This window comes from Bubalus kerabau, chromosome 1 (assembly GCF_029407905.1).
Source record: "Bubalus kerabau isolate K-KA32 ecotype Philippines breed swamp buffalo chromosome 1, PCC_UOA_SB_1v2, whole genome shotgun sequence".
NCBI classification, from domain to species: Eukaryota; Metazoa; Chordata; class Mammalia; order Artiodactyla; family Bovidae; genus Bubalus; species Bubalus kerabau.
Window position 1 is genome coordinate 19472723 of NC_073624.1, and position 524666 is coordinate 19997388.

Consider the following 524666-nt stretch of genomic DNA (forward strand, 5'->3'; position numbering starts at 1 on the left):
GTTTACTTTTTCAGTAGTAACCATATTAAAGAAACATTGAAACAGTATGTCTTCAGAGGAGCCCATTAGTCTGAAATACTTCCTTTAAGAATTCAGTCATATCAGACCCCCTCCATCCACATCTTTGAAATGTAAATAGACAAACGTACCTGATTTTCACATCTATCCCTTCTTCTGGATCCCCTCTGTCTAGGTCTCACTTTCTTGCCCTCTTGCCCCACGTGGATGCAGGGTGTGGGTGAGCACAAATTTGCCATCCATCAACTAGAGAGAGATATGAGCTGATATAATTTGCTCAGAAGGATAGCTAATTGGACAGACAAGAAATGACAATGTTCTGAAGAAATAGTAGGCAGGGATGGGAAGAATGGATTCATAAGGATTTGATAACCAACTAGACATGGGAGAAGAGCAAGGAGGAAACTATATCTGCTTGAGGAATAAACAGATAAAGTAACCTAGGGAATGAGAGATGAAAAGGCAGAGGTAGTTACCTAGAGTTAGAGTTTTAAGTGATCCATGAACACTTAAGCAGGATAAGGAAAGCTGTATCCATTCTCTCCCACCAGCAAATTCCTGCTTTGAAACCCACACCCAAGTCTGGCGCCCAAGAATAGGTTAAAAACAGGTGATGTGACATTTCAGGGAAGAACATACAGGAATGTTCAGGATTGGGTTTTTTCCATGAGTTTGCGAAATGAAAATATCTCCTGCCATATCAATAAACAAGAAATATCACAGCCATCAATGATTTCTGGTCTCCAGTTGTGAAGGAGGGCTCCCAAAACTGGTCCAGGGGATACTGCCACCCCCCATGGTGACGGCTGAGGAGCTGGGGGATGCAAGAAGCAGCCATCTGCTGCTGCTTAAGGTGAACAGGGAAACAGGGTTGGCCCCAGATAGCTGAGCTGCATATGAAAGGAATGAATCCAGTGAGACCAGAGGCTTGCATCTTCCCATACATAGAACGCTACATTCCTTAACTTGGTACCTGATCTTTGATGTTCACATTCCCTGCTCCCTTTGCTGCAAACTTGTATACAGCCTGACTACCCCTGCTGCCTCTTTGGAGCAGTTTTCTCAGAGCTACTGAGATGCTATATCTCCAGGGCTTCAAGTCTTAAGCATTCCCACCAAATAAAATAACTCTACCAGGTTCTGACTATACTTTTTGGCCAACAAAGTCATCTTGCTAGGAAGGAGGGTGTGAATGTGGACCAAGTTTAGATACTTTTTCTAAGCCAGAGTGACCTGGAGCATCTGTGATCTCGAACAAATTCATGCCCTCATTAGCCTTTGAAGAAGATGAGAAAACAGGGCAGTGCACTCATCGTGTATTTCCTTTGAGGAAAATGGTGTTTGAGGACCAATCCTCTAAAAGCATTTGACATGGAATGTGGTAATTATTAACAAAGCAAAAAAAAATTTACTTTATTCAGAATAGTTCATTTTGAGCAATTTCCATATAACACAGAGGTCAGCACTATTCTATTGAGATACAGGCAATTAGAATATCTGCGGCATGATCTTGTATTTAATACAACATCATGGAAAAGTCACCGTGGATGTTCCCAGGGCACTTAGTTCAACATCATCATACCCAGGGTCCCCTTTCTCCCCCTGGAGCAGCCAGGGGCTCTCTCCTCCTTCCCCAGGATCAGCTTCCTCTGTAAAGATGTTTAGAGAAGAGCCTGAAAGAGGAAAGAGAGGTATGATTTAGAACAGAGACAAGGGGGCCAGACAGTGAGGAGGAAGCTAGTTAAGCAAGTGGTGATGAAAAAGCATCCCTGGGACCCAGGGGTGGGCAGGGAGGCTCAGACTATTTCATATCAGCTACAGTGAGGATGGATCCCAGCTGTCCTCCCAGGTCCAGTCCATTTACTCTCTGGGGCCTCAGCTCATGTGGAAACCCTGCATCACAGGAGACCTGTGCTCACACAGGAGCTCTGAGAAGACCTACCTCCAGGCAGTGAAGTGCTAGTTATTCAGTTGTGTCTGACTCTTTGCATCCCTATGAACTGTAGCCTGCCAGGCTCCTCTATCCATGGGATTCTCCAGGCAAGAATACTGGAGTGGGTAACCATTCCCTTCTCCAGGGGATATTCTTGCTCAAGGGATCAAACCCCAGTCTACTGCATTGCAGGCAGATTCTTTACCATCTGAGCCACCAGGGAAGCCCATCAAATGCATGAGATTACCCATGTTTTGAAACTGTAGAAAGGTTTGGCATTGAGGAGCTCAAATTCACCCTTTCCTGGACAGAGACCAAAGATTACAGGGGATCAGCTAATCCCCACTCACCTGTCTGAGACCTCATCCCATCTTCTTTCTTTGGGAGCCCTTCCTCCCTGCTCCCCTGAGAGGCAGGAGGAGCCCCAGACACTGGTACTTCTTCAGCATCATCATAATCCTCACCAGGGGCATCAGTCCTTTGATCTGGGGCTTCTGAGGGCAGAGCAGGGATCAGATGAAACCACAGTAAGTGGGTTGATCTGGGAAATACCTAAGATCCCTTCTGACCCAGAGTTTCTGAGCTGCTAAATAGAGGCACCAGTCACTCCTTGTTTCAAACGATTTTTTTATCTGAGACCATGTTTCATTTTGATGTGTCCATAAACCAAAACATGATTTTACATATCTTAATATTTCCTGACTGAAAATATATATGTCAAAGCAACTCTCCCACCTTTGAGCATTATTAAATATTTTGACAAACTGTGCTTTACAGATGTTATTTTTAAAACCAGCATGTGTCACTTGTGATTCTGAACACAGAGAGCCCAGCCCCAAATGTGCAACATCACAGAATAGCCAGAGAAGGAGAAGGACAGACCAGATCCGGACACAAGGGATCCCTCTGGTCCATTCAAGGAACTGTAAAGGAAGACTTCCCTTACATCTCCTCTCTATGAGGAGGGAAACTCTCCTCTGCAACACTCAGCTGAAGCAGGTCCACCTCTATTACCTGGAGCAGATCTGGAGTCAATTTTGTCCTCACCATCTGACAGGAAGCCTAAAGTGGAGACAAACATCACACAACACACAGAATGACCCTCCCACACCCACGGGACCAGTGTTCAGGCTGAGAAGGGATGGGTCTGGCTCTTGCAGTGTAGACAGAGGCTGGGGCTCATGGGGCTGTAAGAGGCCATCCTGCCACTTTGGAGAGCTGCCTCTGTGAGCCTGGGGAATGTGTGGGGTCTGCAGATGCTGAGAAAATGCACACACCCAGTGGGTGTGACAACCAGAGGTCCCAGGAGGGCAGACAGAGACACCCACCTGGGCTGCCAAGAAGACCCTCCTTCTGAGTCACAAGGTGATCAAGCTCTTCATACATGGCTTCAGCAAGAGCATCTTCATAGCTGGATAAGGCTGAGAGATCCCCAAGCAGGTCAGATGCTGCCCCAGACACCCTGGTCCAGCAGGCCCACCCTTTATCTCCCTGATGTTCACACAGAGGCTGCCTGGACCTCAGGAGCATCTCCCACCCCGTGCACCATGTCAGCACCTTCTTTCCTCGTCTGACCTGAATTCACAGCTCAGCCCCGACTCTCTGGTCTCATAGGAGAGGCTATGAATTATAAGAGTTCATGCCCCAGTCCTAAGAACCTCTGTATACTCACCCCTTAGAGCTCAGCACGGAGCACATGGAGTTCTTCAGACTCACAACAGAGACCTGGCCTAGGTTCTCCTCCTCACACCTGCCCCATCTCCTGCCTCCACACACTCTCCCTGGTCACTGGTTCCCCTTGCAGCCCACCTCTGCACTCTGCTCTCCATCTGAACACCTGAGTCACCAGGATGATGAGGACCAGGAAGAGAAGGGACCCCAGGATGAGGCAGAGGACCCCAGGCAAGGAGAAGATGCCAGGGAGAGGACTTGAAACTGGTCTGGACCCTAAAGAGAACAAGGCAACAGGGGTGGGAGAAGGTCCTTGGCACAGAGAAACCCCCTGTGCCAGCATTTCCAGGGGCTCCAGACAATAGCCTCCCAGCCTCAGACACAAGTGCACTGACAGTGACCTGGCTCCCCCAGGTCTCATCCTGAGATGCGTCAACTCCACTCAGGCCAGTGTGGCCCCGAGGCAGAGCCGGGGATTGTCAGGGAGCTGCTCTGCCAGGACAGCCTCTGAGGACCCGGCTCATCTCTTCTCCTTGGACTTCAGGAGACAGAGCATCAAACGGTCCTGGGACCCGCACCTCAATGATGAGGAGCAACACTCAGGGGCAGGTGGGAGAACCTTAGATTCTGCAACACAGGAACCAGTCTCCCTTGGACCCCAGTCATGAGAAAAATGCGGCCCCAGGAACCAAGGCAGAGGAGTTCCCCAACATAACGCACTGGGCTCCTCCCCAACAGCCAGGGCTCCTCAGGCTCTTTCCTCTCCTGAGCTGTCAGAGGGCCCACAGAACAGGTCCCCAGACCTGAGTATTCTCTCCTGCCCATGGGTGTTCACAGTACCTGCGACAGTTGGGGGCAATGTTTTCCTTACACCTAAAGAGAAAAACAGCAGTATGAGGAAAAGAAATTGGCCAGAAAGCAGGGCAAACCCATTTTTCCCTCCTGAGCCTGAAATCAGACCTCAGTCTCCACAACACCAGTGTCCCGTCCTCCCAGCTCCCTCGTCCTAGATGAGAGCCCCAGGACCTGGACACTGTCTGAATACAAACTCCCCACCACCCCCGGCCCAGCCCACTGTCCTTGCGCTGCCCCAGCTCACCCAGGGTGGACCCCGAGCGCCTCACTCACCAGAGCACCTCACACCAGCATCCTCCTCGTGCTTGCAGTCACTCTGACCCCAGGGCTCCGCAGCACAGTTCCACAGGGAGGACTCCCGGCCCCCGCACCGCACCTCATCCAGCCAGACGCTCGCATTTCCAGGACCAAATGCCGCGGCCTGCACAGCTTCCAGGGCCTGGCCACAGCCCAGCTGCTAACACACCACCTCGGCCTCTGCCAGGCTCCAGGAGTCATCACACACGGTGCCCCAGAGGCCACTGTGCCAGACCTCCACCCGCCCTGAGCACTTGCTGTCTCCTCCCCTGAGCCGGAGCTTCTCTCTGTCTGAAAAGGCAGCAGCCCCTCCTGTGACTACCCTGGTGGGAGGAAGGAGCCCCTGGGAGCCACAGGGGAGGGGGAGGGGCTGACATACCTGTGCAGGGGGCAGCAGTTGGACAGCTCTTGGGTCTTCTTCCTGCACACAACGGGGAAACAGTGGATCAGGGACAGCTGGGGGTGATCTTGTCCCCAAATAAGATTATCTAAGGTCCATGGCTCAGTGCAAATGACACATGAAAACACAGGCTCATTCATTAACTCCTGGGCTGAAACTTTCACTACATCTGATCACAGCTGAAATTACTTAAATATTTACTTGTTTATCAGTCTTCACATCCCACAGCAAATATAAACATGGACATCTACAAATGTACACATCAGTTCAGTTCAGTTCAGTCGCTCAGTCGTGTCTGACTCTTTGCGACCCCATGAATCGCAGCACACCAGGCCTCCCTGTCCATCACCAACTCCCGGAGTTCACTCAGACTCATGTCCATCGAGTCAGTGATGCCATCCAGCCATCTCATCCTCTGTCACCCCCTTCTCCTCCTGCCCCCAATCCCTCCCAACATCAGAGTCTTTTCCAATGAGTCAACTCTTCGCATGAGGTGGCCAAACTCTTAATGAAAGTTCCATTAGAAGAAGGACCTTGTATATCTTATATGTGCCATGTTTCTGCTATTAGGACAGTGCCTGCACATTGTATGCGCTCGTTCAACAAATATGTATGGAAAACCTTTTCTAAATGCCTAGATAAGGACTTCATAGTTATTGAATGAATGGATGAATAAAATTCAGTAAAATAAAACTTTAAATTCACACTAATCAGTGAAATAGTAACCAAATATAAGTGCATGGTAATAGTCTATGATAATAGCTCATATTAAAAATAATCAGTCCAGAAGCACAGAGTTAATTTATACTCAAAATCTCACATACGTAATTTTAATGGAAAATTATTAGATAGATTATAAGCTACTCTTACCTACTATTCAGTGTGACAAGTGGGCAAGTGAAGACTACTGTTGTAAAAGGAAACGCTTTTTTAAATTTATTTTTAATTGGAAGATAATTGATCTACAATGCAGTGTTGGTTGTGTGTGTGTGTGTTAGTCGCTCAGTCGTGTCTGACTGTTTGTGACCTATGGAATGCAGCCCACCAGGCTACACTGTCCATAGGATTTTCCAGGCAAGAATACTGGAGTAGATTGCTATTCCTTTCTCCACTGGATCTTCCCTATCCAGAAATCGAACCCAGGTCTCCTGCACTGCAGGTAGTTTCTTTGCTGTCTGAGCCACCAGAAAAGCCCATAGTGTTGGTTAGGAATCTCTTCAAAAGGAAATATACAGGAAAGACTTAGTAGAATTCTAAGAAGATATATGTACACATATATGTACACACTGAGTAAGGCAGAAATTTTTGCAATAGAGTAAAAAAAAAAAAAAAACCTGCTGAGAAAAATTTGTATTGAGAAGATGCGGAAATAACAAACAAAAGACTGAAAAGTATATATAAAAGAATTGAAGCTGAGAGAAATAAATACAAATTCAAAGCAACACAAAAAACCAGAAGGGTAAATAGTACCTGTCATAAAGTATCAAAATTTGTATATTCTTTCCAGATCATCCTATCAAACCTCATACCCACTCTATGCAGAGAACCTCTGAGAAAATGATGGCAGGACCTTTGTGAGCAGGTTGCTCATTTTCATGGTCAAAGACTTTACCACCTCTCAATTCTCAGTGTTTAATTATAGGAAAAATATCATCAATGAAAGATCTAATAGTTTAATGCCTCTTTGGCCTCAAATGGAAAAGACAAAGAGATGAAAAAAGAGGCAAGGAAGGGAGTGAGCCTCTGCTTTTGAAATATCTCTTGCCACAGTCTTAGCTGTGGGTTTCAGGCAACATTCAGCGTACCATTCAAGGTGTACCTGAATGGGGGGGTATGTGTTTGTGTATGTGGAGGGGGAGGGAAGGAGAGAGAAAAACAGAGAGAGAAATGTTGAAGGAAGTAAGGTGCTATGGTTTAACTATTTGTCGCCCTCCCCAACATTTATTTATTTCATTCAACATTTATTTTCAAAATCCCAGTTCCCAATGTAACAATATTTAGTGGTGGGGCCTTCTCAAACACTTCTAAAAACAGAAGAAAGAAACACTTCCAAACTCATTTTATGAGGCCAACATTATTCTGATACCAAAACTAGATAAGGACACCACAAGAAAATAAAATTACAGGCTAATACTCTGATAAATACAGGTGCAAGAATCCTCAACAAAATATTAGAAAACTGAATTTGAGAATACACTAAAAGAATCATACACCATGATCAAGTGATGTTTGTTCCAAGGATGCAAAGATAATTCAACATTCATAAATTAATCAATGTGATACACCAAATAAAGAAAATGAAGGTAAAAGTCATATCTCAAAGGATGAAGAAAAAATGTTGACAAATTCAAAATCCATTTATGATAAAAACTCTTTTACAAAGTAGTTATAGAAGGATTGCATCTCAATATAATTAAGGACATATGAGAAGTTCACAGCTAACATCATATTTGACTGTAAAAAAACAAAAGCTTTCCCTCTGAAATCAGACACAAGACAAAATTATCTACTCTCACCACTTTTATTCAACTTAGTTTTGGTAGTCCTATCCAGATCCATCAGGCAATAAAAAGAAAATCAAGACAACCAAATCTGAAAGGAAGAGGCAAAACTGACACTATTTTCACATTGAAAAGTGAAAGTGTTAGTCGCTCAGTCATGTCTGACTCTTCACAACCCCAAGGACTGCAGCCTGCCAGGCTCCTCTGCCCATCGGGATTCTCCAGGCAAGAATACTGGAGTGGATTGCCATTCCCTCCTCCAGGGGACCTTCCCAACCCAGGGATCAAACCCGGGTCTCTTGCATTGCAGATGGATTCTTTACCATCAGAGTCATGAGAAAGGAGACTCCCTTACATGATATTATATATAGAAAACCCTAAAGACTTCACCAAAAATATGAGAACTAATACACTCAGTAAAGTTGTAGAATGAAAAATCTATATACAAAAATCAGTTGCATTTCTATGCACTAACAACAAACTGCCATGAGGAGAAACTGAGAAAACAATTCTATTTACATTTGCATGAAAATGAATAAAATATCTAGGAATAAATTTAACCAAGGAGGTGAAAGACCTGTACACTGAAAACTATTAGATACTGATGAAAGATACTGAAGATGACTCAAGTAAATGGAAAGATATTCTGTGCTCGTGGAGTGGAAGATCTAATATTATTAACATGCCCATACTACCCAAAGCAATCTACAGATTCACTGCAATCCTTACCAAAATGTCAATGGAAATTTTCACAGATACAGACAAACAATCCTAAAATTTGCATGGAACCACAAAAGACGCCGAATACCAAAGCAATCTTGAGAAAGAGTAATAAAGCTGGAAGTGTCATACTTCCTGTTTTCAAACTATATTACAAAGCTATATTAATCAAAACAGTATGTTGTTGGTATAAAAATGGACACAGAGATCAATGGAACAGAATAGAGAGCCCAGAAATAAACCCATATTTGTATGGTCAATTAATTTTTGACAAAGAAGCCAAGAAGATACAATGAGGAAAGGACAGTTTTTTCAGTAAATGGCATTGGGAAAACTGGACAGCCGCATGCAAAAGAATGAAACTGAACCACTATCTTACACCACACAAAAATCAACTCAAAGTAGATTAAAGACTTGATCACAAGTCCTGAAGCCATAAAATTTCTACAGGAAAAAACAGAAAATAAAATCGTTGACATCAGTCTTCATGAGGATTTTTTGGATTTGACACCAAAATCAAAGGGAACAAGAGTAAAAACAAGCATTTGGGACCACATAAGGCTACAAAGCTTCTGCCCAATTAAGGAAACCATCACCAAAATGAAAAAGCAACCTATGGAACTGGAGAAAATATTTACATATTATATTTCTGATAAAGATTATTATCCTAAATATGCAAGGAACTCACACAACTCAGTAGCAAAAATCAAACAATACAACTTTCAAACAATGGGCAGAGAAACTGATAAATATTTTTTTAAAGAATACATACAACTTGACAATAGGTACATGAAAATGTGCTCAACACTACTAATCATCAGAACATACAAATCAAAACCACAATGAGATATCACCTCATATCCTCTAGAAAGGCTTTTATCAAAAAGAAGAAAGAACAGGAGTTAAGGAGAATGTGAAGAGACAGGAAAGCTTTTGCACAATTAGAGGGAATGTAAGTTGATGCAGCCCCTGTGGAAAAAGTATTGAGGTGCATCAAAAATTAAAAATAGAATTGCCATACGATTTAGCAATTTCACTTTGGGGCATTTGGGGCTGAAGGAAACACTAACTTGAAAACCCAATGTTCAATGCAGCAATATTTGTTCGGTTGCTAGGTTGTGTCTGACTTTTTGCAACCCCATGGAGTGCAGCATGCCAGGTTCTTCTGTCCTTCGCTATCTCCCAAAGTTTGCTCAAATTCATGCCCACTGAATTGGTGATGCTAACTATCTCATCCTCCGTGGCCCACTTCTCCTTTTGCCTTCAGTCTTTCTCAGCATCGGGGTATTTTCCAATGAGTCAGCTCTTCTCATCAGGTGGCAGAAGTACTGGAGCTTCAGCTTCAGCATCAGTCCTTCCAATGAATATTCAGAGTTGATTTCCTGAATGGACTGGTTGGATCTCCTTGCTGTCCAAGGGACTCGCAATTCATTTGTGGCATCCAAGCACCACAATTCAAAAGCATCAACTCTTTGGCACTCAGCTTCTTTATAATCCAACTCTCACATCCATACATGACTACTGAAATAAACATAACTTTGACTATATGGACCTTTGTCAGCAAAGTGATGTCTCTGCTTTTTAATACTCTGTGTAGGTGTGTCATAGCTTTCCTTCCAGGGAGCGAGCCTCTTTTAATCTCATGGCTACCATCACCACCAGCAGTGATTTTGGAGCCCAAGAAAAGAAAATCTGTCTGTATCCACTTTCTCCCTTTTTATTTGCCATGAAGTGATGGGGCCAGATGCCATGATCTTAATTTTTAGAATGTTGAATGTTGAGCTTTATGCCAACTTTTTCACTCTCCTCTTTCACCCTCAAAAAGAAGCTCTTTAGTTCCTCTTCTCTTTCTTCCAATAGAGTAGTATCATCTGCATATCTGAGGTTGTTGATATCTCTCACGGCAATCTTGATTCCAGCTTGTGATTCATTCAGCCTGGCATTTCCCATGATGTATTCTACATATAATTTAAATAAACAGGGTGACAATATACAGCCTTGACGAATTCCTTTCCCAATTTTGAACAAGTCAGTTGTTTATATTCAGTTTCAACTGTTGCTTCCTGACCTGCATACAGGTTTCTCAGGAGGTAGGTAAGGTGGTCTGGTGAATTTTCCACAGTTTGTTGTGATCCACATAGTCAAAGGCTTTAGTCTAGTCAATGAAGCAGATATTTTTCTGGAATTCTCTTGCTTACTCTATGATCCAACAAATGTTGGCAATTTGATCTCTGGTTCCTCTGCCTTTTCTAAACCCAGCTTGTACATCTTGGAAGTTCTCAGTTCACTTATTGCTGAAACCTAGCTTGAAAGACTTTGAGCATAACCTTGCTAGCATGTGAAATGAGCACAACTGTGCAGTAGTTTGAACATTCTTTGGCACTGCCCTTCTTCAGGATTGGAATGAAAATTGACCTTCTCCAGTCCTGTGGCCACTGATGAATTTTCCAAATTTGCTGATATATTGACTGCAGCACTTTAACAGCATTACTTTTTAGTATTTTATAGCAATATATACAAGAGCCAAACAAGGTAAGTCTTCACTGATGGATGAATGGATAAAGAAAATGTAATATAGACATATATCCACCCATAAAAAAGGAGAAATTTTGCCAGTTTCAACAAGGATGGACCTTGAGGGCATTATGCTAGGTGAAACAAATCAGACAGAGAAAGAAAAATACCATAAAATCTCATTTATATGTGTAATCTTAAAACAAAAAGCAAGTTCAGAGATGTGAGTAGTTGGTGGCTGCCAGAGGTGGGGAATTTGGTGTGGCAAATGTAGTCAAAAGGTATAAACTTGAGTTGTAAAATTAATAGGTGAAGAGATATAACATACAGCATGGTGACTATAGTGAATACCATACTGTCTATTTGAAAGATGATGAGAAAATACATCTTAAACATCCTCATCATATAAGAAAAATATTTAACTATATATATATGGTTATGGATATAACTAGACTTACTCTAGTGATCATTTATCAATATATAAGCATTATGTTGTACACAGCAAACAATTATATCAATTAAAAACTTTTAATAAAGCAAGTTTGGAACATGTGGATTAAATTAGCTCCATCATTTTAGAAACTCAATTTAAACGTATCACTTAGATTTTAAAATATCAAATCTCAATACTATCCTACAGGGTTGGGACAGACGCAGAAACAGATAGTAAGTCACCTGCACATGAGATGTAGGCTTCCTCCTTTGGAGAGCAGGAACTGTATTTCCAAGGGTCAGAAGGACACTGCCAGAGAGAGGTATCAGTTTTCCGACATTGGATTAAATCTACCTACTGGGGTCTAGAACCTTCCCTGAGACTAACAGAAGAGTTGAGGGTTCCACTGTCCCACAGCCAAGCTGTCTGCAGATCACGGACACAGTGAAGTCTTCCATGGGGCTGCGGCAGACACTGCCCCAGGTCCCGTTGTAGAAAACTTCCAGCCACCCAGCACACTGCTGGTCCTCGCTCACCATCCTGAGGGCCAGGAACTCTGAGATTGAAAGGGAGGCGATGGGACACAGTGAGCACCCCACTCAGTGCTCTGGGTTTTCCTCTCTCCCCAGAATTGTGAACACTCATCTCTGACTCAGCTGAGGAAGCAAATCCACTAGATGACCAGAGTGAAATCTGTCTCCTTTTTATCTGACTTTGTCCATCTGTGTCTGTCTTTCTAAATATTTCTACCACCATGATGTAGTGGATATGAACTGAGAGGAAGACCAACCTGGACACCTTCAGGGAGTGGAAGCTGATACCTGCTTCCTGACAAAACATCAAAAAGAGTGTATGAAAGGGGTGTGATGTGGACAGTGTGGAGGCAGATAGAATAATGGACCTGTGACTGCTTCCTTATCTGGCAAAGGGGACTTTACAGATGTGATAAAGGTAAGGACCTTGAGATTACCCTGAAATAGGATGGATTAACCACCTGAGCACAATCTAATCACAATCTTAGACTCACTATCCTTTAGAGTGGAATACTTTTCCTCGTTCTGGTTAGAGGGAGATGTGAATATAACAGTTAGAGATGTGGAGTGTTGCTGGTCTGATGATGAACAGAAGCAGGTTATGAACAAAAGCAGGCAGGCAGTTTTTAGAAGCTTGAGAACACAAGAAACAGATTATTTCCCAGAGGCTGAGAGGTGATGTGACTCTACTGAAACCTTGATCCCCATCCTGTGAGATTCCTGCTGGACATCTAAGCTACAGAAGTGTAAGGAAGTACATGTGTTGTTTTAAACCATTAACTATGTGGAAATTTGATACAAAACAAAAAAACTAGCACCTTGGCTTTAAGACTTCTCTACCATATGTACCAGAAGAGTGAGCCCTGATTTCAAGGAAAACTGAGAAAAGGCTCTGCCAGCAAACACTACTGAGGAGAAAGGACCAGAATCTCAGCTGCTGCAGGAGGCAGTGAAAGCACCTCGTCTTCACGTCTGCTGGAAAGACAGGTTCTATGGGAGGAAGCCTCCTTCTCTGATGCTTTCAGCATCTCTCCCTCAGGGATCAGACCCCCGTCCTCCTGGGCCCTCCCCTCCCCTAGTCGGTGGACAGTGTGGAGTGCTGACCCGAGCAGATGACCCCCGCGTCCTCCTTGTGTCTGCAGTCGTGCCGCCCCCAGCCCCGGGAAGGGCACCTCCACACGTGGGACTTCTTTCCTGTGCAGTTCAGGTCGTCCAGCCAGATGGGCCCTGATTCTGCCCCGAAGTGAGCAGACCCCGTGGCATTGAGGGCTTGTCCACAGCCCAGGTGCCTGCACACCACGCGGGCATCGTCCAGGTCCCAGTTGTCATCACAGATGGTACCCCAGGAGCCCTGGTCAAGGATCTCCACTCTCCCGGCGCAGGGACCGCCCCCATCCACCAGGCGGAGTTGTCTGCTATCTGAGGAGAGAGAAATGGGACAATGAGGCGTTGACCTGGGGAATGAAATGGTCTTCTGTCCTGTGGGACCTTCACCTGAGCAGTAGGGGGCGCTCTCCTCTGAGGCTGCAGACCCTGCTTGTTCAGACAGGGAGTCATTGCACTGGGGCAGCACCTGGGTGCGGTTTCCTGAAAAAAGGGCGATGATTAGAGGGTTGGGAGGGTTGAAGAGCAGGAAATTCAGTTAAGCAAAATAATTTTTAGGAGGGGAGGGGAGTTTGGGGGGAAACAGTCCCTGGCTGTTCACCTGAAACTGTAATAACATTGTTAATCGGCTAAACCCAATACAAAGTAAAAAGTTCAAAATAAAATAATAATAATAATAATGACCTAGTGATGGAGCTGAGATGAAAGCTGTAACATACCAGTAAGGTTACCATAATCTTAGTGTTTCCTTTCTCTATGAACAGCCCTGGTCCTGACAATGCCACAATTCCTGCTTTAAGCCAAGCTTTGCCCTAAGAATGAGTTAAATTAGTTGCTCTATCCTTAATCTACCCCTAAATAGAAGAAGCAAAACAAAATCCTTTCTGAAGGGTTTGTTCAATTTTTTTATCTACAATGTTTGTGATTTTAAAAATACTTCTATAAAAGAGATCTCAAAAAATAAAAATAAAAGAGATCTCATGGAAAACAAAAGGAAAAAGAAACATTAAAAAAATTTCCCAGGGTATTTGGCTCTTAGAGTTACCTGACAGAGAGTTTATTTTATTTATTTTTATTAATTTTTATTTGAGCATAATTGCTTTACAACGTTGTGGATGCTTCTGCTGTACAGCAAATTCAATAGACCCCATGAACCGCAGCACACCAGGCCTCCCTGTCCATCACCAACTCCCGGAGTTCACCCAAACCCATGTCCATCGAGTCGATGATGCCGTCCAACCATCTCATCCTCTGTCGTCCCCTTCTCCTCCTACCGTCAATCTTTCCCAGCATCAGTGTCTTTTCCAATGAGTCAGCTCTTCACATCAGGTGGCCAAAGTATTGGAGTTTCAGCTTGAACATCAGTCCTTCCAATGAACACCCAGAACTGATTTCCTTTAGGATGGACTGGTTGGCTCTCTTTGCAGTGCAAGGGACTCTCAAGAGTCTTCTCCAACACCACCGTTCAAAAGCATCAATTCTTTGGTGCTCAGCTTTCTTTATAGTCCAACTCTCACATCCATACATGACCACTGGAAAAACCATAGCCTTGACTAGATAGACCTTTGTTGGCAAAGTTTATGTGTGCGTGCATGCTAAGTCACTTCAGTCGTGTCTGACTCTGTGACACTATGGATTGTAGCCCATCAGGCTCCATGTCTACGGGATTCTCCAGGCAATATCTATTTTATACTTAGTATCAATAGTGTAGGGCTTCTGAGTCTGGTGGCTGAGGCAGTAAAGAATCCACCTGCTGTGCAAGAGACCTGGGGTGATCCTTGGGTTGGGAAGATCCCCTGGAGGAGGGTATGGCAACCCACTCCACAATTCATTCCTGGAGAATCCCCATGGACAGAGGAGCCTGGCAGGCTACAGTCCATGGGGTTGCAGAGTCAGATACAACTAAGTGCACAGCACAGCACATCAATAGTGTCTATATGTCATATATGTCAATCTCAATGTCCCAATTCATCCCACTCTTCATTTCCCCTCTTAGTATCCATATGATGTTCTCTATGTTGGTGTTGTCTCTATTTCTGCTTTGCAGTAAGTTCATCTCTATCATTTTTCTAGATTCCACATATAAGTGATGTTATACAGTATTTGTTTTACTCTTTCTGATTTACTTCATTCTACATAACAATCCTATTTCAAACCCTAAAGATGATGCTGTGAAAGTGCTGCACGCAATATGCCAGAAAATTTGGAAAACTCAGCAATGGCCACAGGACTGGAAAAGGTCAGTTATCATTCCAATCCCAAAGAAAGACAATGCCAAGAATGCACAAACTACCACACAATTGCACTCATCTCACTAGCAAAGTAATGCTCAAAATTCTCCAAGCCAAGCTTCAACAACACGTGAACCGTGAACTTCCAGATGTTCAAGCAGGTTTTACAAAAGGCAGAGGAACCAGAGATCAAATTGCCAACATCCACTGGATCATCAAAAAAGCAAGAAAGTTCCAGAAAAACATCTTTTTCTGCTTTATTGGCTATGCCAAAGCCTTTGACTGTGTGCATTACAATAAACTGTGGAAAATTCTAAAAGAGATGAGAATACCAGGGCACCTGAACTGCCTCTTGAGAAATTTGTACGCAGGTCAGGAAGCAACAGTTAGAACTGTACATGTAACAACAGACTGGCTCCAAACAGGAAAAGGAGTACGTCAAGGCTGTATTTGTCACCCTCCTTATTTAACTTCTATGCAGAGTACATTATGAGAAATGCTGGGCTGGATGAAGCACAAGCTGGAATCAAGATTGCTGGGAGAAATATCAATAACCTCAGATATGGAGATGACACCACCCTTATGGCAGAAAGTGAAGAGGAACTAAAGAGCCTCTTGGTGAAAGTGAAAGAGGAGAGTGAAAAAGTTGGCTTAAAGCTCAACATTCAGAAAACAAAGATCATGGCATCCAGTCCCATCACTTCATGGGAAACAGATGGGGAAACAGTGGCTGACTTTATTTTTTTTTTGAGCTCCAAAATCGCTGTAGATGGTGACTGAAGCCATGAAATTAAAAGATGCTTACTCCTTGGAAGAAAAGTTATGACCAACCTAGACAGCATATTAAAAAGCAGAGACATTACTTTGCCAACAAAGGTCCTACTAATCAAGGCTATGGTTTTTCCAGTAATCATGTATGGATACGAGAGTTGGACTATAAAGAAAGCTGAGCACCAAAGAATTGATGCTTTTGAACTGGGGTGTTGGAGAAGACTCTTGAGAGTCCCTTGGACTGCAAGGAGATCCAACCAGTCCATCCTAAAGGAAATCAGTGCTGAGTATTCACTGGAAGGACTGATGCTGAGGTTGAAGCTCTAATACTTTGGCCACATGATGTGAAGAACTGATTCATTTGAAAAGCCCCTGATGCTGAGAAAGATTGAAGGCGAGAGGAGGCGGGGACGACAGAGGATGAGACGGTTGGATGGCATCACCAACTCAGTGAACATGAGTTTGAGTAATCTCTGGGAGTTGGTGATGGACAGGGAGCCCCCTTGTGCTACAGTCAATGGGGTCGCAAAGAGTCGGACATGACGAGCGACTGAACTGAACTAAACCGAACATAACAATCTCTAGGTCTATCCATGTCTCTGCAAATTTCACAACTTTATTCTTTTATGGCTGAGTAATATTCCATTTTATATATGTACAACATCTTCTCTATCCATTCCTCCTGTGAGGGACATTTAGGTTGCTTCTGTGTCCTGGCTGTTGTAAATAGTGCTGCAGTGAACATTAAGATGAATGTGTCTTTTTGAATGGTGATTCTCTCCAGGTATGTGCCCAGGAGTGGGATTGCTGAGTCATACGATAGTTCTATTTTTAGTTTTTTGAGGAACTTCCAGACTGTTCTCCATAGTAGTTGTGCCAATTTACATACCCATATGTAGGAGGTTTCCCTTTTCTGCACATTCTCTTCAACATTTATTGTTCGTTAGTTTTTTTAATGATAGACATTCTGACTGGTGTGAAGTAATACCTGACTGCAGTTTTGCATCTCTCTAGTAATTAGTGATGTTGAACATCTTTTCATGTATTTGTTAGCCATCTGTATGTCTGGAGAAATGTCTGTTTAGGTCTTTTCCCCATTTTTCAACTGGGTTGTTTGGTTTGTTGATATTGAGTTGTTTGTGCATTTTGAAGATCAGTTGCTTGTTAGTTGTTTCATTTTAGTTGCAAATATTTTCTCCCATTCTGACAGTTGTCTTTTTGTTCTGTTTATGGTTTCCTTTGCTATGCAAAACCTTTTAAGTTTAATCAGGTCCTATTTGTTTATTTTTGTTTTTATTTTCTTTACTCTAGAAGGTTGGTCAAAAAAGATCTTGTTGCAATTTATGTCAAAGAATCTTCTGCCTATGTTTTCCCCCAAGAGTTTTATAGTCTGACAGAGAATTTAAATAGCCATGATTAAAGTCCTCAAAGAATTAATTAACAAGATGTGTGTCTTGGCAGAAAAACGATAATAAAAACAAATGAAAATTCTACAGATGAAAAAGTTAACAGCTGAAATTAAGAACTAGAGAATTAATCTATCAGCACATTAGATCAATATAAAGTAGAAATAGTAAAATGGAAGATGAGAGGATAAATATTCCTCTATATAGAAAAGCTAGTTACATGGTAAGTGCCTGGTTAAACAATACTGTATAACAAAGTTTCCCCCCAAATTTAGCAGCTGAAGGAATTTTTTTTTTTTTAATTTTGATCATAATTTCCTGGTCAGTAATTTGGGAAAGAATCAACTTGGCAGTTCTATCTTTGGGGTCTCTCATGTGGTTGCACTTAGATGTTATCTGGGGCTGATATCTCTAAAGGTTTGATTGAACTGTGATTATGTAAGGAAATTTCCTGAAGTATTTTTTTGGTTGGGGATTAGGAGGGATAAAGGAGCATCCTGTCTGCAACTTAATCCAGAAAGATTTTACATACTCAGGGGGGAAATGGGGCAGGAGAGGGACAAAGGAGGAGAGAGAGGGAAAGCTAGAACAAGACAGAGAAAGAGAGAGAAAACTAGAGAGAGAGAGAGGGGGAGAGAAAATAAAGAAAGAAAGAAGAATTAAAGCAAAATACTAACCTAACATTTGGGGAATCCAGATAAAGTTCAGAGAGAATTCACTCCTAGAAAACCTTCACTAAAGGAAATACTAGTAACATCAAACCCATGAAATGCCTAGGAGAAAACCTAGGTAAAGATGTGCAAAACATCGGAGAGAAATTCAAGACCAAATTGAATGAAGGGATATATTTTGCCAATGATTTGGGACACTCAATGTTGTCAAAATAAATCATTCTCAAATTTATATACAGATTAAAGCTAACCTCAATAAAATTCCCTGATGCTTTTGTGTGTATGAAACATGACAAGATGATTCAAAGTTTATGTTGTTCAGTCACTCAGTCATGCCTGACTCTTTGCAACCCCATGGACTGCAGCACGCCAGGCTTCCCTATCCATCACCAACTCCCAGCGTTTACCCAAACTCATGTCCATTGAGTCAGTGAGGCCATCCAACTATCTCATCTCCTGTTGTCCCCTTCTCCTCCTGCCTTCAATCTTTCCAAGCATCAGGGTCTTTTCTAATGAGTCAGCTCTTCACATCAGGTGGCAAAGTATCGGAGCTTCAACTCAAAAATGTATACAAAATACAAAAACCAAGAATGACCAAGGCAGTTAGGAAGAACAGCAACAACATAACTTCTTAAAGTTACCCAGACTTACTATGTGTTTTTAGTCACTCAGTCATTTCTGATTCTTTGTGATCCAGTGGACCATAGCCCAGCAAGCTACTCCCTCCATGGGGACTCTCCAGGCAAGAATACTGGAGTGGGTTGCCATGCACTTCTCCAGGGGAATCTTCCCAACCCAGGGATCAAACCCAGGTCTCCTGCCTTACAGACAGATTCTTTACCATCTGAGCCACAATGGAAGGTTCAAGATTTACTATAAAATTACAATAATTAAGAAAATGTGGTACAGGTGGAAGGATAGACAAATGACACAGTAGAACAGAATAGAAAGTCTAAAAGAAGTACTCAGACATATGTGCCCTTTCGTTTATCACAAAGGTAGCACTGCAGTGGGGAATAGTCTTTCCAGAAAAAGATTTTCAGTCAACTGTATGCCCATATGAAAACATGACACTTGACCCTTATCCTACACAGTTATCAGTCCTAGAGGCACTGTATGATTACATGCAAAATAAAAGTAATTACACTTCTGTGAGATACTCTCAGAGAATATTTTTGTGATTTTGGAGTAGACAAAGTTCTTTCTAGGAGGATATAAGGAGCTCTATGGACTGGAACAAGGGACTGGTTCAAAACTGAGACAGGAGTACGTCAAGCCTGTATATCGTCACCCTGATTATTTAACTTCTATGCAGAGCACGTCATGCGAAATGCTGGGATGGATGAAGCACAAGCTGGAGTCAATATTGCTGGGAGACATATCAATAACCTCAGATATGCAGATGACACCACCCTTATGGCAGAAAGTGAAGAGGAACTAAAGAGCCTCTTGATGAAGGTGAAAGAGGTGAGTGAAAATGTTGGCTTAAAACTCAGCGTTCAGAAAAGGAAGATCATGGCATCTGGTCCCATCACTTCATGGCAAATAGATGGGGAGACAATGAAAACAGTGACAGACTTTATTTTCTTGGACTCTAAAATCATGGCAAATGGTGACTGCAGCCATGAAATTAAAAGATACTTGCTCCTTGGGAGAAAAGCTATGACAAACCTAGATAGCATATTAAAAAACAGAGATATTACTTTGCAGACAAAGGTCCAACAAAGCTATAGTTTTTCCAGTAGTCATGTATGGATGTGAGAGTTGGACCATAAAGAAAGCTGAGCACTGAAGAATTGATGTTTGTGAACTGTGGTGTTGGAGAAGACTTTTGAGAGTCCCTTGGACTTCAAGGATATTAAACCAGTCAATCCTAAAGGAAATCAGTGCTGAATATTCATTGGAAGGACTGATGCTGAGGTTGAAGCTCTAATACTTTGGCCACATGATGGGAAGAACTGACTCAATGGAAAAGACCCTGATGTGGAAAAATTCTGAAGGCAGGAGGAGAAGGAGATGACAGAGGATGACATGATTGGGTGGTATCACCAACTCAATTGATATGAGCTTGAGCAAGCTGCGGGAGATGATGAAGGACAGGGAAGTTTGATGTGCTGCAGTCCATGGGATTGCAAAGAGTCGGACATGACTGAGTGACTGAACTGAACTGACTGACTGAAGGAGCACTACATGTACAGTAAAAAAGGTGAATGAATTCACTTAAGATTAGTAACTTGGCTCATTGAAGTACACCATACCATTAAGAAAATTAAAATATAAGACAGAATTAAACACAAAAAATAATAATAAATATTTATTCCAAAAGTCATCATCATGGTAATTTGCACCTTTGTATTTGTAATAGTCAAAACCTGGCAACAAACTCAAATTTCTGCCACTAGTTGAATGGATCAATGCATGGTCATGTGATCATTCAAAGGAATACTCTATAGTAATAAAATTGAATACAATGTTGCCATAAACAACATCATGAGTGAGAAATTAGACATGAAAGAAAACATTCTGTATGGTTACACATAAAGTTCAAAAACTGGGAAAATATTCTATGGCAGTACAAGTCTTAGGTAAGCAGTCTTCCCTGGAGAGGAGGAGGACACATCTATTGGGAGGCGATAGTGATTCTGTGGTGCTGTGCATGTTCTCTTTGTAGATCTGGATTGGGGAACATGACCCTAGGTATACACTTATTGTTTGTACTTTGTTCTCTATTATTGTCCTTAAATAATAATGTTTCATAAAAATATTATTCATCTAAGCATTTCTTTCCTGACATAGCACTTCTTAGCATTTCTTAGCACTTCTTTCCCCTGAAAAAAAATGAGTAAACAATGAAAATGCTATGGAGCAGGACCTTACGGAGCCTTCTCAGGACAGACCACCCTCATGTCCTGCACCTGCTTCTGTCTGTAGAAAAGCCTTAGCCAAAGAATAAATTTAATCACAGAAATGAAAAATTTTCAGAAACATAGGAAAACAGTCAAATAGGATAAAATAATAATAGTTTAGCCCTAAACAAAGTCAAGGATTTTTAGTTCCTCCTCATGGGCTATAGCTAACATTCTGAGCCATATCCTTTGAGTTGTTTTGCAGATGCTGAAATCCCAACCAGGAGGTAGAAGTAAATTACATGATGACCAGACTAGTGGGGTGCCATTTTCTTCTCCAGGGGATCTTCCCACCCCAGGGATCAAACCTGAGTCTCTTGCATTGCAAGCAGATTCTTTACCATCTGAGTCAACAGGGAAGCCCATAATCTTCTTCATCTTGCACAATTCCAAGAATTGGCCTCAAGGAAATGGGAACAGATCAACACTAGAACTGATGATTAACTGTATTTCAAATAATAAAGGTGACACTGATCAGACCTATTTCAAGATGACTGTCGGGGCTAGCTGTGTTATTCTGCAGGTAGCCTGTCCCCTACCTCCACCTGTGCACTCCTAAAATTCCCATTTAAAAACTCTTGTCCCTGATCAGCAAGGGAGAGCTGGTTCTTTGGTACATTAGTCATCTGTCTCCCCAGACCTGCTGGTTTACTCAACAAAGCTATCTTTAATTTTACCCCACGCTTGTCTCTCAGTATTGGATTCTTGAGTAATGAGCAGTTGAAACCTGAGTTCAATAATTTCACTACATAATATCTTCCTTTTGAAGCCTGTTTTCGCTTATTCTCTGCTCTGGGGAAATTTCACTCCAGGAGCATCCTAAGTATAGTAGCCTTTCCCTGTCTTACCTGAGCAGATCACAGAGGCCATGTTGCCATGGGAACAGTCAGGATCACCCAGGGCAGTCACAGGGCATTTCCACAGGAAGGACTCAGTCCCTGAGCAGTGAAATCGGGCTTTTCAGAGTTGATCACTTCCTTCTGCTCCATTTGGGGTGGAGATGGTGACTCCACAGCCGAGTTGACGACAGACAACATTGGCATTGGCCAGACTCCAGTGGGAGGCACAGAGTGCTCTCCATTGTCCAGAAATATACATCTCTACCTGCCCCATACACTGAGGGGTGTCATTTTTCATAAGCCGGACTTCTGTGTACACTGATAGAAAAAGACAGGATTTCAGCACAATCTGATTTCTTTTTTAGCTTGAACTGAGTGTACATGGAGGTTAAGTCCTGATGTGCATCTCAACTGAACAGACAACCTGAGCACCTCCACTGTGGTGACAAGTGCCCCCTGGACAGGGCACTTTGGGGCAGGACCAGAGCTCAGGCTCCTCCCCCTTACACCTGAACGCTTCAGCCCAGACCTGGTGATCTGACTCTCTGAATGGCACATGTCCCAGGACAGACACAGCCTTACCACATCCCAGCTCTGCACAGATAACCTGGGCAGTGAGGAGTGTGAAGTTTCCATCAGACACTAGGGTCCAGGCTTCTCCAGAATGCACTTCTACTCACCTTGAGCAGGGTCATCCCCTCAAGCCAGACACACAAAACCTAACAGAAACAAAGAACAATAAACACAGTGAGTGTTCATGAACCTGGCTTGACAATTGGAAACAACATTCACAGGCATGAGATGGTGTGAAAGCTTTTCTTTCCAACAGTGGAATAAGAGGGGACAAGAAGAGAGAATTTGACTATCATTGTCAAACTGCATTTTCATGAGCAAGTTTCTGAAGAGATATCCAGAAGGATTGAAGGATCAGTTCGGAATGGCTGAATCCCGAGAATATATATTGGTTAGGATTGTTAATTCCTATCTGGGGCATGGAAACTACAGTGCCCAAAGAAACTGCACAGTGGTAGTCATTCAAACGTGGGTGCAGAGCTGAAGTGAGAGTGAAAAAGGTCCATGGGGTTCAAGAGCTTACAGGCCTAAGAGCCAGAGAAGTTTAGAAGTTTAGAGGACCATCCTGAGATTTCTGGGGCTAAACTTCTGGCAGTATTCTCTCAGAGCCAATATTCAAGTCACTGAGGACAGGGAATATCACACGGGCTGGATCTGAGTGCAGGTATTATAATCTAATTGTGAAAGAAGTTGTCCACAGGTAAGTTTAGAAATGACAAAAGCTCAGAGAGTCATAGGAGAGGGAGGGAATGGTCCTAGCCATATTTCTTAAAAACCTAGGATTTATCAAGACACCTAGGAGAAAGTGAGGTCTCAGTGGGATTATGCAAGACATTTGAGTTAGTTGATTACTTCATACTAGACATGAGATTCTCAACAAATGTGAAAGAGTAATGATAATTTAATGTATTCTAACCTTATCTATATGCTAATTGCATATGCCTTTCCTATTTGGATTTCTGAGATAAGAAGCCAGCAACCTATAAAAAAGGAAAATGAAAGGAAGAGAGCAGACAGCAAACAACCCAATATACTTTCAGTTCAGCCACTCAGTCGTGTCCGACTCTTTGCGACCCCATGAATCGCAGCATGTCAGGCCTCCCTGTCCATCACCAACTCCCAGATTTCACCCAAACTCGTGTACATCGAGTCGGTGATGCCATCCAGCCATCTCATCCTCTGTCGTTCCCTTCTCCTCCTGCCCCCAGTCCCGCCCAGCATCAGGATCTTTTCCAATGAGTCATCAGGGTCTTTTTGCATGAGGTGGCCTAAGTATTGGAGTTTCAGCCTCAGCATCAGTCCTTCCAATGAACATCCAAGACTGGTCTGCTTTATAATGGTCTGGTTGGATCTCCTTGCAGTCCAAGGGACTCACAAGAGTCTTCTCCAGCACCACAGTTCAAAAGCATCAATTTTTCAGCGCTCAGCTTTCTTCACAGTCCAACTCTCACATCCATACACGACCACTGGAAAAACCATAGGCTTGACTAGATGGACTTTTGTTGGCCAAGTAATAGCTCTGCTTTTTAATATGCTTTCTAGGTTGGTTACTAGGTTGCTGTCTAGGAAGATTACTTTCCTTCCAAGGAGTTAGAATCTTTTAATATATACTTTAGAGATTTCTAAATTGCAAAAGCCTCAATAGGAATGAAACATAAAAAGATTTGGGGGAAAAAAGACTTGTTCAACAAGATTTTAACACTTTTTATCCCCTGTGCTCCTCCCATTTACCACATAACCCTGCTACCCTTTCTGATTTCTCCCAATGCAGAAAAGAAAAAACAAGCTTAAGAGCTACAAATAGATGGCAAGGAGACTCCAAAAGGAAAGAACTTCTGTAGGGAGTGAGGTGGAGTGAGTGGCAGGTTAAATGGGGAGTGGATGGAATATGAGAGAGAGAGACCAAAAAAAGACTGATGATAATGATTTCATCCTTCAGAGACCATATTTTGGATAGAGAAAAGGTAATCCAATAAGAAAAAAACCAGCACATCATAAAGAACAACTTTTTAAATAATTTTTCTGGTTTCTGAGTGTGTTCATAATTATTTATGTACATGGTGGAATTTGTTCTGGTGAAGGACTCTGATTGCATAAGTTTGTGAACTTGAAGTCTCAAAAAGAATGATGTAACAGAATAAAAATCTACTATAGAGAGCAGGTGGAGAAGGCAATGGCAATCCACTCCGGTGTGCTTGCCTGGACAATCCCAGGGACAGCAGAGCCTGGTAGGCTGCCATCTATGGGGTCGCACAGAGTCAGAGATGACTGACGTGACTTAGCAGCAGCAGCAGCAGCAGCATAGAGAGCAGGAGAGAACAGAAAAGGCACTGCAGAAATTAAAGAATTGAAGGGTTCGCTTGACCACTCATACAAGAATGAATGATGAGAGAGAGGATGATCTGCTTGCCTTTTATTATTTATCCATTTCCATCTCCCCAGAGAGGCCCAGGTTAAGCCCCCTAATCTATTCTGGCTGGTAGTTTGGTCACAGGCTACACATCCTAGATAAACCATTTTTATTTAACTGGTTGTTGTTGTTGTTGTTGCTCAGCCACTCAGTCGTGTATGACTCTTTGCTACCCCATGGACTGAAGAATGACAGGCTCCCCTGTCCTTCACTATCTTCCTGAGTTTGCTCAAACTCATGTCCATCAAGTCGGTGATACCATCTAATTATCTCATCTTCTGTCGTCCCTTTCTCCACCAGCCTCCAATCTTTCCCAGCATCAGGGTCTTTTCCAGTGAATCAGTTCTTCATATCAGGTGGCCAAAGTATTGGAGCTTCAGCTTCAGCATCAGTCCTTTTAGGGAATATTCAGGGTTGATTTCATTTAGAATTGAGTGGTTTGATCTCCTTGCAGTGCAAGGGACTCTCAAGAGTCTACTCCAACATCACAGTTGAAAAGCATCAGTTTTTCAGTGTTCAGCCTTCTTTATGGTCCAACTCTCACATCCATACATGACTATTGAAAAAAACCATAGCTTTGACTAGATGGACCTTTGTCTCAAAGTAATGTCTCTGTTTTTTAATATACTGTCTAGGTTTGTCAGCTTTTCTTCCAAAGAGCAAGCATCTTTTAATTTCATGATTGCAGTCACTGTCCACAGTGATTTTGGAGCCCAAGAAAAAAAAGTCTGTCACGCTTTCCATTTTTCCCCCATCTGTTTGCCATGAAATGATGGGACAGGATGCCATGATCTTAGTTTTCTGAATGCTGAGTTTCAAGTCAGCTTTTTCACTCTCCTCTTTCACTTTCATCAAGAGGCACTTTAGTTCCTCTTCACTTTCTGCCATTTAGGGTGATGTAATCTGCATATCTGAGGTTGTTGATATTATATTAATTCCATGAGATTAAAGATTTAGAATAACAAAGAGAGAAGTATTTCTTGTATTCTGTTTTATATACCCTGATAAAAGTTACATATTCAAATATGTGCTGGATAATCAATAAAGTCTTCGGACATATTAAGATAGAGACTTCTGAGATATCTTATTTCTTTTTTATTTTCTACTTGATTTTAAAATTTACATAGAAGAATAAATGTGTGAAAATTCTAAGAAAATTATTAAATAGAAGGCTGAATAGGAAAAGGAGTACATCAAGGCTGTATAATGTCCCCCTGCTTATTTAACTTATATGCAGAGTACATCACGAGATATTCTGGGCCGGAAGAAGCACAAGCTGGACTCAAGATTGCTGGGAGAAATATCAATAACCTCAGATATGCAGATGACACCACCCTTATGGCAGAAAGTGAAGAGGAACTAAAAAGCCTCTTGATGAAAGTGGAAGAGGAGAGTGAAAAAGTTGGCTTAAAGCTCAACATTAAGAAAACTAAGATCATGGCATCTGGTCCCATCACTTCATGGGAAATAGATGGGAAACTGTGGAAACAGTGGCTGACTTTATTTTGGAGGCTCCAAAATCACTGCAGATGGTGATTGCGGCCATGAAATTAAAAGACACTTACTCCTTGGAAGGAAAGTTATGACCAACCTAGATAGTATATTCAAAAGCGGAGCCATTACTTTGCCGGCAAAGGTCCGTCTAGTCAAGCCTGTGGTTTTTCCAGTAGTCGTGTATGGATGTGAAAGAAGGACTATGAAGAAAGCTGAGCGCTGAAAAAATTGATGCTTTTGAGCTGTGGTGTTGGAGAAGACTCTTGAGAGTCCCTTGGACTGCAAGAAGATCCAACCAGTCCATTCTGAAGGAGATCAGCCCTGGGATTTCTTTGGAAGGAATGATGCTAAAGCTGAAACTCCAGTACTTTGGCCACCTCATGCGAAGAGTTGATTCATTGGAAAAGACTCTGATGCTGGGAGGGATTGGGGGCAAGAGGAGAAGGGGACGACAGAGGATGAGATGGCTAGATGGCATCACCAACTCAATGGACGTGAGTTTGAGTGAATTCCGGGAGTTGGTGATGGACAGGGAGGCCTGGCATGCTGCGATTCATGGGGTGGCAAAGAGTTGGACACAACTGAGTGACTGAACTGAACTGAACTGAACTGAACTGAAATGTATTCAACATTTGTTGACACAACATGACTAGATATGCTAAAATTCTAGAGTGGAGATTATTTCAATGTTAGCCAAGGATCTACAGCTTCTTTTTCACTGGGAATTTGCTGATTCATTGCATAATTTAATGATTCAGAATCTGGGCTTGGGCAAGCAGAGGACTATTGTGACAGGAAGCCAGCATAATTTGGGGGTTACCTGGTGCTGGAGTGACAAAATTAGAGTCTTGAGAGCCTTTCTCACACAGCATGTTTTCTCCTCAAATATCTGCCCATTATATAAGCTGTGAAGGATAGGAGGCTAAAGAACTATATAAAAAGACTTGGAAAGCAGAGTCTTTCTCATTCTCTTGGGTACTGAGCTACCATAGAATCTAAGCTCTGAACTGAACTCTCTGAAAGCCCCTGTCATAGGGACAGAAAAATCAGAGGTGGACTCAGTGCTACCAAAACTGCAACCTACACTTATTACAGCTCAGTTTTAGGTTATATTTTGATGTTTGAGTGCTATACACCCCTTCCCCCTATCTGCCTAGCAAATCAAAGGGTAAATCCTTTCAGGTATTAGAAAATGTATCAGGAGTATCTTACTTTTTCATATATAATTTATAGCATTCAATAAAACATGACATGATATTTGACAAGTTAGGATAACATGACAAATGACCAAGGTGAAAAAAAGAGATAAGAGAATGCAGAGACACACATGATAGAAATGCATAAGGATTTTAACTATGATCAGTGTATTTAGGGGAAAGGAGAGAAGGGGAGAATATACAGATAAAAAGATGAAAAAATTAACAAATAATCATAAACAAATAAAAATAGCAATGGAACCATTGCCAACCTAAAATAAAATATCTAGGTTTAAAAAGTGAATGAATACATCAAACAAATTTTAGATAGAACTTAGAATATAGTGATTTAGAGGAGTCCTAAAGATGAGAGATGAGAAGGAAAATAAAGAGTAGGAGAGGGAGAACAGATACAGAGACCGAGAGGCAGAACTACTTGAAGATGTAATAATAGAGAATTTTTTAATTATAAACTAAAGAGTATGAAAAGCCCCACTCCTAGTAAAGCTGCTGAAAATCAAAAGGAAAAAGGAAAATCTGAAATAATAACAGATTTATTTAATACTAAAGGAAGGGAAAAAAAGGGAGAGAAAAAGGAACATAAAGCATGTGGATCAATTAAAAGCAAATGGCAGATACCAACACATCAATATTAGTAATTGCATTTACAGTGAATGGGTTAAGATAAAACAAAACTGATGCAAATGTTACTTGCAAAATGATCACCTTATATTATGAAAACAAAAAAGGTTGAAAGTAAAATGATGGAAAAAATGTACTAACTATAAGAAAACTCGAGTAGCTTTATCGATGTCCCAGAAAGGAGACTTTAAGAAAAGATATACTAATTGACAGTAGTGCTGAGAGGGCATCAGAGGGCAGACAGACTGAAACCACAATCACAGAAACTAGCCAACCTGATCACATGGACCACAGCCTTGTCTAACTCAATGAAACTAAGCCATGCCATGTAGGGCCAACCAAGATGGATGGTTATGGTGGAGAGTTCTGACAAAATGTGGTCCACTGGAGAAGGGAATGGCAAACCACTCTAGTATTCTTGCCTTGAAAAACCCCATGAACAGTATGAAAAGGCAAAAAGATAGGACACTGAAAGATGAACTCCCCAGGTCAGTAGGTGCCCAATATGTTACTGGAAATCAGTGGAGAAATAACTCCAGAAAGAATGAAGGTAGGGAGCCAAGGCAAAAACAATACCCAGTTGTGGATGTGACTGGTGATAGAAGCAAGGTCCAGCAGTGTAAAGAGCAATATTGCATAGGAACCTGGAATGTTAGGTCCATGAATGAAGGGAAATTGGAAGTGGTCAAACAAGAGATGGCAAGAGTGAACGTCAACATTCTAGGAATCGGTGAACTAAAATGGACTGGAATAGCTGAATTTAACTCATATGACCATTATATCTACTACTGTGGGCAGGAATTACTTAAAAGAAATGGAGTAACCATCATAGTCAACAAAAGAGTCTGAAATGCAATTGCTGCTAAGTCGCTTCAGTCGTTTCCAACTCTGTGCGACCCCATAGACGGTAGCCCACCAGGCTTCCCTGTCCCTGGGATTCTCCAGACAAGAACACTGGAGTGGGTCACCATTTCCTTCTCCAATGCATGAAAGTGAGAAGTGAAAGTGAAGTCATTCAGTCGTGTCCGACTCTTAGCGACCCCATGGACTGTAGCCCTTCAGGCTCCTCCATCCATGGGATATCCATGGGATTTTCCAGGCAACAGTACTGGAGTGGGGTACCATTGCCTTCTCCGCTGAAATGCAGTACCTGGATGCAATCTCAAAAACAACAGAATGATCTCTCTGTTTGTTTCCAAGGCAAACCATTCAACATCACGGTAATCCAAGTCTATGCCCCAACCAGTAATGCTGAAGAAGCTGAAGTTGAATGGTTCTATGAAGACCTACATGACTTTTTAGAACTAACACCCAAAAAAGATATCTTTTTCATTATAGAGGACTGGAATGCAAAAGTATGAAGCCAAGAAACACCTGGAGTAACAGGCAAATTTGACCTTGGAGTACAGAATGAAGCAGGGCAAAGGCTAATAGAGTTTTGATCATAGCAAACACCCTCTTCCAACAACACAAGAGAAGACTCTACACATGGACATCACCAGATGGCTGACACCAAAATCAGATAGATTATATTCTTAGCAGCCAAAGATGGAAAAGCTCTATAAAGGCAGAAAAACAAGACCAGGAGTTGACTGAGGCTCAGATCATGAACTCTTTATTGCCAAATTCAGACTTAAATTGAAGAAAGTGGGGAAAAACACTAGACCATTCAGGTATGACCTAAATCAAATCCCTCATGACTATACAGTGGAAGTGAGAAATAGATTTAAGGGACTACATCTGATAGACAGAGTGCCTGATGAACTACAGACAGAGGTTCCTGATACTGTACAGGAGACAGGAATCAAGACTATCCCCAAGAAAAAGAAATACAAAAAAGCAAAATGGCTGCCTGAGGAGGCCTTAAAAATAGCTGTAAAAAGAAGGGAAGCAAAAAGCAAAGGGGAAAAGGAAAGATATACCCATGTGAATGCAGAGTTCCAAAGAATAGCAAGGAGAGATAAGAAATCCTTCCTTGGCAATCAGTGCAAAGAAATAGAGGAAAACGACAGAATGGACAAGACTAGAGATCTCTTCAAGAAAATTAGAGATACCAAGGGAATATTTCATGCAAAGATGGGGTCAATAAAAGACAGAAATGGTATGGACCTAACAGAAGCAGAAGATATTAAGAAGAGGTGCAAGAATACACAGAAGAACTGTACAAAAAAGATCTTCATGACCCAGATAATCACGATGGTGTGATCACTTACCTCGAGCCAAACATCCTGGAATGTGAAGTCAAGTGGGCCTTAGGAAGCATCACTACTAACAAAGCTAGTGGAGGTGATGGCATTCTAGTTGACCTATTTCAAATCCTGATGATGCTGTGAAAGTGCTGCACTCAATATTCCAGCAAATTTGGAAAACTCAGCAGTGGCCACAGGACTGGAAAAGGTCACTTTTCATTCCAATCCCAAAGAAAGGCAATGCCAAAGAATGCTCAAACTACCACACAATTGCACTCATCTCACACGCTAGTAAAGTAATGCTCAAAATTCTCCAAGCCAGGCTTCAGCAATACGTGAACCGTGAACTTCCAGATGTTCAGGCTGGTTTTAGAAAAGGCAGAGGAACCAGAGATCAAATTGCCAACATCTGTTGGATCATTGAAAAAGCAAGAGAGTTCCAGGAAAACATCTACTTCTGCTTTATTGACTATGCCAAAGCCTTTGACTGTGTGGATCACAATAAACTGTGGAAAATTCTTCAAGAGATGGGAATACCAGACCACCTAACCTGCCTCTTGAGAAACCTGTATGCAGGTCAGGAAGCAACAGTTAGAACTGGACATGGAACAACAGACTGGTTCCAAATAGGAAAAGGAGTACCTCAAGGCTGTATATTGTCATTCTGCTTACTTAACGTATATACAGAGTACCTCATGAGAAATGCTGGGCTGGATGAAGCACAAGCTGGAATCAAGATTTCTGGGAGACATATCAATAACCTCAGATATGCAGACGACACCACGCTTATGGTAGAAAGTGAAGAAGAACTAAAGAGCCTCTTGATGAAAGTGAAAGAGGAAAGCGAAAAAGTTGGCTTAGAGCTCAACATTCAGGAAACTAAGATCATGGCATCCGGTCCCATCACTTCATGGCATATAGATATGGAAACAGTGGCTGACTTTATTTTGTGGGCTCCAAAATCACGGCAGATGGTGACTGCAGCCATGAAATTAAAAGACGCTTGCTCCTTGGAAGGAAAGTTATAACCAACCTAGACAGCATATTAAAAAGCAGAGACATTACTTTGCCAACAAAGGTCCATCTAGTCAGAAGCTATGGTTTTTCTAGTAGTCATGTGTGGATGTGAGAGTTGGACTGTAAAGAAAGCTGAACAATGGAGAATTGGTGCTTTTGAACTGTGGTGTTGGAGAAGACTCTTGAGAGTCCCTTGGACTGCAAGGAGATCCATCCAGTCCATCCTAAAGGAAATCAGTCCTGAGTGTTCACTGGAAGGACTGATGTTGAAGCTGAAACTCCAATATTTTGGCCACCTGATGTGAAGAGCTGACTCATTTCAAAAGACCCCGATGCTGAGAAAGATTGGGGGCAGAAGGAGAAGGGGATGTCAGAGGATGAGATTGCTGGATGGCATCACTGACTCAATGGACATGAGTTTGGGTAAACTCTGGGAGTTAGTAATGGACAGGGTGGCCTGGCATGCTGCAGTCCATGGGGTCACAAAGAGTCGGACACAACTGAGCAATTGAACTGAACTGAACTGAACACTAATTGAATTAAAGAGGGAATTTTCAAGATTATAATGAGATGCACCCTTAATAAAGATATAGACATCAAAATTCAAGAAAGGTAACAGGACATAGCTTTGAAATATACTTGACAGAATGAAAAGAATAAATAGGCAAAATCACAATCAAAATGGGGGATTTTTACTGTATCTTTTTCAATAGCATACAAACCAGACATACAAAAAACAAAGAATACAGTAGATGTACAAGAAAATAATCAGCACATTTAACTAAGTAACACATAGAGCAATGCACCCAACAATGCAAGAGTTCACATTATTGTAAATGCACTAGGAACATTTATCAAAAATGACCACATAATAGGACAAAATATTTCACTCTTTGAATTCAAACAGAGTATTTACTCTGGACACAGTGGAATAAAATTAAGAATTAAAAAGAAAATATTGTTAGCCATTCCTATTTTGGGAAATTCAGCAACACCGTTCCAAAAAACACCTGAGTCTGGAAATAAATTTAAAATTTACCAAATATTGTGAAATAATGATAATAAAAATACAATAATAATGATAATAAACACAAAATAATGATATTATCATAAATTCTTCTAATGAAACTCAAGTAGTGCCTAAGGGAAATTTATACCTTAGATTTAGAGAAGAGGAAAGACCAAAAGTGAAAAAAATGTAAGCTTCAATTAAGAAACTAGGAGATGAGAAATCCTAAAGAATATAGAATGTTGGGGTTAATTAAAAAAGGAACAATATTGTTACCATCTTTCTAAATTCCATACATATGTGTTAGTATACTGTATTGGTGTTTTTCTTTCTGGCTTACTTCACTCTGTAAAATAGGCTCCAGTTTCATCCACCTCATTAGAACTGATTCAAATGTATTCTTTTTAATGGCTGAGTAATACTCCATTGTGTATATGTACCACAGCTTTCTTATCCATTCATCTGCTGATGGACATCTAGGATGGTAACAATAACCCTGTGTACGAGACAGCAAAAGAGACACTGATGTATAGAACAGTCTTATGGACTCTGTGAGAGAGGGAGAGGGTGGGAAGATTTGGGAGAATGGCATTGAAACATGTAAAATATCATGTATGAAACGAGTTGCCAGTCCAGGTTCGATGCACGATACTGGATGCTTGGGGCTGGTGCACTGGGACGACCCAGAGGGATGGAATGGGGAGGGAGGAGGGAGGAGGGTTCAGGATGGGGAACACATATATACCTGTGGCGGATTCATTTTGATATGCGGCAAAACTAATACAATTATGTAAAGTTTAAAAATAAAATAAAATTTAAAAAAAAATTAACAAAAAATAAAAAAGGAACAATAATGGACGGAAAAGAAGGTAAGCATAAGATAGAAAACATAGGAAAAAACCCTTTAAACATGGCTCATTGAAAACTGATGAACACTGATCAATACCAATGAAGAGCAGAGAGTAAAGGAAGTTAACAATACCAAGAATGAAAAGGGACATCACTATAAATCATACAGATTTTTTGGTCATAGTTTTTGTGTTGTTGTTTGTTTGTTTTTGGCTGTGCTGTGTCTTGTGGGATCTTAGTTCTCAGGTCAGGGATTGAACCTGGACCCATGACAGTGAAAGTCCAGAGATTTAACCCCCGGATTGCATAGCTTTATTAATAAAACTTATACATTTAATGTGGATAAGTACACGGAAAGTGTCAATTTCTCCACAGCCTTGCAAACACTTAGGTGTCTTAAAAAAAAAAAAGTCATTCTGACATGTGTGAGATGATATCTCTTTCTGGTTTGATTTACACTTCCCTGATGATTGACAATGTCAAGCATTTTTCATATACCCGCTGGCCATTTGTATGTCTTCTTTAGAGAAATGTCTATTCAAGCCCATGGCCAATTTTTTGGGTGTGTTCTGATTATCTACTCCTGAAGTTCTTCCTGATAAAGGACTGCTTAGTGATGCCCAACATCCAACCAAAAAATTATTAGAATTTCCAAAAGAGAGAAATATAACCTATAACACATTTTTTAAAAACAATCATTTAAAGTAGGTTCAGAAATTACAGAAATGATTGAATTGACTGAAGAGCTCCTTAAACCCCTAATATCAATATGCTTAATGAACAATAAAAATAAACAGGGAGGAAAACTAGGACAAATAAACAAATGAGACTTCTGAAACTGAAAAATATAGTATTGGAATGAATAGTCATCTGGATTAATTACACAAGAGACTAGACATTGCAGAATAAAAGAACTGGGAAGTAAGACACAGCAGTAGAAGCTAGTTAAAGGGAACCAAAGAGTAAAAAGGCAGAAAAATAAGAATGGAAACTCAATGACACATGGGATAACATCAAAATGTATAAAATATGTGTATTTGTTGATTCAGAATAAGGGATGTGCAGAAAAATATTAAGATAAGATAAATGACATTTTCGCAAAGTTATTGAAAACTGTAAACCCACTAATCCAAAAAGCTAAACAAATCCCAAACAAGATAATGAAACCATTCTCAGAAAACTTGACAATGTTATTACTGAAATTTATTGGTAAACAAACAAACAAAAATATGTTAAGAGTAGCCAGGGAAGTTTGACATATTATATACAGGGAACAAAAGGAAAAGTATTATTTACTGACATTTTGTTGAAGGCAATAAAAGTCAGATGACAATGTAAGAACATATTTAAAGTATTGGGATTGGGCATTTGTTACACTAAAATTGAATCAGCTATGAAAATACTTTTCAAAACTGAATGAAAATTAAAATGATTTCAGGTAAATGAGAGATGCTAGAATTGGAGGCCACCGGACACACACTACACAAAACTGCCTCAGAAAGTTCTTCAAGCTAAAGGGAGATGACAGCAGATGAAAACATGGATCCTCTCAAAGCTATAGAGACCGTGCTAAATGTTGATCCTCTATTAGAAGATTTAAGCAAAAATATGGGCAACAAACTATAAGATTCATAATAAATTTATAAATAGAATGTATGACAATGATAGCACCAATGACAGGGACAGGAAAGTGGAAGAAAAGTATAGTGACTGACATTGCGTGTTGTGACATTATATCATTGCAAGGTAAAATGTAATTGAAGATTAATAATTCAACATTGGGCTTTCCCGGTGGTTCAGTGGTGAAGACTCCACCTGACAATGCAGGAGACGTGGGTTCAATCCGTGGTCTAGGAAAATCCCACATACCTCAGAGCCACTAAGCCTGTGCACCAAAACTAGTGAGCCTGCACTCTAGAGCCCAGGGGCCACGACTACTGAAGCTTGTGCACCATAGAGCCTGTGCACTACAGCAAGAGAGGCCACCGCAGTGAGAAACTCATGCCTGCAGCTAGACAGTAGCCTCTGATCTCCACAACTAGAGAAAAGCCCATGCAGCAATGAAGACCCAGCCAGCAAAAAATAAAAATTACTTAAAAAAATTTTTAATTAAACATTATAATCACCTAAAAATCTGATGCAATTAATAAACCAATACAGTATTTAAATTAAAATGATAAAATATACTCGAAGATTAAAATAAGAACAAAGATATAACGTATAGCAGCAGCTGCTGCTGCTGCTGCTGCTAAGTCACTTCAGTCATGTCCAACTCTGTGAGACCCCATAGACAGCAGCCCACCAGGCTCCCCCGTCCCTGGAATTCTCAAGGCAAGAACACTGGAGTGGGTTGCCATTTCCTTCTCCAATGCATAAAAGTGAAAAGTGAAAGTGAATTTGCTCAGTCGCGTCCAACTCTTAGCAACCCCATGGACTGCAGCCTACCAGGTTCCTCCGTCCATGGGATTTTCCAGGCAAGAGTACTGGAATGGGTTGCCATTGCCTTCTCGGACAAATAGCAGGCAAGTACACTTAAACCCAATTATATCAATAATTACATTAAATAAATAACTTAAGTACTCCAAATAAAAAACAAGATAATCAGACCAGATAAAATAAGACAAAACAATATACTGTCTACAAACTTCTATGTGTTTAAATATAACATAGAAACATATTAAAGAGGTAAAAATTAAAACCATGCAAACACAATTCAGAGAAAACTCTGTATAATATCTAAATTAATATCATACAAAGTCAGAGTATAAGACAAAGAATTCATTCAGAGAAAAAGAAACATTTTATGATAATAAAATACAAAAGAAATTATATAGTATTGAAACTGGTGGGTTAAAAATAAAGTGATGCTTAGAGGAAAATTTAGAACCTTGATGCTTCCTTGATGACTACATTAGAATAAAAATAGAAACAGAAGGAAATGATCCAAGACTCCACAAAAGCAACCACAATCATAACTGAAAAAGAGAAATGAAAACTGAGCATAGAAATCAATTAAGAAGAAAGCAAATACACGATCAAGAAAATCAATACAGTCCATTAGTGATTCTTTTAAAAAGAACATTAACACTGATAATCTTCTAGCAAACCAATTAAGAAAAAGAGGGAACACATTAACAGCACCAGTAACAAAAGGAGGAATATCATTGTAGATCTTCCCAACATGTAAAGATATGAGATATGAACCAGTGTTACTAACTTGAAATTTTTTTGTAAAATGGGCCAAGTCCTTAAAAACACATTACTTGTGAAACACAACTCACCAAAATCTGATACAGAAAAAAGAGAAAAATATGAGTAAACTTATTTGTTAAATAAACAGAATCCATATTATAAAAATTTTCCACTAAAAAAACTGCCAGCTACAAATGCTAGCACTTCCACAGAGCTGAGAAATGACTCCCACAACAGGATAAAGGAAGAGAGGGAGGGAAGGAATGAGGGCAGGAAGGAAGTGTAACACAGAGGCTGTGGTGAATGTACGAACTGACCTGCATCTTTCCAACCCTCCCCTCCTGCAATCCTTGCATCTTTATCCCATCATCATTTTGCACTTCAGTACTGTAGTCCCTGGTGGCTCAGAAGATAATCAAGACTCTGCCTGCAATGCGGGAGACCCAGATTTGATCCCTGGGTGAGAAGATCCCCTGGAGAAGGAAATGGCAACCCACTCCAATAGGGTCACAAAGAGTAGGACAGGACTGAAGGAACTTGGAACGCTTGCACCACAGTCCACAATTTGTGTGTTCCCTCCCAGATCTTCCACCTGAACTCCTTGAAATCTCATTTTTTCAAACAAACTTCTCTACATTCTCCTCTGGTCATTGTTTCCACTCTGCTGCTGCTGCTGCTGCTACTGCTAAGTCACTTTAGTCGTGTCTGACTCTGTGCGACCCCATAGACAGCAGCCAACCAGGCTCCCCCATATCTGGGATTCTCCAGGCAAGAACACTGGAGTCGGTTGCCATTTCCTTCTCCAATGCATGAAAGTGAAAAGTGAAAATTGAAAGTCAAGTCGCTCAGTCGTATCTGACTCTTCGCGACCCTATGGACCACAGCCTACCGGACTCCTCCATCCATGGGATTTTCCAGGCAAGAGTACTGGAGTGGGGTGCCATTGCCTTCTCCTGTTTCCACTCTAGATTTCTCCTAAACACGGTACTTCACTTCCAGCAATCCACTACTTAAGCTGGAATTTCTCTTCCATACCTGACTGCTAAGGATGAGCAGAAGAAACTCCGAGTTTTGATTAAGATAATGAAAACACATGCGATTCTAATCTTATTTCTGCTACATCACTACCACTGACTTATCTTCACATCATTAAAATATGTCTGAAAATACAGAAAAAACAGACCAGGAAGAGGAAACTAGTGACAAAAAGAGAAATAGAAGGAACCTGGAACCCTTCATAAAAATGTGAGAGTCTAAGTTAGAGCAATGGTAGTCAGGGTGTACAAACCACAATCAGGGTTTAAATATTAGTTCAGTTCAGTTGCTCAGTCATGTCTGACTCTTTGTGATCCCATGAATCACAGCACGCCAGGCCCCGCTGTCCATCACCAACTCCCGGAGTTCACTCAAACTCATATCCATGGAGTTGGTGATGCCATCCAGCCAACTCAGCCTCTGTCATCCCCTTCTCCTCCTGTCCCCAATCCCTCCCAGCATCAGAGTCTTTTCCAATGAGGCAACTCTTCGCATGAGGTGGCCAAAGTATTGGAGTTTCAGCTTTAGCATCAGTCCTTCCAATGGACACCCAGGACTGAATTCCTTTAGAATGGACTGGTTGGATCTCCTTGCAGTCCAAGGGACTCTCAAGAGTCTTCTCCAACACCACAGTTCAAAAGCATCAATTCTTCAGCGCTCAGCTTTCTTCACAGTCCAACTCTCACATCCATACATGAGCACTGGAAAACCATAGTCTTGACTAGACAGACCTTTGTTAAATATCAGAGCACTTCCAATTCTCTACTTCTAAGTATATCTTAACTGGAATTAATAACAAGACATCAGTTTTCTTAAGATAACATTGGGAGTTCTAATTTCACACAAAGTTTCAACATCACACACTCCATTTTAATTCAGATGCTGATTTATCAAAATATGGTAGACACACCTGTAGTATTTCCACAAATTTATCTTCAGTTGGAACCATGATTATGACATTGTGACAATGAGGAAGGTTACCTGAGATGCCAGAAAACAGGTTTGTTTAAAACAAAAGTTTCTAACTAAAATTCAAATTCACCTTGAAAATAATTATTTTTAATAAGAATGATAAAGAGAAAACATTTTGAAGAGATGAATAGATTTATGACATAAGTGCTGTAGTGGTTTCACAAATGCATACTTATCAAGCAGTTTTGTATGTCAGACATACCTCAATAAAGTACTTTTTAAAAAAGAAAAGAATTGTTTCTTTAAGGGCATCAACTAGAATCATCAAAGATCTGCTGAAGGTGAGATTAGAAAAGATCACTTTTCCAGTGATCTTCCTGTACATAAAGACCCAAGAGCTGATTGGCTGTGGCTGTTAAGGACCTACTGCAGATGTCTTCAGGGCTCCCCTGTCCCACCATCCCATTAGATGGGGTGGTACTATCCTAAGACCAGCCTTCTATCTTAGGGAATTCACTGTGATAACTGACAATATCTTCCTCCAGTCCAATTGTTCTGATGTGATTAATAACCTGGACATCCAATCTGCAATTGTGATAACAACTAGAAGCATCTCTGCCAAACACTGTGAGCACCCATTCACACCCTAGCTTCACTTCTGTCTTTCCTGCATCCACCTTGGCATAGGTCAAACACACTTAGGTAGCACTGAGTACTTCTTAGGAGTCACATCAGGTCCTCTTAGCTTCAATTCAGTTCAGTTCAGTTCCTCAGTCATGTCTGACTCTTTGCAACACCATGGACTGCAGCATGCCAGGCCTCCCTGTCCATCACCAACTCCCAGGGTTTACTCTATCTCATGTCCATTCAGTCGGTGATGCCATGCATCCACCTCATTCTGCCATCCCTTTCTCCTCCCACCTTCAATCTTTCCCAGCATCAGGGTCTTTTCCAATGAGTTGGTTCTTCGCATGAGGTGGCCAACATACTGGAGTTTCAGCTTCAGCATCAGTCTTTCCAATGAACACCCAGAACTGATTTCCTTTAGGAGGGACTGGTTGGATCTCCTTGCAGTCCAAGGTACTCTCAAGAGTCTTCTCCAACACCACAGCTCAAAAGTATCAGTTCTTCAGTGCTCAGCTTTCTTTAGAGTCCAACTCTCACATCCATACAGGACTACTGGAGAAACCGTAGCTTTGACTAGACCGGTCTTTGCTGGCAAAGAGATGTCTCTGCTTTTTAATATGCTGTCTAGGTTGGTCATAGCTTTTCTTCCAAGGAGCAAGTGTCTTTTAATTTCATGTCTGCAGTCACCATCTGCAGTAATTTTGGAGCCAAAAAAAAAAGTCTGAAACTATTTCCACTGTTTCCCCATTTGCCAGGAAGTGATGGGACCAGATGCTATGATCTTAGTTTCTGAATGTTGAGTTTTAAGCCAACTTTTTCACTCTCCTCTTTCACTATCATCAAGAGGCTCTTTAGTTCTTTGCTTTCGGCCATAAGTGTGATGTAATCTGCATCTATGGTTATTGATATTTCTCCCGACAATCTTGATTCCAACTTGTGCTTTATCCAGTCCAACATTTCTCATGATGTACTCTGCATATAAGTTAAATAAGCAGGGTGACAATATACAGCCTTGACATACTCCTTCCCCGATTTGGAACCAGTCTTTTGTTCCATGTCCAGTTCTAACTGTTTGCTTCTTGACCTACATACATATTTCTCAGGATGCAGGTCAGATGGTCTGGTATTCCCATCTCTTGAAGAATTTTCCAGTTTGTTGTGATCCACACAGTTTAAGGCTTTGGCATAGTCAATAAAGTAGAAGTAGATGATTTTCCGGAACTCTCTTGCCTTTTCAGTGATCGAACGGATGTTGGCAATTTGACCTCTGTTCCTCTGTCTTTTCTAATTCCAGCTGAACATCTGCAAGTTCACAGTTCATGGACCACAGCCTTGTCTAACTCAATGAAACTATGAGCCATGCCATGTAGGGTCACCCAAGACAGACGGGTCTTAGTGGGGAGTTCTGACAAGACGTGGTCCACTGGAGATGGAAAGGCAGACCACTTCAGTATTCTTGCCTTGAGAACCCCACGAACTCTTAGCTTCACTGCCTCCTATATGTGATGTGCTTCAGCTACTGTGTTGTAAACTTCAAGACTTCATTTTCCTGCTCCCTCAACATCCCTGCAAATGTGGTGTGAGCTCCCCACTCGATTCATCAGGTACACCAGTGTGATGAGATTTTCCCTGCCACAAGTCCCGCTTCTGGCCTCCTCTGACTGTGACCTAGGGACATTTAAATGCACCACTGAATTTCTCTCACAGCTTTTCCTTGTGTAACTGCACCATGACTTCGGGTATGGTCACCTGTCCATGGGTCTTCACATGCCCTTGTGGGGTCACCATTGCTTGGTTGAGCCTGTTCTATTGGCACATCACCCACATACCAACCTGATGGAGTGTGGTGACTCTGACTTTTAGGACCAATGAGGATAATGAACCTTGTTGCCTACAACTCTCCTATGACACCACCCCCCCATCAATGTAGCCATACCCTACTGACCATTATGTCAAAGAATACAGAACAATTACCATGCTGAGACTGTGTCACAGAGGTCGAATCCAGAAGCTGAATCTGTATGAAACTTTTGACCTCACCTCTGCCTCCTGTGACATCACAAAGACCCTTCACCCAAGTATGTTCTAAAGGCTGTATCCGTAATCTCGAGTCATTCTGGTAATAAGACAGAGGCTTTTCCTGCTAGAGATCACCACACAGACCAGACAGGACTTACCTGAGCAGACTACTCCAGCATCCTCATCTTGGGAATGGCTATTATTATGATAGTCTTTAATATTAGAATGCCTACAATCACTGACAGTTGACTCCACCCCTTTACATGAAGTATACAAAAGCCAAATGGGGCCAAGTCCTGGCCCAAAATAAGCCCCTTCAGGAAAACCAATGGCAGCTCCACACCCCAGCTGTCTGCACACTACAGATGCATCCTTCAAGCTCCATTCCAGATTATCCACTGTGCCCCATTCTCCTTGGTGCTTCACTTCCACTCTCCCCTCACAGCGGTGGGCTCCATCCTTCAGCCTCAGCTCCAGAGCTGCAAGAGAGACACACAACAGGAAAGATTTTAGGAGACTTAGAGTGGCATAATATTTAAAACATTAGCTGTCTGAGGAGAAAAACAGTGCATAGGATATAGTATTTCCTGTCCTCTGTGGTATAAGCATTCCCAGTGTGGCTAACTCTAAGCCCCCAATGTGCCATCACTGAACACAGAGCAGGAATGGAGGCACCAAGTATTTCTCAGGAGCCTATAGAACCAGCTCCAGGGACACCACCGAGGACAGGCCTTCAGAGACTCTGGATGTTGCCCTCCCTGTAGATATGCCCAAGGATACTAGGGTCCAGCTTCTCCATCTCAGTTGCAGCTCATGGCCCGGGACCCAGGGAGGAATCCTCCCTCTCCTTCCCTGTCCATAGGAAGCATCTCATCCAGCTCAGGAACAGAGGGCTGGGGTAACAGGCTCTAAAGTGTCCTGCTTATTCCTTCCATCTGGTGTTCATATCTTTGCGTAATTCCACACTCCAATGTACCTGTAACACGCATCTAACAGATGGAATTTGACAAAAGTGATGAGATGTCACTTTAGCAATTAAATCATAAGATGACTCTGGTTTCTGTACATAAAAAGGAGTTCATTAGTAGGAACATCATAGATGGAGACATTCCCAGGGTTCAGTTCAGTTCAATTCAGTCACTCAGTCATGTCTGATTCTTTGAGACCCCATGGACTACAGTACACCAGGCCTCCCTGTCCATCACCAACTCACCGAGTTTACTCAGACTCATATCCATTCAGTCAGTGATGCCATTCAAGCATCTCATCCTCTGTTGTCCCCTTTTCCTCCCACCTTCAATCTTTCCCAGCATCAGAAGACTCTACTTAAAAAAAAAAAAAAAGAAAAAAAAAAGAACTAACCAGATATTTTGCAATTCTCTGATAGCTCAGTTGGTAAAGAATCCATCTGCAATGAAGGAGACCACGGTTCAATTCCTGCATCAGGAATATCTGCTGGAGAAGGAATAGGCTACCCACTCCAGTATCTTGGTCTTCTCTTGTGGCTCAGTTGGTGAAGAATCAGTCTGAAATGCTGGTGACTTGGGTTTGATCCGTGGGTTGGGAAGACCCCCTGGAGAAGGGGAAGACTAACCACTCCAGTAAGGCCTGGAGAATTCCATGGACTGTGTACCCATGGGGTCACAAACAGTCAAACATGACTGAGTGACTTTCACTTCTTCAATTCTTCAGATATTTTGAAGCTGAATAATGAATGAATGGGCTTCCCAGGTGGCTCTAGTGGTAAAGAACCTGTCTGCAAGTGCAGGAAATCTAAGAGACTCGGGTTTGATCCCTGGGTCTGGAAGATCCCCTGGAGGAGTGCATGGCAACCCACTTCAGTATTCTTGCCTGGAGAATCCTATGGACAGAGGAGCCTGGTGGGCTACAGTCCATAGGGTCACAAAGAGTCAGACATGACTGAGGCAACTTAACATGCACAATATAATGAGTAAACTGAAGAATTCAACACAGAGATTCAACAGACTTGACCAAGGGAAAGAAAAAGAAAAAGGAATCAATGTGTTAGAAGAAAGATTAGTTGAAAGCATCCAAATAGAGGAGCCAAAAGAGAATGAAAGGAATATAGAAAGCCAGTGGACACCATAAAGAGAAACAGTGTATGGACTGGAGTCATAACAGAAGAAGTGAAGGAGAAAAGAATTAAGGGCTGAGGACTTCCCTGGTGGTGTAGTGGTTAAGAATCCACCTACCAATGTAGGGGACATGGGTTCAATCCCTGGTCCAGGAAGATTCCACATGCCGCAGAGCAACTAAGCCAGTGTGCCACAGCTGCTCAAACATGTGCACCTAGAGCCTGGGGTCTCCAGCAAGAGAAGCCACTGCAGTGAGAAGCCTGTGCACTGCAGAGAGGAGTAGCCCCTGCTTGCCACAGCTAGAGAAAGCCCGCATGCAGCAAGGAGACCTAGCACAGCCGAAAATAAATAATTATAAAAAAGAAAGAAAGACAGGCTGCGAATTTCCAAACCTGGGGAAAAATCTGGGCATCTAAGTTTAAGAAGCTAATAAGTCACCCCAAAATCTCAATCCAAAACAACCTTCTCCAAGACTCACAGAGTAAATTGCTCAAATGCAAAGAGAAAGAGAGAATTCTGAAAGTCTAAAGAGTAGAAAAAAATGCTGTCACCCAAGAGAACTCCCATAAGGAGGTCAGCGGATTTGTCCAAAGAAACCTTGCAGACCATGACAGAAGGATTGGTAACATACTCCACCCTCACTCAGGGGAAAACAGCTCCCAGGGAGTGAGGGACAGGAGAAGGCATGAGAGAAAGTGCTCCCTACAGAGTCACAGCAGATCCTGGGAGGGGAAAGACCATCCCAAGCCCCCAGCACATCAGGAAATGAGTCACGGGGACCGGGGCAGGGACTTGGGAACTTATACACGTGGGACTGCACATCAACTGATCTTTACAAACAGAGGGACAAGTCTTTCATTGGAAGGACTGATGTGGAAGTGGAAACTCCAATACTTCGGCCACCTGATGTGAAGAGCTGACACATCTGTAAAGACCCTGAAGCTGGGAAAGAGAGAAGGTGGGAGGAGAAGGGGACAACAGAGGATGAGATGGTTGGATGGCATCACCGACTCAATGGACCTGAGTTTGGGTAGACTCCGGAAGTTGGTGATGGACAGGAAGGCCTGGCGTGCTGCAGTCCATGGGATCGCAAAGAGTCAGACATCAGTGAGCGACTGAACTGAACTGAACTGAACAGACAAGAGGTCCCCTCTCCTGAATGCAGGCTTCTCTGCTCCTTAATGGACACGTGGTGGGAACAGGTAAGGCCAGCAGGCAGAGCCTCTCACAGAGCCCAGTGCTGGGCAGACATGGCAACAAGCAGAGGGGAGCCCGAGAGATGGGGGACGGAGCCAGAGAAAGGCATACAAGTGCATGATTATCTCTGATCCAGTTACATGCAGCGGCCATGACACCCAGCTCTATGGACACCCCTTGTGCTTCACAGACCAGCGGACTCACTCCCTGCTCAGCAGCTCTGTTCCTTTCACACAGACAGGCTCCACCTCCCCTCACACAGACACACACACAGCCTCACACACCCTCATACACTCCTCACACACTCCTCACTCACCCACACTTACCCACACATACTCCTCACACACCTTAATACATCATTTGAACACTCCTCACACACTCCACAAACACATACACTCTTCACACCCACATACACCCTCACACATACACACCCTCACATACTCACACACACACACTCTTCATACCCTCACACACACACACCCTCACACACCTCTCACCTGCACACATACACACACACACACACACAATCACAGAGCCTACAGGAACGAAGACACAGGATACACGGGGACCCAGGGGCAGTGCTCACACACCAGGCACATGGAGCATGTGGGAACAGCCCAGAGTCCCAGCTGAGCTCAGTCACTGGACCTTCCACATACTGGGAGCCACTGGGACTCCTAGAAGCTCCCTGAAAACAAGGAAGACCGTGGAGGTGACTTAGGCTGACCCAGCTTGGTCCAGAACAAACCTTACTGCTCTGTAAAATCTGCTGCTATGACCAATGGACCCCCCATAGGAGATGGACCTGTATTCACATCAGCTTGGTTCTTTTTTGGTCAAACACACTGAGGCTCGGCTTGAGAACTCCAGACAACTTTCCCTTCACCAAGGAATTCACTCCCTGCTGTGGACCCAGGACAGAGGGGCAGCTCTTACCTTGATCACCCACCACGGTGCCGAGGAGGAGGACACAGAGTCCCCACAGGGAGAGGTGTCTGCCCAGAGCCATCCTGACCCCACATCCTCAAGGTCACAGTCCCAGCTGCAGGATCAGCCTGTGAGGAGGCGTCAGGGTGCCGACTGGGGTCTATATAGACCACCCCTTACACCCTCCCTCCAGAGAACCAATAGCGACACCTTTCACCATTTCAGGCACTATTGGAGGCTGCATCAGCCACTTTCTGAAGCTCAGACACCAATGAGCTTCTGAATCTTCAACATCTCCTTATATGAGCAACACAGTCCTTTGACCTCCTGCTTCCGTAGTCCTGACAGCTGGGTCCCACCAGTGGGACTAGGGTAGAAACGGTTCATCAAAAACCATGAGTGCCTTTCTCTCCCCTGATCACCCTGGTCAATATCTTCAGACTGTGAGATCTCACAGGGTCTGGGTGTGGAATCTGTTGACCCGTGGAGAATAACTTTTGTAGAATCGAGTATTGATCTTCCCCCGCACTGAGCTCAGCGTGGAAGCAGAGAACTACAAGAAGTCTTGAAATACAAAAGTATTTACCAGGTCAGCAGAAAATGAGGACCAAGAGTACAGGAATTCACAGGTGACTGTGGAGGCATGAAGTGAGACCCATCAAGTTGGGGGGATGAGATTGCAGGGTTTTCCCTCTTCTCAGAATGATCTGGAGACTTGGTCCTGGAGCAAGTGCCTGCGTGCTCAGTCGTGTCTGACTATTTGCAACCCATGGACTGTAGCTCGCCAGCCTCCTCTGTCCAATGGATTTCCCAGGCAAGAATACTGGAGGGGGGTGCCATTTCCTTCTAAAGGGATCTTTCTGACTCAAGGATCAAAACCACGTCACCTGTGTCTCCTGCATTGGCAGGCGGGCTCCCTATAGGGACATTCAGACGAGTTAAATCCCTTTCTGTTTATTGCATTTCATTTTATGTGAAGTAGCTCTTTCAGCTAGTCACTAAATGATGCTGACAGAGAGAAAGAGATTGCTATTACAGGAAACAAAGAGAAATTAGGAGTCGTCATTCAACTCTAGCCCACCAAATTAGGAGCAGGGATCTCTAGAAGAAAACATGGGGCTTCACTGATGGCTCAGCAGTAAAGAATCCACCCACAAAGCAAGAGACGTGGATTCGATCCCTGGGTCAGGAAGATCCCCTGGAGAAGGAAATGGCAACCCACTCCAGTATTCTTGCCTGGAGAATTCCATGGACAGAATGGCCTGGGCAGCTAAGTCCATCGTGTCAAAATGAGTTGGACACGACTAAGTGACTAAACAACGAAAACAAAAATAAAATTATACTTTGGAAAGACTAAAGTTTTCTAAACTTCACATGTACCCCCTTTATATGCTGCGAGTATGGTTTGATAAGATTCAGAATACATTTGTATTATAAAACCATAACTAAAGAAGATGCAAAATATAATTTAAGGGAACAGTTCCAGAGAGATGGGGAAATAGAAAGTCTGCTACATGATAGCTGCAGGCAGGGGGTAAAGAAGGGGTGAGTGAAGCAGAGAAGAAAAAGGGGTTCATGCTGCCTGAAACCACCAATGAACCCACCTCCTCTGTTCTGCATTTAAGAAGAAAGGTGGCGGCAAGAATGGAATCCTGGGTGGGTTGAGGGGACAGATCCAAGCAGAAGGGATGATGTCCAGTGTAGCCATTGCTGCCTTGTTCTGTTTCCACTCATCAAAGAAGCTCCCAGATGCTCCCCCAGAAGGTACCCCAGGGATGAATAGAGAGACTGAGAAGGGCCATAAGTGATGCAAGATAGAGCTCCCCCATCGAAATCCAAGGTCACTAATGTGCTGCCCCCTTTCCTCGTGCCCCCTCAGGCTCAAGATTCCCATGATGAAGCCCTGTGGTCCACACAAGCCCACCCTGAGGCCCCCTCACCCTGACTCCATCTTTTCAGCACAGACGTGGAAGGAAGCATCTGTGACACACAGGCCCGAGGGTCCCCACCAGAGCTCAGAGACAGCTTCAAGACCACCCACGGCCCACCTTAAGGTCTCAGTAGGGCCAACACTGAGGGCAGCTGCAGGTTAGTCCACAGCGCTGCCACATCCCCCACCAGAGGGACCCCTCATCCCAGTCAGCAGACACAGCTTCTCTGTCCTGCCATGCCTGTCCTTCATATTTGAGACGGGAGAAAAGACAGTTGAACACATGCTTCTCTTCCTCTAAATATGCTAATATTTATCCACTATTTATTCAAGAATCACTTCCTTGTCATCTGGTCCTCTCACTCTCAAGCCCCGTGACTGTACCTGACCCCATCTCCTTCTATATCTGCAGCTTTACCACATTAATGATAAAAACTTATTATAAATATCAAAACCAAAATTTACACTCAGTTGCTGAAGTAAGACCAGGATCTGCTCAGTCACTTAGAATTGATGCTGTACTCCCTCTGGGCCCAGAGTCATCATTCCTTACCCAGTTGTGGAGTCCACACCATCACCAGAAACCACCAGCCAGACACCAAGAACACAGGACGTGCTTCCTGAAGTCTAGTCATCCCTCCCACAGGGTGACACAGGGATGTGTTTACTGAACCAGGTACATATACACATGGTCTCAACTTGGGATGGAGATCTCACAGGTAAGATGCTGTTAGCAGCTCCAGACCCTATATAGAAAGGGATGGGCTATAAGGAGCGGCAAACTCAGGACTGGCAGCCTGTCCCCACCCTGGCACCCTGGTGCCCCACTGGCACCCTGACCCTCTACCCCAGAGCTGGGGGTGCAGGGTCAACATGGACCAACTCACCCTTGGAAGAAACTACATCTTTCTGACACATAAAGAAATCTCAGTATCCGATCTCATCAAAGATTTGAAGGAGGAAAGTTTTAGGGAGGACACTAATCCAGCTGTGTCCACAATGAACATGAAAGAGTGCAGTACAGGGTCAGGAAAACAGGCTCAGGAGCCAGACTGTCTGGTCTTAACTCACAGTTTAGCCACAGGTCAAGTGTGGGCCTTGAACAGGGTTCTTACACTCTCTGATTAGTAAAAGGAGGGTGATGATCCCACCAAGATGACTGATTTTGGTGAGGATTAGGTGAGTTGGCATTAGCACGTGATATTACAACACTAGTTAACAGTAGTACATGTGCTGATGCTGATGTGCTCAGTCGTGGCCAGCACCTTGCGAACCCATGCCAGGTTCCTCTGTCCATGGAAATTTCCAGGCAATAGCAGTAGTGCATAGTCGTAGTATTATGTACTACTGTTAACTTGCTTTCCTGATGGCTCAGATGATAAAGAATCTGCCTGCAATGCAGGAGATTTGAGTTAGATCCCTGGGTCAGGAAGAGTCTCTGGAGACGGAAATGACAACCCACTTCGGTATTCTTTCCTAGGAAATCCCATGGACAGAGGAGCCTGGAGGGGCTACAGTCCACAGAGTCACAATGAGTTTGTCACAGCTGAGCGACTAACACACACACATACTTATACACGTAGTAGTAGTAGAGAAGCAGTGTTAGGGCATCTCCCACCATCTCATCCCAGGAATCCCAGTACTCTAGAACAGGAATTCAATTCTGTGACCTGGAGCCTTGACTGAGGCTGTCAGAACTCTCCCAGGAGCCACATGCTGTGATGGTCATTGGTGCCAATCAGAGCTGTGAGTCTTCCACACATCACTCCTTCTCTCTGTGCCCCATGTAACTGCTCAAGAACCTCGACCTTACCACTGGTGAGCTTTTGTGAATTAAGTTGTTTCCTTAATCATTTTACTTTATAAACTCAGATATACTTGGTAAAACATTTTGTGTCTAATTCACCTCCATATCCCCAGTGCTTGGCTAACTAAAAATCGTAATGATGTCTCTTGTATACCTGAATGAATGAATGTCAGCCTGGTATTTTACACAAATTATTTCAATAAAAAAGGAATCTTTTGAGAAATAATTTAACTTGTTGTGAGGATGTAACAGCACAATGCAAGCTGCATCATTTGTTTTAATGATACTTCAATACTATTAAATGGTATGACCTATATATGGTTCACTTCAACGCCTTTATGCAATGAATGCAGTAAATTTCAGTAACTAGAAACAACCTAGCCCCAGTACAAGAGCAGTGCTGAGACAGCCAGTTCTAAACATGTATAAACGCTGCAAATTTCTTTACATATCTGAAGATAAAGAAGACAAACCACAGAACACTGACAGGTGAAGACCATGAAGCCTCCTGTTCTGGTCTTAATTAGATATGGCCAAGTGGTCAGGATGTTTATGTATCGGTCATTTGGCATATTTTCAATTCAAACCACACACAACTGCAACAGGAAGAAATTTAGTTATAAAAAAATTTAAACATCTTCCACCTTGAATTAGAAGTACAGAAGTAAAGAGCAGAATCTTGTTCTTTCACTTAGGCTAACTATTTGTCCTTATGGATTGTGAAGTAATACAACATGTAGCATTATTATTCCCAAATCACCATGAGAAAATGGTGGTCAGAGGTTCAGTAATCTCTTTGCTAGGAAAGTTAATAATTAAACCTGCTTGCTTGAGGAAAAGTTCCTCAGGACCAATCAGACAGACTAAAATACAAAATATTTTTAAATTAAAAAAGAGGTGTACAACTCTAAAGGAAAATGATTAACTGAGTTGTTACACCAAAGCGTTGGAGACCCCCTTCACCATCTGTGTTCCTTGCATGGATGGGACCAAGGTTAGTAAAGACTCCTTTACCAAAGACCACTTCATCACAAGAGCATGAAGGAAAGAGCAAGGTCATGAGCTGGCTGATGTCCAGCCCATCATCTCTCTTCAGCCCTTTACAGTCTATAACCAGAAACATCGAACAGAGTGTGGAACTGAATTGGCCTCATTCATTCCTCCATAGTGCAACATCAGATACTCAGAGACAAGAGCAGATCAAAGCTAAGAAATCAAAGACAAGCAGATTCTAAGTGGAGAGCATGCAGACAAAGGGTCCTTCCCTACTGCTGTTGGAAAGGAAGAAGCCCTCCGACCCCAGGCACCACCTGTGGGAGGAGAGACAAGAAGATGCCTCCTGAAATAGAGGAAAACCAGTCTCAGCATGGAGCTTGAACTAGAAATGACAAGACAGTTATTACCATGAACCCAAGCTAAGTTGAGGGATAAATTTTAAATGGGAGAGTCTGTGTTAACTTTATGGAACTTTCAATCCACACAAATATCCCTTGCTAGTGCACAAGATGAAATCCATGATAAAAATAGAGCATATTACATTTATGTATATTTCAATTCTAAGCTAGGCTAAGGCTAAGTCACTTCAGTCGTGTCCAACTCTGTGTGACCCCGTAGACGGCAGCCCACCAGGCTCCCCCGTCCCTGGGATTCTTCAGGCATGAACACTGGAGTGGGTTGCCATTTCCTTCTCCAATGCATGAAAGTAAAAAGTGAAAGTGAAGTCGCTCAGTCGTGTCCAACTCTTAGCGACCCCATGGACTGCAGCCCACCAGGCTCCTCTGTCCATGGATTTTCCAGGCAAGAGTACTGGAGTGGGGTGCCATTGCCTAGGGACACATTTTTAAGCCCACTACAGAAAGAAAATTCATAAATCTTCTCTTGTTTTTAAAAGCACAGAGTTGTCACGTCTATGAACTCTTTCTGATTCCTCCAGCTCAAAATTACTGCTGTGTTTATTTAATCTGTAAAACTTTGCTCACTGTCTCTAAGGTGGGTGCTTCTTGAGAGGAAGTATGTGTCTTACTCTTCAATATCTCCTTAAAGTCAAGTAAAGACACATAGAGAGAGCTTAACAAATAGTGGATAAATAAAGTAATGAATGCATAAACAAATGCTGAAAATCACCCTGCAGGTAGTGATACTGAGTGGGGAGGGTGGTGGGGGCAGGGGAGACACGAATCTGACTACTCCCACTCAGCACAGACAGAAGTGCAGTAAGGAGCCAGAGACACGCCAGAAGAAGGAACCAGATACAGAAGGCCTTCTTCAAATCCCATTCTGGGGACGGTCTAATGACATTTAATTTCTGCACAAAATTGTACCTCAGAAACTTCAACAAGGCAAGAAAAAAAAAAAAAAAAAAACAAACTGACAGCATTGCTACCAAGGGTGTGGCATCAATAGTAATATTCATCAAATAGCTGTTTTTCTATCTCCCAGTGACTCATTCTGGCCAATGAAACGTGGGTGTTGTCACCTGTGTCACTTCTGAGTAGAGGCATGAAAACCCCATGCGACTCTGGTTTCTCTCTTTCCTGCCCCAGAAGCTGCGTGTTCCACATGGTACACGTGTAAGCTAGTGGAGCCTCACTGACCACAGTACGTTTGCAGGTTGGTAATGAATGTGTGTATGCATGTGCGTGTTCCTTCTGAGATTTGGGAGTCAGTTGTTCCAGCATCAGAACAGAGCCTATTCTGAAGACGTGAAAGGAAGACAAAATCTGTCACATGAAGCAGGTACTTTTCTGGATCTCCTCTTCCTTCTGTGTCTTCATCCCAAGCTGCTCCCTCAGGTCTCAACTTGATTCCTCTTTGGGGCTTGGTTGATTCCTAGTCACCATCACTGATTGACCAACAACTAGACCTAAACTTCTGCGTAAGAGCATCCACACCTGGTGCAGCTCCTCCTCCCTTTACATCAATCTGTGCTGACAGTTGTGTTTCCATTTCCCCATTTTTGTCTCTGAGCATCTTGACCTTCATCCTTAAACAGCTCTCCTTTGCTCTGAGTTAGTCAGTTCATCATCTTAGATCTTATTTTTACATTCCACCAATCCTGTACTAATGAAAAAGCAGCATGTACTTTCCAAACCTCTTCTGTTTCTTCTTGATTTCTGGAACAAATCTGATTCCTGGATTTAGTTCTCCATGTAGTTCATTAAATTCTTCACCTTTGGGTAAGAAGTAATTTTGCCGAATTTTTTTTTCCCTCAACTGAAGCAAATGGCACATTCAAAACCTATCTCCTTGTGACCATGTAACCGAAAGGTATGTGTGAGGGATCCGGCTGCTAACCGCTCAAAAGCCAGTATACAGGCCAGGTTGGTGGAAAGGAAAGTTTGTTTTATTCCAGATGCCAGCAACTGGCGGGGAGGGTGGTGGACATCTGTACAAGGGCCGACTCCGCCCACCCCATGACAAGAAGAGGGTGAGACCTTCTATAGCAGAGCTGGGATTGGGGGAGGTTATATGCAGAAACAGCACAGTCATCTCTAACAGTCATCTTCAAATTGGTCATCAGTGGTCTGATTAGCTTCATCTTGGTTGTCTTCAGTTCATTTCAGTCCCTCAGTCGAGTCTGACTCTTTTCGACTCCATGGGCTGCAGCACACCAGGCTTTCCTGTCCATCACCAACTCCCAGAGCTCGCTCATACTCAAGTCCATCAAGTTGGTGATGCCATCCAAAGCATCCACTGGTTGTTTTAGGTACAGTTGATCTTTAGTGCCTGGGTGTACTTGTTCCCATGTCTTTGTGGTCAGTTCTCAGAATTGTGGACGCTCAAGTCCTGGGTACAGTGTGGTCATCATGTAGTCCACTGCTCCACCTGGTGTTTTGTGTCTATAAGACAGCTCACAGGACACGGCTCAGAATATCATCTATAACCCTTGAGAAAGAACTAAAGGTCCTTGACTGTGCTTAATGACTACATTATTATTATTTAGTCTCCTCTGACTGTTTTTCTTTGTTTCCACATTTCTCGCTTCTCCAATTCAACATATTCTTTGACTAAAGTTTTCCACAGGCAAAAGGCAGGCAGAAGACACGGTGAGGGGGCAAGGATCATAGAGTCCTCTCTGCTTCAGCCGCAGCCCTAGGGCCCCCCTCAGGACTTGGAAGGGGCTGGTGCAAGGAGAGGCTCTGAAGAACATGCTTCATTAACTTCATGATTAACTCACCTCTGCTCAGAGCTGATGTAATTACCAACTGCAGAGCTATTGAGTTCTTGTGGGTGGTGATTCTTAAACCACTTAAACCTAAGGTTAGTGCCTCTGGGGTGGCACTCAGAGTTCAAAGCCTGAGTGATTGCCCAGACTCAAAGTCTATGAACTGAGGCTCTATTGCACATGGAGCTTTGGTGCAGCTGAGTCCTGCCCGCAGACCAGCCTAAGAACACTGGAAATACAGCAAAATGTGTTCCTCCTTTAACATCAAAGACTCTGTGAACAGACCTCTTTTCCTTGTCATCGAATGCTTCCCAATCTGGGCATGCTAACCAAGGTGCCTGCAGTCTGCAAGCATTGTCTGAGGCCTTGCCAGGGCCCAGGATTGGAGTGAGGCCTGTGCCTGTGTATAAGCTCTATATTTCCCCTCTCTGTAACTTCACAGATGCTCAGCTAATATTTATTGAATGGCTGAATGGCACTGTACTAAGTATTGAAGATAAATTGTCTTAAATATAAAGAAATCTTTCTGAGAACATCATTTAGCTAATATTTTTGTTTTAAAGACAAATGTTTCTGGCAATTAGCAAGGCAAAATTTGATTTTCATAAACAAACAGCTATCACCAACAAATATGTCACAACGAACACTGCAAATCTCTATCTCTAAGGATACACAAGACAAACCACAAAGTACCTGCATGTGGCTTCTTAATAAGTCTTAATCAAACCCAAGTGAGGAGACAGGATATTCATATGATTTACCATTGGCAGTTTTTTCATTAAAACCACACAGCAATATCACAGGAAGAAAATTTTCGATTAAAAAATGCAGCTGCACCATCTATATGACATAAGGAAGGAGATGAGGTGCCCAAAGATTTCTTTGGCTTAAAATAACAGACAGCTTAATTAGTCTTTCACTTTTCTAAGGAGTCCTCTTTGGCTGATCTTGAAAGATGATGTGGAGACCAGGACAACTCAACTGTTCTGCACAACAGTTAGAACTGTGAACTGATAAATTTGGATACTGTTGCTCTTTGAGTCCCTTCTTGTTACTTTTTGTGAATCTACTGTAGGTTTTTACATTTTTGTTGCCACATGGCTCACATAAAACATCTTAGAGGGACAACAGTAAATACTACACTGATAACAAATTAATTCCAATGACATGCAAAAGCTCTACCTTTTTATCCCCTTCTACGCATTTTGTTTTTGATGTCACAATTTACCTCTCTCTATATTGTATATCCACTAACAAAATATTTCTCTTTTTAGCTATTTTAATACTTTCTTTAGACGAAAGCTACCTGATTAGCACACTACCATATTACAGTGTCAGAGTATGCTGAATTGGATTCAGTATTTACCTTTACAAGTCTGTTGCATATTTTCACTTCTTTAATATAAAAATTAGCATCCTCATTTAGTTTGAGGAACTCCCCTCAGCAATCTTGTAAGACAAGCCTAATGTTGGTGAATCCCCTCAACTGTTGTTTGTTTGGGAAAGTCTTTATATCATCTTCATTTATGAAAAACAACCTTCCTGAGAAAAGTATACTTGGGTGATAGGCTTTTTTTTTTTTTTTTTTTCATAAGTTTGAATATATCATCCTTTCTCTCCTGGACAGTCAGGTTTCTACTAAAACGTCCACTGATATTTTTAAGGGAATTTCTTTTTTGTGAGCATTTACTTTTCTCTTGGAGAAGGAAATGGCAACCCACTCCAGTGTTCTTGTCTGGAGAATCCCAGGGACGGGGGAGTCTGGTGGGCTGCCGTCTGTGGGGTCTCACAGAGTCGGATGACTGAAGTGACTTAGAAGCAGCAGTAGCACTTTTCTCTTGCTGCTTGTAAAATTATTTTTCTTGATTACAAGCAATGTGTCTTGGGGATGATCATTTGAATCAACTCTGAAGAGTGATCTATTAGCTACATGTACTTGGATGTCTAAATCTCATCAGATTTGGGACTTATCTGGTATTATTTCTTTAAGTACAATCTGTGTCCCTTTCTCCCTCTCTTGTCCTTCTGGGACTCCAATAATGTGCAGGTTGTTTCTGTGAATGTTACCCCAGAGCTCACACAGGTTCTTTCACTCTTTTTCATTCCTCTTCTTCTTTGTCCCCTGGCTGGGTAATCTCAATGGTCCTGCCTTCTAAGTTACAGAGTCTATTGCTGTTGTTGTTGATGCTCTAGGTAGCATTTTTCATTTTGTTGCATTTCATTCATATTAGTCTTAAGCAACTGATCTAACCAGTCCATCCTAAAGGAATTCAGTCCTGAATATTCATTGGAAGGACTTATGCTGAAGTTGAAACTCCAATATTTTGACAACCTGATGCGAAGAACTAACTCATTAGGAAAGACCCTAATGCTGCGAAAGATTGAGGGCAGGAGGACAAGGGAACGACAGGGGATGAAACGGTCGGATGATGGCATCACTGACTCAATGGACATGAGTTTGGGCAAGCTCTAAGAGTCGGTGATGGACAGGGAAGCCTGGTGTGCTGCAGTCCATGGTGTCGCAAAGAGTCGGACATGACTGAACCACTGAACTGAACTGAATCTTAAGCAACTGAATCTCAAGCAACTGAATCTCTGTTTGGTTCATTTTTCTGTTTTGTTTCTTTTGTTATTCTCTTTGCCTCACTGCAAAGCTTAAGGGATCTCAGTTCCCCTACTGGGACTGAATCCAGGCAACAGCAGCAAATGCATTGAATCCTAACCACTAAACCATCAGCAAACTCCCTGTTTACTTCCTTTTTTATGGTTTCTATCTCTGTTTTGAAAAAAACTCTGAATTTATTCTGTGAAGTAACACCCTAGCTCAACAATTACTGAGCCCTAGCTCAATAATTACTGAGCCTGAGCTCTAGGACCCACAAATCACAAATAGGAGGCGATGCTGCAACCCCTGAAGCCTGGGTGCCTAGAACCTGTTCACAATAAGAGAAGGCCATGAATGGAGAAACCTGCTGTCCACAGAGAAGAATAGTGCCTGCTTGCTGCATTTAGAGAAAGCCCATGTGCAGCAACAAAGACTCATGCAACCAAAAATTAAAAACAATAATAATGATGATGAGAAATTTTTTAAAATCTTATTTTCTTCATATATTGTCTTAATGAATTTTATTGTTTATCTGTGCTTTCTTGGAGTTCACTGAGCTTCTTCATGTGTGTGCCTTATTTCATCATTTGTCATTTATTTCATCACTTCCCAAGGGAATAGACATGTGAGCTGACCTGGAAGAAGCCCTGGGCATCTTTCCATCCCCAAGCACAGCCTAGAACTATGAAGACTGCAAGGGTGAGTGTAGGTTGGAGCCCTAGAAACCATCCAGAGTCATCAACCAAGTAACTGGGTGGGTCCAGCTCTCAACCAGGCCAGCACTCTCAAGTTTTATATTAGTGCAGCAGCTTGTCCACATGTTCACAATGGAATTGGCCGGGGGTGGGGATAGGGGTGGGGGGCAGCGGGGTTGCGGGGGTAGTGCTGTGTAAACGCAATCTTTACTTTGTCACTTCTTCATGACAGCTCTCTCTGCACTGAGGAGTCACACCATGATCACAATTACTTTTTCAGTTCAGTTCAGTCACTGAGTCCTGTCCCACTCTTTGCAACCCCATGAATCACAGCACGCCAGGCCTCCATGTCCGTCACCAACTCCCGGAGTTCACCCAAACTCATGTCCATTGAGTCAGTGATGTCATCCAGCCATCTCATCCTCTGTCGTCCCCTTCTCCTCCTGCCCCCAATCCCTCCCAGCATCAGGGTCTTTTCCAATGAGTCAACTCTTCGCACGAGGTGGCCAAAATATCGCAGTTTCAGCTTCAGCATCAGTCCCTCCAATGAACACCCAGGACTGATCTCCTTTAGGATGGACTGGTGGATCTCCCTGAAATCCAACGGACTCTCAAGAGTCTTGTCCAACACCACAGTTCAAAAGCATCAATTCTTCAGCACTCTGCTTTCTTCACAGTCCAACTCTCACATCCATACATGACCACTGTAAAAACCATAGCCTTGACTAGATGGACCCTTGTTGGCAAAGTAATATCTCTGCTTTTGAATATGCTATCTAGGTTGGTCATAACTTTCCTTCCAAGGAGTAAGCGTCTTTTAATTTCATGGCTGCAATCACCATCTGCAGTGATTTTGGAGCCAAAAAAAAAAAAAAAAAAAAAAAAGTCTGACACTGTTTAAGCAACCTTGAAACATCTGAAAAATACATGTTTTCAAAGAAGCCCCTTGGTCTGAAATTCTTCCTCTAAGAGATCAGTCATGTCAGATGCCTCCATCCATATCTCTGAAACATAAATAGCCAAATGTTCCTGATCTTTCTATCTACATTCATTCTTTTGGATCCCCTCTGCCTAAGTCTCCACTTTCTTGCCTTCTAGTCCCATCTGAATATAGGGTGTGGGTGAGCACCAATTTGCCTTCCATCAACTTGAAGATATATATGAACTGATATAATTCACTTAAAAGGAGAGATACTTGGAGAGACAAGAAATAGCACCATCCTAAAGAAATAGTAGGAAGATATAGAGAAGAAAGAATGGATTTATAAAATTTGGATAATCAAATAGACATGGGAGATGAGCAAAGAGGTGTCTGTATCCATTAAAGAAATAAAAGAGAGATGAAAAAAGAAGAGGTAGTTATGTACAGTTAGATTATTAATTGCCCTGTGAATATTGAGGCAGGATAAGGAAAGCTGTAGCCATTCTCTTCCACCAGCCAACCTTCTGCTTTGAAATTCATACCAGGCTGGTGTCCAAGAACAAGTTACAAACTGGTGATGTGACATCTCAGAGGTGTTTAGAACTGTTTTATTTTGTTTTGTTTTTCCATGAGTTCATCTTGTTAGGAAGGAGTGAGAGAATGTAGGCCAAGTTTACATCCTTTTCGAAATAAGAGTGACCTGGAGCACTTGTGAGAATGCCCACATTAGCCTCTAAGACAAGTGAGAAAACAGGTCAGCCAACTAATCTTGCATTTCCTTTGAGAAAGATGGCATTTGAGGACCAATCCTCTAAAAGCATTTGACATGGAGCTTGCTAAATTAACAGCACAGCAAAAAGTTAATTTATTCAGAATATTTCATTTTGGGCAATTTTCATATTCCACAATTCCAGGTCAGCACTACTCTATTGAAATACAGGCAATTAGAATATCTGAGGCTTGATCTCATATTAAATACAGCATCACGAGAAAGTCACTGGGGATGTTCCCAGGGCACTGAGTTCAACATCATCGTACCCAGCATCCTCTTTCTTCCCCTGGAGCAGCCAGAAGCTCTCTTCTCCTTCCCCAGGATCAGCTGCCTCTCTGGAGAAGTTCAGACAAGAGCCTGAAGTAGAAAAGAGAAGTTTGATTAGAACTGAGGCACGAGGATGGGACAGAACCCTCTGGTGGAAGGGAGTCAAGCAAGTGCTTATGACAAAACATCCCTGGGACCCAGGTGTGGGGAGGGAGGCTCAGGCTATTTCACATGAGTTCCAGTGAGGATGGATCCCAGCTGTCCTCTCAGATCCAGTTCATGTGATCTCCTGGACCTCAGTGCATGGGGAAATCCTGCATCACAGGAGACCTGTGCTCAGGAGCTCTGGGAGAACTCTTCCAGGCAACACAATACCAAGGAGATGCCCAGCAACGGTAAGAATCATAAAAAGGAATTTAAATGTTCTCCTTTCACAGGTGATAGATGCAAATTCACAATAAGAGGGAGACTGGAGACAGGAAAAATCTGAATTCCTCACTCACAACCCAAGTCTGCTCTTAGTTGACTTGACTCCTGTCCCCAAATGTCCACAAATAGTATCACAGGTGCACCCACAGGTATCTCCTCCCCAGAAACTACACAGACCCTCAAATGGAGAAATACTCTTTTCTAGAGAATGAGTGTCTTCTCGCAGCTACTGAACTATCAGTTTATTGTGACACACAGTCAAAGGCTTTGGCGTAGTTAATAAAGCAGAAATAGATGTTTCTCTGGAACTCTCTTGCTTTTTCGATGATCCAGCGAATTTTGGCAATTTGATCTCTGGTTCCTCTGCCTTTTCTAAGTGCAGCTTGAACATCTAGAATTTCACAGTTCATGTCCTGCTGAAGCCTGGCTTGGAGAATTTTGAGCATTACTTTGCTAGCGTGTGAGATGAGTGCAATTGTGTGGTGGTTTGAACACTCTTTGGCATTGCCTTTCTTTGGGATTGGAATGAAAACTGACCTTTTCCAGTCCTGTGGCCACTGCTGAGTTTTCCAAATTTGCTGGCATATTGAGTGCAGCACTTTCACAGCATTGTCTTTTAGGATTTGAAAGAACTGAACTGGTATTCCATCACCTCCACTAGCTTTGTTCAGAGTGATGCTTCCTAAGGCCCACTTGACTTCACATTCCAGGATATCTGGCTCTAGGTGAGTGATCACACCATCATGATTATCTGGGTCATGAAGATTATTTTGTATAGTTCTTCTGTGTGTTCGTGCCACCTCTTCTTAATATCTTCTGCTTCTGTTAGGTCCATAACATTTCTGTCCTTTATTGTACCCATCTTTGCATGAAATATTCCCTTGGTATCTGTAATTGTATTGACCAGATCTCTAGTCTTTCCCATTCCATTGTTTTCCTCTGTTTCTTTGCATTGATCAGTGAGGAAGGCTTTCTTATCTCTCCTTGCTATTCTTTGGAACTCTGCATTCAAATGGATATATCTTTCCTTTTCTCCTTTGCTTTCACTTTTCGTCTTTTCTCAACTATTTGTAAGGCCTCCTCAGACAACCATTTTGCCTTTTTACATTTCTTTTTCTTGGGGATGGTCTTGATCCCTGCCTCCTGTACAATGTCACGAACCTCCATCCATAATTCATCAGGCATTCTGCCTATCAGACGTAATCCCCTGAATCTATTTGTCACTTCTACTGTATAATCATAAGGAATTTGATTTAGGTCATACCTGAATGGTCTAGTGGGTTTCTCTACTTTCTTCAATTTAAGTCTGAATTGGGCAATAAGGAGTTCATGATCTGAGCCACAGTCAGCTCTTGATCTTGTATTTGCTGACAGTATAGAGTGTCTCCATCTTTGTTTGCAAAGAATATAATTAATCTGATTGCGGTACTGACCATCTGATGATGTCCATGTGTAGAGTCCTCTCTTGTGTTGTTGGAAAAGGGTGTTTGTTATGACCAGTGCGTTCTCTTGGCAAAACTCTATTAGCCTTTGCCTTGCCTCATTTGTACTCCATGGCCATATTTGGCTCTTACTCCAGGTATCTCTTGACTTCCTACTTTTGCATTCCAGTCCCTTATAATCAAAAGGACATCTTCTGTAGGTGATAGTTCTAAAAGGTCATGTAGGCCTTCATAGAATGGCAACTTCAGCTTCTTCAGCATTACTGATTCGGCATAGACCTGGATTACTGTGATATTGAATAGTTTGCCTTCATGTATGTGACCCTGCAAAGATATTATTAAAACATTTGTTCCACCTTTGAATTTGATTCAGTTCAGTTCAGTCAATCAGTCATGCCTGACTCTCTGTGACCCCATGGACTGCAGCACATCAGGCTTCCCTGTCTATCATCAACTCCCAGAGCTTGCTCAAACTCATATCCATCGAGTCGGTGATGCCATCCAACCATCTCATCCTCTGTCATCTCCTTCTCCTCCTGCCTTCAATCTTTCCCAGCATCAGGGTCTTTTCTAAGGAGTCAGTTCTTTGCATCACGTGGCCAAGGTATTGGAGCTTCTACTTCAGCTCAGTCCTACCAATGAATATTCAAGGTTGAAATCCTTTAAATTGACTGGGTTGATCTCCTTGCCATCCAAGGGTCTCGGAAGAGTCTTCTCCAACACTACAGTTCAAAAGCATCAATTCTTCAGCGCTTAGCTTTCTTTTAAACATGTTGAATTAATTGATAAGTTTCTCTTTCAGCCATGACACAATGCTTGCGGGATCTTAGTTCCTTGACCAGGGTTGAACCTAGGCCCTAGCAGTGAAAATGCAGAATCCTAACCTCTGGAAAACCAGGAAATTCCATAATTTATAAATCTTCATGCAAGTATATCACATATAAAGTGATAAGTTTATGTCACATTATGGAGACATAAATGCCAAAAAGCGGAGTGATTCCTCACTCCTTGCAAGGAGTCTGACAGCATTAAATATGGCATATGTTCAAGATGATGCTACCAAATATATGAGATTACCTATATTTTGAATCTCTAGGGAGGCCTGGACATTGAGGAGCACAAATTCACTCTTTTCAGATAGAAAGATTGCAGGGGATGAACTGACCCCACTCACCTGTCTGAAAGGACCTCACCCCATCCTCCTTCTCTGGGGGCACCTCCTCCTCGCTCCCCTGAGAGGCAGAAGGAGTTCCAGGCACTGGTACTTCTTCAGCATCATCGTAATTTTCAGCAGGGACATCAGTCCTCTGATCTGGGGGTTCCAAGAGCAGACAAGGGAGTGGATGAAACCACAGTAAGTGGGTTGTTCTGGGGAATACCTAAGATACCTTCTAACCCAGAGTTTCTGAGTTTCTGAATAGAGGCACCAATCACTCCTTGCTTTAAAAGACTTTTTTCTCTAAGACCATGTTTCCTTTTGATGTGCCCATAAGCCAAAACACGATTTTACATATCTAAATATTTTCTGGTGGAAACTACATATCTCAAAGCAACTCTTTCACCACTGAGCATTGCTAAAGTATTTTGACAAATTGTGCTTTACAGATGTTATTTTTTTAAAAACATTGTGTGCCTGTGGTGATTCTGGACACAGAGAGACCAGCCCCAACATGAGACATCACAGAACAGCCAGTGAAGAAGGACGAACCCCATCTGGACACAAGGGATGCCTCTGGTCCATCAAAGGAAAACCATTCCCCTTAAATCTCCTCTCTATGAGGGAAACTCTCCTCCCCAGAGCCCAGCCGAGGCAGGTCCACCTCTATTTCCTGGAGCGGATCTGTAGTCACTGTTGTCCTCACCATCCCTGGTGTAATACGGCAGTTTAGTCAGTGAAAAATCTGACGGAAAGCCTCATGTGGAGACAAACATCACACAACACACAGAATTTTTCTTCCCCACACCCACGGGACCTGTGTTAAGGCTGAGAAGGGACAAGCCTCGCTTTGGCAGTGTAGACAGAGGCTGGGAGGTCACGAGGCTCTGAGAGGCCATCCTGCCTCTTTGGAGGAGCCGTCTCTGTGAGCCTGGGGCACACATGGGGTCTGCAGATGCTGAGAAGATGTGCACAGCCAGTGGGTGGTGACAACCAGAGATCCCAGGAGAGCAGACAGAGACACTCACCTGGGCTGCCCAGACCTTCCTTCTGGGTCAGAAGGTAATCGAGCTCCTCATACACAGCTTCAGCAAGAGCATCTCCATAGCTAGATAAAGCTGAGAGATCCCCCAGCAGGTCAGAGAAGCTTCCCAGATACCCCGATCCAGCCAGCCCACCTTCATCTCCCTGGTGCTCACATGGGGGCTGCCAGGACCTCAGCATCATCTCCTACCCCATGCACCATGTCAGCACCTTCTCCCCTCGTCTGACCCTGATTACAGCTTAGTGCCAACTCTGTCTGGTCCCACAGGAGAGGCCATGACTTATGAGAGTTCACACCCCAGTCCTAAGAAGCTCTGTCTACTCAGCCCTTAGAGCTCAGCACGGAGCACATGGAGTCTGCAACTCAGAACAGTAGCTGGCCCAGGTTCCCCTCCTCACACCTGCCCCATCTCCCGCCTCCACACACTCTCCCTCGTCCCCAGTTCCCCCTGCAGCCCACCTCTGCGCTCTGCTCTCCTTCTGAGTAGCTGAGTCACCAAGATGATGAGGACCAGGAAGAGAAGGGCCCCCAGGATGATGCAGAGGATCCCAGGCAGGGAGAAGATGCCAGGGAGAGGATTTGAGGTTGTTCTGGTCCCTAAGGAGAAAAGGAAAAAGGGCTGGAGATAGTCTTGGGCACAGAGAAATCTCTGTGTCAGCATTTTCAGGAGCTCTGGACAATGGCGTCTCAGCCTCAGACAGTGTCAGGGTTCCCCCGGGTCTTGTCCTGAGACAAGTCGACTCCACTCTGGCCAGTGTGGCCCCGAGGCAGAGATGGGGATTGTCAGGGAGCTGCCCTGCTGAGACAGCCTCTGAGGACCCAGCTCATCCCTTCTCCTTGGGCTTCAGGAAATAGAACATCAAACAGTCCAGGGACCTGCACCTCTCTGATGAGGAGCAACACTCAAGGTCAGGTGGGAGTTCCTTAGATTCTATAACATGGAAACCAGACTTCCTTGGACCCCAGGCATGAGAATATTTGACCCTGGACATCAAGGCACGGGATTTCTCCAGTGTAATGCCCTGGCTGCTCCCCAACAGCCACGGCTCCTCAGACTCTTTCTTATTCGGAACAGGTCCCCAGTACTGAGTATTCTCCCTTGCCCGTGGATGGATCACAGTACCTGCTGTAGTCGTGGGCAATGTTTTCCTTACACCTAAAGAGAAAAACAGTAGTGTGGGGAAGAAGAATTGGCCAGAACACAGGGCAAACCTTTTCCGTCCTGAGCCTGAAATCACCCCTCAGTCTCCACAACATCAGTGTCCAGTCCTCCCAGCTTCTGCATCATAGATCAGGGCCCTAGGACCTGGACACTGTCTGAATACAAACTCCCTACCACGCCCGGTCCAGCCCAGTGCCCCTGTGCTGCCCCGGCTCACCCAGGGTGAACCCTGAGCCCCTCACTCACCAGAGCACCTCACACCAGCATCCTCCTCGTGCTTGCAGTCGCTCTGCCCCCAGGGCTCCGCAGCACAGTCCCACAGGGAGGACTCCCGGCCCCCACACTGCACATCGTCCAGCCAAATGCTCCCATTTCCAGGGCCGAATGTCGCGGCCCGCGTGGCTTCCAGGGCCTGGCCACAGCCCAGCTGCTGACACACCACCTCGGCCTCTGCCAGGCTCCAGGAGTCATCACACACAGTGCCCCAGGAGCCGCTGTGCCAGACCTCCACCCGCCCTGAGCACTCGCTCTCTCCTCCTCTAAGCCGGAGCTTCTCTCTGTCTGAAAAGGCAGCAGCCCCTCCTGTGACTGCCCTGGTGGGAGGAAGGAGCCCATGGAAGCCACAGGGGAGGGGGCTGACATACCTGTGCAGGGGGCAGCAGTTGGACAGCTCTTGGGTCTTCTTACTGCAAACAACAGGGATACAGTGGATCAGGAATAGCTGGGGGAGGTCTTCTCCCCAGACATGAGTATCTAAGGTTTTTTTGTCACAGTCAAATGACAAGAGACCACAGAAGCTTCATCATCTACTTGGCTGAGAGGTTCACTGCATGTTATCAGCAGCTGAATTTACTTTATCTAATTAGTTGTTTACCATAACAACAGCAAACAAACAGACACAGAGACAAATACAAACATACACCTACATTTTGTAGACTCAACCAAAACCCATCAGTTAGATTTGAAAATATGAAATCATACTAATGACATCCTACATGGTTGGGAGTGACACAGAAACAGACAGTAAGTCACCTGCACACGAGATGTAGGCTTCCTCCTTTGGAGAGCATGAGTTGTAATTCCAAGGGTCAGAAGGACACTGCCAGAGAGAAGGGTCAGTTCTCTGGCACTGGATTCCATCTACCCAGTGGGGTCTAGAACCTTCCCTGAGACCAACAGAGGTGTTGAGACTTCCGCTGTCCCCACAGCCAAGCTGACTGCAGATGATGGACACGGTGACATCATCCATGGGGCTGCGGCAGACACTACCCCAAGTCCCATTGTAGAAAACTTCCAGCCACCCAGCACACTCCTGGTCCCCACTGACCATCCTGAGGGCCAGGAACTCTAAGATCGAAAGGGAGGAGACAGGAGACACAGTGAGCATTCCACTCAGAGCTCTGGGTTTTCCTCTCCCCCAGAAATAGTGACGGGAAGACCAAACTGGGCAGCTGCAGTGATGGGAGCTGAATCCTGATTCCTGACAAAACTTCTAAAAGAACAGAAAATGATGTGGACAGTGAGGTGGTTGACAGAATAATGGACCCCCAGAGATGTCCACAACCTAATCCCCGAACATGTGACAGTTACCTTACATTTCAAAAGAGATTTTACAGACATGATTAATAAGGACCTTGGGATGGAGACATAAAACTCAAATATTGTGGATTAACCATGTGAGCCCAGCCTTACACATCTTTAAACTCGCTATTCTGAGAAATGCATCATCTTTCCCAGCTCCAGTCAGAGGGAAATGTGAGTGAGGGAGAACGGTTGGAAAGGCACTGTTGTCTGAAGAAGAAGAATAAAGAGGGCTCTGAGCCAAGAAATGAGGCCACATGGGAAACCAGAAAAGGCTGGGAAAAGAGTTCTGCCCAGAGACTCCAGGAAGAACACAGCCCTGTGGACACTGGGATGTTGGCCCACGGAGACTCTCTTCAGAATCCTAGCAAACAGAACTGTAAAGGAAAAATATGAGTTTTCACTATGTCAGGCTCCTCTGTCCATGGGATTCTCAGGCAAGAATACTGGAATGGATGCCATGCCCTCCTCCAGGGGATCTTCCTAACCCAAGGACTGAACCCACATCTTTTACATCTCCTGCAATGGCAGGCAGGTTCTTTACCACTAGCACAACCTGGGAAGCCTAGGATTTCCGGGTGTTACTTCCACAGATAACTGCAGAGTGAGCCCTGCTTTCAAGTGTTAACTGTAAGAAACAGCTCTGTCAGGAAACACTATTGAGAATAAAGGATCAGCATCTCAGCTGGGATCAGAATCTCAGCTGCCTCAGGAGGAAGTGAAAGCACCCAGTCTTCATGTCTGTTGGAAAGACAGGCTCCATGGGAGGAAGCCTCCTTCTCTGGTCCTTTCAGCATCTCTCCATCAGTGCTCAGACCCCTGTCCTCCAGGGTCCCACCCCTCTCCCAGCCTGTGGACAGTGTGCAGCACAGACCTGAGCAGATGACCCCGGCGTCCTCCTTGTGTCTACAGTCGTGCCGCCCCCAGCCCCGGGAAGGGCACCTCCACACGTGGGACTCCTTTCCTGTGCAGTTCAGGTCGTCCAGCCAGATGGGCCCTGATCCTGCCCCGAAGTGAGCAGACCCCATGGCATTGAGGGCTTCTCCACAGCCCAGCTGCCTGCACACCACGCGGGCATCGTCCAGGTCCCAGCCGTCATCACAGATGGTGCCCCAGTAGCCCTGGTCAAGGATCTCCACTCTCCCAGCGCAGGGACCACCCCCGTCCACCAGGCGGAGCTGTCTGCTGTCTGAGGAGAGAGAAATGGGACGATGGGGTGGTGGTGACCTCAGGGGTTGAGTAGCATCTTCTGTCCTGTGGGACTCTCACCTAAGCAGTAGGGGGCGCTCTCCTCTGAGGCCGCAGAGCCTGCTGGTTCAGACATGGAGTCGTTGCACTGGGGCAGCACCCAGGTCTGGTTTCCTGCAGAAACAGCAATGATCAGGGATCAGGGATCAGGGATCTTCTGGGTTGAAGAACAGGAAACTGAATTAAACTAAATAATAACCTAGTGATGGAGTTTGAGATGAAAGCTGTAACAGCAGTGAAGTTAGTATAGAGCTCAGTTTCTCCAAGCAGAGGTCTGCTTCTGACACTGCCACAATTTTTGTTTAAGCCAAGCTTTACACTGAGAACGAGTTAAATAGTGGGTTCTATACCTAAATCTATATCTAAATAGAAGAAACAAAACAAAATCTTTTCTGAAAGATTTCTAAAAGTTTTCATCTTCCGTTGTCTGTTGCTAACAGAAGGGGAAAAACTCATATAAAAGACATCAAATGGAAAACCAAAAGGAAAAAGAAGATATTGCCAAAAATTACCCAAATACTCAACTATTAGAGTTATCTGACAGAGAATTTAAATAGCCCTGATTAAAGTGCTCTTAAGATTAATTGACAAGATGTTTTTCTTGGCAGAGAAATTTTAACAAAAAAGAAATAAAAGTTCTAGAGCTAAGAAACTTAATATTTGAATTTAAGAACTAAAGAATGAATGTATAAGCACATTAGATCAGCATAAGGCAGCTATTAAAACAGAAGATCAGAGGACAAATATTCTATTAGGTTGGTGCAAACATCACTGCGGTTTCAGACCATGAATTTTAAATCATTATAATTAGACTCAGACATATCTTTATTAATCAAAATAGGAACCATTACAATCAACACATTTTTGCCAATGAGAAATTAGTTTGTTTTTTCCTGTAGTGTAAAGCTGTGCTTTGGGATTTGATGAACTCTTGGAAAGCATTTTCTGCCTCCTGTTGGTTGTGGAAGCATTTTCTCTGCAAAAAGTTGTCGAGATGCTTGAAGAAGTGGTATTCAGTTGACAGGAGTTCAGGTGAATATGGCAGATGAGGCAAAACTTGGTAGGCCAACTCATTAAACTTATGAAGCATTGCTTGTGTGATGTGTGGCCACGCGTTGCCATGGAGAAGAATTGGCACCTTTCTGTTGACCAATGCCAACTGCACGTGTTGCAGTTTTTAGTGCATCTCAGTGATTTGCTGAGCATACTTCCCAGATGTAATGGTTTTGCTGGGATTCAGAAAACTGTAGTGGATCAGACTGGCAGCAAGTTTGGCTTTGGGAAGTGCTTTGCAGCTTCTTCTCAGTCCCACCACTGAGCTGGTCATCGCCAGTTGTCATATAAAATCCACTTTTCATCACAGGTCACAATTCAATTGAGAAATGGTTCATTGTTGTTGTGTAAAATAAGAGAATATGATGCTTCAAAATGACCAGTTTTTTGATTTGTGGTCAGCTCATGAGGTACCCACTTATCAAGGTTTTCCACCTTTCAGCATTTGCTTCAAATGCCAAACGACTGTAGAAAGGTCAACATTCATTTCTTAGGCAACTTCTCATGTAATTGTAAGAGGATCAGCTTTGATGATTGCTGTAATTGGTTGTTGTCAACTTTCAATGGCGGGCCATTGCACTCCTCATTTTCAAGGTTCTCATCTCCTTTGCAAAACTTCATTTCTTAAAAAAATTCTTTATTATTTATTTATTTTTGGCTTTGCAGGGTCTTTGCTGCTGCTCAGGCTTTTCTCTAGTTGTGGCGAGTGGGGACTAGTCTTTGTTACAGTGTGCAGGCTTCTCACTGTGTTGGTTCTCATGTTATGGAGAACAAGCTCTAGGGCTTCTGGGCTTCAGTAGTTGTGGTTCCCAGGCTCTAGAGCACAGGCTCAATAGTTGTGGTGCACAGGCTTAACTGCTCTGCAGCATGTGGCGTCTTCCTGGACTAGGGATTGAACCCGTGTCTCCCGCATTGGCAGGCGGATTCTTTACCACAGAGCCACCAGGGAAGCCCTGCAAATCTTCCTGAACAACCACTGCACTATATGTTCATTAGCAGTTCCTGGACCAAATGCATTGTTGATGTTGCAAGTTGTCTCTGCTGCTTTATGACCCATTTTGAACTCGAATAAGAAAATCACTTGAAATTGCTTTGTGTCTAACATCATGTCTATAATCTAAAATACATATGAAATAAGCATCAAGTAATAAACCATAGCAAAATAAAAAGCAAGAAATACACATTAAATGATGTGTAACATAACCACATTTATTTAAGAATACATTCCAATATCAAATGGCAAATTTCAACAATGCAAAATGGCAATTACTTTTGCACCAACCTAACTGCAGGTCACATGGTAAGTGTCCTGGTTATACTGCTATGTAACAAATTTCCCCCCCAAAATTTAGCCACTGGAGGAAAAAATATATACTTCATTTTGCTTAAGACTTCCTGAGTCAGTAATTTGGGAAAGACTCAACAGTTCTGTCTTGGGGTCTTTCAGTGCTTGCACTTAGGTATCATCTGGGGCTGCAATCAGCTGAGAACTGGACTGAACCTGTGGTTACATAAGGAAATTCCTCATAGTATTTTAGTGGTAAAGGGACATCATGACAGCAACCTAATCCAGAAAGATTTTATATGTTCAGAGAGAAATGAGACAGAATGAACCAAAAACTAGCATTGAGGGATTCCAGTTAAAGGTCATCTGGAAATGTTTATATTATTCTTCTAACTTTGCAGTGTCTCAAATTACATCAAAATTTTAAAAAAAATGTTAAAAGGTGAAAACAAGTCAGAGATAATTCATTCCTAGGACATCGTCCATAAAAGAAATACTAATAACATAAAAAATAAATAAAATGCTTAGGAAAAATATAGAAGAAGGTGGACAAAACTTCTGAGAGAAATTCAAGACCTAGCTGAATGGAGGGATATATTATGTCAATGGCTTCCCAGATGGCTCAGTAGTAAAGAATCTGCCTGCCAGTGAAGAAGTGGGTTCAATATCTGGGTCAGGAAGAAGCCCTGGAGGAGAGCATGGCAACTCACTCCAGTATTCTTGCCTGGGGATCCCATGGACAATGGAGCCTGGGCAGACTGCAGTCCATGGGTCACAAAACAGTTGGATGCAACTTTGTGACTAAACAACAATAAAAATTATGTCAATGAATTGAGAGATCCAAAATTGTCAAGGTCAGTCATTCTCAAATTTCTGTGTAGATTAAATCTAATTTTAATCAAAATACCCTTATGCTAATTTTTTAGGAAGTGTGAAAAATAACAAGCAGATTCCAAAATTTAGACAAAATACAAAATACCAAGAATGACCAACACAGTCAGTAAGAAAAGGAACAAAGTTAAAGGAGTTAATATAAAGTAACCCTTGTAAATTAAAATTATCTAGACTTATTATAAAGTTATAGTAATTAAGAAAATGCAGTATTGCTGCAAAGATAGACAAATGATACAGTGGAACAGAATACAGAGTCTTTAAAAGGACTCAGACATATGTACTCTTCTGCTTAAGATAAAGGTAGTACTGCAGTGGGGAAAAAAGTCTCTCCAGAAAAAGATTCTGAGTGAATTGGATGTCCATGTGAAACATGACTCATCTTACACAGATATCAATCCCGGAAGGAACATACAATTATATGCAAGAGAAAAAGAAACTTTTGTAAGATACTCTAAGAGAATATTTTCATGATCTTGGAGAAGGGAAAGTTCTTTTTAAAGGGATATAAGAAGTATTAAATATACAGGGAAAAGTTGGCAAGTTATATTAATATTTCCTTCAAATTAAAAACTTTCTTTATCAAAGGATCCTGTACCATTTAGAAAAAGAAAATACCAAATGTTAAACACACAAAATAAGTAACATATATTTGCGCCCCAAGTCATTGTCATGCTACATTCTAGCATCATATTTATAATAGTCAAGAGCAGGAAACAACTCAAATTTCTAACATCAGTTGAATGGATTAATGGCCATGTTATCAATGAAAGCAATATTCTACAGTAATAAAAATGAATAAAGTACTGCTATAAACAACATCATGAGTGAATCCTAAACATAATGTTGAGTCGAAGAAGTCACACACAAAAGAAAACACACTGCATGATTTTATATAAAGTTCAAAAACTGATAAAACCCTCTATGGTAGTAGAAGTTAGATAAGCAGTTTTCCCTGGAGAGGAGGGAGGCCAGTTATTGGAGGCAACAGTGACTCTTGGGGCTGGGAATGTTCTTTGCTGCTCTGGGTACATGACTGAAGTCTACATGTATTGCTTATACACTGTCTTCTATGATCATATGTCAATAACAATGTTGCTTTAAATTATATTATTCCCCTTCACACTTCTTGCCCTAACCTGAAAAATAAGTGAACAATGAGGAGCACCATATTTCATCATGAAATATCTTCCAAAGCCAGTTTTCCCTCACTCTCTGCTCTTGGGGACATTTCACTCCAGGAGCATCCTAAGTACCAATAGCCCTTCCCTGTCTCTTACCTGAGCAGGTCACAGAGGCCATGTTGCCATGGGAACAGTCAGGACCACCCAAGGCAGTTACAGGGCAACTCCACAGGAAGAACTCTGCCCCCGAGCAGTGAAATCGGACTGTGGAAATCTGGTCACCTCTCTCCACCAAGTGTGGTCCTCTGGGAGTGGAGATGGCGATTCCACAGCCGAGCTGACGACAGACAACATTGGCATTGGCCAGACTCCAGTGGGAGGCACAGAGTGCTCTCCATCGTCCAGAAATCTTCATCTCCACCTGCCCCTCACATTGAGAGGAGCCATTTGTCATGAGTCGGACTTCTGAGTATGCTGGTAGAAGAAGACAGAGTTTCAGCAAAATCACATGACTTTCTCACCTGAACAGAGTGTGCAGGGAGGTTAGTCCTGATCTGCATCTCACCTGAACAAACAACATGAGCAGTGCCACTGTGGTGACAAGTGCCCCCTGGACAAGGCACTCTGGGGCACCACCAGAGCTTACGTTCCTCCCCCTCACACCTGAACTCTTCAGCCCAGACCTGGCCATCAGACTCTCTGAAGAGCTTGTGTCCCAGAACAGACACAGCCTCGCCGCACCCCAGCTCTGCACAGATGACCTGGGCAGTGGGAAGAGTGAAGTTTCCATCAGACACTGGGGTCCAGTCTTCTCCAGGACGTACTTCTACTCGTCCTGAGCAGGGTCCGTCGTCTCCAACCAGACGCACAAATCCTAAGAAAACAACAACAAGAAATCCAGTGAGTGCCCATAGACCTGGTTTGGCAATTGGAAACAATGTCACAGGCAATAATGTGAAATTTTTTCTTTTCCAGGAGTGGTGCCTGGAAAGAGAATTGGACAGTTATTTTCAGAATTTCATGAGCAAGTATTTTCAAGACCAAGTTTCTGAAAAGAAACCCTGAAGGATTTTCAGGGTCAGTTTCAAATGGCTGATTTCCAAAAACATGGATTTTGAGGTTAATTAGGAATGTGAATTCCTCATCTAGAGGCCTGGAAACTACAGAGCTCAAGGATACTGCTCTGTAGTGGGCACCAGGCTCAGGTTCAGAGCTGTACTAACCCAGAGTGAAGTAGATCCATGGGCCTCAAGAGGTTAGAGGACTAAGAGCCACACAAGGTTAGAGGGCCATCCTGAGATTTCTGGGGCCAGAATACTGGCCAGTTTTCTCTCAGGAACCAACACTTAAGTCTCTGAAGATAAGGAAAATCATGCAGGCTGGATCTGTGAGTGCTCGCTGACAGTAGACAGACTTCTGGCTTAACAGGAGGAAAGCTAGACATTATAACAATATTTCACACGTTTCTTAAAATTTTTCACAGTGAAAAATTCCAAGAATTTCTTAGGTGACCTGATTTTGGAAAGTTGTCCAGAGATCAGTTTGGATAGGAAGAAAGCTCAGAGTCATAGGAGAAGGGGCTGGTCATAGCCATCTTTCTTGAAAGCTTAGAATTTATCAAAGAACCTGGGAGACAGTGAGTTCTCAGTGGGAGCATGTAAAACAGCTGAGGTTTTTAATTACTTCATACTAGACATGTGATGGAGAAGGCAATGGCAACCCACTCCAGTACTCTTGCCTGGAAAATCCCATGGACGGAGGAACCTGGTAGGCTGCAGTCCATGAGATCGCTAAGAGTTGGACATGACTGAGCGACTTCACTTTCACTTCACTTTCATGAATTGGAGAAGGAAATGGCAACCCACTCCAGTGTTCTTGCCTGGAGAATCCCAGGGATGGGGGAGCCTGGTGGGCTGCCGTCTATGGGGTCGCACAGGGTTGGACACGACTGAAGCGACTTAGCAGCAGTAGCAGCAGCAGATATGTGAACTTTAGGAAATGCTAAAGAGTGAAGATGAGTTAAAGTATTTTAATCCTGTCTATATGCTGTTTGTTCCTTTCCTATTTGGGTTCTTGAGAAATAGATACCATGCTGTAAAGAAAGAGAGTAAGAAGAAGAGAGCAGAAGGCAAATAGTGAAGTGAAGTGAAAGTCACTCAGTCATGTCTGACTCTCTGCGACCCCATGGACTATATAGTCCATGGAATTCTCCAGGCCAGAATACTGGAGTGGGTAGCCTTTCCCTTTTCCAGGGGATCTTCCCAACCCAGGTATTGAACCCAGGTCTCCCACATTGCAGGCAGATTCTTTACCAATTGAGCTACAAGGCAAGTCCAAGAATACTGGAGTGGATAGCCTATCCCTTCTCCAGTGGATCTTCCCAATCCAGGGGTCTAACTGGGGTCTCCTGCACTGGAGGTGGATTCTTTGCCAACTGAGCTATGAGGGAAGCCCAGAGACAAAATAAGCCATACATAATTTAGAAATTTTCAAATTGCAAAACCCTCAATATGGATGAAAGATAGAATATTTGGGGGAAATATTTGTCCAACAAGTTTTTGACACATTTTATCCCCTGTGCTCCTCCCATCAACCACTTCACCCTGCCACCTTTCCCATTTCTCCCACTGCAGACAAGAGAAAACAATCTTAAGAACCACAAATGGGTGCAAAGGAAATTATGAATGGGAAGAACTTCTGTAGGAGTGGAGTGGGGTAGGGTGTGTGGTAGGTTAAATGGGGAGTGGATGGGGTATGAAACTGAGAGAGAGACCAAAGAAAAAACTCATGATCATGGTTTGAACTTCAGGGACCGTATTTTGGGTAGAGGAAGGTAATCCAAATAAAAAAGAAACCCACAACATAAAACACTTTATTTAACACACTTGTCTGGTTTCAAAGTATGCTCATGATAATTTATGTACATGGTGAAATTCTTTCTGGTAAAGGATTCTGATTATATAAATATGTGAACTTTGAAGGTTCAGAAAGAATATTCTAACAAAATAAAAATCTACTACAGAAAAACAGGAAAGAACAGAAAAGACCTAAAAGAAATTAAAGACTTGAAGGATCAGCTTGACCACTTATACAATGGTGAGAGAGAAGATGGTCTGCTTGCCTTTTATTATTTATCACTTTCATCTCCCCAGAGAGACACAGGTTAGAACTCCTAGTCTGGTCTGGTTGGGAGTTTGCTCATAGGCAACACATTCTAATTAAAGCATTTTCAGTCAACACTTTTTAGTTGCTATATTAACCCCATAAGATTACAGATTAGGCAGAACACAAAAGAAATATTTGTTATATGCTGTTTTATGTACCCTGATATATGTTAAATGCTCGAATATACACTGAATAATCAAAAAAGCCTTATACACATAAGGATAGACTCTTCTGAGACAAATTAAGACTTTTTTTGTTTTCTATTTGATTTTAAAATTTGTGTGGGAGATTATGTGTGTGAAAACTGCGAGAAAGTTTGTGGAATAGAAGGCTGATGTCAGTGGATAAGGATATTAAATATAATAAAAATATATCCTTCTCTGGTCTCTTGCTGTACAGACGTCCTGCATCCTTAGGCACACACAGCATCCTCCCACCACTCCTGGACCATCAGTGCTGCTCAGAACACCCCACATGTGCCTTTTTCAGTTCCTATTACAGTCCCTCTCCCTCCCAGCTGCCATAACTCTCTTCTACCTTCTTCAAAAATTACATCTGTCCCATTACTCCTATTCATATCGAACAAACCCCCAAATTCAATTCTCTTAAATCATTGAAGTCATCAGGTATAAACTATATAATTTCTTATGATAAAACACAGAAATTGTATTGCTTCCACTTTTGACTTGTCAGTGTATGGCTAAGTGTTCTTCCAAAGTTTTGTCCTATACAGATGTCTTAAAAGAAAAAATGGGCAGAGAATCTCTGATAGTAAAAATCAAAGGAGAACCTATGACTCAGAGCACTTCATCCAAAGTTCTCTGGTCTTACCTGCAAAGGCCTATGAATATTTACATCTAAAATTTCAAAAGAGATTTGCAATTTGGCACAAATCCATCAATTCCTATCTCATGTGATTGATCTTCATCTTCATTATGAAGATCAGTTTTCATTGGAATAGTTTAATCTACTATGTCAGTAAGATCACGGGAGAAGAAATAGCAGAGACTTACAGCGGGAAAGTATATGAAGCACATCACCCACAGAAGCTTTGTGCATTCACAGAGGATGGGTCTGTCTCAGTCCTCTCTAGCCCATCTATATCCTATTGCCCCAGTGATCAGACACCAGCTTCCATGGCACTTTTCCTCTGCCATCACAGGGCAATACACTGACCATACCTGAGCAGACGACTCCTGCATCGTTCTCATGGCTGCAGTTGTTCAGTCCCCAGCCCCGGGAAGGGCACTTCCACACGTGGGATTCCTTTCCTCTGCAGTTCAATGTGTCCAGCAAGATGGGCCCTGATCCTGCCCCAAAGTGAGCAGACCCCATGACATTGAGGGCAGCTCCACAGCCCAGCTGCCTGCACACCACGCGGGCATCGTCCAAGTCCCAGCCATCATCACAGATGGTGCCCCAGGAGCCCTGGTCAAGGATCTCCACTCTCCCGGCGCAGGGACCTCCTCCGTCCACCAGGCGGAGCTGTCTGCTGTCTGAGGAGAGAGAAATGGGACAACGGGGCATTTACAAGGGGGATAAAGGTCTTCTGTCCTGTGGGACCTTCACCTGAGCAGTAGGGGGCGCTCTCCTCTGAGGCTTCAGAGTCCCCTGGTTCTGACAAGGAGTCATTGCACTGGGGCAGCACCTGAGTCTGGTTTCTTACAGCAGTGATAAGAGAATAATAACGTTGAAAATGGGCAAAAACAGGAAATATTACACAACTGAGTAGGGTGAGACAGAAGTGTTAACCTCTGATTTGTAGAGTTCTGCACAGCATCTGAGAAAGAGTTGAAATGTTAATCTCTACCAGGAGCAATTGAATGAGTTCAGAGTCACAGATATGGGCTGGCTGCTGAATGGATTCCTTATAAACCACACACGCGTTGGTGCCCTTGACCTGAAAGTTAAAGGGATTAGATTAAAGGAAATGGAGTCAGGAACCGGCCTCATCAGAAGCCCTAGGTAGCAGCCATGAATCCTCTATCGTTAGAATCATTCTCCTTGGTACAGTCATGCAGAATTGAAAAACAAATGGACCTTGAGATGTCTTGGTTTGCCCCAGAATATTTCACTGATGGCTCTAAGCTTCAGACTCCAGATCTGGATACTTTGTTTTAAGAAAATGTGATCTCTTTGAGTGGATTGGGCAACCTTGCATAAGAAATGTCTCAGGTGATATTGATTGACATTGACCAGATTCCACTGGGAATCTTGGAATGCTGCTGCTTCTCTCAAGTAAATATTATCTTTTCATGCACTTTGTGTCAGGAATCGCTATTATTCAAAGTTAGGGGTTATTTGTTCTCCAGGGGGAAAATATTATGCATTTCTAACTTTACCATAGAGCAGAAATAGGTTAAATTCTTGCTCTGAAAGCATTTGAACAAACGATACTGACAGACTCACTGCATTGTTCTTCTTTAATACATAAAAAGCAATATAAAGAAAGGTTAAATGATGTCTATTCAGTGTTGCATTTTAAGTAAATGATGAAGTAGAGAATAAAATTTAGAATTTTGTACTTTCATGAAGAAGGTTCCAATGGAGGGGTTCACAGCAGGCCAGTGGTCTGGATACAACTTTAAATGCTATAAAACGTTAGATAAAAAATGAAGATATTAGACATTTGTGGACACAATATGAACTAAACATGCTAAAATTCTAAAGAATGGAGATCATTTCATTGTTAACCAAGGATCTGAAGCTTCTCTTTCTCTATGGGAATTTCCCAATTTGTTGCCTGGGTTAATGGATCAAAGTGGGACAGAGAAGCCTGCATGATTTGGGGGTTACCTGGTGCTGCAGTGACAAAATTGGAGACTTGAGAGCCTCTCTCATATAGCAGGTTTTCTCCTCAAATATCTGCCCAGTAAACACGCTGTCAATGGCAGGAGGCCAAAGAACTGTGTCAAACACCTTGGAAACAGAGTGGATATTCCCTCATCCTCCTGACTGCTGAGCTACCAAAACATTCAGGTTTTCAATTATAAACTCTAAAAGCCCATAACACAGGGGCAGAGAAATCAGAGGTAGACTGATTACTACAAATACTGCAACCCAGACTTGTTACTGCTCAACCCTAGCTAGTATTTAGACATCTGGGTGGTCTGAACCCCTTCTCCCACTTGCTTAACAAAACAGAATATGAATCCTTTCAGGTGTTAGAAAATATATCTGGGATATCATATTTTCTTATGCATCATTTTTCTCATTCAGTTAAAAATTGCATGGTATGTAAAGAGATGGATGACATGACAAATTTAAAAATTGAAAAAAGGAAGGTAAGAGAAGGCAGAGACACACATGCTAGATATGCTGGAGTTAGCGGATAAGGATTTTAACTATGAACAATGTGTTTAGGGGAAAAGGGGAAAGGAAAGAATCAGTAGGTGAAAAATGTTAACAAATAATTGTAACTATAAGAAAATCAAAGGAACAGTTGCCAACTGAAAATAAAATATCTAGAATTAAGAACTGAATGAATAGGTTTAAAAGAATTTTAGACAGAACTGAACACAGAATTAGTGTCTTAGAGGAGCCCTAGAGTTGAGAGATGAGGAGGAAAAAGAGAAGGATGAGAAGGAAAAAGAGGGGGAATAGGAGGAGAAGAGAAACAGAGACAGTGCAGCAGAAGTAATATTTGAAGATATAATAATTAAGAATTTTTTAAATGGATCGAAGTCTATGAAAACCTCCACATCTAGTAAAGCTGCAAAAAATCAAAGGAAAATCTGGAATAAATTTTTTTAATACCAAAGAAAGAAAAAAAGGAGAGAAAAAGGAACATGAAGCACATGGGTCAATTAAAAGGAAATGGTATACTGTATTGGGATGACCCAGAGGGATGATATGGCGAGGGACGTGGGAGGGGGGTTCAGGATTGGGAACACGTGTACACCTGTGGTGGATTCATGTTGATGTATGGCAAAACCAAAAACAATATTGTCAAGTAATTAGCCTCTAATTAAAATAAATAAATTTAATTTAAAAAAAAAAGGAAATGGTAGATACTAACCCAACAATATCAGTAATTGGATTTGCAATCTAATTACAATGGATTAGATACTTCAAATTAAAGCCACTCTACTAACTGATAAGGAGAAGGAAATGGCAACCCACTCCAGTGTTCTTGCCTGGAGAATCCCAGGGACGGGGGAGCCTGGTGGGCCGCTGTCTATGGGGTCGCACAGAGTCGGACATGACTGAAGTGACTTAGCAGCAGCAGCACTAACTGATAAACCAACAAAATTCATGTAAATGCTACCTGCAAGATACTCACGTTTTATATGAGAGCGAAGAAAGGTCAAAAGTAAAATGATGGAGGAAAATGTATATATTATGTGAATACTAGGCTTCCCAGGTGGTGCTAGTGGTAAAGAACCTGACTGCCAATGTAGGAGACATATGAGATGTGAGTTCAATCCCTAGGTCAGGAAGATCACCTGGAGGAGGGCATGGCAACCCACTCCAGTATTCTTGCCTGGAGAATCCCATGGACAGAGGAGCCTGGCTGGCTACAGTCCTTAGCAAAGAGTTGGACATGACTGAAACGACTTAGCAAGCCTGCACACATGTGAATACTAACTATAAGAAAGCTGCAGTGGCTATAGCAAGGTCACAGAAAGGAGATTTTAAGGGAAGATGTGCTAATTTAGTTAAAGAAGTTATTTTCATGATTATACAGTGGTACGCCCTTAATAAAGATATTACAGATATCAGAATCCAGGGAAGATATCGAAACATAGCTTTGCTTTGAAATACAGAATAATACTTGACAGAATGAAAAGAAGAAATAGATAAAATAACAATCAACCTGGGGGAACTTTAACAAAACTTTTTCAATACCATGCAGACCAGGCATACAAAAAAGAAGGAAGACTATAGTAGATGTAAAACACCACAATCAACACATTTAGCTAAATAACATATAAAGAGCAATGCACCCAATAATGAAAGAATTCACATTATTGTAATTGCACTAGGAACATTTATCAAAAATGACCGTATGGTAGGACAAAAACCTTCAGATAACTGAATCTATACAGAGTATTTACTCTGACCACAGTGTAATTAAATTAAGAATTAATAAGAAAATACGGTTAGCCATCCTTATTTGGAGAAATTAAGCAACACCCTTCCGAAACAGTACCTGGGTCTGGGAATAAATTTAAACCTTAGAAAATATTGTGAAATAGTGATTGCAAAGATATGATATAACTAAATTCTTCTAATGCAACTAAAGTAGTGCTTAAGGGAAATTTATACTTTAGATTTAGAAAAGAAGAAAGGCTAAAAATGAAAAAACATGTAAGCTTCTATTTAAGAAACTAGGGGAAGAGAAAATAAAGCTTAAAGGATACGGAAGTTGGGATTAACAAAGAAAAGAACAAAAATTAATTTTAGAAAAGAAGGTAAGCATGGTGGTAGTGACGGTGGTTTAGCCCCTAAGTCAAGTCCTGCTCCTGCGACCCCATGGGCTGTGGCCACCAGGCTCCTCTGTCCATGGGATTTTAGGCAAGAATATTGGAGAGGGTTGCCGTTTCCTTCTCCACAGGATCTTCCTAACCCAGAGATTGAACCTGCGTCTCCTGCGTTGCAGGTGGTCTCCTGCATTGCAGGCAGACTCCTGCATTGCAAGTGGATTCTTTACTGCTGAGCCACCAGGGAAGCCCAAGGTAAGCATGATAGAGAAAGCAGAGGAAAACCTTTCAAACATGGCTCCTTGAAAACTGATAACCACTGAGCAATACTAACGAGAACAAAGAGAAAATGAAGTTAACAATACCAAGAATGAACAAATGTCACTATAAATCATACAAATTTTTGGTCATAGTTTTATTGAGATTAAATTTACATATCTAATGTCGATAAATACTCAGAAGATATTCAATTTTTCCACAACCTTGCCAACACTTATTCTTTTTTTTTTTTTTAAATAATAGCCATTTTGAGAGGTGTAAAATGATATCTCATGGTTTTGATTTACATTTCCCTGATGACAAATAATGTTGAGCATATTATCCTATACCTATTGGCTATTCTATATCTTCTTTGGAGAAATGTCCATTCAAGTCTCTGGTTAATTTTTTAATTGGGTTATTATGCTTTTTTCTTGTTGTTGTTTTGCACTTGAGTTTTAGGATTTCCTTATATATGTTGCAAATTGTCTATTTTTGCCTGTTCTTTTGGTGTCATATCCATGAAATCATGAAATAATGTATATTTATTTGGTGAGGAACTAAATTATCAGGTATCTAAAATGTAATTTGTATATGTTGATGATATTACAACATCACATGCAATAAAATAAATTCAGATTCAGTAAGGTTATAGATTCATCTCACATGCTAGTAAAGTAATGCTCAAAATTCTCCAAGCCAGGCTTCAGCAATACATGAATCATGAACTTCCTGATGTACAAGCTGGTTTTAGAAAAGGCAGAGGAACCAGAGATCAAATTGCCAACATCTCCTGGATCATTGAAAAATCAAGAGAGTTCCAGAAAAACATCTATTTCTGCTTTATTGACTATGCCAAAGCCTTTGACTGTGTGGATCACAATAAACTGTGGAAAATTCTTCAAGAGATGGGAATACCAGACCACCTGATCTGCCTCTTGAGAAATCTGTATGCAGATCAGGAAGAAACAGTTAGAACTGGACATAGAACAACAGACTGGTTCCAAAGAGGAAAAGGAGTATGTCAAGGCTGTATATTGTCACCCTGTTTATTTAACTTATATGCAGAGTACATCATGAGAAACGTTGGACTGGAAGAAAAACAAGCTGGAATCAAGATTGCCGGGAGAAATATCAATCACCTCAGATATGCAGATGACACCACCCTTATGGCAGAAAGTTAAGAGGAACTAAAGAGCCTCTTGATTAAAGTGAAAGAGGAGGGTGACAAAGTTGGCTTAAAGCTCAACATTCAGAAAACGAAGATCATGGCATCTGGTCCTATCACTTCATGGGAAATAGATGGGGAAACAGTGGAAACAGTGTCAGACTTTATTTTTGGGGGCTCCAAAATTACTGCAAATGGTGACTGCAGCCATGAAATTAAAAGACACTTGCTCCTTAGAAGGAAAGCTATGACCAACCTAGATAGCATATTCAAAAGCAGAGACATTACTTTGCCAACAGAGGTTCGTCTAGTCAAGGCTATGGTTTTTCCTGTGGTCATGTGTGGATGTGAGAGTTGGACTGTGAAGAAGGCTGAGCGCCGAAGAATTGATGCTTTTGAACTCTGGTGTTGGAGCAGACTCTTGAGAATCCCTTGGACTGCATGGAGATCCTACCAGTCCATTCTGAAGAAGATCAGCCCTGGGATTTCTTTGGAAGGAATGATGCTAAAGCTGAAACTCCAGTACTTTGGCCACCTCATGCGGAGAGTTGACTCATTGGAAAAGACTCTGATGCTGGGAGGGATTGGGGGCAGGAGGAGGAGGGGCCGACAGAGGATGAGATGGCTGGATGGCATCACTGACTTGATGGACGTGAGTCTGAGTGAACTCCGGGAGTTGGTGATGGACAGGGAGGCCTGGCGTGCTGCAATTCATGGAGTCACAAAGAGTCGGACATAACTGAGTGACTGAACTGAACTGAAGGTTATAGATATTCTTTACTCAAATTATAAAATTATTTGAAGAAAATAGTATGATGCTTGGGGCTGGTGCACTGGGACGACCCAGAGGGATGGTATGGGGAGGGAGTGGGGAGGAGGATTCAGGATGGGGAACACATGTATACCTGTGGCAGATTCATTTTGATATATGGCAAAACCAATACAATATTGTAAAGTTAAAAAAAAAAGAAATAATTTTTTGTAAAAACAAACAAACAAAAAAAAAAAAACTCCTATATCCTCAAAGAAAATAATCTGATTAAAAGCTATTTTGAGATGGAAAATGGCATCTGAAACACTGCATTAAATGCAGAATTCATAAAAGTAAAACATAGTATATTTGATCATATAACCACACCACATACACAACCCTAAAGACATATGCAAAAAATGTGGTACTTTCAGAAATATTTAAGAAAAGCGGTAAGTGGTGTTAATTTGTAGAGAGTTCCTATAAATAAATGAAATTTTAAACATTCTAGAGAAAAAATATAAACGATGATGGAAGATATCTTATCTGAAATACCTTTAAGTATTTACTTGTTTATCTTGTCCACATTCCACGACAAATACACACACATATATACCCCTGAATGAAGGTTCCACTAGAGCAAGGACCTTGCATATCTTATTTACCCCGTGTTTCTGCTTTTAGGATGGTGATTGCACATTCACCGTTCAACAAGAATGCATGGAGAAGCTTTTCTAAATACCATGATGCGGCTTGATAAATATTTATTGAATGAATGTGTAGACGAATAAAATTCAGTGAAATAGAATTTCTTTAAATTCATGGTAATCAGCAAAATAGTAAAGCAAATATAAATTAATAGTAATGTTTTCTGATAATGGTGCATATAAAAAATAATTAGTACATAAGCAAAGAATTAATTTATATTCAAATTTCCACTTTTACGATTTTTAAAAAGTTTTTCTTAAATTTATTTTTGGCTGTACTGGGTCTTGGTGCTGCACGTGGGCTTTCTCTAGTTGTGGTGCACAGGCTTAGTTTTTCCATGGCATATGAAATCTTCCTGGTGTGTGCTGTTTCTTCAGTCATGTCCAACTCTTGTGACCCAATGGGATTCTCCAGGCAAGAATAGTGGAGTGAGTTCCCATGCCCTCCTCCAGAGGATCTTCCAGACCCAGGGATCAAACCTGCATCTCGTATATCTTCTGCACTGGCAGGCAGGTTCTTTACTACTTCCTGGATGGGAGATCAGATCCATGTCCTCTGCATTGACAGGTGGATTTTTAACCACTGGACCACCCAGGAAGCCCCACTTATGCAATTTTCAATGGACAATTATTAAATCAATTCTAAGCTACTGTTATGTGTTATTCAGTATGACATTGGTCAAGCAAAGATTGCTGTAAAGAGAGAAAACTCTTTAAAAAGGGAATATATAGTAAAAGTCAGGGGGAAAAAAAAACAAATAGCTACCTAGTAAGGCAGAAATGTGTGCAGTAGACTCAAATAAATTTTCTAAGAAAGATTTGTATTTAGAGGAAGCAAAATTAACCAAAAAAAGACACAAAAGAATTGTAAGTGAAAGAAATACATGTAAGTTCAAAAAACACAAGAAAATGGAAGTGTAAATGTTTCTTGTCATAAAATATGAGAACTTGTATATTCTTTCCACATCATCCTACCAAACTTGCTACCCACTTCATGCAGAGAACCTCTGAAAAAATGATGGCAGGGCCTCTGTGAGGTGATTGCTCACTTTCAGGGTTAGAGATTTCACCACAACCCATTTTATGGTGCTTTATTGTTGAAAAAATATCATAAATAAAGGTCCAATAGTTTAACACTACTTTGGCCTTTGAATGAAAAGACAAAGAAATGAAGAAACAGAGGCAAGGAAAGGGACAAATCTCTGCTTTTGAAATAGCTATCTCATTTACTTTAATCTATCTCATTCTCTCATTTGTAGATTTCAGGCAATGCCCAACATATCATTCAAGGTATACCTGCATGGGGTGTGTGTGGAAGGTGGGGGATAAGAGAGAGAGAAATGTTGAAGGAAGTAAGGTGCTACGGTTTGACTATTTGTCACCCCACCAACATTTTTTGTTGAAATTCCAATTCCCAGTGTAATGGTATGAGGCACTGGAGCCTTCTCAAAGTCTTCCAAAAAGGATGAAAGGAACACTTACAAAGCCATTTTATGAGGCCGAGATTATCCTGATACCAAAACCAGACAAGGACACTGCAAGAAAAGAAAATACTGGCTGACATCCCAAATAAATATAGATGCAAAAATCCTCAACAAAATATTAGAAAACCAAATTCAATAATACATGAAGAGAATACTGGACAACCCACTCCAGTATTCTTGCCTGGGAAATCTAAGACAGAGGAGCCTAGCTAGCTATAGTCCATTGGATCACAAAGTATCAGACACAACCTAATGACTAAACAACCATAATAATAACACCAAGACCAACAAGGATGCAAGGATGGTTCAATATTCACAAGTTAATCAATGTGATACACCAAATAAGATAAAGGCAAAAATCATACCCTTTCAACACATGAAGAACAAATATTTGACAAAATTCAACAGCTGTTTATGATACAAAAGGTCTTTACAAAGTAGATATAAAGGGATTATACTTCAACAAAATAAATATCATATGACAAACCCTCAGAAAACATCCTACTCAACTGTAAAAAGCTGAAAGCTTTTCTTCTGAGATCGAACACAAGGCAAAAATGCCTACTCTCATCACTTTTATTCAACATAGTTTTGGTAGTTCTAGTCAGAATCATCAAGCAAGCAAAAGAAAATACGAACATCCAAATCTGAAAGGAAGAGTCAAAACTGAGACACTATTGAAAACTTTAAGACATTTTGAAAGATATTAAAGAAGGCACAAATAAATTGAAAGATATTCTGTGCTCATGGATTGGAAGACCTAATATTGTTAAAATGATCACACTACACAAAGCAACCTACAGATTCACTACCATCCTTATCCAAATGTCAATGAAAATTTTCACAAATATGGAACAAAGAATTCTGAAATTTGTGTGGAACCACAAAAAAAAAGTGAAGAGCCAAAGAAATCTTGAGACAGAATGACAGAAGGGTCGTGCTTCCTGATTTCAAACTATATTACAAAGATGTATTAATCAAACAGTATGGTATTGCTATAAAAAATGGACACAAAAATCACTGGAACAGAATAGAGATCCCAGAAATAAATCCAAATATATGTGGTCAATTAATTTATGACAAAAAAGTAGAGATTATAGCATCGGGAAAGGACTGTCTCTTCAAAAATGGTGTTGTGAAAGCTGGACGGTTACATGCAAAAGAATGAAACTGAAAAACTCTTACACCATTCCCAAAATTAACTCAAAATGGATTAAAGACTTTGATCATAAGTCCTGAAGCCATAAAAATCCTAGAAGAGGGACTTCCCTTGTGGCTGTGGTAAAGAATCCACCAACCAATGCAGGAGACTCAAGTGTGATCCTTGATCCAGGAAGATCCCAGATGCCACGGAGCAACTCAGCCCATTCGCCAGAACTGTTGAGCCTGTGCTTTAGAGCCCGGGAACAGCAACTATCGAGCCCACGTGCCACAACTACTAAAGCTCGGTGCCCTCCAGCCTGTTCTCCTCAACAAAACAAGCCCCTGCAATAAGAAGCCTGTGCAATGCAATGAAGAGTAGCCCCTGCTCACTGCAATTAGAGAAAAGCCCATGCAGCAACAAAGACCCAGCACAGCCAAAAATAAATAAATTTTTAAAATTATTTAAAAAATCCTAGAAGAAAAATTAGGATGAAAAGAGCCTGACATCAATCATAATGAGGATATTTTGGGTTTGATGCCAAAATAAAAGCAACAAGAGCAAAAATAAGCATTGAAACTACAGAAAACTAAAAAACCTCTGCACAACAAAGGGAAAAGGTCACAAAATGAAAAGGTAATTTATGGAGTTGGAGAAAGTATTTGCAAATTACATTTTTAACAAGAGTTAATATCCAAAATACTTAAAGAATTCATACATCTCAATAGCAAAAGCAAACCAACAAACAATCTGATTAAAAAACGGGCAGAAGACCTGAATAGACTTTTTTTTTTTTTCAAAGAAGACATAAAGAGGGCCAACAGGTACATGAAAAGGCGCACAAGGTTATGTCATCAGAAAAATGCAAATCAAACTATAATGGGGTAACATCTCACATCTGTTAGAATGGCTTTTATCCAAAAGACAAGAAATAACAGGAGTTGGTGAAAACGCGGAGAGAAGGCAAACCTTGTGCACAGCTGGGCAGGGTGGGGAGGGGGGAATGTGAGTTGATGCAGCCCCTATGGAGAACAGTATTGATGTTCTCCAAAAATTAAAAATAAAACTGTCATATGGTTCATCAATTTCACTTCTGGGTATTTATCTGAAGGAAACAAAATACCAACTTGAAAAAACTGTGCAACCAAATGTTCATTGCAGCATTATTTACAATAGCCAAACAATGTAAGTCTTCTCTGATGGATAAATGGTGATATGTATGTATGTCTAGCCAACAAAAAGAAGAAAATCCTGCCATGTGTAGCAACATGGATGAACCTTGAGGGCATTATGCTAAGTGAAATAAATACCATATGATCTAATTTATATGTGGAATCTTAAATACAAATAAAAGGGGGTTCAGAGATGCAGAGAACAGTTTGGTGGTTGCCAGAGGTGGATTGATGTGCGCAAAACAAGTGGAGTTAGTCTAAGGTACAAACTTGCCATTCTAAAGTGAATTCCATGAAGATGTAATGTCCAGCATGGTGACTACAATGAATCTGTATTATATACTTGAAAGTTGGTAAGAAAAATTCTCCTCATAATCAAAGAATTGTAATGATACATGGTGATGGATATTACTAGACTTATTGTGGTGATCATTTACCAATATACAGAAATATATAAGCTTTACATTTAACACCTGAAACTAATACAATGTTCTATGAATTATATCCAAATTAAAACTCTAAATAACAAGGTTGAAATGTGGATTAAATTAGCTCCATCCTAACGTCATTTTGTGGACCCAACTTTAACTCATCACTTAGATATTTTAAAATATAAAATCTCACTACTGACATCCTACAGGGTTGGGACAGACACAGAGAAACAGACAGCAAGTCACCTTCACACGAGATATAGGCTTCCTCCTTGGGAGAGCAGGAAGTGTAATTCCAAGGGTCAGAAGGACACTGCCAGAGAGAGGTATCAGTGTTCCGACACCGAATTCCATCTAACCACTGGGGTCTAGAACCTTCTCTGAGACCAACAATAGTGTTGAGGGTTCCACTCTCCCCACAGCCAAGCTGTCTGCAGATCACGGACACAGTGATGTCTTCCATGGGGTTGCGGCAGACACTGCCCCAGGTCCCATTGTAGAAAACTTCCAGCCACCCAGCACACTGCTGGTCCTCACTCACCATCCTGAGGGCCAGGAACTCTAAGGTTGAAAGGAGAGGAGACAGGACACAGTGAGCATTCCTCTCAGTGCTCTGGGGTTTGCTCTTTCCCAGAAATCGTGAACACTCACCCCTGACCCAGCTGAGGAGATACCCACTAGGTGACAAGACTGAAATCTGTCTCCCTTTTACTTGACTTTGTCCATTAATGTCTGTCTTTCTATTTCTACCACAATGATGTAGTGAATATGAACAGAGAGAAAGACCAACATAGGCACCTGCAGGGAAGGGCCCTGAGCCTTGTTTCCTGATAAAACCTGTAAAAGAGCATATGAAAGGGATGTGGGTGGTGGAGAAACAGGCAGAACAGTGAACCCACAAATGTCTATGTTCCAGTCTTTCAATCCTGTGAATGTTGCCTTATATTTCAAAAGGGATTTTATAGACATTATTAAGACAAGAAACTTAGGAGCTTGGGATGGTGAAACTAACCTGCAATATTATGAATTACCCATATAAACCCAATCTAATTATCCCTAAAATTGGAATACTCTTCCTGAGTGTGGTTAGAGGAAGATGAGACACTGAGGAATGGTCAGGGGAGGGAATGTTGTCTGAAGAAGAAGATGGGCTCCAAGCCAAGGAATAAGGCCACATAGGAACCAGAAAAAACTGGCAAATGAGTTCTCCCCAGGGCCTCCAGGAAGAACGCAGCCCTGTGGACACTGGGGTGTTGGTCTACGGAGACCCTTGTCAGACTCCTAGGGTATAGAACTGAACAGAGTAAATCTGTGCTTTCATTCCAACGTCAACAGGATCACCAGACTGTACTACCACAGGGAAGTGAAGGAGAGCCCTGCTTTCATGTGGAAACCGTAAGAAATGGCTCTACCAGGAAACACTGCTGAGAACAAAGGACCAGACTCTCAGCTGCTTCAAAAGGAAGTAAAAGCACTTAGTCTTCACGTCTGCTGGAAACACAAGCTCCATGGGAGGAAGCCTTCTTCTCTGGTCCTTTCAGCATCTATCCCTCAGGACTCAGACTCCTGTCTTCCAGGGCCCCACCCCTCCCCCTGCCTGCAGACAGTGTGCAGCCCACACCTGAGCAGATGACCCCCGCGTCCTGCTTGTGTCTGCAGTCGTGCCGCCCCCAGCCCCGGGAAGGGCACTTCCACACGTGAGACTCCTTTCCTGTGCAGTTCAGATCGTCCAGCCAGATGGGTCCTGATCCTGCCCCAAAGTGAGCAGACGTCGTGGCATTGAGGGCTTGTCCACAGCCCAGCTGCCTGCACACCACGTGGGCATCGTCCAGGTCCCAGCCGTCATCACAGATGGTGCCCCAGGAGCCCTGGTCAAGGATCTCCACTCTTCCGGCGCAGGGACCGCCCCCGTCTACCAGGCGGAGCTGTCTGCTGTCTGAGGAGAGAGAAATTGGACAATGGGGCAGTGACCCAGGCAGGGGTGGGAGTGGTGGGGGGCTGCGGATGAGAAGCGTCTTCTGTCCTGTAGGACCCTCACCTGAGCAGTAGGGGGCGCTGTCCTCTGAGGCTGCAGAGCCTGTTGGTTCAGAAAGGGAGTCGCTGCACTGGGGCAGCACCTGGGTCTGGTTTCCTGCAGAAATAGCAACGATCAGAGGGACATGAGTTACCGGGAAATAGTGAAGGATAGAGAAGCCTGGCGTGCTGCAGTCCAGGGGATAGAAAAGAATTGGACACGACTGAGCGACTGAACAGCAGCACATAATCTTTGCTGTTACATTCACTGAGAAGTGAATGTGTCTCCTTCCCTTGAAGTTCTGCTGACCTTTGTGAATTACTAGTAAGTAATAATGCTGCTGCTGCTGCTAAGTCACTTCAGTCGTGTCTGAAAGCAGCCCACCAGGCCCCTCTGTCCCTGGGATTCTCCAGGCAAGAATACTGGAGTGGGCTTCCATTTCCTTCTCCAATGCATGCCTGCATGCCAAGCCGTCCCAGTCATGCCCGACTCTGTAGTAACAGAAGGGAATTAAGGTAAAGTTGCTTGACTTTCAGCACTAGGTCTGAAAACGCATGCAGCCTCTTGTGAAATCACTGAGGACTTTTGCTTTTAGGGCAAGTCTGCTCTGTTGAGACTCTCATCCTGTGGAGACGGTCATATGCAGGTATCTGGTCACTCAGTTCAACCCAGCTGACCTTCCAGTTGCCAGGCTTGTCCTCATGAACCATCCTGGATCCCCAGCCCAGTTGTGTCCTCAGATGATGTCAGCCCCAGCTGATACTGGACTACAACCTGATGAGACTCCAAGACAATACAAATCAGAGCACTTCCCAAATTCCTTCCCAAACTCGAGGAAAACGTGAGCAAAAGTAAAACGGGGTTTTAGGATGGTAAGTTTTGTTGGAAATTTGGTTATGCAGCAATAGTAATCAAACACTTATAATTACCACACTACTAAGTATTTACTGGAGAAGGCAATGGCACCCTACTCCAGTACTCTTGCCTGGAAACTCCCATGGACTGAGGAGCCTGGTAGGCTGCAGTCCATGGGGTCGCAAAGAGTCAGACACGACTGAGTGGCTTCACTTTCACTTTTCACTTTCCTGCATTGTAGAAGGAAATGGCAACCCACTCCAGTCTTCTTGCCTGGAGAATCCCAGGGACGGCGGAGCCTGGTGGGTTGCCGTCTATGGGGTCACACAGAGTCGGACACGACTGAAGCGACTTAGCTTAGCTTAAGTATTTACTGAAGACAACTGAAGTGTTTGTTTTCAGAACAACCTGTATATGCATATGTATAGCATCTTTATCCATAATGGCCCAAATTTGGGATGCCACCTAAAACACATGGCATTGCTTTTGGAATAAAGTAACAGGCAGAAGCTAGAAGGGGTGAAGGAGGTTATTAGCAGAAGCCTGATGGGCTTGGGCAATGCTGTCAATGAGGATTGAAAGGAAGTGAGGAAATACAATTGGGGCTGAAAGAAAAATATATGTTGATATTTATGCAAAATAAAATGGTTGCTGTAAGTGACTAGATTTTGAAGTACTTTGTTACCTGGCAACAGTAAACGGAAACACCTTTTTTCAGTCTCAGTAACTATAGAGCAAAACAAGCAAAGCCAGTCACTAAATATTTAGAATATTTGAGTGGGGTGATTTAACAAACATACCTCTCAAAACTAGAGAATACACCTTATTCTAAGCACTTACAGGTCATTTTCCAAGGCTGATCATACATTATACAAAAAGTGAGATCCAAAAATTTTTCAAAGGGTAAAATATTTAAAAATATGTTTGTGTGTGTGTGTGTGTGTGTGTGTGTGTGTGTGTTTTACTAAAATGGAATTAAGCTAAAAACAAAAGACAAATAGTAAAATCTCCTGTTATTTGTTTTGTGGCTAAGTCATGTTTCACTCTTTTGCAGCCTCAAGGGCTGTAGCCCATCAGTCTCCTCTATCCATGGAATTTCCCAGGCAAGAATACTGGAGTGGGTTGCCATTTCCTTCTCCAAAACCTTCTGTAGTGAGGTATAATTTTCATGCATTAAAATACACATATTTTGAGTATGTTTTCATAAGTTTCACAATTGCCTATGCCAGCATAACCATTACCACAGTTAAAATTCAGAATATATAGGATTATTTGCAAAGTTCCTATGTGCCTCTTACAACCAATAAAAGCCCCACAAACCCAGATCCAGGCAAATACTGATCTATCTTTTATCATAATAGATTAGTTGAATTTTTTAAGAATTTAATAAAATCATACAATATGGAATCCCTTTTAGATGGCTTCTTTCATTTAGCATGCTTTGAGATTTTCTGTGTAGTTGGATTTATGAGTAGCTTATTCTTTCTATTGTTAAAGTCTTACATTGTTTGACTATGCCAAAGAAAATTTTCCTTTCTTTCATTAAAGAAAATTAGAACATGGAAGCAACCTAGATGCCCATCAGCAGATGAATGGATAAGAAAGCTGTGGTACATATACACAATGGAGTATTACTCAGCCATTAAGAAGAATACATTTGAATCAGTTCTAATGAGGTGGATGAAACTGGAGCCTATTATACAGAGTGAAGTAAGCCAGAAAGAAAAACACCAATACAGTATACTAACGCATACATATGGAATTTAGAAAGATGGTAACAATAACCCTGTGTACGAGACAGCAAAAGAGACACTGATGTATAGAACAGTCTTATGGACTCTGCGGGAGAGGGAGAGGGTGGGGAGATTTGGGAGAATGGCATTGAAACATGTATAATATCATGTATGACACAAGTCGCCAGTCCAGGTTTGATGCACTATCCTGGATGCTTGGGGCTGGTGCACTGGGACGACCCAGAGGGAGGGTATGGGGAGGGAGGAGGGAAGAGGGTTCAGGATGGGGAACACAGGTATACCTGTGGCGAATTCATTTTGATATTTGGCAAAACTAATACAATATTGTAAAGTTTAAAAATAAAATAAAATTTAAAAAAAAAAGAAAATTAGAGTGGCTTGTACTTTCTTACTCTTTAAATAAACATGTCTGACTTTTCTGCCTAAATTTTTGTGGACATATCTTTTCATCCCTCTTGGGTAACAGAAATTTTGGGTAACATAGAGTTGCTAAGAGCTGTTTTCTCTTACTTTATCATAAGCAATGTATTTCTAGTGGATCAATAACCTTCTCCATACTTGGAATTGTCAGTCTCCTTAATTCTAGCCAGTCTAATTTGTGAATTTATATCTCATACTTTAATTTGAATTTCTTTAATAGCTAATGATATTTGGTATCTTCTCATTTACTTATTGGCCATTTATATATCATCTTTGGGAAAGTGTCTTTCTTAATATCTTGCCCATGTTTAAACTGGATAGTTCTTTACTTATTTTTCTGTTATAAATTTTTCACTTATTGTTGTTACAAGTCCTTTGTTAGATATCAGTTCAGTTCAGTCACTCAGTTGTGTCCGACTCTTTGCAACCCCATGAACTGCAGCATGTCAGGCCTCCCTGTCCAACACCAACTCCCGGAGCTCACTCAAACTCATGGCCATCGAGTCAGTGATGCCATCCAGCCATCTCATCCTCTGTCGTCCCCTTCTCCTCCTGCCCCCAATCCCTCCCAGCATCAGAGTCTTTTCCAATGAGTCAACTCTTCACATGAGGTGGCCAAAGTACTGGAGTTTCAGCTTAAGCATCATTCCTTCCAAAGAACACCCAGGACTGATCTCCTTTAGAATGGACTGGTTGGATCTCCTTGCAGTCCAAGGGACTCTCAAGAGTCTTCTCCAACACCACAGTTCAAAAGCATCAGTTCTTCAGTGCTCAGCTTTCTTCACCGTCCAACTCTCACATCCATACATGACTACTGGAAAAACCATAGCCTTGACTAGACGGACCTCTGTTGGCAAAGTAATGTTTCTGCTTTTGAATATGCTATCTAGGTTGGTCATAACTTTCCTTCCAAGGAGTAAGCGTCTTTTAATTTCATGGCTGCAATCACCATCTACAGTGATTTTGGAGCCCCAGAAAATAAAGTCTGACACTGTCTCCACTGTTTCCCCATCTATTTGCCATGACGTGATGGGACCAGATGCCATGATCTTCGTTTTCTGAATGTTGAGCTTTAAGCCAACTTTTTCACTCTCCTCTTTCACTTTGATCAAGAAGCTTTTTAGTTCCTCTTCACTATGTATTGCAATTAATTTTTCCCTATCAGTTGAATGCCATTTTATTTTCTTAATTTTTTTTCAAAAATCAAAAAGTTTTAATTTTAATGAAAATCACATCTCATTTTTTACATGACTTCGTATTATTGTTACAAGGTATAATTGAGTGCAAAAAAGATCAAAAACCTCAACAAAACTTGAGGCAAACGGAAGTGTTACTATGTCATTGAAATAAAGACATTTTATAATTAAAAAAAAAAAAAGAAAATCACATCTCATTTTTTAATGGTTAATGTCTTATCTGACTTAGGAAATGTTTGCCTACTCCACAATCATAATAATTTTTCTTATGTTTTCTTCTACCAGTTTTATAATTAAATGTTATATGGGAATAACCATTTATTTGAGCTACCCTGATGGACTGGGATTTTTCTTCAGGGTGAGGTTGGGGGGAATGGTGCTTATGATGTGAAATCAGGATCATGGTTCATCCCCGCCTCCCATGAAGATATTCAATTAGCAGATCATTTTTGAAGAGAATATGTTTTCCCCTTTGAAATATCTCTATGCCTTTGTACAATTTCAACACATACATGGGTTTGGGTCTGTTACTAAACTTTATTGTGTTCTGTTGATCTATTTAGCTATTCTTATTCAATGGCCATGTTGCTGTGGATATGCAGTAGGAAACTTGAAGTTCTTTTTGGCCCTTATTTTTCAAAATTGTTTTGTCCATTTCACTTCTTTCACATTTAAATAAATATTTAGAATTTGCTTGTAAAGTTCTACAAAAATATTGCTTGGCTTTTTATTAGGATTAGATTTATTTTGTATATTAATTGAAGAGAATTGACAGCCTATTAAGTTTTCTAATCCATGAACATAGTATACATTTTTATTTTTTTAGATGCTCTGTGACTTTCAATGTAAGCCCTTTAGATATTTTAAGTTTCTTCCTACATATTTAATAGTTTTTATACTATAATAAATGGAATCTTCCCAATTTCCCCCTAGATTTTGCTAGTATAAAGAAGTACCACTTATTTTGGTTTATGCTTCATTGGTCATTAGTGAAGACAGTCTGTGTACATGGATGAACTATATGTTAGTCATCAATCTAAGCAATCACATCAACCCTAAGCAATGTGAACTAGCTGGTCCTGCATGTGACCAGCAGAGTTTCAAATTTTAAACAGTATGCTAAATAATCATTTAGTTATTTCACTTTATTCAATATTTTTTCTGCTACTTTTATGATTCTTTGTCTTTGGTTTTTACAGTTGAATTATGTTTCTGAGAAAAGGTCTTTTGCATTAGGATTATAAGGTTTCCTATTAGTCTTATCAGTTTGAATTTTCAAGCCTCTGCCCAAGTTAGAAAAATTCACAGCTATTATTCATTTAAATACAATTTCCCCCACCCTCTCCCTCTCTTCTCCTAGACATTTTTATGTTAACATAGACCCATAAGTCACATAGGATATATTCTTCCCTTTTTACTCATTTTTAACCACTGATTCTATCTTTAACTTGATCTACTCTGTCGTATATGCTCTTTGCTGCATGTTTCTCCATTTCATTCATTAAACTCTTCAGCACCAGAATTTCTGTTTGGTTCTTTTTATAACTTCTCTTTATTAAACTTCTTATTTTTTCATCTATTGTTTCCCTTATTTCATTGAATTGCCTTTCTGTCTTTTCTTACAGCTCATTCAGTTTCCTCAAAACAGCTGAATTGGGTTCTTTATAAGCTAGATTGCAAAGATCCATGTCATTGACATGTGTCTTTGTCAGTTTTGAAAAGTTACTGTTACTCTTTGGTGATGACTACTTTCTTTAATTCTTCAAGTTCCTTGAAATTTTGCTTTGCTGCTTTTGCCTTAGATGTAGCAGACACCACATTAAATTTTTACTGATTACCTTCAGGTGGTATATACTCTTCCCTGACCTTATATAGACTCACTCTACATTCCTTGCTTCATCTTATAGAAAATATCTTAAGCTTTTATGTCTTCTTTGGTCCGTAAAACTCAACAGGCTGCTGAAAAGCTCTCTTCTGTTTTGCAGAATGTTGAGCTACAGCTCAAGCCTGTGGTTACCTCCCTGCCCATAGACCCTAGTCTGTTTTTTAAGATCACTCCATTTACTGGAGTTTGCTTTCATCTCCACACTTGGAAACACACAAAAGCAGCTGTCAGAAGGGTGGTAGTAAAGATGATTTTCTAAAGATTTAGTACCCTCAGGGACTTGGAGTACCTACAGGCCCAGGGAGAGAGATCTTTGGGTGACATTCTCCTAGAGGCTTATGGATGGGCTTCCTGCTGAAGCCCTGAGTGTAGTCGCAGGAATTGCATCCCTTTTACACTCTTTGACATTTTTAATGATCTTTCATATTTCCTCTCTCGGCTCAGTCATGGAGGTTCAGCCCTAGAACTCTGGGTGCTTCTGGAAAGAAATTGGTTTCCCCAGCAATATCAAGTGGGCACTAGCTCATTGCTTTCCTTTTCACCCATGAGAGAGGCCCCACCAGCTAGTTCAAATTTATGCTGTGTCACCTTGGGGTAAGGAGCAGCACTGGCAAAATCCTTTAATCCTCCCCAATAATTCAAACTTAACTTTTTTGGCTCCAACAGAGTAATGAACTCTCCCTTCAGGAATCTTGAACTTCTAACAATTTCTATAGGTATCTGACCAAATGAGCACTCACCATGTTTCTCCATGTTTTCCCTGACCATGGCCCAGGGGGCTGGGACAGCTTCACTAGCTCCTGCTGGCTCCAGTCTGTACCACTGTCTACCCGCCTATTACTGGATGCCCAGGTGAGTGACCATCTTCCTGGTCCTTTGATATAAGTTATGGATCCCACAACTTTCACAGAGGCACTTTTAATCATGGATGTATGGTTAATTAGTTGTTAAAAAGAGAAGCAAATAGGAAGGAAGCAAACCACCATGATGCTGACATCACTCCCTCTTTGCCAAGACTTTTACACAATTAGCTGAAGTAGAGAAATTCTTTGAATAGTTCCATTTGAAATGACATATGGATGAATAGAAAATCTGAATAATTCTGATTTATTAAAAATACTGAATTTGTAGTTAAACCTTTCTACTATAACTTCAAAACAAAACAATTTCAAGTTCAGATGTATTTCAAAATTGTTAATAATGTGTGCAATTGAAATTTCCTGATTTTGAATGATGTCTTAAGAAATACATGCTGAGGTTATCGGGTAAAGGAAACTGATGGGCATAGAAATTCTCACATGGTTCAGTGAGGAAAAATCCCTGACTGAGGTATACCCTTTTTGATTATATATTGTTCACTATGATTATAGTTATATAGCTATGTTTACTTAAAATATGTATTCTCCTTTATGCTTCTTGCCCTGATTTGAAACATGAATGAATAATGACAAAACCCATATTTCGTCATGAAATATCTAACGTTTGAAGTCAGTTTTCCCTCCCTCCCTGCCCTTGGAGACATATCACTCCAGGAGCATCCTGAGTACCAACAGCCCTTCCCTCTCTCTTACCTGAGCAGATCACAGAAGCCGTGTTGCCATGAGAACAGTCAGAACCACCCAGGGAAGTCACAGGGCAACTCCACAGGAAAGACTCAGCCCCCAAACAGTGAAATCGGACTGTTGAGATCTGGTCATCTCTGCCCACCAAGTGTGGTCCTCTGGGGGTGGAGATGGCAACTCCACAGCCAAGCTGACGACAGACAACATTGGCATTGGCCAGACTCCAGTGGGAGGCACAGAGCACTCTCCATCGTCCAGAAATGTTCATCTCCACCTGCCCCTCACACTGAGAGGAGCCGTTTGTCATGAGCCGGATTTCTGAGTATGCTGGTAGAAGAAGACAGGATTTCAGCAAAATCTCATGATTTTCTTACCCCAACAAGAGTGCAGGGAGGTTAGTCCTGATCTACATCTCACCTGAACAGGCAACCTGAGCAGCTCCACTGTGGTGACACGTGCCCCCTGGACAGGGCACTCTGGGGCAGACCCGGAGCTCAGGCTCCTCCCCCTCACACCTGAACTCCTCAGCCCAGACCTGGCCATCAGACTCTCTGAAGGGCATGTGTTTCAGGACAGATGCAACCTTGCCGCATCCCAGCTCTGCACAGATGACCTGGGCAGTGGGGAGTGTGAAATTCCCATCAGATAGTGGGATCCAGGCTTTTCCAGAATGTACTTCTACACGCCCTGAGCAGGGTCTATCCCCTCCAAACAGACGCACAGATCCTAAGATAAAAATAACGACAAATACAGTGAGCATTCATTTTCCTTGCTTGCAAATTGAAAACAATATGCCACAGGCAATGGTGTGAAAACTTTCCAGGAGCTGAGCACGAACTGAGAATTTAACAGTTAGTGTCAGAGTTGCATTTTCATGACCAAGTTTCTAAAGAGAAACCCAGAAGCAGGGTGAGTTTTGAATGACTGGATCCCAGCAAGGTATACTTTGAGGTTGGTTAGAAATGTGAATTCCTTATCTGAGGTCCAGAAAACTACAGGGACCAAGACAGATCATCTGTCTGGTTGAATGCCAAGTACATATATTTTATTTTGGTTAGAGAAGTTTCTCATTTAGGAGCCTGGGATCTACAGAGCCCAAGAAAATAATGTGTAATGTGTGGCACTCAAAGTTGAGTATAGATACATGAAGAACAGAATCAAACCAGAGCAAAATGGCTGAGAGTGTAGAGATCTATCGTCTGGACAAAGTTAGAAAGCTTTTCTGAGACTTTCTGCTACTAATATAATCAGTTTTTTCTCCCATGTGCCGCTCCTCAAGTGGCGTGGTGTAGAGAAAATCATATAGGCTGGATCCATTAGTGCATGCCAACCTGTAGACAGATAATGGCTCAAGAGAAGAAATACTGACATAATAACTAATTCACTTTTAATGTACCAAATTTTATTTTTCTGATAATTTTTGATGACAAAATATTCCAAGAATTTCTTAGATTACCTAAATGGGAAAAAAGATGAGTCTGTTCTCTTAAGTAAGCTCAGAAAGTCACAGGAGAGAGAAGGAATAGTCTTAGACATTTCTCTTGAAAACTTGGTATTTGTCAACAAACCTGGGAGAGAATGAGTTCTGAATGGAAATTTATAAAACAGTGAATTTGCCAAAGAGTTCCTACTACAGACTTTTCTTCTGAAACAGAAATCATAAAGAACCATAAAGAGTGATATTAATTGATTTTAATTCTATCATCATGCTAATTCTGTATTCATATCTGACATCAGTGAGATGATAAAAAAAGGAGGGTCCCCAACCCTCATTCTCCCACAGAAACAGTGTGCCCCCAGCAACATGCCTGCCAACTTCAGACAGAACTGACTCAGAAACTGCTCCCTGATGTGGCACCAACCCTGCACCACCATGGTCCTGGGCAGTCCTGTCTGCCCAGACATCCAGAAGGAGTCACACCATTTGGCATCCCTGACAACAGGACTGTCAACTGTGGACATGAGTATGAGTGCAGATTCTAGTGCACCCTGCAACCTAGGCTCAGTCTCACTCTACTACACTAGGGAAGCAATCCTGCCCACCTCAGCACCCAGAGGAAGCAACACTCATCCATGTACCTGCCAACAGGGCCACTGACCAGAGACACAACAGCAGCCCCAGAAGAAGCCACATAACCTGACTCCAGCTTTGCTGGACCACAAGACCAAGGGCAGTCCTATCAGTTCAAGGACAAGGCAGTAGATCTTTATTGGTTGAAATCAGATTTCAACAAATCTTTATTTGTTGAAATTCTGGAAGAAGTGTCTGCTCCTTCAAATGCACACTCACCAATGCAAGACTACACAGATCATGAAGAATCTGCAAAATAAGATGCCACTTAAGGAAACCAATAAAACTCCAGCAACTACTTTGAAGAAATAAAGATTTATGAACTGCTTGAGAAAAAATTCAAAATAATTGGTTCAAACTCAATGGCTACAATAGAACAGAAACAGACAACTGAACACCATCTGGAAAAGTACATGAACAAATGGCAAAGTTTAATTAAAAAATAGAAAACACAGTGCTCACTTCAGCAGCACATATACTAAAAAACAGAAAACACAAGAAGAAACCAGACAGAATTGCTGAAACTCAAAAATACAATAACTGAACTGAAAAGAGGGAGGAGCCAAGTTGGCGGAGGAGTAGGATGGGGAGAACACTTTCTCCCCCACAAATTCATCAAAAGAGCATTTAAACGTCGAGTAAATTCCACAAAACAACTTCTGAATGCCGGCAGAGGACATCAGGCACCCAGAAAAGCAACCCAACTCTTCGAAAGGAGGTAGGAAAAAATATAAAAGACAAAAAAAGAGACAAAAGAGGGAGGGATGGAGTTCCGTCCCGGGAAGGGAGTCTTAAAAAGGAGAAGTTTCCAAACACCAGGAAACCTTCTCACTGCCGAATCTGCGCTGAGCTTTGGAAGCACAGAGGGCAACATAACAGAGAGAAAAAATAAATAAACAATTAAAACTCACAGATTGTGAGCCCTACGGTAACTCCCCCAGCGGAGAAGCAGCGCAGACGCCTGCACACGCCATTAGCAAGCGAGGGCTGGGCAGGGAGCCGCGGCATGGGCTGCATCACTTAGAGTAAGAGTCTGGCCTGAACGCCCTGAGTGCTATCTGAGCGAGATAGTTTGGGCTAGCAAACCAGACTGTGGGATATCTACCACGCAAAAAGCCAGCCCTAACCTAAGACACCGCCAGGCCCACACACGGAACAAAGGACTGAACAGAGATAGCCGGCTGCAGACCTTCCCCCTCCGGTGACAGGCAGCCAGATCCGGAAGGGGGCAATCGCAGCCCCAGAGAGACATTATCTATAAAACTGTAAGCAGGCTTCTTTGCTAACTAAAACTTCTTGGGGGTCTGGATGGTCAACATCTGCCTGAGAAGGTGTGCCGGTTTTACACCCAGATAACTGAGTGGCTGGTAGGCGATAAGTTGCAGCATTGGTGCTCGCCAAACACCTCATCACCTGAGCTGCTTGGACTTGGGAAGAGCACAAAACGCAGGCCCAACTGAGTCTGCGCCTCTGAGGACTACCCGAGTGCCTGAACCTGAGCGGCTTGGACCTGGGAGGTACATGCAGCCCAGGGCTGGCTTCGGATTGTTCCCAGCGGAACAACCTAGAGCCCAAGCAGTGTGGGCAGGGAGGCTACACGCGCCATGAGCGGGGGCAGACCCAGTGTGGCTGAGGCACTGCGAGCACACGCCAGTGTTATTTGTTTGCAGCATCCCTCCCTACCTCCCCTCAGCGCGACTGAACAAGTGAGCCTTAAAAAAAAAAAAAAAAAAGTGTCCTCCACCGTCCCCTTTGTGTCAGGGCGGAAACCAGACACTGAAGACAGCGGCAAACAGAAGAAGTTATAACAGAGGGAAACGCCTGGGAAGCTAAGGCCATAGATTAAAACCCTGTGGTTACTATGGACTACATAGGAAGGGGCCTATAGACCTTGAGAAATATAAGTCAGACAAAGGAACTAGCCAAAAATGAACTGAACCCGCAATACTCACAACAAAACTAGAGAAAGTCCTAGATATATTTTTACTATTTTTTTAATTAAAAAAATTTTTTTAAGTCCTCTATTGTTCCTATAATTTTCACTTTATAACCTATTACTTTAAAAAAAAAAAAGACCCTATTTTTTTCTTCTTCAGCAAACTTAATATATATATATTTTATAATTTTTTGACCTTGTTTTTTTTCTTTCTTCTTTTCTTTAACATTGTATTTTTGAAATTCCAAACTCTACTCTAGATTTTTAATTTTAGCTTTTTGGTATATGTTATCAATTTTGTACCTATAGTTTTTTTTATAATTTCTGTGACTTTTTTTTTCTCTGTTTCTTTCTCTTCTTTTAAATAACATTGTATATCTGAAATTCCAAACTCTACTCTAGATTTTTAATTTATGCTTTTTGATATTTGATATCAATTTTGTACCTTTATTTTCTTTATAACTTTTGAGACATTGTTTGTTTTTGTTTGTTTTTTTGTTTGTTTTCTCTCTTTATTTTTCTTCTTCCTTTTTTTAACATTGTATTTTTGAAATTACAAACTCTACTCTAGATTTTTAATTTTTGCTTTTTGGTATTAGTTATCAATTTTGTAACTGTGTTTTCTTTATAATTTTCACGACCTTGTTTGTTTTTCTTTGTTCGTTTTTTCCTCTTTCTATTCCTTCTTCTTTTCTTTAACATCCTATTTTTGAAATTCAAAACGCTACTCTAGATTTTTAATTTTTGCTTTTATGTATTTGTTACCAATTTTGTACCTTTAAGAACCCAATCTTCAGGACCCATTTTTCACTAGGGAGCGAGATTACTGGCTTGACTGCTCTCTCTCCCTTTGGACTCTCCTTTTTCTCCACCAGGCCATCTGTGTCTCCTCCCTAACCCCTCTCTACCTTACCCAACTCTGTGAATTTCTGTGTGTTCCAGACGGTGGAGAACACTTAGGGAACTGATTACTGGCTGGATCTGTCTCCCTCCTTTTCATTCCCCACTTTTATCCTTCTGGCCACCTCTGTCTCCTTCCTCCTTCTCCTCTTCTCTGTATAACTCCGTGAACATCTCTGAGTTGTCCAGTTGTGGAGTGCACATAAGGAAGTGACCACTGGCTAGCCCACTCTTTCCACTATTGATTCCACCTCATCTCATTTGGGTCACCTCTAACTCCCTCCTCCCTCTTCTCTTCTCCATGTAATGCTGTGAACCTCTCTGAGTGACCCTCACAGTAGAGAAACTTTTCATCTTTAACGTAGATGTTTTATCAATGGTGCTGTATAGAAGGAGAAGTTTTGAAACTACTGTAAAAATAAGACCGATAACTGGAAGCAGGAGGCTTAAATCCAAACCCTGACTCCAGGGAACTCCTGACTCCAAGGAACATTAATTGACAGGAGCTCATCAAATGCCTCCATACCAACACTGAAACCAAGCACCACACAAGGGCCAACAAGTTCCAGGGCAAGACATACCAAGCAAATTCTCCAGCAACAAAGGAACACAGCCCTGAGCTTCAAGATACAGGCTGCCCAAAGTCACCTCAAAACCATAGGCATCTCATAACTCATTACTGGACATTTCATTGCACTCCAGAGAGAAGAAATCCAGCTCCACCCACCAGAGCACCGACACAAGCTTCCCTAACCAGGAAACCTTGTCAAACCACCTGTATAAACCCACACACAGCGAGGAAACGCCACAATAAAGCACAACTCCACAAACTGCCAGAATACACAAAGGACACCCCAAACTCAGCAATTTAAACAAGATGAAGAGACAGAGGAATACCCAGCAGATAAAGGAACAAGATAAATGCCCACCAAACCAAACAAAAGAGGAAGAGATAGGGAATCTACCTGATAAAGAATTCCGAATAATGATAGTGAAATTGATCCAAAATCTTGAAATTAAAATGGAATCACAGATAAATAGCCTGGAGACAAGGATTGAGAAGATGCAAGAAAGGTTTAATAAGGACCTAGAAGAAATAAAAAATAGACAATATATAATGAATAATGCAATAAGTGAAATTAAAAACACTCTGGAGGCAACAAATAGTAGAATAACAGAGGCAGAAGATAGGATTAGTGAATTAGAAGATAGAATGGTAGAAATAAATGAATCAGAGAGGATAAAAGAAAAACGAATTAAAAGAAATGAGGACAATCTCAGAGACCTCCAGGACAATATTAAACACTACAACATTCGAATCATAGGGGTTCCAGAAGAAGAAGACAAAAAGAAAGATCATGAGAAAATACTTGAGGAGATAATAGTTGAAAACTTCCCTAAAATGGGGAAGGAAATCATCACCCAAGCCCAAGAAACCCAGAGAGTCCCAAACAGGATAAACCCAAGGCAAAACACACCAAGACACATATTAATCAAATTAACAAAGATCAAACACAAAGAACAAATATTAAAAGCAGCAAGGGAAAAACAACAAATAACACACAAGGGAATTCCCGTAAGGATGACAGCTGATCTTTCAATAGAAACTCTTCAAGCCAGGAGGGAATGGCAAGACATACTTAAAATGATGAAAGAAAATAACCTACAGCCCAGATTATTGTACCCAGCAAGGATCTCATTCACGTATGAAGGAGAAATCAAAAGTTTTTCAGACAAGCAAAAGCTGAGAGAATTCTGCACCAACAAACCAGCTCTCCAACAAATACTAAAGGATATTCTCTAGACAGGAAACACAAAAAGGGTGTATAAATTCGAACCCAAAACAATAAAGTAAATGGCAACGGGATCATACTTATCAGTAATTACCTTAAACGTAAATGGATTGAATGCCCCAACCAAAAGACAAAGACTGGCTGAATGGATACAAAAACAAGACCCCTACATATGCTGTCTACAAGAGACCCACCTCAAAACAGGGGACACATACAGACTGAAAGTGAAGGGCTGGAAAAAGATTTTCCATGCAAATAGGGACCAAAAGAAAACAGGAGTAGCAATACTCATATCAGATAAAATAGACTTTAAAACAAAGGCTGTGAAAAGAGACAAAGAAGGTCACTACATAATGATCAAAGGATCAATCCAAGAAGAAGATATAACAATTATAAATATATATGCACCCAACACGGGAGCACCGCAGTATGTAAGACAAATGCTAACAAGTATGAAAGAAGAAATTAACAATAACACAATAATAGTGGGAGACTTTAATACCCCACTCACACCTATGGATAGATCAACTAAACAGAAAATTAACAAGGAAACACAACTTTAAATGATACAATAGACCAGTTAGACCTAATTGATATCTATAGGACATTTCATCCCAAAACAATGAATTTCACCTTTTTCTCAAGCGCACATGGAACCTTCTCCAGGATAGATCACATCCTGGGCCATAAATCTAGCCTTGGTAAATTCAAAAAAATAGAAATCATTCCAAGCATCTTTTCTGACCACAATGCAGTAAGATTAGAGCTCGATTACAGGAGAAAAACTATTAAAAACTCCAACATATGGAGGCTGAACAACACACTGCTGAATAACCAACAAATCACAGAAGAAATCAAAAAAGAAATCAAAATTTGCATAGAAACGAATGAAAATGAAAACACAACAACCCAAAACCTGTGGGACACTGTAAAAGCAGTCCTAAGGGGAAAGTTCATAGCAATACAGGCACACCTCAAGAAACAAGAAAAAAGTCAAATAAATAACCTAACTCTACACCTAAAGCAACTAGAAAAGGAAGAAATGAAGAACCCCAGAGTTAGTAGAAGGAAATAAATCTAAAAAATTAGAGCAGAAATAAATGCAAAAGAAACAAAAGAGACCGTAGCAAAAATCAACAAAGCCAAAAGCTGGTTCTTTGAAAGGATAAATAAAATTGACAAACCATTAGCCAGACTCATCAAGAAACAAAGGGAGAAAAATCAAATCAATAAAATTAGAAACGAAAATGGAGAGATCACAACAGACAACACAGAAATACAAAGGAACATAAGAGACTACTATCAACAATTATATGCCAATAAAATGGACAACGTGGAAGAAATGGGCAAATTCTTAGAAAAGTACAACTTTCCAAAACTGGACCAGGAAGAAATAGAAAATCTTAACAGACCCATCACAAGCACGGAAATTGAAACTGTAATCAAAAATCTTCCAGCAAACAAAAGCCCAGGTCCAGACGGCTTCACAGCTGAATTCTACCAAAAATTTAGAGAAGAGCTAACACCTATCCTACTCAAACTCTTCCAGAAAATTGCAGAGGAAGGTAAACTTCCAAACTCATTCTATGAGGCCACCATCACCCTAATACCAAAACCTGACAAAGATCCCACAAAAAAAGAAAACTACAGGCCAATATCACTGATGAACATAGATGCAAAAATCCTTAACAAAATTCTAGCAATCAGAATCCAACAACACATTAAAAAGATCATACACCATGACCAAGTGGGCTTTATCCCAGGGATGCAAGGATTCTTCAATATCCGCAAATCAATCAATGTAATACACCACAGTAACAAATTGACAAATAAAAACCATATGATTATCTCAATAGATGCAGAGAAAGCCTTTGACAAAATTCAACATCCATTTATGATAAAAACTCTCCAGAAAGCAGGAATAGAAGGAACATACCTCAACATAATCAAAGCTATATATGACAAACCCACAGCAAACATTATCCTCAATGGTGAAAAATTGAAAGCATTTCCTCTAAAGTCAGGAACAAGACAAGGGTGCCCACTTTCACCATTACTATTCAACATAGTTTTGGAAGTTTTGGCCACAGCAATCAGAGCAGAAAAAGAAATAAAAGGAATCCAAATTGGAAAAGAAGAAGTAAAACTCTCACTATTTGCAGATGACATGATCCTCTACATAGAAAACCCTAAAGACTCCACCAGAAAATTACTGGAACTAATTAATGACTATAGTAAAGTTGCAGGATATAAAATCAACACACAGAAATCCCTTGCATTCCTATACACTAATAATGAGAAAACAGATAGAGAAATTAAGGAAACAATTCCATTCACCATTGCAACAGAAAGAATAAAATACTTAGGAATATATCTACCTAAAGAAACTAAAAACCTATATATAGAAAACTATAAAACACTGGTGAAAGAAATCAAAGAGGACACTAATAGATGGAGAAATATACCATGTTCATGGATTGGAAGAATCAATATAGTGAAAATGAGTATACTAACCAAAGCAATTTATAGATTCAATGCAATCCCTATCAAACTACCAACAGTGTTCTTCACAGAGCTAGAACAAATAATTTCACAATTTTTATGGAAATACAAAAAACCTCCAAGAGCCAAAGCTATCTTGAGAAAGAAGAATGGAACTGGAGGAATCAACCTACCAGACTTCAGGCTCCACTACAAAGCCACAGTTATCAAAACAGTATGGTACTGGCACAAAGACAGAAATATAGATCAATGGAACAAAATAGAAAGCCCAGAGATAAATCCACGCACATATGAACACCTTATCTTTGACAAAGGAGGCAAGAATATACAATGGATTAAAGACAATCTCTTTAACAAGTGGTGCTGGGAAATCTGGTCAACCACCTGTAAAAGAACGAAACTAGAACACTTTCTAACACCATACACAAAAATAAACTCAAAATGGACTAAAGATCTAAACGTAAGACCAGAAACTATAAAACTCCTAGAGGAGAACATAGGCAAAACACTCTCTGACATACATCACAGCAGGATCCTCTATGACCCACCTCCCAGAATATTGGAAATAAAAGCAAAAATAAACAAATGGGACCTAATTAACCTTAAAAGCTTCTGCACATCAAAGGAAACTATTAGCAAGGTGAAAAGACAGCCTTCAGAATGGGAGAAAATAATAGCAAATGAAGCAACTGACAAACAACTAATCTCAAAAATATACAAGCAACTCCTACAGCTCAACTCAAAAAAATAAATGACCCAATCAAAAAATGGGCCAAAGAACTAAATAGACATTTCTCCAAAGAAGACATACAGATGGCTAACAAACACATGAAAAGATGCTCAACATCACTCATTATCAGAGAAATGCAAATCAAACCCACTATGAGGTACCATTTCACGCCAGTCAGAATGGCTGAGATCCAAAAGTCTACAAGCAATAAATGCTGGAGAGGGTGTGGAGAAAAGGGAACCCTCTTACACTGCTGGTGGGAATGCAAGCTAGTACAGCCACTATGGAGAACAGTGTGGAGATTCCTTAAAAAACTGGAAATAGAACTGCCTTATGATCCAGCAATCCCACTGCTGGGCATACACACTGCGGTAACCAGAAGGGAAAGAAACACGTGTACCCCAATGTTCATCACAGCACTGTTTATAATAGCCAGGACATGGAAGCAACCTAGATGTCCATCAGCAGATGAATGGATAAGAAAGCAGTGGTACATATACACAATGGAGTATTACTCAGCCATTAAAAAGAATACATTTGAATCAGCTCTAATGAGGTGGATGAAACTGGAGCCTATTATACAGAGGGAAGTAAGCCAGAAGGAAAAACACCAATGTAGTATACTAACGCATATATATGGAATTTAGAAAGATGGTAACAATAACCCTGTGTATGAGACTGCAAAAGAGACACTGATGTATAGAACAGTCTTATGGACTCTGTGGGAGAGGGAGAGGGTGGGAAGATTTGGGAGAATGGCATTGAAACATTTAAAATATCATGTAGGAAACGAGTCGCCAGTCCAGGTTCGATGCACGATACTGGATGCTTGGGGCTAGTGCACTGGGACAACCCAGAGGGATGGTATGGGGAGGGAGGAGGGTGGAGGGTTCAGGATGGGGAACACATGTATACCTGTGGCAGATTCATTTTGATGTTTGGCAAAACTAATACAATTATGTCAAGTTTAAAAAAAAAAAAGAATACAATAACTGAACTGAAAAATTCAAAAGAGTGCTTCAGACAAACTATTGTCCAAAACAAAGAATCAGCAAACTTAAGGACAGGTTATTTCAACTTATCTTGTTAGAAGAACAAATCAAGTACTGATGGGAGACTTGGACCATAAAGAAGGCTGAACACCGAAGAATTGATGCTTTTGAATTGTGGTTCTGGAGAAGACTCTTACGAGTCCCTTAGACATTCAAGAGATCAAACCAGTCAATCCTAAGGGAAATCATCCCTGAATATTCATTGAAAGGATTGATGCAGAAGCTGAAGTTCCGCATCAGTTTGCCCACCTGATGTGAAGAGCCGACTCAGTAGAAAAGACCTTGATGCTAGGAAATATTAAGGCAAAGGAGATGGGGGTGGCAGAAGATGAGATAGTTAAATAGCATCACTGGCTTGGACATGAATCTGAGCAAACTCTGGGAGATAGTGAAGGACAGGGGAGCCTGGTGTGCTGCAGTCCATGGTGTCGCAAAGAGTCAGACATGACTTAGTGATTGAACAGCAACAAGATGGAAAAAAGTGAAAATTATTCATACACAATGCATGGGAAACTGTAGAGCAAAATTATTCATGCATGATGAGAGCCCCAATAGTAAAAGAGAAAGAGGCAGAAAGCTTATTTAAAGAACCAACGACTGAAAATTTCCCAAGTTTAAGGAGAGAAAAAAGGACAACTTGATTTATGAAGCCCAAAAGTTCATAGGTAGGTAGAACCTGAAGAATTCCACACCAAGACTCGCTATAGTTAAATTATCAAAAAATTTTGAAAGCATTAAAAGAAAAGTGACTTGTTACATATAAGGGAGTTCCTGTCATAAAGCAGATTTCTCAGCAGAAACCTTGCTGACCAGAGAGAGTAGGGTAACGTATACAAAGCACTTAGAGAGAAAAATTGCCAATCATCAACTCTTTATATAGCAAACTGTCCTTTAAAAATGAAGAGAGATTTTTTTTTAATTTTAAAAAAGCAAAAACTGAGGGGTTTCATCACCACTAATCTTGTCTTGCCTCTCATTAGTAAGGATAAATATGAAGAGAAGTACAGAATACTAATATATTGTAATCTCAGCACATGATTTTAACCATGTTTTGTAATCAAAAGTCAAACACAGCAAGAATAAATATAACCACAGAAATTTGCTGGTGTAAAAAGAATATGTGAAGAAATAAAATCTGACGTCAATGATATAAAGTGTTGGGGGGATAATAAAATATAGAGTTTCCGTGTGCTATTAAATTTAAGTTGTTACCTTAATTGTACTTAACTTCAGTTATAGACTATTACAGCTATCAATTGCTTGATGCAAGTTCCCAGGTAACCACAATTAAAAGTATAGTGGATAACAAGATAAGGAGAAAAGAGTCAGAGCATGGCACTAGGAAAAATCACTTCACAAAGAAAGCAATGGAAGGGAAGAACAAGAGAACTACAAAACAGACATAAAACAATAAACAAGGTAGTAACAAGTCCTGACCTTTCAATAATGATTTTAAATGTAAATGTATTAAACCTTCCAAATGAAAAATGTTGAGTGGCCTGAGTAGATTAAAAAACAAGACCCAACGGCATACTTTAGATTTCATGACACATATAGGATGAAAGTGAAGAGGTAGAGACAGAGATTCCATGCAAATACTAATCAAAAGAAAGCAGTCAGGCAAAAGAGAAGTTAAGCCAAAACCATCACAGGCGACATAATGATTAAATAGTTCAATAAGACTCAATAACCCATGTTATTACATATATATTCAATATATGCCCCCAACATCAAAAATGTAAATAAACAAAGCCAACATTGACAGATCTTAAGGAGAAACAGAAGCAATACAAAAATATCCCACTGTTTATAATGGATGGATCATTCAGAGAGAAAATCAATAAGAAGACAACAGAGCTGAGCAATGATATAGGCTGAATGGCATTACCAGACACATAGTGCCCATTCACCCAGTACACTGACCCATAAAGCACATTTTTACCCAATGTATAGAAAAATACACATTCTTCTCAGTGACACATGAAATATTCTCCAGGACATGCTAGATCACAAACAAGTCTCAGAAAATATAGGAATATCAAAATAATTCAAGTGTCTTTGCTGACCACAATGGAAGCTAGAAATCAAGAATGAAAAGAAAACAGGAAAAATTCATAAATACATGAAAACTAAATGACACACTCATATGTTGAGGCTTTTCTCTATTTATATAAAGAATGCTATTGAGATTTTGATAGGGATTGCATTAAGTCTATAGATTACTTTAAGCAGTATAGACATTTTAACAATATTAATTCTTTCAATCTATTAGCACAGAATGATTTTCCAATTACTTGTATCTTTTTAATTTTCCTTCATGTAGGTTTAATGTATTAAACATTTTATAATGTTAAAATAAATTGACATTTTTTTTTAAAGGTAGAAGATGAAAGTAGAGAGCAAGCAAGCCATTATTTGGAGAGCTCCCGGTTGGAGAAAACTAAGATCATGGCATCAAGTCCCATCACTTCATGGCAAATAGATAGGAAAACAATGGAAACAGTGACAGACTTTATTTTGGGGGGGCTCCAAAATCACTGCAGATGATGACTGCAGCCATGAAACTAAAAGATGTTTGCTCCTTGGAAGAAAAGCTATAACCAATCTAGACAGCATATTAAAAAGCAGAGACATTACTTTGCTGACAAAGGCAATGACAACCCACTCTAGAACTCTTGCCCGGAAAATCCCATGGCGGGAGGAGCCTGGTAGGCTGCAGTCCATGAGGTCCCTAAGAGTCGGACATGATTGAGCAACTTTGCTTTCACTTTTCACTTTCCACTTTCATGCATTGGAGAAGGAAACGGCAACCCACTCCAGTGCTCTTGCCTGGAGAATCCCAGGGACGGAGGAGCCTGGCGGGCTGCTGTCTATGGGGTCGCACAGAGTCGGACATGACTGAAGCGACTTAGCAGTAGCAGCATGGTTTATCCAATAGTCATGTATGGATGTGAGAGTTGGACTAAAAAGAAAGCTGAGCATCGAAGAATTGATGCTTTTGAACTGTGGTGCTGGAGAAGACTCTTGAGAGTCCCTTGGACCACAAGGAGATCCAACCAGTCCATCCTAAAGGAAATCAGTCCTGAATATTCATTGGAAGGACTGATACTGAAGCTGAAACTCCAATACTTTGGCCACATGATGTGAAGAACTGACTCCTTGGAAAAGACCCTGATGTTGGGAAAGATTGAAGGTGGGAGGAGAAGCGGATGACAGAGGATGAGATGATTGGATGGCATCACCAACTCAATGGCCATAAGTAATTTCTGGGAGTTGGTGATGGACAGGAAAGCCTGGCATGCTGCAGTCCATGGGGAGGCAAAGAGTCAGACATGACTGAGCGACTGAACTGAAGTTGCATAAGCCTCAATACTCATAAGACACATAAATATTTGGGGAAAATATTAGTTGAATCAGTTTTTAGCATATATCATCACCCTCTGCCTCTCCTATCTATCACCTAACCCTGGATTTTTGTCATTTCTCCTGTTTCACACAAGTAAACATGATCTTAAATATACAAATGTTTATTGATTTAAAGATGGGTTTGTCACAAAGGTAAGCAACTGCTATAGAAGTGAAGGGTAGGTATACAGGTGGGGTTTGTGGCAAGTAAGGTGAGATCATAAAAAGTTTTGAAGCTAAGGAGGGAAACCAAAATGACAATGTATCTTTGGTCATCCAAGGAACATATTTTGAAAAGAATAAAAGGGAATCAATTACTTAATTTTTTAAATTCCCTTGTTTCTGAGTATATTCTGATTATTTATTGCTAGAGTTCTTTCTGGTAAAAGACTACCTAGTAATGCCTGAATCCAGTTAAAAAACTAGACTTCCAAAGAAGAAAAATATAACCCATAAAAAAATTTTTAAATGAGCAATCATTAAAAGCAAATTCAGAAATTACAGAAATGATTTAATTGGCTGATAAGGTCTTTAAACCTCTAATATAAATATACCTACTGAGGCATAAAAACAAAGTAGGGGAAAAAAAGCAAATGGAGCTTCTAAAACTAAAATACAATATCTGGAATGAAAAATTGTCTGGATTAACTTAACAAGACACAAGACATTGCAGAATAAAAGATTTGGAAATCCAATACATAGCAATTGACTATCCAAATTGAAGTAGAGAGAGAAAAATGCTAGTAGAAATTAGTATCATGAAGGATAATATCAAACCATGTGAAATATGTTATTTGGAGATTCAGAATAAGGGATAAGTAGAAAAAAAAATTTTTAATGATAGATGGAATTTTTCCAAATTTAATGAAGCTATAAACCCACTGATCCAAGAGGCTAAACAAATCTCAAACAAGATAAACTAAATAAAACCACCTAGGGCACTTGATAATATATTGCTGAAATCCATTCATAAACAAAAATAACTCTTAAGAGCAGCCAGGAAATTTTGACACACTATATATAGGGGAGCAATGTTAAGTATTACTGACTTCTTGTTTGAAGTAATGCAAGCCAGATAATTCAGACACTTTTGAAAATAACTCAAACCTGAAAGAAAATTAAAGTGCTTTCAGATGAATAACAGATGATAGAATGTGAGGCTATCAGACATACATTACACAAAAATGTTATCTAAAGGTCTAAAAGTTAAAGGAAAGTGATAATAAATGAAAGCTTGAATCTACCCAAAGCAATAAGAACTGTGTTAAATGATAATTCTGCAAGTAAATATTTTAAAAACTTCTTCTCATTTTTAAAATACTACAATATTTAAGACAAAAATAACAATTTTGTATTACAAAATTATAATATATTTATAAGTAGAATATATGACAACAGTAACATAAATAACAAGAACAGGGAAATAGAAGTATACTATAATAATGTCTTACATTATATATTAAGTGACATGCTATCTAAAGAAAAATGTGATTAAAGAGTAATATTTTCAACATTATGATAAGCTCTGCAAAAAGAGATACAGCCGATAAACCAACAGGGTACATAAAATAGAGTATTAAAATGCTCAATTAAAGATTAAAATATGACCAAAAAGGCATAAAACAAACAGCAAGCTAGTAAACTTAAACACAAGTATATAAATAATTATGCTAAATTTAAATAATTTAAACACTCCAACTAAAAGCAAGATGATAAGACTACATAAAGTAAGACAAAATCATACACTGTATAAACACAGAAACATAGGGTCACAAAGATATACCATGCAAACACTGATCAGAGAAAGCTGTATTATATATATTAACATTATATGAAGTAAGCCTATAGGATAAAGAATATATTCAGAGAGAAAAGAACATTTCATGATGATAAAATACAAAAGGAATTATGTAGTTTCAAAATCAGCATGAAGCAACTGAAATGGTGTTTAGAGGAAAATTTATAGCCTTTATGCTTCCTTGAGGCTTACATTAGAAAAGAAAAGAAAACTGAGAGCAAATGATCTAAGATTCCACCTCAAGAATCTACAAAAATACAGCAAATCAAAACCAAACGAGAAGAACAAAAACTAATAGAAATCAATGAAATAGGAAACATACACAATAAAGAAAATCAACAAAGTCAACTGGTAATCTTTTTGAAAGGCTAATGAAACTGATAATCCTCTAGCAAAAAATTCAATCAAGAAAAACTAAAAGAACACAAATTTAACAACACCAAGAATGAAAGGGGGGTTATCACTTTAGATCCTACCAATATGTAAAAGGTACATTGTTGTTCAGTCACTAAGTCGTTTCCAACTCTGCCACCCTGTGGACTGCAGCACCCAAAGCTTCCCTGTCTTTCACTGTCTTCTGGAGTTTGCTCAGATTTATATCCATGGAGTCAATGATGCCATCCAACCATCTCGTCCTCTGTCGCCCACCTTCTCCTCCTGCTCTCATCTCAATATTTCCCAGGATCAGGGTCTATTCCAATGAGTTGGCTCTTCACATCAGGTGGTCAAACTATTGGAACTTCACCTCCAGCATCAGTCCTTTCAATGAATATTCAAGGTTGATTTCCTTTAGGATTGACTGGTTTGATCTCCTTGTTGTCCAAGGGATTCTCAAAAGTCTTCTCCAGCACCACAGTTCAAAAACATCAGTTCCTTGGTGCTCAGTCTTCTTTATGGTCCAACTCTCACATCCATACCAGACTACTGGAAAAAACATAGCTTTGACCTTTGTCAGCAAAGTGATGTTTCTGCTTTTTAATATGCTATCTAGGTTTATCATAGCTTTTCTTCCAAAGAGCAAGCATCTTTTAATTTCATCGTTGAAGTCACCATCTGCAGTGCTTTTGGAGCCCAAGAAAATAAAATCTGCCACTGTTTCCATTTCTTCCCCATATATTTGCTTCCCAAGTGATGCTAGTGGTAAAGAACCTTCCTACCAATGGAGGTAGACAAGAGATGTGGGTTCGATTCCCTTCCATCCTGGGAAGATTCCCAGGAGGAGGAAATGGAAACCCACCTCAGTATTCTTGCCTGGAAAATCCCATTAACAGAGGAGCCTGGCAGGCTACAGTCCATAGGGTTGTGCAGAGTTGGACACAACTGAAGCGACTTAGCACTGCACATTTGCCATGAAGTGATGGGACTGGATGCCATGATCTTAGTTTTTTAACAATATTGGGCATGTTCAGGGTGGTGTGACCATAGACTGATCTTAGTTTTGGAATGTTGAGTTTTAAGTCAGCTTTCTCACTCTCCTTTCACCTTCATCAAGAGGTTCTTTAGTTCCTCTTCACTTTCTGCCACTAGAGTGATAACATCTGCATATCTGAGGTTGTTGATATTTCTCCTGAATATCTTGATTCCAGCTTGTGCTTCATTCAGTCCAGCATCTCGCATGATGTACTCTGCATATAAATTAAATAAGCAGGGTGACAACATACAGCCTTGTCATACTCCTTTCCCTGCATTGAACCAGTCCATTGTTCCATGTTTGGTTCTAGCTGCTGCTTCTTGACAGGTAAGGTAGTCTGGTATTCCCACCTTTTTAAGAATTTCCTACAGTTTGTTGTGATGCACACAGTCAAAAGATTTAGCATAGTCAATGAAACAGAAGTAGATTTTTTTCTGGAATTCTCTTGCTTTTTCTATGATCCAACAGATGTTGGCAATATGATCTCTGGTTCCTCTTCCCTTTCTAAATCCAGCGTGTACATTTGGAAGTTCTCAGTTCACATACAGTTGAAGCCTAGCTTGAAGGATTTTGAGCATTACCTTGCTAGCATATGAAATGAGTGCTGTTGTGTGGAACTTTAAACTTTCTTTGGCATTGTCCATCTTTGGGATTGAAATGAAAACAACCTGACCTTTTCCAGTCCTGTGGAACTCCATTGCTGAGTTTTCCAAATTTGCTGGAATATTGAGTGCAGCACTCTAACAGCGTCATCTTTTAGGATTTGAACTAGCTCAGCTGGAATTCCATCACTTTCACTAGCTTTTTTTGTCTTAATGCTTCCTAAGGCCCACTTGACTTCAGACTCCAGGATATCTGGCTCTAGGTGAATGACCACATCATCATCGTTATCTGGGTCAATAAGTCCTTTCTTGTGTGGTTCTTCTTTGTATTCCTGCTGCCTCTCTTTTATCCTTTTACTTCTGTTAGGTCTTTGCATGTCTTCCCTTGAAAATACAACTACCAATATTTGAAAGCACAAAAAAAATGGAAAATCTGAAAAAAATCTGAAGTTTCTTAAAAAATTCCCATTAAGAAAATTGCAGTCCTCCGATGTCAGCTCTTCCACAGAGCTCAGAAATGATTTCTACTCTGGATTTATCCTAAACACAGTACTTCACCTTCAACAATCTGATAAGATCAGATCAGATCAGTAGCTCAGTCGTGTCTGACTCTTTGTGACCCCATGAATTGCAGCACGCCAGGCCTCCCTGTCGATCACCAACTCCAAGAGTTCACTAAGACCCACGTCCATCAAGTCAGTGATGCCATCCAGCCATCTTATCCTCTGTCGTCCCCTTCTCCTCTTGCCCCCAATCCCTTCCAGCATCAGAGTCTTTTCCAATGAGTCAGCTCTTCGCATGAGGTGGCCAAAGTACTGGAGTTTCAGCTTTAGCATCATTCCTTCCAAAGAAATCCCAGGGCTGATCTCCTTCAGAATGGACTGGTTGGATCTCCTTGAAGTCCAAGGGACTCTCAAGAGTCTTCTCCAACACCACAGTTCAAAAGCATCAATTCTTCGGCGCTCAGCCTTCTTCACAGTCCAACTCTCACATCCATACATGACCACAGGAAAAACCATAGCCTTGACTAGACGGACCTTTGTTGGCAAAGTAATGTCTCTGCTTTTGAATATGCTATCTAGGTTGGTCATAACTTTCCTTCCAAGGAGTAAGCGTCTTTTAATTTCATGGCTGCAGTCACCATCTGTAGTGATTTTGGAGCCCAGAAAAATAAAGTCTGACACTGTTTCCACTGTTTCCGCATCTATTTCCCATGAAGTGATGGGACCGGATGCCATGATCTTCATTTTCTGAATGTTGAGCTTTAAGCCAACTTTTTCATTCTCCACTTTCACTTTCATCAAGAGGCTTTTTAGTTCCTCTTCACTTTATGCCATAAGGGTGGGTGTCATCTGCATATCTGAGGTGATTGATATTTCTCTCGGCAATCTTGATTCCAGTTTGTGTTTCTTCCAGTCAGCGTTTCTCATGATGTACTCTGCATATAAGTTAAATAAACAGGGTGGCAATATACAGCCTTGACGAACTCCTTTTCCTCTTTGGAACCAGTCTGTTGTTCCATGTCCAGTTCTAACTGTTGCTTCCTGACCTGCATACAAATTTCTCAAGAGGCAGTTCAGGTGGTCTGGTATTCCCATCTCTTTCAGAATTTTCCACAGTTTATTGTGATCCACACAGTCAAAGGCTTTGGTATAGTCAATAAAGCAGAAATAGATGTTTTTCTGGAACTCTCTTGCTTTTTCCATGATCCAGTAGAGGTTGGCAATTTGATCTCTGGTTCCTCTGCCTTTTCTAAAACCAGTTTGAACATCAGGAAGTTCATGGTTCACATATTGCTGAAGCCTGGCTTGGAGAATTTTGAGCATTACTTTACTAGCGTGTGAGATGAGTGCAATTGTGAGGTAGTTTGAGCATTCTTTGGCATTGCCTTTCTTTGGGATTGGAAGGAAAACTGACCTTTTCCAGTCCTGTGGCCACTGCTGAGTTTTCCAAATTTGCTGGCATATTGAGTGCAGCATTTTCACAGCATCATCATTCAGGATTTGGAATAGCCCAACTGGAATTCCATCACCTCCACTAGCTTTGTTCATAGTGATGCTTTCTAAGGCTCACTTAACTTCACATTCCAGGATGTCTGGCTCTAGGTCAGTGATCACACCATCGTGATTATCTGGGTCGTGAAGATCTTTTTTGTACAGTTCTTCTGTGTATTCTTCCCATCTCTTCTTACTATCTTCTGCTTCTGTTAGGTCCCTACCATTTCTGTCCTTTATCGAGCCCATCTTTGCATGAAATGTTCCTTTGGTATCTCTGATTTTCTTGAAGAGATCCCTAGTCTTTCCCATTCTGTTGGTTTCCTCTATTTCTTTGCATTGATTGCTGAAGAAGGCTTTCTTATCTCTCCTTGCTATTCTTTGGAACTCTGCATTCAGATGTTTATATCTTTCCTTTTCTCCTTTGCTTTTGGCTTCTCTTCTTTTCACAGCTATTTGTAAGGCCTCCCCAGACAGCCATTTTGCTTTTTTGCATTTCTTTTCCATGGGGATGATCTTGATCCCTGTCTCCTGTACAATGTCACGAACTTCATTCCATAGTTCATCAGGCAGTCTCTCAGATCTAGGCCATTAAATCTATTTCTCACTTCCACTGTATAATCATAAGGGATTTGATTTAGGTCATACCTGAATGGTCTAGTGGTTTTCCCTACTTTCTTCAATTTAAGTCTGAATTTGGCAATAAGGAGTTCATGGTCTGAGCCACAGTCAGCTCCTGGTCTTGTTTTTGCTGATGGTATACAGCTTCTCCATCTCTGGCTGAAAAGAATATAATCAATCTGATTTCGGTGTTGACCATCTGGTGATGTCCATGTATAGAGTCTTCTCTTGTGTTGTTGGAAGAGGGTGTTTGTTATGACCAGTGCATTTTCTTGGCAAAACTCTATTAGTCTTTGCCCTGCTTCATTCTGTATTCCAAGGCCAAATTTGCCTGTTACTCCAGGTGTTTCTTGACTTCCTACTTTTGCATTCCAGTCCCCTATAATGAAAAGGACATCTTTTTTGGGTATTAGTTCTAAAAGGTCAAGAGGGTGAAATTCTCTTTCACACCACTTTCCTAAAATTGAGAAGAAACTCCAAGACTTCAGTTTCAATTAGAGAATTGGAACAGACATGCTATTCTCTTTTTACTTCTCCTGTGTCACCACTTTGACCAGCCTTCACTAAAACATGTTTCTGAAAATATAGAAGCAATAGACCAGAGGGAAGAAACTGACAAAGAGATTAGCACAAAAAAACTGGAACAGTTCATAAACATGTGAAAGTCTAAATTAGAGCAGCCTTAGGGAGTAAAAACCATAATCAAGGTTAAAATGCCATAGCACCCTGTTAATTTTTAAGTATATCCTGACTGAAATTAATATTGAAACATTGATTTTCTTAAAACAGTAACATTAGGAGCTCCAACATCACATAAGCTTACAGCACCACACACTGTATTTTTACTCAGATGCTGATTTATCAAAATAAGGTGGAAACACATGTGTTTCCACAATTTTATCTGCAGTTGAAACCATGATTAGGGCATGGTAACAATAGAAATATTACTTGAAATGCCAGAAAACCGATTTTCTTAAAACAAAAAATTCCTATCTGAAACTCAAATGCCCCTTGAAACTAATTATTTTTAATAATAATAATAACAGAAGAAAACATTTGCAGATGTATACTTACCTCCCAAAGTTCTAAGTTGTATACATTAAATATATACAGCGTTTTGTATGTCAGTCATACCTCAATAAAGTTGCCTAAATTAAAGTAATTCTTTTCTTAGGGGTCTCAACTAGTATCATCAAAGATCTTTTGAGGGTGAGATTGGAAAAGATCACTTTTCTGGTGATCTTCCCCAAAAGAGCTGATTAGCCATGAGCTGCTAGAAATGTACTGCAAATATTCTCAGGGCTCCCCCTGTCTCACCCACCAGATGGCTGACCATTTTGAAAGACTCAACTACCTACATTAGGAACTCACTGTGATAGCTGACTTTTCCTCTAGTCCACCTGGTCTGATGGGATTAATGTGTAAAGCATCTAGATCTTCCACCATTGTAATAACCACTGGAAACTGACCACCTACTCATACCCTAGTCTCACTGCTATCTTTACTGTCTCCACCTTGGCACAATCCAATGCGCTTAGCACTGAGCACTTCTCATGAGTCACTTCAGGTCCTATTAGCCTCACTGACTGTTACACTTGATGTGTGTCAGCTACTGTGCTGTTAATTTCCAAGTTTCATATTTTCCTTCTCCTTCAACAACTCCACAAACAGAATGTGAGCTCCCCACCGAGGTGGCCTGGTGATGAGACTAGCTCCTGCCACAAATCCTCCTTCTTGCCCTGACTGTGACCTGGGACCTTCAAATGCACCAGTGAGATCCCCTCATGCCTTTTCCTTGTGTTGCACCCTGACTCCCCGTGTTGTCACTTCTCCATGTGTCTTCACTCTTTTGGCTTCTCGTGCTTTGTTGAGTCAACCTCCTTGCAGCCTCCCTGATATGATCCCTTCATACCTCTGGTGACTCTGTTTCTTTAAGACCAGAGAGTGTTATAAACTATGCTTGCCCTCTCTTATGCCCTCTCTTGTGGCCAAACCTGACTGGCCATCTCAATAGAATAAAAAATAATCATGATGAAACTAATCTGTCACATCATTGTATGAAAATATAACCCAGCAGTTGTACCTGTTTGTAAAATTTGACCTCACTTCCCCGCCTCTTATGACACATCACAGAGATCTGAAGGGTCCAGCTGTCCACAAGTCTGAAGTTTTTACTGTCCAGGGCCAAGCAAACCCTTAACCCCCCTTGAGAACCTAATGCTCTAAGAATCAAGTGTGACCAGAGTCTTCCCCCAAGGGTGCTCTAAAGCATGTGATCTGGTTTCCCCATGGTCATTCTGTGAATGAGATGGAGGTGTTTCCTGCTGGGAATCCCCTCCCAGACCAGACAGGCCTTACCTGAGCAGACTGCTCCAATATCCTGGTCATGAGAGAAGGTGTCATTATAGTTTTTAAAATCAATATGAACACACTTATAGATACTCAAAGTTGATTCAGCATCTATACTCTCACAAGAACCATATAAAAACCAAATGGGGCCAAGTCTTGGTCCAAAATAAGACCCTCTGGGAGCATCAATGGCAACTCCACATTCCAGTCGTCTGCACACGTCTTCTACACCATTTATGAGCCAGGTCTCAGTATACACAGTGCCCCATTCTCCTTTGTACTTCGCTTCCACTCTCCCCTCACAGCGGTGGGCTCCATCCTTCAGCCTCAGCTCCAGAACTGCAAGAGAGACACAGACACAGGACACAGGAGAGATTTTAAGAGAGAGTGCAGTGGTGTGCTGGTAAGTATTAAAAAATAATCTTCTCTCTGAGGGGAAAAAAAATCCCTGCATTTGTTGACTTTTATGGTATAAACATTCCCACCGTGGCCAACTCAAAACCCCCAATGTGCCATCACTGAACGTGGAGCAGGAAAGGAGGCACCAGGTGTTTCTCACGAGCCTGTGGAACCAGCTCCAGGGACACCACTGAGGACAGGCCTCCAGAGACTCTGGATGCTGCCCTCCCTGTAGATGTGCCCAAGGCTACTAGGGCCCAGCTTCCCCATCTCAGTTACAGCTCATGGCCCAGGACCCAGGGAGGAATCCTCCCTCTCCTTCCCTGTCCATAGGGAGCATCTCATCCAGCTCAGGAACAGAGGGCTGGGGTAACAGGCTCCACAGTGTCCCAGTTATTCCTGTCACCTGTGTTCATGCCCTTGTGTAATCCCCACACTCCAATGTATCTAGTAACATGCCTGTAACAAATAGTATTTGGCAAAAGTGATGAGATGTCACTTAAGAGATTAGGTTTCAAGATGACTCTGGTTTCCTTTTGGTGACCTCTCTCTCTCTAGCTCACTCTAATGAAGCCAGCTGCCACATTGTGAGCTGTGTATGGAGAGACCCTCATGACAAACAACCAAGGGAGGCCTCTTGGCAACAGCCAGCAAGAGACTGAGGCTCTCAGTTAAACAGTCTCCTAGAGTCTGAATGCTGCCAACAACCAGGTGGGTTTGAGTGGTACCCACCCCTCGTTGAACCTTCAGATGATTGAACCAGTGAGACAACACAAGTCAGAGGACCCTTGCTGATTCCTAGCCCATGGAAATTATAAGGTGCTAGATGTTTGCTGCTTTAAGCTATTGTTTTGTTTTGTTTGTTTATTTTTGGCTGTGCTGGGTTTTTGTTGCCACTCACAGACTTTCTCTAGTTACAGAGTAGAGGCTACTCTTCATTGTGGTGTATGAGCCTCTCCTGCCGGTGGCTTCTCTTGTTGCTGAGCATGGGCTCTAATCATGAGGGCTAAGATGCCTAGCTTTGCAGTAATTTGTAGCACAGCAACACATAATTAATGTAGGAAGGCATTATGCTAAGTGAAAGAAGTAAGACAGAGAAAAGCAAATACTGTTTGGTCTCATTTATATGTGAGCTCTTAAAAAAAAACACACAAATTCATAGATAAGGAGAGTAAATTGGTGGTTGCCTGGGTAGGGATGGGAGTAGGAGGAAAGGATGATGGTGGTACAAACTTCTACTTAGAATATAGATAAGCCCTGGGGATGGAATGTACATGTGACTGTAGTTGACAATTGTTATTTAGTCACCAAGTCATGTCCTACTCTCTGCAAGCCCATAAACTTCAGCATGCCAGGCTTCCCTGTCCTTCACTATTTTCTGGAGTTTGCTCAAACTCATGTCCATTGAGTTGGTGATGCCATCCAACTATCTCATCCTCTGTCACTCCTTTCTTCTCCTGCTCTCAGTCTTTCCCAACATCAGGGTCTTTTCCAGTGAATTGGCTCGTCATATCAGGTGGCCAAAGTATTGTAGCTTCAGCATCGGTCTTCCAATGAATATTCAGGTTGATATCCTTTAGGATCGACAAATTGATCTCCTCATTGCCCAAGGGACTCTCAAGAGTATTCTCCAGCACCACAGTTTGAAAGCATCACTTCATTGGTGCTCAACTTTCTTTATGGTCCAGCTCTCACAACCATACATGACTACTGGAAAGGCCATAGTTTTGATTATAGGGACCTTTGTTGGTAAAGTGATCTCTCTGTTTTTTAATATGCTGCCTAGATTTGCCATAGCTTTTCTTCCAAGGAGAAAACATCTTTTGATTTCATAGCTTCAGTCACCATCTATGGTAATTTTGGAGCCCGAGAAAATAAAATCTGTCACTGTTTCCACTTTTTCCCCATCTTTTTGCCAAGAAATGATGGAATCAGTTGTCATGATCTTAGTTGACAATACCGGATTGTATATTTGATCATTACTGATAAAGTCAATCTTAAAAGTTCTCAAAACATACACACAGTAACTATGTAATGTGATAAATGTGTTAACTAACTTAATTATGTTAATAGTTTCAAAATATATATGTATTTCTTTTTTAATACTTTAATTTGGGGAGTATAGTTGATTTATAATGTTGTGTTAGTTTCAGGTGTACAGTAAAGTGACTCGGTTATATATTTTAATACATACACTCATTCTTTTTTAGATTCTTTTCTCTCATAGCTTACCACAGAATACTGGTTAGACTTCCCTGTACTATACAGTAGGTCCATGTAAATTATCTATCATATATATAGTAAGGTGTGTGTGTGTTAATTTCAAATTCCTGATTTATCCCTCTCCCTAACTCCCAACATTTCCCCTTGTGTAACCATAAGTTGTTTTGGATATCTGTAAGTCTGCTTCTGTTTTGCAAATAAGTTCATTTGTATCCTTTTAAAATTAATTTTTATTGGAGTATAGTTGCTTTGCAATGTTGTATCCTCTGTACAGCAGAGTGAATCAGTTATTTGTTGTTGTTCAGTTGCTAAGTCATGTCTAACTCTTTGTGAATTCATGGACTCACGCACTCCAGGCTCACCTGTCCTCCACTATATCCTGAAGCTTGCTCAAATTCATGATGATTTCTAACCATCATGCTATCTAACCATCTCCTCCTCTGCCTCCCCCTTCTCCTCTTGCCTTCAATGTTTTCCAGCATCATTTCCAATGAGTCTGCTCTTGGTTGAGTCCCTTTTCTCTACACCATCCCCAGCATTTATGCTTTATAGAGTTTTTGATGGCCAATTCTGACTGGTGTGAGGTGATGCCTCTTTGTACTTTTGATTTGCATTTCTCTAATGATTAGTGATGCTCAGCATCTTTTCATGTCTTTTTTTGGACACCTGTATGTCTTCACTGGAGAATATATACATATGTATTTCAAGTCATCATACTGTATACCTTTCACTTATATCTTATTATATGGTGATTACCTTCCAATAAAGCTGGAAACAATAGATAAAAACAACTATATAGAGAGACAAAAACTTTTGCAAATGCAAGGGAAAGAATGACAGGAATAATAGTAATGGGAGCTTGAAATACATATCTCAGCTTTTAATACTTGAAATGGTCATCTGAACTAAATTCAATGGGGAAAAAGTGGAAGTAGTAACAGATTTTATTTTGGGGGGCTCCAAAATCCCTGTGGACAATGACTGCAACCATGAAATGAAAAGACACTTGCTCCTTGGAAGAAAATCCATAACAAACCTAGTCAGCATATTAAAAAGCAGAGACCTCAATTTGCAAACAAAAGTCCGTATAGTCAAAGCTGTGATTTTTCCTGTGGTCATGTATGGATGTGAGAGTTGAACCATAAAGAAAGCTGCGTGCATGCATGCTAAGTCGTTTCAGTAGTGTCCAACTGTTTGTGACCCTATGAACCACAGCCTGCCAGGTTTCTCTATCCATGGGATTCCCCAGGCAAGAATACTGGAGTGGATTGTCATTTCCTTCTCCAGGGGATCTTCCCAAGCCAGGGATTGAAACTGCATCTCTTATGTCTCCTGCATTGGCAGGCGGGTCCTTTACCACTAGCACCACCTGGGAAGCAGCAACGAAGAATTGATGCTTTTGAACCGTGGTGTTGGAGAAGACTCTTGAGAGTGCCTTGGACTGTCAGGAAAGAAATCAACCCTGAATATTCATTGGAAGGACTGATACTGAAGTTGAAGCTCCAATACTTTGGTCACTTGATACGAAAAGCTAACTCATTGGAAAAAAAAAAAAAAAACCCGCTGGTGTCCCCACTGATGGCACTTATCAGAGTTTATTATAATTTCTAGTTTTATTGTCCAGCTTCACTAGACTATCAGTTAATATGGGCCAGGGAGCTTTATTCACCATCATTAGGGCCTCAGCATCTGGTGAATTGCAAAGGGTATGGATTGAATGCCCCACAAACCCACCTTTAAATTAATAAACATTTGTGGAATGAAAGTCTAAATGAATTCTGAAAAGAAGGTATGGAAATGATATAATTTAGCACATTTATGGCATTCAAATCAGTAAGAAAAGAAAAATAATTCAGGAATGACATTGGAAAAAATAAAATTAGGTAGAATGTCATATCATACATAAAATAACTTACACAATTATTTAGTATTTACACATTTAAATATATTCATAAAATTATTACAGATAAAAATAATTTATTTAAATTTGAAGTGGGGAAGAACATGCTTGACAAGGCTCTGAAAGTGGAAACAAAAATGGGAAATTTTAACAGGCAATTAATATTATTAGAAACTTCCATGAGGGACTTCCCTGGTGGTTCAACAATTAGGACTCTGCACTTCCAATGCAGGTACCACAGGCTTGATTCCTGGTCTTGTTTGGTACAGCCAAAAAAATCAAACAATAAACTGAAGGAAGCATATTCAGTCTACAAATAATTTAATTCGATAGGACAGGGACTTGCACCCAAATTGCTTGGTTTCAAGTCTTACCTCTGTGTCTTACAACTGACTCATCTTGGGCAAGTGACTTTGCTTTGCCTCAGTGATCCGTTCGGTGGATAAAAAATATATTCTGCTTGTTGGACTGCTGTGTGCTCAAACGAGTTCATATAAGTAAGTGCACTGTAGGTTGTTGCAGTAGATGATAGTAGTAGTATAAAGAGCTTCAATACAAATCATGACAAAAACGATAGCCATCACCAGGTAAAAAGGACAAATGTAATCAGCAAAGTAATTCACAAAGGAAGGATTAAATTAGCTAATATATGCCAGTATTTGCCTACCAAACTGGCTAAGGTTTTAGAACCTCGTAAGAAGACAAAGTTGGTGAAGCTATGTGGAAACTAACATTCTCATTCACCATTTGTAGAATTAAAGTTCAGTGCAGCTATTTCTGGCAAGCATTAATCTCTATGTACCAAAAACCGTAAAGGTATAGGTACAAAGCCTTAAAGCCTTAGAGGTACTCAGCCTATAAAGCAGCAACTCCACTTTTTTTTTCAACATTTAAATATTTGTTTATTTATCTATTTATTTGACTGCCTAGGTCTTAGTTGCCATATGCAGGATCTTTAGCTGCAGCACGTGAACTCTCAGTTGCCACATGTGGAATCTAGTTCCCTGACCAGGGATCGAATCTGGGACCCTGCACTAGGAGCAGGGAGTCTTAGTTACTGGACCACCAGGGAATTCCCGGAAACCTCACCTTTAGAATATGATTAAGAGAAGCAGTCATGGATGGTCCTACATTTAAACACAGGGAAGTTCAGAGTAACATTTTCATAATAGCAAAAAATGTTGAAAACAACTAAATGCTCAATACAGATGGTCAGGGGAGCATATTGCATTTCTGCGTATAGTGAAATAGCTGGAGGCAGTTAAAAAATTCAGTACTATCCCTGTGATAGCCTGTATTTTTTAAATCTACAATAAAATGCTTTAGTGTGTAAAAGAATAGTTAATGATATAGAAAAATGCCCAAAATATATTCTGGATTGTAAAAACAGGATACAAAACAATATATGCCAGATTATCTAATCCTGAGGAATCGCTAATGGCATCAATTGCATTTGAGAGATAGTTTTATGCCAATGCCCATCATGAATTTCAAGGTGGAGATTCCTGTAACATGTGAGAAATCATCAGGTGCTCATAAAGGCCAAGACTATTATTCTACAAGGAGCAAGTCTACTGTAACATGAAGTAGAAGAATAAAATGTTATAGGATAACTCTGAATGGTGTTGTTTCAAAGAAAATGAAAATAGTGCTTGCTTTGGTGAAATATTCTTGCTTCTTAAAAAACAACTGATTTTTAAAACAATTTCCTACAATTTTTCTTGTAAGAGGAGGGAGCTATGCATCAAAACATCCATCATCTCCCCCTTGTGCGACCAAAACCCACCTCTGACCCCCAGAGCCCTCAGAAGGAGACATTTCACCAGCACCTGCCCAGCACTCAAGGAGCAGAGATGAGGAGGGAGGGGACTTCCCAAGGAGAGCTGTGGACACAAGGCTGAGGTCTAGGGGATGACAGTGAGCTCTGAGACGAGATAGGGCTGCACGGAGTCTCAGCCAGATCAGCACCCACATCTGAGAAAGCTGCCTTCTCCAGGCTGGAGACCAGATTCTCTGCAGCCCCAGCCCTGACACCCGCCGTCCTCTCACTCAGGGGAAACCAGCTCCAGAGAGGAACAGGAGAGGGTGCGAGGCAGAAAGTGCTCCCTACAGAGTCACAGCAGATCCTGGGAGGGGAAAGGACCATCCCAGGGCCCCAGCACATCAGGAAATGTCACAGGGATTGGGGCAGAGACTAGGGAACTCATACACCTGCGGCTGCACATCAACTGATCTCTACAGACAAGAGGTCCCCTCTCCTGGCTGTGGGCTTCTGCTCTGTAATGGACACCTGGTAGGGACAGGTGAGGTAAGCAGGCAGAGCGTCTCACAGAGCCCAGTGCTGGGCAGACACAGCAACAAGCAGAGGGGAGCCTGGGGGATGGGGAGAGAGGAGCCAGAGAGAAGCAGGCAGGTGCACCATTATCTCTGATCTGGTTACATGCAGTGGCCAAGACACCCAGCCCTGGGGGACCCTGTGTGCTTCACAGACCAATGGACTCAGCCCATGCTGATCAGCTCTGTTCCTCTCACAGAGACAGGATCCACACATTCCTCACACACACACATATACACAAACTCCTCATACACTCCCACTCCACACACACACACACACATACACACACAAACTCCTCACTCACTCCTCACACACACACACTCTCACACACTCCTCACACACCCTTACACATGCCTCACAATCACACACACATACACACTCCACACACACACAACCTCACACACTCCTCACTCACCCACTCACACACACACACACACACTCCTCACCCTCACACACACACACACACAAATACAAACACAGAGCCTACAGGAGCATACACACAGGAAACATGGGGATCCAGGGGCAGTGCTCAAACACCAGGCACGTGGAGCATGTGGGAACAGCCCAGAGTCCCAGTTGAGGTCAGTAGCTGGAGCTTCCACACACTGGGAGCCACTGGGCCCTAGAAGCTCCCTGAGGGAGTGGAGGGGACTCAGGCTGACCCAGCTCGGTCCAGAGCAAACCTCACTGCTCTGTAAAATCTGCCACAACTAGCAGTGGACCCCCACAGGAGATGGACAAGTATTCACAGTCAGCGTGGCCCCTTTTTGGTCAAAAACACTGAGGTTCAGCTCCACAGCTACAGACACCTTTCCCTTCACCAAGGTATGCACTGCCTGGTGTGGACCCAAGGCAGAGGGGCAGCTCTTACCTTGACCACCCACCACGGTGCCGAGGAGGAGGACACAGAATCCCCACAGGGAGAGGTGTCTGCCCACAGCCATCCTGACCCCACGTCCTCAAGGTCACAGTCCCAGCTGCAGGATCAGCCTGTGAGGAGGCGTCAGGGTGCCGACCGGGGTCTATATAGACCACCCCTTACACCCTCCCTCCTGGGAGCCAATAGCGACACCTCTCACCATTTCAGGCACTATCGGAGGCTGCATCTGCCACTTTCTGCAGCTCAGACACCAATGAGCTTCTGAATGTTCAACATCTCCTTATATGAGCAACACGGTCCTTTGACCTCCTGCTTCCGTGGTCCTGAGAGCAGGGCCCCCTGACCAGGGCTGGAGTAGAAAAGTCTTTCCTCTGATTACCTTGGCCAATCCCCAAGAACTGTAAAATCTTGCAGGGTCAGGTTGTGGAGTTCACCGGACCACGGAGAATAACTTTGGTGGTATCAAGCATTGATCTTCCCCAGCACTGAGCTCAGGATCAAGCAGAGTACTACAAGAAAGCTTCAAGCACAAGAACATTTCTTGGGCCAGCAGAAAATGAGGACAAGGATTTCAGGAATTCACAGATGACCGTGGAGAAGGTGGGGAGGGAACCATTAAGTTGAGTGGATGAGATTGCAGGTCTTCTCCTCACAGAATGATCCGGAGATTGGGTCCCAGAGAAGGTGCATGTATGCTCAGTTGTGTCCTACTTTTTGTGACCCCTGAATTGTAATCTGCCAGGATCCTCTGTCCACAGGATTTCCTAGGCAAGAATACTGGACTGGGTTGCCATTTCCTTCTTGAGGGGATCGTCTCAACCCAGGCATTGAACCCACGTCTCCTGTGTCTCCTGCATTAGCAGGCAGGTTCTTTATTGCTGAGCCACCTGGGAAGCCCTATAAGGGATTTTCAGACATGCTAAGTCCCTTTCCCTTTATTTCATTAATTTTATGTGAAATATCCCTCTCAGCTAGTCAACAAATGATGCTTCAAGAAAGAAAGAGATTGCTGTTACAGGAAACAAAGAGAAAGTAGAAGTTATCATTCAACTCTAGCCTGCCAAAATAGAATTTGGGGATCTAAGAGAAGAAAATATATAACTTAGAAAGATTTGGGTTTTCTAAACTTCACACTGTCCCTCTTTGCATATTGAGAGTTTGGTTTTATAAGATTCAGAACACCCTTGTATTATAAGCCATAACTAAAGAAGATGTAAAATATAATTTAAAGCAACTGCCCTCAGACAGAAGGATAAATAGAAAGTATTCTGCTGCACAGTGGCTGCATGCAAGGGGCAAAGAAGAGGCGAGTGAAGCAGAAAACAGAACCTCTTCTGAGTCTAAGAGGAAAGGTGGCAGCAAGAATGGAAGCCCAGGTAGATTGGGTGCACAGAGCCAAGCAGAAGGGACTGATGTCCAGTGTGGCCATTGCTGCCTTGTTCTGTTTCCACTGATCAGAGAAGCTCCCAGATGCTTCCCAGAAAGTAGCCCAGGGATGAGTATAGAGATTGAGTAGGGCCATAAGTGATGCAAGATAGAGCTCCCCCATTGAAATTCAAGGTCACTAACATACTGCTTTCATTCCTCATACTCCCTCAGGCTCAAGATCCCCATGATGCCCCTCTGTGGTCCACACAAACCCACCCTGAGGCCCCGTCACCCTGACTCTCATCATTTCAGCACAAATGTGGGAAGGACCCACCTGTGACACACATGCCCCAGAGTCCCCACCAGAGCTCAGAAACGGCTTCACACCCTTCCCCTCCCACACCTGAGGGCAGCTGTGGACCAGTCCGCAGCTCTGTCACATCCCCACTGGGAGAACACCTCATCCTGGTCAGCAGACATAGCTTCTCTGTCCTTGAGACTCAGGTAAATAAAAATGGAGAAAGTTCAATTGAACATATGCTTTTCTCCCTCTAAATATGCTAATATTAATCCATTATTTTACAATAGTCACTTATTTGCCCTATATTCCTCTGACTTCCAAGCCTCCATCTGTACATGAACCCCATCTCCTCTGGATGCTTAAAACAGTGGTGATAACAACTGATTATAAATATCAAAATCAGAATATAAACTCAGGGACTGGAGTAGAAACAGGATCTGCTCAGTCACTAGAGTCGATGCTGTACTCCCCCTGGGTCCCAGAGTCACCATTCCTTACCCAGTTATGGACTCTGCAGCATCACCAGAAACCACCAGACAAACACCTAGAACACAGGACATGCTTCCTGGAGTCCAGTCATTCCTCCCACAGGATGACACAGGGATGTGTTTAGTGAACCAGGTACACATGGTCTCACCTCAGGATTGAGATCTCACAAGTGAAATACTGTTATGAACTCCATACCCTGTTACAAGGATGGAGTGGGCTGGAAGGAGGGGTTAACCCAGGGCTGGCAGGCTGTGTCCAGACAACACCCTCTACCCCAGAGCTGGGGATGCAGGTCAACATGGACCAACTCACCCTCTGATGAAGGTTTATCTTCTCTGACACATAAGGAAATCTCAGTGTCCCATCTCATCCAAGATTTCAAGGAGGAAAGCTTTAGGGAGGACACTAAACTTGTTCACATGAACTTCAGGGGTCAGAACAGGCTCAGGAACCAGTCTGCCTGCCTGACTCAGAGCTCAGTCACATACCGTGTGTATGACCTTGAACAGGATCCTTACACTCTCTGTATAGTGGCTTTGTCTGTAAAAGAAGAGTTATACTTGTGTATAGATGACAGAGTTTTGGTTAGAATTAAATGAGTTGGCATTAGTAAGAGATATAACTAGTCAACAATAGTACATCATCTTTGCGGAGAAGCAATATTAGGGCCCCTCTGTCCATCCCATCCCAGGAATCCCAGGACTCTAGAACAGGAATTTAATTCTGTTACCTGGAGCCTTGACTGGAGCTGTCAGAACTCTCCCAGGAACCACATGCTGTGATGGTGATTGGGGCCAGAGTTGTGAGTCTTCCACACATCGCCCCTTCTCTCTGTGCCCCAGAGAGAGGTTCTACTGCTCATGAACCTCGACCTTATCAACTGTGAACCTCATGAATTAAGTTGTTTACTTGCTAATTTTACTTTATAAATAGACTTGGTAAAGTTCTGGGTCTAATTCACCTCCTTATCACCGATGCCTGTTAATTAAAAATCCTAAATGATGTCTATTGTATACCTGAATGAATGAATATCAGCCAGGTATTTTACACAAATCATTTCAACCCAAAGAAATCTTTTGAGATATAATTTAACTTGATGTGAGGACTTAACAGCACAATGCAAGTTGTGTCACTTGTAATGATATTTCAATATGATTAAATGGTATAAGCTATGTATTGGTTAACTTCTACACTTTTCTACAATGAATGCAGTAAATTGAAATACCAGAAACAAGGCTAGCCCTATTCCAAGAGCAGTGCTGAGAGAGCCAGTTCTAAACATGTATAAACACTGCGTCTTTATGTATCTGAAGATAAAGAAGACAAACCTCAGCACACTGACAGGTGAACACCGTGAAGCTTCCTATTCTGGTCTTAATCAGATATGGCCATGTGGTCCGGATGTTTATATATTTACCATTTGGCGTATTTTCAGTTCAAACCACACATAACTGTAACAGGAAGAAATTTTGTTATAAAAAATTTTAGTTTAACAGCTCTTTATTGAATTAGAAGTGCAGAAGTAAAGAGCAGGAACAATCCTGTTCTTTAACTTAGACTAACTGTTTATTCAGTCTTATGGATTGTAAAGCAATACAATATGTAGCATTATTATTCCCAAATCACCATAAAATATGGAGGTTTCAGAGGTTCAGCAATCTCTTTGCTAGGAAAGTTAATAATTAAATATCCTTGGTAGAGGGACATTTTTGGGACCAATCAGAGGGACTAATATACAAAATTATTTTTGAATTAAAAAAGAACTATATGACCCTCAAAGGAAACAATCAATTGAGCTGTTACACCAAAGTACTGGTGACCCACCTCACCATCCGTGTTCCTTGCATGGCTGGACCAAGATTTGTAAAGGCTTCTTTACTAAAGACAACTTCTACACAAGGGCATGTGATGAGCTTGGTCATAAGCTGGTCATGAGCTGACTGAGGTCCAACCCATCATATCTTTTCAACCCTTTACAGTATATTACTGGCAACATCAAACAAAGAGTATGGCACTGAATTGGCCTCATTCACTCCTCCATAGTGCAACATCAAATACCCAGAAACCAGCGCAGATCAAAGCCACTAAATCAAAGACAAGCATATTCTAAGTGGTGAGCAAGCCGACCAAGGGCCCTTCCCTGCTGCTGTTGGAAAGGAAGAAGCCCTCCCACCCCAGACACCATCTGTGGGAGGAGAAACAAGAAGATGCTTCCTGAAATAGAGGAAAAGCAGTCTTAGCAGGGAGCTTGAACTGGATTTGACAAGATAATTATTAACATAAATCCAAGCTAACTTGGGGGACAAATTTTAAATGGGAGAGTCTATGCTAACTTCACGGAACTTTCAGTCCATGTAAACACCCCTTGCTACTGCACGAGATGAAATCAGTTATAAAAATAGCGAATATTACATTTATGCATATTTGAATCTAGAGGACACATTTTCAAGCCCACTACAGAAAGAAAATATGTATAACTTCCTTTATTTTTAAAAGCACAGAGTTGTCACTTCCGTGAACGCTTTCTAATTCTTCCAGTTCAGAATTACTGCTGTGTCTATTAATCTGTAAAAACTTTCTTTTTGTCTCTAAGTGGTGTTTTTTGGGAGCAAGTATTGTGTCTTGTTCTTCAATGCCTCCATAAGGTCAAGTAAAGACACATAGAAAGAGCTTAACAAATATCACCCTGCAGTTAGTGATACTGAGTGGGGAAGGAAGAAGGGCAGGGGAGACACAAATCTGATTAATCCCATTCGAACAAGCTGAAGTGGAGTAAGGAGTCAGAGACACACCAAAGGAGCCAGATAGAAAATGCCTTCAAATTCCACTCCGAGAGGGTCAGATCACGTTCAATCTCTGCACAAAGCTGTACCTCAGAAGCTTCTCCAAGGAGAGAAAAAACTGACAGCACTGCTCTCAGGAGTTCCACTGAAGGACGTGGATAGACAGTAATACTCGTCAAATAGCTGTATTTCTACTCCCCGGTGCCTCATTGTGGCCAATGAAACGTGGGCGGTGGCACCTGTGTCACTTCTGAGTGGAGGCAGGAAAAGCCCAAGTGTGACTCTCTAGTCTCTCTCTTTTTCCTGCCCCAGAGGCTGCATGTTCCAGATGGTGCACGTGCGAGAGCCTCACAGACCACAGACGTCTGTAGGTTGTGATGAGTGTGTGTGTATGTGTGTGTCTGATTATGAGTACATAAGTATGTGTTCATTTGTATATGTGTGTGTGTGTGTGTGTGTATGTGTGTGTGTGTGTTGCCCCTGAGATTTGGGGGTCACTTTTTCCAGCAGCAGAACAGAGTCTCTTCTGATGGATACCAAGGAGAAAGAAGACTTGAAGACAGAACCTGTCACATGAAGCAGGTCCTTTCCTAGATCTCCTCTTCCTTCTGTGTCTTCGTCTTAAGCTACTCCCTCTGATCTCACCTTGCTTCCTCTGTTGGGCTTGGTTGTTTCTCAGTCGCCATTTCTAATTGACCAACACCTAGATCTAAGTCCTGTTTAAGAGCACCCGCCCCTGGTGCATCTCCTGTTCCCTTTACATCACTCTGTGCTGACAGTCAGGCTCAGTCTCCCGAATTTGTCTCTTGGCATCTTGACATTCATCCTTAAACAGCTCTTCTTTACTCTGAGTTAGCCTATCCATCATCTTTGATCCTGTTTTTGCCTTCTACCAATCCTATACTAATGAAAAGGCAGCATGTATTTCTAAGCCCCGTAAGTTTTTTTTTTTTGATTTCCTGAACACATCTGATTCCTGAGTTTAGTGCTCCATGCAGATAATTAACTACTTCACCTTTAGTTAAGAAATAATTTTACTGAATTTTCCCCCTCAACTCAAGAAAATGGCACATTCAAAACCTATATTCTTATGAGCACAGCCCTAGGGCTCCCCTCACAGGACTTGGAAGGGGCAGGAGTTAGGAGAGGCTGTGAAGGTGAAGCTTTGTTAGCTTCATGATTAATCCACCTCTGTTCAGAGTTGATGTAATTGCCAACTCCAGAGCTATTGAGTTCTTGTGGGTGGTCATTCTTAAGCCGCTTACATCCAAGATTAGTGCCACTGGAATGGCACTCAGAGTTCAAAGGCTGAGTGGTTGCTCAGACTTGAACTCCATGACCTGATGCTCTATTGCACATGGAGCATTGGTGCATCTGAGTCCAGTCTGAGGACCAGCCTAAGAACATTGGAAATATAGCAAAATGTGCTCCTTCTTTAACATCTTAAAGTCTGTGAATAGATTCTCTTTTCCTTATCATCAAATCCTTCCCCATCTGGACATGCTACCCAAGGCTCCTATAGGCTACAGGCATCTGCTGAGGCCCTTCCAGGGCCCAGGATTGGAGTGAGGCCTGTACCTGAGTATAAGCTCTGTATTTCCACTCTCTATAAGTTAATAGATGCTCATCTAAGGTTTACTGAATGATTGAATGGCACTATGCTAGATATTTAAGAGAAATTATCTTAACTATGAAGAACTATTTTTGGGGACATTATTTAGCTAATTGACATTTTTGTTTTAAAGATAAATGTTTTCAGCAATTAACAGGCCAAAATTTGATTTTCAAAAAAGAAGGTGCATATCACCACCAGATACATCACAACAAACACTGCAAACCTCTATCTCTGAGGATACACAAGACAAACCACAACACACTCACATGTGGCTTCTTACTAAGTCTTAATCAGACCCAACAGAGGAGACAGGGTATTTGGATGATTTATCACTTGGCAGTTTTTCAATTAAAACCACACAGGAACATCACAAGAAGAAAATTTGCAATTAAAAAAGCACAGCCACACCATCTATATGACATAAGGAAGGAGATGAGGTGCAGATAGAGTTCTTTGGCTTAAAATAACAAGCAGACTGATTAGACTTTCACTTTGTAAAAGGAAGGTCCTCTGGGGCTGATACTGAAGGATGCTGCAGAGACCATGATAACTTGACTTTTCTGTACAACAGTTAGAACTGTGAACTGATCGTTTTGGATAATGATGTGCTTTGATTTTTCTCTCTCTACTTTTTGTGAATCTACTGTAGGTTTTTACATTTTTGTTACATGGCTCATTATATCTTAAAGACACAATAGTCTATATTTTACTGATAACAAATTAATTTCAATCACATACAAAAGCTCTACCTTTTGATCCTCTCCTATACTTTCTGCTTTTGATATCAGAATTTATCTGTATTTATATTGTATATCACTAACAAAATATTTTTCTCTATAGTTACTTTAATGCTCCCCGTAAACTAGAGCTAACTGGTTAGCACACTACCATGCTCAGTGTTAGAATATTCGGAATTGCATTATATATTTACATTTACACGTCTGCTGTATATTTTCACTTCTTTAATATAATAATTAGTATCCTTCATTTGGGTTTCCCTGGTGGCTCAGAGGTTAAAGCATCTGCCTGCAATGTGGGAGACCTAAGAACTCCCCTAAGCAATCTTGTAAGACAAAACTCTGTTGGTGAACTCCCTCAACTGTTAGTTTTGGGGGAAAGTTTGTAACACATCTTCATTTCTGAAAGACAACCTTCCTGAGAAAAGTATTCTTGGTTTGCAGGTTTTTTTCTTTCATCAGTTTGAATATACCATCCCTTTCTCTCTTGGCTTGTCAGCTTTCTTCTGAGAAGTCTGCTGATATTCTTAAGGTTCTTCAGAGATTTTTTTGTGTGTGAGCATTTGCTTTTATCTTGATGCTTCTAAAATTCTCTCTTTGTGTTGATTACAAATAATGTGTCTTGGAGACAATCATTTTGAATGAACTCTGAGGAGTGACCTATTAGCTACATGAACTTGGATGTCTAAAAAATAAAAAAATAAAAAAAATAAATCTTATCAGATGTGGAACTTATCTGGTATTATTTCTTTAAGTACAATCTCTATCCCTTTCTCCCTCTCTTCTCCTTCTGGGACTCCAATAATGTGCAGGTTGTTACTGTGAATGTTATCCCATAGTTCACACAGGTTCTTTCATGCTTTTTTCATTCTTTTTTCTTCTTTGTCCTCTGGCTGGTTAGTTTCAATTTTCTTGTCTTCTGCCTCAAAGATTCTCCTGCTATTGCTGATGCTTTCTGTAGCATTTTCCATTTTGTTGCATTTCATTCATTGTAATCTTAAAAAGAATTTCTGCTTGATTCCTTCTCTTTTTCTGCCTCATTGCACAGCTTCAGGGATCTCAGTTCTCTGACCAGAATTGAATCCAGGCACAGCAGTGAAAGGATCGAATCCTAACCACTAAACCAACAGCAAACTCCCTGTTTGCTTCCTTTTTTTATGATTTCTGTCTCTTTTAAAAAAAAAAAATGAATTTATTTCTGTGGAGTGACTCAGAGCCCGTGCATAACAAATGCTGAGCCCATGCTCTAGGACCCACAAACCACAAACAGGAACCTGCATTCTGCAAGTACTGAAGCCTGAGCTCCTAGAGCCTGTGCTCCAAACAAGAGAAGCCCCCGCATAGAGAAGCCTGCTGTCCACAAAGAGAAGTAGTGCCTGCTTGCCACAACTAGAGAAAGTCCATGTGCAGCAACAAAGACCCAGTAAAGCCAAACATTAAAAACAATAACAATAATTATAATAAATAATTTTTAATCTTATTTTGTTCACATATTCTTTACCTGAATTTGATTGTTTATCTGTGTTTTTTTGGAGTTCACTGAGCTTCTTGGTGGGTATACTTTATTTCTTTCATCATATGTCATTTATTTCATTACTTCCCAATGGTGAATACTTCCCAATGGTGAGCTGCCCTGGGAGAAGTCCTGGGTATCTTCCCATCCCCAAGCACAGCCTAGAACTATGAAGACTACAAGCGTGACTGTAGATCTGAGCACTGGACACCATGCAGAGCCATCAGCCAGGGACTGGGTGGGTTCAACTTACAACCAGGCCATCACTCTCAGGTCTTATATTAGTTCAGCAGCCTCTCCACATGTCCACAGTGGAATTGGGGGCAGGGGGGTGTTGTGAAATGTAATACTTGGCCACTCCTACATGACAGCTCTCTCTACCCTGAAGAATCACAGCAGTATCACATTTACATTTTCAGTAGTAACCAGATTAAAGCAATCTTGAAACAGTGTGTTTTCAGAGAAGCCTATTAGCCTGAAATTCTTTATTTAAGTTCTAGATTTAATTCATCAAGAGATGGGAATATCAGAAAACCTGACTTGCTTCCTGAGAAATCTATATGCAGGTCAAGAAGTAACAGTTAGAACTGGACATGGAACAACAGCCTGGGTCCAAATCCAGAAAGGAGTATGTCAAGGCTGTATATTGTCACCTTGCTCATTTAACTTATATGCAGAGTACATCATGAGAAATGCTGGACTGGATGAAGCACAAGCTGGAATCAAGATTGCTGGGAGAAATATCAATCACCTCAGATATACAGATGACACCACCCTTATGGCAGAAAGCGAGGAAGAACTAAAGAGCCTCTTGATGAAAGGGAAAGAGGAGAGTGAAAAAGTTGGCTTAAAGCTCAACATTCAGAAAACTAAGATCATGGCTTCTGGTCCCATCACTTTTATGGGAAATAGATGGGGAAACAGTGGCTGACTTTATTTTGGGGGGCTCCAAAATCACTGCAGATGGTGATTGCAGCCATGAAATTAAAAGACATTTGCTCCTTGGAAGAAAAGCTATGACCAACCTAGATAGCATATTAAAAAGCAGAAACATTGCTTTGCCAACAAAGGTCCGTCTAGTCAAGGCTATGGTTTTTCCAGTAGACATGTATGGATGTGAGAGTTGGACTATAAAGAAAGCTGAGCGCCGATGTATTAATACTTTTGAAGTGTGGTGTTGGAGAAGACTCTTGAGAGTCCCTGGACAGCAAGGAGATTCAACCAGTCCATCCTAAAGGAAATCAGTCCTGAATGTTCTTTGGAAGGACTGATACTAAAGCTGAAATTCCAATACTTTGGCCACCTGATGGGAAGAACTGACTCATTGGAAAAGACCCTGATGCTGGGAAAGATTGAAGGTGGGAGGAAAAGGGGACTACAGAGGATGAGGTGTTTGGATGGCATCACTGACTCAATGGACATGAGTTTGAGTAAGCTCTGGGAGTTGGTGATAAACAAGGAAACCTGGCATGCTGCAGTCCATGGGGTCACAAAGAGTCGGACACAACTGAGAGACTGAACTGAACTGAACTTCTTTTAAGAATTCAATCATATCAGATCACTCCATCCACATCTTTGAAACATAAATAGACAAACGTACTTGATCTTCCCATCTATATCCCTTCTTCTGGATCCCCTCTGCCTAGGTCTCCACATTCTTGCCCTCTTGTCCCACGTGAATACAGGGTGTGGGTGAGCAACAATTTGCTATCCATCAATTGGAGAGAGATATGAGCTGATATAATTCACTCAGAAGGATAGATAATTGGACAGACAAGAAATGGTAATGTCCTTAAGAAAAAGTACGAAGATATGGAAAGAATGGATTCATAAGGATTTGATAACCGACTAGACATGGGAGAGAGCAAGGAGGAGTCTATATCTGCTTGAGAAATAAAAAGATAAAGTAACCTAGGGAATGAGATATGAAAAAGGGAGAGGTAGTTAGGTAGAGTTAGAGTTTTAACTGGCCCGTGAGCACTTAGGCAGGTTAAGGAAAACTGTATCCCTTTTCTCTGAAGAGCAAACTCCAACTTTGAAACCCACATCCAAGTCTGGTGACCAAGAACAGGTTAAAACAGGTGATGTGACATCTCAAGGAGAACATACAGGAATGTTCAGGATTGGGTTTTTTTCGTGAGTTTGTGAAATAAAAATATCTCCTGCCATATCAATAAACAAGAAATGTCACAGACATCAATGATTTCTGGCCTCCAGTTGTGAATGAGGGCTCCCAAAGCTGATCCAGGGGATGCTGCCACCCCCCATGGTGATTGCTGAGGAGCTGGGGAAAGCAAGAAGCAGCCATCTGCCACTCCTTAAGGGGAGCAAGGAAACAAGGTTGGCCCCAGATAGCTGAGCTGCATACGGAAGGATTGAATCAAGTGAGTCCAGAGGCTTGCATCTTCCCAGAAACAGAACACTAAATTCCTTAACTTGGTACCTGATCTTTGATGTTCAGACTGCCTCTCCCTTTGTTGCAAACTTCTATATAACCTGACTTCCCTTCCTGCCTGCTTGGAGCAGTTTTCTCAGAGCTACCGAGATACTGTCTCCAGGGCTTAGAGTCCTAAGCATTCCCACCAAATAAAATAATTCTATAAGGTTCTGACTATATTTTCTGGTCGGCAAATTCATCTTGCTAGGAAGGAGAGTGTGAATGTGGACCAAGTTTAGATGCTTTTTCTAAGTAAGAGTGACCTGGAGCATTTGTGATCCCAGGCAAAGTCTCATTAGCCTTTGAAGAAGGTGAGAAAATAGGGCAGTGCACTCATCGTGTATTTCCTTTGAGGAAAATGGTGTTTGCGGACCAACCATCTAAAAGCATTTGACATGGAACTTGGTAATTATTAACAAAGCAAAAGAAAAAGTTACTTTAATCAGAATATTTCATTTTGAGCAATTTCCATATAACACCATCACAGGTCAGCCTCTATTGAAATACAGGCAAAGAATATCTGAGGAGAAGGCAATGGCACCCCACTCCAGTACTCTTACTTGGAAAATCTCATGGACGGAGGAGCCTGGTAGGCTGCAGTCCATGGGGTCACGAAGAGCCTAACATGACTGAGTGACTTCCCTTTCACTTTTCACTTTCATGCATTGGAGAAGGAAATGGCAACCCACTCCAGTGTTCTTGCCTGGAGAATCCCAGGGATGGGGGACCCTGGTGGGCTGCCATCTTGGGGTCACACAGAATCAGACACGACTGAAGTGACTTAGCAGCAGCAGCAGAATATCTGAGGCATCATCTTGTATTTAATACAACATCACAGGAAAGCCACTGTGGATGTTCCCGGGACACTGAGTTCAACATCATCATACCCAGGGTCCCCTTTCTCCCCCTGGAGTAGGCAGGGGCTCTGTTCTCCTTCCCCAGGATCAGCTTCCTTTCTAGAGACGTTTAGAGAAGAGCCTGAAAGAGCAAAGAGAAGCATAATTAGGACTGAGAGAAAGGAACTGGACAGTGTGTTGGAAGCCTGTTAAACAAGTGATGATGACAGAGCATCCCTGGGACCCAGGTGTGGGCGGGAGGCTCAGACTATTTCACACCAGCTACAGTGAGGATGGGTCGAGGCCGTCCTCTCAGATCTGGTCCATGTTGCCGGGGTCCAGCCCCGGCTGATCCAGGGAGTTCGAAGCAGGGACGGCGTCGGCGAGGGTAAGGATACAATAGCTTCAATTAGATATTAATTAAAGATATAAAGAGTAATAGAATGAGGATAGCTCAGTAGGAAAATTCAGTGGAGAAAAGAGGCTGAGTAGCTTGGTTTACGAGGGAGACCAATAAAACTTCAAGACAAGAAGTTTGCACCACTTGTGTAGGCCGCAGGCATCCTTCCGTTCTCCCGAAGGAGAGGAGACACTGAGGCCTCCCCGGTCAGATCTTAGAAGCCCAGGCATAATTAGCAAGCATGGCAGGTTCTGTGCTCCAGATGGAGACTCAGCCAGAATTTGAGAGAGAGAGCGACATGGGGAGACCAAGTTTCAGTGAACAAGGCCCGCACTTTATTTTCCAAAGTAGTTTTTATACCTAAAGTTGTGCATAGAGGATAATGGGGGAAGGGGTGGAGTCATGCAAGGACAGCAGTTCCTGGTCCTAATCGAAGCCAGGCTTTCAAACTTATCATATGCAAAAGTTCAGGTAAATTACATCATCTTCTGGCCAGGAGGCCTGTTAACATTTTAAGAAACTTATCTTTCTCTAAAGGTGATTATTCCAAAGTCAGGCACCAGCCTCCAAAAAAGCATTGGACAAAGCTGAATTTTACATTTCTATACACTCATTATATCAATCAATACACTGCCAAGGACACAGTAGGTAAGGAGTATGGGGACTTAGCAGCAAACATTGGCCCAAAAAGTGAAAAACCCTTCACCAATACAATTTCTAATCAATCTTTTAACTACTCAAAGGAATCTGTGTTTAGACAGTTTAGAACATCTCCTGCCTCTCACAGTTGGGAGACTCTGAACAATCACATGTGGCCGGAAAAACCTGTTCAGGCAGGCTAGAGGATTTCCAAAGGAGTTTGTATGTTGAAACACTGTCACACCCAGGAATTATTAACTGGAGCTGTAAGCTAACTCTTTTTTCAGAGACAGGTAGTGGGGGACAGCCCCCGTAAAGTCAGAGGTGTAGGTGAGAGCACAAAGCCGAAAGTAGGCAGACTCTGGTTTGGGGGTAGATGCTCAAGAATTTCCAGCGGGACTCCTGAGGCTCGATCCCGCCTTTGCGTGTGCCGAGCCTCCTTCCTCATGACCTTTGCCATGGGCGGAGCTCCTGCTCCCGGCAGTGATAGAATTCCAGTTGAGCTATTCCAGATCCTGAAAGATGATGCTGTGGAAAGTGCTGCACTCAATATGCAATATGCACTCAATATGCAATATGCTGGCTCCCAGCACCATGTGGTCTCTGGGGCCTCAGTTCATATGGAAATTCTGCATCACAGGAGACCTGTGCTCACACAGGAGCTCTGGGAAGATCTGCTTCCAGGCTACACACTAGCAAAGAGATGCCCAGGAACAGTAAGAGCATAACAACAAATTTAAATGTTCTCCTCTCACAGCTGACAGATGTGAAATCACAATGAGAGGGAGAGTGGACACAGGGAAAGTCTGAGTTCCTCACTTGTAAACAAACTCTGCTCTTAGTTATCTTGACACATGTTCCCAAATGTCCACAAAGATTATCACAGGTGCATTCACAGATGGCCCCTCCCAGGGACCACACAGGCCCTCAGATGGATAAATACTCTCTTCCAGAGAAAGAGTGTTTTCTCTTGACAACTGAAATATCTGGAGGAAATTAGACCTTAGCTGACCATCAGCTCCGAGTCAATGATCCACCAACATGGCTTAATGTTAAGGCCACCATATACCATAGACTTTGTACATGCCATTGCAACTTTATACACAGAGCTCATCTTAAATTATCAGATGACTCACAAATCTCAATACTGCAATACATTTTTAAAATCTCCGTCTTTCACGTTCAGGGCAGCACAGAGATGTTATCAAAACACTTGTCTACTTTTGGATTTGGTAAATATGCTCAATTAATCTATAAGCTATCTATTTCTTTTGACTACTACGCAATGCTTGTGGGATCTTAGTTCCTTGACCAGGGATTGAACCCAGGCCCTAGCAGTGAATGTGTAGAATCCTAACCACTGGATTACCAGAAAAGTCCCTAACCTATAAATTTTAAATATCACAAATAAAATGAAAATGTATGTTGCATTATGGGGACATAAATGCCAAAAGTAGAGTGATTCCTCACCTCCCCCCCCAAGGAGTCTGACAGCATTAAAGATGGCATATGGTTGAGAAGTGAAGTGTTAGTTACTCAGTTGTGCCTGACTCTTTGTAACGCTATGAACTGTAGCCCACCAGGCTCCTCTGTCCCTTGGATTCTCCAGGCAAGAATACTGGAGTGAGTAGACATTCCTTTCTTCAGGGGCTCTTCCTGAGCCAGTGATCAAACCCAGGTCTCCTGCATTACAGTTAGATTCTTTACCATCTGAGCCATTAGGGTGGCTCATCAAATGCATGAGATTACCCATATTTTGAAACTGCAGAGGCTGGGCATTGAGGAGCTCAAATTCACCTTTTCCAGGACAAAGATCGAAGATTACAGGGGATCAGTTAATCTCCCCACTCGCCTGTCTGAGACCTCATCCCATCTTCCTTCTCTGGGAGCACTTCCTCCTCACTCCCCTGAGAGTCAGGAGGAGCCCCAGTCACTGGTACCTCTTCACTATCATCGTAATCCTCACCAAGGGCAACAGTCCTCTGATCTGGCGCTTCTGAGGGCAGAGCAGGGGTCAGATGAAACCACAATAAGGGGGTTGGTCTGAGAAATACCTAGGATCCTTCTGACCCAGAGTTTCTGAGCTGCTAGAGGCACCAGTCACTCCTTGTTTTAAAAGATCTTTTTCTCTAAGACCATGTTTCATTTGGATGTGTCCATAAACCAAAACATGATTTTACATCTTAATATTTCCTGTTTGAAAATATATATTCCAAAGTAACTCTCCTACCATTGAGCGTTACTCAAGTATTTTGACAAATTGTGCTTTACAGAAATTATTTTTAAAACCAGTGTGTGTCTGTTGTGATTCTGGACACAGAGAGCCCTGCCTCAATGTGAGACATCACAGAACAGTCAGAGAAAGGGAAGGACAGACCCCATCTGGACACAAGGGATGCCTCTGGTCCATCAAATGAAGACTGTTCCCCTTGCATCTCGTCTCTATGAGGGAAACTCTCCTCCCCAAAGCCCAGCTGAGGCAGGTCTACCTCTATTACCTGGAGTAGATGTGGAGTCATTGTTGTCCTCACCATCTGACAGGAGGCCTAAAGTGGAGACAAACATCACACAACACACAGAATGACTCTCCCCACGCTCACGGGACCTGTGTTAAGGCTGGGAAGGGGCAGACCTGGATCCTGCAGTGTAGATGGGGGCTGGGGACTCACGGGGCTCTGAGAGGCCATCCTGCCACTTTGGAGAGCTGCCTTTGTAAGCCTGGGGCACATGTGGGGTCTGTGGACGCTGAGAAGATGTTCACAGCCAGTGGGAGGTGACAACCAGAGGTCCCAGGAAGGCAGGCAGGGACACCCACCTGGGCTGCCCAGAAGACCCTCCTTCTGAGTCACAAGGTAACCGAGCTCCTCATACACAGCTTCAGCAAGAGCATCTTCATAGCTGGATAAGGCTGAGAGATCCCCTAGCAGGTCAGAGATTCTGCCCCAGACACCCAGATCCAGCAGACCCACCTTCATCTCCCCTATGCTCACACAGAGGCTGCCTGGACCTCAGCATCATCTCTTACCCCGTGCACCATGTTGGCACCTTCTCTCCTCATCTGACCTGAATCCACAGCTCAGCCCTGACTCTTTCTGGTCTCACAGGAGAGGCCATGACATATGAGAGTTCACACCCCAGTCCTAAAATCCTCTGTATGTTCAGCCCTTAGAGCTCAGCATGGAGCATGTGGAGCTCTACAGACTCAGAACAAAGACCTGGCCCAGGTTCCCCTCCTCACACCTGCCCCATCTCCTGCCTGCACATACTCTCCCTGGTCCCCAGTTCCCCCTGCGGCCCATCTCTGAGCTCTGCTCTCCATCTGAGCAGCTGAGTCACCAGGATGATGAGGACCAGGAAGAGAAGAGACCCCAGAATGAGGCAGAGGACCCCAGGCAGGGAGAAGATGCCAGGGAGAGGATTTGAGGCTGGTCTGGCCCCTAAGGAAAGCAAGGCAACAGGGTGCGAAGAAGGTCCTGGGCACAGAGAAACCCCCTGTACCAGCATTTCTGGGGGCTCTGGATGATGGTGTCCTAGCCTCAGACACAAATATACTAATAGTGACTGGGCTCCTCCAGGTCTCATCCTGAGACAAGACAACTCCACTCCGGCCAGCGTGGCCCCGAGGCAAAGCTGGGGATTGTCAGGGAGCTGCCCTGCCGGGACAGCCTCTGAGGACCCAGCTCATCCCTTCTCCTTGGGCATCAAACAGTCCTGAGACCCGCACCTCACTGATGAGGAGCAACACTCAGGGGCAGGTAGGAGAATGGGAGAACTTTAGAATCTGCACCACCGGAACTAGACTCTTTTGGATCCTGGGCCTGAGAAACATGTGGCCCTGGGAACTAAGGCAGGGGCATTCCCCAACATAATGCCCCGGCTCCTTCCCAACAGCCAGGACTCCTCAGGCTCTTTCAACTCCTGAGTTGTCAGAGAGCCTACGGAACAGGTTACCAGAATCTGAGTATTCTCCCCTGCCCATGGATGGACCACAGTACCTGCTGTAGTCAGAGGCAATGTTGTCCTTGCACCTAAAGAGAAAAACAGGAGATTGGGTAAACGGAATTGGCCAGATCACAGGGTAACCCATATTCCCCTCCTGAGCCCTGAAATCACCACCTCAGTCTCCAGGACATCAGTGTCCAGTCCTCCCAGCTTCACTGTGCTAGATCAGAGCCCCAGCACCCAGACACTCTCTGAACACAAACTCCCCACCACCCCCCGTCCAGCCCACTGTCCCCATGCTGCCCCAGCTCACCCAGGGTGGACCCCGAGCCCCTCACTCACCAGAGCACCTCACACCAGCATCCTCCTCGTGCTTGCAATCTCTCTGCCCCCAGGGCTCCACAGCACAGTCCCACAGGGAAGACTCCCGACCCCCGCACTGCACCTCATCCAGCCAGATGCTCCCATTTCCAGGGCCAAATGCTGCAGACTGCATGGCTTCCAGGGCCTGGTCACAGCCCAGCTGCTGATACACCACCTCGGCCTCTGCCAGGCTCCAGGAGTCATCGCACACGGTGCCCCAGGAGCCGCTGTGCCAGACCTCCACCCGCCCTGAGCACTTGCTGTCTCCTCCCCTGAGCCGGAGCTTCTCTCTGTCTGAAAAGGCAGCAGCCCCTCCTGTGACTGCCCTGGTGAGAGGAAGGAGCCCCTGGGAGCCACAGGGGAGGGGGCAGGCTGATGTACCTGTGCAGGGGGCAGCAGTTGGACAGCTCTTGGGTCTTCTTCCTGCACACAACGGGGAAACAGTGGATCAGGGACAGCTGGGGGTGGTCCTGTCCCCACATAAGATTATCTAAGGTCTGACTCAGTGCAAATGACATGTGAAAACACAGGCTCATTATCTCCTGGTCTGAGACATTCAGTGCATGTGATCATCAGCTGGAATAACTGTAACTGTTCATCATTTATTGGTCTCCACATCCCACAACAAATACAAACACACACAGACACAGGCACATAGATATTTTGTAGACTCAACTTAAAATCATCACTTAGATTGGAAAGCATAAATCACTCTAAGAACATCCTTCAGGGTTGAGACAGACACAGAAACAGACAGTAAGTCACCTGCACACGAGATATAGGCTTCCTCCTTTGGAGAGCAGGAACTGTATTTCCAAGGGTCAGAAGGACACTGCCAGAGAGAGGTGTCAGTTTTCTGATACTGAATTCCATCTACCCACCAGGGTCTAGAACCTTCTCTAAGAGCAACAAAAGTGTCGAGGGATCCACTGTCCCCACAGCCAAGCTGTCTGCAGATCACGGACACAGTGATGTCATCTATGGGGTTATGGCAGATACTGCCCCAGGTCCCATTGTAGAAAACTTCCAGCCACCCAGCACACTGCTGGTCCTCGCTCACCATCCTGAGGGACAGGCACTCTAAGATTGAAAGAGAGGAGACAGGACACAGTGAGCACTCCACTCAGAGCTCTGGGTCATCCTCTCTCCCAGAAACTGTGACCATACATCCCTGAACCAACTGCAGAGATGCCCACTAGTTGACAAGACTATTGAGAGGGTAACAGGAAGGAAGGCCATGGGTCTCCAAACGGAGGAAATAGCCTGCAAGTGTCAGACATTTTTATCTCTCTTAAGCAGCAGGAGGAAACAAACTAGTGATATTTTTTCCTTCTCTATACAAATTTAAAAGGAGATTTTTCTTAAAATACTGTGTTGCCATAATGACACCTGGTTTCACCTGAAGTTAACTATTCTCAAACCTAGAGATAACAAATGCCTTTTTCTTATGGAAATGTTTGTCTTAAGCTTGCAGAAGACACCACCCTTATGGCAGAATGTGAAGAGGAACTCAAAAGCCTCTTGATGAAAGTGAAAGTGGAGAGTGAAAAAGTTGGCTTAAAGCTCAACATTCAGAAAACTAGATCATGACATCCGGTCCCATCACTTCATGGGAAATAGATGTGGAAACAGTGGAAACAGTGTCAGACTTTATTTTGGGGGGGCTCCAGAATCACTGCAGATGGTGACTACAGCCATGAAATTAAAAGACGCTTACTCTTTGGATGGAAAGTTATGACCAACCTAGATAGCATATTCAAAAGCAGAGACATTACTTTGCCAACAAAGGTCCGTCTAGTCAAGGCTATGGTTTTTCCTGTGGTCATGTATGGATGTGACAGTTGGACTGTGAAGAAGGCTGAGCACGAAGAATTGATGCTTTTGAACCGTGGTGTTGGAGAACACTCTTGAGCATCCCTTGTACTGCAAGGAGATCCAACCAGTCCATTTTGAAGGAGATCAGCCCTGGGTATTCTTTGGAAGGAATGATGCTAAAGCTGAAACTCCAGTACTTCGGCCACCTCATGCGAAGAGTTGACTCATTGGAAAAGTCTCTGATGCTGGGAGGGATTGGGGGCAGGAGGAGAAGGGGACAACAGAGGATGAGATGGCTGGATGGCATCACTGACTCGATGGACGTGAGTCTGAGTGAACTCCAGGAGTTGGTTGATGGACAGAGAGGCCTGGCGTGCTGCAATTCATGGGGTGGCAAAGAGTCGGACATGACTGAGTGACTGAACTGAACTGATGCTAATATACTATGCATTTACCCCAAGCTCCGTCTTCAAGTTGGTTCCGCCTCTTGGCTCAGAACCTACTTGACAAACCAGTATGTTATACTCAGATATTGTTCCCCTAATCTATGTAAATGAAAATATTTGTATGGTGGTCTGCCCTTCTTCAAGATTCAAGTTAATCATTTTATGGCCCAGGATAAACCACTTGGTGCCAAGATTATCCCAAAATGCGTCTTATGGGTGAGGGGCCTGGTGCCATTTTGAATTTTAAGACATTCCTTTCTTTCAATAACAGACTGCTAGTGACTATAGAACATCCAGTTGAAGACTAGCAGGGTGGTACTCTTTCTGCCCCCTTCTGATGCCTATGTCAGAAGCTTTCTCTATCTCCTTTATACTTTAATAAAACTTTATTACACAAAAGCTCTGAGCAATCAAGCCTCGTCTCTGGCCCTGGATTGAATTCTTCTCCTCCGGGGCTCAAGAATCTCGGCATCTTTGCGCGATTCAACAACAACCTTTCACTATCATTGCCTCACTTCTACCTGACTTTGTCCATTTGTGTCTGTCTTTCTATTTCTACCACGATCATGTAGTGGATACAAACAGAGAAAGACCTACCAGGGCACCTGCGGGATGGAGAACTGCCTCCTGCCTCCTGAGAAAAAACTCTAAAACGGATTGTTGATGGAATGTGATGTGGGTATTTGGGGAGGGAAGCAAAATAACGGAGCCACAAATGTCCACATACCAATCCTTAGTACCTGTGAATATGTTCCTGACCTGGCAAAAGGAACTTTACAGATGTAACAAACTTAAGGACCTTGGGATATTTAGACCCCAGTTTAAACACCTCAGCTGCACTATCCTTAGAAATGGACAACCTTTCCAGTTCCAGTCAGAGGGAAATGTAAGTGAGGAAGAATGGTCAGAAGAGGTGCTGTTGTTGAAGAAGAAAGACCCAAGCCAAGGAATGAGACCACACAGAAACCAGGAAAGGCTGGGAAAGGGATCCTCCAGGAAGAATGCAGCCCTGTGGACACTGGGGTGTTGGCCCACAGAGACCCTCATCAGACTCCTAGCACACAGAACTGAACAGAGTAAGTCTGTGCTTTCATTACATCATCCACAGGATCTCCAGACTGTACTACCACAGGGAACTGGAGAGAGAGCCCTGCTTTCATGTGGAAACTGTCAGAAAGGGCTCTGCCAGGAAACAGTACTGAGAAAAAAGGACCACAATCTCAGCTGCTGCAGGAGGAAGTGAAAGCACCTCGTCTTCTCGTCTGCTGGAAACACAGGCCCCATGGGAGGAAGCCTCCTTCTCTAGTCCTTTCAGCATCTCTCCCTCAGGGCTCAGATCTCCGTCCTCCAGAGCCCCACCCCTCCCCCAAACTGTGGACAGTGTGGAGTGCTGACCTGAGCAGATGACCCCCGCGTCCTCCTTGTGTCTGCAGTCATGCCGCCCCCAGCCCCGGGAAGGGCACCTCCACACGTGGGACTCCTTTCCTGTTCAGTTCAGGTCGTCCAGCCGGATGGGCCCTGATCCCGCCCTAAAGGGAGCAGACCTCGTGGCATTGAGGGCTTGTCCACAGCCCAGCTGCCTACACACCACGTGGGCATCATCCAGGATCCAGCCGTCATCACAGATGGTGCCCCAGGAGCCCTGGTCAAGAATCTCCACTCTCCCGGCACAGTGACCGCCCCCCCCCCTCCCCGCATCAACCAGGCGGAGCTGTCTGCTGTCTGAGGAGAGAGAAATGGGACAATGGGGTGGTGACGGGTGGTGACGGGTGGTGACGGGGGCTAGGGGACAGTGGGTAAGAAGGGTCTTCTGTCCTGTGGGACCCTCACCTGAGCAGTAGGGGGCGCTCTCCTCTGAGGCTTCAGAGCCTGCTGGTTCGGACACAGAGTCATTGCACTGGGGAAGCACCTGGGTCTGGTTTCCTGCAGAAACACCAATGATCAGAGGGCTGGGAGGGTTGACGTATAGAAAACTAAATTAAGGTTAAAAAATTACCTAGCAGTGGAGCCTGAAATGAAACCTGTGGCATATCAGTAAAGTTATCATAACTTTAGTATCCACTTTCTCCATGGAGAATTCTGCTTCTGACAGTGCCATAATTTGGGTCTAAGCCAAGTGTTGCACTAAGAATGAGTTGAATAAGGTGTGTTACTCCTAAATCTATCCCTAAGTAGAAGATGCAAAACAAAATCCTTTCTGAAGAATTTCTACAATTTTTCATCTTCAGTGTCTATCATTTAAACAACCCTTATACAAAAGAGATTTCTTGGAAACTCAAGAGGCAAAAGGAAACATTGGAAAGAATATCCCAGGGTATCCAGCCATTAGAGTTACCAGAGAGAGAATTTATTTTATTTTGTTAATTTATTATTCTTATTACTGGAAGATAATTGCTTTACAACATTGTGTTAGTTTCTGCTGTACAACAACGTGAATCAGCCAAAATTATACATATATACCCTCCCTCTCAAGCCTCCCTCCCACCCCATCCACCATCCCACCCTTTTAGGTCATCACAGAGCATCTAGCTGAGCTCCCTTGTGCTATATAGCAGCTTCCTGCTACCATCTGTTTCACATGTGACAGTGAATACACGTCAGTGCTACTGTCTCAATTCATCCTGCCCTCTCCTAACCACTGCAGTGTGTTCCCATCTGTTCTCAATGTCTTCATCTCTATTTCTGCCCTGAAAATAGGTTCACCTGTACCCTTTTTCTAGATTCCATTGACAGAGAATTTAAACAGCCATGATTAAAATGCTCATAAAATTAATTCACAAGATATGTATCTTGGCAAGGAAATGATTACAAAAACAAAAATTCTAGAGATAAAAAACTTAATAGCTGGAATTAAGAACTAGAGAATGAGTGTATCTCAGTGTTAGATCAGCATAAGGTAGAAAGAGTACAATGAAAGATCAGAGGACAAATATTCCTCTATTTAGAAATGCTGGTCACATGGTAAGTGTCCCAGTTATCGTGCTATAAAACAAATTCCCCCCAAAACTTAGCAACTAAAGCAAAACATATATACTTCAGTTTGCTTATGATTTCCTGGGTGTAATCTGAGAAAGACTCAACTTGGCAGTTCTGTCTTGGGGTTTTTCATGTGGTTGCACTTAGATGTCATCTGGGGCTGAAGTTTGCTGAGACTTGACTGAACTGTGGTTAATAACTGTGGAAATTCCCTGAAGTATTTTAGGGATAAAGGGACATCATTTCTGCAACCTAATTCAGAAAGAGTTTACATATTTAGGGATAAATGGAACAGGAGGGGGACGGACAGAAAAAGAGAGGGAGACAAACAAAGAGATAAAGATTAAAGCAAAATAGGACTTCCAATTCAAGATGGCAGAGTAGAAAGAGTGACTATGAAACAGAAGAAGTGAAACATACTAGATAAAAGTAAAAGATCATGTTTCACTTTTTCTATTTCATATTCAGTGCTCCCATTTCATTTAGTTTATGTTCTCTAATTTCTCCATCTCTTATTTTTTTTTTTATATTTAAATTCTTTTTTTTTTTAATTTTATTTTATTTTTAAACTTTACATAACTGTATTAGATTTGCCAAATATCAAAATGAATCCGCCACAGGTTTACATGTGTTCCCCATCCTGAACCCTCCTCCCTCCCCATTCCATCCCTCTGGGTCGTCCCAGTGCACCAGCCCCAAGCATCCAGTATCGTGCATCGAACCTGGACTGGCAACTCGTTTCATACATAATATTTTACATGTTTCAATGCCATTCTCCCAAATCCATCTCTTATTTTTTTTTTGATGTTCTTACTCAAGCCTTTATCAAGTGTAGTAGAAAAGCTTTTGTACACATATATAATTATGTATAATATGTATATTTTAGAAAACATACATTTTTGCCTAACTAAAAAGTTTATGACATTTTGATTCCACTTGTTTGACTTAGTATGAATAGAATGCTAGATTTCTTTTTTTTTTTTTTCCTTATAAATTACTGATTTTCTGTTAGGCTTATTGTACATTGACTCAAATATCCATTCAACAAGCATTTATAAAACATTTATGATATACCAGGCACTGTGTATATTGTGTTGAATAAGGCACTGTCTAGTGAGGTTTCATAGTCAAGAACAATAAATTATAGCACAATTTGATAAGTGTGCTTTCATTGAGAAATAAACAAAGCATTGTGGAAGGCCAGATTAATAGCATATACAAGTGATTTATATTCCTTTTTCTCTGACTACTGCCTAATCTCCCTTCTTTTCTGATTTGCCCATAAGCAGGGAAGCCAAAGAAGGAATGAAGTAGGAATGAGTAGGATAATTTGCATGTCAAATGGTCAAGTCAGATGAAGATGATGACTTGATGATATCAACGGATTTGGTACTTAGAAGGTCAAAAAAAAACCTTTTTTTGAATACTGCAATCTTTGCATCTCAGGGTTAGGACCTAAAATAAAGGTGTCTTTTGGTAGAATTTAATAAAGAAATGTTGCTAATTCTAGCGGAGAAGGCAATGGCATCCCACTCCAGTACTCTTGCCTGGAAACTCCCATGGATGGAAGAGCCTGGCAGGCTGCAGTCCATGGGGTCCCCAAGAGTCAGACACGACTGAGTGACTTTACTTTCACTTTTCACTTTCATGCATTGGAGAAGGAAATGGCAACCCACTCCAGTGTTCTTGCCTGGAGAATCCCAGGGACGGGGGAGCCTGGTGGACTGCAGTCTATGGGATCTCACAGAGTCAGACACGACTGAAGCGACTTAGCAGCAGCAGCAGCAGCTAATTCTAGGGATTTACACAAATAGTAGTTTTTATTAGTCTACTTCTATATCTCTTCCACCTTCCCTCTACATCAGAGCAAAGGGAATCATCTACTTTCTCCTTTTGGAAGGACTTCCCTGGTGGCTCAGACAGTAAAGAATCTGCCTGCAATGCAGGAAGACCTGGGTTCGATCCCTGGGTTGAGAAGATGCCCTGGAGAAGGGAATGGCAACCCACCCCAGTATTCTGGCCCAGAGAATCCCATGGACAAAGGAAGCCTAGTAGGCTGACAAAGAGTTGGACAGAACTCAGCAACTAACACTTTCACTTTATTCACTGCTTTTGGAAACCTCCTTTGTCTCCCAGGGCAAAGGAAGGGATGATCTTGCCTCACTCAGAGGACCTCACTCCCCTCTTTCTTGGCAGCCATGGCCCCTCCTCTCTAGTTGATATAGTTTGCATATGTGAAGAAGGTTTTGTCTAAGGAGTTTAAGGGGTTAGAGCTCAGCCTTGAAAAAAAACAAAGGGAATTTTTTCATTTTTCACTCAGTAACCATTACTCCTCTCTGTCAACCAACCCCTCTAGACTGTGAATTTAAAAATATATATGCAACAAGTAACAGTGGTTTACTGTACAGCATAGGGAACTATAGTCAATATCTTGTAATAAGCTATGATGGAAAATAATTTCAAAAATAATAATGTGTATTTGTGTAACTGAATCACTTTGATGTGCACCTGAAACATTGTAAGTATAAATCAACTACACTTCAATAAAAAATATATATTTAAAATATATGTATTTTTTAAAAAGATTAAAGCAAAATACTAATATTGGGAAATCCAGGTAAAGGTCATCTGGGAATTTTTATATTATTCTTACAACTTTTCTGTAAGTCTCAAAAAAAAATATTAAAAGGTGAAACAAGTCCAAAAAATTCATCCTTAGGACACTTTTACACACAAAAAAATATGAATAGCATCAAAAACAAAATGCCTAGGAGAAAACCTAGTAGAAGATAGGCAAAACCTCTGAGGGAAATTCAAGACCTAACTGAATGGAGGGATATACAATGTCAATGAATTGGGAGACTCAAAATTGTTAATCATCCTCAAATTTATACATAGATTCAATCTAGTCACAATCAAAATACATTTAGGCTTTTTTTTTTGGGGGGGGGGTGAAAAGTGACAAGCTGATTCCAAAACTTATACAAAATCCAAAACGCCTAGAAATACCAACACAGTTGGCAAGAAAAGAAACAGTGTTAGAGGAGTTAATAAAAAGTAACACTCATAAATTAAAATCATTCAGAGAGTGTAAAGATACAATACTTAAGAAATACAGTGTTGGTGCCAGGACAGACAAGTAATACAACGGAACAGAGTAGACTGTCATAAAGGACAGACACGTGTGCCCTTCTGCTTATGACAAAGGTTACACTGCAATGGGGAAAAGAGGCTGTTTAGTAAAAGATTCTGGGTCAGTTGGACGTCCATATGAATCCTGGAGAAGGAAATGGCAACCTGACCCTTATCTTACACAGATATCAATCCCAGAAGAAATGTACAATTATATGCAAGAGAAAATAATTAAATTGCTATAATATTTCACCATGAAATATCTACCTTTTGAGACACAGATGCAAGAACAGACATTTGGACTCACTGGGAGGAATTTTTGTTGTTGTTCAGTCGCTCGGTCATGTCTGATTCTTTGCAACTTCACAGACTGCAGCACACCGGTCTTCCCTGTGGTTCACCATCTCCCAGAGCTTGCTCAAACTCATGTCCACTGAGTCAGGGATGCTATCCAACCATCTAAACCTCTGTCATCCCCTTCTCCTCCTGCTTTCAATCTTTCCCAGCATAAAGATCTTTTCTAATGAGCCAGCTTTTCGAATCAGGTGGCCAAAGTATAGGAGCTTTAGCTTTAGCATCCGTCCTTCTAATGAATATTCAGGACTGATTTCCTTTAGGATTGATGGGTTTGATCTCCTTGCAGTCCAGGGGACTCTCAAGAGATTTCTCCAATACCAGAACTCAAAAGCATCAAATCTTCAGCATTCAGCCTTCTTTATGGTCCAACTCTCACATCCATACATGACTACTGGAAAAACCATGGCTTTGACTATATGGACCTTCGTTGACAAAGTAATGTCTCTGCTTTTTAATATGCTGTCTAGGTTGGTCATAGCTTTTCCTTCAAGGAGCAAGCGTCTTTTAATTTTGTGGCTGCAGTCATCATCTGCAGTGGTTTTGGAGCCCAAGAAAATAAAGTCTGCCACTGGTTCCATTGTTTCCCCCATCTATTTGCCACGAAGTGATGGGACCAGATGCCATAATCTTCATTTTTTGAATGTTGAGTTTTAAGCCAGCTTTTTCACTCTCCTCTGTCACCTTCATCAGGAGGCTCTTTAGTTCCTCTTCACATTCTGCCATAAATGTGGTGTCATCTGCACATCTCAGGTTATTGATATTTCTCCTGGAAATCTGATCCCAGCTTGTGCTTCACCCAGCCTGTCATTTCTCATGATGTACTCTGCATATAAGTTAAATAAGCAGGGTGACAATATATGGCCTTGGCGCACTCCTTTCCCAATTTGGAACCAGTCCATTGTTCCATATCCTGTGGTCACTGCTGAGTTTTCCATATTTTCTGGCATATTGAGTGCAGCATTTTCACAGCATCATTTGAAATAGCTCAGCTAGAATTCCATCTAGCTTTGTTGGTAGTGATGCTTTCTAAAGCCCATTTGACTTTGGACTCCAAGATGTCTGGCTCAAGGTGAGTGATTATCTGAGTTATTAAGATTATCTGGGTCATTAAGATTTTTTGTGTAGCTCTTCTGTGTATTCTTGCCACCTCTTCTTAATATCCTCTGGTCTGTTAGGTCCATACTGTTTCTGTCCTATATTGTGCCCATCTTTGCATGAAATGTTCCCTTGGTATCTCTAATTTTCTAGAAGAGATCTCTAGTGTTCCCCATTCTATTGTTTTCCTCTATTTCTTTGCATTCTTCACTTAGGATGGCTTTCTTATCTCTCCTGGATATACCTTGGACCTCTGCATTCAGATGGGTATATCTTTCCTTTTCTCCTTTGCTTTTCATTTCTATTCTTTTCTCAGCTATTTGTAAGGCCTCCTCAGACAGCCATTTTGCCTTTTTGCATTTCTTTTTCTTGGGGATGGCTTTGATCACCACCTCCTGTACAACGTCCTGAACCTCTGTCCGTAGTCCTTCAGACACTCTATCAGATCTAATCTCTTGAATCTATTTGTTGACGGGGGGGATGATTTGAGAGAATACCATTGAAATATATACATTACCATATGCAAAATAGATAGACAAGAGTTTGATGTATAATGCAGGGCTCCCAAATCTGGTGATCTGTGACAATCTGGAGGGATGGGGTAGGGAGGAAGATGGGAGGAGCGGACAGGATGGAGGGGACAAATGGATGCCTACTGTCAATCCATACTGATGTATGGTGAAAAAAAATCACAATAATATAAAGTAGTTATTAAAAAGAGAAATTACCTTTTAAAGCCAGTTTTCCCTCACCCTCTGTTCTTGGGGACATTTCACACCAGAAGCATCCTAAGTACCAGTAGCCTTTCCCTCTCTCTTACCTGAGCAAATCACAGAGGCTGTGTTACCACGGGAACAGTCAGGACCACCCAGAGCAGTCACAGGGCAACTCCACAGGAAGGACTCAGCCCCTGAGCAGTGTAATCGGGCTGTTGATATCCGATCACCTCCTTCCATAAAGTGTGGTCCTCCGGGGGTGGAGATGGCGACTCCACAGCCAAGCTGAGGACAGACAACATTGGCATTGGCCAGACTCCAGTGGGAGGCACAGAGCACTCTCCATCATCCAGAAATGTTCATCTCCAACTGCCCCTCACACTGAGAGGAGCCGTTTGTCATGAGCCGGACTTCTGAGTATGCTGGATACGAGATAATAGAATTTCAGAAATATCTCATGATTTCTGACCTGAACAGAGTGTGCAGGGAGGTTAGTCCTGACCTACATCTCACCTGAACAGACAAGCTGAACAGCTCCACTGTGGTGACAAGTGCCCCCTGGACAGGGCACTCTGAGGCAGGACCAGAGCTTAGGCTCCTCCCCCTCACAACTGAACTCTTCAGCCCAGACTCGGCCATCTGAGTCTCTGAAGAGCTCATGTCCCACGACTGACACAGCTTTGCCACACCCCAGCTCTGCACAGAAGACTTAGGCAGTGGGGAATGTGAAGTTTCTATCAGACACTGGGATCCAGTCTTCTCCAGAATAAACTTCTACTCGCCCTGAGCAGGGTCCATCCTCTCCAACCAGATGCACAAATCCTGAGAGAAACAAATAAATAAACCCACTGCACGTTCATGATCCTGGCTTGGCAACTGGAAACATGTCACAGGCAATGGTGTGAAAGCTTTTTTTTCCAGGACTGAGGCATGAACAGAAAATTTGACAGTGTCAGAATTGCATTTTCACGGGTGAGTGTCAGAAGAGAAATCCAGAAGGATTTGCAGAGTCAGTTTAGAATGGCTGAATTCCAAAAACCAAATTTGATGTTGGTTATGATGTGAATTCCTCATTTAAGGGTCTGGAAACTATAGGGCCCAAGGAAACTGCACTGCAATGGGCATCAGACTTGGGTGCAGAACTGAACTAACCCAGAGTGAAATAGGTCCTTGGGATTCAAGAGTTTAGAGAACTAAGATCCAGACAAGGTTAGAAGGCCATCTGACATTTCTGGGGCTAGAAGTCCAGCCAGATTTTTCTCAGGAGTCAATACTCAAGTCACTGATACAAGGGAAATCAATCGAGAGATCTGAGTGCAGGTCAGTCTATAAACAGACTTATGGCTAATGGAAGGAAAGCTAGATATTATAACAAGTCTACTTCTTATGTTTCCCATATATTTCTCATAATCTCTGATAGTGAAAAATTCCAAGAATTTCTTATCCAACTTGAATTGTGAAAAGAAATTGTCCAAAGATGAGTTTGAATATGAAGAAAGGTCAGAGTCATAGGAGAAAGGGTTGGTCCTAGCCATCTTTCAAGAAAGCCTAGGATTTACCAATGAACCCAGGAGAGAATGAGTTCTCAGTGGGACTATACAAGATGACTAACTGTGTTGATTAGTTCATATTACTGGTTTTCTTCCAACACATGAGAATCTTAGCAAATGCTATGGAGTGAAGGTAATTTAATGTTTTTAAATTCTATCTATATGCTAAATGGAACTTCCCAGGTGGCACTAGTGGTAAAGAAGCCCCCTGCCAATGCATAAGTTAAATCCCTGGGAGGAGAGCATAGCAACCACTCCAGTATTCTGTCGTGGAGAATCCCATGGATGAGGGAGCCTGATGGGCTACAGTTCATAGAGTCACAAAGAGTCAGACATGACTGAAGAGACCTAACACGCACTCATATGCTAACTACAAACTACTTTCCTATTTCTTGAGAAAAAGTCATCATGCTGTAAAAAAAAAAAAGGAGAGGGAGAAGAAGAGAAGACAGAGCAAACAGCCATGTATAATTTACAGATTTCTACATTACAAAAGCCTCAATATGGATGAACAAAGATTTGGGGAAAATATTTGTCCAGCAAGTTTTTAACACATTTTACCCATGTGCTCCTTCCATCTGCGACCTAACCCTGTTTCCCTTTCCCATTTCTCCCACTGCAGACAAGAGAAAACAATCCTAAGAGCTACAAATGGATGGAAAAGAGACTCTGAAAGGGAAGAACTTCTGTAGGAGTGGAGTGTGGGTGGGGTGAGGGGTAGGTTAAACTGGGAGTGGATGGAGTATGAAACTGAAAGAGGGAGACTAAGGGAAAGACTCACAACATGATTTGACCTTCAGGGACCACATTTTGGAGAGAGGAAAGGTAACCTAATGAAAAAAATAAAACTTCTCATCATAAAGAACAACTTTTAAATACATTTGCCTGATTTCTGACTGTGCTTATAATTATTTATGTACACGGTGGAATTCTTTCTGGTAAAGGACTCTGATTTCATAAGTATGAGAACACTGAAGGTTCAGAAAGAATATGTCAACAGAATAAAAATCTACTATAGAGAACAGGAGAGAATAGAAAAGATACTATAGAAATTAATGAATCAAAGGACCAGCTTGACCACTTATCCAAGAGGGAATGGTAAGAGCCAGGATGATCTGCTAGCCTTTTGTTACTTACCCACTTTCAACTCCCCAGTCCAGGTTAGGACATCTGGTGTGGTCTGGCTGGGAGTTTGGTCATAGGATACACATTCTAATTAAAATATTTTTACTTAACAGGTTGTTAGTTTCTATATCAATCCCATGAGATTACAAATTTAAAAAGAACAAGAAAGAAATATTTCTTGTATGCTGTTTCATATACCAAGATACATGCTAAACACTCAAATATATGCTGAATAATCCATAAAGTCTTGTACACATCAGGATAGATACTTCTGAGACATATTATTATTTCTTTTTTATTTTCTACTTGATTTTAAATTTTATATGAAAGGATATGTGTGTGAAAATTGTAAGAAAATTTGTGCAAGAGGAGGCTGGTGTGAGTGGATAAAGGTATTAAATATAATAAAAATACATCCTTGTCTGGTCTCTTGCTGTACAGACCTCCTGTATCCTTAGGCACACGTAGCATCCTCCACACCACACCTGGACCCGCAGTGATGCTCAGAGAACCCCATATGGCCTTTGACATCTCTCATTGCTCTTCTTTTTCCTCTTAGCTACTATAAGTCTCCTCCACCTTCTTCAAAAATTACAGGTGTCCTCTTACTCCTGTTCCTATCAAACAAGCCCCCAAACACAATTCTCTTATATCATTGAAGACATCAGGTATAAAATATAATTTATTACCACAAAACATAGAAATTCACATTTTTTTTGACTTGTCAGTGTGTGGCTAAGTGTTCCTCCAAAATTTTGGTTTATACAGAGGTTTTAAAGAAAAAAAAGAACAGACAATCCTTTCTAGTAACAATGAAAGGAGAACCCAGACTCAGAACATTTCATCCACAACTCTATTGTCCTACCAGTCAAAGAGCTATGAATATTCAAATCTAAATTTTCAAAGGGGACTTGCAATTTGGCACAAATCCATAAGTTCCTCTCTGATTTGTTTGGTGATGTCCCCTGTGCCTCCACAACTAACCTAGCACAAAAAAGTGTCTCGCACTATATATACAGAAAGGACTCCATCCTGGAAGGTACATCCTCATTCTACCCCTTTCCTCCCATGGGCTCACTGTGCAAAGCAGGTGCATGTGGTGATTTGCAAATGTTTCACTCTTCCAAAAGTAAATTATATAAAAATGAGTATCAATTTTTATTGGGATATAGATTAAGCTATATCAGGTAAGATCACTGGAGAAGAAATAGCAGAGACTTGTAAGAGGAAAAGTAGAAACAAATGAAGCCCATCAGGAAATCAATCCTGAATATTCATTGGAAGGACTGATGCTGAAGCTGAAACTCCAATACTTTGGACACCTGATGCGAAGAACTGACTCCTTTGAAAAGACCCTGATTCTAGGCAAGATTGAAGATGGAAATAGAAGGGGCAGACAGAGGATGAGATGGTTGGATGGCATCACTGACTCAATAGACATGAGTTTGAGTAAGCTTCAGCAGTTGGTGATGGACAGGGAAGCCTGGCATGCTGTGGTCCATGGGGTAGCAGAGTCGGACACCACTGAGCGACTGAACTGAACTGATCACTCACAGATACTTTATGCATTCAAGGAGGATATCTCAGACATCTCTAGCTTACACATCTATTGCCCTGGTGATCAGACACCAGCTTCCTTGGAGCTTTCTGTTCTTTCAGTCAGTGGGCAATTCACTGATCATACCTGAGCAGATAACTCCTGCATCCTCGTCATGACCGCAGTTTTGCCACCCCCAGCCCCAGGAAGCCCACTGCCACACGTGGGACTCCATTCTTCCACAATACACATGATCCAGCCAGATGGGTCCTGATCCCGCCCCAAAGGGAGCAGACTCCACGGCACTGAGGGCTTCTCCACAGCCCAGCTGCCTGCACACCACACGGGCATCGTCCAGGTCCCAGCTGTCATCACAGATGGTGCCCCAGGAACCCTGGTGAAGGATCTCCACTCTCCCGGCGCAGGGTCTGCCCCCGTCCACCAGGCGGAGCTGTCTGCTGTCTGAGGAGACAGAAATGGGGCAATGGGGTGCTGACCAGGAGATGAGAAAGATCTTCTGTCCTGTGGGACCCTCACCCGAGTAGTTGGGGGCGCTCTCTTCAGAAGCTGATGCTGCGGAGTCATTGCCCTGTGGAACATTTGGATCTGGATTCTTATAGAAGTGATAAGAGCATAACAAGGATGAAAATGGACAAAAACAGGAAATATTACTACTAGATAGTCTGAGACAGATGGTGTTACAAGGTCCTATCAGAGTTAACATTCTGATTTGTAGAGCTCTGCACAGAATCTGAAAAAGATTTACAGGAAATGTTGGTCTCTCTACCCTGAGGGGTTAAATGAGTTCAGAGTCACAGGATTAGGCTGGTAGCTGGATGTATTCTTTATAAGCTACACACTCTTGGTCCTTGACTTTAGAGCCAGGCAGTGGCCTCATCAGAAGCCTCGGGGAGCAGCCATGAATCCTCTATCATTAAAATCGTTCTCCTTGGTATAATCATGAGAACTGAAAAACAAATGGTCTGTGAGACACCATGGTTTACCCTAGAATAGTTCACTTATGATTCTAAGCTTCAAACTCCAGATCTGGATACTTAGTTTCAAAAAGTATAATCTCTTTGAGTAGATTAAACAACCCTGCATGAGAGATGATGTCAGAAGATATTGATTGACATTGGCCAGATTCCACTGGGAATCACAGAATGTAGCTTCTTCTCCCAAATGAATATAATCTCTCCTTGGACTTTGTGTCAGGAATTGCTATTATCTAAAATTTGGAGTTATTTGTTCTCTAGGGGAAAATATGTATTTCTAACTCTCAGAGCAAAAATATGTTATATTCCTGCCTTGAAAGCCTTTGAACAAACAATATTGACAAACACACTGCATTGTTCTCTCTTTTGATACATAACCAGTCATGGAAAGAAAGGTTAAATGATGTCTATCACTGTTGTAGTTTAAGTAAGTGAAAAGTAGAGAATAAAACCTCAAATTCTGTACTTCCATGAAGAATGGAAGAGAAAGCAGACCAATGGTCTTGTTAGACACAACTTTAAATGCTGGAAATTTTCTTTAAGTAAAGGTATCATTGGAAAAGACTCCGATGCTGGGAGGGATTGAGGGCAGGAGGAGAAGAGGACGACAGAGGATGATATGGCCGGATGGCATCACCAACTCGATGGACATGAGTTTGAATGAACTCTGGGAGTTGGTGATGGACAGGGAGGCCTGGCGTGCTGCAATTCATGCGGTGGCAAAGAGTCGGACATGACTGAGCTACTGAACTGAACTGAAAGGTATCAGACATGTGTGGACACAACATGGACTAAATATGTTAAAATTCTAGAGAGTGGAGATCATGTAATATGTTTCAATGTTAGCCAAGGATCTACAGTTTCTTTTTCTCTGGAGGAATTTCCCAATTTGGTGCCTAGGTTAAGGCTCAGAATCTGGGCTCAGAGAAACAGAGGACTCCTATTTGGACAGAGAAGCCAGCATAATTTGGGGTTACCTGGTGGTGAGACAGAATTGGGAGACCTGAAATCCTTTCTCACACAACAGATTTTTTTCCTCGAATATGTGCTCATTATACAAGCCATGAAGCTGGCAGAAAGCCAAAGATTTATGTCAAAAGTCTTGGAGAGCAGAGTGGCTATTCCCTTACTCTCTTGGGTGCTGAGCTACCAAAATACCCAGGTTATCAACCAAAATCTTTGAAGGCCCATGCCACATGGACAGAGAGATAAGAGATGGATGGAGTGCTACCAAAACCGCAACCTAGACTTGTTACAGCTCAGTTCTCAGTTGTATTTATATATTTGAGTGATCTTCAACCCTTCTCCTACTTGCTTAACTAAACAGAATATGAATCCTCTCAAGGGTTAGAAAATGTATCTGGAGGATCCTTTTTTCAATGCTGAAGACATGGGATGACATGACATATTAACAAAGTGAAATAAAAGAAAATAAGAGAAGGCAGAGACTCACATGATAGAGGTGCTGGAGTTAGCAGATATAGATTTTAACTATGATCAATATATTGAGGAAAAAAGAGGAAATGAGAGAATAAATGGGTGAAAAGATGAAAAACATTAACAACTAATTATAACTATAAAAATCAAGGAACAGTTACCAACTGAAAATAAAATGTCTAGAGAGTTGAATTAATAAGTTTAGAAGAATTTTAGATATAACTCAACTCAAAATTACTGACTTAGAGGAGCCCTAGAGATGAGAGATGAGAAGAAGGAGGAGTGGGATAGGAGGAGAAGAGAAGCTAAGACAGAGAGACAGAGCAGCAGAAGTAATACTTGAAGATATAATAACTGAGAGTTTTTTAAAAATGGATGGATGGGCATGAAAACTCCCACACCTAGTAAAGCTGCTGAAAATCAAGGAAAAAGGAAAATTTGGAATAATAACAGATCTGTTTAATACAAAAGAAGGGGGGAAAGAGAGGAAAAAGGAACATAAAGCACGTGGGTCAATTAAAAGTAAATGATAGATACTAGCCCAACAATACCAATAACTGCACTTACAGTAAATTGATTAGATACTTCAAATTAATGCCCATCTTGATAAAACCACAAAATCCATGTAAATACTACCATGAAGATATTCAGCTTATATATGAGGGTAAAGAAAGGTTGACAGTAAAATGATGGGGAAAATGTACATACTGTGTGAATCCTAACTGTAAGAAAACTGGAATCGCTATATAAATGTCACAGAAAGTAGACTTCAAAGCAAGATGTGCTAATTGAGTTAAAGAGGGCATTTTCATGATTATAACAGGATACACCCTTAATGAAGATATTATAGATATTAAAATCCAAGAAAATGTCAAAACATTGCTTTGAAATATAGAATAATACTTGACAGAATGAAGAACAGAAATAGACAAAATCATAATCAAAATGCGGGAACTTTAACATGAATTTTGCAATAGCATGCAGACCAAGTATACAAAAAAGAATGAGGAATATAGCAGATGTAAACAACAGTTAGCTAAATAACATATATAGAGCAATACACCCAACAATGACACAACTTGTTATTTACTTTATTGTAAATTCACTGGAAACTTTCATTTTTAAATGATCATCAGTTCAGTTCAGTTCAGTCTCTCAGTCGTGTCTGACAGCAACTCCATGGACTGCAGCACGCCAGGCCTCCCTGTCCATCACCAACTCCCAGAGTTTACTCAAACTCATGTCCATCGAGTCAGTGATGCCATCCAACCATTTCATCCTCTGTTGTCCCCTTCTCCTCCCACCTTCAACCTTTCCCAGCATCAGAGTCTTTTCAAATGAGTCATTTCTTCCCATCAGGTGTCCAAAGTATTGGAATTTCAGCTTCAGCATCAGTCCTTCCAATGAATATTCAGGACTGATTTCCTTCAGAATGGACTGGGTGGATCTCCTTGCAGTCTAAGGGACTCTCAAGTGTCTTCTCCAACACCACAGTTCAAAAGCATCAACTCTTCAGTGCTCAGCCTTCTTCGCAGTCCAACTCTCACATCCATACATGACTACTGGCAAAACCACAGCCTTGACTAGATGGACCTTTGTTCACAAAGTAATGTCTCTGCTTTTTAATATGCTGTCTAGGTTGTTCATAGCTTTTCTTCCAAGGAGTAAGCATCTTTTAATTTCATGGCTGCAGTCACCATCTGCAGTGATTTTGGAGCCCTCCAAAATAAAGTCTGTCACTGATTCCACTGTTTCCCCATCTATTTGCCATGAAGTGATGGGACCGGATGTCATGATCTTAGTTTTCTGAATGTTGAGCTTTTTTCACTCTCCTCCTTCACTTTCATCAAGAGGCTCTTTAGTTCTTCACTTTCTGCCATAAGGTGGTGTCATCTGCATATCTGAGGTTATTGATATTTCTCCCAGCAATCTTGATTGCAGCTTGTGCTTCATCCAGCCCAGAATTTCTCATGATGTACTCTGCATATTAGTTAAATAAGCAGGGTGACAATATACAGCCTTGACTTACTCCTTTCCCTATTTGGAACTAGTCTGTTGTTCCATGTCCAGTTCTAGCTACTGCTTCCTGACCTGCATACAGATTTCTCAAGAGGTAGGTCAGGTGGCCTGGTATTCCCATATCTTGAAGAATTTTCCACAGTTTGTTGTGATCCACATAGTCAAAGACTTTGGCATAGTCAACAGAACAGAAGTAGATGTTTTGATGATCATGTGATAGAACAAAAACCTTCAGAGAATTGAATTTATACAGAATATTTACTTTGAACAGAGTGAAATTAAGTATTAATAAGAAAATATACTTAGCCATCCCTACTGAGAAAATTAAGAAATATTCTTCCAAAGAATTCCTGGGTCTGGAAATAACTTTCAAACTTGAAAATATTGTGAAATAATGGTAACAAAGGTATGCTGTAACTAAATTCTTCCAATGCAACTAAAGTAGTGTCTAAGGGAAATTTATACCCTAGATTTAGAAAAGAGGAGAGACAGAAAATGAAAAAATGTAAGCTTTCATTTAAGAAGCTAGGATATGAGACATAAAGCCTAAAGGATGTACAAGATTGGAATTAATAAAGAAAGAAATAAAGTTAATCTAAAAAAGAAAGTAAGCATAAGACAAAGACAACAGAGGAAAGCTGTTCAAACATGGCTCACTGAAAACTGATCAACACTGAGCAATACTAATCAAGAGCAGAGAGAAAAAACTTAATACCAGAACGAAAAGGCAAATCACTATAAATTATACAGGTTTTTTGGTCATAGTTTTGAGATGCAATATACACATTTAATGTGGATAAATATCCAGAAGAGTTCCAGTTTCTCCACAACCTTGTCAACATTTGTCTTTTTTTAAATTATAGCCATTTTGACAGATGTAAGATGACATCTCATTGTGGTTTTCATTTACATTTCTCTGATAATTAAAGATGTCAGTGTATTTTCATACACCTGTTAGCTATCCATATGTCTTATTTGGAGAAATGGCTAGTTCCTGACTAATTTTTTTAATCAGTTTATTAGAGGTTTTGCTGTTGTTGCTTTTGTTTTGCTCTTGAGCTGTAGTGTTCTTATATATTTTGCAAATTAATCCCTTATATGATTTGCTGTAAGGTGCCTTTTCACTCTACTGTTGTTTCTTTTACTGTCCTGCTGGTGTTTAGTCATTCAGTCGTGTCCAACTCATTGCAACCCCATGGAGTATAGCCTGCCAGGCTCCTCTGTCCATGAGATTCCCCAGGCAAGAATACTGGCGTGAGTTGCATTTCCTTCTCCAGTGTATCTTCCTGACCCAGGCGTTGAATCCATGTCTTGTGTGTCTCCTCCACTGGCAGGTGAACTCTTTACCACTGAGCCATCTGAGATATTCTCACGTGTCTATTTTTACCTATTATTTTGGTGTCAAACCCATGAGATCATGAAATAATATACTTTTATTTTGAAATTTTAAGTAAAAATACCACATATCTAAGATATAATTCCTAACTGGTGACAATATTACACCATCATACACAATAAAATAAATTTATATGCAGTAAGGTTTTAAACATTACTTAGTGGAATTATAAAATCACTTGTAGAAAATAAACTTGATTAAAAGTTATTTTGAGATGAAGAATGGCATTTGAAACATTGCATTAAAGGCATAGTCAAAAAACTAAAACGTTATAAATTTGATCACATAACCTTCCATGCACATATACAAACCTAAAATCATACACAAAAGATGGGGAAATATTTCCAAATAATGTTATAAAAATGGTAAATGATGTTAGTTTATAGAGTTCCTAAAAATAAATAAGAAAATTTGTAAAATATTCTAGAGAAAAAAATTAAAGATAGAGAAAGATATCTGAAACACCTATAAAAATTTACTTATTAATCACTCTCCACATTCAATAACAAATATAAACACAGGTGTCTATAAAGGCACACACACACACTAACACACCCCTGAATGAAGGAAAGACCTTGCATACTTTAATTACCCAGTGTTTCTTCTATTAGGACAGTGTTTGCACATTGTATGCACTCATTCAACAAGTATGGACGGAGAACATATTCTAAATACCATGATAAGTGCTTGTTAAATGTTTATTAAATAAATAAGCAGATGAATAAAGTTCAGTGAAATACATTTTCTTTAAATCAATGCTGATCAACAAAATAGTGAAGCAAATATAAATTAATGATAATGGTTTATGAAAATAAAGTGTATTAAAGAAAATTAGTCCATAAACACAGAATAAATTTATATTTAAAATTTCATTTACATAATGTTTAATATAAATGTATTTCTTTTAATTGGAGGCTAATTACTTTACAATATTGTTTTGGTTTTGCCATACATCAACATGAATCCTCCACGGGTTTCAGTGGAAAATTGTTAAATAGATTCTAAACTACTCTCATCTATTATTCAATATGACATATGCACAAGAGAATATTTCTGTAGTAAGAAGAAACTCTTAAGGGGAATATACAGATTTACTAAGTAGACTTCAGAAAAAGATAGATAAATGGCTACTGAGTAAAGCAAAACCCTCCTTGCTGTTCATTGGAACTCTGCATTCAAATGGGTATGCCTTTCCTTTTCTCCTTTGCTTTTTGCTTCTCTTCTTTTCACAACTATTTGTAAGGCCTCCTTGACAGTCATTTTGCTTTTTTGCATTTGTTTTTCTTGGGGATGGTCTTGCTCCATGTCTCCTGTACAATGTCATGAACCTCCATCCATAGTTCATCAGGCACTCTGTCTATCAGATCTAATGCCTTAAATCGATTTGTCGCTTCCACTGTATAATCGTAAGGGATTTTATTTAGGTCATACCTGAATGGTCTAGTGGTTTTCCCTACTTTCTTCAATTTAAGTCTGAATTTGGCAATAAAGAGTTCATGATCTGAGCCACAATCAGCTCCTGGTCTTCTTTTTGCTGACCATATAGAGCTTCTCCATCTTTGGCTGCAAAGAATATATAATCAATCTGATTTTGGTGTTGACCATCTGGTGATGTCCATGTATAGAGTCCTCTCTTGTGTTGCTGGAAGAGGGTATTTGCTATGACCAGTGCATTCTCTTGGCAAAACTCTGTTAGCCTTTGCCCTGCCTTCATTCCTTACTCCAAGGCCAAATTTGCCTGTTACTCCAGGTGTTTCTTGACTTCCTACTTTTGCCCTCCAGTGCCCTATAATGAAAGGGACTTCTTTTGGGGGTGTTAGTTCTATAAGGTCTTGTAGGTCTTCATAGAAGCTTTCATAGAAGCTTCATAGCTTCAACCTCAGCTTCTTCAGCATTACTGGTTCGGGCATGCTACTACTTCTGCTAAGTTGCTTCAGTCGTGTCCGACTCTGTGTGACCCCATAGATGGCAGCCCACCAGGCTCCCCTGTCCCTGGAATTCTCCAGGCAAGAATACTGGAGTGGGTTGCCATTTCCTTCTCCAATTCATGAAAGTGAAAACTGAAAGTGAAGTCACTCAGTCGTCTCCAACTCCCAGAGACCCCATGGACTGCAGCCTACCAGGCTCCTCCATCCATGGGATTTTCCAGACAAGTGTACTGGAGTGGGTTGCCATTGCATAAACTTGGAATACTGTGATATTGAATGGTTTGCCTTGGAAATGAACAGAGATCATTCTGTCATTTTTGAGATTGCATCCAAGTACTGCATTTTGGACTCATTTGTTTGCTATGATGGCTACTTCATTTTTTCTAAGGGATTCTTGCCCACAGTAGCAGATATAATGGTCATTTGAGTTAAATTCACCCATTCCAGTCCATTTTAGTTCACTGATTCCTAAAATGTCTACGTTCACTTTTGCCATCTCCTGTTTGACCACTTGCAATTTGCCTTGATTCATGGACCTAACATTCCAGGTTCCTATGCAATATTGTTCTTCACAGCATTGGACTTTGCTTCTATCCCCAGTCACATCCACAGCTGAGTGTTGTCTTTGCCTTGACTTCAGCTCTTCATTCTTTCTGGAGTTATTGCTCCACTGATCTCCGGTAGCGATTTGGGCACCTACCAAACTGGGGAGTTCATCTTTCAGTGTCCTATCTTTTTGTCTTTTCATACTGTTCATGGGCTTCTCAAGGCAGGAATTCTGAAGTGGTTTGCCATTCCCTTCTCCAGTGGACCACATTTTGTCAGGACTCTCCACCATGACTCGTCCATCTTGGGTGGCCAAATTGGCATGGCTCATAGTTTCACTGAGTTAGGCAAGGTGTGGTCCATATGATCAGATTGGTCACTTTTCTGTAATTGTGGTTTTCAGTTTGTCTGCCCTCTGATGGAGGAGGATAAGAGGCTTATGGAAGTTCCCTGAAGGGAGAGAATAACAAGGAAAGATAAGAAGCCCTCCTCAGTGACCAGTGCAAAGAAATAGAGGAAACCGATAGAATGCAAAAGACTAGAGATCTCTTCAAGAAAATTAGAGATACCAAGGGAAGGTTTCATGCAAAGATGGGCTCAATAAAGGACAGAAATGGTATGGACCTAACAGAAGCAGAAGATATTAAGAAGAGGTGGCAAGAATACACAGAAGAAATATACAAAAAAGATCTTCATGACCCAGATAATCATGATAGTATGATCACTCACCTAGAGCCAGACATCCTGGAATGCAAAGTCAAGTGGGCCTTAGGAAGCATCACTACGAACAAAGCTAGTGGAGGTGATGGAATTCCAGTTGAGCTATTTCAAATCCTAAAAGATGATGCTGTGAAACTGCTACACTCAATATGCCAGCAAATTTGAAAACTCAGCAGTGGCCACAGGACTGGAAAGGGTCAGTTTTCATTCCAATCCCAAAGAAAGGCAATGTCTACAAATGTTTAAACTACCACACAATTGCACTCATATCACACACTAGCAAAGTAATGCTGAAAATTCTCCAAGCTAAGCTTCGACAGTATATGAACCATGAACTTCCAGATGTTCAAGCCGGTTTTATAAAAAGCAGAGAAACCAGAGATCAAATTTCCAACATCTGTTGGATCATCGAAAAAGCAAAAGAGTTCCAGAAAAACATCTGTCTCTGTTTTATTGACTATGCCAAAGCCTTTGACTGCGTGGATCACAACAAACTGTGGAAAATTCTTCAAGAGATGGGAATACCAGACCACCTGACCTGCCTCTTGAGAAATTTGTATGCAGGTCAGGAAGCAACAGTTAGAACTGGCCATGGAACAACAGACTGGTTCCAAATAGGAAAAGGAGTACGTCAAGGCTATATATTGTCACCCTGCTTATTTTTTTTTTTTTAACATATGCAGAGTACATCATGAAAAACACTGGGCTGGAAGAAGCATAAGCTGGAATCAAGATTGCCAGGAGAAATATCAATCACCTCAGATATGCAGATGACACCACCCTTATGGCAGAAAGTGAAGAACTAAAGAGCCTCTTGATAAAAGTGAAAGAGGAGAGTGAAAAAGTTGGCTTAAAGCTCAACATTCAGAAAACGAAGATCATGGCATCTGGTCCTATCACTTCATGGGAAATAGATGGGGAAACAATGGAAACAGTGACAGACTTTATTTTGGAGGGCTCCAAAATCACTGCAGATGGTGACTGCAGCCATGAAATTATAAGATGCTTACTCCTTGGAAGAAAAGTTATGACCAACCTATACAGCATATTACAAAGCAGAGACATTACTTTGCCAACAAAGGTCCGTCTAATCAAGAGTATAGTTTTTCCAGTAGTCATGTATGGATGTGAGAGTTGGACTATAAAGAAAGCTGAGCACCAAAGAATTGATGCTTTTGAACTGTAGTGTTGGAGAAGGCTCTTGAGAGTCCGTTGGACTGCAAGGAGTTCAAACCAGTCCATCCTAAAGGAAATCAGTCCTGAATATTCATTGGAAGGACTGATGCTGAAGCTGAAACTCCAATACTTTGATCACCTGATGTGAAGAACTGACTCATTGGTAAAAACCCTGATGTTGGGAAAAATTGAAAGGGGGAGGATAAGGGGACAACAGAGGATGAGATGATTGAATGACATCACTGATTCAGTGGACATGAGTTTGAGCAAACCCTGGGAGTTGGTGATGGACAGGGAGTCCTGGTGTGCTGCAGTCCATGGGGTTACAAGGAGTTGGACACGACTGAGCGACTAAACTGAACTGAAAGTAAAACTGTTTGCAATAGACTCAAATAGGTATACTGAGAAAGCTAAGTAATCAGAGGAAATAGAAATTACAAACAAAACACCAAGAAAAGGGCACAAAAGCCTGAAACTGAAAGAAATATACATAAGTGTAAAATGTACCTGTTAAAAAATATCAGAATTAATGTATTCTTTCCACATCATCCTATCAAACCTCCTACCCAATCTATACAGAGATCCTGGAGAAAGTGACAGCAGGATCTCTGCGAGGTGGTTACTCACTTTCAGAGTCAGAGACTTAACCACCTCCCACTTTCTTGTGCTTTACTGTAGGAAAAATGTCATCAATAAAAGATTTAATAGTTTAATGCTTCTTTAGCCTTCAAGTGGAAAAGACAAATAGATGAGGCAAGAGAGTCAAGGAGTGGTATATGTATATGTTTTTGAAATATCTATCACCACATTCTCTCAGGCAACACCCAGCGTATCATTCAAGATATATCTGAATGGGGTGTGTGTGTTTGTGTATGTAGGAAAGAGAGAGATAGAGAAATGTTGCAGGGAATAAGCACTTTGGTTTGAATATCTGTCACCCCCCAATATTTAGTTACTTCATTCAGCACTTGCTGTTGAAATCCCAACTCCCAGTGTAATGGTATTAAGTGGTGGAACCTTCTCAGACTCTTCAAAAAGCAGAAGAAAAGAACACTGCCAAACTCATTTTACGAGGCCAACAAGGTTCTGATATCAAAACCAGACAAGAAATATCTCTGATAAACAGAGGGACAAAAATCCTCAACAAAATATTAAAAAACATAATTCAATAATGCATCCAAAGGATCATGCACGATGATCAAGTGAGATTTGTTCCAAAGGATGCAAGGATGGTTCAATATTCACAGATTAATCAATGTGATACACCAAGTAAACAAAATGAAAATGAAAATCATATCCTCTCAGTAGATGTAGAAAAAACAGTTGGAAATATTAACATCCATTTCTGATTTTAAAAACCTCTATAAAGTAGATACAGAGGGATTATATCTCAGTATAATAAAGACCATATGTCAAACTCACAGCTAACCTCATACTCAACAGTAAACAGCTGAATATTTTTTCTCTGAGATCAGATGCAAGACAAAGATGCCTAATCACCACTTTTATTCAACATAGGTTTGGTATTCCCAGCCAAAACAATCCGGCAAGGAAAAAAAATAAGGACACACAAATCTGAAAGGAAAAGGCAAAACTGATGCTATTTGGAGATTTCATAATATTATATATAGAAAACCCTAAAGCCCCCACAAAAATTTGTTAGAACTAATACACCCAGTGAAGTCATAAGATATAAAATTCATATACAAAAATCAGTTGCATTTCTATACGCTAATAACAAATTGCCATAAGGAAAAATTAAGAAAACAATTCTATTTACAGTTGAACAAAAAACTGATAAATTATTAGGAACAAATTAACCTTAAAAGAGGTGATAGTCCTGTACACTGAAACTCTAAGACATTGATGAAAGATAGTGGATTTTGTTATCAAAATTCCAAAGGAAATTTTCACAGACATGGAACAAACAATCCTAAAATTTGTATGGAACCACAAAGGACCCTGAATAGCCAAAGCAATCTTGAGAAAGAACAATATTGGAGGTGCCATGTTTCCTGATTTAAAACTATATTTCAAAGCTGTATTAAGCAAAACAGTATAGTGTTGGTATAAAAATGGGTGCAGAGATCAACAGAATAGAATAGAGAGCCCAGAAATAAACCCAAATACATATAGTTAATTAATTTTTGACAGAGGAACTAGGAATATGCAATGCCGAAAGGACATTCTCTTCAATAAATGGTGTTGGGAAAGCTGGACAGCTACATGCAAAAAATAAAACTGGACCACTCTCTCGTAGCATTCACAGAAATTAATTCAAAATGGATCAAAGACTTAATCATAAGTCCTGAAGCCATAAAAATCCTGGAAGAAAAAGTTATAGACATCAGTTTTGGTGGTGGCTTTTTGCATTAGGCAACAAGAGCAAAACTAACTAAGTGGGATGACATAAAACTAAAAAACTTCTGCACAACAAAGGACACCATCAGCAACACGAGGAACTCGCCGGGCAGTCCAGTAGTCAGGACTCAGTGCTGTCACTGCCATGGCCCAGATTAATTCTCTGTTTGGGGAACTAAGATCCAGTAGGGCATGCAGGTTGGTAAATATATAAATAAAGGGCGAAGATATCGTGGTGAAAAATATTTTTTAAAAAAATGGAAAGACAATCTTTAGTATCAGAGAAAATATTTGCAAAATACATTTCTGATATGGGTTAATATGTGGAATACATAAAGAACTCATACAACTCAATAGCAAAAGAATACAGTCTTATTTACAAATGGGCAGAGGACCTGAATAGACATTTTTTCAAAGAAAACATACAGTTGTTCATGAAAAGGTACATGAAAAGATATGCAACATTACTAATCATCAGGAAAATGCAAATCAAACCCACAGTGAGATATCACCTCATAGAGTTGTTTTTATCAAAAAGACAAGAAATAACAAGAATTTTTGAGACTGTGGTGAGAAGAGAAAGCTTGTGCACAGTTGGGGGAAAGATAAGTTGGTGCAGCCACCATGGAAAACAGTATTAAGGTTCCTCAATAGAAACTCAGACCTAAAAATAAAACTGCCATGTGAGGTAGTAATTTCACTTCGGGGTATTTATCTGAAGAAAATAAAAACACTAACTTAAAAAGATATGTGCAACCCAATGTTCATTGCAGAATTATTTAAAATAGCCAAACAACATTAAGCCTTTTTTGATGGATGAATGGATAAATAAAATTTGCTATGTACATATATCCAGCCATAAAAAAGAAGAAAATCTTGCCATTTGCAATATGGATGGAACTTGAGGGCCTTATGCTAAATGAACTAAATCAGATAGAGAAAGAAAAATACCATTTAGTCTTATTTACATGTGCATTATTAAAAAAAAAAAAAAAAAAACAGAAAAATGAGTTCAGAGGTGCAAAGAACAGTTTGGTGGTCTCCAGAGGGTCAATGTGGTCAAAATGGGATGGGTGAAGGTAGCCAAAAAATACAAACTTCCAGGTCTAAAATTAATGTCATGAGGATGTAATGTACAGCATGGTGACTACAGTTAACCCTGTACTTTATACTTGAGAGTAGGTAGGAAAATACATCTTAAAGCTTTCATCATAAGAAAAAAATTGTAACTACATGTTGTGATGAATATTACTATACATGTGTTGATTATTTACCAATATGTACAAATACGTAAATACTATGTTGTACACTTAGGACTAGTACAATGTTACAAGAATTACATCTCAGAAATTTTAACAATCAAGGTTGGAATATATGAATTAAATTAGTTCCATCCTTACCTCATTTAGGTTTCTCTGGTGGCTCAAACGGTAAAGAATCTGACTGCAATGTGGAAGACCAATTTTGATACCTGGGGTCAGGATGATCCCCTGGAGAAGGGAATGGCAACCCATAACAGTATTCTTGCCTGGAGAATTCCATGGACAGACGAACTTGGCAGGCTATACAGTCCATGGAGTCGCAAAGGGTCAGACATGACTGAGTGACTAACATTTTTACTTAATGTCATTTTTGTGGACCCAAATTAAACTTAGATTACTAAAATATCACTTAGATTTTAAAATATCAAATCTCACTGCATCCTACAGGGATTGGGACAGACACACAGAAGCAGACAGTGAGTTACCTGCACACGAAATATAGGCTTCCTCCTTTGGAGAGCATGAAGTGTAATTCCAAGGGTCAGAAGGACACTGCCAGAGAGAGGTGTCAGTTTTCTGACAGCGGATTCCATCCACCCACCGGGGTCTAGAACCTTCTCTGAGACCAACAGAGGAGTTGAATGTTCCACTGTCCCCACAGCCAAGCTGTCTGCAGATCACGGACACAGTGATGTCTTCCATGGGGCTGTGGCAGACACTGCCCCAGGTCCCATTGTAGAAAACTTCCAGCCACCCAGCACACTGCTGGTCCTCGCTCACCATCCTGAGGGCCAGGAACTCTAAGGTTGAAAGGGGAGGAGACAGGACACAGTAAAATCTTTCCTGGATGTTCTAGGTTTTCCTTTCTTCTAGAAATAGTGAACATTCATCTCTGACCTTGTTCAAGAGATACCCACTAGATGACAAGACTGACATCGCCTCCCTTTTAACTGACTTTGTCCATTTGTGTCTGTCTTTCTATTTCTACCACAATGGTGTAGTGGAAATGAACTGAGAGGAAGACCAAACTTCGCAGGTGCTAGTGAGGGAGGGAAGCTGAATCCTGCTCCCTGACAAAATCTTTAGAATATGTCAAAGTGATGTGATGTGGATACTGGGGAGATAGGCAGAATAATTAACCCCAGAATGTCCACATCCCAATCTCTGCAACTTGTGAATCTGTTACCATATCTGACAAGAGGGATTTACAAATGTGATTAAGATAAGGACCGTGGGATGGTGAGTTTAAGCTAGAATATTGTATTAACAATGTGAGCCGAGTCTAACCACATCCTTAGACCCACTGTCTTTAAAAGTAGAATACTTTTCTTAGCTCTGGTTAGAGAGAGAGATGTGACTCCGGATAATGGTTGAAGACAGGCAGCATTGCTGATCTGAAAATGGATGAAGGGGGCTATGAACCAAAGAATGTAGGCAGTTTCTAGAAGCTTGAAAAGACAAGAAACAGATTCGCCCCTAAAGCTGCAAAAGTGATGCAGCACTGCTAAAGCCTTGATCCCAGCCCAGTGAGATCCCTGCTGGACATCTAAGCTACAGAAGTAAGGCAATAAACACATATTGTTTTAAACCACTAGTTGGTATGTTGTTAACTAAGCAAATGAAAACTAGTACTGTGGGTTTAAATTTTTTGTATGTAACTCAAGAGAGAGCCCTGCTTTCAAGAAAACCTGTGAGAAAAGGCTCTGCCAGGAAACACTGCTGAAACGAAAGGACCAGAACCTCAGCTGCTGCAGGAGGAAGTGAAAGCACCTCATCTTCGAATCTTCTGGAAAGACAGGCTCCATGGAAGGAAGCCTCCTTCTCTGATCCTTTCAGCATCTCTCCCTCAGGGCTCAGACCCCCGTCCTCCAGGGCCCCACCCCTCTCCCAGCCTGTGGACAGTGTGCAGCGCGGACCTGAGCAGATGACCCCCGCGTCCTGCTTGTGTCTGCAGTCGTGCTGCCCCCACTCCCTGGAAGGGCACCTCCACACGTGGGACTCCTTTCCTATGCAGTTCAGGTCGTCCAGCCAGATGGGCCCTGATCCTGCCCCAAAGTGAGCAGACCCCGTGGCATTGAGGGCTTCTCCACAGCCCAGCTGCCTGCACACCACGTGGGCATCGTCCAGGTCCTCCCAGCCGTCATCACTGATGGTGCCCCAGTAGCCCTGGTCAAGGATCTCCACTCTCCCGGCACAGAGACCTCCTCCGTCCACCAGGCGGAGCTGTCTGCTGTCTGAGGAGAGAGAAATGGGACAATGGGGCGGTGACCCCAAGGGTTGAGAAGGGTCTTCTGTCCTGTGGGACCCTTACCTGAGCAGTAGGGGACGCTCTCCTCTGAGGCCGTAGAGCCTGCTGGTTCAGATATGGAGTCGTTGCACTGCGGCAGCACCTGGGTGTGATTTCCTGCAGAAACAGCAATGATCAGAAGTCTGGAAGGGTTGAATAATAAGAAACTGTTAATGGAAATAATGACCTAGTGATGGAGCCTAAGATGAAAGTTGTGACCCAGTAGTAAAGTTATCATAATCTTAGTGTTCACCTTCTCCAAGGAGAGTTCTGCTTCTGACAGTACCACAATTTCTGTTTTAACCCAAGTGTTGCTGTAAGAATGAGTTAAGTAAGATGTTTTATCGCTAAATCTATCCCTGAGCTGTGCTTAGTCACTCAGTCTTGTCTGACTCTTTGCAACCCTATGGACTGTAGCCCTCCAGGCTCCTCTGTCCATGCTGATTCTCCAGGCAAGAATACTGGAGTGGGTTGCCACACCCTCCTCTAGGGGATCTTCCCAACCCAGGGATGTAACCCACGTCTCCAGCTTTGATGCTTTACCGTCTAAGCCACCAGGGAAGCCCAAATCTACACCTAAGTAGAAGCAAAACAAAATTCTTTCTGAAGGAGTTCTACAATTTCTTCAATATCTATCTTTAAAACAAACACATATAAAATAGATCTCATGAAAAACAGAAAGGAAAAAGGAGACACTAGAAAGAATTTCCCAGAGTTTTCAGCTGCTAGAGTTACCTGACAGAGAATTTAAATAGCCATGATTCAAGTGCTTGTGGAATTAAGCACTGACAAAATGTGTATCTTTGTAGAGAAATGATAACAAAAACCAAATCCTTCTAGAGCACAAAAACTTGTTACCAGAAACTAAGAACTAAAGAATAAGTGTAGCCACACATTAGCTCAGCATAAGGCACAAACATCAAAATGCAAGATCAGAGGATATTCTTCAGATTAGAAATTCAGGTTCTGGTTATATTGTTGTATAGCAGATTTTTCCCCCAAAATTAGTTCAGTCACTCAGTCATGTCCGACTCTTTGTGACCCATGGACTGCAGAATACCAGGCTTCGCTGTCCATCACCAACTCCCGGAGCTTGCTCAAACTCATATTCATCGAGTCACTGATGCCATCCAACCATCTCATCCTCTGTTGTCCCCTTCTCCTCGTGCCTTCAATCATTCCCAGCATCAGAGTCTTTTCAGATGAGTCAGTTCTTCACATCAGGTGGCCAAAGTATTGGAACTTCAGCTTCAGCAACAGTCCTTCCAATGAATATTCAGGACTGATTTCCTTTAGGACTGACTGGTTTGATTTCTTTGCAGTCCAAGGGACTCTCAAGAGTCTTCTTCAACACCACAGTTCAAACGCATCAGTTCTTTAGCACTCAGCCGTCTTTAAGGTCCACCTCTCACATTCATATATGATTACTGGAAAAACTATAGCTTTGACTAGACGGGTCTTTGTTGGCAAACCAATGTCTCTGCTTTTTAACATGCTGTCTAGGGTGGTCATAGCTTTTCTTCTAAGCAGTAAGCATCTTTTAATTTCATGGCTACAATCATCATCTGCAGTGATTTTGGAGCCCCCAAAAATAAAGTCTGTCACTGTTTCCACTGTTTCCCCATCTATTTGCCATGACGTGATGGGACCAGATGTCATGATCTTTGTTTTTTGAATGTTGAGTTTTAAGCCAACTATTTCACTCTCCTCTTTCACTTTCATCAAGAGGCTCTTCAGTTCCTGTTCACTTTCTGCCTTAAGGGTAGTGTCATTAGCATATCTGAGGTTTGTGATATTTCTCTTTGCAATCTTGATTCCAACTTGTGATTCATCCAGCCTGTCATTTCGCATGATGTACTCTGCATATAAGTTAAATAAGCAGGGTGACAATATACAGCCTTGACATTCACCTTTCCCAATTTGGAAACAGTCTGTTGTTCCATGTCCAGTTCTAACTGTAGCTTCTTGACCTGCATACAGATTTCCCAGAAGGTAGGTAAGATGGTCTGGTATTCCCATCTCTTGAAGAATTTTCCACAGTTTGTTATGATCCACATAGTCAAAAGTTTGGTGTAGTTAATAAGCAGAAGTAGATGTTTTTCTGGAACTCTCTTGCTTTTTCTGCGATCCAACGGATGTTAGCAATTTGATCATTATGAAAAGGCAAAATTTAGTAGCTGAAGGAAAATATATATATATACTTCATTTTGCTTATGACTTTGGGTCATTAATCAGAAAAAGACTCAGTTTGGCAGTCTTTCAGTTAGGCCTTTCAGTGCTGCAATTAGATGTTACCTGGAGCTGAAGTCATTTAAAGGTTTGACTGAACCCTGGTACTGTAAGGAAATTCCCAGAAGTGTCCTAAAGGTAAAGGAACCTCATGTCTTCAACTTAATTCAGAAAGATTTTGCATACTCAGGAAAAAACAGGGCAGAAGGGGAACAGAGAAAGAAGGACAGAGAGAGAGATTAAAGAAAATGTTTATACTAACATTGAGAAATCCAGGTAAAGATCATCAGGATATTTTTATATTACTTTCCCAATACTTTCATAAGTCTCAATTACATCAAAATTAAAAAAATTAAAAGATGAAAACAGTCAAAGATAATTCATTGCCAGGACACTTTCACAAAAACACTCGTAACATCAAAAATAAAATACCTAGGGAAAACGTAGTAGAAAACGGGCAAAATCTCTGAGAGAAATTCAAGATCTAACTGAATGGAGGGATGTATTATGTCAATGATTTGGGGAGCTCAAAAAGATATAAGCATCTGAATGCAGAGTTCCAAAGAATAGCAAGAAGAGATAAGAAAGCCTTCCTCAGTGATCAATGCAAAGAAATAGAGGAAAATAACAGAATGGGAAAGACTAGAGATCTCTTCAAGAAAATTAGAGATACCAAGGGAAGGTTTCATGCAAAGATGGGCTCGATAAAGGACAGAAATTGTATAGACCTAACAGAAGCAGAAGATATTAAGAAGAGGTGACAGGAATACACAGAAAAACTGAACAAAAAAGATCTTCATGACCAAGATAATCAAATGGTGTGATCACTCACCTAGAGCCAGACATCCTGAAATGTGAAGTCAAGTGGGCCTTAGAAAGCATCACTACGAACAAAGCTAGTGAAGGTGATGGAATTCCAGTTGAGCTATTTCAAATCCTGAAAGATGATGCTGTGAAAGTGCTGCACTCAATATGCCAGCAAATTTGGAAAATGCAGCAGTGGCCACAGGACTGAAAAAGTCAGTTTTCATTCCAATCCCAAAGAAGGGCAATGCCAAAGAATGCTCAAACTACCGCACAATTACACTCATCTCACACACTAGTAAAGTAATGCTCAAAATTCTCCAAGCCAGGCTTCAGCAATATGTGAACCGTGAACTTCCTGATGTTCAAGCTGGTTTTATTTTTTTATTTTATTTTATTTTTAAACTTTACATAACTGTATTAGTTTTGCCAAATATCAAAATGAATCCGCCACAGGTATACATGTGTTCCCCATCCTGAACCCTCCTCCCTCCTCCCTCCCCATTCCATCCCTCTGGGTCGTCCCAGTGCACCAGCCCCAAGCATCCAGTATCGTGCATCGAACCTGGACTGGCAACTCATTTCATACATGATATTTTACATGTTTCAATGCCATTCTCCCAAATCTTCCCACCCTCTCCCTCTCCCACAGAGTCCATAAGACTGTTCTATACATCAGTGTCTCTTTTGCTGTCTCGTACACAGGGTTATTGTTACCATCTTTCTAAATTCCATATATATGCATTAGTATACTGTATTGGTGTTTTTCTTTCTGGCTTACTTCACTCTGTATAATAGGCTTCAGTTTCATCCACCTCATTAGAACTGATTCAAATGTATTCTTTTTAATGGCTGAATAATACTCCATTGTGTATATGTACCACAGCTTTCTTATCCATTCATCTGCTGATGGACATCTAGGTTGCTTCCATGTCCTGGCTATTATAAACAGTGCTGCAATGAACATTGGGGTACTCGTGTCTCTTTCCCTTCTGGTTTCCTCAGTGTGTATGCCCAGCAGTGGGATTGCTGGATCATAAGGCAGGTCTATTTTCAGTTTTTTAAGGAATCTCCACACTGTTCTCCATAGTGGCTGTACTTCAAGCTGGTTTTAGAAAAGGCAGAGGAACCAGAGATCAAATTGCCAACATCCGCTGGATCATTGAAAAAGCAAGAGAGTTCCATAAAAACATCTATTTCTGATTTATTGACCGTGCCAAAGCCTTTGACTATGTGGATCACAATAAACTGTGGAAAATTCTTCAAGAGATGGGAATACCAGACCACCTGACCTGCCTCTTGAGAAACCTATATGCAGGTCAGGAAGCAACAGTTAGAGCTGGACATGGAACAACAGACTGGTTCCAAATAGGAAAAGGAGTATGTCAAGGCCGTATATTGTCACCCTGCTTATTTAACTTCTATGCAGAGTACATCATGAGAAACACTGGGCTGGAAGAAGCACAAGCTGGAATTAAGATTGCCGGGAGAAATATCAATAGCCTCAGATATGCAGATGACACCACCCTTATGGCAGAAAGTGAAGAGGAACTAAAAAGCCTCTTGATGAAAGTGAAAGAGGAGAGTGAAAAAGTTGGCTTAAAGTTCAACATTCAGAAGACAAAGATCATGGCATCTGGTCCCATCACTTCATGGGAAATAGATGGGGAAACAGTGGAAACAGTGTCAGACTTAATTTTGGGGGGCTCCAAAATCACTGCAGATGGTGACTGCAGCCATGAAATTAAAAGATGCTTACTCCTTGGAAGAAAAGTTATGACCAACCTAGATAACATATTGAAAAGCAGAGACATTACTTTGCCAACAAAGGTCCATCTAGTCAAAGCTATGGTTTTCCAGTGGTCATGTATGGATGTGAGAGTTGGACTGTGAAGAAAGCTGAGTGCCGAAGAATTGATGCTTTTGAACTGTGGTGTTGGATAAGACTCTTGAGAGTCCCTTGGACTGCAAAGAGATCCAACCAGTCCATTCTGAAGGAGATCAGCCCTGGGATTTCTTTGGAAGGAATGATGCTAAAGCTGAAACTCCAGTAGTTTGGCCACCTCATGCGAAGACTGACTCATTGGAAAAGTCTCTGATGCTGGGAGGGATTGGGGGCAGGAGGAGAAGGGGACAACAGAGAATGAGATGGCTGGATGGCATCACTGACTTGATGGACGTGAGTCTGAGTGAACTCCGGGAGTTGGTGATGAACAGGGAGGCCTGGCGTGCTGCGATTCATGGGGTCGCAAAGAGTCGGACATGACTGAGCAACTGAACTGACTGACTGACTCAGGGAAAACCTAGTAGAAAACGGGCAAAATCTCTGAGAGAAATTCAAGATCTAACTGAATGGAGGGATGTATTATGTCAATGATTTGGGGAGCTCAACATTGTCAATGTCAATCATCCTCAAATTTCTATGTCTCCTCTCAAATTTCTAAGCCTATTCTCAATGTAAATACCCTTAAGCTTTTCTTTTGGTGAAAAATGACAAACTGATTTCTAAATTCATACAAAACACAAGCAACCAAGAGCGACCAGCACAGTTGGTAAGAAAAGCAATGATGTTAGAGGAGTTAATATAAAGTAACTCTTGTAAATTAAAATTATTCAGACTTACTACAAAGTTTGAAACTCAGGGAAATACTGAAGGACACGGAAGCCTGGTGTGCTGTAGTCACATGGGGTCACCAGGAGTCAGACATGACTTAGCAACTGAACAACAACTATGACGTTATCATAATTAAGAAAATACAGTATTAGAGCAAGGATAGGCAAATGATAGCATGGAACAGAATAGAGAGTCTCAAATAAGACAGACATGATTGCCCTTCTGCTTATGACGAAGGCAGCACTGCAGTGGGGAAGAGTCTTTTCAGAAGAAGATTCTGAGTCAGTTGGATGTCCATATGAAAGCTGACCCTTATCTTACACAGATGTCAATCCCAGAAGGAATGCACAATAATATGCAAGAGGAAAATGATAAAAATTTCCATAAGATACTCTTAGAGAATGATTTTAAGATCTTTGAGTAGGCAAAATTCTTTTTTAAAGTATATAAGAAGCATTAAATGTACAGAAAAAAGTTGGTAAGTTATGTTTACATAAGATTAAGAAATAAGTTCATCAAAGGACACCATCTGATTAAGAATATGAAAATAAAAGACCAAGGGTTAAACATGGAAAATAAGTAACACATATTTGCGTCCAAAGACACTGTCATGGTAAGTCATCACAACATATTTGCAATAGTCAAGAACTGGAAATAGCTCAGATATCTACTGTCAGTCTAATGGATCAGTACATGGTTCTGTACTGATACTCTAAAGTAATAAAAAATAGGTGCTACAATAAACAACATCATGTGTGAATCCCAAACATAATTTTGAGGCTTAGAAATTAGATACAAAAGATGCCACATACAGCATCCTTTTATAGAAAGTTCAAACATTGATAAAACACTATGTTAGCAGAAGTTAGCTAAGTGATGTTCCCTTTAGAGGAGGGAGGACACAGTTACTGGGGACGGCAGTGACTGTGGTGCTGGGGCATTCTCTGTGTTGCTCTGGGTTGGGGCTCATACTGAGGTCTATACTTTCTGCCCCTACATTGTTTTCTATGATTATATGTAAGCAACAATGTTGCTTAAAAATATATTATTCCCCTTCACATTTCTTGCCCTGATCTGAAAAATGAATGAACAATGAGAAGATCGACATTTCACCATGAAATATCTAACTTTCGAAGTCCATTTTCCCTCCCTCTCTGCTACTGGGGACATTTCACTCCAGGAGCATCCTGAGTACAGCTAGCCCTTTCCTCTCTCTTACCTGAGCAGATCACAGAGGCCATGTTGCCATGGGAACAGTCAGGACAACCCAGGGCAGTCACAGGACAACTGCACAGGAAGGACTCATCCCCTGAGCAGTGAAATCGGGCTGTTAGGATCTGATCACCTCCTTCCACCAAGTGTGGTCCTCTGGGGGTGGAGATGGCGACTCTACAGCCGAGATGATGACAGACAACATTGGCATTGGCCAGACTCCAGTGGGAGGCACAGAGCGCTCTCCATCGTCCAGAAATGTTCATCTCCACCTGCCCCTCACACTGAGAGGAGCCGTTTGTCATGAGCCGGACTTCTGAGTATGCTGGTAGAAGAAGACAGAGTTTCAGCAAAATCACATTAGTTTCTCACCTGAGCAGGGTGTTCACAGAGGTGAAAGGCCTGACCTGCATCTCACCTGAACAGACAAGCTGAACAGCTCCACTGTGGTGACAAGTGCCCCCTGGACAGGGCACTCTAGGCCAGACCGAGAGCTCAGGCTCCTCCCCCTCACACCTGAACTCTTCAGCCCAGACCTGGGCACTGGACTCTCTGAAGAGCTCATGTCCTAGAACAGACACAGCCTTGCCACACCCCAGCTCTGCACAGATGACCTGGGCAGTGGGGAGTGTGAAGTTCCCATCAGACACCGGGGTCCAGACTTCTCCAGAATACACTTCTACTCGCCCTGAGCAGGGTCCATCCCCTCCAGCCAGATGCACAAATCCTAAGAGGAAACAACAAAACCAGTGAGCATTGATGGTACTGACTTGAAACCACACATTACAGGCCGTGGTGTGAAAGTTTTTCTTTTTAGCAGTGGAGCATGTAGAGAGTCTTTGACAGTTGGTGTCCTAATTGAATTTTCATCAGCAGATTTCTGAAGAGAAATCCAGGAGGATTACAAGGTCAGTTTGCAATGGCTGAATCCCAAGAACAGACACTTTGAGACTGGTTAGAAATATGAATTCCTAGGTCTAGGAGCCTAGAAACTACAGAGCCCAATTCAGATCATTGGAATGGCTGAATACTGGAAACACATCTTTTAGCATTGGTTGGAGAAGTGAATTTCTCATTTAGCAGCCTAGGACCTACAGATCCAAGGATAATATATAATATGAAGGCATTGAACATAGAGATAAGTAGAACAGAAGCCACCCAGAGGGATGTGGGCTATGAGATGAGAGACCTAGCACCCAGACAAGTTTAGAAAGCTTTCATGGGACTTGTGGGGCTGATATTCTGACCAGTTTTATCTCTCAGGAGCTAGTCCTCAAGTGACTTAAGTTAGGGAAAGTCCTGAGGCTGGACCCATGAGGGCATGCCAACTTGTAGGCAAGTGACAGTTCCAGAGAAGAAATATGGACACTATCACTAATTCACATTTATGTCATCACATCTTGTCTTTCTGATACTTTTTGATGCCAAAATATTCCATGAATTTCTTCAGTGACCTCAGTGGGAAAGAAAATGAATTAAGAAAACTCAGAGAGTCATAGAGAGTCCCAGCCATCTCTCTTGAAATCCTACAATTTAAAAGAAGAGGAAAAGAGAAAAAAAGAGAGGAAAACTCCACAGAACTGCAAAAGCCCAATGTAGAGGCAGAGGTTAATGATGACAATAAAAATGTGACTGAGGACAAAAAAATCAAAAGCTTAATTGGATTTCTTAGTGCCAATAAAATTGATAACTACAATGGGGCAGGGGGGAGGGGGAAAAAAGAGAAAAAATCCAAAAGAATCTACCAAAAAAATCAAAAAATAAGAATAATAAATATTTTTCTTGAGTCAAAAAAAAAAAAGAAATCCTAGAATTTGTCAAAGAACCTGGGAGAGAGTGTGTTCTCAGTTGAAGTTTACCACATAGCTCAGTTTCCAGATCGTCTCCTATTAAAGGTTTTTCTTCTCAAATAGGACTCATAGAAAATGCTAAGGGCTGATAATAATTGATTTTAATGCTATCATTGTACTAATTCTAACCACAGAAAAATATACATTCTTCTCAAGCGCACATGGAATAATCTCCAAGCTAGGTTACAAATAAGTCTTAACAAACTCAAAAATATTAAAATAATTCCAAGTATCTTGCATGAACATAATGGAATGGAACTAAAATTCAATAATGATAAGAAAATAGGAAATTCATGAATATATAAAAATTAAACCACATGCTCATATTCTAAGATTGTTTGCTCTATTTCTATAAAGAATGTCTTTAGGATTTAGATAGGACTTTCTTTAAATCTGTAGATCACTTTACAAGTATAAGCATATTAACAATATTAATTCTTCCAGGCCAGAAGCACAGAATGACTTTCTATTGATCATATTGTCTTTTATTTATTTCATGAATGTTTTACAATTCTAAAAGAAGATGGCATGTTGAATGTTTTACAATTCTAGAAGAAGGAGGAAGAAGAAGGAAGAGGAAGAGGAAGTGAGCAAACAAGCCGTAATTTGGAGAGTTTCAAGTTGAAAAAGCCTCAATATGGATAAATATGCAAATATTTGTGGGAAAGACTCGTTGAATAAGTTGTTAGCATACTACATCACCCTCTGCTCCCATCTACTACCTAAGCTGCTATTCTTTCTCATTTCTCCCACTTCAGACAAGCAAGCACCATTTTAAAAGATACAGATGGATGGAAAAGAAAATCAGAAAGAATAGCTACTGCTGAAGAAGTAGGATGTAGCTGGGGCATATGGCAGGCAAGGTGAGATCAAGGAAGTTTTGAAACTAAAGGAGGAAAACCAAAATAAAAGTTCATCATTTGGTCATCAACGGAACACATTTTGAACTGAATGAAGATAATCCAATGAAAAAAAACTTTATTTAATTCACCAAGTACAATTCCCTGATTTCTGGGTGTGTTTTGATTATTTACTTCTGAAGTTCTTCCTGGGAAAGGACTGCTTAGTGATGCCCAAAATCCAACCAAAATATTATTAGAATTTCCAAAAGAGGGAAATGTAACACATAACACATTTTTTTAAAACAATCATTTAAAGCAGCTTCAGAAGTTACAGAAATGATTGAATTGACTGAAGAGGTCCTTAAACCCCTAATATCAATATGCTTAATGAAGCATAAAAATAAACAGGGAGAAAAACTAGGAAAAATAAACAAATGAGACTTCTGAAACTGAAAAATATAGTATTGGAATGAACATTTGGATTAATTACACAAGAGACTAGACATTGCAGAATAAAAGAACTGGGAAGTAAAACACAGCAGTAGAGACTATCTAAACTGAACCAAAGAGAGTAAAAAGGCAGAAAATATGAATGGAAACTCAATGGCATGTGGGATAATATAAAAATATGTGTATTTGGAGATTCAGAATAAGGGATGTGTAGAAAAATATTAAGAAAAGATAAATGAAATTTTCCCAAATTTACTGAAAACTGTAAACCCATTGATCCAAAAAGCTAAACAAACTCCAGACAAGATAGTGAAACCATTCTCAGAAAATTTGACAATGTAATTACTGAAATTCAATAAACAAAACAAAAATATGTTAAGAGCAGCCAGGGAAGTTTGACACATTATATACAGGGAACAAAAGGATAAATATTACTTGCTGACTTTTTGTTGGAGGCAATGAAAGTCAGATGACAATGTAAAAACATATGTCAAGTATTGGGGTTGGGCATTTGTTAACCTAGAATTGAATCACCCAAGAAAATACTTTTCAAAACTGAAAGAAAATTAAAATGATTTCAGGTAAATGAGAGATGATAGAATTGGAGGCCACCAGATACACACTACACAAAACTGCCTCAGAAAGTTCTTCAAGCTAAAGGGAGATGACAGCAGGTGAAAACATGGATCCTATCAAAGCTATAGAGACTGTGCTAAACGTTGGTTCTCTATTAGAAGAGTTAAGGCAAAAATATTAGCAGCAAACTATAAGATTGATAATAAATTTATGAGTAGAATGTATGACAATGATAGCACCAAACCCAAGAACAGGGAAGTGGAAGAAAACTATAGTGACTGACATTGCATGTTGTGACATTATATCATCTCAAAGTAACATGTAATTAAAGATTAATAATTCAACATTGGGCTTCCCAGGTGGTTCAGTGCTGAAGACCCCACCTGACAATGCAGAAGACACAGTGGTCTAGGAAAATCGACTCCTAGTCTAGGAAAATCCCACATACCATGGAACAACTAAGCCCGTGTGCACCATAACTAGTGAGCCTGTACTCTAGAGCCCAGGGATCATGACTACTGAAGCTTGTGCACCATAGAGCCTGTGCACCACAGCAAGAGAGGCCACGGCAATGAGAACCTCGTGCACTGAAACTGGAGAGTAGCCTCTGATCTCCGCAACTAGAGAAAAGCCCATGCAGCAGTGAAGACCCAGCACAGCCAAAAATAAATAAAAATTATTTTAAAAATGAAAAAATAATTCAGCATTATAATCTCCTAAAAATCTTATATGATTAATAAACCAATAGAGTATTTAAAATAAAATAATAAAATAAACTTGAAGATTAAAATAGGAACAAAAAAAGATATAACAAATAGCAGGCAAGTACACTTAATTTCAATTATATCAACTACATTAAATGTAAATAATTTAAGTACTCCAAATAAAAAACAAGATGATCAGACCAGATAAAATAAGACAAAACAATGTACTGTCTATAAATATATATATGTGTAAATATAAACACAGAAACATATTAAAGAGGTAAAAAATTATATACCATGCAAACACAAATCAGAGTAGGCTGTGTATAGTATCTATATTAATATCATACAAAATCAGAGTGTAAGACAAAGAATACATTCAGAGAAATAGAAATATTTTATGGTAATAAAATACAAAAGAAATTATATACTATCAAAACTGGTGGGTTAAAAAGAAAGTTGCTTAGAAGAAAATTTATTACCTTGAAGTTTCCATGATGCCTACATTAGAATAAAAATAGAAACAGAAGGAAATGATCCAAGCCTTAAGAATCTACAAAAGCAACAACAATCATAACTGAAAAGTGAAAGTGAAAGTGAAAGTTGCTCAGTCACGTCTGACTCTTTGTGACCCCATGGTCTATACAGTCCTTGGATTCTCCAGGCAAGAATACTGGAGTGGGTAGCTTTTCCCTTCTCCAGGAGATCTTCCCAACCCAGGGATCGAACACAGGTCTCCCACATTGCAGGTGGATTCTTTACCAACTGAACCCCAAAGGAAGCCCAAAAATACTGGAGTGGGTAAACTATCCCTTCTTCCCACCCAGGGGATCTTCCCAAGCCAGGAATCAAACCAGGATCTCCTGCATTGCAGGCAGACTGTTTACCAACTGAGGTATCAGGGAAAACCATAACTGAAAAAGGAATGAAAACTGAGTATAGAAATCAATTAAGTAGAAAGCAAATACACGATCAAGAAAATCAACAGAGTCCATTAGTGATTCTCTTAAAAAGAACATTAACACCGATAATCTTTTAGCAAAACCAATTAAGAAAAAAAGAGGGAATACACATTAACAAAACCAGTAACAAAAGGAGGAATATCATTATGGATCTTCCCAACATCTAAAGATATGAGATATGAACCAGTGCTACTTAGATCTTGCCAACATCTAAAGAGATAAGATATGAAACAGTGTTATTCTAATTTGAAAAAATTTTTATAAAATGGACCAAGTCCTTGAAGACAAATTACTTGTGAAGTACGACTCACCAAAATCTGATACAAAAAAGAGAGAAATATGAGTAATCTTATATTTGTTAAATAAACAGAATCCACTAAGAAAACATCAACCTCCAAATGCTAGCACTACCACAGAGCTCAGGAATGACTCCCACGAGAGGGAGGGAAGGAAGGAGGGCAGGAAGGAAGGGTAACACAGAGGCTACACTGTGAATGTGTGAGTTGACCTGGATCTTGATCTCCTTGAACTCCCCTCCTGCAATCCTTGTATTTTCATCCCCTCACCATTTTGCACTTCAGTACTGTAGTCCCTGGTGGTTAGGACAATAATCAAGACTCTGTCTGCAATGTATGGGTCCCAGGTTTGATCCCTGGGTGAGGAAGATCCCTGCAGAAAGAAACGGCAACCCACTCCACTATTCTTGCCTGGAAAATTCAATGGACAGAGGACCCTGGTGGGTTACAGTCCATGGGGTTGCAAAAAGTAGGACAGGACTGAAGCAGATTAGCACACTTGCACCACAGTCCTTCTCAATTTGTATAGCCCCTCCCAAATCCTTTTCCTGAACCCCACGAAATCTCCTTATTTCAAACAAGCTTCTCTAGATTCTTCTTGGGTCATTGTTTCTACTCTAGATTTCTCCTAAACATGGTACTTCACTTCCAACAATCCACTACTGAGGCTGAAATTTCTCTTCCATACCTGACTCCTAAGTGTTCAATTCTGATTAAGATAATGAAAAGACATGCTATTCTAATATTATCTTGCTACATCACCACCACTTTGACTTCTCTTCACATCATTAAAACATGTCTGAAAATACAGAAAAGACAGAACAGGGGGAGGAAACTAGTGACAGAAAGAGAAATAGAAGAAACCTGGCGCCATTCATAAAAATGTGAGAGCCTAAGTTAGAGCAATGGTAGTCAGGGAATACAAAACACAATCAGTGCTTAAATATCAGAGCACTCTTCAATTCTCTACTTTTAAGTGTATCTTAACTGAAATAATATCAAGACATCAGTATTCTTAGGATGGTAACATTGGGACTTCTAATTTCACACAAAGTTCCAACATCACACACTCCATTTTCATTCAGATGCTGATTTATCAAAATATGGTAGAGACACCTGTAGTGTTTCCATAAATTTATCTGCAGTTGGAACCATCATTAGGACTTTGTGACAATGAGGAAGTTTACTTGAGATGCCAGAAAACAGGTTTGTTTAAAACAAAATCTAACTAAAATTCAAATGCACCTTGAAAATAATTATTTTTAATAAGAATGAAAAAGAGAATGGAAGGAAATGTTTTGAAGAGATGAATAGATTTATGACATAAGTGTTGTAACAGTTTCACAAATGTATGTATACTTATCAAGCAGTCTTGTATGTCAGTCATACCTCAATAAAGTACTTTTTATTTTATTTTTTTTCATTCCTAGTATTGTTTATTCATGCCTCTGTTTATTTTTTAAATTTTATTTTATTTTTAAACTTTACATAATTGTATTAGTTTTGCCAAATATCAAAATGAATCCGCCACAGGTATACATGTGTTCCCCATCCTGAACCCTCCTCTCTCCTCCCTCCCCATACCATCCCTCTGGGTCATCCCAGTGCACCAGCCCCAAGCATCCAGTATCGTGCATCGAACCTGGACTGGCAACTCGTTTCATACATGATATTTTACATGTTTCAATGCCAATCTCCCAAATCTTCCCACCCTCTCCCTCTCCCACAGCGTCCATAAGACTGTTCTATACATCAGTGTCTCTTTTGCTGTCTCGTACACAGGGTTATTGTTACCATCTTTCTAAATTCCATATATACGCGTTAGTAGACTGTATTGGTGTTTTTCTTTCTGGCTTACTTCACTCTGTATAATAGGCTCCAGTTTCATCCACCTCATTAGAACTGATTCAAATGTATTCTTTTTAATGGCTGAGTAATACTCCATTGTGTATATGTACCACTGCTTTCTTATCCATTCATCTGCTGATGGACATCTAGGTTGCTTCCATGTCCTGGCTATTATAAACAGTGCTGCGATGAACATTGGGGTACACGTGTTTCTTTCCCTTCTGGTTTCCTCAGTGTGTATGGCCAGCAGTGGGATTGTTGGATCATAAGGCAGTTCTATTTCCAGTTTTTTAAGGAATCTCCACACTGTTCTCCATAGTGGCTGTACTAGTTTGCATTCCCACCAACAGTGTAAGAGGGTTCCCTTTTCTCCACACCCTCTCCAGCATTTATTACTTGTAGACTTTTGGATCGCAGCCATTCTGACTGGTGTGAAATGGTACCTCATAGTGGTTTTGATTTGCATTTCTCTGATAATGAGTGATGTTGAGCATCTTTTCATGTGTTTGTTAGCCATCGGTATGTCTTCTTTGGAGAAATGTCTATTTAGTTCTTTGGCCCATTTTTTGATTGGGTCATTTATTTTTCTGGAGTTGAGCTGTAGGAGTTGCTTGTATATTTTTGAGATTAGTTGTTTGTCAGTTGCTTCATTTGCTATTATCTTCTCCCATTCTGAAGGCTGTCTTTTCACCTTGCTAATAGTTTCCTTTGATGTGCAGAAGCTTTTAAGGTTAATTAGGTCCCATTTGTTTATTTTTGCTTTTATTTCCAATATTCTGGGAGGTGGGTCATAGAGGATCCTGCTGTGATGGATGTCAGAGAGTGTTTTGCCTATGTTCTCCTCTAGGAGTTTTATAGTTTCTGGTCTTACGTTGAGATCTTTAATCCATTTTGAGTTTATTTTTGTGTATGGTGTTAGAAAATGTTCTAGTTTCATTCTTTTACAAGTAGTTGACCAGTTTTCCCAGCACCACTTGTTAAAGAGATTGTCCTTAATCCATTGTATATTCTTGCCTCCTTTGTCAAAGATAAGGTGTCCATAGGTGCGTGGATTTATCTCTGGGCTTTCTATTTTGTTTCATTGATCTATATTTCTGTCTTTGTGCCAGTACCATACTGTCTTGATAACTGTGGCTTTGTAGTAGAGCCTGAAGTCAGGAAGGTTGATTCCTCCACTTCCATTCTTCTTTCTCAAGATTGCTTTGGCTATTCGAGGTTTTTTGTATTTCCATACAAATTGTGAAATTATTTGTTCTAGCTTTGTGAAGAATACTGATGGTAGCTTGATAGGGATTGCGTTGAATCTATAAATTGCTTTGGGTAGTATACTCATTTTCACTATATTGATTCTTCCAACCCATGAACATGGTATATTTCTCCATCTGTTAGTGTCCTCTTTGATTTTTTTCACCAGTGTTTTGTAGTTTTCTATATATAGGTCTTTAGTTTCTTTAGGTAGATATATTCCTAAGTATTTTATTCTTTCCATTGCAATGGTGAAAGGAATTGTTTCCTTAATTTCTCTTTCTGTTTTCTCATTATTAGTGTATAGGAATGCAAGGGATTTCTGTGTGTTGATTTTATATCCTGCAACAATAAAGTACTTTTTAAAAAGGAAAAGAATTGTTTCCTTAAGGGCCTCAACTAGAATCATCAAATATGCTGAAGTTGAGATTAGAAAGATCACTTTTCCAAAGATCTTCCTAGATATAACACCCAATAGCTGACTGGCTGTGGTGTTAAGGGCCTACTGCAGATGACCTCAGGGCTGCCCTGTCTCATCAGATGCGATGATACTCCCCTAAGCCCAGCCTCTCACCTTAGGGAATTCACTGTGATAACTGAAAATATCTTCCTCCAGCCCAGCTGCTCTGATGGGATTAATACCCTGGACATCCAATCTGCAATTGTGATAACAACTAGAAGCCCCTGACAAATACTGTGATTACCCACTCACACCATAGTTTCATTGCTGTCTTTACTGTATCCAACTTTGCACATGTCAACACACTTCAGTTCAGTTCAGTCGTTCAGTCGTGTCTGACACTTTTGACCCCATGAATTGCAGCACGCCAGGCCTCCCTGTCCATCACCATCTCCCAGAGTTCACTCAAACTCACGTCCATCGAGTGGGTGATGCCATTCAGCCTTATCATCCCCTGTGGTCCCCTTTTCCTCCTGCCCCCAATCCTTCCCAGGATCAGAGTCTTTTCCAATGAGTCAACTCTTCCCATGAGGTGGCCAAAGTACTGGAGTTTCAGCTTTAGCATCATTCCTTCCAAAGAAATCCCAGGGCTGATCTCCTTCAGAATGGACTGGTTGGATCTCCTTGCAGTCCAAGGGACTCTCAAGAGTCTTCTCCAACACCACAGTTCAAAAGTATCAATTCTTCGGCACTCAGCTTTCTTCATAGTCCTTTGCTCACATCCATACATGACCACTGGAAAAACCATAGCCTTGACTAGACAGACCTTAGTTGGCAAAGTAATGTCTCTGCTTTTCAATATGCTATCTAGGTTGGTCATAACTTTCCTTCCAAGGAGTAAGTGTCTTTTAATTTCATGGCTGCAATCACCATCTGCAGTGATTTTGGAGCCCCCAAAAATAAAGTCTGACACTGTTTCCAATGTTTCCCCATCTATTTCCCATGAAGTGATGGGACCAGATGCCATGATATTTGTTTTCTGAATGTTGAGCTTTAAGCCAACTTTTTCACTCTCCTCTTTCACTTTCATCAAGAGGCTTTTTAGTTCCTCTTCACTTTCTGCCATAAGGGTGGTGTCATCTGTATATCTGAGACTATTGATATTTCTCCCAGCAATCTTGATTCTAGCATGTGCTTCTTCCAGCCCAGCATTTTTCATGATGTACTCTGCATAGAAGTTACATAAGCAGGATGACAATATACAGCCTTGACATACTCCTTTCCCTATTTGGAACCAGTCTGTTGTTCCATGTCCAGTTTTAACTGTTGCTTCCTGACCTGCATATAGGTTTCTCAAGAGGCAGGTCAGGTGGTCTGGTATTTCCACCTCTTTCAGAATTTTCCACAGTTTATTGTGATCCACACAGTCAAAGGCTTTGGCACAGTCAATAAAGCAGAAATAGATGTTTTTCTGGAACTCTCTTGCTTTTCAATGATCCAGCAGATGTTGGCAATTTGATCTCTGGTTCCTCTGCCTTTTCTAAAACCAGCTTGAAAATCTGGAATTTCATGGTTCACATACTGCTGAAGCCTGGCTTGGAGAATTTTGAGCATTACTTTACTAACGTGTGAGATGAGTGCAATTGTGCGGTAGTTTGAGCATTCTCTGGCATTGCCTTTCTTTGGGATTGGAAAGAAAACTGACCATTTCCAGTCCTGTGGCCACTGCTGAGTTTTCCAAATTTTCTGGCATATTGAGTGCAGCACTTTCACAGCATCATCTTTCAGGATTTGAAATAGCTCAACTGGAATTCCATCACTTCCACTAGCTTTGTTCATAGTGATGCTTTCTAAGGCCCACTTGACTTCACATTCCAGGATGTCTGGCTCTAGGTGAGTGATCACACCATCGTGATTATCTTGGTCATGAAGATCTTTTTTGTAGAGTTCTTCTCTGTATTCTTGCCATCTCTTCTTAATATCTTCTGCTTCTGTTAGGTCCATACCATTTCTGTCCTTTATCGAGCCCATCTTTGCATGAAATGTTCCCTTGGTATCTCTAATTTTCTTGAAGAGATCTCTAGTCTTTCCCATTCTGTTGTTTTCCTCTATTTCTTTGCATTGATCTCTGAGGAAGGCTTTCTTATCTCTTCTTGGTATTCTTTGGAACTCTACATTCAGATGCTTATATCTCTCCTTTTCTCCTTTGCTTTTCAGTTCTCTTCTTTTCACAGCTATTTGTAAGGCCTCACAAGACAGCCATTTTGCTTTTTTTTTTTTTTGCATTTCTTTTCCATGAGGATGGTCTTGATCCCTGTCTCCTACTGTACAATGTCACAAACCTCCGTCCATAGTTCATCAGGCACTCTATCTATCAGATCTAGTCCCTTAAATCTATTTCTCACCTCCACTGTATAATCATAAGGGATTTGATTTTTTTTTATTTTATTTTATTTTTAAACTTTACATAACTGTATTAGTTTTGCCAAAGGGATTTGATTTATTTAGGTCATACCTGACACATTTAGACAGCACTGAACACTTCTTAGGAGTCACTTCAGGTCCTCTTAGTTTCACTAACTCATATACGTGATGTGCTTCAGGTATTGTGTTGTAAACTTCAAGACTTCATTTTCCTACTCCCTCAATATCCCTACAAATGTGATGTGAGCTCCCCACTCTCTTGATCAGGCGCACCAGTGTGATGAGACTGTTCCCTGCCATGAGTCCCACTTCTGGCTTCCTCTGACTGTGACCTAGGGACATTTAAATGCACCAGTGAAATCCCTTCACACCTTTTCCTTGTGTAACTGCATCTTGACCCCCAGTATGGTCATTTGTCCACGAGTCTTCACATGCCATTTAGGGTCACCATTGCTTGGTTGAGCCTATTCTATTGTCACATCCTCCACATACCAACCTGATGGAGTGTGTGACTCTGACATTTAGACCCTGTGAGTATGATAAACCTTGTTGCCCACAACTCTTCTATGACCCCTCCCCCCACCATGTAGCCACACCCTAATGATCATTACATCAAAGAAAACGGAACAATTACCATGATGAGACTACGTCACAGAAGTCGAACCCAGAAGCTGTATGTGTATGAAACTTTTGACCTCACCTTTCTGCCTCTTGTGACACATCACAATGATCCTTCACCCAAGTATGCTCTAAAGGCTGTATCCATAATCTCTAGTCATTCTGGTAATAAGACGGAGGCTTTTCCTGCTAGAGATCCCCACACAGACCAGACAGGACTTACCTGAGCAGACTACTCCAGCATCCCAATCATGGGTATAGCTATCATTACGACGGTCTTTAATATTAGAATGCTTACAGTCACTGACAGTTGACTCCACCCCTTCACACGAAGTATACAAAAGCCAAATGGGGCCAAGTCCTGGTCCAAAATAAGCCCCTCCAGGAAAACCAATGGCAGCTCCACACCTCAGCAGTCTGCACACTACAGATGCATCCTTCAAGCTCCAGTTGTGATCATTCACTGTGCCCCATTCTCCTTGGTGCTTCACTTCCACTCTCCCCTCACAGCGGTGGGCTCCATCCTTCAACCTCAGCTCCAGAGCTGCAAAAGAGACACAGACACAGGACACAGGAAAGATTTTAGGAGATTTGCAGTGATATAAGTATTTAAAATATTAGTTCTCTGAGGAGCAAAAAAGTGCATGGTATATAGTATTTGTTGACTTCGGTGGTATAAATATTCCCACTGTGGCCAACTCTAGGCTCCCACTGTGCCATCACTGAACCTGGAGCAGGAAGGGAGGCACCAGGTGTTTCTCATGAGCCTGTAGAAGCAGCTCCAGGGACACCACCAAGGACAGGCCTTCAGAGACTCTGGATGCTGCCCTCCCTGTAGATGTGCCCAAGTCTACTAGGACCCAGCTTCTTTGACTCAGTTACAGCTCATGGCCTGGGATCCAGGGAGGAATCCTCCCTCTACTTCCCTGTCCATAGGGAGCATCTCATCAAGCTTAGAAACAGAGGGCTGTGCAAACAGGCTCTAAAATGTCCTGGCTATTCCTGCCATCTGGTGTTCATGTCCTTGTGTAATCCACACTCAAATGTACCTAGTAACATGCATCTAACAAATGGAATTTGACAAAAGTGATCAGATGTCACTTTAGCAATTAAGTTAGACAACTCTGGTTTCTGCATATAAAAAGGAGTTCATTTGTAAGAACATCATAGATGGAGACATTACTACTGTTCAGCAACACTTTATGAACATGTGGAAATAGTAATACTTCCTTCCACTGTTTGAAGTTAAGCATAACCCTGTGATCTGGATCATTCAATGAAGTCAAGAACAAATGATGTCAGTTCCACACAGAAACAGCCAGTATATTTTTCTACCACAGCAAATACTGAAACCTTGTGTTACAGTGGTAGCATAATGAAATTGTGGAGCATTCAACAGCCTGAGTGCTTGAAGAATTATGATAGCAGAAGTCCTGCCAAAGTGAACAGAACTTGTCATACAAGGATAAATTTGGGTTTTTTTATTTTTTACTACAACATACCTAGCTTAACTTATATGCAGAGTACATCATGAGAAACGCTGGGCTGGAAGAAGCACAAGCTGGAATCAAGATTGCGAGGAGAAATATCAATCACTTCAGATATGCAGATGACACCACCCTTATGGGAGGAAGTGAAGAGGAAGTAAAAAGCCTCTTGATGAAAGTGAAAGAGGAGAGTGAAAAAGTTGGCTTAAAGATCAACATTCAGAAACTAAGATCATGGCATCTGGTCCAATCACTTCATGGGAAATAGATGGGGAAACAGTGGAAACAGTGCCAGACTTTATTTTTGGGGGCTCCAAAATCACTGCAGATGGTGATTGCAGCCATGAAATTAAAAGACACTTACTCCTTGGAAGGAAAGTTATGACCAACCTAGAAAGCATATTGAAAAGCAGAGACATTACTTTGCCAACAAAGGTCTGTCTAGTCAAGGCTATGGTTTTTCCAGTGGTCATGTATGGATGGGAGAGTTGGACCATGAAGAAAGCTCAGTGCCGAAAAATTGATACTTTTGAACTGTGGTGTTGGAGAAGACTCTTGAGAGTCCCTTGGACTGCAAGGAGATCCAACCAGTCCTTTCTGAAGGAGATCAGCCCTGGGATTTCTTTGGAAGGAATGATGCTAAAGCTGAAACTCCAGTACTTTGGCCACCTCATGGGAAGAGTTGACTCATTGGAAAAGACTCTGATCCTGGGAAGGATTGGGGGCAGGAAGAAAAGGGGACAACAGAGGATGAGATGGCTGATGGCATCACCCACTCGATGGACGTGAGTTTGAGTGAACTCCGGGAGTTGGTGATGGACAGGAAGGCCTGGCGTACTGCGATTCATGGGGTCACAAAGAGTTGGACACAACTGAGTGACTGAACTGAACTGACCTGAACCTAACTTACTTTTACTAAAATGGACAATAACAGCAGAACACTGACAAAAAGAAAAACACTGAGATAAAGATTAGGTATATAAAATTGAGAAACACCTATACTAACATCTAAATCCCCAAGAACAAAAAGAGATGCCAGGGTAGAGTAGATTGAAACTTTTAATTTATCGAAAGGAAAAAAAAATTGCCAACCTAAAATTCTACACTCAAAACCAGTCTCTCAAGGAATAAAGACCTCAAACGTGCCATTACCAAAATGCTGATGTAGGAGACAGCAGCCTCCATCCTCTTAAAAAAAAGACCGAAAGGTAGACAGTGATCAGTAATAAAAACAGCTCCAGAAAGATCTGGAGTACTCTAAGAAGCTTGACTATGCCAAGACACTCTCATTTTGGTGGCATCATTCCATCCTTCAAACCAGCATCACTCAGAATTTCTCTCACCAGGAGAGTAAGAGCAGGCTGAGTAATCAGTGTCCCTAGCCTTTGGGGGCACCATATGAAAGTCCTGCTTCAGGTTCGCTTCACGCAGACCTGAAAAGCTGAGCCAGTCTTATAGAGATGGCTAGGCATAAGAAAGAAGAGCAAAGGACCAATAGCAACCACATGACAGGATAAATCACAGTTCACAGTGACCTTCTCTGCAGACAGATGCAGCAGATTTTACCCCTGAAAGAATAAATAACAGCACAGATGATGGTTTCCAGTAGTCAGTCATGTATGGATGTGAGAGTTGGACCATAAATAAGGCTGAGCACCGAAGAATGGATGCTTTCAAACTGTGGTGCTAGAGAAGACTCTTGAGAGGTCTTTGGACAGCAAGGATATCAAACCACTCAATCCTAAAGGGAATCAATCCTGAATATTGATTGAAAGGATGGATGCTGAGGCTGAAGGTCCAATACTTTGGCCACCTGGTGCAAAGAGCTGACTCGTTGGAAAAGACCCTGATGCTGGGGAAGACTGAAGGACAAGGAGAAGAGCAGCACAGGATCAGATGGTCATATAGAACCACAAACTCAATGGACATGAGTTTGAGCAATGAACCATTGTTGGTCTCAGTCTTTGCTGCCTTCCTAGGCCTTCCCACAACCTGAGCACCTGCAACCATCATCTCCCCACACAGAGGCACCTGCAACAGGCCCCTAAAGCCTAATGTGTGCACCCCATTGCCTCTGGCCACCACCACTGCTGGTCATGATTTCTAGGCTTTGGAGCCAGAGGCACTGTTGAGGATACCAACAACCATTCCAGTGACAGCAAGCCCCCTGCAACACTTGCAAGACACCACACATTTGTCAATGCTATGGACATTAGCAGCCTGAGCCAAACGGATCTCATGTCCTCCCAGACCCAGTGCCAACTTATGCCTCTGCTTTTGGCACCCTGCTGAACATTCCAGTGTTCCCCTACCCAGAGGTGAAAGGCTTTCCCTACTGAAATCATAATATAGATTCTGGTACAGATGACTGCTTTTTTAAATGTGCAGACATCTACAAGAGAATAAGATATCAAAAAGAATCAGAGAAGCAAAATCCCACCAAAGGAATACAGTAAGCCTCCTGGGAAACTTGTTCTGGGATGGTGGAGGAATAGGACAGGGAGACCACTTTCTCCGCCACAAATTCATCAAAAGAACATTTAAACACCGAGTAAATTACACAAAACAACTTCTGAATGCTGACAGGGGACATCAGGCATCCAGAAAAGCAGCCCATGGTCTTCGAAAGGAGATTTTGAATTTTTGCTTTTTGGTATTTGTTATCATTTTTTTTTTTCCTCAGAAGTGACAATTTTATTGTTTTTATTGTTTTTTTTATTTTATTTTATTTTTAAACTTTACAAAATTGTATTAGTTTTGCCAAATATCAAAATGAATCCGCCACAGGTATACATGTGTTCCCCGTCCTGAACCCTCCTCTCTCCTCCCTCCCCATACCATCCCTCTGGGTCGTCCCAGTGCACTAGCCCCAAGAATCCAGTATCGTGCATTAAACCCGGACTGGCAACTCGTTTCATACATGATATTTTACATGTTTCAATGCCAGTCTCCCAAATCTTCCCACCCTCTCCCTCTCCCACAGAGTCCATAAGACTGTTCTATACATCAGTGTCTCTTTTGCTGTCTCGTACACAGGGTTATTGTTACCATCTTTCTAAATTCCATATATACGCGTTAGTAGACTGTATTGGTGTTTTTCTTTCTGGCTTACTTCACTCTGTTTAATAGGCTCCAGTTTCATCCACCTCATTAGAACTGATTCAAATGTATTCTTTTTAATGGCTGAGTAATACTCCATTGTGTATATGTACCACTGCTTTCTTATCCATTCATCTGCTGATGGACATCTAGGTTGCTTCCATGTTCTGGCTATTATAAACAGTGCTGCGATGAACATTGGGGTACACGTGTTTCTTTCCCTTCTGGTTTCCTCAGTGTGTATGGCCAGCAGTGGGATTGCTGGATCATAAGGCAGTTCTATTTCCAGTTTTTTAAGGAATCTCCACACTGTTCTCCATAGTGGCTGTACTAGTTTGCATTCCCACCAACAGTGTAAGAGGGTTCCCTTTTCTCCACACCCTCTCCAGCATTTATTGCTTGTAGACTTTTGGATCGCAGCCATTCTGACTGGTGTGAAATGGTACCTCATAGTGGTTTTGATTTGCATTTCTCTGATAATGAATGATGTTGAGCATCTTTTCATGTGTTTGTTAGCCATCGGTATGTCTTCTTTGGAGAAATGTCTATTTAGTTCTTTGGCCCATTTTTTGATTGGGTCATTTATTTTTCTGAAATTGAGCTGTAGGAGTTGCTTGTATATTTTTGAGATTAGTTGTTTGTCAGTTGCTTCATTTGCTATTATCTTCTCCCATTCTGAAGGCTGTCTTTTCACCTTGCTAATAGTTTCCTTTGATGTGCAGAAGCTTTTAAGGTTAATTAGGTCCCATTTGTTTATTTTTGCTTTTATTTCCAATATTCTGGGAGGTGGGTCATAGAGGATCCTGCTGTGATGATGTCAGAGAGTGTTTTGCCTATGTTCTCCTCTAGGAGTTTTATAGTTTCTGGTCTTACGTTGAGATCTTTAATCCATTTTGAGTTAATTTTTGTGTATGGTGTTAGAAAGTGTTCTAGTTTCATTCTTTTACAAGTAGTTGACCAGATTTCCCAGCACCACTTGTTAAAGAGATTGTCCTTAATCCATTGTATATTCTTGCCTCCTTTGTCAAAGATAAGGTGTCCATAGGTGCGTGGATTTATCTCTGGGCTTTTATCAATTTTGTACCTATATTTTTTTTTAATAATTTTTGTGACTTTTTTTCTCTTCCTTTTTCTTCTTCTTTTCTTTTTCATTGTATTTTTGAAATTCCAAACTCTACTCTAGATTTTTAAATTTTGCTTTTTATTATTTTTTATCAATTTTGTACTTTTAATAACCCAATCTTCAGTACCCATTTTTACTTGGGAGCAAGATTACTGGCTTGACTGCTCTCTCCCTTTGGACTCTCCTTTTTCTCCACCAGGTTGCCTGTGTCTCTTCCTTAACCCCTCTCTGCTGTACCCAACTTTGTGAATTTCTGTGTGTTCCAGAAGGTGGAGAACACTTAGGGAGCTGATTACTGGCTGGATCTGTCTCTCTCCTTTTCATTCCCCCCTTTTATCCTCCTGGACACCTCTATCTCCTTCCTCCCTCTTCTCTTCTCTGTATAACTCCGTGAACATCTCTGAGTGGTCCAGTTGTGGAGTGCACATAAGGAAGTGATTACTGGCTAGCCTGCTATCTCCTCTATTGATTCCACCTCATCTCATTTGGGTCACCTCTAACTCCCTCCTCCCTCTTCTCTTCTCCACGTAACTCTCTGGGTGTCACTCACTGTGGAGAAACTTTTCATCTTTAACCTAGATGTTTTATCAATGGTGTTGTATAGAAGGAGAAGTTTTGAGATTACTAGAAAAAAGACTGAAAACCAGAAGCAGGAGGCTTAAGTCCAAATCCTGACTCCAGGGAACTCCTGACTCCAGGGAACATTAATTGACGGGAGCTCATCAAATGCCTCCATACCTACACTGAAATCAAGCACCACACAAGGGCCAACAAGCTCCAGAGCAAGACATACCACGCAAATTCTCCAGCAACACAAAAACACAGCACTGAGCTCCAATATACAGGCTGCCTAAAGTTGCTACAAAACCGTAGACATCTCATAACTCATTACTGGACACTTCAATGCACTCCAGAGAGAAGAAATACAGCTCCATCCACCAGAACACCGACACAAGCCTCCCTAACCAAGAAACCTTGACAAGCCACCTGTACAAACCCACACACAATGAGGAAACGCCACAATAAAGAGAACTCCACAAACTGACCGAATACAGAAAGGACACCCCAAACTCAGCAATTTAAACAAGATGAAGAGACAGAGGAATACCCAGCAGATAAAGGAACAGGATAAATGCCCACCAAACCAAACAAAAGAGGAAGAGATAGGGAATCTACCTGATAAAGAATTCTGAATAATGATAGTGAAAATGATCCAAAATCTCGAAAGCAAAATGGAATCACAGATAAATAGCCTGGAGACAAGGATTGAGAAGATGCAAGAAAGGTTTAATAAGGACCTAGAAGAAATAAAAAAGAGTCAATATATTATGAATAATGCAATAAATGAGATCAAAAACACTCTGGAGGCAACAAATAGTAGAATAACAGAGACAGAAGATAGAATTAGTGAATTAGAAGATAGAATGGTAGAAATAAATGAATCAGAGAGGAAAAAAGAAAAATGAATTAAAAGAAATGAGGACAATCTCAGAGACCTCCAGGACAATATTAAATGCTACAACATTCGAATCATATGGGTCCCAGAAGAAGAAGACAACAAGAAAGACCATGAGAAAATACTTGAGGAGATAATAGTTGAAAACTTCCCTAAAATGGGGAAGGAAATTATCACCCAAGTCCAAGAAACCCAGAGAGTCCCAAACAGGATAAACCCAAGGCTAAACACCTCAAGACACATATGAATCATGTTAACAAAGATCAAACACAAAGAACAAATATTAAAAGCAGCAAGGGAAAAACAACAAATAACACACAAGGGAATTCCCATAAGGATAACAGCTGATCTTTCAACAGAAACTCTTCAAGCCAGGAGGGAATGGCAAGACATACTTAAAATGATGAAAGAAGATAACCTACAGCCCAGATTACTGTACCCAGCAAGGATCTCATTCAAATATGAAGGAGAAATCAAAAGCTTTACAGATCAGCAAAAGCTAAGAGAATTCAGCACCACCAACCAGCTCTCCAACAAATACTAAAGGATATTCTCTAAACAGGAAACACAAAAAGGGTGTATAAATTCGAACCCAAAACAATAAAGTAAATGGCAATGGGATCATACTTATCAATAATTACCTTAAATGTAAATGGGTTGAATGCCCCAAACAAAAGACAAAGACTGGTTGAATGGATACAAAAACAAGACCCCTACATATGTTGTCTACAAGAGACCCACCTCAAAACAGGGGACACATACAGACTGAAAGTGAAGGGCTGGAAAAAGATTTTCCATGCAAATAGGGACCAAAAGAAAGCAGGAGTAGCAATACTCATATCAGATAAAATAGACTTTAAAACAAAGGCTGTGAAAAGAGACAAAGAAGGTCACTACATAATGATCAAAGGATCAATCCAAGAAGAAGATATAACAATTATAAATATATATGCACCCAACATAGGAGCACCGCAATATGTAAGACAAATACTAACAAGTATGAAAGGGGAAATTAACAATAACACAATAATAGTGGGAGACTTTAATACCCCACTCACACCTATGGATAGATCAACTAAACAGAAAATTAACAAGGAAACAAAAACTTTAAATGATACAATAGACCAGTTAGACCTAATTGATGTCTATAGGACATTTCACCCCAAAACAATGAGTTTCATTTTTTTCTCAAGCGCACATGGAACCTTCTCCAGGATAGATCACATCCTGGGCCATAAAGCTAGCCTTGGTAAATTCAAAAAAAATTGAAAGCATTCGAAGCATCTTTTCTGACCACAATGCAGTAAGATTAGATGTCAATTACAGGAGAAAAACTATTAAAAATTCCAACATATGGAGGCTGAACAACACGCTGCTGAATAACCAACAAATCGCAGAAGAAATCAAAAAAGAAATCAAAATTTGCATAGAAATGAATGAAAATGAAAACACAACAACACAAAACCTGTGGGACACTGTAAAAGCAGTCCTAAGGGGAAAGTTCATAGCAATACAGGCACACCTCAAGAAACAAGAAAACACTCAAATAAATAACCTAACTCTACACCTAAAGCAACTAGAAAAGGAAGAAATGAAGAACCCCAGGGTTAGTAGAAGGAAAGAAATCTTAAAAATTAGGGCAGAAATAAATGCAAAAGAAACAAAAGAGACCATAGCAAAAATCAACAACGCCAAAAGCTGGTTCTTTGAAAGGATAAATAAAATTGACAAACCATTAGCCAGACTCATAAGAAACAAAGGGAGAAAAATCAAATCAATAAAATTAGAAATGAAAATAGAGAGATCACAACAGACAACACAGAAATACAAAGGATCATAAGAGACTACTATCAGCAATTATATGCCAATAAAATGGACAACGTGGAAGAAATGGACAAATTCTTAGAAAAGTACAACTTTCCAAAACTGGACCAGGAAGAAATAGAAAATCTTAACAGACCCATCACAAGCACGGAAATTGAAACTGTGATCAGAAATCTTCCAGCAAATAAAAGCCCAGGTCCAGATGGCTTCACAGCTGAAGTCTACCAAAAATTTAGAGAAGAGCTAACACCTATCCTGCTCAAACTCTTCCAGAAAATTGCAGAGGAAGGTAAACTTCCAGACTCATTCTATGAGGCCACCATCACCCTGATCCCAAAACCTGACAAAGATGCCACAAAAAAAGAAAACTACAGGCCAATATCACTGATGAACATAGATGCAAAAGTCCTTAACAAAATTCTAGCAATCAGAATCCAACAACACATTAAAAAGATCATACACCATGACCAAGTGGGCTTTATCCCAGGGATGTAAGGATTCTTCAATATCTGCAAATCAATCAATGTAATGCACCACAGTCACAAACTGAAAAATAAAAACCATATGATTATCTCCATAGATGCAGAGAAAGCCTTTGACAAAATTCAACATCCATTTATGATAAAAACTCTCCAGAAAGCAGAAATAGAAGGAACATACCTCAACATAATAAAAGCTATGTATGACAAACCCACAGCAAGCATTATCCTCAATGGTGAAAAATTGAAAGCATTTCCCCTAAAGTCAGGAACAAGACAAGGGTGCCCACTCTCAGCACTACTATTTAACATAGTTTTGGAAGTTTTGGCCACAGCAATCAGAGCAGAAAAAGAAATAAAAGGAATCCAAATTGGAAAAGAAGAAGTAAAACGCTCACTGTCTGCAGATGACATGATCCTCTACATAGAAAATCCTAAAGACTCCACCAGAAAATTACTAGAACTAATCAATGGATATAGTAAAGTTGCAGGATATAAAATCAATACACAGAAATCCCTTGCATTCCTATACACTAATAATGACAAAATAGAAAGAGAAATTAAGGAAACAATTCCATTCACCATTGCAATGAAAAGAATAAAATACTTAGGAATATATCGACCTAAAGAAACTAAAGACCTATATATAGAAAACTATAAAACACTGGTGAAAGAAATCAAAGAGGACACTAGTAGATGGAGAAATATACCATGTTCATGGGTTGGAAGAATCAATATAGTGAAAATGAGTATACTACCCAAAGCAATCTATAGATTCAATGCAATCCCTATCAAGTTACCAACGGAATTCTTCACAGAATTAGAACAAATAATTTCACAATTTGTATGGAAATACAAAAAACCTCAAATAGCCAAAGCAATCTTGAGAAAGAAGAAAGGAACTGGAGGAATCAACCTGCCTGACTTCAGGCTCTACTACAAAGCCACAGTTATCAAGACAGTATGGTACTGGCACAAAGACAGAAATATAGATCAATGAAACAAAATAGAAAACCCAGAGATAAATCCACACACCTATGGACACCTTATCTTTGACAAAGGAGGCAAGAATATACAATGGATTAAAGGCAATCTCTTTAACAAGTGGTGCTGGGAAAACTGGTCAACCATTTGTAAAAGAATGAAACTAGAACACTTTCTAACACCATACACAAAAATAAACTCAGAATGGATTAAAGATCTAAATGTAAGACCAGAAACTATAAAACTCCTAGAGGAGAACATAGGCAAAACACTCTCTGACATACATCACAGCAGGATTCTCTATGACCCACCTCCCAGAATATTGGAAATAAAAGCAAAAATAAACAAATGGGACCTAATTAAACTTAAAATCTTCTGCACAACAAAGGAAACTATTAGCAAGGTGAAAAGACAGCCTTCAGAATGGGAGAAAATAATAGCAAATGAAGCAACTGACAAACAACTAATCTCAAAAATATACAAGCAACTCCTACAGCTCAATTTCAGAAAAATAAATGACCCAATCAAAAAATGGGCCAAAGAATTAAATAGGCATTTCTCCAAAGAAGACATACAGATGGCTAACAAATGCATGAAAAGATGCTCAACATCACTCATTATCAGAGAAATGCAAATCAAAATCACTATGAGGTACCATTTCACACCAGTCAGAATGGCTGCGATCCGAAAGACTACAAGCAATAAATGCTGGAGAGGGTGTGGAGAAAAGGGAACCCTCTTACACTGTTGGTGGGAATGCAAACTAGCACAGCCACTATGGATAACAGTGTCAGATCAGATCAGATCTGCTGAATCATAGAAAAAGCAAGAGAGTTCCAGAAAAACATCTATTTCTGCTTTATTGACTATGCCAAAGCCTTTGACTGTGTGGATCACAATCAACTGCGGAAAATTCTTCAAGAGATGGGAATACCAGACCACCTGACCTGCCTCTTGAGAAATTTGTATGCAGGTGAGGAAGCAACAGTTAGAACTGCACATGGAACAACAGACTGGTTCCAAATAGGAAAAGGAGTTTGTCAAGGCTGTATATTGTCACTCTGTTTATTTAAATTATATGCAGAGTACATCATGAGAAATGCTGGACTGGAAGAAACACAAGCTGGAATCAAGATTTCCAGGAGAAATATCAATCACCTCAGATATGCAGATGAAAGCACCCTTATGGCAGATAGTGAAGAGGAGAACAATGTGGAGATTCTTTAAAAAACTGGAAAAGAACTGCCTTATGATCCAGAAATCCCACTGCTGGCCATACACACCGAGGAAACCAGAATTGAAAGAGATACGTGTACCCCAATGTTCATCACAGCACTGTTTATAATAGCCAGAACATGGAAGCAACCTAGATGTCCATCAGCAGATGAATGGATAAGAAAGCAGTGGTACATATACACAATGGAGTATTACTCAGCCATTAAAAAGAATACATTTAAATCAGTTCTAATGAGGTGGATGAAACTGGAGCCTATTATACAGAGTGAAGTAAGCCAGAAAGAAAAACACCAATACAGTATACTAACGCATATATGTGGAATTTAGAAAGATGGTAACAATAACCTTGTATACGAGACAGCAAAAGAGACACTGAAGTATAGAACAGTATTGTGGACTCTGTGGGAGAGGGAAAGGGTGGGATGATTTGGGAGAATGGCATTGAAACATGAGTAATATCATATATGAAACGAGTTCCCAGTCCAGGTTCAATGAACGATACTGGATGCTTGAGGCTGGTGCACTGGGACGACTCAGAGGGATGGTACAGGGAGGGAGGAGGGAGGAGGGTTCAGGATGGGGAACACATGTATACCTGTGGTGGATTCATGTTGATATATGGCAAAACCAATACAATATTGTAAAGTTAAAAAAGAAAAGAAAAGAAAAAAAATAACAGAACTATTAAAAAAAAAACAACCCTCCTGTAACCAGCTCAAAGTAATGGAGATCCAGGAATTGCCTGATGAAGAATTCAAAATAATACTTCAAAAGATGATCAGAGTGTTACAAGATAACTCAAATATTTAATGATACCAATAAAACAATGCAAATATAATAAGAACAATAAAGATATATAAAATATTTTTTATTATTTTATTTTATTTTATTTTTAAACTTTACATAATTGTATTAGTTTTGCCAAATATCAAAATGAATCCACCACAAGTATACATGTGTTCCCCATCCTGAAACCTCCTCCCTCCTCCCTCCCCATTCCATCCCTCTGGGTCGTCCCAGTGCACCAGCCCCAAGCATCCAGTATCGTGCATCGAACCTAGGCTGTCAACTCGTTTCATACATGATATTTTACATGTTTCAATGCCGTTTTCCCAAATCTTCCCACCCTCTCCCTCTCTCACAGAGTCCATAAGACTGTTCTATACATCAGTGTCTTTTTTGCTGTCTCGTACACAGGGTTATTGTTACCATCTTTCTAAATTCCATATATATGTGTTAGTATACTGTATTGGTGTTTTTCTTTCTGGCTTACTTCACTCTGTATAATAGGCTCCAGTATTTTTTAAAAGAACTAACCAGATATTTTGAAGCTGAATAATAAATGAATGGGCTTCCCAGTTGGCAATAGTGGTAAAGAAGCCACCTGCAAATGCAAGAGATGTAAGAGACTCGGGTTCAATCCCTGGGTCCAGAAGATCCCCTGGAGGAGGGCATGGCAACCCACTCCAGTGTTCTTGCCTGAAGAATCCCATGGACAGAAGAGTCTACAGTTCATAGGGTCACAAAGAGTCAGACATGACTGAGGCGACTTAGCATCCACACATAATGAGTAATCTGAAAAGTTCAATACAGAGATTTAACAACAGACGACCAAAGGAAAGAAAAAGAAAAAAGAATCAATGAGTTAGAAGAAAGATCAGTTGAAAGTATCCACATAAAGAAGCAAAAAGAGAATGAAAGGAATATAGAAAGCCAGTGGGAACTATGGACACCATAAAGAGGAACAATGTATGCAATGGAGTCAGGGCAGGAGAAGTGAGGGAGAAAAGAATTAAGGGCTGAGGACTTCCCTGGTGGTGCAGTGGATAAGAGTCCACCTGCCAGTGCAGGGGACATCAGTTCAATCCCTGGTCCAGGAAAATCCCACATGCCACAGGGCAACTAAGCCAGTGTGCCACAGCTACTGAAACCTGTGCACCTAGAGCCTGTGGTCTCCAGCAAGAGAAGCCACTGCAGTGAGAAGCCTGTGCACTGCAGCGAAGAGTAGCCCCTGCTTACCACAACTAGAGAAATCCTGTATACAAGGAAGGAGACCTAGCACAGCCAAAAATAAATAATTAAAACAGAAAAGAGAAAACACAGGTTGAGAATTTCCCAAACCTAGGGAAAGATCTGGACATCTAAGTTCAAGAAGCTAATAAGTCACCCCAAAATTTCAATCCAAAGCAACTTTTTCTAAGACTCACAGAGTTAACTGTCCAAATGCAAAGACAAAGAATTCTAAAGGTCTAAAGAGAAGAAAAAATTCTGTGACCCAAGAGGACTCCCATAAGGAGATCAGCGGATTTGTCAAAGGAAACCCTGCAGACCATGAAGAAAGATTAATACACTCCACCCTCACTCAGTGGAAAGCAGCTCCAGGGAGGGACAGGAGAGGGCACGAGAGAAAGTGCTCCCTACAGAGTCACAGCAGATCCTGGGAGGGGAAGGGACCGTCCCAGGCCCCCAGCACATCAGGAAACATCACAGGGACTGGGGCAGGGACTTGGGAACTTATACACCTGAGGCTGTGCTTCAACTGATCTCTACAGACAAAAGGTCCCCTCTCCTGGCTGCAGGCTCCTCTGCTCCACAATGAACACCTGGTGGGAACAGGTGAGGCCAGCAAGCAGAGCGTCTCACAGAGCCCAGTGCTGGGCAGACAGGGCAACAAGCAGAGGAGAGCCCAGGGGATGGGGGAGAGGAGCCAGAGAGAGGCAGGCAGGTGCGCCATTATCTCTGATCTGGTCACATGCAGCGGCATGACACCCAGCCCTGTGGACATCCTGTGTGCTTCACAGACCAATGGACTCACTCCCTGCTCAGTAGCCCCGTTCCTGTCACACAGACAGGCTATACCACCCTTTACACACACATGCACACACACACACACACATCACACACCCTCACACACTCCTCACACACTCCATAAACACACACACTCTTCACACCCTCACTCACACATTCTATTCACACACACTCACAGCTTCACATACACACACCCTCACACATTCCTCACATACTCACAGACATACTCCTCATACCCTTACAAACACACACCCTCACATACTCCTTACCTTCACACACACACACATACAGAGCCTACAGGAGCACAGACACAGGAAACATGGGGACCCAGCAGGAGTGGTCAAACACCAGGCACATGGAGTGTGTGGGAACAGCCCAGAGTCCCAGCTGAGGTCAGTCGCTGGACCTTCCACACACTGGGAGCCACTGGGACTTCTGGAAGCTCCCTGAGAACAAGGGAGACAGTGGAGGGACTCAGGCTGACCCAGCTAGGTTCAGACCAAACCTCACTGCTCTGTAAAATCTGCCTCTATGACCAGTGGACCCCCCACAGGAGACGGACCAGTGTTCACAGTCAGCGTGGCTCCTTTTTGGTCAAAAATACTGAGACCATGGCTCCACAGATCCAGACACCTTTCCTTTCACCACAATGTCCACTCCCTGCTGTGGACCCAGGACAGAGGGGCAGCCCTTACCTTGACCACCCACCATGGTACCAAGGAGGAGGACACAGAGTCCCCGCAGGGAGAGGTGTGTGCCCAGAGCCATCCTGACCCCACGTCCTCAAGATCACAGTCCCAGCTTCAGGATCAGCCTGTGAGGAGCGTCAGGGTGCTGACTGGGTCTATATAGACCACCCCTTACACCCTCCCTCCTGAGAGCCAATAGAAACAGCTTTCACCATTTCAGCCACTATCGGAGGCTGCATCTGCCCCTTTCTGAACACCAGTGAGCTTTTGAATCTTCCACATCTCCTTAAATGAGCAGCATGGTCCTTTGACCTCCTGCTTCCGTGGTCCTGAGAGCGGGGTCCCATGACCGGGACTGGGATAGAAAAGGTGCATCAAAAACCATGAGTGCCTTTCTCTCTCCTAATCACCCTGGTCGACGTCTGCAGACTGTGAGATCTCACAGGGTCTGGGTGTGGGATCTGTTGACCTGCGGAGAATATCTTTTGTACAATCAAGTAATGATTTTCCCCAGCACTGAGCTCAGGGTGGAAGCAGAGACCTACAAGAAATCTTGAAATACAATAATATTTATCAGGTCAGCAGAAAATGAGGGCCAGGAGTACATGAATTCACAGGTGACTGTGGAGGCATGAAGTGAGACCCATCAAGTTGGGGGGATGAGATTTCAGGTCTTTTCCCCCTTCTCAGAATGATCTGAAGATTGGGTCCTGGAGCACGTGCCTGCGTGCTCAGTCGTGTCTGACTCTTTGCAACCCCTGCACTGTAGCTTGCCAACCCCCTCTGTCCAACAGATTTCCCAGGCAAGAGTACTGGAGTCGGTGGCTATTTCCTTCTAAAGGGATCTTTCTGACTCAAGGATCAAAACCATGTCACCTGTGTCTCCTGCATTGGCAGGCAGGTTCCCTATAGGGACGCTCAGACATGTTAAATCTCTGTCCCTTTATTGCATTTCATTTTATGTGAAGTATCTCTTTCAGCTATTCACCAAAAAATGTTTATGGAGAGAAAGAGATTGCTATTAAAGGAAACAAAGAGAGGAGGAATCATCATTGAACTCTAGTCTTCCAAAATTGTAGCAGGGATCTCTAGAAGAAAGCACGGAGCTTCCCTGATGGCTCAGCAGTAAAGAATCCGCCCCCAAAGCAGGAGATGTGGGTTTGATCCCTGGGTCAGGAAGATCCCCTGGATAAGGAAATAGCAACCCACTCCAGTGTTCTGGCCTGGAGAATTCTGTGGACAGAAGGGACTGATGGTCCTTTCATGTCCAATGCAGTCCATCGAATTGAAGAGAGTCAGACACAACTAAGGAACTAAACAACAACAAGAAAATTATAGTTTAGAAAGACTAAAGTTTTCTAAACTTCACATTTATCCCCCTCATAAGCTGAGAGTATGGTTTGATAAGATTCAGAATACATTTGTATTATAAATCATAACTAAAGATGATGCAAAATGTAATTTAAGGCCACAGCTCCAGACAGAAGGGGAAATAGAAATTCTTCTTCTACATGATAGCTGCATGTGATGGGGAAAGAAGGGGTGAGTGAAGCAGAGAATAGAAGGGGTTCATGATTCCTGGAACCATCAGTTGACCCCACCTTCTCAGTTTTGCATTTAAGAAGAAAGGTGGCGGCAAGAATGGAATCCCAGGTGGGTTGATGGGACAGATACAAGCAGAAGGGACTGATTTCCAGTATAGCCACTGATGCCTTGTTTTGTTTCCACCGATCAGAGAAGCTCTCAGATGCTTCCCAGAAAGTAATCCTGGGATGAGTATAGAACAGAGAAGGACCATAAGAGATGCAAGAGAGAGCTCCCCCATCAAAATTCAAGGTCACTAATGTGCTGCCCCCTTTCCTCATGCCCCCTCAGGCTCAAGATTCCCATGATGCAGCCCTGCGGTCCAAACAACCCCAGACTGAGGCCCCCTCATCCTGACTCTTTCTTTTCAGCACAGACGTGGAAGGAAGCATCTGTGACACACAGGCCCCAGGGTCCCCACCAGAGCTCAGAAACAGCTTCATGAGCCACACACACATGCCCACCTTAATGTCTCAGCCTGGCCAACACCCAGGGCAGCTGCTGGCCATTTAACAGCCCTGCCACATCCCACACCAGAAGGACCCTCATCCTGGTCCACAGACACAGCTTCTCTGTCCTGTAATACCCATCCTTTCTTCTTGAGACTCAGGAGAAAAGATAATTAAACACAAGCTTTCCTCCCTCCAAGTATGTTAATATTTACCCATTATTTATACAAGATTCACTTCCTTGTCATCTGATCCTCTCACTCTCAAGCCCAGTGACTGTACCTGAGCCCCATCTCCTATATCTGGACCTTTAACACATTAATGATAAAAACTGATTATAAATATCAAAACCAAAATTTAAAGTCAGGGGCTGGAGAAGGACCAAGATCTGCTCAGTTACTTAGAATTGATGCTCTGCTCCCTCTGGGCCCAAAGTCATCATTCCTTACCCAGTTATAGACTCCACACCATCACCAGAAGCCACCAGACAGACACCTAGAACACAGGACGTGCTTTCTGGGGTCCAGTATCCCTCCCACGGGATGACACACAGATGCATTTAGTGAACAAGGTACACACGGTCTCACTCACCTTGGGATTGAGATCTCACAGGTAAGACAATGTTGAGGGTTCCAGACTCTGTTGTAGGGAAGGAGGGGCTGGAAAGGAGGGGCTAACTCAGGGCTGGCAGGCTGTCCCCAGGCAGCACCCTCTACCCCAGAGCTGGGGGTGCAGGGTCAACATGGACCAACTCACCCTTGGAAGAAGTTACTTCTTCTCTGACACATAAGAAAATCTCAGTGTCCAATCTCATTCAAGATTTGAGAAGGAAAGTTTTAGAGAGGACACTAACCCAGCTGTGTCCACAGTGAACTTGAGAGAGTGGAAGGCAGGGGTCAGGAGAACCGACTCGGGAGCCAGACTGCCTGGTCTTGACTCACAGTTTAGCTGCATGCCATGTGTGGACCTTGAACAGGGTTCTTACACTCTCTGATTAGTAAAAGGAGTGTTGTGATCGTGCCTAGATTACTGAGTTTTGCTGAGGATTAAGTGAGTTGGCATGAGCACGTGATATTACAACACTAGTTCACAGCAGTACATGCGCTGATGCTGATGTGCTCAGTCATGGCCGACTCTGCGACCCCATGGACTGTAGCCCACCAGCTTCCCCTGTCCATGGAATTTTCCAGACAATAACAGTAGTACATAGTAGCAGTATTATGTACTACTGTTATCTTGCCTTCCTGATGACTCAGATGGTAAACAATCTGCCTGCAATGCAGATCTTAGTTCGATCCCTGGGTCAGGAAGATCCTCTGGAGAAGGAAATGGGAACCCACTTCAATATTCTTGCCTGAGAAATCCCATGGGCAGAGGAGCCTGGAAGGGCTACCGTCCATGGAGTCACAAAGAGTTAGTCATTACTGAGTGACTAACACACACACACACACACACACACACACACACACACAGTAGTAGTAAAGAAGCAGAGTTAGGGCATCTCCCACCATCTCATCGCAGGAATCCCAGGACTCTAGAACAGGAATTCAATTCTGTTACCTGGAGCCTTGGCTGTGGCTCTTGGAATTCTCTCAGGAACTATAGGCTGTGATGGTGATTGGTGACAATCAGAGTTGTGAGTCTTCTACACATCACCCCTTCTCTCTTTGTCCCATGCAAATGGTCAAGAACCTCAAACTTACCATTGGAGAGCTTTTGTGAATTAAGTGGTTTACTTAATCATTTTACTTTATAAACTCGAATGTACTTGGCAAAACATTTTGCATCTAATTCCCTTTCATATCCCCAATGCCTGGCTAATTAAAAATCCTAAATGATGTCTTTTGTGTACCTGAATGAATTAATGTCAGCCTGATATTTTACACAAATCATTTCAATCAAAAAGAAATCTTTTGAGAAATAATTTAACTTGTGAGGATGTACCAGCACAATGCAAGCTGCATCATTTGTTTTAATGACATTTCAATACTGTTAAATGGTATGAGCTATATATGGTTCACTTCAACACATTTCTGCAATGAATGCAGTAAATTACAATAACTAGAAACAACCTTGGAGAAGGCAATGGCACCCCACTCCAGTACTCTTGCCTGGAAAATTCCATGCACGGAGGAGTCTGGTAAGCTGCAGTCCATGGGGGCGCAAAGAGTTGGACACGACTGAGTGACTTCCCTTTCACTTTTTTTTTTTTTGACTGAACTGATATTGCTTTTTAATTGAAGTATAGTTGATTTACAATGTGTTAGCTTCTAGTACCGAGCAAAGTGATTCAGTTATACATATATATATACATATATCCTTTTTAATATTCTTTTTCATTATGATTTACTATAAGATATTGAATATAGTTCCCTGTGTTGTACAGTAGGACTTTGTTGTATAGATGTTAGTGTGTATCTGCTAATTCCCAACTCCTAATTTATCCCTCCCTGCTCCTCTTTCCCACATTGGTAACCATAAGAGTGTTTTCTATGTCTGTGAGTCTGTATCTGTTTTTTTTTTTTTAACTTTACAATATTGTATTGGTTTTGCCATATATCAAAATGAATCTGCCACAGGTATACATGTGTTCCCTATCCTGAACACTCCTCCCTCCTCCCTCCCCATACCATGCCTGTGGGTCGTCCTTTTCACTTTCATGCATTGGAGAAGGAAATGGCAACCCACTCCAGTGTTCTTGCCTGGAGAATCCCAGGGACGGGGGAATCTGGTGGGCTTCCATCTATGGGGTCGCACAGAGTTGGATACGACTGAAGCGACTTAGCAGCAGCAGCAGCAGAAACAACCTAGCTCCAGTACAAGAGCAGTGCTGAGACAGCCAGTTCTAAACATGTGTAAATGCTGCAAATTTCTTTGAATATCTGAAGATTAAAGAAGACAAACCACGGTGCACTGACAGGTGAAGACCATGAAGCCTCCTGTTCTGGTCTTAATCAGATATGGCCAAGTGGTCAGGATGTTTACGTATTTATCATTTGGCACTTTTTCAATTCAAACCACACACAACTGTAACAGGAAGCAATTTTGTTATAAAAAATGTGAACAGCTTCCTTGTTGAATTAGAAGTGCAGAAGCAAAGAGCAGAAAAAATCTTGTTCTTTTACTTAGGCTAACTATTTGTCCTTATGGATTGTAAAGAAATACAATGTGTAGCATTATTATTCCCAAATCACCATGAGAATATGGCGGTTTCAGAGGTTCAATGATCTCTTTGCTAGGAAAGTTAATAATTAAACATTCTTTCTTGAGGAAAATTTCCTCAGGACCAATCAGAGTGACTAAAATACAAAATATAAAGAGGCATACAACTCTAAGGGAATATTATTAACTGAGTTGTTATACCAAAGCGTTGGAGACCTGCCTCACCATCTGTGTTCTTTGCATGGATGGGACCAAGGTTCATAAAGACTCATTTACCAAAGACCACTTCATCACCAGGGCATGAAGAAAAGCGAGGTTATGAGCTGGTGATGTCCAGCCCATCACCTCTGTTCAGCCCTTTACAGTCTGTACCCATCAAACAAAGAGCGTGGCACTGAACTGGCTTCATTCATTCCTCCATAGTGCAACATCAGATACCCAGAGACAAGAGCAGATCAAAGCTAAGAAATCAAAGACAAGCAGATTCTAAGTGGAGAGCATGCACACAAAGGGTCCTTCCCTACTGCTGTTGGAAACAAAGAAGCCCTCCCACCCCAGACACCATCTGTGGGAGGAGAGACAAGAAGGTGCCTCCTTAAATATAGAAAAATCAGTCTGAGCGGGGAGCTTGAACTAGAAATGACAAAACAATTATACAATGAACCCGAGCTAAGTTGAGGGACAAATTTTAAATAGGAGAGTCTGTGTTAATGTTATGGAATTTTCAATCCACACAAACATCCCTTGCTAGTGCACAAGATGAAATCAGTGATAAAAATAGAGTATATTACATTTATGTATATTTGAATTCTAGAGGACACATTTTTAAGCCCACTACAGAAAGAAAACTCATAAATCTTCTCATTTTTAAATGCACAGAGTTGTCGCCTCTGTGAACTCTTTTTAATTTCTCCAGCTCAAAATTACTACTGTGTCTATTTAATCTATAAAATCTTGCCCAGTGTCTTTAAAGTGGGGGCTTCTTGAGAGCAAGTATTGTGTCTTATTCTTCAATATCTCTTTAAAGTCAAGTAAAGACACATAGAAAAAGTTTAACAAATAGTGGATAAATAAAGAAATGAATGCATGAACAAATGCTGAAAATCACCCTGAGTTAATGATACTGAGCGGGAAAGGGACAGGGGAGACACAAATCTGACTAATCCCACTCGGCACAGACTGAAGTGGAGTAAGGAGTCAGAGACACACCAGACAAAGGAACTAGATAGAAAATGCCTTCCTCAAATCTCACTCTGGGGAGGGTCCAATCACATTTAATTTCTGCACAAAGCTGTAGCTCAGAAACCTTACCAAGGGAAGAAAAAAACTGACAGCATTGCTATCAAGGATGTGGCATCGACAATAATACTCATCAAATAGCTGTTTTTCTAGCTCCCAGTGACTCATTCTGGCCAATGAAGCGTGGGTGGTGTCACATGTGTCTCTTCCAAGTGGAGACATGAAAACCCCATGTGACTCTCTAGTCTCTCTCTTTTCTGCCCCAGAAGTTGTGTGCTCCAAATGGTGCACATGCGAGCTGATTGTGCTTCACTGACCACGGTACATGTGTAGGCTGGTAATGAATGTGTGTATGCATGTATGTGGTGCCTCTGAGATCTGGGGGTCAGTTGTTCCAGTAGCAGAACAGAGTCTATTCTGACAGATCCAAAGGGGAAGGAAGACTTGAAAAAAAGAATCTGTCACGTGAATCAGGTACTTACCTGGATCTCCTCTTCCTTCTGGGTCTTCATTCCAAGCTACTCCCTCCGGTGGTCAGCTTGCATCCTCTGTTGGGCCTGGTTGGTTCTCAGTCACCATTTCTGATTGACCAACAACTAGATCTAAGTCCTGTTTAAGAGCACCCACCCCTGGTGCATCTCCTGTTCCCTTTACATCACTCTGTGCTGACAGTCAGGCTCAGTTTCCCAAATTTGTCTCTTAGCATCTCGACCTTCATCCTTAAACAGCTCTCCTCTGCTCTGAGTTAGTCAGTTCATCATATTTTTACTTTCCACCAATCCTGTACTAATGAAAAGGCAGCATGTACTTTCTAAACCTCTTTAGTTTCTTCTTGATTTCCTGAACAAATCTGATTCCTGGATGTAGTGCTCTATGTAGTTAATTAATTTCTTCACCTTTGGGTAAGAAATAATTTTGCTGAATTTTTCCCCCTCAACTGAAGAAAATGGCACATTCAAAGCCTATCTCTTTGTGACCATGTTACTGAAAGGTATGTGTGTGGGGTCTGGCTGCTCACTGCTTAAAAGCCAGTATACAGGGCAGGTTGGTGGAAAAGAAAGTTTGCTTTATTTCATATGCCAGCAACTGGCAGGAGCAGCGGCAGCCATCTGTTCAAAGGCCAACGTTCACCCCCATGACAAGCAGGTGGTGAGTTTTATAGACAAAGTGGGAGGGGGATTACATGCAGAAATAGTACAGTCATCTTCAAATTGGTCATGAGTGGTCTGACTAGTGTCATCTTGGTTACTTTCAATTCAGTTCAGTCGTTCAGTCGTGTCCAACTCTTTGCTACCCAGTGGACTACAGCACACCAGGCTTCCCTGTCCATCACCAACTCCTGGAACTTGCTCAAACTCATGTCCATTGAGTCAGTGATGCCATCCAAAACAACCACTGGTTGTTTTAGGTACAGTTGGTCTTTAGTGCCTGTGTGTACTTGTTCCCATGTCTTTGTGGTCAGTTCTCAGAATTGTGGACGCTCAAGTACTGGGTACAGTGTGGTCATCGTGTAGTCCACTGCTCCGCCTGGTGTTTTGTGTCTATAAGGCAGCTCACAGGACATGGCTCAGAATATCATCTATAACCCTTGAGAAAGAACTAAAGGTCCTTGACTGTGCTTAATGACTACATTGTTATTATTTAGTCTCCTCTGACTGTTTTCCTTTGATTCCACATTTCTCGCTTCTCCAATTAAACATTTTCTTTGACTAAAGTTTTCCACAGGCAAAAGGCAGGCAGAAGACACGGTGAGGGGGCAAGGATCATAGAGTTCTCTCTGTTGCAACCACAGCCCTAGGGCCCCTTTTGGACTTGGAAGGGGCTGGTGCAAGGAGAGGCTCTGAAAAACACACTTCATTAACTTCATGATTAACCCACCTCTGCTGAGAGCTGATGTAATTACCAACTGCAGAACTATTGAGTTCTTGTGGGTGGTGATTCTTAAACCACGGCAACCTAAGGTTAGTGCCTCTGGGGTGGCACTCAGAGTTCAAAGCCTGAGTGATTGCTCAGACTCAAAGTCTATGAACTGAGGCTCTATTGCACATGGAGCTTTGGTGCAGCTGAGTCCTGCCCGCAGACCAGCCTAAGAACACTGGAAATACAGCAAAATGTGTTCCTCCTTTAACATCAAAGACTCTGTGAACAGATCTCTTTTCCTTGTCATCGAATGCTTCCCAATCTGGGCATGCTAACCAAGCCACCTGCAGTCTGCAGGCATTGTCTGAGGCCTTGCCAGGGCCCAGGATTGGAGTGAGGCCTGTGCCTGTGTATAAGCTCTATATTTCCCCTCTCTATAACTTCACAGATGCTCAGCTAATATTTATTGAATGGCTGAATGGCACTGTACTAAATATTGAAGATAAATTGTCTTAAATATAAAGAAATCTTTCTGAGAACATCATTTAGCTAATATTTTTGTGTTAAAGGCAAATGTTTCTGGCAATTAGCAAGGCAAAATTTGATTTTCAAAAACAAGCAGCTATCATCAACAAATATGCCACAACGAACACTGCAAATCTCTACCTCTAAGGATACACAAGACAAACCACAAAGTACCTACATGTGGCTTCTTAATAAGTCTTAATCCAACACAACTGAGGAGACAGGATATTCATATGATTTATCATTGGCAGTTTTTTCATTAAAACCACACAGCAATATCACATGAAGAAAACTTGTGATTAAAAAAGTACAGCTGCACCATCGATATGACATAAGGAAGCAGATGAGGTGCCCAAAGACTTCTTTGGCTTAAAATAACAGACAGCTTAATTAGAGTTTCCCTTTTAGAAGGAGAGTCCTCTTTGGCTGATCTTGAAAGATGATGTGGAGACCAGGACAACTCAAGTGTTCTGCACAACAGTTAGAACTGTGAATTGATAATTTTGGATAATGTTGTTCTTTGAGTCCCTTCTTGTTACTTTTTGTGAATCTACTGTAGGTTTTTACATTTTTGTTGCCACATGGCTCACATAAAACATCTTAGAGGGACAACAGTAAATACTATACTGATAACAAATTAATTCCAATGACATTCAAAAGCTCTACCTTTTTATCCCCTTCTACACATTTTGTTTTAGATGTCACAATTTACCTCTCTCTATATTGTATATCCACTAACAAAATATTTTTCTCTATAGCTATTTTAATACTTTCTTTAGACTAAAGCTACCTGACTAGCACACTACCATATTACAGTGTCAAAGTATGCTGAATTGGATTCAGTATTTACATTTACAAGTCTGTTGCATATTTTCACTTCTTTAATATAAAAATTAGCATCCTTCATTTAGTTTGAGGAACTCCCCTCAGCAATCTTGTAAGACAAGCCTAATATTGGTGAATGTCCTCAACTGTTGTTTGTTTGGGAAAGTCTTTATATCATCTTCATTTATGAAAAACAGCCTTCTTGAGAAAAATATTCTTGGTTGGTAGGCTTTTTTTTCTTTCTAAAGTTTCAATATATCATCCTTTCTCTCCTGGACAGTCAGGTTTCTACTAAAACGTCCACTGATATTTTTAAGGGAATTTCTTTTTTGTGAGCACTTACATTTCTCTTGATGCTTATAAAATTCCCTCTTTTTCTTGATTACAAGCAATGTGTCTTGGGGATGATCATTTTGAATGAACTCTGAGGAGTGACCTATTAGCTACATGAACTTGGATGTCTAAATTTCATCAGATTTGTGACTTATCCAGTATTATTTCTTTAAGTACAATCTGTGTCCCTTTCTCCCTCTCTTCTCCCTCTGGGACTCCAATAATGTGCAGGTTGTTTCTGTGAATGTTACCCCATAGTTCACACAGGTTCTTTCACACTTTTTCATTCCTCTTTTTCTTTGTTCCCTGGCTGGGTAATCTCAATGGCCCTGCCTTCTAAGTTACAGAGTCTTCTGCTGTTGTTGATGCCCTAGGTAGCATTTTTCATTTTGTTGCATTCCATTCATTGTAGTTTTAAGCAACTAATCCAACCAGTCCATCCTAAAGGAAATCAGTCCTGAATATTCATTGGAAGGACAGATGCTGAAGCTGAAACTCCAATATTTTGACAACCTGATGTGAAGAACTGACTCACAGGAAAGACCCTAATGCTATGAAAGATTGAGGGCAGGAGGAGAAGGGAATGACAGGGGATGAAACAGTTGGATGATGGCATCACTGACGCAATGGACATGAGTTTGGGCAAGATCTAGGAGTTGGTGATGGACAGGGAAGCCTGGAGTGCTGTGGTCCATGGGGTCACAAAGAGTCGGACACGACTGAACCACTGAACTGAACTAAATCTTAAGCAACTGAATCTCTGTTTGGTTCATTTTTCTGTTTTGTTCCTTCTGTTATTCTCTTTGCCTCACTGCAAAGCTTGAGGGGTCTCAGTTCCCCTACTGGGACTGAATCCAGACAACAGCAGCAAATGCATCGAATCCTAACCACTAAACCATCAGCAAACTCCCTGTTTACTTCTTTTTTATGATTTCTATCTCTGTTTAAAAAAATCTGAGTTTATTCTGTGAAGTAACACCCTAGCTCAACAATTACTGAGCCCTAGCTCAATAATTACTGAGCCTGAGCTCTAGGACCCACAAATCACAAATAGGAGGCGATGCTGCAACCCCTGAAGCCTGGGTGCCTAGACCATGTTCACAATAAGAGAAGCCCGGGCATAGAGAAACCTGCTGCCCACTAAGAAGAGTAGTGCCTGCTTGTTTCATTTGAAGAAAGCCCATGTGCAGCAACAAAGACTCATGCAACAAAAATTGAAAACAATAATAATGATGATGAGAAATTTTTTTTAATCTTATTTTCTTCTTATATTGTCTTCCTGAATTTCATTGTTTATCTGTGTTTTCTTGGAGTTCACTGAGCTTCTTCGTGTGTGTGCCTTATTTCATCATATGTCATCTATTTCATCACTTCCCAAGTGAATAGCCATGTGAGCTGCCCTGGAAGAAGCCCTGGGCATCTTCCCATCCCCAAGCACAGTCTAGAACTATGAAGACTGCAAGCGTGAGTGTAGGTTGGAGCCCTAGAAACCATACAGAGTCGTCAACCAAATAACTGGGTCGGTCCAGCTCACAACCAGGCCAACACTTTCAGGTTTTATATTAGTGCAGCAGCTTCTCCACATGTCCACAATGGAATTGGCTGGGGGTGGGGGTGGGATTGGGGGGTAGGGAGGGTTGCTGGGGTAGTGCTGTGTAAACATAATGTTTACTTTGACACTTCTTCATGACAGCTCTCTCTACACTGAGGAGTCACAGCAGGATCACAATTACATTTTCAGTTCAGTTCAGTTCAGTCACTCAGTTGTGTCCCACTCTTTGTGACCCCATGAATCACAGCACGCCAGGCCGCCCTGTCCAACACCAGTTCCTGAAGTTCACCAAACTCATGTCCATCGAGTCAGTGATGTCATCAACCATGTCACCCTCTTTTGTCCCCTTCTCCCCCTGCCCCCAATCATTCCCAGCATCAGGGACTTTTCCAGTGAGTCAACTCTTCGCATGAGGTGGCCAAAATATTGGAGTTTCAGCTTCAGCATCAGTCCCTCCAATGAACACCCAGGACTGATCTCCTTTAGGATGGACTGGTTGGATCTCCTTCAGTCCAAGGGACTCTCAAGAGTCTTCTCCAACTCCACAGTTCAAAAGCATCAATTCTTCAGCCCTCAGCTTTCTTCAGAGTCCAACTGTCACATCCATACACGACCACTAGAAAAACCATAGCCTTGACTAGATGGACCTTTATTGGCAAAGTAATGTCTATGCTTTTAATATGCTATCTAGGTTGGTCATAAGCTTCCTTCCAAGGAGTAAACGTCTTTTAATTTCATGGCTGCAATCACCATCTGCAGTGATTTTGGAGCCCAGAAAAATAAAGTCTGACACTGTTTAAGCAATCTTGAAACATCTGAAAAATAGATGTTTTCAAAGAATCCCCTTGGTCTGAAATTCTTCCTCTAAGAGATCAGTCATGTCAGATGCCTCCATTCATATCTCTGAAACATAAATAGCCAAATGTTCCTGATCTTTATATCTACATCCATTCTTCTGAATCCCCTCTGCCTAGGTCTCCACTTTCTTGCCTTCTTGTCCCATCTGAATACAGGGTGTGGATGAGCACCAATTTGCCTTCCATCAACTTGAAGACATATATGAACTGATATAATTCACTTAGAAGGAGAGATCCTTGGAGAGACAAGAAATAGCAGCATCCTAAAGAAATAGTAAGAAGAGATGGAGAAGAAAGAATGGATTTATAAGGATTGGCTAATCAAACAGACATGGGATACGAGCAAAGAGGTGTCTGTACCACTAAAGGAATAAATGAAAGATGAAAAAGGAAGAGGTAGTTATGTTTAGTTAGATTTTTAATTGGCCTGTGAATATTGAGGCAGGATAAGGAAAGCTGTATTCATTCTCTTCCACCAGCCAACCTTCCACTTTGAAACTCACACACAGTCTGGTGTCCAAGAACAAGTTACAAACTGGTGATGTGACATCTCAGAGGTGTTTAGAACTGTTTATTTTTTTTTCCCCCATGAGCTCATCTTGTTAGAAAGGAGTGTGTGAATGTAGACCAAGTTTACATCCTTTTCTAAATAAGAGTGACCTGAAACATTTTTGAGCATGCCCTCATTAGCCTCTAAGACAGGTGAGAAAGCAGGTCAGCTCACTCATCTTGCACTTCCTTTGAGAAAGATGGCATTTGAGGACCAATCCTCTAAAAGCATTTGACATGGAGCTTGCTAAGTTAACAGCACAGCAAAAAGTTAATTTATTCAGAATATTTCATTTTGAGCAATTTTCATATGACACAATTACAGGTCAGCACTACTCTATTGAAATACAGGCAATTAGACTATCTGAGGCTTCATCTCATATTTAATGCAGCATCACGAGAAAGTCACTGGGGATGTTCCCAGGGCACTGAGTTCAACATCATCGTACCCAGCACCTCTTTCTTCCCCTGGAGCAGCCAGAGGCTCTCTTCTCCTTGCCCAGGATCAACTGCCTCTCTGGAGAAGTTCAGATAAGAGCCTGAAGTAGAAAAGAGAAGTTTGATTAGAACTGAGACACGAGGATGGAACAGAACCCTCTGGTGGAAGGGAGTCAAGCAAGTGCTTATGACAAAGCATCCCTGGGACCCAGGTGTGGGGAGGGAGGCTCAGGCTATTTCACATGAGTTCCAGTGAGGATGGATCCCAGCTCTCCTCTCAGATCCAGTTCATGTGGTCTCCTGGGCCTCAGTGCATGGGGAAATCCTGCATCACAGGAGACCTGTGCTCAGGAGCTCTGGGAGACCTGCTTCCAGGCAACACAATACCAAGGAGATGCCCAGTAACAGTAAGAATTATGAAAAGGAATTTAAATATTCTCCTTTCACAGGTGATAGATGCAAATTCATAATAAGAGTGAGACTGGAAACAGGAAAAATCAGAATTCCTCACTCACAACCCCTGTCTGCTCTTAGTTGACTTGACTCCTGTTCCCAAATGTCCACAAATAGTATCACAGGTGTACCCACAGATATCTCCTCCCCAGAAACTACACAGGCCCTCAGATGGAGAATACTCTTTTCTAGAGAATGAGTGTCTTCTTGAGCTACTGAAATATCAGTTTATTGTGATACACACAGTCAAAGGCTTTGGCATAGTTAATAAAGCAGAAATAGATATTTCTCTGGAACTTTCTTGCTTTTTTGATGATCCAGCGAATTTTGGCAATTTGATCTCTGGTTCCTCTGCCTTTTCTAAAACCAGCTTGAACATCTAGAATCTCACAGTTCATGTCCTGCTGAAGCCTGGCTTGGAGAATTTTGAGCATTACTTTGCTAGTGTGTGAGATGAGTGCAATTGTGTGGTGGTTTGAACACTCTTTGGCATTGCCTTTCTTTGGGATTGGAATGAAAACTGACCTTTTCCAGTCCTGTGGCCACTGCTAAGTTTTCCAAATTTGCTGGCATATTGAGTGCAGCACTCTCACAGCATCATCTTTTAGGATTTGAAAGAACTCAACTGGTATTCCATCACCTCCACTAGCTTTATTCAGAGTGATGCTTCCTAAGGCCCACTTGACTTCACATTCCAGGATATCTAGCTCTAGGTGAGTGATCACACCATCATGATTATCTGGGTCATGAAGATTTTTTTGTATAGTTCTTCTGTGTGTTCTTACCACCTCTTCTTAATACCTTCTGCTTCTGTTAGGTCCATAACATTTCTGTCCTTTATTGTACCCATCTTTGCATGAAATATTGCCTTGGTATCTGTAATTTTCTTGACCAGATCTCTAGTCTTTCCCATTCCATTGTTTTCCTCTGTTTCTTTGCATTGATCAGTGAGGAAGGCTTTCTTATCTCTCCGTGCTATTCTTTGGAACTCTATATTCAAATGGATATCTCTTTCCTTTTCTCCTTTGGTTTCACTTCTTGTATTTTCTCAGCTATTTGTAAGGCCTCCTCAGACAACCATTTTGCCTTTTGGCATTTCTTTTTCTTGGGGATGGTCTTGATCCCTGCCTCCTGTACAATGTCACGAACCTCCATCCATAACTCATCAGGCACTCTGCTTATCAGACGTAATCCCCTGAATCCATTTGTCACTTCTACTGTATAATCATAAGGAATTTGATTTAGGTCATACCTGAATGGTCTAGTGGGTTTCTGTACTTTCTTCAGTTTAAGTCTGAATTTGGCAATAAGGAGTTCATGATCTGAGCCACAGTCAGCTCCTGGTCTTGTTTTTGCTGAGAGTATAGAGCGTCTCCATCTTTGGCTGCAAAGAATATAATTAATCTGATTTTGATACTGACCATCTGATGATGTTCACGTGTAGAGTCCTCTCTTGTGTTGTTGAAAGAGGCTGTTTGTTATGACCAGTGCGTTCTCTTGGCAAAACTCTATTAGCCTTTGCCTTGCCTCATTTTGTACTCCAAGGCCAAATTTGGCTGTTACTCCAGGTATCTCTTGACTTCCTACTTTTGCATTCCAGTCCTTTATAATCAAAAGGACATCTTTTTTAGGTGATAGCTCTAAAAGGTCATGTAGGTCTTCACAGAATGGCAACTTCAGCTTCTTCAGCATTACTGATTCGGCATAGACCTGGATTACTGTGATATTGAATGGTTTGCCTTCATGTATGCAACAATGCAAAGATATTATTAAAACACTTGTTCCATTTTTGAATTTGCTTTAGTTCAGTTCAGTCACTCAGTCATGCCTGACTCTCTGTGACCCCATGGACTGCAGCACACCAGGCTTCCTTGTCTATCGCCAACACCCGGAGCTTGCTCAAACTCATATCCATTGAGTCGGTGATGCCATCCAACCATTGCATCCTCTGTCATCTCCTTCTCCTCCTGCCTTCAATCTTTACAGCATCAGGGTCTTTTCTAAGGAGTCAGTTCTTCGCATCAGGTGGCCAAGGTATTGGAGCTTCTACTTCGGCTCAGTCTTACCAATGAATATTCAAGACTGATTTCCTTTAAATTGACTGGGTTGATCTCCTGGCCATCCAAGGGTCTCTGAAGAGTCTTCTCCAATGCTACAGTTCAAAAGCATCAATTCTTCAGCACTTAGCTTTCTTTTACATATGCTCAATTAATTGATACGTTTCTCTTTCGGCCATGACACAATGCTTGCAGGATCTTAGTTCCTTGACCAGGGTTGAACCTAGGCCCTAGCAGTGAAAGTGCAGAATCCTAACCTCTGGACCACCAGGAAATTCCATAATCTATAAATCTTCATGCAAGTATATCACATACAGAGTGATAAGTTTATGTCACATTATGGAGACATAAATGCCAAAAGCAGAGTGATTCCTCACTCCTTGCAAAGGGTCTGACAGCATTAAATATGGCATATGTTCAAGATGATGCTACCAAATATATGAGATTACCTGTATTTTGACTCTCTAGGGAGGCTGGGCATTGAGGAGCACAAATTCACTCTTTTCAGATAGAAAGATTGCAGGAGATCAACTGACCCCACTCACCTGTCTGAGAGGACCTCACCCTATTCTCCTCTGGGGACACTTCCTCCTCGCTCCCCTGAGAGGCAGAAGGAGTTCCAGGCACTGGTACTTCTTCAGCATCATCGTAATTTTCAGCAGGGACATCAGTCCTCTGATCTGGGGGTTCTAAGAGCAGACAAGGGAGTGGATGAAACTGCAGTAAGTGGGTTGGTCTGGGGAATACCTAAGATACCTTCTGACCCAGGGTTTCTGAGTTTCTGAATAGAGGCACCAGTCACTCCTTGTTTCAAAAGACTTTTTTCTCTAAGACCATATTTCATTTTGACATGTCCATAAGCCAAAACACAATTTTACTTATCTCAATATTTTCTGGTGAAAAGTACATATCTCAAAGCAACTCTTCCACCATTGAGCATTGCTAAAGTATTTTGATAAATTGTGCTTTACAGATGTTATTTTTTTAAATCATTGTGTGCCTGTTGTGATTCTGGACACAGAGAGACCAGCCCCAACGTGACACATCACAGAACAGCCAGAGAAGGAGAAGGACGAACCCCATCTGGACACAAGGGATGCCTCTGGTCCATCAAAGGAAAACCATTCCCCTTAAATCTCCTCTCAATGAGGGAAACTCTCCTCCCCAGAGCCCAGCCGAGGCAGGTCCACCTCTATTTCCTGGAGTGGATCTGTAATCACTGTTGTGCTCACCATCATGGTGTAATACAGCAGTTTAGTCAGTGAGAAATCTGACGGAAAGCCTCATGTGGAGACAAACATCACACAACACACAGCATGACCCTCCCCACACCCACGGGACCTGTGTTAAGGCTGAGAAGGGACAGGCCTGGCTTCTGCAGTGTAGACAGAGGCTGAGAGGTCACAGGGCTCTGAGACGTCAACCTGCCTCTTTGGAGGAGCCGGGGCACACAGGGGGTTTGCAGATGCTGAGATGTGCATAGCCAGTGGGTAGTGACAACCAGAGATCCCAGGAGGGCAGACAGAGACACTCACCTGGGCTGCCCAGACCTTCCTTCTGGGTCAGAAGGTAATCGAGCTCCTCATACACAGCTTCAGCAAGAGCATCTTCATAGCTGGATAAGGCTGAGAGATCCTCCAGCAGGTCAGAGAAGCTTCCCCAGATACCCCAATCCAGCCAGCCCACCTTCATCTCCCTGGTGCTCACATGGGGGCTGCCAGGACCTCAGCATCGTCTCCTACCCCATGAACCATGTCATCACCTTCTCCCTCATCTGACCCTGATTACAGCTTAGTGCCAACTCTGTCTGGTCTCACAGGAGAGGCCATGACTTATGAGAGTTCACACCCCAGTCCTAAGAACCTCTGTCTACTCATCCCTTAGAGCTCAGCACGGAGCACATGGAGTCTGCAACTCAGAACAGTACCTGGCCCAGGTTCCCCTCCTCACACCTGCCCCATCTCCTGCCTCCACACACTCTCCCTGGTTCCCAGTTCCCCCTGAAGCCCACCTCTGTTCTCTGCTCTCCATCTGAGCAGCTGAGTCACCAGGATGACGAGGACCAGGAAGAGAAGGGCCCCCAGGATGAGGCAGAGGATCCCCGGCAGGGAGAAGATGCCAGGGAGAGAATTTGAGGTTGTTCTGGTCCCTAAGGAGAACAGGGAAAAGGGCTGGAGATAGTCTTTGGCACAGAGAAATCTCTGTGTCAGCATTTTCAGGAGTTCCGGACAATGGTGTCTCAGCCTCAGACAGTGTCAGGGCTCATCTGGGTCTCCTCCTGAGACAAGTCAACTCCACCCTGGCCAGTGTGGCCCTGAGGCAGACATGGGGATTGTCAGGGAGCTGCCCTGCCGAGACAGCCTCTGAGGACCCAGCGCATCCCTTCTCCTTGGGCTTCAGGAGACAGAGCATCAAACAGTGCAGGGACTTGCACCTCTCTGATGAGGAGCAACACTCAAGGGCAGGTGGGAGATCCTTAGATTCTACAACATGGAAACCAGACTTTCTTGGACCCCGGGCATGAGAACATTTGACCCTGGACATCAAGGCAGGGGATTTCCCCAGTATAATGCCCTGGCTCCTCCCCAACATCCACAGCTCCTCAGACTCTTTCCTCTTCTGAGTTGTCAGAGAGCCCACAGAACAGGTCCCCAGCATTTGAGTATCCTCTCCTGCCCGTGGATGGATCACAGTACCTGCTGTAGTTGTGGGCAATGTTGTCCTTACACCTAAAGAGAAAAACAGTAGTGTGGGGAAGAAGAATTGGTCAGAACACAGGGCAAACCTTTTCTGTCCTGAGCCTGAAATCAGACCTCAGTCTGCACAACATCAGTGTCCAGTCCTCCCAGCTCCCTCATCCTAGATCAGAGCCCCAGCACCCGGGATGTCTGAACACAAACTCCTCACTATGCCCGGCCCACCCCAGTGCCCCTGTGCTGCCCCGGCTCACCCAGGGTGGACCCCAAGCCCCTCACTCACCAGAGCACCTCACACCAGCATCCTCCTCGTGCTTGCAGTCGCTCTGCCCCCAGGGCTCCGCAACACAGTCCCACAGGGAGGACTCCTGGCCCCCACACCGCACCTCATCCAGCCAGATGCTCCCATTTCCAGGGCCAAATGCTGCAGACCGCACAGCTTCTAGGGCCTGGCCACAGTCCAGCTGCTGACACACCACCTCGGCCTCTGCCAGGCTCCAAGAGTCATCGCACACGGTGCCCCAGGTTCCGCTGTGCCAGACCTCCACCCGCCCTGAGCACTCGGTGTCTCCTCCCCTGAGTCTCAGCTTCTCTCTGTCTGAAAAGGCAGCAGCCCCTCCTGTGACTGCCCTGGTGGGAGGAAGGAGCCCCTGGGAGCCACAGGGGAGGGGGCGTGCTGATGTACCTGTGCAGGGGGCAGCAGTTGGACAGCTCTTGGGTCTTCTTCCTGCACACAACGGGGAAACAGTGGGTCAGGAATAGCTGAGGGTGTTCCTGACCCCACATAAGATTATCTAAGGTCCATGGCTCAGTGCAAATGACATGTGAAAACACAGGCTCATTATCTCCTGGGCTGAAACATTCACTGCATCTGATCACCAGCTGAAATTACTTTAAATATTTACTTGTTTATCAGTCTTCACACTCCACAGCAAATATAAACACAGACATCTACGAATGTACACACACTCCTCTGAATGAAAGTTCCATTAGAAGAAGGACCTTGTATATCTTATATGTGCCATGTTTCTGCTATTATGAGAATGCCTGCACATTGTATGCACTCATTCAACAAATATCTATGGAAAACCATTTCGAAATACCTAGATAGGGGCTTGATAAATATTTATTAAATGAATGAATAGACAAAATTCAGTGAAATAAAATTTCTTTTTTAAAATTCATACTAATCAGTGAAATAGTAAACCAAATATAAATGAATGGTAACAGTCTATGATAATAGTTCATATTAAAAATAATCAGTGCAGAAGCACAGAGTCAATTTATATTCAAAATCTAATGTACATAATTTTAATGGAAAATTATTAGATAGATTATAAACTACTCTTACCTATTATTCAGTGTGACAAGTGGGCAAGTGAAGACTACTGTTGTAAAAGGAAACTCTTTTCTAAATTTATTTTGAATTGGAAGATAATTGCTCCACAATGTAGTGTTGGTTATGTGTGTGTGTGTGTGTTAGTCGCTCAGTCATGTCCAACTCTTTGTGACCCTTTGGACTGCAGCCTACCAGGCTCCTCTGTCCATAGGATTTTCCAAACATACTGGAGTGGATTGCTATTCACTTCTCCACTGGATCCTCCCTACCCAGGGATCAAACCCAGGTCTCCCACACTGCAGGCAGTTTCTTTGCTGTCTGAGCCACCAGAAAAGCTCATAGTGTTGCTTAGGAATGTCTTAAAAAGAAAGTATACAGGAAAGACTTAGTAGAATTCTGAGAAGATATATGGACACATATATGTACACACTGAGTAAGCCAGAAATTTTTGCAATAGTTAAAAAATGCCTACTGAGAACAATTTGTATTGAGAAGATGCAGAAATAATAAACAAAAGACTGAAAATATATATAAAAGAATTGAAGCTGAGAGAAATATAAATTCAAAAAAACCAGAAGGGTAAATAGTACCTGTCATAAAGTATCAATATTTATATATTCTTTCCAGATCTTCCTATCAAAACTACTACCCACTCTATGCAGAGAACCTCTGAGAAAACAATGGCAGGACCTCTATGAGCGGGTTGCTCATTTTCATGGTCAAAGACTTTACCACCTCTCAATTCACAGGGTTTAATTATAGGAAAAATACCATCAATAAAAGGTCTCACAGTTTAATGCCTCTTTGGCAAGGCAAATTGGAAGTGGTCAAACAAGAGATGGCAAGAGTGAATGTCAACATTCTAGGAATCAGCGAACTGAAATGAACTGGAATGGGTGAATTTAACTCAGATGACCATTATATCTACTACTGCAGGCAGGAATCCCTCAGAAGAAATGGAGTGGCCATCATGGTCAACAAAAGAGTCTGAAATACAGTACTTGGATGCAATCTCAAAAATGACAGAATGATCTCTGTTCGTTTCCAAGGCAAACCATTCAATATCACAGTAATCCAAGTCTATGCCCCAACCAGTAACGCTGAAGAAGCTGAAGTTGAAAGATGCTATGAAGACCTACAAGACCTTTTAGAACCAACACCCAAAAAAGATGTCCTTTTCATAATAGGGGACTGGAATGCAAAAGTAGAAAGTCAAGAAACACCTGGAGTAACAGGCAAATTTGGCCTTGGAATACGGAATGAAGCAGGGCAAAGACTAATAGAGTTTTGCCAAGAAAATGCACTGGTCATAGCAAACACCCTCTTCCAACAACACAAGAGAAGACTCTATACATGGACATGACCAGATGGTCAACACCGAAATCAGATTGATTATATTCTTTGCAGCTAAAGATGGAGAAGCTCTATACAGTCAGGAAAAACAAGACCAGGAGCTGACTGTGGCTCAGACCATGAACTCCTTATTGCCAAATTCAGACTTAAATTGAAGAAAGTAGGGAAAACCACTAGACCATTCAGGTATGACCTAAATCAAATCCCTTATGATTATACAGTGGAAGTGAGAAATAGATTTAAGGGCCTAGATCTGATACATAGAGTGCCTGATGAACTATGGAATGAGGTTAATGACATTGTACAGGAGACAGGGATCAAGACCATCCCCAAGAAAAAGAAATGCAAAAAAGCAAAATGGCTGTCTGGGGTGGCCTTACAAATAGCTGTGAAAAGAAGAGAAGAAAAAAGCAAAGGAGAAAAGGAAAGATATAAACATCTGAATGCAGAGTTCCAAAGAATAGCAAGTAGAGATAAGAAAGCCTTCTTCAGCGATCAATGCAAAGAAATAAAGGAAAACAACAGAATGGGAAAGACTAGAGATCTCTTCAAGAAAATCAGAGATATCAAAGGAACATTTCATGCAAAGATGAGCTTGATAAAGGACAGAAATGCTATGGACCTAACAGAAGCAGAAGATATTAAGAAGAGATGGCAAGAACACACAGAAGAACTGTACAAAAAAGATCTTCATGATCCAGATAATCATGATGGTGTGATCACTGACCTAGAGCCAGACATTCTGGAATGTGAAGTCCAGTGGGCCTTAGAAAGCATCACTACGAACAAAGCTAGTGGAGGTGATGGAATTCCAGTTGAGCTATTTCAAATCCTGAAAGATGATGCTGTGAAAGTGCTGCACTTAATATGCCAGCAAATTTGGAAAACTCAGCAGTGGCCACAGGACTGGAAAAGGTCAGTTTTCATTCCAATCCCAAAGAAAGGCAATGCCAAAGAATGCTCAAACTACCGCACAACTGCACTCATCTCACACGCCAGTAAAGTAATGCTCAAAATTCTCCAAGCCAGGCTTCAGCAATATGTGAATGTGAACTTCCAGATGTTCAAGCTGGTTTTAGAAAAGGCAGAGGAACCAGAGATCAAATTGCCAACATCCGCTGGATCATGGAAAAAACAAGAGAGTTCCAGAAAAACATCTATTTCCTCTTTATTGACTATGCCAAAGCCTTTAACTGTGTGGATCACAATAAACTGTGGGAAACTCTGAGAGATGGGAATACCAGACCACCTGATCTGCCTCTTGAGAAACCTCTATGCAGGCCAGGAAGCAACAGTTAGAACTGGACATGGAACAACAGACTAGTTCCAAATAGGAAAAGGAATTCATCAAGGCTGTATATTGTCACCCTGTTTATTTAACTTATATGCAGAGTACATCATGAGAAACGCTGGACTGGAAGAAACACAAGCTGGAATCAAGATTGCCGGGAAAAATATCAATAACCTCAGATATGCAGATGACACCACCCTTATGGCACAAAGTGAAGAGGAACTAAAAAGCCTCTTGATGGAAGTGAAAGTGGAGAGTGAAAAAGTTGGCTTAAAGCTCAACATTCAGAAAACAAAGATCATGGCATCTGGTTCCACTACTTCATGGGAAATAGATGGGGAAACAGTGGAAACAGTGTCAGACTTTATTTTTCTGGGCTCCAAAATCACTACAGATGGTGACTGCAGCCATGAAATTAAAAGACGCTTACTCCTTGGAAGGAAAGTTATGACAAACCTAGATAGCATATTCAAAAGCCAAGACATTACTTTGCCAACAAAGGTTCATCTAGTCAAGGCTATGGTTTTTCCTGTGGTCATGTATGGATGTGAGAGTTGGATTGTGAAGAAGGCTGAGCGCCGAAGAATTGATGCTTTTGAACTGTGGTGTTGGAGAAGACTCTTGAGAGTCCCTTGGACTGCAAAGAGATCCAACCAGTCCATTCTGAAGATCAGCCCTGGGATTTCTTTGGAGGGAATGATATTGAAGCTGAAACTCCAGTACTTTGGCCACCTCATGCAAAGAGTTGACTCATTGGAGAAGACTCTGATGCTGGGAGGGATTGGGGGCAGGATGAGAAGGGGATGACAGAGGATGAGATGGCTGGATGACATCACTGACTCGATGGACGTGAGTCTCAGTGAACTCCAGGAGTTGGTGATGGACAGGGAGGCCTGGCGTGCTGCAATTCATGGGGTCGCAAAGAATCAGACACGACTGAGCAACTGATCTCATCTTATCTGATCTGGCCTTCAAATGAAAAAGACAAAGAGATGAGCAAAGAGAGGCAAGGAATGGAGTGAGCCTCTGATTTTGAAATATCTGATCCCACATTCTCTTAGCTATGGGTTTCAGGCAACATCCAGCATACCATTCAAGGTGTACCTGAATGGGGTGTGTGTGTTTGTGTATGTGAAGGAGGAGGGAAGGAGAAAGAGAAACAGAGAGAGAAATGTTGAGGGAATAAGTTGCTATGGTTTAACTATTTGTCACCTTCACAAACATTTATTTATTTCATTCAAAATTTACTGTTGAAATCTCAGTTCCCAGTGTAACAGTATTTAGTGGTGGAGCCTTCTCCAACTCTTCCAAAAACAGAAGAAAAGATCACTTCCAAATTCATGTTATGAAGCCAACATCAGTCTGATACTAAAGCCAGATAAGGACACCATGAGAAAAGAAAATTATGGGCTAATACTCTGATAAGTACAGGTTAATAAATCGTCAACAAAATATTAGAAAACAGAATTTGACAATACACTACAAGAATCATACACCATGATCAAGTGATATTTGTTCCAAGGATACAAGGATAGTTCAACATTCACAAATTAATAAATGTGATACACCAAATAAACAAAATGAAGGTAAAAATCATATCCTCAAAGGATGCAGAAAAAGTGTTTGACAAATTCAACATCCACTTACAGTAAAAACTCTTTTACAAAGTATATATAGAAAAGGATTGCATCTCAACATAATTAAGGCCATATGAAAAGTACACAGCTAACATCATACTTGACTGTAAAAAACCAAAAGCTTTTCCTCTGAAATCAGACACAAGACAAAAATGTCTACTCTCACCACTTTTATTCAACTTAGTTTTGGTAGTCCTATCCAGATCCATCAGGCAATAAAAAGAAAATCAAGACATCCAAATCTGGAAGGAAGAGGCAAAACTGACACTATTTGCAGATGGAAAAGTGAAAGTGTTAGTCACTCAGTCGTGTCTGACTCTTCACAACCCCAAGGACTGCAGCCTGCCAGGCTCCTCTGTCCATTGGGATTCTCCAGGCAAGAATACTGGAGTGGGTTGCCATTCCCTCCTCCAGGGGGTCTTCCTGACCCAGGGAGTGAACTCGGGTCTCTTGCATTGCAGACAGATTCTTTACCATCAGAGTCATGAGGCAAGAACCCCCCTTACATGATATTATATGTAGAAAACACTAAAGACTTCAGCAAAAATATGAGAATTAATATACTCAGTAAAGTTGTAGAAGAAAAATCTGTATACAAAAATCATATGCATTTCTTTACACTAACAACAAATTGCTATAAGAGAAACTGAGAAAATAATTCTACTTATTTGCATGAAAATGAATAAAATATCTAGGAATAAATTTAACCAAGGAGGTGAAAGACCTGTACACTGAAAACTATAAACACATTGATGAAAGATACTGAAGATGACTCAAATAAATGGAAAGATATTCTGTGCTCATGGATTGGAAGATCTAATACTATTAATATGGCCATACTACCGAAAGCATCTACAGATTCACCACAATCCTTATCAAAATTCCAATGGAAATTTTCACAGATACAGAAGAAACAATCCTAAAATTTGCATGGAACCACAAAAGTCACTCAATACCAAAGCAATCCTGAGAAAGAATAACAAAGCTAGAGGTGTCCTGCTTCCTGATTTCAAACTATATTACAAAGCTATATTAATCAAAACAGTATGTCGTTGGTATAAAAAGGAACACAGAGATCAATGGAACAGAACAGAGAGTCCATAAATAAACCCACATTTCTATGATCAATTAATTTTTTACAAAGAAGCCAAGAATATACAGTGGGAAAAGGACAGTTTTTTCAGGAAATGGCATTGGGAACACTGGACAGCCACATGAAAAAAATGAAACTGGACCACTATCTTACACCATTCACAAAAATTATCTCAAAATAGATTAAAGACTTGATCACAAGTCCTGAAGCCATAAAATTCCTACAAGAAAAAACAGAAAATAAAATCCTCAACACCAGTTTTTGTGACGATTTTTTGGATCTGACACCAAAAGCAAAGGGAACAAGAGTAAAAACAAGCAGTTGTGATGACATAAGGCTAAAAAGCTTCTGCCAAATTAGGGAAACCATCAACAAAGTGAAAAAGCAACCTATGGAATTGGAGAAAATATTTGCATATTATATTTCAGGTAAGGATTATTATCCAAAATACACAAGGAACTCATACAACTCAGTAGCAAAAAACAAAAGTCTGATTTTTTTTAATGGGCAGAGAACCTGAATAGATATTTTTTAAAGAATACATACAACTTGCCAATAGGTACATGAAAACGTGCTCAACACTATTAATCATCAGAAAATACAAATCAAAACCACAATGAGGTATGACCTCATATCCTCTAGAAAGGCTTTTATCCAAAAGAAGAAAGAACAGGAGTTGAGGAGAATGTGAAGAGACAGGAAAGCTTTTGCACAGTTAGAGGGAATGTAAGTTGATGCAGCCCCTATGGAAACAGTATTGAGGTGCATCAAAAATTAAAAATAGAACTGCCATATGATTTAGGAATTTCACTTTGGGGTATTTATCTGAAGGAAACAAAAACACTAACTTGAAAACCCAATGTTCATTGCAGCAACATATGTTCAGTTGCTAGGTTGTGTCTGACTCTTTGTAACCCCATGGACTGCAGCATGCCAGGCTCCTCTGTCCTTCACTAACTCCCAAAGTTTGCTTAAATTCATGTCCACTGAACTGGTGATGCTATCTAACTACCTCATCCTCTGTGGCCCCCTTCTTCTTTTGCCTTCAGTCTTTCCCAGCATCAGGGTCTTTTCCAACGAGTCAGCTCTTCTCATCACGTGACCAAAGTATTGGAGCTTCAGCTTCAGCATCAGTCCTTCCAATGACTATTCAGGGTTGATTTCCTTTAGGATTGATTGGTTTTATCTCCTTGCTGCCCAAAGGACTCTCAATTCAATTGCGGCATCCAAGTACCACAATTCAAAAGAATCAACTCTTTTTAGCTTCTTCTATAGCCCGGCTCTCATGTCCAGACTTGACTACTGGAAAAAAATATAGCTTTGACAATATGGACCTTTGTCAGCAAAGCGATGTCTCTGCTTTTTAATACTCTGTCTAGGTTTGTCACAGAGGAGCAAGCCTCTTTTAATCTCATGGCTGCAGTCACCATCAGCAGTGATTTGGGAGTCTGTCACTGTTTCCACTTTCTCCCCTTTTATTTGCCATGAAGTGCTGATGATCTTAGGTTTTAGAATGTTGAGCTGTAAGCCAGCTTTTTCACTCTCTTCTTTCACTCTCAATGAGAGGCTCTTTAGTTCCTCTTGGCTTTCTGCCATTAGAGTGGTATCATCTGTGTATCTGAGGTTGTTGATATTTCTCACAGCAATCTTGATTCCAGCTTGTGATTCATCCAGCCTGGCATTTCCTATGATGTTCTCTGCATATAAGTTAAATAAACAGGGTGACAATATACAGCCTTGATGAACTCTTTTCCCAATTTGGAACCAGTCGATTGTTTCATGTCTGGTTCCAACTGCTGCTTTTTGATCTGCATACCGGTTTCTCAGGAGGCAGGTAAGGTGCCCTGGTATTCTCATCTCTTTAAGAATTTTCCACAGTTCATTGTGATCCACATGGTCAAAGGCTTTATGTAGTCAATGAAGCAGATGTTTTTCTGGAATTCTCTGGCTTACTCCATGATCCAACAAATGTTGGCAATTTGATCTCTGGTTTCTCTGCCTTTTCTAAACCCAGCTTGTACATCTCGGAAGTTCTCAGTTCACTTACTGCTGAAGCCTAGCTTGAAAGACTTTGAGCATAACCTTACTAGCATGTGAAATGAGCACAATTGTGAGGTAGTTGACCATTCATTGGCATTGGCCTTCTTTGAGATTGAAATGAAAACTGACCTTCTCCAGTCTTGTGGCCACTGATGAATTTTCCAAATTTGCTGACGTATTGACCGCAGCACTTTAACAGTATTACCTTTTAGTATTTTATAACAATATATATTAGTCAAACAATGTAAGACTTCACTGATGAATGGATAAAGAAAATGTAGTATAGACTTATACCCACCCATAAAAAAGAAGAAAATCTTGCCAGTTTCAACAACATGGATGGACCTCGAGGGCATTATGTTAAGTGAAACAAATCAGACAGAGAAAGAAAAATACCATATAATCTCATTTATATGTGTCATATTAAAAAAAAAGCAAGTTAAGAGATGCTGAGTATTTGGTGGCTGCCAGAGGTGGGGGATTTGGTGTGGGCAAAGGTAATCAAAAGGTATAAATTTGAATTATAAAATTAATAGGTGAAGAGATATAACATACAGCATGGTGAATACTGTATTGTCTATTTGAAAGAGGGCAAGAAAATACATCTTAAACATTCTCATCATGTAAGAAAAAATTTTAACTATATATATGGATCTATATGGAAAAGGCAATGGCAACCCACTCCAGTACTCTTGCCTGGAAAATCCCATGGATGGAGGAGCCTGCTAAGCTGCAGTCCATGGGGTCCCTGAGGGTCGGACATGACTGAGCAACTTCATTTTCACTTTTCACTTTCACGCATTGGAGAAGGAAATGGCAACCCACTCCAGTGTTCTTGCCTGGAGAACCCCAGGGACGGGGGAGCCTGGTGGGCTGCCGTCTATGGGGTCGCACAGAGTCGGACACGACTGAAGTGACTTAGCAGTATCTGCATGGATCTATATATATGGAGCTATATATATAGAGATATAACTAGACTTAATGTAGTGATCATTTATCAATACACACAAATATATAAACATTGTGTTGTACACAGCAAAAATATAATGTTGTATCAATTATATCAATTAAAAAATTTTAATAAAGCAAGTTTAGAACATATAGATTAAATTAGCTCCATGCAAACTTCATTTTATAAACTCAATTTAAACCCATCACTTAGATTTTAAAATATCAAATCTCACTAACAACATCCTACAGGGTTGGGAAAGACACAGAAACAGACATAAGTCACCTTCACACGAGATGTAGGCTTCCTCCTTTGGAGAGCATGAACTGTATTTCCATGGGCCAGAAGGACACTGCCAGAGAGAGGTATCCATTTTCCGACACCGAATTAAATCTACCCACCGGGGTCTAGAACCTTCCCTGAGACCAATAGAGGTGTTGAGACTTCCACTGTCCCCACAGCCAAGCTGTCTGCAGATGATGGACACGGTGACATCATCCATGGGGCTGCGGCAGACACTGCCCCAGGTCCCGTTGTAGAAAACTTCCAGCCACCCAGCACACTGCTGGTCCTCGCTGACCATCCTGAGGGCCAGGAACTCTAAGATCAAAAGAGAGGAGACAGGACACAGTGACACCCCACTCAGTGTTCTGGGTTTTCCTCTCTCCCCAAAATTCTGAACATTCATCTGTGACCCAGCTGGGGAAGCAAATCCATTAGATGACCGGAGTGAAACTTGTCTCCTTTTCACCTGACTTTGTCCATTTGTGTCTGTCTTTCTAAATATTTCTACCACAATGATGTAGTGGATATGAACTGAGAAAAGACCAACCTGGACACCTGCAGGGAGAGGGAGCTGACTCCTGCTTCCTGACAAAACATTTAAAAGAGTGTATGAAAGGGATGTGATGTGGACAGTGTGGAGGCAGATGGAATAATGGACCCACAGATGTCTACATGGAACCTGTGTCTATGTTTCCTTATCTGGCAAAAAGGACTTTACATATGTGATTACGGTATGGTCCTTGGGATGCTAAGAGTAACCTGAAATATGGCAGATTAACCACCTGAGCATGGTCTAATCACATTCTTAGACTCACTATGCTTTAAAGTGGAATCCTTTTCCTCGTTCTGGTTAGAGGGAGATGTGAATGTGGATAATAGTTAGAGAGGCAGAGCGTTGATAGTCTGATGATGAACAGAATGGGATTATGAGTGAAGGAGGGCAGGCGGTTTCTAGAAGCTTGAAAAGACAGGAAACAGATTCTTTCCCAGAGGCTCAGAAGTGATGTGGCCCTGCTGAAACTTTTATCACAATCCAGTGAGATCCCTGCTGGACAACTAAGCTACAGAAGTGCAAGGAAATAAACATGTTGTTTTAAACTATCAACAATGTAGCAGTTTGTTATAGAACAAACAAAAACTAGCACAGTGGCTTTAAGACTTCTCTACTATATGTACCAGGAGGGTGAGCCCTGATTTCAAGAAAAACTGTAAGAAAAGGCTCTGCCGGGAAACACTACTGAGAAGAAAGGACCAGAATCTCAGCTGCTGCAGGAAGCAGTGAAAGCACCTCATCTTCACCTCTGTTGGAAACACAGGCTTCATGGGAGGAAGCCTCCTTCTCTGGTCCTTTCAGCATCTCTCCCTCAGGGCTAAGACCCCCGTCCTCCTGGGCCCCACCCCTGCCCCAAACTGTGGACAGTGTGCAGCACAGACCTGAGCAGATGACCCCGGCGTCCTCCTTGTGTCTGCAGTCGTGCCGCCCCCAGCCCCGGGAAGGGCACCTCCACACCTGGGACTCATTTCCAGCGCAGTTCAGGTCGTCCAGCCAGATGGGCCCTGATCCCGCCCCAAAGTGGGCAGAACCCGTGGCATTAAGGGCTTCTCCACAGCCCAGCTGCCTGCACACCACGCGGGCATCGTCCAGGTCCCAGCCGTCATCACAGATGGTGCCCCAGGAGCCCTGGTCAAGGATCTCCACTCTCCCGGCGCAGGGACCGCCCCCATCCACCAGGCGGAGCTGTCTGCTGTCTGAGGAGAGAGAAATGGAACAATGCAGCGTTGACCTGGGGAATGAGAAGGGTCTTCTGTCCTGTGGGACACTCACCTGAGCAGTAGGGGGCGCTCTCCTCTGAGGCCGCAGATCCTGCTGGTTCAGACACAAAGTGGTCGCAGTGGGGCAGCAGCACCTGGGTCTGGTTTCCTGAAGAAACAGCAATGATTAGAGGGTTGGGAGGGTTAAAGAACAGGAAAGTCAATTAAACTAAATAATTTTTAGGAGGGGAGGGAAGTTTGGGGGAAAATGGATACATGTATGTGTATGGCCGAGTCCCTGGCTGTTCACCTGAAACTATAACAACTTTGTTAATCGGCTATACACCAATACAAAGTAAAAAATTCAAAAGAAAAAAAAACAATAATGACCTAGTGATGGAGCTGAGATGAAAGCTGGAACATACTGGTAAAGTTACCATAATCTTCATGTTCCCTTTCTCCATGAAGAGCCCTGGTCCTGACAATGGCACAATTCCTGTTTTAAGCCAAGCTTTGCCCTAAGAATGAGTTAAACAAGTTGTTCTGTCCTTCAGTTCAGTCCAGTTCAGTTCAGTTCAGTCGCTCAGTTGTGTCCGACTCTTTGCGACCCCATGAATTGCAGCACGCCAGGCCTCCCTGTCCAGCACAAACTCCCGGAGTTCACTCAAACTCACGTCCATCGAGTCTGTAATGCCATCCAGTGATCTCATCCTCTGTCATCCCCTTCTCCTCCTGCCCCCAATCCATCCCAGCATCAGAGTCTTTTCCAATGAGTCAACTCTTCGCATGAGGTGGCCAAAGTACTGGAGTTTCAGCTTTAGCATCATTCCTTCCAAAGAACACCCAGAACTGATCTCCTGTAGAATGGACTGGTTGGATCTCCTTGCAGTCCAAGGGACTCTCAAGAGTCTTCTCCAACACCACAGTTCAAAAGCATCAATTCTTTGGTGCTCAGCTTTCTTCACAGTTCAACTCTCACACCCATACATGACTACTGGAAAAACCATAGCCTTGACTAGATGAACCTTTGTTGGCAAAGTAATGTCTCTGCTTTTGAATATGCTATCTAGGTTGGTCATAACCCTCCTTCCAAGGAGTAAGTGTCTTTTAATTTCATGGCTGCAATCACCATCTGCCTTGGTGATTTATTTTTTGGAGCCCCCAAAAATAAACTCTGACACTGTTTCCACTGTTTCCACATCTATTTCCCATGAAGTGATGGGACCAGATGCCATGATCTTCGTTTTCTGAATGTTGAGCTTAATCTACCCCTAAATAGAAGAAGCAAAACAAAAACCTTTCTGAAGGAGTTGTACAATTATTTATCTACAATGTTTGTGATTTTAAAAATACTTATATAAAAGAGATCTCATGGAAAACCAGAGCAAAAAGAAACATTAAAAAATTTCCCAGGGTATTTGGCTCTTAAAGTTACCTGACAAAGAATTTATTTTATTTAATTTATTAATTTTTGAGTATAATTGCTTTACAATGTTGTGGTAGCTTCTGCTGTACAGAAAATTTAGTAAGTTATACATATACATATGGGCCTCCCAGGTGACTCAGTGGTAAAGAATCTGCCTGCTGAACAGGAGACTGGGGTTCCATCCCTGGGTTGGGAAGAGCCTTTGGAGAAAAAAATGGCAATCCACTCCAGTATTCTTGCCTGAGAAATCCTATGGACAAAGGAGCATGGCAGTCCATGAGGTCACAAAACAGTCAGACACAACTCAGTGACTAAACAACAACAACTCTATCTATCTATTTATATCTATCTATCTATTTATATCTATCTATCTATCTATTTATATGCACATATATATATATATACACACATATCCCCTCTTTCTTGGATTTACTTCCTATTTAGGTCACCACAGAACACTGAGTAGAGTCCCCTGTGCTATAAAAAAGTTATTATTTATCTATGTATATGTGCATGCATGCTAAGATACTTTGGTAGTGTCTGACTCTGTCAGTAGTGTCTGACTCTGGATTGTAGCCCATCAGGCTCCATGTCTATGGGATTCTCCAAGCAATATCTATTTTGTACTTAGTATCAATAGTGTAGGGCTTCTGAGTCTGGTGGCTCAGACAGTAAAGAATCCGCCTGCAATGTGGGAGACCTGGCTTTGATCCTTGGGTTGGAATGTCCCCTGCAGGAGGGCATGGCAACCCACAGTAGCTGTACCAATTTACATACTCATATGTAAGAGAATTCCCTTTTCTTCACATCCTCTCCAGCATTTATTTGTGGATTTTTTTAATGATAGACATTCTAACTGGAGTGAAGTATTACCTGCCTGTAGTTTTGACTTGCATCTCTCTAATAGTGATGTTGTATTTGTTAGCCATCTGTATGTCTGGAAAAAATGTCTATGTAGGCCTTTTTCCCATCTTTTCATTGGATTGTTTGGTTTGTTGATATTGAGTTGTTTGTGTATTTTGAAGATTAATCCCTTGTTAATTACTTCATTTGCAAATATTTTCTCCCATTCTGAGAGTTGTCTTTTTGTTCTGTTTATGGTTTCCTTTGATATGTAAAAGCTTTTAAGTTTACTTAGGTCCTAGTTTTTTTATTTTTGTTTTTATTTTCTTTAGGAGGTTGATCAAAAAAGATCTTGTTGCAACTTATGTCAAAGAATGTTCTGCCTATGTTTTCCTCTAAGAGTTTTATAGTCTGACAGAGAATTTAAATAGCCATGATTAAAGTGCACAAAGAATTAATTAACACGATGTGTATCTTGGCAGAGAAACGATAACAAAAACAAATGAAAATTCTACAGCTGAAAAAGTTAACAACTGAAATTAAGAACTAGAGAATGAGTGTATCAGCACATTAGATCAACATAAAGTAGAAAGAGTAAAATGGAAAATCAGAGGATAAATATTCCTCTATTCAGAAATGCTGGTCCTATGGTAAGTGCTGGGTTAATAATGCTATATAACAAAATTTCCCCACAAACTTAGTCGTTGAAGGAATATGTTTTTTTTAATTTTGCTCATGATTTCCCAGGTCAGTAATTTGGGAAAGACTCAACTTGGCAGTTCTATCTTTGGGGTTTCTCATGTGGTTGCATTTAGATGTCATCTGGGACTGACATCTCTAAAGGTTTGACTGAACTGTGGTTATGTAAGGAAATTCCCAGAAGTATTTTTGTTGTTGTTGGGAGGGAGGGATAAAGGAGCATCGTGTCTGCAACCTAATCCAGAAAGATTTTACATACTCCGGGAAAAACAGGGCAGGAGGGGAACAAATAAGGAGAGAAAGGGAAAGCTAGAGCAAGGGAGAGAGAGAAAAGAAAGAAAGAAGGATTAAAGCAAAATACTAATCTAACATTTGGGGAATCTAGGTAAAGTTCAGAGAGAATTCATTCCTAGAAAACCTTCACTAAAAGAAATACTAATAACATCAAGCCCATAAAATGCCTAGGAGAAAACCTAGTTAAAGATGTGCAAAACATCGGAGAGAAATTCAAGACCTAACTGAATGAAAGGATATATTTTGTCAGTGAATTGGGAAACTCAGTGTTGTCAAAGTCAGTCATTCTCAAATTTATATACAGATTAAATCTAACCTCAATCAAATTCCCTTGTGCTTTTGTTTGCCTGAAACATGACAAGTTGATTCCAAATTTATGTTGCTGTTGTTCAGTCACTTAGTCATGTCTGACTCTTTGTGACCCCAAGGACTGCAGCACACCAGTCCTCCCTGTCCATCACCAACTCCTGGAGCTTGCTCAAACTCATGTCCTCTGAGTCAGTGATGCCATCCAACCATCTCATCCTCTGTCATCCCCTTCTCCTCCTGCCTTCAGTCTTTCCTAGCATCAGGGTCTTTTCTAGTGAGTCAGCTCTTCGCATCAGGTGGCCAAAGTATTGGAGCTTCAGCTCAAAAATGTATACAAAATACAAAAACCAAGACTGACCAAAGCAGTTGGCAAGAAAAGCAACAACATAACTTCTTTAAATTTAAGTTACCCAGACTTACTATGTGTGCTTAGTCAATCAATCATGTCCAACTCTTTGTGACCCAATAGACTATAGCCCGCCAGGCTCCTCTGTCCACAGGGATTCTCCAGGCAAGAATAATGGAGTGGATTCTCATGCCCTTCTCCAGGAGATCTTCCCAACCCAGGGATCAAATCCAGGTCTCCTGCCTTGCAGGCAGATTCTTTACTCTCTGAGACACCAGGGAAGGTTCAAGACTTACTATAAAATTACAATAATTAAGAAAATGTGGTACAGGTGCAAGGAGAGACAAAGGATACAGTGGAACAGAATAGAGAGTATAAAAAATGTATTCAGACATATGTGCCCTTTCACTTATCACAAAGGTGTCACTGCAGTGGGGAATAGTCTTTTCAGAAAAAGATTTTGAGTCAACTGGATACCCATATGAAAATAGGATACTTGACCCCGATCCTACACAGATGTCAATCCTAGAAGCAATGTACAATTATATGCAAAAAAAAAAAAAGTAATTACAGTTCTGTGAGATACTCTCAGAGAACATTTTTGTAATTTTGGAGTAGACAAAGTTCATTTAAGAAGAATATAAGGAGTTCTAGGGACTGGATCAATGGACTAGCTCAAAACTGAGACAGAAGTACGTCAAGGCTGTATATAGTCACTCTGCTTATTTAATTTATATGCAGAGTACATCATGCAAAATGCTGGGTGGGATTAAGCACAAACTGGAGTCAAGATTTCTGGTGGAAATATCAATAACCTCAGATATGCAGATGACACCACCTTTATGGCAGAAAGTGAGGAGAAATTAAAGAGACTCTTTTTTAAATTTATTTTTTAATTTTTTCTTTTTTTTTTTACTTTAAAATATTATATTGGTTTTGCCATACATCATGAAACTGAAAGAGGAGAGTGAAAATGTTGGCTTAAAACTCAACATTCAAGAAACTAATATCATGGCATCTGGTCCCATCATTTTATGGCAAAAAGATGGGGAAACAGGGACAGACTTTATTTCCTTGGGCTCCAAAATCACTGCAGATTATGTCTACAGCTATGCAATTAAAAGATGCTTGCTGCTTGGAAGAAAAGCTATGACCAACCTAGTCAACATATTAAAAAGCAGAGACATTACTGACAAAGGCCCATCTAGTTAAAGCTATGATTTTTCCAGTAATCATGTATGGCTGTGAGAGTTGGACCATAAAGAAAGCTGAATGCTGAATAATTGATGCTTTTGAACTGTGGTGTTGGAGAAGACTCTTGACAGTCCGTTGGATGGCAAAGAGGTCCAATCAGTCTATCCTAAAGGAAATCAGTCCTGAATATTCATTGGAAAAACTGACACTGAAGCTGAAGCTCCAATACTTTGGCCACATGATGGGAAGAACTGACTCATTGGAAAAGACCCTGAAGCTGAGAAAGATTGAAGACAGGAAGAGAAGGGGACGACAGAGATCAGATGACTGGATGGTTTCACCAACTCAATGGATACGAGCTTGAGCAAGCTCCAGGAGATGATGAAGGACAGGAAAGCTTGGCATGCTGCAGTCCATGGGGTTGCAAAGAGTCAGACATGACTGAGTGATTGAACTGAACTGACTGACTGAAAGAGCACTACTTGTACAGAAAAAAAGTTGATAAATTAAACCTAAGATGAGTAACTTGGCTCATTGAAGTACAGCATACCATTAAGAAAATAAAAATATAAGACCAAGAATTAAACACACAAAAATCATAATAAATACTTTTGCCAAAAGTCATCATCATGGTAATTTGCACCATTGTATTTGTAATAGTCAAGAACTGGAAATAAACTCAAATCTCTGCCATTAGTTGAATGGTTCAACGCAGGGTCATGTGATCATTCAAAGGAATACTCTATAATAATAAAAGTGAATGAAATGTTGCCATAAACAACATCATGAGTGAATCTCAAACACAGTTTGGAGTCAAAGAAATTAGACACAAAAGAAAACATAGTGTATGAATTTACATAAAGTTCAAAAACTGAGAAAATATTCTACAGCAGTACAAGTCTTAGGTAAGCAGTCTTCCCTGGAGAGGAGGAGGACACAGCTATTGGGAGGCGATAGTGATTCTGTGGTGCTGTGCATGTTCTCTTTGTAGATCTGGGTTGGAGAACATGACCTAGGTATACACTTATTGTTTGTACTTTGTTCTCTATTATTATCCTTAAATAATAATGTTTCATAAAAAATATTCATCTAGGTGTTTCTTTCCCTGACATAGCACTTCTTAGCATTTCTTAGCACTTCTTTCCCCTGAAAAAAAAAAAAAAAAGAGTGAACAATGAGAATGCTATGGAGTAGGACCTTACAGAGCCTTCTCAGGACAGACCACCCTCATGTCCTCACCTGCCTCTGTTTGTAGAAAAACCTAGCTAAAGAATAAATTTGATCACAGAAATGAAAAACAATCAGAAACAAAGGAAAACAGTCAAATAGTACAAAATAATAATAGTTTATCCCTAAACAAAGTCAAGGACCTTTAGTTCCTTCTTATGGGCTATAGATAACATTCTGAGCCATATCTTTTGAGCTATTTTGCAGATACTGAAATCCCAAACAGGTGGTAGCAATAAATTACATGATGACCAGACTAGTGGGGAGCCAGTTCCTTCTCCAGGGGATTGTCCCAACCCAGGGATCAAACCCAAGACTCTTGCATTGCAGGCAGGTTCTTTACCATCTGAGCCAACAGGGAAGTTCATAATCTTCATCTTACACAATTCCAAGATTGGCCTCAAGGAAATGGGAACAAACCAGCACTAGAACTGATGATTAACTGTAATTCAAACAATAAAGGTGACACTGACCAGATCTATTTCAAGATGATTGTCGGAGCTAGCTGTGCTACTCTGCAGGTAACCTGTCCCCTACTTTCACCTGTGCACTCCTGATTAGCAAGGAGCTGGTTCTTTGGTGCATTAGTCCTCTATCTCCCCAGAACTGCTGGTTTCCTCAATAAAGCTGTCTTTAATTTTACCCCACACTTGTCTCTCACTGTTGGATTCTTGAGTAGTGAGCAGCTGAAACTCGAGTTCAGTAACAAGATTAAACATTTCACTACAGAATATCTTTCTTTTTAAGCCTGTTTTCCCTTACTTTCTGCTCTGGGGACATTTCACTCCAGGAACATCCTAAGTATAGTAGCCCTTCCCTGTCTTACCTGAGCAGATCACAGAGGCCGTGTCACCATGGGAACAGTCAGGAACACCCAGGGCAGTCACAGGGCATTTCCACAGGAAGGACTCAGTCCCTGAGCAGTGAAATCGGGCTTTCCAGAGTTGATCACTTCCTTCTGCTCCATTTGGGGTGGAGATGGCGACTCCACAGCCGAGCTGATGACAGACAACATTGGCATTGGCCAGACTCCAGTGGGAGGCACAGAGCGCTCTCCATTGTCCAAAAACGTTCATCTCCACCTGACCCTCACACTGAGAGGAGCCGTTTGTCGTGAGCCGGACATCTGTGTACACTGATAGAAACAGACAGGATTTCAGAAAAATCATATTTCTTTTTTAGCTTGAAGTGAGTGTGCACAGAGGCTAAATCCTGATGTGCATCTCACCTGAACAGACAACCTGAACAGCTCCACTGTGGTGGCAAGTGCCCCCTGGACAGGGCACTCTGGGACAGAACTGGAGCTCAGGCTCCTCCCCCTCACACCTGAACTCTTCAGCCCAGACCTGGGCATTGGACTCTCTGAAGGGCACATGTCCCAGGACAGACACAGCCTTGCCACACCCCAGCTCTGCACAGATGACCTGGGCAGTGGGGAGTGTGAAGTTTCCATCAGACACTGGGGTCCAGGCTTCTCCAGAATGCACTTCAACTCGCCCTGAGCAGGGTCCATCCCCTCCAGCCAGACGCAAAAATCCTAAGAGAAACAAAGAACAAACCCAGTGACTGTTCATGAAACTGGCTTGACAATTGGAAACAACACCTCACAGGCAATGGTGGGAAAGCTTTTTCCAGCAGTGGAATAAGAGGGGATAAGAAGAGAGAATTTGACTGTCGTTGTCAAATTGCATTTTCATGAGCAAGGTTCTGAAGAGATATCCAGAAGGATTGCAGGGTCAGTTTGGAATGGCTGAATCCTGAGAATATATATTGGTTAGGAATGTTAATTCTTATGTGGGGGGCTAGAAACTACAAAGGCCCAAAGAAACTGCACAGTGGTAGACATTCAAACTTGAGTGCATAGCTGATCTAACGGAGAGTGAAAGAAGATCATGGGATTCAAGAGGTTAGAGGCCTAAGAGTCAGAGAAGTTTAGGTCATCCTGAAATTTCTGGGGCTAGAATTTTGGGCAGTTTTCTCTGAGCCAGTATTCAAGTCACTGGGGATGGGAACATCATGCGGGCTGGATCTGAGTGCAGGCATTAGGTCACAATTAGGTAACCTAATTGTGAAAGAAGTTGTTCACAGATAAGTTTGGAAGTGATGAAAGCTCAGAGAGTCATAGGAGAGGAAGGGAATGATGCTATCCATCTTTCTTAAAAACCTAGGATTTATGAACACACCTGAGAGAAAGTGAAGTCTCAGTGGGATTATGCAAGACAACTGAGTTAGTTGATTACTTCATCCTAGACATGAGATTCTTAGAAAATGTGAAGGAGTGATGAGAATTTAATGTATTCTAACCCTATCTATATGCCTACTGCATATTCCTTTCCTATTTGGATTTCTGAGATAAGAAGCCAGCAAGCTACGAAAAAGGAGAGTGAGAGGAAGATAGCAGAGAGCAAGCGAGCCATATATATTTTAGAGATTTCTAAATTGCAAAAGCCTCAGTAGTGATGAAACATAGATTTGGAAACCAAATATTTGTTCAACAAGATTTTAACACCTTTTATCCCCTGGGCTGCTCCCCTTTGCCACTTAACACTCCTACCCTTTCCAAATTTCCCCAATGCAGAAAAGAAGAAATGATCTTAAGAGCTACAAATAGATGGAAAGGATACTCCAAAAGGGAAGAACTTCTGTAGGGAGTGAGGTGGGGTGAGTGGTAGGTTAAATGGGGAGTGGATGGAGTATGAGAGAGAGACCAAAGAAAAGACACATGATCATGATTTCATCCTTCAGGGACCATATTTGGACAGAGAAAAGGTAGTCCAATGGGAAAAAAAACCTGCAAATCATAAAGAACAATTTTTAAAATAATTTTCCTGATTTCTGAGTGTGCTCATGGTTATGTACGTAATGGTGGAATTTGTCCTGGTAAAGGACTCTGATTGCATAAGTATGTGAACTTTGAAGTCTCAAAAAGAATGATGTAACAGAATAAAAATCTACTATAGAGAGCAGGAGAGGACAGAAAAGACACCACAGAAATTAAAGAATTGAAGGATTAGCTTGACCACTGATATAAGAATGAATGATGAGGGAGAGGATGATCTGCTTGCTTTTTATTATTTACCCACTTCCATCTCCCCAGAGAGGCCCAGGTGAGGACCCCTAGGCTCCTCTGGCTGGGAGTTTGGGTCACAGGCTACACATTCTAATTAAAGCATTTTTATTTAACTGGTTGTTTTGTTGCTTAGTCACTCAGTCATGTCCAACTCTTTGTGACCCCATGGACTGCAGCACTCCAGTCTTCCCTGTCTTCACTATCTCCCTGAGTTTACTCAAACTCATGTTCATTGAGTCAGTGATGCCATCCAATCATCTCATTCTCTGTTGTCCCCTTCTTCTCTGGTCTTCAGTCTTTCCCAGCCTCAGGGTCTTTTCCAATGAGTCATTTCTTCTTATCATGTGGCCAAAGTATTGGAGCTTCAGCTTCAGCATACATCCTTTCAATGAATTATTCAGGGTTGATTTCCTTTAGGATTGACTGATTTGATCTCCTTGCTGTCCAAGGGACTCTCCAGAGTCTTCTCCAGCACCACAGTTCAAAAGCATCAATTCTTCACCGCTCAGCCTTCTTTATGATCCTACTCTCACATCCATATATAACTACCAGAAAAAAAAAAACATAGCTTTGACTATATGGACATTTGTCACAAAGTAATGTCTCTGCTTTTTAATCTGCTGTCCAGGTTTGTCATAGCTTTTCTTCCAAGGAGCAAGCGTCTTTTAATTTCATGGCTGCAGTCACACTCTGCAGTGATTTTGGAGCCCAAGAAAATAAGTCTGTTGCTGTTTCCATTTTTTCCTCATCTTTTGGCCATGAAGTGCTGGGACTGGATGCCATGATATTAGTTTTTTGAATGCGGAGTTTCAAGCCAGCTTTTTCACTCTTCTCTTCCACTTTCATCAAGCGGCTCTCCTCTATTCCTCTTTACTTTCTGCTATTAGGGTGGTGTCATCTGCATATATGAGGTTATTGATATTGTTATATTAATTCTATGAGATTAAAAATTTAGAAAGAACAAGAAAAAAGTATTTCTTGTATTCTGTTTTATATACCCTGATACATGGGAAATATTCAAATATATGCTGAATACTCAATAAAGTCTTATACATATCAGGATAGAGACGTCTGAGATATAGTATATCTTTTTTATTTTCTATTTGATTTTAAAATTTACATGGAAGAATAAGTGTGTGATAATTCCAAAAAAATTATTAAATAGAAGGCCGATGTGAGTAATAGTAAAGACATATCCTTGTCTGGCCTCTTGCTGTGTACACATCCTGTGTCCTTAGACACACGTAGCATCTTTCACACCACACCTGGCCCCTCAGTGCTGCTCAGAGAACCTCACAGTTACCTTCATCAGCTCCCATTGCCATTCGCCTTCCTCCCAGCTACTATAAAACCTTTTCCATCTTTTTCAAAAATTAAATTTGTCCACTTACCCCCAAATAAGCCCCCAAATGCAATTCTCTTATATTTTTGAAGCCATCAGATATAAACTTTATAATCTCTTAACATAAAACACAGAAATTCAAGTTTTATTACCTCCGCCTTTGACTTGTCAGTGCATGGCTAAGTGTTCCTCCAAAGTTTGCCTTTATACAGATGTTTTACAGGAAAAATTGGAGAGAGAGACTTTTCTAGTAACAATGGAAGAATATATGACTCAGAGCATTTCATCAACAATTCTCTACCATCAAAGAACTATAAACATTTATGCCTAAATTTGCAAAGGAAACTTGAAATCTGGCACAAATCCATAAGAATCTCTGATCTGTTAAATGATAACCCTTGTAGGGATACCCTCTATACATGTAAATGATATCCTCCTATAGTAGGAGTAGCCTCCACTCATACTAACCTAGTGCAAAATAATGTCTCACACTGTTTGTATAGAAACAACTCCACCCAGGAAAGTACATCCTCATTTTTTGTCCCTCCCTCTCATAGCCTTCCAGTGCAAAGGGAGTGTGTATGTGGCTGTTAGCAAATGTTTCACTTTTACAAAAAGTGAATTATGAAAAAAATATGAGGATTTATTTTAACTGGGAGAGTAAATAAAGCTATTTTAGTGTCAGGTAAGACCACTGGAGAAGGAAAGAATAGCAGAGACTTGTAAGAGGAAAGTATATGAAGCTCATTGCTCACAGCTACAGGGCACTCACGGAGGATGGGTAGTTGTCTCAGCCCTCTCTAGCCCACCCATCCCCTATTGTCCCTCTGATCAGACATCAGCTTTATTGGAACTTTCCATTCTCTCAGCTGGTGGGCAATGAACTGACCATACCTGAGCAGATGACTCCTGCATCCCGGCTATGATCGCAGTGGTGCTTCCCCCAGCCCCGGGAAGGGCACCTCCACACGTGGGACTCCTTTCCTGTGCACCTCACGTTGTCCAGCCAAATGGGCCCTGATCCCGCCCCAAACGAAGAAGAGACAGTGGCATCGAGGGCTTTTCCACAGCCCATCTGTCTGCACACCACGCGGGCATCGTCCAGGTCCCAGCTGTAATCACAGATGGTGCCCCAGGAGCCCTGGTTAAGGATCTCCACTCTCCCGGCGCAGTGACCGCCCCCGTCCACCAGGCGGAGCTGTCTGCTGTCTGAGGAGAGAGAAATAGGACATGGGGCGTTGACCTGGAGAATGAGAAGGGTCTTCTGTCCTGTGGGACCCTCACCTGAGCAGTAGGAGGCGCTCTCCTCTGAGGCTGCAGACCCTGCTAGTTCTGCTATAGAGTCTTTGCACTCGTGCAGAAGGCAATGGCAACCCACTGCAGTACTCTTGCCTGGACAATCCCATGGACAGAGGAGCCTGGTAGGCTGCAGTCCATGGGGTCGCTAAGAGTCGGACACGACTGAAGCGACTTGGCAGCAGCAACAGCAGCATTGTACTGGGGCAGCAGCTGGGTCTGGTTTCTTATAGCAGTGGCAAGAGAATTAATAAGGTTGAAAAGTAGGAGGAAAGGTTAAAAAAAAAAAAGTAGGTAAAGAAAGGTTAAATAATGTCTATCAGTGCTGCACTTTAAGTAAATAAAGAAATAGAGAATTAAACCTAAAATTTTCCACTTCCAGGGAGAATGGAGTTCACAGCAGGCCAATGTGTCTTGCTGGGTCTTTCTGGATACAACTTTAAAAGCTGGAAACTATTTTTTAAGAAACAGTAAATGTATTCGACATTTGTTAACACAACATGGACTAAATATGCTAAAACTCTAAAGAGTGGAGATTATTTCAATGTTAGTCCAGGATCTATGGCTTCTTTTTCTCTGTGGGAATTTGCCAATTCATTGCATAATTTAATGATTCAGAATCCGGGCTCGGACAAGCAGAGGACTACTGTTGTGACAGGAAGCAGCATAATCTGGGGGCTACCTGGTGCTGGAGACAAAACTCGAGTCTTGAGAGCCTCTCTCACACAGCAGCTTTTCCCCTCCAATATTTGCCCAGTATATAAGCTGTGAAGGGCAGGAAGCTAGAGAACTTTATAAAAAGACTTGGAAAGCAGAGTCTTTTTCATTATTTTGGGTACTTAGCTACCAAAGAATATAGGCTCTGAACTGAAATCTCTGAAGGCTTATGTCATAGGGACAGAGGAATCAGAGGTGGACTGAGTGCTACCAAAACTGCAACCCATACTGTTGCAGTTCAGTTTTAGGTTATATTTAGATGTTTGAGTGAGACACACCCCCTCCCCCTACCTGCCTAGGAAAACAAAGGGTAAATCCTTTCAGGTATTAGAAAATGTATCAGGAGTATCTTACTTTTTCATATATAATTTATAGCATTCAATAAAAAGTGACATGACATTTGACAAGCTAGGATAACATGACAAATGACCAAAGTGAAAAAAAGATAAGAGAATGCAGAGACACCTATGATAGAAATGCTGGACTTAGCAGATAAGGATTTTAACTACAATCAGTGTATTTAGGGGAAAAGAGAGAACAAGAGAATAAACAGGTAAAAAGATGAAAAAATAACAAATAATCATAAATAAATAAAAATATCTAAGGAACTATTGCCAACCTAAAATAAAATATCTAGGTTTAAAAAGTGAATGAATAAGTTAAAAGAATTTTATATAGAACTTAGAATATAGAGATTTAGAGGAGTTCTAAAGATGAGAGATGAGAAAGAGAAGAAAGAGGAGGAGGAGAGGTAGAAGAGATACACAGACAGAGAGACAGAACTGCAGAAGTAATATCTGATGATATAACAATAGAGAACTTTTTAAAAAAATAAACGAAGGAGTATGAAAACCCCCACTCTTAGTAAAGCTGCTTAAAATCAAACGGAAAAAGGAAAATCTGGAATAATAACAGATCTATTTAATACAAAAGGAGGAAAAATAAGGAGACAAAGGGGGACATAAAGCAGGTGGATCAATTAAAAACAAATGGCAGATACCAACATATCAATATCAGTAATTGCATTTATAGTAAATGGATTAAGATAAAACAAAATTGATACAAATGTTACTTGCAAAATGCCCACCTTATATTATGAAAGCAAAGAATGGTTGAAAGTGAAATGATGGAAAAAATGTACTAACTGTAACAAAACTGGAGTAGCTTTATCAGTGTCCCAGAAAGCAGATTTTAAGCCAAGATACACTAATTGAATTAAAGAGGGAATTTTCATGATTATAATGAGATGCACCTTTAATAAAGATATTTTAGACAAGAAAATTCAAGAATGGTAACAGAACATAATTTTGAAACATACTTGACAGAGTGAAAAGAAGAAATAGACAAAATCACAATCAAAATGGGGGATTATTACCATATCTTTTCCAGTAGCATGCACACCAAACATACAAAAAACAAAGAATACAGTAGATGTGCAACAACATAATCAGTACATCTAACTAAGTAACACAGAGAGCAATGCACCCAACAATGCAAGAGTTCACATTACTGTAAATGCACTAGGAACTTTTATCAAAATGACCATATAATAGGACAAAATCTTTCACTCTTTGAATTCATACAGAATATTTACTCTGGACACAGTGGAATAAAATTAAGAACTAATAAGAAAATATTTATATATTTCTATTTGGGGAAATTCAGCAAGATCCTTCCAAAAGCCACATGAGTCTGGGAATAAATTTAAAACTTACAAAATACTGTGAAATAATGATAATAAACACAAAATAATGGTATGATAAATTCTTCTAATGAAACTCAAGTAGTGCCTAAGGGAAATTTATTCCCTAGATTTAGAGAAGAGGAAAGACTGAAAGTGAAAAAAAAGTAAGCTTCCAATTAAGAAACTAGATGAGAAATTCAAGAATGTAGAATGTTGGGGTTAATTTAAAAAGGAACAAAAATTAATGGAAAAGAAGGTAAGCATAAGGTATAAAATATAGAAGAAAACCCTTTAAATGTGGCTCATTGAAAATTGATGAACACTGAGCAATACTAATGCAGAGCAGAGATAAAATGAAGTTGACAATACCAAGAATGAAAAGGGACATCAGTATAAATCATACAGATATTTTGGTCATAGTTTTTGTGCTGGTGTTTGTTTGTGTTTTGGCTGTGCTGTTGCTCATGGGATCATAGTTCCCAGGTCAGGGATTGAACCTGGACCCATGACAGTGAAAGCCCAGAGATTTAACCCCTGGATTACATAGCTTTATTAGTACAATTTATACATTTAATGTGGATAAGTACACATAAAGTGTCAATTTCTCCACAGCCTTGCCAACACTAAGTGTCTTAAAAAAAAAAAAACAACAGTCATTCTGACATGTGTGAGATGATATCTCTTTGTGGTTTTAATTTACATTTCCCTGATGATTGACAATGTCAAGCATTTTTTTATATACCTATTTCCATTTGTATGTCTTCTTCAGAGAAATGTCTATTCAAGCCCTAGGCCAATTTTTTAATTTAGTTATTAGGTTTTAAGTTTGTTGGGGTTTTTTTCTCTTAAGTTATAGGACTTCCTTATTATTTTTGGAAAGTAATACCTTATATAATTTGCGCTAGCTTGCTTTTTCACTCTGTTGATCTTTCATTTGGTTTGCAGAAGCTTTTTAGTTTGCTGTATCTGCACTTGTCTATTTTTGCTTTGTTGCCTGTACTTTTGATGTCCTTTCCATGAACTCATGAGACATGTGCTTTTATTTTGTGATGGAGCTAAGATATCACATATCTAAAATGTAATTTCTATCTGGTGATGATGTTTCACCATCACACATAGTAAAATAAATTCAGATAAATACATAAATTTTAAATTAGGTTTTTAATAGTGGAACTATTAAATTGTTTGCAGAAAATAAAACTTGATTCAATGTTATTTTGAGATGAAGAATGGCATTTGAAACATTGCACTAAAGGCAGAAGTCAAAAAAGTAAAACATTACAGATGTGATCACATAACCCACCCATACACATATACAATCTTAAAAATATATGTAAAATATGGGGAAAATCTTACAAAAATATTTAAGAGAAACAGTAAGTGATGTTTGTTTATAAAGATTTCCTATGAATAAATAAGAAATTTTAAAACATTCTAGAGAAAAAATATTGTCATGAAAGATATCTTAAGACAGTAATATAGGAAAGAAGAAAATATTTTTGTATATAGTGTTCGTGAAAGTCACTTAGTCATGTCCAACTCTTTGAGACCCCATGAAGTATACAGTCCATGGAATTCTCTAGGCGAGAATACTGGAGTGGGTACCCATTCCCTTCTCCAGGGGGTCTTCCCAACCCAGGGATCAAACCCAGGTCTCCCACATTGCAGGCAGATTCTTTACCAGCTGAGTCACAAGGGAAGCCCAAGAATACTGTAGTGAGTAGCCTATCCTTCTCCAGCAGATTTTCCAGACTCAGGAATCAAACCAGGGTCTCCTGCATAGCAGGCAGATTCTTTACCAGTTGACCTACCAGGGAAGCCCTTATGTGGATAAAAAACCATGATGCTATGAAGAAAACAATACTCTCTTTTAAAATTAAGTATTTATTAGGTTGTGCTGGGTCTTAGTTGCAGCATGCAAATTCTTACTTGTGGGATCATATGAGAAAAAAATTGTAACTGCATGTGGTGATGGATATTACTGTATGTGTGGTGATTTACCAATATGTACAAATATATAAACACTATGTTTTACACTTAGAACTAATATAATGTTATGAGAATTACGTCTCAATTAAAAATTTTAACAAACAAGGTTGGAATATGTGGATTAAATTAGTTTCATTCTTACCTCATTTAAGCTTCTCTGATGGCTCAGACAGTAAAGAATCTGACTGCAGTGTAGGTGACCCGATTTTCATACCTGGGTCAGGATGATCCCCCGGAGAAGTGAATGGTAACCCATTCCAGCATTCTTGCCTGGAGAATCCCATGGACAGAGGAGCCTGGCAGGCTATAGTCCATGTGGTCGCAAAGAACACAACTGAGCAACTAACATTTTCACTTTATATCATTTTGTGGACCCAAATTAAACTCATCACTTAGATTTTAAAATATCAAATCTCACTGCATTCTATAGGGTTGGGAAAGACACACAGAAATAGTAAGTCACCTGCACACGAGATATAGGCTTCCTCCTTTGGAGAGCATGAAGTGTAATTCCAAGGGTCAGAAGGACACTGCCAGAGAGAGGTGTCAGTTTTCTGACAGCGGATTCCATCCACCCACTGGGGTCTAGAACCTTCCCTGAGACCAACAGAAGAGTTGAGGGTTCCACTGTCCCCACAGCCAAGCTGTCTGCAGATCACGGACACAGTGATGTCTTCCATGGGGCTGCGGCAGACACTGCCCCAGGTCCCGTTGTAGAAAACTTCCAGCCACCCAGCACACTGCTGGTCCTCATTCACCATCCTGAGGGCCAGGAACTCTAAGGTTGAAAGGGGAGGAGACAGGACAGAGTGAAAATTTTGCTGGATGTTCTAGGTTTTCCTTTCTTCTAGAAATGGTGAACATTCATCTCTGATCTTGTTCAAGCGATACTGACTAGATGACAAGACTGACATCTCCTCCCTTTTAACTGCCTTTGTCCATTTGTGTCTCTCTTTCTATTTCTACCACAATGGTGTAGTGGATATGAACTGAGAGGAAGACCAAACTTCATGGATGCTAGTCAGAGAGGGGCAGCTGAATCCTGCTTCCTGACGATATATTTAAAGAATACGTCAAAGGGATGTGATGTGGATATTAGGGAGATAGGGATAATAATTAACCCAAAAATGTAAATGTCCACATCCCAATCTTTGCAACCTGTGAATATGTTACCATACCTGACAAGAGGGATTTACAGATGTGATTAAGATAAGGACCATGGGTTGGTGAGATGATGTATTAACAATTTGAGCCCAGTCTAATCACATCCTTAGACCCACTATCCTTAAACATGGAATACTTTTCTTAGCTCCGGCTAGAAAGAGAGATGGGATTCTGGATAATGGTTGAGGGCCTGCAGCATTGCTGGTCTGTTAATGGATGAAGGGTGCTGTGAAGGAAGGAATGTAGGTGGTTTCAAGAAGTTTGAAAAGGCAAGAAACAGATTCTCCCCTAGAGCCACAAAAATGATGTGGCCATGCTGAAGCCTTGATCCCAGTCCAGTGAGATCCCTGCTGGACATCTAAGCTAGAGAAGAGTAATGAAATAAATATATGCTGTTTTACACCACTAATTGGTAAATTGTTAGGGAAGCAAACAGAAACTAGTACCATGGGTTCAAATTTTTTGTATGTAACTGGAGAGAGAGCCCTGCTTTCAAGAAAAACTGTAAGAAACGCCTCTGCCAGGAAACACTGCTGAGAAGAAAGGACCAGAACCTCAGCTGATGCAGAAGGAAGTGAAAGCACCTCGTCTTCACATCTGCTGCAAAGACAGGCTTCATGGGAGGAAGCCACCTTCTCTGGTCCTTTCAGCATCTCTCCCTCAGCGCTGAGACCCCCGTCCTCCAGGGCCCCACCCCTCCCCCAGCCTGTGGACAGTGTGCAGCGCAGACCTGAGCAGATGACCCCCGCGTCCTGCTTGTGTCTGCAGTCGTGCCGCCCCCAGCCCCGGGAAGGGCACCTCCACACGTGGGACTCCTTTCCTGTGCAGTTCAGGTCGTCCAGCCAGATGGGCCCTGATCCTGCTCCGAAGTGAGCAGACCCCGTGGCATTGAGGGCTTCTCCACAGCCCAGCTGCCTGCACACCACGTGGGCATCGTCCAGGTCCCAGCCGTCATCACAGATGGTGCCCCAGGAGCCCTGGTCAAGGATCTCCACTCTCCCGGCGCAGGGACTGGCTCCGCCCACCACGCGGAGCTGTCTGCTGTCTGAGGAGAGAGAAAGGGAACAATGCGGCGGTGACCCCAAGGGTTGAGAAGGGTCTTCTGTCCTGTGGGACCCTTACCTGAGCAGTAGGGGGCGCCCTCCACTGAGGCTGCAGAGCCTGCGGGTTCTGCCATAGAGTCGTTGCACTGGGGCAGCACCTGGGTCTGGTTTCCTGAAGAAACAACAATGATCAGAAGTCTGGAAGGGTTGAAGAACAAGAAACTGAATTAAGGAAAATAATGACCTACTGATGGAGCCTAAGATGAAGGCTGTGACCCTGCAGTAAATTATCATACTCTTAGTGTTCACCTTCTCCCTGGAGAGTTCTGCTTCAGACAGTACCACAATTTCTGTTTTAACCCAGTGTTGCTGTAAGAATGAGTTAAGTAAATTGTATCCCTAAATTTATCCCTGTGCTGGGCTTAGTTGCTCAGTCATGGCCGACTCTTTGTAACCCCTTGGACTGTAGCCCGCCAGATTTTTCAGGCAAGAATATTCGAGTGGGTTTCCAAGCCCTCCTCCATGGGATCTTCCCAACCCAGGGATCAAAGCCAGGTCTCCCGCACTGCAGGCGGATTTTTTTACCATCTGAGCCACCAGGGAAGCCCAAATCTATCCCTAAGTAAAAGCAAAACAAAATTCTTTCTGAAGGATTTCTACAAGTTCTTTAATGTGTATCTTAATTTTTTTTAATTTTATTTATTTTTATTTTTATTTTTTTAAATTTTATTTTATTTTTAAATTTTACATAATTGTATTAGTTTTGCCAAATATCAAAATGAATCCACCACAGGTATACATGTGTTCCCCATCCTGAACCCTCCTCCCTCCTTAAATTTTATTTTATTTTTAAACTTTACATAATTGTATTAGTTTTGCCAAATATCAAAATGAATCCACCACAGGTATACATGTGTTCCCCATCCTGAACCCTCCTCCCTCCTCCCTCCCCATACCATCCCTCTGGGTCGTCCCAGTGCACCAGCCCCAAGCATCCAGTATCGTGCATCGAACCTAACCTTTAATGTGTATCTTTAAAACAAACACTTATATAAAATAGATCTCATGAAAAATGGAAAGGAAAAAGGAGACATTAGAAAGAATTTCCCAGGGTTTTCAGCTGCTAGAGTTACCTGAGGAGAATATATATAGCCACGGTTAAAGTGCTTATGGAATTAATTGACAAAATGTGTATCTTTGCAGAGAAATGATAACAAAAACCAAATACTTCTGAAAAACTTGTTAGCTGAAATTAAGAACTAAAGAATAAGTGTAGCCACACATTAGCTCAACGTAAACTAGAAACATCAAAATGCAAAATCAGAGGATATACTTCAATTAATTCAGGTCACGTAGCAAGAGTTCTGGTCATATTGTTGTATGGCAGTTTTTCCAAAAAACTTGGTTCACTTCAGTTCAGTCCTTCAGTCATGTCCAACACTTTGTGACCCAATTAACTGCAGCTTGCCAGGCTTCCCTGTTCATCTCCAACTTCTGGAGCTTGCTCAAACTCATGTCCATCAAGTTGGTGATGCCACCCAACCATCTCATCCTCTGTCATCCCCTTTTCCTCCTGCCCTCAATCTTTCCCAGCATCCGGGTGTTTTCCAAAGAGTCAGCTCTTCTCATCAGGTGGCCAAAGTATTGAAGATTCAGCTTCAGTATCAGTCCTTCCAATGAATATTCAGGACTAATTTCCATTAGGATCCACTGGTTTGATCTCCTTGCAGTCCAGGGGACTCTCAAGAGTCTTCTCCAACACCACAGTTCAAAAGCATCAGTTCTTCGGTGCTCAACTTTCTTTATGGTCCAAATCTCACATCCGTACATAACTACTGGAAAAATCACAGATTTGAATAGATGGACCTTTGTCAGCAAAGTAATGTCTCTGCTTTTTAATATGCTGTCTAGGTTGGTCATAGCTTTTCTTCCAAGGAGCAAGCATCATTTAATTTCATGGCTGCAGTCACCATCTGCAGTGATTTTGGAGCCCAAGAAAATAGTCTGTCACTGTTTCCATTGTTTCCCCATCTATTTGCCATGAAATGATAGGACCAGATACCATGATCTTTGTTTTTTGAATGTTGAGTTTTAAGCCAGCATTTTCACTCTCCTCTTTCACTTTCATCAAGAGGCTCTTCAGTTCCTGTTTGCGTTCTGCCATAAAGGTGGTGTCATAAGCATATCTGAGACTATTGTGACTAGGGCTAGGGCTAGGGCTAGGGCTATTGATATTTCTCCTGACAATCTTGATTTCAGATTGTGCTTCATCCAGTCCAGCATTTCACTTGATGTACTCTGCATATAAGTTAAATAATCAGGGTGACTATATACAGTCTTGACGTACTCCTTTCCCACTTTGGAAACAGTCTGTTGTTCCATGTCCAGTTCTAACTGTTGCTTCTTGACCTGCACACAGATTTATCAGGAGGCAGATAGGTGGTCTAGTATTCCCATTTCTTTAAGAATTCTCCACATATTGTTGTGATCCACAAAGTCAAAGGCTTTGGCATAGTCAATAAAGCAGAAGTAGAGGTTTTTCTGGAACTCTTTTGCTTTTTCTGTGATCCAATGGATGTTGGCAATTTCATCAATATGAAAAGGTAAAACTTAGTAGCTGAAGAAAAAAAAATATGTACTTAATTTTGCTTATGACTTTGGGTCATTAATCAGAAAAAACTCAGTTTGGCAGTCTTTCAGTGGGGTCTTTCAGTGCTGCAATTAGATGTCACCTGGAGCTGAAGTCATTTAAAGACTTGCCTGAACTCTGGTTCTGTAATGAAATTCCCAGAAATGTTCTAAGGATAAAGGAGCATCATGTCTTCAACTGAATTCAGAAAGAATTTACATATTCAGGAAGAAATGGGGCAGAAGGGGAACAGAGAAGGAAGGACACACACAGATTAAAGCAAAATATTGATATTAACATTTAGAAACCCACATAAAGTTCATAAAGGAATTTTTATATTGTTTTCCCAACATTTTTATGTCTCAACATACATCAAAATTGAAAGAATTAAAAGATGAAAACAAGTCAAAGATAATTCATTGCCAGGACACTTTCACAAAAATACTCATAACATCAAAAATAAAATTCCTAGGAGAAATCTTAGTAGAAGATGGGCTGCTGCTGCTGCTAAGTCACTTCAGTCATGTCCAACTCTGTGCGACCCCATAGATGGCAGCCCACTAGGCTCCCCCATCTCTGGGATTCTCCAAGCAAGAATACCGGAGTGGGTTGCCATTTCCTTTTCCAATGCATGAAGTTGAAAAGTGAAAGTGAAGTCGCTCAGTCCTGTTCGACTCTGAGTGACCCCATGGACTGCAGCCTACCGGGCTCCTCCGTCCATGGGATTTTCCAGGCAAGAGTACTGGAGTGGGGTGCCATTGCCTTCTCCAAGAAGATGGGCAAAACCTCTGACATTCAGGATCTAACCGAATGGAGGGATGTATTATGTCAATGATTTGGAAAACTCAACATTGTCAATGTCAATCATCCTCAAATTTCTATGTCTACTCTCAAATTTTTAAATCTAATCTCAATGACACCCTTAAGCTTTTCTTTTGGTTAAAATGACAAGCTGATTTCTAAATTCATACAAAATACAAGCAACCAAGAATGAACAGCACAGTTGGTAAGAAAAGCAACGATATTAGAGGAGTTAATATAAAGTAACTCTTGTAAATTATAATTATTCAGACTAACCACAAAGTTTGAAATTCAGGGAGATAGTGAAGGACAGGGAAGCCTGGTGTGCTGTAGTCCATGGGGTCACAAAGAGTCAGACATGACTTAGCGATTGAACAACAACAACTCCAAAGTTATGATAATTAAGAAAATGCAGTATTGGTGCAAGGATAGACAAATGATAACATGGAACAGAATAGAGAGTCTCAAATAAGACAGACATGATTGCCCTTCTGCTTATGACAAAGGCAGCACTGCAGTGGGGAAGAGTCTTTCCAGAAAAAGATTCTGAGTCAACTGGATGTCCATACGGAACCTGACCCTTATCTCACACAGATACCATCCTAGGAATGCACAATAATATGCAAGAGAAATATAGAAAATTTCCATAAGATATTCTTAGAGAATGTTTTTAAGATCTTCCAGTAGGCAAAAAAAATTTTAAAGGCTATAAGAAACATTAAATGTACAGAAAAATGTTGGTAAGTTATATTTACATAAGATTAAGAAATGAGTTCATCAAAGGACACCATTTGATTAAGAAAATAAAAATAAAAGACCAAGGGTTAAACATGGAAAATAAGTAACACATATTTGCATCCAAAGACATTGTCATGGTAAGTTATAATATCATATTTGTAATAGTCAAGAACTGGAAATAACTCAGATATATACTGTCAGTAGAATGGATCAGTACATGGCCATGTGATCATTCAAAGCATACTCTACACTAGTAAAAAAAATAAAGTGCTACAATATACAACATCATGTGTGAATCCCAAACATAATTTTGAGTCTATGAAATTAGATACAAAAGATGAAACATATGGCATCATTTTATATAAAGTTCAAACACTGATAAAACTCCCTATGTTAGTAGAAGTTGGGTAAGCGCTTTTCCCCGTCGATAGGGGACGGCAGTGACTGTGGGGCTGGGACATTCTCTGTGTTGCTCTGGGTTGGGGTTCATACTGAGGCCTATACTTACTGCTCCTACATTGTTTTCTATGATTTTATGTAAGCAACAATGTTGCTTAAAAATATATTATTCCCCTTCACACTTCTTGCCCTGACCTGAAAAATGAATGAACAATGAGAAGATCCATATTTCACCACAAAATCTCTGGCTTTGAAGCCTGTTTAACCTCACTCTCTACTCTTGGAGACATTTCACTCCAGGAGCATCCTGAGTACCAGTAGCCCTTCCCTCTCTCTTACCTGAGCAGATCACAGAGGCCATGTTGCCATGGGAACAGTCAGGACCTCCCAGGGCAGTCACAGGACAACTCCACAGGAAGGACTCAGCCCCTGAGCAGTGAAATCGGGCTGTTAGGATCTGATCTCCTCCTTCCACCAAGTGTGGTCCTCCAGGGGTGGAGATGGCAACTCCACAGCCAAGCTGACGACAGACAACATTGGCATTGGCCAGACTCCAGTGGGAGGCACAGAGCGCTCTCCATCGTCCAGAAATCTTCATCTCCACCTGCCCCTCACACTGAGAGGAGCTGTTTGTCATGAGCCGGACTTCTGAGTATGCTGGTAGAAGAAGACAGAGTTTCAGCAAAGTAACATGAGTTTCTCACCTGAGCAGGGTGTTCACAGAGGTGAAAGGCCTGACCTGCATCTCACCTGAACAGACAAGCTGAACAGCTCCACTGTGGTGACAAGTGCCCCCTGGACAGGGCACTCTAGGGCAGACTGAGAGCGCAGGCTCCTCCCCCTCACACCTGAACTCTTCAGCCCAGACCCGGGCACTGGACTCTCTGAAGAGCTCATGTCCCCGGACAGACACAGCCTTGCCACAACCCAGCTCTGCACAGATGACCTGGGCAGTGGGGAGTGTGAAGTTCCCATCAGACACTGGGATCCAGGCTTCTCCAGAATACACTTCTACTCGCCCTGAGCAGGGTCCATCCCCTCCAGCCAGACGCACAAATCCTAAGAGGAAACAACAACAAAACCAGTGAGTGTTCATGGTACTGACTTGGCAACTGGAAACTGCACATCACAGGCAGTGGAGTGAAAGTTTTCGTTTTAGGAGTGGAGCATGTAGAGAGTCTTTGACAGTTAGTGTCATCATTGAATTTTCATGAGCAGGTTTCTAAAGAGAAATCCAGGAGGATTACAAGGTCAGTTTGGGATGGCTGAATCCCAAGAACATACACTTTGAAACTGGTTAGAAATGTGAATTCCTTGGTCTAGGAGCCTGGAAACTACAGAGCCCAATTCAGATCATTGGAATGGCTGAATACTGGAAACACATCTTTTAGCATTGGTTGGAGAAGTTGATTTCTCATTTAGCAGCCTAGGACCTATATACAGATCCAAGGACACTGTATAATATTCAGGCACTTAAACTTGAACATAGAGATATGCAGACCAGAAGCCACTGAGGGGAATGTGGGCTATAAGATTAGAGACCTAGCATCCAGACAAGCTTAGAAGCTTTCATGGGACTTGTGGGGCTAATATTCTGACCAGTTTTCTCTCCCAGAAGCTAGTCCTCAAGTGACTTAGGTTAAGGAAAGTCCTGAGGCTGAATCGATGAAGGCATGCCAACCTGTAGATGGGTGACGGCTCCAGAGAAGAAATATGGACACTATCACTAATTCAAGTTTATGGCATCATATCTTGTCTTTCTGATACTTTTTGATGCCAAAAAATTCCATGAATTCCTTCAATGACCTCAGTGGGAAGGAAAATGAGTTAAGAAAACTCAGAGAGTCATAGAGAGACAGTCCCAGCCATCTCTCTTGAAATCCTAGGATTTGTCAAAGAATCTGGGGGAGAGTGTGGTCTCAGTGGGAGTTTACCAGATAGCTGAGTTTCCACATCATCTCCTATTAAAGGTTTTTCTTCTCAAACAGGACTCATAGAAAATGCTAAGGGCTGATAATAATTGATTTTAATACTATCATTGTACTAACTCTAACCACAGAAAAATATGCATTCTTCTCAAGCACACATGGAATAGTCTCCAGGCTAGGTTATAAATAAGCCTTAACACATTCAAAAATATTAAAATAATTCCAAGTATCTTACATGACCATAATGGAATGGAACTAAAATTCAATAATGATCAGAAAACAGGAATTCATGAATCTATAAAAATTAAACCACACACTTATATTTTAACATTGTTTTCCTATTTCTATAAAGAATGCTATTTAGATAGGAATTGCATTAAATCTATAGATCACTTTAAGAACCACAGGCATTTTAACAATACTAATTCTTTCAGGCCAGAAACACAGAATGACTTTCCATTGATCATATTGTCTTTAATTTCTTTCATGAATGTTTTACAATTCTAAAAGAAGATGGCATTTTGCCAAAAAGAGGGAGGAAGAAGGAGGAGGAGGAGGAAATGAGCAAACAAGCCATAATTTGGAGAGTTCCAAGTTGAAAAAGCCTCAATATGGATAAATATGCAAATATTTGTGGGAAACATTTGTTGAATAGGTTGTTAGCATACTACATCACCCCCTGCTCCTCCCATCTACCACCTAAACTGTTATCCTTTCTCATTTCTCCCACTTCAGACAAGCAAACACCATTTTAAAAGATACAGATGGATGGAAAAGAAAATCAGAAAAGGTAGCTACTGCTGAAGAAGTAGGATGTAGCTGGGGTATATGGCATGCAAGGTGGGATCAAGGAAGTTTTGAAACTAAAGGAGGAAAACCAAAATAAAAGTTCATCATTTGGTCATCAAAGGAACACATTTGGAACTGAATGAAGATAACCCAATGAAAAAAAACTTTATTTAATTCATCAAGTACAATTCCCTGATTTCTGGGTATGTTCTGATTATTTACTTCTGAAGTTCTTCCTGGTGAAGGACTGCTTAGTGATGCCCAACATCCAACCAAAAAATTATTAGAATTTCAAAAAGAGAGAAATGTAACACATAGCACATTTTTTAAAAAACAATCATTTAAAGCAGGTTCAGAAATTACAGAAATGATTGAATTGGCTGAAGAGCTCCTTAAACCCCTAATATCAATATGCTTAATGAAGCATAAAAATAAACAGGGAGAAAAACTAGGAAAAATAAACAAATGAGACTTCTGAAACTGAAAAATATATTATTGGAATGAACATTTGGATTAATTACACAAGAGACTAGACATTGCAGAATAAAAGAACTGGGAAGTAAAACACAGCAGTAGAGACTATCTAAACTGAACCAAAGAGAGTAAAAAGGCAGAAAATATGAATGGAAACTCAATGGCATGTAGGATAATATAAAATATGTGTATTTGGAGATTCAGAATAAGGGATGTGCAGAAAAATATTAAGAAAAGATAAATGACATTTTCCCAAAGTTTTTGAAAACTGTAAACCCACTTATCCAAAAAGCTAAACAAACCCCAAACAAGATAGTGAAACCATTCTCAGAAAACTTGACAATGTAATTACTGATGTTCATTGGTAAATAAACAAACAAAAATACATTAAGAGCAGCCAGGGAAGTTTGACACATTATATACAGGGAACAAAAGGATAAATATTACTTGCTGACTTTTTGTTGGAGGCAATGAAAGTCAGATGACAATGTAAAAACATATGTCAAGTATTGAGATTAGACATTTGTTAACCTAGAATGGAATCACCCAAGAAAATACTTTTCAAAACTGAATGAAAATTAAAATGATTTCAGGTAAATGAGAGATGATAGAATTGGAGGCCACCAGACACACACTACACAAAACTGCCTCAGAAAGTTCTTCAAGCTAAAGGGAGATGACAGCAGATGAAAACATGGATCCTCTCAAAACTATAGAGACTGTGCTAAATGTTGATCCTCTATTAGAAGATTTAAGCAAAAATATTGGCAACAAACTATAAGATTCATAATAAATTTATAAATAGAATGTATGACAATGATAGCACCAATGACAGGGACAGGAAAGTGGAAGAAAAGTATAGTGACTGACATTGCGTGTTGTGACATTATATCATTTCAAGGTAAAATGTAATTGAGGATTAATAATTCAACATTGGGCTTTCCCGGTGGTTCAGTGGTGAAGACTCCACCTGACAATGCAGGAGACGTGGGTTCAATCCGTGGTCTAGGAAAAGCCCACATACCACAGAGCCACTAAGCCTGTGCACCAAAACTAGTGAGCCTGCACTCTAGAGCCCAGGGGCCACGACTACTGAAGCTTGTGCACCATAGAGCCTGTGCACTACAGCAAGAGAGGCCACCGCAGTGAGAAACTCATGCCTGCAACCAGAGAGTAGCCTCTGATCTTCACAACTAGAGAAAAGCCCATGCAGCAATGAAGACCCAGCCAGCAACAAATAAAAATTACTTAAAAATTTTTAATTAAACATTATAATCACCTAAAAATCTGATACAATTAATAAATCAATACAGTATTTAAATTAAAATGATAAAATATACTCGAAGATTAAAATAAGAACAAAGATATAACATATAGCAGCTGCTGCTGCTACTGCTGCTAAGTCAGTTCAGTCGTGTCCGATTCTGTGCGACTCCATAGATGGCAGCCCACCAGGCTCCCCGGTCCCTGGATTTCTCAAGGCAAGAACACTGGAGTGGGTTGCCATTTCTTTCTCCAATGTATAAAAGTGAAAAGTGAAAGTGAATTTGCTCAGTCGTGTCCAATTCTTAGCAACCCCATGGACTGCAGCCTACCAGGTTCCTCTGTCCATGGGACTTTCCAGGCAAGAGTACTGGAGTGGGGTGCCATTGCCTTCTCGGAAAAATAGCAGGCAAGTACACTTAAACCCAGTTATATCAATAATAACATTAACTGTAAATAATTTAAGTACTCCAAATAAAAAACAAGATAATCAGAGCAGATAAAGTAAGACAAAACAATATACTGTCTACAAACTTATATGTGTTTAAATATAAACACAGAAACATATTAAAGAGGTAAAAATTACATACCATGCAAACACAAATCAGAGAAAACTCTATATAATATCTAAATTAATATCATACAAAGTCAGACTATAAGACAAAGAATTCATTCAGAGAAAAAGAAACCTTTTATGATAATAAAATACAAAAGAAATTATATAGTATTGAAACTGGTGGGTTAAAAATAAAGTGATGCTTAGAAGAAAATTTAGAACCTTGAGGCTTCCTTGATGATTACATTAGAATAAAAATAGAAACACAAGGAAATGATCCAAGACTCCATCTCAAGAATCTACAACAGCAATCACAATCATAACTGAAAAAGAGGAATGAAAACTGAACATAGAAATCAATTAAGAAGAAAGCAAATACACAAGAAAATCAATACAGTCCATTAGTGATTCTCTTAAAAAGAACATTAACACTGATAATCTTCTAGCAAACCAATTAAGAAAAAAGAGGGAACACATTGACAGCACCAGTAACAAAAGGAGGAATATCATTGTAGATCTTCCCAACATGTAAAGATATGAGATATGAACCAGTGTTACTACTTTGAAAATTTTTTGTAAAATGGGCCAAGTCCTTAAAAACACATTACTTGTGAAACACAATTCACCAAAATCTGATACAAAAAAAGAGAAAAATATGAGTAAACTTATTTGTTAAATAAACAGAATCCATATTATAAAAATTTTCCACTAGAAAACTGCCAGCTACAAATGCTAGCACTTCCACAGAGCTGAGAAATGACTCCCACAACAGGATAAAGGAAGAGAGGGAGGGAAGGAATGAGGGCAGGAAGGAAGTGTAACACAGAGGCTGTGGTGAATGTACGAGTTGACCTGCATCTTTCCAACCCTCCCCTCCTGCAATCCTTGCATCTTTATCCCGTCACCATTTTGCACTTCAGTACTGTAGTCCCTGGTGGCTCAGAAGATAATCAAGACTCTGCCTGCAATGCGGGAGACCCAGGTTTGATCCCTGGGTGAGGAAGATCCCCTAGAGAAAGAAATGGCAACCCACTCCAGTATTCATGCCTGGAGAATCCTATGGTCCATGGGGTCACAAAGAGTAGGACAGGACTGAAGGAACTTGGAACGCTTGCACCACAGTCCTTCACAATTTGTGTGTTCCCTCCCAGATCTTCCACTTGAACTCCATGAAATCTCCTCATTATTTCAAACAAGCTTCTCTACGTTCTCCTCTGGTCATTGTTTCCACTCTAGATTTATCCTAAACACGGTACTTCACTTTCAGCAATCCACTACTGAGGCTGAAATTTCTCTTCCTTACCTGACTCCTAAGGTTGAGCAGAAGAAAACCCAAGAGTTTTGATTAAAGTAATGAAAATACATGGTATTCTAATCTTATTTCTGGTATATCACCACCACTTTGACTTATCCTCACATCATTAAAATATGCCTGAAAATACAGAAAAAACAGACAAGGAGGAGGAAACTAGTGACAAAAAGAGAAATAGAAGGAACCTGGAACCCTTCATAAAAATGTGAGAGTCTAAGTTAGAGCAATGGTAGTCAGGGTGTACAAACCACAACCAGGGTTTAAATATTAGTTCAGTTCAGTTCAGTCACTCAGTCATGTCCGACTCTTTGCGACCCCATGAATCGCAGCATGCCAGGCCTCCCTGTCCATCACAAACTCCCGGAGCTCACTCAAACTCATGGCCATCGAGTCAGTGATGCCATCCAGCCATCTCATCCTCTGTCGTCCCCTTCTCCTCCTGCCCCCAATCCTTCCCAGCATCAGAGTCTTTTCCAATGAGTCAACTCTTTGCATGAGGTGGCCAAAGTATTGGAGTTTCAGCTTTAGCATCAGTCTTTCCAATAAACACCCAGGACTGATCTCCTTTAGAATGGACTGGCTGGATCTCCTTGCAGTCCAAGCGACTCTCAAGAGTCTTCTCCAACACCACAGTTAAAAAGCATCAATTCTTCAGCCCTCTGCTTTCTTCACAGTCTAACTCTCACATCCATACATGACCACTGGAAAACCACAGCCTTGACTAGACAGACCTTTGTTAAATATCAGAGCACTTCCAATTCTATACTTCTAAGTATATCTTAACTGGAATTAATAACAAGACATCAGTATTCTTAGGATAACATTGGGAGTTCTAATTTCACATAAAGTTTAAACATCACAAACTCAGATGCTGATTTATCAAAATATGGTTGAGACACCTGTAGTATTTCCACAAATTTATCTTCAGTTGGAACCATGATTATGACATTGTGACAATGAGGAAGGTTACTTGAGATGCCAGAAAACAGGTTTGTTTAAAACAAAAGTTTCTAACTAAAATTCAAATTCACCTTGAAAATAATTATTTTTAATAAGAATGATAAAGAGAATGGAAGGAAACATTTTGAAGAGATGAATAGATTTATGACATAAGTGCTGTAGTGGTTTCACAAATGCATACTTATCAAGCAGTTTTGTATATCAGACATACCTCAATAAAGTACTTTTTAAAAAGGAAAAGAATTCTTTCCTTAAGGGCATCAACTAGAATAATGAAAGATCTGCTGAAGGTGAGATTAGAAAAGATCACTTTTTCAATGATCTTCCTGTACATAAACACCCAAGAGCTGATTGGCTGTGGCTGTTAAGGACCTACTGCAGATGTCTTCAGGGCTCCCGTGTCCCACCATCCCATTAGATGGGGTGGTACTATCCTAAGAACAGGCTTCTACCTTAGGGAATTCACTGTGATAACTGACAATATCTTCCTCCAGTCCAGTTGTTCTGATGTGATTAATAACCTGGACATCCAATCTGAAATTGTGATAACAACTAGAAGCATCTCTGCCAAATACTGTGAGCACCCATTCACACCCTGGTTTCACTTCTTTCCTGCATCCACCTTGGCATAAGTCAAACACACTTAGATAACACTGAGTACTTCTTAAGAGTCATATCAGGTCCTCTTAGCTTCAATTCAGTTCAGTTCAGTTCCTCAGCCATGTCTGATTCTTTGCAACACCAAGGACTGCAGCATGCCAGGCCTCCCTGTCCATCACCAACTCCCTGGATTTACTCTATCTCATGTCCATTCAGTTGGTGATGCCATCCAACCACCTCATCCTCTGTAATCCCTTTCTCCTCCCACCTTCAATCTTTCCCAGAATCAGGGCCTTTTCCAGTGAGTTGGTTCTTCACATGAGGTAGCCAAAGTACTGGAGGTTCAGCTTCAGCATCAGTCCTTCCAGTGAACACCCAGGACTGATTTCCTTTAGGAGTGACTGGTTGGATCTCCTTGCAGTCCAAGGGACTCTCAAGAGTCTTCTCCAACACCACAGTTCAAAAGCATCAATTCTTCGGTGCTCAGCTTTCTTTATAGTCCAACTCTCACATCCATACAGGACTACTGGAAAAACCATAGCTTTGACTAGACCGGTCTTTTTTGGCAAAGAAATGTCTCTGCTTTTTAATATGCTGTCTAGGTTGGTCATAGCTTTTCTTCCAAGGAGCAAGTGTCTTTTAATTTCATGGCTGCAGTCACCACCTGCAGTAATTTTGGAGCCAAAAAAAAAAAGTCTGTCACTGTTTCCACTGTTTCCCCATCTATTTGCCAGGAAGTGATGGGACCAGATGCTATGATCTTAGTTTCTGAATGTTGAGTTTTAAGCCAACTTTTTCACCTCCTCTTTCATTATCATCAAGAGGTTCTTTAGTTCTTTGCTTTTAGCCATAAGTGTGATGTAATCTGCATCTAAGGTTATTGATATTTCTCCTGACAATCTTGATTCCAACTTGTGCTTCATCCAGTCCAACATTTCTCATGATGTACTCTGCATATAAGTTAAATAAGCAGGGTGACAATATACAGCCTTAACGTACTCCTTCCCCGATTTGGAACCAGTCTTTTGTCCCATGTCCAGTTCTAACTGTTGCTTCTTGACCTACATACAGATTTCTCAGGATGCAGGTCAGATGGTCTGGTATTCCCATCTCTTGAAGAATTTTCCAGTTTGTTGTGATCCACACAGTTAAAGGCTTTGGCATAGTCAATAAAGTAGAAGTAGATGTTTTTCTGGAACTCTCTTGCATTTTCAGTGATCAAACAGATGTTGGCAATTTGACCTTTGGTTCCTCTGTCTTTTCTAAATCCAGCTTGAACATCTGGAAGTTCACAGTTCATGGACCACAGCCTTGTCTAACTCAATGAAACAATGAGCCATGCCATGTAGGGCCACCCAAGACAGACAGGTCTTAGTGGACAGTTCTGACAAGACATGGTCCACTGGAGAAGGAAAGGCAAACCACTTCAGTATTCTTGCCTTGAGAACCCCATGAACTCTTAGCTTCACTGCCTCTTATATGTGATGCGCTTCAGCTACTGTGTTGTAAACTTCAAGACTTCATTTCCCTGCTCCCTCAACATCCCTGCAAATGTGGTGTGAGCTCCCCCACTTGATTCATCAGGTACACCAGTGTGATGAGATTTTCCCTGCCACAAGTCCCGCTTCTGGACTCCTCTGACTGTGACCTAGGGACATTTAAATGCACCACTGAATTTCTCTCACACCTTTTCCTTGAGTAACTGCACCATGACTTCGGGTATGGTCACCTGTCCATGGGTCTTCACATGCCCTTGTGGGGTCACCATTGCTTGGTTGAGCCTGTTCTATTGGCACATCACCCACATACCAACCTGATGGAGTGTGGTGACCCTGACTTTTAGGACCAATGAGGATAATGCACCTTGTTGCCTACAACTCTCCTATGACACCACCCCCCCACCATCAATGTAGCCACACCCTACTGACCATTATGTCAAAGAATACAGAACAATTACCATGCTGAGACTGTGCCACAGAGGTCGAATCCAGAAGCTAATCTGTATGAAACTTTTGACCTCACCTCTGCCTCCTGTGACACGTCACAAAGACCCTTCACCCAAGTATGTCCTAAAGGCTGTATCCGTAATCTCAAGTCATTCTGGTAATAAGGCAGAGGCTTTTCCTGCTAGAGATCCCTACACAGACCAGACAGGACTTACCTGAGCAGACTACTCCAGCATCGCAATCATGTGAAAGGCTATCATTACGATAGTCTTTAATATCAGAATGCCTACAGTCACTGACAGTTGACTCCACCCCTTCACATGAAACATACAAAAGCCAAATGGGGCCAAGTCCTGGTCCAAAATAAGCCCCTCCAGGAAAACCAATGGCAGCTCCACACCCCAGCTGTCTGCACACTACAGATGCATCCTTCAAGGTCCATTCCATATCATCCACTGTGCCCCATTCTCCTTGGTGCTTCACTTCCACTCTCCCCTCACAGCGGTGCACTCCATCCTTCAGCCTCAGCTCCAGAGCTGCAAGAGAGACCCGCAACAGGAAAGATTTTAGGAGACTTAGAGTGGCATAATATTTAAAACATTAGCTCTCTGAGGAACAAAACAGTGCATGGGATATAGTATTTCCTGACCTCTGTGGTATAAACATTCCCAGCGTGGCCAACTCTAAGCCCCCAGTGTGCCATCACTGAACACGGAGCAGGAAGGGAGCCACCAAGTATTTCTCAGGAGCCTGTAGAACCAGCTCCAGGGACACCACTGAGGACAGGCCTTCAGAGACTCTGGATGCTGCCCTCCCTGTAGATGTGCCCAAGGCTACTAGGGCCCAGCTTCTCCATCTCAGTTGCAGCTCATGGCCCGGGATCCAGGGAGGAATCCTCCCTCTCCTTTCCTGTCCATAGGAAGCATCTCATCCAGCTCAGGAACAGAGGGCTGGGGTAACAGGCTCTAAAATGTCCTGGTTATTCCTGCCATCTGGTGTTCATGTCTTTGGGTAATTCCACACTCCAATGTACCTCTTAACATGCGTCTAACAAATGGAATTTGAGGAAAGTGATCAGATGTCACTTTAGTGATTAAGTCATAAGATGACTCTGGTTTCTGCATATAAAAAGGAGTTCATTAGTAGGAACATCATAGATGGAGACATTCCCAGGGTTCAGTTCAGTTCAGTTCAGTCACTCAGTCGTGTCTGATTCTTTGAGACCTCATGGAGTACAGTACGCCAGGCCTCCCTGTCCATCACCAACTCATGGAGTTTACTTAGATTCATATCCATTCAGTCAGTGATGCCATGCAAGCATCTCATCCTCTGTCATCCCCTTCTCCTCCCACCTTCAATCTTTCTCAGCATCAGAAGACTCTATTTAAAAAAAAAGAACTAACCAGATATGTTGTGATTCTCTGATAGCTCAGTTGGTAAAGAATCCACCTGCAATGCAGGAGATCCCAGTTCAAATCCTGCATCAGGAATATCTGCTGGAGAAGGAATAGGCTACCCACTCCAGTCTTCTCTTGTGGCTCAGCTGGTAAAGAATCAGACTGCAATGGAGGAGACCTGGGTTTGATCCTTGGGTTGGGAACACCCCCTGGAGAAGGGAAAGACTACCCACTCCACTAAGGCCTGGAGAATTCCATGGACTGTGTACGAAGAGTCAAACATGACTGAGTGACTTTCACTTCTTCAATTCTTCAACCATATATTTTGAAGCTGAATAACAAATGAATGGTCTTCCCAGGTGGTGCTAGTGGTAAAGAACCTGTCTGCAAGTGCAAGAAATGTAAGACTCGGGTTTGATCCCTGGGTCTGGAAGATCCCCTGGAGGAGTGCATGGCAACCCACTTCAGTATTCTTGCCTGGAGAATCCTATGGACAGAGCATCCTGGTGGGCTACAGTCCATAGGGTCACAAAGAGTCAAACATGACTGGGGTGACTTAATATGCACAATACAATGCATAAACTGAAGAATTCAACACAGAGATTCAACAACAGACTTGACCAAGGGAAAGAAAAAGAAACAAGAATCAATGTTTTAGAAGAAAGATTAATTGAAAGCATCCAAATAGAGGAGCCAAAAGAGAATGAAAGGAATATAGAAAGCCAGTGGACACCATAAAGAGAAACAATGTATGGACTGGAGTCATAACAGAAGTGAAGGAGAAAAAAATTAAGGTCTGAGGACTTCCTGGTGGTGTAGTGGTTAAGAATCCACCTGCCAGTGTAGGGGACATGGGTTCAATCCCTGGTCCAGGAAGATTCCACATGCCACAGAGCAACTAAGCCAGTGTGCCACAGCTGCTGGAACGTGTGCACCTAGAGCCTGTGGTCTCCAGCAAGAGAGGCCACTGCAGTGAGAAGCCTGTGCACTGCAGAGAGGAGTAGCCCCTGCTTCCCACAGCTAGAGAAAGCCCACATGCAGCAAGGAGACCTAGCACAGCCAAAAATAAATAATTATAAAAAAGAAAGAAAGACAGGCTGCGAATTTCCAAACCTGGGGAAAGATCTGGGCACCTAAGTTCAAGAAGCTAATAAGTCACCCCAAAATTTCTTTTTTTTTTTATTTTAAAAAGTTATTTTTAATTGAAGGATAATTGCTTTACAATGTTGTATTGGTTTTTGCAATACATCAACATGAATCAGCTAAAATTTCAATCCAAACAACCTTCTCCAAGACTCACAGAGTAAACTGTCCAAATGCAAAGAGAAAGAGAGAATTCTGAAAGTCTAAAGAGAAGAAAAAAATGCTGTCACCCAAGAGAACTCCCATAAGGAGATCAGCGGATTTGTCCAAAGAAACCTTGCAGACCACGACAGAAGGATTGGTAACATACTCCACCCTCACTCAGGGGAAAGCAGTCCCCAGGGAAGGACAAGAGAGGGCACGAGAGAAAGTGCTCCCTACAGAGTCATAGCAGATCCTGGGAGGGGAAAGACCATCCCAGGCCCCCAGCACATCAGGAAATGAGTCACAGGGACCGGGGCAGGGACTTGGGAACTTATACATGTGAGGCTGCACATCAACTGATCTTTACAAACAGAGGGACAAGTCATTCATTGGAAGGACTGATGTGGAAGCTGAAACTCCAATACTTTGGCCACCTGATTGGAAGAGCTGACATATCTGTAAAGACCCTGAAGCTGGGAAAGAGAGAAGGTGGGAGGAGAAGGGGATGACAGAGGATGAGATGGTTGGATGGCATCACCGACTCAATGGACATGAGTTTGGGTAGACTCTGGGAGTTGGTGATGGACAGGAAGGCCTGGCGTGCTGCGATCCATGGGATCACAGAGTCAAACACCAGTGAGCAACAGAACTGAACTGAACTGAACAGACAAGAGGTCCCCTCTCCTGGATGCAGGCTTCTCTGCTCCCTAATGGACCCTGGTGGGAACAGGTGAGGCCAGCAGGCAGAGCCTCTCACAGAGCCCAGTGCTAGGCAGACATGGCAACAAGCAGAGGGGAGCCCGAGAGATGGGGGAGAGGAGCCAGAGAGAGGCAGGCAGGTGTATGATTATCTCTGATCCAGTTACATGCAGCAGCCATGACACCCAGCCCTGTGGACACCCCGTGTGCTTCACAGAGCAACGGACTCACTCCCTGCTCAGCAACTCTGTTCCTCTCACACAGACAGGCTCCACTTCCCCTCATACACACACACACACACACACACACACACACACACACACACAGATATACACACAGGCTCACACACTCCCCACACACACACAGCCTCACACAGCCTCACACACAACTCACACACTCCTCACTCACCCTCACTCACCCACACATACTCCTCACACACCTTAATACTTGCACACTCCTCACACACTCCACAAACACATACACTCTTCACACCCACATACACCCTCACACATACACACCCTCACACACTCACACACACACATTTTTCATACCCTCACACACACACACCCTCACGCATTCCTCACTTGCACACATACACACACATACACACACAATCACAAAGCCTACAGGAGCGAAGACATAGGAAACACAGGGACCCAGGGGCAGTGCTCATGCACCAGGCACGTGGAGCATGTGGGAACAGCCCAGAGTCCCAGCTGAGCTCAGTCACTGGACCTTCCTCACACTGGGAGCCACTGGGACTCCTAGAAGCTCCCTGAAAACAAGGGAGACTGTGGAGGGGACTTAGGCTGACTGAGCTCAGTCCAGACAAAACCTCACGGCTCTGTAAAATCTGCCTCTATGACCAATGGATCCCCCCCCCCCCCACATAGGAAAGGAACCAGTATTCACATCAATATGGTTCTTTTTTGGTCAGAAACACTGAGGCCAGGTTCCACAAGTCCAGACACCTTTCCCTTCATCAAGGCATCCACTCCCCTGCTGTGAACCAGGAGAGAGGGGCAGCTCTTACCTTGACCACCCACCACGGTGCCGAGGAGGAGGACACAGAGGCCCCGCAGGGAGAGGTGTCTGCCCAGAGCCATCCTGACCCCGCGTCCTCAAGGTCACAGTCCCAGCTGCAGGATCAGCCTGTGAGGAGGCATCAGGGTGCCGACTGGGGTCTATATAGACCACCCATTACACCCTCCCTCCTGAGAGCCAATAGCGACACCTTTCACCATTTCAGGCACTATCAGAGGCAGCATCTGCCACTTTCTGCAGCTCAGACACCAATGAGCTTCTGAATCTTCAACATCTCCTTATATGAGCAACACGGTCCTTTGAGCTCCTGCTTCCGTAGTCCTGACAGCCGGGTCCCACCACTGGGACTGGGGTAGAAACGGTTCATCAAAAATCATGAGTGCCTTTCTCTCCCCTGATTGCCCTGGTCAATATCTTCAGACTGTGAGATCTCACAGGGTCTGGGTGTGGGATCTGTTGACCCATGGAGAATAACTTTTGTAGAATCAAGTATTGATCTTCCCCGGCACTGAGCTCAGGGTGGAAGCAGAGAACTACAAGAAGTCTTGAAATACAAGAGTATTTATCAGGTCAGCAGAAAATGAGGACCAGGAGTACAGGAATTCACAGGTGACTGTTAAGGCATGAAGTGAGACCATCAAGTTGGGCGGATGAGATTGCAGGGTTTTCCCCCTTCTCAGAATGATCTGGAGACTGGGTCCTGGAGCACGTGCCTAGATGCTCAGTCGTGTCTAACTCTTTGCAACCCATGGACTGTAGCTCGCCAGCCTCCTCTGTTCAGTGGATTTCCCAGGCAAGAATACTGGAGGGGGTTCCCATTTCCCTCTAAAGGGATCTTTCTGACTCAAGGATCAAATCTGCTTCTCCTGCATTGGCAGGCGGGTTCCCTATAGGGACATTCAGACGTGTTAAATCCCTTTCCCTTTATTGCATTTCATTTTATGTGAAGTATCTCTTTCAGCTAGTCACTAAATGATGCTGACAGAGAGAAAGAGATTGCTATTACAGGAAACAAAGAGAAAGTAGGAATCGTCATTCATTTCTAGCACACCAAATTAGGAGCAGGGATCTCTAGAAGAAAACATGGGGCTTCACTGATGGCTCAGCAGTAAAGAATCCACCCACAAAGCAAGAGATGTGGATTCGATTCTTGGGTCAGGAAGATCCCCTGGAGAAGGAAATGGCAACCCACTCCAGTATTCTTGCCTGGAGAATTCCGTGGACAGAATGGCCTGGGCAGCTAAGTCCACCGTGTCAAAATGAGTTGGACACGACTAAGTGACTAAACAACGAAAACAAGAAGAAAATTATACTTTAGAAAGACTAAAGTTTTCTAAACTTCACATGTACTCCCTTTATATGCTGAGAGTATGGTTTGATAAGATTCAGAATACATTTGTATTATAAAACCATAACTAAAAAAGATGCAAAATATAATGTAAGGGAACAGCTCCAGAGAGATGGGGAAATAGAAAGTCTGCTACATGATAGCTGCAGGCAGGGGGCAAAGAAGGGGTGAGTGAAGCAGAGAAGAGAAAGGGGTTCATGCTGCCTGAAACCACCAATGAACCCACCTCCTCTGTTCTGCATTTAAGAGGAAATGTGACGGCAAGAATGGAATCCCAGGTGGGTTGAGGGGACAGATCCAAGCAGAAGGGATGATGTCCAATGTAGCCATTGCTGCCTTGTTCTGTTTCCACTCATCAGAGAAGCTCCCAGATGCTCCCCCAGAAGGTACCCCAGGGATGAATAGAGAGACTGAGAAGGGCCATAAGTGATGCAAGATAGAGCTCCCCCATCGAAATCCAAGGTCACTAATGTGCTGCCCCCTCATGCCCCCTCAGGCTCAAGATTTCCATGATGAAGCCCTGTGGTCCACACAAGCCCACCCCGAGGCCCCCTCACCCTGATTCCATCTTTTCAGCACAGACATGGAAGGAAGCATCTGTGACACACAAGCCCCAGGGTCCCCACCGGAGCTCAGAGACAGCTTCAAGAGCCACCCACGGCCCACATTAAGGTCTCAGTAGGGCGAACACTGAGGGCAGCTGCAGGTTAGTCCACAGCCCTGCCACATCCCCCACCAGAGGAACCCCTCATCCCAGTCAGCAGACACAGCTTCTCTGTCCCACCATGCCTGTCCTTCATACTTGAGACGGGAGAAAAGACAGTTGAACACATGCTTCTCTTCCTCTAAATATGCTAATATTTATCCATTATTTATGCAAGAATCACTTCCTTGTCATCTGGTCCTCTCACTCTCAAGCCCCGTGACTGTACCTGACCCCGTCTCCTTCTATATCTGGACTTTAACACATTAATGATAAAAACTTATTATAAATATCAAAACCAAAATTTACACTCAGTTGCTGAAGTAAGACCAGGATTTGCTCAGTCACTTAGAATTGATGCTCTACTCCCTCTGGGCCCAGAGTCATCATTCCTTACCCAGTTGTGGAGTCCACACCATCACCAGAAACCACCAGCCAGACACCAAGAACACAGGATGTGCTTCCTGAGGTCCAGTCATCCCTCCCACAGGGTGACACAGGGATGCGTTTAGTGAACCAGGTACACATGGTCTCAACTTGGGATGGAGATCTCACAGGTAAGATGCTGTTAGCAGCTCCAGACCCTTTATAGAAAGGGATGGGCTATAAGGAGCGGCAAACTCAGGGCTGGCAGCCTGTCCCCACAGCACCCTCTACCCCAGAGCTGGGGGTGCAGGGTCAACATGGACCAACTCACCCTTGGAAGAAGCTACATCTTTCTGACACATAAAGAAATCTCAGTATCCAATCTCATCAAAGATTTGAAGGAGGAAAGTTTTAGGGAGGACACTAACCCAGCTGTGTCCACAATGAACATGAGAATATGCAGTACAGGGTCAGGAAAACAGGCTCGGGAGCCAGACTGCCTGGTCTTGACTCACAGTTTAGCCACACGCCAAGTGTGGGCCTTGAACAGGGTTCTTACACTCTCTGATTAGTAAAAGGAGGGTGATGATCCCACCAAGATGGCTGATTTTGGTGAGGATTAGGTGAGTTGGCATTAGCATGTGATATTACAACACTAGTCAACAGTAGTACATGTGCTGATGCTGATGTGCTCAGTCGTGGCCAACGCCTTGTGAACCCATGCCAGGTTCCTCTGTCCATGGAACTTTCCAGGCAACAGCAGCAGTACATATTCGTAGTATTATGTACTACTGTTAACTTGCTTTCCTGATGGCTCAGATGATAAAGAATCTGCCTGCAATGCAGGAGATCTGAGTTCGATACCTGGGTCAGGAAGATTCTCTGGAGAAGGAAATGACAACCCACTTCAGTATTCTTTCCTGGGAAATCCCATGGACAGAGGAGCCTGGAGGGGCTACAGTCCATGGAGTCACAATGAGTTGGTCACAGCTGAGTGACTAACACACACACATACTTACACACGTAGTAGTAGTAGAGAAGCAGTGTTAGGGCATCTCCCACCATCTCATCCCAGGAATCCCAGGACTCTAGAGCAGGAATTCAATTCTGTGACCTGGAGCCTTGACTGAGGCTGTCAGAACTCTCCCAGGACACCAAATATTGTGATGGTCGTTGGTGCCAATCAGAGTTGTGAGTCTTCCACACATCACTCCGTCTCTCTGTGCCCCATGTAACTGCTCAAGAACCTCGACCTTACCACTGGTGAGCTTTTGTGAATTAAGTTGTTTACTTAATCATTTTACTTTATAAACTCGAATGTACTTGGTAAAACATTTTGTGTCTAATTCACCTCCATATCTCCAGTGCTTGGCTAACTAAAAATCGTAATGATGTCTCTTGTATACCTGAATGAATGAATGTCAGCCTGGTATTTTGCACAAATCATTTCAATCAAAAAGAAATCTTTTGAGAAATAATTTAGCGTGTTGTGAGGATGTAACAGCACAATGCAAGCTGCATCATTTGTTTTAATGACATTTCAATACTGTTAAATGGTATGAGCTATATATGGTTCACTTCAATGCCTTTCTGCAATGAATGCAGTAAATTTCAATAACTAGAAACAACCTAGCCCCAGTACAAGAGCAGTGCTGAGACAGCCAGTTCTAAACATGTATAAACGCTGCAAATTTCTTTGCATATCTGAAGATAAAGAAGACAAACCACAGAACACTGACAGGTGAAGACCATGAAGCCTCCTGTTCTGGTCTTAATCAGATATGGCCAAGAGCTCAGGATGTTTATGTATTTGTCATTTGGCATATTTTCAATTCAAACCACACACAACTGTAACAGGAAGACATTTAGTTATAAAAAAATTTAAACATCTTCCACGTTGAATTAGAAGTACAGAAGTAAAGAGCAGAATCTTGTTCTTTTACTTAGGGTAAATATTTGCCCTTATGGATTGTGAAGCAATACAACATGTAGCATTATTATTCCCAAATCACCATGAGAAAATGGTGGTCAGAGGTTCAGTAATCTCTTTGCTAGGAAAGTTAATAATTAAACCTGCTTGCTTGAGGAAAAGTTCCTCAGGACCAATCAGACAGACTAAAATACAAAATATTTTTAAATTAAAAAAGAGGTGTACAACTCTAAAGGAAAATGATTAACTGAGTTGTTACACCAAAGCGTTGGAGACCCCCTTCACCATCTGTGTTCCTTGCATGGATGGGACCAAGGTTAGTAAAGACTCCTTTACCAAAGACCACTTCATCACAAGAGAATGAAGGAAAGAGCAAGGTCATGAGCTGGCTTAGGTCCAGCCCATCATCTCTGTTCAGCCCTCTACAGTCTATAACCAGAAACATCGAACAGAGTGTGGCACTGAATTGGCCTCATTCACTCTCCATAGTGCAACATCAAATACCCAGAGACAAGAGCAGATCAAAGCTAAGAAATCAAAGCAGATTCTAAGTGGAGAGCATGCAGACAAAGGGTCCTTCCCTACTGCTGTTGGAAAGGAAGAAGCCCTCCCACCCCAGGCACCACCTGTGGGAGGAGAGACAAGAAGATGCCTCCTGAAATAGAGGAGAACCAGTCTCAGCAGGGAGCTTGAACTAGAAATGACAAGACAGTTATTACCATGAACCCAAGCTAAGTTGAGGGATAAATTTTAAATGGGAAAGTCTGTGTTAACTTTATGGAACTTTCAATCCACACAAACATCCCTTGCTAGTGCACAAGATGAAATCCGTGATAAAAATAAAGAATATTACATTTATGTATATTTAAATTCTAGGCTAGGCTAAGGCTAAGTCACTTCAGTCGTGTCCGACTCTGTGCGACCCCATAGATGGCAGCCCACCAGGCTCCCCCGTCCCTGGGATTCTTCAGGCAAGAACACTGGAGGGGGTTGCCATTTCCTTCTCCAATGCATGAAAGTAAAAAGTGAAAGTGAAGTCGCTCAGTCGTGTCCGACTCTTAGCGACCCCATGGACTGCAGCCCACCAGGCTCCTCTGTCCATGGATTTTCCAGGCAAGAGTACTGGAGTGGGGTGCCATTGCCTAGGGACACATTTTTAAGACCATTACAGAAAGAAAATTCATAAATCTTCTCTTGTTTTTAAAAGCACAGAGTTGTCACATCTATGAACTCTTTCTAATTCCTCCAGCTCAAAATTACTGCTGTGTTTATTTAATCTGTAAAACCTTTCCCACTGTCTCTAAAGTGGGGGCTTCTTGAGAGGAAGTATTGTGTCTTACTCTTCTATATCTCTTTAAAGTCAAGTAAAGACACATAGAGAAAGCTTAACAAATAGTGGATAAATAAAGAAATGAATGCATAAACAAATGCTGAAAACCACCCTTCAGTTAGTGATACTGAGTGGGGAGGGTGGTGGGGGCAGGGGAGACACGAATCTGACTACTCCCACTCAGCACAGACAGAAGTGCAGTAAGGAGCCAGAGACACACCAGACGAAGGAACCAGATACAGAAGGCCTTCTTCAAATCCCATTCTGGGGACGGTCTAATGACATTTAATTTCTGCACAAAATTGTACCTCAGAAACTTCACCAAGGCAAGAAAAAAAAGAAAAAAAACAACTGACAGCATTGCTACCAAGGATGTGGCATCAATAGTAATATTCATCAAATAGCTGTTTTTCTATCTCCCAGTGACTCATTCTGGCCAATGAAACGTGGGTGTTGTCACCTGTGTCACTTCTGAGTAGAGGCATGAAAACCCCATGCGAGAGGGGAGGAGCTAAGATGGTGGAGGAGTAGGACGCGGAGAACACTTTCTCCCCCACAAATTCATCAAAAGAACATTTAAATGCAGAGTAAATTCCACAAAACAACTTCTGAATGCCGGCAGAGGACATCAGGCACCCAGAAAAGCAACCCAAGTCTTCGAAAGGAGGTAGGAAAAAAATATAAAAGACAAAAAAAGGGACAAAAGAGGGAGGGACAGAGTTCCGTCCCGGGAAGGGAGTCTTAAAAAGAGAGAAGTTTCCAAACACCAGGAAACCTTCTCACTGCCGAATCTGTGCCGAGCCTTGGAAGCACAGAGGGCAACATAACAGGGAGGAAAAATAAATAAACAATTAAAACCCGCACATTGCGATCCCTACAGTAATTCACCCAGCGGAGAAGCAGCGCAGACGCCTGCATCCGCCATTAGCAAGCAGGGGTTGGGCAGGGAGGCGCGGCTCGGGCTGCATCGCAAGGATCTGGCCTGAATACCCCAAGCGCTATCTGAGGGAAATAATTTGGGCTAGCAAACCAGACTGTGGGATATCTACCACACGAAAAGCCAGCCCTAACCTAAGACACCACCAGGCCCGCGCATGGAACAAAGGACTGAACAGAGATAGCCGGCGGCAGACCATCCCCCTCCGGTGACAGGCAGCCAGAGCTGGAAGGGGACAATCGCAGCCCCAGAGAGACATTATCTATAAAACTGTAAGCAGGCTTCTTTGCTAACTAAAACTTCTTGGGGGTCTGGATGGTCAACATCTGCCTGAGAAGGTGCGCCGGTTGCATACCTAGATAACCGAGCGGCGGGGAGGCGATAAGTCGCAGCAATCACGTGTGCCAAACACCTCATCACCTGAGCTGCTCGGATCTGGGAAGGGCACAAAACGCAGGCCCAACCGAGAGTCTGCACCTCTGAGGACTACCCGAGTGCCTGAACCTGAGCAGCTTGGACCTGGGAAGTGCAGGAAGCCCAGGGCCGGCCTCGGATGGTTCCCGGCGGAGCAACCTAGAGCCTGAGCAGCGTGGGCAGGGAGGCTACACGCACTGTGAACGGAGCGGGGCAGACCCAGTGTGGCTGAGGCACTGCGAGCACACGCCAGTGTTATTAGTTTGCAGCATCCCTCCCTACCTCCCCACAGCGCGACTGAACAAGTGAGCCTAAAAAAAAAAAAAAAAAAAAAAAAGTGTCCTCCACCGTGCCCTTTGTGTCAGGGAGGAAACCAGACACTGAAGAGACCAGCAAACAGAAGAAGCTATAACAGAGGGAACCGCCTTGGAAGCTACAGGATAGATTAAAACCCTGTGGTTACTGCCAACTACGAAGGAAGGGGCCTATGAATCTTGAGAAATATAAGTCGGACCAAGGAACTAGCCAAAAATGAACTGAACCCACAATACTCACAACAAAACCGGAGAAAGTCCTAGATACATTTTTCCTATTTTTATGATCATTCTTTCTTTCTTTTTTTCATTTTTATTTTTTTTAATTTCAAAAAAAAATTTTAAGTCCTCTTTTATTCCTTTAATTTTCACTTTTATAACCGATTACTTTGGAAAAAAAAAAAAAAGAGAAGAAGACCCTATTCTTGTTTAAAGCAAACTTCATATATATATTTTTTATAATTTTTTTGACCTTGGTTTTTTTTTTCTTTTTTTTCCCCTTCTTTTGTTTAACATTGTATTTTTGAAATTCCAAACTCTACTCTAGATTTTTAATTTTAGCTTTTTGGTATTTGTTATCAATTTTGTACCTATACTTTTTTTTATAATTTCTGTGACCCTTTTTTAATTTTTCTTTTTCTCTGTTTCTTTCTCTTCTTCTTTTAAATAACATTGTATATCTGAAATTCTAAACTTTACTGTAGATTTTTAATTTATGCTTTTTGGTATTTGTTATCAATTTTGTACCTGTATTTTCTTTATAATTTATATGACTTTGTTTGTTCTTGTTTGTTTGTTAGTTTGTTTCTCTCTCTTTCTTTTTCTTCTTCTTTTTTTAACATTGTATTTTTGAAATTCCAAACTCTACTCTAGATTTTTAACTTTTGCTTTTTGGTATTAGTTATCAATTTTGTACCTATATTTTCTTTATAATTTTCACGACCTTGTTTGTTTTTGTTTGTTCGTTTTTTCTCTCTTTCTTTTCCTTCTTCTTTTCTTTAACATCGTATTTTTGAAATTCAAAACTCTACTCTAGATTTTTAATTTTTGCTTTTATGTATTTGTTACCAATTTTGTACCTTTAAGAACCCAATCTTCAGTACCCATTTTTCAATAGGGAGCGAGATTACTGGCTTGACTGCTCTCTCTCCCTGTGGACTCTCCTTTTTCTCCACCAGGTCGCCTGTGTTGCCTCCCTAACCCCTCTCTACTCTACCCAACTCTGTGAATTTCTGTGTGTTCCAGACAGTGGAGAACACTTGGGGAACTGATTACTGGCTGGATCTGTCTCCCTCCTTTTCATTCCCCCCATTTATCCTCCTAGCCACCTCTGCCACCTTCCTCCTTCTTCTCTTCTCTGTATAACTCTGTGAACAACTCTGAGTGGTCCAGTTGTGGAGTGCACATAAGGAAGAGATTACTGAATAGCCCACTCTCTCCTCTATTGACCCCACCTCATCTCATTCAGGTCACCTCTAATTCCGTCCTCCCTCTTCTCTTCTCCATGTAACACTGTGAGCCTCTTTGGGTGACCCTCATGGTAGAGAAACTTTTCATCTTTAACATAGATGTTTTATCAATGGTGCTGTATAGAAGGAGAAGCTTTGAAACTACTGTAAAAATAAGACTGATAACTGGAAGCAGGGGGCTTAAGTCCAAACCATGACTCCAGGGAGCTCCTGACTCCAAGGAACATTAATTGACAGGAGCTCATCAAATGCCTCCATACCTGCACTGAAACCAAGCACCACACAAGGGCCAACAAGTTTCAGGGCAAGACATACCAAGCAAATTCTCCAGCAACAAGGAACACAGCCCTGAGCTCCAAGATACAGGCAGCCCAAAGTCACCCCAAAACTATAGACATCCCATAACTCATTACTGGACATTTCATTGCACTCCAGAGAGAAGAAATACAGCTCCACCCACCAGAACACTGACACAAGCTTCCCTAACCAAGAAACCTTGACAAGCCACCTGTACAAACCCACACAGAGCGAGGAAATGCCACAATAAAGACAACTCCACAAACTGCCAGAATACAGAAAGAACACCCCAAATTCAGCAATTTAAACAAGATGAAGAGACAGAGGAATACCCAGCAGATAAAGGAACAGGATAAAAGCCCACCAAACCAAACAAAAGAGGAAGAGATAGGGAATCTACCTGATAAACAATTCCGAATAATGATAGTGAAATTGATCCAAAATCTTGAAATTAAAATGGAATCACAGATAAATAGCCTGGAGACAAGGATTGAGAAGATGCAAGAAAGGTTTAACAAGGACCTAGAAGAAATAAAAAAGAGTCAATATATAATGAATAATGCAATAAATGAAATTAAAAACACTCTGGAGGCAACAAATAGTAGAATAACAGAGGCAGAAGATAGGATTAGTGAATTAGAAGATAGAATGGTAGAAATAAATGAAGCAGAGAGGGTAAAAGAAAAACGAATTAAAAGAAATGAGGACAATCTCAGAGACCTCCAGGACAATATTAAACGCTACAACATTCGAATCATACGGGTCCCAGAAGAAGACAAAAAGAAAGACCACGAGAAAATACTTGAGGAGATAATAGTTGAAAACTTCCCTAAAATGGGGAAGGAAATAATCACCCAAGTCCAAGAAACCCAGAGAGTCCCAAACAGGATAAACCCAAGGCGAAACACCCCAAGACACATATTAATCAAATTAACAAAGATCAAACACAAAGAACAAATATTAAAAGCAGCAAGGGAAAAACAACAAATAACACACAAGGGAATTCCCATAAGGATAACAGCTGATCTTTCAATAGAACGTCTTCAAGCCAGGAGGGAATGGCAAGACATACTAAAATGATGAAAGAAAATAACCTACAGCCCAGATTATTGTACCCAGCAAGGATCTCATTCAAATATGAAGGAGAAATCAAAAGCTTTTCAGACAAGCAAAAGCTGAGAGAATTCAGCACCACCAAACCAGCTCTCCAACAAATACTAAAGGATATTCTCTAGACAGGAAACACAAAAACTGTGTATAAAATCGAACCCAAAACAATTAAGTAAATGGCAACAGGATCATACTTATCATTAATTACCTTAAACGTAAATGGGTTGAATGCCCCAACCAAAAGACAAAGACTGGCTGAATGGATACAAAAACAAGACCCCTACATATGTTGTCTACAAGAGACCCACCTCAAAACAGGGGATTCATACAGACTGAAAATAAAGGGCTAGAAAAAGATTTTCCATGCAAATAGGGACCAAAAGAAAGCAGGAGTAGCAATACTCATATCAGATAAAATAGACTTTAAAACAAAGGCTGTGAAAAGAGACAAAGAAGGTCACTACATAATGATCAAAGGATCAATCCAAGAAGAAGATATAACAATTATAAATATATATGCACCCAACACGGGAGCACCACAATATGTAAGACAAATGCTAACAAGTATGAAAGGAGAAATTAACAATAACACAATAATAGTGGGAGACTTTAATACCCCACTCACACCTATGGATAGATCAACTAAACAGAAAATTAACAAGGAAACACAAACTTTAAATGATACAATAGACCATTTAGGCCTAATTGATATTTATAGGACATTTCATCCCAAAACAATGAATTGCACCTTTTTCTCAAGTGCACATGTAACCTTCTCCAGGATAGATCACATCCTGGGCCATAAATCTAGCCTTGGTAAATTCAGTAACATAGAAATCATTCCAAGCATCTTTTCTGACCACAATGCAGTAAGATTAGATCTCAATTACAGGAGAAAAACTATTAAAAATTCCAACATATGGAGGCTGAACAACACGCTGCTGAATAACCAACAAATCACAGAAGAAATCAAAAAAGAAATCAAAACTTGCATAGAAACTAATGAAAATGAAAACACAAAAACCCAAAACCTATGGGACACTTTATTTTTTTTTTATTTTATTTTTAAATTTTACATAATTGTATTAGTTTTGCCAAACATCAAAATGAATCTGCCACAGGCATACATGTGTTCCCCATCCTGAACCCTCCTCCCCACTCCCTCCCCATACCATCCCTCTGGGTCGTCCCAGTGCACCAGCCCCAAGTATCCAGTATCGTGCATCGAACCTGGACCAGCAACTCATTTCATACATGATATTTTACATGTTTCAATGCCATTCTCCCAAATATTCCCACCCTCTCCCTCTCCCACAGAGTCCATAAGACTGTTCTATACATCAGTGTCTCTTTTGCTGTCTCGTACACAGGGTTATTGTTACCATCTTTCTAAATTCCATATATATGCGTTAGTATACTGTATTGGTGTTATTCTTTCTGGCTTACTTCACTCTGTATAATAAGCTCCAGTTTCATCCACCTCATTAGAACTGATTCAAATGTATTCTTTTTAATGGCTGAGTAATACTCCATTGTGTATATGTACCACTGCTTTCTTATCCATTCATCTGCTGATGGACATCTAGGTTGCTTCCATGTCCTGGCTATTATAAACAGTGCTGCGATGAACATTGGGGTACACGTGTCTCTTTCCCTTCTGGTTTCCTCAGTGTGTATGGCCAGCAGTGGGATTGCTGGAACATAAGGCAGTTCTATTTCCAGTTTTTTAAGGAATCTCCACACTGTTCTCCATAGTGGCTGTACTAGTTTGCATTCCCACCAACAGTCTAAGAGGGTTCCCTTTTCTCCACACCCTCTCCAGCATTTATTACTTGTAGACTTTTGGATCGCAGCCATTCTGACTGGTGTGAAATGGTACCTCATAGTGGTTTTGATTGGCATTTCTCTGATAATGAGTGATGTTGAGCATCTTTTCATGTGTTTGTTAGCCATCTGTATGTCTTCTTTGGAGAAATGTCTATTTAGTTCTTTGGCCCATTTTTTGATTGGGTCATTTATTTTTCTGGAGTTGACCTGTGGGAGTTGCTTGTATATTCTCGAGATTAGTTGTTTGTCAGTTGCTTCATTTGCTATTATCTTCTCCCATTCTGAAGGCTGTCTTTTCACCTTGCCAATAGTTTCCTTTGATGTGCAGAAGCTTTTAAGGTTAATTAGGTCCCATTTGTTTATTTTTGCTTTTATTTCCAATATTCTGGGAGGTGGGTCATAGAGGATCCTGCTGTGATGTATGTCAGAGAGTGTTTTGCCTATGTTCTCCTCTAGGAGTTTTATAGTTTCTGGTCTTACATTGAGATCTTTAATCCATTTTGAGTTTATTTTTGTGTATGGTGTTAGAAAGTGTTCTAGTTTCATTCTTTTACAAGTGGTTGACCAGATTTCCCAGCACCACTTGTTAAAGAGATTGTCTTTAATCCATTGTGTATTCTTGCCTCCTTTGTCAAAGATAAGGTGTCCATATGTGTGTGGATTTATCTCTGGGCTTTCTATTTTGTTCCATTGATCTATATTTCTGTCTTTGTGCCAGTACCATACTGTCTTGCTAATACAATATTGTAAAGTTTAAAAATAAAATAAAATTTAAAAACATAATAAAAAAAAAAAAAAAGAAAACCCCATGTGAATCTGGTTTCTCTCTTTCCTGCCCCAGAAGCTGCGTGTTCCACATGGTACACGTGTAAGCTAATGGAGCCTCACTGACCACAGTACGTTTTCAGGTTGGTAATGAATGTGTGTATGCATGTGTGTGTGCCTTCTGAGATTTGGGAGTCAGTTGTTCCAGCATCAGAACAGAGCCTATTCTGAAGACGTGAAAGGAAGACAAAATCTGTCACATGAAACAGGTACTTTTCTGGATCTCCTCTTCCTTCTGTGTCTTCATCCCAAGCTGCTCCCTCAGGTCTCAACTTGATTCCTCTCTGGGGCTTTGTTGATTCCTAGTCACCATCACTGATTGACCAACAACTAGATCCAAACTTCTGCTTAAGAGCATCCACACCTGGTGCAGCTCCTCCTCCCTTTACATCAGTCTGCGCTGACAGTTGTGCTTCCATTTCCCCATTTTTGTCTCTGAGCATCTTGACCTTCATCCTTAAACAGCTCTCCTTTGCTCTGAGTTAGTCAGTTCATCATCTTTCATCTTATTTTTACATTCCACCAATCCTGTACTAATGAAAAAACAGCATGTACTTTCCAAACCTCTTCTGTTTCTTCTTGATTTCTGGAACAAATCTGATTCCTGGATTTAGTTCTCCATGTAGTTCATTAAATTCTTCACCTTTGGGTAAGAAATAATTTTGCTGAATTTTTTCTTTCCTCAACTGAAGCAAATGGCACATTCAAAACCTATCTCCTTGAGACCATGTAACCGAAAGTTATGTGTGAGGGGTCCGGCTGCTAACCGCTCAAAAGCCAGTATACAGGCCAGGTTGGTGGAAAGGAAAGTTTGTTTTATTTCAGATGCCAGCAACTGGTGGGGAGGGTGGTGGACATCTGTACAAGGGCCAACTCCGCCCACCCCATGACAAGAAGAGGGTGAGAGCTTCTATAGCAGAGCTGGGGTTGAGGGAGGTTATATGCAGAAACAGCACAGTCATCTCTAACAGTCATCTTCAAATTGGTCATCAGTGGTCTGATTAGCTTCATCTTGGTTGTCTTCAGTTCATTTCAGTCACTCAGTCGAGTCCAACTCTTTGCGACCCCATGGGCAGCCGCACACCAGGCTTTCCTGTCCATCACCAACTCCCAGAGCTTGCTCATACTCAAGTCCATCAAGTTGGTGATGCCATCCAAAGCATCCACTGGTTGTTTTAGGTACAATTGATCTTTAATGCCTGGGTATACTTGTTCCCATGTCTTTGTGGTCAGTTCTCAGAATTGTGGACACTCAAGTCCTGGGTACAGTGTGGTCATCATGTAGTTCACTGCCCCGCCTGGTGTTTTGTGTCTATATGACAGCTCACAGGACACGGCTCAAGAATATCATCTATAACCCTTGAGAAAGAACTAAAGGTCCTTGACTGTGCTTAATGACTACATTATTATTATTTAGTCTCCTCTGACTGTTTTCCTTTGTTTCCACATTTCTCGCTTCTCCAATTCAACATATTCTTTGACTAAAGTTTTCCACAGGCAAAAGGCAGGCAGAAGACACGGTGAGGGGGCAAGGATCATAGAGTCCTCTCTTCTTCAACCACAGCGCTAGGGCCCCCCTCGGGACTTGGAATGGGCTGGTGCAAGGAGAGGCTCTGAAGAACACGCTTCATTAACTTCATGATTAACCCACCTCTGCTCAGAGCTGATGTAATTACTAACTGCAGAGCTATTGAGTTCTTGTGGGTGGTGATTCTTAAACCACTGCAACCTAAGGTTAGTACCTCTGGGGTAGCACTCAGAGTTCAAAGCCTGAGTGATTGCTCAGATTCAAAGTGTATAAACAGAGGCTCTATTGCACATGGAGCTTTGGTGCAGCTGAGTCCTGCCCACTGACCAGCCTCAGAACACTGGAAAATACAACAATGTGTTCCTCCTTTAACATCAAAGACTCTGTGAACAGATCTCTTTTCCTTGTCATCGAATGCTTCCCAATCTGGGCATGCTAACCAAGGCACCTGCAGTCTGCAGGCATTGTCTGAGGCCTTGCCAGGGCCCAGGATTGGAGTGAGGCCTGTGCCTGTTTATAAGCTCTATATTTCCCCTCTCTGTAACTTCACAGATGCTCAGCTAATATTTATTGAATGGCTGAATGGCACTGTACTAAATATTGAAGATAAATTGTCTTAAATATAAAGAAATCTTTCTGAGAACATCATTTAGCTAATATTTTTGTGTTAAAGGCAAATGTTTCTGGCAATTAGCAAGGCAAAATTTGATTTTCAAAAACAAGCAGCTATCACCAACAAATATGCCACAACGAACACTGCAAATCTCTATCTCTAAGGATACACAAGACAAACCACAAAGTACCTACATGTGGCTTCTTAATAAGTCTTAATTCAACACAACTGAGGAGACAGGATATTCATATGATTTTTCATTGGCAGTTTTTTCATTAAAACCACACAGCAATATCACATGAAGAAAATTTGTGATTAAAAAAGTACAGCTGCACCATTGATATGACATAATGAAGCAGATGAGGTGCCCAAAGATTTCTTTGGCTTAAAATAACACACAGCTTAATAAGTGTTTCACTTTTCAAAGGAGAGTCCTCTTCGGCTGATCTTGAAAGATGATGTGGAGACCAGGACAACTCAACTGTTCTGCACAACAGTTAGAACTGTGAACTGATAAATTTGGATACTGTTGCTCTTTGAGTCCCTTCTTGTTACTTTTTGTGAATCTACTGTAGGTTTTTACATTTTTGTTGCCACATGGCTCACATAAAACATCTTAGAGGGACAACAGTAAATACTACACTGATAACAAATTAATTCCAATGACATGCAAAAGCTCTACCTTTTTATCCCCTTCTACGCATTTTGTTTTAGATGTCACAATTTACCTCTCTCTATATTGTATATCTACTAACAAAATATTTTCTCTCTTTAGCCATTTTAATACTTTCTTAAGACTACAGCTACCTGATTAGCACACTACCATATTACAGTGTCAGAGGATGCTGAATTGGATTCAGTATTTACATTTACAAGTCTGTTGCACATTTTCACTTCTTTCATATAAAAATTAGCATCCTTCATTTAGTTTGAGGAACTCCCCTCAGCAATCTTGTAAGACAAGCCTAGTGTGGTGAATTCCCTCAACTGTTGTTTGTTTGGGAAAGTCTTTATATCATCTTCATTTATGAAAAACAACCTTCCTGAGAAAAGTATTCTTGGGTGGTAGGGTTTTGTTTGTTTTTTTTTTCCCCATAAGTTTGAATATATCATCCTTTCTCTCCTGGACAGTCAGGTTTCTACTAAAAAGTCCACTGATATTTTTAAGGGAATTTCTTTTTTTGAGCATTTACTTTTCTCTTGGAGAAGGAAATGGCAACCCACTCCAGTGTTCTTGCCTGGAAAATCCCAGGGATGGGGGAGCCTGGTGGGCTGCCATCTATGGGGTCGCACAGAGTCGGACACAACTGAAGCGACTTAGCAGCAGCAGCACTTTTCTCTTGCTGCTTGTAAAATTCTTTTTCTTGATTACAAGCAATGTGTCTTAGGGATGATCATTTTGAATGAACTCTGAGGAGTGACCTATTAGCTACATGAACTTGGATGTCTAAATCTCATCAGATTTGGGACTTATCTGGTATTATTTCTTTAAGTACAATCTGTGTCCCTTTCCCCCTCTCTTGTCCTTCCGGGACTCCAATAATGTATAGGTTGTTTCTGTGAATGTTACCCCAGAGTTCACACAGGTTCTTTCACTCTTTTTCATTCCTCTTTTTCTTTGTCCCCTGGTTGGGTAATCTCAATGGTCCTGCCTTCTAAGTTACAGAGTCTTCTGCTGTTGTTGATGCTTTGGGTAGCATTTTTCATTTTGTTGCATTTCATTCATTGTAGTCTTAAGCAACTGATCTAACTAGTCCATCCTAAAGGAATTCAGTCCTGAATTTTCATTGGAAGGACTTATGCTGAAGCTGAAACTCCAATATTTTGACAACCTGATGTGAAGATCTAATGCATTAGGAAAGACCCTAATGCTGCAAAAGATTGAGGGCAGGAGGAGAAGGGAACGACAGGGGATGAAACGGTTGGCTGATGGCATCAGTGACTCAATGGACATGAGTTTGGGCAAGCTCTAAGAGTCGGTGATGGACAGGGAAGCCTGGTGTGCTGCAGTCCATGGGGTCGCAAAGAGTCGGACACGACTGAACCACTGAATTGAACTGAATCTTAAGCAACGGAATCTCTGTTTGGTTCATTTTTCTGTTTTGTTTCTCCTGTTATTCTCTTTGCCTCACTGCAAAGCTTAAGGGATCTCAGTTCCCCTACTGGGATTAAATGCAAACAACAGCAGCAAATGCATCAAATCCTAACCACTAAACCATCAGCAAACTCCCTGTTTATTTCCTTTTTTATGCTTTCTATCTCCGTTTTTAAAAAAACTCTGAATTTATTCTGTGAAGTAACACCCTAGCTCAACAATTACTGAGCCCTAGCTCAATAATTACTGAGCCTGAGCTCTAGGACCCACAAATCACAAATAGGAGGCAATGCTGCAACCCCTGAAGCCTGGGTGCCTAGAACCTGTTCACAATAAGAGAAGCCCACGCATAGAGAAACCTGCTGCCCACAAAGAAGAGTAGTGCCCGCTTGCTGCATTTGGAGAAAGCCCATGTGCAGCAACAAAGACTCATGCAACCAAAAATTAAAAACAATAATAATGATGATGAGAAATTTTTTAAAATCTTATTTTCTTCATATATTGTCTTCCTGAATTTAATTGTTTATCTGTGTTTTCTTGGAGTTCACTGAACTTCTTCGTGTGTGTGCCTTATTTCATCATATGTCATCTATTTCATCATGTCCCAAGTGAATAGCCATGTGAGCTGACCTGGAAGAAGCCCTGGGCATCTTCCCATCCCCAGCACAGCCTAGAACTATGAAGACTGCAAGCATGAGTGTAGGTTGGAGCCCTAGAAACCATCCAGTTACGGGTGGGTCCAGCTCACAACCAGGCCAGCACTCTCAGGTTTTATATTAGTTCAGCAGCTTCTCCACATGTCCACAATGGAATTGGCCGGGGGTGGGGATAGGGGTGGGGGGCAGGGGGAGTTGCGGGGGTAGTGCTGTGTAAACGCAATCTTTACTTTGTCACTTCTTCATGACAGCTCTCTCTGCACTGAGGAGTCACAGCACGATCACAATTACTTTTTCAGTTCAGTTCAGTCACTGAATCCTGTCCCACTCTTTGTGACCCCATGAATCACAGCACTCCAGGCCTCCCTGTCCATCACCAACTCCCAGAGTTCACCCAAACTCATGTCCATTGAGTCAGTGATGTCATCCAGCCATCTCATCCTCTGTCGTCCCCTTCTCCTTCGGCCCCCAATCCCTCCCAGCATCAGGGTCTTTTCCAATGAGTAAACTCTTTGCATGAGGTGGCCAAAATATTGGAGTTTCAGCTTCAGCATCAGTCCCTCCAATGAACACCCTGGACTGATCTCCTTTAGGATGGACTGGTTGGATCTCCTTGAAGTCCAAGGGACTCTCAAGAGTCTTTTCCAACACTACAGTTCAAAAGCATCAATTCTTCAGCACTCTGCTTTCTTCACAGTCCAACTCTCACATCCATACACAACCACTGTAAAAACCATAGCCTTGACTAGATGGACCCTTGTTGGCAAAGTAATATCTCTGCTTTTGAATATGCTATCTAGGTTGGTCATAACTTTCCTTCCAAGGAGTAAGCGTCTTTTAATTTCATGGCTGCAGTCACCATCTGCAGTGATTTGGGAGCCAAAAAAAATAAAGACCGACACTTTAAGCAATCTTGAAACAATCTTGAAACATCTGAAAAATAGATGTTTTCAAAGAAGCCTCTTGGTCTGAAATTCTTCCTCTAAGAGATCAGTCATGTCAGATGCCTCCATCCATATCTCTGAAACATAAATAGCCAAATGTTCCTGATCTTTCTGTCTACATTCATTCTTTTGGATCCCCTCTGCCTAAGTCTCCACTTTCTTGCCTTCTTGTCCCATCTGAATATAGGGTGTGGGTGAGCACCAATTTGCCTTCCATCAACTTGAAGATATATATGAACTGATATAATTCACTTAGAAGGAGAGATCCTTGGAGAGACAAGAAATAGCAGCATCCTAAAGAAATAGTAGGAAGATATAGAGAAGAAACAATGGATTTATAAAAATTGGATAATCAAATAGACATGGGAGATGAGCAAAGAGGTGTCTGTATCCACTAAAGAAATAAAAGAGAGATGAAAAAGGAAGAGGTAGTTCTGTGCAGTTAGATTATTAATTGCCCTGTGAATATTGAGGCAGGATAAGGAAAGCTGTATCCATTCTCTCCCACCAGCCAACCTTCCACTTTGAAACTCATACCAGGCTGGTGTCCAAGAACAAGTTACAAACTGGTGATGTGATGTCTCAGAGGTGTTTAGAACTGTTTTGTTTTGTTTTTTTCATGAGTTCATCTTGTTAGGAAGAAGTGTGAGAATGTAGACCAAGTTTACATCCTTTTCAAAATAAGAGTGACCTAGAGCACTTGTGAGAATGCCCTCATTAGCTTCTAAGACAAGTGAGAAAGCAGGTCAGCCAACTAATCTTGCATTCCCTTTGAGAAAGATGGCATTTGAGGACCAATCCTCTAAAAGCATTTGACATGGAGCTTGCTAAATTAACAGCACAGCAAAAAGTTAATTTATTCAGAATATTTCATTTTGGGCAATTTTCATATGCCACAATTACAGGTCAGCACTACTCTATTGAAATACAGGCAATTAGAATATCTGAGGCTTCACCTCCTAGTTAATACAGCATCACGAGAAAGTCACTGGGGATGTTCCCAGGGCACTGAGTTCAACATCATCGTACCCAGCATCCTCTTTCTTCCCCTGGAGAAGCCAGAAGCTCTCTTCTCCTTCCCCAGGATCAGCTGCCTCTCTGGAGAAGTTCAGACAAGAGCCTGAAGTAGAAAAGAGCAGTTTGATTAGAACTGAGACACGAGGATGGGACAGAACCCTCTGGTGGAAGGGAGTCAGGCAAGTGCTTATGACAAAACATCCCTGGGACCCAGGTGTGGGGAGGGAGGCTCAGGCTATTTCACATGAGTTCCAGTGAGGATGGATCCCAGCTCTCCTCTCAGATCCAGTTCATGTGGTCTCCTGGGCCTCAGTGCATGGGGAAATCCTGCATCACAGGAGACCTGTGCTCAGGAGCTCTGGGAGACCTGCTTCCAGGCAACACAATACCAAGGAGATGCCCAGCAACGGTAAGAATCATAAAAAGGAAATTAAATGTTCTCCTTTCACAGGTGATAGATGCAAATTTACAATAAGAGGGAGACTGGAAACAGGAAAAATCAGAATTCCTCACTCACAACCCAAGTCTGCTCTTAGTTGACTTGACTCCTGTTCCCAAATGTCCACAAATAGTATCACAGGGGCACCCACAGATATCTCCTCCCCAGAAACTACACAGGCTCTCAGATGGAGAAATACTCTTTTCTAGAGAATGAGTGTCTTCTCGCAGCTACTGAAATATCAGTTTATTGTGATCCACACAGTCAAAGGCTTTGGCATACTTAATAAAGCAGAAATAGATGTTTCTCTGGAACTCTCTTGCTTTTTCGATGATCCAGCTAATTTTGGCAATTTAATCTCTGGTTCCTCTGCCTTTTCTAAGTGCAGCTTGAACATCTAGAATTTCATGGTTCATGTCCTGCTGAAGCCTGGCTTGGAGAATTTTGAGCATTACTTTGCTACCATGTGAGATGAGTGCAATTGTGCGGTGGTTTGAACACTCTTTGGCATTGCCTTTCTTTGGAATTGAAATGGAAACTGACCTTTTCCAGTCCTGTGGCCACTGCTAAGTTTTCCAAATTTGCTGGCATATTGAGTGCAGCACTTTCACATTATCTTTTAGGATTTGAAAGAACTCAACTGGTATTCCATCACCTCCACTAGCTTTGTTCAGAGTGATGCTTCCTAAGGCCCACTTGACTTCACATTCCAGGATATCCGGCTCTAGGTGAGTGATCACACCATCGTGATTATCTCGGTCATGAAGATTTTCTTGTATAGTTCTTCTGTGTGTTCTTGCCACCTCTTCTTAATATCTTCTGTTTCTGTTAGGTCCATAACATTTCTGTCCTTTATTGTACCCATCTTTACATGAAATATTGCTTTGGTATCTGTAATTGTCTTAACCAGATCTCTAGTCTTTCCCATTCCATTATTTTCCTCTGTTTCTTTGCATTGATCAGTGAGGAAGGCTTTCTTATCTCTCCTTGCTATTCTTTGGAACTCTGTATTCAAATGGATATCTCTTTCCTTTTCTCCTTTGGTTTCACTTCTTGTATTTTCTCAGCTATTTGTAAGGCCTCCTCAGACAACCATTTTGCCTTTTTACATTTCTTTTTCTTGGGGATGGTCTCGATCCCTGCCTCCTGTACAATGTCATGAACCTCCGTCCATAATTCATCAGGCATTCTGCCTATCAGACGTAATCCCCTGAATCTATTTGTCACTTCTACTGTATAATCATAAGGAATTTGATTTAGGTCATACCTGAATGGTCTAGTGGGTTTCTCTACTTTCTTCAATTTAAGTCTGAATTTGGCAATAAGGAGTTCATGATCTGAGCCACAGTCAGCTCCTGGTCTTGTATTTGCTGACAGTATAGAGTGTCTCCATCTTTGGTTGCAAAGAATATAATTAATCTGATTGTGGTACTGACCATCTAATGATGTCCATGTGTAGAGTCCTCTCTTGTGTTGTTGGAAAAGGGTGTTTGTTATGACCAGTGTGTTCTCTTGGCAAAACTCTATTAGCCTTTGCCTTGCCTCATTTTTGTACTCTAGGCCAAATTTGGCTGTTACTCCAGGCATCTCTTGACTTCCTTCCTACTTTTGCATTCCAGTCCCTTATAATCAAAAGGACATCGTTTTTAGGTGATTGTTCTAAGAGGTCATGTAGGTCTTCACAGAACAGCAACTTCAGCTTCTTCAGCATTACTGATTCGGCATAGACCTGGATTACTGTGATATTGAATGGTTTGCCTTCATGTATGTGACAGTGCAAAGATATTATTAAAATACTTGTTCTACCTTTGAATTTGGTTCAGTTCAGTTCAGTCAGTCAGTCATGCCTGACTCTGTGACCCCATGGACTGCAGCACACCAGGCTTCCCTGTCTATCACCAACTCCCAGAGCTTGCTCAAACTCATATCCATCGAGTTGGTGATGCCATCAAATCATCTCATCCTCTGTCATCTCCTTCTCCTCCTGCCTTCAATCTTTCCCAGCATCAGGGTCTTTTCTAAGGAGTCAGTTGTTCGCATAAGGTGGCCAAGGTATCCATGCTTCTACTTCAGCTCAGTCCTACCAATTAATATTCGAGATTGATTTCCTATAAATTGACTGGGTTGATCTCCTTGCCATCCAAGGGTCTGTGAAGAATCTTCTCCAACACTACAGTTCAAAAGCATCAATTCTTCAGTGCTTAGCTTTATTTTAAACATGTTGAATTGGTAAGTTTCTCTTTTGGCCATGACACAATGTTTGTGGGATCTTAGTTCCTTGACCAGGGTTGAACCTAGGCCCTAGCAGTGAAAGTGCAGAATCCTAACCTCTGGACCACCAGGAAATTCCATAATCTATAAATGTTCATGCAAGTATATCACATATAAAGTGATAAGTTTATGTCACATTATGGAGACATAAATGCCAAAAGCAGAGTGATTCCTCACTCCTTGCGAGGAGTCTGACAGCATTAAATATGGCATATGTTCAAGATGATGCTACCAAATATATGAGATTACCTGTATTTTGACTCTCTAGGGAGGCTGGGCATTGAGGAGCACAAATTCACTCTTTTCAGATAGAAAGATTGCAGGAGATCAACTGACCCCACTCACCTGTCTGAGAGGACCTCACCCCATTCTCCTTCTCTGGGGGCACTTCCTCCTCGCTCCCCTGAGAGGGAGAAGGAGTTCCAGGCACTGGTACTTCTTCAGCATCATCATAATTTTCATCAAGGACATCAGTCCTCTGATCTGGGGGTTCCAAGAGCAGAGAAGGGAGTGGAGGAAACCACAGTAAGTGGGTTGGACTGGGGAATACCTAAGATACCTTCTGACCCAGAGTTTCTGAGTTTCTGAATAGAGGCACCAATCACTCTTTGTTTCAAAAACTTTTTTCTCTAAGACCATGTTTCATTTTGATGTGTCCATAAGCCAAAACACAATTTTACATATCTTAATATTTTCTGGTGGAAACTACATATCTCAAAGCAACTCTTTCACCATTGAGCATTGCTAAAGTATTTTGACAAATTGTGCTTTACAGATGTTATTTTTTTAGAACATTGTGTGCCTGTGGTGATTCTGGACACAGAGAGACCAGCCCTGACATGAGACATCACAGAACAGCCAGAGAAGAAGGACGAACCCCATCTGGACACAAGGGATGCCTCTGGTCCATCAAAGGAAAACCATTCCCCTTAAATCTCCTCTCTATGAGGGAAACTCTCCTCCCCAGAGCCCAGCCAAGGCAGGTCCACCTCTATTTCCTGGAGCGGATCTGTAGTCACTGTTGTCCTCACCATCCCTGGTGTAATACGGCAGTTTAGTCAGTGAGAACTCTGACGGGAAGCCTCATGTGGAGACAAACATCACACAACACACAGAATTTTTCCTCCCCACACCCACGGGACCTGTGTTAAGGCTGAGAAGTGACAAGCCTGGCTTCTGCAGTGTAGTCAGAGGCTGGGAGGTCACGGGGCTCTGAGAGGCCATCCTGCCTTTTTGGAGGAGCCGTCTCTGTGAGCCTTGGCACACATGGGGTCTGCAGATGCTGAGAAGATGTGCACAGCCAGTGGGTGGTGACAACCAGAGATCCCAGGAGGGCAGACAGAGACACTCACCTGGGCGGCCCAGACCTTCCTTCTGGGTCAGAAGGTAATCGAGCTCCTCATACACAGCTTCAGCAAGAGTATCTCCATAGCTAGATAAGGCTGAGAGATCCCCCAGCAGGTCAGAGAAGCTTCCCCAGATACCCCGATCCAGCCAGCCCACCTTCATCTCCCTGGTGCTCACATGGGGGCTGCCAGGACCTCAGCATCATCTCCTACCCCATGCACCATGTCAGCACCTTCTCCTCTCGTCTGACCCTGATTACAGCTCAGCGCCAACTCTGTCTGGTCTCACAGGAGAGGCCATGACTTATGACAGTTCACACCCCAGTCCTAAGAACCTCTGTCTACTCAGCCCTTAGAGCTCAGCACGGAGCACATGGAGTCTGCAACTCAGAACAGTACCTGGCCCAGGTTCTCATCCTCACACCTGCCCCATCTCCCGCCTCCACACACTCTCCCTTGTCCCCAGTTCCCCCTGCAGCCCACCTCTGCACTCTGCTCTCCTTCTGAGTAGCTGAGTCACCAAGATGTTGAGGACCAGGAAGAGAAGGGCCCCCAGGATGAGGCAGAGGATCCCAGGCAGGGAGAAGATGCCAGGGAGAGGATTTGAGGTTGTTCTGGTCCCTAAGGAGAACAGGAAAAAGGGCTGGAGATAGTCTTGGGCACAGAGAAATCTCCTGTGTCAGCATTTTCAGGAGCTCCGGACAATGGCGTCTCAGCCTCAGACAGTGTCAGGGCTCACCTGGGTCTCGTCCTGAGACAAGTCAACTCCACCCTGGCCAGTGTGGCCTCGAGGCAGAGGTGGGGATTGTCAGGGAGCTGCCCTGCTGAGACAGCCTCTGAGGACCCAGGTCATCCCTTCTCCTTGGGCTTCAGGAAACAGGACATCAAACAGTGCAGGGACTTGCACCTCTCTGATGAGGAGCAACACTCAAGGTCAGGTGGGAGATCCTTAGATTCTACAACATGGAAACCAAACTTCCTTGGACCCCAGGCGTGAGAATATTTGACCCTGGACATCAAGGCAGGGGATTTCCCCAGTGTAATGCCCTGGCTGCTCCCCAACAGCCACAGCTCCTCCAACTCTTTCTTATTCGGAGCTGTCAGAGAGCCCACAGAACAGGTCCCCAGTACTCAGTATTCTCCCTTGCCCGTGGATGGATCACAGTACCTGCTGTAGTCGTGGGCAATGTTGTCCTTACACCTAAAGAGAAAAACAGTAGTGTGGGGAAGAAGAATTGGCCAGAACACAGGGCAAATCTTTTCCCTCCTGAGCCTGAAATCACCCCTCAGTTTCCACAACATCAGTGTTCAGTCCTCCCAGCTCCCTCATCTTAGATCAGATCCCCAGGACATGGACACTGTCTGAATACAAACTCCCCACCACGCCCAGTCCAGCACAGTGCCCCTGTGCTGCCCCAGCTCACCCAGGGTGGACCCTGAGCCCCTCACTCACCAGAGCACCTCACACCAGCATCCTCCTCGTGCTTGCAGTTGCTCTGCCCCCAGGGCTCCGCAGCACAGTCCCACAGGGAGGACTCCCGGCCCCCACACCGCACATCGTCCAGCCAGATGCTCCCATTTCCAGGGCCGAATGTCGCGGCCCGCACGGCTTCCAGGGCCTGGCCACAGCCCAGCTGCTGACACACCACCTCGGCCTCTGCCAGGCTCCAGGAGTCATCACACACGGTGCCCCAGGAGCCGCTGTGCCAGACCTCCACCCGCCCTGAGTACTCGTTGTCTCCTCCTCTGAGCCGGAGCTTCTCCCTGTCTGAAAAGGCAGCAGCCCTTCCTGTGACTGCCCTGGTGGGAGGAAGGAAGCCCTGGGAGCCAAAGGGGAGGGGGCAGGCTGACGTACCTGTGCAGGGGGCAGCAGTTGGACAGCTCTTGGGTCTTTTTCCTGCAGAAGCAACAATGGGAAGCTATAGTTCAGGGACAGCTGGGGGAGGTCTTGTCCCCAAACATGAGTATCTAAGGTTTTTTTTGTCACAGTCAAATGACAAGAGACCACAGAAGCTTCATCATCTACTTGGCTGAGAGGTTCACTGCATGTTATCAGCAGCTGAATTTACTTTATCTAATTAGTTGTTTACCATAACAACAGCAAACAAACAGACACAGAGACAAATACAAACATACACCTACATTTTGTAGACTCAACCAAATCAGTTAGATTTGGAAATATGAAATCATACTGATGACATCCTACATGGTTGGGAGTGACACAGAAACAGACAGTAAGTCACCTGCACACGAGATGTAGGCTTCCTCCTTTGGAGAGCATGAGTTGTAATTCCAAGGGTCAGAAGGACACTGCCAGAGAGAGGGGTCAGTTCTCTGGCACTGGATTCCATCTACCCAGTGGGGTCTAGAACCTTCCCTGAGACCAACAGAGGTGTTGAGACTTCCGCTGTCCCCACAGCCAAGCTGACTGCAGATGATGGACACGGTGACATCATCCATGGGGCTGCGGCAGACACTGCCCCAGGTCCCGTTGTAGAAAATTTCCAGCCACCCAGCACACTGCTGGTCCCCACTGACCATCCTGAGGGCCAGGAACTCTAAGATCAAAAGGGAGGAGACAGGACACAATGAGCACCCCCCTCAGAGCTCTGGGTTTTCCTCTCCCCCAGAAATAGTGACCATACACCCCTGACCCAGGGGAGGAGATGCCCACTGGGTGACAAGACTGACTTTTACCTCCCTTTCACCTGATTTTGTCCATTAATGTCTGTATGCCTATTTCTACCACAACAATGTAGATATGAACAGAAGGGAAGACCAAACTGGGCAGCTGCAGTGATGGGAGCTGAATCCTGATTCCTGACAAAACTTCTAAAAGAACAGAAAATGATGTGGACAGAGAGGTGGTTGACAAATAATGGACCCCCAGAGATGTCCACAGCCTAATCCCCGAACATGTGACAGTTACCTTACATTTCAAAAGAGATTTTACAGACGTGATTAATAAGGACCTTGGGATGGAGACATAAAACTCAAATATTGTGGATTAACCATGTGAGCCCAGCCTTACACATCTTTAAACCCGCTATTCTGAGAAATGTATCATCTTTCCCAGCTCCAGTCAGAGGGAAATGTGAGTGAGGGAGAATGCTTGGAAAGGCACTGTTTTCTGAAGAAGAAGAATAAAGAGGGCTCTGAGCCAAGAAATGAGGCCACATGGGAAACCAGAAAAAGCTGGGAGAAGAGTTCTGCCCAGAGACTCCAGAAGAACACAGCCCTGTGGACACTGGGATGTTGGCCCATGGAGACTCTCTTCAGACTCCTAGCAAACAGAACTGTAAGGAAAAGTATGAGTTTTCACTATGTCAGGCTCCGCTGTCCATGGGATTCTCAGGCAAGAATACTGGAATGGTTGCCATGCCCTCCTCCAGGGGATCTTCCTAACCCAAGGACTGAACCCACATCTTTTACATCTCCTGCAATGGCAGGCAGGTTCTTTACCACTAGCACAACCTGGGAAGCCTAGGATTTCCAGGTGTTACTTCCACAGATAACTGCAGAGTGAGCCCTGCTTTCAAATGTTAACTGTAAGAAACAGCTCTGTCAGGAAACACTACTGAGAATAAAGGACCAGAATCTCAGCTGCCTCAGGAGGAAGTGAAAGCACCCCGTCTTCACGTCTGTTGGAAAGACAGGCTCCATGGGAGGAAGCCTCCTTCTCTGGTCCTTTCAGCATCTCTCCATCAGGGCTCAGACCCCTGTCCTCCAGGGCCCCACTCCTCCCCCTGCCTGTGGACAGCGTGCAGCACAGACCTGAGCAGATGACCCCTGCATCCTCCTTGTGTCTGCAGTCGTGCCGCCCCCAGCCCCGGGAAGGGCACCTCCACACGTGGGACTCCTTTCCTGTGCAGTTCAGGTCGTCCAGCCAGATGGGCCCCGGCCCTTCCCCAAAGTGAGCTGACCTCGTGGCATTGAGGGCTTCTCCACAGCCCAGCTGCCTGCACACCACGCGGGCATCGTCCAGGTCCCAGCCGTCATCACAGATGGTGCCCCAGGAGCCCTGGTCAAGGATCTCCACTCTCCCAGCGCAGGGACCACCCCCGTCCACCAGGCGGAGCTGTCTGCTGTCTGAGGAGAGAGAAATGGGACGATGGGGTGGTGGTGACCTCAGGGGTTGAGTAGCATCTTCTGTCCTGTGGGACTCTCACCTAAGCAGTAGGGGGCGCTCTCCTCTGAGGCCGCAGAGCCTGCTGGTTCAGACATGGAGTCGTTGCACTGGGGCAGCACCCAGGTCTGGTTTCCTGCAGAAACAGCAATGATCAGGGGTCTGGTTGGGTTGAAGAACAGGAAACTGAATTAAACTAAATAATAACCTAGTGATGGAGTTTGAGATGAAAGCTGTAACAGCAGTGAAGTTAGTATAGAGCTCAGTTTCTCCAAGCAGAGGTCTGCTTCTGACACTGCCACAATTTTTGTTTAAGCCAAGCTTTACACTGAGAACGAGTTAAATAGTGGGTTCTATACCTAAATCTATATCTAAATAGAAGAAACAAAACAAAATCTTTTCTGAAAGATTTCTAAAAGTTTTCATCTTCCGTTGTCTGTTGCTAACAGAAGGGGAAAAACTCATATAAAAGACATCAAATGGAAAACCAAAAGGAAAAAGAAGATATTGCCAAAAATTACCCAAATACTCAACTATTAGAGTTACCTGACAGAGAATTTAAATAGCCCTGATTAAAGTGCTCTTAAGATTAATTGACAAGATGTTTTTCTTGGCAGAGAAATTTTAACAAAAAAGAAATAAAAGTTCTAGAGCTAAGAATATTTGAATTTAAGAACTAAAGAATGAATATATAAACACTTTAGATCAGCATAAAGCAGTTACTAATACAGAAGATCAGAGGACAAATATTCTATTAGGTTGGTGCAAACATCACTGCGGTTTCAGACCACGAATTTTAAATCATTATAATTAGGCTCAGACATATCTTTATTAATCAAAATAGGAACCATTACAATCAACACATTTTTGCCAATGAGAAACTAGTTTGTTTTTTCCTGTAGTGTAAAGCTGTGCTTTGGGATTTGATGAACTCTTGGAAAGCATTTTCTGCCTCCTGTTGGTTGTGGAAGCATTTTCTCTGCAAAAAGTTGTCGAGATGCTTGAAGAAGTGATATTCAGTTGACGGGAGGTCAGGTGAATATGGCAGATGAGGCAAAACTTCGTAGCCCAACTCGTTAAACTTCTGAAGCTTTGGTTGTGTGATGTGTGGCCAGGCGTTGCCATGGAGAAGAATTGGCACCTTTCTGTTGACCAATGCCGACTGCACGTGTTGCAGTTTTTAGTGCATCTCAGTGATTTGCTGAGCATACTTCCCAGATGTAATGGTTTTGTTGGGATTCAGAAAGCTGTAGTGGATCAGACTGGCAGCAAGTTTGGCCTTGGGAAGTGCTTTGCAGCTTCTTCTCAGTCCCACCACTGAGCTGGTCATCGCCAGTTGTCATATAAAATCCACTTTTCATCACAGGTCACAATTCAATTGAGAAATGGTTCATTGTTGTTGTGTAAAATAAGAGAAGATGATGTTTCAAAATGACCAGTTTTTTGATTTGTGGTCAGCTCATGAGGCACCCACTTATCAAGTTTTTTCACCTTTCGGCATTTGCTTCAAATGCCAAATGACTGTAGAAAGGCCAACATTCAGTTCTTAGGCAAATTCTCATGTAATTGTTAAGAGGATCAGCTTTGATGATTGCTCTAATTGGTTGTTGTCAACTTTCAATGGCAGGCCATTGCACTCCTCATCTTCAAGGTTCTCATCTCCTTTGCAAAACTTCATTTTTTAAAAAAAATTCTTTATTATTTATTTATTTTTGGCTTTGCAGGGTCTTTGCTGCTCCTCAGGCTTTTCTCTAGTTGTGGCGAGTGGGGACTAGTCTTTGTTACAGTGTGCAGGCTTCTCACTGTGGTGGTTCTCATGTTACAGAGAACAAGCTCTAGGGCTTCTGGGCTTCAGTAGTTGTGGTTCCCAGGCTCTAGAGCACAGGCTCAATAGTTGTGGTGCACAGGCTTAGCTGCTCTGCAGCTTCCAGGCGTCTTCCTGGACTAGGGATTGAACCCGTGTCTCCTGCATTGGCAGGCAGATTCTTTACCACAGAGCCACCAGGGAAGCCCTGCAAATCTTCCTGAACAACCACTGCACAATATGTTCATTAGCAGTTCCTGGACCAAATGCATTGTTGATGTTGCAAGTTGTCTCTGCTGCTTTACGACCCATTTTGAACTCGAATAAGAAAATCACTTGAAATTGCTTTGTGTCTAACATCATGTCTATAATCTAAAATACATATGAAATAAGCATCAAGTAATAAACCATAGCAAAATAAAAAGCAAGAAATACACATTAAATGATGTGTAACATAACCACATTTATTTAAGAATACATTCCAATATCAAATGGCAAATTTCAATAATGCAAAACGGCAATTACTTTTGCACCAACCTAACTGCAGGTCACATGGTAAGTGTTCTGGTTATATTGCTATGTAACAAATTTCCCCCCAAAATTTAGCCACTGGAGGAAAAAATATATACTTCATTTTGCTTAAGACTTCCTGAGTCAGCAATTTGGGAAAGACTCAACAGTTCTGTCTTGGGGTCTTTCAGTGCTTGCACTTAGGTATCATCTGGGGCTGCAATCAGCTGAGAACTGGACTGAGCCTGTGGTTACATAAGGAAATTCCTCATAGTATTTTAGTGGTAAAGGGACATCATGACAGCAACCTAATGCAGAAAGATTTTATATGTTCAGAGAGAAATGAGACAGAATGAACCAAAAACTAGCATTGAGGGATTCCAGTTAAAGGTCATCTGGAAATGTTTATATTATTCTTCTAACTTTTCAGTAAGTCTCAAATTACATCAAAATTAAAAAAAAAATGTTAAAAGGTGAAAACAAGTCAGAGATAATTCATTCCTAGGACATCGTCCATAAAAGAAATACTAATAACATAAAAAATAAATAAAATGCTTAGAAAAAATGTAGAAGAAGGTGGACAAAACTTCTGAGAGAAATTCAAGACCTAGCTGAATGGAGGGATATATTATGTCAATGGCTTCCCAGATGGCTCAGTAGTAAAGGATCTGCCTGCCAGTGCAGAAGTGGGTTCAATATCTGGGTCAGGAAGAAGCCCTGGAGGAGAGCATGGCAACCCACTCCAGTATTCTTGCCTGGGGATCCCATGGACAATGGAGCCTGGGCAGACTGCAGTCCATGGGTCACAAAACAGTTGGATGCAACTTTGTGACTAAACAACAATAAAAATTATGTCAATGAATTGAGAGATCCAAAATTGTCAAAGTCAGTCATTCTCAAATTTTTGTGTAGATTAAATCTAATTTTAATCAAAATACCCTTATGCTAATTTTTTAGGGAGTGTGAAAAATAACAAGCAGATTCCAAAATTTAGACAAAATACAAAATACCAAGAATGACCAACACAGTCAGTAAGAAAAGGAACAAAGTTAAAGGAGTTAATATAAAGTAACCCCTGTAAATTAAAATTATCTAGACTTATTATAAAGTTATAGTAATTAAGAAAATGCAGTATTGGTGCAAAGATAGACAAATGATACAGTGGAACAGAATACAGAGTCTTTAAAAGGACTCAGACATATGTGCTCTTCTGCTTAAGATAAAGGTAGCACTGCAGTGGGGAAAAAAGTCTCTCCAGAAAAAGATTCTGAGTGAATTGGATGTCCATGTGAAACATGACTTATCTTACACAGATATCAATCCCAGAAGGAATGTACAATTATATGCAAGAGAAAAAGAAACTTTTGTGAGATACTCTAAGAGAATATTTTCATGATCTTGGAGAAGGGAAAGTTCTTTTTAAAGGGATATAAGAAGTATTAAATATACAGGGAAAAGTTGGCAAGTTATATTAATATTTCCTTCAAATTAAAAACTTGCTTTATCAAAGGATCCTGTACCATTTAGAAAAAGAAAAGACCAAATGTTAAACACACAAAATAAGTAACATATATTTGCACCCCAAGTCATTGTCATGCTACATTCTAGCATCATATTTATAATAGTCAAGAGCAGGAAACAACTCAAATCTCTAACATCAGTTGAATGGATCAATGGCCATGTTATCAATGAAAGCAATATTCTACAGTAATAAAAATGAATAAAGTACTGCTATAAACAACATCATGAGTGAATCCTAAACATAATGTTGAGTCGAAGAAGTCACACACAAAAGAAAACACACTGCATGATTTTATATAAAGTTCAAAAACTGATAAAACCCTCTATGGTAGTAGAAGTTAGATAAGCAGTTTTCCCTGGAGAGGAGGGAGGCCAGTTATTGGAGGCAACAGTGACTCTTGGGGCTGGGAATGTTCTCTTTGCTGCCCTGGGTACATGACTGAAGTCTACACGTATTGCTTATACACTGTCTTCTATGATCATATGTCAATAACAATGTTGCTTTAAATTATATTATTCCCCTTCACACTTCTTGCCCTAACCTGAAAAATGAGTGAACAATGAGGATCACCATATTTCATCATGAAATATCTTCCAAAGCCAGTTTTCCCTCACTCTCTGCTCTTGGGGACATTTCACTCCAGGAGCATCCTAAGTACCAATAGCCCTTCCCTGTCTTACCTGAGCAGGTCACAGAGGCCGTGTTGCCATGGGAACAGTCAGAACCACCCAAGGTAGTCACAGGGCAACTCCACAGGAAGGACTCTGCCCCCGAGCAGTGAAATCGGACTGTGGAGATCTGGTCACCTCTCTCCACCAAGTGTGGTCCTCTGGGAGTGGAGATGGCGATTCCACAGCCGAGCTGACGACAGACAACATTGGCATTGGCCAGACTCCAGTGGGAGGCACAGAGCGCTCTCCATCGTCCAGAAATCTTCATCTCCACCTGCCCCTCACATTGAGAGGAGCCATTTGTCATGAGTCGGACTTTTGAGTATGCTGGTAGAAGAGAAATTCGGAAAAATCTCATGATTTCTCACCTGAACAGAGTGTGCAGGGAGGTTAGTCCTGACCTGCATCTCACCTGAACAAACAACATGAGCAGCTCCACTGTGGTGACAAGTGCCCCCTGGACAAGGCACTCTGGGGCACCACCAGAGCTTACGTTCCTCCCCCTCACACCTGAACTCTTCAGCCCAGACCTGGCCATCAGACTCTCTGAAGAGCTCGTGTCCCAGAACAGACACAGCCTCGCCGCACCCCAGCTCTGCACAGATGACCTGGGCAGTGGGGAGTGTGAAGTTTCCATCAGACACTGGGGTCCAGTCTTCTCCAGGACGTACTTCTACTCGTCCTGAGCAGGGTCCGTCGTCTCCAACCAGACGCACAAATCCTAAGAAAACAACAACAAGAAATCCAGTGAGTGCCCATAGTCCTGGTTTGCAATTGGAAACAATGTCACAGGCAATAATGTGAAATTTTTTCTTTTCCAGGAGTGGTGCTTGGAAAGAGAATTGGACAGTTATTCTCAGAATTTCATGAGCAAGTATTTTCAAGACCAAGTTTCTGAAAAGAAACCCTGAAGGATTTTCAGGGTCAGTTTCAAATGGCTGATTTCCAAAAACATGGATTTTGAGGTTAATTAGGAATGTGAATTCCTCATCTAGAGGCCTGGAAACTACAGAGCCCAAGGATACTGCTCTGTAGTGGGCACCAGGCTCAGGTTCAGAGCTGTACTAACCCAGAGTGAAGTAGCTCCATGGGCCTCAAGAGGTTAGAAGACTAAGAGCCACACAAGGTTAGAGGGCCATCCTGAGATTTCTGGGGCCAGAATACTGGCCAGTTTTCTCTCAGGAACCAACACTTAAGTCTCTGAAGATAAGGAAAATCATGCAGGCTGGATCTGTGAGTGCTCGCTGACAGTAGACAGACTTCTGGCTTAACAGGAGGAAAGCTAGACATCATAACAAGATTTCACACATGCTTCTTATAATTTTTCACGGTGAAAAATTCCAAGAATTTCTTAGGTGACCTGATTTTGGAAAGTCGTCCAGAGATCAGTTTGGATAGGAAGAAAGCTCAGAGTCATAGGAGAAGGGGCTGGTCATAGCCATCTTTCTTGAAAGCTTAGAATTTATCAAAGAACCTGGGAGAGAGTGAGTTCTCAGTGGGAGCATGCAAAACAGCTGAGGTTTTTAATTACTTCATACTAGACATGTGAACTTTAGGAAATGCTAAAGAGTGAAGATGAGTTAAAGTATTTTAACCCTGTCTATATGCTCTTTGTTCCTTTCCTATTTGGGTTCTTGCGAAATAGCTACTGTGCTGTAAAGAAAGAGAGTAAGAGGAAGAGAGCAGAGGGCAAATAGTGAAATGAAGTGAAAGTCACACAGTCATGTCTGACTCTCTGCGACCCCATGGACTATACAGTCCATGGAATTCTCCAGGCCAGAATACTGGAGTGGGTAGCCTTTCCCTTTTCCAGGGGATCTTCCCAATCCAGGGATCGAACCCAGGTCTTCCACATTGCAGGCAGATTCTTTACCAGCTGAGCTACAAGGGAAGCCCAAGAATACTGGAATGGATAGCCTATCCCTTCTCCAGTGGATCTTCCCAATCCAGGGGTCTAATTGGGGTCTCCTGCCCTGGAGGTGGATTTTTTGCCAACTGAGCTATGAGGGAAGCTCAGAGAGTGAATACGCCATACATAATTTAGAAATTTTCAAATTGCAAAAGTCTCAATATGGATGAAAGATAGAATATATGGGGTAAATATTTGTCCAACAAGTTTTTGACACATTTTATCCCCTGTGCTCCTCCCATCAACCACTTCACCCTGCCACCTTTCCCATTTCTCCCACTGCAGACAAGAGAAAACTATCTTAAGAACCACAAATGGGTAGAAAGGAAATTCTGAATGGGAAGAACTTCTGTAGGAGCGGAGTGAGGTAGGGTGTGTGGTAGGTTAAATGGGGAGTGGATGGGGTATGAAACTGAGGGAGAGGCCAAAGGAAAAAACTCATGATCATGGTTTGAGCTTCAGGGACCATATTTTGGGCAGAGGAAGGTAATCCAAATAATAAAGAAACCCACAACATAAAACACTTTCTTTAACACACTTGTCTGGTTTCGAAGTATGCTCATGATAATTTATGTACATGGTGAAATTCTATCCGGTAAAGGATTCTGATTATATAAATATGTGAACTTTGATGGTTCAGAAAGAATATTCTAACAAAATAAAAATCTACTGCAGAAAACAGAAAAGACCTAAAAGAAATTAAAGACTTGAAGGATCAGCTTGACCACTTATACAAGAGTGAATGGTGAGAGAGAAGATGGTCTGCTTGCCTTTTATTTATTTATCACTTTCATTTCCCCAGAGAGACACAGGTTAGAACTCCTACTCTGGTCTGGTTGGGAGTTCGCTCATAGGCAACACATTCTAATTAAAGCATTTTCAGTCAACACTTTTTAGTTGCTATATTAACCCCATAAGATTACAGATTAGGCAGAACACGAAAGAAATATTTGTTATATGCTGTTTTATGTACCCTGATACATGTTAAATGCTCGAATATACACCGAATAATCAATAAAGTCTTATACACATAAGGATAGACTCTTCTGAGACAAATTATGACTTCTTTTTTGTTTTTATTTGATTTTAAAATTTATGTGGAAGACTATGTGTGTGAAAACTGTGAGAAAGTTTGTGGGATAGAAGGCTGATGTCAGTGGATAAGGATACTAAATATAATAAAAATATATCCTTCTCTGGTCTCTTGCTGTACAGACGTCCTGCATTCTTAGGCACACACAGCATCCTCCCACCACTCCTGGACCATCAGTGCTGCTCAGAACACCCCACATGTGCCTTTTTCAGTTCCTATTACAGTCCCTCTCCCTCCCAGCTGCCATAACTCTCTTCTACCTTCTTCAAAAATTACATCTGTCCCATTACTCCTATTCATATCAAATAAACCCCCAAATTCTATTTTCTTAAATCATTGAAGTCATCAGGTATAAACTATATAATTTCTTACCATAAAACACAGAAATTGTATTGCTTCCACTTTTGACTTGTCAGTGTATGGCTAAGTGTTCTTCCAAAGTTTTGTCCTATACAGATGTCTTAAAAGAAAAAATGGGCAGACAATCTCTGATAGTAACAATCAAAGGAGAACCTATGACTCAGAGCACTTCATCCAAAGTTCTCTGGTCTTACCTGCAAAGGCCTGTGAATATTTACATCTAAAATTTCAAAAGAGACTTGCAATTTGGCACAAATCCATCAATTCCTGTCTGATCTGTTTCGTGACATCCTCTGTGCCTCCACTCCTACTAACCTAGTGTAAAATAATGTCTCACCCTGTACATACAGAAACAACTCCATCCATGAAGCTGTGTCCTCATTCTAGCCCTCCCTTCCCATAGGCTAACTGTGCCAAGGGATTTGTGTGGTGATTTGAAAATGTCTCATGTGATTGATCTTCATCTTCATTATGAAGATCAATATTCATTGGAATAGTTTAATCTACTATGTCAGGTAAGATCACTGGAGAAGAAATAGCAGAGACTTACAGCAGAAAAGTATATGGAGCACATCACCCACAGAAGCTTTGTGCATTCAGGAAGGATGTGTCTGTCTCAGTCCTTTCTAGCCCATCTATATCCTATTGCCCCAGTGATCAGACACCAGCTTCCATGGCACTTTTCATTCTGCCATCACAGGGCAATACATTGACCATACCTGAGCAGACGACTCCTGCATCGTTCTCATGACTGCAGTTGTGCACTCCCCAGCCCTGGGAAGGGCACTTCCACACGTGGGATTCCTTTCCTCTGCAGTCCAATGTGTTCAGCAAGATGCGCCCTGATCCTGCCCCAAAATGAGCAGACCCCATGGCATTGAGGGCATCTCCACAGCCCAGCTGCCTGCACACCACGCGGGCATCGTCCAAGTCCCAGCCGTTATCACAGATGGTGCCCCAGGAGCCCTGGTCAAGGATCTCCACTCTCCCGGCGCAGGGACCTCTTCCGTCCACCAGGCGGAGCTGTCTGCTGTCTGAGGAGAGAGAGATGGGACAACCGGGCATTGACAAGGGGGATAAGGGTCTTCTGTCCTGTGGGACCTTCACCTGAGCAGTAGAGGGCGCTCTCCTCTGAGGCTTCAGAGTCCCCTGGTTCTGACAGGGAGTCGTTGCACTGGGGCAGCACCTGAGTCTGGTTTCTTACAGCAGTGATAAGAGAATAATAACATTGAAAATGGGCAAAAACAGGAAATATTACACTACTGAGTAGGGTGAGACAGAAGTGTTAACCTCTGATTGGTAGAGTTCTGCACAGCATCTGAGAAAGATTTACCAGAAATGTTAGTCTCTCTACCCGGAGCAGTTGAATGAGTTTAGAGTCACAGGAATGGGCTGGCTGCTGGATGGATTCCTTATAAACCACACACGTGTTGGTGCCCTTGACCTTAGAGTTAAAGGGATTAGATGAAAGGAAATGGAGTCAGGAACCGGCCTCATCAGAAGCCTCAGGTAGCAGCCATGAATCCTCTATCGTTAGAATCATTCTCCTTGGTACAGTCATGCAGAATTGAAAAACAAAATGGACTCCAGTATTCTTGCCTGGAGAATCCCATGGACAGAGGAGACTGGCTGGCTACAGTCCTTAGCAAAGAGTTTTGACTTAGCAAGCCCACACACATGTGAATACTATAAGAAAGCTGCAGTAGCTAAAGCAAGGTCACAGAAAGGAGATTTTAAGGGAAGATGTGCTAATTTAAAGAGGATATTTTCATGATTATACAGTGGTACGCCCTTAATAAAGATATTACAGATATCAGAATCCAGAGAAGATATCGAAACATAGCTTTGAAATACAGAATAATACTTGACAGAATGAAAAGAAGAAATAGACAAAATAACAATCAACCTGGGGGAACTTTAACAAAACTTTTTCAATACCATGCAGGCCAGGCATACAAAAAAGAAGGAAGACTATAGTAGATATAAAACACCACAATCAACACATTTAGCTAAATAACATATAAAGAGCAATGCACCCAATAATGAAAGAATTCACATTATTGTAAATGCACTAGGAACATTTATCTAAAATGACCGTATGGTAGGACAAAAACCTTCAGATAATTGAATTTATACAGAGTATTTACTCTGACCACAGTGTAATTCAATTAAGAATTAATAAGAAAATACAGTTAGCCATCCTTATTTGGAGAAATTAAGCAACATCCTTCCAAAACAGTACCCGGGCCTGGGGATAAATTTAAACATTAGAAAATATTGTGAAATAGTGATAGCAAAGATATGATATAACTAAATTCTTCTAATGCAACTAAAGTAGTGCTTAAGGGAAATTTATACCTTAGATTTAGAAAAGAAGAAAGGCTGAAAATGAAAAAACATGTAAGCTTCTATTTAAGAAACCAGGAGAAGAGAAAATAAAGCCTAAAGGATACGGAAGTTGGGATTAACAAAGAAAAGAACAAAAATTAATTTTAAAAAAGAAGGTAAGCATGGTGGTAGTGACGGTGGTTTAGCCCCTAAGTCAAGTCCTACTCCTGCGACTCCATGGGCTGTGGCCACCAGGCTCCTCTGTCCATGGGATTTTAGGCAAGAATATTGGAGCGGGTTGCTGTTTCCTTCTCCACAGGATCTTCCTAACCCAGAGATTGAACCTGCGTCTCCTGCATTGTAGGTGGTCTCCTGCATTGCAAGCGGATTCTTTACTGCTGAGCCACCAGGGAAGCCCAAGGTAAGCATGATAGAGAAAACAGAGGAAAACCTTTCAAACATGGTTCCTTGAAAATTGATAACCACCCGGCAGTACTAAACAAGAACAAAGAGAAAATGAACTTAACAATACCAAGAATGAAGAAACATCACTATAAATCATACAAATTTTTTGGTCATAGTTTTATTGAGATTAAATTTACATATCTAATGTGGATGAATACTCAGAAGATTTTCAATTTCTCCACAACCTTGCCAACACTTATTTTTTTTTTTTAATCATAGCCATTTTGAGAGGTGTGAGATGATATCTTTTATGGTTTTGATTTACATTTCTCTGATGACTAATAATATTGAACATATTTTCCTATACCTATCAGCTATTTCTATATCTTCTTTGGAGAAATGTCCATTCAAGTCTCTGTTAATTTTTTAATTGGGTTATTATGGTTTTTTTCTTGTTTTGCCCTTGAGTTGTAGGATTTCCTTATATATTTTGCAAATTGTCTATTTTTGCCTGTTCTTTTGGTGTCATATCCATGAAATCATGAAATAATGTATATTTATTTGGTGAGGAAATAAATTATTAGGTATCTAAAATGTAATTTGTATCCGTTGATGATATTACAATATCACACACAGTAAAATAAATTCAGATTCAGTAAAGTTATAAATATTCTTTACTAAAATTATAAAGTTATTTGAAGAAAATGAAATGATTAAAAGCTATTTTGAGATGAAGAATGGCATCTGAAACACTGCATTAAAGGCGGAATTCTTAAAGTAAAACATAGTATATTTGATCATATAACCACACCACATACACAACCCTAAAGACATATGCAAAAAATGGGGTAAATACTTTCAGTAGTATTTAAGAAAAGCAGTAAGTGGTGTTAATTTGTAGAGAGTTCCTATAAATAAATGAAATTTTAAACATTATAGAGAAAAAATATAAACGATGATGGAAGATATCGTAAAGATATCTGAAATACCTTTGAGTATTTACTTGTTTATCATGTCCACATTCCAAGACAAATACACACACATATATACCCCTGAATGAAGGTTCCACTAGAGGAAGGAACTTGCATATCTTATTAACCCTGTGTTTCTGCTATTAGGATGGTGATTGCACATTCACCGTTCAACAAGAATGCATGGAGAAGCTTTTCTAAATACCATGATGGGGCTTGATAAATATTTATTGAATGAATACGTAGATGAATAAAATTCAGTGAAATAGAATTTCTTTAAATTCGTGGTAATCAGCAAAATAGTAAAGCAAATATAAATGAATGGTAAAGTTTTCTGCTAATAAATGGTGCATATAAAAAATGATTAGTGCATAAGCACAGAATTAATTGATATTCAAATTTCCACTTATGTGATTTTTTTAAAGTTTTTCTTAAATTTATTTTTGGCTATACTGGGTCTTGGTGCTGCACGTGGGCTTTCTCTAGTTGTGGTGCACAGGCTTAGTTTTCCCATGGCATATGAAATCTTCCTGGTGTGTGCGCATGTGTGTGCTGTTTCTTCAGTCATGTCCAACTCTTGTGACCCAGTGGACTGTAGCCTGCCAGGCTCACCTGTTCATGGGATTCTCCAGGCATGAATACTGGAGTGAGTTCCCATGCCCTCCTCCAGAGAATCTTCCAGACCCAGGGATCAAACCTGCATCTCTTATATCTTCTGCACTGGCAGGCAGGTTCTTTACTACTTCTTAGATGGGAGATCAGATTCATGTCCTCTGCATTGACAGGTGGATTTTTAACCACTGGACCACCAGGGAAGGCCCACTTATGCAATTTTCAATGGACAATTATTAAATGAATTCTAAGCTACTGTTATGTGTTATTCAGTATGACATTGGTCAAGCAAAGATTGCTGTAAAGAGAGAAAACTCTTTAAAAAGGGAATATATAGAAAAAGTCAGAAAAAAAAAACACAAATAGCTACCTAGTAAGGCAGAAATGTGTGCAATAGACGCAAATAAATTTTCTAAGAAAGATTTGTATTTAGAGGAAGCAAAATTAACCAAAAAAAGATACAAAAGAATTGTAAGTGAAAGAAATACACATAAGTTCAAAAAACACAAGAAAATGGAAGTGTAAATGGTTCTTGTCATAAAATATGAGAACTTGTGTACTCTCTCCACATCATCCTACCAAACTTTCTACCCACTTCAAGCAGAGAACCTCTGAAAAAATGATGGCAGGGCCTCTGTGTGTGATTGCTCACTTTCAGGGTCAGAGACATCACCACAACCCATTTTATGGTGCTTTATTGTCAAAAAAGTATAATAAATAAAAGTCCAATAGTTTAACACTACTTTGGCCTTTGAATGAAAAGACAAAGAAATTAAGAAACAGAGGCAAGGAAAGGGACAAATCTCTGCTTTTGAAATATCTATCTCATTTACTTTAATCTATCTTATTCTCTCATTTGTAGATTTCAGGCAATGCCCAACACCTGAATGGGGTGTGTGTGGAAGGTGGGGGATAAGAGAGAGAGAAATGTTGAAGGAAGTAAGGTGCTACGGTTTGACTATTTGTCACCCCACCAACATTTTTTTTAATTCCAATTTCCAGTGTAATGGTATGAAGCGGTGGAGCCTTCTCAAACTCCTCCAAAAAGGATGAAAGGAACACTTCCAAAGCCATTTTATGAGGCTGAGATTATCCTGATATCAAAACCAGATAAGGACACCACAAGAAAAGAAAATACTGGCTAATATCCCAAATAAATATAGATGCAAAATCTTCAACAAAATATTAGAAAACCAAATTCAACAATGCATGAAGAGAATACTGGACAACCCACTCCAGTATTCTTGCCTGGGAAATCTAAGACAGAGGAGCCTAGAGAGCTATAGTCCATTGGACCACAAAGTATCAGGCATAACTTAGTGACTAACCAACAACAATAATAACAACACCAAGATCAACAGAGATTTGTTCCAAGGATTCAAGGATGGTTCAATATTCACAAGTTAATCAATGTGATACACCAAATAAGATAAAGGCAAAAATCATACCCTTTCAACAGATGAAGAACAGATATGTGACAAAGTTCAACAGCCGTTTATGATACAAAAGATCTTTACAAAGTAGATATAAAGGGATTATACCTCAACAAAATAAATATCATGACAAACCCTCAGCAAACATCCTACTCAACTGTAAAAAGCTGAAAGCTTTTCTTCTGAGATCAAACACAAGGCAAAAATGCCTACTCTCATCACTTTTATTCAACATAGTTTTGGTAGTTCTAGTCAGAATCATCAAGCAAGGAAAAGGAAATAAGAACACCCAAATCTGAAAGGAAGAGTCAAAACTGAGACACTATTGAAAACTTTAAGACATTGTGAAAGATATTAAAGAAGGCACAAATAAATTGAAAGATATTCTGTGCTCATGGATTGGAAGACCTAATATTGTTAAAATGATCACACTACATAAAGCAACCTACAGATTCACTACAATCCTTATCCAAATTTTTCAATGAAAATTTTCACAAATATGGAACAAAGAGTTCTGAAATTTGTGTGGAACCACAAAAGAGAGTGAATAGCCAAAGAAATCTTGAGAAAGAATGACAGAAGGATCGTGCTTCTTGATTTCAAACTATATTACAAAGCTGTATTAATCAGCAGTATGGTATTGCAATAAAAATGGACACAAAAATCACTGGAGAAGAATAGAGATCCCAGAAATAAACCCAAATATATGTGGTCAATTAATTTATGACAAAAAAGTAGAGATTATAGCATCAGGAAAGGACTGTCTCTTCAAAAATGGTGTTGTGAAAGCTGGATGGTTACATGCAAAAGAATGAAACTGAAAAACTCTTACACCATTCACAAAAATTAACTCAAAATGGATTAAAGACTTGATCATAAGTCCTGAAGCCATAAAAATCCTAGAAGAGGGGCTTCCCTTGTGGCTGTGGTAAAGAATCCACCCACCAATGCAAGAGATTCAAGTGTGATCCTTGATCCAGGAAGATCCCAGATGCCACGGAGCAACTCAGCCCATTCGCCAGAACTGTTGAGCCTGTGCTTTAGAGCCCAGGAATGGCAACTGTCGAGCCCACATGCCACAACTACTGAAGCTCGGTGCCCTCCAGCCTGTTCTCCTCAACAAAACAAGCCCCTGCAATAAGAAGCCTGTGCAATGCAATGAAGAGTAGCCCCTGCTCACTGCAATTAGAGAAAAGCCCATGCAGCAACAAAGACCCAGCACAGCCAAAAATAAATAAATTTTAAAAATTATTTTAAAAATCCTAGAATAAAAATTAGGATGAAAAGGTCCTGACATCAATCATCATGAGGATATTTTGGGTTTGATGCCAAAAGCAAAAGCAACAAGAGCAAAAATAAGCATTGAAACTACAGAAAACTAAAAAACTTCTGCACAACAAAGGAAAAAGGTCAACAAAATTAAAAGGTAATTTATGGAGTTGGAGAAAATATTTGCAAATTACATTTCTGACAAGGGTTAATATCCAAAATACTTAACGAATTCATACATCTCAATAGCAAAAGCAAACCAACAAACAATCATTAAAAAACAGGCAGAAGACCTGAATAGACATTTTTTTTTTTCAAAGAAGACATAAAGAGGGCCAACAGGTACATGAAAAGGCGCACAAGGTTATGTCATCAGAAAAATGCAAATCAAACTATAATGGGGTAACATCTCACATCTGTTAGAATGGCTTTTATCCAAAAGACAAGAAATAACAGGAGCTGGTGAAAACGCGGAGAGAAGGCAAACCTTATGCCCAGCTGGGCGGGGCGGGGAGGGGGGAATGTGAGTTGATGCAACCCCTATGGAGAACAGTATTGAGGTTCTCCAAAAATTAAAAATAAAACCATCATATGGCTCATCAATTTCACTTCTGGGTATTTATCTGAAGGAAACAAAATACCAACTTGAAAAAACTGTGCAACCAAATGTTCATTGCAGCATTATTTACAATAGCCAAACAACGTAAGTCTTCTCTGATGGATAAATGGTGATATGTACGTATGTCCAGCCAACAAAAAGAAGAAAATCCTGCCATGTGTAGCAACATGGATGAACCTTGAGGGCATTATGCTAAGTGAAATAAATACCATATCATCTAATTTATATGTGGAATATTAAATCAAATACCAAAAAAAGAGGGGGTTCAGAGATGCAGAGAACAGTTCGGTGGTGGCAAAAGGTGGATTGATGTGGGCAAAACAAGTGGAGGTAGTCAAAAGGTACAAACTTGCCGTTCTAAAGTGAATTCCATGAAGATGTAATGTCCAGCATGGTGACTACAATGAATCTGTATTATATACTTGAAAGTTGGTAAGAAAAATTCTCCTCACAATCAAAAAATTGTAATGATACATGGTGATGGATATTACTAGACTTACTGTGGTGATCATTTACCAACATACAGAAATATATAAGCTTTACATTTAACACCTGAAACTAATACAGTATTATGTGAATTATAGCCAAATTAAAAGTCTAAATAACAAGGTTGAAATGTGGATTAAATTAGCTCCATCCTAACATCATTTTGTGGACCCAACTTAAACTCATCACTTAGACATTTTAAAATATAAAATCTCACTACTGACATCCTACAGGATTGGGACAGACACACAGAAACATACATCAAGTCACCTGCACATGAGATATAGGCTTCCTCCTTGGGAGAGCAGGAAGTGTAATTCCAAGGGTCAGAAGGACACTGCCAGAGAGAGGTGTCAGTTTTCTGACAGCGGATTCCATCCACCCACTGGGGTCTAGAACCTTCCCTGAGACCAACAGAAGAGTTGAGGGTTCCACTGTCCCCACAGCCAAGCTGTCTGCAGATCACGGACACAGTGATGTCTTCCATGGGGCTGCGGCAGACACTGCCCCAGGTCCCATTGTAGAAAACTTCCAGCCACCCAGCACACTGCTGGTCCTCGCTCACCATCCTGAGGGCCAGGAACTCTAAGGTTGAAAGGGGAGGAGACAAGACACAGTGAGCATTCCACTCAGTGCTCTGGGTTTTCCTGTTTCCCAGAAATTGTGAACACTCACCCCTGACCCAGCTGAGGAGATACCCACTAGGTGACAAGACTGAAATCTGTCTCCCTTTTACTTGACTTTGTCCATTAATGTCTGTCTTTCTATTTCTACCACAATGATGTAGTGAATACGAACAGAGAGAAAGACCAACATAGGCACCTGCAGGGAAGGGCCCTGAGCCTTGTTTCCTGATAACACCTGTAAAAGACCATGTGAAAGGGATGTGGGTAGTGGAGAAACAGGCAGAACAGTGAACCCACAAATGTCTATGTTCCAGTCTTTCAATCCTGTGAATGTTGCCTTATATTTCAAAAGGGATTTTACAGACATTATTAAGACAAGAAACTTAAGAGCTTGGGATGGTGAAACTAACCTGCAACATTATGAATTAACCATATAAACCCAATCTAATTATCCCTAAAATTGGAATACTCTTCCTGGGTGTGGTTAGAGGAAGATGAGACACTGAAGAATGGCCAGGGGAGGGAATGTTGTCTGAAGAAGAAGATGGGCTCCAATCCAAGGAATGAGGCCACATAGGAAGCAGAAAAACTGGCAAAGGAGTTCTCCCCAGGGCCTCCAGGAAGAACGCAGCCCTGTGGACACTGGGGTGTTGGTCTGGTCAGATCCCTTGTCAGACTCCTAGTGTACAGAACTGAACAGAGTAAATCTGTGCTTTCATTCCAACGTCAACAGGATCACCAGACTGTACTACCACAGGGAACTGAAGGAGAGCCCTGCTTTCATGTGGAAACTGTAAGAAATGGCTCTACCAGGAAACATTGCTGAGAACAAAGGACCAGACTCTCAGCTGCTGCAGAAGGAAGTGAAAGCACTTAGTCCTCACGTCTGCTGGAAACACAGGCTCCATGGGAGGAAGCCTTCTTCTCTGGTCCTTTCAGCATCTCTCTCTCAGGGCTCAGACCCCCATCTTCCAGTGCCCCACCCCTCCCCCAAACTGTGGACAGTGTGCAGCCCAGACCTGAGCAGATGACCCCCGCATCCTGCTTGTGTCTGCAGTCGTGCTGCCCCCAGCCCCGGGAAGGGCACCTCCACACATGGGACTCCTTTCCTCTGCAGTTCAGGTCATCCAGCCAGATGGGTCCTGATCCTGCCCCGAAGTGAGCAGACCTCGTGGCATTGAGGGCTTCTCCACAGCCCAGCTGCCTGCACACCACGTGAGCATCATCCAGGTCCCAGCCATCATCACAGATGGTGCCCCAGGAGCCCTGGTCAAGGATCTCCACTCTCCCGGCACAGTGACCGCCCCCGTCTACCAGGCGGAGCTGTCTGCTGTCTGAGGAGAGAGAAATGGGACAATGGGGTGGTGACCCGGCGGGTGGACAGGGTGGCGGGCGGCAGACAAGCGCCTTCTGTCGTGTAGGACCCTCACCTGAGCAGTAGGGGGCGCTGTTCTCTGAGGCTGCAGAGCCTGTTGGTTCAGAGAGGGAGTCGCTGCACTGGGGTAGCACCTGGGTCTGGTTTCCTGCAGAAATAGCAATGATCAAAGGGACATGAGTTAAAGCAAACTCCGGGAGATAGTGAAGGATAGAGAAGCCTGGCGTGCTGCACTCCAGGGGATCGAAAAGAATTAGACACGACTGAGTGTTCTTGCCTGGAGAATCCCAGGGACGGGGGAGCCTGGTGGGCTGCCGTCTATGGGTTCACACAGAGTCAGACACGACTGAAGCGACTTAGCAGCAGCAGCAGCAGAGCGACTGAACAGCAGCACATAATCTTTGCTGTTACATGTCACTGAGAAGTGAGGTCTGTGCCTCCTTCCCTTAAAGTTCTGCTGACCTTCGTGAATTTCTAGTAAGTAATGCTGCTGCTGCTAAGTCGCTTCAGTCGTGTCTGACTCTGTAGTAATAGAAAGGAGTTCTCCAAGCTAGGCTTCAGCAATACGTGAACCGTGAAGTTCCTGATGTTCAAGCTGCTTTTAGAAAAGGCAGAGGAACCACAGATCAAATTGCCAACATCCTCTGGGTCATCGAAAAAGCAAGAGAGTTCCAAAAAAACATCTATTTCTGTTTTATTCACTATGCCAAAGCCTTTGACTGTGTGGATCACAATAAACTGTGGAAAATTCTGAAAGAGATGGGAATACCAGACCACCTGACCTGCCTCTTGAGAAACCAATATGCAGGTCAGGAAGCAACAGTTAGAACTGGACATGGAACAACAGACGGGTTCCAAATAGGAAAAGGAGTACGTCAAGGTTGTATATTGTCACCCTGCTTATTTAACTTGTATTCAGAGTACATCACAAGAAACGCTGGGCTGGAAGAAGCACAAGCTGAAATCAAGATTGCTGGGAGAAATATCAATAACCTCAGATATGCAGATGACACCACCCTTATGGCAGAGAGTGAAAAGGAACTAAAAAGCCTCTTGATGAAAGTGAAAGAGGAGAGTGAAAAAGTTGGCTTAAAGCTCAACATTCAGAAAACAAATATCATGGCATCCGGTCCCATCACTTCATGGGAAATAGATGGGGAAATACTGGAAACAGTGTCAGACTTTATTTTGGGGGGCTCCAAAATCACTGCAGATGGTGATTTCAGCCATGAAATTAAAAGACGCTTACTCCTTGGAAGGAAAGTTATGACCAACCTAGATAGCATATTGAAAAGCAGAGACATTACTTTGCCAACAAAGGTCCATCTAGTCAAGGCTATGGTTTTTCCAGTGGTCATGTATGGATGTGGAGTTGGACTGTGAAGAAAGCTGAGTGCCAAAGAATTGATACTTTTGAACTGTGGTGTTGGAGAAAACTCTTGAGAGTCCCTTGGACTGCAAGGAGACCCAACCAGTCCATTCTGAAGGAGATCAGCCCTGGGATTTCTTTGGAAGGAATAATGCTAAAGCTGAAACTCCAGTACTTTGGCCACCTCATGTGAGGAGTTGACTCATTGGAAAAGACTCTGATGCTGGGAAGGATTGGGGGCAGGATGAGAAGGGGACGACAGAGGATGAGATGGCTGGATGGCATCACTGACTTGATGGACATGAGTCTGAGTGAACTCCAGGTGTTGGTGATGGACAGGGAGGCCTGGCGTGCTGTGATTCATGAGGTCGCAAAGAGTCAGACATGACTGAGCGACTGAACTGAACGGAACTGAACGTAAATTTGCTTGACTCTCAGCACTAGGTCTGAAAACTTTTGCAACCTCCTATGAAATCACTGAGGACTTTTGCTTTAGGGCAAGTCTGTCCTGTTGAGACTCTTGTCCTGCGGAGACTGTCATATGCAGGTCTCTGGTCACTCAGTTCAACCCAGCTGACCTTCCAGTTGCCAGGCTTGTCCTCATGAACCATCCTGGATCCCCAGCCCAGTTGTGTCCTCAGATGATGTCAGCCCCAGCTGATACTGGGCTGCAACCTGATAAGACTCCAAGACAATACAAATCAGAGCACTTTCCAAATTCCTTCCCAAACTCCAGGAAATCATGAGCAAAAGTAAAAAGGGGTTTTAAGATGCTAAGTTTTGTGGGAAATTTGGTTATGCAGCCATAGTAACCAAACACTTATAATTACCATACTACTAACTATTTACTGAAGACAAATGAAGTATTTGTTTTCAGAAGAAAAGTATATGCATTTTATATGCATATATTTGTATATGCAAATTTGTATATGCATATATACCAAGGAATGAGGCCACATACAAATACAAATGGCCACATACAAATGAGGCCACTATACAAATCATATAAATTTGTATATGCATATGCATAGCATCTTTATCCATAATGGCCCAAATTTGGGATACCACCTAAAACATGTGACATTGCTTTTAGAACAAAGTAACAGGCAGAAGCTAGAAGGAGTGGAGGAGGTTATTAGCAGAAGCCTGATGGGCTTGGGCAATGCTGTCAATGAGGATTGAAAGGAAGTGAAGAAATACAATTGGGGCTGAAGGAAAAATATATGGTGATATTTATGCAAAATAAAATGGTTGCCATAAGTGACTAGATTTTGAAGTACTTTGTTACCAGGCAACAGTAACCAGAAACACCTTTCTTCAGTCTCAGTAACTATAGACCAAAACAAGCAAAGCCAGTCACTAAATATTTAGAACATTTGAGTGGGGTGATTTAACAAACATACCTCTCAAAACTAGAGAATACACCTTATTCCAAGCACTTACAGGTCATTTTCCAAGGCTGATCATATATTATACAAAAAGCGAGATCCAAAAAATTTTCAAAGGGTAAAATAATTAAAAATATGTTTTTTTATTAAAGTAGACTTAAGCTAAAAACAAAAGACAAATAGTAAAATCTTCCGTTGTTTGTTTAGTAGCTAAGTCATGTCTGACTCTTTTACAGCCTCCAAGGCTGTAGCTCATCAGTCTCCTCTATCCATGGGATTTCCCAGGCAAGAATACTGGAGTGGGTTGCCATTTCCTTCTCCAAAAACCTTCTGTAGTGAGGTATAATTTTCATGCATTAAAATACACATATTTTGAGTATGTTTTCGTAAGTTTTGACAGTTGCATGTGCCAGCATAACCGTTACCACAGTTAAAATTCAGAATATATAGCATTATTCACAAAGTTCCTATATGCCTCTTGCAACCAATAAAAGCCCCACAACCAGGGGCTCTTGCCTGCCAGAACCAGGCAAATACTGATCTGTCTTTTATCATAAATAGATTAGTTGTGTTTTTTAAGAATTTAATAAAATCACAGAGTATGTAATCCCTTTTAGATGGTTTCTTTCACTTAGCATACTTTGAGATTTTCTGTGTAGTTGGATTTATGAGTAGCTTTTTCTTTCTATTGTTAAAGTCTTACATTGTATGAATATGCCAAAGAAAGTTTTCCTTTCTTTCATTAAAGAAAATTAGAGTGGCTTATACTTTTTTACTCTTTTAAATAAACATGTCTGATTTTTCTGCCTAAATTTTTTGTGGATATCTTTTCATCCCTCTTGGGTAACAGAAATTTTGGGTGACATAGAGTTGCTAAGAATTGTTTTCTATTATGTTATCATCAGCAATGTATAAAGGTTCTTGTGGATCAATAACCTTCCCCAAACTTGGAATTGTCAGTCTCCTTAATTGTAGCCAGTCTAATTTGTGAATTTATATCTCATATTTTAATTTGAATTTCTTTAATAACTAATGATATTTGGTATCTTTTCATTTACTTATTGGCCATTTGTATATCATCTTTGGGAAAGTGTCTTTCTTAATATTTTGCCCATGCTTAAACTGGATAGTTCTTTTCTTATTTTTCTGTTATAAATTTTTCACTTATTCTTGTTACAAATCCTTTATTAGATATATGTATTGCAATTAATTTCCCCCTATCAGTTGAATGCCTTTTCATTTTCTTATTTTTTTTTTCAAAAAGAAAAAAGTATTAATTTTAATGAAAATCACATCTCATTATTTTTTTTGAGATGAAAACAGGTTTTTTAATATTGGAACCCCCCAACAGCCACTGGAACCTAAGTGCTCCTTAATTTTTATCCTTGTATTTGTGAGTATCACAGACGACAACAAAAACAGGTTGGCACCAGTTTCTTCTGTTAGTGCCCTGTGTCTTCAGGGAGGCAGTCGCCCCTCCTGGGAGAGGAAAAGGCTCCTTTTGGAGGAACACAGGGCCCTCCCTGGCTGTCCTCATCACCAGCATCCTCAGAACTCACAGATATTAATGGACAGCACTTCCTGAGGTTTCCAGGACTTTAATTTTCCCTGCTTTATCCCCACCACCCCTGACTTTCTATTTTTTTTTTTTCCTTTTTTAAAAATAATCAAATTGGCAGAAAACTGGCCGGGGCTGGTGGCCACTGGGCAAGGGGGAATCCACTGAAAAATCCCCCAAATTCACACTGAGGTTTCAGGTCATGGTTGCTGAGGTGGGGCCAGTCCATTGGGGTAGCTCAAATAAATGGTTATTCCCATATAAAATTTAATTATAAAACTGGTAGAAGAAAATGTAAGAAAAATTATTATGATTGTGGACTGGGCAAACATTTCCTAAGTTAGATAAGACATATCTTAGGAAATGTTTGCCCAGTCCACCAATCAATAATTTTTCTTACATTTTCTTCTACCAGTTTTATAATTAAATTTTATATGGGAATAACCATTTATTTGAGCTACCCTGATGAACTGGGGTTTTCCTTCAGGGTGAGGATGGGGTAATGGCGCTTATGATGTGAAATAAGGATCACAGTTTATTTTGCCCCCCATGCAGATATTCAATTAGCAGATCATTTTTTGAAGAGAATGTGTTTTCCCCTTTGAAATATCTCTATGCTTTTGTAGAATTTCAACACATACATGGGTTTGGGTCTGTTACTAAACTTTATTGTGCTCTGTTGATCTGTTTAGCTATTCTTATTCAATGGCCATGTTGCTGTGGATATGTAGTAGGAAACTTGAAGTTAGCTTACTTCTCTTGGGGCCTTCTTTTTCAAAATTGTTTTGTCCATTCCACTTCTTTCACATTTAAATAAATGTTTAGAATTTGCTTGTAAATTTCTACAAAAATATTGCTTGGCTTTTTATTAGGATTAGATTTAGTTTGTATGTTAAGGGAAGAGAGTTGACAGCCTATTAAGTTTTCTAATCCATGAACATAGTATATGTCTTTATTTTTTTAGATGCTCTGTGACTTTCAATGCAAGCCCTTTAGATATTTTAAGTTTCTTCCTACATATTTAATAGTTTTCATACTATAATAAATGGGATTTTCCCCTATATTTTTCTAGTATAAAGAAGTACCACTTATATTTATGCTTCACTGGTCACTAGTGAAGACAGTCTGTCCACATGGATGAACTATATGTAAGTCATCAATCTGCAACCCTAAGCAATGTGAAAATGCTGGTCCTGCATCTGACCAGCAGTTTCAAATTTTAAACAGCACACTAAATAATCATTTAGTTATTCCACTTTATTCAATATTTTTTCTCCTACTTTTATTGATTTTTTACAGTTTAACTATAATGTTTCTGAGAAAAGGTCTTTTACATTAGGGTTATAAGGTGACCTATTAGTTTTTTCAGCTTGAATTTTCAAGCCCCTCCCCAAGTTAGAAATTATTCATTTAAATACACCTTTTCCCACCCTCTCCCTCTCTTCTCCTAGATATTTTTATGTTAGTGTAGATGCATAAATCACATAGGATATATTCTTCCTTTTTTACTCATTTTTAACCACTGATTCTATCTTTAATTTGATCTACTCTGTTGTAGATGCTCTCAGTTGCAATTTTCCCCATTTCATTTATTAAACTCTTCAGCACCAGAATTTCTGTTTGGTTCTTTTTAGGACTTCTCTTTGTTAAACTTCTCATTTTTTCATCTATTGTTTCCCTGATTTCATTGAATTGCCTTTCTGTCTTTTCTTACAGTTCATTCAGTTTCCTCAAAACAGCTGTGTTGGGTTCTTTATAAGCTAGATTACAAAGATCCATGTCATTGACATGTGTCTTTGTCAGTTTTGAAAAGGTACTGTTACTCTTTGGTGATGACTACTTTCTTTAATTCTTCAAGTTTCTTGAAATTTTGCATTGCTGCTTTTGCTTTAGATGTAGCAGACACCACATTAAATCTTTACTGATTACCTTCAGGTGGTATATACTGGTCTCTGACCTTGTATAGAGCCACTCTACATTTCTTGCTCTACATTTCTTGCTTCCTCTTATAGAAAATACCTTAAGTTTTTATGTCTTCTTTGGTCCTTAAAACTCAGCAGGTTGCTGAAAACCTCTCTTTTGTTTTGCAGAATGGTGTACTACAGCTGAAGCCTGTGGTTACCTCCCTGCCCACAGACCCTAGTCTGTTTTTGGAGATCACTCCATTTACTCGAGTTTGCTTTCATCTCCATACTTGGAAACACATAAAAGCAGCTGTCAGAAAGGTGGCAGTAAAGATGATTTACTAAAGATTTAGTACCCTCAGGGACTTGGAGTACCTACAGGCCCAGGAAGAGAGATCTTCGGGTGACATTCTCCTAGAGGCTTATGGATGGGCTTCCTGCTGAAGCCCTGAGTGTAGTCACAGGAATTGCATCCCTTTTGCACTTTTTGACCTTCTTAATGATCTTTCATATTTCCTCTCTCGCCTCAGTCATGGAGGTTCAGCCCCAGAACTCTGGGTGCTGCTGGAGAGAAATTGGTTTCCCCAGCAATATCAAGTGGGCACTAGCTCACTGCTTTCCTTTTCACCCATAAGAGAGGGCCCACTGGCTAGTTCAAATTTATGCTGTGTCACCTTGGGGTAAGGAGCAGCACTGGCAAAATCCTTTAATCCTCCCCAATAATTCAAACTTACTTTTTTTTGCCTCCAACAGAGTAATGAAATCTCCCTTCAGGAATCCTGGACTTCTAACAATTTCTATAAGTATTTGACCAAATGAGCACTCACCACATTTCTCCATGTTTTCCCTGACCATGGCCCAGGGGGCTGGGACAGCTTCACTACTCCTGCTGGCTCCAGTCTGTACCAATGTCTACCTGCCTATTACTGGATGCCCAGGTGAGTGACCATCTTCCTGGTTCTTTGATATAAGTTATGGGATCCAACAACTTTCACAGAGGCACTTTTAATCATGGACGTATGGTTAATTAGTTGTTAAGAAGAGAAGCAAATAGGAAGGAAGCAAACCACCATGATGCTGACATCACTCCCTCTTTGCCAAAACTTTTACACAATTAGCTGAGTAGAGAAATTCTTTGAATAGTTCCATTTGAAATGACACAAGGATGAATAGAAAATCTGAATAATTCTGATTTATTAAAAATACTGAATTTTTAGTTAAACCTTTCTACTATAACTTCAAAACAAAACAATTTCAAGTTCAGATGTATTTCAAAATAGTTAATAATGTTGTGTGAAATTGAAATTTCCTGAATTTGAATGAATGTCTTAAGAAATACATACTGAGGTTATCAGGTAAAGGAATCTGATGGGTATAGAAATTCTCACATGGTTCAGTGGGGGAAAATCCCTGACTGAGGTATACCATTTTTGCTTATACATTGTTCACTATGATTATACTTAAATAGCTATGTTTACTTAAAATATGTATTCTCCTTTATGCTTCTTGCCCTGATCTGAAACATGAATGAATAATAACAAAACCCATATTTCATCATGAAATATCTAACTTTTGAAGTCAATTTTCCCTCCCTCTCTGCTCTTGGAGACATATCACTCCAAGAGCCTCCTGAGTATCAATAGCCCTTCCCTCTCTCTTACCTGAGCAGATCACAGTGTTGCCATGAGAACAGTCGGAACCACCCAGGGCAGTCACAGGGCAACTCCACAGGAAAGACTCAGCCCCCAAACAGTGAAATCGGACTGTTGAGATCTGGTCATCTCTGCCCACCAAGTGTGGTCCTCCAGGGGTGGAGATGGCGACTCCACAGCCAAGCTGACGACAGACAACATTGGCATTGGCCAGACTCCAGTGGGAGGCACAGAGCGCTCTCCATCGTCCAGAAATCTTCATCTCCACCTGCCCCTCACACTGAGAGGAGCCATTTGTCATGAGCCGGACTTCCGAGTAAGCTGGTAGAAGAAGACAGGATTTCAGCAAAATCTCATGATTTTCTTACCCCAACAAGAGTGCAGGGAGGTTAGTCCTGATCCACATCTCACCTGAACAGGCAACCTGAGCAGCTCCACTGTGGTGACACGTGCCCCCTGGACAGGGCACTCTGGGGCAGACCCGGAGCTCAGGCTCCTCCCCCTCACACCTGAACTCCTCAGCCCAGACCTGGCCATCAGACTCTCTGAAGGGCATGTGTTTCAGGACAGACACGGCCTTGCCGCATCCCAGCTCTGCACAGATGACCTGGGCAGTGGGGAGTGTGAAATTCCCATCAGACACTGGGATCCAGGCTTTTCCAGAATGTACTTCTACACGCCCTGAGCAGGGTCTATCCCCTCCAAACAGACGCACAGATCCTAAGAAAAAAATAATGACAAATACAGTGAGCATTCATTTTCCTTGCTTGCAAATTGAAAACAATATGCCATAGGCAATGGTGTGAAAACTTTCCAGGAGTTGAGCACAAACAGAATTTAACAGCTAGTGTCAGAGTTGCATTTTCATGATCAAGTTTCTAAAGAGAAACCCAGAAGCAGGGTCAATTTGGAATGACTGGATCCCAGCAAGGTATACTTTGAGGTTGGTTAGAAATGTGAATTCCTTATCTAAGGTCAAGGAAACTACAGGGACCAAGACAGATAATCTGTAATGGCTGAATACCAGGAACATATATTTTATTTTGGTTGGAGAAGTTTCTCATTTAGGAGCCTGGGATCTACAGAGCCCAAGAAAATAATGCGTAATATGTGGCACTCAAACGTTGAGTATAGAGACATGAAGAGCAGAACCAAACCAGAGCAAAATGGCTATGAGAGTGTAGAGATCTCTCCTTTAGACAAAGTTAGAAAGCTTTTCTGAGACTTTCTGCTACTAGTCTGATCAGATTTTTTCACCCATGAGCCACTCCTCAAGTGGCTTGGCATTCAGAAAATTGTATAGGCTGGATCCATTAGTGCATGCCAACCTGTAGACAGATAATGGCTCAAGAGAAGAAATACTTACATAATAACTAATGCACTTTTAAAGTAACAAATTTTATTTTTCTGATAATTTTTTATGACACAATATTCCAAGAATTTCTTAGATGACCTAAATGGGGAAAAAGATGAGTCTGTTCTGTTAAGTAAGCTCAGAGAGAAAAAGGACAACTTGATTTATAAAGCCCAAAAGTTCATAGGTAGGTAGAAGCAAGACTTTCTATAATTAAATTATCAAAATTCAAACACAAAGATAATTTTGAAAGCATTAAAAGAAAAGTGACTTGTTACATATAAGGGAGTTTCTGTTATAAAGCAGATTTCTCAGCAGAAACCTTTCTGACCAGAGAGAGCAGGGTAACGTATACAAAGCACTTAGTGAAAAAAATCTGCCAACAATCAACTCTTCATCTAGCAAACTGTCCTTTAAAAATGAAGAGAGATTTTTTTAATTTTAAAAAGCAAAAACTGAGGGGTTTCATCACCACTAATGTTGTCTTGCCTCTCATTAGTAAAGATAAATATGAAGAGAAGTACAGAATACTAATATATTGTAATTTCAGCACGTGATTTTAACCATGTTTTGTAAATCAAAAGTCAAACACAGCAAGAATAACTACAACCACAGAAATTTGCTGGTGGAAAAAGAATATGTAAAGAAATAAAATCTGACATCAATGATATAAAGTATTGCAGAGATAGTAAAATATAGAGTTTCAATTTGCTAGTAAATTTAATTCGTTACCTTAATTGTACTTAACTTCAGTTATAGACTATTATAGCTATCAATTGCTTGATGCAAGTTCCCAGGTAACCTTAAAAGTATAGTGGATAACAAGATAAGGAGAAAAGAGGCAGAGTATACCACTATGAAAAATCACTTCACAAAGAAAGCAACGGAAGAGAAGAACAAGAGAACTACAAAACAGACAGAAAACAATGAACAAAGTAATAACAGTAAGTCCTGACCTTTCAATAATGACTTTAAATGTAAACATATTAAACCTTCCAGTTGAAAAATGGTGAGTTGCCTGAGTAGATTAAAAAACAAGACCCAGCTACATACTCTAGATTTCATGACACATATAGGATGAAAGTGAAGAGATAGAGACAGAGATTCCATGCAAACAGTAATCAAAAGAAAGCAAAGTCAGGCAAAAGAGAAGTTAAGCCAAAACCATCAGAGGAGACATAATGATAAGTCAGTTCAATAAGAATCGATAAACCATGTAATTACATATATATTCAATATATGCCCCCAACATCAAAAAATGTAAATAAACAAAGCCAACATTGACAGATCTTAAGGAGAAACAGAAGCAATACAAAAATATCCCACTGTTTATAATGGATGGACCATTCAGACAGAAAATCGATAAGAAAACAACAGAACTGAGCAACACTATAGGCTAAATGGCATTACCAGACACATAGTGCCCATTCACCCAATACACTGACCCATAGAGCACATTTTTACCCAATATACAGAAAAATACACATTATTCTCAGTCACACATGAAATATTCTCCAGGACATTCTAGATCACAAACAAGTCTCAGAAAATTTAAGAATATCAAATTATCAAAACACACATCCAAGTTTCTTTGCTGACCACAATGGTAGCTAGAAATCAAGAATGAAAGAAAACAGGAAAAATTCATAAATACATGAAAATGAAATGACACATGCATATTTTGAGGCTTTTCTCTATTTATATAAAAAATGCTATTGAGATTTTGATAGGGATTGCATCAAGTCTATAGATTACTTTGAGCAGTATAGACATTTTAGCAATATCAATTCTTTCAATCTATTAAAAGAATGATTTTCCAGTTATTAGTATTTTTTTAATTTTCCTTCATGCAGGTTTAATGTATTAAACATTTTATAATTTTAAAAGAAATTGACATTTTTTTAAAAAGGTAGAAGATGAAAATAGAAAGCAATCAACCCATTATTTGGAGAGCTCCCAGTTGGAGAAAACTAAGATCATGGCATCCGTTCCCATCACTTCATGGCAAATAAATGGGAAAACAATGGAAACAGTGACAGACCTTATTTTGGGGGGGATCCAAAATCACTACAGATGATGACTGCAGCCATGAAACTAAAAGATGTTTGCTCCTTGGGAGAAAAGCTATGACCAATCTAGACAGCATATTAAAAAGCAGAAACATTACTTTGCTAACAAAGTTCCATCTAGTCAAAGCTATGGTTTATCCAATAGTCATGTATGGATGTCAGAGTTGGACTAAAAAGAAAGCTGAGCATCGAAGAATTGATGCTTTTGAACTGTGGTGCTGGAGAAGACTCTTGAGAGTCCCTTGGACCACAAGGAGATCCAACCAGTCCATCCTATAGGAAATCAGTCTTGAATATTTATTGGAAGGACTGATGCTGAAGCTGAAACTCCAATACTTTGGCCACATGTTGTAAAGAACTGACTCATTGGAAAAGACCATGATGCTGGGAAAAATTGAAGGTTAGAGGAGAAGGGGATGACATAGGATGAGATGGTTGGATGTCATCACTGACTCAGTGGCTATGAGTTTGAGTAAGCTCTGGGAGTAGATGATGGACAGGAAAGTCTGGCATGCTACAGTCCATGGGGTTGCCAAGTCAGACATTACTGAGAGACTGAACTGAAGTTGCATAAGCCTCAATACTGATAAGGCACATAAGTATTGGGGGAAAATATTAGTTGAATCAGTTTTTAGCATATTTCATCACCCTCTGCTCCTCCTATCTATCACCTAACCCTGGATTTTGTCATTTCTCCCACTTCACACAAGTAAACATGATCTTAAACATACAAATGTTTATTGATTTAAAGATGGGTTTGTTGAAAAGGGAAGCAACTGCTATAGAAGTGAAGGGTAGGTATACAGGTGGGGTTTGTGGCAAGTAAGGTGAGATTATAAAAAGTTTTGAAGCTAAGGAGGGAAACCAAAATAATAATGTATCATTGGTCATCCAAGGAACATATTTTGAAAAGAATAAATGGGAATCAATTGCTTAATTTTTAAAATTCCCTTGTTTCTGAGTATATTCTGATTATTTATCACTAGAGTTCTTCCTGGTAAAAGACTACCTAGTAATGCCTGAATCCAGTCAAAAAACTAGACTTCCAAAGAAGAAAAATATAACCCATAAAAATTTTTTTAAATAAGCAATCATTAAAAGCAAATTCAGAAATTACAGAGGTGATTTAATTGGCTGATAAGGTCTTTAAACCTCTAACGTAAATGTACCTACTGAGGCATACAAACAAAGTAGAGAAAAAATAAGCAAATGGAGCTTCTAAAACTAAAATACAATATCTTGAATGAAAAATTGTCTGGATTAACTTAACAAGAGAGTAGACATTGCAGAATAAAACAATTGGAAATTCAACACATAGCAATTGACTATCCAAATAGAAGTAGAGAAAAATATGAGTGGAAATTAGTATCATTAAGGATAATATCAAACCATGTAAAATATGTTATTTGGAGATTCAGAATAAGGGATGAGTAGAAAAAAATATTTTAAAATGATAGATGGAATTTTTCCAAATTTAATGAAGCTATAAACCCACTGATCCAAGAGGCTAAACAAACCTCAAACAAGATAAACTAAATAAAACCACCTAGGGCACTTGATAATATATTGCTGAAATCCATTCATAAACAAAAATAACTCTTAAGAGCATCCAGTAAATTTTGATACACTATATATAGGGGAACAATGCTAAGTATTACTGACTTCTTGTTTGAAGTAAGGCAAGCCAGATAATAATGCAAAAAACATCTTTAGAGTACTCGGTGGGGGGCAAATATTAACATAGAATTCAGACACTTTCGAAAATAACATTCAAACCTGAAAGAAAATTAAAGTGTTTTCAGATGACTAACAGATGATAGAATGTGAGGCTATCAGACATACACTACACAAAAATGTTATCTAAAGGTCTAAAAGGTAAAGGAAAGTGATAATAAACGAAAGCTTGGATCTACCCAAAGCTATAAGAACTGTGTTAAATGATAATTCTGCAAGTAAATATTTTAAAAACTTATTCTCATTTTAAAAATACTACAATATTTAAGACAAAAATAACAATTTTGTATTACAAAATTCATAATATATTTATTAGTAGAATATATGACAATAGTAACATAAATAACAAGAATAGGGAAATAGAAGTATACTATAATAAGGTCTTACATTATCTATTAAGTAACATGATATCTAAATAAAAACATGATTAAAGAGCAATATTTTCAACATTATGATAAGCTCTGCAAAAAGAGATGTAACCAATAAACCAACAGAGTACATAAAATAGAGTATTAAAATGCTCAATTAAAGATTAAAATAGGAACAAAAAAGCATAAAACAAACAGCAAGCTAGTAAACTTAAACACAAGTATATAAATAATTGTTAAGTAAGACAAAATCAAACACTGCATAAACACAGAAACATAGGGTCACAAAGATATACCATGCAAACACTGATTAGAGAAAGCTGTATTATATATATTAATATTATACAAAGTAAGCCTATAGGATAAAGAATATATTCAGAGAGAAAAGTACATTTCGTGATGATAAAATACAAAAGAAATTATGTAGTTTCAAAATCAGTGAGAAGCAACTGAAATGGTGTTTAGAGGAAAATTTACAGCACTAATGCTTCCTTGAGGCTCACATTAGAAAAGAAAAGAAAACTGAGAGCAAATGATCTAAGATTCCACCTCAAGAATCTATAAAAATACAGCAAATCAAAACCAAACGAGAAGAACAAAAACTAATAGAAATCAATGAAATAGGAAACATACACAATAAAGAAAATCAACAAATTCACCTGGTAATTCTTTTTGAAAGGCTAATGAAACTGATAATCCTCTAGCAGAAAATTCAATCAAGAAAAACTAAGAGAACACAAATTTAACGACACCAAGAATTGCTGGGAGCAGGAGCTCCACCCGTGGCAAAGGTCATGAGGAAAGAGGCTTGGCATACGCAAAGGCGGGATCGAGCCTCAGAAGTCCCCCTGGAAATTCTTGAGCATCTACCGCCAAAACCAGAGTCTGCCTACTTTCTGCTTTGTGCTCTCACCTACACCTCTGACTTTACTGGGGGCTGTCCCCCACTACCTTTCTCTGAAAAAAAGAGTTAACTTACAGCTCCAGTTAATAAAGTTCCTGGGTGTGATAGTGTTTCAACCTACAAACTCCTTTGGAAGTCCTCTAGCCTGCCTGAAAAGGTTTTTCCGGCCACATGTGATTGCTCAGAGCCTCCCAACTGTGAGAGGCATGAGATGTTCTAAACTGTCTAAATACAGAGTCCTTTGAGCAGGTAAAAGATTGATTAGAAATTGTATTGGTGAAGGGTTTTTCACTTCTTGGGCCAATGTTTGCTGCTACGTCTCCATATCCCTTACCTGCCGTGTTCCTGGCAGTGTATTGATTAATATAATTGGTGTAAGTAGTAGCTTTAATGTTTGTAACCTTGGGCCCTTGAGTTAATTCTTTTTCTTGTTATAGTCCACCACACCTTTGCCCTATAGGAATGCAACTTTAATGCTTTTGGAGGGTGGCGCCTGACTAATCACCTTTAGAGAAAAATAAGTTTTCTGAAGAAAGGGTCTTAAAATGTTAACAGGCCTCGGGGCCAGAAGATGATGCAAATCACCTAAACTTTTGCATATGATAAGTTTGCAGGAAGAAAGCCTGGCTTACTGCATGACTCTACCCCTTCCCCCATTATCCTCTATCCATAACTTAAGGTATAAAAACTACTTTGGAAAATAAAGTGCGGGCCTTGTTCACTGAAGCTTGGTCTCCCCATGTTGTTCTTTCTCTCACCTTCTGGCTGAATTATTCAGCCTCTTTTCTCCACTGAATTTCCTCACTGAGCTATCCTTATTTCAGCCTCTTTTCTCCACTGAATTTCCTCACTGAGCTATCCTTATTTCAGCCTCTTTTCTCCACTGAATTTCCTCACTGAGCTATCCTTATTTCAGCCTCTTTTTTCCACTGAATTTCCTCACTGAGCTATCCTTATTTAACCACTCTTTATATCCTTAATTAACTTTTAATTAAGCAATTGTTTCCTGATCCTCGCCGATGCCGTCTCCCCTTCGAATTCCCTGGATCCACCGGGGCTGGACCCCGGCAAAGAATGAAAGGGAGGTTATCACTTTAGATCTTACCAATATTTAAAAGATACATTGTTGTTCAGTCGCTAAGTCATATCCATTCTGGGACCTGCGACCCTGTGGACTGCAGCACCCATGGCTTCCCTGTCGTTCACTATCTTCTGGAGTTTGCTCAGATTTATATCCATTGAGTCAGTGATGCCATCCGACCATCTCATCCTCTGTAGCCCCCCTTCTCCTCCTGCTCTCAGTCTTTCCAAGCATCAGGGTCTAGTCCAATGAGTTGGCTCTTCACATCAGGTGGTCAAAGTATTGCAACTTGAGCTTCAGCATCAGTCCTTTCAATGAATATTCAAGGTTGATTTCCTTTAGGATTGACTGGTTTGATCTCCTTGTTGTCCAAGGGATTCTCAAAAGTCTTCTCCAGCACCACAGTTCAAAAACATTAATTCTTTGGTGCTCAGTCTTCTTTATGGTCCAACTCTCACATCCATACTGGACTACTGGAAAAAAAACATAGCTTTGACCTTTGTCAGCAAAGTGATGTTTCTGCTTTTTAATATGCTGTCTAGGTTTATCATAGCTTTTCTTCCAAGGAGCAAGCATCTTTTAATTTCATGGTTGAAGTCACCGTCTGCAGTGCTTTTGGAGCCCAAGAAAATAAAATCTGCCACTGTTTCCATTTCTCCCCCATATATTTGCTTTCCAAGTGATGCCAGTGGTAAAGAACCTTCCTACCAATGCAGGTAGACATAAGAGATGTGGGTTTGATTACCTTCCATCCTGGGAAGATTCCCTGGAGGAGGAAATGGAAACCCACTTCAGTATTCTTGCCTGGAAAATCCCATGAACAGAGGAGCCTGGCAGGCTACAGTCCATACATTTGCACAGAGTTGGACACAACTGAAGCGACTTAGCACTGCACATTTGCCATGAAGTGATGGGACTGGATGCCATGATCTTAGTTTTTTAACAATATCGGGCATGTTCAGGGTGATGTGACCATAAACTGATCTTAGTTTTTGAATGTTGTGTTTTAAGTCAGCTTTCTCACCCTCCTTTCACCTTCATCAAGGGGTTCTTTAGTTCCTCTTCACTTTCTATCACTAGAGCAATAACATCTGCATATCTGAGGTTGTTGATATTTCTCCTGAATATCTTGATTCCAGCTTGTGCTTCATCCAGTCCAGCATCTCACATGATGTACTCTGCATATAAATTAAATAAGCGGGTGACAACATACAGCCTTGTCATACTCCTTTTCCTGTGTTGAACCAGTCCATTGTTCCATGTTTGGTTCTAACTGCTACTTCTTGACAGGTAAGGTAGTCTGATATTCCCACCTTTTTAAGAATTTTCTACAGTTTGTTGTGATGCACACAACATCAAAAGATTTATCATAGTCAATAAAGCAGAAGTAGATTTTTTTTCTGGAATTAAATTGCTTTTTCTATGATCCAACAGATGTTGGAAATCTGATCTCTGGTTCCTCTTCCTTTTCTAAATCCAGCATGTACATCTGGAAGTTCTCAGTTCGTGTACAGTTGAAGCCTAGCTTGAAGGATTTTGAGTATTACCTTGCTAGCATATGAAATGAGTGCAGTTGTATGGAACTTTAAACTTTCTTGGAATTGTCCATCTTTCGGAATGAAAAGAAAACAACCTGATCTTTTCCAGTCCTGTGAAACTCCATTGCTGAGTTTTCCAAATTTGCTGGCATATTGAGTGCAGCACTCTAACAGCGTCATCTTTTAGGATTTGAACTAGCTCAGCTGGAATTCCATCACCTTCACTAGCTTTTTTCATCTTAATGCTTCCTAAGGCCCACTTCGGAGAAAGCAATGGCACCCCACTCCAATATTCTTGCCTGGCAAATCCCATGGACGGAGGAGCCTAGTAGGCTGCAGTCCATGGGGTCGCTAAGAGTCAGACACGACTGAGCGACTTCACTTTCACTTTTCACTTTCATGCATTGGAGAAGGAAATGGCAACCCACTCCAGTGTTCTTGCCTGGAGAATCCCAGGGATGGGGGAGCCTGGGGGGCTGCCATCTATGGGGTCGCACAGAATTGGACACGACTGAAGCAACTTAGCAGCAGCAGCAGCAGCAGCATGTCTGTTAGGTCCTTGCCATGTCTTTCCTTGAAAATACAACTACCAATATCTGAAAGCACAAAAAATGGAAAATCTGAAAAAAACTGAAGTTTCTTAAAAACTTCCCATTAAGAAAATTGCAGTCCTCCAATGTCAGCTCTTCCACAGAGCTCAGAAATGATTTCTACTCTGGATTTATCCTAAAAACAGTACTTCACTTTCAACAATCTGATAAAGAGGGTGAAATTCTCTTTCACACCACTTTCCTAAAACTGAGAAAAAACTCCAAGACTTCAGTTTCAATTAGAGAATTGGAACAGACATGCTATTCTCTTCTTACTTCTCCTGTGTCACCACTTTGACCTGCCTTCACTAAAACATGTTTCTGAAAATATAGAAGGGATTGACCAGAGGGAAGAAACTGACAAAGAGATTAGCACAAAAAAACTGGAACAGTTCATAAACATGTGAAAGTCTAAATTAGAGCAGCGTTAGGGAGTAAAAACCATAATCAAGTTTAAAATGCCATATCACCCTGTTAATTTTTAAGTGTATCCTAACTGAAATTAATATTGAAAAATTGATTTTCTCAAAACAGTAACATTAGGAGCTCCAACATCACATAAACTTACAGCACCACACACTGCATTTTTAGTCAGATGCTGATTTATCAGAATAAGGTGGAAACCCATGTAGTGTTTCCACAAGTTTATCTGCAGTTGAAACCATGATTCGGGCATCATGACAATAGAAATGTTACTTGAAATGCCAGAAAACAAATTTTCTTAAAACAAAAAATTCCTATCTGAAACTCAAATGCCCCTTGAAACTAATTATTTTTAATAATAATAACAGAAGAAAACATTTGCAGTGATAAATATGTTTTTGCATCAATCATGGTAATGATTTCACAGATGTATACTTACCTCCCAAAGTTCTAAGTTGTATTCATTAAATATATACAGCTTTTTGTATGTCAGTCATACCTCAATAAAGTAGCTTAAAATGAAAGTAATTCTTTTCTTAGGGATCTCAACTAGTATCATCAAAGATCTTCTGAGGGTGAGACTGGAAAAGTCACTTTTCCGGTGATCTTCCCCAAAAGAGCTGATTAGCCATGAGCTGCTAGAAATGTACTGCAAATATTCTCAGGTCTCCCCCTGTCTCACCCACCAGATGGCTGACCATTTTTAAAGACTCAACTACCTACATTAGGAATTCACTATGATATCTGACTTTTCCTCTAGTCCACCTGGTCTGATGGGATTAATGTGTAAAGCATCTAGATCTTCCACCATTGAAATAACCACTGGAAACTGACCACCTACTCATACCCTAGTCTCACTGCTATCTTTACTGTCTCCACCTTGGCACAATCCAATGTGCTTAGCACTGAGCACTTCTCATGAGTCACTTCAGGTCCTATTAGCCTCACTGACTGTTACACTTGATGTGCGTCAGCTACTGTGCTGTTAATTTCCAAGCTTCATATTTTGGTTCTCCTTCAACAACCCCACAAACAGAATGTGAGCTCCCCACCGAGGTGGCCAGGTGATGAGACTAGCTCCTGCCACAAAAACTCCTTCTTGCCCTGACTGTGACCTAGGACCTTCAAATGCACCACTGAAATCCTCTCATGCCTTTTCCTTGTGTTGACCCTGACTCCAGGTGTTGTCACTTCTCCATGTGTCTTCACTCTCTCTTTTGGCTTCTCATGCTTTGTTGAGTCAACCTCCTTGCAGCCTCCCTGATATGATCCCTTCATACCTCTGCTGACTCTGTTTCTTTAAGACCAGAGAGTGTAATAAACTATGCTTGCCCTCTCTTATGCCCTCTCTAGTGGCCAAACCTGACTGGCCATCTCAATAGAATAAAAAACAATCATGATGAAACTAATCTGTCACATCATTTTATAAAAGTATAACCCAGCAGTTGTACCTGTTTGTAACATTTGACCTCACCTCCCCGCCTCTTATGACACATCACAGAGATCTGAAGAGTCCAGCTGTCCACAAGTCTGAAGTTTTTACTGTCCAGGGCCAAGCAAACCCTTAATCCCTTTGAGAACCTAATGCTCTAAGAATCAAGTGTGACCAGAGTCTTCCCCGAAGGGTGCTCTAAAGCATGTGATCTGGTTTCCCCATGGTCATTCCGTGAATGAGACAGAGGTGTTTCCTACTGGGAACCCCTCCCAGATCAGACAGGCCTTACCTGAGCAGACTGCTCCAATATCCTGGTCATGAGAGAAGGTGTCATTATAGTTTTTAAAATCAATATGAACACACTCAGAGAGACTCAAAGTTGATTCAACCTCTCTACTCTCACAAGAAACATATAAAAACCAAATGGGGCCAAGTCTTGGTCCAAAATAAGACCCTCTGGGAGCATCAATGGCAACTCCACATTCCAGTTGTCTGCACACCTCTTCTACAGTTTCTATGAGCCAGTACTCAATATACACTGTGCCCCATTCTCCTTTGTACTTCATTTCCACTCTCCCCTCACAGCGGTGGGCTCCGTCCTTCAGCCTCAGCTCCAAAACTGCAAGAGAGACAGACACAGACCAGAGGAGAGATTTTAAGAGAAATTGCAGTGGCGTGCTGGTAAGTATTAAAAAAAAAAAAAATCTCTCTGAGGGGAAAAAAAAATCCCTGCATTTGATGACTTTTATGGTATAAATATTCCCACATGGTCAACTCTAAGCCCCCAATGTTCCATCACTGAACCTGGAGCAGGAAGGCAGGCACCAGGTGTTTCTCAGGAGCCTGTAGAACCAGCTCCAGGGACACCACCGAGGACAAGCCTCCAGAGACTCTGGATGCTGCCCTCCCTGTAGATGTGCCCAAGGTGCCTAGGGCCCAGCTTCCCTGTCTCAGTTACAGCTCATGGCCCAGGATCCAGGGAGGAATCCTCCCTCTCCTTCCCTGTCCATAGGGAGCATCTCTTCCAGCTCAGGAACAGAGGGCTCAGGCAACAGGCTCTACAGTGTCCTGATCGTTCCTGTCACCTGGTGTTCACATCCTTGTGTAATCCCCACACTTGAATGTATCTAGTAACATGCACATAACAAATGGAATTTGGCAAAAGTGATAAGATGTCACTTAAGTGATTAGGTTTCAAGATGACTCTGGTTTCCCTTTGGTGACCTATCTCTCTCTGTTTTATTTCTGCTTTACTGACTATGCCAAAGCCTTTGACCGTGTGGCTCACAATAAACTGTGGAAAATTCTTAAAGAGATGGGAACACCAGACCATCTGACCTGTCTCTTGAGAAACATATATGCAGGTCAGGAAGCAACAGTTAGAACTGGACATGGAACAACAGACTGGTTCCAAATAGGAAAAGGAGTATGTCAAGGCTGTATATTGTCACCCTGCTTATTTAACTTATATGCAGAGTACATCATGAGAAACACTGGGCTGGAAGAAGCACGAGGTGGAATCAAATTTGCCGGGAGAAGTATCAATAGCAGACAATACCACCCTTATGGCAGAAAGTGAAGAGGAACTAAAAAGCCTCTTGATGAAAGTGAAAGAGGACAGTGAAAAAGTTGACTTAAAGCTCAACATTCAGAACATTCACAAAACTAAGGTCATGGCATCTGGTCCCATCACTTCATGGCAAATAGATGGGGAAACAGTGGAAAGAGTGTCAGACTTTATTTTGGGGGGCTCTAAAACCACTGCAGATGGTGATTGAAGCCATGAAATTAAAAGACACCTACTCCTTGGAAAGAAAGTTATGACCAACCTAGATAGTATATTTAAAAGCAGAGACATTACTTTGCCTACAAAGGTCTAATTAATTTAGAATTAATAGTGCTAAAATGTCTATACTGCTCAAAGTAATCTATAGACCTGATGCTTTTGAACTGTTGTGCTGGAGAAGACTCTTGAGAGTCCCTTGGACTGCAAGAAGATCCAACCAGTCCATCCTAAAGGAGATCAGTCCTGGGTGTTCATTGGAAGGACTAATGTTGAAGCTGAAACTCCAATACTTTGACCACCTCATGCAAAGAGTTGACTCATCGGAAAAGACCCTAACACTGGGAAGGATTTGGGGCATGAGAGGAAGGGGACGACAGGACGAGATGGCTGGATGGCATCACTGACTCGATGGACGTGAGTCTGGGTGAACTCTGGGAGTTGGTGATGGACAGGGAGGCCTGGCGTGCTGCGATTCATGGGGTTGCAAAGAGTCGGACATGACTGAGTGACTGGACTGAACTGAACTGAACTGAACTGAATAAAGTCAATCTTAAAAGGTCTCATAACATACACACAGCAACTATGTGATGTGATAAATGTATTAACTAACTTAATTATGCTAATAGTTTCAAAATATATATGTATTTCTTTTTTAATACTTTAATTTTTGGAGTATAGTTGATTTACAATGTTGTGTTAGTTTCAGGTGTACAGTAAAGTGACTTGGTTATATATTTTAATACATGTAAACTTTCTTTTTTAGATTTTTTTCTCTTATAGTTTATCACAGAATACTGATTAGACTTCCCTGTGCTATACAGTAGGTCCACGTTGATTATTTATCGTATATATAGTAAGGTGTTAATTTCAAATTCCTGATTCATCCCTCTCCCCAACTCCCAACATTTCCTCTTGTGTAACCATAAGTTGTTTTGGATATCTGTAAGTCTGCTTCTGTTTTGTAAATAAGTTCATTTGTATCCTTTTAAAATTAATTTTTATTGGAGTATAGTTGCCTTACAATGTCGTATTTCCTCTGTACGGCAAAGTGAATCAGTTATTTGTTGTTGTTCAGTTGCTAAGTCATGTCTAACTCTTTGTGAATTCATGGACTGACACACTCCAGGCTCACCTGTCCTCTACTATGTCCTGAAGCTTGCTCAAATTCATGTTTATCGAGTTGGTGATGCTATCTAACCATTTCCTCCTCTGCCACCTCCTTCTCCTCTTGTCTTCAATGTTTCCCAGCATCTCCAATGAGTCTGCTCTTGGTTGAGTCCCTTTTTTTCCACACCATCCCCAGCATTTATCGTTTGTAGAATTTTTGATGATAGCCAATTCTGACTGTTGTGAGGTGATGCCTCATTGTACTTTTGATTTGCATTTCTCTGTTAATTAGTGATGTTCAGCATCTTTTCATGTGTTTTTTGGACACCTGTATGTCTTCATTGGAGAATATATACATATGTATTTCAAGTCATCATACTATACACCTTTCACTTATATCCTATTATTTGGTGATCACCTTCCAATAAAGCTGGAAACAATAGATAAGAAAACTATATATAGAGAAAAAAAAACTTTTGCCAATGCAAGGGAAAAAAAGATAGGAATAATAATAATGGGAGCTTGAAATATATTTCTCAGCTTTTAATACTTGAAATGGTCATCTGAACTAAATCCAATGGGGAAAAATTGGAAGTAGTGACAGATTTTATTTTCTTGGGTTCCAAAATCCCTGTGGACAATGACTGCAGCCACGAAATTAAAAGACACTTGCTCTTTGGAAGAAAAGTCATAACAAACCTAGTCAGCATATTAAAAAACAGAGACATCACTTTGCCAACAAAAGTCCATATAGTCAAAGCTGTGTTTTTTCCTGTGGTCAAGTATGGATGTGAGAGTTGAACTATAAAGAAAGCTGCGTGCATGCATGCTAAGTCGTTTCAGTAGTGTCCAACTCTTTGTGACCCTTTGGACCACAGCCTGCCAGGTTTCTCTATCCATGGGATTCCCCAGGCAAGAATACTGGAGTGGATTGTCATTTCCATCTTCAGGGGATCTTCCCAACCCAGGGATCGAAACTGCATCTCTTATGTCTCCTGCATTGGCAGGCGGGTCCTTTACCACTAGCACCACCCGGGAAGCAGCACCGAAGAATTGATGCTTTTGAACTGTGGTGTTGGAGAAGATTCTTTTTTTTTTTTTTTTTTTTTTTTATTTTTAAACTTTACATAATTGTATTAGTTTTGCCAAATATCCAAATGAATCCGCCACAGGTATACATGTGTTCCCCATCCTGAACCCTCCTCCCTCCTCCCTCCCCATTCCATCCCTCTGGGTCGTCCCAGTGCACCAGCCCCAAGCATCCAGGATCGTGCATCGAACCTGGACTGGCAACTCGTTTCATACATGATATTTTACATGTTTCAATGCCATTCTCCCAAATCTTCCCACCCTCTCCCTCTCTCTCAGAGTCCATAAGACTGTTCTATACATCAGTGTCTCTTTTGCTGTCTTGTACACAGGGTTATTGCTACCATCTTTCTAAATTCCATATATATGCGTTAGTATACTGTATTGGTGTTTTTCTTTCTGGCTTACTTCACTCTGTATAATAGGCTCCAGTTTCATCCACCTCATTAGAACTGATTCAAATGTATTCTTTTTAATGGCTGAGTAATACTCCATTGTGTATATGTACCACTGCTTTCTTATCCATTCATCTGCTGTTGGACATCTAGGTTGCTTCCATGTCCTGGCTATTATAAACAGTGCTGCGATGAACATTGGGGTACACATGTCTCTTTCCCTTCTGGTTTCCTCAGTGTGTATGCCCAGCAGTGGGATTGCTGGATCATAAGGCAGTTCTATTTCCAGTTTTTTAAGGAATCTCCACACTGTTCTCCATAGTGGCTGTACTAGTTTGCATTCCCACCAACAGTGTAAGAGGGTTCCCTTTTGTCCACACCCTCTCCAGCATTTATTACTTGTAGACTTTTGGATCGCAGCCATTCTGACGGGTGTGAAATGGTACCTCATAGTGGTTTTGATTTGCATTTCTCTGATAATGAGTGATGTTGAGCATCTTTTCATGTGTTTGTTAGCCATCGGTATGTCTTCTTTGGAGAAATGTCTATTTAGTTCTTTGGCCCATTTTTTGATTGGGTCATTTATTTTTCTGGAGTTGAGCTGTAGGAGTTGCTTGTATATTTTTGAGATTAGTTTTTTGTCAGTTGCTTCATTTGCTATTATCTTCTCCCATTCTGAAGGCTGTCTTTTCACCTTGCTAATAGTTTCCTTTGATGTGCAGAAGCTTTTAAGGTTAATTAGGTCCCATTTGTTTTGAAAGTGCCTTGGACTGTCAGGAAATCGAACCAGTCAATCCTAAAAGAAATGAACCCTAAATATTCATTGGAAGGACTGATACTGAAGTTGAAGCTCCAGTACTTTGGCCACTTGATGAGAAGAGCCAACTCATTGGGAAAAAAAAAAAAAACACCCTGCTGGGGTCCCCACTGATGACACTTATCTGAGTTTATTATAATTTCTAGTTTTAGTGTCCAGCTTCACTAGACTATCAGTTAATATGGACTAGGGAGCTTTATTCACCATCATTAGGGCCTCAGCATCTGGTGAATTGCAAAGGGTATGGATTGAATGCCCCACAAACCGATCTTTAAATCAATAAACATTTGTGCAATGAAAGTCTAAATAAATTCTGAAAAGAAGGTATGGAAATGATATAATTTAGCACATTTATGGCATTCAAATCAGTAAGAAAAGAAAAAGAAATAATTCAGGAATGACATTGGGAAAAATAAAATTAGGTAGAATATCATATCATATATAAAATAACTTACACAATTATTTAGTATTTACACATTTAAATATATTCATAAAATTATTACAGATAAAAATAATTTATTTAAATTTGAGGTGGGCAAGAACATGCTTGACAAGGCTCTGAAAGTGGAAACAAAAACTGGAAATTTTAACAGGAAATTAATGTTATTAGAAACTTCCGTGAGGGACTTCCCTGATGGTCCAACAATTAGGACTCTGCACTTCCAATGAAGGTAACACAGGCTTGATTCCTGGTCTGGTTTGGTACAGCCAAAAAAATCAAACAGTAAACTGAAGGAAGCGTCTTCAGTCTATACATAATGTAATTCAAAGGACAGGGACTTGCACCCCAACTGCTTGGTTTCAAGTCTTACCTCTGTTTCTTACAACTGACTCATCTTGGGCAAGTGACTTTGCTTTGCCTCAGTGATCCGTTTGGTGGATAAAATTATATTCTGCTTATTGGACTCTTGTGTGCTCAAACGAGTTCATATAAGTAAGTGCACTGTAGGTTGTTGCAGTAGATGATAGTAGTAGTATAAAGAGCTTCAATACAAATCATGACAAAAATGATAGCCATCACCAGGTAAAAAGGACAAATGCAATCAGCAAAGTAATTCACAAAGGAAGGATTAAATTAGCTAATATATGCCAGTATTTGCCTACCAAACTGGCTAAGGTTTTAGAACCTCGTAAGAAGACAAAGTTGGTGAAGCTATGTGGAAACTAACATTCTCATTCACCATTTGTAGAATTAAAGTTCAGTGCAGCTATTTCTGGCAAGCATTAATCTCTATGTACCAAAAACCGTAAAGGTATAGGTACAAAGCCTTAAAGCCTTAGAGGTACTCAGCCTATAAAGCAGCAACTCCACTTTTTTTTCCCAACATTTAAATATTTGTTTATTTATCTATTTATTTGACCACCTAGGTCTTAGTTGCCATATGCAGGATATTTAGCTGCAGGATGCGAACTCTCAGTTGCCACATGTGGAATCTAGTTCCCTGACCAGGGATCAAATCTGGGACCCTGCACTAGGAGCAGGGAGTCTTAGTTATGATTAAGAGAAGCAGTCATGGATGGCCCTACATTTAAACACAGGGAAGTTCAGAGTAACATTTTCATAATATCAAAAAAATGTTGAAAACAACTAAATGTTCAATACAGACGGTCAGGTGAGCATATTGCATTTCTACATATAGTGAAATAGCTGGAGGCAGTTAAAAAATTCAGTACTATCCCTGTGATAGCCTGTATTTTTTAATTCTACAATAAAATGCTTTAGTGTGTAAAAGAATAGTTAATGATATAGAAAAATGCCCAAAATATATTCTGGATTGTAAAAACAGGATACAAAACAATATATGCCAGATTATCTAATCCTGAGGATCCACATTTTTGTGTCTAATGGCATCAATTGCATTTGAGAGATTTATGCCAATGCCCATCATGAATTTCAAGGTGGAGATTCCTGTAACATGTGAGAAATCATCAGGTGCTCTGAAAGGCCAAGACTATTATTCTACAAGGAGCAAGTCTACTGTAACTATGAAGTAGGAGAATAAAATGTTATAGGACAACTCTGAATGGTGTTGTTTCAAAGAAAATGAAAATAGTGCTTGCTTTGGTGAACTATTCTTGCTTCTTAAAAAACAACTGATGAAATTTCCTACAATTTTTCTTGTAAGAGGAGGGGGCCATGCATCAAAACATCCATCATCTCCCCCTTGTGCGACCAAAACCCACCTCTGACCTCCAGAGCCCTCAGAAGGAGACGTTTCACCAGCACCTGCCCAGCACTCAAGGAGCAGAGATGGGGAGGGAGGGGACTTCCCAAGGAGAGCTGTGGACTCAAGGCTGAGGTCTAGGGGATGACAGTGAGCTCTGAGACGAGATAGGGCTGCATGGAGTCTCAGCCAGATCAAAACATAAAATGTTTTGAGAAAGCTGCCTTCTCCAGGCTGGAGACCAGATTCTCCACAGCCCCAGCCCTGGCGCCTACTGTCCTCTCACTCAGGGGAAACCAGCTCCAGGGAGGAACAGGAGAGGGCTCGAGGCAGAAAGTGCTCCCTACAGAGTCACAGCAGATCCTGGGAGGGGAAAGGACCATCCCAGGGCCCCAGCACATCAGGAAATGTCACAGGGACCGGGGCAGAGACTAGGGAACTCATACACCTGTGGCTGCACATCAACTGATCTCTACAGACAAGAGGTCCCCTCTCCTGGCGGTGGGCTTCTGCTCTGTAATGGACACCTGGTGGGGACAGGTGAGGTAAGCAGGCAGAGCCTCTCACAGAGCCCAGTGCTGGGCAGACAGGGCAACAAGCAGAGGGGAGCCTGGGGGATGGGGAGAGAGGAGCCAGAGAGAGGCAGGCAGGTGCACCATTATCTCTGATCTGGTTACATGCAGTGGCCAGGACACCCAGCCCTGTGGGACCCTGTGTGCTTCACAGACCAATGGACTCAGTCCCTGCTCATCAGCTCCGTTCCTTTCACAGAGACAGGATCCACACACTCCTCACACACACACACATACACACAAACTCCTCATACACTCCGACTCCACACACACACACACACACAAATTCCTCACTCACTCCTCACACACACATACTCTCACACACACTCCACACACACATACCCTCACACACTCCTCACACACCCTCACACATGCCTCACAATCACACACACACACACTCCACACACACACAACTTCACACACTCCTCACTCACCCACTCACACACACACTCCTCACCATCACACACACACACACAAACACAAACACAGAGCCTACAGGAGCATACACACAGGAAACATGGGGACCCAGGGGCAGTGCTCACACACCAGGCACGTGGAGAGTGTGGGAACAGCTCAGAGTCCTAGCTGAGGTCAGTCGCTGGAGCTTCCACACACTGGGAGCCACTGGGCCCTAGAAGCTCCCTGAGGGAGTGGAGGGGACTCAGGCTGACCCAGCTCGGTTCACAGCAAACCTCACTGCTCTCTAAAATCTGCCACAACTAGCAGTGGACCCCCCACAGGAGACGGACAAGTATTCACAGTCAGCGTGGCTCCTTTTTGGTCAAAAACACTGAGGCTCAGCTCCACAGCTACAGACACCTTTCCCTTCACCAAGGTGTGCACTGCCTGGTATGGACCCAGGGCAGAGGGGCAGCTCTTACCTTGACCACCCACCACGGTGCCGAGGAGGAGGACACAGAGTCCCTGCAGGGCGACGTGTCTGCCCAGAGCCATCCTGACCCCACGTCCTCAAGGTCACAGTCCCAGCTTCAGGATCAGCCTGTGAGGAGGCGTCAGGGTGCCGACCGGGGTATATATAGACCACCCCTTACACCCTCCCTCCTGGGAGCCAATAGCGACACCTCTCACCATTTCAGGCACTATCGGAGGCTGCATCTGCCACTTTCTGCAGCTCAGACACCAATGAGCTTCTGAATCTTCAACATCTCCTTATATGAGCAACACGGTCCTTTGACCTCCTGCTTCCGTGGTCCTGAGAGCAGGGCCCCCTGACCAGGGCTGGAGTAGAAAAGTCACATCAAAAACTATGTGCACCATTCTTTCCTCTGATTACCTTGGCCAATCCCCAAGAACTGTAAGATCTTGCAGGGTTGGGTTGTGGAATTCACTGGAACACGGAGAATAACTGGTGGTATCAAGCATTGATCTTCCCCAGCACTGAGCTCAGGATCAAGCAGAGTACTACAAGAAAGCTTCAAGCACAAGAACATTTCTCAGGCCAGCAGACAATGAGGACAAGGATTTCAGGAATTCACAGGTGACCGTGGAGAAGGTGGGGAGGGAACCATTAAGTTGAGTGCATGAGATTGCAGGTCTTCTCCTCGCAGAATGATCTGGAGACTGGGTCCCAAAGAAGGTGCATATATGCTCAGTTGTGTCCTACTTTTTGTGACCCCTGGACTGTAACCCGCAAGGCTCCTCTGTCCACAGGATTTCCTAGGCAAGAATATTGGAGTGGGTTGCCATTTCCTTCTTGAGCAGATTGTCTCAACCCAGGCATCGAACCCACGTCTCCTGCGTCTCCTGCATTGGCAGGCAGGTTCTTTATTGCTGAGCCACCTGGGAAGCCCTATAAGGGATTTTCAGACATGCTAAGTCCCTTTCCCTTTATTGCATTAATTTTATGTGAAATATCCCTCTCAGCTAGTCAACAAATGATGCTTCAAGAGAGAAAGAGATTGCTGTTACAGGAAACAAAGAGAAAGTAGGAGTTATCATTCAACTCTAGCCTGCCAAAATAGGATTTGGGGATCTAAGAGAAGAAAATATATAACTTAGAAAGATAACTTAGAAAGACAAAAACTTCACATTGTCCCTCTTTGCATATTGAGAGTTTGGTTTTATAGGATTCAGAACACCCTTGTATTATAAGCCATAACTAAAGAAGATGTAAAATATAGTTTAAAGCAACTGCCCCCAGACAGAAGGATAAATAGAAAGTATTCTGCTGCACAGTGGCTGCATGCAAGGGGCAAAGAAGAGGCAAGTGAAGCAGAAAACAGAAGAGGGTTCATTCATTCTAGTCTAAGAGGAAAGGTGGCAGCAAGATTGGAAGCCCAGGTAGATTGGGTGCACAGAGCCAAGCAGAAGGGTCTGATGTCCAGTGTGGCCATTGCTGCCTTGTTCTGTTTCCACTGATCAGAGAAGCTCCCAGATGCTCTCCAGAAAGTAGCCCAGGGATGAATATAGAGACAGAGTAGGGCCATAAGTGATGCAAGATAGAGCTCCCCGATTGAAATTCAAGGTCACTAACATACTTCCTTCATTCCTCATACTCCCTCAGGCTCAAGATCCCCATGATGCCCCTCTGTGGTCCACACAAACCCACCCTGAGGACCCGTCACCCTGACTCTCATCATTTCAGCACAAATGTGAGAAGGATCCACCTGTGACACACATGCCCCAGAGTCCCCACCAGAGCTCAGAAACGGCTTCACACCCTCCCCCTCCCACACCTGAGGGCAGCTGTGGACCAGTCCACAGCCCTGTCACATCCCCACTGGGAGAACACCTCATCCTGGTCAGCAGACACAGCTTCTCTGTCCTTGAGACTCAGGTAAATGAAAAGGGAGAAAGGTCAATTGAACATATGCTTTTCTCCCTTTAAATATGCTAATATTAATCCATTATTTTACAATAGTCACTTATTTGCCCTGTGTTCCTCTGACTTCCAAGCCTCCATCTGTACATGAACCCCATCTCCTCTGGATGCTTAAAACAGTAGTGATAATAACTGATTATAAATATCAAAACCAGAAGACAAACTCAGGGACTGGAGTAGGAACAGGATCTGCTCAGTCACTAGAGTCGATGCTGTACTCCCCCTGGATCCCAGAGTCACAATTCCTTACCCAGTTACGGTCTCTGCACCATCACCAGAAACCACCAGACAAACACCTAGAACACAGGACGTGCTTCCTAGAGTCCAGTCATTCCTCCCACAGGATGACACAGGGATGTGTTTAGTGAACCAGGTACACATGGTCTCACCTCGGGATTGAGATCTCACAAGAGAAATACTGTTATGGACTCCATACCCTGTTATAAGGATGGAGTGGGCTGGAAGGAGGGGTTAACCCAGGGCTGGCAGGCTGTGTCTAGGCAGCACCCTGTACCCCAGAGCTGGGGATGCAGGTCAACATGGACCAACTCACCCTCTGATGAAGGTTTATCTTCTCTGACACATAAGGAAATTTCAGTGTCCCATCTCATCCAAGATTTCAAGGAGGGAAGCTTTAGGGAGGACACTAACCTAGCTGCATCCATGTGAACTTCAGGGGTCAGGAGAACAGGCTCAGGAACTAGTCTGCCTGGCCTGACTCAGAGCTCAGCCACATATCATGTGTGTGACCTTGAACAGGATCCCTACACTCTCTGTATAGTGGCTTTGTCTGTAAAAGAAGAGTTATACTTGTGTATAGATGACAGAGTTTTGGTTAGAATTAAATGAGTTGGCATTAGTAAGAGATATAACTAGTCAACAATAGTACATCATCTTGGCAGAGAAGCAATATTAGGGCCCCTCTGTCCATCCCATCCCAGGAACCCCAGGACTCCAGAACAGGAATACAATTCTGTTACCTGGAGCCTTGACTGGAGCTGTCAGAACTCTCCCAGGAACCACATGCTCTGACGGTGATTGGGGCCAGAGTTGTGAGTCTTCCACACATCACCCCTTCTCTCTGTGCCCCAGAGAGAGGTTCTACTGCTCACGAACCTCGACCTTACCAACTGTGAACCTCATGAATTAAGTTGTTTACTTGCTAATTTTACTTTATAAATGGACTTGGTAAAGTTCTGGGTCTAATTCACCTCCTTATCCCCGATGCCTGTTAATTAAAAATCCTAAATGATGTCTCTTGTATACCTGAATGAATGGATGTCAGCCAGGTATTTCACACAAATCATTTCAATCAAAAGAAATCTTTTGAGATATACTTTAACTTGATGTGAGGACTTAACAGCACAATGCAAGTTGTGTCACTTGTTGTAATGATATTTCAATATGATTAAATGGTATAAGCTATGTATTGGTTAACTTCTACACTTTTCTGCAATGAATGCAATAAATTGAAATACCAGAAACAAGGCTAGCCCCATTCCAAGAGCAGTGCTGAGACAGCCAGTTCTAAACATGTATAAACACTGTGTCTTTGTGTATCTGAAGATAAAGAAGACAAACCTCAGCACACTGACAGGTGAACACCATGAAGCCTCCTGTTCTGGTCTTAATCAGATATGGCCATGTGGTCCGGATGTTTATATATTTATCATTTGGCATATTTTCAGTTCAAACCACACATAACTGTAGCAGGAAGAAATTTTGTTATAAAAATTTTTAGTTTAACAGCTTCTGTATTGAATTAGAAGTGCAGAAGTAAAGAGCAGGAAGAATCCTGTTCTTTAACTTAGACTGTTTATTCAGTCTGATGGACTGTAAAGCAATACAATATGTAGCATTATTATTCCCAAATCACCATGAAAATATGGAGGTTTCAGAGGTTCAGTAATCTCTTTGCTGCTGCTGCTGCTAAGTCGCTTCAGTCGTGTCCGATTCTGTGCCACCCCATAGACCGCAGCCCACCAGGCTCCCCCATCCCTGGGATTCTCCAGGCAAGAACACTGGAGTGGGTTGCCATTTCCTTCTCCAATGCATGCAAGTTAAGAGTGAAAGTGAACTCCCTCAGTTGTGTCCGACTCTTAGCGACCCCATGGACTGCAGCCTACCAGGCTCCTCCATCCATGGATTTTCCAGGCAAGAGTACTGGAGTGGGGTGCCACTGCCTTCGGTATATAAAATTGAGAAACACCTATACTAACATCTAAATCCCCAAGAACAAAAAGAGATGCCACGGTAGAGTAGATTGAAACTTTTAATTTATCGAAAGGAAAAAAAAATTGTCAATCTAAAATTCTTCACTCAAAACCAGTCTCTCAAGGAATAAAGATTCAAAGGTGCCATTAACAAAATGCTGATGTAGGAGACAGCAGCCTCCATCCTCTTAAAAAAAAGACCAAAAGGTAGAAAGTGATCAGTAATAAAAACAGCTCCAGAAATATCTGGAGTACTCTAAGAAGCTTGACTATGCCAAGACACTCTCATTTTGGTGGCATCATTCCATCCTTCATCCAGCATCACTCAGAGTTTCTCTCACCAGGAGAGTAAGAGCAGGCTAAGTAACCAATGTCCCTAGGCTTTGGGGGGCACCATATGAAAGTCCTGCTTCAGGTTCACTTCACGCAGACCTGCAAAGCTGAGCCAGTCTTATAGAGATGGCTAGGCATAAGAAAGAAGAGCAAAGGACCAATAGAAACCACATGGCAGGAGAAATCACAGTTCACAGTGACCTTCTCTGCAGACAGATGCAGCAGATTTTACCCCTGAAAAAATTAATAACAGCACAGACGATTGTTTCGAGTAGTCAGTCATGTATGGATATGAGAGTTGGACCATAAATAAGGCTGAGCACTGAAGAATGGATGCTTTTGAACTGTGGTGCTAGAGAAGACTCTTGAGAGTTCTTTGGACAGCAAGGAGATCAAACCAGTCAATCCTAAAGGGAATCAACCCTGAATATTGATTGAAAGACGGATGCTGAGGCTGAAGGTCCAATTCTTCAGCCACCTGGTGCAAAGAGCTGACTCATTGGAAAAGACCATGATGCTGGGAAAGACTGAAGGACAAGAAGAGCAGCACAGGATCAGATGGTCAGATAGCATCACCAACTCAATGGACATGAGTTTGAGCAATGAACCATTGTTGGTCTCAGTCTTTGCTGCCTTCCTAGGCCTTCCCACAACCTGAGCACCTGCAACCATCATCTCCCCCCACAGAGGCACCTGCAACAGGCCCCTAAAGCCTAATGTGTGCACACCATTGGCTCTGGCCACCACCACTGCTGGTCATGATTTCTAGGCTTTGGAGCCAGAGGCACTGTTGAGGATACCAACAACCATTCCAGTGACGGCAAGCCCCTGCAACACTTGCAAAACACCACACCGTTGTCAATGCTGTGGACATCAGCAGTCTGAGCCAAATGGATCTCATGTCCTCCCAGGCCCAATGCTACCTTATGCCTCTGCTTATGGCACCCTGCTGAACATTCCAGTGTTCCCCTACCCAGAGGCGAAAGGCTTTCCCTACTGAAATCAAAATATAGATTCTGGTACAGATGACTGCTTTTTTAAATGTGCAGACATCTACAAGAGCATAAGACATCAAGAAGAATTGGAGAAGCAAAATCCCACCAAAGGAATACAGTAAACCTCCTGGGAAACTTGTTCTGGGATGCGGAGGAATAGGACGGGGAGACCATTTTCTCCCCCACAAATTCATCAAAAGAACATTTAAACACCAAGTAGATTCCACAAAACAACTTCTGAATGCTGGCAGAGGACATCAGATATCCAGAAAAGCAGCCCATTGTCTTCGAAAGGAGATTTTGAATTTTTGCTTTTTGGTATTTGTTATCAATTTTGTACCTACATTTTTTTTTAATAATTTTTGTGACTTTGGTTTTTTTTCTCTTTCTTTTTCTTCTTCTTTTCTTTAACATTGTATTTTTGAAATTCAAACTCTACTCTAGATTTTTAAATTTTGCTTTTTGGTATTTTTTATCAATTTTGTACTTTTAAGAACCCAATCTTCAGTACCCATTTTTACTTGGGAGCAAGATTACTGGCTTGACTGCTCTCTCCCCTTTGGACTCTCCTTTTTCTCCACCAGGTCGCCTGTGTTTCTTCCCCAACCCCTCTCTGCTCTACCCAACTCTGTGAATTTCTGTGTGTTCCAGAAGGTGGAGAACACTTAGGGAACTGATTACTGGCTGGATCTGTCTCTCTCCTTTTCATTCCCCCCTTTTATCCTCCTGGACACCTCTGTCTCCTTTCTCCCTCTTCTCTTCTCTGTATAACTCCGTGAACATCTCTGAGTGGTCCAGTTGTGGAGTGCACATAAGGAAGTGATTACTGGCTAGCCTGCTCTCTCCTCTATTGATTCCACCTCATCTCATTTGGGTCACCTCTAACTCCCTCCTCCCTCTTCTCTTCTCCATGTAACTCTGTGAACCTCTCTGGGTGTCCCTCACTGTGGAGAAACTTTTCATCTTTAACCTAGATGTTTTATCAATGGCGTTGTATAGAAGGAGAAGTTTTGAGACTACTGGAAAAAAGACTGAAAACCGGAAGCAGGAAGCTTAAGTCCAAACCCTGACTCCAGGGAACATTAATTGAAGGGAGCTCATCAAACGCCTCCATACCTACACTGAAACCAAGCACCACACAAAGGGCCAACAAGCTCCAGAGCAAGACATACCACGCAAATTCTCCAGCAACACAAAAACACAGCACTGAGCCCCAATATACAGGCTGCCCAAAGTTACTACAAATCCATAGACATCTCATAACTCATTACTAGACACTTAATTGCACTCCAGAGAGAAGAAATCCAGCTCCATCCACCAGAACACCGACACAAGCTTCCCTAACCAAGAAACCTTGACAAGCCACCTACACAAACCCACACACAGCAAGGAAACTCCACAATAAACAGAACTCCACAAACTGACCGAATACAGAAAGGACACCCCAAACTCAGCAATATAAACAAGATGAAGAGACAGAGGAATACCCAGCAGGTAAAAGAACAGGATAAATGCCCACTAAACCAAATAAAAGAGGAAGAGATAGGGAATCTACCTGATAAAGAATTCCAAATAATGATAGTGAAAATGCTGCAAAATCTCAAAAGCAAAATGGAATCACAGATAAATAGCCTGGAGACAAGGATTGAGAAGATGCAAGAAAGGTTTAACAAGGACCTAGAAGAAATAAAAAAAAAAGAGTCAATATATAATGAATAATGCAATAAATTAGATCAAAAACACTCTAGAGGAAACAAATAGTAGAATAACAGAGGCAGAAGATAGAATTAGTGAATTAGAAGATGGAATGGTAGAAATAAATGAATCAGAGAGGAAAAAAGAAAAACGAATTAAAAGAAATGAGGACAATCTCAGAGACCTCCAGGACAATATTAAATGCTACAACATTCGAATCATAGGGGTCCCAGAGGAAGAAGACAAAAAGAAAGACCATGAGAAAATACTTGAGGAGATAATAGTTGAAAACTTCCCTAAAATGGGGAAGGAAATTATCACCCAAGTCCAAGAAACCCAGAGAGTCCCAAACAGGATAAACCCAAGGTGAAACACCCCAAGACACATATGAATCAAGTTAACAAAGATCAAACACAAAGATCAAATATGAAAAGCAGCAAGGGAAAAACAACAAATAACACACAAGGGAATTCCCATAAGGATAACAGCTGATCTTTCAATAGAAACTCTTCAAGCCAGGAGGGAATGGCAAGACATACTTAAAGAGATGAAAGAAAATAACCTACAGCCCAGATTACTGTACCCAGCAAGGATCTCATTCAAATATGAAGGAGAAATCAACAGCTTTACAGACAAGCAAAAGCTGAGAGAATTCAGCACCACCAAACCAGCTCTCCAACAAATACTAAAGGATATTCTCTAGACAGGAAACACAAAAACGGTGGGTAAACTCGAATCCAAAACAATAAAGTAAATGGCAACAGGATCATACTTATCAATAATTACCTTAAATGTAAATGGGTTGAATGCCCCAACCAAAAGACAAAGACTGGTTGAATGGATACAAAAACAAGACCCCTACATATGTTGTCTACAAGAGACCCACCTCAAAAAAGGGAACACATACAGACTGAAAGTGAAGGGCTGGAAAAAGATTTTCCATGCAAATAGAGACCAAAAGAAAGCAGGAGTAGCAATACTCATATCAGATAAAATAGACTTTAAAACAAAGGCTGTGAAAAGACACAAAGAAGGTCACTACATAATGATCAAAGGATCAATCCAAGAAGAAGATATAACAATTATAAATATATATGTGCCCAACATAGGAGCACTGCAATATGTAAGACAAATACTAACAAGTGTGAAAGGGGAAATTAACAATAACATAATAATAGTGGGAGACTTTAATACCCCACTCACACCTATGGATAGATCAACTAAACATAAAATTAACAAGGAAACACAAACTTTAAATGATACAATAGATCAGTTAGACCTAATTGATATCTATAGGACATTTCACCCCAAAACAATGAATTTCACTTTTTTCTCAAGAGCACATGGAACCTTCTCCAGGGTAGATCACATCCTGGGCCATAAATCTAGCCTTGGTAAATTCAAAAAAAATTGAAATCATTCCAAGCATCTTTTCTGACCACAATGCAGTAAGATTAGATCTCAATTACAGGAGAAAAACTATTAAAAATTCCAACATATGGAGGCTGAACAACACGCTGCTGAATAACCAACAAATCACAGAAGAAATCAAAAAAGAAATCAAAATTTGCATAGAAACGAATGAAAATGAAAACACAACAACCCAAAACCTGTGGGACACTGTAAAAGCAGTGCTAAGGGGAAAGATCATAGCAATACAGGCATACCTCAAGAAACAAGAAAAAAGTCAAGTAAATAACCTAACTCTACACCTAAAGCAACTAGAAAAGGAAGAAATGAAGAACCCCAGGGTTAGTAGAAGGAAAGAAATCTTAAAAATTAGGGCAGAAATAAATGCAAAAGAAACAAAAGAGACCATAGCAAAAATCAACAAAGCCAAAAGCTGGTTCTTTGAAAGGATAAATAAAATTGACAAACCATTAGCCAGACTCATCAAGAAACAAAGGGAGAAAAATCAAATCAATAAAATTAGAAAGGAAAATGGAGAGATCACAACAGACAACACAGAAATACAAAGGATCATAAGAGACTACTATCAGCAATTATATGCCAATAAAATGGACAACGTGGAAGAAATGGACAAATTTTTAGAAAAGTACAACTTTCCAAAACTGGACCAGGAAGAAATAGAAAATCTTAACAGACCCATCACAAGCACGGAAATTGAAACTGTGATCAGAAATCTTACAGCAAATAAAAGCCCAGGTCCAGACGGCTTCACAGCTTAATTCTACCAAAAATTTAGAGAAGAGCTAACACCTATCCTACTCAAACTCTTTCAGAAAATTGCAGAGGAAGGTAAACTTCCAAACTCATTCTATGAGGCCACCATCACCCTAATCCCAAAATCTGACAAAGATGCCACAAAAAAAGAAAACTACAGACCAATATCACTGATGAACATAGATGCAAAAATCCTTAACAAAATTCTAGCAATCAGAATCCAACAACACATAAAAAGATCATACACCATGACCAAGTGGGCTTTATCCCAGGGATGCAAGGATTCTTCAATATCCACAAATCAATCAATGTAATACACCACATTAACAAATTGACAAATAAAAAACATATGATTAACTCAATAGATGCAGAGAAAGCCTTTGACAAAATTCAACATCCATTTATGATAAAAACTCTCCAGAAAGCAGGAATAGAAGGAACATACCTCAACATAATCAAAGCTATATATGACAAACCCACAGCAAACATCCTCAATGGTGAAAAATTGAAAGCATTTCCCCTAAAGCCAGGAACAAGACAAGGGTGCCCACTCTCACCACTACTATTCAACATAGTTTTGGAAGTTTTGGCCAAAGCAATCAGAGCAGAAAAAGAAATAAAAGGAATCCAAATTGGAAAAGAAGAAGTAAAACTCTCACTGTTTGCAAATGACATGATCCTCTACATAGAAAATCCTAAGGACTCCACCAGAAAATTACTAGAACTAATCAATGAATATAGTGAAGTTTCAGGATATAAAATCAACACACAGAAATCCCTTTCATTCCTCTACACTAATAATGACAAAATAGAAAGAGAAATTAAAAAAAAAAAAGAAAGAGAAATTAAGGAAACAATTCCATTCACCATTGCAACGAAAAGAATAAAATACTTAGGAATATACCTACCTAAAGAAACTAAAGACCTATATATAGAAAACTATAAAACACTGGTGAAAGAAATCAAAGAGGACACTAATAGATGGAGAAATATACCATGTTCATGGATTGGAAGAATCAATACAGTGAAAATGAGTATACTACCCAAAGCAATCTATAGATTCAATGCAATCCCTATCAAGTTACCAACGGAATTCTTCACAGAATTAGTACAAATAATTTCACAATTTGTATGGAAATACAAAAAACCTCGAATAGCCAAAGCTATCTTGAGAAATAAGAATGGAACTGGAGGAATCAACCTGCCTGACTTCAGGCACTACTACAAAGCCACAGTCATCAAGACACTATGGTACTGGCACAAAGACAGAAATATAGGTCAATGGAACAAAATAGAAAGCCCAGAGATAAATCCATGCACCTATGGACACCTTATCTTTGACAAAGGAGGCAAGAATATACAATGGATTAAAGACAATCTCTTTAACAAGTGGTGCTGGGAAAACTGGTCAACCACTTGTAAAAGAATGAAACTAGAACACTTTCTAACACCATACACAAAAATAAACTCAAAATGGATTAAAGATCTAAACGTAAGACCAGAAACTATAAAACTCCTAGAGGAGAACATAGGCAAAACTCTCTCTGACATACATCACAGCAGGATTCTCTATGACCCACCTCCCAGAATATTGGAAATAAAAGCAAAAATAAACAAATGGGACCTAATTAAACTTAAAGGCTTCTGCACATCAAAGGAAACTATAAGCAAGGTGAAAAGACAGCCTTCAGAATGGGAGAAAATAATAGCAAATGAAGCAACTGACAAACAACTAATCTCCAAAATATACAAGCAACTCCTACAGCTCAATTTCAGGAAAATAAATGACCCAATCAAAAAAATGGGCCAAAGAACTATATAGACATTTCTCCAAAGAAGACATACAGATGGCTAAGAAATGCATGAAAAGATGCTCAACATCACTCATTATCAGAGAAATGCAAATCAAAACCACTATGAGGTACCATTTCACGCCAGTCAGAATGGCTGCAATCCAAAAGACTACAAGCAATAAATGCTGGAGAGGGTGTGGAGAAAAGGGAACCCTCTTACACTGTTGGTGGGAATGCAAACTAGCACAGCCACTATGGAGAGCAGTGTCAGATCAGATCAGATCTGCTGGATCATAGAAAAAGCAAGAGAGTTCCAGAAAAACATCTGTTCTGCTTTATTGACTATGCCAAAGCCTTTGACTGTGTGGATCACAAAAAACTGTGGAAAATTCTTCAAGAAATGGGAATACCAGACCACCTGATCTGCCTCTTGAGAAATTTGTATGCAGGTCAGGAAGCAACAGTTAGAACTGGACATGGAACAACACACCGGTTCCAAATAGGAAAAGGAGTTTGTCAAGGCTGTATATTGTCACCCTGTTTATTTAACTTATATGCAGAGTACATCATGAGAAACGCTGGCCTGGAAGAAACACAAGCTGGAATCAAGATTGCCGGGAGAAATATCAATAACCACAGATATGCAGATGACACCACCCTTATGGCAGAAAGTGAAGAGGATAACAGTGTGGAGATTCCTTAAAAAACTGAAAATAGAACTGCCTTATGATCCAGCAATCCCACTGCTGGGCATACACACTGAGGAAACCAGAATTGAAAGAGACACATGTACTCCAGTGTTCACATCACAGCACTGTTTATAATAGCCAGGACATGGAAGCAACCTAGATGTCCATCAGCAGATGAATGGATAAGAAAGCTGTGGTACATATACACAATGGAGTATTACTCAGCCATTAAAAAGAATACATTTGAATCAGTTCTAATGAGGTGGATGAAACTGGAGCCTATTATACAGAGTGAAGTAAGCCAGAAAGAAAAACACCAATACAGTATACTAATGCATATATATGGAATTTAGAAAGATGGTAACAATAACCTTGTATACGAGACAGCAAAAGAGACACTGATGTATAGAACAGTCTTGTGGACTCTGTGGGAGAGGGAGAGGGAGAGGATGGGATGATTTGGGAGAATGGCATTGAATCATGAATAATATCATATATGAAACCAGTTGCCAGTCCAGGTTCGATGCACGATACTGGAAGCTTGGGGCTGGTGCACCGGGACGACCCAGAGGGATGGAATGGGGAGGGAGGAGGGAAGAGGGTTCAGGATGGGGAACACATGTATACCTGTGGCGGATTCATTTTGATATTTGGCAAATCTAATACAGTTATGTAAAGTTTAAAAATAAAATAAAATTTAAAAAAAAATAAAAATTAAAAAAAAAAAATAAATAAAATAAAATAAAAAGAAAAAAAATAACAGAACTATTAAACAAAACAAAACAAAAAAAAACCCCCCATAACCTGCTCAGAGTAATGGAGATCCAGGAATTGCCTGATGAAGAATTGAAAATAATACTTCAAAAGATGATCAGAGTGTTACAAGATAACTCAAATATTTAATGATACCAATAAAACAATGCAAATAAAATAAGAAGAACAATAAAGATATGTAAAATATTTTTTTTAAAAGAACTAACCAGATATTTTGAAACTGAATAATAAATGAATGGGCGTCCCAGTTGGCACTAGTGGTAAAGAAGCCGCCTGCAAATGCAAGAGATGTAAGAGACTCGGGTTCAATCCCTGGGTCCAGAAGATCCCCTGGAGGAGGGCATGGCAACCCACTCCAGTGTTCTTGCCTGAAGAATCCCATGGACAGAAGAGTCTACAGTCCATAGGGTCACAAAGAGTCAGACATGACTGAGGCGACTTAGCATCCACACATAATGATTAATCTGAAAATTTCAATACAGAGATTCAACAACAGACTTGACCAAGGAAAAGAAAAAAGAATCAATGAGTTAGAAGAAAGATCAGTTGAAAGTATGCACATAAAGAAGCAAAAAGAGAATGAAAGGAATATAGAAAGCCAGTGGGAATTATGGACACCATAAAGAGGAGCAACGTATGCAATGGAGTCAGGGCAGAACAAGTGAGGGAGAAAAGAATTAAGGGCTGAGGACTTCCTGGTGGTGCAGTGGATAAGAGTCCACCTGCCAGTGCAGGGGACATCAGTTCAATCCCTGGTCCAGGAAGATTCCACATGCCGCAGAGCAACTAAGCCAGTGTGCCGCAGCTACTGAAACCTGTGCACCTAGAGCCTGTGGTCTCCAGCAAGAGAATCCACTGCAATGAGAAGTCTGTGCACTGCAGCGAAGAGTAGCCCCTGCTTACCACAGCTAGAGAAATCCTGTGTGCAAGGAAGGAGAGCTAGCACAGCCAACAATAAATAATTAAAACAGAAAAGAGAAAACACAGGCTGAGAATTTCCCAAACCTAGGGAAAGATCTGGACACCTAAGTTCAAGAAGCTAATAAGTCACCCCAAAATTTCAATCCAAAGCAACCTTTTCTAAGACTCACAGAGTTAACTGTCCAAATGCAAAGACAAAGAATTCTAAAGGTCTAAAGAGAAGAAAAAATTCTGTCACCCAAGAGGACTCCCATAAGGAGATCAGCGGATTTGTCCAAGGATACCCTGCAGACCATGAAGAAAGATTAACACACTCCACCCTCACTCAGTGGAAAGCAGCTCCAGGGAGGGACAGGAGAGGGCACGAAAGAAAGTGCTCCCTATAGAGTCACAGCAGATCCTGGGAGGGGAAAGGACCATCCCAGGCCCCCGGAACATCAGGAAACATCACAGGGACTGGGGCAGGGACTTGGGAACTTATACACCTGAGGCTGTGCTTCATCTGATCTCTACAGACAAAAGGTCCCCTCTCCTGGCTGCAGGCTCCTCTGCTCCACAATGAACACCTGGTGGGAACAGGTGAGGCCAGCAAGCAGAGCGTCTCACAGAGCCCAGTGCTGGGCAGACAGGGCAACAAGCAGAGGGGAGCCCAGGGGATGGGGGAGAGGAGCCAGAAAGAGGCAGGCAGGTGCACGATTATCTCTGATCTGGTCACATGCAGCGGCATGACACCCAGCCCTGTGGACACCCTGTGTGCTTCACAGACCAACGGACTCAGTCCCTGCTAATCAGCCCCATTCCTGTCACACAGACAGGCTATACCGCCCCTTACACACACATGCACACACACACATCACACACCGTCAAACACTCCTCCCATACTCCACAAACACACACACTCTTCACACCCTCACTCACACATTCTATTCACACACACACACACAGCTTCACATACACACACCCTCACACATTCCTCACATACTCACAGACATACTCCTCATACCCTTTCAAACACACACCCTCACAATGCTCCTTACCTTCACACATACACACAAAGGTACAGAGCCTACAGGAGCACAGACATAGGAAACACGGGGACCCAGCGGCAATGCTCACACACCAGGCACATGGAGTGTGTGGGAACAGCCCAGAGTCCCAGCTGAGGTCAGTCACTGGACCTTCCACACACCAGGAGCCACTGGGACTCCTTGAAGCTCCCTTAGAACAAGGGAGACAGTGGAGGGACTCAGGCTGACCCAGCTCAGTCTAGACCAAACCTCACAGCTCTGTAAAATCTGCCGCTACGACCAGTGGACCCCCCCCCACAGGAGACGGACCAGTGTTCACAGTCAGCGTGGCTCCTTTTTGGTCAAAAATACTAAGACCGTGGCTCCACAGGTCCAGACACCTTTCCTTTCACCACAGTGTCCACTCCCTGCTGTGGACCCAGGACAAAGGGGAAGCCCTTACCTTGACCACCCACCACGGTGCCGAGGAGGAGGACACAGAGTCCCTGCAGGGAGAGGTGTGTGCCCAGAGCCATCCTGACCCCATGTCCTCAAGGTCACAGTCCCAGCTGCAGGATCAGCCTGTGAGGAGCATCAGGGTGCCGACTGGGTCTATATAGACCACCCCTTACACCCTCCCTCCTGAGAGCCAATAGAAACACCTTTCACCATTTCAGGTGCTATTGGAGGCTGCATCTGCCCCTTTCTGAACACCAATGAGCTTCTGAATCTTCAACATCTCTTTATATGAGCAACACGGTCCTTTGACCTCCTGCTTCCGTGGTCCTGAGAGCCGGGTCCCATGACCGGGACTGGGATAGAAAAGGTGCATCAAAAACCATGAGTGCCTTTCTCTCTCCTAATCACGCTGGTCAACATCTGCAGACTGTGAGATCTCACAGGGTCTGGGTGTGGGATCTGTTGACCCATGGAGAATATCTTTTGTACAATCAAGTAATGATTTTCCCCAGCACTGAGCTCAGGGTGGAAGCAGAGACCTACAAGAAGTCTTGAAATACAATAATATTTATCAGGTCAGCAGAAAATGAGGGCCAGGAGTATATGAATTCACAGGTGACTGTGGAGGCATGAAGTGAGACCCATCAAGTTGGGGGGATGAGATTGCAGGTCTTTTCCCCCTTCTCAGAATGATCTGGAGATTGGGTCCTGTAGCACGTGCCTGCGTGCTCAGTCGTGTCTGACTCTTTGCAACCCCTGCACTGTAGCTCGCCAGCCTCCTCTGTCCAACGGATTTCCCAGGCAAGAGTACTGGAGTTGGTGGCTATTTCCTCCTAAAGGGATCTTTCTGACTCAAAGATCAAAACCATGTCACCTGTGTCTCCTGCATTGGCAGGCGGGTTCCCTATAGGGACATTCAGACATGTTAAATCCCTGTCCCTTTATTGCATTTCATTTTATGTGAAGTATCTCTTTCAGCTATTCACCAAAAAATGTTTATGGAGAGAAAGAGATTGCTATTAAAGGAAACAAAGAGAGGAGGAATCATCATTCAACTCTAGTCTTCCAAAATTGTAGTAGGGATCTCTAGAAGAAAGCACGGAGCTTCCCTGATGGCTCAGCAGTAAAGAATCCGCCCCCAAAGCAGGAGATGTGGGTTTGATCCCTGGCTCAGGAAGATCCCCTGGATAAGGAAATGGCAACCCACTCCAGTGTTCTTGCCTGGAGAATTCTGTGGACAGAAGGGCCTGGTGGTCCTTTCATGTCCAACACAGTCCATCGCTTTGAAAAGAGTCAGACACAACTAAGGAACTAAACAACAAGAAAATTATAGTTTAGAAAGACTAAAGTTTTCTAAACTTCACATTTATCCTCCTCATAAGCTGAGAGTATGGTTTGATAAGATTCAGAATACATTTGTATTATAAACCATAACTAAAGACGATGCAAAATATAATTTAAGGCAATAGCTCCAGACAGAAGGGGAAATAGAAAGTCTTCTTCTACATGATAGCTGCATGTGATGGGGAAAGAAGGGGCAAGTGAAGCAGAGAATAGAAGGGGTTCATGCTTCCTGGAACCATCAGTTGAGCCCACCTCCTCAGTTTTGCATTTAACAATAAAGGTGGCAAGAATGGAATCCCAGGTGGGTTGATGGGACAGATACAAGCAGAAAGGACTGATGTCCAGTATAGCCACTGATGCCTTGTTCGGTTTCCACTGATCAGAAAAGCTCTCAGATGCTTCCCAGAAAGTAATCCTGGGATGAGTAGAGAACAGAGAAGGACCATAAGGGATGCAAGAGAGAGGTCCCCCATCAAGACTGAAGGTCACTAATGTGCTGCCCCCATTCCTCATGTCCCCTTAGGTTCAAGATTCCCATGATGCAGCCCTGTGGTCCAAACAAGCCCAGACTGAGGCCCCCTCATCTTGACTCTTTCTTTTCAGCACAGACTTGGAAGGAAGCATCTGTGACACACAGGCCCCAGGGTCCCCACCAGAGCTCAGAGACAGCTTCGTGAGCCACACACACATGCCCACCTTAATGTCTCAGCCTGGCCAACACCCAGGGCAGCTGCTGGCCATTTAACAGCCCTGCCACATCCCACACCAGAAGGACCCTCATCCTGGTCCACAGACAGAGCTTCTCTGTCCTGTAATACCCATCCTTCCTTCTTGAGACTCAGGAGAAAAGATAATTAAACACAAGCTTTCCTCGCTCTAAATATGTTAATATTTACCCATTATTTATACAAGATTCACTTCCTTGTCATCTGGTCCTCTCACTCTCAAGCCCAGTGACTGTACCTGAGCCCCATCTCCTATACCTGGACCTTTAACACATTAATGATAAAAACTGATTATAAATATCAAAACCAAAATTTAAAGTCAGGGGCTGGAGAAGGTCCAAGATCTGCTCGGTTACTTAGAATTGATGCTCTACTCCCTCTGGGCCCAAAGTCATCATTCCTTACCCAGTTATGGACTCCACAGCATCACCAGAAACCATAGGACAGACACCTAGAACACAGGATGTGCTTTCTGGGGTCCAGTATCCCTCCCACGGGATGACACACGGATGCATTTAATGAACAGGGTACACACGGTCTCACTCACCTTGGGATTTAGATCTCACAGGTAAGACAATGTTGAGGGTTCCAGACTCTGTTGTAGGGAAGGAGGGGCTGGAAAGAGAGGCTAACTCAGGGCTGGCAGGCTGTCCCCAGGCAGCACCCTCTACCCCAGAGCTGGGGGTGCAGGGTCAACATGGACCAACTCACCCTTGGAAGAAGTTACTTCTTCTCTGACACATAAGAAAATCTCAGTGTCCAATCTCATTCAAGATTTGAGAAGGAAAATTTTAGAGAGGACACTAACCCAGCTTTGTCCACAGTGAACTTGAGAGAGTGGAAGGCAGGGGTCAGGAGAACCGACTCGGGAGCCAGACTGCCTGGTCTTGACTCACAGTTTAGCTGCATGCCATGTGTGGACCTTGAACAGGGTTCTTACACTCTCTGATTAGTTAAAGGAGGGTTGTGATCATGCCTAGATTACTGTTTTGGTGAGAATTAAGCGAGTTGGCATGAGCACGTGATATTACAACACTAGTTCACAGCAGTACATGCGCTGATGCTGATGTGCTCAGTCATGGCCGACTCTGCGACCCCATGGACTGTAGCCCACCAGGTTCCTCTGTCCATGGAATTTTCCAGACAATAACAGTAGTACATAGTAGTAGTATTATGTACTACTGTTATCTTGCCTTCCTGATGACAAAGATGGTAAAGAATCTGCCTGCAATGCAGAAGATCTGAGTTCAATCCCTGGGTCAGGAAGATCCTCTGGAGAAGGAAATGGCAACCCACTTCAATATTCTTGCCTGGGAAAACCCATGGGCAGAGGAGCCTGGAAGGGCTACCGTCCATGGAGTCGCAAAGAGTTAGTCATTACTGAATGACTAACACACACACACACACACACAGTAGTAGTAAAGAAGCAGAGTTAGGGCATCTCCCACCATCTCGTCGCAGGAATCCCAGGACTCTAGAACAGGAATTCAATTCTGTTACCTGGAGCCTTGGCTGTGACTCTTGGAATTCTCTCAGGAAATATAGGCTGTGATGGTGATTGGTGACAATCAGAGTTGTGAGTCTTCTACACATCACCCCTTCTCTCTTTATCCAATGCAACTGGTCAAGAACCTCAATCTTACCATTGGAGAGCTTTTGTGAATTAAGTCGTTTACTTAATCATTTTACTTTATAAACTCGAATGTACTTGGCAAAACATTTTGCATCTAATTCCCCTTCATATCCCCAATGCATGGCTAATTAAAAATCCTAAATGATGTCTTTTGTGTACCTGAATGAATGAATGTCAGCCTGATATTTTACACAAATCATTTCAATCAAAAAGAAATCTTTTGAGAAATAATTTAACTTGTGAGGATGTAACAGCACAATGCAAGCTGCATCATTTGTTTTACTGTTAAATGGTATGAGCTATATATGGTTCACTTCAACACCTTTCTGCAATGAATGCAGTAAATTACAATAACTAGAAACAACCTCGGAGAAGGCAATGGCACCCCACTCCAGTACTCTTGCCTGGAAAATTCCATGGACAGAAGAGCCTGGTAAGCTGCAGTCCATGGGGGCGCGAAGAGTTGGACACGACTGAGCGACTTCCCTTTCACTTTTTTTTTTTTTGGACTGAACTGATATTGCTTTTTAATTGAAGTATAGTTGATTTACAGTGTGTTAGTTTCTAGTATAGAGCAAAGTGATTCAGTTATACATATATATACATATATCCTTTTTAATATTCTTTTTCATTATGATTTACTATAAAATATTGAATATAGTTCCCTGTGTTGTACAGTAGGACTTTGTTGTATAGATGTTAGTGTGTATCTGCTAATTCCCAACTCCTAATTGATCCCTCCCTGCTCCCCTTTCCCCCATTGGTAACCGTAAGAGTGTTTTCTATGTCTGTGAGTCTGCATCTGTTGTTTTTGTTTTTTTTTTTAACTTTACAATATTGTATTGGTTTTGCCATATATCAAAATGAATCTGCCACAGGTATACATGTGTTCCCCATCCTGAACACTCCTTCCTCCTCCCTCCCCATACCATCCCTCTGGGTTGTCCTTTTCACTTTCATGTATTGGAGAAGGAAATGGCAACCCACTCCAGTGTTCTTGCCTGGAGAATCCCAGGGACGGGGGAATCTGGTGGGCTTCCATCTATGGGGTCGCAAAGAGTCGGATATGACTGAAGCAACTTAGCAGCAGCAGCAGCAGAAACAATCTAGCCCCAGTACAAGAGCAGTGCTGAGACAGCCAGTTCTAAACACATATAAATGCTGCAAATTTCTTTGAATATCTGAAGTTTAAAGAACACAAACCATGGTGCACTGACAGGTGAAGACCATGAAACCTCCTGTTCTGGTCTTAATCAGATATGGCCAAGTGGTCAGGATGTTTATGTATTTATCACTTGGCACTTTTTCAATTCAAACCACACACAACTGTAACAGGAAGCAATTTTGTTATAAAAAAAAAAGTGAACAGCTTCCATGTTGAATTAGAAGTGCAGAAGCCAAGAGCAGAAAAAATCTTGTTCTTTGACTTAGGCTAACTATTTGTCCTTATGGATTGTAAAGAAATACAATGTGTAGCATTATTATTCCCAAATCACCATAAGAATATGGTGGTTTCAGAGGTTCAGTAATCTCTTTGCTAGGAGAGTTAATAATTAAACCTTCTTGCTTGAGGAAAATTTCCTCAGGACCAATCAGAGTGACTAAAATACAAAATACAAAGAGGCATACAACTCTAACGGAAAACTATTAACTGAGTTGTTATACCAAAGCGTTGGAGACCTGCCTCACCATCTGTGTTCTTTGCATGGATGGGACCAAGGTTCGTAAAGACTCATTTACCAAAGACCACTTCATCACCAGAGCATGAAGGAAAGCAAGGTTATGAGCTGGTGATGTCCAGCCCATCACCTCTGTTCAGCCCTTTACAGGCTGTACGCAACAAACAAGAGTGTGGCACTGAATTGGCCTCATTCATTCCTCCATAGTGCAACATCAGATACTCAGAGACAAGAGCAGATCAAAGCTAAGAAATCAAAGACAAGCAGATTCTAAGTGGAGAGCATGCAGACCAAGGACCCTTCTCCACTACTGCTGGAAACAAAGAAGCCCTCCCACCCCAGACACCATCTGTGGGAGGAGAGACAAGAAGATGCCTCCTGAAATAGAGGAAAACCAGTCTCAGCAGGGAGCTTGAACTAGAAATGACAAAACAATTATACAATGAACCCGAGCTAAGTTGAGGGACAAATTTTAAATAGGAGAGTCTGTGTTAATGTTATGGAACTTTTAATCCACACAAACATCCCTTGCTAGTGCACAAGATGAAATCAGTGATAAAAATAGAGTATATTACATTTTTGTATATTTGAATTCTAGAGGACACATTTTTAAGCCCACTACAGGAAGAAAACTCATAAATCTTCTCATTTTTAAATGCACAGAGTTGTCACCTCTGTGAACTCTTTCTAATTTCTCCAGCTCAAAATTACCACTGTGTCTATTTAATCTATAAAATCTTGCCCACTGTCTTTAAAGTAGGGGCTTCTTGAGGGCAAGTATTGTGTCTTACTCTTCAATATCTCTTTAAAGTCAAGTAAAGACACATAGAAAGAGCTTAACAAATAGTGGATAAATAAAGAAATGAATGCATGAACAAATGCTGAAAATCACCCAGAGTTAATGATACTGAGCGGGAAAGGGATAGGGGAGACACAAATCTGACTAATCCCACTCGGCACAACTGAAGTGGAGTAAGGAGTCACAGACACACCAGACAAAGGAACCACACAGAAAATGCCTTCTTCAAATCTCACTCTGGGGAGGGTCCAATCACATTTAATTTCTGCACAAAGCTGTAGCTCAGAAACTTTACCAAGGGAAGAAAAAAACTGACAGCGTTGCTATTAAGGATGTGGCATCAACAATAATACTCATCAAATAGCTGTTTTTCTAGCTCCCAGTGACTCATTCTGGCCAATGAAGCGTGGGTGGTGTCACATGTGTCTCTTCCAAGTGAAGACATGAAAACCCCATGTGACTCTCTAGTCTCTCTCTTTTCTGCCCCAGAAGTTGTGTGTTCCAAATGGTGCACATGCGAGCTGATGGTGCTTCACTGACCACAGTACATGTGTAGGCTGGTAATGAATGTGTGTATGCATGTATGTGTTGCCTCTGAGATTTGGGGGTCAGTTGTTCCAGTAGCAGAACAGAGTCTATTCTGACAGATCCAAAGGGGAAGGAAGACTCGAAAAAAAGACAGACTCTGTCACATGAATCAGGTACTTTCCTGGATCTCCTCTTCCTTCTGGGTCTTCATTCCAAGCTACTCCCTCCGGTGGTCAGCTTGCATCCTCTGTTGGGCCTGGTTGGTTCTCAGTCACCATTTCTGATTGACCAACAACTAGATCTAAGTCCTGTTTAAGAGCACCCACCCCTGGTGCATCTCCTGTTCCCTTTACATCACTCTGTGCTGACAGTCAGGCTCAGTTTCCCAAATTTGTCTCCTAGCATCTCGACCTTCATCATTAAACAGCTCTCCTCTGCTCTGAGTTAGTCAGTTCATCATATTTTTACTTTCCACCAATCCTGTACTAATGAAAAGGCAGCATGTACTTTCTAAACCTCTTTAGTTTCTTCTTGATTTCCTGAACAAATCTGATTCCTGGATGGAGTGCTCTATGTAGTTAATTAATTTCTTCACCTTTGGGTAAGAAATAATTTTGCTGAATTTTTTCCCCCTCAACTGAAGAAAATGGCACAGTCAAAGCCTATCTCCTTGTGACCATGTTACCGAAAGGTATATGTGTGGGGTCTGGCTGCTCACTGCTTAAAAGCCAGTATACAGGGCAGGTTGGTGGAAAAGAACGTTTGCTTTATTTCATATGCCAGCAACTGGCAGGAGAAGTGGCAGCCATCTGTTCAAAGGCCAACGTTCACCCCCATGACAAGCAGGTGGTGAGAGTTTTATAGACAAAGTGGGAGGGGGGTTACATGCAGAAATAGTACAGTCATCTTCAAATTGGTCATGAGTGGTCTGACTAGTGTCATCTTGGTTACTTTCAATTCATTTCAGTCGCTCAGTCGTGTCCAACTCTTTGCTACCCAGTGGACTACAGCACACCAGGCTTCCCTGTCCATCATCAACTCCTGGTACTTGCTCAAACTCATGTCCATTGAGTCAGCGATGCCATCCAAAACATCCATTTGTTGTTTTAGGTACAGTTGATCTTTAGTGCCCGGGTGTACTTGTTCCCATGTCTTTGTGGTCAGTTCTCAGAATTGTGGACACTCAAGTCCTGGGTACAGTGTGGTCATCATGTAGTTCACTGCTCCGCCTGGTGTTTTGTGTCTATAAGACAGCTCACAGGACACGGCTCAGAATATCATCTATAACCCTTGAGAAAGAACTAAACATCCTTGACTGTGCCTAATGACTACTTTATTATTTAGTCTCCTCTGACTGTTTTCCTTTGTTTCCAAGTTTCTCGCTTCTCCAATTAAACGTATTCTTTGACTAAAGTTTTCCACAGGCAAAAGGCAGGCAGAAGACACGGTGAGGGGGCAAGGATCATAGAGGCTTCTCTGCTTCAACCACAGCCCTAGGGCCCCCTCGGACTTGGAAGGGGCTGGTGCAAGGAGAGTCTCTGAAGAACACGCTTCATTAACTTCATGATTAACCCACCTCTGCTCAGAGCTGATGTAATTACCAACTGCAGAGCTATTGAGTTCTTGTGGGTGGTGATTCTTAAACCATGGCAACCTAAGGTTAGTTCCTCTGGGGTGGCACTCAGAGTTCAAAGCCTGAGTGATTGCTCAGATTCAAAGTCTATGAACTGAGGTTCTATTGCACATGGAGCTTTGGTGCAGCTGAGTCCTGCCTGCAGACCAGCCTCAGAACACTGGAAAATACAGCAATGTGTTCCTCCTTTAACATCAAAGACTCTGTGAACAGACCTCTTTTCCTTGTCATCGAATGCTTCCCAATCTGGGCATGCTAACCAAGGCTCCTGCAGTCTGCAGGCATTGTCTGAGGCCTTGCCAGGGCCCAGGATTGGAGTGAGGCCTGTGCCTGTTTATAAGCTCTATATTTCCCCTCTCTGTAACTTCACAGATGCTCAGCTAATATTTATTGAATGGCTGAATGGCACTGTACTAAATATTGAAGATAAATTGTCTTAAGTATAAAGAAATGTTTCTGAGAACATCATTTAGCTAATATTTTTGTTTTAAAGGCAAATGTTTCTGACAATTATCAAGGCAAATTTTCATTTTCAAAAACAAGCAGCTATCACCAACAAATACGTCACAACGAACACTGCAAATCTCTATCTCTAAGGATACACAAGACAAACCACAAAGTACCTACATGTGGCTTCTTAATAAGTCTTAATCAAACACAACTGAGGAGACAGGATATTCATATGATTTATCATTGGCAGTTATTTCATTAAAACCACACAGCAATATCACAGGAAATAAATTTGCGATTAAAAAAGTACAGCTGCACCATTGATATGACATAAGGAAGCAGATGAGGTGCCCAAAGATTTCTTTGGCTTAAAATAACAGACAGCTTAATTAGTGTTTCACTTTTCGAAGGAGAGTCCTCTTCGGCTGATCTTGAAAGATGATGTGGAGATCAGGACAACTCAACTGTTCTGCACAACAGTTAGAACTGTGAACTGATAAATTTGGATACTGTTGCTCTTTGAGTCCCTTCTTGTTACTTTTTGTGAATCTACTGTAGGTTTTTACATTTTTGTTGCCACATGGCTCACATAAAACATCTTAGAGGGAGAACAGTAAATACTATACTGATAACAAATTAATTCCAATGACATGCAAAAGCTCTACCTTTTTATCCCCATCTACGCATTTTGTTTCGGATGTCACAATTTACCTCTCTGTATATTGTATATCCACTAAAAAAATATTTTTCTCTATAGCTATTTTAATACTTTCTTTAGACTAAAGCTAACTGATTAGCACACTACCATATTACAGTGTCAGAGGATGATGAATTGGATTCAGTATTTACATTTACAAGTCTGTTGCACATTTTCACTTCTTTCATATAAAAATTAGCATCCTTCATTTAGTTTGAGGAACTCCCCTCAGCAATCTTGTAAGACAAGCCTAATGTTGGTGATCCCCTCAACTGTTGTTCATTTGGGAAAGTCTTTATATCGTCTTCATTTATGAAAAACAACCTTCCTGAGAAAAGTATTCTTGGGTGGTAGGCTTTTTTTTTTTCCATAAGTTTGAATATATTATCTTCTCTCTCCTGGACAGTCAGGATTCTACTAAAAAGTCCACTGATATTTTTAAGGGAATTTCTTTTTTGTGAGCATTTACTTTTCTCTTGCTGCTTATAAAATTCTCTCTTTTTCTTGATTACAAGCAATGTGTCTTGGGGATGATCATTTTGAATGAACTCTGAGGAGTGACCTATTAGCTACATGAACTTGGATGTCTAAATCTCATCAGATTTGTGACTTATCTGGTATTATTTCTTTAAGTACAATCTGTGTCCCTCTCTCCCTCTCTTCTCCTTCTGGGACTCTAATAATGTGCAGGTTGTTTCTGTGAATGTTACCCTAGAGCTCACAAAGGTTCTTTCACACTTTTTCATTCCTCTTTTCCTTTGTTCCCTGGCTGGGTAATCTCAATGGTCCTGCCTTCTAAGTTACAGAGTCTTCTGCTGTTGTTGATGCTCTAGGTAGCATTTTTCATTTTGTTGCATTCCATTCATTGTAGTCTTAAGCAACTGATCCAACCAGTCCATCCTAAAGGAAATCAGTCCTGAATATTCACTGGAAGGACTGATGCTGAAGCTGAAACGCCAATATTTTGACAACCTGATGTGAAGAACTGACTCATTAGGGAAGACCGTAATGCTGGGAAAGATTGAGGGCAGGAGGAGAAGGGAACGACAGGGGATGAAACAGTTGGATGATGGCATCACAGACTCAATGGACATGAGTTTGGGCAAGCTCTAGGAGTTGGTGATGGACAGGGAAGCCTGGTGTGCTGCGGTCCATGGGGTCATAAAGAGTCAGACACGACTGAACCACTGAACTGAACTGAATCTTAAGCAGCTGAATCTCTGTTTGGTTCATTTTTCTGTTTTGTTTCTTCTGTTATTCTCTTTGCCTCACTGCAAAGCTTGAGGGATCTCAGTTCCCCTACTGGGACTGAATACAAAAACAGCAGCAAATGCATTGAATCCTAACCACTAAACCATCAGCAAACTCCCTGTTTACTTCCCTTTTTATGATTTCTATCTCTGTTAAAAACTCTGAATTTATTCTGTGAAGTAACACCCTAGCTCAACAATTACTGAGCCCTAGCTCAATAATTACTGAGCCTGAGCTCTAGGACCCGCAAATCACAAAAGGAGGCGATGCTGCAACCCCTGAAGCCTGGGTGCCTAGAACCTGTTCACAATAAGAGAAGCCCATGCATAGAGAACCTGTTGCCCACAAAGAAGAGTAGTGCCTGCTTGCTGCATTTGGAGAAAGCCCATGTGCAGCAACAAAGACTCATGCAACCAAAAATTGAAAACAATAATAATGATGATGAGAATTTTTTTTAATCTTATTTTCTTCATATATAGTCTTCCAGAATTTCATTGTTTATCTGTGTTTTCTTGGAGTTCACTGAGCTTCTTCGTGTGTGTGCCTTATTTCATCATATGTCATCTATTTCATCACTTCCCAAGTGAATAGCCATGTGAGCTGCCCTGGAAGAAGCCCTGAGCTTCTTCCCATCCCCAAGCATAGCCTAGAACTATGAAGACTGCAAGCGTGAGTGTAGGTTGGAGCCCTAGAAACCATCCAGAGTCATCAACCAAGTAACTGGGTGGGTCCAGCTCACAACCAGGCCAGCACTCTCAGGTTTTATATTAGTTCAGCAGCTTCTCCACATGTCCACAATGGAATTGGCTGGGGGTGTGGGTGGAGAGAGGGGGTGTTGCGGGAGTAGTGCTGTGTAAACATAATCTTTACTTTGTCACTTCTTCATGCCAGCTCTCTCTATACTGAGGAGTAACGGCAGGATCACAATTACATTTTCAGTTCAGTTCAGTTCAGTCACTCACTCGTGTCCCACTCTTTGTGACCCCATGAATCACAGCACGCCAGGCCTCCCTGTCCATCACCAACTCCCAGAGTTCACCCAAACTCATGTCCATCCAGCCGGTGATGTCATCAAGCCATCTCATCCTCTTTTGTCCCCTTCTCCTCCTGCCCCCAATCATTCCCAGCATCAGGGACTTTTCCAATGAGTCAACTCTTCACATGAAGTGGCCAAAATATTGGAGTTTCAGCTTCAGCATCAGTCCTTCCAATGAACACCCAGGACTGATCTCCTTTAGGATGGACTAGTTGAATCTCCTTGCAGTCCAAGAGACTCTCAAGAGTCTTCTCCAACACCACAGTTCAAAAGCATCAATTCTTCAGCATTCAGCTTTCTTCACAGTCCAACTCTCACATCCATACGTGACCATTGGAAAAACCATAGCCTTGAGTAGACGGACCTTTATTGGCAAAGTAATATCTCTGCTTTTGAATATGCTATCTAGGTTGGTCATAACCTTCCTTCCAAGGAGTAAGCATCTTTTAATTTCATGGCTGCAATCACCATCTGCAGTGATTTTGGAGCCAAAAAAAAAAATAAAGTCTGACACTGTTTAGGCAATCTTGAAACATCTGAAAAACAGATGTTTTCAAAGAAGCCTCTTGGTCTGAAATTCTTCCTCTAAGATATCAGTCATGTCAGATGCCTCCATCCATATCTCTGAAATATAAATAGCCAAATGTTCCTGATCTTTCTATATATATATCCATTCTTCTGGATCCCCTCTGCCTAGGTCTCCACTTTTTTGCCTTCTTGTCCCATCTGAATACAGGGTGTGGGTGAGCACCAATTTGCCTTCCATCAACTTGAAGACATATATGAACTGATATAAATCACTTAGAAGGAGAGATCCTTGAAGAGAGAAGAAATAGTAGCATCCTAAACAAATAGTATGAAGAGATGGAGAAGAAAGAATGGGTTTATAAGGATTGGATAATCAAACAGACATGGGATACGAGCAAAGAGGTGTCTGTATCCACTAAAGGAATAAATGAGAGATGAAAAAGGAAGAGGTAGTTATGTTCAGTTAGATTTTCAATTGGCCTGTGAATATTGAGGCAGGATAAGGAAAGCTGTGTCCATTCTCTTCCACCAGCCAACCTTCTACTTTGAAACTCACACCCAATCTGGTGTCCCAGAACAAGTTACAAACTGGTGATGTGACATCTCAGAGGTGTTTAGAACTGTTTTTTTTTTTCCCCCATGAGTTCATCTTGTTAGGAAGGAGTGTGAGAATGTAGACCAAGGTTACATCCTTTTCTAAATAAGAGTGACCTGGAGCACTTGTGAGCATGCTCTCATTAGCCTCTAAGACAGGTGAAAAAGCAGGTCAGCTCACTCACTTGCATTTCCTTTGAGAAAGATGGCATTTGAGGACCAATCCTCTAAAAGCATTTGACATGGAGCTTGCTAAGTTAACAGCACAGCAAAAAGTTAATTTATTCAGAATATTTCATTTTGAGCAATTTTCATATGGCACAATTACAGGTCACCACTACTCTGTTGAAATACAGGCAATTAGAATATCTGAGGATTCATCTCATATTTAATACAGCATCATGAGAAAGTCACTGGGGATGTTCCCAGGGCACTGAGTTCAACATCATCGTACCCAGCATCCTCTTTCTTCCCCTGGAACAGCCAGAGGCTCTCTTCTCCTTGCCCAGGATCAGCTGCCTCTCTGGAGAAGTTCAGACAAGAGCCTGAAGTAGAAAAGAGAAGTTTGATTAGAACTGAGACACGAGGATGGGACAGAACCCTCTGGTGGAAGGGAGTCAGGCAAGTGCTTATGACAAAACATCCCTGGGACCCAGGTGTGGGGAGGGAGGCTCAGGCTATTTCACATGAGTTCCAGTGAGGATGGATCCCAGCTCTCCTCTCAGATCCAGTTCATGTGGTCTCCTGGGCCTCAGTGCATGGGGAAATCCTGCATCACAGGAGACCTGTGCTCAGGAGCTCTGGGAGACCTGCTTCCAGGCAACACAATACCAAGGAGATGCCCAGCAACGGTAAGAATCATAAAAAGGAATTTAAATGTTCTCCTTTCAAAGGTGATAGATGCAAATTCACAATAAGAGGGAGACTGGAAACAGGAAAAATCAGAATTCCTCACTCACAACCCAAGTCTGCTCTTAGTTGACTTGACTCCTGTTCCCAAATGTCCACAAATAGTATCACAGGTGCACCCACAGATATCTCCTCCCCAGAAACTACACAGGCCCTCAGATGGAGAAATACTCTTTTCTAGAGAATGAGGGTCTTCTTGCAGCTACTGAAATATCAGTTTATTGTGATACACAGTTTCTCTGGATACAGATGTTTCTCTGGAACTCTCTTGCTTTTTCGATGATCCAGCGAATTTTGGCAATTTGATCTCTGGTTCCTCTGCCTTTTCAAAGTCCAGCTTGAACATCTATAATTTCACAGTTCACGTCCTGTTGAAGCCTGGCTTGGAGAATTTTGAGCATTACTTTGCTAGCGTGTGAGGTGAGTGCAATTGTGTGGTAGTTTGAACATTCTTTGGCATTGCCTTTCTTTGGGATTGGAATAAAAAACCGATCTTTTCCAGTCCTGTGGCCACTGCTAAGTTTTCCAAATTTGCTTTCATATTGAGTGCAGCACTCTCACAGCATCATCTTTTAGGATTTGAAAGAACTCAACTGGTATTCCATCACCTACACTAGCTTTGTTCAGAGTGATGCTTCCTAAGGCCCACTTGACTTCACATTCCAGGATATCTAGCTCTAGGTGAGTGATCACACCATCGTGATTATCTGGGTCATGAAGATTTTTTTGTATAGTTCTTCTGTGTGTTCTTGCCACCTCTTCTTAATATCTCTGCTACTGTTAGGTCCATAATATTTCTGTCCTTTATTGTACCCATCTTTGCATGAAATATTCCCTTTGTATCTTTAATTGTCTTGACCAGATCTCTAGTCTTTCCCATTCCATTGTTTTCTTCTGTTTCTTTGCATTGATCAGTGAGGAAGGCTTTCTTATCTCTCCTTGCTATTCTTTGGAATCAAATGGATATATCTTTCCTTTTCTCCTTTGGTTCCACTTGTCGTCTTTTCTCAGCTATTTGTAAGGCCTTCTCAGACAACCATTTTGTCTTTCTGCATTTCTTTTTCTTTGGATGGTCTTGATCCCTGCCTCCTGTATGATGTCACAAACCTCCATCCATAATTCATCAGGTACTCTGCCTATCAGACATAATCCCCTGAATCTATTTGTCACTTCTACTGTATAATCATAAGGAATTTGATTTAGGTCATACTGGAATGGTCTAGTGGGTTTCTCTACTTTCTTCAATTTAAGTCTGAATTTGGCAATAAGGAGTTCATGATCTGAGCCACAGTCAGCTCCCGGTCTTGTTTTTGCTGACAGTACAGAGCATCTCCATCTTTGGCTACAAAGAATATAATTAATCTGATTTCAGTACTGACCATCTGATGATGTCCATGTGTAGAGTCCTCTCTTGTGTTGTTGGAAGAGGGTGTTTGTTATGACTGGTGCATTCTCTTGGCAAAACTCTATTAGCCTTTGCCTTGCCTCATTTTGTACTCCAAGGCCAAATTTGGCTGTTACTCCAGGTATCTCTTGACTTCCTACTTTTGCATTCTAGTCCCTTATAATCAAAAGGACATCTTTTTTAGGTGATAGTTCTAAAAGGTCATGTAGGTTTTCATAGAATGGCAACTTCAGCTTCTTCAGCATTACTGATTCAGCATAGACCTGGATTACTGTGATATTGAATGGTTTCCCTTCATGTATGTGACAGTGAAAAGATATTATTAAAATACTTGTTCCATCTTTGAATTTGGTTTAGTTCAGTTCAGTCAATCATCATGCCTGACTCTCTGTGACCCCATGGACTGCAGCACACCAGGCTTCCCTGTCTATCACCAACACCCAGAGCTTGCTCAAACTCATATCCATTGAGTCGGTGATGCCATCCAACCATTTCATCCTCTGTCATCTCCTTCTCCTCCTCCTGCCTTCAATCTTTCCCAGCATCAGGGTCTTTTCTAAAGAGTCAGTTCTTCGCATCAGGCTGGCAAGTTATTGGAGCTTCTACTTCGGCTCAGTCCTACCAATGAATATTCAAGATTGAATTCCTTTAAATTGTCTGGGTTGATCTTCTTGCCATCCAAGGGTCTCTGAAGAGTCTTCTCCAACACTACAGTTCAAAAGCATCAATTCTTCAGCGCTTAGCTTTCTTTTACTGCTGCTACTGCTAAGTCACTTCAGTTGTGTCCGACTCTGTGTGACCCCATAGACGGCAGCCCACCAGGCTCCCCATTCCCTGGGATTCTCCAGGCAAAAACACTGGAGTGGGTTGCCATTTCCTTCTCCAATGCATCAAAGTGAAAAGTGAAAGTAAAGTCACTAAGTCTGGTCTGACTCTTAGCGACCCCATGGACTGCAGCCTACCAGTCTCCTCCATCCATGGGATTTTCCAGGCAAGAGTACTGGAGTGGGGTATGCTCAATTAATCGATAAGTTTCTCTTTCAGCCATGGCACAATGCTTGTGGGATCTTAGTTCCTTGACCATGGTTGAACCTAGCCCCTAGCAGTAAAAGTGCAGAATCCGAACCTCTGGACCACCAGGAAATTCCGTAATCTATAAATCTTCATGCAAGTATATCACAAAGTGATAAGTTTATGTCACATTATGGAGACATAAATGCCAAAAGCAGAGTGATTCCCCACTCCTTGCAAGGAGTCTGACAGCATTAAATATGGCATATGGTCAAGATGATGCTACCAAATATATGAGATTACCTATATTTTGACTCTCTAGGGAGGCTGGGCATTGAGGAGCACAAATTCACTCTTTTCAGATAGAAAGATTGCAGGAGATCAACTGACCCCACTCACCTGTCTGAGAGGACCTCACCCCATTCTCCTTCTCTGGGGACACTTCCTCCTCGTTCCCCTGAGAGGCAGGAGGAGTTCCAGGCACTGGTACTTCTTCAGCATCATCGTAATTTTCATCAGGGACATCAGTCCTCTGATCTGGGGGTTCCAAGAGCAGACAAGGGAGTGGATGAAACTGCAGTAAGTGGGTTGGTCTGGGGAATACCTAAGATACCTTCTGACCCAGAGTTTCCGAGTTTCTGAATAGAGGCACCAGTCACTCCTTGTTTCAACAGACTTTTTTCTCTAAGACCATGTTTCATTTTGATGTGTCCATAAGCCAAAACATGATTTTACATATCTTAATATTTTCTGGTGGAAACTACATATCTCAAAGCAACTCTTCCAACACTGAGCATTGCTAAAGTACTTTGAAAAATTGTGCTTTACAGATGTTATTTTTTTAAAAACGTTGCATGCCTGTGGTGATTCTGGACACAGAGAGACCAGCCCTGACATGAGACATCACAGAACAGCCAGAGAAGGAAAAGGACGAACCCTATCTGGACACAAGGGATGCCTCTGGTCCGTCAAAGGAAAACCATTCCCCTTAAATCTCCTCTCTATGAGGGAAACTCTCCTCCCCAGAGCCCAGCCGAGGCAGGTCCACCTCTATTTCCTGGAGCGGATCTGTAGTCACTGTTGTCCTCACCATCCCTGGTGTAATACGGCAGTTTAGTCAGTGAGAACTCTGACGGGAAGCCTCATGTGGAGACAAACATCACAGAACACACAGAATTTTTCCTCCCCACACCCACGGGACCTGAGTTAAGGCTGAGAAGGGACAGGCCTGGCTTCTGCAGTGTAGACAGAGGCTGGGAGGTCACGGGGCTCTGAGAGGCCATCCTGCCTCTTTGGAGGAGCCATCTCTGTGAGCCTGGGGCACACATGGGGTCTGCAGATGCTGAGAAGATGTGCACAGCCAGTGGGTGGTGACAACCAGAGATCCCAGGAGGGCAGACAGAGACACTCACCTGGGCGGCCCAGACCTTCCTTCTGGGTCAGAAGGTAATCGAGCTCCTCATACACAGCTTCAGCAAGAGCATCTTCATAGCTGGATAAGGCTGAGAGATCCCCCAGCAGGTCAGAGAAGCTTCCCCAGATACCCCGATCCAGCCAGCCCACCTTCATCTCCCTGGTGCTCACATGGGGGCTGCCAGGACCTCAGCATCGTCTCCTACCCCATGCACCATGTCAGCACCTTCTCCCCTCGTCTGACCCTGATTACAGCTCAGCGCCAACTCTGTCTGGTCTCACAGGAGAGGCCATGACTTATGAGAGTTCACACCCCAGTCCTAAGAACCTCTGTCTACTCAGCCCTTACAGCTCAGCAAGGAGTACATGGAGTCTGCAACTCAGAACAGTACCTGGCCCAGGTTCCCGTCTTCATACCTGCCCCATCTCCTGCCTCCACACACTCTCCCTGGTCCCCAGTTCCCCCTGCAGTTCACCTTTGTGCTCTGCTCTCCATCTGAGCAGCTGAGTCATCAGGATGATGAGGACCAGGAACAGTAGGGCCCCCAGGATAAGGCAGAGGATCCCAGGCAGGGAGAAGACACCAGGGGGAAAATTTGAGGTTGTTCTGGTCCCTAAGGAGAACAGGAAAAAGGGCTGGAGACAGTCTTGGGCACAGAGAAATATCTGTGTCAGCATGTTCAGGAGCTCCGGACAATGGCGTCTCAGCCTCAGACAGTGTCAGGGTTCCCTTGGGTCTCATACTGAGACAAGTCAACTCCACCCTGGCCAGTGTGGCCCCAAGGCAGACATGGGGATTGTCAGGGAGCTGCCTTGCCGAGACAGCCTCTGAGGATGCAGCTCATCCCCTCTCCTTGGGCTTCAGGAGACAGAGCATCAAACAGTCCAGGGACCTGCAACTCTCTGATGAGGAGCAACACTCAAGGGCAGGTGGGAGATCCTTAGATTCTACAACATGGAAACCAGACTTTCTTAGACCCCGGGCATGAGAACATTTGACCCTGGACATCAAGGCAGGGGATTTCCCCCGTATAATGCCCTGGCTCCTCCCCAACAGCAACGGCTCCTCAGACTCTTTCCTCTTCTGAGTTGTCAGAGAGCCCACAGAATAGGTCCCAGTATTTGAGTATTCTCTCCTGCATGTGGATGGATCACAGTACCTGCTGTAGTCGTGGGCAATGTTGTCCTTACACCTAAAGAGAAAAACAGTACTGTGGGGAAGAAGAATTGGCCAGAACGCAGGGCAAACCTTTTCCGTCCTGAGCCTGAAATCACCCCTCAGTCTGCACAACATCAGTGTCCGGTCCTCCCAGCTCCCTCATCCTAGATCAGAGCCCCAGCACCTGGGATGTCTGAACACAAACTCCCCACCATGCCCGGACCACCCCAGTGCCTCTGCGCTGCCCCAGCTCACCCAGGGTGGACCCCGAGCCCCTCACTCACCAGAGCACCTCACACCAGCATCCTCCTCGTGCTTGCAGTCGCTCTGCCCCCAGGGATCCGCAGCACAGTCCCACAGGGAAGACTCCCGGCCCCCACACCGCACCTCGTCCAGCCAGATGCTCCCATTTCCAGGGCCAAATGCTGCAGACCGCATGGCTTCCAGGGCCTGGCCACAGTCCAGCTGCTGACACACCACCTCGGCCTCTGCCAGGCTCCAGGAGTCATCGCACACGGTGCCCCAGGAGCCGCTGTGCCACACCTCCACCCGCCCTGAGCACTTGCTGTCTCCTTCCCTGAGCCGGAGCTTCTCTCTGTCTGAAAAGGCAGCAGCCCCTCCTGTGACTGCCCTAGTGGGAGGAAGGAGCCCCTGGGAGCCATGGGAGGAGGCGGGGCCGACATACCTGTGCAGGGGGCAGCAGTTGGACAGCTCTTGGGTCTTCTTCCTGCACACAACGGGGAAACAGTGGATCAGGAACAGCTGAGGGTGTTCCTGTCCCCACATAAGATTATCTAAGATCCATGGCTCAGTGCAAATGACATGTGAAAACACAGGCTCATTATCTCCTGGGATGAAACATTCACTGCATCTGATCACCAGCTGAAATTACTTTAAATATTTACTTGTTTATCAGTCTTCACACCCCACAGCAAATATAAACACAGACATCTACGAATGTACACACACTCCTCTGAATGAAAGTTCCATTAGAAGAAGGACCTTGTATATCTTATATGTGCCATGTTTCTGCTATTAGGACAGTGCCTGCACATTGTATGCACTCATTCAACAAACATCTATGGAAAACCATTTTGAAATACCTAGATAGGGGCTTGATAAATATTTATTAAATGAATGAATAGACAAATACAATTCAGTGAAATAAAATTTCTTTTTTTAAATTCATACTAATCAGTGAAATAGTAAACCAAATATAAATTAATGGTAACAGTCTATGATAATAGTTGATATTAAAAATAATCAGTCCAGAAGCACAGAGTCAATTTATATTCAAAATCTCATGTACACAATTTTAATGGAAAATTACTAGATAGATTATAAACTACTCTTACCTATTATTCAGTGTGACAAGTGGGCAAGTGAAGACTACTGTTGTAAAAGGAAACTCTCTTTTCTAAATTTATTTTTAATTGGAAGAAATTGCTCCACAATGTAGTGTTGGTTATGTGTGTGTGTGTGTTAGTCGCTCAGTCTTGTCCAACTCTTTGTGACCTATGGACTGCAGCCCACCAGGCTCCTCTGTCCATAGGATTTTCCAAACAAACATGGTGGAGTGGATTGCTATTCACTTCTCCACTGGATCCTCCCTACCCAGGGATCAAACCCAGGTCTCCCACACTGCAGGCAGTTTCTTTGTTGTCTGAGCCACCAGAAAAGCCCATAGTGTTGGTTAGGAATCTCTTAAAAGGAAGTATACAGGAAAGACTTAGTAGAATTCTGAGAAGATATATGGATACATATATGTACACACTGAGTAAGCCAGAAATTTTTGCAATGGTTAAAAAAAGCCTACTGAGAACAATTTGTATTGAGAAGATGCAGAAATAATAAACAAAAGACTGAAAATACATATAAAAGAATTGAAGCTGAGAGAAATAGAAATTCAAAAAAACAGAAGGGTAAATAGTACCTGTCATAAAGTATCAATATTTATATATTCTTTCCAGATCATCCTATCAAAACTCCTACCCATTCTATGCAGAGAACCTCTGAGAAAACGATGGCAGGACCTCTGTGAGCGGGTTGCTCATTGTCATGGTCAAAGATTTTACCACTTTCAATTCACAGGGTTTAATTGTAGGAAAAATATCATCAATAAAAGGTCTCACAGTTTAATGCCTCTTTGGCCTTCAAATGAAAAAGACAAAGAGATGAGCAAAGAGAGGCAAGGAAGGGAGTGAGCTTCTGCTTTTGAAGTATCTGATCCCACATTCTCTTAGCTATGGGTTTCAGGCAACATCCAGCATACCATTCAAGGTGTACCTGAAGGGGGTGTGTGTGTTTGTGTATGTGGAGGGGGAGGGAAGGAGAAAGAGAAACAGAGAGAGAAATGTTGAAGGAATAAGGTGCTATGGTTTGACTATTTGTCGCCCTCGCCAACATATATTTATTTCATTCCAAATTTATTGCTGAAATCTCAATTCCCAATGTAACAGTATTTAGTGGTGGAGCCTTCTCAAACTCTTCCAAAAACAGAAGAAAAGAACACTTCCAAATTCATTTTATGAAGCCAACATCAGTCTGATACCAAAGCCAGATAAGGACACCATGAGAAAAGAAAATTATGGGCTAATACTCTGATAAGTACAGGTGCAAAAATCATCAACAAAATATTACAAAACTGAATTTGACAAGACACTAAAAGAATCATACACCATGATCAAGTGATATTTGTTCCAAGGATACAAGGATAGTTCAACATTCACAAATTAATCAATGTGATACACCAAATAAACAAAATGAAGATAAAAAGAAGGGAAAGAGACACCTGTACCCCAATGTTCATCGCAGCACTCTTTATAATAGCCAGGACATGGAAGCAACCTAGATGTCCATCAGCAGATGAATGGATAAGAAAGCTGTGGTACATATACACAATGGAGTATTACTCAGCCATTAAAAAGAATACATTTGAATCAGTTCTAATGAGGTGGATGAAACTGGAGCCTATTATACGCAGTGAAGTAAGCCAGAAAGAAAAACACCAATACAGTATACTAACGCATATATATGGAATTTAGAAAGATGGTAACAATAACCCTGTGTACGAGACAGCAAAAGAGACACTGATGTATAGAACAGTCTTATGGACTCTGCGGGAGAGGGAGAGGGTGGGAAGATTTGAGAGAATGGCATTGAAACATGTAAAATATCATGTATGAAACGAGTTGCCAGTCCAGGTTTGATGCACGATACTGGATGCTTGGGGCTAGTGCACTGGGATGACCCAGAGGGATGGTATGGGGAGGGAGGAGGGAGGAGGGTTCAGGATGGGGAACACATGTATACCTGTGGCGGATTCATTTTGATATTTGGCAAAACTAATACAATTTTGTAAAGTTTAAAAATAAAATAAAATTTAAAAAAAGAAAAAAACAAAACAAAAAAAATCATATCCTCAAAGGATGCAGAAAAAGTGTTTGACCAATTCAACATCCACTTACAGTAAAAACTCTTTTACAAAGTAGGTATAGAAGGATTGCATCTCAACATAATTAAGGCCATATGAAAAGTACACAGCTGACATACTTGACTGTAAAAAACTGAAAGCTTTTCCTCTGAAATTAGACACAAGACAAAAATGTCTACTCTCACCACTTTTATTCAACTTAGTTTTGGTAGTCCTATCCAGATCCATCAGGCAATAAAAAGAAAATCAAGATATCCAAATCTGAAAGGAGGAGACAAAACTGACACTATTTGCAGACGGAAAAGTGAAAGTGTTAGTCACTCAGTCGTGTCTGACTCTTCACAACCCCAAGGACTGCAGCCTGCCAGGCTCCTCTGTCCATTGGGATTCTCCAGGCAAGAATACTGGAGTGGGTTGCCATTCCCTCCTCCAGGGGATCTTCCTGACCCAGGGACTGAACCCAGGTCTCTTGCATTGCAGACAGATTCTTTACCATCAGAGTCATGAGGAAAGAAACCCCCTTACATGATATTATATGTAGAAAACACTAAAGACTTCAGCAAAAATATGAGAACTAATACACTCAGTAAAGTTATAGAAGAAAAATCTGTATACAAAAATCATATGCATTTCTTTTTTTTTCCATTTTTCTTTTTTTTTAAATTTTATTTTATTTAACTTTACAATACTGTATTGGTTTTGCCATATATCAAAATGAATCATATGCATTTCTTTATACTAACAACAAACTGCTATAAAAGAAACTGAGAAAACAATTCTACTTGCATTTGCATGAAAATGAATAAAATATCTAGGAATAAATTTAACCAAGGAGGTGAAAGACCTGTACACTGAAAAATATAAACACATTGATGAAAGATACTGAAGATGACACAAATAAAGGGAAAGATATTCTGTGCTCATGGATTGGAAGATCTAATATTATTAATATGGCCATACTGCCCAAAGCATCTACAGATTCACTGCAATCCTTATCAAAATTCCAATGGAAATTTTCACAGATACAGAAGAAACAATCCTAAAATTTGCATGGAACCACAAAAGACGCTCAATACCAAAGCAATCTTGACAAGAATAACAAAGCTAGAGGTGTCATGCTTCTTGATTTCAAACTATATTACAAAGCTATATTAATAAAAACAGTATGTCGTTGGTATAAAAATGAACACAGAGATCAATGGAACAAAGTAGAGAGTCCATAAATAAACCCACATTTCTATGGTCAATTAATTTTTGACAAAGAAGCCAAGAATATACTGTGGGAAAAGGAGCGTTTTTTCAGTAAATGGCATTGGGAACACTGGACAGCCACATGCAAAAAATGAAACTGGACCACTATCTTACACCATTAACAAAAATTAACTCAAAATAGATTAAAGACTTGATCACAAGTCCTGACGCCATAAAATTTCTACAGGAAAAAAACAGAAAATAAAATCCTTAACGCCAGTCTTTGTGATGATTTTTTGGATCTGACACGAAAAGCAAAGGGAACAAGAGTAAAAACAAGCAGTTGTGATGACATAAGGCTAAAAATCTTCTGCCCAATTAAGGAAGCCATCAACAAAGTGAAAAAGCAACCTATGGAATTGGAGAAAATATTTGCATATTATATCTCTGGTAAGGATTATTATCCAAAATACACAAGGAACTCATACAACTCAGTAGCAAAAAACAAACAGTCTGATTTTTTTTTAATGGGCAGAGAACCTGAATAGACACTTTTTTAAAGAATACATACAACTTGCCAATAGGTACATGAAAACATGCTCAACACTATTAATCATCAGAAAATACAAATCAAAACCACAATGAGAAGACCTCATATCCTCTAGAAAGGCTTTTATCAAAAAGAAGAAATAACAAGAGTTGAGGAGAATGTGAAGAGACAGGAAAGCTTTTGCACAGTTAGAGGGAATGTAAGTTGATGCAGCCCCTATGGAAACAGTATTGAGGTGCATCAAAAATTAAAAATAGAACTGCCATATGATTTAGCAATTTCACTTTTGAGGTATTTATCTGAGGAAAACAAAAACACTAACTTGAAAACCCAATGTTCACTGCAGCAACATGTGTTCAGTTGCTAGGTTGTGTCTGACTCTTTGCAACCCCATGGACTGCAGCATGCCAGGCTCCTCTGTCCTTCACTAACTCCCAAAGTTTGCTTAAATTCATGTCCACTGAACTGGTGATGCTATCTAACTACCTCATCCTCTGTGGCCCCCTTCTTCTTTTGCCTTCAGTCTTTCCCAGCATCAGGGTCTTTTCCAATGAGTCAGCTCTTCTCATCACGTGGCCAAAGTATTGGAGCTTCAGCTTCAGCATCAGTCCTTCCAATGACTATTCAGGGTTGATTTCCTTTAGGATTGATTGGTTTTATCTCCTTGCTGCCCAAAGGACTCTCAATTCAATTGCAGCATCCAATCACCACAATTCAAAAGAATCAACTCTTTTTAGCTTCTTCTATAGCCCGGCTCTCATGTCCAGACTTGACTACTGGAAAAAAATATAGCTTTGACAATATGGGCCTTTGTCAGCAAAGCAATGTCTCTGCTTTTAATACTCTGTCTAGCTTTGTCACAGAGGAGCAAGCCTCTTTTAATCTCATGGCTGCAGTCACCATCAGCAGTGATTTGGGAGTCCAAGAAAAGAAAATCTGTCACTGTTTACACTTTTTCCCCTTTTATTTGCCATGAAGTGCTGATGATCTTAGGTTTTAGAATGTTGAGCTGCAAACCAGCTTTTTCACTCTCCTCTTTCACTCTCAATGAGAGGCTCTTTAGTTCCTCTTGGCTTTCTGCCATTAGAGTGGTATCATCTGCATATCTGAGGTTGTTGATATTTCTCACAGCAATCTTGATTCCAGCTTGTGATTCATCCAGCCTGGCATTTCCTATGATGTTCTCTGCATATAAGTTAAATAAACAGGGTGACAATCTACAGCCTTGATGAACTCTTTTCCCAATTTGGAACCAGTCGGTTGTTTCATGTCCAGTTCCAACTGCTGCTTTTTGATCTGCATACAGGTTTCTCAGGAGGCAGGTAAGGTGCTCTGGTATTCTCATCTCTTTAAGAATTTTCCACAGTTCATTGTGATCCACATGGTCAAAGGCTTTATGTAGTCAATGAAGCAGATGTTTTTCTGGAATTCTCTGGCTTACTCCATGATCCAACAAATGTTGGCAATTTGATCTCTGGTTTCTCTGCCTTTTCTAAAGCCAGCTTGTACATCTCGGAAGTTCTCAGTTCACTTACTGCTGAAGCCTAGCTTGAAAGACTTTGAGTATAACCTTGCTAGCATGTGAAATGAGCACAATTGTGAGGTAGTTGACCATTCATTGGCATTGCCCTTCTTTGAGATTGAAATGGAAACTGACCTTCTCCAGTCCTGTGGCCGCTGATGAATCTTCCAAATTTGCTGACATATTGACCGCAGCACTTTAACAGTATTACCTTTTAGTATTTTATAGCAATATGTATGAGCCAAACAATGTAAGTCTTCACTGATGAATGGATAAAGAAAATGTAGTATAGACTTATATCCACCCATAAAAAAGAAGAAAATCTTGCCAGTTTCAACAACATGGATGGACCTCGAGGGCATTATGCTAAGTGAAACAAATCAGACAGAGAAAGAAAAATACCATATAATCTCATTTATATGTGTCATATTAAAACAAAAAGCAAGTTCAGAGATGCTGAGTAGTTGGTGGCTGCCAGAGGTGGGGGATTTGGTGTGGGCAAAGGTAATCAAAAGGTATAAATTTGAATTATAAAATTAATGGGTGAAGAGATATAACATACAGCATGGTGAATACTGTATTGTCTATTTGAAGGAGGGCAAGAAAATACATCTTAAACATTCTCATCATGTAAGAAAAATTTTTAACTATATATATGGATCTACATATATGGATCCATATATAGAGATATAACTAGACTTACTGTAGTGATCATTTATCAATACACACAAATATATAAGCATTATGTTGTACACAGCAAAAAATATAATGTTGTATCAATTATATCAATTAAAAATTTTCATAAAGCAAGTTTGGAACATGTAGATTAAATTAGCTCCATCCAAACTTCATTTTATAAACTCAATTTAAACCCATCACTTAGATTTTAATATATCAAATCTCACTAACAACATCCTACAGGGTTGGGAAAGACACAGAAACAGACATAAGTCACCTTCACACGAGATGTAGGCTTCCTCCTTTGGAGAGCATGAATTGTATTTCCATGGGCCAGAAGGACACTGCCAGAGAGAGGTATCAGTTTTCCGACACTGAATTAAATCTACCCACTGGGGTCTAGAACCTTCCCTGAGACCAAGAGAGGTGTTGAGACTTCCACTGTCCCCACAGCCAAGCTGTCTGCAGATGGTGGACACGGTGACATCATCCATGGGGCTGCGGCAGACACTGCCCCAGGTCCCGTTGTAGAAAACTTCCAGCCACCCAGCACACTGCTGGTCCTCGCTGACCATCCTGAGGGCCAGGAACTCTAAGATTGAAAGAGAGGAGACAGGACACAGTGAACACTCCATTCAGTGCTCTGGGTTTTCCTCTCTCCCCAAAATTGTGAACATTCATCTGTGACCCAGCTGAGGAAGCAAATACATTATAAGACCAGAGTGAAACTTGTCTCCTTTTCACCTGACTTTGTCCATTTGTGTCTGTCTTTCTAAATATTTCTACCACCATGATGTAGTGGATATGAACTGAGAGGAAGACCAACCTGGACATCTGCAGGGAGAGGGAGCTGACTCCTGCTTCCTGACAAAACATCTAAAAGAGTGTATGAAAGGGGTGTGATGTGGACAGTGTGGAGGCAGATGGAATAATGGACCCGCAGATGTCTACATGGAACCCGTGTCTATGTTTCCTTATCTGGCAAAGAGGACTTTACATATGTGATTACGGTATGGTGCTTGGGATGCTAAGAGTAACCTGAAATACGGCAGATTAACCACCTGAGCATGGTCTAATCACATTCTTAGACTCACTATCCTTTAAATGGAATCCCTTTCCTCGTTCTGGTTAGAGGGAGATGTGAATATGGATAATGGTTAGAGAGGTGGAGCATTGCTGGTCTGATGATGAACAGAATGGGGTTATGAGTGAAGGAAGGCAGGTGGTTTCTAGAAGCTTGAAAAGACAGGAAACAGATTCTTTCCCAGAGGCTCAGAAGTGATGTGGCCCTGCTGAAACTTTTATCACAATCCAGTGAGATCCCTGCTGGACATCTAAGCTACAGAAGTGTAAGGAAATAAATATGTTGTTTTAAACCATTAACAATGTAGCAATTTGTTATAGAACAAGCAAAAACTAGCACAGTGGCTTTAAGATGTCTCTACTATACGTACCAAAAGGGTGAGCCCTGATTTCAAGAAAAACTGTGACAAAAGACTCTGCCAGGAAACACTACTCAGAAGAAAGGACCAGAATCTCAGCTGCTGCAGGAGGCAGTGAAAGCACCTCGTCTTTACCTCTGTTGGACAGGCTTCATGGAAGGAAGCCTCCTTCTCTGGTCCTTTCAGCATCTCTCCCTCAGGGCTCAGACCCCCGTCCTCCTGGGCCCCACCCCTCCCCCAAACTGTGGACAGTGTGCAGCACAGACCTGAGCAGATGACCCCGGCGTCCTCCTTGTGTCTGCAGTCGTGCCGCCCCCAGCCCCGGGAAGGGCATGTCCACACCTGGGACTCATTTCCAGCACAGTTCAGGTCGTCCAGCCAGATGGGCCCTGATCCTGCCCCAAAGTGAGCAGATCCCGTGGCATTAACGGCTTTTCCACAGCCCAGCTGCCTGCACACCACGTGGGCATCGTCCAGGTCCCAGCCGTCATCACAGATGGTGCCCCAGGATCCCTGGTCAAGGATCTCCACTCTCCCAGCGCAGTGACCGCCCCCGTCCACCAAGCGGAGCTGCCTGCTGTCTGAGGAGAGAGAAATGGGACAATGGGGCATTGACCTAGGGAATGAGAAGAGTCTTCTGTCCTGTGAGACCCTCACCTGAGCAGTATGGGGCCCTCTCCTCTGAGGCCGCAGATCCTGCTGGTTCAGACACAAAGTGGTCGCACTGGGGCAGCACCTGGGTCTGGTTTCCTGAAGAAACAGCGATGATTAGAGGGTTGGGAGGGTTAAAGAACAGGAAAGTCAGTTAAACTAAATAATTTTTAGGAGGGGAGGGAAGTTTGGGGGAAAATGGATGCATATATGTGTATGGCCAAGTCCCTGGCTGTTCACCTGAAACCATAACAACGTTGTTAATCGGCTATACCCCAAGACAAAGTAAAAAGTTCAAAAGAAAAAAATAAATAATGACCTAGGGATGGAGCTGAGATGAAAGCTGGAACATACTGGTAAAGTTACCATAATCTTCGTGTTCCCTTTCTCCATGAAGAGCCCTGGTCCTGACAATGGCACGATTCCGGTTTTAAGCCAAGCTTTGCCCTAAGAATGAGTTAAACAAGTTGTTCTATTCTTCAATTCAGTTCAGTTCAGTCGCTCAGTGGTGTCCGACTCTTTGCGACCCCATGAATTGCAGCACGCCAGGCCTCCCTGTCCATCACCAACTCCCGGATTTCACTCAAACTCACGTCCATCAAGTCTGTGATGCCATCCAGCCATCTCATCTTCTGTCATCCCCTTCTCCTCTTGCCCCCAATCCCTCCCAGCATCAGAGTCTTCTCCAATGAGTCAACTCTTCGCAAGAGGTGGCCAAAGTACTGGAGTTTCAGCTTTAGCATCATTCCTGCCAAAGAACACTCAGGACTGATCTTCTTTAGAATGGATTTGTTGGATCTCCTTGCAGTCTAAGGGACTCTCAAGAGTCTTCTCCAACACCACAGTTCAAAAGCATCAATTCTTTAGCCCTCAGCTTTCTTCACAGCCCAACTCTCACACCCATACATGACTACTGGAAAAACCATATCCTTGACTAGATGAACCTTTGTTGGCAAAGTAATGTCTCTGCTTTTGAATATGCTATCTAGGTTGGTCATAACCCTCCTTCCAAGGAGTAAGTGTCTTTTAATTTCATGGCTGCAATCACCATCTGCCGTGATTTGAAGCCCCCAAAAATAAAGTCTGACACTGTTTCCACTGTTTCCACATCTATTTCCCATGAAGTGATGGGACCAGATGCCATGATCTTAGTTTTCTGAATGTTGAGCTTAATCTACCCCTAAATAGAAGAAGCAAAACAAAAACCTTTCTGAAGGAGTTGTACAATTATTTATCTACAATGTTTGTGATTTTAAAAATACTTATATAAAAGAGATCTCATAGAAAACCAGAGCAAAAAGAAACATTAAAAAATTTCCCAGGGTATTTGGCTCTTAAAGTTACCTGACAAAGAATTTATTTTATTTAATTTATTAATTTTTGAGTATAATTGCTTTACAATGTTGTGGTAGCTTCTGCTGTACAGCAAACTTAGTAAGTTATACATATACATGTGGGCCTCCCAGGTGACTCAGTGGTAAAGAATCTGCCTGCCAAACAGGAGACTGGGGTTCCATCCCTGGGTTGGGAAGAGCCTTTGGAGAAAAAAATGGCAATCCACTCCAGTATTCTTGCCTGAGAAATCCTATGGACAAAGGAGCATGGCAGTCCATGAGGTCACAAAAGAGTCAGACACAACTCAGTGACAAGTCTTAGGTACAAGTCTTAGGTAAGCAGTCTTCCCTGGAGAGGAGGAGGACACAGCTATTGGGAGGCGATAGTGACTCTGTGGTGCTGTGCATGTTCTCTTTGTAGATCTGGGTTGGAGAACATGACCTAGGTATACACTTATTGTTTGTACTTTGTTCTCTATTATTATCCTTAAATAATAATGTTTCATAAAAAATATTCATCTAGGCGTTTCTTTCCCTGACATAGCACTTCTTAGCATTTCTTAGCACTTCTTTCCCCTGAAAAAAAATGAGTAAACAATGAGAATGCTATGGAGCAGGACCTTACAGAGCCTTCTCAGGACAGACCACCCTCATGTCCTCCACCTGCCTCTGTTTGTAGAAAAATCTAGCTAAAGAATAAATTTGATCACAGAAATGAAAAAAAATTAGAAAAAAAAAGGAAAACAGTCAAATGGTACAAAATAATAATAGTTTAGCCCTAAACAAAGTCAAGGACCTTTAGTTCCTTCTTATGGGCTATAGATAACATCCTGAGCCATATCTTTTGAGCTATTTTGCAGATACTAAAATCCCAAACAGGTGGTAGCAATAAATTACATGATGACCAGACTAGTGGGGAGCCAGCTCCTTCTCCAGGGGATTTTCCCAACCCAGGGATCAAACCCGAGACTCTTGCATTGCAGGCAGGTTCTTTATCATCTGAGCCAACAAGGAAGTTCATAATCTTCATCTTACACAATTCCAAGATCGGCCTCAAGGAACTGGGAACAAACCAACACTAGAACTGATGATTAACTGTAATTCAAACAATAAAGGTGACACTGACCAGACCTATTTCAAGATGATTGTCGGGGCTCGCTGTGCTACTCTGCAGGTAACCTGTCCCCTACTTCCACCTGTGCACTCCTGATTAGCAAGGAGGAGCTGGTTCTTTGGTGCATTAGTCCTCTGTCTCCCCAGAACGGCTGGTTTCCTCAATAAAGCTATCTTTAATTTTACCCCACACTTGTCTCTGTGTTGGATTCTTGAGTAATGAGCAGCTGAAACTCGAGTTCAGTAACAAGATTAAACATTTCACTACAGAATATCTTTCTTTTTAAGCCTGTTTTCCCTTAGTCTCTGCTCTGGGGAAATTTCACTCCAGGAGCATCCTAAGTATAGTAGCCCTTCCCTGTCTTACCTGAGCAGATCACAGAGGCCGTGTTGCCATGGGAACAGTCAGGAACACCCAGGGTAGTCACAGGGCATTTCCACAGGAAGGACTCAGTCCCTGAGCAGTGAAATCGGGCTTTCCAGAGTTGATCACTTCCTTCTGCTCTGTTCAGGGTGGAGATGGCGACTCCACAGCCGAGCTGACGACAGACAACATTGGCATTGGCCAGACTCCAGTGGGAGGCACAGAGCGCTCTCCATTGTCCAGAAATGTTCATCTCCACCTGCCCCTCACACTGAGAGGAGCCGTTTGTCACGAGCCGGACATCTGTGTACACTGATAGAAACAGATAGGATTTCAGCAAAATCATATTTCTTTTTTAGCTTGAAGTAAGTGTACACAGAGGCTAAATCCTGATGTGCATCTCACCTGAACAGACAACCTGAACAGCTCCTCTGTGGTGGCAAGTGCCCCCTGGACAGGGCACTCTGGGACAGAACTGGAGCTCAGGCTCCTCCCCCTCACACCTGAACTCTTCAGCCCAGACCCGGGCATTGGACTCTCTGAAGGGCACATGTCCCAGGACAGACACAGCCTTGCCACACCCCAGCTCTGCACAGATGACCTGGGCAGTGGGGAGTGTGAAGTTTCCATCAGACACTGGGGTCCAGGCTTCTCCAGAATGCACTTCTACTCGCCCTGAGCAGGGTCCATCCCCTCCAGCCAGACGCACAAATCCTAAGAGAAACAAAGAACAAAGCCAGTGACTGTTCATGAAACTGGCTTGACAATTGGAAACAACACCTCACAGGCAATGGTGGGAAGGCTTTTTCCAGCAGTGGAATAAGAGGGGATAAGAAGAGAAAATTTGACTGTCATTGTCAAATTGCATTTTCATGAGCAAGGTTCTGAAGAGATATCCAGAAGGATTGCAGGGTCAGTTTGAAATGGCTGAGTCCCGAGAATATATATTGGTTAGGAATGTTAATTCTTATCTGGGGGCCTAGAAACTACAGAGGCCCAAAGAAACTGCACAGTGGTAGACATTCAAACTTGAGTGCACAGCCGAACTAAATGAGAGTGAAAAAAGATCATGGGATTCGAGAGGTTAGAGGCCTAAGAGTCAGAGAAGTTTAGAAGGTCATCCTGAAATTTCTGGGGCTAGAATTTTGGGCACGTTTCTCTGAGCCCATATTCAAGTCACTGGGGATGGGAACAGCATGCGGGCTGGATCTGAGTTGCAGGCATTAGGTCACAATTAGGTAACCTAATTGTGAAAGAAGTTGTTCACAGATAAGTTTGGAAGTGATGAAAGCTCAGAGAGTCATAGGAGAGGAAGGGAATGATGCTAGCCATCTTTCTTAAAAACCTAGGATGTATGAACACACCTGAGAGAAAGTGAAGTCTCAGTGGGATTATGCAAGACAACTGAGTTAGTTGATTACTTCATCCTAGACATGAGATTCTTAGCAAATGTGAAGGAGTGATGAGAATTTAATGTATTCTAACCCTATCTATGTGCCTACTGCATATTCCTTTCCTATTTGGATTTCTGAGATAAGAAGCCAGCAAGCTACCAAAAAGGAGAGTGAGAGGAAGATAGCAGAGAGCAAGCAAGCCATATATATTTAAGAGATTTCTAAATTGCAAAAGCCTCAATAATGATGAAACATAGATTTGGAAACCAAATATTTGTTCAACAAGATTTTAACACCTTTTATCCCCTGGGCTGCTCCCATTTGCCACCTAACACTACTACCCTTTCCAAATTCCCCCAATGCAGAAAAGAAGAAATGATCTTAAGAGCTGCAAATAGATGGAAAGGATACTCCAAAAGGGAAGAACTTCTGTAGGGAGTGAGGTGGGGTGAGTGGTAGGTTAAATGGGGAGTGGATGGAGTATGAGAGAGAGACCAAAGAAAAGATTCATGATCATGATTTCGTGCTTCAGGGACCATATTTGGACAGAGAAAAGGTAATCCAATGGGAAAAAAACCCCTGCAAATCATAAAGAACAATTTTTAAAATAATTTTCCTGGTTTCTGAGTGTGCTCATGGTTATGTACGTAATGGTGGAATTTGTCCTGGTAAAGGACTCTGATTGCATAAGTATGTGAACTTTGAAGTCTCAAAAAGAATGATGTAACAGAATAAAAATCTACTATAGAGAGCAGGAGAGGACAGAAAAGACACCACAGAAATTAAAGAATTGAAGGATTAGCTTGACCACTGATATAAGAATGAATGATGAGGGAGAGGATGATCTGCTTGCCTTTTATTATTTATCCACTTCCATCTCCCCAGAGAGGCCCAGGTTAGGACCCCTAGGCTCCTCTGGCTGGGAGTTTGGGTCACAGGCTACACATTCTAATTAAAACATTTTTATTTAACTGGTTGCTTTGTTGCTTAGTCACTCAGTCGTGTCCGACTCTTGGTGACCCCATGGACTGCAGCACTCCAGGCTTCCCTGTCTTCACTATCTCCCTGAGTTTACTCAAACTCATGTCCATTGAGTCAGTGATGCCATCCAATCATCTCATCCTCTGTTATCCCCTTCTTCTCTGGTCTTCAATTTTTCCCAGCCTCAGGGTCTTTTCCAATGAGTCATTTCTTCTTATCATGTGGCCAAAGTATTAGAGCTTCAGCTTCAGCATACATCCTTCCAATGAGTTATTCAGGGTTGATTTCCTTTAGGATTTACTGATTTGATCTCCTTGCTGTCCAAGGGACTCTCCAGAGTCTTCTCCAGCACCACAGTTCAAAAGCATCAATTCTTAAGTGCTCAGCCTTCTTTATGATCCATACATAACTACCATACATAACTACCGGAAAAAAAAAAACAAAACATAGCTTTGACTATATGGACATTTGTCACAAAGTAATGTCTCTGCTTTTTAATCTGCTGTCCAGGTTTGTCATAGCTTTTCTTCCAAGGAGCAAGCGTCTTTTAATTTCATGGCTGCAGTCACAGTCTGCAGTGATTTTGGAGCCCAAGAAAATAAGTCTGTTGCTGTTTCCATTTTTTCCTCATCTCTTTGCCATGAAGTGCTGGGACTGGATGCCATGATATTAGTTTTTTGAATGCAGAGTTTCCAGCCAGCTTTTTCACTCTTCTCTTCCACTTTCATCAAGAGGCTCTCCTCTATTCCTCTTTACTTTCTGCTATTAGGGTGGCATCTTCTGCATATATGAGGTTATTGATATTGTTATATTAATTCTATGGGATTAAAAATTTAGAAAGAACAAGAAAAAAGTATTTCTTGTATTCTGTTTTATATACCCTGATACATGTGAAATATTCAAATATATGCTGAATACTCAATAAAGTCTTATACATATCAGGATAGAGACTTCTGAGATATAGTATATCCTTTTCATTTTCTACTTGATTTTAAAATTTACATGGAAGAATAAGTGTGTGATAATTCCAAGAAAATTATTAAATAGAAGGCCAATGTGAGTAAAGATATTAAATATAGTAAAGACATATCCTTGTCTGGCCTTTTGCTGTGTACACATCCTGTGTCCTTAGACACACGTAGCATCCTTCACACCACACCTGGCCCCTCAGTGCTGCTCAGAGAACCTCACAGTTACCTTCATCAGCTCCCATTGCCATTCACCTTCCTCCCAGCTACTATAAAACCTTTTCCACCTTCTTCAAAAATTATATTTGTCCACTTACCCCAAATAAGCCCCCAAATGCAATTCTCTTATATTATTGAGGCCATCAGATATAAACTTTATAATCTCTTAACATAAAACACAGAAATTCAAGATTTATTACCTCCACCTTTGACTTGTCAGTGCATGGCTAAGTGTTCCTCCAAAGTTTGCATTTACACAGATGTTTTACAGGAAAAATTGGAGAGAGAGACTTTTCTAGTAACAATGGAAGAATATATGACTCAGAGCATTTCATCAATAATTCTCTACCATCAAAGAACTATAAACATTTATGTCTAAATTTGCAAAGGAAACTTGAAATCTGGCACAAATCCATAAGAATCTCTGATCTGTTAAATGATGACCCTTGTAGGGATACCCTCTATACATGTAAATAATATCCTCCTATAGTAGGAGTAGCCTCGACTCATACTAACCTAGTGCAAAATAATGTCTCACACTGTTTGTATAGAAACAACTCCACCCAGGAAAGTACATCCTCATTGTTTGTCCCTCCCTCTCATAGCCTTCCTGTGCAAAGGGAGTGTGTATGTGGCTGTTAGCAAATGTTTCACTTTTACAAAAAGTGAATTATGAAAAAATTATGAGGATTTATTTTAACTGGGAGAATAAATAAAGCTATTTTAGTGTCAGGTAAGAGCACTGGAGAAGAAAAGAATAGCGGAGACTTGTAAGAGGAAAGTATATGAAGCTCATTGCTCAAGCTACAGGGCACTCACGGAGGAAGGGTAGTTGTCTCAGCCCTCTCTAGCACACCCGTCCCCTATTGTCCCTCGGATCAGACACCAGCTTTCTTGGAACTTTCCATTCTCTCACCTTGTGGGCAATGAACTGACCATACCTGAGCAGATGACTCCTGCATCCAGGCTATGATCGCAGTAGTGCTTCCCCCAGTCCCGGGAAGGGCACCTCCACACGTGGGACTCCTTTCCTGTGCACCTCACGTTGTCCAGCCAAATGGGCCCTGATCCCGCCCCAAAGGAAGAAGAGAGAGTGGCATCGAGGGCTTTTCCACAGCCCAGCTGTCTGCACACCACGCGAGCATCGTCCAGGTCCCAGCTGAAATCACAGATGGTGCCCCAGGAGCCCTGGTTAAGGATCTCCACTCTCCCGGCGCAGTGACTGCCCCCGTCCACCAGGCGGAGCTGTCTGCTGTCTGAGGAGAGAGAAATGGGACACGGGGCGTTGACCTGGAGAATGAGAAGGGTCTTCTGTCCTGTGGGACCCTCACCCGAGCAGTAGGAGGCGCTCTCCTCTGAGGCTGCAGACCCTGCTGGTTCTGATATAGAGTCTTTGCACTCGTGCAGAAGGCAATGGCAACCCACTCCAGTACTCTTGCCTGGACAATCCCATGGACAGAGGAGCCTGGTAGGCTGCAGTCCATGGGGTCGCTAAGAGTCGGACACGACTGAAGCGACTTGGCAGCAGCAACAGCAGCATTGCACTGGGGCAGCAGCTGGGTCTGGTTTCTTATAGCAGTGGCAAGAGAATTAATAAGGTTGAAAAGTAGGAGGAAAGGTTAAAAAAGAAAAAAAGTAGGTAAAGAAAGGTTAAATAATGTCTATTAGTGCTGCACTTTAAGTAAATAATGAAGTAGAGAATTAAACCTAAAATTTTCCACTTCCAGGGAGAATGGAGTTCACAGCAGGCCAATGTGTCTTGCTGGGTCTTTCTGGATACAACTTTAAAAGCTGGAAACTATTTTTTAAGAAACAGTAAATGTATTCGACATTTGTTAACACAACATGGACTAAATATGCTAAAATTCTAAAGAGTGGAGATTATTTCAATGTTAGTCCGGGATCTATGGCTTCTTTTTCTCTGTGGGAATTTGCCAATTCATTGCATAATTTAATGATTCAGAATCTGGGCTCGGACAAGCAGAGGACTACTGTTGTGACAGGAAGCAGCATAATCTGGGGGCTACCTGGTGCTGGAGACAAAACTCGAGTCTTGAGAGCCTCTCTCACACAGCAGCTTTTCTCCTCCAATATTTGCCCAGTATATAAGCTGTGAAGGGCAGGAAGCTAGAGAACTATATAAAAAGACTTGGAAAGCAGAGTCTTTTTCATTATTTTGGGTACTTAGCTACCAAAGAATATAGGCTCTGAACTGAAATCTGTGAAGGCCTATGTCATAGGGACAGAGGAATCAGAGGTGGACTGAGTGCTACCAAAACTGCAACCCATACAGTTACAGCTCAGTTTTAGGTTATATTTAGATGTTTGAGTGAGACACACCCCCTCCCCCTACCTGCCTAGGAAAACAAAGGGTAAATCCTTTCAGGTATTAGAAAATGTATCAGGAGTATCTTACTTTTTCATATATAATTTATAGCACTCAATAAAAAATGACATGACATTTGACAAGCTAGGATAACATGACGAATGACCAAAGTGAAAAAAGATCAGCACATTTAACTAAGTAACACAGAGAGCAATGCACCCAACAATGCAAGAGTTCACATTACTGTAAATGCACTAGGAACTTTTATCAAAATGACCATATAATAGGACAAAATCTTTCACTCTTTGAATTCATACAGAATATTTACTCTGGACACAGTGGAATAAAATTAAGAACTAATAAGAAAATATTTATATATTTCTATTTGGGGAAATTCAGCAAGATCCTTCCAAAAGCCACATGAGTCTGGGAATGAATTTAAAACTTACAAAATATTGTGAAATAATGATAATAAACACAAAATAATGGTATGATAAATTCTTCTAATGAAACTCAAGTGGTGCCTAAGGGAAATTTATACCCTAGATTTAGAGAAGAGGAAAGACTGAAAGTGAAAAAAAGTAAGCTTCCAATTAAGAAACTAGATGAGAAAGTCAACAATGTAGAATGTTGGGGTTAATTTAAAAAGGACCAAAAATTAATGGAAAAGAAGGTAAGCATAAAGTAGAAAATATAGAAGAAAACCCTTTAAACGTGGTTCATTGAAAATTGATGAACACTGCGCAATACTAATGCAGAGCAGAGAGAAAAGGAAGTTGACAATACCAAGAATGAAAAGGGACATCAGTATAAATCATACAGATATTTTGGTCATAGTTTTTGTGCTGGTGTTTGTTTGTGTTTTGGCTGTGCTGTTGCTCATGGGATCATAGTTTCCAGGTCAGGGATTGAACCTGGACCCATGACAGTGAAAGCCCAGAGATTTAACCCCTGGAGTACATAGTTTTATTAGTACAATTTATACATTTAATGTGGATAAGTACACATAAAGTGTCAATTTCTCCACAGCCTTGCCAACACTAAGTGTCTTTAAAAAAAAAAAACAACAGTCATTCTGACATGTGTGAGATGATATCTCTTTGTGGTTTTAATTTACATTTCCCTGATGATTGACAATGTCAAGCATTTTTTTATATACCTATTGCTATTTGTACGTCTTCTTTAGAGGAATGTCTATTCAAGCCCTTGGCCAATTTTTTAATTGAGTTATTAGGTTTTAAGTTTGTTGGGTTTTTTTTCTCTTAAGTTATAGGAGTTCCTTATTATTTTTGGAAATTAATACCTTATATAATTTGCTCTAGCTTCCTTTTTCACTCTGTTGATCTTTCATTTGGTTTGCAGAAGGTTTTTAGTTTGCTACATCCTCACTTGTCTATTTTTGCTTTGTTGCCTGTACTTTTGGTCATATCCATGAACTCATGAGACAATGTGCTTTTATTTTGTGATGGAGCTAAGATATCACATATCTAAAATGTAATTCCTATCCGGTGATGATGTTTCACCATCACACATAGTAAAATAAATTCAGATAAATATATAAATTTTAAATTAGGTTTTGAATATTCTTTAGTGGAACTATTAAATTGTTTGCAGAAAATAAAACTTGATTCAATGTTATTCTGAGATGAAGAATGGTGTTTGAAACATTGCACTAAAGGCAGAAGTCAAAAAAGTAAAACATTACAGATTTGATCACATAACCCACCCATACACATATACAATCTTAAAAATATATGTAAAATATGGGGAAAATCTTACAAAAATATTTAAGGAAAATAATAAGTGATGTCAATACCAAGAATGAAAAGGGACTTTTTCATAAATGAGTTTATAAAGAGTTCCTATGAATAAATAAGAAATTTCAAAACATTCTAGAGAAAAAATATTGTCATGAAAGATATCTTAAGACAGTAATATAGGAAAGAAGAAAATATTTTTGTATATAGTGTTTGTGAAAGTCACTTAGTCATGTCCAACTCTTTGCAACCCCATGGAGTATACAGTCCATGGAATTCTCCAGGCGAGAATACTGGAGTGGGTAGCCATTCCCTTCTCCAGGGGGTCTTCCCAACCCAGGGATCAAACCCAGGTCTCCCACATTGCAGGCAATTCTTTACCAGCTGAGTCACAAGGGAAGCCCAAGAATACTGTAGTGACTAGCCTATCCTTCTCCAGCGGATATTCCAGACAAAGGAATCAAACCAGGGTCTCCTGCATGGCAGGCGGATTCTTTACCAGTTGACCTACCAGGGAAGCCCTTATGTGGATATAAAACCATGATGCTATGAAGAAAATAATACTCTCTTTTAAAATTCAGTATTTATTTGGTTGTGCTGGGTCTTAGTTGCAGCATGTAAATTCTTACTTGTGGGATCATATGAGAAAAAAATTGTAACTGCATGTGGTGATGGATATTACTGTATGTGTGGTGATTTACCAATATGTACAAATACATAAACACTATGTTTTACACTTAGAACTAATATAATGTTATGAGAATTACATCTCAATTAAAAATTTTAACAAACAAGGTTGGAATATGTGGATTAAATTAGTTTCATTCTTTCCTCATTTCAGCTTCTCTGGTGGCTCAGACAGTAAAGAATCTGACTACAGTGTAGGAGACCCGATTTTCATACCTGGGTCAGGATGATCCCCTGAAGAAGGGAATGGTTACCCATTCCAGCATTCTTGCCTGGAGAATCCCATGGACAGAGGAGCCTGGCAGGCTATAGTCCATGTGGTCGCAAAGAACACAACTGAGCAACTAACATTTTCACTTTGTATCATTTTGTGGACCCAAATTAAACTCATCACTTAGATTTTAAAATATCAAATCTCACTGCATCCTACAGGGTTGAGAAAGACACACAGAAATAGTAAGTCACCTGCACACGAGATATAGGCTTCCTCCTTTGGAGAGCATGAAGTGTAATTCCAAGGGTCAGAAGGACACTGCCAGAGAGAGGTGTCAGTTTTCTGACAGCGGATTCCATCCACCCACTGGGGTCTAGAACCTTCCCTGAGACCAACAGAAGAGTTGAGGGTTCCACTGTCCCCACAGCCAAGCTGTCTACAGATCACGGACACAGTGATGTCTTCCATGGGGCTGCGGCAGACACTACCCCAGGTCCCGTTGTAGAAAACTTCCAGCCACCCAGCACACTGCTGGTCCTCATTCACCATCCTGAGGGCCAGGAACTCTAAGGTTGAAAGGGGAGGAGACAGGACACAATGAAAATTTTGCTGGATGTTCTAGGTTTTCCTTGCTTCTAGAAATGGTGAACATTCATCTCTGACCTTGTTCAAGAGATACCCACTAAATGACAAGACTGACATCGCCTCCCTTTTAACTGACTTTGTCCATTTATGTCTGTCTTTCTATTTCTATCACAATGGTGTAGTGGATATGACCTGAGAGGAAGACCAAACTTCATGGATGCTAGTCAGAGAGGGGCAGCTGAATCCTGCTTCCTGACGAAATCTTTAAAGAATATGTCAAAGGGATGTGATGTGGATATTAGGGAGATAGGGATAATAATTAATCCAAAAATGTAAATGTCCACATCCCAATCTTTGCAACCTGTGAATATGTTCCCATACCTGACAAGAGGGATTTACAGATGTGATTAAGGTAAGGACCTTGGGATGGTGAGATGATGTATTAACAATATGAACCCAGTCTAATCACATCCGTAGACCCACTATCCTTAAATGTGGAATACTTTTCTTAGCTCCAGCTAGAAAGAGAGATGTGATCCTGGATAATGGTTGGAGGCCTGCAGCATTGCTGGTCTGATAATGGATGAAGGGTGCTGTGAAGGAAGGAATGTAGGTGGTTTCAAGAAGTTTGAAAAGGCAAGAAACAGATTCTCTCCTGGAGCTGCAAAAGTGATGCGGCCCTGCTGAAGCCTTGATCCCAGCCCAGTGAGATCCCTGCTGGACATCTAAGCTAGAGAAGAGTAAGGAAATAAATACATGCTGTTTTAAACCACTAATTGGTAAATTGTTAGGGAAGCAAACAGAAACTAGTACCGTGGGTTTAATTTTTTTGTATGTAACTGGACAGAGAGCCCTGCTTTCAAGAAAAACTAAGAAATGGCTCTGCCAGGAAACACTGCTGAGAAGAAAGGACCAGAACCTCAGCTGATGCAGAAGGAAGTGAAAGGACCCCATCTTCAAGTCTGCGGCAAAGACAGGCTCCATGGGAGGAAGCCTCCTTCTCTGGTCCTTTCAGCATCTCTCCCTCAGGGCTCAGACCCCCGTCCTCCAGGGCCCCACCCCTCCCCCACCTGTGGACAGTGTGCAGCGCAGACCTGAGCAGATGACCCCCGCGTCCTGCTTGTGTCTGCAGTCGTGCCGCCCCCAGCCCCGGGAAGGGCACCTCCACACGTGGGACTCCTTTCCTGTGCAGTTCAGGTCGTCCAGCCAGATGGGCCCTGATCCTGCCCCGAAGTGAGCAGACCCCGTGGCATTGAGGGCTTCGCCACAGCCCAGCTGCCTGCACACCACGTGGGCATCCTCCAGGTCCCAGCCGTCATCACAGATGGTGCCCCAGGAGCCCTGGTCAAGGATCTCCACTCTCCCGGCGCAGGGACTGGCTCCGCCCACCACGCGGAGCTGTCTGCTGTCTGAGGAGAGAGAAATGGGACAATGGGGCGGTGACCCCAAGGGTTGAGAAGGGTCTTCTGTCTTGTGGGACCCTTACCTGAGCAGTAGGGGGCGCTCTCCACTGAGGCTGCAGAGCCTGGGGGTTCTGCCATAGAGTCGTTGCACTGGGGCAGCACCTGGGTCTGGTTTCCTGAAGAAACAACAATGATCAGAAGTCTGGAAGGGTTGAAGAACAAGAAACTGAATTAAGGAAAATAATGACCTACTGATGGAGCCTAAGATGAAGGCTGTGACCCAGCAGTAAATTATCATACTCTTAGTGTTCACCTTCTCCCTGGAGAGTTCTGCTTCTGACAGTACCACAATTTCTGTTTTAACCCAAGTGTTGCTGTAAGAATGAGTTAAGTAAATTGTATCCCTAAATTTATCCCTGTGCTGGGCTTAGTTGCTCAGTCGTGTTCGACTCTTTGTAACCCCTTGGACTGTAGCCCACCAGATTTTTCAGGCAAGAATACAGGAGTGGGTTGCCATTCCCTTCTCCAGGGGGTCTTACCAACCCAGGGATCAAACCCAGGTATCCCACACTGCAGGCGGATTTTTTACCATCTGAGCCACCAGGGAAGCCCAAAAGTATCTATCCCTAAGTAAAAGCAAAACAAAATTCTTTCTGAAGGATTTCTACAAGTTCTTTAATGTGTATCTTTAAAACAAACACATATAAAATAGATCTCATGAAAAATGGAAAGGGAAAAGGAGACATTAGAAAGAATTTCCCAGGGTTTTCAGCTGCTAGTTACCTGATGAAAATATATATAGCCACGGTTAAAGCGCTTATGGAATTAATTGACAAAATGTGTATCTTTGCAGAGAAATGATAACAAAAACCAAATACTTCTAGAGCTGAAAAACTTGTTAGCTGCAATTAAGAACTAAAGAATAAGTGTAGCCGCGTATTAGCTCAACATAAACTAGAAACATCAAAATGCAAAATCAGAGGATATTCTTCAATTAATTCAGGTCACGTAGCAAGAGTTCTGGTCATATTGTTGTATGGCAGTTTTTCCAAAAAACTTGATTCACTTCAGTTCAGTCCCTCAGTCATGTCCAACTCTTTGTGACCCAATTAACTGCAGCTTGCCAGGCTTCCCTGTTCATCTCCAACTTCTGGAGCTTGCTCAAACTCATGTCCATCACGTTGGTGATGCCATCCAACCATCTCATCCTCTGTCATCCCCTTTTCCTCTTGCCCTCAATCTTTCCCAGCATCAGGGTCTTTTCCAATGAGTCAGCTCTTCTCATCAGGTGGCCAAAGTATTGAAGATTCAGCTTCAGTATCAGTCCTTCCAATGAATATTCAGGACTAATTTCCATTAGGATCCACCGGTTTGATCTCTTTGCAGTCCAGGGGACTCTCAAGAGTCTTCTCCAACACCACAGTTCAAAAGCATCAATTCTTTGGTGCTCAACTTTCTTTATGGTCCAACTCTCACATCCATACATAACTACTGGAAAAATCACAGATTTGACTAGATGGACCTTTGTCAGCAAAGTAATGTCTCTGCTTTTTAATATGTTGTCTAGGTTGTTCATAGCTTTTCTTCCAAGGAGCAAGCATCATTTAATTTCGTGGCTGCAGTCACCATCTGCAGTGATTTTGGAGCCCAAGAAAATAGTCTGTCACTATTTCCATTCTTTCCCCATCTATTTGCCATGAAATGATAGGACCGGATACCATGATCTTTGTTTTTTGAATGTTGAGTTTTAAGCCAGCGTTTTCACTCTTCTCGTTCACTTTCATCAAGAGGCTCTTCAGTTCCTGTTCGCTTTCTGCCATAAAGATGGTGTCATAAGCATATCTGAGATTATTGATATTTCTCCTGACAATCTTGATTTCAGCTTGTGTTTCATCCAGTCCAGCATTTCACTTGATGTACTCTGAGTACAAGTTCAATAAGCAGGGTGACTATATACAGTCTTGACGTACTCCTTTCCCAATTTGGAAACGGTCTGTTGTTCCATGTCCAATTCTAACTGTTGCTTCTTGACCTGCACACAGATGTATCAGGAGGCAGGTAGGTGGTCTAGTATTTCCATTTCTTTAAGAATTTTCCACACATTGTTGTGATCCACAAAGTCAAAGGCTTTGGCATAGTCAATAAAGCAGAAGTAGAGGTTTTTCTGGAACTCTTTTGCTTTTTCTGTGATCCAACGGATGTTGGCAATTTGATCAATATGAAAAAGTAAAACTTAGTAGCTGAAGAAAAAATATGTACTTAATTTTGCTTATGAGTTTGGGTCATTAATCAGAAAAAACTCAGTTTGGCAGTCTTTCAGTGGGGTCTTTCAGTGCTGCAATTAGATGTCACCTGGAGCTGAAGTCATTTAAAGACTTGCCTGAACTCTGGTTCTGTAATGAAATTCCCAGAAATGTTCTAAGGATAAAGGAACATCATGTCTTCAGCTAAATTCAGAAAGAATTTACATATTCAGGAAGAAATGGGGCAGAAGGGGAACAGAGAAGGAAGGACACACATACACAGATTAAAGCAAAATATTGATATTAACATTTAGAAACCCACATAAAGTTCATAAAGGAATTTTTATATTGTTTTCCCAACATTTTTATGTCTCAACATACATCAAAATTGAAAGAATTAAAAGATGAAAACAAGTCAAAGATAATTCATTGCCAGGACACTTTCACAAAAATACTCATAACATCAAAAATAAAATACCTAGGATAAATCCTAGTAGAAGATGGGCAAAACCTCTGAAATTCAGGATCTAACCGAATGGAGGGATGTGTTATGTCAATGATTTGGAAAACTCAACATTGTCAATGTCAATCATCCTCAAATTTCTATGTCTACTCTCAAATTTTTAAATCTAATCTCAATGATACCCTTAAGCTTTTCTTTTGGTTAAAATGACAAGCTGACTTCTAAATTCATACAAAATACAAGCAACCAAGAATGAACAGCACAGTTGGTAAGAAAAGCAATGATATTAGAGGAGTTAATATAAAGTAACTCTTGTAAATTATAATTATTCAGACTAACTACAAAGTTTGAAATTCAGGGAGATAGTGAAGGACAGGGAAGCCTGGTGTGCTGTAGTCCATGGGGTCACAAAGAGTCAGACATGACTTAGCGATTGAACGACAACAACTACAAAGTTATGATAATTAAGAAAATGCAGTATTGGTGCAAGGATAGACAAATGATAACATGGAACAGAATAGAGAGTCTCAAATAAGACAGACATGATTGCCCTTCTGCTTATGACAAAGGCAGCACTGCAGTGGGGAAGAGTCTTTCCAGAAGAAGATTCTGAGTCAACTGGATGTCCATATGGAACCTGACCCTTATCTCACACAGATACCATCCTAGGAATGCACAATAATATGCAAGAGAAATATAGAATATTTCCATAAGATACTCTTAGAGAATGTTTTTAAGATCTTCGAGTAGGCAAAAAAATTTTTAAAGGATATAAGAAGCATTAAATGTACAGAAAAATGTTGGTAAGTTATATTTACATAAGAGTAAGAAATGAGTTCATCAAAGGACACCATTTGATTAAGAAAATAAAAATAAAAGACCAAGGGTTAAACATGGAAAATAAGTAACACATATTTACACCCAAAGACAGTGTCATGGTAAGTTATAATAACATATTTTTAATAGTCAAGAACTGAAAATAACTCAGATTTATACTGTCAGTAGAATAGATCAGTACATGGCCATGTGATCATTCAAAGCATACTCTACAGTAATAAAAAAAATAAAGTGCTACAATATACAACATCATGTGTGAATCCCAAACATAATTTTGAGTCTATGAAATTAGATACAAAAGATGAAACATATGGCATCATTTTATATAAAGTTCAAACACTGATAAAACTCTCTATGTTAGTAGAAGTTGGGTAAGCACTTTTCCCCGTCGAGAGGGGACGGCAGTGACTGTGGGGCTGGGACATTCTCTGTGTTGCTCTGGGTTGGGGTTCATACTGAGGTCTATACTTACTGCTCCTACATTGTTTTCTATGATTTTATGTAAGCAACAATGTTGCTTAAAAATATATTATTCCCCTTCAAACTTCTTGCCCTGGCCTGAAAAATGAATGAACAATGAGAAGATGCATATTTCACCACAAAATCTCTGACTTTGAAGCCTGTTTAACCTCACTCTCTACTCTTGGAGACATTTCACTCCAGGAGTATCCTGTGTACCAGTAGCCCTTCCCTCTCTCTTACCTGAGCAGATCACAGAGGCCCTGTTGCCATGGGAACAGTCAGGACCACCCAGGGCAGTCACGGGACAACTCCACAGGAAGGACTCAGCCCCTGAGCAGTGAAATCGGGCTGTTAGGATCTGATCACCTCCTTCCACCAAGTGTGGTCCTCCGGGGGTGGAGATGGCAACTCCACAGCCAAGCTGACGACAGACAACATTGGCATTGGCCAGACTCCAGTGGGAGGCACAGAGCGCTCTCCATCGTCCAGAAATCTTCATCTCCACCTGCCCCTCACACTGAGAGGAGCTGTTTGTCATGAGCCGGACTTCTGAGTATGCTGGTAGAAGAAGACAGAGTTTCAGCAAAATCACATGAGTTTCTCACCTGAACAGGGTGTTCACAGAGGTGAAACACCTGAACTGCATCTCACCTGAACAGACAACCTGAGCAGATCCACTGTGCTGACAAGTGCCCCCTGGACAGGGCACTCTGGGGCAGACCCGGAGCTCAGGCTCCTCCCCCTCACACCTGAACTCTTCAGCCCAGACCCGGGCACTGGACTCTCTGAAGAGCTCATGTCCCTGGACAGACACAGCCTTGCCACAACCCAGCTCTGCACAGATGACCTGGGCAGTGGGGAGTGTGAAGTTCCCATCAGACACTGGGATCCAGGCTTCTCCAGAATACACTTCTACTCGCCCTGAGCAGGGTTCATCCCCTCCAGCCAGACGCACAAATCCTAAGAGGAAACAACAACAAAACCAGTGAGTGTTCATGGTACTGACTTGGCAACTAGAAACCACACATCACAGGCAGTGGAGTGAAAGTTTTTTGTTTTAGGAGTGGAGCATGTAGAGAGTCTTTGACAGTTAGTGTCATAATTGAATTTTCATGAGCAGGTTTCTAAAGAGAAATCCAGGAGGATTACAAGGTCAGTTTGGAATGGTTGAATCCCAAGAACATACACTTTGAGACTGGTTAAAAAGGTGAATTCCTTGGTCTAGGAGCCTGGAAACTACAGAGCCCAATTCAGATCATTGGAATGGCTAAATACTGGAAACACATCGTTTTAGCATTGGTTGGAGAAGTGAATTTCTCATTTAGCAGCCTAGGACCTATATACAGATCCAAAGACACTGTATAATATTCAGGCACTTAAACTTGAACATAGAGATATGTGGACCAGAAGCCACCCAGAGGGACATGGGCTATGAGATTAGAGACCTAGCATCCAGACAAGCTTAGAAGCTTTCATGGGACTGCTGGCGCTAATATTCTGACCAGTTTTCTCTCCCAGAAGCTAGCCCTCAAGTGACTTAGGTTAAGGAAAGTCCTGAGGCTGGATCGATGAGGGCATGCCAACCTGTAGATGGGTGACGGCTCCAGAGAAGAAATATGGACACTATCACTAATTCACGTTTATGTCATCACATCTTGTGTTTCTGATACTTTTTGATGCCAAAAAATTCCACGAATTCCTTCAGCGACCTCAGTGGGAAGGAAAATGAGTTAAGAAAACTCAGAGAGTCATAGAGAGAAAGTCCCAGCCATCTCTCTTGAAATCCTAGGATTTGTCAAAGAATCTGGGGGAGAGTGTGCTCTCAGTGGGATTTTACCAGATAGCTCAGTTTCCATATCGTCTCCTATCAAAGGTTTTTCTTCTCAAACAGGACTTACAGAAAATGTTAAGGGCTGATAATAATTGATTTTAATACTATCATTGTACTAATTCTAACCACAGAAAAATATGCTTTCTTCTCAGGCACACATGGAATAGTCTCCAGGCTAGGTTACAAATAAGCCTTAACACATTCAAAAATATTAAAATAATTCCAAGTATCTTACATGACCATAATGGAATGGAACTAAAATTCAATAATGATCAGAAAACAGGAATTCATGAATCTATAAAAATTAAACCACACACTCATATTTTAACATTGTTTTCCTATTTCTATAAAGGCATGTATACCTGTGGCGGATTCATTTTGATATTTGGCAAAACTAATACAATTATGTAAAGTTTAAAAATAAAAAATAAAATAAAATAAAAAAAAGAATGCTATTTAGATAGGAATTGCATTAAATCTATAGATCACTTTGAGAAGCACGGGCATTTTACAATACTAATTCTTTCAGGCCAGAAACAGAGAATGACTTTCCATTGATGATATTATCTTTAATTTCTTTCATGAATGTTTACAATTCTAAAAGAAGATGGCATGTTGCCAAAGAGAAGGAGGAATAAGAAGGAGGAGGAGGAAATGAGCAAATAAGCCATAATTCGGAGAGTTCCAAGTTGAAAAAGCCTCAGTATGGATAAATATGCAAATATTTGTGGGAAACACTTGTTGAATAGGTTGTTAGCATACTTCATCACCCCCTGCTCCTCCCATCTACCACCTAAACTGCTATCCTTTCTTATTTCTCCCACTTCAGACAAGCAAACACCATTTTAAAAGATACAGATGGATGGAAAAGAAAATCAGAAAGGGTAGCTACTGCTGAAGAAGTAGGATGTAGCTGGGGTATATGGCATGCAAGGTGGGATAAAGGAAGTTTTGAAACTAAAGGAGGAAAACCAAAATAAAAGTTCATCATTTGGTCATCAAAGGAACACATTTGGAACTGAATGAAGATAACCCAATGAAAAAACTTTATTTAATTCACCAAGTACAATTCCCTGATTTCTGGGTGTGTTCTGATTATTTGCTTCTGAAGTTCTTCCTGGTAAAGGACTGCTTAATGATGCCCAACATCCAACCAAAAAATTATTAGAATTTCAAAAAGAGAGAAATGTAACCCATAGCACATTTAAAAAAAAAAAAAACAATCATTTAAAGCAGGTTCAGAAGTTACAGAAATGATTGAATTGGCTGAAGAGCTCTTTAAACCCCTAATATCAACATGCTTAATGAAGCATAAAAATAAACAGGGAGAAAAACTAGGAAAAATAAACAAATGAGACTTCCGAAACTGAAAAATATAGTATTGGAATGAACATTTGGATTAATTACACAAAAGACTAGACATTGCAGAATAAAAGAACTGGGAAGTAAAACACAGCAGTAGAGACTATCTAAACTGAACCAAAGAGAGTAAAAAGGCAGAAAATATGAATGGAAACTCAATGGCATGTGGGATAGTATCAAAATATATAAAATATGTGTATTTCGAGATTCAGAATAAGGGATGTGCAGAAAAATATTAAGAAAAGATAAATGACATTTTCCCAAAGTTATTGAAAACTGTAAACCCATTTATCCAAAAAGCTAAACAAACCCCAAACAAGATAATGAAACCATTCTCAGAAAACTTGACAATGTAATTACTGATATTCATTGGTAAACAAACAAACAAAAATATGTTAAAAGCAGCCAGGGGAGTTTGACACATTATATACAGGGAACAAAAGGATAAATATTACTTACTGATTTTTTGTTGGAGGCAATGAAAATCAGATGACAATGTAGAAACGTATTTCAAGTATTGGGGTTGGGCATTTGTTAAACTAGAATTGAATCACCCAAGAAAATACTTTTCAAAACTGAATGAAAATTAAAATGATTTCAGGTAAACGAGAGATGATAGAATTGGAGGCCACTAGACACACACTACATAAAACTGCCTCAGAAAGTTCTTCAAGCTAAAGGGAGATGACAGCAGATGAAAACATGGATCCTCTCAAAGCTATAGAGACTGTGATAAATGTTGATCCTCTCTTAGAAGACTTAAGGCAAAAATATTAGCAACAAACTATAAGATTCATAATAAATTTATCAATAGAATGTATGACAATGATAGCACCAATGACAGGGACAGGAAAGTGGAAGAAAAGTATAGTGACTGACATTGCGTGTTGTGACATTATATCATTTCAAGGTAAAATGTAATTGAAGATTAGTAATTCAACATTGGACTTTCCCGGTGGTTCAGTGGTGAAGACTCCACCTGACAATGCACGAGACATGGGTTCAATCCGTGGTCTAGAAAATCCCACATACCACAGAGCCACTAAGCCTGTGCACCACAACTAGTGAGCCTGCACTCTAGAGCCCAGGGGCCACGACTACTGAAGCTTGTGCACCATAGAGCCTGTGCACTACAGCAAGAGAGGCCACCGCAGTGAGAAACTCATGCCTGCAACTAGAGAGTAGCCTCCAATCTCCACAACTAGAGAAAAGCCCATGCAGCAATGAAGACCCAGCCAGCAAAAAATAAAAATTACTTAAATTTTTTTATTAAACATTATAATCACCTAAAAATCTGATACGATTAATAAATCAATACAGTATTTAAATTAAAATGATAAAATATACTCGAAGATTAAAATAAGAACAAAGATATAACATATAGCAGCTGCTGCTGCTACTGCTGCTAAGTCACTTCAGTCGTGTCCGACTCTGTGAGACCCCATAGATGGCAGCCCACCAGGCTCCCTGGTCCCTGGATTTCTCAAGGCAAGAACACTGGAGTGGGTTACCATTTCTTTCTCCAATGTATAAAAGTGAAAAGTGAAAGTGAATTTGCTCAGTCGTGTCCGACTCTTAGGGACCCCATGGACTGCAGCCTACCAGGCTCCTCCGTCCATGGGACTTTCCAGGCAAGAGTACTGGAGTGGGTTGCCATTGCCTTCTCTGACAAATAGCAGGCAAGTACACTTAAACCAAGTTATATCAAATAAAAAACAAGATAATCATACTAGATAAAATAAGACAAAACAATATACTGTCTACAAACTTATATGTGTTTAAATATAAACATAGAAATATATTAAAGAGGTAAAAATTACATACCATGCAAACACAAATCAGAGAAAACTCTATGTAGTATCTAAATTAATATCATACAAAGTCAGACTATAAGACAGAGAATTCATTCAGAGAAAAAGAAAAATTTTATGCTAATAAAATATAATAATATAATAAATATAAATAAAATATAATAAAGAAATTATATAGTATTGAAACTGGTGGGTTAAAAATAAAGTGATGCTTAGAAGACAATTTAGAACCTTGATGCTTCCTTGATGATTACATTAGAATAAAAATAGAAACAGAAGAAAATGATCCAAGACTCCACCTTAAGAATCTACAAAAGCAACCACAATCATAACTGAAAAAGAGGAATGAAAACTGAGCATAGAAATCAATTAAGAAGAAAGCAAATACACGACCAAGAAAATCAATACAGTCCATTAGTGATTCTTTTAAAAAGAACATTAACATTGTTAATCTTCTAGCAAACCAATTAAGAAAAAAGAGGAACATGTTAACAGCACCAGTAACAAAAGGAGGAATATCATTGTAGATCTTCCCAACATGTAAAGATATGAGATATGAACCGGTGTTACTAATTTGAAAATTTTTTGTAAAATGGGCCAAGTCCTTAAAAACACATTACTTGTGAAACACAATTCACCAAAATCTGATACAGAAAAAAGAGAAAAATATGAGTAAACTTATTTGTTAAATAAACAGAATCCATATTATAAAAACTTTCCACTAAGAAAACTACTAGCTGCAAATGCTAGCACTTCCACGGAGCTCGGAAATGACTCCCACAACAGGATAAAGGAAGAGAGGGAGGGAAGGAATGAGGGCAGGGAGGAAGTGTAGCACAGAGGCTGTGGTGAATGTAGGAGTTGACCTGCATCTTTCCAACCCTCCCCTCCTGCAATCCTTGCACCTTCATCCCTTCACCATTTTGCACTTCAGTACTGTAGTCCCTGGTGGCTCAGAAGATAATCAAGACTCTGCCTGCAATGTGGGAGACCCAGGTTTGATCCCTGGGTGAGGAAGATCCCCTAGAGAAAGAAATGGCAACCCACTCCAGTATTCGTGCCTGGAGAATCCTATGGTCCATGGGGTCACAAAGAGTAGGACAGGACTGAAGGAACTTGGAACGCTTGCACCACAGTCCTTCACAATTTGTGTGTTCCCTCCCAGATCTTCCACCTGAACTCCATGAAATCTCCTCATTATTTCAAATAAGCTTCTCTACATTCTCCTCTGGTCTTTGTTTCCACTCTAGGTTTCTCCTAAACACGGTACTTCACTTCCAGCAATCCACTACGGAGGCTGAAATTTCTCTTCCATACCTGACTGCTAAGGTTGAGCAGAAGAAACTTCAAGAGTTTTGATTAAAATAATGAAAATACATGCTATTCTAATCTTATTTCTGCTACATCACCACCACTTTGACTTATCTTCACATCATTAAAATATGTCTGAAAATACAGGAAAAAAAAAAAAAACAGACCAGAAGGAGGAAACTAGTGACAAAAAGAGAAATAGAAGGAACCTGGAACCATTCATAAAAATGTGAGAATCTAAGTTACAGCAATGGTAGTCAGGGTGTACAAACCACAATGAGGGTTTAAATCTTAGTTCAGTTCAGTTCAGTTCAGTCACTCAGTCATGTCCGACTCTTTGCGACCCCATGAATCGCAGCATGCCAGGCCTCCCTGTCCATCACCAACTCCCAGAGTTCACTCAAACTCATATCCATCGAGTCAGTGATGCCATCCAGCCATTTCATCCTCTGCCGTCCCCTTCTTCTCCTGCCCCCAATCCCTCCCAGCATCAGGGTCTTTTCCAAGGAGTCAACTCTTCACATGAGGTGGCCAAAGTAATGGAGTTTCAGCTTTAGCATCAGTCTTTCCAATAAACACCCAGGACTGATCTCCTTTAGAATGGACTGGTTGGATCTCCTTGCAGTCCAACGGACTCTCAAGAGTCTTCTCCAACACCACAGTTAAAAAGCATCAATTCTTTGGCCGTCTGCTTTCTTCCCAAACCAACTCTCACATCATACATGACCACTGGAAAACCATAGCCTGGACTAGACAGACTTTTGTTAAATATCAGAGCACTTCCAATTCTCTACTTCTAAGTATATCTTAACTGGAATTAATAACAAGACATCAGTATTCTTAGGATAACATTGGGAGTTCTAATTTCACATAAAGTTTCAACATCACACACTCCATTTTCACTCAGATGCTGATTTATCAAAATATGGTTGAGACACCTGTAGTATTTCCACAAATTTATCTTCAGTTGGAACCATGATTATGACATTGTGACAATGAGGAAGGTTACCTGAGATGCCAGAAATCAGGTTTGTTTAAAACAAAAGTTTCTAACTAAAATTCAAATTCACCTTGAAAATAATTATTTTTAATAAGAATGATAAAGAGAATGGAAGAAAACTTTTTGAAGAGATGAATAGAGTTATGATATAAGTGCTGTAGTGGTTTCACAAATGCATACTTATCAAGCAGTTTTGTATGTCAGGCATACCTCAATAAAGTACTTTTTAAAAAGGAAAAGAATTATTTCCGTAAGGGCATCAACTAGAATCATCAAAGATCTGCTGAAGGTGAGATTAGAAAAGATCACTTTTCCAATCATCTTCCTGTACATAAAGACCCAACAGCTGATTGGCTGTGGCTGTTAAGGACCTACTGCAGATGTCTTCAGGGCTCCCCTGTCCCACCATCCCATTAGACGGGGTGCTACTATCCAAAGACCAGCCCTCTACCTTAGGGAATTCACTGTGATAACTGACAATATTTTCCTCCAGTCCAGTTGTTCTGATGTGATTAATAACCTGGACATCCAATCTGCAATTGTGATAACAACTAGAAGCATCTCTGCCAAATACTGTGAGCACCCATTCACACCCTGGTTTCACTGCTGTCTTTCCTGCATCCGCCTTTGCATAGGTCAAACACACTTAGATAGCACTGAGTACTTCTTAGGAGTCACATCAGGTCCTCATAGCTTCAATTCAGTTCAGTTCAGTTCCTCAGTCATGTCTGACTCTTTGCAACACCATGGACTGCAGCATGCCAAGCCTCTCTGTCCATCATCAACTCCTGGGGTTTACTCTATCTCATGTCCATTCAGTTGGTGATGCCATCCAACCACCTCATCCTCTGTAATCCCTTTCTCCTCCCACCTTCAATCTTTCCCAGCATCAGGGTCTTTCCAATGAGTCGGTTCTTCTCATGAGGTGGCCAAAGTACTGGAGTTTCAGCTTCAGCATCAGTCCTTCCAATGAACACCCAGGACTGATTTCCTTTAGGAGGGACTGGTTTGACCTCCTTGCAATCCAAGGGACTCTCAAGAGTCTTCTCCAGCACCACAGTTCAAAAGCATCAATTCTTCAGTGCTCAGCTTTCTTTATAGTCCAACTCTCACATACATACAGGACTCCTGGAAAAACCATAGCTTTGACTACACCGGTCTTTTTTGGCAAAGAAATGTCTCTGCTTTTTAATATGCTGTCTAGGTTGGTCATAGCTTTTCTTCCAAGGAGCAAGTGTCTTTTAATTTCATGGCTGCAGTCACCACCTGCAGTAATTTTGGAGCCAAAAAAAAAAAAAAGTCTGTCACTATTTCCACTGTTTCCCCATCTATTTGCCAGGAAGTGATGGGACCAGATGCTATGATCTTAGTTTCTGAATGTTGAGTTTTAAGCCAACTTTTTCACTCTCCTCTTTCACTTTCATGAAGAGGCTCTTTAGTTCTTTGCTTTCGGCCATAAGTGTGATGGAATCTGCATCTAAGGTTATTGATTTTTCTCCTGACAATCTTGATTCCAACTTGTGCTTCATCCAGTCCAACATTTCTCATGATGTACTCTGCATATAAGTTAAATAAGCAGGGTGACAATATACAGCCTTGACGTACTCCTTCCCCGATTTGGAACCAGTCTTTTGTTCCATGTCCAGTTTTAACTGTTGCTTCTTGACCTACATACAGATTTCTCAGGACGCAGGTCAGATGGTCTGGTATTCCCATTTCTTGAAGAATTTTCCAGTTTGTTGTGATCCACACAGTTGAAGGCTTTGGCATAGTCAATAAAGTAGAAGTAGATGTTTTTCTGGAACTCACTTGCATTTTCAGTGATCAAACGGATGTTGGCAATTTGACCTCTGGTTCCTCTGTCTTTTCTAAATCCATCTTGAACATCTGGAAGTTCACAGTTCATGGACCACAGCCTTGTCTAACTCAATGAAACTATGAGCCATGCCATGTAGGGCCACCCAAGACAGATGGGGGTCGTAGTGGAGAGTTCTGACAAGATGTGGTCCACTAGAGAAGGAAAGGCAGACCACTTCAGTATTCCTGCCTTGAGAACCCCATGAACTCTTAGCTTCACTGCCTCCTATATGTGATGCGCTTCAGCTACTGTGTTGCAAACTTCAAGACTTCATTTTCCTGCTCCCTCAACATCCCTGCAGATGTGGTGTGAGCTCCCCACTCGATTCATCAGGTACACCACTGTGATGAGATTTTCCCTGCTACAAGTCCCACTTCTGGCCTCCTCTGACTGTGACCTAGGGACATTTAAATGCACCACTGAATTTCTCTCACACCTTTTCCTTGTGTAACTTCACCATGACTTCGGGTATGGTCACTTGTCCATGGGTCTTCACATGCCCTTGTGGGGTCACCATTGCTTGGTTGAGCCTGTTCTATTGGCACATCACCCACATACCAACCTGATGGAGTGTGGTGACTCTGACTTTTGGGACCAATGAGGATAATAAACCTTGTTGCCTACAACTCTCCTATGACACCCCACCCCCATCAATGTAGCCACACCCTACTGACCATTATGTCAAAGAATACAGAACAATTACCATGCTGAGACTGTGCCACAGAGGTCGAATCCAGAAGCTAATCTGTATGAAATTTTTGACCTCACCTCTGCCTCCATGACACATCCCAAAGACCCTTCACCCAAGTATGTTCTAAAGGCTGTATCCATAATCTCAAATCATTCTGGTAATAAGACAGACGCTTTTCCTGCTAGAGATCCCCACACAAACCAGACAGGACTTACCTGAGCAGACTACTCCAGCATCCCAGTAGTGGGAATAGCCATCATTACGATAGTCTTTAATATCAGAATGCCTACAGTCACTGACAGTTGACTCCACCCCTTCACATGAAATATACAAAAGCCAAATGGAGCCAAGTCCTGGCCCAAAATAAGCCCCTCCAGGAAAACCGATGGCAGCTCCACATCCCAGCTGTCTGCACACTACAGATGCATCCTTCAAGCTCCATTTCAGATCATTCACTGTGCCCCATTCTCCTTGGTGCTTCACTTCCACTCTCCCCTCACAGCGGTGTGCTCCATCCTTCAGCCTCAGCTCCAGAGCTGCAAAAGAGACACACGACAGGAAAGATTTTAGGAGACTTAGAGTGGTATAATATTTAAAACATTAGCTCTTTGAGGAGCAAAACAGTGCATGGGATATAGTATTTCCTGACCTCTGTGATATAAACATTCCCAGCGTGGCCAACTCTAAGCCCCCAATGTGCCATCACTGAACACGGAGCAGGAAGGGAGGCACCAAGTCTTTCTCAGGAGCCTGTAGAACCAGCTCCAGGGACACCACTGAGGACAGGCCTTCAGAGACTCTGGATGCTGCCCTCCCTGTAGATGTGCCCAAGGCTACTAAGGCCCAGCTACTCCATCTCTGTTGCAGCTCATGGCCCGGGATCCAGGGAGGAATCCTCCCTCTCCTTTCCTGTCCATAGGAAGCATCTCATCCAGCTCAGAAACAGAGGGCTGGGTAACAGGCTCTAAAATCTCCTGCTTATTCCTGCCATCTGGTGTTCATGTCTTTGTGTAATTCCACACTCCAATGTACCTAGCAACACGCATCTAACAAATGGAATTTGAAGAAAGTGATCAGATGTCACTTTAGTGATTAAGTCATAAGATGACTCTGGTTTCTGCATATAAAAAGGAGTTCATTAGTAGGAACATCATAGATGGAGACATTCCCAGTGTTCAGTTCAGTTCAGTCACTCAGTCGTGTCTGATTCTTTAAGACCCCATGGACTACAGTACACCAGGCCTCCCTATCCATCACCAACTCATGGAGTTTACTCAGACTCATATCCATTCAGTCAGTGATGCCATGCAAGCATCTCATCCTCTGTTGTCCCCTTCTCCTCCCACCTTCAATCTTTCCCAGCATCAGAAGACTTTATTAAAAAAAAAAAAAAAGAACTAACCAGATATTTTGTGATTCTCTGATAGCTCAGTAGGTAAAGAATCCACCTGCAATGCAGGACACCCTGGTTCAAATCCTGCATCAGGAATATCTGCTGGAGAAGGAATAGGCTACCCACTCCAGTCTTCTCTTGTGGCTCATCTGGTAAAGAATCAGTCTGCAATGCTGGAGACCTGGGTTTGATCCTTGGGTTGGGAAGACCTCCTGGAGAAGGGAAAGACTACCCACTCCAGTAAGGCCTGGAGAATTCCATGGACTGTGTACAAAGAGTCAAACATGACTGATGACTTTCACTTCTTCAATTCTTCAACCATATATTTTGAAGCTGAATAATAAATGAACGGGCTTCCCAGGTGGGGCTAGTGGTAAAGAACCTGTCTGCAAGTGCAGGAAATGTAAGAGACTGGGGTTTGATCCCTGGGTCCGGAAGATCCCCTGGAGGAGTGCATGGCAACCCACTTCAGTATTCTTGCCTGGAGAATCCTATGGATGGAGCAGCCTGGTGGGCTACAGTCCATAGGGTCACAAAGAGTCAGACATGACTGAGGCGACTTAATATGCACAATACAATGAGTAAACTGAAGAATTCAACACAGAGATTCAACAACAGACTTGACCAAGGGAAAGAAAAAGAAAAAAGAATCAATGTGTTAGAAGAAAGATTAGTTGAAAGCATCCAAATAGAGGAGCCAAAAGAGAATGAAAGGAATATAGAAAGCCAGTGGACACCATAAAGAGAAACAGTGTATGGACTGGAGTCATAGCAGAAGAAGTGAAGGAGAAAAGAATTAAGGGCTGAGGACTTCCCTGGTGGTGTAGTGGCTAAGAATCCACCTGCCAATGTAGGGCACATGGGTTCAATCCCTGGTCCAGGAAGATTCCACATGCCGCAGAGCAACTAAGCCAGTGTGCCACAGCTGCTGAAACCTGCGCACCTAGAGCCTGGGGTCTCCAGCAAGAGAAGCCACTGCAGTGAGAAGCCTGTGCACTGCAGCAAAGAGTAGCCCCTGCTTACCACAGCTAGAGAAAGCCCGCATGCAGCAAGGAGACCTAGCACAGCCAAAAATAAATAATAATAAAAAAGAAAGAAAGACAGGCTGCGAATTTCCAAACCTGGGGAAAGATCTGGACACCTAAGTTCAAGAAGCTAATAAGTCACCCCAAAATTTCAATCCAAACAACCTTCTCCAAGACTCACAGAGTAAACTGTCCAAATGCAAAGAGAAAGAGAATTCTAAAAGTCTAAGGAGAAGAAAAAAATTGTCACCCAAGAGAACTCCCATGAGGAGATCAGCGGATTTGTCCAAAGAAATCTTGCAGACCATGAAGAAGGATTGATAACAAACTCCACTCTCACTCAGTGGAAAGCAGCTCCCAGGGAGGGAGGGACAGGAGAGGGCACGAGAGAAAGTGCTCCCTACAGAGTCACAGCTGATCCTGGGAGGGGAAAGGACCATCCCAGGCCCCCAGCACATCAGGAAATGAGTCACAGGGACTGGGGCAGGGACTTGGGAACTTATACACGTGGGGCTGCACATCAACTGATTTTTACAAACAGAGGGACAAGTCGTTCATTGGAAGGACTGATGTGGAAGCTGAAACTCCAATATTTTGGCACCCTGATGTGAAGAGCTGACACATCTGTAAAGACCCTGAAGCTGAGAAAGAGAGAAGGTGGGAGGAGAAGGGGATGACAGAGGATGAGATGGTTGGATGGCATCACCGACTCAATGGACATGAGTTTGGGTAGACTCCGGGAGTTGGTGATGGACAGGAAGGCCTGGAGTGCTGTGGTCCATGGGATCGCAGAGTCAGACACCAGGGAGCAACTGAACTGAACTGAACTGAACTGAACAGACAAGAGGTCCCCTCTCCTGGATGCAGGATTCTCTGCTCCCTAATGGACACCTGGTGGGAACAGGTGAGGCCAGCAGGCAGAGCCTCTTACGGAGCCCAGTGCTAGGCAGACATGGCAACAAGCAGAGGGGAGCCCGAGAGATGGGGGAGAGGAGCCAGAGAGAGGCAGGCAGGTGTATGATTATCTCTGATCCAGTTACATGCAGCGGCCATGACACCCAGCCCTGTGGACACCCCGTGTGCTTCACAGACTAACGGACTCACTCCCTGCTCAGCAGCTCTGTTCCTCTCACACAGACAGGCTCCACCTTCCCACACACACACACACACACACACAAACACACACAGGCTCACACACTACTCACACACTCCTCACTCAAAATCACTCACCCACACTCACCCACACATACTCCTCACACGCCTTAATACATCACTTGCACACTCTTCACACACTCCACAAACACATACACTCTTCACACCCACATACACCCTCACACATACACACCCTCACACACACACACACACACTCTTCATACCCTCACACACACACACCGTCACGCACTCCTCACCTGCACACATACACACACATACACACACACAATCACAGAGCCTACAGGAGTGAAGACATAGGAAACACAGGGACCCAGGGGCGGTGCTCACACACCAGGCACGTGGAGCGTGTGTGAACAGCCCAGAGTCCCAGCTGAGCTCAGTCACTGGACCTTCTACACACTGAGAGCCACTGGGACTCCTAGAAGCTCCCTGAAAACAAGGGAGACTGTGGAGGGGACTTAGGCTGACCCAGCTTGATCCAGACAAAACCTCACGGCTCTGTAAAATCTGCCGCTATGACCAATGGACACCTCCCCCCTCCCCACCATAGGAAAGGAACCAGTATTCACATCAGCATGCTTCTTTTTTGGTCAGAAACACTGAGGCCAGGTTCCACAACTCCAGACACCTTTCCCTTCATCAAGGCGTCCTCTCCCCTGCTGTGAACTGGGACAGAGGGGCAACTCTTACCTTGACCACCCACCACGGTGCCGAGGAGGAGGACACAGAGGCCCCACAGGGAGAGGTGTCTGCCCAGAGCCATCCTGACCCCGCGTCCTCAAGGTCACAGTCCCAGCTGCAGGATCAGCCTGTGAGGAGGCATCAGGGTGCCGACTGGGGTCTATATAGACCACCCCTTACACCCTCCCTCCTGAGAGCCAATAGCGACAACTTTCACCATTTCAGGCACTATCAGAGGCTGCATCTGCCACTTTCTGAAGTTCAGACACCAATGAGCTTCTGAATCTTCAACATCTCCTTATATGAGCAACACGGTCCTTTGACCTCCTGCTTCCGTAGTCCTGACAGCTGGGTCCCACCACTGGGACTGGGGTAGAAACGGATCATCAAAAATCATGAGTGCCTTTCTCTCCCTTGATCACCCTGGTCAATATCTGCAGACTGTGAGATCTCACAGGGTGTGGGTGTGGAATCTGTTGACCCATGGAGAATAACTTTTGTAGAATCAAGTATTGATCTTCCCCAGCACTGAGCTCAGGGTGGAAGTAGAGAACTACAAGAAGTCTTGAAATACAAGAGTATTTATCAGGTCAGCAGAAAGTGAGGACCAGAAGGACATGAATTCACAGGTGACTGTGAAGCCATGAAGTGAGACCCATCAAGTTGGGGGGATGAGATTGTAGGGTTTTCCCCCTTCTCAGACTGATCTTGAGACTTGGTCCTGAGGCAAGTGCCTGCATGCTCAGTCGTGTCTGACTCTTTGCAACCTATGAACTGGAGCTCGCCAGCCTCCTCTGTCCAGTGGATTTCCCAGGCAAGAATACTGGAGGGGGTTGCCATTTCCTTCTAAAGGGATCTTTCTGACCCAAGGATCAAATCTGCTTCTCCTGCATTGGAAGGCGGGTTCCCTATAGGGACATTCAGACATGTTAAATCCCTTTCCCTTTATTGCATTTCATTTTATGTGAAGTATCTCTTTCAGCTAGTCACTAAACGAGGCTGACAGAGAGAAAGAGATTGCTATTACAGGAAACAAAGAGAAAGTAGGAATCGTCATTCAACTCTAGACCACCAAATTAGGAGCAGGGATCTCTAGAAGAAAACATGGGGCTTCACTCTTGGCTCAGCAGTAAAGAATCCGCCCACAAAGCAAGAGACGTAGATTTGATCCCTGGGTCGGGAAGATCCCCTGGAGAAGGAAATGGCAACCCACTCCAGTATTCTTGCCTGGAGAATTCCGCGGACAGAATGGCCTGGCCAGCTACAGTCCATCGTGTCGAAATGAGTTGGACATGACTAAGTGAATAAACAACGAAAACAAAAAGAAAATTATACTTTGGAAAGACTAAAGTTTTCTAAACTTCACATGTACCCCCTTTATATGCTGAGAGTATGGTTTGATAAGATTCAGAATACATTTGTATTATAAAACCATAACTAAAGAAGATGCAAAATATAATTTAAGGGAACAGCTCCAGAGAGATGGGGAAATAGAAAGTCTGCTACATGATAGCTGCAGGCAGGGGGCCAAGAAGGGGTGAGTGAAGCAGAGAAGAAAAAGGGGTTCATGCTGCCTGAAACCACCAATGAACCCACCTCCTCTGTTCTGCATTTAAGAGGAAAGGTGGTGGCAAGAATGGAATCCCAGGTGGGTTGAGGGGACAGATCCAAGCAGAAGGGATGATGTCCAATGTAGCCATTGCTGCCTTGTTCTGTTTCCACTCATCAAAGAAGCTCCCAGATGCTCCCCCAGAAGGTACCCCAGGGATGAATAGAGAGACTGAGAAGGGCTGTAAGTGCTGTAAGTGATGCAAGATAGAGCTCCCCCATCGAAATTCAAGGTCACTAATGTGCTGCCCCCTTTCCTCGTGCCCCCTCAGGCTCAAGATTCCCATGATGCAGCCGAGTGGTCCACACAAGCCCATCCTGAGGCCCCCTCACCTTGACTCCATCTTTTCAGCACAGATGTGGAAGGAAGCATCTGTGACACACAGGTCCGAGGGTCCCCACCGAAGCTCAGAGACAGCTTCAAGAGCCACCCACGGCCCACCTTAAGGTCTCAGTAGGGCCAACACTGAGGGCAGCTGCAGGTTAGTCCACAGCCCTGCCACATCCCCCACCAGAGGGACCCCTCATCCCAGTCAGCAGACACAACTTCTCTGTCCCGCCATGCCTGTTCTTCCTACTTGAGACGGGAGAAAAGACAGTTGAACACATACTTTTCTTCCTCTAAATATGCTAATATTTACCCTTTGTTTATTTAAGTATCACTTCCTTGTCATCTGGTCCTCTCATTCTCAAGCCCCATGACTGTACCTGATCCCGTCTCCTTCTATATCTGGAGCTTTACCACATTAATTATAAAAACTTATTATAAATATCAAAACCAAAATTTACACTCAGTTGCTGAAGTAAGACCAGGATCTGCTCAGTCACTTAGAATTGATGCTCTACTCCCTCTGGGCCCAGAGTCATCATTCCTTACCCAGTTGTGGAGTCCACACCATCACCAGAAACCACCAGCCAGACACCGAGAACACAGGACGTGCTTCCTGAGGTCCAGTCATCCCTCCCACAGGGTGACACAGGGATGCGTTTAGTGAACCAGGTACACATGGTCTCAACTTGGGATGGAGATCTCACAGGTAAGATGCTGTTAGCAGCTCCAGACCCTTTATAGAAAGGGATGGGCTATAAGGAGCGGCAAACTCAGGGCTGGCAGCCTGTCCCCACAGCACCCTCTATCCCAGAGCTGGGGGTGCAGGGTCAACATGGACCAACTCACCCTCGGATGAAGCTACATCTTTCTGACACATAAAGAAATTTCAGTATCCACTCTCATCAAAGATTTGAAGGAGGAAAGTTTTAGGGAGGAAACTAACCCAGCTGTGTCCACAATGAACATGAGAATATGCAGTACAGGGTCAGGAAAAGAGGCTCGGGAGCCAGACTGCCTGGTCTTGACTCACAGTTTAGCCACATGCCAAGTGTGAGCCTTGAACAGGATTCTCACACTCTCTTATTACTAAAAGGAGGGTGATGATCCCACCAAGATGACTGAGTTTGGTGAGGATTAGGTGAGTTGGCATTAGCATGTGATATTACAACACTAATCAACAGTAGTACACGTGCTGATGCTGATGTGCTCAGTCGTGGCCAGCACCTTGCGAACCCATGCCAGGTTCCTCTGTCCATGGAACTTTCCAGGCAACAGCAGTAGTACATATTCGTAGTATTATGTACTACTGTTAACTTGCTTTCCTGATGGCTCAGATGATAAAGAATCTGCCTACAATGCAGAAGATCTGAGTTTGATCCCTGGGTCAGGAAGATTCTCTGGAGAAGGAAATGACAATCCACTTCGGTATTCTTTCCTGGGAAATCCCATGGACAGAGGAGCCTGGAGGGGCTACAGTCCATGGAGTCACAATGAGTTGGTCACAGCTGAGTGACTAACACACACACATACTTACACACGTAGTAGTAGTAGAGAAGCAGTGTTAGGGCATCTCCCACCATCTCATCCCAGGAATCCCAGGACTCTAGAGCAGGAATTCAATTCTGTGACCTGGAGCCTTGACTGAGGCTGTCAGAACTCTCCCAGGAACCACATGCTGTGATGGTCATTGGTGCCAATCAGAGTTGTGAGTCTTCCACACATCATTCCTTCTCTCTGTGCCCCATGTAACTGCTCAAGAACCTCGACCTTACCACTGGTGAGCTTTTGTGAATTAAGTTGTTTACTTAATCATTTTACTTTATAAACTCGAATGTACTTGGTAAAACATTTTGTGTCTAATTCACCTCCATATCCCCAGTGCTTGGCTAAATAAAAATTGTAATGATGTCTCTTGTATACCTGAATGAATGAATGTCAGCCTGGTATTTTACACAAATCATTTCAATCAAAAAGAAATCTTTTGAGAAATAATTTAACTTGTTGTGAGGATGTAACAGCACAATGCAAGCTGCATCATTTGTTTTAATATTTCAATACTGTTAAATGGTATGAGCTATATATGGTTCGCTTCAATGCCTTTCTGCAACGAATGCAGTAAATTTCAATAACTAGAAACAACCCAGCCCCAGTACAAGAGCAGTGCTGAGACAGCCAGTTCTAAACATATATAAACGCTGCAAATTTCTTTGCATATCTGAAGATAAAGAAGATAAACCACAGAACACTGACAGGTGAAGACCATGAAGCCTCCTGTTCTGGTCTTAATCAGATATGGCCAAGTGGTCAGGATGTTTATGTATTTGTCATTTGGCATATTTTCAATTCAAACCACACACAACTGTAACAGGAAGAAATTTAGTTATAAAAAAATTTAAACATCTTCCACCTTGAATTAGAAGTACAGAAATAAAGAGCAGAAAGAATCTTGTTCTTTTACTTAGCCTAACTATTTGTCCTTATGGATTGTGAAGCAATACAACATGTAGCATTTTATTCCCAAATCACCATGAGAAAATGGTGGTCAGAGGTTCAGCAATCTCTTTGCTAAGAAAGTTAATAATTAAACCTGCTTGCTTGAGGAAAATTTCCTCAGGACCAATCAGACAGACTAAAATACAAAATATTTTTAAATTAAAAAAGGGGTGTACAACTCTAAAGGAAAATGATTCACTGAGTTGTTACACCAAAGCGTTGGAGACCCCCTTCACCATCTGCGTTCCTTGCATGGATGGGACCAAGGTTAGTAAAGACTCCTTTACCAAAGACCACTTCATCACAAAAGCATGAAGGAAAGAGCAAGGTTATGAGCTGGCTTAGGTCCAGCCCATCATCTCTGTTCAGCCCGTTACAGTCCATAACCAGAAACATCGAACAGAGTGTGGCACTGAATTGGCCTCATTCACTCCTCCTTAGTGCAACATCAGATACCCAGAGACAAGAGCAGATCAAAGCTAAGAAATCAAAGACAAGCAGATTCTAAGTGGAGAGCATGCAGACAAAGGGTCCTTCCCTACTGCTGTTGGAAAGGAAGAAGCCCTCCAACCCCAGGCACCACCTGTGGGAGGAGAGACAAGAAGATGCCTCCTGAAATAGAGGAAAACCAGTCTCAGCAGGGAGCTTGAACTAGAAATGACAAGACAGTTATTACCATGAACCCCAGCTAAGTTGAGCGATAAATTTTAAATGGGAGAGTCTGTGTTAACTTTATGGAACTTTCAATCCACACAAACATCCCTTGCTAGTGCACAAGATGAAATCCATGATAAAAATAGAGAATATTACATTTATGTATATTTCAATTCTAGGCTAGGCTAAGGCTAAGTCACTTCAGTCCTGTCCGACTCTGTGCGACCCCATAGATGGCAGCCCACCAGGCTCCCCCGTCCCTGGGATTCTCCAGGCAAGAACACTGGAGTGGGTTGCCATTTCCTTCTCCAATGCAAGAAAGTAAAAAGTGAAAGTGAAGTCGCTCAGTCATGTCCGACTCTTAGTGACCCCATGGACTGCAGCCCACCAGGCTCCTCCGTCCATTGATTTTCCAGGCAAGAGTACTGGAGTGGGGTGCCATTGCCTAGGGACACATTTTTAAGCCCATTACAGAAAGAAAATTCATAAATCTTCCCTTGTTTTTAAAAGCACAGAGTTGTCATGTCTATGAACTCTTTCTAATTCCTCCAGCTCAAAATTACTGCTGTGTTTATTTAATCTGTAAAACCTTGCTCATTGTCTCTAAAGTGGGGGCTTCTTGAGAGGAAGTATGTGTCTTACTCTTCAATATCTCTTTAAAGTCAAGTAAAGACACATAGAGAGAGCTTAACAAATAGTGGATAAAGAAAGAAATGAATGCATAAACAAATGCTGAAAATCACCCTGCAGTTAGTGATACTGAGTGGGGAGGGTGGTGGGGGCAGGGGAGACACGAATCTGACTACTCCCACTCAGCACAGACAGAAGTGCAGTAAGGAGCCAGAGACACACCAGACGAAGGAACCAGATACAGAAGGCCTTCTTCAAATCCCATTCTGGGGACGGTCTAATGACATTTAATTTCTGCACAAAACTGTACCTCAGAAACTTCACCGAGGCAAGGAAAAAAAAAAACAACTGACAGCATTGCTACCAAGGATGTGGCATCAATAGTAATATTCATCAAATAGCTGTTTTTCTATCTCCCAGTGACTCATTCTGGCCAATGAAACGTGGGTGTTGTCACCTGTGTCACTTCTGAGTAGAGGCATGAAAACCCCATGCGACTCTCTGGTTTCTCTCTTTCCTGCCCCAGAAGCTGCGTGTTCCACATGGTACACGTGTAAGCTAGTGGAGCCTCGCTGACCACAGTACGTTTGCAGGTTGATAATGAATGTGTGTATGCATGTGTGTGTGCCTTCTGAGATTTGGGAGTCAGTTGTTCCAGCATCAGAACAGAGCCTATTCTGAAGACGTGAAAGGAAGACAAAATCTGTCACATGAAGCAGGTACTTTTCTGGATCTCCTCTTCCTTCTGTGTCTTCATCCCAAGCTGCTCCCTCAGGTCTCAACTTGATTCCTCTTTGGGGCTTGGTTGATTCCTAGTCACCATCACTGATTGACCAACAACTAGACCTAAACTTCTGCATAAGAGCATCCACACCTGGTGCAGCTCCTCCTCCCTTTACAATAGTCCGCGCTGACAGTTGTGCTTCCTTTTCCCCATTTTTTGTCTCTGAGCATCTTGACCTTCATCCTTAAACAGCTCTCCTTTGCTCTGAGTTAGTCAGTTCATCATCTTTGATCTTATTTTTACATTCCACCAATCCTGTACTAATGAAAAAGCAGCATGTATGTTCCAAACCTCTTCTGTTTCTTCTTGATTTCCGGAACAAATCTGATTCCTGGATTTAGTTCTCCATGTAGTTAATTAAATTCTTCACCTTTGGGTAAGTAATAATTTTGCCGAATTTTTATTTCCCTCAACTGAAGCAAATGGCACATTCAAAACCTATCTCCTTGTGACCATGTAACCGAAAGGTATGTGTGAGGAGTCCGGCTGCTAACCACTCAAAATCCAGTATACAGGCCAGGTTGGTGGAAAGAAAAGTTTGTTTTATTTCAGATGCCAGCAACTGGCGGGGAGGGTGGTGGACATCTGTATAAAGGCCGACTCCGCCCATCCCATGACAAGAAGAGGGTGAGAGCTTCTACAGCAGAGCTGGGGTTGGGGGAGGTTATATGCAGAAACAGCACAGTCATCTCTAACAGTCATCTTCAAATTGGTCATCAGTGGTCTGAATAGCATCATCTTGGTTGTCCTCAGTTCATTTCATCACTCAGTCGAGTCCAACTCTTTGCGACCCCATGGGGTGCCGCACACCACGCTTTCCTGTCCATCACCAACTCCCAGAGCTTGCTCATACTCATGTCCATCAAGTTGGTGATGCCATCCAAAGCATCCACTGGTTGTTTTAGGTACAGTTAATCTTTAGTGCCTGGGTGTACTTGTTCCCATGTCTTTGTGGTCAGTTCTCAGAATTGTGGACGCTCAAGTCCTGGGTACAGTGTGGTCATCATGTAGTTCACTGCTCCACCTGGTGTTTTGTGTCTATAAGACAGCTCACAGGACACGGCTCAGAATATCATCTATAACCCTTGAGAAAGAACTAAAGGTCCTTGACTGTGCTTAATGACTACATTATTATTATTTAGTCTCCTCTGACTGTTTTCCTTTGTTTCCACGTTTCTTGCTTCTCCAATTAAACATATTCTTTGACTAAAGTTTTCCACGGGCAAAAGGCAGGCTGAAGACACGGTGAGGAAGCAAGGATTGTAGAGTCCTCTCTGCTTCAACCACAGCCCTAGGGCCCCCCTCAGGACTTGGAAGGGGCTGGTGCAAGAAGAGGCTCTGAAGAACACGCTTCATTAACTTCATGATGAACCCACCTCTGCTCAGAGCTGATGTAATTACCAACTGCAGAGCTATTGAGTTCTTGTGGGTGGTGATTCTTAAACTACTTAAGCCTAAGGATAGTGCCTCTGGGGTGGCACTCAGAGTTCAAAGCCTGAGTGATTGCTCAGATTCAAAGTCTATGAACTGAGGCTCTATTGCACATGGAGCTTTGGTGCAGCTGAGTCCTGCCCACAGACCAGCCTCAGAACACTGGAAAATACAGCAATGTGTTCCTCCTTTAACATCAAAGACTCTGTGAACAGACCTCTTTTCCTTGTCATCGAATGCTTCCCAATCTGGGCATGCTAACCAAGGTTCCTGCAGTCTGTAGGCATTGTCTGAGGCCTTGCCAGGCCCCAGGATTGGAGTGAGGCCTATGCCTGTGTATAAGCTCTATATTTCCCCTCTCTGTAACTTCACAGATGTTCAGCTAATATTTATTGAATGGCTGAATGGCACTGTACTAAATATTGAAGATAAATTGTCTTGAATATAAAGAAATCTTTCTGAGAACATCATTTAGCTAATATTTTTGTTTTAAAGGCAAATGTTTCTGATAATTACCAAGGCAAATTTTCATTTTCAAAAACAAGCAGCTGTCACCAACAATATGTCACAACGAACACTGCAAATCTCTATCTCTAAGGATACACAAGACAAACTACAAAGTACCTACATGTGGCTTCTTAATAAGTCTTAATCAAACCCAACTGAGGAGACAGGATATTCATATGATTTATCATTGGCAGTTATTTCATTAAAACCACACAGCAATATCACAGGAAGAAAATTTGCGATTAAAAAAGTACAGCTGCACCATCGATATGGGAAGCAGATGAGGTGCCCAAAGATTTCCTTGGCTTAAAATAACACACAGCTTAATTAGTCTTTCACTTTTTGAAGGAGTGTCCCCTTCAGCTGATCTTGAAAGATGATGTGGAGACCAGGACAACTCAATTGTTCTGCACAACATTTAGAAATGTGAACTGATAATTTTGGAGAATGTTGCTCTTTGAGTCCCTTCTTGTTACTTTTTGTGAATCTACTGTAGGTTTTTACATTTCTGTTGCCACATGGCTCACATAAAACATCTTAGAGAGACAACAGTAAATACTATACTGATAACAAATTAATTCCAATGACATGCAAAAGCTCTACCTTTTTATCCCCTTCTACACATTTTGTTTTAGATGTCACAATTTACCTCTCTCTATATTGTATATCTACCAACAAAATATTTTCTCTATAGCTATTTTAATACTTTCTTTAGACTAAAGCTACCTGACTAGCACACTACTATATGACAGTGTCAGAGGATGCTGAATTGGATTCAGTATTTACATTTACAAGTCTGTTGCATATTTCCACTTCTTTCATATAAAAATTAGCATCCTTCATTTAGTTTGAGGAACTCCCCTCAGCAATCTTGTAAGACAAGCCTAGTGTGGTGAATCCCCTCAACTATTGTTCATTTGGGAAAGTCTTTATATCATCTTCATTTATGAAAAACAACCTTCCTGAGAAAAGTATTCTTGGGTGGTAGGCTTTTTTTTCCCATAAGTTTGAATATATCATCCTTTCTCTCCTGGACAGTCAGGTTTCTACTAAAAAGTCCACTGATATTTTTAAGGAAATTTATTTTTCATGAGCATTTACTTTTCTCTTGGAGAAGGAAATGGCAACCCACTCCAGTGTTCTTGCCTGGAGAATCCCAGGGATGGGGGAGCCTGGTGGGCTGCTGTCTATGGGGTCGCACAGAGTCGGACACGACTGAAGCGACTTAGCAGCAGCAGCAGCACTTTTCTCTTGCTACTTGTATAATTCTTTTTCTTGATTACAAGCAATGTGTCATGGGGATGATCATTTGAATCAACTCTGAAGAGTAATCTATTAGCTACATGAACTTGGATGTCTAAATCTCATCAGATTTGGGACTTATCTGGTATTATTTCTTTAAGTACAATCTGTGTCCCTTTCTCCCTCTCTTGTCCTTCCGGGACTCCAATAATGTGCAGGTTGTTTCTGTGAATGTTACCCCAGAGCTCACAAAGGTTCTTTCACTCTTTTTCATTCCTCTTTTTCTTTGTCCCCTGGTTGGGTAATCTCAATGGTCCTGCCTTCTAAGTTACAGAGTCTTCTGTTGTTGTTGATGCTCTAGGTAGCATTTTTCATTTTGTTGCATTCCATTCATTGTAGTCTTAAGCAACTGATCTAACCAGTCCATCCTAAAGGAATTCAGTCCTGAATATTCATTGGAAGGACTTATGCTGAAGTTGAAACCAATATTTTGACAACCTGATGTGAAGAACTAACTCTTTAGGAAAGACCCTAATGCTGAGAAAGATTGAGGGCAGGAGGAGAAGGGAATGACAGGGGATGAAATGGTTGGATGATGGCATCACCGACTCAATGGACATGAGTTTGGGCAAGCTCTAAGAGTCGGTGATGGACAGGGAAGCCTGGTGTGCTGCAGTCCATGGGGTCGCAAAGAGTCGGACACGACTGAACCACTGAATTGAACTGAATCTTAAGCAACGGAATCTCTGTTTGGTTCATTTTTCTGTTTTGTTTCTCCTGTTATTCTCTTTGCCTCACTGCAAAGCTTAAGGGATCTCAGTTCCCCTACTGGGATTAAATGCAAACAACAGCAGCAAATACATCAAATCCTAACCACTAAACCATCAGCAAACTCCCTGTTTATTTCCTTTTTTATGCTTTCTATCTCCGTTTTTAAAAAAGCTCTGAATTTATTCTGTGAAGTAACACCCTAGCTCAACAATTACTGAGCCCTAGCTCAATAATTACTGAGCCTGAGCTCTAGGACCCACAAATCACAAATAGGAGGCGATGCTGCAACCCCTGAAGCCTGGGTACCTAGAACCTGTTCACAATAAGAGAAGGCCACACATGGAGAAACCTGCTGTCCACAGAGAAGAGTAGTGCCTGCTTGCTGCATTTAGAGAAAGCCCATGTGCAGCAACAAAGACTCATGCAACCAAAAATTGAAAACAATAATAATGATGATGAGAAATTTTTTTAAATCTTATTTTCTTCATATATTGTCTTCCTGAAATTCATTGTTTATCATGTTTTATTGGAGTTCACTGAGCTTCTTCGTGTGTGTGCCTTATTTCATCATATGTCATCTATTTCATCACTTCCCAAGTGAATAGCCATGTGAGCTGACCTGGAAGAAGCCCTAGGCATCTTCCCATCCCCAAGCACAGCCTAGAACTATGAAGACTGCAAGCGTGAGTGTAGGTTGGAGCCCTAGAAACCATCCAGAGTCATCAACCAAGTAACTGGGTGGGTCCAGCTCACAACCAGGCCAGCACTCTCAGGTTTTGTATTAGTTCAGCAGCTTCTCCACATGTCCACAATGGAATTGGCCAGGGGTGGGGATAGGAGTGGTGGGCAGGGGGTTTGTGGGGGTATTGCTGTGTAAATGTAATCTTTACTTTGTCGCTTCTTCATGACAGCCCTCTCTGCACTGAGGAGTCACAGCACAATCACAATTACTTTTTCAGTTCAATTCAGTCACTGAGTCCTGTCCCACTCTTTGCGACCCCATGAATCACAGCACGCCAAGCCTCCATGTCCGTCACCAACTCCTGGAGTTCACCCAAACTCATGTCCATCGAGTCAGTGATGTCATCCAGCCATCTCATCCTCTGTCGTTTCCTTCTCCTCCTGTCCCCAATCCCACCCAGCATCAGGGTCTTTTCCAGTGAGTAAACTCTTTGCATGAGGTGGCCAAAATATTGGAGTTTCAGCTTCAGCATCAGTCCCTCCAATGAACACCCAGGACTGATCTCCTTTAGGATGGACTGGTTGGATCTCCCTGAAGTCCAAGGGACTCTCAAGAGTCTTGTCCAACACCACAGTTCAAAAGCATCAATCCTTCAGCACTCTGCTTTCTTCACAGTCTAACTCTTACATCCATACACGACCACTGTAAAAACCATAGCCTTGACTAGATGGACCCTTGTTGGCAAAGTAATATCTCTGCTTTTGAATATGCTATCTAGGTTGGTCATAACTTTCCTTCCAAGGAGTAAGCATCTTTTAATTTCATGGCTGCAGTCACCATCTGCAGTGATTTTGGAGCCAAAAAAAAAAAAGTCTGACACTGTTTAAGTAATCTTGAAACAATCTTGAAACATCTGAAAAATAAATGTTTTCAAAGAAGCCCCTTGGTCTGAAATTCTTCCTCTAAGAGATCAGTCATGTCAGATGCCTCCATCCATATCTCTGAAACATAAATAGCCAAATGTTCCTGATCTTTCTATCTACATTCATTCTTTTGTATCCCCTCTGCCTAAGTCTCCACTTTCTTGCCTTCTTGTCCCATCTGAATATAGGGTGTGGGTGAGCACCAATTTGCCTTCCATCAACTTGAAGATATATATGAACTGATATAATTCACTTAGAAGGAGAGATCCTTGGAGAGACAAGAAATAGCACCATCCTAAAGAAATAGTAGGAAGATATAGAGAAGAAAGAATGAATTTATAAAATTTGGATAATCAAATAGACATGGGGGATGAGCAAAGAGGTGTCCGTACCCACTAAAGAAATAAAAAAGAGATGAAAAAGGAAGAGGTAGTTATGTACAGTTAGATTATTTTTTTTAATTTTATTTTATTTTTAAACTTTACATAACTGTATTAGATTTGCCAAATATCAAAATGAATCCGCCACAGGTATACATGTGTTCCCCATCCTGAACCCTCCTCCCTCCTCCCTCCCCATTCCATCCCTCTGGGTCGTCCCAGTGCACCAACCCCAAGCATCCAGTATCGTGCATCGAACCTGGACTGGCAACTCATTTCATACTACAGTTAGATTATTAATTGCTCTGTGAATACAGGAAAGCTGTAGCCATTCTCTTCCACCAGCCAACCTTCCACTTTGAAACTCATACCAGGCTGGTGTCCAAGAACAAGTTACAAACTGGTGATGTGACATCTCAGAGGTGTTTAGAACTGTTTTGTTTTGTTTTGTTTTTCCATGAGTTCATCTTGTTAGGAAAGAGTGTGAGAATGTAGACCAAGTTTACATCCTTTTCAAAATAAGAGTGACCTGGAGCACTTGTTAGAATGCCCTCATTAGCCTCTAAGACAAGTGAGAAAGCAGGTCAGCCAACTAATCTTGCATTTCCTTTGAGAAAGATGGCATTTGAGGACCAATCCTCTAACAGCGTTTGACATGGAGCTTCCTAAATTAACAGCACAGCAAAAAGTTAATTTATTCAGAATATTTCATTTTGAGCAATTTTCATATGCCACAATTACAGGTCAGCACTACTCTATTGAAATACAGGCAATTAGAATATCTGAGGCTTCACCTCCTAGTTAATACAGCATCACGAGAAAGTCACTGGGGATGTTCCCAGGGCACTGAGTTCAACATCATCGTACCCAGCATCCTCTCTCTTCCCCTGGAGTAGCCAGAGGCTCTCTTCTCCTTCCCCAGGATCAGCTGCCACTCTGGAGAAGTTCAGACAAGAGCCTGAAGTAGAAAAGAGAAGTTTGATTAGAACTGAGACACGAGGATGGGACAGAACCCTCTGGTGGAAGGGAGTCAAGCAAGTGCTTATGACAAAGCATCCCTGGGACCCGGGTGTGGGGAGGGAGGCTCAGGCTATTTCACATGAGTTCCAGTGAGGATGGATCCCAGCTGTCCCTTCAGTTCATGTGGTCTCCTGGGCCTCAGTGTTGGGGAAATCCTGCATCACAGGAGACCTGTGCTCAGGAGCTCTGGGAGACCTGCTTCCAGGCAACACAATACCAAGGAGATGCCCAGTAACGGTAAGAATCATAAAAAGGAATTTAAATGTTCTCCTTTCACAGGTGATAGATGCAAATTCACAATAAGAGGGAGACTGGAAACAGGAAAATTCAGAATTCCTCACTCACAACCCAAGTCTGCTCTTAGTTGACTTGACTCCTGTTCCCAAATGTCCACAAATAGTATCACAGGGGCACCCACAGATATCTCCTCCCCAGAAACTACACAGACCCTCAGATGGAGAAATACTCTTTTTCTAGAGAATGAGTGTCTTCTCGCAGCTACTGAAATATCAGTTTATTGTGATACACACAGTCAAAGGCTTTGGCATAATTAATAAAGCAGAAATAGATGTTTCTCTGGAACTCTCTTGCTTTTTCGATGATCCAGCGAATTTTGGCAATTTGATCTCTGGTTCCTTTGCCTTTTCTAAGTGCAGCTTGAACATCTAGAATATCATGGTTCGTGCCCTGTTTAAGCCTGGCTTGGAGAATTTTGAGCATTACTTTGCTAGAGTGTGAGATGAGTGCAATTGTGCAGTAGTTTGAACATTCTTTGGCATTGCCTTTCTTTGGGATTGGAATGAAAACTGACTTTTCCAGTTCTTTGGCCACTGCTAAGTTTTCAAAATTTGCTGGCATATTGAGTGCAGCACTTTCACAGCATCATCTTTTAGGATTTGAAAGAACTCAACGGGTATTCTATCACCTCCACTATCTTTGTTCATAGAGATGTTTCCTAAGGCCCACTTGACTTCACATTCCAGGATATCTGGCTCTAGGTGAGTGATCACACCATCATGATTATCTGGGTCATGAAGATTTTTTTGTATAGCTCTTCTGTGTGTTCTTGCCACCTCTTCTTAATATCTTCTGCTTCTGTTAGGTCCATAACATTTCTGTCCTTTATTGTACCCATCTTTGCATGAAATATTTCCTTTGTATCTGTATTTTCTTGACCAGATCTCTAGTCTTTCCCATTCCATTGTTTTCCTATGTTTCTTTGCATTGATCAGTGAGGAAGGCTTTCTTATCTCTCCTTGCTATTCTTTGGAACTCTGCATTCAAATGGATATAACTTTCCTTTTCTCCTTTGGTTTCACTTCTCGTCTTTTCTCAGCTATTTGTAAGGCCTCCTCAGACAACCATTTTGTCTTTTTGCATTTCTTTTTCTTGGGGATATTTTTGATCACTGCCTCCTATACAATGTCACGAACCTCCGTCCATAATTCATCAGGCACCCTGCCTATCAGACATAATCCCCTGAATCTATTTGTCACTTCTACTGTATAATCATAAGGAATTTGATTTAGGTCATACCTGAATGGTCTAGTGGGTTTCTCTACTTTCTTCAATTTAAGTCTGAATTTGGCAATAAGGAGTTGTTGATCTGAGCCACAGTCAGCTCCTGGTCTTGTTTTTGCTGACAGTATAGAGCGTCTCCATCTTTGGCTGCAAAGAATATAATTAATCGGATTTCGGTACCTACCATCGGATGATGTCCACATGTAGAGTCCTCTCTTGTGTTGTTGGAAGAGGGTGTTTGTGTGTTCTCTTGGCAAAACTCTATTAGCCTTTGCCTTGCCTCATTTTGTACTCCATGGCCATATTTGGCTGTTACTCCAGGTATCTCTTGACTTCCTACTTTGCATTCCAGTCCCTTATAACGAAAAGGACATCTTCTGTAGGTGATAGTTCTAAAAGGTCATGTAGGTCTTCATAGAACGGCAACTTCAGCTTCTTCAGCATTACTGATTCAGCATAGACCTGGATTACTGTGATATTGAATGGTTTGCCTCCGTGTATGTGACCGTGCAAAGATATTATTAAAACACTTGTTTCATTTTTGAATTTGGTTTAGTTCAGTTCAGTCACTCAGTCATGCCTGACTCTCTGTGGCCCCATGGAATGCAGCACACCCGGCTTCCCTGTCTATCACCAACTCCCAGAGCTTGCTCAAACTCATATCCATCGAGTTGGTGATGCCATCCAACCATCTCATCCTCTGTCATCTCCTTCTCCTCCTGCCTTCAATCTTTCCCAGCATCAGGGTCTTTTCTAAGGAGTCAGTTCTTCGTATCAGGTGGCCAAGGCATTGGAGCTCTAGTTCAGCTCAGTCCTACCAATGAATATTCAAGATTGATTTCCTTTATTTTTTTTTTTTTTTTTAGGTTGTGAATATATTTTTTTTTAATTTTATTTTATTTTTAAACTTTACATAACTGTATTGGTTTAAATTGACTGGGTTGATCTCCTTGCCATCCAAGGGTCTCTGAAGAGTCTTCTCCAACACTACAGTTCAAAAGCATCAATTCTTCAGCGTTTAGCTTTGTTTTAAATATGCTCAATTAATCGATAAATTTCTGTTTCAGCCATGACACAATGCTTGCGGGATCTTAGTTCCTTGACCAGGGTTGAACCTAAGCCCTAGCAGTGAAAGTGCAGAATCCTAACCTCTGGACCACCAGGAAATTCTGTAATCTATAAACCATTATGCAAGTATATCACATATAAAGTGATAAGTTTATGTCACATTATGGAGGCATAAATGCCAAATGCAGAGTGATTCCTCACTCCTTGCAAGGAGTCTGACAGCATTAAATATGGCATATGGTCAAGATGATGCTACCAAATATATGAGATTACCTATATTTTGACTCTCTAGGGAGGCTGGGCATTGAGGAGCACAAATTCACTCTTTTCAGATAGAAAGATTGCAGGAGATCAACTGACCCCACTCACCTGTCTGAGAGGACCTCACCCCATTCTCCTTCTCTGGGGGCACCTCCTCCTCGTTCCCCTGAGAGGCAGAAGGAGTTCCAGGCACTGGTACTTCTTCAGCATCATCGTAATTTTCATCAGGGACATCAGTCCTCTGATCTGGGGGTTCCAAGAGCAGACAAGGGAGTGGATGAAACCACAGTAACTGGGTTGGACTGGGGAATACCTAAGATACCTTCTGACCCAGAGTTTCTGAGTTTCTGAATAGAGGCACCAGTCACTCCTTGTTTCAAAAGACTTTTTTCTCTAAGACCATGTTTCATTTTGATGTGTCCATAAGCCAAAACATGATTTTACATATCTCAATATTTTCTGGTGGAAAGTACATATCTCAAGCAACTCTTCCACCATTGAGCATTGCTAAAGTACTTTGACAAATTGTGCTTTACAGATGTTATTTTTTAAAAACATTGTGTGCCTGTGGTGATTCTGGACACAGAGAGACCAGCCCCAACATGAGACATCACAGAACAGCCAGAGAAGGAGAAGGACGAACCCCATCTGGACACAAGGGATGCCTCTGGACCATAAAAGGAAAACCATTCCCCTTAAATCTCTCTATAAGGGAAATTCTCCTCCCCAGAGCCCAGCCGAGGCAGGTCCACCTCTATTTCCTGGAGCGGATCTGTAGTCAGTGTTGTCCTCACCATCCCTGGTGTAATACGGCAGTTTAGTCAGTGAGAACTCTGACGGGAAGCCTCATATGGAGACAAACATCACAGAACACACAGAATTTTTCCTCCCCACACCCACGGGACCTGAGTTAAGGCTGAGAAGGGACAGGCCTGGCTTCTGCAGTGTAGACAGAGGCTGGGAGGTCACGGGGCTCTGAGAGGCCATTCTGCCTCTTTGGAGGAGCCGTCTCTGTGAGCCTGGGGCACACATGGGGTCTGCAGATGCTGAGAAGATGTGCACAGCCAGTGGGTGGTGACAACCAGAGATCCCAGGAGGGCAGACAGAGACACTCACCTGGGCGGCCCAGACCTTCCTTCTGGGTCAGAAGGTAATCGAGCTCCTCATACACAGCTTCAGCAAGAGCATCTTCATAGCTGGATAAGGCTGAGAGATCCCCCAGCAGGTCAGAGAAGCTTCCCAGATACCCCAATCCAGCCAGCCCACCTTCATCTCCTTGGTGCTCACATGGGGGCTGCCAGAACCTCAGCATCATCTCCTACCCCATGCACCATGTCAGCACCTTCTCCCCTCGTCTGACCCTGATTACAGCTCAGCGCCAACTCTGTCTGGTCTCACAGGAGAGGCCATGACTTATGAGAGTTCACACCCCAGTCCTAAGAACCTCTGTCTACTCAGCCCTTAGAGCTCAGCATAGAGCACATGGAGTCTGCAACTCAGAACAGTACCTGGCCCAGGTTCCCCTCCTCACACCTGCCCCATCTCCTGCCTCCACACACTCTCCCTGGTCCCCAGTTTCCCCTACAGCCCACCTCTGCGCTCTGCTCTCCATCTGAGTAGCTGAGTCACCAGGATGACGAGGACCAGGAAGAGAAGGGCCCCCAGAATGAGGCAGAGGACCCCAGGCAGGGAGAAGATGCCAGGAAGAGAATTTGAGGTTGTTCTGGTCCCTAAGGAGAACAGGAAAAAGGGCTGGAGATAGTCTTGGGCACAGAGAAATCTCCTGTGTCAGCATTTTCAGGAGCTCCAGACAATGGTGTCTCAGTCTCAGACAGTGTCAGGGCTCCCCTGGGTCTCGTCCTGAGACAAGACAAATCCATGCTGGCCAGTGTGGCCCCGAGGCAGAGGTGGGGATTGTCAGGGAGCTGCCCTGCCAAGACAGCCTCTGAGGACCCAGGTCATCCCTTCTCCATGGGCTTCAGGAGACAGAGCATCAAACAGTGCAGGGACTTGCACCTCTCTGATGAGGAGCAACACTCAAGGGCAGGTGGGAGATCCTTAGATTCTGCAACAAGGAAACCAAACTTCCTTGGACCCTGGGCATGAGAACATTTGACCCTGGACATCAAGGCAGGGGATTTCCCAGTGTAATGCACTGGGTCCTCCCCAACAGCCACAGCTCCTCAGACTCTTTCCTCTTCTGAGTTGTCAGAGGGCCCACAGAATAGGTCCCCAGTATCTGAGTATCCTCTCCTGCCCGTGGATGGATCACAGTACCTGCTGTAGTTGTGGGCACTGTTGTCCTTACACCTAAAGAGAAAAACAGTAGTGTGGGGAAGAAGAATTGGCCAGAACACAGGGCAAACCTTTTCCCTCCTGAGCCTGAAATCACCCCTCTCAGTCTCCACAGCATCAATGTCCAGGCCTCCCAGCACCTTCATCCTAGATCAGAGCCCCAGCACCCGGGATGTCTGAACATAAACTCCCCACCACGCCTGGTCCAGCCAACTGCCCCTGCGCTGCCCCAGCTCACCCAGGGTGGACCCCGAGCCCCTCACTCACCAGAGCACCTCACACCAGCATCCTCCTCGTGCTTGCAGTCGCTCTGCCCCCAGGGCTCCGCAGCACAGTCCCACAGAGAGGACTCCCAGCCCCCGCACTGCACCTCGTCCAGCCAGATGCTCCCATTTCCAGGGCCAAATGCTGCAGACCGCACGGCTTCCAGGGCCTGGCCACAGCCCAGCTGCTGACACACCACCTCGGCCTCTGCCAGGCTCCAGGAGTCATCGCACACGGTGCCCCAGGTTCCGCTGTGCCACACCTCCACCCGCCCTGAGCACTCGGTGTCTCCTCCCCTGAGTCTCAGCTTCTCTCTGTCTGAAAAGGCAGCAGCCCCTCCTGTGACTGCCCTGATGGGAGGAAGGAGCCCCTGGGAGCCACAGGGGAGGGGGCGTGCTGATGTACCTGTGCAGGGGGCAGCAGTTGGACAGCTCTTGGGTCTTCTTCCTGCACACAACGGGGAAACAGTGGATCAGGAACAGCTGAGGGTGTTCCTGTCCCCACATAAGATTATCTAAGGTCCATGGCTCAGTGCAAATGACATGTGAAAACACAGGCTCATTATCTCCTGGGATGAAACATTCACTGCATCTGATCACCAGCTGAAATTACTTTAAATATTTACTTGTTTATCAGTCTTCACACCCCACAGCAAATATAAACACAGACATCTACGAATGTACACACACTCCTCTGAATGAAAGTTCCATTAGAAGAAGGACCTTGTATATCTTATATGTGCCATGTTTCTGCTATTAGGACAGTGCCTGCACATTGTATGCACTCATTCAACAAATATCTATGGAAAACCATTTCAAAATACCTAGATAGGAGCTTGATAAATATGTATTAAATGAATGAATAGACAAATAAAATTCAGTGAAATAAAATTTCTTTTTTTTTAATTCATACTAATCAGTGAAATAGTAAACCAAATATAAATTAATGGTAACAGTCTATGATAATAGTTGATATTAAAAATAATCAGTCCAGAAGCACAGAGTCAATTTATATTCAAAATCTCATGTACACAATTTTAATGGAAAAGTATTAGATAGATTATAAACTACTCTTACCTATTATTCAGTGTGACAAGTGGGCAAGTGAAGTCTACTATTGTAAAAGGAAACTCTCTTTTCTAAATTTATTTTTAATTGGAAGATAATTGCTCCACAATGTAGTGTTGGTTATGTGTGTGTGTGTGTTAGTCGCTCAGTCATGTCCAACTCTTTGTGACCCTATGGACCCACCAGGCTCCTCTGTCCATAGGATTTTCCAGACAAACATACTGGAGTGGATTGCTATTCACTTCTCCACTACCACTACCTGGATCCTCCCTACCCAGGGATCAAACCCAGGTCTCCTGCACTGCAGGCAATTTCTTTGCTGTCTGTGCCACCAGAAAAGCCCATAGTGTGGGTTAGGAATCTCTTAAAAAGGACGTATACAAGAAAGACCTGGTAGAATTCTGAGAAGATATATGGACACATATACGTACACACTGAGTAAGCCAGAAATTTTTGCAATGGTTAAAAAAAGCCTACTGATATACCTGTGGCAGATTCATGTTGATGTATGGCAAAACCAATACAATATTGTAAAGTAATTAACCTCCAATTAAAATAAATAAATTTATATTTAAAAAAGAAAAAATAAAAATCTATTATCAACTTGAAAAAAAAAAACTACAGGGGAAAAGTGATGGGGGACGGGAAAAAAAAAAAGCCTACTAAGAAAAATTTGTATTGAGAAGATGCAGAAATAATAAACAAAAGACTGAAAATATATACAAAAGAATTGAAGCTGAGAGAAATAAATATAAATTCAAAAAAACAGAAGGAAAATAGTACCTGTCATAAAGTATCAATATTTTTATATTCTTTCCAGATCATCCTATCAAAACTCCTACCCACTCTATGCAGAGAATCTCTGAGAAAACAATGGCAGGACCTCTGTGAGCAGGTTGCTCATTTTCATGGTCAAAGACTTTACCACCTCTTAATTCACAGGGTTTAATTGTAGGGAAAATATCATCAATAAAAGGTCTCACAGTTTAATGCCTCTTTGGCCTTCAAATGAAAAAGACAAAGAGATGATCAAAGAGAGGCAAGGAAGGGAGTGAGCCTCTGCTTTTGAAGTATCTGATCCCACATTCTCTTAGCTATGGGTTTCAGGCAACATCCAGCATACCATTCAAGATGCACCTGAATGGGGTGTGTGTGTTTGTGTATGTGGAGGGGGAGGGAAGGAGAAAGAGAAACAGAGAGAAATGTTGAAGGAATAAGGTGCTATGGTGTGACTATTTGTCGCCCTCGCCAACATTTATTTCGTTCAAAATTTATTGCTGAAATCTCAGTTCCCAGTGTAACAGTATTTAGTGGTGGAGCTTTCTCAAACTCTTCCAAACACAGAAGAAAAGAACACTTCCAAATTCATTTTATGAAGCCAACATCAGTCTGATACCAAAGCCAGATAAGGATACCATGAGAAAAGAAAATTACGGGCTAATACTCTGATAAGTACAGGCGCAAAAATCATCAACAAAATATTAGAAAACTGAATTTGACGATACACTAAAAGAATCATACACCATAATCAAGTGATATTTGTTCCAAGGATACAAGGATAGTTCAACATTCACAAATTAATCAATGTGATACACCAAATAAACAAAATGAAGGTAAAAATCATATCCTCAAAGGATGCAGAAAAAGTGTTTGACCAATTCAACATCCACTTACAGGAAAAACTCTTTTACAAAGTAGGTATAGAAGGATTGCATCTCAACATAATTAAGGCCATATGAAAAGTACACAGCTAACATCATACTTGACTGTAAAAAAACAAAAGCTTTTCCTCTGAAATTAGACACAAGACAAAAATGTCTACTCTCACCACTTTTATTCAACTTAGTTTTGGTAGTCCTATCCAGATCCATCAGGCAATAAAAAGAAACTCAAGACATCCAAAACTGAAAGGAAGAGGCAAAACTGACACTATTTGCAGATTGAAAAGTGAAAGTGTTAGTCACTCAGTCGTGTCTGACTCTTCACAACCCCAAGGACTGCAGCCTGACAGGCTCCTCTGTCCATTGGGATTCTCCAGGCAAGAATACTGGAGTGGGTTGCCATTCCTTCCTCCAGGGGATCTTCCTGACCCAGGGACTGAACCCGGGTCTCTTGCATTGCAGACAGATTTTTTACCATCAGAGTCATGAGGAAAGAAATCCCCTTACATGATATTATATGTAGAAAACACTAAAGACTTCAGCAAAAATATGAGAACTAATACACTCAGTAAAGTTGCAGAAGAAAAATCTGTATACAAAAATCATATGCATTTCTTTACACTAACAACAAACTGCTATAAAAGAAACTGAGAAAACAATTCTATTTACATTTGCATGAAAATGAATAAAATGTCTAGGAATAAATTTAACCAAGGAGGTGAAAGACATGTACACTGAAAACTAAAAACACATTGATGAAAGATACTGAAGATGACTCAAATAAATGGAAAAATATTCTGTGCTCATGGATTGGAAGATCTAATATTATTAATATGCCCATACTACCCAAAGCAATCTACAGATTCACTGCAATCCTTATCAAAATTCAATCGAAGTTTTCACAGATACAGAAGAAACAATCCTAAAATTTGCATGGAACCACAAAAGACGCTCAATACCAAAGCAATCTTGAGAAGAATAACAAAGCTGGAGGTGTCGTGCTTCTTGATTTCAAACTATATTACAAAGCTATATTAATCAAAACAGTATGTTGATGGTATAAAAATGAACACAGAGATCAATGGAATAGAATAGAAAGTCCATAAATAAACCCACATTTCTATGGTCAATTAATTTTTGACAAAGAAGCCAAGAATATACACTGGGAAAAGGACAGTTTTTTCAGTAAAGGGCATGGGGAACACTGCACAACCACATGCAAAAAATGAAACTGGACCACTATCTTACACCATTCACAAAAATTAACTCAAAATAGGTTAAAGACTTGCTCACAAGTCCTGAAGCCATAAAATTTCTAGAAGAAAAAACAGAAAATAAAATCCTTGACACCAGTCTTTGTGATGATTTTTTGGATTTGACACCAAAAGCAAAGGGAACAAGAGTAAAAACAAGCAGTTGTGATGACATAAGGCTAAAAAGCTTCTGCCCAATTAAGGAAGCCATCAACAAAGTGAAAAAGCACCTATGGAATTAGAGAAAATATTTGCACATTATATTTCTGGTAAGGATTATTATCCAAAATACACAAGGAACTCATACAACTCAGTAGCAAAAAACAGTCTGATTTTTTAAAAATGGGCAGAGAAACTGAATAGACATTTTTTTAAAGAATACATACAACTTGCCAATAGGTACATGAAAACATGCTCAACACTATTAATCATCAGAAAATACAAATCAAAACCACAATGAGATATGACCTCATATCCTCTAGAAAGGCTTTTATCCAAAAGAAGAAATAACAGGAGTTGAGGAGAATGTGAAGAGACAGGAAAGCTTTTGCACAGTTAGAGGGAATGTAAGTTGATGCAGCCCCTATGGAAACAGTATTGAGGTGCATCAAAAATTAAAAATAGAACTGCCATATGATTTAGGAATTTCACTTTGGGATATTCATCTGAAGAAAACAAAAACATTAACTTGAAAACCCAATGTTCACTGCAGCAACATATGTTCAGTTGCTAGGTTGTGTCTGACTCTTTGCAACCCCATGGACTGCAGCATGCCAGGCTCCTCTGTCCTTCACTAACTCCCAAAGTTTGCTCAAATTCATGTCCACTGAACTGGTGATGCTATCTAACTATCTCATCCTCTGTGGCCCCCTTCTTCTTTTGCCTTCAATCTTTCCCACCATCCGGGTCTTTTCCAATGAGTCAGCTCTTCTCATCACGTGGCCAAAGTATTGGAGCTTCAGCTTCAGCATCAGTCCTTCCAATGAATATTCAGGGTTGACTTCCTTTAGGGTTGATTGGTTTGATCTCCTTGCTGCCCAAAGGACTCTCAATTCAATTGTGGCATCCAAGCACCACAATTCAAAAGAATCAACTCTTTTTAGCTTCTTCTATAACCCAGCTCTCACGTCCAGATTTGACTACTGGGAAAAATATAGCTTTGACCATATGGACCTTTGTCAGCAAAGTGATGTCTCTGCTTTTTAATACTCTGTCTAGCTTTGTCACAGAGGAACAAGCCTCTTTTAATCTCATGGCTGCAGTCACCATCAGCAGTGATTTGGGAGTCCAAGAAAAGAAAATCTGTCACTGTTTCCACTTTCTCCCCTTTTATTTGCCATGAAGAGCTGATGATCTTAGGTTTTAGAATGTTGAGCTGTAAGCCAGCTTTTCACTCTCCTCTTTCACCCTCAATGAGAGGCTCTTTAGTTCCTCTTGGCTTTCTGCCATTAGAGTGGTATCATCTGTGTATCTGAGGTTGTTGATATTTCTCACAGCAATCTTGATTCCAGCTTGTGATTCATCCAGCCTGGCATTTCCTATGATGTTCTCTGCATATAAGTTAAATAAACAGGGTGACAATATACAGCCTTGATGAACTCTTTTCCCAATTTGGAACCAGTCGGTTGTTTCATGTCCAGTTCCAACTGCTGCTTTTTGATCTGCATACAGGTTTCTCAGGAGGCAGGTAAGGTGCCCTGGTATTCTCATCTCTTTAAGAATTTTCCACAGTTCATTGTGATCCACATGGTCAAAGGCTTTATGTAGTCAATGAAGCAGATGTTTTTCTGGAATTCTCTGGCTTACTCTATGATCCAACAAATGTTGGCAATTTGATCTCTGGTTTATCTGCCTTTTCTAAACCTAGCTTGTACATCTCGGAAGTTCTCAGTTCACTTACTGCTGAAGCCTAGCTTGAAAGACTTTGAGCATAACCTTGCTAGCATGTGAAATGAGCACAGTTGTGAGGTAGTTTGACCATTCATTGGCATTGGCCTTCTTTGAGATTGAAATGAAAACTGACCTTCTCCAGTCCTGTGGCCACTGATGAATCTTCCAAATTTGCTGACATATTGACTGCAGCACTTCAACAGTATTACCTTTTAGTATTTTATAGCAATATATATGAGTCAAACAATGTAAGTCTTCACTGATGAATGGATAAAGAAAATGTAATATAGACTTATATCCACCCATAAAAAAAGAAGAACATCTTGCCAGTTTCAACAACATGGATGGACCTCAAGGGCATTATGCTAAGTAAAACAAATCAGACAGAGAAAGAAAAATACCATATAATCTCATTTATATGTGTAATATTAAAACAAAAAGCAAGTTCAGAGATGCTGAGTAGTTGGTGGCTGCCAGAGGTGGGGGATTTGGTGTGGGCAAAGGTAATCAAAAGGTATAAATTTGAATTATAAAATTAATGGGTGAAGAGATATAACATACAGCATGGTGACTATAGTGAATACTGCATTGTCTATTTGAAAGATGGCAAGAAAATACATCTTAAACATTCTCATCATGAAGGAAACTTTTTAACTATATATATGGATCTATATATATGGATCCATATATATAGATATAACTAGACTTACTGTAGTGATCATTTATCAATACACACAAACATATAAGCATTTTGTTGAACACGGCAAAAAATATAATGTTGTATCAATTATATCAATTAAAAAATTTTCATAAAGCAAGTTTGGAACATGTAGATTAAATAAGCTCCATCCAAACTTCATTTTATAAACTCAACTTAAACCCATCACTTAGATTTTAAAATATCAAATCTCACTAACAACATCCTACAGAGTTGGGAAAGACACAGAAACAGACATAAGTCACCTTCACACGAGATGTAGGCTTCCTCCTTTGGAGAGCATGAACTGTATTTCCATGGGCCAGAAGGACACTGCCAGAGAGAGGTATCAGTTTTCCGACACTGAATTAAATCTACCCACCGGGGTCTAGAACCTTCCCTGAGACCAACAGAAGTGTTGAGACTTCCACTGTCCCCACAGCCAAGCTGACTGCAGATGATGGACACAGTGATGTCTTCCATGGGGCTGCGGCAGACACTGCCCCAGGTCCCATTGTAGAAAACTTCCAGCCACCCAGCACACTGCTGGTCCTCGCTGACCATCCTGAGCGCCAGGAACTCTAAGATCAAAAGAGAGGAGACAGGACACAGTGACACCCCACTCAGTGCTCTAGGTTTTCCTCTCTCCGGAAAAATGTGAACACTGATCTCTGTCAGCTGAGGAAGCAAATCCATTAGATGACCAGAGTGAAACCTGCCTCCTTTTTATCTGACTTTGTCCATTTGTGTCTGTCTTTCTAAATATTTCTACCGCTATGATGTAGTGGATATGAACCGAGAGGAAGACCAACCTGGACACCTGCAGAGAGAGGGAGCTGACTCCTGCTTCCTGACAAAACATCTAAAAGAGTGTATGAAAGGGATGTGATGTGGACAGTGTGGAGGCAGATAAAATAATGGACCTGTGACTGTTTCCTTATCTGGCAAAGGGGACTTTACAGATGTGATTAAGGTAAGGACCTTGAGATTACCCTGAAATATGATGGATTAACCACCTACTGCTGCTAAGTCGCTTCAGTCATGTCCGACTCTGTGCAACCCCATAGATGGCAGCCCACCAGGCTCCTCCATCCTTGGGATTCTTCAGGCAAGAATACTGGAGTGGGTTGCCATTTACTTCTCCAGTGCATGAAAGTGAAGTCGCTCAGTTGTGTCTGACTCCTAGGGACTCCATGGACTGCAGCCTACCAGGCTCCTCCATCCATGGGATTTTCCAGGCAAGAGTACTGGAGTGGGTTGCCATTGCCTTCTCCCACCTGAGCACAGTCTAATCACAATCTTAGACTCACTATCCTTTAGAGTGGAAAACTTTTCCTCGTTCTGGTTAGAGGGAGATGTGAATGTGTATAACAGTTAGAGAGGTGGAGCGTTGCTGGTCTGATGATGAACAGAAGGGGGTTATGACCGAAGGCAGGCAGGCAGTTTTTAGAAGCTTGAAAAGACAAGAAACAGATTCTTTCCCAGAGGCTCAGAGGTGATGTGACCCTACTGAAACCTTAGTCCCCATCCTGTGAGATTCCTGCTGGACATCTAAGCTACAGAAGTGTAAGGAAGTAAATGTGTTGTTTTAAACCATTAACTATGTGGTGGTTTGTTACAAAACAAAAAAACTAGCACCTTGGCTTTAAGACTTCTCTACCATATGTACCAGAAGAGTGAGCCCTGATTTCAAGGAAAACAGAAAAGGCTCTGCCAGCAAACACTACTGAGGAGAAAGGACCAGAATCTCAGCTGCTGCAGGAGGCAGTGAAAGCACCTCATCTTCACGTCTGCTGGAAAGACAGCCTTCATGGGAGGAAGCCTCCTTCTCTGATGCTTTCAGCATCTCTCCCTCAGGGATCAGACCCCCGTCCTCCTGGGCACTCCCCTCCCCTAGCCTGTGGACAGTGTGGAGTGCTGACCTGAGCAGATGACTCCGGCGTCCTCCTTGTGTCTGCAGTCGTGCCGCCCCCAGCCCCAGGAAGGGCACCTCCAAACGTGGGACTCCTTTCCTGTGCAGTTCAGGTCGTCCAGCCAGATGGGTCCTGATCCTGCCCCAAAGTGAGCAGACCCCGTGGCATTGAGGGCTTCTCCACAGCCCAGCTGCCTGCACACCACGCGGGCATCCTCCAGGTCCCAGCCGTCATCACAGATGGTGCCCCAGGAGCCCTGGTCAAGGATCTCCACTCTCCCGGCGCAGGGACCGCCCCCATCCACCAGGCGGAGCTGTCTACTGTCTGAGGAGAGAGAAATGGGACAATGAGGCCTTGACCTGGGGGGTGAATAGGATCTTCTGTCCTGCGGGACCCTCACCTGAGCAGTAGGGGGCGCTCTCCTCTGAGGCTGCAGACCCTGCTTGTTCAGACACAGAGTCATTGCACTGGGGCAGCACCTGGGTGTGATTTCCTGAAAAAAGAGCGATGATTAGAGGGTTGGGAGGGTTGAAGAACAGGAAACTCAGTTAAGCAAAATAATTTTTAGGAGGGGAGGGGAGTTTGTGGGGAAATGGGTACATGTATATGTATGGCTGAGTCCCTGCCTGTTCACCTGAAACAGTAACAACATTGTTAATCGGCTAAACCCAATACAAAGTAAAAAATTCAAAATAAAATAATAATAATAATAATAATGATCTAGTGATGGAGCTGAGATGAAAGCTGTAACATACCAGTAAAGTTACCATAATCTTAGTGTTCCCTTTCTCTATGAACAGCCCTGGTCCTGACAATGCCATGATTCCTGTTTTAAGTCAAGCTTTGCCCTAAGAATGAGTTAAATAAGTTGCTCTATCCTTAATCTACCCCTAAATAGAAGAAGCAAAACAAAATCCTTTCTGAAGGCTTTGTACAATTTTTTATCTACAATGTTTGTGATTTTTTAAAACACTTATATAAAAGAGATCTCATGGAAAACAAGAGGAAAAAGAAACATTAAAAAATTTTCCCAGGGTATTTGGCTCTTAAAGTTACCTGACAGAGAGTTTATTTTATTTTTATTAATTTTTATTTGAGCATAATTGCCTTACAACGTTGTGGATGCTTCTGCTGTACAGCAAATTCAATATGTTATATATACATGTAAGGGTTTCCTAGGTGACTCAGTGGTTAAAAAAAAAAAATCTGCCTGCCAAATAGGAGACTGGGGTTCCATCCCTAGTTGGGAAGATCCTCTGGGGAAAGAAATGGCAACCCACTCCAGTATTCTTGCCTGGGAAATCCTATGGACAAAGGAGTGTCTTGGGCTACAGTCCATGAGGTCACAAAAGAGTCAGACGCAACTCAGCAACCAAACAACAAGATAGATAGATAGATAGATAGATATCCCCTCTTTCTTGGATTTACTTCCTATTTACATCACCACAGAGCACTGAGTAGAGTTCCCTGTGCTATACAATAGGTTATTATTTATCTATTTTATGTGTTCAGTTCAGTAGCTCAGTAGTGTCTGACTCTTTGTGACCCCATGCATCACAGCATGCCAGGCCTCCCTGTCTATCACCAACTCCCGGAGTCCACCCAAACCCATGTCCATCAAGTCGATGATGCCATCCAACCATCTCATCTTCTGTCATCCCCTTCTCCTCCTGCCCTCAATCTTTCCCAGCATCAGTGTCTTTACCAATGAGTCAGCTCTTCACATCAGGAGGCCAAAGTATTGGAGCTTCAGCTTCAACATCAGTCCTTCCAGTGAACACCCAGGACTGATTTCCTTTAGGATGGACTGGTTGGATCTCTTTGCACTCCAAGGGACTCTCAAGCGTCTTCTCCAACACCAGAGTTCAAAAGCATCAATTCTTTGGTGCTCAGCTTTCTTTATAGTCCAACTCTCACATCCATACATGACCACTGGAAAAACCATAGCCTTGACTAGATAGACCTTTGTTGGCAAAATTTATGTGTGTGTGCATGCTAAGTCACTTCAGTCATGTCTGACTCTGTGACACTATGGATTGTAGCCCATCAGGCTCCATGTCTATGGGATTCTCCAGGCAATATCTATTTTATACTTAGTATCAATAGTGTAGGGCTTCTGAGTCTGGTGGCTGAGGCAGTAAAGAATCCGCCTGCAATGCAAGAGAGCCTTGGGTTGGGAAGATCCCCTGGAGGAGGGTATGGCAACCCACTCCACAATTCTTTCCCGGAGAATCCCCATGGACAGAGGAGCCTGGCAGGCTACAGTCCATGGGGTTGCAAAGAGTCGGATACGACTAAGCGCACAGCACAGCACATCAATAGTGTCTATATGTCATATATGTCAATCTCAATGTCCCAATTCATCCCACTCTTCATTTCCCCTCTTAGTATCCATGTGATGTTCTCTAGGTTGATGTCTCTACTTCTGCTTTGCAGTAAGTTCATCACTACCATTTTTTCTAGATTCCACATATAAGTGATGTTATACCATATTTGTTTTTCTCTTTCTGATTTACTTCATTCTACATAACAATCCTATTTCAAATCCTAAAAGATGATGCTGTGAAAGTGCTGCATTCAATATGCCAGCAAATTTGGAAAACTCAGCAGTGGCCACAGGACTGGAAAAAGTCACTTTTCATTCCAATCCCAAAGAAAGACAATGCCAAAGAATGCTCAAACTACCACACAATTGCACTCATCTCACTAGCAAAGTAATGCTCAAAATTCTCCAAGCCAGGCTTCAACAACACGTGAACCGTGAACTTCCAGATGTTCAAGCTGGTTTTAGAAAAGGCAGAGGAACCAGAGATCAAATTGCCAACATCCACTGGATCATCGAAAAAGCAAGAGAGTTCCAGAAAAACATCTATTTCTGCTTTATTGGCTATGCCAAAGCCTTTGACTGTGTGCATTACAATAAACTGTGGAAAATTCTAAAAGAGCTGGGAATACCAGACCATGTGACTTGCCTCTTGTGAAATCTGTATGCAGGTCAGGAAGCAACATTTAGAACTGGACATGGAACAACACACTGTCTCCAAACAGGAAAAGGAGTACGTCAAGGCTGTATATTGTCACCCTGCTTATTTAACTTATATGCAGAGTACATCATGAGAAACGCTGGGCTGAATGAAGCACAAGCTGGAATCAAGATTGCTGGGAGAAATATCAGTAACCTCAGATATGGAGATGAATCACCCTTATGGCAGAAAGTGAAGAGGAACTAAAGAGCCTCTTGGTGAAAGTGAAAGAGGAGTGAAAAAGTTGGCTTAAAATTCAACATTCAGAAAACAAACATCATGGCATCCAGTCCCATCACTTCATGGCAAATAGATGGGAAAACAGTGGAAACAGTGGCTGACTTTATTTTTTTGAGCTCCAAAATCACTGTAGATGGTGACTGCAGTCATGAAACTAAAAGATGCTTACTCCTTGGAAGAAAAGTTATGACCAACCTAGACAGCATATTAAAAAGCAGAGACATTACTTTGCCAACAAAGATCTATCTAGTCAAGGCTATGGTTTTTCCAATAGTCATGTATGGATATGAGTTGGACTATAAAGAAAGCTGAGCACCAAAGAATTGATGCTTTTGAACTGTGGTGTTGGAGAAGACTCTTGAGAGTCCCTTGCACTGCAAGGAGATCCAACCAGTCCATCCTAAACGAAATCAGTCCGGAATGTTCATTGGAAGGACTGATGCTGAAGCTGAAGCTCCAGTACTTTGGCCACCTGATGATGTGAAGAACTGACTCATTTGAAAAGACCCTGATGCCGGGAAAGATTGAAGGCGAGAGGTGAAGGGGACGACAGAGGATGAGTTGGTTGGATGGCATCACCAACTCAGTGAACACGAGTTTGAGTAATCTCTGGGAGTTGGTGATGGACAGGGAGCCCCCTTGTGCTACAGTCAATGGGGTCGCAAAGAGTCGGACATGACGAGGGACTGAACTGAACTAAACCGAACATAACAATCTCTAGGTCTATCCATGTTTCTGCAAATTTCACAACTTTATTCTTTTATGTACATTTTATATATGTACAACTTCTTCTCTATCCATTCCTCCTGTGAGGACATTTAGGTTGCTTCTGTGTCCTGGATGTTGTAAATAGTGCTGCAGTGAACATTAGGATGAATGTGTCTTTTTGAATGGTGATTCTCTCCAGGTATGTGCCCAGGAGTGGGATTGCTGAGTCATACGATAGTTCTATTTTTAGTTTTTTGAGGAACCTCCATACTGTTCTCCATAGTAGTTGTGCCAATTTACATACCCATATGTAGGAGGATTCCCTTTTCTGCACATTCTCTCCAGCATTTATTGTTCGTAGATTTTTTTAATGATAGACATTCTGACTGGTGTGAAGTAATACCTGACTGCAGTTTTGCATCTCTCTAGTAATTAGTGATGTTGAACATCTTTTCATGTACTTGTTAGCCATCTGTATGTCTGGAGAAATGTCTGTTTAGGTCTTTTTCCCATTTTTCAATTGGGTTGTTTGGTTTGTTGATATTGAGTTGTTTGTGCATTTTGAAGATTAGTCGCCTGTTAGTTGTTTCATTTTAGTTGCAAATATTTTCTCCCATTCTAACAGTTGTCTTTTTGTTCTGTTTATGGTTTCCTTTGCTATGCAAAACCTTTTAAGTTTAATTAGGTCTTATTTGTTGTTGTTTTTTTTTATTTTCTTTACTCTAGAAGGTTGGTCAAAAAAGATCTTGTTGCAATTTATGTCAAAGAATCTTCTGCCTATGTTTTCCTCTAAGAGTTTTATAGTCTGACAGAGAATTTAAATGCCATGATTAAAGTCCTCAAAGAATTAATTAACAAGATGTGTGTCTTGGCAGAGAAATGATAACAAAAATAAATGAAAATTCTACAGTGAAAAAGTTAACAGCTGAAATTAAGAACTAGAGAATGAGTCTATAGCACATTAGATCAATATAAAGTAGAAATAGTAAAATGGAAGATGAGAGGATAAATATTCCTCTATATACAAAAGCTAGTTACATGGTAAGTGCCTGGTTAACAATACTGTATAACAAAGTTTCCCCCCAAACTTAGCAGTTGAAGGAATTTTTTTTTTAATTTTGATCATAATTTCCTGGTCAGTAATTTGGGAAAGACTCAACTTGGCAGTTCTATCTTTGGGGTCTTTCATGTGGTTGCACTTAGATGTTATCTGGGGCTTATATCTCTAAAGGTTTGATTGAACTGTAGTTATGTAAGGAAATTCCCTGAAGTATTTTTTTTGTTGGGGAGATGGAGGGATAAAGGAGCATCCTATCTGCAACTTAATCCAGAAAGATTTTACATACTCAGGGGGGAAATGGGGCAGGAGAGGGACAAAGGAGGAGAGAGAGGGAAAACTAGAGCAAGACAGAGAAAACTAGAGTGAGAGAGAGAGGGAGAGAAAAGAAAGAAGGATTAAAGCAAAATACTAACCTAACATTTGGGGAATCCAGATAAAGTTCAGAGAGAATTCACTCCTAGAAAACCTTCACTAAAGGAAATACTAGTAACATCAAACCCATAAAATGCCTAGGAGAAAACCTAGGTAAAGACATGCAAAACATCTGAGAGAAATTCAAGACCGAACTGAATGAAGGGATATATATTTTGCCAATGATTTGGGAAACTCAATGTTGTCAAAATAAATCATTCTCAAATTTATATACAGATTAAAGCTAACCTCAATAAAATTCCCTGATGCTTTTGTGTGTGTGAAACATGACAAGATGATTCAAAATTTATGTTGTCGTTCAGTCACTCAGTCATGTCTGACTCTTTGCAACCCCATGGACTGCAGCACGCCAGGCTTCCCTATCCATCACCAACTCCCAGAGTTTACCCAAACTCATGTCCATTGAGTCAGTGATGCCATCCAACTATCTCATCTTCTGTTGTCCTCTTCTCCTCCTGCCTTCAATCCTTCCAAGCATCAGGGTCTTTTCTAATGAGTCAGCTCTTCACATAAGGTGGCAGAGTATCCGAGCTTCAGCTCAAAAATGTATACAAAATACAAAAACCAAGAATGACCAAGGCAGTTAGGAAGAACAGCAACAACATAACTTCTTTAAATTAAAGTTACCCAGACGTACTCTGTGTTTTTAGTCACTCAGTCATTTCCAATTCTTTGTGACCCAGTGGACTATAGCCCAACAAGCTCCTCTCTCCATGGGGACTCCCCAGGCAAGAATACTGGAGTGGGTTGCCATGCACTTCTCCAGGGGATCTTCCCAACCCAGGGATCAAACCCAGGTCTCCCACCTTGCAGACAGATTCTTTACCATCTCAGCAACCAGGGAAGGTTCAAGATTTACTATAAAATTACAATAATTAAGAAAATGTGGTACAGCTGAAGGATAGACAAATGACACAGTGGAATAGAATAGAAAGTCTAAAAGAAGTACTCAGACATATGTGCCCTTTTGTTTATCACAAAGGTGGCACTGCAGTAGGGAATAGTCTTTCCAGAAAAATATTTTCAGTCAACTGTATGCCCATATGAAAACATGACACTTGACCCTCATCCTACACAGTTATCAGTCCTAGAGGCACCGTATGATTACATGCAAAATAAAAGTAATTACACTTCTGTGAGATACTCTCAGAAAACATTTTTGTGATTTTGGAGTGGACAAAGTTCTTTCTAGAAGGATATAAGGAGCTCTATGGACTGGAACAAAGGACTGGTTCAAAATCGAGACAGGAGTACGTCAAGCCTGTATATCATCACCCTGATTATTTAACTTCTATGCAGAACACGTCATGCGAAATGCCAGGATGGATGAAGCACAAGCTGGAGTCAAGATTGCTGGGAAACATATCAATAACCTCAGATATGCAGATGACACCACCCTTATGGCAGAAAGTGAAGAGGAACTAAAGAGCCTCTTGATGAAGGTGAAAGAGGTGAGTGAAAATGTTGGCTTAAAACTCAACGTTCAGAAAAGGAAGATCATGGCATCTGGTCCCATCACTTCATGGCAAATAGATGGGGAAACAATGAAAACAGTGACAGACTTTATTTTCTTGGACTCTAAAATCATGGCAAATGGTGACTGCAGCCATGAAATTAAAAGATACTTGCTCCTTGGGAGAAAAGCTATGACAAACCTAGATAGCATATTAAAAAGCAGAGATGTTACTTTGCCAACAAAGGTCCAACAAAGCTATAGTTTTTCCAGTAGTCATGTATGGATGTGAGAGTTGGACCATAAAGAAAGCTGAGCACTGAAGAATTGATGTTTGTGAACTGTGGTGTTGGAGAAGACTTTTGAGAGTCCCTTGGACTTCAAGGATATTAAACCAGTCAATCCTAAAGGAAATCAGTGCTGAATATTCATTGGAAGGACTGATGCTGAGGTTGAAGCTCTAATACTTTGGCCACATGATGGGAAGAACTGACTCATTGGAAAAGACCCTGATGCTGAAAAATACTGAAGGCAGGAGAAGGAGATGACAGAGGATGACATGATTGGGTGGTATCACCAACTCAGTTGATATGAGCTTGAGCAAGCTGCGGGAGATGATGAAGGACAGGGAAGTTTGATGTGCTGCAGTCCATGGGATTGCAAAGAGTCGGACATGACTGAGTGACTGAACTGAACTGACTGACTGAAGGAGCACTACATGTACAGTAAAAAAGGTGAATGAATTCACTTAAGATTAGTAACTTGACTCATTGAAGTACACCATACCATTAAGAAAATTAAAATATAAGACAGAATTAAACACACAAAAAACATAATAAATATTTATTCCAAAAGTCATCATCATGGTAACTTGCACCACTGTATTTGTAATAGTCAAAACCTGGCAACAAACTCAAATTTCTGCCACTAGTTGAATGGATCAATGCATGGTCATGTGATCATTCAAAGGAATACTCTATAGTAATAAAATTGAATACAATGTTGCCATAAACAACATCAGGAGTGAGAAATTAGACACGAAAGAAAACATTCTGTATGGTTATACATAAAGTTCAAAAACTGGGAAAATATTCTATGGCAGTACAAGTCTTAGGTAAGCAGTCTTCCCTGGAGAGGAGGAGGACACAGCTATTGGGAGGCGATAGTGACTCTGTGGTGCTGTGAATGTTCTCTTTGTAGAGCTGGGTTGGGGAACATGATCTAGGTATACACTTATTGTTTGTACTTTGTTCTCTATTATTGTCCTTAAATAATAATGTTTCATAAAAATATTATTCATCTAAGCATTTCTTTCCCTGACATAGCACTTCTTAGCACTTCTTTCCCCTGAAAAAATGAGTGAACAATGAGAAGGTTATGGAGCAGGACCTTACGGAGCCTTCTCAGGACAGACCACCCTCATGTCCTGCACCTGCTTCTGTCTGTAGAAAAGCCTTAGCCAAAGAATAAATCTAATCACAGAAATGAAAATTTTTTCAGAAACAAAGGAAAACAGTCAAATAGGATAAAATAATAATAGTTTAGCCCTAAACAAAGTCAAGGATTTTTAGTTCCTCCTCATGGGCTATAGCTAACATTCTGAGCCATATCCTTTGAGCTGTTTTGCAGATGCTGAAATCCCAACCAGGAGGTAGAAGTAAATTACATGATGACCAGACTAGTGGGGTGCCATTTCCTTCTCCAGGGGATCTTCCCACCCCAGGGATCAAACCTGAGTCTCTTGCATTGTAAGCAGATTCCTTACCATCTGAGTCAACAGGGAAGCCCTTCTTCATCTTACACAATTCCAATAATTGGCCTCAAGGAAGTGGGAACAAACCAACACTAGAACTGATGATTAACTGTATTTCAAATAATAAAGGTGACACTGATCAGACCTATTTCAAGATGACTGTCGGGGCTAGCTGTGCTATTCTGCAGTAACCTCTCCCCTACCTCCACCTGTGCACTCCTGAAATTCCCATTTAAAAACTCTTGTCCCTGATCAGCAAGGGGGAGCTGGTTCTTTGGTACATTAGTCCTCTGTCTCCCCAGAACTGCTGGTTTTCTCAAAAAAGCTATCTTTAATTTTACCCCATGCTAATCTCTCAGGATTGGATTCTTGAGTAATGAGCAGTTGAAACCTGAGTTCAATAATTTCACTACAGAATATCTTCCTTTCTAAGCCTGTTTTCCCTTACTCTCTGCTTTGGGGAAATTTCACCCCAGGAGCATCCTAAGTATAGTAGCCCTTCCCTGTCTTACCTGAGCAGATCACAGAGGCCGTGTTGCCATGGGAACAGTCAGGAACACCCAGGGTAGTCACAGGGCATTTCCACAGGAAGGATTCAGTCCCTGAGCAGTGAAATCGGGCTTTCCAGAGTTGATCACTTCCTTCTGTTCCATTTGGGGTGGAGATGGCGACTCCACAGCCGAGCTGACGACAGACAACATTGGCATTGGCCAGACTCCAGTGGGAGGCACAGAGAGCTCTCCAATGTCCAGAAATATTCATCTCCACCTGCCCCTCACACTGAGAGGTGCCATTTTTCATGAGCCGGACTTCTGTGTACACTGATAGAAAAAGACAGGATTTCAGCACAATCAGATTTCTTTTTTACCTTGAACTGAGTGTACACAGAGGTTAAGTCCTGATGTGCATCTCACCTGAACAGACAACCTGAGCAGCTCCACTGGGGTGACATGTGCCCCCTGGACAGGGCACTCTGGGGCAGGACCAGAGCTCAGGCTCCTCCCCCTCACACCTGAACTCTTCAGCCCAGACCTGGCCATCGGACTCTCTGAATGGCACATGTCCCAGGACAGACACAGCCTTGCCACATCCCAGCTCTGCACAGATGACCTGGGCAGTGGGGAGTGTGAAGTTTCCATCAGACACTGGGGTCCAGGCTTCTCCAGAACGCACTTCTACTCGCCCTGAGCAGGGTCCAACCCCTCCAGCCAGACGGACAAATCCTAAGAGAAACAAAGAACAACAAACGCAGTGAGTGTTCATGAACCTGGCTTGACAATTGGAAACAACATTCACAGGCATGAGATGGTGTGAAAGTTTTTCTTTCCAACAGTGGAATAAGAGGGGATAAGAAGAGAGAATTTGACTGTCATTGTCAAACTGCATTTTCATGAGCAAGTTTCTGAAGAGATATCCAGAAGGATTGAAGAATCAGTTTGGAATGGCTGAATCCTGAGAATACATATTGGTTAGGAACGTTAATTCCTATCTGGGGCATGGAAACTACAGTGCCCAAAGAAACTGCACAGTGGTAGTCATTCAAACGTGGGTGCAGAGCTGAAGTGAGAGTGAAAAAGGTCCATGGGGTTCAAGAGCTTACAGGCCTAAGAGCCAGAGAAGTTTAGAAGTTTAGAGGACCATCCTGAGATTTCTGGGGCTAAACTTCTGGCCAGTATTCTCTCAGAGCCAATATTCAAGTCACTGAAGACAGGGAATATCACACGGGCTGGATCTGAGTGCAGGTATTATAATCTAATTGTGAAAGAAGTTGTCCACAGGTAAGTTTAGAAATGACAAAAGCTCAGAGAGTCATAGGAGAGGGAGGGAATGGTCCTAGCCATCTTTCTTAAAAACCTAGGATTTATCAAGACACCTGGGAGAAAGTGAGGTCTCAGTGGGATTATGCAAGAGAATTGAGTTAGTTGATTACTTCATACTAGATATGAGATTCTCAGCAAATGTGAAAGAGTAATGATAATTTAATGTATTCTAACCTTATCTATATGCTAACTGCATATGCCTTTCCTATTTGGATTTCTGAGATAAGAAGCCAGCAAGGTATAAAAAAGGAGAATGAGAGGAAGAGAGCAGACAGCAAACAACCCATGTATGCTTTCAGTTCAGTTCAGTTCAGTTCACTTCAGTCGCTCAGTCGTGTCCAACTCTTTGTGACCCCACGAATCACAGCACGCCAGGCCTCACTGTCCATCACCAACTCCCTGAGTTCACCCAAATTCGTGTGCATCGAGTCAGTGATGCCATACAGCCATCTCATCCTCTGTCATCCCCTTCTCCTCCTGCCCTCAATCCCTCCCAGCATCAGGGTCTTTTCCAATGAGTCAACTCTTCGAATGAGGTGGCCAACGTATTGGAGTTTCAGCCTCAGCATCAGTCTTTCTGATGAACACCCAGGACTGGTGTGTCCAAGGGACTCACAAAAGTCTTCTCCAGCACCACAGTTCAAAAGCATCAATTTTTCAGCGCTCAGCTTTCTTCACAGTCCAACTCTTACATCCATACATGACCACTGGAAAAACCACAGCCTTGACTAGGTGGAACTTTGTTGACAAAGTAATATCTCTGCTTTTTAATATGCTATCTAGGTTGGTTACTAGGTTGCTGTCTAGGAAGGTTACTTTCCCTCCAAGGAGTAAGTGTCTTTTAATATATACTTTAGAGATTTCTAAACTGCAAAAGCCTCAATAGGAATGAAACATAGAAAGATTTGGGGGTGAAAAAGACTCGTTCAACGAGATTTTAACACTTTTTATCCCCTGTGCTCCTCCCATTTGCCACCTAACCCTGCTACCCTTTCCCATTTCTCCCAAAGCAGAAAAGAAAAAAAAAAAAAAAAAGCTTAAGAGCTACAAATAAATGGAAAGGAGATTCCAAAAGGAGATAACTCCTGTAGGGAATGAGGTGGAATGAGTGGCAGGTTAAACAGGGAGTGGATGACATATGAGAGACAGACCAAAGAAAAGACTGATGATAATGATTTCATCCTTCAGAGCCCATATTTTGGACAGAGAAAAGGTAATCCAATAGGGGAAAACCTGCACATCATAAAGAACAACTTTTTAAATAATTTTCCTGGTTTCTGAGTGTGCTCATAATTATTTATGTACATGGTGGAATTTGTTCTGATGAAAGACTCTGATTGCATAAGTTTGTGAACTTTGAAGCCTCAAAAAGAATGATGTAACAGAATAAAAATCTACTATAGAGAGCAGGTGGAGAAAGCAATGGCAACCCACTCCAGTGTTCTTGCCTGGAGAATCCCAGGGACGGCGGAGCCTGGTGGGGTCACACAGAGTCAGAGATGACTGAAGCAACTTAGCAGCAGCAGCAGAAGCATAGAGAGCAGGAGAGAACAGAAAAGGCACTGCAGAAATTAAAGAACTGAAGGATTAGCTTGACCACTCATACAAGATAGCATATTCAAAAGCAGAGACATAACTTTGCCAACAAAGGTCCATCTAGTCAAGGCTATGGTTTTTCCAGTAGTCGTGTATGGATGTGTATTAAGAAAGCTGAGCGCCAAAGAATTGATGCTTTTGAACTGTGGTGTTGGAGAAGACACTTGAGAGTCCCTTGGACTGCAAGGAGAACCAACCAGTCCATTCTAAAGGAGATCAGCTCTGGGTGTTCTTTGGAAGGAATGATGCTAAAACTGAAACTCCAGTACTTTGGCCACCTCATGTAAAGAGTTGACTCATTGGAAAAGACTCTGGTGCTGGGAGGGATTGGCAGGAGAAGAAGGGGACGACAGAGGATGAGATGGCTGGATGGCATCACCAACTCGATGGACGTGAGTTTGAGTGAATTCCAGGAGTTGGTGATGCACAGAGAGGCCTGGCGTGCTGCAATTCATGGGGTCGCAAAGAGTCGGACATGACTGAGCGACTGAACTGAACTGAACTGATGTGAATGAGTAAAGATATTAAATATAATTAAGACATATCCTTGTCTGGTCTCTTGCTGCGTAGACATCTTGTGTCCTTAGGCACACATAGCATCTTCCACACCACACCTGGACTTTCAGTGCTGTTCAGAGAACCTCACAGTTGCCTTCATCAGCTCCCATTGCCATTCCCCTTCTTCCCAGCTACTATAAAACCTGTTCCACCTTCTTCAAAAATTACATTTGTCCTCTTGCTCCAAATAAGCCCCCAAACACAAGTCTCTTATATCACTGAAATCATCAAATATAAACTACATAATCTTTTATCATAAAACACAGAAATTCATGTTTTATTACCTCCACCTTTGACTTGCCAGTGTATGGCTAAGTGTTCCTCCAAAGTTTGCATTTATACAGATATCTTAAAGGAAAAATTGGGGAAAGAGACTTTTCTAGTAACAATGAAAGAATATAAGACTCAGAACATTTCATTCACAGTTCTCTAGTTCTACCATCAAAGAACTATGAACATTTACATCTAAATTTACAAAGGAAACTTGAAATCTGCCACAAATCCATAAGAATCTCTGATTTGTTAAATAATATCCCTTTAGGGATCATCTCTATATATGTAAATGATATCCTTCTATAGTAAGAGTAACCTCCACTCCTACTAGCTTAGTGCAAAATAATGTCTCATATTGTTTGTACAGAAACAACTCCACCCAGGAAAGTGCATCCTCATTTGTGTCCCTGCCTCTCATAGCCTCCCTGTGCAAAGAGAATGTGTATGTGGCAGTTAGCAAATGTTTCACTCTTACAAAAAGTGAATTATGAAAAAAATTATGAGAATTTATTTTAATTGGGAGAATGAATAAAGCTATTTTACCGTCAGGTAAGTCCACTGGAGATGAAAAGAATAGCAGAGACTTATAAGAGGAAAGTATATGAAGCTCATCAATCATAGCCACAGTGCACTCAGGGAGGATGGGTAAGCGTCTCAGTCCTCTCTAGCCCACCTATCTCCCACTGCCCTGCTGATCAGACACCAGCTTTCTTGGAACTTTCCATTTTCTCAGCCTGTGGACAAAGAACTGACCATACCTGAGCAGATGACTCCTGCATCTTCTTGATGATCGCAGTTGTGTTGCTGCCATCCCCAGGTAGGGCACCTCCACACCTGGGACTCCTCTCCTCTGCAGTTCACTTCATCCAGCCAGATGGGCCCTGATCCCGTCCCGAAAGAGGAAGAGACAGTGGCGTCCAGGGCTTCTCCACAGCCCAGCTGCCTGCACACCACGCGGGCATCGTCCAGGTCCCAGCTGTCATCACAGATGGTGCCCCAGGAGCCCTGGTCAAGAATCTCCACTCTTCCGGAGCAGCGACCACCTCCGTCCACCAGGCGGATCTGTCTACTGTCTGAGCAGAGAGAAATGGGATACCAGGGGTTGGGAAGGGTTTTCTGTCCTGTGGGACCCCCACTTGAGCAGTAGGGGGCGCTCTCCTCTGAGGCTGCAGACCCTGCTGGTTCAGACAGGGAGTCGTTGCAATGGGGCAGCAGCTGGGTCTGGTTTTTTATACCAGTGGCAAGAGAATAATAAGGTTGAAAAATAGGAAGAAAATAAAACAGGAAGTATTAAGTTGAAAACACTCTAGTGAGTAGTCTGAGACAGAAGGTGGTACAAGGTCCTATCAGAGTTAACATTCTGATCTGTAGAGTTCTGCACAGCATCAGAGAAAGATTTACAGGAAATGTGAGTCTCTCTAACCGGAGCAGTTAAATGATTTCAGAGTCTCAGGAATGAGCTGGCAGCTGGATGGATTCCTTTCAAAGCACACATATTTTGATGCCGTTGACCTAAGAGTTAAAGGGGTTGATTAAAGGGAGTAGAGTCAGGAACTGGCCTTATCAGATGCCTCAGATAGCAATCATGAATCCTCTACCATTAGAATCCTTCTCCTTGGTACAGTCATTCAGAACTGAAAAACAAATGGATTCTGTGATATCTTGGTATACCCCAGAATATTTCATTTGTGGTTCTAAGCTTCAGACTTCAGATCTGGATACTTACTTTCAAAGAATGTGATCTCTTTGAGTAGACTGAACAACTTTGCCTGAGAGATGATGTCAAGGAACATTGACACTGCCCAGATTCCACTGGAAATCATAGAATGTTGCTTCTTTTTTTTTTTTTAACTTTACAATATTGTATTGGTTTTGCCAAATATCGAAATGAATCCGCCACAGGTATCCATGTGTTCCCCATCCTGAACCCTCCTCCCTCCTCCCTCCCCATACCGTCCCTCTGGGTCATCCCAGTGCACCAACCCCAAGCATCCAGTATCGTGCATCGAACCTGGACTGGCGACTCATTTCATACATGATAGTATACATGTTTCAATGCCATTCTCCCAAATCTTCCCACCCTCTCCCTCTCCCACAGAGTCCATAAGAAGAATGTTGCCTCTTCTTCCAAAAAAATATAATCCGTCCTTGGAGTTTGTGTCAAGAATCTCTGTTATTCAAATTTTGGAGTTATGTGATCTTTAGGGGGAAATAGTGTGTATGTTTGCTTAGTCATTTCAGTCATGTTCAACTCTTTAAGACCCTATAAACTGTAGCCCACCAGGCTCCTCTGCCCATGGGATTCTCCAGGCAAGAATACTGGAGTGGTTGTCATGCCCTACTCCAGGGGATCTGCCTGACCCAGCGATCTAATCAGTGTCTCCAGCATTGCAGATGGATTCTTTACAGCTGAGCCACCAGCAAAATCTTCTAGTTCTATAACTGAGCAGAAATAAGTCACATTCCTGCAAGCCCTTGAACAAATAACATTAACAAGCTCACTGTACTCTCCTCTCCTTTTATACATAAAAGTGATGTAAAGAAAGGTTAAAGAATGTCTATCAATGTTGCACTTTAAGTAAATGAGGAAGTAGAGAATTAAACCTAAAATTTTCCACTTCCATGGAGAATGGAGGAATTCACAGCAGGCCAATGTGTTTTGCTGGGTCTTGCTGGACACAGCTTAAAAAGCTGAAAAATGTTTTTTAAGAAACAGTAAATGTTACTTTCCCAACAAAGGTCTGTCTAGTCAAGGCTATGGTTTTTCCAGTGGTCATGTATGGATGTGAGAGTTGGACTGTGAAGAAAGCTGAGTGCCGAAGAATTGATGCTTTTGATCTGTGGTGTTGGAGAAGACTCTTGAGAGTCCCTTGGACTGCAAGGAGATCCAACCAGTCCATTCTAAAGGAGATCAGCCCTGGGTGTTGTTTGGAAGGAATGATGCTAAAGCTGAAACTCCAGTACTTTGGCCACCTCATACGAAGAGTAGACTCATTGGAAAAGACTCTGATGCTGGGAGACATTCAGGCAGGAGGAAAAGGGGATGGCAGAGGATGAGATGGCTGCATGGCATCACTGACTCGATGGACGTGAGTTTGAGTGAACTCCGGGAGATGGTGATGGACAGGGAGGCCTGGCATGCTGCAATTCATGGGGTCGCAAAGAGTTGGACATGACTGAGGGATGAACTGAACTGAAATGTATTCAACATTTGTTGACACAACATGGACTAAATATGCTAAAATTCTAAAGAGTGGAGGTTATTTCAATATTAGCCAAGGATCTACAGCTTCTTTTTCTCTGGGAATTTGCTGATTCATTGCATAATTTAATGATTCAGAATCCGGGCTCGGGCAAGCAGAGGACTACTGTTGTGACAGGAAGCAGCATAATTTGGGGGCTACCTGGTGCTGGAGACAAAACTCGAGTCTTGAGAGCCTCTCTCACACAGCACGTTTTCTCCTCAAATATCTGCCCAGTATATAAGCTGTGAAGGACAGGAGGCTAAAGAACTACATAAAAAGACTTGGAAAGCAGAGTCTTTCTCATTCTCTTGGGTGCTGAGCGACCAAAGAATCCAGGCTCTGAACTGAACTCTCTGAAAGCCCCTGTCATAGGGACAGAAAAATCAGAGGTGGACTGGGTGCTACCAAAACTGCAACCCACTCTTATTACAGCTCAGTTTTAGGTTATATTTAGATGTTTGAGTGATATACACCCCTTCCCCCTATCTGCCTAGGAAAACAAAGGGTAAATCCTTTCAGGTATTAGAAAATGTATCAGGAGTATCTTACTTTTTCATATATAATTAATAGCATTCAATAAAACATGACATGACATTTGACAAGTTAGGATAACATGACAAATGACCAAAGTGAAAAAAAGAGATAAGAGAATGCAGAGACACACATGATAGAAATGAATAAGGCTTTTAACTACGATCAGTGTATTTAGGGGAAAAGAGAGAAGGGGAGAATATACAGGTAAAAAAATGAAAAAATTAACAAAAATCATAAACAAATAAAAATAGCAATGGAACCATCGCCAACCTAAAATAAAATGTCCAGGATTAAAAAGTGAATGAATAAGTCAAACAAATTTTAGATAGAACTTAGAATATAGTGATTTAGAGGAGTCCTAAAGATGAGAGATGAGAAGGAAAATAAAGAGTAGGAGAGGGAGAAGAGATACACAGACTGAGAGACAGAACTGCAGAAGTCATAGTTGAACATATAATAATAGAGAATTTCTTTTAATATAAACAAGAGTATGAAAACCCCCACTCCTAGTAAAGCTGTTGAAAATCAAAATGAAAAAGGAAAACCTGAAATAATAGCAGATTTATTTAATACGAAAGGAAGAAAAAAAAGAGAGAGAGAAAGGAACATAAAGCATGTGGATCAATTAAAAGCAAATGGCAGATACCAATACATCAATATCAGTAATTGCATTTACAGTGAATGGATTAAGATAAAACAAAACTGATGCAAATGTTACTTGCAAAACGATCACCTTATATTATGAAAACAAAGAAAGGTTGAAAGTAAAATGCTGGAAAAAAATGTACTAACTATAAGAAAACTGGAGTAACTTTATTGATGTCCCAGAAAGGAGACTTTAAGAAAAGATACACTAACTGACAGTAGTGCTGAGAGGGCATCAAAGGGCAGACAGACTGAAACCACAATCACAGAAACTAGCCAACCTGATCACATGGACCACAGCCTGGTCTAACTCAGTGAAACTAAGCCATGCTGTATAGGGCCAACCAAGATGGACAGGTCATGGTGGAGAGTTCTGACAAAATGTGGTCCACTGGAGAAGGGAATGGCAAACCACTGCAGTATTCTTGCCTTGACAACCCCATGAACAGTATGAAAAAGCAAAAACATAGGACACTGAAAGATGAATTCCCCAGGTCAGTAGGTGCCCAATTTGTTACTGGAGATCAGTGGAGAAATAACTCCAGAAAGAATGAAGGTAGGGAGCCAAGGCAAAAACAACACCCATTTGTGGATGTGACTGGTGATAGAAGCAACGTCCAATGGTGTAAAGAGCAATATTGCCTAGGAACCTGGAATGTTAGGTCCATGAATGAAGGGAAATTGGAAATGGTCAAACAGGAGATAGCAACAGTGAACGTCGACATTCTAAGAATCGGTGAACTAAAATGGACTGGAATAGGTGAATGTAACTCATATGACCATTATATCTACTACTGTGGGGAGGAATCACTTAGAAGAAATGGAGTAACCATCATAGTCAACAAAAGAGTCTGAGATGCAGTACTTGGGTGCAATCTCAAAAACAACAGAATGATCTCTCTGTTCGTTTCCAAGGCAAACCATTCAATATCACAGTAATCCAAGTCCATGCCCCAACCAGTAATGCTAAAGAAGCTGAAGTTGAATGGTTCTATGAAGACCTACATGACTTTTTAGAACTAACACCCAAAAAAAGATGTCCTTTTCATTATAGGGGACTGGAATGCAAAAGTATGAAGTCAAGAAACACCTGGAGTAACAGGCAAATTTGATCTTGGAGTACAGAATGAAGCAGGGCAAAGGCTAAGAGAGTTTTGCCAAGAGAACACACTGATCATAGCAAACACCCTCTTCCAACAACACAAGAGAAGACTCTACACATGGACTTCACCAGATGGCTGACACCGAAATCAGATTGATTATATTTTTGCAGCCAAAGATGGAGAAGCCCTATACAGGCAGCAAAAACAAGAACAGTAGCTGGCTGTGGCTCAGATCATGAACTCCTTATTTCCAAATTCAGTCTTAAGTTGAAGAAAGTGGGGAAAACCACTAGACCATTCAGGCATGACCTAAATCAAATCCCTTATGACTATACAGTGGAAGTGAGAAATAGATTTAAGGGACTAGATCTGATAGAGTGCCTGATGAACTATGGACAGAGGTTCGTGACACTGTACAGGAGACAGGAATCAAGACCATCCCCAAGAAAAAGAAATACAAAAAAGGAAAATGGCTCTCTGAGGAGGCCTTACAAATAGCTGTGAAAAGAAGAGAAGCAAAAAGCAAAGGAGATAAGGAAAGATATACCCATGTGAATGCAGGATGTCAAAGAATAGCAAGGAGAGATAAGAAAGCCTTCCTCAGAGATCAGTGCAAAGAAACAGAGGAAAACAACAAAATGGGAAAGACTAGAGATCGCTTCAAGAAAATTAGAGATAAAGGGAACATTTCATGAAAAGATGAGGTCAATAAAAGAAATGGTATGGACCTAACAGAAGTAGAAGATATTAAGAAGCAGTGAGAAGAATAAACAGAAGAACTGTACAAAAAAAGATCTTCATGACCAGATAATCACGATGGTGTGTGATCACTGACCTAGAGCCGGACATCCTGGAATGTGAAGTACAGTGGGCCTTAGGGAGCATCACTACGAACAAAGCTAGTGGAGGTGATGGAATTCCAGTTGAGTTATTTCAAATCCTGAAAGATGATGCTGTGAAGGTGCTGCACTCAATATGCCAGCAAATTTGGAAAACTCAGCAGTGGCCACAGGACTGCAAAAGGTCAGTTTTCATTCCAATCCCAAAGAAAGGCAATGCAAAAGAATGCTCAAACTACCACACAATTGCACTCATCTCACACGCTAGTATAGCAATGCTCAAAATTCTCCAAGCCAGGCTTCAGCAATACATGAACCATGAAATTCCAGAGGTATAAGCTGGTTTTAGAAAAGGCAAAGGAACAAGAGATCAAATTGCCAACATCTGTTGGATCGTTGAAAAAGCAAGAGAGTTCCAGGAAAACATCTATTTCTGCTTCATTGACTATGCCAAAGCCTTTGACTGTGTGGATCACAATAAACTGTGGAAAATTCTTCAAGAGATGGGAATACCAGACCACCTAACCTGCCTCTTGAGAAACCTGTATGCAGGTCATAAAGCAACAGTTAGAACTGGACATGGAACAACAGACTGGGTCCAAATAAGAAAAGGACTACATCATGGCTGTATATTGTTATCCTGCTTATTTAACTTATATACAGAGTACCTCATGAGAAATGCTGGGCTAGATGAAGCACAAGGTGGAATCAAGATTGCTGGGAGACAAAGCAATCACCTCAGATATGCAGATGACATAACCCGTATGGCAGAAAGTGAAGAAGAACTAAAGAGCCTCTTGATGAAAGTGAAAGAGGAGAGTGAAAAGTTGGCTTAAAGCTCAACATTCAGAAAACTAAGATCATGGCATCCGGTCTCATCACTTCATGGCAAATAGATATGGAAACAGTGGAAACAGTGGCTGACTTTATTTTGGGGGCTCCAAAATCACGGCAGATGGTGACTGCAGCCATGAAATTAAAAGACACTTGCTCCTTGGAAGGAAAGTTATAATCAACCTAGACAGCATATTAAAAAGCAGAGACATTACTTTGCCAACAAAGGTCCATCTAGTCAAAGCTATGGTTTTTCTAGTAGTCATGTGTGGATGTGAGAGTTGGACTGTAAAGAAAGTTGAGCAACAGAGAATTGATTCTTTTGAACTGTGGTGTTGGAGAAGACTCTTGAGAGTCCCTTGGACTGCAAGGAGAGCCAACCAGTCCATCCTAAAGGAGATCAGTCCTGAGTGTTCACTGGAAGGACTGATGCTGAAGCTGAAACTCCAATATTTTGGCCACCTGATGTGAAGAGCTGATTCATTTCAAAAGACCCCGATGCTGAGAAAGATAGGGGGCAGAAGGAGAAGGGGATGACAGAGGATGAGATTGCTGGATGGCATCACTGACTCAATGGACATGAGTTTGGGTAAACTTTGGGAGTTGGTGGTGGACAGGGCAGCCTGGCATGCTACAGTCCATCGGGTCGCAAAGAGTTGGACACAACTGAGCAATTGAACTGAACTGAACTGAACACTAATTGAATTAAAGAGGGAATTTTCAAGATTATAATGAGATGCACCCTTAATAAAGATACAGACATCAAAATTCAAGAAAGGTAACAGAACATATTTTGAAATATACTTGACAGAATGAAAAGAAGAAATATGCAAAATCACAATCAAAATGGGGGATTTTTACTGTATCTTTTTCAATAGCATACAAACCAGACATACAAAAAACAAAGAATACAGTAGATGTACAACAAAGTAATCAGCACATTTAACTAAGTAACACATAGAGCAATGCACCCAACAATGCAAGAGTTCACATTATTGTAAATGCACTAGGAACATTTATCAAAAATGACCACATAATAGGACAAAATATTTCACTCTTTGAATACATACAGAGTATTTACTCTGACCACATGGAATAAAATTAAGAATTAAAAAGAAAATATTGTTAGCCATCCCTATTTTGGGAAATTCAGCAACACCCTTCCAAAAAACACCTGAGTCTGGGAATAAATTTAAAATTTACCAAATATTGTGAAATAATGATAATAAAAATACAATAATAATGATAATAAACACAAAATAATGATATTATCATAAATTCTTCTAATGAAACTCAAGTAGGGCCTAAGGGACATTTATACCCTAGATTTAGTGAAGAGGAAAGACCGAAAGTGAAAAAAAATGTAAGCTTCAATTAAGAAACTAGGAGATAAGAAAAAAATATAGAATGTTGGGGTTAATTAAAAAAGGAATAATAATGAATGGAAAAGAAGTTAAGTATAAGATGGAAAACATAGGAAAAAACCCTTTAAACATGGCTCATTGAAAATTGATGAACACTGATAAATACCAATGAAGAGCAGAGAGTAAATGAAGTTAACAATACCAAGAATGAAAAGGGACATCACTACAAATCATACAGATTTTTTGGTCATAGTTTTTGTGTTGTTGTTTGTTTTTGGCTGTGCTGTGGCTCGGGGGATCTTAGTTCCCAGGTCAGGGATTGAACCTGGACCCATGACAGTGAAAGTCCAGAGATTTAACCCCTGGATTGCATAGCTTTATTAATAAAATTTATACATTTCATGTGGATAAGTACACAAAAAGTGTCAATTTCTCCACAGCCTTGCAAACACATAGGTATCTTTAAAAAAAAAAAAAAAAACACAGTCATTCTGACATGTGTGAGATGATATCTCTTTCTGGTTTTGATTTACATTTCCCTGATGATTGACAATGTCAACCATTTTTCATACACCCACTGGCCATTTGTATGTCTTCTTTAGAGAACTGTCTATTCAAGCCCCTGGCCAATTTTTCAAATGAGTTATTAGGTTTTGGATTTTTTTTTCTTGAGTTGCAGGAATTCCTTATTTGTTTGGAAATTAATACCTTATATAATTTGTGCTAGCTTGCTTTTTCACTCTGTTGATGTTTCCTTTGGCTTGAAGAAGATTTTTAGTTTGATATATTCCCACTTGTCTATTTTTGCTTTGTTGCCTGTACTTTTGACATCATATCCATGAAATCGTGAAGCAATGTGTTTTTATTTTGTGATGAAGCTATCACATATCTAAAATGTAATTTTTATCTGGCGATGATATTATACAATCACACATAGTAAAATAATTTCAGATAAATAAATGAATTCAAAATTAGGTTTTGAATATTCTTTAGTGGAACTGTAAAATTATTTGCAGAAAATAAAACTTGATTCAATATTATTTTGAGATTAAGAATGGCATATGAAGCATTTCATTAAAGGCATTATAGATTTGATAACATACCCCCCCATTCACATATTAACCTTAAACATATATGCAAAAAATGGGGGAAATATTTACAAAAATATTTAAGAAAAAGTAAGTGATGTTTCTTTACAAGACTATAAAGAAAGCTGAGCACTGAAAAATTGATGCTTTTGAACTGTGGTGTTGGAGAAGACTCTTGAGAGTCCCTTGGACTGCAAGGAGATCCAACCAGTCCATCTTAAAGGAGATCAGTCCTGAGTGCTCATTGGAAGGACTGATGCTGAAGCTGACACAACTGAGTGACTGAACTGAAGTGATGTTGGTTTATAAAGGATTCCTATAAATAAATAAAAAATTTTAAAACAGTCTAGAGGAAAAAAAATATTGTCATGAAAGATATCATAAAACTGTAATATAGGAAAGAAGATAATATTTTTGTATACAGTGTTTGTGAAAGTCGCTCACTCATGTCCAACTCTTTACGACCGCATGGAGTATACAGTCCATGGAATTCTCCAGGCCAGAATACTGGAGTGGGTAGCCTTTCCCTTCTCCAGGGGTCTTCCCAAGCCAGGGATCGCACCTAGGTTTCCCACATTGCAGGCAGATTCTTTACCTGCTGAGTCATCAGGGGAGCCCAAGAATACTGGAGTGAGTAGCCTATCCCTTCTCCAGTGGATCTTCCTGACCCAGGAATCAAACCGGGGTCTCCTGCATTGTAGGCAGATTCTTTTTACCAGCTTAGATACCAGGGAAGCCCTAATGTGGATTTAAAAAAAAAAAAAAAAAGCACAATGCATGTTCTTATGTCAAGACTATGAAGAGAATAATACTCTTTTAAAATTAATTATTTATTTGGTTGTCCTGGGTCTTAGTTGCAGCATGCAAATTCTTACTTGTGGGATCAAAAGAAAAAAAATTGTAACTACATGTGGTGATGGATATCACTGTATGCGTGGTGATGATTTACCAATATGTCCCTTATGATTATATAGTGGAAGTTAGAAATAGATTTAAGGGCCTATATCTGATAGATACAGTGCCTGATGAACTATGAAATGAGGTTCATGACATTGTACAGGAGACAGGGATCAAGACCATCCCCATGGAAAAGAAATGCAAAAAAGCAAAATGGCTGTCTGGGGAGGCCTTACAAATAGCTGTGAAAAGAAGAGAAGTGAAAAGCAAAGGAGAAAAGGAAAGATATAAGAATCTGAATGCAGAGTTCCAAAGAATAGCAAGAAGAGATAAGAAAGCCTTCCTCAGAGATCAATGCAAAGAAATAGAGGAAAACAACAGAATAGGAAAGACTAGAGATCTCTTCAAGAAAATTAGAGATACCAAGGGAACATTTCATGAAAAGATGGGCTCGATAAAGGACAGAAATGGTATGGACCTAACAGAAGCAGAAGATATTAAGAAGAGATGGCAAGAATACACAGAAGAACTGACAAAAAAGATCTTCACGACACAGATAATCACGATGGTGTGATCACTGACCTAGAGCCAGACATCCTGGAATGTGAAGTCAAGTGGGCCTTAGAAAGCATCACTACGAACAAAGCTAGTGAAGGTGATGGAATTCCAGTTGAGCTATTTCAAATCCTGAAAGATGATGCTGTGAAAGTGCTGCACTCAATATGCCAGCAAATTTGGAAAACTCAGCAGTGGCCACAGGACTGCAAAAGGTCAGTTTTCATTCCAATCCCAAAGAAAGGCCATGCCAAAGAATGCTCAAACTACCTCACAGTTGCACTCATCTCACACGCTAGTAAAGTAATGCTCAAAATTCTCCAAGCCAGGCTTCAGCAATATGTGAACCGTGAACTTCCTGATGTTCAAGCTGGTTTTAGAAAAGGCAGAGGAACCAGAGATCAAATTGCCAACATTGCTGGATCATCAAAAAAGCAAGAGAGTTCCAGAAAAACATCTATTTCTGCTTTATTGACTGTGCCAAAGCCTTTGACTGTGTGGATCACAATAAACTGTGGAAAATTCTGAAAGAGATGGGAATACCAGACCACTGATCTGTCTCTTGAGAAATTTGTATGCAGGTCAGGCAGCAACAGTTAGAACTGGACACAGAATAACAGACTGGTTCCAAATAGGAAAAGGAGTACATCAAGGCTGTATATTGTCACCCTGCTTTTTTAACTTATATGCAGAGTACATCATGAGAAACACTGGACTGGAAGAAACACAAGCTGGAATCAAGATTGCTGGGAGAAATATCAGTCACCTCAGATATGCAGATGACACCATCCTTATGGCAGAAAGTGAAGAGGAACACAAAAGCCTCTTGATGAAAGTGAAAGTGGAGAGTGAAAAAGTTGGCTTAAAGCTCAACATTCAGAAAACGAAGATCATGGCATCCGGTCCCATCACTTCATGGGAAATAGATGGGGAAACAGTGGAAACAGTGTCAGACTTCATTTTTTTGGGCTCCAAAATCACTGCAGATGGTGACTGCAGCCATGAAATTACAAGACGCTTACTCCTTGGAAGGAAAGTTATGACCAACCTAGATAGCATATTCAAAAGCAGAGACATTACTTTGCCAACAAAGGTTCGTCTAGTCAAGGCTATGGTTTTTCCTGTGGTCATGTATGGATGTGAGAGTTGGACTGTGAAGAAGGCTGAGTGCTGAAGAATTGTGTTGGAGAAGACTCTTGAGAGTCCCTTGGACTGCAAGGAGATCCCACCAATCCATTCTGAAGGAGATAAGCCCTGGGATTTCCTTGGAAGGAATGATGCTAAAGCTGAAACTCCAGTACTTTGGCCACCTCATGGGAAGAGTTGACTCATTGGAAAAGACTCTGATGCTGGGAGGGATTGGGGGCAGGAGGAAAAGGGGACGACAGAGGATGAGATTGCTGGATGGCATCACTGACTCGATGGACGTGAGTCTGGGTGAACTCCGGGAGTTCGGGATGGACAGGGAGGCCTGGCGTGCTGCGTTTCATGGGGTCGCAAAGAGTCGGACACGACTGAGCGACTGAACTGAACTGAAGAAAAACATAAACACTATGTTTTACACTTAGAACTAATATAATGTTACAAGAATTACATCTCAATTAAAAATTTTAACAAACAAGATTGGAATATGTAGATAAAAATTAATTTCATCCTTACCTCATTTAGGCTTCTCTGGTGGCTCAGACAGTAAAGAATCTGACTGCAGTGTGGGAGACTCACTTGTGATACCTAGGTTGGGATGAGCCCCTGGAGAAGGGAATGGAAACCCATTCCAGTATTCTAGCCTGGAGAATTCCGTGGACAGAGGAGCCTGGCAGGCTACAGTCCATGCAGACACAAAGAGTCGGACACTAGCATTTTCACTTAATGTCATTTTGTGGACCCAAACTAAACTCATCACTTAGATTTTAAAATATCAAATCTCACTGGATCCTACAGGGTTGGGACAGACACACAGAAACATACAGTAAATCACCTGCACACCAGATATAGGCTTCCTCCTTTGGAGAGCATGAGTTGTAATTCCAAGGGTCAGAAGGACACTGCCAGAGAGAGGTGTCAGTTTTCTGACACCGGATTCCATCCACCCACTGGGGTCTAGAACCTTCTCTAAGAGCAACAGAAGAGTTGAGGGTTCCACTGTCCCCACAGCCAAGCTGTCTGCAGATCACGGACACAGTGATGTCTTCCATGGGGCTGCGGCAGACACTGCCCCAGGTCCCGTTGTAGAAAACTTCCAGCCACCCAGCACACTGCTGGTCCTCACTCACCATCCTGAGGGCCAGGAACTCTAAGGTTGAAAGAGAGGAAACAGGACACAATGAAAACTTTGCTGCATGTTCTAGGTTTTCCTTTCTTCTAGAAATGGTAAACATTCATCTCTGACCTTGTTCAAGAGATACCCACTAGATGACAAGACTGACATTGCCTCCCTTTTAACTGACTTTGTCCATTTGTATCTGTCTTTCTATTTCTACCACAATGGTGTAGTGGATATGAACTGAGAGGAAGACCAAACTGTGTGGGCGCTAGTCAGGGAGGGACAGCTGAATTCTGCTTCCTAACAAAATCTTTGAAGAGTATGTTAAGGGATGTGATGTGGATATTAGGGAGATAGGCAGAATAATTAACCCAAAATGTCCACATCCCAATCTCTGCAATCTGTGAATATGTTACCATAGCTGAGAAAAAGGATTTACAGATGTGATTAAGATAAGGACCTTGGGATGGTGAGATTAAGCTAGAATATTGTATGAACAATGTGAGCCCAGTCTGAGCACATCCTTAGACCCACTATCCTTAAACATGGAATACATTTCTTAGCTCTGCCTAGAGAGAGAAATGTGACTCTGGATAATATCTGGAGGCCTGTAGCATTGCTGGTTTGATAATGGATGAAGGAGGCTGTGAACCAAGGGATGTAGGCAGTTTCTAGAAGCTTGAGAATTCCATGGACAGAGGGGCAGGGCAGGATACAGTCCATGGGATCGCAAAGAGTCAGACACGACTGTGGGACTAACTTTCTTTTTTTTTTATCTAGAAGATTGAAAAGACAAGAAATAGATTCTCCCCCAGAGCCGCAGAAGTGATGCAGCCCTGCTGAAGCCTTGATCCAGGCCCAGGGAGATCCCTGCTGGACATGTAAGCTACAGAAGTGTAAGGAAATAAATACATGTTGTTGTAACCCACTAATTGGTCAATTGTTACTGAAGCAAAAGGAAACTATTACTATGGATTTAAAACTTTTGTAGGTAACTGGAGAGAGCCCTGCTTTCAAGAAAAACTGTAAAAAACGGCTCTGCCAGGAAACACTGCTGAGAAGAAAGGACCAGATCCTCAGCTGCTGCGGGAGGAAGTGAAAGCACCTCGTCTTCACGTCTGCTGGAAAGACAGGCTCCATGGGAGGAAGCCTCCTTCTCTGGTCCTTTAGGCATCTCTCCCTCAGGGCTCAGACCCCGTTCTCCAGGGCCCCACCCCTCCCCCACCTGTGGACAGTGCGCAGCGCAGACCTGAGCAGATGACCCCCGCGTCCTGCTTGTGTCTGCAGTCGTGCCGCCCCCAGCCCCGGGAAGGGCACTTCCACACTTGGGACTCCTTTCCTGTGCAGTTCAAGTTGTCCAACCAGATGGGCCCTGATCCTGCCCCGAAGTGAGCAGACCCCACGGCATTGAGGGCTTCTCCACAGCCCAGCTGCCTGCACACCACGCGGGCATCGTCCAGGTCCCAGCCGTCATCACAGATGGTGCCCCAGGAACCCTGGTCGAGGATCTCCACTCTCCCGGCGCAGGGACCGCCCCCGTCCACCAGGCGGAGCTGCCTGCTGTCTGAGGAGAGAAAAATGGGACAATGGGACGTCGACCTGGGGAATGAAAAGGGTCTTCTGTTCTGTGGGACCCTCACCTGAGCAGTAGGGGGCGCTCTCCTCGGAGGCCGCAGAGCCTGCAGGTTGAGACACGGAGTCGTTGCACTGGGAAAGCACCTGGATCTGGTTTCCTAAAGAAACAACAATGATCAGAAGTCTGGAAGGGTTGGAGAACAGGAAACTGAATTAAGGGAAATGATGACCTGGTTAGTTAGTTAGTTCAGTCACTCAGTCGTGTCCGACTCTTTGCAACCCCATGAACCGCAGCACACAAGGCCTCTTTGTCCATCACCAACTCCCGGAGTCCACCCAAACCCATGTCCATCCAGTCAGTGACACCATCCAACCATCTCCTCCTCTGTCATCCCCTTCTCCTCCTGCCCTCAATCTTTCCCAGCATCAGGGTCTTTTCACATGATAGAGTTCTTCACATCAGGTGGCCAAAGTACTGGAGTTTCAGCTTCATCAGTCCTTCCAATGAACACCCAGGACTGATCTCCTCTAAGATGGACTGGTTGGATCTCCTTGCAGTCCAAGGGACTCTCAAGAGTCTTCTCCAACACCACAGTTCAAAAGCATCAATTCTCCATTGCTCAGCTTTCTTTATGGTCCAACTCTCATATAGCCATACATGACTACTGGAAAAACCATAGCCTTGACTAGACGGAACTTTGTTGACAAAGTATTGTCTCTGCTTTGTAATATGCTGTCTAGGTTGGTCATAACTTTCCTTCCAAGAAGTAAGTGTCTTTTAAGTTCTTGGCTGCAGTCACCACCTGCAGTGATATTGTGGCCCAAAAAAATAAAGTCAGACACTGCTTTCATTGTCTCCCCATCCATTTGCCATGAAGTGATGGGAACAGATGCCATGATCTTAGTTTTCTGAATGTTGAGCTTTAAACCAACTTTTTCACTCTCCTCTTTCACTTTCATCAAGAGGCTCTTTAGTTACTCTTCACTTTCTGCCATAAGGGTGGTGTCATCTCCATATCTGAGGTTATTGATATTTCTCCCAGCAATCTTGATTCCAGCTTGTGCTTCTTCCAACCCAGCGTTTCTCATGAGGTACTCTGCATATAAGTTAAATAAGCAGGATGACAATATACAGCCTTGAGGTACTCCTTTTCCTATTTGAATCCAGTCTGTTGTTCCATGTCCAGTTTTAACTGTTGCTTTATGACCTGCATACAGGTTTCTATAGAGGAAGGTTAGGTGGTCTGATATTCCCATCTCTTGAAGAATTTTCCACAGTTTATTGTGATCCACACAGTCAAAGGCTTTGGCATAGTCAATAAAGCAGAAATAGATGTTTTCCTGGAACTCCCTTGCTTTTTCAATGATCCAATAGATGTTGGCAATTTAATCTCTGGTTCCTCTGCCTTTTCTAAAACCAGCTTGAACATCTGGAAGTTCACGATTCACGTATTGCTGAAGCCTGGCTTGGAGAATTTTGAGCATTACTTTACTAGTGTGTGAGATGAGTGCAATTGTGTGGTAGTTTGAGCATTCTTTGGCATTGCCTTTCTTTGGGATTGGAATGAAAACTGACCTTTTCCAGTCCTGTGGCCACTGCTGAGTTTTCTAAATTTGCTGACATATTTTGTGCTGCACTTTCACAGCATCATCTTTTAGGATTTGAAATAGCTCAACTGGAGTTCCATCACCTCCACTAGTTTGTTAGTAGTGATGCTTCCTAAGGCCCACTTGACTTCTCATTCCAGGAGCTCTGGCTCTAGGTGAGTGTGAGTGATCACACCGTCATCAATATCCAGGTCGTGAAAATTTTTTTTGTACAGTTCTTCTGTGTATTCTTGCCATCTCTTCTTAATATCTTCTGCTTCTATTAGGTCCATATGATTTCTATCCATTATTGAGCCCATCTTTGCATGAAACGTTCCCTTGGTATCTCTAATTTTCTTGAAGAGATCTCTAGTCTTTCCCATTTTGTTGTTTTCCTCTATTTCCTTGCATTGATTGCTGAGGAAGGCTTTCTTATTTCTCCTTGCTATTCTTTGGAACCCTGCATTCAAATGGGTATATCTTTCCTTTTCTCCTTTGCTTTTTGCTTCCCTTCTTTTCACACCTATTTGGAAGGCCTCCTCAGAGAGCCATTTTCCTTTTTTGCATTTCTTTTTTTGGGGGATGGTCTTGATTCCTGTCTCCTGTACAGTGTCACGAACCTCTGTCCATAGTTCATCAGGCACTCTGTCTATCAGATCTAGTCCCTTAAATCTATTTCTCACTTCCACTGTATAGTCATAAGGGATTTGATTTAGGTCATACCTGAATGGTCTAGTGGTTTTCCCCACTTTCTTCCATTTAAGACTGAATTTGGCAATAAGGAGTTCATGATCTGCAGTCAGCTCCCAGTCTTGTTTTGCTGCCTGTATAGAGCTTCTCCATCTTTGGCTGCAAAGAATATAATCAATCTGATTTCGGTGTTGACCATCTGGTGATGTCCATGTGTAGAGTCTTCTCTTGTGTTGTTGGAAGAGGATGTTTGCTATGAAAGCTGTGACCCAGCAGTAAAGTAATCATACTCTTATTGTTCACCTTCTCCGTGCAGAGTTTTCCTTCTGACAGTATCACAATTTTTGTTTTAACCCAAGTGTTGCTATAAGAATGAGTTAAGTAAGTTGTTGTATCCCTAAATCTATCCCTGTGCTGTGCTTAGTCGCTCAGTCATGTCAGACTGTTTGTGACCCCCATGGACTATAGCCCACCAGGCTCCTCTGCCCATAGGATTTTTCAAGCAAGAATACTGGAGTGGGTTGCCATGCCCTCCTCCAGGGGATCTTTCCAATCCAGGGATCAAACCCAGGTCTCCTGCATTGCAGGCAGATTCTTTACCATCTGAGCCACCGGGAAGGCCAAATCTATCCCTAAGTAAAAGCAAAACAAAATTCTTTCTGAAGGATTTCTACAATTTCTTCAATGTCTAACTTTAAAACAAACACTTAAATAAAATAGATCTCGTGAAAAACAGAAAGGAAAAAGGAGACACTGGAAAGAATTTCCCAGATTTTTCAGCTGCTAGATTTACCTGACAGAGAATTTAAATAGCCACGATTAAAGTGTTTACAGAAATAATAGACAAAATGTGTATCTTTGCAGAGAAATAACAAAAGTGAAGTACTTCTAGAGCTGAAAAATGTGTTAGCTGAAATTAAGAACTAAAGAATAATAGTAGCTGTGCACTAGCTCAGCATAAGGTAGAAACATCACAGTGCAAGATCAGAGGATAGTCTTCAAACTAGAAATTCAGGTCACATGACAAGAGTTCTGGTTATATTGTTGTATAGAAGATTTTCCCCCAAAATTTAGCCCAGTTCAGTTCAGTCACTCATTCATGTCCAACTCTTTGTGACCCCATTGGCTGCAGCTCACCAGACTTCCCTGTCCATCACCAACTCCTGGAGCTTGCTCAAACTCATGTCCATCAAGTCGGTGATGCCATCCAACCATCTCATCCTCTGTCATCCCTTTCTTCTCCCACCCTCAATCTTACAGCATCAGGGTCTTTTCCAGTGAGTCAATTCTTCTCATCAGGTGGCCAAAGTATTGCAGCTTCAGCTTCAGAATCAGTCCTTCCAATGAATATTCAGGACTGATTTCCATTAGGATCCACTAGTTTGATCTCCTTGAAGTCCAGGGGACTCTGAACAGTCTTCTCCAACACCACAGTTCAAAAGCATCAATTCTTTGGAGCTCAGTCTTCCTTATGGTCCAACTCTTACATCCATACATGACTACTGGAAAAGCCATAGATTGACTAAATGGACAATTGTCAGCAAAGTAATGTCTCTGCTTTTTAATATTCTGTCTAGGTTTGTCGTAGCTTTTCTTCCAAGGGACAGATGTCTTTTAATTTCATGCCTGCAGTCACCATCTACAGTGACTTTGGAGCCCAAGAAAATAAAGTCTGTCACTGATTCCATTATTTCCCCATCTATTTGTCATGAAGTAATGGGGCTGGATGCCTTGATCTTAGTTTTTTGAATGTTGAGTTTTAAGCCAGCTTTTTCACTCTACTCTTTCACTTTCATCAAGAGGCTCTTCAGCTCCTCTTTGCTTTCTGCCATAAAGGTGGTGTCATCAGTGTATCTGAGGTTATTGATATTTCTCCTGGCAATCTTGATTCCAGCTCGTGCTTCACCCAGCCCAGCAGTTCACATGATGTACTCTGCATATAAGTTAAATAAGCAGGGTGACAATATACAGCCTTGACATACACCTTTCCCGGTTTGGAACCAGTCTCTATTTCCATGTCCAGTTCTAACTATTGCTTCTTGATCTGCGTACAGGAGGCAGCTCAGGTGATCTGGTATTCCCATCTCTTTAAGAATCTTCCAGTTTGTCATGATCCACACAAAGGTTTGGCATGGTCAATAAAGCAGAATAGATGTTTTTCCGGAACTCTCTTGCTTTTTCTGTGATTCAACGGATGTTAGCAATTTGATCAATATGAAAAGGCAAAACTTTTAGCTGAAGAAAAAAATATATACTTCATTTTGCTTATGACTTTGGGTCATTAATCAGAAAAAGACTCAGTTTGGCAGTCTTCCAGTGGGGTCTTTCAGTGCTGCAATTAGATGTCACCTGGGGCTGAAGTCATTTAAAGACTTGACTGAACTCTGGTTCTGTAAGGAAATTCCCAGAAGTGTCCTAAGGGTAAAGGAACATCATGGCTTCAACTTATTCCGAAAGATTTTACATATTCAGGAAGAAATGGGGCAGAAGGGGAATCGAGAAGGAAAGACACTCACACACACAGAGATTAAAGTGAAATATTGATACTAACATTTAGAAACCCAGGTAAAGGTCATAAAGAAATTTTTATATAACTTTCCCAACATTTTAATGTCTCAAATGATATCAAAATTTTAAAAATTAAAAGGTGAAAACAACTCAAAGAGAATTCATTGCCAGGACACTTTCACAAAAATACTCATAACATCAAAAATAAAATAGCTAGGAGAAATCCTAGTAGAAGATGGGCAAAATCTCTGAGAGAAATTCAAGATATAACTGAATGGAGGGATGTATTATGTCAATGATTTGGAAAACTCAACATTGTCAGTGTCAATCATCCTCAAATTTCTTTGTCTCCTCTCAAATTTTTAAATCTAATCTCAGTGAAAATACCCTTAAGCTTTTCTTTTGGTGAAAATGACAAGCTGATTTCTAAATTCATACAAAATACAAGCAACCGAGAATGACCATCACAGTTGGTAAGAAAAGCAACAAAGTCAGAGGAGTTAATATAAAGTAACTCTTGTAAATTAAAATTATTAAGACTAACTACAAAGTTTGAAACTCTGGGAGATAGTGAAGGACACGGAAGCCTGGTGAGCTGTAGTTCATGGGGTCAGAGTCAGACATGCCTTAGCAATTGAACAACAACAATGACAAAGTTATGACAATTAAGAAAATGCAGTATTGGTGCAAGCATAGACAAATGATAACATGGAACAGAATAGAGAGTCTTAAAAAGCACAGACATACTTGCCCTTCTGCTTATGACGAAGGCGGCACTGAAGTGGGGAAAAGAGTCTTTTCAGAACAAGATTGACTCAATTGGATGTCCATATGAAACCTATCTAACACCAATATCAATCCCAGAAGGAATGCACAATTATATGTAAGAGAAAATACTAAAATTTCCATAAGACACTCTTGGAGAATGTTTTTATGATCTTGGAGTAGGCAAAAATTCTTTTTTAAAGGCTATAAGAAGCATTATATGTACAGGGAAAAGTTGGCAAGTTATGTTTCCATAAGATTAAGAAATGAGTTCATCAAAGGACACCACTGGATTAAGAAAAAGAAAATAAAAGACCAAGGGTTAAACATGGAAAGTAAGTAACACATATTTGCATCCAAAGACATTGTCATGGTAAGTAGTAGTATCATATCTGTAATAGTCAAGAACTGGAAACAACTCAGATTCATACTGTCAGTAGAATTGATTAGTACATGGCCATATGATCAAAGTCATACTTTACAGTAATAAAAAAAATAAAGTGCTACAATATACAATATCATGCTGCTGTTGCTGCAGCTAAGTCGCTTCAGTCATGTCCAACTCTGTGCAACCCCATAGACAGCAGCCCACCAGGCTCCCCTGTTCCCGGGATTCTCCAGGCAAGAACACTGGAGTGGGTTGCCATTTCCTTCTCCAATGCAAGAAAGTGAAAAGTGAAAGTGAAGCCACTCAGTCGTGTCCAAGTCTTCGAGATCCCATGGACTGCAGCCTACCAGGCTACTCCATCCATGAGATTTTCCAGCGAAGAGTACTGGAGTGGGGTGCCATCACCTTCTCCAACAACATCATGAGTGAATCCCAAACATAATTTTGAGTCTAAGAAATTAGATACAAAAGATGCAACATACTGCATCATTTTATATAAAGTTCAAAAATTGATAAAACTCTCTATGTTAGTAGAAGTTGGGTAAGTGCTTTTCCCTGTCGAGGAGAGGGGACGACAGTGACTGTGGGGCTGGGGACATTCTCTTTGTTGCTCTGGGTTGGGGTTCATACTGAGGTCTATACTTACTGCTCCTACATTGTTTTCTATGATTATAAGTAAGCAACAATGTAGCTTAAAAATATATTATTCCCCTTCACACTTCTTGCCCTGGCCTGAAAAATGAAGGAACAATGAGAAGATCCATATTTCACCATGAAATATCTGACTTTGAAGTCCATTTTCCCTCACTCTCTGCTCTTGGGGACATTTCACTCCAGGAGCATCCTGAGTACCAGTAGCCCTTCCCTGTCTCTTACCTGAGCAGATCACAGAGGCTGTGTTGCCATGGGAACAGTCAGGACCACCCAGAGAAGTCACAGGACAACTCCACAGGAAGGACTCAGCCCCTGAGCAGTGAAATCGGGCTGTTAGGATCTGATCACCTCCTTCCACCAAGTGTGGTCCTCTGGGGGTGGAGATGGCGACTCCACAGCCAAGCTGACGACAGACAACATTGGCATTGGCCAGACTCCAGTGGGAGGCACAGAGCACTCTCCATCGTCCAGAAATGTTCATCTCCACCTGCCCCTCACATTGAGAGGAGCCGTTTGTCATGAGCCGGACTTCTGAGTATGCTGGTAGGAGAAGACAGAGTTTCAGCAAAATCACATGACTTTCTCACCTGAACAAGGTGTTCACAGAGGTGAAAGGCCTGACCTGCATCTCACCTGAACAGACAACCTGAGCAGCTCCACTGTGGTGACAAGTGCCCGCTGGACAGGGCACTCTGGGGCAGACCCTGAGCTCAGGCTCCTCCCCCTCACACCTGAACTCTTCAGCCCAGACCCGGCCATCAGACTCTCTGAAGAGCTCATGTCCCAGGACAGACACAGCCTTGCCACACCCCAGCTCTGCACAGATGACCTGGGCAGTGGGGAGTGTGAAGTTCCCATCAGACACTGGGGTCCAGACTTCTCCAGAATGCACTTCTACTCGCCCTGAGCAGGGTCCATCCCCTCCAGCCAGACGCACAAATCCTAAGAGGAAACAACAAAACCAGTGAGTGTTCATGGTACTGACCTCAAACCACACATTACAGGCCGTGGTGTGAAAGTTTTTCTTTTTAAAAATGGAGCATGTAGAGAGCCTTTGACAGTTAGTGTCCTAATCGAATTTTCATCAGCAGGTTTCTGAAAAGAAATCCAGGAGGATTACAAGGTCAGTTTGGGATGGCTGAATCCCAAGAACATACACTTTGAGACTGATTAGAAATCTGAATTCCTAGGTCTAGGAGCCTAGAAACTACAGAGCACAATTCAGATCATTGGAATGGCTGAATGCTGGAAACACATCTTTTAGCATTGGTTGGAGAAGTGAATTTCTCATTTAGCAGCCTAGGACTTACAGATCCAAGGATAATGTGTAATATGCCAGCACTTAAAAGTAGAGATATGCAGAACAGAACCCACCCAGAGGAACATGGGCTATGATATGAGAGACCTAGCATCCAGACAAGCTTAGAAAGCTTTCCTGGAACTTGTTGGGCTAATATTCCGATCAGTTTTCTCTCCCAGGAGCTAGTCCTCAAGTGACTTAGGTGAGGGAAAGTCTTGAGGCTGGATCCATGAGGGGATGCCAACCTGTAGACGGGTGACGGCTCCAGAAAAGAAATATAGATGCTGTCACTAATTCGTGTTTATGTCATCACATGTTGTCTCTTCGATGGCAAAAATTCCATGAATTTCTTCAGTGACCTCAGTGGGAAAGAAGATGAGTTAAGAAAACTCAGAGAGTCATAGAGAGAGAGTCCCAGCCATCTCTCTTGAAATCCTAGGATTTGTCAAAGAACCTGGTAGAGTGTGTGTTCTCAGTGGGAGCTTACCAGACAGCTGAGTTTCCAGATCATCTCCTATTAAAGGTTTTTCTTCTGAAACAGGACTTATAGAAAATGCTAATTGATTTTAATACTATCATTGTACTAATTCTAACCACAGAAAAATATGCATTCTTCTCAAGCACAAATGGAATATTCTCCAGGCTAGGCTACAAATAAGTCTTAACAAATTCAAAAATATTAAAGTAATTCCAAGTATCTTTCATGACCATAATGGAATGGAAATAAAACGCAATAGTGGTAAGGAAACAGGAAATTCATGAATATATAAAAATTAAACCACACACTCCTATTTTAAGACTGTTTTCTCTACTTCTATTAAGAATGCCATTGGGATTTAGATAGGAATTGCATTAAATCTGTAGATCACTTTGACAAGTACAGGCATTTTAACAATATTACTTCTTCCAGGCCAGAAGCACAGAATGACTTTCCATTGATTAGATGGTCTTTAATTTCTTTCATGGATGTTTTACAATTCTAAAAAAAGGCATGTTGAATGTTTCACAATTCTAAAAGGAGGAAGAAAAAGGAGAAGGAGGAGGAAGTGAACAAACAAGCTATAATTTGGAGAGTTCCAAGTTGAAAAAGCCTCAATATGGACAAAATATGTAAATATTTGTGGGAAACACTTGTTGGATAGGTTGTTAGCATATTGCATCGCCCTCTGCTCCTCCCATCTACCACTTAAGCTGCTATCCTTTTTCATTTCTCCCACTTCAGACAAGCAAATACAATTTTAAAAGACACAGATGAATGGAAAAGAAAATCAGAAAGGATAGCTACTGCTGTAGAAGTAGGGTGTAGGTGGGGTATATGGCAGGCAAGGTGGGATCAAGGAAGTTTTAAAACTAAAGGAGAGAAAAATAAAAGTTTTTTTTTATTTTTATTAAAAATAAAGTTCACCATTTGGTCATCAGAGGAACACATTTTGAACAGAATGAAAATAACCCAATGAAAAAACTTTATTTGATTCATCAAGTATAATTCCCTGAATTTTAGATGTGTTCTGATTATTTATTTCTAAAGTTCTTACTGGTAAAGGACTGCTTAGTGATGCCCAACATCCAACCAAAAAATTATTAGAATTTCCAAAGGGGAAAAATGTAACCCATAACACATTTTAAAAAAATAATCATTTAAATCAGCTTCAGAAATTGCAGAAATTATTGAACTGGCTGAAGAGATCTTTAAACTACTAATATCAATATGCTTAATGAACAATAAAAATAAACATGGAGGAAAACTAGCAAAAATAAACAAATGAGACTTCTAAAACTGAAAAAATATAGTATTGGAATGAACAATTATTTGGATTAATTACACAAGAGACTAGACATTGCAGAATAAAAGAATTGGGAAGTAAAACACAGCAGTAGAGACTATCTAAACTGAACCAAAGAGAGTAAAAGGGCAGAAAAATATGAATGGAAACTCAATGGCATGTGGGATAATATAAAAATATATAAAATATGTGTATTTGGAGATTCAGAATAAGGGATGTGTAGAAAAATATTAAGAAAAGATAAATGAAATTTTTTCCAAAGTTATTGAAAACTATAAATCCACTGATTCAAAAAGCTAAACAAACCCCGAACAAGGTAATGAAATCATTCTCAGAAAACATGACAATGTAAATACTGAAATTCAGTGGTAAACAAACAAACAAAAATATCTTAAGAGCAGCCAGGGAAATTTGACACATTATATACAGCAGAACAAAAGGATAAGTATTATTTACTGACTTTTTGTTGGAGGCAGTGAAAGTCAGATGACAATGTAAAAACATATTTAAAGTATTGGGGTTGGGCATTTGTTACTCTAGAATTGAATCACTTATAAAAATACTTTTCAAAACTGAATGAAAATTAAGATGACTTCAGGTAAATGAAAAATGATAGAATTGGAGGCCACCAGACACACACTACACAAAACTGCCTCAGAAAGTTCTTCAAGCTAAAGGGAGATGACAGCAGATGAAAACAGGGATCCACTCAAAGGTATAGAGTCTGTGCTAGATGTTGATTCTCTGTTAGAAGATTTAAGGCAAAATATTAGCAACAAATGATAAGATTCATAATAAATTTATAAGTAGAATGTATGACAATGATAGCACCAATGACCAAAGTGGAAGAAAACTATGGTGACTGACATTGCATGTTGTGACATAACATCCTTTCAAGGTAGAATGTAATTAAAGATTAGTAATTCAACATGGGCTTCCCCAATGGTTCAGTGGCGAACAATCCATCTGCCAATGCAGGAGATGCGGTTTCGATCCCAGGTCTAGGAAAATCCCACATACCATGGAGCACCTAAGCCCATGCACCACAGTGAGCCTGTGCTCTAGAGCCCGGGAGCCATGACTACTGAAGCTTGAGCACCATAGAGCCTTGCTCCACAGCAAGAGAGGCCACCGCAGTGAGGACCTCGTGCACTGCAACTAGAGAGTAGCCTCTGATCTCTGCAACTAGACAGAAATCTATGCAGCAATGAAGACCCAGCACAGCCAAAAATAAATAAAAATTATTTTAAATTAAAAAAAAATAATTCAACATTATTATCACCTAAAAATCTGATATGATTAATAAGCCAATAGAGTTTTAAGATAAAATAATATACTCAAAGATTAAAATAGGAACAAAGATATAACAAATAGCAGTCAAGTACACTTAAACACAATTATATCAATAATTACATTAAAGGTAAATAATTTAAGTACTCCAAATAAAAAACAAGATGATCAGACCAGATAAAATAAGACAAAACAATATACTGTCTATAAATATATATGTGTTTGAATATAAACACAGAAACATATTAAAAAGGTAAAAAATTATATACTATGCAAACACAAATCAGAGAAGGCTGTATACAGTATCTATATTAATATCATACAAAGTCAGACTATAAGACAAAGAATACATTCTGAGAAAAAGAAACATTTTATGGTAATAAAATACAAAAGAAATTATATACTAGCAAAACTGGTGGCTTAAAAACAAAGTGAGGCTTAGAAGAAAATTTAGAACCTTGATGCTTCCTTGATGCCTACATTAAAATAAAAATAGAAACAGAAGAAAATGATCCAAGACTCAAGAATCTACAAAAGCAACAACGATCATAATTGGAAAGTGAAAGTCGCTCAGTCGTGTCTGACTCTGTGACCCCCACGGTCTATACAATCCATGGAATTCCGCAGGCCAGAAAACTGGAGTGGATAGCCTTTCCCTTCTTCAGGGGTCTTCCCAACCCAGGGATCAAACCCAGGTGCCCCCTGTTGCAGGCAGATTCTTTATCAGCTGAGCCACAAGGGAAGCCCAAGAAAACTGGAGTGGGTAGCCTATCCCTTCTCCAGGGGATCTTCCTGACCCAGGAATCAAACAGGGGTCTCCTGCATTGCAGGCAGACTGTTTACCAGCTGAGCTATCAGGGAAAATCATAACTGAAAAAGAGGAGTGAAAAGTGAATACAGAAATCAATTAAGTAGAAAGCAAATACAAATCAAAAAAATCAATAGGGTCCATTAGTGATTCTTTTAAAAAGAACATAAACACGGATAATCTTCTAGCAAAACCAATCAAGAAAAAAGAGGAAACACAAATTAACAACACCAGTAACAAAAGGAGGAATATCATTATAGATCCTCCCAACATTTAAAGATAAGAGATATGAACCAGTGTTATTCTAATTTGAACATTTTTTGTAAAGTGGGCCTAGTCCTTGAAAACGCATTACTTGTGAAACACAACTCACCGAAATCTGATACAAAAAAAGAGAAAAATATGAGTAAACTTGTATTTGTTAAATAAACAGAATCCGTATTATAAAAACTTTCCTCTAAGAAAACTGCAACCTCCAAATGCTAGCACTTCCACAGAGCTCAGAAATGACTCCCACAACAGGATAAAGGAAGAGAGGGAGGGAAGGAATGAGGGCAGGAAGGAAGTGTAACACAGAGGCTGTGGTGAATGTACGAGTTGACCTGCATCTTTCCAACCCTCCGCTCCTGCAATCCTTGCATCTTCATCCCCTCACCATTTTGCACTTCAGTACTGTAGTCCCTAGTGGCTCAGAAGATAATCAAGACTCTGCCTGCAATTCAGGAGACCCAGGTTTGATCCCTGGGTGAAGATGATCCCCTGGAGAAGGAAATGGCAACCCACTCCAGTATTCTTGCCTGGAGAATCCCATGGACAGAGGAGCTTGGTAGACTAGGGTCCATGGTGTCACAAAGAGTAGGACAGGACTGAAGCAACTTGGAACACTTGCACCAGAGTCCTTCTCAATTTGTTTAGCCCCTCATTGAAATCTCCTCCTTATTTCAAACAAGCTTCTCTACAGTCTTCTCTAGTCATTGTTTCTACTCTAGATTTCTCCTAAACACAGTACTCCACTTCCAACAATCCACTACTGAGGCTGAAATTTCTCTTCCATACCTGACTCCTAAGATTAAGCAGAAGAAACTCCAAGAGTTCAATTTTGATTAAGATAATGAAAAGACAAGCTATTCTAATCTTATCTCTACTAAATCACCACCACTTAACTTCGCATCATTAAAACATGTCTGAAAATACAGAAAAGACAGACCAAGGGGAGGGAACTAGTGACAAAAAGAGAAATAGAAGGAACCTGGAACCATTCATAAAAATGTGAGAGCCTAAGTTAGAGCAATGGTAGCCAGGGAGTACAAACCACAAGCAGTGTTTAAATATCAGAGAATTCTCCAATTCTTTACTTTTAAGTGTATCTTAACTGGTATTAATATCAAGACATCAATCTTCTTAGGATGATAACATTCAGAGTTCTAATTTCACAGAAAGTTCAAACATCACACACTCCATTTTCATTCAGATGCTGATTTATCAAAATATGGTAGAGACACCTGTAGTGTTTCCACAAATTTATCTGCAGTTAGAACCATGATTAGGACATTGTGACGATGACAAAGGTTACTTGAGATGCCAGAAGACAGGTTTGCTTAAAGCAAAAGTTTCTAACTAAAATTTAAAAGCACCTTGAAAATAATTATTTTTAATAAGAATAATAAAGAGAATGGAAGAAAACTTTTTGAAGAGATGAATAGATTTATGACATAGTGCTGTAATGGTTTCACAAATGCATACTTATCAAGCAGTTTTGTATGTCAGTGATACCTCAATAAAGTACCTTTTAAAAAGGAAAAGAATTGTTTTCTTAAGGGCTTCAACTAGAATCATCAAAGATCTGTTGAAGGTGAGATTAGAAAAGATCACTTTTCCAATGATCTTCCTCAACATAAACACCCAAGAGCTGATTGGCTGTGGCTGCTAAGGACCTACTGCAGATGTCCTCAGGGCTCCCTTGTCCCATGATCACATCAGATGGGGTGATTCTTGCCTAAGACCAGCTCCCTACTTGAGGAAACTCACTGTGATAACCGACAATATCTTCCTCCAGTCCAGCTGCTCTGATGGGATTAATATCCTGGACATCCAATCCACAATTATATTAACAACTAGAAGCCTCTCTGTCAAATACTGTGACCACCCACCCACACCCTAGTTTCACTGCTGTCTTTACTGCATCCACCTTGGCAAGGTCAAACATATAGACAGCACTGAGCACTTCTGAGCAGTCACTTCAGATCCTCTTAGCGTCACTGCCTCTTATACGTGATGAACTTCAGCTGCTGTGTTGTAAACTTCAAGACTGCATTTTCCTGCTCCCTCAACATCCCTGCAAATGTGATGTGAGCTCCCCACTCGGTTGATCAGGTGCACCAGTGTGATGAGATTGTTTTCTGCCACAAGTTCCACTTCTGGCTTCCTCTGACTGTGACCTGCTGCTGCTGCTGCTGCTGCTGCTAAGTCGCTTCAGTCGTGTCCGACTCTGTGCAACCCCATAGATGGCAGCCCACCAGGCTTCCCCATCCCTGGGATTCTCCAGGCAAGAACACTGGAGTGGGTTGCTATTTCCTTCTCCAATGCATGAAAGTGAAAAGTGAAAGTGAAGTCGCTCAGTCGTGTCTGACTCTAGCGATCCCATGGACTGCAGCCTACCAGGCTCCTCCGTCCATGGGATTTTCCAGGCAAAAGTACTGCAGTGGGTTGCCATTGATTGTGACCTAGAGACATTTAAATGCACCAGTGAAATCCCTTCACACCTTTTCCTTGTGTAACTGCACCCTGACCCCCAGTGTGGTCACTTGTCCACAGGTCTTCACATGCCCTTTTGGGTCACCATTGCTTGGTTGAGCCTATTCTATCATCACATCCTCCACATAACAACATGGAGGAGTGTGTGACTCTGACATTCAGACCCTATGAGTATGATAAACCTTGTTCCCCCAACTCTTCTATGACCCCTCCCCCACCATGTAGCCACACCCTAGTGACCATTACGTCAAAGAAAACAGAACAATTACCATGATGAGACTATGTCACAGAAGTCAAACCCAGAAGCTGTATCTGTATGAAACTTTTGACCTCACCTCTCTGCGTCTTGTGACACATCACAAAGATCCTTTATCCAAGTATGTTCTAAAGGCTGTACCCATAACCTTGAGTCATTCTGGTAATAAGACAGAGGCTTTTCCTGCTAGAGATCCCCACACAGACCAGACAGGACTTACCTGAGCAGACTACTCCAGCATCCCGATCATGAGTATAGCTATCATTACGATAGTCTTTAATATTAGAATGCTTACAGTCACTGACAGTTGACTCTGTCCCTTCACATAAAGTATACAAAAGCCAAATAGGGCCAAGTCCTGGTCCAAAATAAGCCCTTCCAGGAAAACCAATGGCAGCTCCACACCCCAGCTGTCTGCACACTACAGACGCATCCTTCAGTTTCCACCTGTAACAATCCACTGTGCCCCATTCTCCTTGGTGCTTCACTTCCACTCTGCCCTCACAGCGATGGGCTCCATCCTTCAACCTCAGCTCCAGAGCTGCAAAAGAGACACAGACACAGGACACAGGAGAGATTTTAGGAGACCATGTAGTGGTGTATATTTAAAATATAAGCTCTCTGAGGAGTAAAAGAGTGCATGGGATATAGTATTTCCTGACCTCTGTGGTATAAACATTCCCACCGTGGCCAACTCTAAGCCCCCAGTGTGCCATCACTGAACCTGGAGCAGGAAGGGAGGCACCAGGTGTTTCTCACGAGCCTGTAGAACCAGCTCCAGGGACACCACCGAGGACAGGCCTTCAGGGACTCTGGATGCTGCCCTCCCTGTAGATGTGCCCAAGGCTACTAGGGCCCAGCTTCTCTATCTCAGTTACAGCTCGTGGCCCCAGATCCAGGGAGGAATCGTTCCTCTCCTTCCCTGCTCATAGGGAGCATCTCATCCAGCTCAGGAACAGAGGCTGGGGTAACAGGTTCTGAAATGTCCTGGCTATTCCTGCCACCTGGGATTCATGTCCTTGTGTAATCCACACTTGAATGTACCTAGTAACACGCATCTAACAAATGGAATTTGACAAAAGTGATCAGATGTCACTTTAGCGATTAAGTTTTAAGACGACTCTGGTTTCTGCATTAAAAAGGAGTTCATTTGTAGGAACATTATAGATGGAAACATTACTAGTGTTCAGCAACATTTAAAATTCTCTTTTTATGAGCATGTGGAAATAGTAATACTTCATTGCCTATTTGAAGTTAAGCATAACCATGTGATCTGGCTCATTCAACAAAGTGGCAGAACAAATGATGTCACTTCCACATAGAAACATTTAGGAGCCAGTATATTTTTCTACCACAGCGAATACTGCAGCCTTGTATCACAGTGGGATATAATACAATGGTGGAGAATCCAACAACCTGAGTGCTTGAAGAATTACAATAGCAGAAGTCCTGCCAAAGTGAACAGAACATGTTATGTAAGGATACATTTTGTTTTTTTACTACACCATACCTAGCTTACTTTGACTAAAATGGAAAATAACAGCAGAAAATTGACAGAAAAATACTAAGATAAAGACTAGGTATATAAAATTGAGAAACATCTATACTAACATCTAAAACCCCAAGAACAAAAAGAGATGTCAGGGTAGAGTAGACTGAAGCCTTAGATTTACTGAAACAAAAAAATAAAATTGCCAATATAAAATTCTACACTCAAAACCATTCTTTCCAAGAATGAAGACCTCAAATGTGCCATTACCAAAATGCTGATGTAGGAGACAGCAGCCTCCATCCTCTTAAAAAAGACCAAACTTAGACAGCAATCAGTAAGAAAAACAGCTCCAGAAAGATGAGGAGTACCTTAAGAAGTCTGACCATGCCAAGATACTATCATTTTGGAGGCATCAGTACATCCTCCAAACCAGAATTACTCAGTGTCAAGGGTGCCAGGAGAGTTCCTCTCACCAGGAGGGTAAGAGCAAGCTGAGTAACCAGTGTCCCTAGCCTTTGAGGGCACCATATGAAAGTCCGGCTTCAGGTTCACTTCATGCAGACCTCCAAAGCTGAGCCAGTCTTATAGAGACGGTTAGGCATAAGAAAGAAGAGCAAAGGACCAATAGCAACCACATGGCAGGAGAAATCACAGTTCACAGTGACCTGCTCTGCAGACAGATGTAGCAGATTTTACCCCTGTAAGAATTAATAACCAGTACAGATGATGGTTTCCAGTAGTCATGAATGGATGTGAGAGTTGGACAGTAAATAAGGCTGAGCCCTGAAGAATCGATGCTTTCGAACTGTGGTGCTTGAGAAGACTCTTGAGAGTTCTTTGGACAGCAAGGAGATCAAACCAGTCAATCCTAAAGGAAATCAACCCTGAATATTTATTGAAAAGACTGATGCTGGAGCTGAAGCTCTAATACTTTGGCCACCTGCTGCAAAGAGCTGACTCATTAGAAAAGACCCTGATGCTGGGAAAGACTGAAGGACAAAGAGAAGAGCAGCACAGGATCAGATGTTAGATAGCATCACCAACTCAATGGACATGAGTTTGAGCAATGAGCCATTGTTGGTCTTGGCCTTTGCTGCCTTCCTAGGCCTTCCCACAACCTGAGCACCTGCAACTATCAACTCCCCTATAGGGGCACCTGCAACAGGCCCCCAAAGCCAAATGCGTGCACACCATTGGCTCTGGCCACCACCACTGCTGGTCATGACCCTAGGCTCTGGAACCAGAGGCACTGCTGAGAACACTAACTACCATTCCAGTGACAGCAGACCCCCTGCAACACTTGCCAAACACCACACAGTTGTCAGTGCTGTGGACATCAGCAGCCTGAGCCAAACAGCCTCATGCCCTCCCAGACCCAGTGCCACCTTATTCCTCTGCACTTGGCACCCTGCAGTACATTCCAGTGTGCCGCTACCCAGAAGTGAAAGGCTTTCTCTACTGAAATCAGGACATAGAGTCTGGCAGAGGTGACAGCTTTTTTAAATGTGCAGACATCTACAAGAGAATAAGACATCAAGAAGAATCTGGGAAACAAAATCCCACCAAAGGAATACAGTAAACCTCTTGTAACCAGCTCAGATTAATGGAGATCTAAGAATTGCCTGACAAAGAATTCAAAATAATACTTCAAAAGAGGCTCAGAGAGTTACAAGAGAATTCAAATATTTATTGATAACAGGAAAATAATACAAATAAAATAAGAACAATAAAGACATATACTTAAAAAAAAAAAAAAGAACTAACCAGATATTTTGAAGCTGAATAATAAATGAATGGGTTTTCCAGGTGATGCTAGGGGTAAAGAACCCGTATGCCAGCTCAGGAGATGTAAGAGACTCAGGTTCGATCCCTGGGTCTGGAAGATCCCCTGGAGGAGTACATAGCAACCCACTACAGTATTCTTGCCTGGTGAATCCCATGGACAGAGGACCCTGGTGGGCTACAGTCCATGGGGTCACAAAGAGTCACACATGACGGAGGTGATTTAGCATGAACACAATACAATGAGTAAACTGAAGAATTCAGTACAGAGATTCAACAACAAACTTGACCAAGGAAAAGAAAAAAAAAAAAAGAACCAATAAGTTAGAAGAAAGATCAGTTGAAAGTATCCAATTAAAGGAACAAAAAGAGAATGAAAAGAATATGGAAAGCAGTGGGAACTATGCACACCATAAAAAGAAACAATGTATTGAATGGAGCCACAGGAGAAGTGAAAGAGAAAACAAACAATGGCTGAGGACTTCCCTGGTGGTGAAGTGGATAAGAATATGCCTGCCAATGCAGGGGACATGAGTTCAATCCCTGGTCCAGGAAGACTCCACATGCCACAGAGCAACTAAGCCAGCGTGCCACAGCTGCCAAAACCTGTGCACCTAGAGCCTGTGCTCTGCACCAAGAGACGCCACCACAATGAGAAGTCTATGCACTGCAGCGAGGAGCAGCCCCTGCTTACCACAGCTAGAGAAAGCCCGCATGCAGCAAGGAGACCTAGCAAAGAAAGAAAGAAAGAAAGACTGAGAATTTCCCAAACCTGGGGGAAATCTGGAAAGATGATGCTGTGAAAGTGCTGCACTCAATATGCCAGCAAATTTGGAAAACTCAGCAGTGGCCACAGGACTGGAAAAGTCAGTTTTCATTCCAATCCCAAAGAAAGTCAATGCCAAAGAATGCTCAAGAAGCTAATAAGTAACCCCAAAATTTCAATTCAAAACAACCTTCTCCAAGACGCACAGAGTAAACTGTCCAAAAGCAAAGACAAAGAGAGAATTCTAAGTCTAAAGAGAAGAAAAAAATTGTCACCCAAGAGGACTCCCATAAGGAGATCAGCATATTTGTCCAAAGAAACCTTGCAGACCATGAAGAAGGATTGGAAACATACTCCACTCTCACTCAGTGGAAAGCAGCTCCCAGGAAGGGACAGGAGAGGGCATGAGAGAAAATGCTCCCTACAGAGTCACAGCAGATCCTGGGAGGGGAAAGGACCATCCCAGGCTCCCAGCACATCAGGAAATCAGTCCCAGGGACCGGGGCAGGGACTTGGGAATTTATACACCTGAGGCTATGCATCAACTGATCTCTACAGACAAGAGGTCGCCTCTCCTGAATGCGGGCTTCTCTGCTCCCTAATGACACCTGGTGGGAACAGGTGAGGCCAGCAAGCAGAGCCTCTCACAGAGCCCAGTGCTGGGCAGACACGTCAACAAGCAGAGGGGAGCCCGGCAGATGGGGGAGAGGAGCCAGAGAGAGGCAGGCAGGTGCACGATTATCTCTGATCCAGTTACAAGGAGTGGCCATGACACCCAGCCCTGTGGACACCCTGTGTGCTTCACAGGCCAATGGACTCAGTCCATGCTCTGCAGCCCCGTTCCTCTCACACAGACAGGCTCCATCCCCCTTACACACACAGCCTCACACACTCCCACATACACATACATATTCTCACACAAATACACACAATCTCCCACGCTACTCAAACACTCCTCACACACCCTCACTCACCCTCACATACTCCTCACACACCCTCATACACCACTCACACACTGCTCACATACTCCACACACACACATACACACTCTTAACACCCTCACACACACAAATACATAAACTCCTCACACACACATACACCCTCACACACTCCTCACACACTCACACACACACACTCCTCATACCATCACACACACACACTCTCACACAGTCCTCACCTGCACACATACACACACACACACACACAAACACAAGCACAAAGCCTACAGGGGCACAGACACAGGAAACACGGGGACCCAGGGGCAGTGCTCACACACCAGGCACGTGGAGCATGTGGGAACAGCCCAGAGTCCCAGCTGGGGTCAGTCGCTGGAACTTGCACACACTGGGAGCCACTGGAACCCTAGAAGCTCCCAGAGGACAAGTGAGACAGCCGAGGGGACTCAGGCTGACCCAGCTCTGTCCAGACCAAAACTCACTGCTCTGTAGAATCTGCCACTATGACCAGTGGATCCCCCACAGGAGATGGACCAGTATTCACAGCCGGAGCACTTCCTTTTCGGTGAAAAACACTAAGACTGCAGCTCCACAACTCCAGACACCTTTCCCTTCACCGAGGCCTGCACTCCCTGCTACGGACCCAGGAAAGAGGGGCAGCTCTTACCTTGACCACCCACCACGGTGCTGAGGAGGAGGACAAAGAGTCCCCACAGGGAGAGGTGTCTGCCCAGAGCCATCCTGACCCCACGTCCTCAAGGTCACAGTCCCAACTGCAGGATCAGCCTGTGAGGAGGCGTCAGGGTGCCGACCGGGGTTTATATAGACCACCCCTTACACCCTCCCTCCTGAGAGCCAATAGCGACACCTTTCACCATTTCAGGCACTATCGGAGGCTGCATCTGCCACTTTCTGAAGCTCAGACACCAATGAGCTTCTGCATCTTCAACATCTCCTTATATGAGCAACACGGTCCTTGGACCTCCTGCTTCCATGGTCCTGAGAGCCGGGCCCCATAATCAGGACTGGCCTAGAAAACTATGAGTACCTTTCTTTCCTCTGATCACCCTGGCCGATCCCCAAGGACTGTGAGATTTTTCAGTCAGGTTGTGGAATCGATTGGCCCACAGGGAATAACTCTAGTGGAATCAAGCACTGATCTTCCAAGTACTGAGCTCAGGGTGGAAGCCAAGTACTAGAAGAAGGTTTGAAATACAAGAATATTTGTCAGGCCAGAAGAAAATGAGGACAAGGATTGCAGGAATTCACAGGTAACCATGGAGAGGGTGAGGCGGAAACCATTAAGTTGAGGGGATGAGTCTGCAGGTCTTTCTTCTCTTCTCAGACTGATCTGGAGACTGGATCCTGGAGAAGGTATATTTATGCTCAGTTGTGTCCTACTCTTTGTGACCCCTGGGATGTAACCCGCCAGGCTCCTCTGTCCATAGGCTTTTCCAAGCAAAAATACTAGAGTGGATTTCCATTTCCTTCTCGAGGGGTTCCTCTAGACCCAAGGATCAAATCCACATCTCCTGTGTCTCCTGCATTGACAGGGAGGTTCTTTATTGCTGAACCACCTGGGAAGCCCTATAAGGGATTTTCACATATGCTAAATCCCTTTCCTTTTATTGCATTTCATTTTATGTGAAATACCCCTTTCACCTAGTCAACAAATGATGCTTCAGGAGAGAAAGAGATTGCTGTTACAGGAAACAAAGAGAAAGTAGTGGTCATCATTCAACCCTAGCCCTCCAAAATAGGAGTGGGGATCTCTAGAAGAAATTATGTAGCTTAGAAAGATTAACATTTTCTAAACTTCACGATTTCCACCTTTGGAAAGGGAGAGTTTGGTTTGATAGGATTCAGAACCCACCTGTGTTATTAGCCATAACTAAAGAAGATGCAAAATATTATTTAAGGGAACTGCCCCCAGAGAGGAGGGTAAATAGAAAGTATTCTGCTGCACAGTGGCTGCAGGCAAGGGGCAAAGAAGAGGCAAATGAAGCAAAAAAGAGAAGAGGGTTCATTCATTCTGAGTTCAAGAGGAAAGCTGGTGGCAAGAATGGAATTCCAGGTGGATTGGGGGCACAGAGCCAAGCAGGAGGGACTGATGTGCAGTGTGGCCATTGCTGCCCTGTTGTGTCCCACTGGTCAGAGAAGCCCCCAGATGCTCTCCAGAAAGTAGCCCAGGGATGCGTATGGAGACTGAGAAGGGCAGTAACGATGCAAGACAGAGCTCCCCCATTGAAAGTCAAGGTCACTAACATACTGCCCTCATTCCTCATACTCCCTCAGGCTCAAGATTCCCAAGATACACCTTCTGGTCCACACAAACCCACCGTGAGGCCCCCTCACCCTGACTCGCATCATTTCAGCACAAACTTGGGAAGGACTCATCTGTGACACAAACGCCCCAGAGTCCCCACCAGAGCTCAGAGATGGTGTCACACCCTTCCCCACCCACACACGAAGGTCTTAATGAAGCCAATACGGAGGGAAGCTGTGGGCCAGTCCACAGGCCTGTCACATCCCCCACTGGAAGGACCCCTCATCCCGGTCAGCAGACACAGCTTCTCTGTCCTGCCATACCCATCCTTCCTACTTGAGACTCAGGTAAATGAAAAGGGAGAAAAGTCAATTGAACACATGCTTTTCTCCCTCTAAATATGTTAATATTAACCTGTTATTTTATAACACTTACTTTTCCTGTGTTCCTCTGACTTCCAAGCCCCCATCTGTACATGAACCCCATCTCCTTCTGGATGCTTAATGCAGTGGTGATAATAACCGATTATAAATGTCAGAACCAGAATATAAACTCAGGTGCTGGAGTAGGAACAGGATCTGCTCAGTCACTAGAGTCGATGCTCTACTCCCCCTGGGACCCAGAGTCACCATTCCTTAACCAGTTATGGACTCTGCAGCATCACCAGAAACCACCAGACAAACACCTAGAACACAGGACGTGCTTCCTGGAGTCCAGTCATTCCTCCCACAGGATGACACAGGGATGTGTTTAGTGAACCAGGTGCACATGGTCTCACCTAAGGATTGAGACCTCATAGGTAACATACTGTTAGGGACTCCATACCCCGTTATATAGATGGAGTGGGCTGGAAGGAGGGGCTCAGCCAGCACAGGCAGGCTGTGCCCAGGCAGCACCCTCTACCCCAGAGCTGGGGATCCAGGGTCAGCATGGACCAACTCACCCTCTGATGAATGTTCGTCTTCTCTGACACATAAGGAAATCTCAGTGTCTAATCTCATCCAAAATTTGAAGGAGGGAAGCTTTAGGGAGGACACTAACCCAGCTGTGTCCACGTGAACTTCAGGGGTCAGGAGAACAGGCTCAGGAATCAGTCTGCCTGGCCTGACTCAGAGCTCAGCTACATACCATGTGTGTGACCTTGAATAGGGTCCTTACACTCTCTGTATAGTGGCTTTGTCTGTAAAAGAAGAGTTATGCTTGTGTATAGATGACAGAGTTTTGGTTAGAATTAAATGAGTTGGCATTAGTAAGAGATATAACTAGTCAACAGTAGTACATCATCTTGGCGGAGAAACAATATTAGGGCCCCTCTCTCCATCCCATCCCAGGAACCCCAGGACTCCAGAACAGGAATTCAATTCTGTTACCTGGAGCCTTGACTGGAGCTGTCAGAACTCTCCCAGGAACCACATGCTGTGATGGTGATTGGGGCCAGAGTTGTGAGTCTTCCACACATTGCCCCTTCTCTCTGTGCCCCAGAGAGAGGTTCTACTGCTCATGAACCTCGACCTTATCAACTGTGAACCTCATGAACTAAGTTGTTTACTTGCTAATTTTACTTTATAAATGGACCTGGTAAAGTTCTGTGTCTAATTCACCTCCTTATCCCAAATGCCTGCTAATTAAAAATCCTAAATGATGTCTCTTGTATACCTGAATGAATGAACGTCAGCCAGGTATTTTACACAAATAATTTCAATCAAAAGAAATCTTTTGAGATATAATTTAACTTGATATGAAGACTTAACAGCACAATGCAAGTTGTGTCAATTGTTGTAATATTTCAATATGATTAAATGGTATAAGCTATGTATGGTTCACTTCTACACTTTTCTGCAATGAATGCAGTCAATTGCAATACCAGAAACAAGGCTAGCCCCATTCCAAGAGCAGTGCTGAGAGAGCCAGTTCTAAACAAAAATGCTGCATCGTTGTATATCCGAAGATAAGAAGACAGACCTCAGCACACTGACAGGTGAACACCATGAAGCCTCCTGATCTGGTCTTAATCAGATATGGCCATGTGGTCCAGATGTTTATATACTTATCTTTTGGCATATTTTCAGTTCAAACCACACATAACTGTAACAGGAAGAAATTCTGTTATAAAAAAATTTAGTTTAACAGCTTCTGTATTGAATTAGAAGTGCAGAAGTAAAGAGCAGGAAGAATCCTGTTCTTTAACTTAGACTGTTTATTTCATCTTATGGATTGTAAAGTAATACAATATGTACCATTATTATGCCCAAATCACCATGAAAATATGGAGGTTTCAGAGGTTAAGTAATCTCTTTGCTGGGAAAATTAATAATTAAATATCCTTGGTAGAGGGACATTTTCAGGACCAATCAGAGTGACTAATATACAAAATATTTTTGGATTAAAAAATAACTATACAACTTTAAAAGGAAACAATTAATTGATTTGTTACACCAAAGTTTTGGAGACCCACCTCACCATCTGTGTTCCTTATATGGATGAGACCAAGGTTGGTAAAGGCTTCTTTACTAAAGACCACTTCATCACAAGGGCATGTGATGAGCTTGGTCATGAGCTGGCTGAGGTCCAGCCCATTATCTCTCTTCAGCCCTTTACAGTCTATATCCAGCAACATCTAACAGAGCGTGGCACTGAATTGACCTCATTCATTCCTCCATAGTGCAGCTTCAGATACCCAGAGACCAGAGCAATCAAAGCTACTAAATCAAAGACAAGCAGATTCTAAATGGAGGGCATGCAGACCAAGGACCCTTCCGCACTGCTGTTGGGAAGTAAGAAACCCTCCCACCCCAGACACCATCTGGGGGAGGAGAGACAAGAAGATGTCTCCTTAAATAGAGAAAATCAGTCTCAGCAGGGAGCTTCAACTAGAGTTAACAAGATAATTATTACCATAAACCCAAGCTAACTTGGGGGACAAATTTTAAATGGGAGAGTCTGCAATTTTAAATGGGAGAGTCTGTGTTAACTTTGTGGAACTTTCAATCCATGCAAACACCACTTGCTACTGCACAAGATGAAATCAGTTATAAAAATAGTGAATATTACACTTATGCATATTGAATTCTAGAGGCACATTTTCAAGCCCACTACAGAAAGAAAATATGTGTATCTTTCCCTGTTTTTAGATGCACAGAGTTGTCACCTCCGTGAACTCTTTCTAATTCCTCCAGCTCAAAATTACTGCTGTGTCTCTTCAACCTGTAAAAACTTTCTTATTGTCTCTGAAGTGGGGGCTTCTTGAGAGCAAGTATTGTGTCTTGTTCTTCAATATCTCTATAAGGTCAAGTAAAGACACATAGAAGAGTATAACAAACATTGGATAAGAAATGAACGCATGAACAAATGCTGAAAATCACTATGCAGTTAGTGATACTGAATGGGGAAGGGAGGTGGGGGCACAAATCTGACTAATCCCACTCGGCACAGACTGAGATGGAGTAAGGAGTCAGAGACACACCAGCCAAAGGATCCAAATAGAAAATGCCTTCAAGCCCACTCTGAAGGGTCAGATCATGTTCAATCTCTGCACAAAGCTGTACCTCAGAAGCTTCTCCAAGGAGAGAAAAAACTGACAGCACTGCTCTCAGGAGTTCTACTGAAGGACGTGGATAGACAGTAGCACTCGTCAAATAGCTGTATTTCTACTCCCGGGTGACTCATTGTGGCCAATGAAACGAGGGTGGTGTCACCTGTGTCACTTCTGAGTGGAGGCAGGAAAAGCCCAAGTGTGACTCTCTAGTCTGTCTCTTTTTCCTGCCCCAGAGGCTGCATGTTCCAGATGGTGCATGTGCAAGAGCCTCACTGACCACAAACATCTGTAGGTTGTGATGAGTGTGCGTGTGTCTGTATATGAGTGTGTGTGTATGTGTGCATTTCTGTCTGTGTGTGTGTATATGTGTGTATGTGTGAGATTTGGGGGTCACTTTATCCAGCAGCAGAGCAGAGTCTCTTCTGATGGATACAAAGGAGAAAGAAGACTTGAAAAGAAGACAGAATCTGTCACATGAAGCAGGTACTTTCCTGGATCTCCCCTTCCTTCTGTGTCTTCATCCCAAGCTGCTCCCTCAGGTCTCACCTTGTTTCCTATGTTGGGCTTGGTTGTTTCTCAGTCACCATTTCTGATTGACCAACAACTAGATCTAAGTCCTGTTTAAGAGCACCCACCCCTGGTATATCTCCTGTTCCCTTTACATCACTCTGTGCTGACAGTCAGGCTCAGTTTCCCGAATTTGTCTCTTAGCATCTTGACCTTCATCCTTAAACAGCTCTTCTTTCCTCTGAGTTAGTCAGTTCATCATCTCTGATCCTGTTTTTACCTTCCACCAATCCTGTACTAATGAAAAGGCAACATGTACTTTCTAAGCCCCCTAAGTCTTTTCTTGATTTCCTGAACAAATCTGATTCCTGGATTTAGTGCTCCATGCACTTAATAACAGAGAAGGCAATGGCATCCCACTCCAGTACTCTTGCCTGGAAAATCCCATGGACGGAGGACCCTGGTAGGCTGCAGTCCATGGGGTCGCTAAGAGTGGGACACGACTGAGTGACTTCACTTTCACTTCTCACTTTCATGCGTTGGAGAAGGAAATGGCAACCCACTCCAGTGTTCTTGCCTGGAGAATCCCAGGGATGGGGGAGCCTGGTGAGCTGCTGTCTATGGGGTCGCATAGAGTCGGACACGACTGAAGCGACTTAGCAGCAGCAGCAGCAGCCCTTAATAAACTACTTCATCTTTGGTTAAGAACTGATTTTGCTGAATATTTTTTTCCTCGAAAATGGCTGTTTCAAAACCTATATCCTTGTGAGCACAGCCCTAGGGCTTCCCTCATGGGACTTGGAAGGGGCTGGTGTAAGGAGAGGCTGTGAAAGCGAAGCTTCATTAGCTTCATGATTAATCCACCTCTGCTCAGAGTTGATGTAATGACCAACTCCAGAGCTATTGAGCTCATGTGGGTGGTCATTCTTAAGCCTCTTAAATCCAAGATTAGTGCCACTGGGATGGCCCTCATAGTTCAAAGCCTGTGTCGTTGCTCAGACTTGAACTCTATGAACGGATGATCTATTGCACATGGAGCTTTGGTGCAGCTGAGTCCAGGCTGCAGACCAGGATAAGAACACTGGAAACACAGAAAAATGTGCTCCTCCTTTAACATCTAAAAGTCTGTGAACAGTTTCTCTTTTCCTTATCATCCAATCCTTCCACATCTGGGCATGCTCTCCAAGGCTCCTACAGGCTGCAGGCATCTGCTGAGTCCCTGCCAAGGCCCAAGATTGGAGTGAGGCCTGTTCCTGTGTATAAGCTCTGTATTTCTGCTCTCTATAAGTTAATAGATGCTCAGTTCAGTTCAGTCCCTCAGTCGTGTCCAACTCTTTGTGACCCCATGAATCGCAGCACGCCAGGCCTCCCTGTCCATCACCAACTTCCAGAGTTCACTCAAACTCATGTCCATTGAGTCGGTGATGCCATCCAGCCATCTCATCCTCTGTCATCCCCTTCTCCTCCTGCCCCTAATCCCTCCCAGCATTAGGGTCTTTTCCAATGAGTCAGCTCTTTGCATCAGGCGGCCAAAGTATTGGAGTTTCAGCTTCAACATCAGTCCTTCCAATGAACACCCAGGACTGATCTCCTTTAGAATGGACTGGTTGGATCTCCTTGCAGTCCAAGGAACTCTCAAGAGTCTTCTCCAACACCACAGTTCAAAAGCATCAATTCTTCGGCGCTCAGCTTTCTTCACAGTCCAACTCCCACATCCATACATGACCACTGGAAAAACCATAGCCTTGACTAATAGATGCTCAACTAATGTTTATTGAATGACTGAATGGCACTATTCTAGACTTTTAAAAGAAAGTATCTTAAATATAAATAACTAGTTTTGAGGACATCATTTAGCTAATTGATACCTTTTTTTAAAGTCAAATGCTTTCAGCAATTAACAGGGCAAAATTTGATTTTCTTTTTTTTTTTAATTTTTTTAATTTAATTTTATTTTTTAACTTTACAATATTGTATTGGTTTTGCCATATATCAAAATGAATCTGCCACAGGTATACATGTGTTCCCCATTCTGAACACTCCTCCCTCCTCCCTCCGCATACCATCTCTCTGGGTGGTCCCAGTGCACCAGTCCCAAGCATCCAGTATCGTGCATCGAACCTGGACTGGTGACTCATTTCATATATGATATTATACATGTTTCAATGCCATTCTCCCAAATCATCCCACCCTCTCCCTCTCCCACAGAGTCCATAAGACTGTTCTATACATCAGTGTCTCTTTTGCTGTCTCGTATACAGGGTTATTGTTACCATCTTTCTAAATTCCATATATACGCGTTAGTAGACTGTATTGGTATTTTTCATTCTGGCTTACTTCACTCTGTATAATAGGCTACAGTTTCATCCACCTCATTAGAACTGATTCAAGTGTATTCTTTTTCATGGCTGAGTAATACTCCATTGTGTATATGTACCACTGCTTTCTTATCCATTCATCTGCTGATGGACATCTAGGTTGCTTCCATGTCCTGGCTATTATAAACAGTGCTGCAATGAACATTGGGGTACACATGTCTCTTTCAATTCTGGTTTCCTCAGTGTGTATGCCCAGCAGTGGGATTGCTGGATCATAAGGCAGTTCTATTTCCAGTTTTTTAAGGAATCTCCACACTGTTCTCCATAGTGGCTGTACTAGTTTGCATTCCCACCAACAGTGTAAGAGGGTTCCCTTTTCTCCATACCCTCTCCAGCATTTATTATTTGTAGACTTTTGGATCACAGCCATTCTGACTGGCGTGAAATGGTCCCTCATAGTGGTTTTGATTTGCATTTCTCTGATAATGAGTAAAAAGAGGAGTTACCCCACGTCCGTGGTCAGGGGCAGCAGCCGAGAGTACCAGGCTGTGACGGCACAGGAACAGCCGAGAGGAGTTACCCCGCATCAGCGGTCAGGGGGGACAGCCGAGAGAAGTTACCCTGCGTCCGAGATCAGGGGCAGTGGGCAAGAGGGGATACCCCACGCCCCTAAGCCCAAGGCCAGGGGCGATGGGCAGGAGGAGCTACCCCACGCTCCCATGCCTGAGGTCAAGGGCGGTGGCCAGGAGGAGCAACCCCACGCCCGAGGCCAGGGGCGGTGGCTGGGAGGACCAACCCCACGTCCAAGGAGCCATGGCTGCACAGGCACAGGAGGGCCTAGAGGAGCTATCCCACGTTGAAGGAAAGGAAGGGCTGCGGTGAGGAGATACCCCTCGTCCAAGGTAAGGAACAATGGCTGCGCTTTGCTGGAGCAGCTGTGAAGAGATACCCCACGCCCAAGGTAAGAGAAACCCAAGTAAGACGGTAGGTGTTGCAAGAGGGCATCAGTGGGCAGACACACTGAAACCATACTCACAGAAAACTAGTCAATCTAATCACACTAGGACCACAGCCTTGTCTAACTCAATGAAACTAAGCCATGCCTGTGGGGCAACCCAAGAACGGCGGGTTATGGTGGAGAGATCTGACAGAATGTGGTCCACTGGAGAAGGGAATGGCAAACCATTTCAGTATTCTTGCCTTGAGAACCCCATGAACAGTATGAAAAGGCAAAATGATAGGATACTGAAAGAGAAACTCTCCAGGTCAGTAGGTGCCCAATATGCTACTGGAGATCAGTGGAGAAATAACTCCAGAAAGAATGAAGGGATGGAGCCAAAGCAAAAAGAATACCCAGCTGTGGATGTGACTGGTGATAGAAGTAAGGTCCGATGGTGTAAAGAGCAATATTGAATAGGAACCTGGAATGTCAGGTCCATGAATGAAGGCAAATTGGAAGTGGTCAAACAAGAGATGGCAAGAGTGAATGTTGACATTCTAGGAATCAGCGAACTGAAATGGACTGGAATGGGTGAATTTAACTCAGATGGCCATTATATCTACTACTGCAGGCAGGAATCCCTCAGAAGAAATGGAATGGCCATCATGGTCAACAAAAGAGTCTGAAATGCAGTGCTAGGATGCAATCTCAAAAACGACAGAATGATCTCTGTTCGTTTCCAAGGCAAACCATTCAATATCACAGTAATCCAAGTCTATGCCCCAACCAGTAACGCTGAAGAAGCTGAAGTTGAATGGTTCTATGAAGACCTACAAGACCTTTCAGAACAAACACCCGAAAAAGATGTCCTTTTCATTATAGGGGACTGGAATGCAAAAGTAAGAAGTCAAGAAACACCTGGAGTAACAGGCAAATTTCGCCTTGGAATACAGAATGCAGCAAGGCAAAGACTAATAGAGTTTTGCCAAGAAAATGCACTGGTCCAACAACACAAGAGAAGACTCTATACATGGACATCACCAGATGGTCAACAGCAAAATAAGATTGATTATATTTTTTGCAGCCAAAGATGGAGAAGCTCTATAGACTCAGCAAAAACAAGACCAGGAGCTGATTGTGGCTCAGATCATGAACTCCTTATTGCCAAATTCAGACTTAAATTGAAGAAAATGGGGAAAACCACTAGACCATTCAGGTATGACCTAAATCAAATCCCTTATGATTATACAGTGGAAGTGAGAAATAGATTTAAGGGCCTAGATCTGATAGATAGAGTGCCTGATGAACTATGGAATGAGGTTCGTGACATTGTACAGCACACAGGAATCAAGACCATCCCCATGGAAAAGAAATGCAAAAAAGCAAAATGGCTGTCTGGGGAGCCCTTACAAATAGCTGTGAAAAGAAGAGAAGCAAAAAGCAAAGGAGAAAAGGAAAGATATAAACATCTGAATGCCGAGTTTCAAAGATTAGCAAGGAGAGATAAGAAAGCCTTCTTCAGCGATCAATGCAAAGAAATAGAGGAAAACAACAGAATGGGAAAGACTAGGGATCTCTTCAAGAAAATCAGAGATACCAAAGGAACATTTCATGCAAAGATGGGCTCGATAAAGGACAGAAATGGTATGGGCCTAACAGTAGCAGAAGATATTAAGAAGAGAAGGCAAGAATACACAGAAGAACTGTACAAAAAAAATCTTCACGACCCAGATGATTACGATGGTGTGATCACTGACCTAGAGCCAGACATCCTGGAATGTGAAGTCAAGTGGGCCTTAGAAAGCATCACTACGAACGAAGCTAGTGGAGGTGATGGAATTCCAGTTGAGCTATTCCAAATCCTGAAAGATGATGCTGTGAAAGTGCTGCACTTAATACGCCAGCAAATTTGGAAAACTCAGCAGTGGCCACAGGACTGCAAAAGGTCAGTTTTCATTCCAATCCCAAAGAAAGGTAATGCCAAAGAATGCTCAAACTACCACACAGTTGCACTCATCTCACACGCTAGTAAAGTAATGCTCAAAATTCTCCAAGCCAGGCTTCAGCAATATGTGAACCGTGAACTTCCAGATGTTCAAGCTGCTTTTAGAAAAGGCAGAGGAACCAGAGATCAAATTGCCAACATCCGCTGGATCATGGAAAAAGCAAGAGAGTTCCAGAAAAGCATCTATTTCTGCTTTATTGACTATGCCAAAGCCTTTGACTGTGTGGATCACAATAAACTGTGGAAAATTCTGAAAGAGATGGGAATACCAGACCACCTGATCTGCCTCTTGAGAAATTTGTATGCAGGTCAGGAAGCAACAGTTAGAACTGGACATAGAATAACAGACTGGTTCCAAATAGGAAAAGGAGTTCATCAAGGCTGTATATTGTCACCCTGTTTATTTAACTTATATGCAGAGTACATCATGAGAAATGCTGGACTGGAAGAAACACAAGCTGGAATCAAGATTGCCAGGAGAAATAGCAATAACCTCAGATATGCAGATGACACCACCCTTATGGCAGAAAGTGAAGAGGAACACAAAAGCCTCTTGATGAAAGTGGAGAGTGAAAAAGCTGGCTTAAAGCTCAACATTCAGAAAACAAAGATCATGGCATCTGGTCCCATCACTTCATGGGAAATAGATGGGAAAACAGTGGAAACAGTGGCTGACTTCATTTTTCTGGGCTCCAAAATCACTGCAGATGGTGACTGCAGCCATGAAATTAAAAGACGCTTACTCCTTGGAAGGAAAGTTATGATCAACCTAGATAGCAAATTCAAAAGCAGAGACATTACTTTGCCAACAAATGTTCGTCTAGTCAAGGCTATGGTTTTTCCTGTGGTCATGTATGGATGTGAGAGTTGGAGTGTGAAGAAGGCTGAGCGCCGAAGAATTGATGCTTTTGAACTGTGGTGTTGGAGAAGACTCTTGAGAGTCCCCTGGACTGCAAGGAGATCCAACCAGTCCATTCTGAAGGAGATCAGCCCTGGGATTTCTTTGGAAGGAATGATGCTAAAGCTGAAACTCCAGTACTTTGGCCACCTCATGCGAAGAGTTGATTCATTGGAAAAGACTCTGATGCTGGGAGGGATTGGGGGCAGGAGGAGAAGGGGACGACAGAGGATGAGATGGCTGGATGGCATCACTGACTCGATGGACGTGAGTCTGAGTGAAGTCCGGGAGTTGGTGATGAACAGGGAGGCCTGGCGTACTGCGATTCATGGGGTGGCAAAGAGTCGGACACGACTGACCGACTGAACTGATCTGATCTGATCTGATAATGAGTGATGTTGAGCATCTTTTCATGTGTTTGTTAGCCATCTGTATGTCTTCTTTGGAGAAATGTCTATTTAGTTCTTTGGCCCATTTTTTGATTGGGTCATTTATTTTTCTGGAATTGAGCTGTAGGAGTTGCTTGTATATTTTTGAGATTAGTTGTTTGTCAGTTGCTTCATTTGCTATTATTTTCTCCCATTCTGAAGGCTGTCTTATCACCTTGCTTATAGTTTCCTTTGTTGTGCAGAAGCTTTTAAGTTTAATTAGGTCCCATTTGTTTATTTTTGCTTTTATTTCCATTATTCTGGGAGGTGGGTCATAGAGGATCCTGCTGTGATGTATGTCGGAGAGTGTTTTGCCTATGTTCTCCTCTAGGAGTTTTATAGTTTCTGGTCTAACGTTTAGATCTTTAATCCATTTTGAGTTTTTTTTGTGTATGGTGTTAGAAAGTGTTCTAATTTCATTCTTTTACAGGTGGTTGATCAATTTTCCCAGCACCACTTGTTAAAGAGATTGTCTTTAATCCATTGTATATTCTTGCCTCCTTTGTCAAAGATACGGTGCCCATATGTGCGTGGATTTATCTCTGGGCTTTCTGTTTTGTTCCGTTGATCTATATTTCTGTTTTTGTGCCAGTACCATACTGTCTTGATGACTGTGGCTTTGTAGTAGAGCCTGAAGTCAGGCAGGTTGATTACTCCAGTTCCATTCTTCTTTCTCAAGATAGCTTTGGCTATTCGAGGTTTTTTGTATTTCCATACAAATTGTGAAATTATTTGTTCTAGCTCTGTGAAGAATATTGTTGGTAGCTTGATAGGGATTGCATTGAATCTATAAATTGCTTTGGGTAGTATACTCATTTTCACTATATTGATTCTTCCAATCCATGAACATGGTATATTTCTCCATCTATTAGTGTCCTCTTTGATTTCTTTCACCCGTGTTTTATAGTTTTCCATATATAGGTCTTTAGTTTCTTTAGGTAGACATATTCCTAAGTATTTTATTCTTTTCGTTGCAATGGTGAATGGAATTGTTTCCTTACTTTCTCTTTCTATTTTCTCATTATTAGTGTATAGGAATGCAAGGGATTTCTGTGTGTTGATTTTATATCCTGCAACTTTACTATATTCATTGATTAGCTCTAGTAATTTTCTGGTGGAGTTTTTAGGGTTTTCTATGTAGAGGATCGTGTTATCTGCAAACAGTGAGAGTTTTACTTCTTCTTTTCCAATTTGGATTTCTTTTATTTCTTTTTCTGCTCTGATTGCTGTGGCCAAAACTTCCAAAACTATGTTGAATAGTAGTGGTGAAAGTGGGCACCCTTGTCTTGTTCCTGACTTTAGAGGAAATGCTTTCAGTTTTTCACCATTGAGGATAATGTTTGCTGTGGGTTTGTCATATATAGCTTTTATTATGTTGAGGTATGTTCCTTCTATTCCTGCTTTCTGGAGAGTTTTTATCATAAATGGATGTTGAATTTTGTCAAAGGCTTTCTCTGCATCTATGGAGATAATCCCATGGTTTTTATTTGTCAATTTGTTACTGTGGTGTATTACGTTGATTGATTTGCAGATATTGAAGAATCCTTGCATCCCTGGGATAAAGCCCACTTGGTCATGGTGTATGATCTTTTTAATGTGTTGTTGGATTCTGATTGCTAGAATTTTGTTAAGGATTTTTGCATCTATGTTCATCAGTGATATTGGCCTGTAGTTTTCTTTTTTTGTGGCATCTTTGTCAGGTTTTGGGATTAGGGTGATGGTGGCCTCATAGAATGAGTTTGGAAGTTTATCTTCCTCTGCAATTTTATGGAAGAGTTTGAGTAGGATAGGTGTTAGCTCTTCTCTAAATTTTTGGTAGAATTCAGCTGTGAAGCCGTCTAGACCTGGGCTTTTGTTTGCTGGAAGATTTCTGATTACAGTTTCAATTTCCATGCTTGTGATGGGTCTGCTAAGATTTTCTATTTCTTCCTGATTCAGCTTTGGAAAGTTGTACTTTTCTAAGAATTTGTCCATTTCTTCCACGTTGTCCATTTTATTGGCATATAATTGCTGATAGTAGTCTCTTATGATCCTTTGTATTTCTGTGTTGTCTGTTGTGATCTCTCCATTTTCATTTCTAATTTTATTGATTTGATTTTTCTCCCTTTGTTTCTTGATGAGTCTGGCTAATGGTTTGTCAATTTTATTTATCCTTTCAAAGAACCAGCTTTTGACTTTGTTGATTTTTGCTATGGTCTCTTTTGTTTCTTTTGCATTTATTTCTGCTCTAATTTTTAAGATTTCTTTCCTTCTACTAACCCTGGGGTTCTTCATTTCTTCCTTTTCTAGTTATGTGTAGCGTTAGGTTATTTATTTGACTTTTTTCTTGTTTCTTGAGGTATGCCTGTATTGCTATGAACTTTCCCCTTAGGACTGCTTTTACAGTGTCCCACAGGTTTGGGGTTGTTGTGTTTTCATTTTCATTCGTTTCTATGCAAATTTTGATTTCTTTTTTGATTTCTTCTGTGATTTGTTGGTTATTCAGCAGCGTGTTGTTCAGCTTCCATATGTTGGAATTTTTAATATATTTTCTCCTGTAATTGAAATCTAATCTTACTGCATTCTGGTTGATGCTTGGAATGCTTTCAATTTTTTTTAATTTACCAAGGCTAGATTTATGGCCCAGGATGTGATCTATCCTGGAGAAGGTTCCGTGTGCGCTTGAGAAAAAGGTGAAATTCATTGTTTTGAGATAAAATGTCCTATAGATATCAATTAGGTCTAACTGGTCTACTGTATCGTTTAAAGTTTGTGTTTCCTTGTTAATTTTCTGTTTAGTTGATCTATCCATAGGTGTGAGTGGGGTATTAAAGTCTCCCACTATTATTGTGTTATTGTTAATTTCTCCTTTCATACTTGTTAGCATTTGTCTTACATATTGCAGTGCTCCTATTTTGGGTGCATATATATTTATAATTGCTATATCTTCTTCTTGGATTGATCCTTTGATCATTATGTAGTGACCTTCTTTTTTTTTTTGTAGATTTATTTTTATTCAGAAATACTTTCATATTCTCTAACTGTTCATCAAAAGTTTAAAAATTCAAAAGGGACACAAAAAAATTACATGGGTCTTAGAAGCTATGTCAAACATGTGAGTTTTAAGAGTGACATTTTATACAGTGTAATTTAGCCCTCATAATTTTCTTATAATCAAATTATAACAGGAACACAAACATACCATATATTACTCTTTAAAATTTTTGTTTTACAATATGTTCTTGTCAATGGGACACTTCAAAATGTTTAAACCTGACAGAAAAGCATTAAAAAAAAAAAAAAAAAGTACCAATGGAAGAAAAAAGTGTCAGAAACACACCTGTCCTTTACCTGGTGTGAAGATGGGAACCACTGCAATAAAAAAACTCTGAATCCATTCTCCTGGGGAGCACGCTCTGAATATCCACACTTGGGTCTATTGTTCTTTAAAATCATTTCAGACTTAAAATCAATTCTTTGTTACCAAGTGAGAAAGAGGCCCACTTTCAATATTCACTTTCATTGATGCCGTCTGCATTTCCTCTTAAGCAGTTGGTTTCTGGGACAGAGTTAGGCAGGGACACGCTGTTTGAAGGATACCCAGTCTCACAGCTAACCACAGACTCAGTGGTGAAAACAGTGAGCAGAACCGCTTTAGGAGTGAACCCGGGCATCGGAACCGTCCCTCGGATACTGTTCACTGGGGGAAATTAACCCTGGGTTTGACGTTTGGGAAGCTTGACGGGTTGGAGAAGCGGCCTCCGGAGGGAAGAGAGGGCTCCTCAGCTAAACGTGCGGGCAGTCCTCCATCACCTCCTTGGCCCCCAGGGACGAGCCCTTCGCAATCCCCCTGCCCACGGGGAGGGGCCTAAAAGGGGTCTGGGGGGCTCAGAGGAGGGGGAGCCCGAGACGCCCGCAGGGGTGAAGCTAGAGGAGTGAGGCGAGGAAACCCCGGGACATCCTGGACACCACAGTCATCTCCCATGGCCCCACAGGTCTGGGCTGTGGTTTGGGCAGAAGAGGTGAGACTATTAACAAACTCTTCCCTTCTTTCAGCCAAAAGAAAACAAAGCCTCTTCACAGCTTCTTTTAATAATAATATAAACCTGATTTGTTTTTGTTTTTGTTTTTAAAGAAAGAGTTGTAGGTGGAAGAACTTCAAGGAAACAGAGGGAGCTGTTACCCGTGACAGGCCCTGAGTCTCCCGGGGGGTGCCTACGGTGTGTGTGGTGGGGGGGGGGGGGGTCACCCACTCTTCCCGAACCCCGCTCCGCCGGCGGCTCAGTGTGAGTGCAAGTGACACTGCGTGCTTTGTAAAGACCAAGGCAACTTGCATTTACCGTCCTGCGCTTCCTCTGCATGTAATCTCCTCCTAGTCATCCTCTGTACTCTTACCCCTGATCCCTTCCAAAACACTTTCAATATGTCTGCTGTTACGTACTGTTTCACCTATAAAGCAACATATATATTAAAAACAGATTTGTTTGCAACCAAAAAAAGTGCTTAAAACCATCTTATGCAACTGTTTTCACTTCATTTTCAACCAAAAAAAAAAAAATCAAACACATTTGGGTTTATGAATAATACTGAAAAAAAAAAAAACAGTGAATCTGATTATTCTCATAGATGTATTTAAAAAATGTCCCTTTATTCCCCATGTTAACTTACAGTAACTGACTCATTTCCGTACCTTAATGAGTTGAACTCTTGCTTGGAAAATATAGAAGGTACAAATATACAGAACTTTTAGGATTAAAAAATTTTCTGAATATAAAAATGCTTTCTATGTTTCAAAAATAACACTTTTGGATTCTCATTGTAGTTTTGGGTTTGGTAACTTAACTGTTAAGTACCCAAGGGTTTTTTTAAAAAATAACATGGTTTTAAATACAAAGTTATCCAAGAACCACTCATATCTGTGGATCAGCCCCATGAAAAGTTTAGTTTCTCAACAAGAAAACCCCAAATATTCTCGTCATAAAACAAAATTCCATTATCAAAAAATAGCTTAAAATAGAAAACTGTATGCCTTAGTGATTGTGACCTTCTTTGTCTCTTTTCACAGCCTTTGTTTTAAAGTCTATTTTATCTGATATGAGTATTGCTACTCCTGCTTTCTTTTGGTCCCTATTTACATGGAAAATCTTTTTCCAGCTCTTCACTCTCAGTCTGTATGTGGCCCCTGTTTTGAGGTGGGTCTCTTGTAGACAACATATGTAGGGGCCTTGTTTTTGTATCCATTCAGCCAGTCTTTCTCTTTTGGTTGGGGCATTCAACCCATTTACGTTTAAGATAATTATTGATAAGTATGATCCCATTGCCATTTACTTTATTGTTTTGGGTTCGAATTTACACACCCTTTTTGTGTTTCCTGTCTAGAGAATATCCTTTAGTATTTGTTGGAGAGCTGGTTTGGTGGTGCTGAATTCTCTCAGCTTTTGCTTGTCTGTAAAACTTTTTATTTCTCCTTCATTTTTAAATGAGATCCTTGCTGGGTACAATAATCTGGGCTAGGTTATTTTCTTTCATTGCTTTAAATATGTCTTGCCATTCCCTCCTGGCTTGAAGAGTTTCTATTGAAAGATCAGCTGTTATCCTTATGGGAATTCCCTTGTGTGTTATTTGTTGTTTTTCCCTTGCTGCTTTTAATATTTGTTCTTTGTGTTTGATCTTTGTTAATTTGATTAATATGTGTCCTGAGGTGTTCTGTCTTGGGGTTATCCTGTTTGGGACTCTCTGGGTTTCTTGGACTTGAGTGATTATTTCCTTCCCCATTTTAGGGAAGTTTTCAACTATTATCTCCTCAAGTATTTTCTCATGGTCTCTCTTTTTGTCTTCTTCTTCTGGGACCCCTATGATTCAAATGTTGTAGCATTTAATATTGTCCTGGAGGTCTCTGAGATTGTCCTCATTTCTTTTAATTCGTTTTTCTTTTTTCCTCTCTGATTCATTTATTTCTACCATTCTATCTTCTAATTCACTAATCCTATCTTCTGCCTCTGTTATTCTACTCTTTGTTGCCTCCAGAGTGTTTTTGATCTCATTTATTGCAGTATTCATTATATATTGACTCTTTTTTATTTCTTCTAGGTCCTTGTTAAACCTTTCTTGCATCTTCTCAAACCTTGTCTCCAGGCTATTTATCTGTGATTCCATTTTGATTTCAAGATTTTGGATCAATTTCACTATCATTATTTGGAATTCTTTATCAGGTAGATTCCCTATCTCTTCCTCTTTTATTTGGTTTGGTGGGCATTTATCCTGTTCCTTTACCTGCTGGGTATTCCTCTGTCTCTTCATCTTGTTTAAATTGCCAAGTTTGGGGTGTCCTTTCTGTATTCTGGCAGTTTGTGGAGTTCTCTTTATTGTGGCATTTCCTCACTGTGTATGGGTTTGTACAGGTGGCTTGTCAAGGTTTCTTGGTTAGGGAAGCTTGTGTCGGTGTTCTGGTGGGTGGAGCTGGATTTCTTCTCTCTGGAGTGCAATCAAGTGTCCAGTAATGAGTTATGAGATGTCTATGGTTTTGGAGTGACTTTGGGCAGCCTGTATATTGGAGCTCAGGGCTGTGCTCCTGTGTTGCTGGAGAATTTGCATGGTATGTCTTGCCCTGGAACTTGTTAGCCCTTGTGTGGTGCTTGGTTTCAGTGTAGGTATGGAGGCGTTTGATGAGCTCCTGTCAATTAATATTCCCTGGAGTCAGGAGTTCCCTGGAGTCAGGGTTTGGACTTAAGCCTCCTGCTTCCAGTTATCGGTCTTATTTTTACAGTAGTCTCAAAACTTCTCCTTCTATACAGCACCATTGATAAAACATCTCGTTGAAGCCCAATGCCACAGAAGTAGCTGCAGGTTCTTTGGAGTCAAAAAGGTACAGTCACTGGCTAAGGAAACTTTTTAGTCCTCTGGTTATATGTGAAAGCAACTGAAGAGCCCATAGGTTTAAGTTTCATTTGCTGCAAAAAGTATTTTCCTCCTTGACTGCAGAGTTCTCAAAATTTGATTTTCAAAAAGAAGGTGCATATCACCACCAGATACATCACAACAAACTCTGAAAATCTCTCTCTCTAAGGATACACAAGACAAACCACAACACACTCACATGTCTTCTTAGAGGAGACAGGGTATTGGGATGATTTATCATTTGGCAGTTTTTCAATTAAAACCACACAGGAATGTCACAGGATGAAAATTTGCAATTAAAAAAGTACAGCTGCACCATCTATATGATATAAGGAGGAGATGAGGTGCAGAAAGATTTCTTTGGCTTATATAACAGACAGACTAATTAGTTTTTCACTTTGTGAAAGGAGAGTCCTCTGGGGCTGATCTTAAAGGATGCTGTAGAGAGCAGGACAACTCAACTGTTCTGTACAACAGTTAGAACTGTGAACTGATGATTTTGGATAATGATGTGCTTTGATTTTTTTCTCTTTACTTTTTGTGAATCTACTGTAGGTTTTTACATTTTTATTGCCACATGGTTCACATAAAATATCTTATAGATACAGTAGTCTCTATTACACTGATAACAAATTAATTTCAGTCACATAAAAAAGCTCTACCTTTTGATCCCCTCCCTACACTTTCTGTTTTTGATGTCAGAATTTACCTCTCTTTATATTGTATATCACTAACAAAATATTTTTCTCTATAGTTATTTTATTCTTCCCCCTAGACTAGAGCTAACTGGTTAACACACTACCATATTCAGTGTTAGAGTACTCTGTATTGGATTACACATTTACATTTACAACTCTGTTGTAAAATTTCACTTCTTTCATATAATGATTAACATCCTTCATTTAGCTTGAAGAACTCCCTTCAGCAATCTTATAAGACAAACCTGTGTTGGTGAACTCCCTCAACTGTTGTTTGTTTGGGAAAGTCTTTATCTCATCTTCATTTCTGAAAGACAACCTTCCTGAAAAAAAGTATTCTTGGCTGGCAGGTTTACTTTCATCAGTTTGAATATATAATCCCTTTCTCTCCTGGCTTGACAGGTTTCTTCTCAGAAGTCCACTGATATTCTTAAGGGAATTCCTTTTTTGTGAGCATTTGCTTTTATCTTGATGCTTCTAAAATTCTCTCTTTGTCTTGATTATAAATGATGTATCTTGGAGACGATCATTTTGAGTGAACTCTGAGGGGTGACCTATTAGTTACATGAACTTGGAGGCCTAAGTCTCATCAAATGTGTAACTTATCTAGTGTTATTTCTTGAAGTACAATCCCTGTCTCCTCCTTCTGGGACTCCAATAATGTGCAGGTTGTTACTGTGAATGTTATCCCAAAGTTCGCACAGGTTCTTTCACACCTTTTCATTCTTTTTGCTTCTTTGTCCTCTGGCTGGCTAATTTCAATTTTCTTGTCTTGTGCCTCAAAGATTTTTCTGCTGTTGCTGATGCTCTCTGTAGCATTTTTTATTTTGTTGCATTTCATTCATTGTAACCTTAAGCAACAGAATTTCTGTTTGGTTCCTTCTCTTTTTGTGCCTCATTGCACAGTTTGAGGGATCTCTTTTTTTGCCTCATTGCACAGTTGCCTGACCAGGATAGAATACAAGCACAGCAGTGAAAGCATCGAATCCTAACCACTAAACCATCAGCAAACTCCCTGTTTGCTTCCATTTTTATGATTTCAGTCTCTGTACAGAAAAAAAAAAACAAAACTGAATTTATTCTGCAGAGCAACTCAGAGCCTGTGCACCACTACTCTGTGCTCTAGGACCCGCAAAGTGCTAATAGGAGCCAGCATGCTACAAGTACTGAAGCCTGTGCACCTAGAGCCTATGCTCCACAACAGGAGAAGCCCCCATACAGTGAGGCCTGCTGTCCACAAAGAAGAGTAGTGCCTGCAAGCCGCAACTAGAGAAAGCCCATGTGTGTCAACAAAGACCCAGTGAAGCCAAAAATTGAAAACAATAATAATAATAAATAATTTTTTAATCTTATTTTGTTCACATATTCTTTCCCTGGATTTGATTGTTTATCTGCATTTTTTGGAGCTCCCTGAGCTTCTTGGTGGGTATACTTTATTTCTTTCATCATATGTCATTTATTTCATCACTTCCCAGTGGTGAATAGCCATGTGAGCTGCCCTGGGAGAAGTCCTGGGCATCTTCCCATCCCCAAGCACAGCCTAGAACTATGAAGACTGCAAGCGTGACTGTAGGTCGGAGCCCTGGACACCATGCAGAGCCATCCGCCAGGAACTGGGTGGGTTCAACTCACAACCAGGCCATCACTCTCAGGTCTTAGATTAGTTCAGCAGCCTCTCCACATGTCCACAGTGGAATTGGGGGGGAGGGGGGTGTTGTGAAATGTAATCTTTACTTGGCCACTCCTACATGACAGCTCTCTCTACCCTGAAGAATCACAGCAGGATCACGTTTACTTTTTCAGTAGTAACCATATTAAAGAAACATTGAAACAGTATGTCTTCAGAGGAGCCCATTAGTCTGAAATACTTCCTTTAAGAATTCAGTCATATCAGACCCCTCCATCCACATCTTTGAAATGTAAATAGACAAAGGTACCTGATTTTCACATCTATCCCTTCTTCTGGATCCCCTCTGTCTAGGTCTCACTTTCTTGCCCTCTTGCCCCACGTGGATGCAGGGTGTGGGTGAGCACAAATTTGCCATCCATCAACTAGAGAGAGATATGAGCTGATATAATTTGCTCAGAAGGATAGCTAATTGGACAGACAAGAAATGACAATGTTCTGAAGAAATAGTAGGCAGGGATGGGAAGAATGGATTCATAAGGATTTGATAACCAACTAGACATGGGAGAAGAGCAAGGAGGAAACTATATCTGCTTGAGGAATAAACAGATAAATTAACCTAGGGAATGAGAGATGAAAAGGCAGAGGTAGTTACCTAGAGTTAGAGTTTTAATTGACCCATGAACACTTAAGCAGGATAAGGAAAGCTGTATCCATTCTCTCCCACCAGCAAATTCCTGCTTTGAAACCCACACCCAAGTCTGGTGCCCAAGAATAGGTTAAAAACAGGTGATGTGACATTTCAGGGAAGAACATACAGGAATGTTCAGGATTGAGTTTTTTCCCTGAGTTTGCGAAATGAAAATATCTCCTGCCATATCAATAAACAAGAAATGTCACAGCCATCAATGATTTCTGGTCTCCAGTTGTGAAGGAGGGCTCCCAAAACTGGTCCAGGGGATACTGCCACCCCCCATGGTGACAGCTGAGGAGCTGGGGGATGCAAGAAGCAGCCATCTGCTGCTTCTTAAGGTGAACAGGGAAACAGGGTTGGCCCCAGATAGCTGAGCTGCATATGAAAGGAATGAATCCAGTGAGACCAGAGGCTTGCATCTTCCCATACATAGAACGCTACATTCCTTAACTTGGTACCTGATCTTTGATGTTCAGATTCCCTGCCCCCTTTGCTGCAAACTTGTATACAGCCTGACTACTCCTGCTGCCTCTTTGGAGCAGTTTTCTCAGAGCTACTGAGATGCTATATCTCCAGGGCTTCAAGTCTTAAGCATTCCCACCAAATAAAATAACTCTACCAGGTTCTGACTATACTTTTTGGCCAACA

General features: G+C 41.7%; 5 protein-coding genes and 2 pseudogenes across 5 annotated transcripts; all 7 read right to left on the minus strand.

The window, feature by feature from the left end:
* Positions 1-1545: 1545 nt before the first annotated feature.
* LOC129644278 (antigen WC1.1-like) lies at positions 1546-45269 on the minus strand (annotated as a pseudogene).
* A 12643-nt stretch (positions 45270-57912) lies between these two features.
* Positions 57913-127117, minus strand: LOC129644164 (antigen WC1.1-like). The gene is made up of 20 exons (XM_055569629.1): positions 127045-127117; positions 119326-119655; positions 96570-96878; positions 96162-96479; positions 88505-88597; positions 88088-88402; positions 86713-87027; positions 75113-75427; positions 71332-71640; positions 70923-71240; positions 66435-66527; positions 66040-66354; positions 64617-64931; positions 64229-64270; positions 63831-64145; positions 63546-63578; positions 62882-63019; positions 62406-62495; positions 61396-61533; positions 57913-58440 (listed from the first exon to the last, which is right to left on the minus strand). The coding sequence occupies exons 1-20, from the start codon at positions 127115-127117 to the stop codon at positions 58295-58297; spliced, it is 4320 nt and encodes a 1439-aa protein (XP_055425604.1). The 3' UTR covers positions 57913-58294.
* Positions 127118-139128: 12011 nt separating this feature from the next.
* Positions 139129-209690, minus strand: LOC129622609 (antigen WC1.1-like; annotated as a pseudogene).
* A 13261-nt stretch (positions 209691-222951) lies between these two features.
* Positions 222952-277456, minus strand: LOC129644221 (antigen WC1.1-like). The gene is made up of 20 exons (XM_055569737.1): positions 277384-277456; positions 273183-273503; positions 263890-264198; positions 263479-263796; positions 258652-258744; positions 258260-258574; positions 256829-257143; positions 251574-251888; positions 247496-247804; positions 247094-247402; positions 240003-240098; positions 239612-239926; positions 238178-238492; positions 228876-228917; positions 228474-228788; positions 228191-228223; positions 227506-227643; positions 227030-227119; positions 226040-226174; positions 222952-223085 (listed from the first exon to the last, which is right to left on the minus strand). Exons 1-20 carry the CDS (start codon positions 277454-277456, stop codon positions 222952-222954), a joined length of 4290 nt encoding a protein of 1429 aa, XP_055425712.1.
* A 19476-nt stretch (positions 277457-296932) lies between these two features.
* LOC129644117 (antigen WC1.1-like) lies at positions 296933-351544 on the minus strand. Its single transcript, XM_055569530.1, has 20 exons — positions 351472-351544; positions 342949-343278; positions 331575-331883; positions 331173-331484; positions 323348-323440; positions 322937-323251; positions 321562-321876; positions 313888-314202; positions 310219-310527; positions 309816-310133; positions 305343-305435; positions 304948-305262; positions 303417-303731; positions 303029-303070; positions 302627-302941; positions 302342-302374; positions 301657-301794; positions 301180-301269; positions 300173-300310; positions 296933-297220 (listed from the first exon to the last, which is right to left on the minus strand). The coding sequence occupies exons 1-20, from the start codon at positions 351542-351544 to the stop codon at positions 297075-297077; spliced, it is 4314 nt and encodes a 1437-aa protein (XP_055425505.1). The 3' UTR covers positions 296933-297074.
* A 28171-nt stretch (positions 351545-379715) lies between these two features.
* LOC129644148 (antigen WC1.1-like) lies at positions 379716-426324 on the minus strand. The gene is made up of 20 exons (XM_055569609.1): positions 426252-426324; positions 422186-422506; positions 412758-413066; positions 412347-412664; positions 408185-408277; positions 407793-408107; positions 406365-406679; positions 402071-402385; positions 397973-398281; positions 397571-397879; positions 394763-394855; positions 394372-394686; positions 392941-393255; positions 385975-386016; positions 385574-385888; positions 385291-385323; positions 384607-384744; positions 384130-384219; positions 383117-383254; positions 379716-379937 (listed from the first exon to the last, which is right to left on the minus strand). Exons 1-20 carry the CDS (start codon positions 426322-426324, stop codon positions 379792-379794), a joined length of 4302 nt encoding a protein of 1433 aa, XP_055425584.1. The 3' UTR covers positions 379716-379791.
* Positions 426325-439172: 12848 nt separating this feature from the next.
* On the minus strand, positions 439173-501966 carry LOC129644173 (antigen WC1.1-like). The gene is made up of 20 exons (XM_055569654.1): positions 501894-501966; positions 496451-496771; positions 488672-488980; positions 488261-488578; positions 481512-481604; positions 481121-481435; positions 479587-479901; positions 467263-467577; positions 463172-463480; positions 462770-463078; positions 453989-454081; positions 453598-453912; positions 451942-452256; positions 445513-445554; positions 445111-445425; positions 444826-444858; positions 444141-444278; positions 443665-443754; positions 442657-442794; positions 439173-439636 (listed from the first exon to the last, which is right to left on the minus strand). The coding sequence occupies exons 1-20, from the start codon at positions 501964-501966 to the stop codon at positions 439491-439493; spliced, it is 4302 nt and encodes a 1433-aa protein (XP_055425629.1). The 3' UTR covers positions 439173-439490.
* Between the last annotated feature and the right edge of the window lie 22700 nt (positions 501967-524666).

Bases quoted from the DNA above. Each gene is read 5' to 3' on its own strand.
- LOC129644148 (XM_055569609.1), bottom strand. From the start codon at position 426,324: ATGGCTCTGGGCAGACACCTCTCCCTGTGGGGCCTCTGTGTCCTCCTC. The intron at 394,687-394,762 runs GTGAGGGTCTCA...CTCTCTCCTCAG, and splicing joins GAGGGCCCCATACTGCTCAG to ACAGCAGGCAGCTCCGCTTG. The intron at 385,324-385,573 runs GTGAGTGAGGGG...TTTTCTCTTTAG, and splicing joins TGCTGGTGTGAGGTGCTCTG to GTGTAAGGACAACATTGCCC.
- LOC129644173 (XM_055569654.1), bottom strand. From the start codon at position 501,966: ATGGCTCTGGGCAGACACCTCTCCCTGTGGGGACTCTTTGTCCTCCTC. The intron at 467,578-479,586 runs GTGATTTACTGT...CTCTCTGCTCAG, and splicing joins AGCCTATATCTGGTGTGCAG to ACAGTAGACAGATCCGCCTG. The intron at 452,257-453,597 runs GTCAGCACTCCA...TTTTGATCTTAG, and splicing joins CGCCGGAGTCATCTGCTCAG to AGTTCCTGGCGCTCAGGATG.
- LOC129644164 (XM_055569629.1), bottom strand. From the start codon at position 127,117: ATGGCTGTGGGCAGACACCTCTCCCTGTGGGGATTCTGTGTCCTCCTC. The intron at 88,598-96,161 runs GTAAGAGAGAGG...CTATTTCTGCAG, and splicing joins GGCTTCTGTGATCTGCTCAG to GAAACCAGACCCAGGTGCTG. The intron at 61,534-62,405 runs GTGAGTGTCTCT...TGGAACCCCCAG, and splicing joins GGAAGGTCTGGGCAGCCCAG to ATCAGAGGACTGATGTCCCT.
- LOC129644221 (XM_055569737.1), bottom strand. From the start codon at position 277,456: ATGGCTCTGGGCAGACACCTCTCCCTGCGGGGCCTCTGTGTCCTCCTC. The intron at 247,805-251,573 runs GTATGGTCAGTT...TGTTTCTCTTAG, and splicing joins TGCAGGAGTCATCTGCTCAG to GATTTTTGCGTCTGGCTGGA. The intron at 227,644-228,190 runs GTACTGTGATCC...TGTTCTCCTTAG, and splicing joins ATTGCCCACAACTACAGCAG to GGACCAGAACAACCTCAAAT.
- LOC129644117 (XM_055569530.1), bottom strand. From the start codon at position 351,544: ATGGCTCTGGGCAGACACGTCGCCCTGCAGGGACTCTGTGTCCTCCTC. The intron at 323,441-331,172 runs GTAAGAGAGAGG...CTATTTCTGCAG, and splicing joins CAACACTGTGATCTGCTCAG to GAAACCAGACCCAGGTGCTA. The intron at 302,942-303,028 runs GTACGTCAGCCT...CTGCCTTTTCAG, and splicing joins AACTGCTGCCCCCTGCACAG to ACAGGGAGAAGCTCCGGCTC.